General features: G+C 39.6%; 4 protein-coding genes across 8 annotated transcripts; 3 read left to right on the top strand and 1 right to left on the bottom strand.

Annotated features, from left to right (window-relative positions):
• Positions 1–6321: 6321 nt before the first annotated feature.
• Positions 6322–197047, top strand: gfra4b (GDNF family receptor alpha 4b). The gene is made up of 8 exons (XM_064344172.1): positions 6322–7079; positions 170838–171116; positions 173186–173266; positions 181426–181771; positions 183355–183464; positions 184888–185022; positions 194692–194852; positions 195588–197047. The coding sequence occupies exons 1-8, from the start codon at positions 7037–7039 to the stop codon at positions 195720–195722; spliced, it is 1290 nt and encodes a 429-aa protein (XP_064200242.1). The 5' UTR covers positions 6322–7036; the 3' UTR covers positions 195723–197047.
• A 13627-nt stretch (positions 197048–210674) lies between these two features.
• LOC135259617 (attractin-like) lies at positions 210675–403824 on the bottom strand. 3 transcript variants are annotated; one of them, XM_064344174.1, is made up of 29 exons: positions 403119–403822; positions 370662–370745; positions 370029–370142; positions 344987–345115; positions 337470–337675; positions 335986–336154; positions 327274–327364; positions 326116–326359; positions 321440–321623; positions 319147–319301; positions 315499–315583; positions 312761–312981; positions 311200–311321; positions 305283–305421; positions 304424–304605; positions 303694–303913; positions 302844–303029; positions 298644–298865; positions 297744–297881; positions 297073–297166; positions 296343–296395; positions 293456–293550; positions 292662–292740; positions 292098–292252; positions 276291–276352; positions 251182–251260; positions 231532–231639; positions 222390–222504; positions 210675–215641 (listed from the first exon to the last, which is right to left on the bottom strand). In XM_064344174.1, exons 1-29 carry the CDS (start codon positions 403394–403396, stop codon positions 215517–215519), a joined length of 4134 nt encoding a protein of 1377 aa, XP_064200244.1. In that variant the 5' UTR covers positions 403397–403822; the 3' UTR covers positions 210675–215516. The 3 variants fall into 3 exon arrangements, 2 of the variants coding, with proteins under 2 accessions (XP_064200244.1, XP_064200243.1); XM_064344173.1 differs by having other exon boundaries at positions 292098–292255; positions 403119–403821; XR_010331342.1 differs by lacking the exons at positions 210675–215641; positions 222390–222504; positions 231532–231639; positions 251182–251260 and having other exon boundaries at positions 292098–292301; positions 403119–403824.
• On the top strand, positions 402226–417239 carry LOC135259619 (fibrous sheath-interacting protein 2-like). 3 transcript variants are annotated; one of them, XM_064344177.1, is made up of 9 exons: positions 402226–402305; positions 412565–412726; positions 412876–412965; positions 413125–413264; positions 413970–414018; positions 414888–415007; positions 415618–415872; positions 416006–416222; positions 416981–417239. In XM_064344177.1, exons 2-9 carry the CDS (start codon positions 412607–412609, stop codon positions 416983–416985), a joined length of 996 nt encoding a protein of 331 aa, XP_064200247.1. In that variant the 5' UTR covers positions 402226–402305; positions 412565–412606; the 3' UTR covers positions 416986–417239. The 3 variants fall into 3 exon arrangements, with proteins under 3 accessions (XP_064200247.1, XP_064200245.1, XP_064200246.1); XM_064344175.1 differs by lacking the exon at positions 402226–402305 and adding an exon at positions 411227–411526; XM_064344176.1 differs by lacking the exons at positions 402226–402305; positions 414888–415007 and adding an exon at positions 411227–411526.
• Positions 417240–487408: 70169 nt separating this feature from the next.
• Positions 487409–488342, top strand: LOC135258635 (proline-rich protein HaeIII subfamily 1-like). The gene is made up of 2 exons (XM_064342077.1): positions 487409–488107; positions 488253–488342. Exons 1-2 carry the CDS (start codon positions 487409–487411, stop codon positions 488340–488342), a joined length of 789 nt encoding a protein of 262 aa, XP_064198147.1.
• The last annotated feature ends 45573 nt before the right edge of the window (positions 488343–533915 follow it).

Consider the following 533915-nt stretch of genomic DNA (forward strand, 5'->3'; position numbering starts at 1 on the left):
ATCTCAGTGACATAGTATACATGTTCTTGTAACATTTTTTACCATAAATGCAACTTGAAATGCAGACTTTGGCTTCTTTTCCTAATCCTGTGCATTGTGTTATGTGGATCTCCAGAATCAAATCATGTTGTTAACAAACCGAGACATGCGCACTTGGCAACTAGTGTGCAAAAATATTTTGAAGGCCAGAATAAATAACAATGAAAAAATTAATATATTTGTCTGTCTAGAAAGAAAAAAAGAATTTGACCCTGGAAAAATAATATGTAATTTTGAAAAAATGTATAATGCACACAATTTACATCAATATATTTGTGAAAGTGTTTTTATTGTGCTGTCAAAATAAATGGAACCGGATGGGGAAACAGTTTGAGTGCAAATCATAGATATCAGCAGAGGGCAGCATTATATCCAGTGCTGAGGTTGAGAGCCAAAAGCTAGCCCCTTGGTGGGCACACACGCTGGGGTTGTGTTACTCATTGGCCCAAGGTTTAAAAGTGTGCTTCTTTTCACAGTAAGCAGCTGAGACCAGAGTCTGCGCGCCGAGAGAGAGCGAGACTGAGAGAGGCAAACAAAATGAAAGAAACCTGCTTATATTGTGTTTTGGTTTGTTTTGTCTTTGTTATTTTAGTTCATTATTTGTTCCTGGATCCCATAAGGGTGATTGGAGAACATTTTCATTTATTTATATTTTATATAAAATTTATTTTTAACAAGAATTTTTATATCTCCCTGTGTCCAGCAATTTTATCCCTCTTGAAGGAGTCATGCTGCATGTGACAGACTGCAGTTGCAGTAGTGGCATTCAGTCACTTTGTGTGGTCATTTTTTCATTGTGATTTAGTTTGAAAAAATCAATTCTGCTATATTTGCTCTCTGAACTGGAGATGATTCAATGATACAAAGATGTTACGACAACAACTGGAAAACTGAACCATCAACACCCAAGTCCACTTGCAGAGCACAACCTATTTTTTGTGCACCTAAACTCAGACCTAATAGGAATTCTATAGCCTAAAATAATTTATAGCCCCAATCCCTGTTTGTCAAGAATTTCATTTTTCAAAGGTTTTCTTGTATAACAAGCCTTGGGATTAGGCCCATGTTGTGTGATGCTTCCAAAATTAATGTTCAGTAACAGAATCACTGAAGGTTCAGAAAGGCCCAGCATTTTGCTTTCAAAGCCTGGTTCCAGAATGACATCAGTGCATTATAACAGTGTCTCTCTACCATCTGAAAAAACTTTTCATAGATTTCAGACAATGTTGCAAGTGGCATGGTGGGGGGAGGGGGCGGCAAAAGGAGGAGGGGTTTTGTGAATGTATTCAAAAGTAGTCGGGAGAGGTAAAGAGGAAGCAGTGGACATAAATGACAATCTAAATTATTCACCCATAGTTGCTGTAGAACCCAAGTTACCCAAGTACACACTCAGTCCTTTATTCTGTTTACTTGTTAACTTTAGAGGAATCCTTGTGCTTACTGTATTAGGATCCTTATTTTTGCCTGTCACAGTTCAGGCCAGATTTCTGCAAAGCAGTCTTGCAGCAAAGAGTACTCGCATTGTGCTTTTTTCATTCTTTTCTATTTACTTGGTAGGTGTCCTTGTCTTCGGCAACCTACACTTTACATTTTACACGTACATTTATTTAGTAAGCCAGTTGCTTAATGGAATTAATCTTTGTTCAAGGGTATTGCAGCAATACCCCAACCTGAATCTGCATCCCATTTAGTGACAGTCATCATAGATAAATATACAGGCATATGATGGTCTGTACTTCTAATGCCATCTTTGTAGACATTTACTGTAAGTGTCAGGCTATTACTTTGCAATAAATTAATAATTCCAGAGAAAAGCTACAGGGGACACAGAGAGCTTGTTTGCATGATTAAAACCGATATGAATAGGGAATCCAATCAAACCCAATAAAATGTTTCCATTTTATAGAGTGCCCAAGGCTGTCCTACTACAAAAGTCCCATCTACTAAATATCTGTGTGTTAAAAGGCATATACAGATAGGCGACAAATTAAAGGAAAAACCTGAATAAATGAGTGGAGAACCATAACAAATTCAGATGCTTCCATACAAGTGTACTGCATGATACAATTACGCAATTAACATCCTATCATGCTCTGAGGCATGTCTCATCTATTAAGGAGTTCTTGACTGCTTGGCTGAATCTTATGAAACTTGTTTTTTTCTAGAGGGTGTCACCTACTTGGCCACTTGGATGTACTATAATAGCCAGTTGAATTTTTATTAATTGTTATTAAACAATCAGAACGCCTGAAATGTTTGATCTATTGACTTTAAAACAATCATGTCACTCGTCACAAAGAACATATTTGCCTAAACGTACCATAAGCTGAACATATTGGATTTTCTGCAATTTTCAATTTTCTGAAACCACTTAATTGTACTCCTATAAAAATTTATTAATTTGCATGAAATTTGGTATTTTGTCTCATCTTACATACCTTTATACAATTTTCTGGGGGTTATGTTGAAATATGGCCGAATCCATTAAATTTGCAGTGGGTGTGGCTTATCACAAAAATGGTAACAACTCCACAACTGTTTCACACAAAGGTACAAAACTTGGTATGGGGAGTTACAATAGATCATTGAAATAAACAGTTTGATGCACACTGGTGACTTTCTTGTGTTTTCATTAAAAGGCTATTTTAATTGAAATACTTCCTGTTCAAAGACATTGCTTAGTTTCTATGGTTATCAGACGCTGCTAGTTACAAATAGCAAGAAACAATTAAAATGCACACAAAAAATTTGGGATGGTCCCTCACAGGTTTGGAGAATTTAAAAAGGCTGATGGAATTTTTGGGCACATAATGTGTAATAGAAAAAAACTCAAGAGACATCAGTAGATGGTGCAGCAGTTGAGTGGATTATGCACTTCTCTTCACAATGATTATATTGTGAAGTAGTCCACAAACAATTGCACAATTGTTTGAACCAGTATGAATCAGTTCAAATCCCCATCTAAGTACAGCGAACATGTCTGTTTAAGTCAATACATCAGTGGAATTTAATACAGTGGAATTACTGGAAATGGCAATAATACAGATATCATCAACTGAGGCAGGGGTCCATGGAAATGAGTCTCAGCTGAACCACCAGGGCATCCCTGTGCTGACTCTTGGGTAGATGACTCCCAGATTGGGTAGCTTTGACTCACAGGCCTGTCAAGTTCAAAATAATCTGAATTTAAGCCCCAAAGGGTGTTTTAAAAGTTCTAATGAAAGGGGACAACAGTCTCTCATGAAATAAAATGCCAAGAATATTGAATGTTTGCAGTGGGTTTTGCCAGATGTCAGATTTTTTTGAGCCATGAAGTTTAAAAGGCTCGTCTCTTGGAGGCAGAACACAGCAGTTATTTCTAGTTTCAATGTGACTGGGGGTGGGGTGGAGGGCATTTCAAAGTTTGCTGCAAAATTTACGTTTAGAAGCAAGTGCAAAAGTTAGGCTACTTTTAGAAACAGAATCCTCTGTAAAGTAAACTGTGGAGGTACAGTTCAAATCCAAACTGTCACTAACCCTACACTCCTCGTGAAGCCAAGGTGAAATTGATTACAGTAACAACAATGGAACACGTGCTCATTTTTTAAATGAAAATGAATGGGGAATGGACTTTTATCATTAGCTAACTTTAGGATAATTTGCAATTATCAGTGCTTACTGATAAATCTACCAGGGCAATACATCTCAGTCATTAAAAAAAAAATAAAAATAAAAAAAACACAGACAAGATCTCCAGTAGCACCTTTTATTGAAGCACTTGTTAGGGATATTCCATGTGACCTGGACCACATCTAGGCTGTTCCAAGGTCAACTGTGGTTAGGAACCTCAGACAGAAACACTACTGGCCAAAACATCTTCAGTCAGCAGCGTATCCCCTGCCTCCTCATCTAAAAACAACTCTTTTGATTGGTACGACTGGCAGAAAGGAAAACAGGCAATTTGCAGGGCACGTTTCTGCAGTGGAACTGGCCAACAGCTGTGACTGGGCATTACACGTTTGGGGAAAGAAATAGGCACAGCAATTTTTTAAGATGCAAAGGTTGTGGTAGAAAGTATCTGAAGGGAAATGACAGGCACATTGAAACAGATGTTCTCTGGTGCATGACTGTTAGAAAATGGGCAGTAATCATCATTTATAGCTGTCATTTGCAGAGTGATGGGGCCTTTAGGAATTCCAGATGCCATGAGTGCAATGGCCTGAAGCACATATTGGTAGCTTTTTAAAAATTGAACCTAGGACTATTGCTCTTGCCAAATAGCTTTCACAATTTGCAAAATATTCAAAATACAAAATAAAATGCTTCTAATTTCACAAACTACTGTATGTAGTGCTAAACAAAAACTGTTGTTGATAATTGATAACTGTTGTATTGACATATGTGGCGTATATGTACCTGAACTGATTTCCTGCCAGGAGGGATGGGACCCTGTTCCTTCTTTATGACAAGTGGCATTTCCTCTTATTCTTTTATCCTGGTTTGAAACAGGGTTTAACAATGATATGAGCATATTATACACTCAACAGTTGTACGTAATTTCTCTCAAAAGTGCTGAAATGTACATTTTCTGTATTACGGGAATTAAAAAGGGCACTAGGGTGTATTGCATTGTAATTCACTACCCTCCCTTACATCTTCTAATGTGCAAAAACTCTGGCGCACAGCACAAATGCCAATTTTGCATTACAGACCTGGTGCTGGGCAACATTTTCACATATAAAATGCTAATATCAATGCTCACATCCGACCAACAGCCTTCTTGTTGGTTTCTTAACATGAAACAGCCATACAACCCCTCAAAAAAAGCTTTTAAATTGCTCCAATTTCTCCAGGTTTATCATTCTAAATATCATGAATGTGATATCACTTTTCGTTGTTGTTCCGGCAAAAGGCAACCATTTATGTCCTTCTGATCAGGGATGGAATCTTATTTTATTTGCATATTACAACTTTTTCATCGATATGAAATGCCTCTTCACTTTATGGGCTTTTTCACTAGAGGGCTCACACAAACATGTGTTTTCCTCTGAACTAGCCTACATGTTGCCAGCTGCCACTCTTTTTCACTCTGCAGTCAACCAGCTGAACTGCACAGTCATTGCAACACAGTCAGTCCCTGTGACTGAAATCTACACTCCCCAGACACTACACCCAATTTTGCACTGTGTAGCTGCTGGCATAGGACAACAATAGCTCTGGCACTGAAACAAAATTCAGTATTACACCATGGGATGCATCTACATACATGGTGGAAAATCTGAAGCAACCATTTAGAGAGCAGCCTCAGGTCACCTGCTTGCCAAAAGTTGAAGGACTTCCATACACACTCATTTGGTCGGGCGCCCTTCACCCAGGAAGTGTATGTATTCACACATAAATTAACCAAATACAATTTGATTTTGGAACCAATTTTTAATGAATGTTTTGAGGCACTGACAGACTACCAGGCGCATTGTAAGAGTAAACTGCCAGAAAACTGCCCAGGGGGCGACATAGCTCAGGAGGTAAGACCAATTGTCTGGCAGTCGGAGGGTTGCCGGTTCAAACCCCGCCCTTGGCATGTCGAAGTGTCCTTGAGCAAGACACCTAACCCCTAACTGCTCTGGCGAATGAGAGGCATCAATTGTAAAGCGCTTTGGATAAAAGAGCTATATAAATGCAGTCCATTTACCAAACAATTTTTATTTTATAATTATTTCGCATTTAGGGGGAGAACCGCCACTGCTAAGACCTTTAAAAATAATAAAATATTAGACTATTTAAATGTGATTGTAACTAGGAACGGATCATAGTATGTACAAGAAAAGTTCCTGTGAATAAGGTATTGGAACTGGCTAAAACAAGCACGTGCAGTCCCGCAAGGAAGTGTTCAGCTCTTTAAGACATGAGTATGTTTGTACAGGCCCCGCCATCCCCTGTGGCCTGCACAATAACACATGGTGCATTTTGTATCCTTGGTGTATCAAGCGGTGTTATAAACTCAAATCCGACTAAATAGAAAAACAGCCGTAAATTAGTTTTTCCGGATGTAAGATTTCATACGGAAGGTTTAAACACATTTTTGAATGCAGACAACTCATGCCTAATAATGTCAAGACTATCGGTGTGACATGACATAAGAGAGCTTAATGTCTTATTTGAGCTGCGAGCGTGGCACCCCAGTAAAATCGAATAACACCAAGATATATGCATTACGGCGTTAAAATGCCCATGGAGTCTGTGTGCAACTGTACTGCTGCTGTCATGCGCTGCTGTCAGGCAGTGAGAGGTGGGAATGAATGGCACTGCAATACAAACCACGTCTTTGAAACATTTCACTGAGCTTTTTTGTTCTCTACTCCTCCGCCTGCATCATCTCTGGCGCTGCTTTGCCTCCGACCCTCTAGTGTCGGCAGTTGATTCTCTCTGCGGAGCTGGCAGGAGCGCGCGAAGCCAATAGCACAGAGTACGTTCCCCGCAGTTTCCCTACAGCTGTCTCGCTCGGACACAGCGGAACAGGAAGGGTGAAACGGATCGTTCGCACCGAGGATACTATATCCAACATCCTTATCCAAGCTGTGGAGGGCATTTAAACTTTGGTCACAAACATTAGCAGGACAGCATTGGTGGACAGCAGCCTTAGATTCAATGTCATACATTAAGTTTAATTTTCATTTTACTTTATTTTAATGGCCTCTTCATTTTGTGTTTTCTCCAGCTAACTAACTTTGATCGAATGCCCACGAGTGTTTGTGGACTAATTGTTAGAATAATCTATTCTAGTTTAAGTGGATTAGCCTATATTAAGGCTGCACAGTTAAAAAGGATTGCCTTTGTAATGTTCTTCAGTAGTTCATTTTTGCATCTCGTATATGGGAGTTTGGACTACACAACCACCAGAAGATCAATCTGAGCCCTTTATCGTCGTACGTTTGTAGATTTTGGCAACTATAAGGACAGAAACAATTGTCTCTCTGTACTTGGGATTCTTTTATTTGCTTAAAAGACGGGCATCGGAATGGAACTAGTGGGAATTAACCTGTTCCAACTGGCCTTTATAGGTGAGTACAGTTGTATTTTAATACTTCGTAAATGATTAAGGACACTGGTTTATCACTCAACATCAGACGAGATCATGACGTTTTTCGTTGAGCAGCTTGTTTTGTATCGATCGAAAATATTTATTTCTATTGAAAACGCATTGATGACGACTTGTTATAGCCTACCTGCAGCTTTCCAGCAATGCCGTCTATTTTACAAAACGACTTTCGGGTTTTGAGTGTTCTCGTTTATCCGTTTTAAATGACTGCATTTGGTTCAAAATACAACTGTTTTAGTCATCTTTAATGCAGTCACTTTACTGCAAATGGTCATTTTTGGCAGATTGTTACTTTCATGGCTTCAATGGCACACCTGTCCCCTCACCAAATCTGTCAGATTATAAACTTTAGCTGCAATGCACATGGTTGCAGGGAACGGTTGACCAAAAATACAAACCCTAAAATAACTATAATTTCACTTTTACTGCATGTCGTCAGTAACGTTGGTTACTGATAGGCTATCTTTGAAATACTGCATATCTGCATGCAAACCTAAAAAGTCCTAATCTCTCTGTCATGTTTCGTGAAATTAACTTGTAATCTTATGCTGTGCTGTATCAACTATATAGCCTACACCATAAGCAATCTTTAATTAAATGTGTACCCAGAGTGAATCTATAAGAAATGGATGATGTGTGTGTGTGTGTATGTGCTTGTGACCTGAACCTTTTATATTAGACGTTGTCTTTGTGGGCTTGATTTAGTGATGAGATTTCAGGTCAATTTTATTTCCTCTGCAACGCAGTTTTAGCGCGCGTCTTAATGAATCCGGCACCTCATACTTATAACTGGCTAAAACCGGTTTAGTGCTTATAGTGTTCTAATAGCATTCGTTTTTAATTCAGCGGACATTAGGGCTGAATTACAATTGATCTGGCAGTTTTATTAGTGCGCTATTAGCATTATATCGTCGCTATATGCAAGTGCTTAATAGTCGTTCATACAATCAATGTAAAGTTTTTTCTTAGTTATTTTTTTTCTCCGCATTTTAATGTGTTCTGTTTTATCGGAAGGATTCGAAACATAATTTAAGCATGGATAGTTTATATGTAATTGTCGCTCTTCACATGGTGAATAAATAATTGATGTCTGTCTAGGGCCGTTGTTTGAAATGACTTTACGCGGTTACAACGAGCTGTTCATAAAAATCTCAACGTAAACTCGAAGGATGGAACTGACAATGGGAAGACAGATCATGTAACTCAGTTTTGAAGTTTTAGGATTAGCGGCAGGCTAATATAGTCACTTTTTCTTCCCTAAGGGCGACGGAGGGAAAAGCAGTCAGTTCAAACCCATAAACCGCCACAGACAACTTTTTATCGCTTTAACACTTTGTGCCATTTTGTCCATTAAGATTAGCCAGCAACAATTCTTTACGTAAACTGCAATTACATTTTCGGATAAATGCGTGTCTAGAGTAATTTTCCTAGACACCCAAGAATAACAAATTAGGTTTGTGAATGATTGGCGGGCGGTTATTAATGACTTATCATTACTCCCATGAGGGGCATGTACAACTAGAACTGAGAATTTTAACAACTGAAAATGCTCAGTGTCAACATCACTTGCAGCTTCTCCTCTTAACATTAGGAATAACAAGGGTCAGCTGCACAAAACACCTTAATATGCTTGCACATCATCAGTTGCAAAACACTCAACATGGCATCAGACCATTCATGCTCCCTATAGAGGGAGCTTTGACGCCCAACTCGGCAGCAACAATAAGCCTCTTGTAGTGCACAAATCAAAATTTAAACCTAGGATGTGTCCCATTACTTTTCTCTGCTCACCTCCTTTCCTTCACTCCCCCCCACCACCCAGAAGTATTTGGAGTAAAGGAGGGGAGGTGGGGAGTCTGAAGCTGCTTTTCCAATACAGTTCTCTGTGTCCTCCAATATTGAAACACTGAAGTGAGGGCGGACACAAAGATCAGTTTCTGGGGCACGGAGGAGATGAAGTGGTGGTGGAGGAAAGGAAGTTCCATTTTTCAAATATGGGGAGGCACTTCTAGTTACAACTCAAAGTTCAAATCTTTAACTTGTTTGAGGCTGACCTTTCATAGGGTGTCCAATCACATTATAGCTTTGTATGACGCGGGCAAGTGTAAACATGGAAGAACAACTTAAAGCCAATGGGCCTCATTCACCAATATCTTCCTAAGTTTTTTCTTAAATTTGTTCTTAAGAAAGGTCCTAAGAAAAAGTCTATGTCAAATTCACGACGTATTCTTAAACCGCAGAATTGTTCGCACGTGTTCTTAAAATGATGAATCCCATTGTCCTCATAAATGGAAAGTGCGTGCCGGTTGACTGCAGGGCCGTGTGCACACACAGAAATCGAAAAGAAAAGTTGAGAGCGAAGTCAATAATGCCCAAGCAAAAAGCACGGGACTCCAAACGTAAAAAAAAACTTCGGTAGTTCTGAAGTGGATGTATTGCCGCAGGAAGTGAACAGCAAACGACCTGTCATTTAGTAGCGTCAGTAGCGGATATAAAATAACACAAAAAGATGCATTATTGCATGTCATTTTGGTGTCACCCCCCTCTGATGGCGTCACCTGGTGCGGTCCGCACCCCCCTAGTGACGCCTCTGAATAAGTGTTCTCTTCTTCAACATGTCCATGTTTAAAAAGTGTTAAGTGCTTAGTTTGTATTCGAAATGTAAACATTTGCTTTAGCACTATAGACCAAACATTGCATAATTGAAACCCCCCAAAAGGTCACAACAATGGTTTGATTTTTATCATTTATTTACAGATGAACACCTTAATGCTTTATAAAATAATAATTAAAAATTATTATAAATGATAAAAATATTATTGTAATTTAAATCCTATAATATTATACAACTGTAGAATTGAAGAAAACGCAATACCCAATTATTTTGCACAAACTTACAGCACTCAAATGTGCGTAAGTGTGCTCTTGAGTGTGCGTAGATTCTGTCTTACCTAAGAATAAATCCCAAATAAGAAAACATTGGTGAATGTCAGAATCTTTGTGAAAACTGCGTAAGTGGGTTTTAAGAAGAAAAGTCTTCTTAAGAACGGTTGGTGAATGAGGCCAAATGTTTTTTTGTGTGCTCTAGTATCAGAAACATCTTGTCGTAGGCATCATACTATTATCACTGCTTGTGTATAGCCTTCAAAACCCCCATCTTCCTGGATGGATGATGTCAAGTATCAACAGCTGGCAGCACTTGATTCTTCTCGTCTCACCGACTTACTTGGCTTTGAATGCAGTGTTTGACTCTTAAACATGTGAAAGTGGCTTTAGTTGGATTTTTCTGAAAACTGAAATATTTCCTTAGGAAAAATGATTTACCTTAACCTTCAGAAATAAATGTATGTTTTCACCCTTAAAAATATTTTTAATAACTAAGGAACACCTTGAAATGAGTTATGCCTTACACAAATATTCTTAGCAGCAAAAAAAGAAGAGAAAAACTTAAAGGTATAGTGGAGAGCGAAGCAAAACCTAGCACGGGGTAAAATTCAACACAGACTTTTTAGGTAGATGCATCGAGCTTGAATGATGTATTTCAGGTTAACCACGCAGAATTACCATCTCTTTGTCCCCAACAAACAGCAGGAGCGTTCAGTAAATATTGGCTTTATGCAAGTGTTTTTTGGCTTCAGCATTGTGTGTGTATTTTCCAAGAAATTACGAAATATTGTTGACCACGTTTCGTTAGGTGCAGCATATTTTTCTGCTAACAGAGTGAATGCGTAAGTGAATGTGATGCTAAGAATATTTTCTGTTACGCTGACCTATAAAACGCTATTCCAAAAGCAGAATTAGACATGTTATACATCGTTAGAAAGCTTATACTCTTATACTCTCGCCTACTGTCAATCAAGCCCGACTGTACTAAAAGGGGTGACGACGCCGTAAACAACAGGTGTGGTATTACGCACAGCTATTTTGGAAGATACCCAGGCATCACAAATGCACGTATATTTCCCAAACGGATTGTCCAAGACAATATATGACCATGCAGTCTCAAAAGGGACATCTCTACACGTAAAACCAACAGTAAGGATGTATATTTATTCAATATTTAGTCCCAGATATTGACTGTAGAACGACATGGTATCATTTAAAAAAACTTTTTCTCGTTTATTTCGTTATTCAGTGAGCAGCGTTTTCACTGCTGTATAGGCATATCTTAGGGCTATTGTCGGGTTTATCTTGTTGCTATGAGGGAATACGATTTTTTAGTGGTGTTTTTAGTGAATATTTTTATGAATGCCAATATTGTCCATTATGTCAAGGGTGGGGGGTGTTTTGTAGATGAGACTGCAGGGAGGGGGTGCGTGTTAAACGACCACAGCGACAATGGTGGGGCTGCGAAACTCAGTTTTCGGCATAGTTGTCGTGTATCGTCTACTAATGAAACTAAAAGAACGCATATCTAAGGCATATCTATGATATGTTGGTGATCTCTGTCTTTAAGCACTTTCACCAAATTTGTGCACCTTTACCTGTATTTATTATTCTAAAATGTGTTTTGGACATATTTGGACGTGGTGCTCTTTCATGGGGGATGCATGGGTGTGGGGAGGGGCGGGTGTAGCTACAGAGCCTGTTGTTTGGGATCAGATTTCATTTGTGTTTGTGTTTGTTTCTATTGCTAGATTGCCGCTGCAATGGCCCAGATACAGCGAAGCAAAAAGACAACCAGACAGGGCTCATTCAAGAACTTCAGTTACTGTAACCGTGGAATTGCTTTTCCTCTGTGGTGTCAGCTGGGGTTCGCTAAGGGGATGAAATGTGATGTAGAGCTGGCTTGTTCTCTGTTGGAACTGTTAGTAACATTACCTATAGCTAAGCAGCTAGGGTTGCCAGACATCCGGTCACCAGAATGTCTGGTTTTCAAATTATTTGTATGTCCAGTTTGTGGTCCCGACTGGACAATGTAGCCAAATGTTCGGTCTGAGTAATTGATGGATTTGTTTGTCTGTGACTTAGTCAGGTACCCGAAGGGGTGAGTAGGCGAGGTTCTAAGATAGAGGAGTAACCTTATGTGTAAACACAGCCTAAAAAGTCCTGCATGGTATGTCTTTAAGAGACCTGTAAAAGCAACTTTAAGACTTAGGATGGATGGCTGAGTTTATGTTCACTGAGCAACGTGAGAAAAAAAAAAATAAATAAATAAATAAATTGTGACCGAGAAAATCTTATGGACAGTCTAACAGTCTTCCGCTACTGGCTCCCACCAATCTGTGATTGTACATGTATTTACATTGTACTGCCTCAAAATGTATTTTTCATTTTCACAACATTGTCATTTAGGAGACTGAAACAGTAATGAAATGAATGATAATTGAATTTACCATTGCCCATCAGCTTCTATGCATAATTCAGTATTCATTGTTCTGTTGATTGATGAACAATGACTTGCTCATGTTTTGGATTTGAAATAATTTCCCTAATCTGCATGTCATCATTACAGTTCATGAATTGGGTCTAAGAAGTATTAACCGGATACCTGTTTTTTTTATTACATTTTTTGCGGTGGGTAGCACTGTCGCCTCATAGTAAGAAGGTCGTCGGTTTGACTCTGAGCTTAGGCCTTTCTGTGTGGAGTTTGCGTGTTCTCGTGTCCACGTGAGTTTCCTCTGGGTACTCAGGTTTCCTCCCACAGTCCAAAGACATGCAGATAGGCTCATTGGAGACTCTAAATTTCCCATAGGTGTGAGTGCATGGTGTGTGTGCCCTGCGATACTGCGGCCATTGAGGTGATAATTGCATAGCACTTCAGTTCATTCTGGAAACTGCCTCCTAGTGGTCAGTGGTTTTGGACAATGAGTCATTTCTATGGGAAGTTGGTTTATCAGAACATAATCTTCCAAATAGCACATCACTGGCCTTGAGTGGAACATGCTTACTCCACATCTCACAGTGGGAAATCTCATATATTTCTTAGGAATATGAGGTGGTTGTCTGAGATTACTGCTCTTGATTCCTTTTTGTTTCTGGAGAGTGCTGTGAGAGACTGAGAGACTGTGATACCACAAGCCTGGAAAAGCCATATATTTCCCAGCAAGGACCCTAGTAGTATCAAGCCACAGCACCTGTGTCAAGAGTTCAACAGTACAAAGGAAACCCCTTTGAACTCAGCAGTCATCAACTAGTGTCCATGGTCTCACAGGAAATAAGGCAGGGGTTGTTATGATGAGGCAGCACTTGGGATTATACAGTAATGTCGAATTGGAAAACGTGCACATCAGGGGGTAGACTTAGAGTGGAGAGGAGAGGTTTCTAACACAAGGGCTTGAAAGCTCTGCCACAGTACAGATTCCTCAGTTGGCATGTCTGCATTTAAAATGTTAACGTTACCTGTAGCACGTGTCCAGTTAGCCAGAATAATGCAAGACAGAGCTAACCAGATACAGTACAATATAATACATAATATAGGTTTTAAATAATCTGTGACTCTTCAGCTGTTGTTGCATGAATTACAGGTGTCTCATGTGCATTGCGTGTAGGAAGTTTAGCCTATTTAGCCTTAGAGTCAGTTGGTTGTAAGCTCACTTTGTATAACTGCCTTACATTTATATTTCCAAAAATTTAAATACTGCACCAATTCCTAGATCTCATGAGGTCTGCAGGTTATTCTAGTCCACTGCGAATAGGGCTTAAGACATTAATCAGATAAACATGCTTTTTATCAGCATATTTAACATTGGCTATTGGTTTTGTGAATCTACCTTTATAACCAGTTGCTTGTTATGGATATGTCTAGCAGATCTGCCAACATGATCTCAGTTACTGTTACTACAACTTAATGATCATAGACTTATTTTAAAATAATGTTGAGGACTTGCCATCACTATCTAAGTGTACCAAATTTAAATTCATGTCAGGCAGCGTTATGCCTTCTAACTAAGACATAAACTTTAAATGACCACATTCTCTTCAGATGGTAAGATGAAACAACCCAGGGTCAAGTTACTTGAAATAGTATAGAAAACATTAGGTAGCATTGGTTTGGAATTGATTTTGTTTCATTTGTGTGAGCTAAGCCAATATTATTTCTTGTTCTTTAATTTTGATATCAATACTTTTAATAGCAGGCCACGTTTGACAGAATGACTTGTAGACAAGGCTTTGTAGCCATGTGAGAGTGACTTTGCATTTTTGTACATTGAAAGTGTGTTTTTGTTCAGATTCAATTTCTGATTCCATCAGAATAGGAAGTGCAGTAGACACTCAGAATGGCGATCCACAAAACAAAACTGATGTACTCGTTCTCTTTTTTCTGACCAAAATAAAACAGCTATGTTTGTTGCCTATGTAGGCAGACCATTGATTCAGCTACTGATGATGTCGAACCAGAGGCCAGTCGAACCAGAGCCATCTTCACGGAAGTGCTGCCATGGCCTTTGTTTTTATACCCTGCAATTTTCCATATGTATTCAGTAATTGTGTTTAACAGTTATTATACTGTTACCAAATAAACATTATATAACCCAATCACAAATTACAGCAACAATGTTATATCTAGTACAATATATTCATGGATTCAATTTACCATGTCTACAGTGCTACATCTATAATTTTTTACAGTGGGATTTGGGTAGGAACTAAAAACCTGTAGCTTCACAAATAATTGCCTTAATCACCAAACTACATTCTGCAAGCCTTGCAAATTCTAACCATCTGGGAGGCTGAAAGCCTCAATTGTTATGCCTAAACTGGCTGTGGTTAGCATCGCAGGTGGCACTGGCAGTGGTCATGTCGCTGGCTAACATCCTCAATGCTGGTTTGTGGAGTGTTGGTTTACCAGTCATCCAAGCATAAAAATTAATTTTGGGGCTTTGATGTAATTTAACCGCAAGGCTGTTCCAAAGCACATTTCCACCATTCTGTATTGACTGGAGCAAGTGTGGCTACAAAGAGCAGACAATCTGCTCTGGCTTGTTGCTTCATCTGAGAAATGCAAAAGCATCAGCTTTAGTTGTGTGTTCTGCTTTGCCTGTCTTTTCACATTCCTTTTTTGTTGCTCCAACTAGCAGACTTACCCTCATTACACTATGTACAGTGGCGCTGAAATTATTCTTTGTTGAAAATTTTGCAGAGGAAAGCTTTTTTCATGCTGCATTAGCAACCATTTGAAGTGGTGGATGCATGTGTCAAGTAACCTAAGTTGTAAACTCTTAAGTTGGGGAAAAAATGGGAATTTTATTATGTGGGAGAGATTTTATTTATCAACTGCGTTCCAATAAAATCTGTCACTGGAACTTAATGTCACATCAAACCATACTTAATTCATATTTGGAATATAAATCTTGCCTTGTATGCAATGCCGCTGGATCATACCAACTTCTGAATTAGATTTTAGCCTGTCCTGAAACTGCAAAGTCTGTGTAAGCACAGTATGATTGCGAAGGACACAACCTCCCGTTATTATCATTCATTTCTGCTTCAAAGACAGTTACACACCAAATAAGCTTGTTGATGCTTACAGCATCCTTTAATAACTACAAATCACAAAAAGGGAACCTTCACCCAACATCCCCACAGTACATTTAATTTCAGATATAGTTTGATATTTCCATTACTGGTACTTGGAAGTAATTGCTATTGAGTTATTCAAAGCGAAGGACAAAGCTCAATGTCATAGGACTGGATGTATGCTTACATGTTAGTATAACCCTTTGAGCTTATTACTGTTTCGTAAATAATTTTTTAAATAATATGAATCTTACACAAATAAAATGAGATTTTTAAAAATTTTATATTGAATAATTGGTTGACAAATATATTTTTGCACTCACAAACAAATCATTCCTGAAAAGACAAATGTGATACATTTTAATTTCTTGACACACATTATTTTTTTAGGAATTCACAGTATGGGCGTTCATTTGACAATGACTTGATGTGCATTTATGTATCACCTGACAAGTGTGGAAACACTTGCATTCATTTGTGAATTTTTGAGACATTTCTCACAGCATGACGTGAAATTTATCCGAAAATAGTTGGTTTTTTATTACTCCGGCCAATCAGATTTGAAGACACCCTTTTCCTAACCTCCAGATAATTGTAACCAATCGCATGAAACCTACATATTAGTTTTTTCTTGTCAAGATACTTAGTATGGTACCAGCATTTCCTCTTGTAGGTTTTCAGGTTGTGGCTTTCCTCTTCCACTTTGTATAACCACACTTAATAATGGATACAATTGAATTGCATGTTGTACAGTATTTTACATTTTGTGTTGAGTGGTTACAGTGGTAAATCTTTGACATTATATAACCCAAGTTATTGGTTATTGGTGCATTCTTGCAAAAACCATGCAGTTAGCCATTAAATGAGAGTGCTATATTGCGTAGTCTCAGTCTTGTATTGAATGTGAACCATGTCAATGCTGACTGTGGCCTGTAGCTCCATAGTGCAATGCACAATGGGAAAGTTCCATCTGTTTCATCGCTTTTCATCAGTCAGATCTGCGCTTCATCGCTATTTAATGATGTCTGCTGGTCAATTGCGTGGCTGCGAACAAGAGCTCTGAATCGGGCTAGAAATGAGGGCTGAGCCCGACGTCTATTCAGGTGGGGAGGGTAGTACTGACCTAGGAAGACTGTGGAAGTCATTGACACGTGACGCAAATGATTCTTCAATTAATTTCTCAGGATGGACATTACATTGTACAAATTATTTGAAAACTGGACATTCCGTTTGAAAGTCAGACATTTGATAACCCTACCTAACCCAAACCAGTCCAGCAAGCTCTAGCCAAATTTTTAGCTTGAAACGAAAACAGCCCAATTGCTGGAATAATAAGCCAACAACAGCACAATAGAAAATAATGCAGTGTTTCCTGCAGGAAAGCTGCTAGTGAAGGTGCTTGTGATCATGGAATGGGGGAACAACGCAACACTTTCACATTTTTTTAAACAAGTTTTTCCTTCTGTTAATCGTGCTGTTAAGTTTGTTGCTTGCACCTCTGTGACTAACAGCACAGAAGCTACATTGTCAGTATGTGTTTTCATTGTATTGTAATGGCAGCTGGCCTTAGCTTACAGTTGAAAAACCACTTCTGTATTGAATAATTACTTTAAAAATGTGTTTACTCAGTTTCCCTTTGTCTTATGTTACATTTGGTCTAAAGATCAGAAACCATTTTGTGTTTGACAAATATGCAGTAATCAGTACAGTTGCTATGAATTCTGGGCCCCCTGAAAGAATATTGGTGTGGGCCCCCGCCCCCGACTTTTCATCGCCAAAGATCAATTTTACACAACTTTTTTTCTTAGACTATGTATTATCATTTTTTCTTTATTTTTCTGTTCCTCTATGTTCTTGACAGTGACTGATGCAATACATATGGAACAACTGATGAAGAACTACCCTACCTAGTTTTGGCATTACCATACAAAAAATCAAAATTGGCTTATCAATGCCATAGCTCTAGGCAAACAGCTTCACTTTATTATTGTATGAGGAGGGCAAGCTGTAAGATTAGCCCCTGCTTAACGTTAACAAGACAAGAGTTTTAGTAACCACTCATGTAATAATGGAAAAATGTGTCCTGCTGCTTTGACAGCGTATTGTTTGGTGAATTATAACCTTACTGATCATTTCTGTGGATGATATTTAGTGGATAATTTAGTAATGTCAGCCTTGTCAGGCGATTATTTTACACCGCTGACCGCACGTAACGTTAAACGGTAGTGTCATTCGGTTAACGTAGTAACGTTAGTAGTTGGCTAAGCCCCGGGCAGCCACAGGGCGCCTGTACAGCTAGCCTAATACTCTCACCTTTCTTCGAAAAAAAAATCTGTTATATTCTGGGCCCTAATCTGCTCCTGGCCTCTCTTTCCTTCTTCACTCTTTTTTGGCGTCCCGATTTATGTTTCTGTTTCGGCATTGCGCTTCTCTATTAATAACCTGCTGGCTGCTGCTGCAGTTTGGGAGCAATAACATTACGTGCAAATTCTCAAAAAAGGAGCAAACCATGGACCAATCCATTGTTTTTTTAAAGAAGGGGGTTATTGCTCGGAAAATAGAAACTTCTTTCATCAATATTGCATGATTTTGTGGCTTTGTTTTAACTCTGATGCATTAGTATAAGTATAATAATTTAGTCATAGAAAGGGGGGCCTACATAATAGGCTACTGGGGTTTTTGTGGGCCCCCCCAAGGGCTGTGGGCCCCTAGAATTGTCATCACCTTTCACCCCTAAACAAAGGCCCTGGCAGTAATTGAGGAAATCAGGAAGGGGCCAAATACTTTTCCATGATACTGTATGTCATCATCTTCATCACTTACATTTTTTCAAATTCGCTGTTGATGGGGGGTATTCCTATTCTCTCAATAACAAAATCTTGGCTGTGAAATTGTTTTGTTGACTAACAGTTGTAGTGCTTCACAAGAATGCTATTTTACAACAGTTCCCTCCAGATTTTTGGAAAGTGGTAGGGGGACCCCTAACCCTCTAGGGGGGTCTGGGCACATACCCTACCTCTCCCCGGGAGAGAAAGTTTTGTAGATCCACGAGGAATTGTGTGGTTTTGTAAACAATCCAATCATAAACCCTTGCAGTTTTACCATCTTGTAAGACACTTGAGTGTACACTCGAGCCATCAAAGAAATTAAGTAAAAGCTGCCACATGTGTTGTATTTGTTTATTTGAGGTGTTTGGAATCACACTCCAATGTTGCAGTAAAAATATGGCACCACATGCTGCATCAGATTTAGAGATAACATTTAATTTAAATCTTAATGGGGAATGAAATTTAACATACCAAGGAAAAAATTTCTACACCAAAAATGACTTCCTTATTCAACTTCAAATAGCAAGAACGTTTAATCAACAATGGATATGAGGTTAAAATATGACTGTCTGCTTTAGCTTGATGCTATATTCATGCTTATCAGGTGAACCGAGTTACAGCCCAGAATTACATAGTCCCCCCATTCATTGTTTTATTTCAAATGCAATGTGCTTGAATACAGAGACAAAACAACAATAATTATGTGACTATCCCAGTACTTTTTCTTTTAACTGTTTATAGTGATTCATATATTTTTTTGATTTTATATTTGTCCTTGACTCATTCTTGATTATTATAGCTAGACACTATGTGGGAACTACAAAATGTCCACAAAACCATATTGTGCATCAATAGAACAGGATATTGATTGAAAAAAATCCAGGCTATATAGTTTGTTGAAAGCTGTTGCAACCCCATCAGGGTTCACTAACCTGTCCTCTGCACTGCTGACCCAGCAGGGTGAAGGGAGGTGGCCGCTAGGCGCCATCTCACCCAGACAGGCCGTCTCCTTGACTGTGCCCGACTGTGACAAACGAAAATAGGCTAGATGCATATGCACTATCAACCACAGGTCACAGCCCACAAATGGAAAGCCATCGTTAAGGGATGTCTTGAAACAGAGTCTGTCCAGTGAGAAAGTAAATGCCTGCCAACAAGACAAGGCAGCAGCGATCTGAGGAGACACTGAGGTCAAATTTTCTGTCAGACTCAGCTGCAGCCATCCCATCATAACCCAACCACCAGTTTTCCTAACAGTGCTTTTGGGCTATCTTTTGTGTGTGGTGTGTGTGTGTGTATGTGTGCACGCATGCATGTGCGTGTGTGTTTTTATCTTTCAGCGTGTGCCTTTTAATACAGTGTATTCCAGTGATGTTCAAAATTCATTGTGGGCCATCTTTGTAGCTTTATTGCTTACAGAATTAGAAACTAGTTAAAATACAAAATACCAATGCAACATATTATATTAACACACAATATAATTACCACAATCTATTACATTTTCCTTTAGATGAATTCTACCTCTGGCCTTACATTTTTATTCAGTACACAAATACATATTTTTCCTTAACTGCTGATGGATGAACTGGCTAAACATTGTTTGTAATGAAAAAAGTAACTCTTACATTTAATTGTGAGTCAAAATTAAGGGTCTGAATCTAGGTGGCAGTTTTATTATATAGTGGATCAAGAGCTTTTGCAGTTCAGAAACATATTGAACCTTTAGTTTTGCAATAACAAAATACCCCAAAGTGTATTTTTGTGTAGCTGGAAACATTGCAAACTCAAATTTGTATATGACACATGGAATATGACTGGCATTTTCAGTTCTTGAAGGAAAAAAATAATTTCCTCCGTTCTTATGTGGCATTGGGCACTGTGGGCATTGGATTGTCACAATAACCTGGCTAATAGTGATCAATTGTAACTCATTAACTTGCGATAAAGCCTCCAAACCCTAAATCAATATTTTTCATGTAGAAACAACCTGTCACTCATCAATAGATAAGTGAAAAACCAGTAATAGATGTATGGCACTTCTGATTTCATAAAAAGATACACAAGACAATCTTTGTGCCCTGATGGTGTACTGCTTGTATACAAATTTAATTTAAAGGCAATGTTTAACTTATTTTTATGGTAGGGTCACTCCAGGAAAAAATCATCAAATTTGTGGGGAAATTAAATTTAGGGGATTTTCACTGCTGTTAATCTCAGAAAGGGTCATTTTGACCCTGAGAACAGCAGGAAGGTTGAAGCAATTATGTCTACTATGATTGGTGGTACATCTGAAGTGTGGAAAATAGCAAGAATGGGAGGAGTCACGTGTCAGTCATCTTGTCCTCACATCGGTAGGAAGGGTAGCTGGCAGGAGATGGTTGAGTTCGAGTTTGGGAATTAGGGATAAGATATAAATAATTTTTTAAAAATGTATGTGTTGAAAGCATAATGAAACCCTCAAAGGCTGGATGTTAAATGCAGTTCATTTACCTCATTTATTTAATGCTCACTTTGTAGCCCACGTCAGTGGAATTTGGACAAGCTATTTTCCAAAAGCTGACAAATTCATTATTGTTGTCAAAAGGATTTTCAAGCACTGGAAGCAGAAGCTGCCTTATATGGTGCTTCTAGGGAGTGCAATAGAAAATGGTTCAGACTTTACACTAAAATCATGTAAAGTGAGATATGGCAGTTGGTTTTCTACTGTACTGTACCATTCCCAGTACTTCAATTTCTACTCCACATCTGTGGACCTGGAAATGGACATCACACTCTCACATGCCGGTGTGACACCCTTTAGAGGGAGATGCGGAATTTCCGGGAATGGACCGTCGGATGCCGCAGAGAGAGAGAGAGCGCACCCACGCCAACATGGAATAAAATAAATGAACATCTCCCCCCTTCCCCGTCACAGGTTCCAGGCGAAAACAATAAACTAAAATAATAAAGTAAAATAAAGACAAAAGAAAGCGAGTGGCGACTTTTAAGTTCACCGCTTATAGCTGGCCCGCTTTTCAGCTGGCCTGCTTTTCAGCTGACCAGCTCCTCCTGCTTTTCAGTGGCGGTTTACTTGAATTTTCTGTTCTGACAAACACGCAAACAAAAACTAAATAAAGAAATACGCTCTCAGAGTGAGCTCTTGATCTCGGCCTCAAACTGCAGAGAGCTGATCACTTAATGCAACCCAGGTGCGTGTGCTGTCTCCACCAACCGGCGCAGCTGAGACCAATCCGCTTCTCCGGCGGTCCGAATGCTACACTCACCAAACACAGCTGTGCTGGCACAGCCCCTGAAGTTGTTGCATGACACGGGTTAGAGGCACTGCTTAAGTTATTCGCAGAACATGGCAAAAGTGCCTGAAATAATATGCTGGCGTGAGAGCAGAGTGATCAGAATTCATGAAACATACAAGACTGAACAACAGAAAAATGAATTCCAACATTGGCTCCACAGATACAAAGCATGGTCAAATGAATAAATACATAAATACATAATAAATTAATAAAAATGAATTTATAAATTCAGGTACAGATTAATAAATAAGAAATTGCTGAGAAACTGACTACATTCCCTCCAAAAGTAAAAGCTGTGCTTTCAATCAAATTAGTGGCACACAAACAAAGCACTGCATTGATACCTGGGGAGGTCTGGGAGAGAGGCTAAATTTTTTTTCCAAATACTGCACAGAAGCCAAAGTATTTTTTTCCCCATTCCAACCAACTCAATTAATGCAGAAAGATGCAGCTCTTCATATGGAAATTTTACTCCCCATAGAATGACAGAGGAGACAACTGACAACTGATTGAGATAAAATTTAATCACAAATTTAAAAAAAATGGCTTTTAATTTTGTTGGAATTCATCAAGTCTGCTGCATATATACGATTCTATGTGCTGAAAGCAGCACGTGGCAGTGTGGAGACATTGCTGTCAGTCATCATCTATGCTAAATTAATGCCAGTTGACATTGCCAGGGGCAATTTGATAATTGACTTAGAAGAAGGCTCTATGAACTTCTTGCTGAGATATGACTGAATTTCAGGTGACAAAACTGAGAAAACTAGGTAAACTTCTGTCCCTATATCTGTCACATATCATAACCAAATTTCCTTTGCCCTATAATCAGTAAAATATTTGACTGCAGCACATTTTTTCAGAAATTCTAGTATAACAGCTAATCAGTGAAATCAAAACAATGACATCTGCAGGGGTGATTGTAGGACAAAAAGTCAGTACACATGCAGTCTTCTGAGAATTGCCCCAAACAAAAAACTTTCCTGTGTTAGTATGATAATAGTATGATTTGTCAGTGTTTTCTTTCTGTTCCAGTGACCTGTGTCATGTCCGGGTCTAAAGGTATCACAGAGTAATAATGACTAACATTGAGACCCAGGCACATTTAATCTCCTTTACAATCTCTGAGGTGTCCAGCTACTTCTTTGTTTAGTTTGTAGACTGCCATTTTAAGATGCTGCTGACTCTATTCAATTTTATGCCTGCGTTAGTGGTTTTACCACTGTTTTCCATGACTAACTATTACATCAACTTTTCTAGAATCTTATTGCAGCCTGTAGTGTGATTATGGACACTTAAAAATTGATAATGAATAAGATTATGAAAATTATAGAAATAATTTTTTTTCATTTTCTCTCATCCATCCATCCATTATCTATACCCGCTTATTCCTGGTCAGGGTCGCGGGAAGTGCCGGAGCCTATCCCAGCATGTATTGGACGAGAAGCAGGCATACACCTTGGACAGTTTTCCAGTCCATCACAGGGCACACACAATTTAATCTCACACGCACACATGCACGCATGCACACGCAAGCACGCACACACTCATATCTAGGGACAATTTAGACTCTCCAATTCACCCAACCTGCATATTTTGGACTGTGGGAGGAAACTGGAGTACCCGGCGGAAACCCACATGGACACGGGGAGAACATGCAAACTCCACACAGAAAGGCTTTGGCCTTGGGAAAGTTAAGACTTAACTAAAAACAGTGCACTAAATATTTAATATAACTACAGCAAAGAGACTTCTTGCGAAGATACATCTGAGGTATTTTACAGCTACAAAAACTTAGTGAATTATTAGGAAACTTCGTCAGGAGAGGATTTTTACAGTGAGTTTTAAGTATTTTGTTATACCTACTCCAAAAATGCAACAAGAAGAAATATAATAGAGTAAGTACATTAATGGCTTTTTGCCTGCATATACACATTTCACACAGTTCAATAAGGCTTGTAAAATGACAGTCTTAGTAGACTTTGGTGATATATAGGCAGGTAAAAGGTACTTGGGGTGTTTAATGTGGAATAGTCACTGACACATGGAAAATGAATCAGAGAAATGCATTTACTCTAGCTGCAGTGCTCCCTGAGCAGGTCTATTACTGATGACAAAAAGGGGAAAAAAAGGAGTTTTTACAATTATTGACTCTCAATTTCAAAATCCCTACATAAGGCTATATTGTTATAGTTTTCTTGGGGATAATCACAGTACCATTGTGTAATTGTAACATGATACTGATATGAACAACCTTGAATTGTAGCATGTATTATTAGGAGCTGCAATGCTTGTTGCATTATGAATGCATTCTGATATCTGCCTCTTGCTATTACTTTTTACGGTTTCAAGTTCACTGTCTCTGACTGTGTCTGTACAGTACTATCTGCATGCCCATACCCAATGAACAAACGGCAGAATCTAGACATTTAGAAGGGTGTAAATCTAGGTTGACAGATGTTTTGACATAAAAGGACTAGGTTAACTTCAATATAGCTCAGGTTTTACCGATATATAGCATGGCTAGTCAGCTAGATAGCTTGCAATTTTCAGCGAAGTTTTCATCTGAATGCCTACTTTTCACCACCAAAATGTTAACTGGGTAATGAGTATAGCTCTCTGCCTCTCTTTGTATCATGATTTGGTGTGTAAAGTAGCAAATGATGCCGAAGTACGTAAGACATGCACATACCGTAATTGGCAGCATTTTAGTGTTGTCACGATACCAAAATTTTGACTTTGATACTGATACCAGGTTTAGTATCACGATACTCGATACTGAAACGATACTTGAAACTTAAACGATACTGATTTGATACTTGATACCTAACGATACTGAAATTACCTTAATAATTACCATATCCATGCACAGAAGGGTGAGCACGGGTGCTCCGCAAGGCTGTGTAGTTTCACCAGTCCTCTACACATCGTACACCAACGCCTGCCGAGCCCTGAACCCCTTGCACACATTTTACAAGTACGCAGATGACACCGCAATAGTGGATTTCCTACACTCCAATCAGGCTTCTCTTGGTGCTTTTGAGGAAGAGACAACAGCTTTTGCACAGCAGTGCGGGGACAATTTCCTGGAATTAAACTCAAAGAAAACAAAAGAGATGGAAATTGATTTTAGAAGGAACAAAAACCGCACTGTCTGCTACAAAAATCAACGGTGAAACAGCGGAAATGATCACAACATACAAATACTTCGGAATTGAAATTGAAATTGACAATAAACTTAACTGCAGGGACTGTGCCACTTCAAAAATCAGGAAATTGCAGCAGAGAATGTACTTTTTACGCAAACTTAACCATTTTAATGTAAACTGGCAGATTTTACAAATGTTTTACACATAGGTACTTCAGAGTGTTCTGTCTTTTGGTCTTATCTGTGTGCTTGGTAACATGCACAAACAGGACCAAGACATGGCTGCAATGACAAATCAGGACAGCGGGAAAAATCATAGGCATTGACCAAGAAACAGCCACCAGCCTGTACACCAAACTCATCCTCCAAAAACTAAAAAAAATTCAACAGGATAGTACCCATCCCCTTCACTCCAAATTCAGTCGAATCAGCAACCTGACCCAGGGAAAGAGACTTCTACAAAAAAAAAAGCAAGGAGATACAAGAATTATTTTATTCCTCAAGCCATCAGCCTGTATAAATGGAGCATCGCGTAGTTCTGGCAGGCCACGAGAGTCAAGCGCTCCGGCTGAATCAGCTGATGGCTCAGCTGAGTGATGTTCGCTTATCACAGTACATTCACTAACAGGGCGGTCTACTTAAACAGCCTCCCTCTACTCATTCGGCTGCTCCTCCTGCATGCAAGCGCTGCACGTTGCTTCGTAAATCGGCGCTTCTTCCTGCAATCCAGCTACGGCATGCTGCCAGTCTAAACCATGTCTGCTTGCTACATGTTAGCTGCTAGTCTAGCTCACAGCCTAGGCACTATGAGGAAGTCTTGCTATTTATTAGCATTGCTTCTTACCTCTAAGCTCTATAGCTGCAGCAGGCAGGCGATCCATTTGGGGCCAGCCACGCAAAGCGTTGTTTAAGTGGCATATTCCAGATATTGAGGATACCGGTGCACTGTCTTCACTGCTAACTGGCCAGGGAGCTTCATTCAAGGAGCGCTGCTTTGCGGCCGCCGCCGCCCCTCCATGGAGGACGCCATGTTCAATCCTGGAAGCTGCTGCTATGTCCATATCTGCTAGCTGCAGATTCTTGCCAGGTAATGTCATCAACTTATTTAAATTCTGCTGAGATCTGAGTCTAGCGGTAAACGCATAATATACACAGTGTTGCCAACTATTTCTATGGATAGTAGCTATGCCCTCCTCTAAAAGTCGCTAAATTGACAACACCGAATATACACATTCGATTGCGGGGACATCTCACAGAGGGGCTGGTTTCACGAATATCGCAAGTCTTTCGCTAAAAGCGGAAACGTTTCAACACTTGCGGGCACAAGTTAATGGCATGCTTATTGTCGAGTTTCTCACCACCAGAGTCAACGCTAGATGCTGTCACTGCTAAAGAATCCCTGGCGTGAATGCTTTCGGCTACCTTCCGGAACGCAGTAGAATTGGGTCGTACGCTACATCCCCTACTTGATCAGAGCTTGGTCTTCCAATCAATCGTTTTTACGCGAATTTGGAATATGTGCACGTAAATCTAAGCGGAAATGTCTGAATTAGGAAACGAAATGAATAAGTTCTCACGCTTGGCTGAGATGGAAAAGTAGGCGTATCGATAAAGAATCTTTGTTCATTGTGAACGGCTAATGGATTAAGGGCAGTCGCTACCACGCAGCTACTAGATAGCCCCCATGTCTCACACGGGCTACAGTTTGTGTATTTGTAGGCTAATGGCCTACTTCCTGGTGTAACAGTTATTCCGGAAGGATTGGGCTGCGAGATGGCAGTTAAACTCTGGTTTTTATAAATTTGGCAGATTGAACATGGGCGGCAGGGCACGTTGCAAAGAACAGAGATGCAGAGTCATCTAAATTGTTCAAAGCTGCATTCTACCCTTCGCTGAATCGCTACACTACAAGGAGTGTTAGACTGTTACCGGCAAGTAGGCTACAGCCAATGTTGTAAAATGCAAACCAGCTTCGGCTTTCAACTACAGAAACAGAAAGTTTTCTCCACTGATTCACGATTTGCGCTTAAAAAGCCGGTTCCCTATCTTCGCGACAGAAAAATGAAAACATTAAAATCATATTGGTGTTAAATCTGCGAGGATACAATTTGGTTGGCTATCTAATTTAGCTGTCAGATCACGATCCTGAATGTTTAGGGATTGCTAATGTCCATTTTAATGAGACAAATTAGGCTTAACGTTGTCTCGTCCAACTGGTTTTCTCAATATCGTGCTGTTGCAAGACGCGAATGCGTACGTTCCGCATTCATAAGTGTATCGTCGTATTCCATGACACTTAAACGGGCGTTTAGGCTTCACAGCGGAGAAGGGATTTGATGTAGCCTTCTCCACGCCATTGCTCTGACCTCTTCACCGTGCATGTGATCAGGCTTGTGACCACATATGTGACTGAGCACATATGTCAAGGAAAAAATTATACCTCCTGCTACGGACATGCTCCACATAGACTAAGTTTTGGCCTCGCTGTCTCTACAATTGCATGCTCACGCGAATGGCATTGCGCGTCATCCATTGCTCCTGCTCCCGGTTATGGCTGGCTCCAGGCAGCTTTGTAGCATGTGCTTTTGCAACTTTGTCATAGTTTCTTTAATCGTATATTGCATTTCGTCTAGCTATATTTTGTATACACAGCTTTTAATAACTGCATTTCCTTATGCTTCGTGGTTCTTTGTGATCTCACCATGGCAAATATGCTTACATTAGCTATATTTTGCATACACCTCAAGCTTTCAATCTGAGAAAATGAAGGAACTCGTGTCATTATTGCATACTAGCACTGTTTTCCATCCTCTCCTTCATGACCCGGTACCTGTGGTGGCGCCCCCATGCGAGCCCTAAGGAGCCTTCATTGGGAAATGCCATGACGATATCTGGTTGCCGTCCGCCTCCGTCTCATTGGCAATGTGGTCCCCATTCTGGAGTTCTACACCACCACTCCTGCTCCAGTGCGGTAACGACAGCAGTGATGGTTCCCGGCATCCTCAGTGAAGCTACGGGGCTTTGGACATGTGCTTCTTTGATTCGTTGGCATTGACATCATTTCCGTTCAAAAGCTATGAGCTTTGCAGTATAGGAGCACGGCTGCTACTGTCTACTGGCAAGTACCGGTGTCGCAGCCGCCAACGTTTCCTCTGTAATCAGTTTACTGCTGCTGGGTGCTACTGCTGCTGCTGCGTTACTGCTGCCACTACTGCTGATGTTACTGCTACTGCTGTTACTGCTGCTGATGCTACTGCTCCTACTGCTTCTGCTGTTTATTGCTGCTGCTGCTGCTACTACCGAACGAGGATTCATTACACTAATATGAGTAGTATATTTCCCTCTAATTGGTGTAAATCTCTGTGCTGGGGGGAAATACCAACAAGCTGTTGGTACACATAGCGTAATAATATTTGGTGATTAGTTGAATGGCCTTGGGCCTACGAGGTAGCTAAGCCACTGACTGACATGCTTGTCACAATCAACAACCTGAGCCGGCCATGGGTTTCCCCCTTGAGCCTGGTTCCTTCCGAGGTTTCTTCCTATCTACCCCAGGGAGTTTTTCCTTGCCACTGTCGCCTTAGGCTTGCTCCTGTGGGGGTTCAGGCCAGGGTTGTCCGCAAAGCACATTGTGACAACTGCCGTAAAATACACTATACAAATAAATTTGATTGATAGAAGCCAAGGCCATACACGTAGGCATAGCCTTCAACATTACAAATAGTATTTTCCCCTGGTTTAATTTTACTCTTGCTTCAGGGGAAAGGCCAAAAAAAAAAAAAAAGCTTGGTACACATAGCCACTGACCCACAATGTTAGAACGGCCTCGAGCTGACCGGATGAAGGGCCCTTCCGGTAGCCGAATGGCGTTTCACATAGTCATCATTTTAGCCGGAGACTAAGTACTAACAACATGTCGGCGTATGGTTGTTTTGGGGGGTTTTTGCTGCTGCCCCCTCCTGTTCTTGTCCATGCATGCTTGTATGGATGGCAATGAGTGAGGATTAATTTACACTGATGCAGGTAGTAGTATATTTCCCCTGGTTTAGTTTAAATCTCGGCGCTCGAGGGGAAATACCGACAAGCTGTCGGTACACATAGCCTAATAATTACATCTCACATAGTATGTTCCCCTGGTTTATTAATTAATAATTAATCTAACTATTGGCCTCAGGGGAACGTCCAACATGCTGTTGGTACACATAACCACAGATCCACGTAAAAAATAGACGGCCTGAAGCCGAAGGGCTTGACTGGACGAAGGGCTTCCTCCAGGTGGTCGTACACATAGTCATCACATCATCGTCGAACATGTGCTTCGCTGCTCATACTACTGCTGCTAAGGCTCCTATGCTGCTGTGTTACTGCCACCACGCTCCTGCTGCTGCTACTACCGTCTCCTCTGGTAGGCCTATGCAACGAGTGAGGATTAATTTACACTGACGTAGTCGATAGTATATTTCCCCCGGTTAGTTCAAATCTCGGCGCTCGAGGGGAAATACCGACAAGCTGTCGGTACACATAGCCTAATATCATACCACACATAGTATGTTCCTCTGGTTTATTAATTAATAATACATCTTAAAGTATTGGCCTCAGGGGAACGTCCAACATGCTGTTGGTACACATAACCACTGATCCACGTAAAAAATAGACGGCCTCAAGCCGAAAGGCTCGGCTGGACAAAAGGTTTCCTCCAGGTGGTCGTACACATAGTCATCACATCAGCCGGAGACACTTATTAATAGCACGTTGGCATATGGTTGTTTTGGGGTTTGGCTGCTGGCCTCCCGGCCTTATCCACGCGGGCTGCGTGGTTGGCGGGAGAGCTCCAGAACAGAGCCATACCGCCAGACATAACTGTATTGCCTTTATTGTCAATAAAGTTCTACTTTGATGACAGTGGTCCTGACAGAAATGGAGCATCGCGTAGTTCTGGCAGGCCACGAGAGTCAAGCGCTCCGGCTGAATCAGCTGATGGCTCAGCTGAGTGATGTTCACCTATCACAGTACATTCACTAACAGGGCGGTCTACTTAAACAGCCTCCCTCTACTCATTCGGCTGCTCCTCCTGCATGCAAGCGCTGCACGTTGCTTCGTAAATCCCCTCCACCACCCCAGCTCCATCCCCATGCGTCAAGAATTTGCATTCTCCATTGCTATGTGTTAAGAATTTGTATTGCTCCATCCCCATGTGTTAAGAACTTGCTTTGCTGCTGGATCTGTTCTGTGTGTACCCCTCTAGGGGGGTTTGGCTGCTGGCCTCCCGGCCTTATCCACACGGGCTGCGTGGTTGGCGGGAGAGCTCCAGAACAGAGCCATACCGCCAAACATAACTGTATTGCCTTTATTGTCAATAAAGTTCTACTTTGATGACAGTGGTCCTGACAGAACATGCAGGTTTAATCAACAGGTCTTTTAGCTGGTCACTCGCACTTTTGCACTTTTATATCAACTTGATTTTACCGATTTGGATTGACTGTTTTTATTTGACTTTATTGTTTTATTCTGCCTCAATGTGAGCAAATGTGTTTTTTTATTATTATTATTATTATTATGTTGTGGTCTTACTGTATATTCTATTGTTTTTACTGTGAATTTTATGGTGTTTTTATGTCTGGAGCACTGGACCAAACAAATTTCCCCGTGTGGGATAATAAAGTTGATATGAATCTGAATATGTAATAGATCAGAAACGTAATGTCGACAAGGGTTGACCTCATTTTTGAATTCATGGTTTATTAACAACCATTAAGTTGAAGCCTGTTCAACATATTAATAATCATAGGCCTATAATGTTAGAACACTAAACAATAGAAAAATATATTAAATATATTTTTAAAATGAAACAATTGTAAACTACAGAATCTTTAAACAGGTCTTTCACTTTAAAACAGCATATTTTAATAACAATGCAGCATCTTCCTATAATAAAATATTTCCAAATTAGAACACCTATAGTGTTAGAACAACACCATATTAAATAACAGAAATAAAATCCTACATAACAGAAATATGTAAGTATTTATCGCTAGTCGCTACTGAAGTGAACTGAGTCGTAGCTTGCGCTGTATCAACGAGGTTGAATGCACAAGCGCACGTCATCTGACTTGGCTACCTTAGTTGATACTGCCATCTAGCGAAGATTCAGACAAATGCCACTTTTCATCCTCTCAATCAGTAATGCGGGAGACACATTTCCTAAAAGTACCGAACGTCGGAAAATTCTAATACTGAACCGTTTTTTTTTTTTATGTACCGAAAAAGTACCGAAGTTTCAGTATACCGCGCAGCACTATTACAGACATGGACCTTGAGACGCAAATTCTGCAAGTTACCATTTTCATAACCTGAAACTGTCAAACCATGTTAATAGGAGTGGGAAGAATCCTTGGGTAAAGATGCAAGGAGTCTTTTTCATTTTGTTTTCATGGATCATAATTTACAATTCATATCCTTTGCCGTGTTTTTCTGGTCACATGACTTAGACACAATCATGTTCAAAATTTACTCTTGATCATTGTCTCTTATATGTTGTCTTACTGTATATGGACAAGTAATGCATTTATTTGCTTAATTGGAGCCATTTAGACTCTAGCAGTTTGGCATTTTAGTAGACAAATAAGGGTTAAATGCTGCACCATTGCAATGTATGTGACCACTAACTTTGGAGACATTTGCTACTATGTTTTTGTAACCCTGATCTGGAGTCGTGGAATAGCATAAGGAGTATGTTTGGTTTTCAGCTGTCTTACAAAGGCAAAATCAATATCATTCATTTAACACTCCCAAGCTTAAAATTGTATGAAATATAGTTTTCTTTGTACTTCAGTGCCTTCAGTCCAATCAGCGCATGGATTGGACTGCTTTCTGGCCATTTGCCCTGGTGAATAGAGAGGGGTGTTGGGGTGGAAACTGCAGTACATTTTAGCAAGAGCTGAGCAGATGGAAAGAGAGACAAGTTGATAGACGACACAGTGCACATATCATAAGCCAAGTCTCACTTTGCCATTTCATATGTTTGCCAACTAAAGAAAAAAAAGCCATTGGAAATCAGTTTTGTGGCAGCAGTGGAAATGACATAAAGACCATACAGAATTAATTACAGGGACTTGGGGGGCAGAAATAAGATGAATCCAGCAATTTCAACAAATGTTTGGGAAGAGTTCCTAAAGAACTATTAAGGGCATTGTTGAGCAGGGGATCATGTGTTAACAACCTATCATCTTTGAATCTTTTGTTAAGGTAAGATGGCATTGAGGAGATGATCACTTGCATAGTACTAAAATTATATGCCATTTTTGTCCCCAGCATCTGAATTTAGATGATGCCAGAGTTCTGTATTTTGCCTATAGTGATTTTGAAAAGACTCAACATGCCCTGATTTTAGTTGGATAGGTTTGCATTAAGGATTTTAAATGGTCTTGTCAAGGCTTTTCTCTGAACATAGTCTATTACAGAACACATTTTATACAATACATTTTTGAATGTATGACAAAAGCGCCATGATTGTTACAATAATTGATAGACATATAAGTGAAGTAAGAATCAAATTATTTAACTGTATAAAAACATAAGGCAACTGTACATAGTACAAAAACCAGTTGGGTGTAGCCAATAGGGCAGTTGACTCTCCCAGAAATTAATCTCCTCATGTTCCTGGGGAGTTTTATTCTGTTCCAATGTGATCCCATCCAGAGGCGTCACTATGGGGGTGCGGGGGGTGCAGACCGCACCGGGTGACACCATCAGACGGGGATGACACCGAAATGACTGCCAATATTTTTTTTGTGCAGTGTTTTGTGTAGCGACGAGTTGAATTTATCCGAAGCAGTTTACTGCCAGTTGATTTAATTAGCGGTATTAATGTGATAAGAAGCGCTTTGTTGTTTGAATGCATAACACGCAATTCCTTGAGCCTACACCTGCCAGCGCACCCCCAACCCCGCCCCCCCCGTCAACAAACTTTCAACAGCACCCCCCCCCCGTCGCCCGTCGCCCACATCGGGTGACACCAACGGTCGACCGCACTGGGTGTCACCAACCCTAGTGATGCCACTGATCCCGTCCCTACCTGTAACCAGCTTTACCTGTCTGAATAAAGTGTAGAAATATGTAATGAGTACAGACCTTCCGCTCTCCTTTTGTGTCCGGTCAGACCTAATTTAGACTGATGTCATTCACTGCCACCTCTGTCCAGCTTGGCAGTGAGTGGAGGCATTCAAAGTGTTGTTACCTCTTACAGCAGATCACAGCTTACCTCTACATATTACATGCAGCACACATTACATTTCAATAAAAGGCCTTGTGTATAATGTTAGCTTTCACTGCTGTAATGTCTTCAACTGTGCCTCCAATACTAGCCTCCACCCATTTCTTATTCATTGTCTCCAAGCCATTACTGTTTCAAAGACACTTTTAACTGTCATGATCAGTTTACACCAACCAAAAGCAACCATTTAGTCGCTCCTCTGTAGCTTTTGGCTTTGGAACAGCAGTCATCATTAAGTGGTACATTTAAGCAGTCCTTGATGCTTAAGATCTTAAGGTTGGACACTGGGGAAAAAAATGTTATTGTTCATATTGCAATGTGTGTTTAAAAAGTTACTTTTCTTACTTTCCTTGACTAAATGATATGTCTTATATTTTAAAAAGAAAAAAGTATACAGAGTACCCTCTGATAACTGAATGGGGAGTCAATGAGCTTTTAGTAACTCTGTTGCTTTTGAATCCTGAAAACAGACTTCTGTCTAATGTCTTGAAAATAAAGAATATCATTCCCATCTGCAGTTATTCCTGCATGAGAGGTTAGGGAACTAAAACATCTTAACCAGTGAATTTATTAAGACTACACTGTTTTCTACATTTTCCCAGGCTACTGCATGTTTAATTTTAAATCGTGCTGATCTTTCTCATTTATTTCTGTGCATGATGCTCAGTGCCTTAATGAAACTGAAATTGTGCACCAGTGGCCTTTTGCAAATCAGGAACTCACTATTTTATAGTCATAGGAGGGTGGATTGCATCTGTGTTGAATGTCTTTGGCTTAATTCTGGATAATTCAAAATGACACCCTGCTGACTGCATTATAAGTTGATACTCTGGCCTTTGCCGCGTAAGCACAGTTTCTCATTTTACTGGCTCTGAAAAAGACCTTCTACAATACAGGCTTAGAGAGCCATTTACCATCGCATGCATGAGAAAGATTGTTTTGGGGATGATTTGAATCTTCTGAAGATTCTTGAGTGTCAGTTGTGTGGGTATGGAAAATATACTGAAACGAGTGGCAATTACTTTGCTATATACTGGAGTCCCACACAATGCTGTAGAATTACTATCAGGCCTCATATTACCTTCCTACAAAAGCTGCAATGCAAAATAAAATGTATTTAATTACATTACAGTGCATGCTGGTGTCCCACAAGGCTAAACCACTGGCCCAGTCTTGTACACATTTATAATAATGTGGGAAAAAATAGTGGAAAATTATTGTTTAATATGACAATAGATATGCTTATTTATTTCTGCATGACTTTATTTTTTATTTTTATTTTTATGGTGAGACTCACCAATTGCATGCTGCTTCACATTTTCCTACATGGTGAACTGAGATAGATTTGTATTTGGATCTCTACACATTACTTGGCAAATCCCGAGAAGACAACAATAATAATAATAATAATAATAATAATAATAATAATAACTTTTATGAGCTCTCCATCACCCCCATTTGTTTTATTAGACCAACAATATAGGGTTTGCCTTTAGTCTGCTTGTTCTTAAACAGTGGCAGTACTTTATGAATAGATTATTTTTAAAAAGCTTAATACAGTGAGCTCCATAATGTTTGGAACAAAGGCATATTTTTTGCTCTGCACTCCATAATTTTAGATTTGTATTCAAACAATTCATATGTGGTTAGTGCAAATTACATGTAGATATACAGTTTATTGGCAAGGATTTTGACAGGAAAAGTATTTACAAATGTTTAAAACTGCAGTCAATTAGTTAACAGCTAAGAAAAAGCCACAACAGGGCTAAGTAAATCAAAAAATATGGAGTCAAGTAAAATGAAGTAAAATGTGTGGATTCAGTCAGAATTATACTTTATACATTATATTCAGTCTGCGTAATTTTAGCTTGCTTGATATTTGCTTGCTTGTGCTTTTGACGTGGAATCTTCTTTAAAGAACCAGTTATGAAATTATTAGGGAGTGAGGAGTGCACATTATAGAGTACCTTTGAAGCCTTATTAAAGTTTTTGGGCTCTGCAGTTACTTTAAGTGATTCTGTTTACCGCCCTCGCTTGGGTGACAGTGTTGCCAGGAGGGAGATCAGGCACTGCGATCTGGGAATGTTAATGATTTTCACTGTACTGTCTTCCTGATGCTTACACAAGGTATCAGAATTGGAATCAGCAGATACAGTTGAGTAAACATGCAGAGTCTGTATCCACCCAGAAAATCTGTGTGTTTGCATCGCTGCTATGTGTCATGAGCGATAATCACCTGGGTGAATGGCGTGCAATAAGCGCTTCGGATGTGTACTGAAAGGTACGAGTAAGCAATTTAAATTTCTGTTCATTGCTGAAGGAAGTGAGAGGAGAGTGGTGTAGGCTGCTGAAAACAGGTGAAACAAAAATAACACATAGAATTATACATTTGCACATTTAAAAGATTTTGCTGAGTACCTTTGGCAGGTGTAGAGAAATGCTTTCGATAACTCAATGCTTTTGAGTTGTATGATCTGATAAATAAGGTAAATTGTTATTAGCAAACACAACAACTGCTCTACAGCAAAGAGCTAAGAAAAACCTTGGTAATTGCTTTGGGAAATGTAAGCTGTGATAATAGGTGATAACCTGGTCACATGCTGCAGTATTATACAGAATGCAATAATCATTTAGGTGTTTAGTGACAGTCGTGCAGTAATAATTTTTCTGAAGGGTCATAAGCAGTGTTAATTTTGGTGTTTGGTGAGGGGCCTTGTGTGATAATCAACCTATTGATTTAATTCTCGGAAGACACGTTGAGGGGATGAGCCCTCATCTACAATGGTGCTGAGATTACAAAAAAACAAAACAAATAAAACTACAATAATAAAAATAAATTTTTAATTTTTTAAAAAGTAAGCTGTGATAAAAGTGATTAGCGGTGATAATCACTTCACTTACACAGATGCTGCTGGATATAGATTTTCCACTGACTTCCCTGCCAGGTTGCCTGAATCAGAGCTCATCAGGATTCTGAAGGACCCAGACACTCTCCGGAATTATGCTGTGACTGACACCTGTCTCCACAATCTGCTCAAAAGGCTGTTTTGCATGATTGAAGGTGCTGCCACAATCATAGCAGGCACTGACTACAGAACCTGCTTTCATTTTTATGGATTAATGAAGTCACTGAGAGCAGTGCTCTCTTTGAGAAGAGCCACAGGCTTCACTCCATCCCACTCTCTATTAGAGACTCAGACAAATCTCTCTTGAATAACATTAACTGCTGATCCCACAGTCATCAGTATAATTAATTTCCTGATAACGACTAACAGTATTAGATGCGTTGTCAAGCTAGAACTGGAAATCGTGCCAGCTTTTCTGTTGGTGAGTATTTTGACAACATTCTCTAGGAAAATATTACATTGGATGTACGCAAAGTGCATTTCAAACCTGGTTTATTCATTCTTGGCACATTCAACCAGTTTCATGGGATTTTTGTGTTTGTCACAGAACCCCCCCCAAATAAATAAATAAATATAATAAATAAATATAAATAAATAAATAAATACAAAATAAATAAATAAATAAATAAATAAATAAATAAAAATCCTGGATTTATAAGTTAAATATCCAAAGATTCTGTCATTTTATTTGGTATATCGCCTACTTTTTGGACAGTCCGGGTGGCGAAGGTAGAGTATCGATAAGGTCAAAAATAATTTAATAAAATGATGAAGTATACACTTAGACAGTTGATGACCACGAATGCTACAGCACACTGCTGATCCGTAGAATGGCGGTATGACAGGTACATATTGAGGGCTGAGTCTCATCCGCCCTCCTGTGGGCCCATGCATAAAAGAGACAGTCCTGTGCAGCTTCTCCAGTTCAGCTGCAGACACCACGCGCCGCGACGCACAACACATCTTAAAGCAATGAGCCAGCCTAATTTCATCTGTGCCCAGCTGTACAGTGGGCAAACATAATGATGATAGTGTGCAGCTCAGTGCCAAATCTTTGGGACCATCATTGCACATCTCATAGGAATCAGTTGTACTGCTTTTAAGCTTTTTGACAAATTCACAGATTTCTAAACGGTTAACGGCTTGACTGCTTCTTGAAGATTAGAGAGCTCTTGAATGAAGTGCTTGGAAATTAGAATTAAGCACATGCTCACAGGTGTACAAAAATACTGGCAATGGAATTACACAAGCACTGCCTTTTCTAGTATCTCTGTCTCCTCTGAGCACAAATGGGACCTTATGAAAAACTAAGAAAATAAAGCACATGTGAAATCAAGAGGCAGTTTCAGTGCATTTTGGTAGTATTTTAACCATACTGAAACCCTGAAGCTGAAAAATATTAGAAAAGGATAGCAATAAATAAGACTTGTGCGAGTCCCTCATTGTATTAAAAATACTTTGTTTATACATTGATTTACAGCCCATATTTTTGTTATATTTGACCAGCATGATGCTAGTTCATTCTATCTTTCTCTTCAGGGGGCGAAATAGCTCAGGAGGTAAGAGCAGTTGTCTGGCAGTCGGAGGGTTGCCGGTTCGATCCCCCGCCCTGGTCATGTCGAAGTGTCCCTGAGCAAGACACCTAACCCCTAATTGCTCCCTACGAGCTGATTGGTACCTTGCATGGCAGCCTTTCACCGTTGGTGTGTGAGTGTGTGTGAATGGGTGAATGAGAGGCATCTATTGTAAAGTGCTTTGGATAAAAGCGCTATATAAATGCAGTCCATTTACCATCTTCAATTTAAATGAACAACTAGGTGAAATAAACTAAATTATAGTCAGATGGGCTTTAATTTTGTAAATGAGCTACATTTGAAATCATGAATTTTACAGGTTCCCACACACTATTCCCCAAACTTTTTCACGCACAGCACACCAATTTCTCAGAAGCCTAAAACCAAATAAAATTTCAAATTAATTTGTAATTCGGAATTTGTAAAGGTTAGCATCATACTTACTCAACTTCAAATTGCTTGGTGCACTCATCCAAATAACAAATCATTGAAAAATAAATAAATGGTTTTTCTCAAAGATAACAGATGAAACATATAAAGGAATAATCATAAATGCACAAAAGTTTTGAACAAAGATGACATCAATCAAAACGTCTGTGCATTCGTGTTTATTGCGCTGTGCTTTAATAATGGAAATATGTTAAAATAAAAAAATACATAATTGCTATCTTTGAATGCAACCCATTTCTTTATTTTTAGCCCTTACATTGTACTCATTTACTTTGCATGACAGAAATATCTCTGATTCAGTGATCTATTTTTTTGTCACAATCTTAGAAACTCCAGAGCTATCCTTTCTTTGGCATTGTGGCACACCCCCCTTAGCATTTGTGCCTGTTTTTGAGTTTGATTAAATAATCTTTGTTCGCAAGCAAGCAAGGACTGGTAGTGAGGTGATGTTTAATTTTGCTTGGAACTGTGGTGGGGTTTCTTCCCCCAAGGCATAGATTAGGTTAAATCCCCAGTGCATGTAATCCTGGAAGACAAATAGCTGACAGTGTATTGCTCATTAGCCTAGTTTTCCTGCTGCCCTTCAGTACATTTTCAGTGTTGCCATAGGCTGGTCATGGCAACAAGTCTGGTCTTTCGTTTGAGTAATTAGTCCACTTTGGCTTTGGCGGTTGGTCAGTTTTTTCAGAATGTTACTGTCTTTGCTAAATTAGCTCTCATATTGGTGTGACATTGTGTTCTTAAATAAGCAGATAGTTGATAATTTGGGATTTTGTGAATGTAAATCAGTAATTTTACATTTTTTAAATAAATTTTAAAGTTTTCTTTTTTACACAAAACACAGCTGACTTTTCTTGATGGTAACCATTGTGGCACTGGGGTTGGGAAATTTAACACATTTGCTTTAGTATTTTCATTAATCATCAGTTGAAGGAACTCTCATATAGTCCTTAAACAGGTATAAAATTTCTGGATTACCTTTTTGTTTAATATTAAACGTAACATCTGATGGTGAAAAAATGTTTATTTTGAATAATGATAATACAATGTAAATTTAAATTTGTAATTAGGAATGTATATCACTCATTGAGAATTCTGTTGGAAATAAGAAGCATTTCATTGTGAAAATATTTAGTTTCGGAGCACACTAGATATTCCATCTTTTTTGTGAGTGTAATTTTTAAATTTATTTGACTTTGCACATGCATATCTCAGAATAGTCCCATATATGTATGCAACATAAGTTAATAGGGGAAATGGTTTCTAGCAGTATATTTCTAATATGTAAAGTATCTTGCATTCTGGACTACTTCAAGGAGAAGTGTCTCAATGCAATGTGCCACTTGGGAGGCCCTTGAAGGCAGTTCTGACTCTTCGGCTCCATTCAGTTGACAAGGGTCTGGCTGTGGCAGATAATGTAACAATATCAGCTTTGTTTTGGCTGTCTTTCCTGAGTTTTACAAGCACCAGTTGGTGCAAGACAAACATCATTGCACTATTTATTTGTTTAACAGACCTTAATAGACTCCTTTATCCCAGCTGCCAAGCTTACATTTTTCACATTACCCACTTATACAGCAAGATATTTCCTGGAACAGTGCCAGTATATGTGCATGAATGCACAAGATGACTTACTTGCATTTATATAGCTTTTTCTTTGACTGAACTGATATTCTGTGGTAACAGTAATTTGGTGTTTTTAATTAGTTTTTTTTTTTAAACCTATAATAAAAATGAAGGAGAAATAATCTTTTAAAAGATTAGGTGCTTCTTGAAAGGGCACAACAGTGCTGTCCCACCAAAAATTTTAATCTGCATCTTTGTCTTAAACTCACTTCCCTTAAACACCATATGCACCACTGCTGCCTCAGAGCTCATTGCATTACATTTCATTGCATTCATTTTATTATATGTGACCACACAAAAGCAAACAGTATGCATTGAAAGTAGTTTTCATAGTAATAAATAATACTGTGCATTTGCTTGAGTTCAGCTACATAGCATTGTGGTCTCTCCAGTCTGGCAATTTGTAAGGAAGGTCGTAATTCAGTGCTTTGGTTGAATTGGTGCTGCCCTGCAATAGTCATAACATATTTCCATCATTTAATGTGGGCCTGCAGTGCACTATTAATGATTGCCAAGCTTATTAATGCACCAAGCATAGTCCCTTGAGTCACTCTACAGGGCAGTGGATGCCATAAGGAGAAACATTCTTCATACGTATCTCTTCACACTGTCATTAATTTAACATTAAGGCAAGAACACTGGTCTGACACCCAGGCCAATTAACTCCTTGGTGCAAAAGCATGATCCATTTTTCCCACAGTGCACAGGAACTGGCGCCGTGGGCTATGCATGGCAAATTGTGGTCACTCACTCACGGACGATCTGAGAGGGACGTTTAGTAGGACACATGCGCAGGTGGTGCTTCATTTAGTAGGGGTAGGCGAAACGGGACGCATGCGCAGGTTGTGCTTCGTTTAGTAGGAGTAGGCGAAACGCGAACATGTTAGAGTTACCTAAAGTAACGTTAGGCGATAAAGCTGTGCTTAAAAATGTAGTGCCGTTCAAAGTGGTGATTTCGGGAGATGCAGACAGATAAAGGCGTCGCGCTAACCTAATTAGCGCGTACGGATCACCTACTTTAGTTAACCTAGTTTGCATGTACGGATGCTATCCTGCATCCAGGAGTAGGAGCTAAGGGCACACAGCTACAACCACCGATACAGATGTATGGACACACGGAGGACAACAAATAATGTTACAGAGGTGAGGACGTGCTATAGCTAGCTAGCTATATAGTACGGAGGGCAAAATGGAGCTTTAGAATGTCGCCAGCAGTGTATGCGCGTGAGCTCGAGAACACATTTCTCATAGAAAAGGTAGTTTGTAGCCTTTTTTTTTAGTTCATTACAATGGTGGTAGAAGTGACAAGAAATAAGTGGTACTGTGCTGTTAGCCTTTATTTATCGCCGTACAAGGTTAATGTGAAGTACCTATCACAGTCTGACAGCACTAACCCATAAAAATGTACTGTGAATGGTACTTGCTCAATCGAATGGTAAATGTGAAAAACATTCGATTGTAGTCAGCGGCACCAAAATTTTCTGTCACACCCTCAATGAACGGCAAAAATCCCAGTAGAAGATTGAATTAAATCTTTCAAAGTGATATACTGTATTTTCTAAAACGTTATTGATTCCGCTTGGCCACAGTGAGTGAAACTAGGCGATCTGAGCGTATAGTTTCTATGTAAATTACGTCAAAATGATTTAGCCTTGTTGTTTGCTACCTAAACGTCACAGCACAGTCATTGCCGTTATCATGATTGTAGCATGAAGTGTCTATTTTCAAAATCCATTTAAACCATTCACAAATTAGCTGGGATTTTGAAGTTATAAGGCGGGATGTATCCAGTCTCCAGTGAAAATATTGACCTGCCGATCGGTCAGAATTCTGAGAGAACCAACTGCCATATATGAGCACATAAAATCAACCATTAAATATAAAATAAAATCAACCAAAAAAATATAGTTTGCCAAGTTGCGCCGTGGATCTGGACGGTTTTGTGCTTGTTGGAAAAAAAAATCTAATCAAGGACAGAATGATACCAAATGTGAACCATTCCTTATTAAGCAAGACTGTTTAATAATATGTTATAAATATTAGTCAACAATGAACAGAAATCTCCATATAAACCACTATTGTAATCACAGGGCGACAATTTTAAAACAATGTTGACACTGCCTCAGTATTCTGGTATGCTTTGGTGGTGACTACATGGATATTCTGTGTCCACAGTTACTGTAGCATTCTTCAGTAGAAAGTAGTGTTCGATGAAACCATGCACAGCTAGGTCTTTGGATGTTTGTGAGTACCCGTGTCATTATATTTGGGAAGAGATGTTGCTGTTGAGTTTTTTTTTTCAAATGTAATTGTTTGGCTGTTTGAGCTCCGCAAAAACTTTGTCACTGTGAGGTCCGCTGTAGCAGGGTAAGCTGCAGCAGATATCTTTAAAATGGTAAATCTCAGAAAAACTATCTGGATGATAGATAGTACTCAGTGAAAGTGGTAATACAGCATTATTTCATTAAAGAAGATGCCAAATGCACTTCAAGCCAGCAAAATTAAAGAAGATTGGATAGGTTCTCAACAGCCAGGACGGTCAAACTAGAGTAAAAAACTCTAGCTAGCCCAAAATAAGGAACACTGGAGCACAGGTTGCTCAGGGCAACAGACACTAGGGTGTTTTAAGTCAATGGACCTCATTCACAACACTTTTCTTCAATTCTTTTGTTCTTAAAAATGTTCCTTCGAAAAACTAATATGGGATTCATGACACGTGCAGAACTCTGTTTTTATGAATATTCTAGGTGTGTGAGATGGTGAGTGCTGACTGTTTGTTCATTTTAGGTGCAACCCTGTTCCTGTGATTAGCATGAGGACAAATCTATGAATAAATGCAGATAAGAAAAAATGATGAATGTCAAAATGCTCTTGGGAACATTCTTACACACAATTTACAATCAAATATGACCGGACACATGTTTCGTGAATGAGACCCACTGTTTTAATGAACAGGGCTGTACTGACATTTTGACTAATTACAACGGGTTCCTCAGAGTCAAAAAAAAGTTTTTCACACTTGTGTTTTTTTTTTTTTTTACCCCGAGGAAGACGGTGTAGACGTTCATTAAAACAGTATCTACTGCCCTGAGCAACGTGTGCTCTAGTGTTCCTTATTTTAGGCCAGGCCCCGTAAAAGTGTCCGGTTATGGAGTTTTTCTACCATAAGATTGTTTCATTTTTGGATAAACTACCCCTTTAATCCCTTAAATTGCATTGCCCAGAGTCAACCTTGGGATTACTTTTCATCGGTGGAGTCAACTGAAGTTTGCCAAGGGGATGAAAAGCAAGCAGAGTTGACTTGTTTTCTGTTGGACGTGTAACATTAGCTAATTAGTTGCCTGAGGTTGGGTAGCTTTTGTATCAAATTCTGTTCTTCTATCTAGATGTCTCCCCCTCTATGGGAATTGCTGGTACTGTTTATAATTGAAATTTAGCTAGCTTGGTAATTCACCTGCATTTACTTCAAACAGGGGAAATGAATTTGATACAGCATGCATGCTATCTAGCTAATGTTACAGCATGCTTGCTGTCTAGTTGATGTTACGTGCAGTGAAGTTACTAACAACTTTGAAAAGTCTATGGATAACTTCATGAAAAATCATTCACTTTACAAGTATATTAGCTAGCTATGACAGACCTATGGGCTGCTAATGATGGGGCTGAATTTAAGAACTCCAATTTGGCATGTGAAATTGTGGGACGTGTTTGACATGTTGATGGGGGTGGGGTATTTGACAAAAAAACTTCAATCAATGAATTTGTAAACTAGATAGCTAAGTTATTTTATACAGTCTTCCAGAACTGCTGCTGCCAGAGGTGGCAAGGGGAGAGCAAGGAGAGGATGGTGGAGAGGAATACAGTTAAAGAAGAATACACAAGAATACAGTTAAATACAATATATATTATTTTACATCACTAAAGACCCATAGTATCATTTGATTACCAAATGTCCTTTCTGAGTCTTCAAATGGCCGTTTTTGGAAACCCGAACATAGCTTATTCCATCATTAGACACAGTAAATCTCCAAGATATGAAAAACAATATTTAATGCAGTTTGCATATGTGATGACCCAGAAAGCTAGATAGCTAGCAAGCTCAGACGTGACTGTCCAGAAAGACAATGTTTAGAATTGTATGTTTGGCCACAGAAAAATTGAAGCTGCCTGAGAAATTATTTCTGTCAACCTAGAGCCACCAGGGGGACAATGGCACCCAGACATGTATTCATGTTTTACATGGTATATTGGTCGAAAAAGTATTACATCTTGCAGTTTGTATTCGTGTACCCTGTGATTGGTTGCAATCAGCAACGAACAGATGTTGTAATTGGGTGAAATGCATTGGTTATGTCTGAAATAGGTATTGGCTAATTGGAACAACAGTGATACTGCAAGCAGGAAAAAAGAAGGAGAAGCCGTAAGAATATGAAGATATAGAAAAAGAAGTTAAACTTGAATTATGTGTGTTTACATGAGGTCAGAGGGACAATAAGTTTATAAGGAGTGTGAATTTGAGGACATTGTAGTTACTTCTGTTGGGAAGCCTAAAAAGTGCCAAGCTCTCTGTATTGTTTATGCATGGCTGGTTGGTGGATGGCATGTCTGCTTTACAAATTTTCCTTTAGTTTACTTGCTAAAAGCTGTGATAAGACAGGTAAGATGAATCACAATGTGAATTTCACAAGCTGTATCTTTGAAACCAGTCATTGAGGGAAGTGGAGATCATATTGGTTCAGTTATGTTGAAATGAAGTTGGAATGAAATACAGATAAGCATAGATAACAGACTTATAAGGTAATATAATTATTTTCACTTGTGTCTCCATACTGCATATTCACAACAACTTGGAGCTTTGCGTCTTCTAGGTTTACATTTCTGCTAGGTTTACCATGAGGTAAATGTTGATTTTCTGTTCACATACCCTAACCTGTGTGAACTGGAGTTCTGTATTGATGTGATTATCTGTGAGTGATGGAAATTATTTTATGACATAACAGATTCACTCTGTATTGTTCTTGTTCTCAATTTTCAATCTTACTTCTCAATATAAATTTTCTTTGCATATATAATATCATTATGGTTTAATATTATATGACAATTGCTATTGCTATTGTACAGCTTATATCCGTGGATGCTAGTCCCAATAATTCCATTCAAATTCAATTTCATATTCTCTTTCAATTAAATCAAATATCTATCCCAAACTCATCAATTCAACAAACATATTTTTATTTCAATACTGCTCCCACACAAATTCCTTCAATTCAGTTATATCCTTGAATCAACTAAATTTCCCTTAATTAAATTCACACCAGAGTTGGGATCAATTCCATTTCAATTCAGTAATTTCAGGATATTAGCTGAAATTCAGTTAGGTAACTGAATACCATCATAGAACATACATTTATATAGCTCTAGAGCATAACCTTTCAGAATCTATTTATTTCCAGTGCTATGGTAGAGAGTTTGCATTACATGATACTGTATAGTTAAGTCCCGCAATACCTTTCAATATCCAAAGTGAAAAATGCTTGTTGAAATGAAAAAGGTATAAGGAATTCAGTTCAGTTGAAAATCGTAAAAGTCATTTCCAATGCAGTCACAATTTTAAATACAATTCTATTAATATTTACGACTCCATGTCAAAGATGGCCAATTTATGAATTTGAATTACAAGAATTGCTTAGTATTTGAATTGGAATCAATCAATTCCAAACTTAATTGACATATATTTATTTCATATAATATCCCCTATCACATGGTTGCCTCTCTACTAGGACTTGGTTTCTGGTGGCAATATCTTCTCAGACTCCTTAAATCTGGGAAAATACAGAACCACTGTGTTACATATTTTTTTAAAATAAATCCACACCCCCAAAAGACCAACTTCCATAATGGTTTTAATAGAAACTAACTAAATCATCACAGTTAAAGATTAATATTCCAGAATGGACACAGATGTCATGTTCTATTTTACTAGGGCAAAAAACATGCATGGGATGTTTTGCTCTTTCTTCCTAAGTGAATGATTTGTGTGGCCTTGTCCACCTCAGGAAGCTGCCTGAAAGTCAAAGGTGATGCAGCCGCACCTTTGCAAGGTGACAAAAGAGCTACAGCTGACAATGCAGCAGTTCCAACAATGAACTGTTATTAAGTGATCGTTTGAAGTTGCTATCGACCTGAGTCTTAAGAGGAAGTAGGAATTATTGGAAGGTGTGGGTTGAAGGCTATCCCTGTCCATTAGTCAGAATGACACTGAGGCATGTCAATGTTGACCCTGTTATTTGCCAGAGGGGAAAATGTCATTATTGTTGTTGACATGACCGTGACACTGAAATTGACAGTTTCCCTTCCTTCCCGCCTCGTAAGCGACCCTCGCTGTCCAGCTCGTCAGCACATGACAGCTGATCCGTGGGAGCGTGTTTTGCATCAAGCTGTGATTGATGTTGCCGTTGATGATGAGCGGAGGATGCGCATGATCTTGTTAGAAAAAATTGACTCCAAGAACTTTCTCATTAGAGACAGGAACAGGTAGGAAATGCACAGTTACAGACCAAATACGACAGTGGGTTTAAATATCACCACCAACATACAGCTTACATATTTCGTACTATTGCATGCTTTTGACAGCTCCTCCAATGGAATGTCATCACAAAAAAATAATTTGAAATTATAAAATCCATAATTCAAGAAATGTCAGTCACTGACAGATGTTTTAATATTTTAATGTACAGGTCTATATTATAGAGAATAGCTTACTGTAAAATTACCTGCATTTTAAAATATAGGTTATTCTACCATTGGTGAAATTTCATATTTGAAAGTAGCACATAATTCTATATTTTTGTAATTCCTGTTAAATATTTTGACTTATATGAAAAATACATTTCTTTGTTGTTTAATACAGTTTACATATAGGCCTACCATTGATGCAGGTGTGCACAGCTTTTTCCCTGAGTAAACCAACGGCAGCACTGCTTGCTAAAACAAGCTGCAAATTTTCATCTTCTGCCTTTTTCACAAGGCCTTTACACCTTTACATATATAACCTTTAACTGAGGTTATATATGCTTCTGTTTAGAAAAGGACAGAACATCTAGTCTGTGACATTTGAGAAAACCATTAAAAATTAAGAGATGGAAATGCTAAGATTAAAGAGGATGTGTAAATATTGGTACAGAGCAGATGCACCAGTAATAAACCACAAAGCAAAGAATCTCAGGATGTGTGAGAGAGAAAAAGAAAGAGGGTGGGGCAGTGCCTGCCATAGTGCTTGACTGTAGAGAAAAACATGATTCATTTCATATAGCAGCTGAAGATTTCTGTTGCTTATTTTTTTATAGCAAGAAACTGTCTTTTACAACTTTGAAAAAAAACATTTTTCTTCAAAATAATCTCTTCGGAGCAATACCAAACAGCAGGCAAGAAAACGCAACAGCAGATGATGGTCGAAACCATAAGGAGGAGACTGAGGATTTTTTAAATACAAACCCATCCCTTATTCCCACATTCCCAGTCTCTGCCAAGGACACGACAGAACTGAATTAGAGACAGCCTTTTAATTATGTACCTGTGCAAATTGGCAGTCTCCAGGAGCGTGTGTGTACACTGAAGCTGTAATTAGGTGGCCGCTTTGGCAGATGATCAGGACAAGCAAACACTCATTTTTCTTCCCTTCTCACTGGTAATAAGCCATAAATTATCCACAGCAAGATGAAACCCTTGAATGAGATTGCTATAGTCTAGTTATTTATGCCACACCTTAAAATGTTAACAGATATCAAGGTATCTCATGGAGTGTTTCAGCCCTACAATATACAGTTGTATGGGAAGTTTAAACAACTAGGTAATGTGTTTCCATCTGTGAGTTGTGGTGACTTTCACATTGCTATTATGCATGCCACCTCAGTACAGATGGTTCAGTTGAGTGCACCACCACGTCCACTGAGACCCTGCCATCCCTGAGAAGGTGCCGATCATGGGCTACAGTTTTAATCAGTCATTAGCTGATTAAAACTGTAGCCCATTGGAACAAAACAATTATCATGTTAGCCATCTCTGTTTTTATCATGTGGATCTGTTTTTATCATGTGGAATTGGGACTGCCAGCCTTGTACCTCCTGTGGATGCAGGCCTGTTTCAAGGCATAGATGAACTAGGCGGTCGCCTAAAGCTCCAGCAGCGGGAGGGGCGTCAAAGAGGAGGGAGATACCAATGATCGCACTACACTACACAGTTTTGCTCAAATTGCCGTCACCCATGGTGCCTGGCTGACCTGTGATGCTCACAGTTTGAGCACTAGCCTGGGAGAGATGGAATGTTGGTGTCGGGGATGGGCATGTGCAGATAGGTCATGCGAATTTCAGCACTGACAGACTACGTTAATTGATGATGATGCGACACAGAGTTCAATGAAACTAGAATATTCTTGATTTAAGGTTATAGCAGCTATCATCTGGGCTTGGAGGGGGCATGTATTGACCACCTCAAGCACTAATGTATTTATTTCCTATTTATTCAAGGGAACTAAACTGTGTTACCTATTTAAATATAAGTGGCATAAAAATACACAAACTAAATGAAAAAAATCTACTTTGTACATACAAATTTCATTATATTAATATGACCTCGTTACAATCTTAATTTAAAACATGCTCTGAATTCCTTAATCGTGGCTATTAGCTAATTGCAACTGTCCTGATATCTCTTCATAGTTTCCAGCCTTTCTCAATGGCAGTTTTGCTTCTAGTCCTTACAGGGCTAAGATACATTTTATTAACAAAAGAACAGTTTGTATTATTGCAAGATATGTATTATGCGTGATTTTAATATCATCCTTTCTGTAAAAGTGGTGCTGTGTTGTGGAAAGGTGCTTCTACAACATGATAGCAAAACAGGTAGTAAAACAGGTTGATTTTTTTTTTTAAACGTGTCAATCAATTGTCCAACCCATTTAATTAAAGTGGATGAGAAGAAACAATGGGCTGAGTGTGGTAAATATTTTGTCAGGTGTTTTCAAAAGGCACAGGTGAAGAGGCTGTGTTAGAAAATAAACTGGTGAGTAGATGGGATCATTGACGTATTTTCTGGAAGCTAAAATACCATAGAGCTGAAAGCATGCCTGCATTATGGCTCAGAGTGGATTCACTTGCAGCAAATTGGATAAAAAGAAAATTTGTCTACGTTGTCACAGTTCAGCCCAAATAACATGACTCACCTAATTTATCCAACCAACTATTAAACATGTTTATAAATATAATACAAATACACACACACACACACATAATGATTGCAATTTTGATGACAGGCAATGAGTCTAAAGAATACTGAGGCATTACGCTGCAAGCATTACTCTTTATATGTTAAATATTAATTTCAGTATTTATTCATTTTCTCCTTCTTTTACTGAAGTATTTACTTCTTCTCTATTTTTATTTAATTGTTTATTTTGTGTAGTATTATTATTTTTATTATTAATAATGGATTGCACTGATCATATATTAATCTGTTTAATATTCAATTTTATTGTGGTATTTGCCTTTAGCTTGTTACAAATAATATAATTATAGTAATTGTAATATTTAAGTGAATTCATTAATGAATAGCTGCTTTGTTTAAGATATTAATGGCGGCAGTGGAGGGTATATGCTTGGTAGTTACAACAGTATTGTAACTGAAGCATGATGGCAATTCTTCATGTTCACATGTAGTTCTTTTTTTTTGAGGGGGTGGGGGTGGAGGGGGGTTGTATGGGGGGCACCAGTGGGTGTCTGGCCTAGGGCACCAAAATGCTAAAATGCTAGGGCACCAAAATGGTCGGAAACAACGCTGTGTGGACATGTCCTGTTTGCAAACGAACTGACAAGAATTCTCTGTCTACAGTAACTAACGTGTCTTATTTCTGTTTAATCGTTGTAATTATACAGCCAAGCTAAGAAAGATTACAGATTAAAGTAAATGCTTTTTGAATTTGGAAAAATATATTCATTAATAGTTAGTGGTTGAAGCTTATGTTGAATTTTATAGAATACAAAATATAGAATATTTCCTATTGCGTCCAAGATACTGGCTCTGGCATTGGGACAGCCCGTTGAAAATGTCCAAAAATGCAACATAGATATGGAAAACATAGTATATTCACCTCGATCAATCTTGGTCTTTCTCATGTAATTCATGCATTTTGTGCGCTGTTCTGACCTGGAAGACTTTCGCATATTTTGCACATGCTTATCTATTTGTTTGCACCGGAAAATGTAAATTTGTTTAGATTCAGAACATACCCACAAGTGGACAAAAATCCTGGTGCTGGAATTCTAATTCTAATACGGGTAAGATTATATTTATGAAATACTATGAAATTAAAGCACTTCAAGATAAAATCAAGATGTGGAAGTTGGAGCCATCGCCATAAAAGCTCATTGTAGCCCCTGCTATGTTAAAAATACTCAATGAGTGTATTGATTTACAGCCCATATTTTGTTTCTATTTGACCGCTATGATAAGAGGGCATTCTTCTGGCTCTCTCTGTGGAATGTGTGTATGCTGAAACAAGGAGGGAATTTAAATCATTTAAATAATGAAGCTAAAAGCAACCTTTGAAATGATGTTTAGCTTCCTCCACTACATTTTTAATGCACAAATGGCTGAAATAGGCTTCAAATTAATGTCAGATAAGCTTTAATCTAGAACTGGGCGGCTGCCTTGCAGAACCACTTTGCAGGTCCGCTCTGTAGAATAACAGCAGTCTATGACCCTGTTCAACATAACCAAAGCAAGTCCATATAAATGTACCATTTAGACTGTCACACGCCAAGCGTGACACCTCGGGGAGGGAGATGCGGTAGTGCCGGGGGAACACCGTTGTCTGTAGATATGGAGAGAGAGAGCGCACACACAGACACAAAATAAAATAAACAGACACCTCCACTCCTCCCCCTCACGGGTTCCGGGAAAAAACAATTAACTAAAACAACAAACTAAAATAACAAAGGCAAAAGAAAGTAAAACGGCGCGACCACTTTCCTGTGCGCCGCCTGTAGCTGACCCACCTTCCTGGCCAGGTCCAGCTCCTTCAGCATCCCAGCTGAGGATTCCTTTCTTTTTTGTGCTCAAATTAAAACAAAACGAAAATCATAACTGCGCTCTCTGCGTTAGCTCCCAGTCTCAGCCCCGAACTGTAGAGAGCAGCACACCTTTAAGCACCTGGGCTGATTAGCCAATGCAGCCTAGGTGCGTGTGCTCTCTCCACCAGCCAGAGCAACCGAGACCAATCCGCCTCTCCGGCGGACCGAATGATACATAGATATACAGGTATATACTTAGATACACATGTGAGATTCCATGTGATAAAAAAAAACCAGGAGACAGTAACTGGCAAATGGCATGAAAAAAACTGAGTGCATTCAAGGATAGCAACTCAATAACAGCAATTCAGTGATCGGACGCAGAGACTGGTAAGTGATTATAAGTGAAATGTTAAAATAAAGAAAACTGTAGAACTACCCAAAAGGGTAGCCTACTTTAAACATTGGCCTTTCTTGTTCGCATCAACAGTGCATTGGTTGCATTTTGATCATGGTGGCAACTGCAGTCTGCGGCAATAGCCATCTAATTGAGCAAGGACAGATACATCATTAAAAAGTATACCTACCTCTAAAGTTGGAATGTACTAATTCTTCAAATGAAATGCTTCAACTCCTCTGCCAGACCAGTCACCATCACTATTATGCACCTGCAGTGAACACAAATCAGAGAATAGTATAAAAGTTGGTGGCCATTATTTGTCCTCTGGGTTTTCCTTGTGGGGAGAAGCTCTCAAACCATGCCGTGGTCCCTAGCAGACTTAAATTTGAGGCTACCTATGGAGTTACTGAGATTTAGGTAAAAAACAAAATCCACACAATAGCTGAATCAGTGATTTTAGCAGGATACACAGCCTTTTTGACTACAATATAAGATCTGCTAGTGAGAAAATATCTCGCAATGTTTATCCTCTCAAACAGTGAAAAAGTTATTTTTGGGAGAAAAAAAAGAAGTGGTAAAAGGTCAATTTGTGAATGGTTTAAGTCTACATTGTATGGGGTGACTATGGTATGTATGAAGCATCAGTGACAGTATAATAAATCAAATGCACTGCAATATCGAATCATATCAGTAAACATTTCCATCAGTTCCTATGCACAGATTAAATTGGTGGAGTTCAGTAACGGATAGTTATGGATAGTAACCCTGAATATACACAGATCAGCCACAACATTAAAACCACCTGCCTAATATTGTGTAGGTCCCCCTCCTGCCACCAAAACAGTTCTGACCCATCGAGGCATAGACTCCACCTCTGAAGGTGTCCTCTGGTATATTTGGATTTCTGTATATATTTGTATCTACTGTATATTTGTATCTGATATTTTGTATCTGCTGTAAATTTGTGCCTGATTGTGTTACTTTGTTGTCTTTGATGCTGCAACAGTGAAAATTCCCCCCGGGGATCAATAAAGTACACTACTACTACTACTACTACTTATTACATTATTGGTTTTTATTACATAAAAAATTTGAAATGGATTACATTATTGGGAGTTATTACACTATTGGTAGTTTATTACATTATTATTTGCTACAGGGCTATAAAAAGCTAAGATATTGTTAGAGGGTGAATTATTTCCACATGATTTTAAAAACTCTCGATGGGTCAGAGCTGTTTTGGTGGCACGAGGGGGACCTACACAATATTAGGCAGGTGGTTTTAATGTTGTGGCTGATCGGTGTATTTGTGTGATACATTGACAGAAACAGAGCCAGTATATGCAGAATAATACACATTCAATAGTCATGTGTGTTGGTTGGTCTACTAAAACACACATTCAGTAGTCATGTGTGTTGGTTGGTCTACTAAAACATGCTGTAGAATCTTTGTCTCGAATTTTCTTGTAAGTCTTGTGGCTGAATTTAATTATGCAAATGTTGCGTAGTGAACTAGCAATTATCTAAGCAGTGCGACTGTCACCTCAGCATGGGAGATGCTTCGGCACTAAATGTTTAATTGGCTTAGTGTAAGCAAATGCTTGCCCATTACTTTACAAAAAAATCAAATCTGCATCTGTTCCATGTAAATAATTAATGTTTACTGCAATTAAACCTCTTAGACCCTGTTTTGTGTCCAAGTATTTATTTAATTTCCTTTGCTTTAAATTGTGCTGCTATTATGATCATTTGGTCATAATATAAAGGTAAATAGGAACATAAATGCCATTTATTAGTCTTTCTCAGGAGCATGTACATCTACATGAGCTCAGAATGAACCTCTCAAAAAGAGCAAGTAGAAATTTACATAACTTGTTCATGACAACATTTTAAATTTAAAAAAAAACAATGAAAACCAGGTCCCACCATCTAATAACAGACATTACTTGTTATCTGTTTTAATATCTCAACAAAAACAAAAATGTTTTTAATTTTAAAAAGGCAAGATAATCATATACGCAAAGCATGCGGTATATGCATATTTAAAAAGCAGATGTAAAAAGCATATGTAAATCTTTCCTATGATTTTTTTAGTACTTCACATTATTCCCTAACCATTGCATACTATATTGAAATAAGCTTGTAACATAAATACATAGTTCATGCACTGTAAGTTTTAAGAATCACACACACACATCAAACTGTTCTCTCTGCAAATGACAAATCATTTATAAGAAATTATTATTATCGCATTATCTGTGCATTCAGGGCCATGGTTGTTACTGCCTGTTAGCAATTACTGCATTGTATTTTTTATGAGTCTTTTCCCAGACAGCATTACATATATGACAACTAAGCACTTTTGCTAGATTTAATTTATTTACTGGTACATTTAGACGAAGGATGGGAATTCTTAATTCCCTGAATTAGAGACGGCACACTGAATCAGAGATGCTATTAAAAATACAGAATTTAGTCCTTGAGTCCCTTACCAAGATTCCACTCGCAATTGAATTCCGCCTCCCCACCCCCATGCATGGAAAGAGCTAATGAAGTGATGGAGCCAGGGATCACACTAATCTAGTGTAACAAGGCCATGTTCCATTTTATGGTGAAGGAAGAGGCACAATGAATGATCTCATACTGTGGAGAAAAAAATAAGAGGAAATGCTTTTTTTATTTTTTATGAAAAAAAGAACAGTCTATAAGGTATAATCATTTCAACAACTGATTCTGAGTGGCTGCAGATGTCATCCAAAACCTAAAAGGAGTGTCTACAGGAGGCAGTGTGAAAAACAAACTATTAATCGTTTTATGATTTTTTGCACTTTACAATGACTTGCATATGACAGACCAAGTTTATTATATTTTTATCCCCCCAATCCATAAGCCGGTCCAATCACCACAACGTCCTTCTATAAACAAACATGCTCCTGCAAAGTGTATTCTGCCAGATACCTACTCAGCCCACCAGCAGAGCTGCACTGCTGTCATTGTATTGGAGGCACACTCTCCATGCATAACTGACAAAGGTAGACTGCAGGCACCAAGAGAAATCATTCTTGATGGGATGAGACAAGAAAATCCTGCAGAATGATATCCTGAACTATCCTACAGCCAATTATGCATCACCTTGTGGATCTGCCTGTCACAGTCAGCACTGACACAGGATTTTATAACAGTTTGTTGGACAACACCAAAATAAAAATCAGCACTTTAGTAGAACGAGCCATCTGCTAGCCCCTGTATACTATACCTGTTACACTCAGGTTGACAGTATTGATATCATGTTGATGTCACAGACATTATTTGTACATTGTAAATTTATGAATATTATATGTAATATGTAATGTAGATAATCTTTGACATGTAATTGCAACACGTTTGGATAATGGATTTCAGAGCAAGAGGCAGCACGCTTGAAAACAGTCAGACATTTTAGCTTCAATGTGGAGAGAAGCCTCCATACTGAAGGAATGGCATGCATGATTGTGGAGTTCCAGGTAATTTCTGCATAGACATGTGCCAGCTGGCCCAACTTTGGCTTTATGCCATTTATCAGTAGGTCAACATTAGGATTGCTTGTCAGTATTTCAGAAGTTCAATGAGAATGCTCCAATGTTTGTCACAAGCAATGGTGCAGCACAAATAGTCAAAATTTGCCCCTAATATGATTTGCTCTCTGGCTGCTTAATTGATAACCACAGGGGTGGTTTTATTTGGTATATTCAACTGCACTAATGCTGGGTGTTGACATTAGGTCAGTTGCTCCTGCCATACATTTTATAGAGGCAATCTGCATCTTTCTCTGTTGGGTAAAATAGACAGTGGCATTGTGCAAATGATGTATCCTTCTTGCAACAATCACATCGGCCATGTCAGTGCTTTTGTGCCTGATCCAGAGTTAACACTTGCTTTCCCTAAGCAGGAAAAAATTACAATGCTGGAAATACTTAAAATTTAAATTCTCTGCACATCTTTCTCCCAAAATAGATTTGCATTAATTCTCACAAATTCTATGGATCTTACTTTATCTAATTTCATGTTGGCTAAATGTAGGTGCATTTGTTTGGTACATATGGATAGCCATGACATAGCATAAAATGCAGAGTGTCCACTGGACATCTTGTCCACTGGATCAACAGCTTTCTTAGACCCTGTTTACACTTGGTTTTAAAATGTGTTTTGGTGATCCAAACACAAGTGGACAGCCGGGACACATCGCCGTTCACATCTGCGTCTCCAAGGTGTCCAGCTGACCACTTGTGTTCAGATTTCGTTACTGCCTACGTCACCTATGCTAGAAGGTCAAAAGCCCTGCGCACAGTTCTTACATCAGTCTGTCGCCAGACACGGGCTAGCTAAGAAAACAAAAATGTTTCAAGAACTAATATTATGGTGGCCCAGAGGTGCAATCCTCCTTCTTAAAAGAAATCCTCCTTCTTAAAAGAAATCCCCCTTCTCTTTCTAAAAATAAATCCTTCTTCTCTTTCTAAAAATAAATCTTCCTTCTCTTTCTGAAAATAAATACTAGTTTTCTTTCTAAAAAGAAATCCTCCTTCTCTTTCTTAAAATAAATCCTCCTTCTCTTTCTTAAAATAAATCCTCCTTCTCTTTCTTAAAATGAATCCTCCTTCTTAAATAAAAGAAAGCTAAGCTATCGTTAGCCTATGCGCAAAGCATACTGGGAGCACATGACGTCTGCTCGAGTGTCTGACAGTGCTGTTTGAGGCTAGCGAGGAGCGAGTGGATATGGATAGATTTTCTACATAGACAAACCTTTCTTTGCGCTAGATAGGTCGCTAGATAGCTGTTTTAATGTGTGTTAATGACGCTTGGTTATGTTAGCTGTCATGGCGAGAAGACCAAAGCTTCTAGCATGTAACTAGGTTATCGGGAAATTGGTCAGACTCAGCTAAAATACACACCTAGCTAGCTGGCTAGTTATGAACAAAATAAATCCATAGCCTGCTTTACTTAGCTTTGGTCTTATAATCAAATTTACGGAGTTAATTATGACGGTAATTATAATTATACTCCCGCATTTGCAGACCGTATACCACGAAGCAGGATTACAGAGTTAGCCGGATGAATTCACCAAGTAAAGCCCACCAGTCCATGTGATACACCTGCTGGCCATGACATATCCTAAAGTGAAATTCACACACATTAAAAATAGTAAAATCCTGATTTTACTATTTGAGAAGGTGGCACACGGGGGCCCCTAATTGTGGTTAATTTAGATGCTTTGACAGAAATATAAAGTCAACGCTTTTTTTGACGGACATGATAAATTAATTGTGACGAATAAGATTGTGAGTTGTAACGGATAGCTGTACAAAAATAATGTAAATCCGTGAAAATAGTGCAGTAGCTATGATTCACCCACTAGATGGCGGTGTGGGGCTGGCAGCACCATGACTCTAACTGCACTGCAATGGGAATAGAACTAGCTACAATAAGAGTAGGCTCCATCAGTTTCGCCTCGGCCGCATCACCACCCCCGTCGTACATTATTTTCCAATAACGGGACAGCCCATCGTGGTTTATTCCTTACATATGTTCGTAAATCCGTGTGTAAATTCATGTGTAATCGGAAACGAACGAACAAATTCCGCCGGATTTATCAAACACGCGTAGACACAGCTTTTTTTCGTATTCACGTATGTATGTTGGTAAATCCCATTCAATTATAAAATGAAAAGTTTGTTCACAGAACTTGTGAGTAGCATAAATTGACGCCCCTAAAATGCCATATAATGAGCTTGCAATTCCATTGCAGGCAAATTATCATTTTATTTCTGTCATGGGTAATGCGGTTACAATAAGAAATGTTATTTCATGTGGTTCTTCATTTAAAATATGACAGGGTTTTAGAAGACGAGAAAAACTGAATATGAAATTGACTTTTTCTTTAATGTATTGTAGCATATTCATCTTGTTTCTGGGTTGCTACTTGGCGGGTTTCCGGGGGGGAGGGAGTTCCGGTTTTGTGAGCGGACGGCTAATGCGGGTTGTCGGTGAAAATATAGGGGCAATAAATCTTTTCTTTAAGCCTGAAGTGGTCCAGACCTCTGATTTCGGATCGAAACACTTCAGTATTTTTATCGAATCTGTCTGTAGCTACGTTACTGTAATAGATGATAGGGATTGCTAGTCTAATGAACTAGGGTGCTGGTTCAGGGGTGTTGAATCGCTGCAGGCTTGTCCGGTAAGAACAACAGCAAGAATGTCCAGAAATTACTCTTTAATGATGAAAAGGTGTTTGTGTGTGGTTCTACAAAAATATAAATGGAAACCATAATAAGATTATTACCGCTAGGTACATAATTATATATACAATAAAAGTCAGCATATAGAAATAGTAGCCCATTTACAGCTCTCCAGGTAAACAAACTCCATTATAATAGCGGGCTTACTTAACGACATAATCGCGGTAAGAACACATCATATCAAAGCGAATAATAAACTTACTATTAACTAGATATGAACATGAGGTAGTTAAATCTACTAGAAGTTTAATAAGGAATCTGCATAATTCACCCAGCTAGCAGCTTTCAATTACGGTGTAACTACGGTATATAACAGAATACCAGTAAACGTTGGTACAACACGCAATAACAGAAAATGCGTTGAACACAATGCAATGTATTGGGATGGCAGGTATGCCATCCCGCCAAGTTACGCCTTGGCGGGGGCATGCCCCCATACCTATACAGCACCGAGAGTTTGGCACTTTTCAGGGTTCCCCACAGAAATAACCACAACAGCCACAGACACTCAGCCCTTAAAAACATTAAATTCTGTACATTCTGACCCCATTTCAACAGACAGAATTCATAAACAACTTCACATGTCCACACAATAAAGCCCCAAACTAAGGGGATTTTGCGTTTTCTCCTTCTTCTTCTTCTTCTTCTTCTCTTTCTTCTTCTTCTTCTCATTCTTATTTTTCCTGCCGCCTATCCCACTAACAACATGTCTCCCCATTGGACATTTCACTGACACCGGCCAAATCTGCCCTACAAAACCCAATCAAAAACGCGCATACACACGCAAAATACCAATACATTTTTATTCTGAAACATTTCCCGTTCAAACAGCTAGTCTGCCCGTGGCCTAGTGGGTAAGGTTACAGTCTTGGGAACATGGGGTCGTAGGTTCAAGCCCAGCTTGGAACATGTTTCTTTAACCTGCTTCAACCCTCACTAATAATTGTCTACTACCCTACTTATCAATTATTGCTTTTGCACCATATTTACCCGCCGTTCACCGTTCAGTTATTAACCGGCTACAATATTGCTAAGCCACATGGATTCAACGGGAGCTCTTCTGTGCTTACTGGCCTGTGTTCTTTAAAACCACCGGCAGGTTTGCTAATGATATTTCACGCATTGCATAGCTATGGCATTAGCTAACGAAGTTACGGCAAATGTATTCCTTTCATTAAAATGTTACACCAGTTCACCACTGTGCCATTTCTATTAACTATATTTCTTCACTTGGCTACCGTACAAAACTTTCATATCAGCAAACGCCACGTTTCTATTTCTACATTCCTGTTACCTCGCTCTGTTCTCTATCTAGCCACTTCCGCTACAAACAATTACTACTTATTTACATTCTGCAACTCCGCAGTTTGTACAGCTAATCCATCCGTGGCCTAGTGGGTAAGGTTACAGGCTTGGGAACACTGGGTCGTATGGTCAAGCCCAGCTTGGAACACGTTTCTTTAACTTGCTTCGACCCTCACTAATAATTGTCTACTACTTCTTAATTATTGCTTTTGCACCGTATCTACCCGCCGTTCACCGTTCAGTTATTAACCGGCTACAATATTGCTAAGATATATGCATTATGACTTACCGTCTGTACGTTCAGTTATTGACCGGCTACAATATTGCTAAGCCATATGGATTCAACGGAAGCTCTTCTGTGCTTACTGGCTTGTGTTCTTCTTTAAAACCACCGGCAGGTTCGCTAATGATATTTCACGCATTGCATAGCTATGGCATTAGCTAACGAAGTCACAGACTGGTAAACCTCACTCACTCACGGCCACCCATATGCATTTCATGACGCAAATGTATTCCTTTTATTTAAAAGTTACACCGGTTCACCACTGTGCCATTTCTACTAACTATATTTCTTTACTTGGCTACCGTACAAAACCTTAATATCAGCAAACGCCACGTTTCTACATTCATGTTACCTTGCCCTGTTCTCTATCTAGCCACATAGGCTACACACAATTACTACGTATGTACGTTCTGCAACTCCGCATTAAAACATTACATTTAAAATTATGATTCACTCATAAGTATAACTACTAGCACTGAACATGAGAAAAACACATTCGTGCAATAGATTGCATTACAGGAAATAATGTGTGCAATGTTATGTGACCCTCCACTTCAACAACCAACGTTCAATACCGACTGTTATATATACAATTTGATAAGGAATATATGCTCGCTCATGGTCACTCCATTTACTTCGCACTATACTCCGTGATCATGTCAACCTTCACCTACATGCCATTCTGCTAAAAACATATTGTTTCAACTACGGAATTTCGTAATTTCATTTGAATTTCTCTCACACTGTTGTTATTCTCTCATATGCAAAGCCTGCTGGGACATATGCGTCTGCTCCTATTCTCCACTATCATGTTTTCCGGTTCTAGTTTAGCAAAACGGCGAAGAGGATTCCTACCTGCAATCTGCTATCAGCCTTCTAGCCTATCAAAATGCCTTACAAACCTTACAAACACTAAAAGTGCATCTCCACGAAATAACAGACAATGGAGCAGGACAGAAGGATAAACCTTACAAACACTAATAGTGCATCTCCACGAAATAACACACAACGGAGCAGGACAGAAGGCTACCCAAGTTGCGACCTAGGGAGTTAGAATTCTACGGGCGTGTTGATTACTTTGTCAGTCAAGGCTCGTTGGATGGACGTCAAATCCGTGAGTACATACCATATTCCATCTGCGTTCCTGATGCGTTTACGCTTACGCCACTGCATCCTTTCTCACAGCCACTGTTTTACATATATAGCAAACCGAAACTGTTGAACGGTACACGCTCATCAGACTGTACAGATGCACACAAGGATAGCCATAATCCACAACCGTTTCTTGCAGGGTCGCATTTCTCACTCTCGTAATAAAACGCTTTGCAAAAAGAACTGATATCTCATAAAAAACACGTTTTCAACGTACAAAAATGCCAAGTTACTAAAAAGTATTGATATCAAAATGACGCCAAGTTACGATACTACAAACAATATAGGCTATCTTGCCTCACCGAAATGACATAAGATGTATCTCAAAGCAATGCTACCCAATATTTCCTCAGTTCTTTCAAGTCACTTTTTAATGAAAGGAATACATTTGCCGTAACTTCGTTAGCTAATGCCATAGCTATGCAATGCGTGAAATATCATTAGCAAACCTGCCGGTGGTTTTAAAGAACACAGGCCAGTAAGCACAGAAGAGCTCCCGTTGAATCCATGTGGCTTAGCAATATTGTAGCCGGTTAATAACTGAACGGTGAACGGCGGGTAAATATGGTGCAAAAGCAATAATTGATAAGTAGGGTAGTAGACAATTATTAGTGAGGGTTGAAGCAGGTTAAAGAAACGTGTTCCAAGCTGGGCTTGAACCTACGACCCCATGTTCCCAAGACTGTAACCTTACCCACTAGGCCACGGGCAGACTAGCTGTTTGAACGGGAAATGTTTCAGAATAAAAATGTATTGGTATTTTGCGTGTGTATGCGCGTTTTTGATTGGGTTTTGTAGGGCAGATTTGGCCGGTGTCAGTGAAATGTCCAATGGGGAGACATGTTGTTAGTGGGATAGGCGGCAGGAAAAATAAGAATGAGAAGAAGAAGAAGAAAGAGAAGAAGAAGAAGAAGAAGAAGGAGAAAACGCAAAATCCCCTTAGTTTGGGGCTTTATTGTGTGGACATGTGAAGTTGTTTATGAATTCTGTCTGTTGAAATGGGGTCAGAATGTACAGAATTTAATGTTTTTAAGGGCTGAGTGTCTGTGGCTGTTGTGGTTATTTCTGTGGGGAACCCTGAAAAGTGCCAAACTCTCGGTGCTGTATAGGTATGGGGGCATGCCCCCGCCAAGGCGTAACTTGGCGGGATGGCATACCTGCCATCCCAATGGGGGCCCCTGTATGCCACCTTCTCAGATAGTAAAATCAGGATTTTACTATTTTTAATGTATGTGAATGACACTACGATAGGTGTCATGGCCAGCAGGTGTATCATGAACACGGACTGGTGGGCTTTACTTGGTGAATTCATCCGGCTAACTCAGTAATCCTGCTTTGTGGTATGCGGTCTGCAATGCGGGAGTATAATTATAATTATCGTTATAATTAACTCCGTAAATTCCATTATAAGACCAAAGCTAAGTAAAGCAGGCTATGGATTTATTTTGTTCATAACTAGCCAGCTAGCTAGGTGTGTATTTTAGCTGAGTCTGACCAATTTCCCGATAACCTAGTTACATGCTAGAAGCTTTGGTCTTCTCGCCATGACAGCTAACACAACCAAGCGTCATTCACACACATTGAAACAGCTATCTAGCGACCTAGCTAGCTCAAAGAAAGGTTTGTTTATGTAGAAAATCTATCCATATCCACTCGCTCCTCGCTAGCCTCAAACAGCACTGTCAGACACTCGAGCAGACGTCATGTGCTCCCAGTATGCTTGCGCATAGACTAACGATAGCTTAGTTTTCTTTTATTTAAGAAGGAGGATTCATTTTAAGAAAGAGAAGGAGGATTTATTTTAAGAAAGAGAAGGAGGGTTTATTTTAAGAAAGAGAATGAGGATTTATTTTTAGAAAGAGAAGGAAGATTTATTTTAAGAAAGAGGGGGATTTATTTTTAGAAAGAGAAGGAGGATTTATTTTAAGAAAGAGAAGGAGGATTTATTTTAAGAAAGAGAAGGAGGATTTCTTTTTAGAAAGAGAAGGAGGATTTCTTTTAAGAAGGAGGATTGCACCTCTGGGCCACCGTATAATATACATGTACGGGCTATTCCAACTGTTGAGATTGGTAGGACAAAGTCATTTGCGACTTGCAAAAGAGCGCAGGACAAGACGAAGACTATCACCAAAACAACCACCACGTCCTGCGTTGATGACATATTTTCCTGTTATGTCCTTGTCGCGGTCACATCAGGACGCATTAGCGTTTACACTACAAAAGATATGTGGTCAAATGCGTCCCAGACCACCTCGGCAAGTGGGTTGAGTGATCGGATCACAATGCATTTTGGTGGTCGTTTACACTTGTATTTAGCGCTGTCTTGTGATCCGATCGCCCAAGACGCATTTTAAAACCAAGTGTAAACAGGGTCGAAGTAACAGACTTTAGCCTGTCAGGGTTATGGGCACTTTTTCCCTACCAGTTATCACAAATACAGGTGCTCTACAAGCATGTGTCCTCAGTCCCTTTCTATACTCACTGTATACAAATGACTGCCAAACCCCATCTCCCACCAACATATACTTCAAGTACTGTGATATAATTGCCACGTTAGCTCTCCTTAATAACCCTGACTCATCATCTACCAAAACACAGTTATGTACTTCTTCAAATTGTGCATGTACTATTTCCTACAACTCAATGTCACAACTCACCATCAGTCTCCTGTCGACAACCAGAGCCACCACCTTTCCCTGCACCCTGGTATCCCTTAATGAGGAGGCCATTGAACAGCTGGGGCACTTCAGATACCTGAGTATCACACTGGACAACAAATGCTGCCAACAGAGATTTTAACAACTGTGCTCCCTCAATGTCCAATCCCATCTCCTCTTCTTCACAGCATCGTTGAACCTGTTCTGCTATATGGACTTGTATGTTTCTTATCACTGCTCACTACCCAAAATAAAAGCCTTCTCTTGAAAATCCCCCATAGAGTCACAAAGACGATAGGTCTTCCCGCCTCCACACATACAAGCACAGCAGTGACCCGTCCCACCCTCTGTTTGACTGTTTGGAACCATTACCATCTGGTCTTAGATACCGTGCACTGCTTTGTAAACATGCCAAGCTGAAAAAAGCTTTGTCCCCTACAGGATGCCATCACCACCCTGAATTGCAACCTAGGTTCATAACTGTACTAAGCTCATAACTGGTCTGTTGTTACTGTATGTCTGTTTATAATACATTGTTGTTAATGTGTGTATAAAATGTATAGATGTGCCTGTGTTCCTATCTGTGTTTCGGACAAGGCTGTGAAAATGAATCTCCTCTTGAGGGCAATAAAACTATAATCTCATTTGATCTACTCTTATCTAATCTAATATAATCTAATGCATTTTACGTCCCCCTACTTTGCAACTCATGGCTTGATTCATGAAAGCTGTGATGTGCAAGCTGAGATCTGCAAGATGCGATAGATTTCTCCTGCTCTTTTTGGAGTGTTTCGCAAAGAAATCACAATTACCAGCCACAAACACATGTTGCAAAGCATGTGAGCAATCAGTACTAGTTGCACTTTTATTTGTGATCTGCAGGCAAAGTATTTTTGTAAAATGCGTTTTGACAAGACATTGTGAAATATGTGTGAAAATACTCACAAATCCCTTTTGTGAAATGAGGCCCTGGTCCAATTTAACTTCATTCTAGGTGCTCTAGGCTAATCAAAGCTATGTGTAATCTCATATAACTGAATTAATGAAAATGATTATGAACCAAATCATACTAATCACAGTTGCTCTAGTATTCCTGTATTGACTGAGACCAAACTATCACGTTTGCAATGTTTTTAAAATTCAGAGATTTGACTAAACATCACTTTGCCTGTGGAAGAGTTTCACTCCAAAGTCAGTGTAGCAGACCTATATTCAGGGCCCTAGTCATTGTGGCTTCCATTGCTCATACACACAACAATTTTTCTGCACATGACTATACCTGCAAACTTTGTTCAAAATGAGTTCTTCATTAATAGTCCCTTTTGTAAAACTGTGAAACAGGGTGACTTGTCTTCCTGGTTCATATTACTCAAGTTTTATAGAAAAGCACTTTTACTTTACTTCTGCTGTGTGAATGATCAGGCTCAGGATTCTGTGAGACAGGAAATGATTCTGAATATGGGGGGTATCTTATCACTGTAATGGAATTAGGCAGAGATACGCAGACAATGCCGCTTTATCTTTCTTTTCTCACAATTTTCTTGTTTTTGTGGCCACAGTATTTATCGGAGATGCAGCCTTGCATGACCTCTATTCAATCATGGCCACCCTTTTCTCAAAAACACCAAGCAGCTGATTACGGACGGCAGGAGATTGCATTGAATATGAACGGGCCCATTTACCGGGGTCTGAAATGATCTTCCCAAGCTGGTGAATTCATGAACCTTGTCAGTTTGAAAATGAGCATTTACAGCACAGCAGCAGCAGCAAGGTGTGGTAAAGTGGCTGGCATTAACCTTAAGAGGGAAAGAGCAGATCCCCATAGGGCAATGCACAATTGGAGGGTTTCAGCCAGCCAGGATGACAGGGTTTCATCTTGCATCAGCAACCCACGCCTTACCTCGCGTACGTCCGCAAGTCCGTCTGTTAATTTGTGCTTGAACTGTCTTCAAGTCATTACAGAAAATATTTCCTCCTCCACAAAAAGCTAGACATTTAAATGCTGAAGGGGGGAGAGAGATAACAAGTATATGCATTTTGCCACAGCATATAATATCTGAACAAAAACAAGTTTTCCTCCTACAAGAATTCCAGTTTACTCACACATACAAAGTCCTATAAGCGATAAATTCAAGCTTGCAAAACCTAGGCCTGCCATTAAAAGTATTGATATCAAAATTAGGCCAAGTCACAAGAAACAATGTTGGCTATCTTAGCTCACACAAATTAAACAAGGTGTATTCTAGAGCAATGCTTCCCAATGTTTCCTAAATTATTTCAAATAACTTGTGTGGCCCTGTGTGTACAAGCATTTGATTTGATTTGATTTATTTCTTTTCATATATCTTTTATATATCTTTTCATATCTTTACTGGAGTCTAACGTATCTTTTCTGGAGTCTAAGAATTCATCAGTGGTTTCATACATTCATTTAAATGTGTTCTTCTATGAGACAATTTGACACTTTGATGTGACAAAAAGTTTGAAAGACCAGAATGTCATCAAATGGCTAGGTGAAAAAACACAGGGCCAAGTTACTTAAAATAATTTAGGGAACATTGGGTAGTATTGCTCTGGAATACAGCTTGTTTAATTTGTGTGAGCTAAGATTGCCAATATTGTTTATTGTAACTTTTGAAATTTTGATATCAATACTTTTAATGGCAGGCATAAATTTTGCAAGCTTTAATTAATGACAGTGCTTTGTATGTGTGAGTAACTTGACATTTTTGTATGTTGAAAACATTTTTTCATATATCATTTCTTTTTGCACTGTGTTTGTAAGTGATAATAGTAATGCATTTAAATGTAGGCTATGAGAGACATACATACACATAAATGCATGTAAGCCTCATACATTGTAGCTGAAAGAAACACATAGGCATGGATTCAGTCATTTTTCCTTGACCATGAATGACAAGTAAATAAAAGTGTCTGGCATATTTTTAAATGGAAGTGTTTTAAATGGAGTATTATGTAGTGTACACGATACACCTACTAAATATTTGTAGGCTATGCATAGCGGATCTGTAGGACTTGGTAACAATAATTTAGAAATGTGGCGTTGTAGGGTAGCTACATTAACCTAGTTAAATAGTAGGTAACGTGTAGAAACGGCACAATGGAGAATTTGACCTTTGTCACTTGAATTAATTCGATATAGCTGCTGTGAAGAATGTAATTATCTTTTTCCGGTTTCCATACGACAAGTAACATTACCAACTGGACCTAATGCAGATTTTGGTGCTTAATTTCGGAGCCACATGTACTAATGTTATGCACTCGGTCTGTCAACCTGAAAAGTGCCAAACTCTCGGTGCTGTATAGGTATGGGGCAAGTCGCATAATTTTTATTGCTCTCCGTGCTGGTGTGATATTTTCGGCACTGAACCATGTCAGTACTGTGTGTGTGTCTGTGTGTGTGTATGTATGAGTGTGCACGTGTCCATGCATTCAGTTGTAATTTGTTCTCAATTGCTTTATTTAGGGAACAAGTACAATTGACCTCCACACATACAACTCGTTTGATTTCATCTTTGGAAAATTGGGTCATTTATTGTGTACTGTTCAGCTGCTTTGACTGACTGTTGACTGTAGCAGCAAATGAGATGTTGGTGTGAATGCAGACTGTGTTGACAGTATTAGTAATAACAATTCAGACTGGCTCTGGACCTGCAGCTAAGGGCAGAAAATGTAAACCTACAACAATTTAATGAGCTATAAGTGAACAGACTGTGGACCAGTAGCATATGAAATAACAACTAAAGTCTGCAGCATGAAATGTAAAAATATTTCCATTTAAATACTCAAATAAATACAAATCTTAAAAAATAGAGTAAAGAAGTACCAGTAATATGTCAGTTTACACTTCTGTAATTACAGATGTTAAGACTTGTTTTATTTTTTGCAGGTTTAATATTAATTAGCCTATATAACTCCAGTGTTGTTGTCTACGGTAGAGGATCCGAACTAGGACAGCAAGTAATAATAAGAAGTGTATGTTTACTCATCTCAAGTGGTAAGGGCTTTTCTGTTTAGTTCCCTACCACAGGTGTTATTCACTAAAAATATAATTCACATAATCCTGTTTTGTAAATCTGCCATTAGCATTTACGGTGATTTTTTAATCATAATTTTTTTCATGTGGTAACAAAATTTACTTACTGGGGAAACCCCCTTGTTGGTTTGCATTATTTCAACTCAAGTCAGTTGATAGTCTGTGGTGCTTTATGTTAAGTTGGTATTGCATGGAGTCTCAGTCTCTAGATTTCAGCTCTGAAACACACCACCCCTGACTTTTAGTCAGTTTCAAAAGTTCTCTTGGAGCTTGTGGTAAGCTGAAAGTAGTTGGATCTGCAGTATCCAAAGGTGAGAGTTTTAATGGCACGTTGTTATTATTATACAGTTCCTGAAAACTGGATTCAAATTGTTGTTCCAGAAGTGAGTTGATTTTTTTCTTAATATTCTTGCAAGTTTTTAACTCATTTATAACCATTAAATTGTAATGAACACTATTAGATTATTGTGACCTGTTCAGCAGATGAGGAAAGGGTGGCCATGTATCCTGCGCTCATTAATATCCATATCAGTAAAACATGGCATATGTAAACAATTTCTCATTCCTAGGTTTCAGCAGATCATTTTGTGTAGTAGTATTTGTCTACCAGGTAACACAAAAGAAAGCAACATAAGCATTTCAGTTGCCTGGACCACTCTGGCACAGCTTTCTTGTAACTGCTGCAGCACTTGCAAGATTAACTGGAAGCCTCACACAATGGACACAGCTGAAGTGAGGAAGGCTTACTATGCTAGTACACACATGAGAAACAGACATAGTAGATGTCACAGACTATCTACTGAATATGAAGAAAGAGGGAGAGATCAGTCTCATGTTTTAATTACTTAAATGAATTAGGAAATATATATTGAGTGTAGAAAAATATTCAAGGCAATGTTTTTACTCCTCAACCCTTCTAGTGGAAGTTGTGTCCACGTCTTTCAGAGTCATGCTCAGAATTGAGAGGTGCATTGTGGATAATGGCCATGCAATTGCCTAGAATCCTCTATTGGAATGTTCTTGTACAAGTTGCTTCCACAGACAGCAGGATTAGCTTTGACCCTGTGGGGCATGCATGTCTGACATGGCTGACAAGATTTGTTTTATTGACCTATCCGGTACCATAATGCTGAGTCTACAATCTCTTCTGCCACTGAAACCTTTGTTAATACAGTCAGTTGCAGTTTTGTGTGCTCTGGGCTATTTTGAATGGATGTACTTAAGCTGAGTATGCATATAACAGTAGCAGTAATTATAACATGAGCAGAGTGAGTATGCATGAGTATGAATGTGTATGAGTATGCATTATCCATTTCATTACCAGTGTTGCCAGTTATCCATTTGTCACCAGTGGTCCACTTTTAAAGCAGTTATGTCAGTAATGTTATCTATTAATAAACTACGTACCATAAAAATGCAGTGTACCTATTCAGACATAGTAAGCACTGTGCCCAAAGAAACCTGAATGTACCAGGGTACAGTCAAGCAAAATTGAACAGAAAAACTGAAAACAACTGTGAAATCTAGTGTACCACATGTTGAAAACAACCTGGAACCAGCAAGCAGGGTAAGCCATGGTCCTTTGATGCTTTACTGATTTTAAATCCAATTTAGCGTTTGTTTTTTTTTTTGTCATTTTATTGGCCCTTTAAAAAACCATTTTCTCATTTCCAGTGAGACCAGTTGTATTCCCATGCCATGAGACAGGATGCATGGCATGTTCTTATTTCTATTTTATTTTTTGTCTTGATGAGCCATGAACTATCAATCCATCTAGCCTGTCTGGTAATTTCAGCAAATGTATTAGCCATTTAATGCTTACAGTTTTGTGGAGAAATGCCAGATGGCACTCTAAAGTCATATAGAGAAAAGGGCTGTAACCATGTAGACAGCATTTGATGCAGCTCTCTTATACATTTCTGCGCCCAGAGACAAGGAAAACACACACCTACTGGTGGGAGCCAAGACCGATGATACACAACATTGCTTCACAAAATGTCCAGTGTTAATTCAGCTCTAACAGTGTTAGTGTAACTCTTTACAGATGACATTTGTTCTCGCTCTGGAATGTGGGACCAAATGTTATCTATTGAGCATTGATTTGACACTGCACATTTTACTGTGTACAGCCACCAGTGCTGCAGTACTGGAAATGAGCAGTGTTCATTATGTCAGTCAGCTCTGTAAATGAGAGCCTCATCTCTACACACCACTGTCATGGTGTGGTCCACCCCCCTGTTACTCTTTTCAGCACACATTTTTTATTATTTTTTTAAACCAAATTTGATGATCACTGTACCTACCAAATCGAATCAAAATAAATTCTCAATTTCATTCTCAGTGAGTATTAAGAACAAATGTTGATTGAAGCCAGGCTTCAGTCTCTATGGAAGTATTTACTTCGATACAAAGGGGACGTTTTGACTGCAGTCTAATCTCTGCCTCAAAACTCACAATTGATTTTATCTGTCACATTCCAGGTCAAGTTTCTCCTCTGCAATGAGAAACACACTATATAGTTTTAAACAAGTGAGACCTCAGACGTCAGTAGCAATTATCTATCCCAGTCAGTTTTTCAGTAGCATTCCACCACCAAGAGACTGAACAGAGTCAAAATAGTGATGGGGACAGAGAAGGAGACAGAGGGAAACAAAATTTGGAAAGGAAGAAATAAGTAGGAGAAAATGAGTTACAAGAGAAAGGGGATAGAGAGAACAAAGAGAAATCAGAACGTACATACTTGTCTTCCTTTTTGAATACACTCCTTTCAATATTAATTGCATTTCATGCCAATAAAACATTCTGGATTGAATTAAACTTAAAGTAGAGAGAGGAAAAATACGAAACTGAGAAGGATAAAAATGTAGTGAGTGGGGACAGGAGCATGAGACAAGTGCTTGTGAAGGGTTTTCAGTGCCTCCGGCCGCCCTCTGTGTCATGTCGCCCTCTGTGTCTAATTACAGATACTCTAAAGCCCATCTGCTTCTGAGCTGCCACTTCATCACTCATTAGAGGTCAATCAGTTTTTTTTGGCATTGCCCTTTTTCCCTGCCATTGTTAGATGCTTCATGTAATCACCAAATGTCAGCATTAACTAAAGCTATAAACAATGCACGAGATGTGGTGCTATATGTACCTGTATTTACAGAGGCATATTAAACTACCTGTTTTTTTTTTTGTATGGAGCTTTGATTGTAGAAGGGACTGTTGATCACTGAAATGGAAATTATAGATCAGCCTGAAACAGCACTGAAGTTGTTCTAGCTGTACTGTAAGCATACTTTGGGCTCCTCTTTATCACCCATACAGTAGTCAGTCTGTTAAGAAGGATGCACAGAGATGTGGTTGTGTCTACTATCTGTTTTTCAGCAGTGGGTGAACACAAGGTATTGGGCCTGTTACTTTGACCATGAACAAGCTGGGCTCTTTCATACATAACCCCTCTGTGACCTACTGCTGAAAACTTGTTTGTGTATATTTGAACTTTCAAATGTGTCTTTTCCATATTCCTTTTAAAGACAAAAATTCAGTTTCATGCCTTTTGGCTGAGATGTCATTGTTAATGAGAAAAGGTTTTCAAATTGCCTTCCTGGTTATTGAATTGGTAAAGAATGACCTATGGCTGAATGAATAAATTAAAAAGGATGGAGATAACTAAAAGAAAGCGCAAATCACCAAAAATAAAAACAAGGCCAGTGAGATGGAGCCAGGGATGTCCCACTCGCAAAGCGATGATGGAGGTGATCGCCGGCCTTAATTGAGGTTGCCACGGAGCTCGAGTGACAGCTAGAATGGATGAGCCATCCCCGAAGAGAAAGGATTACAGACACTGCCGCTGCACATTTTATTTTCTTTAATATTACTTACTCTCATGAACATTAATGTGGGCTGCATTCTTCTCTCAATCAACTGTGTAAGTGGGGGAAGGACACTGTAAAATATCAGGTTTGTCCTGGGGGTGGGGATGGGGGGGGGGGGGGGGGTGCTCTCTGAGAGCAGAATAAAGCATCTTATCAGCAAGCACAGCGGGATGGTATTAGGGGCTGTGGAACTGCAGAACATGAGGGGATGCAGAAACAATTTCAGGTAATCGCATGTGCCACCACAGTTTACGATGGCCTCTGGCTTAATCGTCTTAATGTTATTAATTGTTTGTGGTTGTGTTTGAAAGGTTATCTCCAAATTTCCCCGTTTTTAGAATCTAAGCATTACAATTGGTGTTATGCAGTATTTTATGATCTGCTTTGGATTTAAGTATGACTTGATAAAACGTAGATTTGGATGGTTACATTTTTTAGGCTCAATTGCAAATATTAGCAGGAGACCACAATTTTCAGTCTGAGACAGTCCCCATTTTGGTCATATATGATCTTATTTAATGAGAACATTGTTTTGTAGCATTTGTAGAGTTTTCTTACTTTAGCTACTGTTAGTAATACATCTTCAAACATTAATATGAACTAACTAACTTGACTATGCATTAGCACAGTATTGAAATCATTACCTCTGTAACTGAAAGTTACTGCCTGCATGATATAGCTGCAATGCTTGGACATATGAATACTTCAGTAATACGTCTAAACAGGATATAGGCACCTGAAATGGCTGTGAAATGCATTGCAAACCATGTAATGCTGTTTGACGCAATGGAAGGCTGCAAAGGACTGACAAAGCTGTGACTGTCTTGGGAGCGGGGTCTAGAGGAAGGGCAGGGCAGTCATGGATCCCAGAAAAGTGGCTGAGGAAAACAAACAGCCACTGTGGCACCAGACACTAGTTGACCAGAGACCATCTGTCACAGTTGGTCAATTGACATCTGCTTCAGCAAGGTAAGGCTGACACCCCATTTCTCTTCCTACTTTAGTTATTAATACACTGGTTAATTACTTCAGACAAAATTACGAGAAGAGAACAACAAATAGATAAGTGCCTGACAACCAGCTTCCTCGTTAGTGGCATAATGATGTCCCATTTGTTTTCTTTAATGAAGGCAGGTATCTAAGCTGTTTCTTTATGCATTTTGCAGTCTCACTGGGATGACAACACAGGGATCCGGGAACGACATTATTTGCACAAAGCACTATTGTTTCAGTGAATGTGTGACTAACTCCTGGATCAAATTAAAACTGCGAAAAAGTTTTAAATGTCTGAAGGAGTGGTGCTGTTCAGACATATGAAAACAACTGGGGAGGGGGATTTACTGGTGCATTAGTTTTACACATTCAGCAAGACAAGATCTAAGGCACAGTGTTAAGGGAAGACAGCTTTTCCCAAATAAAATACACATACATACATGATGATTTACATTTGCAACAAGGGAGGCAATATCTTTTTATCTCTTCAGTGTTTATCTGTTAGCACCGGCTATGCTCTACAATGAAAACATCAGCACTTTGCTTGCCCTGCTTTGAAAGAGTGAGCACCTTTGTTCATTTGCTATATCAGTTTATCATGCATCCTTTTACTTTTACACTACTCTTTACACTGTGTGAAGAATGTGTAAAGCATATTTCAGCTTTCACTTTTCAGTTAATGTACTCTCAGCTGGAAGAATGTAACCTCAACCTGTCTGAAAAGTCATAGACAGCCTGTGAAATATAAAATCCAAAGTATAAAGAAGATGTGTATTCACATACAGCATTTAAAAACATACATAATTTATTATGAATGCTGACAGCCTTATGCCCTTGAAAATGCCCAATCCTGCCTAATGTCAGAATTTAAGCTTGGTCAGGTTTAGTCAGTATTTAGATATGAGAATGTACTATGAACAATATCACTTATTTGCACTTTCATACAAGCAATTATACATATAGAGAACATTTACCCGGGGGTAATATTGACAATATGGGCTATTGGATCCCACAGACTTTCACAGTGAGTAATTAAATATGGGTGAATAAGGTGCCAGCTTCTTTCACAAGGCATTTGTGAGAAAGATACATCTTCAACGATGGCAAACAGGATAATTAACTAATGAAGATTTTAGAGTGACCTCTTTGGCACTCGGTTGTTGATCCCCTTGTAAATCCATGGACATTTAATTGCTCTTGCTGCATCCCAGTCTTTTTGAGCCCGGGACACTTTTTTCTCACTGCAGTGTTCCACATTAGGATGCGTGGCACATGAACATTCTCTTGTCCTACCGCTGGGAATGGCTCACTTCCACTGCCGGGTGGCCAAGCTTCTTCAGAAATAGGCAAGTCAGTGTCCGTGCATCAGCCCCTTCCTGAAGCTCATTGATGGTTTGATCCAGTGGGGAAGAGGAGTGGAGATTTGTTGAATGTGATTGTCAGTAAGAGAAACAGGGCCCATGCTGGGGGTCTGGCATCAATAGGTTTGGCGTGAAATTCAGTGTGCCACCCACCAGGTGGCCACTTTTCTCCCGGCTGCCGAAATCCATGGGTGGGAATTCTCATGATTGATGTCTTTGACCTTGCTGTGACTTGAGGCATCTTAAGACAGGCAAAAGTACCATGTTGGAAAAGACAACACATAAATGATTTGTTTGGCTAAGTCATTGCCAAATAGATGTTATGCTTTTAAAAACGGGATTTCATCATCAAATAGAATCCAGTTCCCCTTACCTGTGGAAAGCTCAGAAGCTTGGAGATTAACTGGGTGCAGGCAAAATAATTGTCTGACTTGAAGGATATACTTATATAGATTTTTTTTTTTGTTTGTCTGTATCCAATATGTAAAAATGACAGCGTGACAGAGGAAATTTATTTGCTCTTTGATCAAGCAGAGACACATGCCCTGATTCTGAGGAACTCTTGCATAGTGTACCAGCACACTGGACTAGCAGGGCAATGACGGATTCTTACTCATTATTAGAGGGGCGAACATACAGCACAACATGCCTGGAGACATGATAAAAAGCAGGTTGGCTCTCAAGGATAGAACAAAAAAGCTTATGTGTTCATCCTGACAATCCTCATTCTGAATGCATAACGTATTCTTCAGTTTCACTGGTGGCACCTAGGTACCACAAAATGTTCAGGTATGTGTGTGTGTGTGTGTATCAGTTGTAAGATAGATGCGTGTGTCTTTTTACAATGTAATCTAAACTGTATTCAGTTGTTGCATGGATTACAGCACTGTGTTCACACCTGCTTCATCTGACTCTGTGGGAACTGTTGTTTCCCAATGGCAGGAATTGAGATCATGGGCTATATTTTAACGATCTAAGCGCACGGTCTAAAGCGCATGGCGCAAGTGCATTTAGGGCGTGTCCAGTTTAACGGCGGGTAATCTGAGCGCAAAGTAAGGCGCATGGTTCAAAGGGGTTGTACGTAGTCTCTTAATTAATCATAGGTGTGTTTTGGGCGTAACATGAATTAAACCAATCAGAGTGTCATCTCCCATTCCCTTTAAAAGCCAGGTGCGCTTGCACCTTGGCAGATTGCTATTATAATGGCGGATTTGCCAAGTAGTAGGAAAGAAATATTTTAAAAATATTATGACTAACCATTATGAGATGCATTTTTTTTTAATATTGCGTGTTTTGCACCTGCCTATGTAGGCGCATATTACTATCTTAATAATGCTTAAAATAACAGTAAAATACTGCGCCATTGACTTAAGACCAGGTTTGTGTTGGTCAATCGCGCAATCGCTTTCCACTGCCTCAAGATATCAATGCGCCAACAATGCGCCTGACCACACCTCATTTTAAGACGAACATGCCCATGGGCGCTCAGATGGGCGCAAGTACATTTGCTATTTAAACAATGTGGGCGCTGGACGGGAAAATGACAACTGCGTCGGTATGAAACTAGCAAAGACACTTGTGTTGTGCTTGGCGCCGCTTTGCGCCAGGTGTAAGATAGAGCCCCATGCTTTGAATGTAATTTGTGAAAGGAAAAGGACGTGATATGAGTAATGATGACAGAAAATAGTGTACGTCTGCTCAGTACAGGATCGTTTTGACAGGCCCCTTGCCAGACTGCAGAATGGAATTATGGCACCCAGGCAGTTTGTTTGCTAGTCAATGTGCACAACCTGTTCTCAGTTATGTAACCTTGTCACGCTTTGAATTAGCATCCGTCTCTTATCGAAGGCTTTCTAAATCTGGAATCATCTGCATATATATGGTGTTTGTTGTTTTAATCTTGCCTACAAAAATTAGTCACATCAAAATCAGGATCCTCACACATCTGATAATTTTTATTGGGCCTTGTACTGCAGGTATGTATTATATTCACTGGCTATTTTCACAACACATTAATAGAGGCTCATGGAAATGGCCTGATGAGTAATTTTGTTGCAGATTAGCCTCTTGATGACTGTAACTGGCAGTTGTAATCATGGTCATTAAATAACTGTAACGCCTGCTGCATTTGTCCTAGAGACTTTAACTAATCTTAGTCAATCCAGCTCCTCACAAATTGACCTAAAAAATCCAAAAAGTTCACCTTTATTGATTTTCTACCATTTGTCATTTCTGGAAAAACACTCACCCTGAGCCAATCGGCACCGATTGATCTGTTGTATAAAAGTATCTAATTCAATAAAATCGCAGTTGAGATTTTGAGTTGGTGAGTGTGTTGTGTGAGCTAGCTCGAAGTTCTGTAAATTCATCTCTGTTCTAATATGAACTGACTAGGCCCTGGAAGAAGCAGGGACTTGTGACATACCAGGCATCATAAGAGACTTTGATCAGTAGACTGGGACTCCTATTCACAACAAGAAAAGCCTCTCTTCACTTCATTATTCAGCATGGAAGATTGAAAGTAGGCCTGAGGTCAGGATGTGTGTTTCAGTGCGAATTCAACAGTAACAGTATACCAGCCGGCCTTTGCTGGGAAGAAGGGCCAGATTTATCTAATTGTCAGTGCACAACCAAAAAAACCACACCCAGTCAGGTGGCCTGTCATAAGGTGGCCTAAGGCATATTACAGGCACTTTAAAAAAAAGTGTTAAACATGAAAAACAAGTAAAACATAAAATGGAGAATGTAGTTAAAGAAATACAAAGTGCAATATTTTTAAAAAGTCATAGTGAATTCGGCTTTCTTCTCCCTTCCCTTGCTCCTGCTACGTTAATTGAGCATTTACATATCTACTGTCTCTCTCCTCTTACTCCTCAATTCCACAGGGAATGCACAGTTTTGGATGTTTGTGTGAGCACAGACTGCACACAAATAGGTTGCACTTCACACAGTTGTCTTTATCCTTATTCCGACTGCATGTGCCAGCACGGCACTGTTTTTTCTTCCCAGGAGTGATGGGTGTGGCAGGTGATGCTGCAACCGTGGCTGCTTTGGAGGTTGCTGCTTAAGGCTTCGACTTCATGTGATTTTCACGCAGCTTGCATGCCAGGTCCATGATGAAGTCATTCATCAGTAATTCCAGTGCTTCTTCTGGTCCCATTCGCTTGCATGATTTTGCTATCCTGTAGTCTATTCAGAGTTTATCCGAAGTCACGGTTTCAGTGAAAAGTAAGTTGGAGGTGTCGTCTCCACTCATCAAACGATTGCAGTGTATTAATTTCTTGTGGTTATATGTGGGAAATTAGTTTCAAAAGTGCTTGACCCAGCAAATGGTTTTTTTTTTTTTTTTTGTTTTTTTTTGTACGTCGCTTTGGATAAAAGCATCTGCCAAATAAATGTAATGTAATGTAATTCGTATCAACGTCATTTTGTTGCTGAATAGTGTGCCAGAGGAGAAAGCAACCCTTTCACACGTGTGTATATATATATATATATATATATATATATATATATATATATATATATACATTACATGGCCGAAAATATGTGGACACCAGAACATCACATCCATATGTGCTTGTTGAACATCTCATCCCAAAACCATGGACATTAAGATTTCCACAATATTTTGGAACATGACTGCAGGAATTTGCGTCCATTCAGCGACGTTCAAATTGATCCCGAAGGTGTTTGGTGGGATTGTATATCATTGTATGCAGTAGAATTAAGATTTCCCTTCACTGGAACTAAGGGGCCTAGCCCAAACCACGAAAAACAGCTCCAGACCATTATCCTCCACCAAACTTTACAGTTGCCACTATGCATTCGGGCAAGTAGCGTTTTCCTAGCATTTGCCAAACTCAAATTCATCTGTCAGACTTCCGGATAGTGAAGCGTGATTCATCACTCCAGAGAACGCGTTTCCACTGCTCCGGAATCCAATGGCCATTTTTGTGAGGCTGCTCGGCCATAGAAACCCATTTCATGAAGCTCCCCATACACGCTTCAGCACTCTGCAGTCTGTGAGCTTCTGTGGCCTACTGCTTCATGTCTGAGCTGTTGTTGCTCCTAGACATTTCCACCTTACAGAAACAGCATTTACAGTTTTCTGGGGGAGCTCTAGCAGGACAGAAATTGAACAAACTTGACTTGTGGGAAAGGTGGCATCCTATGGCAGTGCCACGTTGAAAGTCACTGAGCTCTTCAGTACAACCCATTCTACTGCCAATGTTTGTTTATGCAGATTGCATGGCTGTATGTTTGATTTTATGCTCCTGTTAGCAATGGGTGTGGCTGAAGTAGCCAAACCCACTAATTAGAAGAGGTGTCCGCATACTTTTGACCATGTGTATATACTGTATATACAGTGAGCATAATGTTTGTGACAAAGCAATTTTTCTCAATTTGGCTCAGTGCAATTTTAGATTTGTAATCAAACAATTTGCATGTTGCTGAACTGTTGATCCCTCGTTTTATTAAAGGACATTTTAGTACTAAAATACTAGAACACTAGAATGTAATGTTATGAATGAATCCTGCATTCATTATCAACTTTAAATGTGTACAGGTAAAGGAAACCCCTTATTAAACTGCAAGGGAAAATGTAGAAACATGGTAATGAATGTAGGATACAGAGGTTATCAGCCCCTCTTTGTAGTCAACAAGATAAAAAGAACTATCCACTCAATACTGGAAACCTACAAATCAGAGCCCTGTATCTAACTTGTCTTTATTATCAACCCCCTCAGCGAACCCCCTCTCCAGTTATTAAAAAAATAAATGTTCTTGAACTCCCTGAGCTAATGACATAAATTTAAAATACATAACAGGAAGCACACTGATCTGATTCTTATCAAACAGCAACAGAGAACGGCAGTCTAATGAAAGCCAACAGACTTGGACGGGTGGCGGTAAAACGCAAAGCCCCAGTGTTCCTTTAATAAGCCCAAATTTACATTTATCTTCAGCGAGGTCGACCGAAACTACGTTTGGATATGGATCATTTGTGGTAAATATTACCATCAGTCATTGCTATACAGCACAAGTGCGGCCACACATTTTCCCCCTTTGTTTCCCTGGGAATAAGAATCCAATTCCGACGGTATCCCTCCCTTCACAGCCGATACAGAGCGTGTTTTCTGCTTGCTGAAAAATGAGTGCATGAATGTAGAATGTGTTTTACTCTATGTGTGGGATGGGACAAGCTGACAATGAAATGTGCTCCGGATCCCATAGGAATCACTTTGCCCTTCCATTGCCTTTGTGATTGTAATGGATGAGTGTGAAGTAACAGGTGGTGGAGCGGTGAAGAGCTGAGACAGAGGCAAGGAGCAGTGCCTGTCTTGTGCTTAATGAAAGGAAATCCCTCAGAGCAGCAGACCATAATATCTCTGCGACATTGAGAGATATTTGCCTCCCATATGAATAATGTTACTACTGCCTGCTCCAGAACCTAGCCTCTGGTATCATTTATCATGTACGAACATGCAGCATCCATACTACCAGTGCATCTTTGCTCAGAATGTATATACGTATACAGTGCCTCCAAAATTATTTACACCCATCATAAAGATGAGCAAAGCAGGCAGTATAAAATAAACACTATAGGAAATGAGCTATAGTGTATGCTAAAATATTGGAAGAATTCCTCAAAATGATATAATGTCTATGCAGGTAGAAATCTAAATGGTTCCATCAAATCTAAAGGATTTGCAACAAAGTACAACTTTATTTCAGATGAGGTTAATTTCTCCAATTATGTTTGCTCCCCTAAAATGGGAGGACTATGTATAAAACAGGCTGTAATTCCAACACGGATCACCCAATACCATACCCAATATGGATGTTAACACCCTCAAATTAAAGCGGACAGTTTGCAGTTTAACCACACTTTATTGTTTTATTTCACCTTCAGTGTGCTGCAGTACAGAGCCAAAACTTTGTGTCACTGCCCAAATACTGCATTCAAGTGTTTACAGTGATCTCCATTACATTTGGGGATTTGGTGTTGGAATAAACTCACATGTGCGTAAAGTGCACATTCTCAGCTTTTATTTAAGGTTAATTATGATTAAAATGAATGTTATGTAAATGAAAGTAGTCATTTAGTAATTTGCTGCATATTCTTTGCATACAATGACTGCTTGAAGTCTGTGACCCATAGACATCCCATAGCCAGGCTTGTACTGCAGCCATCATCAGTTCCTGTTTATTTTGAGGCCAGTTGAGATGTTTTATCTTCAGCATATGAAATGCATGATCAGTTGAATTTGTCAGGTGCCTGACTTGGCCAGTCAAGAGTTTTCCAGTTTTTTGCTTTTAAAAACTCCTTTATTGCTGTAGCAGTATGTTTGTGATCATTGTCTTGCGGTAGGGTGATGCGGCATCCAATGAGTTTGGAGGCATTTGCTTGAACTTGAGTGGATAAGATGATTCTGTACCCTTCAGAATTAATTCTGCTGCTGCAATCAGCAGTTACATCATCACTGAGGACAAGTGAGCCAGCACCTGTGGCAGCCATACATGCCCTCACCATGTTTCACAAATGAAGGGGGGTGCTTTAGGTCTTGGTCAGTTCCTATTGGTCATCACATTTTAAGTTAATCTTGGCCTCATTTGTCCATAAGTCCTTTTTTCAGAACCAATTGCTTTTAGGTACTTCTTATTACACTGTAACCTGGCCATCCTGTTTTTGTAGTTAACTAGTGGTTTGTAGGTTGCAGTATAGCCTCTGACATTCTGTTTGTAAAGTCTTCTGCAAACAGTAGTCACTGACACATCCATGCCTGCCTCCCAAGGGGTTTTTCATTATGATGAAAGTATACTGATGCAGAGGTCTTCCTTGGCCTACCAGGCCTTTTGTGATTACTGAGCACACCAGTGCTATTTTCTTAATGATGTTCTAAACAGTTGATTATGGTCAAGGTTTGGCCTGTGATCAGTCTTTCTTTTTTCTCAGGCTCATAATGGCTACATGCACTTTTTCTGGCCCTGTTGATAAATGCTAATAACAGACTCAATAGCTCAGAATCAAGACCTGACTAATCACCTGACTAATCCGAAACACCAGTGAAGCTACTTGTCCCAAATGTTATGGTGCCCTGAAATGTATAAAAGGTGACACCAAAATAACCTTTAATGAAAGCAGAAGTACAGAGGCAAATCAATGGTCTTTGTCCTGAGCATTGTGGAGCTCACTGTATATAGATGGATATGTAGACAGATTGAGAGGAAGAGAGAGACAGCTTTTTGGCAATGGATTTTGCAGCAATTATGATTCTCCTGCTCAGAAATGCCCTCACAAAGTAACCATACTGTACCTGAGTCTCAGCTATTTGTGACACAGGAAGGAAATAGGAAATGGCACTGGACAAGGGTTTAGTTATTACAGCATAGCATAGCATACATTGTTATAACAAGCATGAAACCGTGCAGACCCATGGCGCACCTGTACAAAGTGTCATGAGTAAAACTTGGCTAACTATATAGCTAGATAGCTATGGCATGTCCTCACCTCTCTAACGATATTTATTGTGCTCCGTGTGTCCATACATCTGTATCGGTGGCACGCGCTAAGTAGGTTAACTAAAGTAGGCGAAACGCTAACATGTTAGGGTTAGCTAAAGTAACATTAGGCGTTAGCTGTGCTTAAAAATCTTGTGCTGTTCGAAGTGGTGATTTTGGGAGATGCACCTGCATGCATCCCACAAGTCGTCCGTGAGTGAGTGAGTGAGTTCTTCCGCGCCGTGGGAAAAAGTACAGCTGCACCAGCAAGTGTGTCAAGGTAAAACAATGTTAGAAATGGTTTAAAAGATGAAGCAGGGTCAGCACCAGACCAAATGTAGCACTCCATGTATTTGGGTGTGCTGTAATATTAGAACTGTGCCATCGATCTAAATGACCCAAGGATATTGGGGTCAGTTAATCCAGTATGGAGGAAAGGCACCTGGACATTTAATTACTAAGCGTCACTGTGCCCCACTCGATAATCCAGTGTTTTCTTCTCTGTGCACGAGAGGCTCAGTATCTGTGGTAGAGCACAGACCCAGCCATCCATCGCTTCCTCTGACAACACCATCCCAGGCTGGTTGTAAACAAGGCCTGCATCACCTGCATGTCACATCACCGTAAATAGAGAGGAAAATGTGGAATCAAAGCACAATGTGCAATTGAAATGTCTGTGTGTACATGTGTTTGTGTGTGTGCGTGTGCATGTTTGTGTGTGTGAGTGTGTGTGCGTGCATGTGTGAGTGCGTGTGTGTGTGTGTATTCAGTAGAACATCCTAAAACAAAGGAAACGACTGAATGGAAATGCAGTCTGTAGGACAATACACAGTTTTGCCTTCCTACAGTGGTGGTTGTTGAGCTGAAAATAGATGGGGCGGAAAACTTCCCTTTAAACTGATCACTGGTCTCGACCTGTTTTGAAACACCGTGCAACTAGAGCCACACCACTATAACTAAGCTGTAATGCATTGTGGTCTACTTCCTGAATGTTTCTCTGCTGATTTGTTTGAAAAGGAAGTGTATATAAACTTCATATTCTAAATACAAGTAAATTTTCATTTGTAATGTTCATTTTATCTAGCTAATGGCAATGTGGCATCCAAACATCCTAGCCAGTCATTTCTCAACTGCTGGTGACTTTACCTTGAGAAATATGCTGATCCTCCTGCTGACCTGCAAATGGCTAGTTCATATTAACATGTACTGACTAGCTAGTTAGGCAGATTAATATAAATTTTATTTAGTGAATAATAACATTAACAGTTTGGGTCAAAAGTGAAAATGAAATGATTTGGAAAACATAAACATAGTGTTCTATGCCAGTTTGAGTCGGTTTATTCATTTATGTTCCTCATTAGAAAGCGGCATCAAATTGAAGGTCACTTTAATTTGAAGCCCCATCTACAGTAAAGCAGAGATGTTTGGTTCCTGTGAACATGTCTGAACCTTAGACAAGCCAAAGAGACCATGCATATGTTTCCTACATGCAATAATGAATACTGTTCATGGCCAGGTCAGGCCTTTGCAAGTAAAATAAGGAAAAAATTGCCTTTTATGTTGTTGTCAAGTGGTGTGTTTCTCAGATCTCAGTCCACATCCCTCCTCTGCTTGGAATTCTGAGCATGTGGATCTGGGGATGGGCTGTGAGAACACAGGCCAGGGGGGAACAGATGTTGAGAGATTCTGGCGGGGGACTTGTGGGCTGTCCTTTCATGTCACAGTACTGCATCTTACATGTTTTCTTTTGTTCTGACTGTTGTTTTACGTGCGCTGCTTTTCCCTGCGATGCAGTTAATCATTGGCTCTCTCTGCCTGAGCCACCAGAGGGAAGTTGTGCATGTGAATTGGAGTCATAAATGAGCTAGAGAGTTCTATTGCCGTGTCCTGTTTCTCGTTTTTCCACAGTGTGTTCCTGCAGAAGCAATTATGCGATGGCTTTCTTTGTCCCTTTTCAGTTAGGGTGTCAAGAGATGCAGAAACAGATAAAGTGAAAGTTTGCAGATAAAGCATGGCTCGGGTAAAACAGTCAATAATCCATGCTGATCACAGCTCTTGATTGGTAATACAGTGTAGCATTGTGAGTCAGTGGTCAGTGCAACAGTATTGTGACAATGCACAGGGAAAAAGGGGATTATCAGTCCTTCTGATCATTGGACTAGCTACACTTTCTCTGCCTTCTGGCAATTTCCTGACCAAATAAGGGGGTCATAAAACTACATACCTACTCTACAACCTTTCCATGAACCCACCGATTGTTTGATTTGTCCAAGTCAACCACTGACTCCTGGTGGATTGGAAACAAACCCACAGTCACAATTACACCTCATCCCGCTGTGCAATGATTGGGTCAGGAACATTTCCCTTGAGGGCTCCTTCTGACCTCATTCTCACCTGAACAATGAAGAGGGCCTGACTTAATATATACCAATGAGCTTGTCTAATCACAGGACAGACACTTACTCAATTACTCCAGCAAATTAACATGTACCCAGTGCTTCTTGGACCCCATAGGGAATACCAGTACCCTATTTTGGGACATTCAACAAGGGTCATAAATTGAAAGGTGACTTTCATGCAATGTTCTAAATTTTGGTGAAACCCTTACAAATAATACATTCTGAACATTGGCTCTATGAGGTGCAAACCTCAACAAAAATATGCATCTACAACATTGGCTCTGAGAGTGGAACTCTCACAAATAACAAATGCATCCACAACTTTGGCCTTGAGAGGTGAGAAATTCACCAATAACAGATTCACCTTCAACTTTGGCTCCAGAACCGCATCTGCAAGGCTCTACATAGATAAATGAGCCTTGACACAGTACAGCCCATTGCCTCGGCAGCACGCTGCATGAGGTCCTTCTTGCATTTCCTAAGAATGACACTTCTCTGAGCATGGAAACAAACCCACCACACTGTACTTTGTGTGCCAGACTCTAGGAACAACTATGAAACAAAACATTGGAACCTCAGGGTACTTCCCCCTCCTGCACCTTGGAGAACCTAACAGCCAATTAAAAATCCCAGCCATCGTAGCATGAGACTAGCAATTTGTATATACAGTGAGCAGCATAATTTATTGGACAGTGACACATTTTGTTATTTTGGTTCTGTACTCTAGCACTTTGAGTTTGAAAGGATACAATGACAATGAGGTTGACGTGCAGACTGCCAGCTTTAATTTGAGGGTATTTTCATCCATATTGGATGAACTGTTTAGAAATGGCAGCTCCTTTTGTACATGGTCCCCCCATTTTAAGGTACCACATATTTATTGAATTGGCTTCACAGATGTGTTTTGTTAGGCAGGTGTATTCATTTGGGTCATTAGTGAATGCAGAAGAAAGCTGTTGAAGGCAAAAAGTCCTTGAAACAAGCAGGAACTGAAGATGGCTGCAGTACAGGCCTGGCAGAGCATCACCAGGGAAGATACCCAGCGTCAGGTGATGTCTATGCGTCGCAGACTTCGAGCAGTCATTGCATGCAAAGGATATGCGACCAAATATTAAAAATTATTACTTTATTCTACATTATGTTAAACTGTCCAATATTTTTTTATGCCTGAAAATGGGGGGGGGACTATGTACAAAAGGTTATATAATTTCTGAATGCTTCATCCGATATGGATGAAAATACCCTCAAATTAAAGCTGGCAGTCTGCACGTCAACCTCATTGTCATTGTATCCTTTCAAACTCAAAGTGCTAGAGTACAGAACCAAAATAACACAAAATGTGTCACTGTCCAATGAATTATGCTGCTCACTGTATGCTGTGCAGATGTTTATGTAGTTGCTTACCAACTATTTTTATTTGCAGTCATTCTTATTATTCTGTTTTTTGTTTAGTTCTCTGAGATTGATTTCTAGAGCCCACCATAATACCTTTTTATTTTATTTTATTTTATGTAAACCAAGCTTCACACATGGATTGAGGCCTAATCCTTTAACCCTCCTTTTTGTTGTTAACCCTCATTCACTTTTTAACCTTTATTTACCCAGGGTAGGTTCGCTGAGCACGGATGCTCTTTTGCAGCAACGCCCTGCTTCACACTCATACACATTCACACCTTGCCATATTGAACTTCACCTTGTTACTCTTATCCTATTTAAAGCATACATTTACTAAGTATAGCAAAGAGTTCCCTCCCTTAGAATCATCATTGATTGTTGTATCCCCATAATGCCCTAAATAAATATTCTGTTTAATAAATAGGGTGAATTTTAAATGAAATCCCTTGAAGTAAGGCGCACTGTGGTGCGGTGGGAGCACTGTCGCCTCACAGCAAGAAGGAAAAAATGTTTCACGGTAATTTGCCCCAACCCCTATAAAGGTGTTCAAGTGACATCTTGTGCCCTGTAAAATGGTGGAATGCAGTAAAGAATAGTTTAATGAACATAATCATCCGGGCAGCACGGAGATGCAGTGGGTAGCACTGTCGTCTCATAGCAAGAAGGTCCTGAGTTCGAATCTTGGCTTGGGGCCTTTCTGTGTGGAGTTTGCATGTCCTCCCCGTGTCCCATGTCCGGTTTCCTCCCACAGTCCAAAGACATGCAGATAGGCCGATTGGAGACCCTAAATTGCCCATCGTATGAGTGTGTGAGTGAATGGTGTGTGTACCCAGTGATAGATTGGCGGCCTGTCCAGGGTATATTCCTGCCTCACGCCCAATGCACGCTGGGATAGGCTCCAGCACCCCTCGCAACCCTGCTCAGGATAATCGGGTATAGATAATGGATGGATGGATGGATGGATGGATCCCTTGAAGTAATCTAACCCTCTCTACAGTCCATAGCAGTGATCAGAGCAGGAGTGTGGAACAGTAGCCAAAGGAGTAGTCCGATGAGTAGTATAGAGTGATCAGTGTGTAACAGTTGTACAGAGCTGTTCATTACTTAATTTGTTTCTAAGAATGGCATGGAAGTGGAGGTTGTGAAGGAGCAGCACTCAGAACCAAGGTGAGGGTTGCTCAAAGTCCAGAGTGCAGAATCTGTGTACTCCCCAAAATCTTCCTTTCCCTTCATTACAGATCTTAGCACCACAGTTTGTCCATTGCTTGGTGTAGCAGGGGAGTATGGTGAGCCTGTAACAAAAAGTTTGCAAGCTTGACTCTCTGTAGCCCCACTGTGTACACAAAATGAGCATCAGCAAGGTGTCTGACCTGAACATTTTGGATGTACAAATGAATACTATATAGAAGTGCAAGCTACAGCAACCCAGCTGAGGGCACCTGCCATGCAAATGGCATGTCTGACAGGAAGGCAGTGCTGCCTAAGGCCTGTCATCATTCCTTCACCCCACATACTATTTGTTCTTTTCCGTCTTTTACCTCTTCCTCGACACGCCTGCCACCTACACGGTTCTTGCATGACAGCTTAAACACTGCTCTCGGATCACGCTTCAGGACTATAGGAAGGAATGTTTTGAACATCAGCCTTGCATTTGTCCTGTTTCCATTCATGGGTGCAGGATGTATCAGTGTTTCCAGAGGCCACAGAATGCCAGGGAGCAAACCCACTTCCTGTTAATGACTTGATGTGTGTGATGAATAACTGAGACTGCAGTTGCCAGGAATTATTATACAAAGGCACAATAATATACAAGAAATATGAACCCCAGTAGTTTGTGGTCAGTTTGCAGAGGCCAGTGCAGGTTAGTCAATATCCATTAATATATTGTGTTAAATCAACTCTGACATAGAAAATGTTATCCCTCTTGTATCACACATACATTTCCATATTTCCTGATGATGTAGGCTGAATCAGCTCCTTAAAAGAGCAGGATAGCACTATAGCAGAATAGGGTAGTTGTCAGCACTCAGGACAAAATGTATATACTGATTTTCCAGCTGTGGTGGCAATTGCTGATTGGATTAATCCAGATGTGAGGCAGTGTAATGTTGCAAGGAGCTTGACTATTGCTAGGGTGGAATGTGAATGTTGTGTAGGAGGTTCTAGGTCAGGTTTTATTTCCCCCAGAAAAGTAATTGTTTCTATGGCTGGGTGTTTGTCCGAAGTTACAGGTGTCACGGATTCCATTATTTTTGCATTTTGTTTTTGGCAGTGTGGTGAATTTCACTGTTTTTAGTATTTCACCACTTTCTGTGATTTTTCCAAACATTCTTCCTGTAGCTATGGCAAGTTTGTCAATGACAACAGGCAATCAGAGACTCAAATTTCACAATGAATTTAAGTAACCCTGTGTTTTATTGTTCCAGTAAAACGATTTGAGCATGCTCTGTATGCTCTGTTTCTCACAATGTTCTGTTAAAAGCAAAAGCTTGGACAAAGTGTCATGGACAAAGTTGATTTAATGCACCTGCCTATCAATACATTTATTGGTATTATTTACTAGCGGCAACTGCCCACTGATTTTTCACTGCCCGTTTGGTCATTTGGGGACTGTTCAGTTGGAAGAGAGGTATGGTTGGAGGTGTGTCAGTGAAGATCAAGCAGATTTTGGTGTCAGAGTAGTCTGCAATTTGTGCTTGCCAGGACCCCGTTTATGGCACAAGTTGCAGTACAGCATACTGCAAGTTGCTAATTTTGGTGCTTTCCCAAGCAATGTGCACAGGATCATAACCTATTCAAAAGTCAATCAACAGTTTTTGTGGATCATATGCTGTCCAATTATGCTTTGATAAAAATCCCCTAGCATGAAAACTGCACACGTTGCAATTATTGTTCACTGTCTTTTTTCTTTGTTACAATGTTAATTCCTGTATTTATTTCTGTTTTTCATTGTTTATGGCTGTTCTGATACTGCAATGTGGTCCTGGTGGTACTGTATTCTGTTCTTTTTCTTATACCTGACTATAATGAGAAAAATGGCAATACATGCAAATTGAACTTGAACAATCTTTTCCTTTCAATTATGTGACTATAGTAAAAGTGATAGCTACATGCAAGCTATGTGCATTAACTGCATCAGCCCTACTCTGCACCTCCTGCAAAAGAACACCCCATCTCCCTTTGCAGTGGTAGACCACCGAAATCGGCAGTACATCTGTGTGCAACATATACCACTTTAAAGGGAACAAAAAGAGGACATTGGCTATGACTAAATCCAGCTGAAACACATCCACTGATATATGTTCAGCTTAATCCAGCCCATTTTCCACCTGCACTGCATGCTTTGCGCTGTGTATTCCTTGCCTCTGACCAGGCCCAGTGCACAATGTTCCATGTGCCATTAAATCTGGGATATGGAGCCTGAGAGCACACATCACCAGTGTACTTGAATCTTTGCTTTGTTTGCCTGTGAGATTGTTAACTGAGATAATTTTTAAATTATTGTAACGTTTTTATAGCATTTTTTAAAGCAGCCAAAATACTCAATTCTGGAAAATGGAGTCTCCCATGTAAAATGTAAATTCCAAAATAAGTTGTATACTATAATTCTTGTTTTTTTTTTTTTTTAATTGGTTTTACTGTCCTGTTTGTTTATTCTGCACTTGAGCTTTAGTTTTTGTAATCCAATTCAATTTAGAAATGATCTAGTCATCATCATCTGTCCATCCATTATTTATACCCGCTTACCTTGGGCAGGGTCGTGGGGGGTGCTAGAGCGTATCCTAGTGTGCACTGGGTGAGAGGCAGGAATACGCCCTGGACAGGCTGCCAATTGCAGGGCACGCACACCGTTCACTCTCACACTCATACCTATGGGCAATTTAGAGTCTCCAATTAGCCTACCTTTGGAATGTGGGAAGAAACCAAAGCACCTGGAGAAAACCCACGTGGCCACGAGGAGAACATGCAAACTCCACACAGAAAGGCCCAGGCTCGGTTCAAACCCAGGGGCAACCTGTGAGGCAACTGTGCTACCAACTGCACCACTGTGTATTATTAGGGGTCCAAGCAGCGAAGCTGGTGGAACCCTATTGTATCTGTTAGGATTATTATTAGGGGTCCAAGCAGCGAAGCTGGTGGAACCCTATTGTATCTGTTAGGATTATTATTATTATTATTATTATTATTCTTATTTTTCTCCGCTAAAAGTGTCTGAGGCTCAGCAACCATAAGTCCTGGAGCAACCAAATTTGGCAGGTAGGTTCCTATGGCCCCCCACTACTCAGGCACTAAAAATCAGGTACGTCGGCCAGATGGTGGCGCTATAACAAAGGGTTATGCGTAAAAGGCCATAACTCCCACACCATAAGTTAGATCAACACAAAACTTCATCGACCTATGCATCTCAACGTGATCTACAACTTTGCCATTGGCCTCACCTTTGTCCGCCATATTGTTTGCCCGCCATTTAGACTTTTTAGTTGGGGCGTGGCAGTTTTCTCCGCTAAAATGTCTGAGGCTCAGCAACCATAAGTCCTAGAGCAACCAAATTTGGCAGGTGGGTTCCTATGGCCCCCCACTACCCAGACCTATGTTGGCCAGATGGTGGCGCTATAACAAAGGGCCATACTTTAAAAGGTCATAACTCCCACACCGTAAGTCTGATCAACACAAAACTTCATCGACCGATGCATCTGAATGTGCTCTACAACTTTGCTTTTGGGACCACCTATGTCCGCCATATGGTTTGCCCGCCATTTGGCCGTTTCTATTAGGTGGGGTGCGGAAGAGCTGTGGCTCCAAATCTAAACGGTTACGACATCGAGTAAACTTCTTTACGGCAAGCGACAACCATGGCGACGCAAGTAATCCCACACCGTAGGTCTAGTTTTTAGCAGTGAGGAGACGGTCTTACAGTGCCACCTAGCGTGCATGCTAGGATAGGCTACCCAAAGTTTCTTAGTAAAAGCTTTCTGAGAGGATGAATAATTACTTTTCTTTGGCATGGATCCATTTGAAGACAGTATCGGGTGAGTTCGTTAAGTCTTTAAATCTGTCATTATGGTGAGAAAAAGCTAAACCATTTTATTGGTAGTTTTTGAGTTTCTGTGCAAACGCGCGAAAACACGCTGGTATAATAAAACAATGACGGTAAGACATATATAGTCCGCTTCGTTCCGTTGCTACCATAACATAACAGACTATCTTGTGTCTACAGCTGCAGTTTCTCGCTGCAATTTCTAACATTGAATATTCACAAAAGACGCAATTTATGCTGTACTCTGCCAATGTCTACATAAATAATACGCTACGGTAAAGCTTTGAGAGGATGAATAATTACTTTTCTTTGGCATGGATCCATTTGAAGACAGTATCGGGTGAGTTCGTTTACTCTTTAAATCTGTCATTATGCTGAGAAATAGCTAAACCATTTCATTGATAGGTTCTGAGTTTCTGTGCAAACGCGCGAAAACACGCTGGTATAATGAAATAATAACGGTAGCCTAATACATATATAGTCCGCTTCGTTCCGTTGCTATCATAACATAATGACCTACAGCTGCAGTTTCTCGCTGCATTTACTAATATTGAATATAAACAAAAGACGCAATTTATGCTGTAAATCGTATCCTCAATTTAATCTCTAAATCGACTGTAAATTTAGGGTTGTAACTAGGTAGTTGTTTCGTAGGTGATTTAACTCGTCTTAACTATTGCCATAGGGTCTAGTTTTTATCAGTGAGGGGACGGTCTGACCGTCGGGAAGCATTGGAAGACAGTACCGGGTGAGTTCGTTTAGTCTTTGAATCTGTCATTATGCTGAGAAACAGCTAAACCATTTTATTGATAGGTTCTGAGTTTCTGTGCAAACGCGCGAAAACACGCTGGTATTATGAAACAATGACGGTAGCCTAATACATATATAGTCCGCTTCGTTCCGTTGCTACCATAACATAACGACCTACAGCTGCAGTTTCTCGCTGCAATTACTAATATTGAATATAAACAAAAGACGCATTTTACGCTGTAGCCTGCCAATGTCTAAATAAATAATACGGTCCATTTGAAGACAACATCGGGTGAGTTCGTTTAGTCTTTAAATCCGTCATTGTGCTGAGAAATCGTATTCTCAATTTAATCTCTAAATTGACTGTAAGCTTAGGGTTGTAACTAGGTAGTTGTTCCGTAGGTGACTTAGTCTTAACTCGTCTTAACTATTGCTTGAATGTTCTCATAGACTGCGTTGTTGCTGTTCTTGTTTGTGTTAGCGTTAATCAGTTTAACCTACTGGGTCCAAGTTGAACTATGCGGTTGTTTCCTGCACTTGGAACGCTATTTCTCTCTAGGGTTTTCGGCACACTTATTCCTGGTTATGGTTATACATTTTGTTGTACGTCGCTCTGGATAAGAGCGTCTGCCAAATGCCTGTAATGTAATGTCATGTAATGCAATATTCCGTAGCAACAAGATAAACCTGACATTAGCCCTAAAATATGCCAATACAGCAGTAAAAACGCTGCTCACTGAATAACGAAATAAACGAGACAAAGTTTAAAAAAAACAATACCACGTCATTCTACAGTCAATATCTGGGACTAAACATTGAATATATATAGAATCTTACCATTGGTTTTACGCGTAGAGATGTCCCTTTTGCGACTGAGTGGTCATATATTGTCTTGCACAATCCGTTTGTGAAAAATATGCGCATATGTGACGACTGGGTCGACTATCTTCAAAAACAGCTGTGCGTAATACCACACCTGTTGCTTAGGGCCAGTGCGATTTGGCTATTTGACAATTCATTTATTCAGTAGGTGAGAGTATAAGCTTTCTAACGATGTATAACATGTCTGATTTTGCTTTTGGGATAGCGTTTTATAGGTCAGCATAACCGAATTTTTTCTTATCTGCCAATGTCTAAATAAACAAAACGGTAGGCTACTTTGCGCCCAATACGCAGATCGCGAGTTGATATTTGTCTTCTTTTTTTTCGTTTTTTCTCAATGTAGTATTTATTATTTGAAATGTGTATTTATGTGTTATTATTCTATCTGTCTCTGTGGCGCTCTGAAATGTCCATTCTCTGCTAAGCTGAGCAATGGATTGGAATATGTGTCTGACGTAGTGTTGCACGGTATACCAAAACTTCAGCACTTTCTCGGTACTTAAAAAAAAAAAAACAAAAAAAAAAAAAACGGTTTCGTATTTGAATTTTCCGACGTTCGGTAGTTCTGCGTCAAATGTAAAAGCCAGGGAAATGTGTCTCCCGCATTACTGATTTAGAGGATGAAAAGTGTAGTTTGTCAGAATCTTCGCTAGATGGCAGTAGCAACTAAGGTTGCCAAGTGAGGTGACCTGCGCTTGTGCATTCTCTTCCCTGATACAGCGCAAGCTTTGATTCAGTTCACTTCAGTAGCAATAGGTGTTCCAATTTGGAAATATTTCATTATAGATAGATGCTGTATTGTTATTACAATATGCTGTTTTTAAATCTATTTAAAGGTGAAAGACCTGTTTTAAAGATTATTTCGTTTACAACTGTTCAATTTCAGAAATATATTTAACATATTTCTCCATTGTTCAGTGTCGTAACACTACACTCTAGGCCTATGCATATTAATATGTTGAAGACTCTTCAACTTAAAGGTTGTTAATGAACCAGGTTATTAATAAACCATGAATTCGAAAATGAGGTCAACCCTTGTGGACATTACGTTTCTGATCTATTAAGGTAATTTCAGTATCGTTAGGTACCGAGTATCGCTTTAGCATCGTTTAAATTTCAAGTATCATTTCAGTATTGAGCATCGTAATACTAAACCTGGTATCAGTATCAAAGTAACAATTTCGGTATCGTGACAACACTAGTATGACGCTTTTTATAGTTGCGGCGCAGAAACACTGCAGCTACGCACACACGCCGGACCATCGAAGTGTTACGACATGCCATCTAAGTGTTACGACATAGTAAAGGCCTTGATGGGAAGCGGCCAGGACACATCCATGGCAACGTAACTAAGTCATCCGACAGCGTCTCTTAGCACAAAATTGGCCATAAGTCATCAATATTTCATACGATCATCACGATATTCAGTAGATATGTTGGGTGAAGGCATATGATCATGAGGACAAAGCCATTTTAAAATCGCTCCATAGGGGGCGCGATGCTGCCAATGCTTGGACCCCTTCCAACGCCGCTTGCGGCTTTAATTATTATTGTTTTTTTTTCTCATATAATTATTATTATCTGCCTCTTAGATCAACATTCACCTGACCTTACTTTGTGAATACAGAGAGAGGAGAGAGAAAGAGACAGAGAGGGAGCAAGATAAATGGGAAATACAGGGGCTGCCTTTGTCCCACGAGGCACATATTCAATGGATTATCCACTTTGTATCAACTGTCTCTTAAGGCAAGCAATTGTGCAGACAGGATACCTTTTCAGTTATACCTTTACTGCATATTGGATTGTTTCACTTTGCTGATCCCAGTGGCACTGGTGGGGAGGCCAATTAAGAAATCCAAGCAGCCAGACATACGGACACACACTCATGTATAGACATACATGGATGCATTCACATGGAATTGCACAGAGACAACAGTGAGTGTCACAGAGAAGCATACATTCTCTCTTTCTCTCACAGACACACACACACACACATACACACACAATACACAAACTAATAAAGCGTGTATATCATAACCAGGTTACAATATAACCAACCCAGGTGCTTTTGTTACGAGCAAGCCAACACACTTGGATAATTTAAACAACATACTCCCTGCTAACAAGTTTACTTTTTAAATTGAGAATAGAGATGGTTTGGGTGAAATACCTTGATCAAGGGCAAGTAAAATGGAATATTCAGAGAAATAGTATTTGGTTGCGTGGGAACATCGCCTCACAAATATAATCACCTCTGATCCTTATCGCATAGCATACTGCTGCATTTCAGCATATGTAAGTCCACAGAATCACCAAGTCTGTGTTTCATATTACTGCATAATCCTTTTTCAGTAGATATCATCGGAAAATCAGAACTGGTCAAGCTTTTTACAGGAAAAGCCAGCTGATTTAGCAAAGCCTGAAAGGGGGAGACAGTGGAACGTCCTTTTCTTCATTGGCGCCTAATCGATACGCTCACATTTTGGTATCACTACAATCCTCATGGATTTTCCTCAGATCACTGCTTGACATCTGAACAGTAACTTTTGCTGCACTGCATTTGAAGAAGCGAGTAAAAGTACAGGCACATAATTGAAAGGCTGCAAGGTTTTCCCTCTCCCATCCACAGTGATGGAGAGATGTTTTTAATGCATCATTGTTACGTCCCCAGCCTCTGCTTGCCTGGGTAGTGCAGGTGGAGGTAATACCTAATTGCTTAATTGCTTGATTGCCTCCACCTGCCTGTGGCCCAATATAAGCCCTGCAGTATGAGGCTGGAGAGATTCTTCTTTGGGGTTTCTTTTGTGTGGTTTGTGTTTGGTAGGTTTTTGTGAAGACTCTTTTATTTTGTGAACTTTGTGAGTTTTTGTTTGTTTTAGTTTGTGTTTTAGATTAATAAATGTCTGAGTTTGTGTTTTTAGATCAGTTTCTGTCTTGTTTTTGGTACTTTGAAAACTGTTGTTGCGGCCCTGCGAGCCGGCCGTAACAATCATCAGGCTTCTGTTGCGGTGCTGTTTTTGCTGGAGGGTGTTTCTGCTCTGTCCCCAACCCACACTGTCCCTTACCCCCCCTACCCCCCCCCCCCACCCCTCACCCCCCCACCCGCCGGCACCCAGCCAATGCATACAAAATATGCCTTGAATAGGCAGTAATATGCAACTGCTACAATATTCAGTGACCTGACCAGAAGGAGAAAAGTGATCCAAAGATTCATTATAACAAGCTTCTGTTTGATTGTCACGTAGACATAAGTAGAATTTGAAACGGTTGGTGGGTCTTATGTGGCTGACGCATAAGGGACGTTGTTGTTGGCAGTTCTCTCTCTTCAAAAATGTCATTGGCTGCAGGAGACCTCCTGGAGGCGGCTGTAAAACGCACCACTGCCCCTTCCCAGAAAGCCGTGCACATAGAGGCCGGTATGCCTCTAGCCTCAGTGGAGGAGGCACATCATCAAAGAGGATGGTATATTTGCGAGTACCCTTCCCTTGCGCATCTGTTTGATAGGTCGTTCTAAGCATAATGCTGGCTCTGTTCGCCATACCGTCACTTAGCCAGAACAGCAGCCGCACAACACTACCAGGACATCGTTATAACATGAACCAGCACACTCCTGCCATCTCAATATTCCTCTGTAAACCAGACATACAAAATCTGTCACTGAAAGTACTGGCCCAGATATGTGACAAAAACACACGCAAATCCAAAGACAATTGCAGTATCACTGGTACCAGCAACACATTTCTTACCACAACAAGAGCAAAATCTCCTTCATAGCAGGGGCACCAGCATGTTATGAAATAGACATGACACGGATTACTTTTTTAATGCTGATTAACATTGCTCATTGACGGGGTTGATCAACAGGGGTTCTACTGTGAAAGTCACAGGCACGTAGTTGGAAACGAAACCAGCTGTACTGAACCATCTGCGCTTTATCCTAGGTTTCAGCTGTCTCGTGAAATTCCTCCCTCTTTCTTTTTGACTGTTCACTGGCCTCTGAGCCTTAAATGGTCACACCATCAATGTCCCTGTAATTTCTGCGCAAACTGAGCAAAGTCAAATGTGTCATGGAAATAAACTTCAGGGTTGTAAGAAACTCGAGCATTAAGCTAGATTAGTGCATATGACCAGACTCAGAATTGCCATAAACTACCGTAGTTTTTCATACTTTTTTGATAATCGGCTAATCGGTTTTACTGAATTGTTGTATTCCTGAAACTGTATTTAACTTATACAATACCATAATATTGCACACATCACTTGACTGTAGCAGTTAATACATTTCTTCCTATATACAGAATGTAAGGAAACCTTTGAAAAGCAAATTGTTTCCAAACTTGTTACTGATCAGGTTTCTGGTGGCATCATGCCAAGTGCTGTATTTATCACCTGTGCATACACTAATTTCCATGCCAACTTCATGATTATCCACTTGATGTAGAAAAGTGCAAACAATTGTGCAAACTTCAGGCTAATACGTATGAATGAGTGGATGAAGTATCACATTGTAAGAGAGACATGTTTTATTCATTGGTGTAGTGAAAGAATATAATGCATACTTGACATTCGATGCACCTACACAAATGAATTAAGTGAATGTGATATGTTTGGCAAATATGACGATGCGATGAACCTCTCAAATGAATAACACAATAAACATCAAATGAGCAATCAACTCATCACTTAGCAGCTATAATCAACATATTATAAAATAATTACTGTATGTCAGTGTATGCAATTAAATGAGTTTGTGTGGCAGACACTGCTTGAATGAATATTGTTCATGCATGTGCAGGATTATGGTTTTCAGCGTATGCTGAAATTTAAAATAACATTTATACCAAGTTTGATAAATTAAGCCCCAGGAATTTCTTTTTTGAGGCAAGCCTTCCTAATGATAAGTTCTTCAAATACAATTTATGAAAAGCACTTTACAAATACAATTTATATACTGGGACCTTATTGTTTTAGTTCCGTTTTTTTTTTTTTTAATTTATTTTATATTTATGTTTTTTAGTGGTCCAAGCAGCTGGATGGATCCCTATTGTTTTTGTAGTGCTAGTGAACTTGGCAGGTATGCTATGCTGCCCCACCACTGAGGTTATCACAATGACACCATGTGGCCAGATGGTGGTGTGGTAATGCAGCCATTTACGTTTTGGTCCATTTAGGAGTAGTTTACAATCTAAAAAATTTCCCCCAATTCCGTGGCTCATGCCAAACAAAATTCATATTTCAGAATTAATTTGTGTCTATTTTGCAAAACCTACTTCCGCGAACCAGTCTGAGGCCAAAGCTGAGTGTCACCAAATTAGGCTAGAAAGAATCACTGGAGTCTGAACCTCAATAATTATTTTTAAAGAAACAATATAGTTCCAAAACAATATAGCCAGCGTCAATAAATTGTTTTGGGCGTGGACAACCTTGTACAAAAACAGCTGTAACTCATTAATGCTAGGTCTGATCTTCATGAAATTTGGTTTCAAGCACAGCGTGGGGTTATAAGTACAGCAAGGGATTTTGAGAAAGTACGCTAATTTTGGTGCCTCTATGCCAATATGTGGATCTATTAAAAATGTAAATTTAAATGCCTCTAATTCTTCAACCGTTTGACCAAACAGGCAGAGATTTAATTTGTTACATCCCTGTAAAAGTTTCCTTTTCCTCTTACGATGTCTGGCCAGGCTGATCTTGTGTTGAAAAGAGGTTAACTCCCACTTTTCACATATAAAAAAAAAAACAGTTACATTTGTCACAATGGCCACCAGCCATGAGAAAAATATGGCCCTAAGGGACACCAGGGTACACTGCTTACATTTTGCTTCATAATTCTTTTGTTGTTCCACATATCAACCTCATGCTTTGTACACTTGTGGTCAATGAGGTTATGATCCAGGAAATGTATAGTTTTAACTGCTTTACATTTGTGACTCTCAGTATTTAATTTCAAACTAAAGGATAACATTATTACTAATTTTTTTTTTTTACCATTTTTTTGTATTTGTGGCACTTAATTTATACATAAAGTATGAAAATAAACTGTACCATCTAGTATTTTAGATATTACAAATGTGTATTGCTTAATTTAAGCCATGTTTCAAGTCTATGTGATGCTCACATTTGGAGTTATGAAGCCTTAAATAGAACACCCCCTACATGTGCGAGGATTGGCCAATTTTTAGCAACTGTGCGAAGAGGTTAACAAACTGGACACCTAGGACCTGGAAGTATAGCAGACGATTGAGCGATACTTGATTGTCAACTAATTAAGCTTGCAAAATAGTTGTTTATTGTTATTAGTTCTGGAAGGAAAAAGGTGCCAATGTAAGTACAGAAAAAGAAGGGGTGGATAGGGTGTACAGACTCAACAAAAAAAATGACCAGCCTTGAGCAAAATTTTTTTTGAAACTGTTGCAAGCTACATGCAGACAATTAATTTTCAATTAAAATGTCATCCAAAAAAGATTTTTTAACGTGGCCATACAAACCGACTGCAATGAATTCCGCAATGCAGTAATATTCTCACCAGAAAAGAGTCAGACTTTAAATCAAGCTTCCATAAGCAAAACAATAGTAAAGCTGCGAAACATCTGAAAGGTTTTAGGCAAGTAGATTACCTTCAGGCATTGATGACTACATTAGTTTAATTGAAAGTAAGTAAACTATCTGCATTTGAAAATCTGTCACTGTGCCTTCTCATTTAGTCTCATTTATTCTTCTCAACTTAGGTCTACCTAATTAATTGAAGTGTGCATATTTGTTTATATTTTTATTATTATGCTTATTATTATGGAAATCATAAAATGTAAAGCTATGAAACTTTGCAGGCATGCTCCTTTAACCCAAAAGAAATAAAAAATAAAAAATATGGCCACCATTAGCCAATCAGTTATCAGTGGGAATGTGACTTAGCAATGGCTGATCACCATGAAACTATGTTGACCTCTAAGTTAGGGAATCCCATTTTGGGACAGAGAGAGAAAATGTTTGTTCCATTCATCCAATGTGTGTCTTTGCAGCTTAAAAATGAATAATTGCCACATGCAGCTTGGAACCGGTCAATTACAACATGCAGTTATTATTATTATTATTATTATTATTATTATTATTATTATTATTATTACTTTGGTGAATGGGCATTTGGTAAGAAACCTAGGCCAAGTTCTAAATTTGCTTCCTGTGTGTTGGATCACACAAAAGAACACATTTTTTTTAGGGGGAGAACATATTAAAGGGGAGAATAGTGTTCACTACAGGAGATTTTTATAGGCAGTTTCCTCAAATGTTTTTGCGAGTGAACTTAACATATATTCTACATAAGACAATATTTAATCATTATTGGCTATGAAATCACAACATACAAATCTGTGGTATAGACAATACATCACCAAACCACTTCAATGGAAATTCAATGGGCTGTGACATCTCAGATTACAAGCACCAGTGCGGCAACAAGCATCAAGGATGTGATACACTGCGATGTGTCCGTTAGCATTTTGCTTTATTTATGGACATTTTATTGTGCCATCTGCTATGAATTAATGCCAACATTCTCAATGAGCTTATCCCCAGGTGCCTCTGGATGATAATAATAATAATAATAATAATAATAATAATAATAATTTATTTATTTTATATAGCGCTTTTCATGAACTCAAAGACGCTTTACAATAAGTGGTACATACATACATACATACATACATACAATTCAGAGACAAAAAAAGGGGGGAAGACAAACATCAAGGGAAAGCTAGGGAAAAGAGGTAACTGATACAATTACAGTCTGAAAATAAGTGTTTATTGACTTTTCGACTGTAAATTGCGCAATTGTACTGTTTCACGAAAAGTGTGATTGTCCTGTTTTCACTAAATTTAATACATGCAGAAATGTTCTGAAAGTTTGTGTGCGTCCATTTACATGCATTGTTCAGGTGAATAATTTTTTAAATAATAATTCTTAGTTTTGGCAGTACTTTTCAATAATCATATCTGTCAAAAGCCCCATTGTCCCACACAACAGCTCAAGGAATGGGCTTGGCAGGGATTTGGAAACCCTGTCTGGGCCACAGGGAAAATGGATTTAATGTGTAATCATTAAGCCTTTAATTCTTATGTAACCACAGCACCAATTTCCTAGGCTATTCCCTTGGTCCTGTGTTTAAGGTCTATTAGTGGTTAATAGCAGTATGATTTTTACACACCAATTAAGCAGTAATTCTTTATTAACAGTACAGTTGATGGCACATTTCACACGTGTATTAATAAATCACTGGGTACATGGTAATCCTGCTGGCTTAATCTGTTGCTGCTGCTGCAGGCTGTGTTCAACTTTATCACTTTATCATTTATATTTTCCTTACAATATACACAATATTGATATCTTTATATTTAATGTCCAGTACTGCCACTTTCACAGTTTAACCACATGACTCAGTTGAAAGAAGTTTTTTGCATTTTTTTTTTTATAAATGCATTTTACAAACACATTTGTAAAATCTACCTCCCCCCTGTGTAATATAGAACTGTTTATCAAAAACAGGGATGGGGCTGAGCACTGGACCATGCCATAAAGTGAATTGAAATCAACAGCTTACTGTGCAAAAATAAATGAACAACAACAAGAAATAAAAAAGTAACAGAAAAAATATTATTCAGGCCTAAGTGAGCCCTCTGCAGTCCTGTGAGTAGAAGCTACAATGAGCCACTAATTGATCTGTAAATCTTAGTGTTCACTTTTGTGGGTTTTTAGTAAATATTTAACAGGCAAGCTGCCTTTAATCTCAGAGAAAAGAAAAATAAGTTAACATGTTGAGCGAAACAGAAGATTTTTCATAATATATTTATTTATTAAATATTTATTTATCTAAAACAAATAAATTCAGATCTGTTCTCTATAGATACAGTAATATAAATTAATTAACAAATCACCAATTTTAGAAAGGAAAAATACCCTTTAATTTGACCGTTAGCATATTTCATTCACCTGCATGCTGCAGATTACTGTCATGTCACATCCAGCATTTAATGAAGTGTTCAATCACGCTTCCTTAATTAAAATCTCAGTTCACTCCAGTTTAGAAATGGCTCCTCAGGACCAGAATTGGAGAACATTGCTATGTCAGCTTTTCATAGATAATTGCATACTCAGTTTTATTTTATAGTATAAAATGCTATTCCTGTTGTAATCCCTCTTTTCTATGTCCTATTATATCCAAACTTTGGATAGGTGCATAGTGTTGCAGCGGTTTTGAGTCAAGGAAATCACTGAGTCACAAGGTGATGGTATATCAGAGCATCACTGAAAGGTTTATAGCTTGTGCTACAGTTTCTTTTTGTGCTTACTGTGGTTTCTGTCACCCTAGTGATGCTACAGCTCTCAATGGCCACATAATGTCATACACAACAATGTGACTTTCACATTCCAAGGGATAGTTTATTGCTCTCTGAACTTGACAGAGTAATGCATTTATGAAATGTGATTGGAAGAGCTTCTCATGTTGGTTTTCACTTCTGACATGTTCTGTGCTGCACTTTATCAATAACTTAATAAGTTACAGTTGACCTTCAACGGCTAGTACTTCTTATTGTCCGAGGTATCTATCACTGTCCTACTCTCATAAATGACTGTGCTATGAAGTCACACAAATATAATTTATAAATAAGCTATAATCAGTGCAAATATTGAGATGGCAGATAAGCCATCCTGCCACGTTATGGCTTGGTGTGGCAGCATGCACCGTACCTATGCAACACCTATTTGGCACTTTTCACGGTTAGCTAAAGAAATAACCAGTGACCACAGGCTCTTAAGAACATTTGCTTCTGTAGCTTACCTTCTGACTGAATGTAAACAGACAGAATCCACAACAACTTCACACATCCACACAATGAAGCCAAACTTGGGTTATGTTTTATAGTTTTTTCTTTCTTTCTCAGTTTTCCTGCCAGTTACATCATCACAAATTCCCCAGTCCCACAATCAATAATTCTCCCAGTTGGTCATTTAGCTGCATCTGCCAATACCAATCTGATTAAAGCAGCCAATTGCACAACACTGTAAACACAGGCAAAAAAACATTGTAAACACTTTCTGGTCACCGTCTTGGTTCTTTGTGGAATGGAAGCTATAGCTTCTTTGCTAAATAATAAAAATTGGCCAAAAAATAAAAAGTTGAATAATATTTGTGGGATACTTATACATATATTTAGCCAGCTACGTACAAACATTTGTTTCATTAATACAGCTGGCTGGCTTATTAAAACCAACTGCATGGCTAGCTAGCTTGCTAACTTCACCTCAGTTCAATTTCATTTAAAATTAAAAATTTAATTAAAATTACAGAAGTGTAGCCAGCCAGCCGGCACTGCCAAATGGCATCAATGATTGACTGGATGGTTAACTGTTTTAACTAGAAGCAACCCAGCTATTCTTTGGATGATTCATTACAACAGTGCACTAGCTAGCCGCCTTCTGTGCTCTTAACTTCTAAACTACATTTTAAGTGAATTGTTTGCATTTGTCGAAAGCCTCAAAAGAAAGGAAATGAAATTGATCAGCCCTAATGCTAACATCAGCCTGCTCTCCATCAAGGTGTATCAGCACAGATCTTTGACAACTGCTACAGCCCTGTATATGTCTACAATACCTCAAACAACATTTACTCAGCACTGAGCAGGTTGCTTAAGATTCAAACTTTCTGTCAAACAGCCTAATTCATACTCTTCAGTGTAGTGACAAACATAAATGTTTTTACGATGAAGAATTAAGATGGTGTCGATAGTGTTAAAGATAACATTCCCAAGATGGTCATGATGGCATTTGAAATGGCCTTATACTGTAAAGGGACCTGATAAATGTTTATTTATAATGTGTTTAGAAAAGAGACTCGATTCTCATTTATGCCCAATGATTTGCAAGCAATGACGAGTGCCATATATTACATTATTATGACATGAATTCCCCACAATGAGAATCCAAGTGATTTGTGGGTGATTCTATCACTGTGGTATGCGCAGTAGTCATCCATAATCATGTATAAATAGGCCCATATATGTACATACTGTATGTGTATTTACTTCTTAACACTTTTATCCAGAGTGATACACAGTATATGAATGCACACATTTTTCAGAATATGTAGTCCCCAGTTGATCTCACCAGCTTTGTGTTGTTAGCAGAATACTCTAACAGGTGAGCCATAGGACTACTATTACGATGGTTATGATGTACTGATGAAGTAACTATATGATGTAGAGCTGAAAATCTCCTTAAGACATCATAATAATATACACTCTACATTCTAGAATATACACTCTAATGCAGGGTCTATCAATGACTCTAGTATAAAAATAATAATTATAGTATTTTATTAATGATGTGCTTTACATACACCCAAAGCACTGGATGCAGACAATTGTTCAAACATAGTAGTCATTTTTAAGTGTAACAACTGAATTTTACATTATTTCCACTATAAATGATTGGCATTGTGTGACACTTTGACCACATTCTCTTTGGATGGTTAATATGAGATAACTGGGACATGGCACACAGGATAAAAGCTAAAGAATGATACATCATAGTGCATTAAATTTCAATCACAAAATAAGTTTTCTCGGAATGCATATTGGAAAATGAATAGTTTTTATTTATTTGGAAAAACTTGTCAAGTCAAGTGACATAAGGAGTCCCTCATTCATAGGATATATACGATATTCTGGGTACTGGAAAGCTGTTGAGTAGATACGAATGTTTTGTGAAAGTAGGTTGTGTAATAATAACAATTACAGCAGCAGCAACAACAAAAACAACATTAGTAATAACAATAGTAATAAGAACAACAACTACAACTGGCAAGAAAAAAACCTCATACCTGCTCACTGTCTTGTCGAATTATATCACCTGTGAGGTGTAAATAGTCACTGGCTTGCATGACAGTGTACACATTTCTACTGCAGTGCTCTGTAATTTAATGCTCTGGCCTCTGTGACAGTGCTGTTATAATAATGTTGCTTGTGATTTATTGCTTTATGTGTGCCCTCAGTGAATTAAAGCATGGTCCTTTGTTCCAAGCTGGCATTTGACAACAAAGATGGCTATATTTTCTCTCATACCAACTTGCTTACCGACTGCCCAGTGAGCCGTGGGCGTGGTAATTTTTATTTTAATTTTTTTTATTTTTATCCTACAAAGACACACATATTAAACACGACCAGAAGACAGCACTTCTGCTTCACTACCTGGGAATGGAATGTGAAACAATTCAAGACCAGCAAATTGAACAACCAAATAATGTAAAAGTTTGATGTTAAGTTAGCTTTATTTCTGGCAACTGCTGTCCAAATAGCCTCGCAAATCAAAGCACCATCTAAATGCACCACCAAGCTATCTCTGTCATGCAGGCCACACACAGAGGCCCCAGATACCGCTGTATCGCTTTATGACAAGTGTACTATTTTATATCTGCTACTGATGAGCTGTGGGGTAGAGATGTGCCATTGCAGCTTTTATGTGGTTTACTCTAAAACTGGTTGCTTACCTTCTTCAGTCCTAACATGCTTCACACAGGCTGCTGACTGAGCAACAAAAACTTTGGGAGCCGCAATGTAAAATGAATGTAAAAGACACACACGCACACAAACATATATATATATATATATATATATATATATATATATATATACACACACACACACACACACACACACACACTCTACATGGCCGAAAGTAAGAGGATACTCCAATATTATGGGTATTAAATTAATATAGTTGGTCCTTGAAGCAGCACCCTTGCTGCTATAGCCACCTCCACTTTTCTGGGAAGGCTTTATACTATTTGTTGAAGTATTGTTGCTGGGATTTGCTTCCATTTAGAAGAAAGCCAGAATAGCATCAGTGAGGTTGTGGAATGATTGGGTGATTAGGCCTGGCTCACAGTCGGCTTTCCAACTGATCCCAAAGGTGTTGGATGGGGTTGAGGTCAGGGGTCTGTGCAGGCCAGTCAAGTTCTTCCACACCGTTCTTAAAAAAACATTTCTATATGGATCTTATTGTGTGCCCAGAGGGATTGTCATGCTGATACAGGAAGGGGCCCTCTCTAAACTGTTGGGGAAGCACAGAATCATCTAGAATGTGATTGTAAGGGGCCTAGCCCAAACCAAGAAAACAAGCTTCCATCCTACTGTGTAAAAAAAAAAAAACCAAGGTGTGTCCAGATACTTTTGGTCATATAGTGTAAATATGTATATATTTCATTTCTATTTTTTTCATTTTATAATCTCTGTCTTCCAAGGCAGCAGCAGGTTGTCTGTCTGAGAGAAAGGATCCGGCAGTGGCTCCACATGCAGCCAAACCCCCCCCCCCCCACCCCACCCCACCCCATGAAATCACATGTGCTGTGCTATCTCTGTCTCCAGGGCAGCACGCTCAAGGCAAAGGAGATGCCCCTGCCTCCTCACAAAGGCATACACGCTCACTGAGCGTACGCGTATGTACAGGATCTGCTGCGTGACGGCTTAATGAAAGGGCAATCACTCCACTGCAGAGCTGCATTGTTCGGTGTGTCTCAAGAGATATGCAGCTGGTCGGCAGAAAGTTAAATGCGCTCTGAGTGAAAAGATTACCAATGACCAGACCAAACAAACTCACTGGGCGCACAAAACAGCTCCCCCAGGCACAGTGTGCCTGATAAATTGTGAGATTATAAACCTGGGGGTTCTGGCGTGATGCCCATACGCCAGGGATCAGCAACTCTCGGTCCTCGAGGGCTGAGAACTGCTGGTTTTCCACCCTCCCTTTGCCTGGAGTTAGGTGTGAAGACAGTCTGGCCAATCAGTAGCACTAATTACCCGGGAGAAAAGAAAACCAGGGCTGAATTTGGATTCGAGGGCCAGAGTTGATGATCCCTGTGGCATACGCTGTCTTTAAATGAGACCGTTTCAAAGGACAGGGATTGGTGGTGGACTTGTGAATAGCTGGAAAGCTAATGCACGGCAATACTAGGTTAATTTGCCTAACAGTATCATCTTGGGCAATTGCTTTACTAATTGTTTTACTGCATTTTATAAAGTAGATCCATCCTAAATATATCCACAGCTGCTCCTCCACCCCCCACCCCTCCTTCCCCAAATAAATAAAATAAAATAAATAATTTGTTAAAGTGCCTTTGGCTTGGACAAAACATTCATATGAGTGGCACATTTTTTTCACATTTTTTTCTAAATGGCTCCCAGAAAACTGCAGCAATAGCTTAATTTTATCACGAGGTAGCAACAGACACTAATGAGTGGTCCACTAAAGTATTTGCAATCCCTTAAAAAACCTGGCTTGAATTCAATAAACAAAACAGCTACGTAACATGGTTCTGAATCAAACATTTGGTTGGCAAATGCTTGCAGTGTAGTGTGCACTTGTTTTAAGAGCTGCACAAAGAAATAATGGGGCCAGTTGATACTGAGGAATGTAGTTAAATTATTTATAAGCCACCAAATCATTAATATAGGAGCTACAGTTTGATTTGAAATGTAGCACAACTGTATGTGGGTTGTATATAACATGATTTTAAATGTGATTCAACTCTAAATGTGGGCTGTATACAAAAATAACAAATGTACTTGTGAAAAACAGGATGCTGTCTTTTATTACAGTAAAATATGTAGCATGTCTCATGTTGTTGTAAAGCACTGCTGCCCAGAGTTCCATTTAGTAAGTTTGACAAGCCAAAAAAATACATTTTATGATTATTTATTAACAAAATTTGTCTTTCATGGGAGAGCAAAACCACTTCTTATTTAAACTCCACTTAGTGGCCAAGAGGGCTTTGTAGAATTTCATATACTGTTTCAAGCTAACTGCCCAATTTCTTTAAATTATTTGTCTGCTTGTTCTTTCCTTTCCTTCATTGAATCAGAATATATTTTGACTTGAACTGCATATATAAATATGTGCTTGTTGAACAGCCCATTCCAAACCATGGGCTTCAATATAGAGTTATACAACGGCTTAGCTGAATACTCAATTCTGATTGGTCCAAGGGTGGGCATTAATTCTCAGTAAAGGGACACCTCGGCCTTTTACAGTTCTAAAATCAATGCGCTACAAAATCCAGCATTCTAAAGCAGTTAAAACAGCTACATTATTCTTTCGATTTTGAATTGTTGTTACATCCCCTCTCGTATTCAATGTCCAATTTCACAATTGATTACAACCTTCAATCACAATTCTATTTACTATTGATTGCTTCATTTAGGGTTGCCAACCATCCTGCAAAATACAGAATCGTCCCTTATTTGGACAGTAAATTAGGCATTCCATATTTAACTCATGGCTTATTGACACATTTTCTTCCGTATCTGTGTGAACAATTGCATTTATAGTAACTGCTGTTTTGAATATAATTAAATAGTTAGTTAGCTTGCCTGGATAAAAAGCATGCCGTGAGACCATTTTAATCTACTACCCAGAATTTTAATATTGGCTAGGTGACAAGTGACAGCGAACCATTATAAAGCTAACTGGCATCCCTAAATGAAGCCAGTAACTAGAACCATGATTCAACGTTGCCATCTATTGCGAAATTGGGCTTTGGAAAGGGCAGGGGACGTAACATCAATTACAATGCTTTTCCTTTTCCATCCCCTTTTGTAATTAATAGTTGTAAGCATTTTAATTATTGATTAGTCTTATATGTATATGTGGAATTGGCTGCGATGCAAGGGGCAACAGCTAAAATCTCGCCTAGGGCACCAAATTGGTCAGGGCCGGCTCTGCGCTTCAGCACTCAGTGGTCCCATCTGTGAGGTTCTGTGGCCTACCGCTTTGCAGCTGAACTGTTGTTGCTCCTATACGTTTCCGCTTCACAAAAACAGCACTTAATGTTGACCGCGGCAGCCCTCGCTGGGCAGAAATTTGACAAACTTTTAGAAGGATGACATCCTGTGACAGCTTTTATTTAAGGTATTTTCGTTCATTTTGGTTTCACCACGTAGACATTAAAGCACATTTTATACATAGTCCCCACATATCAGGGCATCATAATATTTTGGACATATTAATATTATGTAAATGAGCGTAGGCATGTTCTGTACTTTGTCACTTAAAAATGACTGCTTGACGTCTATGACCCGTAGACATCTCCAGGTGCTGTAGTATCTTCTCTGGTGATTTTATGCCAGGCCTGTACTGCAGCCATCTTAAGATCCTTCGTGTTCTAGTTTTCACTTAAACATAAGAAACACATATTCATTTGGATTCAGACTGGGTGACTGACTTGGAATTTTCCAGAATTTTACAGTTGCTGCCATCTGCAGTTACATCACCAATGAAGACAAGTGAGCCAGCATCTGTGGCATCCATATATGCCCAAACCATAACACCTCCTACCATCATGTTTCACAGGAGAGGGCATTGCTTTGGATCATGCTTTGTCATTTCATTTTGGCCTCCAGAGTTTGCTCTTGCCATCACTCTGATACATGGGATTCTTGGTCTCATCTGTCCACAAGACTCTCCAAAGTTCTCCAGGTTCTTTTAGGCAAATACATAATGAGAGACAATGGCTTCCTAACTTATCAAATTAAAAACTGGAGAATCAATAGGCTCCTAAATAGGTTGTTGAACACTTGTGTTTAAGTTTTTTTTTACTGTAGGTTTGACTGATTGTCTTTGAATTTTTCATTGTCTACCTAATAGTTAGTTTTAGTGGCCATGTGTTCACACTTTCATTAATTAGAAGCCTATTGATTCACATAATAAAGATAAAACTTTTTACCTGTGCTTATGTAATTGTTTGTAATATTGCACAATGTGAATATGGGACTTTTCTTCTATATGGCGTGCATACACATTTCTGACATAATGTGGCTTAAAAGGGAAAATTAACTTCTAAACATGAAAAGCACCTAATTAAAATTAACAGCTTGTTAAAATTCTGGGATTGCAGTTGTGGTTGGAACCAAAACCCGAATACGCAGTGGGTTCCCAAAACGGAGGTTAAGAACAACTGGTGTAGTGAGAGCTGTTCTGAACACCGGGGCCCAAATTATCCACTCATGCACGGCAGTACAAAGGCACGGGGGAGATTCCAGCGCAGCTCACCACTCGTCCGATTCTGGACACATTCAAGGGTACATCAAGGGCTCCTCCATCTGTGAAAAGCTAATTTGCTGACAAAAAAATGAGTGTGCTGGTGGCGGGGCATCTCTCCGCCGTCTTTTCAAATTCATTTTTCGGGCGAGCTGAGGAAAATGAAAGGCTAGGCTGGCATCCCTGAATTATCCATCATTCTGTCACTCGTTTTAATTAAACTCTCGGCAGTTGCCTGTGTGGGGTTTGACCTGATTGCCATTTTTTTATGGTACCTTGAATGCTGAAATGAGGTGTTTTGAAGCAGTGCTTGTTCATTGATGTAATTACTAGATTAGAGGCATGTTGCTTTGAGCTAGCGTGGTGTGTTTGAGGATAAGCATAAGACCTGCGCATTTTCAAAAGGGCAGTTGCTTGTGTTTCATGGGGGCTATATGTACTATATGTACCTCCAATCAAAATGGAATTTTTGCAGTGCTTCCATCCAACTGCTTAAAAATCACATAGCATCACTTTCTCAACATGGAACATAAAGAAACAAAAGTGCATATAATGGCAACAATTAGCCATACTAGGTTTGTCATTTACATAAAGTCTATGTATAATTGATATCAGTGCGGAATTTGTCTTTTGAAATTTCTCTTGTTTTGCTAACAGACCTTAAATTATTTTAATGAAAAGAAATTATATAATATAATATCAACCAAATCTCTTCTTAGTCTCCTTTTTGTGAGACTGAATGTGCTTTAGTCTTGTAACATTTACATTGCATGCCTGGTTGCCTTTCTTTATACTTATATGTTCCAAGAAACGCTTTATGGTGTGGTGCTTATCACACGCTTTCCTGCATTGCAGATGCATTTAAAAAAAGTATATATATATATATAATTGTAATGCAGAAGTGCAGAAGGAAATTAATTATTGATGTTGATGAGATCTTACACATGCAGCATAAACATGTATCATAAATATACAGACTGCATTGCTGGTGTGTATTCGTTGTTGAGTTTTAGTGGCGTTTAAAAATATCAAATGGCACATCTCTTTCTGTCACTTTCGGTTCCTGTTGTCAAAGTCTTGATTATCAGCCCAATCATACAGGCAAGTAGTAGCCTTCCATCTCAATGAGCTGGCTTTTGAGCACATATGCTGCCAACAAGATTTTTATGAGCTCAAAGCTGAATCAAACCCTTTTTACTGACTCCTGTTATTCCCTTAATGTAAAACTCAGATCCATACAAAAACCTTTTGAAGCAAATGCAAGCTCCAGAAACATTTTGTTAATACGAACCCCCTGAAGGTCCTCCTTTGTTGGGATGGGCTTCCAAATCTACTTTAATTTGGAAGCCTTTCCAATCCTCCAGGGGCCAGTTCAACAGTATTTGTAAGCATGCAAAGGGGGCTGTCTTCCCGTAGGCTATGTGGCCCAACTGAAAAGTAAAACAGAAAAAAGAATGAAAGAATGAGGAAAGAAAGATGACAATGCACAGCTGTCTTCTTCCTCATAATGTATCCTATAAACACAGCAGCCTGTGTCCCTCTTCAAATGCTACAGCAAACGATGAAGATGACCAAATAGCCCCTCTCAATTTGATTGAGATAACCATTGGTCCCACTGTCGAGTGTAAACAACTAAACGTTCATTTTGAAAATAACTGATATTAACAGAGGGGCTTCTTAATTGACTGCCAACATTATAACATCAACCCCTGGTGTACTAGTCTATAGTCTATAAACAGTAACAGCCCTGTTATTACACTGATTGCCTAAGAAATGACAGGGATCAATATGACCCACAGAAAGGTTTTGGAACCGTAAGCAGGAAGGGACATTGTGTAAGAACCAATGTGTAGAGTGTGTAGTTTTTATTTTAATTTTTCTTATGATTTTCTTTTTTTAATTAGGATTTTTTGTTCCAACCAGTTACTGTTAATAGAGCACATGCATGCATCTTCAGCCGTAATAATTCATGTTATTTAAAAAAGGGGAGATGTTGGGGCAAATGTTTTAGTCTGATAATTCTGCTGTATGTAGGGGAAGTGTAAAAGGGCAGAATCACATTTTTGTACCATTGAATTGTCTAGAAGTTGCCTTTTTTTTGTCTGGTGGTGAAAAAAATATTCTAGCTACAAGGGAAAGTGAATAAATTATGACTCTGGTTGGAGGCAAATGACAAGCAGTTCTATCTCTGTAGTTTTTTTTTCCTGGTTGACTGCAGGTTTTTGTGGTAAGACTGGTGCACATGAGGTTTGGGTTGAGGTCAAAACTTTCTTGCCATATTAAGGACTGATTCACTAAAGCATTGATAGAATAGAATAGAATAACTTTATTGTTTTCTTGGGGAGCTTCAGGTGAAGTAGCCGGCATACAAGAAATGAGCAAATTAATAAATAATAATAAAATAACAAATTATATGGTCTAATGATTTCAATGGTCTAGTCAATTTAGCTCATGACTTGTCCTTAAACCTGATGACATACTAGTGTAATTGTGGTGATGGATTTTTTAGACCAGATTTCTAGTGGCGCCGTGCTCCATTCTATCATTGGCAGTGATTCATTCATAGATTCACACATACGCTTTACTGTCTCTCTGCTGTTTTAATATGGTCTAAGAGGGGCCCAATGTAATTGTTCCCCTTGCAAACACTCTGGCTGAATCCCTCTTGCTGTGACAGCTTTACTAGCAAGCTAGCAAAAAAACAAAAAAAAAAAAACGCAAAGAATCCAGGGGTTTTTCATTGTATTTTTGAATCGATGTGTGAAGGAGACTTGAGACTCAAGAGGCATTATGATGCCTAGCCTTATTTCAGAACAATTCAAAACAAACGTTTGGAATGCATGTACAGTATACAGCATTTGCAGAGATGAGAGTTCCAAAGAGATTGATAAAACTTCATTTGTCACTGTGCAAGCGAATGAGACTACTGACCTTTCATGCAAATCATAGATGGTGGTTGTATTGCGCTTTTAGCCAGATAACACTATGACAGAATGATTTTTAGAATACGTTGAAGTAAAAGACAAAAGGGCAGCCAGTCTTACTAGTGTCCTGAATCAAGTTTAAAGCCACTTAACTTGGGTGATAAACTTAATGCTCAAGCATATGATGGTGCTGCAGTTATGAGTGGGACTATCGGTGGTGTACAGACTGATGAAAGACATATACCCCAGTGCGTACTTTATACATTGTTATGCACATCAGGTCAGAGGAACTCTGCAGCAGCTTTGCTGTTTTAGAATCACAGAACTAAAGGTTTTTTTTTTTTTTTACAGACTTTTCAGCATTTGCCCCTTTTTTCAAATTATCCTAACAAGCAGCTGCCCTTGCAGAAGCATCTCAGAGGCACATCCCAAGACTCACTGGTACACAGTGGAATTTTAATAGCAGAAATGTCAGTGCTGTGTGGGAGAACCTGGAATCCCTCTGGAATTGTCTGCAAAATATTCATATTCAACCTGGATGGGATGACAAGGTGATTGGAGATGCCTATGGCCTATCAATGTGCCTACACCACAAAATATTTTTGAAATATTTTGAGTTTTTTTCTGTGGTCATGCCGGAAGTGGACATTCTTTTATTGATGCAGCAGGGAGTAGAGGGGCAATCGCCAAGATTTAAAGCACACATGCAAACCATTAGGAAAGAAACAGATTCCCTTGCAGCTTCAAGTGCGACTTCAAATAAGCACAGTGAGACTCCGCAGAAACTCAAGCGGAGACATCAGACAGACGTAGCTGCAATTATAAAGGTGGCATGTGATACGATAATTGAGCAGGTGGACAGTCGATTTTCTAAAACTGATGATTTAATTTATGCAAAACTGGTTAACATCTTGTCCTTTATTGCATTTTCAAAAAGCCTTTCCACAGGCAGAGCTTGAATGTCCCTGTAAGCTTTAGCCCATGCTCAGCAAAGAAAACCTGACAAACAAGCTCTCCATTCTTTTTTGACAAACCAAGTTTCATGAAGCGAAAATGGCTCTGTCAATACTGAAGTCAATCCATGAAATAATTTGCAGGAGGTATTGTTCCTAACAGTCAGACTTCTCAAAATAATAATTAATACTCCAATGATGACCGCAGAGCCAAAAAATGACACTTTTCCATGCTCAAGAGGATTAAAACATTTCTACATAATACAACATCTCGAGAGGTTAAATGCACTGACCATGCTCTCAAACATATTTACATAGATTGTATATAGAATTGCTGCTACAAATGGAAAACTGCATATGAGAGAGAGACAAACAGGTTATAGAATCAAACACAGGCAGACCATTTTTCTCCTCCTGCCCCACTCATCTGTGTTTAAAAATGCCACTGGTTGTCCCCCTATAATCTTACTGCTCCGTAATGTCATCTTGTTCAGCTTAGTTTGTCTGATGTTATTTAGAGCCAAATCAAGCAGTTATTCTGAAGGTAAGTGCCGAATCAATGAAGCAGGTGCTACATGCTTCCATTACTGACTTTGCATTACATTACATTACAGGCATTTGGCAGATGCTCTTATCCAGAGCGACGTACAACAAAGTATATAACCAAAACCAGGAACAAGTGTGTTGAAAACCCTAGAGGGAAGTACAGTTCCAAGTGCAGGGAACGACTGCGAACTTTAACTTGGACCCTGTAGGTTAATCTGATTAACACAACAAAAACAAAGCAGTCTATGCAAATAAAACAAGCAATAGTTGAGTAGGTACAGGTGCAATAACTAAGTCAACTAAGATTAACAGCTTACCTAGCTACAACCCTAAGATTACAAAGTCAATTAGAGACTACAGGGAGGTAGGGAGGGATGGGGAGAGGTGCAGCCTGAAGAGGTGAGTCTTCGATCGTCGTTTGAAGGTGGTCAGGGTCTCAGCTGTTCTGACTTCCACGGGAAGATAATTCCACCATCGTGGAGCCAAAACAGACAGGAGACGTGACCGGGAAGCACAAGTGCGACGAGGGGGAGGTGCCAGGCGTCCTGAGGTAGCGGAACGGAGGGGTCTGGCTGGCATGTAGTGTTTGAAGATTTTGTGGAGCTATGCTGGGGCTGATCTCTTGACTGCCTGGTATGCTAGTACCAATGTTTTGATTTTGATGCGAGCCATAACGGGCAGTAGTGAGCAGGGGGGTGACCTGGGAGTGTTTGGGGAGGTTGAAGACCAGACGAGCTGCAGCATTCTGAATGAGTTGCAGGGGTCTGATAGCAGATGCCGGTAGGCCAGTCAGAAGCGAGTTGCAGTAGTCCAGGCGGGATAGTACCATTGCTTGAACCAGGAGCTGGGTTGAGTAGGTGGTGAGAAAGGGGCGAATTCTCTGGATGTTGTACAGGAAGAATCTGCACGCCCGGCTTACCGCTGCGATGTTCTTGGAGAGGGACAGCCTGTTGTCTATCACCACTCCGAGATTCTTGGCACAGAGTGGTGACATCACTAAGGTGTCCCCTAGGGAAATGGAAAAATCAAGGAGGGGAGAGGTTAGAGCAGGAATGAAGATTAGCGCCGTCTTACCCGGGTTGAGCTTCAGGTGGTGATTGTCCATCTAGCCCTGGATGTCCCTCAGGCAGGCAGAGATGCGGGCAGGGACTTGTGTGTCTGATGGGGAGGAGGAGAGAAAGAGTTGTGTGTCGTCAGCATAGCAGTGATAGGACAAGCCATAGGCAGAGATTACAGGGCCAAGGGATCTGGTGTATAAGGAGAAGAGAAGGGGACCGAGGACTGAGCCCTGGGGAACTCCCATGGCAAGGGGGTGGGGCGGCGATACTTTACCAGCCCAGGCAACCTGGAAGGAGCGATCAGAGAGATAGGACTCAATCCAGTCAAGGGCTGTGCCGCAGATCCCTGTTGCTGCCAGGGAGGACAGGAGGATGGAGTGCTCCACAGTGTCGAAAGCACCTGAGAGATCTAACAGAATCAGGACAGAGGACAGGGAGGCTGCTCGTGTGGCAAGAAGTGACTCACTGACAGAGAGGAGTGCAGTCTCTGTCGAGTGACAAGGCCTGACGCTGGACTGGTGGGGGTCGAGCAGGTTATTCTGAGAGAAGAAAGCAGAGAATTGGTTAGATGCAGCTTGTTCAAGCGTTTTGGATAGAAAAGGAAGGAGAGATACTGGTTGGTAGTTCTGGATGACGAAGGGGTCTAGCGTGGCCTTCTTCAGCAGCGGGGTGTTATGGGCCCTCTTGAAGGATGAGGGGAAACATCCGGAAGACAGGGAGGAGTTCACAAGGGCGGTGACAAATGGGAGGATATTTGATGTGATTGTCTGGAGGAGAGATGAGGGGATAGGGTCGAGAGCACAGGTGGTAGGGCGGTGGGAGAGCAGGAGCTGGGAAACGTCAGAGTCTGTGAGGGGAGAGAATGTGGAGAAACAGGGGAAGGGCGCGGAGGGCGCAGGGGGGGCGGAGGGCGCCGGGGGGGCGCAGGGGGCAAAGGAGCTGCGGATGTCTGCAATCTTCTCGAAAAAGAATACTGCGAAGTCATCTGCAGTGAAGGAGGACTGAGGTGGGGGAGGAGGCATGCTAAGGAGAGAGGAGAAAATAGAGAACAGTTGATGAGGGTTAGAAATGGAGTTATGCATTTTGGTTTGATAGAAATTTGCCTTAGCGGCAGTGACAGCAGAAGAAAACGTTGTCAGGAGAGACTGATAGGCTGAAAGGTCGGATGGGTCCCTGGATTTCCCCCACTTCCTCTCAGCAGCACGGAGGCTGGCCCTGGAGGTGCGTAGGGTGTCAGACATCCATGGACTGGGATGGGATGAGCGTGCTGGCCTAGGGACAAGAGGACAGAGACAGTTGAGTGCTGAAGAGAGAGATAAAATTAGGGTGGAGGATGCAGAGTCAGTGGGGAGCTTGGAGAATGATTGAAGGGCGGGGGAAGCAGTGATTCTGGGAGTGAGAGAAGATGGTGAGTGTGAGGGGAGGTTATGATGGACAGTGCGAGTGGGGGTGGGAGGAGGAGAGGGAGGACGGGGAGCAAGAGGGTGGGAGAAGGAGATGAAGTGGTGATCAGATGTATGCAGGGGGGTAACCGTGAGATTGGAGCTGGAGCAGTTCCTCAGGAAGATCTGATCTAGGAGGTTGCCTGACTTGTGGGTTGGGGGAGAGTGTTGCAGGGAGAGGTCGAAGGAGTGGAGTAGTGGTAGGAAGGCAGCAGACTGGGAGGCCTCTAGGTGGATGTTTAAATCTCCCAGGAGGATCAGCGGGGTGCCGTCCTCAGGGAAGGAGCTGAACAGGGTGTCTAGCTCCTCCAGGAAACTTCCTAGGGGCCCCGGAGGACGATAAATAACAACAATATAGAGATTAGTAGGGTAGGTGATAGAGACAGGGTGATATTCAAAACTGGATATAGACAGGGAGGGAGAGAACAAAGAATTTCCAGGTGGGGGAGATCAACAAACCAGTACCACTACCACAGCCAGATGGCCGGGGGGTGTGGGAGAAGGAGTAGGAGGACGAAGGACGAAAGGGCAGCAGGAGTAGCAGAGTTGTCTGGTGTGATCCAGATCTCTGTGAGGGCGAGGAACTGAAGGGATAGGAGGGAGGTATAGGCAGAAATGAAGTCAGCCTTGCCCGTAGCAGACCGGCAGTTCCATAGCCCCCCTGTGACCGTGAAGTTGTCATCGGGGGTCCGCGGGGGGTAGCAGAGGTTGGAGAGGTTCCGTTGTCGAGGGGGGCCACGTCGCTGGAAGCGCCTTCTTGGGAGGAGAGAGCAGACTGGAATGGTGAGCTGGCACATGGAACTGAAAGGGAGTGTTGCTTCGAGTGCGCGTGATTAAAAATTGAAAACCTGAATCAAACAACGCGCTGATTTCTCTACATCAGTCAGATAGCCTACTAATAATCACAAACAATAAGGTCAAGTTGCCAAAAAAAGCGCCAGATAGTTACCTAACACAATGAAGAGTTAACACAAGGGAACCACAAGGAAAAGTTTAAATAACGCGGTACATAATTAGCAAAATAAATCAGATACTTCACCAACTCGCGAGACTTCATCATCCTTTCCTGATTGAAAGTAAGTAAAATCCGCTGTAATCCGACTGCAATATTCCTTAGACTGTAGGCCAGGGTCATTCTGCTCATTCTGCATTTGTTGCTAGACCTTAGATGAGCTTTATTCCTCTCCAAGCATCTCTTATCTGCCTCTCTTAGAACAGATTTTCAACCTGCTTTGTCTTCTCCTCTAATTTGTTTATTCAGTCTGACCTGGATCAGTTTAGACTTAACTTTATCTCCTGATTGGAATGCTCTATTTTCTGGTCTAATGTTTCATTAATCTCCTTTGTAATTGAGGGCTTGTTGTTTGAGAATGCATTCATTGACTTTGATGGAACAATCATTTTCTGAAAGAAATGTATGGAGCCTGTCACTGCCTCCAGTGTGGAATTCAGTCACAATCCCTCACAAAAGGTGCATTCAAAACACTCTTTTAGAGTGTCACAAACATCATCATCATCCCATTGTTTTGTAGTTTTGCAAGCAACTCCCTGCCTCTGTAGTTTTGTTTGGTACAATTTATTTTTAATAGGTAGGATTTTGGATTGATCCGAATCACGTAAACACATGACATTTTCCAAATAGTTTGTAAGTGTAGTAATTGATGGTACAAAAATCCAAGGCCAAGGCACATGGAGACAAGTGAAAAAAATGTCAGGAAGAAATTGAAAAATCAACTTGCGTCAATGTTAACATGCCAATAAAAAACCATGCGAATGTCAAGGATGGAATGGTCTCAGACATGAAAATCAAGTGCTCATAATTTCAGTATTGTAAGTGTTGCTTGATGCAATGGAGCAAATGTAAAAAAAAAAAAAAACATTTAAACTGAAATGGAGATCTTAAAGGAGAACCAACGAAAAATGCTCTTCAACTCACGGGTCAGGGAGGGGTGGGGATCATCCTATCAAGCATTGTCCATAGTGTTAATTCAACTCTATCAAACTTCATACAGCATGATTTGAAGAAGGCCCAAATGTAATCTATTATAGTTAAAAGTACTCTACCAGGGTTGATTTTACACTAAACATTTTGCTGTGTGCAAAACATTGGCAAGAATATAGTTGTTTAATGCATACCAGCTCTTATGAACTTCTGTTTTGCACCATTTGAACAAGATAATGTTACAGCATGGATCTGGTATCAGTCCTGTGGAAAGATGAAAGCATGTTGCATGAAAGAATTACTATTTGGTGCTGTGTGTATACAAACCAATTACAGTTTCTATACCTATATTTTTTCTCTGGATTTCAGGTGCTGCTCATTTTGCTGTATTACTGGCATCGTATATGGTACTGTCAAGAAGAAAATTACATTTTATGCATCTTGCCACAATAGCTTTCTTAATTCAACTGGGTAAGACCTTCTGTCAGATAAATAGCTACATAAATAATATTGCAAGCTTTGCTACGGATATGTAATAAGATGTTCAGAGAGGTTACTAGCCAGGCTATTAACATAGCCATATACATAGGGAGGCATGTTTTCTTCACTTACATTGGATAAATCCAGAGACAGACTGTCTTGCTCCAGGAAAAGAAAACACTGAATCATGAACCTGTGGTTTTTTAGGATGACATCCTAGGTGTTGCATTTGGATGGCCAAAAGTAAGTCCTTTGCTGAATATAGGATTCTGGATCTGTGTACAGACAGGCAGGACATAATCTCAGTATCTGTAGAAATGTTATATGCAAGAAATGGGCCCTACTTATTAGAGAAGAGAATACATACTCACAGTTATTCATCTATGAGATCACTAATCTGTTGTTTGCATTAGTATTCAGAAACTTATTTAGGAATACAAAATGAAGAGAAGTTTGTTTTCTTCATTCTCATCAATACCCATGAATGAGAGTCCACAGTTCCTGCATATAATACGATAATTAATTCATGCCATTCATTTTCAGCCTGTGCGAGTGAATGCAGATATGAGTCATTGCTTACTCAGGCTCAGACAACTGAAGGTTTAGGCCTGTACATTGAAAGGCAGAACAAAGGTATTTGAATGTTCACACTTAGGAGCCTAAATATATTCAATTATGAAATGTACACACAATCCCACACAGAGAGCTCCATAATGTTTTGGACACATGGTGTCACAGTTGTTTCTGATTAGTCAGGTGTGTTCGCTTGCTTCCTTAGTGCAGGTATAAGAGAGCTTTCAGGATCTAGTATTCATTCTAGCCTGTTGATTGCCTTTGGAGTCTGTTATTAGTGTTTGTCAATATGAGGACCAGAGTTCTGCCAATGAAAGTCAAGGAAGGCATTATGAGACTGAGAAGTAAGAAAAACAGTCAGAGACATAGGGAAATACTTAGGCTAACCAGAGTGAACTGTTTGGAACATCATTTAGAAGAAAGAAAGTACTGGTGAGCTCAGAAACCACAAAGAGCCTGGTGAGCCAAGGAAGGCATCTACAGTTGATGACAGAAGAATTCTCGCAATAATGAAGAAAACCCCTAAATAGCTGTCCAAGATTTGAGAAACACTAGGCGGCAGGTATCGATGTGTTAGTGACCACTGTCCACAGAAGACTGCATGAACAGAAATGCAGAGGCTGCACTGCAAGATGCAAACCACTAGCTTGCCTCAAAAACAGGATGGCCAGGTTACAGTTTGGAAAAAGTACCTAAAAGAGCCGGCAGAGTTTGGAGAGTTCTGGAAAAGGGTCTTGTGGACAGTTGAGATGAAGATTAATTTGTTTCAGAGTGATAGCCAAAGTATGGAGGCCAAAAGGAATATTTATAAAATTTCTATAATATGTACATGGTGAAACCAAAATGTACAAATATAAAAGCTGAGAAGGGGCACCTTAACCACATGTGAATTGTTTCATTATAAATCTGAAATTGTGGAGTACAGAGCTAGATCAAGAAAAATATGTCTAAAATTATGGAACTCACTGTATATTGACTGCTTAAGATTTAATCCAGGGTATAAACCTATTTTACTGAAAGGTGTGTTTTAGGGGTGATCAGGTGGCCATGTACTACACAATCATGTTGGCTACTGTATTATTATCTATTTTGTATACTTATGCATTAAGTTAAATTAATTATAAAAAGTATCATAAAAAAAAAACTTGTTACAGTACAGTTGACATGTTATTCAAACCATACCATACTATTACTCAACATAATTTCTACGATGATGTGTAATGTCATAAAAAATAAAAAAATTATCCATTAAAACTCAGATAGTTAGAATTGTTAACTTTGGGGTTTTAAAAGTGAGTCTTCTTATGAGTGTATTTTGTATCTCATAAAATTGTATCAAGATAAATTACTAATAAGTGACTGACATTACAAGATATTCACATCTGAACCAACTGGAGAGTTCCAAATGAAAGTGAACTATTACATGTCAACAACATTCAAGTAATTTTGGGCCTTAGCATAAAACCCAAAAACACTATCCAAAATAAGTTGTCTCTGTGAGATATTTCATGCGGCTCCAGACTCCCTCACAAGCTTGACATTTCCCCCTCCCGCCCCTGCATTTGTTTCAGTGGTACAGCTCTATTGCCATAGCTGGTCTTTGAAAATCTTCCACAAGTACTCTGAGAATGTTCCCATCCCACTCACCGATTCCAAACAATGGGCACAAGGTGGCCTCAAGCAAAGATCATATTGTGAAACTCTCATACCTGGCCTGTACTTGGATTTTTTTTCACTCCATCCCTTAAAAAGTATGCATTTCCCATTTAAGGCCCTCTCTGATCTCCAGAGGATTGGGGAGCTGCCATACAGCTGAATAATTCAGCGGCCCAGATGAAATCACAAAAGAACACTGTATAAAGCAGGGCATATTTACTTCAGCTTTTACACTTGTACCCTTGTTCCACAGCCTGGAACTTGCTACGTGCCACAGGTCACAGTTATAGATGCTTGTGTTTCAGCTTCACTTGTTTTGGACAAAGCCACTCCTTCCATGGATGCCAGTGAATGCCTTCCAGAGCAAAGTTGTACTTTCAGAAAAAAGAATCTTCTTTTTTCCCTTGGTGTTCAGTGTCACTGCTTGAGCTGTGTGGTTGCTAATCAAAGGGCTTTTCAGCATAATTGTCAGAGGGGAACATACTTTTTTTGGCTTAATCTTCTAATTTCTTCTCCTCTTTGTTACAATTACATGCTGTGAATTACAACTGTGAAGAGCATGGTGTTCCTGGTGAAATGCATGTTTTTACTTGTGGGCAGGACTCAAGTTTTCAAGCTTTTGTAGGGTTAAATGATCTCATTATTTATTTTTTCAGCAGGCACCACTTATCTAGGGCAAATGAAAAGACACATGTATTACTTTGCATGTCTTGCTTAAAGTCAGGTAAGGTAAAGTCAGGTTCACAGTAAGGCTGGGAGCCAGAAGGTTGTACGTTTGAATATATGCAGTGGGGTTTTGCTGTTGCTCCCTTGAACGAGGTACTAACCTCAGCTAAGAACCACAACCCTTTTTTCAATACCTATGCAAGTGGATAAAATATTCACTATACAGTATATACACCCTAGATGCATGATGAACTGAAACAATCCAGACCATATTATATAAAGGGTCTGTCTAGCATGGATCATGCTGTGTACACCTCTGAACCTTGGTGAACAAGCTCTTGTCTTTAAAATAATATACTATATGATTCATGGTTTAGGCTAGGCTCCTGAGTTCCAGTGAAGGCAAATCTGAATGCTACAGCATATAATGACATTATAGATGATTCGGTCCTTCCCCAACAGTTTAGGGAAGTCTCTTTAATGTTTCAGCATGGCAGTGCCCCTGTGCATGCAACAAGGTCAATAAAGAAATGGTCTTGTCAAGAACGATGTGGAAGAACTTGACTGGCCTGCACAGAGCCCTGACCTCAACAACTTTGTGATCAAGTAGAAATCCAACTGCGAGATAGGCCTAATTGCACAATCACTGCCTGACCCCACTAATGCTCATCTGGCTGAATGGAAGCAAATCCCTGCAGTAATGCTCCAACATCTAATATAAAGCCTTCTCAGAAGAGTGGAGGTTGTTATAGCAGCAAAGGGTGGACCCATATTAATTCCCATAATTTTGTATGAGATGTTGGATGTCAGGTGTCCACATACTTTTGGCCATTTAGTGTATGTAAGAAGGATACCAGACTATCCCCTGCCAATTCCCCAGTCAGCCTAAAACAGCTGTGACCAGCTGCATTTTTTATTCTGAGTCTGACTAACCTAGAAGGATCATGCCTAAGTGTTCGGCAGTCATCTGGGAAGGTATTTTAAGAGCCACAATGTCATGAGAGATGAGCTTAATGAGGTTAGAGATGAATGATTCACATCTGCCTCAGTTCTATACTGAAAAACCAACATAGGTACTAGTTGCTTGGACATGTGTTTTTCCCCAGAGGAAAACAGGAAATTTTGTTAAAAAACAATTTGAGTCAATCAAATTTTCAACAAAAGTGCAGCAGTGGAAAAACAGTAGTGGAAATTGTAACTGACTGTGCTTTTATAGAAATGTGAATACAACATGCTATGAGGGTTGAGCAGGGAAGGGTGGTTTAGTACATGCAAATCTACACTATCTGAACAAACATGGAAATATATCCAGAGATACAACCTAAAACTATGACCAAACAGGCACATTTATGAATTTATGGAAGTGCTGCAGTCAGTAAATGGTAAGTAGGCTCTCTACAATCGTGCAGACTCCTAGGGCTACTGCTGCATTTTTATATTCCAATCAAGCCACAGGCACCCAAAAGTGACTTCTGTTCCTTCTGGCCAGCTTGCTAGATGTTTCAGAGAACACATGTTCTTGTCTGTGCCCTCTGGAATTAATGGTGGTGGGATGAGTTCACAGTTGTGATTTGCCTTTCCAAATTAAGATAAAAATATTTGATTTATAAATTTGTCAAAAAAAAGAGAGAATATGTAAATGAAATAAGTAAATTCAAGTTAGTGAAATACAGTTAATGATATGAATTTAGACCATGCAGATGGTCATTTTGGTTGACAGGGAGTAATGAGATTATTAAATGATCCAGTTTTCTCATTTGAATCTGCAGAACAGCTCTGCTTATTTGCCTGTCTCTATATCCATTTGTACAGTTGGATATTGAACTGAACTGATATTACTGAAGAAATCCAGGTTAAATACCTTGATCAGTAATACAATGGCAGTGTCTGGGAATCAAACTTGGAGCCAAGGTCAGTTAGCAACGCATTATATTGGCTCAGCTTGAAATATTTCACCAAGGCGCTCATGTCATAAAGTTAAAAATATCTTTGTTAGGTGGCATAGACTATGTACGAATCCGTCTGCATAGCCAGGGGGTTTAATTCCTCACCACTGTGATCCCACCTGTATCTGTAACCCTGTCTGAATAAAGTAAAAATCACATAAGGACCGTACAGGGCTGTCTCCTCACCTTTAAAAAAAAAATGTCTTAATTATCACAGCATACTTTCCTGTTTCGGCATAAGGTTTTGTCAGGGTGTGAGCGGAGGATGGCCTTGGTAATGGTGTATGGTGTTCTGTCTGAATGAAGGTTGGGCCCTATGTGTCCAAGCCTCCACAACATGAATAATTGACTCTGACCAGAAGTGGTGAAAGTGACAATACAATGACAGCTAGCTTTGTTTTAGCCGGGGGTGGCAACAGACCATGTTTACTGGGGCATATGCCCCAGTAAAATAATCATGAAAAATTGTATATAAAAATGTTCAGAGTAGTGTCGCAAATTTGGGAGAGATTACACTTTGTAGCATATATTTAAGGATGACATCTGTCCTGTAAAATACAGAAACCCCTTGGGTGTGGATTTGTTGATCTCAAAAATAAACAACCGTTATATCTATTTGACCTAGAAAATATCTTATTTTCTTATATTTCTTATGTTTTATATATCTTATGGATTAGAAATGAGTTTTATGGTGATTATTTGTTATGATCCTCAAATCATAGCAGTCTTGGGGATTATGTGTTTTTTGTCATCTGTGTTGTAGGGGGACATTGACTTATTGTACTGTGATTATTAGCTAGCTAGTATAGCTAAACTTTGTGCAGTTTTAGCTGTTGCAGTAATTTAGCTGCTGTGAACTCCCTGCCCAGTGATTGAGTCAGGAAATATGTGAATTACAGTAATAGCATAACCTCAGCAATGTAATCATAGCCTGCCACTCCTAGCCTACTATACTTTCAGCCATCCTGCCAATCATGCCTCTTTTCTGTGCTTTTTGGTCTGATGTGTTGTGTTATGTTGGCCTAATCAAGTTATAGCTTATAGGCTAGTTGGGGTGTTGTTTGTTTCGGTGACTGTCAGTGTACGTCTATTTATCTTGCCCTACTTTTCCATAGCCTAACTTGTACGAACCATCTGTCTATTGAAAAATATCTTGGCCTAATTGGTCCCATAGCCCCCAGCCCCCCCTTTCCTCTGTTCCATATTTTAATTTGAGGAAATTGGAAACCCTGCATAGATTAGCTAGTCCCAAATAGTGACCACTACAATTGTCAAGCAGCCAGTTAGACAAACAAGGGGGAAAAAAAGCTCATCAACTGTCAACCACGGGTGCTTGTCAGCGGGAGGCTGGGAGTGAATGTAAGCCAGTTTTTTGGATGCAGAAACGTGCTTTTCAGGGAGGTGAATTCTGGGGGCCCATGCCCAAGTAGAGCCTGAAATCATCTAATGCCCCTGGTTTTAGCCACCTTGGGTAGGATACATGTAAGTAAATGCTGGTTCCAGACAGGAGAAAAAAATAAGGAACATCTCTGGGTTGTAAAAAGGCTGTGACAAACCAGCAACAGAAGAATATTCAGCAAATAATCCAACACAATGTCGCTATGGGATATGGGGGGGCAAAATACTTTTTAGGTTGTATTTTAAACTCTATGATACCAAATAAACTCAATACAGTTATTGCGAAAAAATCACCTCATACCAACTTTTAGGCCAACCTGTGATGTAAAGAGAAAACATTGCCACTTCAATTCCTGCTCAGTTCCATCAGGAGTGACTCTTTCTTAATGACTGCAGGAAACAGATGGCTCTACTAACCTTGTTTTTAATCATGCGATTGATCTGCCACCTCGCATGTTAATACTTGGAGATATGCGCAAGTGGCCGCATTGATCGGCCTCATCTTGATTTCCTCTCTATGGGGCCAGAACAATTAATGTATAAAATGAAATCCATACATTGCTAAAGCATCCAAATTGGTTTGTCAAAATCAAAGGACGTGTCCCTGATGCGGTTTGTTTTTGTGGTTGAAAAAGAGGCATGGCTTGAGGGGAGACTTGTATTCTTCAAAGAGCTCTGTTCTGGATTCATGCACAATGCAATTTTAGAGACCAGAGGCCTCATTTATAATAATGTTATTGGATGTAAACTTAAACATAGCCTTATAATCATTTCTCAATCTGCGCCTATGCTTTATTCATAATATTGAGACAGATGCAGCTTTCAAATGTGCAGTATCTTCACATAACCAGATGATAATTAACTTACATCTAGTATAAACTTTACACAGAGATAGGATCATATCCACATCAAAGCGAGATTTTATAAATAGCTACTTTGTCATGGTTTTCTGCATAAACCATTATTTAAGATATATATTTGTCATAAGACAGTTTTATAAATGAGGCATATGAAGTTGTACTTCTAATTGCGTTCAAAGAGCTTTAATGGCTAAAACAAATCTTGGCTAAAAGTTGCACATAAGAAAATAAAGTGTGCTTTAAGTAACTATCACTGTTTCTTAGATTTTGAGGCACTTTGGCATTTATGGCACTTTGAGAGGTGCCATAAATGAGAAACAGTGAATTGTTTATTTGAGGGCTTAGAAATGTAGTTTAGAAATAAACATATAGGGCCAGATTTACTAAACGTTTTCAACTAGTTTAATGTGCAGATATGAGGCATTCTGCCCCAGAAACATGCAACTTATGTATGCATGCCATCTACGTGAGTCATTGCGAGGTGCGCTTCTCTCCATAATGAATATGCATTTAAAGGAGGATCATGCAAATAGCGAGTGGAGATATTATGTGTGGCTGATTATGTATTCCGTGGAATTTACTAAAGGTCACGCAATTAATGAGGGTCGATTATTGCGTGAAATTTCTCCGCCTACAAAGAGCAGGTGTAAATTATGGTGCAAGCAAGAAGGAGGCACAGATATAGGCCTTGAAGATGCATTGGGAGAATCTTTGCAACAAAAATCACACATGGTAAAATGGGATATATGTCCAAAGTGCCACAATATGTACTCTGCTAGAGTTGAATTAACACTGGACCTATTACTGTGCACTATTTCAACTCCCTGAGCAAGAAATCGTCAAATGGTTTGTTTGTTTGTTTGTTTATTTAGATCCCCATTAGCTACTGTATTGTAACAGGTAGCCTATAGATTAAGCAGCCATGCAATAATTAAGGCTGGGTGTTTATCATGAAAAACATATTGGCTAAAGTCATGGAGCAGTAACTGGCAAAGTCGTTAAAAACCATGGAAAACCAAAAAAGAGGCAGAAATCACACGAGTGTTTAAAATATAAATAACATATTTCAAGCACAGCAGTGGAAAATGACTGAAATAACATGTAACAACAATAAAAAAGTGCTTGTAGTTTCAAAAAAAAAAAAAAAAAAACAGTGGGAAGTTGCCGAGAGTAAATAATGCATTGTAAATGCATTGATAGGCTGGTGCATTTAATGGCATATGTAAAGAGCATGCATTTTTGCCTTTAACAGAACATAGCTTTAAACAGGGCATGTTCAAATTGCATTATTAAAATGAAATATTGGGTTACTGTATTTTTTTGTTTTGTAAAGTTAGATTTGGTACATGTTGTTGCCTACATTGCAAGTTTTAAGTCTTTCATGTGACTGTTGCCACTGACAGGTTTCCCATAGCTACAGGAGAAAAAGTGAGCAGCATCAAGACTGTTGACAGGGGCAGTCAAACATTTTTTTATAACAACTGCCTGCAGGCTGTGTTATAGTTACCAGCCAAACCTGCTGAAAAATCACATAAAGCACTAAAATGGGAGCGAGGAACTACCAAAAAAAAAAGAGAGAAGAAAATAAGACAAGTTGGTGGTGGAGCTTGTGTTTGTCCCAGAACAGAACAAAACAAAAAGTAAACCCGCTGCTGAAAAGCAGGACCTGGTCCACTAAAAAGCGGGCCAGCTATGTGAACTGAAAAGTTGCCATGCAGTTTTGCCATCTTTTGTCTTTCTTATTTTTGTTTGTTGTTTTAGTGAATTGTTTTTTCCCGGAATCCGTGAGGGGGAAGCGTGAAGGTGTTGGTTTGTTTCATTTCATGTTGGTGTGTGTGCGCTTTCTCTCTCCATGTGGCAAACAATGGTGAATTTCCGAAATCTCCCTCACAGGGGTGTCATACCGGCATGACACCGCGACACCTGCAACTTCTGTGACAAACATTCAGGCATAGAAATAATAATAACTAAAGAAATAATTACACTTCCAGGAGAAATAAAAGATGACCAAGCACCACCCTCACATTGTTCCCGTTCCATCCCGGCATTATTTCCAGTAGGTAGTCCCATTTGCTAGTTGCATAACTAGATGTAGCGATAGTAAATAATTAGTAAATTAGTAAACGTGAAATTCATACTGACTGCTTATGCACAAACATACCTTGATCGGGCCGCATTTTGCGCTGCAAATTTTCTGTAAGTACATCTGGCCCAAAGGGGCGATATAGCTCAGGAGGTAAGACCGATTGTCTGGCAGTCGGAGGGTTGCGGTTCAACCTGCCTGGGCAGTCGAGTGTCCTGAGCAAGACCACCCTAACCCCTAACTGCTCTGGCGAATGAGAGGCATCAATTGTAAAGCGCTATATAAATGCAGTCCATTTACCAGTCCATTTACCAAAGACTTCTCAGAAAGCAGAAAAAAATAAATAATAATAATAATAATTCCTTTAGTCAACATAAAAAGCTGTGAGTATTAATTATACTACTGTATTTACAAAGTAAAGTTAACTAGCTAGTTCAGACAGGCTAAGCAAATCAAAGTACACATGGTCTCCTGGGCCAATTTACTAGCTAGCAGCAGACTAATTTGTGAGTAGGTTATGCAGCTAGTGAGGGACACTGCTTGGTTAGTAACTAGCTAGCAATTGGTCCACAGTTATTGTTCTGATAATTTGCGAATTTGATTTTAAATTGAGTTGTAAAACATAACTGGACAGGTTGGGCAAACCGGGCTGTGGTAATTCACATCAAAACAGCTTGCTTTTTTCCGCATCTCCAGTTATATAATGCAGTTATAATGACTTTTATTTACCTTTTTTCTGGACCTTGAGGTTGGAAGAACACTTTGTGACTTACAGTAGGAGATTTTGAAAATGTTTCTGTTTCATTGTACTAGACATGATGATTTGAGATAATTTCTTTTTTTAATAATATAAACTAAACATCCATATTTATTTTAGGCTGGTTATTAATCTGTAAAATTGATTTTTTTATGAGAAAGCATTCATTTTAGCAAAATGTATAGTACCTGGAAAAGAAGGCAGTGTGTGCTTTATGTAGAAAACTCTTGAAGTATACCTATTATCTATTATCATTAATGCTGTGTTGTTTTGTAGGAATGAATAAGAGGAATTTTGTTTTCTTGTCTGTGACCGACTTCAGAAGTATGGATTTGTACAGTATGATTATGATCCTATAAGCCAGTGTGGGCTGGGCATAATGTTAGACACTAAAATAAACCTAAATCCAAATCAAAAGATCCAATATAGGAGTAGGGAGTAAATTTCCATCTTATAATTTTATTATTATTATTATTATTATTATTATTATTATTATTATTTAAGAGTGCAAGTTCTAATAGATGTTTTTTGCTTTTAGGAGCTTTATGCATACAGCACAGACCACAACCTATTAAAGGCATTGGTTACCTTATACCCCTCTACAGTATTACACACTTTATTAGTGCACACAACACCCCTCTATAATACAGTACGCTCCTCCCGAGGGCAACAAATCTCCATAAAGCACATCTCCATATTGCATGCCATTTACTACCACCGCACTGTAATCTACACAGGTGCTATTCCACCATCCAAAAAGATAAATCCATATACAGCATACTGTTGAATACTGCACCGTAGGGCATATCAGCAGCACTTTCAGCACAACTTGGGCCTGCGCCTAATATTAGTTATGGGCAAAACTGGTTCCTGCAGCAAATTTATAGCACATGATATGAACATGCTCTTTTGTGGCAAAACCTTTGCAACAGCTGCTGTGTGTTGCTCTGGAGACTGAAGTGTGTTAACTGGGTCATCCACTCATTTGCTTAAAGTATCCCACTGCCTACAGCTGGGAGTTGACTACAATAATTACAGATATTTTCTATTTCAAACTGGCAATTGTGTTTTCATCTGTCTCCAGGAGGGCAGTACTTTTTAATGATGGTTTACAAAGGACTCCCACAGGCAACTATTTCCATACAGGGTCTCTACACAACTGATGTTTTCCTGGGCTGTATTTAGCTAGCGTATAGGCAGGTGCACCAATGAGAAGATAATACAGGAGGAAAACGCTTAGCTGGATAGATACGACATACTGTAGTATTCGCCTTGGCCAGGCTGTTTACATGGTGTGTTAGATAAACGGAGGGGGTTTCATTTACACACAACTGATTGTGTAAAGACACACCTTGACATTATGACGGCACAAGTAATGTCCAACTCAGTAATCCCCTATCTTGGTAATTCCAAGGTTTTGAAGTGTCATGCACAATATAAAAGCTTTTTGAATCCATTGGATTGTATTAGTTCATGCAACAGTAATCTCAAATGAATCCATGTTTAATTTTGAATAGCTTGTCTCCAAAAGTTGCAAAGTACTTGTCGCTCTTCTGTTGCCAACATAGAAAGTGGGGCATGGCCTGGTCTCCATTAAAATACAGTGTGTTTCCATCCCCAGAGTAGAGTATGAATTAAGATGAGCTGTATGTTAAATATTAAGCAAGGATTTGCCTATAAGCACACAGCACATTGGCGCATAGAAAAGTGTCTTCCTGCTGGTATTTTCCAGAAAAGTAGCCTGAAATATGTATCCTTGTGTGTGTGTGTGAGAGAGAAAGAAAGAGAGAGAGAGAGAGAGAGAGCTGTATAAAATGCAGCTGCAAGAATCCTGATACAAACCAATATGAGAGCACACACCACCCTTGTATTTGAATCTTCGCATTGGTTGGCTGTGAGAATCAGAACTTATTATTATTAATATTATTATTTTAATGGCTTTTAAAGCATTGACTAGCATACCACCACGTGACATATCTGACCTTCAATTAGCTTCTGAAGACGGGTGCTTTTAGGGGGGAAATCTTGAGAGCAAATATAAAATTGTTAAAACGTTGTGAAAATGCTTCTTCAGAAAAACAAAAATACCTTTTCAGAATCTTATCTCAGGGAAATAGGGTGAACAGGTGGCCAATGTGGCAGGCATATGAACATGCATGTGTGTGTTTGTCAATGCACATGTGTGTTCATGTGTATGTGAATGTGTCTGCACATACAGGGCATGTGTGCATGCATGGCCATGTCTGTGAGTCGTGTGTGTCATGTGCATGTACTGAGCATTCAGTGTTTCCACCGAATTGGCCTGCGGTTCAGTGTGAAAACGCCTTTGGATTGAAATACAAAAAGAGGAACATGCAGTGGTGTGAAATGGAGAGACGTAACTCCCTGGTCTGTTCTTAATTGTTCATGTGTTGGATTGTAATAAAGCAATAAAGAGTACAAGGGCTGGGGGTATCATTAGTCTTAGAAGATTGCTGTTTAGAGCAAAACTTAGGAAATAGCAGCCCACTCCAATAGATTCAGACTCAGCAAAACTACCTCAGCAGCCCCACCCCCACGCCCTCCACCCGCCCACACACAAACTCTGTTGGCCTCACTTTAAATGTGAGTCAGGTTGGCCCTCTACAGATCTCATGAAAACCATGCTCATAGCTGAGATGCATATGCATGCATTGGGCCTACAGTACAGTGGTGCAAACTCGTTCAGTTTGTTTAGTTGTCCACTGTCCCGCTTGGAGTGTGTATGTGTGTCAGTGTGTGTGCTTGTGTGTGAGACAGAGTGCATCCAAATCATTGCACAAGAAGCCCCGTGGGACCAATTAAGCTGGTGCGACTCTATCCATGGTCACTCAACTGTGACAGTGTGCTACGGAGGCCAAATGTATACCACTGTGTGGTTGCAAAGATCGGCTTGAGGGAATTTACTCAAGCTAGGATTATTTTTTTCTTCTGATCAACACTTTTATATCTTCCCATGATAACTGTATTGTTCTTAAATCCGCATTTCATTATTCACAAAAGAACCTTCAAGCTGTCGTTTTTTATACATGGCATAAATCCTAACTATGAAGTCCTAAGATCATATCAGCTAAATAATTTTAAAAATTAAGCAAAAAATGCATTTTTAATCCTGTAACTAGGCTATTTTGTTCTGTTCTAGTTTTGCCCTCAGTCAAACAGTCAAGCATTCAAGATAATAACACTTTAACATTTGTAAAACGTTTGTTTTAAATAGTCCAGCGCTTGATTTAACAACTGAGGCTTTAGGAAATATTTTTAACCGATCATTTGGTAAATTATGCATAGTAGGAAAAGGAAAAGGCCCAACTCAGTAGTTTAAAATGATTGCATACACTTAAAGTGATTGTAAAGAGGCTGAAAATAGACATTGAAAAATTTAAATAACCATAAATGCTCACAGAGGGATGTATCCACCACACAGACAAATATCTATTTAAAGTAATGTCAGTAACTATAATAACATACATTTCAAATCAGGCATAAAATCCGTTCGGCACTACTGTATTAACTTGTGGTTAACATAACATTGTGCTACGTAGTTTCATTGTTGCTTGCTAAGATTATTCACATTTGATTTGATGATTAAAATTTGATGATGTCAATGTCTCAGCTTTTCTTTCTTCCTTAGCCTTAAGAGATATACAGAGATATACATATTGTATGGCTTCAAATAGTATGATACATAAGTTGATTGCTAAATATAACAAAATAATAATCAGTTGTTTAATATGTATTAATATAGCTAGAGAAATTAGAAGATGTAGCATTCTTACAATCTCCCGGCCACTGCTGTTCTTTATGAATACTAGTAATAATGGGCTAATTTGGATATTTTCTTATATATACAGAAAAGTAACAAACAAAGCAAGTTTGTAACAAACTTTATTTCTGTGCAGTTTTACAAGAGATAATCATGTCAGTAAAGTACATGAACTTCATTTTACGAGTCTGGAACTTTACTGGAGCTGTTCCCTATCTGCTAACTCATACAAATGAACCTGTGAGGAGAGCAGAATATTTTCTATTCAACAACAATTCTCTATGGCAATGGAGTGCTTTGCTCAGCCTCAAAGAGGCTGTTTTAGCATGAGAGAATACATTTATTTGACTGAAACTATGGGAGGAGACATGCAATGAAACATTTAGTGTGGCTATTATGTCAGGTTCTTCATGATGTCACGAAAGATCTGGAAACAATAGCTCAGTGCCCGGTAATAAATGGAACTGCACCCATTCAATCTGCACATAGGAACCATACATGGACATGTTTAGACTGATATACAGTAAATCGATATAGCAAAGCAAGTGAATTATCATATTGCCGCTAATGCTCAATACATACCATAGTAACCCCATACAATGTAGTCTGACACCATTTACGGATTTACCTTTACAGTAAAGCAGTGGTGCCATGGATCACCGAGAGTATTGAGGTTTTCATTACAATCAATAAATTCCCCTGCTGATTTCACTAATTAGTTCCCTTCTCTCTGGTTAAAGGTGTATTAGTTAGTGAAATCAGCAGGTGAAGTGATTGGTTGGAATGAAATCCTGCATACTCCCAGCCCTCCATGGCACATGATTAGGCACCAGTGACTTAAGTGACCAGGGATAGTTCTAGGAATTTCTAAAAGCATTATTTCAGTTTCATGGTATGTTTTTCCTTACTATTGGCTCCAACAGTTTGAATGAATTATATTTTCTATGCAGATGTTTTGAAGATCAGCCAACTTTACAACGGCTGATAATCAAGTCATTTGGGAGCACATGGTCTACAGGAAGAAAATATACTTCTTGTAACTCCAGAGCATGATGTAAGGCAATATTTCCAAAGGCTGTATTATAGGAACAGATATAAATGTATACCCTATATTCCCAATTTTATACATAAATATCAGTTTTTCTATTGGGCCAGTTCTTGAGTGCAGTGGTCAGAGTTTCTATGTGCCATAAGAAAAACGTCTGACTGATTAAATTCCTTGAAGAATAATCAGGTAATATGCAGTACCAACGTTCAACCTCTGGAGGCATAACATTCAAGAACCCTGAATGCCCCATACCAGCAGCCATTGTAAAACCAGCTGATTGGCAGAAACCTCAGTACAATATGTATATGTTTTGGTACATTATGTGTTATGTACACTTCATCCCGGTTTCATTATTGATAATCATTTAATAACTAGCCTAATGTTATGTGACATACAGACGGGTGACAGATTAAAGGAAAACCTGAATAAATTAGTGGAGAAACATAGCGAATGCATATTCTTCCATACAGGTGTACTGCATGATATAATTAAGCAATTAAATGGACTGCATTTGTGCATTTTCCAGCAACACCTGCACAAAGTGCTTTACAATGACTACCTCTCATTCACCCATTCACACACACACTAACAGCAATCAAGGCAGCCATACAAGGCGCAAACCAGCACTTTGGGAACAATGGAAGGTTAGGTGTTTTTCTCAAGGAAACTCAACATACTCAGATGCCTAGGGGTCGAACCAGATGACCACTCTGCCTCCTGATCTAATGTTTCCCCCTATGAAACCCCCCATGCTCTGTGGTATGTCTAAAACTACTGAGCAGGCCCAGTTGACCTCGATTTTGGATCAAGATGGCAAGAGGAAAAGATTCAAGTGACTTTGAAAGAGGGTTCATTATTGGGGCAGGGATGGCAGGAGCTTCAGTCACAAAGGCTGCTCAACTGTCTAGTGTTTCAATAGGAACAGTGACTAAAGTCACATTTGAATTTAGATCTATGGGAAAGACATCAGTAAATAGGGTCAGAAATTGTGGTCAAAAGTCCACATTTGATGATCGTGATGGTAAATGGTAAATGGTAAATGGACTGCATTTATATAGCGATTTCATCCAAAGCGCTTTACAATTGATGCCTCTCATTCGCCAGAGCAGTTAGGGGTTAGGGGTTAGGTGTCTTGCTCAAGGACACTTCGACATGCCCAGGGCTTGAACCGGCAACCCTCCGACTGCCAGACAATCGGTCTTACCTCCTGAGCTATGTCGCCCCTTTATGTCACCAGATCTCAACCCAATTGAAAAAAAATGTCCAATTTTGGACCAAGCTATTAGAAAGTGCTCTCCACCACCATCATCAAAACACCAAATGAAGGAATATCTTTTGGAAGAATGGTGTTCCATCCCTCCAGTAAAGTTCCAGAGACTTGTAGAATCTATGCCAAGGCGCACTGAAGCTGTTCTGGTGCCTCGTGGTGACCCAACATCTTACTAAGACACTTTATTTAGATTTTTCCTTTAATTTGTCACCCATCTATATATATAGTATTAATTTATAAACAGATGCATAATCAGATATTAGTTTATATTTGCAGCTCAAAAGCCGCTAAAACCATGAACAGCAAACGTACTGCTTCCTACTGTGCACGGACGTCACGCCGATCATTATTAAAGAGACAGTAACCAAATTTACATAGATATTGAAAAGAGTAATGCCATTTTTCCAGCTGGTTATAGATGTTTATCTGACAATGTGACTAGTCTCACGTTACCATTGGAAATTTATTTCCTTAAGATCAGTATGCACACAAAAAACCTTGCGCATATTATCGGCCCTTTTTGACTTACTGTTACAATTGTTCCAGACCTCTGTTACAATCATACCTGACTAGGATTGCATATACTTTGGTCTTTATGTTACTGAAATGGCTAATAACTTGACATGTCAAAGACAAAGACTGTTTGAAGTCAATTTTAAAAGTTCTACACTAAATATTCATAAATATGAAGAGTAAATATGTACTAAATATTAATAAAGAGTAAATTAGCAAAATGCAAAACTATTACATTTATGGCATATATATAGTCTGGTATTTCTAATTTGCATGCTTCTCTTGTTTTGGGTTTTCTCATTTATAATACAATACAATTTTGCTTATACAGTCCTTTAAGATGTATTTACTGAGAAATAGTAACTTTTTGGTTTTTAAGTAAATTGGTTTTTTACTGAAGTCCTGGTAAGTGCTGGGAATAGGGGTTAAGGTAGTGTCTTCCTGCTTTAGCCAGAAAGGTAACCTCAGATGTGTGTGTGTGTGTGTGTGTGTGTGTGTGTATTCAGTATCTTAATTTGTTACTGTACTGAAACACTGTCCATCCCTTCTTATTGTAAAACTGTCTGAATTTAAAACACATTAACATGATATTAATGTGTGGATCAACAAGCTGATGAGTAATGAGGTGTAATTTGGGTCGTAACTTTCAATTCTTTTTTACACTATTACTCTTTTGACAAATACTGCTGTCCTATGACCCAAACTTATGCAGAGGAAAAAACAGAGTGTGTGCCATGTTCATATCAAGGACTACATTTCCACACATCTGTGAAGAATGAGCAAATGCTGGAAGGCTGGGACACTTTAATTTGTTCTGAAATGTACTTCTGTTAATTTAACAGCAAAAGTTAAAATAGAATATTTTCTAGTAATATCATTGCTTAAACGTAACCCACATAACTTTGATTTTCTGCCATGCTGGCCTCATCAGTTCTTCATCTGTCTTTATGAAAAGACTTTCAGTTTTATACTCTCAGATATGAACCCAATATGTTTGAAAAATGTAAACTGATTTATCAAAATTATTTCAATTTTGGAATTTCTAGTTGTGCCACCCATGTCACCAAAGTTTTGTACTTCTCCAAATTGACAAGCCATTGACTATCCTTCAACCTACAGGATGCACAGTACTACAGGATAACTAACACTGTTCAAGGGAGATGGTCAATGAATGCCACAGACCAACACTTTTACTGATGTTATCAGTGATTATAAAATGCATCTTGCAGTGGTACGTAGAAAACTGAAACAACAAATACATTTTTTTTTAATTCCCCCATTTTTTGCTACATATAGGCTACCACATTTAAGGAATGAAACTCATAACATATTAGATACACAGAATTTCATAGTAGAGTGCCAGTCACATTAAAGTTTAAAATACCACTTTTTTAAACTTTAATGTGACTTTAATGTGATGTACTCAATTATTATTATTATTATTTGTTTGCATTGATATGTGTTGGTGTCATTGAAAGTGTTTATTGTACACTTTGATGGCAAGTTTAATCAAAAGCATCCTGTATCTTATTTATTAATAGATAATGTAACTGTAAGTTTAATAATGTCAATGGGCCTCATTCACGAAATGTGTACAATCACATTTGATCGTAAACTGTGAGTAAGAACATTTCAGGAACATTTTGGCATTCATAATTTTTTTTTTTTATTGTCTGTATTTGTTCATGGCTGTTTCCTTATGCTAATCAAATAAACAGGATTGCGCATAAAATTTACGGTCAGCATTCATCATCTCATAAATCTGGGATATGCATAAAAACAAATGTCTGCACATGTGTCATGCATCCCATATTGGTTTTTCATGGGAACATTTTCAAGAACAAAAGTAAAAATAATTTAAGAAAAGTTTTGTGAATGAGGGCCAGTGTGTTTAAAACACTGGTGGATTTTGCCAGAAAATTCAAATTTTTATCACACACAGCCAGTTACAGTCTTGCTTGTGAGCCCATGGCTTCTCACAGAGAGGAGCAAAGCAGAAGTAAACCGAGGAACACAGGCCAATTTAAGCCGATCCTTCCTCTGACAAGACAAATTATATGATGTACCACTACTTCAGCCTCCCAGTCATGCCCAGATAATGACATAGACCAGATTTGACCATGTGATGTCTAAGCTATAGAGCCCTGCCAGCACTCATGGTGAGCACCTTTACCAAATGAGTAAACATTGATTTTTCAAAACAACCTTTCCCTTGGGATGTTTCTCGGGATATAGGAGATTGAAATGCCCATGTGTTCAAATGTTTACTTTTTGAGAGCATTAGAGTTGTTTCCAATCATCTCAGATCCTGTCATTTCTCATAAATTTGTGGTTCCATGAATTTAAATAATGACACAGTAGTTGTACTGTCTCATTTGAATATGCCATTGCATCAGCACTGCCTCTACATTCTTCTTCGTAGAACTATGCTACGAGTGTTAGTGATGATTGTTTTCTTTTTTAGAAATTGCCTTATCATATCATCAGAAATGTTGTATCAGGAAATATAAATAGAGCAGTGTGGGGCTACTTGCATTTATTTGTGTATAACACTTAATGTACACAACCTGCAGAATGTTGGTAATTTACGGCTAGCTGGTGGTTCAGAATTTTTGAGGTTTGTAGTTACCGTCTGCATGGTTACTGGACTTTAACAACTTCATGATTCAAAACATCTTTAAAACTTTGGAGGGTGGGTAAGGAGGATATGAGTGAAACAATCCTTGAGAAATAGAATCTGGTTGTTAACTGTTCAGGGAGTAAACTTGTAAACAGGTAACAAGATGGCGGCAGGGCTTCAGCCAAGGAGATCCTCAGGAAGTTTTCACCGTGCCGACAGCACACTGTTCATCAAAAGGTGTTTGTGTCTGACAAAAACTACATTCAATCTCCAGGGACTTTCTGCCAATCCTGTGACTGAAAAAGCATTTTAAATGAAAGGCTAGAATTTAAAAAAAAGGGGGGGGGGTGTGCACAGAGGGGGCAGATTAATATTACATTTCTATTAGCTGACATACAAAAAACATTGTCAAAATATTACTTAATATTTTCTAATAAACCAAGAGGTCAGCAGACATTCAAAGGAAAAAAATCTGAAAATTACCATTATCATCCTCTTTCTTTCAGAAGATTAGAATTAAAATTACTCAAACAACGTACATGCAATATCCCCCCTTCCACAGGTTTTCATAAATATACTGAAAATAACAGCATTTTTAAAAGACACATTAAATAAATACAGGTAGTTTGTTCCATTTTCTTCTCAAAACCTCCCTGCCAGACAATAGGAAGCAGGTGCTGGTACCAAGGTGTGAATGGGTTGCTCTCTCCACCGGCATGCTATTCAGCAACTGAATGACCAATGCTTTGAAACAAATGTCTTGCTCAAGCAAAACAAATTTCGCACATATAATCACACAAAATCAATCCATTGCAGTCGTGTAATGACGATGAGTCACTTTGATGATTAACTTCAGCTTGGGGAGCAATAATTGTGGGCATTGTAGTTATATAAATGACAGGTTTATGAGAAACAAGCAAAGCTGTGCGTTCCCTCTGGAATTGGTGTCTGCAAGAAGAGAGACAGTACATATATAAAAGTGTACTCCAGTTAGCAGGAGCAGGGAGTGCGAGCAGCTGAATTCGTTTTGACTGAAGAAATTCATGTTTTTACATTTTTATACTGTGCTTTATATTTCTTTAATTATTTTTTACATTTTGTGTTTCGCCTGGTTTTGCACCTTTTAGCGTGCTCAGTGTGCCTGTAATAGGCTATGCCTTGACACATTATCCCTTAGGCCATATAACAAAACCGCAATAATTTCGAAATGAAAATGTTGAAATTGATAGTTGTTTCCTTTATTTCAAGAAAATAGCTTTGTAACATATGGTCTTTATGAAATTAAGTTGCTGTGGGTACTAAACCGTCAGCCTTGGCAGTAGAAGTTAGTAAACGAATGTTACCTTTCTAGTGTTAATTTCATCAATTTCTTACTCAGATACTATAGCAACATGTTAGTTATCAGTGTTCTCTTCCAATTTTGTCAAGCTTTACTCACGTCATCAGTGTAACCAGTTATTGCCTATGCTAAAGTGGTTAGCGACCATTAAAAATAATTTTCACAAAGTAAATAAATGACACTTTGGGAAGAGTAAGAATGTGCTGAACATGATTAGCTAATTTATCTAAGCTGGTCAGTTTACCACAGATTTATCTTTGCTTTTATCAATGTTAAAAAAGCTTAGAGGAGTCGGAGGCAGTTTTCATTGTCTTCTTAAAAAAGGAAGAAAAAATTTGATCAAGCAAATTAATATCCAGTTTTTATCCAATTTAGCCAGTGATTTAACACATTGGACAGGTGAGAGGGGAGGGGCACTGAGGAGGGCAATCAGATTTCAGCTGGGGCCAGTGCCCATGTGGTCCCATTCCTCGCTATACCCCTGTAGAAAGGGATATCAGAAATATTTGGTATTGAAAGATTCTGAAGTGTGGGTTTGTAAAAGTAGCTTTATGTAAGCTGAATATTACCCCTGAGTGGTTCAGAATGGGGGCAGTTGCACCCAGGCGAACGGAAAATATTTTTTGGCGGACATGTTGTGAGTGGATGTACTTAATCATTTCTGCAACTGGAGGCATCTCATGCAATCTTAACTCAGTTAAGTACATTTGTCACCAGATTTATTGTATGTAAGGCTTGCTTAACAAGGCAAGTCTGACAAAAATATAGTTAGCAATGTTTCCGCTAAAGGAAAGTTCAGTGGCGTTGATGGGAAGGACAACCAACGAGTCTGATTCCTTTCAAACTAGCTGCAGTAACAACGGCAGACCTGACCTGGGTTGATTACTGCAAGCCAATCATTGTAATGATTGTAGTTCTCTACCCCTTGTTCTATTACTTGCAAGCCCTCTGCACCCCTGGCAGTGCACACAGAAGGCTTCACATTTGTTTCAGAGAAACCAGGTTGCTGTCAGTCACCACACACCCTCCATCACGTATATTTCCAAAATGCAACACTTGAATATAAAATAGTTTTGTTTGTATAAGGTGACCTGGAAACCCAAAGAAGGGTTTCCTTTCATTAAACTGCGTTTATGTTTTAATATCTTCGTCTCTCATTAATTCTGAGTGTGGCTTGGAAAAAAGTCACTATATATAGTGATGCTCACCAAAGTTATGTCCCATTTGCCTTTTGAGTTATTTCCTTTTGTAATTCATATTTTCTCAGATGTTCTCTTCAGTAACTTCATTACAAGGGTAAGCAAGCCTTAATTCTTGGCCTTAAGCCTTTCGGAGAATCAAACTGAATTGTCATTGATTTCCACTACAGCCATAACAGTGATTACAGTACATCATACCGACAGCTCTATATGTTTTAACGGTAACCTATCAAAATTCCTTCAATATGCTACAATATTACTTCAATCTTTCTATTTTGTAGCATGAAACATAACCAGCGGTGTATCTTGGAACAAGATGAAAATATTTGAAACTGACGGAATGTCAATGAAACTAAAAGTAGCCTTGTGGCTCTGTGCCTGAAAGATCTATTGTGTGAACTTGAGCATGATGCCCAGGGACTTGAAACAGCAGCTAACTTGCCGTGCACATGCAAGGCTCATGCATATATGCTTCCTGGAAGCAATGAAATGGCAATTTCAGACTAATGAAAGAATGATCTCCTTTAGTCCTAATGTGTGTATTGTTTTGGAAATGTTTACTTCATATGTTTTCTGAATGTTAATGAATGTAACTCTTCTTATCAAGATAGAAAATAGTTGTTATAACGGTTGTCATACCTTTTCAGCCTGATAACTCTTCCCACCTAATCTGTGAGGTGGAATAACAATTCCTCTTCATTACCCAATGATTTAAAATAAGTCTCATCACTTTTCTCATTATTTCCTTTACAAGCATTTTCATAGACATTAGACATGGAGTACCATAGAGGAAAATGTATTTTCCCCAGATTTTTTCTTGCTGTTGTTTTGTGTTCTCTCTGTTGGGGAAGAGACACTATAGAGTACACTAAAGTAGAAAAAAGTGCCTGGCCTAGGGAGTAGTGTGCAGGGGTAAAATATCTGTTTGTTTAGAGATTACAGGGGAATTGAGGGATTTAAGCCACTCTCTTGAGTGTAATAGAAAAGCATGGCAAGCTTTCTAGGGAGAGATGAGAGAGAATTAAAAGAGCTTAGAGGCGATGGAGCACAGACTCACACAATACCACAGATTCGCAGACCCACACAGTACCACAGAGTCACAGACCCACACAATACCACAGAGTCACAGACCCACACCATACTACAGAGTCACAGACCCACACAATACCAAAGAGTCACAGACCCACACAATACCACAGAGTCACAGACCCACACCATACTACAGAGTCACAAACCCACACCATACCACAGAGTCACAGACCCACACAATACCAGAGTCACAAACCCACACAATACCACAGAGTCACAGACCCACACCATACCAGTCACAAACCCACACCATACCAGAGAGTCACAGACCCACACAATACCACAGAGTCACAGACCCACACCATACCACAGAGTCACAGACCCACACCATACTACAGAGTCACAGACCCACACCATACTACAGAGTAACAGACCCAGACCTTACCACAGAGTCACAGACCACACCATACTACAGAGTCACGACCCACACATACTACAGAGTACAGACCAGACCTACACAGAGTCACAGACCAACCATACTAGAGTTCACAGACCCACAACACCACAGAGTCACGGGACCCACACCATACACAGAGTCACAGACCTACACCATCACAGAGTCACAGACCCACACCATACCACAGAGTCACAGACCCACACCATACTACAGAGTCACAGACCCACACCATACTACAGAGTAACAGACCCAGACCTTACCACAGAGTCACAGACTCACACCATACTACAGAGTTACTGACCCACAACACCACAGAGTCACAGGCCCATACCATACCAGAGTCACAGACCCATACCATACTAGAGTCACAGACCCACACAATACCACAGAGTCACAGACCTACACCATACCACAGAGTCACAGTCCCACACATACACAGTCACAACCCACGTCATACCACAGTCACAGTCCCACACCATACCAGAGTCACAGATCCACACCATACCACAGAGTCACAGATCCACACAATACCAGAGTCACAGACCCATACCATACCACAGAGTTACAAACCCACACCATACCACAGAGTCACAGGCCCACACCATACCACAGAGTCACAGGCCCACACCATACCACAGAGTCACAGACCCACACCATACTACAGAGTCACAGACCCACACCATACCACAGAGTCACAGATCCACACCATACTACAGAGTCACAGGCCCACACCATACTACAGAGTCAACTCTGTGGCCTTCAGTGTTTTTATTTATTTTGTTTTACACTGTATGGCTACTGCCTTGACCTCCACATTCACTCTTCCTCAGACATTGTACAGTTTGGATGGGCATGGGCTGGATTGCTTTTTAGCATTATAAAAGAGACAGACTGTGGTAATGTCATTTTGCCCAGTATCAGCAGCACATTTTCATAATAGTCCTAATAAATAGGGAAATTTACCTAAATTGCTGGACTTGCAACTATCAAAGACAAAGGATTGGTATAGACAATGGACATTGGATGTTACTTTTGCAACAGTCTGCAAGAAAATATGTGAACCCAATTAATTTAGACACTGTGGGATGTCCTCTAAAAAATAAATTGTATAACTTATATCACAAGTCTGAATTTGTGAGTTTTTATCTCCAGCACATTCTATGAGTGGAAGCTCATTAAATAGTAAGTATAAGGCTTTACACCTAAAATCTGGGTATAGGTATGGTCTGTGAGGCTTTGGAAGTTCCTGGTGTACCGCAAATAAAAAGGACATTTATTGAAGTAGAAAATTCCAGTTTCCCAGCATACTTTTGGGGGGGGGGGGCATCTGTTAGAGATGAATTGTGATGACTACATTGCCAGTAGTAGATACAGTTGTCACTGCTCCCTTCTATTTTTTCCTTTGGCTAAATTTACAAAACAATTTTACTGGAATGCAGAAAGTCGCCGTTCCAGGTAGGCCTATTTTTCAGTCTTTTTGTCTCACGCGTCCCTCAACTGATTTAAAAAGCATTGTTATTTTTATCATGATTTTGCACGTTCTTGTAAACAAAAATTTTAATAAAACCATGTAAAATATAATGGTGCAGATGTTGACCTTTTCTGCCTGTAAGTATTTTCTGCATGACTTAACACATATCTACTTAACGCTGCCACTGTAAGGTGGACTGAAGATTGTATAAATCTTTTTCTCTGAGACCAGTAAATGTCATAGAATAATCAATTCTATTTTAGTTCTCATGTGAGAATTTTTGACAATGGATAATCAGGGCACTACTATGTAGAATTTGAATTGCTTTTGAGTATTGCTGAAAAAGTATTTGAAGATTAACCTTAGGGACCTAAGTCAAACTAGTTGCCCTCACAAGGCCATTTTATGAATTACATGGTACAGCTCAGCCTATCAAACACTTTCACTGAGTCTATATTCTCATTTAGCTGACTCTTTTGAAAGTCCACTTCCAATAATTGTAATGTAGGACAAATATATGTATGTTATCTGCCCCTGGGTTTAACCAATGTGTCATCTGTGCCATGGTATCCCTTCAAATGAATTATGGCTGCTCTCAAATGAGTTATGAACAAGTGAACCCAAGAGATGGGATCCCTAAATAGAGGGCATTTATTTAGGACAAGGGGATGAAATCACCAAAACAACCTCATAATTCAACAAGGTCCTGAAACAAAGCCCTACTATTCATGTACCATTGTCCTTGGTAGAAAAAGTCTTGCCAACTAAGATAAATCACTTACACACATTCTCAACACTTAAAATGAATTTGGAGAATGTGCACAAGTGGTAGTATAATGACTTTGCATCTTCATTGAAATCCACCAGTCTTTTGTAGCATGTACAATGCTAGTGGGAACCAAAAAACACAATTTAAATTGCATAAAGAAAAAAACATCAACAAGTTCCAGCCTTTCCTCAGACTGAGAATGACAATGCTCCATGTTCTGACAGGAGCCCACCTAAGCTTGCAATCCCTGAGTTTATCCAAAAACACAACACTGGAATTCATATGCACATTGGCCTGTATCTGTGATGTGCCTAGAGTGTATGCTCTTGATTGTTATGTGCACCCTTAACCAAAATGCTATGTGCTCTGCCACTCATTACAGCTTTGCAAGCATTGGCAGCCAGTGCTTGCACCTGTAAACTGTGATAACCCTTTTGCTAAGGTGAAATAAGCTGCAAACTGAAAATGAATAATATTGAAAAAGTATGTTTGATTAATATGAATGAATCCAGTTATAGCCATGTGATGTGCTCTGTGTCTGCATGGATGCTACCCATTTGTTGTTGTAATTTCTAAGTGAGACTTACTCAGCTAAACAAAGGTTAAACAACTTCTGATTTTAACTATTGATAGGCAAACTGTGAGATAATCTGTAGTGGACTTTTGCGGCTGGATCCCCAGCTTGGACCAGTCCATACAAGTGGCAGGGCCACCTGGATTTAGAAAATGGGTGGTGAACAATACAAGCATCAGGGCAAGCATGAGATAACATAAACCAGAACCCTTTCCAGCCCAGTGATTCCATGTGGCATCATCATTTTCAGTGGCTATTTTCTACACTTCCTGTTTTAAGAAATCACTAGCTATATTACTTGTATTAAAAGACACTATTGAGATTGAAACTACAGGAAGTGGTGGGGGGTTTGTTGCAATAATTTCTGGAAGTCTCCAAGATATCATTGTAAGGTGGTAGCTAACTTTCTTATCTTAAAGATTTGTCTCAAAGATTTTAAATATGTATTTCAGTCAGGACAACTCACGTGTTTAGATTACATATTTCAATGAATATACAAGTACATTTTTTTGGTTTGGTGATGAATGGATCTGCTGTAGGTACTAAAGTGCACGCATCAGCATTCACCACCCTATCTAACAGGGAAAACGATACATCTCCCCTACTAAACAGAAGGAATACCAGAACCCCACCCCCCCTGTACCTAAAAGCAGATTCAAACAACAGGTGGTGCTGGGGTGGTGGACGGTGAGCGTAATTCTGTGCTGTCACAAGCGAGCATGCAAAAGCAGAACAGGCAATCAGCAGCACTGGAGATATTAACTGTTTGATTTATAAAGATGCTCCATTGGTGATGTGTGCATGTGATTGGATGGGTATGTGAAAATGTGTTCTGTAATTGGTTGATTGTGGAAATGCATGAGAATGTGATTGCTTAGGCCGAAGAGTTACCTCACCGAACTTGCTATGCACATTCCATGCGCGTCACTCATACAAATTTTGTGTTTAAATTAATTAAAGGTATTATTACTGAAATAACTTATTTTAACTATATTTTACATGCATGCAGGGTGTTAAAAAAAACAAAACAGTGATACCATATGGCGCCACTGGGAATCAGAGGTCTTACTCCTCTCATATCCTGTCCCATTACTTGCTGCAAAGAATGCTTTACTGCAGTATGACTGGTTTTACATACTTGACTTTGGGACCACAATTTAATTAATCTAAGTATAGTTCCACATTATCGCTTGCTTGCTTACTTATTTAGGCCTCATCATGCTAAGTGGCACAAAATGCCTCTTCAAAGTCCCTCAATCTCCTCTTGTCTTGGGCTATTTTCAAGCTTTCTGACTGAGCCTTAGTCTGCCACATATCATTACATTACATTTATTTAGCAGATGCTTTTATCCAAAGCTACGTACAAAAGTGCATATGATGGTCATTGCACAACTACAAAACACAGGTTCAATAAGGTACAATACTCATTTCATACAGCTATTTATAGCCAAGAACACAGTTCAGTTCACACAGTGAACATTATTCTGACCTAACTTATGCCAAGCCAAACTAGTATCATTAATATCATTAATATCATTAATAATATTAATAATTAATATCATTACATATCATGTTAACACTCATTCTACAATATATTTCATATCACTAATAGTGTACAAATATGTCTTGCAGAAAAGATTATCTAAAGCAGGGCAGCCCAACCCGGTTCTTGGAAATCTCCCATCCTTTATGTTTTCATGTCAACCCATTGAACTATTTAGCAGCTCAACAAGATCTCTAGCTGTTGAATGAGGTGTGATTCGTTAGGGTTGGAGTGAACACTTATAGGAAGGTTGATCTCCAGGAACATGGTTGGGCAGTTCTGATGTAAAGCAATTTTCTTGATACAATTTAAATTTTTTTACAAGATGCGCATAAATAACTACTCACGGATGAGATACAAGAAATGTGGCCCTTTGCATGACCCACGACTGGAATTGCTTTCTGGATTTCCACACTCAATAGAAAGAAGGATATGCACAGAAAGTACTAAAAATGGACTGTGCATACTCAAACTACACATGAAAGCAGATCGAGCATATAAATAGGTTACAGTTGTCTGTGATAAAAGCCTAAAACAAAAACAAAAAAAAAAAATTATATTGTTTAAATAGTTTAAGCACATAATTTATTGTTACAAAGATATAATGATTGTTGTTATCACTTTATAAGCCTAAATACAGAAATTCACTGCTCCAGAAAAAAAATTGATCTTTCAGGCCCAATGATTCCACACAGTATCATTTTTTCTTTCTGAGGTGTATAAAATAATTTGGACTGGAAAGGAATGAACCAGTATCACCCAATTATGCTACAGAAAACAACCTCACTTTTGGGCTTGAATTTGTGTGTAGTTATTGGCAGTGTGTCGTTAATTTAATGGCCAGATGTGCAAAACAATTTTTCAATTAAAATTTAGCTTAATGTTTTCTGAATCTAAGAAGAGCAAATAAAGTGATATGTCACAAGAACCTGAGGTATATCATGAACAGCGGCATGGCTCTCTTATTTCTCCAAACTTACATAGTGCACGTTTCATTCTGTGTTTCACTTACAATTACAGTTGCCTGCCTTCATTTGAATTGCAATGTCAATTAAACAGGATGCCTGAGGACTGTTTTTTATTAAAATGTGTATATTTTTTGTGCTTTTGCTAGTGTAGCTATGTGTATTTCCTAAGACTAATTGCAGATGATCTCTTTTCTGGCTGCTATGAAGTGTTGGGGACGTCTCTACTCAAATATGCAGTGCTGAATATTTCAGAATTTAGCTGAAATGACAGCAGAATCAAGTAGGTGAACATTGCAGATGATCAAAAGTACATTAAACTGCAAGCCCTAATCATGCATTGCTTTGCATTATTTATAGGCTTACCAGGCAGCCAAATCCAATGCGGAAATTTGAGAACAGATTTCCTTTGGCCATGTTCCAATCACAAAAGCAAGGTGCACCTCAGAATGGCTCCAATTAGCGATGGGATGACAATGACAAACAGGTGTTTCAATTTTGGGGAGCATAGGAAAATGGGGAGAACAGAATACAGTGATATAAATTTTCTTGATCAGTAGCCAAGTTTATGTGCGGGAGACTGCGATCTCATTTTCAATTCTTTGGAACTGTGATCTTGATTCTTACATTGACTAATATCCCTCTAAAGGCATACTGCAGAGCAGGAAAGAGTGTGATGGTTAAGAACAGAGAATGCAGTGCTAAAGACATTACTTATTCATCAGACATATTTTTCCACTGACTCCACATAGCATATAATTTTACATAAACAGTGTTCACTTGAAACTGACTTTTCAAATATACCAAAGCACTTTGCAATAACAAACTCACTGAAAATGTACCTCAACCATAATTTTATCTTGCAATGCCCAGTTGTGGTATTCTTAACAGGTTATTGGAAAAAATTACATGAATTGAAATGGAAAAGGATTTACTTTCATGAGATAAAAATCTGTGCACAGGACTTGACCTGGCGCTCTGAAGTCCTCTGATGACTAAGGGAATGGACATTACGGCTGTTGTTTCGGCTAGCCCCACTCCTTCTAATATTTATTTTTATTATTTTTTTATTTAACCTTTATTTACCCAGGGTAGGTTTGTTGAGCACGGATGCTCTTTTGCAGCAACGCCCTGCTTCACACTCGTGCACATTTACACCTGGGAGCTGCCCAGTACAACCACAATCCTCTATTGTTGGCCACTGAGCAGCTCCACTGGAGTGAGAGAACATTTTTTTAGGCCAATTAAATCAGGGGATGATTAGGTGGCAAGTTTTTGTGAGAGCCAGATCTGGGATTTTAGCCAGGACACTGGGGAACCCCCTACTCTTTGCGAATAGTGTCACGGGATCTTTAATGACCACAGTGAGTCAGAACGGCATATCTTACAGCACAGTGTCCCTGTCTTGGGGGGGATTGGGGTTTATTTGACCAGAGGGAAGATTGCCCCCTGCTGGCCCACCAACATCACTTCCAGCAGCAACTCAGTATTCCCTGGTGGACTCCCATCCAAGTACTAACCAAGCCCACACTTGCTTAGCTTCAGTCAGTCGGCAGGAGCAGAGTGCGTGGTGGTATGGCTGCTGGCATATCTGTCTGATGAGTCTTGACAGTTGAGGAAACTATATACTATATTAAATGCATGTACAAATACTGTATAAATGATAATATGCGGAGATATTAAGAAAGTACCCTGTCATCAATCTTATCCACAAATGTTATTCGTACGATATGTTTTTTTTTTTTTATTATATTTTGTTTTGTCATATTTTGTTGTTGATATGTATTCAGTCATCTGGTTCCCTTTGTCATATTGGATAAAAAATCCTAAAAAATAAATAAATAAAAAAGGCTAGAGCTTATTGAAATAACCAAATTCTTTCTCAGTATGAATTAAAGTGAATGCCAACCATGCCCCATAAAAACACTGATATTCCAGGGAGATGTTTCCAGATAATTTTGAAAGAACTGTTGAATGATATCTTCAAAAGGTCATGCAAATTGTGTGCATGTGTGTGCCGGAGTGCATGCATGTGTGTGCTTGCAAACACTGGAGGATGTATTTCTCCAGACACAAAGCATGTATAAATTATTTCCTAGTGTGAATATAATGGATAAGTGTTTTCAGCTCTATTTCTTGCTGTTTTGTCAAACTTTGCTAGTGGATCGTTAAAGCATAATCCAGTGCAGTGTCCTATAATACTGTGAAATAGCTGATATTATATCCTAAAAAAAAAAAAACATCAAAGTATGTAGATGAAGAATGTGTAGTTTTTCTGGTATTAGAAATGTATGGGAGTGTGCAAACTGAGGTAGCTTTACCATATTGCTGCCAAATTACTCATTCTAATATTAAATCAGATACTGTACATTACTGATAAAACAATCAGTAATCAGTAGTATCAATCAATCAGTTTTATCAATAATATAATGTAATATTCTCAATTAAGTCAATACACAGGACCTCAGAAGTCATTTGATCATTTGAGATTAAATAAATATATACATACATATTCTTTTAAACATAACCATGCAGTGTTCAGCCAGTTGAGTTGGTTAAGACATGGCAGAAAACAGCAGTAATTCCATTTATGCTGAAACTGATTCACTTCTGGACTGTGGTTTGGCCCATGTAGACTGTGGAAGTCTTAAAGGCAGGCTCAATCTTTTGTTCAAATGGGGAGAGAAATGTGTTGTGAGCTGTGAAAGGAGAATGTTGCTGGTTGATTAGCCAGTCAGGCTGGTTGAAATGTGTGTGAGCATAGACTGGTAAATTGGTACCTCTTGATCTTTACACCAAAGTAAACTGCCACTTTCTTACATCAGTTGAACACATTCTAGTTTGCCTTTCATTCTTGTATCATTGTGTAGTATCCATCCATCCATTATCTACACCGGCTTATTCTGAGAAGGGTCATGGGGGCTGCTGGAACCTATCCCAGCATGCATTGGGCGAGAGGCAGTAATACACCCTGGACAGGCCGCCAATCTATCACAGAGCACACACACCATTCACTCACCATTCACTCACACACTCATACAGTTGAGGCCAAAAGTTTACATACAAATAGGCTAAAGACATTCAAACTCAATTTTTCACAACTCCACACATTTCATGTTAACATTTCCTGTGTTAAGTCAATTAGGGTATCTACTTCCATAAGAGGTCATTTCAAAATAATAGATTTTTATTTCAGCTTTTATGTACTATATCAGATTTTTTGTGGGTCAGAAGTTTACATACACTTTGTTAGTATTTAGTGGCATTGCTTTTTAATTGCTTAACTTGAATCAAATGCTTGGGGTAGGCTTCCACAAGCTTCTCACAATATTTTGCCAGAATTTTTGCCCATTCCTCCAGACAGAACTGGTGTAACTCAGTAAGGCTTTTAGGCCTCCTTGCTCGGACATGCTTTTTCAATTTAGTCCACAAATTTTCTATGGGATTCAGGTCAAGGCTTTGTGATGGCCACTCCAATACATTCACTTTGTTTTCTTTAAGCCATTTTGTTACAACTTTGGGGGTATGCTTAGGATCATTGTCCTGCTGGAAGACCCAGTTGTGACCAAGGTTTAACTTTCTAACTGGTGTCTTGAGGTGCTGCGTCAGTTTTTCTAGATAATCTTCCTTCCTCATGATGCCACTTATTTTCTGAAGTGCACCAGTCCCTTTTCCAGCAAAACACCACCACAACATGATGCACCCCCATGCTTCACAGTTGGCATGGTGTTTTTCGGATTAAAAGCCTCACACTTTTTCCTCCATACATAGCGTTGATCATTATGGCCAAACAGTTCAATTTTTTGTTTAATCTGTCCAGAGATAACTCCTCCAAAAGGTTTAGGCCTCCAACTCCTTCATCAGTTCCTTTGTTGTTGTCTCAGGGGTCAGTTGAACCTTTCAGACCGAAGTTCGTTCAGCCCTGGGACTTACTTTGTGCCTCCTTCCTGAACGATGTAGTGTCTGTGTGGTCCCAAGATTTTATATTTGCATACAATTGTTTGTACAGATGCTTGTGGTAAATTCAGTTGTTTGAAAATTGCTCCTACGGAGGAATTGGACTTGTGGAGGTCCACAATATTTTTTCTGAAGTCTTGGCTGAGTTGCTTGGATTTTCCCATGGTATCAAGGACAAAAAGGCAGTGGCTCTAAAGGTAGGCCCTTAAATACAGCCACAGGTGCCAATTAACTCCCAATTAACTCCTAATTATGACAATTGGCCAATCAGAAGCTTTAAAAAAAGTCATTACATCAATTTCTGGGATTTTCGAGACTGTTTAAAGAGACAGTCAACTTGGTGTATGTAAACCTTTGACCCACTGGAATTCTGATGTAGTGAATTAAAGCTGAAAAAAATCTGTCTCTAATCGATTTTTTTAAATTACCTCTGCTGTGAACAAAGTAGATGCCCTAATCGACTTGTCAAAAGAAATGTATAGTAACATGAAATGTGTGGAGTTGTGAAAAACTTTAGCCTAGGTTTATGTAAACTTTTGGCCTTAACTGTACCAATGGGCAATTTAGAGTCTCCAATAGGGGTGTGCAGAGACGTCATTATCTGTATCTGTATCTGTTCAACCAACAAAATGATCTGTATCTGTATTTGGATAGAAGACAGGAAGTGGGCATGGTTTATACAGGAAGTCACATTAAATCAGGCAGATGCTGTATTCTCTAACCTAATATTCATTGGCAATGGAATGGCATATAATTATGAAATATATTTCCACATCCTCATACTGTATTTTTCATCTCTCTCTCTCTCTTTTTAAAACTAAAGTTTTATCAACTGTCTGACGCATAGAACTTATTTATTAAACGTTTTGCAGCGCAGTGGCTCAAAGTTTATTGGTGTATGTAACTGCTGCTCCCCCCAATCTATCTCTCTCTCTCTCTCTCTCTCTGCCTGAGGCTATGAGAACTCGACATTGAGCTGACTTTTTTTTCTTTTTTCTTTCCCGAATCCGAATAATAACGAGCAACTTTGGGTAGAAGAAATGTTTCCATCGCATTATTTGTGCTTTCCCGAATACAGTATTCGGATTCGGATACATCCCTAGTCTCCAATTAGTCTACCTGCATGTTTTTGGACTGTGGGAGGAAACTGGAGTACCCAGAGGAAACCCATGCAGACACTGGAAGAACATGCAAACTCCACACTGAAATGCCCCAACCCAAGATTCAAACCCACAACCTTCTTGCTGCGAGGCTACCCACTGCACCACCGTGCCACCCTCATTGTGTATTAATTATATTTATTAAGGTTGCTGATATTACATATATTACATTGGAAGGCAGCATGGTGACCTCAGCTGTTTGCGAAAGCCAAGGGACAAGGTGGTCAGGCCTACTTGAAGAACTTACTGGACAGTGTGTTGAGGCACCAGTTGTGATTGGCAACATGGTACCCACTGCTGGCAAGTAAGTTGTCTGTGCAGGGCAGACAGGTGACCCTTGACAAGCCTTTAGGCAGAGCAGAGAGACCCTCTAGGAGACACACAAAGGTGGGTAGCAAAAGGCCAGCTGGGAGTCATGCAAAGGTGTGTAATGAATGGTCCTCATTCGGCTCCAGAGGATAGTGTAAAGAGCTACTCTGCTCTGCGACAGACAGATGCTAGGCAGGGTGGTGACTGAAGGCCAAAAGTTGCCGACAGACAGGTGAATGTTGGCAGGCCACCTGGATGGGTCAGCCACCCACTGTAGACAAGGAGCAGAGAATGGGCTTGTCTGAAGAATACTCTGGCTTTAAAACACTGGCAGGCGGAAGTACATGGCCTGGGTGTCTCAGACTGTCATGATCAGCAGGATCTGGTTCCCACACCAGTCAGGGCCCCATTGTGCTTCCCATACCACTCACACTAAAAAAACAGACTCAAGATGTATTCTGGGCCTGGTACCTGTGACCCCTACTTGGTTCTAGTTTATGCCTCTCATTCTCATCTGTGATGGGATGCTGAAGAATGCATGACCAAACCCCCACTAGGCTCAAAGTAGCCTGCTATAGACTCACAGCAGTTTTGCTCCATTAGGCCAGCAGCCAAATGATCCAAAGTTATAGAGTCTTGGAGTCACTAGTGGCCAGTCTTGGGCCAGGATGTCTGTCTGGTTTTTCCATTTTCTGCCACCCCTTTTCCGGCTTTGCTTTAGCAAAGTGGTTCTAAAGGGGCAACAATGCAGACACTTAAGGGTGTACTATGCCTGGATTTTTCCACAAACCATGTCAGGTAAAGCCACCTTGCAGGGTGATTACTATACAGAAAACACCCAGACTAAATGAAAGCAATGTCTTTAACACTCCTTTGGCAAATAATAATAATAATAATAATAATCATCATCATCATCATCATCATCTCACAGAGGCAAGGGAGATACAGTTTTTGGACATCAACAGTGGGGATACTCAAATCTGGCCCTCAAGTTCAATAGTACTGTTAGTTTTCTCTTCTGTCTGTCTATAGTCCATAGTGCAGTAATGCCACTGATTGGCCAGAAATGACATTCACCCTGAGAGCCAGATTTGAGTATCCCTGATATAGAGTGTATAGGGGAGATGCAGAGGCAGCGTTCCACAAGATCTCCCTTTTTTGTAAAAGCTGTGCCTTTATAAGAGGCCTATCAAAGGCAATGGGTGGCACCTGTACTGATTGCTCATCAGCCTCATGTGAGCATACCTGTCTGTGAAGCTGCTGCTGTCCAAGTTCTTGTAGGCCCCCCAGCTGAGGAGGAAGGACAGGCACAGCTGACAGCAGCCATATCCACATGGCAACACACTGTGTAACCTAGTGAGGTCTGCACTTGCTGGAACTAGCAAAAAATGTGAGAGACAAATTATATTTTCCTTACTTGGCGATAGCGCATTGCAGATAGGTTGACTCAAATTTTCTCAGATTGTGCATGCTTTTCTTGCATTGCACCTTGCTTATTTCAGGTCATTTCTTCCAGTAGGAACACTATCATTTGTAATATTTTGTTAAAATAATATAGTAACAATTTTGTATGTATTGTACATGTTTGTGTGCTTGCACAGCCCCAAAAATCTAATTGAAAAAGTTTCTAAGCTGTCAATGGACTGTGACAGCTCCACTCTGTTTCATTTGCATTACCTCCCTGTATTGAGTATGCTAATGGTAAGCACTGAACACGTGGAGCACCCACAGGGTCGTTAATGGACTACAGTGGTGGGCTCTCTCGCTGCCTTGTTCCTTAATAGGGTTACTTGCATGCAAACTGTCGAGGCCTTAACTGACTTGCTGGCACACAGCCAAGGAATGGCGAAGCGGTCGTGAACATAATGATGGCTTTCATTTTTGACAACATTTTAATCGCTTGAATAAAACTCTGCATAAACAATGACTGTTACATAGGTGCTGAATTAAGTGATGATGGAACCCAAGCAGAACACATGTACTGTAGGCACGCACAGACACACAGAGATTCATACACACAGATGTGTTTATGCACACGCAATTGTATGTATCACACAGAGACAAGTAGGCGTACATACAGAAATACGCATGCAGGCATGCGTGCACATTCATGCACCGTAGCTGTGCACAAAGCAATGTAAGAATGCATATATGCATAAGCACGCATCCACAGACAAGCACCCAACATAAAGGCTCAAAGGGAAAGTATAAAGCTAGTGTGAGGATGTTGCAGTAATAGGCATGTAAAATAAAAATGGTGGAGTTATGGGGAAAGAGGCAAAAATGTAAACCCAACATAAAGAGACAAGCAATCCATGTAAGGTCACACTATGCATGACAAAACCTGCACAATAAGTGCTCTACACTGGTAGAAAATGCATATAGCAATAGTTACTTTCACACAAACACAACAAATACATTTTCATGGAAGTTTGCCTTTGAGTGATGGTCCCTTTATTTGTTATTCAGGTCAATCCACTCCTTTCATGCTTCCTCTTGGTCTCCAGTGGTTACCCTACCTGCTGCTCGCTTTTCCAGATCTTCAAAGGCAGGGTTGCAGCTCAGACACTCATCACTGCCTGAAGATGACCGTAATGCTCGGAATACGTCATTGCAAATCTCAACAAGCACGAGTACCTTTATCCAGTGTGGTTTGTTCATATTCCTTTCTTCCTCCTGATGCAGAATAGCCACTTTAAATCATTCAGGTGAGCCCGTGAAGAAATGACCTTCAGAGAGCTAAGCAGAAGTAGAGGTCACATAGGTCAGACCCAGAACAACTGTGCATATGTGTGCTTGTGTTCCAGTTGTGTGTTGTGGGCAGGTCTGCCGCAAGACACGACTGCATTCAGCTGCATGCTTCTAGGCATCTTGTTGATTGACATTACAAGATGATTCGAACCCCAAAAAACAAAATGAAAAGTGTTTGCAGAGACTGAATATGTCATTTTCCATGGTGTAGCTCCATATTTTAAGTGCATCCTCTCTGCGGGAAGAAGAAAACAGGCATGATGTTAATGAAATCTGTCAGGAATGAATATGACTCAGAATATAATGCTTGTCAACTCAGCCAGCAGTGATGTGTAGTGGGAAAAGCCCCACACTTATAGCTGTAAGCTTGCAAGCCTGAAGACATTGTGTACCACACTTAAAAAAGGTTGTTCTGAAAGGGTTCATTGTCTTGTCTTCAAATGGGAACCCATTATACTTCCTTATGGAACCCTCTATGTTAGGCGTGAAAGCTCCTCGATTGAAACTTTTTTGACCAGCAAAGAACCCTTAAACTAGATAGGGTTCTTCTATGGAGACACAGAGGAGCCTTTTGGGACCCTTTCTTCTGAAACTCCACTGCTGCTGTACCCTTTAACCCAATTTTAAAGGGATGGTTTTCACAAAGGATAAGAGCATATGTTCAAATTTAGAGCTCTACTTTAACAATCTTACTCTTAAGCTCATGGTCAAAAGCTCATGGTCAAAAGCACAATGCACAAGTGCATTTAGGGAATGGCCAGATCCACTTTTGCTAGTTTAATGGCAAATATTTAGACCGCAAAGTAAGGTGTGCGGTTCAAAATTTCTGAACTTAGAGGCTTAATAGGTGTATCTTGGGTGTAACGTGATAAACCAATCAGTGTCATCTTCCATTCCCTTTAAAGCCACCGGCATTTGCATGTTGGCTGTGGCAATCTTCAGCCACCGCAGGTTCTTTAATCAGCACAAACTGACAGTGAACACCGAAGTTGCAGGAATAATTCACTTTTATTGTGCATACACGCAAACACCAATCAAACCACCGTGTTTAAATACACAAAGATGCCCAGTTCAGCTGTTTTTACTGTGCTACTGCTCTCCACACAGTGTGTTTGTCTTCTCTCACAACAGGCCCAGCCGCTACTGCATATATAGGGAGAGAGTAATTAGTGACACTGAACACCTGTGCTAATTGCCTCATTCCTGGCCGAGCAACTAGTGACCAGGAACACCTGTGCTAATTAACTCCCTCCCAGCCCTGTTCCCACCTGCCTCTCCCTCAGCTGAGCCACACCCACATCCACCTACATAGATTTACCTCAGAGAAATAAAACCTGCTTGTGCTCCAGTCCATTAAAATTCTCAGAGTTAATTGCATAATGTGGTGCAAATTTGTTTTTGTTTCTGATTTTTTTAAAAAGGTTTGTTTTTCTTAATTAGACTTTTAGTTCTCTTTAAAACCATTTTGTTTAGTTATTGGGTAACAGGTGAAATCAGCAGGGTTTTAATTATAATTGTCAATTCATTGTAATTGTCACTGTAATTTATAAACTGTGAAGAATAAAGAATAGGGTTAAAATTGTTTTAAAATGGTGAAATTAGAATGTATTCTTTGTTTAAAAAAAAAAAAAAATCGTATCGAGATGTGTCATGCACAAAAAATGTGTCATGCACAGTGAATCCCTGTATTTGGAAAAGTGTTAAGGTGACTTACAATGTCCAAATAAATGCAATATTCACTGGACAAAATTTTGGATGCATTTCACTCAAATAAACCATTCTGTCTGCTTACCAGCCAATAGATGAAGCAGCTCTTCTGTGAGCTGAAACCTTCTCACCTGTGTTGCTGGTGTACAGTATCTTATTTCATTAGTTGGCACTGACACATGCAGTTCACCATCATGCTTTCTGAAGTCATTTATTTTATGACTTTTGACACTGTCATGCAACGCACATTCCACAAAGAATATTCAGACCTTCTAAGGGCTGTATTGTAATATTCCACCTCACTTAAGCTTCTAAATTTTCAGTACTTCAGACATTCTCTCTGTTAGACTACAGTGCATATTTTTGTGAGTTTTGATTAAATGACAATTCACACACACTATACGTGCCATCAGCCGTTTCTTTAATGGATAGCCATTGCCTAACAGCCACCCCTCCGTTACAATTGTCTAATTCGGATACATACTATCACCATAAATTATGACTTGTACTTTTTATTGGGTATTTTTATATACACAATACACATATTTCACATTGAAATTGATATTTTTATTTAAGGTTGTGTATAAGACAGGATGGTTTGCACACGTGGTGCATGCATCTATGCAAGTGCACATTTCTGTCTTAATATCGTGCCCTTAAAATAGCAATGAAACTGCGATGCAATTTAAGACCAGGTTTTGGTTGGTCATAATGCAAACACTTTCAGCTGCAAAAAAATTGCAATACGCCAGCAATTACCATGACCACAACTCACATTAATTTACAGATTCACAAATCTGTAAATGAATTCACAAATCTGGAAATGGTTTCACAAATCTGGAAATGGTTTCACAAATCTGTAGAATGGATTCACAAATCAGTAAATGGTTTTACAATTATATAAATAAATTTGAGACTACATACAGTTACAGTAAACTTGTACAACTAGAGCAAAGACAAGTCAGCATACCTACTTACAACTGCTTGACTTTTGCACCAAATGTTTTAGTGAACCTTAAGAAAAAGATTAGCAAACTTTTCTAACCAATCAGACAAATGGATTCGGGTGATGCTGTACTGCCATTACTTTATTTTTAAGAAGTGAAGTCATCTATACCCAAATTCTAAAATAAAAAACTCAAAAAGGCCAGGAGCTCACGTGGGGAGAACCACCATGTTCTGTCATAATTCTACATTCTATCAGAGTTTGAACAACATCATGCAACGGGCGATATAGAACAATATTAATTTATGCTGCATTCTTTGGAATCTAGGAAAGGGTATTCCATATAAATCACCTTTATTTAGGTATCTGGCTTGCTAGCATTTATGATTGAATTAGTGAGAGGAATTGACCTTAGCTGCAGTAACAGATTGCCTTCTCAGCTTGTTGGCTTGCAATGTGCTTTACATTAAGTATAGGCTACTGTATAATTCAATGAAAAGCTTGTGGAATCTCTGTTGAAAGTTCTGTTGAAAGGGAATGATTAATAAAATGATTATTTATTTATTTATTTATTTATTTATTACATTATCTGAACTCACTGGCTTAATGGATGTACAGTAACTAGCTGGCTATCCTGCCAAATTTGAGCAAACATTAACCAAATCCGCTATTAATAACTTATGAAGCAAGGAGCATGATGTGGTCCAGGATATCAATGGAAAAAAACAACAGGAAAAAGTCACTCAAAACTGCTCTTCTGATTGGCTATACACTTGCCATACATCTGTCATCCTTCCCCCAAGGCTCTGATTGGAAGTTGAAGACACAAGTGTACAAATAAACAGATGATATACAGGATAGCATTTGAGATGTTGCAATGGCATATTTGAAAGACTGTCACTTGTATTTTCTCTAGTTGTACAAGTTTGCAACTGTTCTTGCGTGTATTTGCACATTCATTTACAGATTTGTAAATCCAATCTACAGATATGTGAAACCATTTATATATTTGTGAATCTGTTCTACAGATTTGTGAAACCATTTACAGATTTATTATAAGAATTTGTGTTGAAAGACTTTACGAGCAGCCATGTTGACCATATGGTTTTTTTTGCTTTGGCATAGTACAAATAAAAAATGATGGTTCAAGATTTGAAAGCCTCATTCATTGACCAAAGAGATAGCCATTACAGCAGCCTTCCCAACCGAGCGAGTCTTGTCGCTACACTATACAAACCTGAAGTATTTGCGTTCTGTGATTGGTTGAAGTAATGTGGACGTTAGCAAAATAATGTCATAAAATCTGATTGGCCTAGACTTTTTTTTTTTTTTTTTTTTTGCAAATGGTGCTGTGACGATTGTTTCACAAAAAAATGCAAGGAGCGAGGTTCACATTTAAAAACATGCATTATTTGTGGATCAGTTGCATTTATCTGTGGATTCACTGCTTTTATTTGTGGATCAGCTGCATTTATTTGTTCATCAGCTACATTTACGTGTCCATCAGCTACATTTATTTGTGGATCAGTTACATTTATTTATTTATTTCTGATGCAATAAAACCCCCATATAATCTTCATAGTCAGTCAGACCCTCCAAGTTATTGGCCTTCACTAAACAAATTCTGTGTATCATTTTTGATTGCAGCTAGGTGCATTGATAGCAGTAGCTAGCAAAAAAAAATATTTCAGTGTGAGAATAGTTGTTTGTAACCCCAGAAGAAAATGCTCCAGGGGTGTAATATCTTACCTGGAGATGTCAATAAATTGCTCTTTTTGATGAGTAATCACCATACCACCCTCGCTTCAAAACACTATATTTTCTTGTTATAATGATATAAGAAATCTTCTCATTATAACAAGATACTTTGATATACATTGTAATGAGAATTTCAATGTCTTGTTACAATGGGTAAAGTTTCTCATTATAATAAGAAGACTTTCTTGTTATGAAGAGATATTAAGAGGAAAAACATTTCTTCACTGTGGCAGCAGTGCCCTACCAAAATTAACAGAGTATGTGTTATAGATATATGTTACAGTTATATATTTTTTTAAATCAGATCAAAATGATGAAAAACAGGGAGAGAATTTGCAGGGAAATCGGAGACCCACAGAGACAGCACAGCTCCTAACATCAATTCACAATCCACTCTTTCTGGCTATTAGGTTTCTGTGCCTGGATAACTGATCACCTAATTTGTCACTAATTTATGCAGCCAGATAATTGAGAACTTAACTGAATCCTGAAAATTGATTACCAGCACGAATAATTAGCTACACCCACTGGTACATGTACATTGGCTTTCTGTTATGTCTATTACAGCCACTTATTTGCATTGATGATGTATTTTATGAGTCACTGGTGGAGGGGGGATATCAGAATGCTAGAGTGCCCATGTCAGAACATGTGGGTAAACCAGCAGACTTTTCTGAGCTTGTGTGAAGTAAACATGGCTAGATCTGGTATGGTAAAATGGCCTCCATTTTATCATAATTCCCTCAGGACCTGCAGCAGTGCCAGTCCATCTATTGTTTGAATAGATGGCTCTCGCTAGTAATTTTCCATGGGGTGCTGAGTTTTTGTCATAAATTTTAAAAATACCCAACTTTGGTTAAGTCCATGTCTTTGGGAGATATTGCAAAACCCCAACACTGAAATAAGCATGCCGCGTTACGGACAGAACAGTTTAAAAACCTGTGCTTTTGGCGACTTTGTACATTTGCTGAGTATAAACAATATTAGCATGTTTCACTTCAAGAAATGTTGTACTTTTTACTCAAATACATTTCTGTCATTATTTGTTACATTTCATACGGTTGGTCGTCAGCCAAATTTTCTTTGGATTGGCTGGTATAATTTGGTAAAAACATGCACGCTCATTTCCCCCCCTCGTATAAAAATGATTTGGTGGCTGATAAAGGGTGATACCACCACCTACAGGGCATTGTATTATTAGCCGAGAAGTAGCGTTGGTAGGACTTACTGTAATTGAGATTGTGTGCCATTTTGTACACTAACTGTATATGGTGTACACTGACTTGACTTGCCATGGAATGTATGCTGCGCTGTCAGTTTAGCAGCTAAAAGTCACTGATAAGTTCAAAGTTAGTAGCCAGAGACTTCGAAATGGCAGAAGTGGATGTGGCTAATGAGAGCAACGAAATAACCCACCATTTCCAGTGCCAGTGCACTGATGACCATTCATGGCCTTATTTAAATGTTTACCTTTGTTGGCATACAAAACAACTCAATATGGCGTGTCTACTTCATTTGCCACAACCCAAGGAAATGGGTGCCATCAAATTTCAGGAAGCACATCAACGTAAGCTAAATATCATAAAAAACGTTTTCAACGTACAAAAATGCCAAGTTACTCAGACATACAAAGCACAGTCTATAACTTATTCATTCAAACTGGCTAAATCTGGGCCTGCCTTTAAAAGTATTGATATCGAAATGACGCCAAGTTACTGTACTACAAACAATATCTCACCGAAATTAAAGAAGCTGTATTCCAAAGTAATGCTACCCAATGTTTTTTAAATTGTTGCAAGTCACTTGGCCCTGTGTGTATAAGCATACAGTACATGTAAAGGCCAAACATATGTGTGGATGGGTTTCTAAGAGTCAAGATTGAGTGAATACGCCTCAATATGTCCAATTTGTATCAGTATGTATGTATCTAGCTGCCCAGCCTTTCTGTTGCATGAATGAATGTATGTTTCTTGGTAGAAATGTGAAAACTTGAGTACATTAAAACCCAGATACTTGGGGACTTTTGAGTACTTTTACCACCACCGCCATTAGGACATAGACTATAACATATGCTGATACTGAACAACCTTAATAAATTAATATTTGCATGAATATTTAAGCAGTACAAGAGAATAAAGTAAAACAATGATTTTGCTTGCTTTTAAGCACTAGTTTAAATTAAATCTGGCAAGATAACTTCCAAAACAAATGTCAAATGTACTTCATAAATATTAATGAGGAAGCAAAGTGCAAAATGGGGGTTCTGCCATTTAAAATTATTTTTTTCACAAATGTATTGTCATGTTTGCTTTGTCATCAGAACACTTTCTTGATTGTCTAGGCATTATTAATCAGTTATTTCAAAAACTATGACTTGTTTAGCTTGTGTGCCAAAAGCAGCTTGATTGTGCTGCAAGAAATCTAACTGATTCCCATTCAAACCTGAATACTGTCTTTTCTGCCTGCTGTAGTTCATGTGGATGGAGCATCCAGCAACTTGCCTTTTTCATTGTCATCCAGATTGTGGGAGGGGACAGGACTATCAGCCACGGAGGGATATTCTACTGTGTCCAGTCTCCACTGGACACAGTAGAATACATTTTATGTATAATATAATCTCATGAATAGAAAAATGGTGCCTTTGGCGGGTTTTTTTAAACAGTAATTTAATGGGATCATTTAACATGCATACCTAATTACATGTGAAACACCATTTGATTTTTTTTTCTCATAAAAAAATCAATGGACAGTTGAAGTGAGTTATGCTTACTAATTGCACACTAAGTCAATGGCCCTAGAAAGGCTGATTTAGAAATACATTCCTGTCAGACTATGCTTTTTCCCAGGTTGTTCATTTAGCAGTAAAATATATGGAAAGTACAGCTAAAAAATATGCATAGACAACTATATATACAGTGATATCCATATTGTTTGGGACAAAACAATATTTTTTCTCGATTTGGCTTTGTACTCCATAATATTACATTTGTAATCAATCAATTCATATATGCTTCTCAGATTTTATTGAAGGATATTTTGGCTTCAGCATATAGAAAAAACAGCACTTTTTATACTTGAACAAAATGAATTAAAGACTTATAGATTGTGCTTTGTGTGTGTGTCACTTGGCATTTTTTTACGTTGAAAACATGTTTTTCATCAGATACTATAATCATTGCATGTAAAAAAATATGGTTCCTTCAGTAGGAATAACCTGCTTTTTAAATTGAATTATTTGCAGTGTGCTTTACTTAATTTCCCTTTCAAACAGGGGTCAGCCCCCTCCGAATCACAGAGCATTAGCTTCATGGAGGATCCTGTCAAGTTCATCTATTTATATCAATGCAAGCACAGGCACCAATTAGCGTCATCCCTTAATCAGCAATTAAGTGGACACAGCTCCACTCCCGGCAAGGGTATTCGCCCTTGAGATGGATGAGGACAGAGTAAAAGAGTCCATGCATCAGATTGCAGGAGTGCATTGACTTGTATTGACTAATCAGGCCATACAGTGATCGCCATGTGACTCCCGTGGCCTGTGTCACTGAAACCTTAGTGGCTATCACACTGAACCTGATCCCTCTTGCTGCTGTCCAGAGGAATGGATGGACAGTCATAATGTGAAACAGCATTGCTTAATTTTTTTTACTGGGGAGAGGTCCCCATCTGGGACTCGAACCTGGAACCTGTGAGAAGTATTCACAAAAGGATCTGATACTAGCAAATGGTGTTTGGAGGGGACTTTGGGCCCTCACACTGCAGTAGATAGACTTTTTAACTGTGAGAAATTAATTTTCATGTGAGAAAAGAAAAATCTATAGAATGTATTTGGATGCATTTACTGAGTGATGCATTTGAAATTCTTTCAAAGACTTCTTAAGGTCACTGGTGTGTTGCAAATTCAATACCATATGGCCAAATTTAGTTAAATTGTTGAACTTGGGATTTTAGACATTTATAGATGTCTTCCCTAGAACATATCCGATTAATTGTAAGTACAAATAAGATGCTACTTCCAAATGATTCATTATTATTTTTAATTGGAATAGGCAGTCCTTCACATGACAGTGTCTTTTAATGTCTTTTTAGTGCCTTTTTTAAAATGATAGTTTCCCTTTTAAAGAAGCAGAGGGCAAACTGCAATAGACTTTCTAATTGATATAAACATATGTATATTAGTTACAACTGATGACTGTGTTATGCCAGGAAGGCATGGACTGCTGCTATGGTAATGACCCAGCTATGAGGTGGGAAAGATTTTGATTTGATTTTTATCCCTGATTTTCTCTTCTCTCCCTATTTTTAAAGTCCAGTCATATTAGTGTAAGATGTGAGATTAAACTTCTGAACCCATTTAAATACTGTGTGCACTGAGAAGGCTTCCATAAGTTGAGGATGAGAGAGGGTGACACAAAGTGTGTGAAGAGAGAGAACGAAGGTGTGTAGAAGAGGCAGCAGTGTTCTGGTATTTTTGTTGGATATAAGATAGATAGCTCTCCAGGGAGTTTTAAAAGCGATAGCTAAGCAGTGCTGTATTGTAAGTTAGAGTAATAACCCAGCCATAGTTTATCCTAGGAATGAACAAGTTAAAGGCTTAATTCTAGTGTCGGCTGGCTGTTTCCAGGTATCTGCTCACGGTACAGAAACACTGTAAAGATGGAGCTCTTTAACCACGGCCTTACATTAGTAAGCCTGTCACATCTCCCCAGTTTCCTCGGTCAATTCAATAAAGTTCAGGCAAGCATGCTTGTGCCTCTTTTACCACCTACAGCCACTTCCTAGCACATTGATGTCCACTAGCTGCATAGCATATTGCTTCAAAGAGTTCCATTCATGTGCAGCTGGCGCAGGTAGACTGCAGGAGCCCGACAGGACACTAGAATAACCCTACCAATTCCCACCCTAGTTTACTGTACAACCAATTAAGCACTGTCCATGGGGCTTCTGGCCAGGCAAGACCACAAGATGTCAATACAATGAAGTCTAGTGTATTGTCAAGACATGCCATTTAACAGCCACGGGTGAGCATAACTTGTGTCAGCACAAAAGCTGCCAGACAGACATACGATCCATGAGTTTAAGAGCAATGCTGTATTACTTAAATACTGTACATGAGCCACAGTGAGTGTAGGGCCTTAGTTTGGGGTGCATGGGGAAACTGCAAAACAGAACAGTTGGGATAATTTTGCCACACATTAATTTAATTTGACTGCAGAAAAGAGACTACAGAAAGGTGTAGATTCACTTATCTGCCAGTGCCTGGGGTGCGCAGCCTTTGTCTGAAAAGACATCCCACAAGCTTGGCGCAATCACTTCTGAAAAAGTGATAATAAGACAAGAGAACTTGGAAAAATAGCATCTTTCAAGATTACTGGTGCCACAAATTATTAGCAGCATGTAGGTAAACAAGACGGGGGTTGTGTTTTTCATTTCATACCCTGTTGCATTTCAAATGCAATTGAGTGCTCCAGGAGAGCATTCGCTATTTAACTGTTTCGTTTAACTTTCCATGAGCCCATCGGCTTACCATGGCCTAAGGCTTTGGTGGGGGATGACTCAGGGGACTGTTTAGGGCAGATTATCTGCCCATACTGCACCTTCAAATGTACTACTCATATGAGCACTCCGGACAAGGCTGGTGTTGGCACAAACGACAGAGAAAGGCAATACATTTCAGCCAAGGACCTTTTCAGATCACAGTAGCTGTACAGTGGAGAGTAATAGTTCAGGCACTGGGGATATATTGCATCTGAGGGCTGGGGGTTTGGTATACTGCAGTGGGTCACAGTTAGGTCACTGGGACTGTTTGGGGACACCCGACTGTATATTCTAAACTATGTAAGGGGAAGAGTCATATTCAATACTTGAATTTTTTTTTGTGCTGTCAAACATAAACTTCAGTGTAAAAAAACAGACACACATATTTTTATTTATTTATTTTACCCCTATGTTCTCCTTGAATGGAGTGATAAATTGCATTTGTGGTCCTGTTTGATCGGCTAGTAAATATACCTGCCTTTTATTGTGAAGTGTAATCTGTTGGGGTCACACATTTATAGCATGCTAAATCCAGTTCACACAGAATGTGCTCGTTTTTGCTGTGCTCGCCACTTAATCAATCAATTAAACCAACCACTTTATTCTACAGTTAATTCAGTACGCCTGGTTTCTTGGGTCTGAATGGGCTAATTTTAGATGAAATTTTAAAAAAACAGCAAACATCATTTTCCATGATTCTGTTAAGGGACACTTGTTATAAACAAAATGTTCTCCCTTTAGTACATATAGTCCTTTAAGTAAATATCCAGTATAAACGTATAAAATGAAAGAAGTGAACTATGTAAGACACCATGGATAAGGGTGTCAGTTAAGGAAATAAGTGATGTAATCTAGCTTGTGCACTGACATTAGCCATTCCTCAAGGCAGGAAGTTGGCAGCATCCTGCATTGTGGCCTATGGAGTATGAGAAGGAAACTGCTTCGATCAAGAGGATAAAGAGCTTGCACGTGGAATGAATCGGAACGACAGGATGGGGGCTAATCCTTGTAATCGCACTTGGCTTCCATTCTTTGAACTGCCAGCGTGGCGGCTCGGCTTTGGCAGCAGCGCAATCGCCACGATCTCCGCACACTGATCTCATTTCTCCGCTGAGTATGGGGAGAATCACAGCAGCGGATTAAACGACCCATTTATGAGATCAGAGAATTGTGCAGCAGACTGCTTTAGTAGTTAGGGAGGAATTCCTGCCCTGTGGACATCTCATACCCCTCTAATCATATTGCTCCCCCCTTACAGTTTATCAGAATCAAAAAGGATGAAACCGGGGGTGTTTAATTCAATTCCTGGTTGTCAGCATGCATGCTAGTTGTATTCTGACTATTGTTCCGTCCAGTTACATTGCCTTAATTGGTCCAAATAGTTAATTATGTGTGTACATATGCACTGATTGATTTCCCAAAGTGCACTGCAGCACTTGAGAACTGGGTATACATTCAGTCTTTAGCTGTGATGCATCCAGGGTGTGACATTAACACCCCCCACCCGCCAAATGCATGTAGAATTTGGCAGTGCCGTGTAACTCGTCCACTCGTTACTAGCCACTTTGGCGGGTAACCTTTTTGGTAGCGTGTTCTATGAAAAAAGAAGAATTTTGTAGTTTACAAAATGTATCTGAAATAGTTAAATCAATTTGTGGTGATACTACATGATACTACAACTGCCACGAGTAATGGGTGCGCTGTGTGTGCTCATCATATTGGCCATCCACTTTGCCCTTTCACTCTTGTTTCCTCAGTGGGAGAAGGAAAACTCGGCCAAACAGCCAAACACAGCCCCGCATACAAGCATGTGTATACATATACTCATTTTGGCTTCAAAGTGTTCATTTAGGACACTCTACACCACTGGAGGGCGATTAAGATTCTCTAGTTCTGATCAGAAAACACAGATGTGACAATGATTACAGCACCAAACACAGAAAACAACAATTTTCGTAACAATGAAAAATTCAGCACTAGTACTAGTTCAGAAAAAGTAAGCGTCAGGTTATTGACGTGACCACAAATAAAGGCTCAGCAGACTTCAATGCAACGTATTAAATGAATAGAATGTATCTAATACACAGATATACCAGGGAATCAAAGAGGATTACTGAATTAGCTGGATAACTGCACCGAGTAAAACCTGGGACAGCTGTTTTTACTACTTTAAAATTGTGGATATATGTACTCTTTGTTCTCTGCACAGAAACTTGGAGAATATGCATGGCAAAGATTTTAAACGATCTTGAAGAGCATGCTTTGTAAAAGACAGCTTTTTAGATATTTCAGATTTTTCTACTCACACACACACGCACGCACACACACAGTTTACTCAATGCCCAAACAAATGCATGTAGGTAAATTGTCCAATTACCTAAATTTATAACTTTCTTTATGGGGAGGATTTTGGCTGGTGAAAATTCTGAGTAGTTAGTGACTTTTGAAAACCACTAGCCACAGTAGCTGGCGTGCCAACAAGTTAATGTTAAGCCCTGCATGAACAATATCATTCAAAAAAGGCAAATCATCTAAATGAGCAAAAGATGGATCAAAAATCATCATATCCACCAACAGTCTAGGAACTGTGCAAAACCAACAGAGATTCCTGGAAAGCCCCAGGCTCATTATCAGCACTACTGACATGATGCTTGGAAGGATTGTGTCAACCTCAAGTTCAGAGCCATTGGAATAAGATTGTTATAACAAGTTGTTACAATAGTTGGATAGCAACCGCAAAGCATAATTGGCCTACACAATGATACTTCTGCAGCTTTGTAGGAGTCTGGTGTGAGTGAGTGTGAGTCTCTGCGGTTCACTTCAAAGGCACATTTTAACTGATACTCTGACACTCTATATGGCAGGCCACCCTTTATCAGGTCATTTCAGTTTGTGTACAACTGACCCTGGAAATCTTTAGAATTTAACTTTGCAGGCATAGCCTACAACAGCCTATATTGCTCTTGTGGATTTCTCACAACTTTGTTAGAGGAAAAAGTTCTGAGATGTGTCCAAGTTGTCATCAGCATATAACAGCAGTTCATCAATGAATGTGCAGTGCTGAAATGTTTAGATCTTAACTGAAAAACCCACTGTAGATTTTTACAAATATCAAAATAGGATTAAGCACTGAAAAATGATATCCCGACTTTGGTTCACCATAGAGGATAAACACACCTGGTTTGTTTTGGCTTGCCTTGGTTCTAGGCCAACTTAACGTAACTGGTTGACTGTCACCATGCTGTCAGCCTAGGTCAGTGTTGAGGAAACTCCTCTGGTCCTCCTTCAGGTAATAGAGTCAGGGAAAGGCATCACTACCATGGAATAAGGTTGTTCTCTCACTGTACCGCATCACAGTCCGTGGCTATGGCCTGCCAGGAAACTACTTTCTCCTGAAATTGTTCTGAAAAGTCCAGCTAATGGGTCCTTTTATTAATCCACATCAGCACTGTCAGTTTGATTGGTATTTCCAGCAAAACTCTTTCTCTGGATTAAGTTTTCAAACATTCATCAACTCCCCCCATAGTGTACAATTTTAAGGGACAGTGGAGCATAGATTTTTTTTAAATACCCATTAGGTACATATTTGATGCATTTTCATAGAAAGCAAAGTAACCTGTAAAATTTTCAGCAATGCTCTAATACAGTATATTTCACAGCATTGCATTTTTCATCACTTTGATTAATTGGAAAACAGTTCCTTTATCCTTAACAAAATGAGCTTGCTGACATTCTATACTTGATTTAAGTGTGATTTCCCTCTGCCCTGTTCCCCCTGCCCTTGTAACCGAAAGGTTGTTGGTTCGATTCCCAGGTAGGGCACTGCCGTTGTACCCCTGAGCAAGGTACTTAACCGAAATTGCTTCAGTATATATCCAACTGTATAAATGGATACAATGTAAAATACTATGTAAAAGTTGTGTAAGTCGCTCTGGATAAGAGCGTCTGCTAAATGCCTGTAATGTAATGTAATGTACAGTGTAAAATGAGATTTTAATGATAAATTCTTGAACAACAATTGAAAAAAATCTCTGGGTAGGATGAGGAAAGGATAAGAGGTAGAGCAGTCAAAACCTTTTACTATTTTCTTCTTCGAGGAGGTACAACAAAAAAGGCAGACTGGAAAGTATACAACACAGAAGCATGAAACATAATTAATACATTTAAAAAATCTATTAAAACATCCCAGAAACCCCTATATACTTATATGTAAGTATACTTACCTATTGTTATGTCATAAAAAATGTGGAAGTGAATTTTATGTCATCCAGTGTAAGATTTCTGTTGAGTCTAATAAAATGTTCCACTCGAATAGTCATTTCCTTTCTCACTTCTGAAATATATTACATGATTTGTCATGAACTTAAAGTATCTCCGACATGACACAGAAACCCCTTCTCTCCTATTTTTCCCTTTTACAAAATGGGCAAAAGAATATATATATATATATATGTATATATATATTGGGATGGCAGGTATACCATCCCGCCAAGTTATGCCTTGGCAGGGGCATGCCCCATACCTATACAGCACCGAGAGTTTGGCACTTTTCAGGGTTCCCCACAGAAATAACCACAACAGCCACAGACACTCAGCCCTTAAAAACATTAAATTCTGTACATTCTCACTCCATTTCAACAGACAGAATTCATAAACAACTTCACATGTCCACACAATAAAGCCCCAAACTACGGGGATTTTGCGTTTTCTCCTTCTTCCTCTTCTTCTTCTTCTTCTTCTCATTCTTATTTTTCCTGCCGCCTATCCCACAAATAAAATGTCTCCCCATTGGACATTTTACCGACACCAGCCAAATCTTCACCTACATGACCCAATCAAAAACCTGCATACACACACACAATACCCATACCTTTTTACTCTGAAACATTTCCTGTTTAAACAGCTAGTCTGCCTTTGGCCTAGTGGGCAAGGTTACAGTTTTGGGAACATGGGGTCATAGGTTCAAGCCCAGCTAGGAACATGTTTCTTTAACCTGCTTTTACCCTCACTAATAATTGTCTACTACTTCTCAATTCTTGCTTTTGCACCATATCTACCCGCCGTTCACCGAACGTATACATTGCATTATGACGTACCGTCTGCATGTTCAGTTATTAACCGGCTACAATATTGCAAAGCCATATGGATTCAACGGGAGCTCTTCTGTGCTTAAGGGCCTGTGTTCTTCTTCAAAACCACGGACAGGTTTGCTAATGATATTTCACGCATTACATAGCTATGTCATGGTGCTGCACTAACAAAGTCACAGAATGGTAAACCTCCGGTTGAAGGATGAATCCCGCCTCGCCCTCAGGCGGATAATTTCCTCTTTTACTCTAATGTTTTCTTACGCTTATATATGCTTTACCAAAACTCACTCACGGCCACCCATATGCATTTCATGACGGCAAATGTATTCATTTTATTAAAAAGTTACACCAGTTCACCACTGTGCCATTTCTACTAACTATATTTCTTCACTGCCTGGAGTCACAGATTTATGCACAGGTCATATTTGGAATACTAATTTGAATTTATGTAGATGTGGTATGGTGGTGTTTCCTCCCACAGTACAAAGACATGCAGGTTAGGCTAATTGGATAGTTTAAACTGCCTCTAGGTATGAGTATGTGAGTGAGTGGTGTGTTTGCCCTGCAATGGATTAGTGACTGCCCAGGGTGTTTTCCTGCCTCTCTTTTAAAGATTGCCTAGCAAACTGCACTGATAATCATTTCTGTTTTGGACAAAAAAAATGCTTACTGTGATGTTACCACTGAAAGTTACAGCAATTGAAGCAAATTGTTGTGCTTTGTGATTGCCTGAAGTGCCACTTTAATTCCACAAAATTCTCTTTGAAGTCATCCAATAAATATATAAATATATCACAAAATTGGATGACCTCCACAATGAAGAATTTTTAAATATGGGAGAAAATACAAGTGGTTGATAAACCACCCTGCCCCTATCTGATGAACTTGACTCTATGATGGAGACAGTTACCTAACCTGTCTGACTAAATACATTTCTCCAGTCTGAATTAGTCAAGCCGTGGACAGCCCAAAGCATGTGTCTCCAGCACAAAACAAATCACCTACAGTGCAGCTAAGCATGTGTGTTTCCAACACTATTTACAAATGGTCAGTTTGAGCACAGTTATAGTTTTACACCAATTTTTACACTGTAGGTAGGAAACTGCCATTGTGCCCTTGAGAAAGGTACTTAAGCCTGAATTGCTTCAGTATATACCCAGTTGTATAGATACTATGGAAAAATGCAAAAGCTGTGTAATTCGCTTCGGGTAAGAACGTCTGCTAAATATCTGCAGCATGATAACTGAACCCTCGCATACTCAGAATGACGCAATCCCCAGTTGCACGTATGGTTTTGATCTGAGGCCATGGGGCTCGTCCCTGCACCACAACGTGTTGCCTTGTTGGAATGAGGTACCAAGCAGTTCAAATTAAGTCTTCACCCTCCAGGATTGTGGTGAATGTCATAGATGAGAAGGGGTCCTACTAGAACTGGGAATTAGCAGAGAAAATATGGAATCCCCACCCCAAAAAAAAAAGAAATTATTTTCTTTGTACAGTCTGATGATCACCATTTCAATGAGCTTATTTCAATTACAAATTTCAGGATAAGTTCAGTGCACCCAGGCTATACTATTGTGGTGGATCTTGAAGTCTGCTATCTCACTCTCTTTCTGGTTTACTCCGCAGGTATCCTGCAGGTGGCTCTGTCAACGGGGAAGGACTGCCTGCACGCAGGAGACATGTGCTCCAGCGACGACACCTGCAGCCCGCGCCTGCGCACGCTGCGGCAGTGTGTGGCAGGCGACGGCAGCATGAAGCTGGGGCCTGGTGCTCGCAGTCAGTGCGCCAACGCCGTGACGGCGCTCCTTTCCAGCCCACTGCATGGCTGCCAGTGTAAGAGGGGAATGAAGAGGGAGAAGAACTGCCTCAGCATCTACTGGAGTCTGCACCAGTCCATGCTGCATGGTAAGACAGCTGACAGCCAATCATCATGCGGGACTCCCCACTAGGGGCAGGGCTAGTCAGGAAGTAAATATCAAGCTGTAAACCAGTGGTGAATGATAAACTGCCACGAGAGAATTTTCATATCATACAGAGCCATATCATGGTCAGTGAGACAGTACAGCTGATTGGTTATCCACTCAGTTGTTACTTTGCATTGGAAACACAATTAGTGAAGATGTAGGGAACATGGCTGGGGGGTGGGGCTCTTCAAATGAATGGTAAATCCATGGCCAAATCAAATAAATAGTGTTAGAATAAGAACAAATACTCCAAGGGCTTCTGATCCGTACGGCCCATTTCAAGCAATAGCCTCAGCTGGCTCTCTGTTTGCTGTACTGGAAACAGACTATTGGAGGTGAATACCAATGTTAAGAGAAATGGGGTCACTACATAAAACAAAAAAAGGTGTTTCAAAGTTATTTTTGTTAAAAGCTGTCCTGAGGGACCATCCCAAGTGGTGAATCTCCCACATTTCACTCACTCGTAACAACTCCGTTTGATCTTATGCATTCTGTTAGTACCAGCTGCATCACTGGCTCTGTCCTTGTCTAACTGTGGCAGCCGAGCTGGTGGACTGTGGTGGCTGAGAGCACACATTTCAGAGAACTTGGGATTTAAGAAAGATATATACAATACAATAGATATGTACAGTAAATTAACAAATAAATGTTGTCCCACGTAATGAAAACACTACTTTTGAGTGGTTTCCTACAGAAAGTAATGTGAAGACAATTTTGCACATGGAGACATTTCAAGATTTGATGCTTTGAAAATTGGTATGTTTTAGTGGAGGCTTGTCTGCATATTTTTATGCTCTTAAGGAATCTTTGAAGTGAACAATTAACTGTATCCCCTCCATGTAATGATTGGTTCATTTGATTGTTCTCACTCTATTTGGCAGGAATTGCTTGGATCTCTTTGACCCTAATTGGGGCTCCCCTTGCTGCCATGATGAATCACTGAAAAAATATTTACTGAACAAATGATGGCTGTAGGTCCTTAAAGTTGTTCACGAGTGACAGCACTGAGTGAATTAGTGAATTAATCTGTGAACATATATTCGCAGTGAACTGAATCAAAGGATCCAAGTCCTTGCAAGGAACTGAAAAGCCCAACACGAGTGGGCAAGAGGGATTTTTCATTTGGCTAGCCTGTTTGCTGACATCACATTCAGGACCTGCCTCCAGACCCACCAATCAGAGCCTTCCCCCATGCCACACCAAAGCAAAAAAGTAGACATGCGAGCGTGCTTGTGCATGTGTGTTTTGGAATTCTTCAATCCTGTAACAGAAATCTATATTGGTAACTAGGGTGGTAACCTACCAACCTACCCACAAGTCACTACCCCAAAATCTCAACAACCTTCCATTCCACAAATACTCACCTTGCTGCAACACTGACCTCAGCAGCTGAGGTCAAAGTACCAGCAAATGCGATGTGTGTCCAGGGCACATCGATCCAGAAACCTAATCTAGCTGCAACTCGACATGTCCTGACGTTAGTTAATTTAGGAGTTTCTCCATTTCCTGGCTGAATAAAAACTATATTTTCTCTTTGGCTCCCAGGTGCTTTTTTCAGACAAAAGCGGTTTCCAGTGACACCCGCAACAGTAGGGTTCTTGGTCCAAGCTTTCAAGAGTCAATTGTGCTGTATTTATGAGTTGAATCAAAATCTGTGGTGTACTTCTCATGTCAAAAGTGTTGGGGGAGGGGGGAACTCTGGTTTTGTTATTATGGAGGGCCTGGGATCCACAGCCTGTTACCGAAACATAGAAGGGATAAAGGATGCTGAATGTAAGAATATTCTACCCCGCCTTATATAAGCTACATCTACGATTGACTATATGCTGATTAATTAAGCAGTGTCAATTTTAAAAGTGAATATTCTGGTGGATGGGCTTAATATTAGGGAACACTTCATGGCCTCAAATGGGTTTGATTTGGACATTATACCCCACAGCATACTATACCTTTACTCCTAAAAGGTTCACCATACAATATTCTCACTACCTTGTGCCCATGTCTTCCCAGGTTACAACTTGGTGGAAAGCTACCCATACGAAGCTGTGGAGAAGACCTATGACTATGTGCGCCTGGCCTCTATTGCTGCTGGTGAGTTAGTGGCTGATTTAACAGTGAGCCAGCCCCCTTAACTTCTAAATGTACTTTCAAATCTTTTCAATGAAAAGTGGTGTTTTATGATCAACTCTGACATCCATAATTTGTGCTTCCATGAAAGATTAATTTCTTGAGTCAAATGTTACTTTCCGTCAAATTACTTAGAGGCCAATTAATCAATTACAGAGAGACTAGCCTGTTCACTCAGCTGTATTCAACTTTATGTAAATTTACATATCTAATAGGTTAGTGGCTTTTTCAGTTTCAGGTACATGGATTCTGGGACTTTTAGTTCTTTAAACAGTAACTGTATGCATGACTCAGTTAAAGACATACTTACATGACATTTAATTCATAATTATTATAGTTGATTTATCAATCAATTTGCAAGGCTAAAATGTAACAGCAAAATTGGTTACACATTATCTTAGAAGTCTACATATTAAGTGATAATTAAGCCCTCATGAATGAGTCAATAACTATTTATTTAAACTCCAATAAATGTGCACTAATCCTTTATTAGGGCTCTGTTCAGGTACTATTTAATTCATACATTATATTAGCCCCATGTAAAGGATGTTTCAATAACAGTAATATTAGCCAAGATTTTGCCTTTTAACAGTTTAGGAACCCCATTAAGAAATTCACAAGTGGTTAAAGTGCACATTCTCAGCTTTTATTTAAGGGCATTTTTATACCTCTCGGTTTCACCATGTAGAAATTACAGCACTTTATATAAATATTCAGCCCATTTTAGGGTGTGATAATGTTTGGGACAAATAGCGTCACAGGTGTTTCTGATTAGTCAAATGTGTTCAGTTGCTTCCTTAGTGCAGGTATAAGAGAGCTTTCAATATCTAGTTTTGATTCTAGCTTTGGAGTCTGTTCTTGGCAACATGAGGACCAGATTTGTTTCAATGAAAACATTAGCTATTGCTCGCTAACCTCATCCGAATAAGCACTCAAGTCAGTGTAGCACACAAAATGATTGAAGCTGTGATTTTTTACAAAATGTATACTTAACCTTGTCTGTAAATGACCATTTGAAAAGTTAATGCAGGCTTGAATAATTTTTACAAGACATAAGGGCATAAATTCAGAAAAACTAGTGGCGGTTTTGAAAAAAAAAAAAAAATGCCTTTTTTTCTCAATGTTGCGTCATATTAGCCCAATGTGCAGTAGTAGTGAGTCTTAGCGGTCGTGATATAGTGAGTTGGTTTTTTTTCAGTAGTTTTATATTGTATTTCACCATGTATCATCATGGTAAATTATTGTGTTTGTGCAGTTAGCACAAACTCCAGCCTGTCAGGACATCGAGCACACTAGCTTTCGTGCCTGGGTGCGTTTTGTGCAGGTGAAGAGACGGGACTTCACTGCTGCATTTGTTACAAAATACTCCTGCCGGTATTAGACAACCAATACTAGTTTTGTTATAGCCTGATACATGATAGAAAACTTTACAATGTTGTGATGTGAACACAGCGTTAATATCGTTAGCTAACGCCCATAGATACTTGTTCATTCTACAGTCAATATCTGTGACTAAATATTGAGTAAACATACAACCTTACCATTGGTTTTACGCGTAGACATGTCGCTTTTGAGACTGAGTGGTCATATATTGTCTTGGACAATCCGTTTGTGAAATATACGCGCATTTGTGACGCCTGGGTGCTTTCCAAAATAGCTGTGCGTCATACCACACATGTTGATTACGGCGTTGTCGCCATTTTTAGTACAGTCGGGCTTGATTGACAATTCATTTATTCAGTAGGTGAGAGTATAAGCTTTCTAACGATGTATAACATGTCTATTTTTGCTTTTAGCCTTTTATAGGTCAGCGTAACCAAATCTTTTCTCATCATCGCATTCACATATGAACATTCTGGGGTAGCATTAAAAGACGCTGCACCTAACGAAACGTTGTCAACGATTTTTTGTAATTTCTTGGAAAATACTATTATTATTGAGGACGTCTGGGCATAGCTAAGCCATTTGTTTGCTGATAGCCTAGCTGACATCGTTTTCTGGAGCGAAACAGAAGCTGTTAGGACTGTGTCATTGATTTACTGTCTCTGTCTCTATCTACTGAACACAGATAAAATGTTATATTGCTATGTAAGTATTACTGCTCCAAACATTTCGGTTGTATACGTTATTTTTGAAATTAAGTGTCTTTAAATAGGTTAGTGGTATTATATAATGTGGATATATCTATAAGCTAACGCTGGTCACTCACCAAGACACCTGCCCAGTTCTCCACTGGTTCTCCTCACACCAACTCAATTTCTCTCCTCTGACCATTATTCCTTGTAACCCTGGTCTGTGCCTGGTCTCTTGGACGCCTAGCAGGCTCATAATGGTAAGGATGTGGTCCGTCATATGCGTTTGCATAAACATTTACTACCTTTTGTGTCAAAACTAGCGTTGAGATCCATTCTTCTTATTGTTCAACTTGACCGCTCTCCCTTCTGTTACGTCACTTCCGGGTTGGTGTTTTTTAGATGCCGGAGTAAAATTGTCTCACAACAAAACGACTCCAGAAGTCACTAGTGTGTATATATAAGTATGTTTTTATGAACATCTAGTTCCTGCATCATTTTCCTACACATTGATTCACTGGGGCCTCCAACCTGCAATATGCTCTTTAATACCGCTAATTAAATCAACTGGCAGTACACTGCATCAGAGAAACTAGCTGTTTCAACCCGTGGCTGCCCACCCAATCAGAAGTTAGGAACGGTACTGATATTTTCTGTGCTATTTTTCCATTGGCTGAACAAAAAAAATTTAAATTAAATTTTTTTTCTTAACTTTTGACTGGGTGGGCAAGACGTCCGTTTGGGTGGGCTGAGCCCACCCCTGCCCATAGCTGCCGCCAGCCGTGGTGCAAATATCAGAAATCAGTTCCTGCACGGGGTATGAAAATTTGAGTGCTCTTCTCTTGTTAGCATTGTGTGTGATGCTAATCGGTGCTGCAGGGGACCTTTCGTTCTGAAAAAACCAATCAGAAAATTATAAACATTGTGTTTTACATTCACTGTTGTTCTACAAGTGGCAAACTGCAAGTGTGTCCCACCCGTGGACTGAAATGAAAAACAATCAGACACCTGTGTTTTACTTCAGTAGGTTACTCATAATACCATGAGTTCTGTTCATTTTCTGTTTGTTTCTATGGTTTTGGCTGTATTTTAAATGAAGCCGGAATGGTCTGGTCAACAGTGGTAGCTTACTAATTTGAAAAAAAAAACGTAGTTGTTGCTTATTGTCATTATAGCTTCACACTGCTGCCCTGTACAGCTGCCAATATACTGTATAGTCAACCCCTTGTAATCAGCGGCTTTGACGTTGGGTGTAAATTTGCTTGTAATTTCACTACTAAATTTAATAAGATAACTCTTATCGTCATAAATACTTCTTCAAAAAGTAGTATTACCATTTACTGTGTAGTTACTGAATCATTAATATAGGGAAAAGATCTGCTTAATTTGGAGGAACAGAAGTACAAATGATTTAGAAAATAAATATGAAAGCTTTATATGCAGAATCAGGGATGTGTGTAGATAATCTAGAATTCTCTGTTTTACAGGACAAAGCTTAACATAAATGATTGAACAGAAGCCTATAAACTGATGAACAAGCTACAATCAGTTGCTTAGTCACTCAGAAGCAACATTGATTGTTGGTGCATGTGTCCATCTCAGGGAATTTATTGTTAAGCTTTGCCCAGTCAAATTATAAACCGATCACAGTCCATGAATTGTTACCTAATTAGCTTGTGTGTATTGGGACCGGGCAATGCTAAAAAATATTAAGAATGTTTATAATATGGGACTTATATTTTCCCTTAATTATTTTCAGTAGGAGTGTTTCCCTATACTAAATCCTCTTTAATGTGATGGGGTGTTTTTAGAATAAAAAAGGGGGTCAGAGGTCAAGCAAACATTGCAGACTGCTTTGGGCGTCCAGCTGTCAAAACAAAGGCATGATGGATGCTTGCTTTCGGCTCTTTGCAATTGGCTTTGAACATTCTCCCGTAATCCTCAATAATGTGCACATAAAGGCAAAAGCATTCACCCCCATCCTAGTTTTAAAGGGATTCTGATTTTTTTAAAATGCTTTGGGTGATTCCAAGACATGAATATGATAAGTTTTGACTTCTGTCTCAATGCAATTACATCTGTGTCAGTGCATTCAAGAATAATGGGTTACCACATCTACAGATTTCACATTCTGGGACTTTTTGTCAGTCTTCTCTTTGTGTGAACCAGCAAGCATTACATTACATTGCATTTAGCAGATGCTGTAATCCAGAGTGACTCACGCAATGTTAAATGTTTTATATATTCTACATAGGACCTTATAATAAATACCAACCTGCAACCTTTGGTATTCAAGTGCAGGTCCCTTACAATTATACGACTCTGCCACACCTATAAAATGCTATTTGCTTTTTAGACTTTATGTGCTGTGTGGATGTGACTCACTCTGGCAAATGAGAAGCATGCCAAACAGTTCGAATTTGAATGACTGCCAACAGAGCTGAAATTGCATATCCAATTGGATTTAAGATTTTAAAGGAAAAATAAATGTGTACTTTAATTATGAATAAAACAGGAAGAGGAATTTTAGATCATGACAGATTGCTGCAAGATAAACAGCTGTGAGAGTGCATAATTTTATTCTAATACAATTCTTCACTAATGCTGCTGGATTTCCAAAATCATATTTTTCATATATGGTAAATATGGAAAATGACCCACTATGTTATGAAAATATAGTGATTAAAATAATAAACAAGGGCTGTTGGGTGTCTCCATTGGTTAAGGCACTACACTGTTGTGCATGGATGAGCCTTGCAATCATGGATTGAATCCAAATCATGCCAGTGCTGGCTGTGGCCGGTAGCTCCACATGGTGACAGTGTTACAGTGATTACATCTTTTTGTAGGACAACTCTGGTGTTACTTCCGCCATGGGTTCCCTCTGCAAATTTCCAATTCATTTTTCCCATAGGCATTTCCTTTTCTGTCGAAAATAAGATCTGTGGTTAAGGTGTCACGGATTGGCGAGGGAATGGACCCAAATGCAGAGTAAAAAAACCCGAAGAACTCCAAAACGGAAATTCAGATTTTAATTATAAAAACTCAAAAACAGAAAACAGAAAATCCAAAAAAAATCACAAGCTAAACGAGCAGGGCAGAAACAGGTGGACAAAAACAGGCACGGGGAAACACAGGCAAACTCTCAGGCAAAACGCACATGGAAACACAAGCGAAAACACAAGGAACCAGCACCCGCACAATGAGCACAATGCACAATCAGACCTAACAAAATGACAGACAAGACAAGCACGCAGGGAGACACCGCAAGACTAATCGACACACAAAGGGACAGGCAGACAGGGAAGGTAAGGGGAGAACCCAGAAACAGGCACAAGGACTGACAGACGGGCAGACAGGACAAAACAAGCCGACTGACTTACAGACAGGCAGGCAGACAGATGGGTAAACGGATTGGCCGACAGGCCCCTGCGGGACGGCGGGCCGAGCAGGCGGCCTCTCCTGGATGGCGGACCGAGCAGGAGGCCTCTCCGGGGCTCAGCAGGAGGCTTCTCCGGGGCTCGGGGCAGAGCAGGAGGCTTCTCTGTATGCTCCTGGGTACAAGTCTCCAAGCAGAGGGCCGACGCCATGAGGGCCTCGAGGTCCGAGGATTGGTCCAGCCTGAAGGAGATTAGCCCACCCTGAAGGGCGTCCCTCAGGCCATGCCGGAAAAACATGCACAGGTCCTCCTGGCACCATCCACTTAGTGAGAGCACAAAACTTGGTTGCGTATTCCGTCGAAGTACGCGACCCCTGGAGTATGCCCACCAGCCTTTGCCCTGCCTCCAGCTCGGATGAGGGGACCCGTTCCACGGCAGGGCCGAACCCAGAGGCCCCCCCAGCGACCACCGGCTTGCTCCAGACCGGTGGCATGCTAAACAAAAAAAAAAAAAAAAAAAAAAACCCGAGGAGAGAGAAAAGGAAAAGGGAAGAGAAAAAAAAAACCTCTGCTGGGTCCAGTACTGGCTGGTTCCTTCTGTCACGGATTGGCGAGGGAATGGACCCAAATGCAGAGTAAAAAAAACCCCGAAGAACTCCAAAACGGAAATTCACAGATTTGAATTATAAAAACTCAAAAACAGAAAACAGAAAATCCCAAAAAAATCACAAGAAGCTAAACGGGCAGGGCAGAAACAGGTGGACAAAAACAGGCACGGGGAAACACGGGCAAACTCTCAGGCAAAACACACATGGAAACACAAGCGAAAACAGGAACCAGCACCCGAGTCAGGGAAGAAGAAGACTTAAATAGACAAAACCCTAACGAGACACAGGAGGGCACAATGCACAATCAGACCACAGAGGGAAGGGATAACTAGACACAACTGAAAAACAATAATAGAATAATTGGAACCAATAAAACAATTAAACAGGTAAAAGGAACAAAACTACCGCCATCTGGCGGCCCAAAAAAGGAAAAAGAGAAACAGAAAGACAGAACCATGACATAAGGTATGTCGAAAAGTGTTTTATGTTTTGTTCTACGAGATAAATTACACCCATTAATATCTCAACTGTAAATTTAGAAGCCGTTATGTGCTTTAAAAAAGTAAGTTGCTAACAAGTTGCTATATTGAAACCACAACAGTTGTCACGTGCAGGCGGGCCAGTATGGAAACTTTAGTGGCAGTTGCCAGAAAGCGACCATTGTTGTAGTTTCAATATAGCAACTAACTTTTTAAAAGCTTCAAAATCCATGGTGGTGATATTAATGGGTGTAATTTATCTAATAGAACAAAACATGGAGCTCTCTTAGATTTACATTTACCACAGACCTTACATTCAACAAAAAACGAAATCCCAATGGGAAAAATGCATTGGAAATCTGATGAAACCATGGCTAAAAAAAGCGAACTTACTCCCGGATTTTGGTACTACAAGCTGTAACAATCTATAGGCATCGTCCAAGGATATGGGAGAGTACAGTCAGTTATAGGTTTGCATTTCATCACTCTTTAGCGACCCATCCTGGTTAATTAGGCACCCATGGGCTACATGTCTACTTGGGTGACATAGCTCAGGAGGTAAGACCGATTGTCTGGCAGTCGGAGGGTTGCCGGTTCAAACCCCGCCCTGGGCATGTCAAAGTGTCCTTGAGCAAGACACCTAACCCCTAACTGCTCTGGCGAATGAGAGGCATCAATTGTAAAGCGCTTTGGATAAAAGCGCTATATAAATGCAGTCCATTTACATGTCAAGCCCCATATAAAAGGTCTTCCTCTGACTCCAATCTATGTGAGCTTGGCTGTAATCTGTGTTGTGAAAATAAGAAACTGGCCACATGTTTCAGAGGAGAACCACTGATGTCTACACTCTCCCAAATCGGCAGTGGTGTGGTTGCAAATAACAGGGCATTCCAAATTAGAGTGGGATTGGACAAGATTGGCCCGACACTGGGCACAAAATTTTAAAAAGTGTAATAAACAATAATGTTTTTTTGCCAAAATTGTTGACATTTAGTCTCATTTTTATGTCCTGGAATCCCAATGGTTCTGTACAGCAATGCAGGTCAAGGCCTCCATTGCGTTATTGATCAGGTACCCTGCTGGGAGTAAAGAAGCTCTCAGAGTTACCAAAATAATGTTGCGAGAACATGCAAGCTGCAAAAAAATGAAATCTATGCTGGCAAGGGAGTGGGGTGTGGGCCTCCCACAGAGTCGGAGAGCTGAACCAGGAAATTATCAGCAAAATCTGAAATAATGAAAGTATGTGTGTGTGTGTGTGTGTGTACAGGGATATGTGTGTGTGTGTGTGTGTGTGTACAGAGAGGGGTCTCGGTGGCTAGTATTTTTTAGAGAACACTGAGCTGTGAAGCCTCTGAGGTAAAATGCTCACTATTATAATTTTAGCAGACTTCATGTTAGGTTATATTAATTAGCTTAACTTGTTGTGGCTCCAGGTCAGGCTTATATTTTGGAGGAGAAATTATGCATCTCATTAGCTTCACTGACCACCTTTGACATAATTGTGGTTTGGCGAGTTTAGCTTAGTGACAATTTTTGAAGCTACTTTTCCACATCTCCCGCCTTTTCTTTTATCACTTTGCTCCAGGGTCCGAGGTTGGCATGACGACGGTTAACCGCTGCCTGGATGCGGCGAAGGCCTGCAATGTGGACGAGACGTGCCAGAAGCTGAGGACGGAATACGTGTCAGCCTGCATCAAGCCGTCCGGCAAGTCTGCGCCATGCAACGTGCCCAAGTGCAACAAGGCGCTGCGCAAGTTCTTCGACCGGGTGCCGGCGGAGTATACCCACGAGCTGCTCTTCTGCCCCTGCACGGACACCGCCTGCGCCGAGCGCCGCCGCCAGACCATCGTCCCCAGCTGCTCGTACGAGACCAAGGAAAAGCCCAACTGTCTTACCCAGCTGCGTACCTGCAAGGCTGACTACGTGTGCAGGTCTCCCTCCACTCCTCCCATTTTACTTTAGCTACTACAAAAATGTGACATTTTATCCGTTTTAAAACAATGTATCTCTATATTACACACTCAAGGTCTACCAATTATCCTTAACTGTATAATTTTGAACTTTAACAGATTAATATATTTTGTGCTGATATTTTGCGCTCGTTTGGGGCTTTTTCTCTGTGTGTTGAAATGGTTTTTGGATATCACGTGTTAACACTAACGTTTTGGAATTGTAATCATACTGATCCGTGCCAAGTGCATTTATATGTAATACCTGACCAGATTTTGCTTTCCCTGTGATTATGGGCATTGAATATTGGATATAACGCAGAGCCTTGTGATTTTTCCCTGTTGCAGCCACAGTCCTGGGAAGCTGGGCTTTTCTGGACAAGTTTAATTTATGTACTGCCTGGGGGACTTCCTACTTTCCTTTCCCCTATTGACCAGTAATTCATCACAGCTGGGATTTTTACAGAGCTTTGAAAGGAGTTAGAGGGCACAGCTACTTGAGTGGCAGTAAGGCTGGCAGTTAAGGGGTAGTGCTGTTATCATCCCTACACCTCTGCTGTGCCCCAGCATAGTACACTATATGGCTACACTCAGCTGTTGTAGTGCAATATATCTTAAGTTATGGCACTCGGTATTGGCTCATGACAATACAGCTGGCTTGTGGCAAGTGTCTTTGCTGACAGAGCTGCGTGAGACCTCAAAGTCTACTCCATGTTTTTTGCTGTTAAAAGTTATTATCACATTACTGCAACTTTGCAGGAACTCTTTCAATGTTTCAAATTCGGCCATGTTTTAAGCCCTAGATGACTAAAGTTATGAGAGGATTGAATGGCCACAAGGTCGTTGTGCGGGCTGAGATCTATTCTACAGCGATCATTGCATTCTTATCTGTCTGTCCTTGCGGCTGCTGTCATTGAGACAGTGAAAAGCAAAATCCTTCCCTAGATGGCCCCTGTCATGAAAGGGCTAATAGCGAGGTGGCTGGCATTCACATGAGGTTTTTTTTCTCTCTTTGTATGCAGGAGAATAACTTTCTATGCAGTGGAGACATTCACCATTTTGATTAATAGCATTTTTGGTTGCGTTCAATGAAATAGGCACATACAGTATGTCTCACACGTTTGCCAGAAAGAGAGAAGATATATATTTTGAGTCCCTTCCCTTCCTTCATCAGTTACCAAATGATATTCAGCTGCTGGACACACTAGAGGTCTCTAAGAAATGGAGTTGCTTTCATTGACATACCCCACAGTGTTTTTAACTGCCTCTACTTCAAAGTGTCACTGAAATGACTGGCCCATTCCTCAGAGCTATTGATCTGAGGGGAAAATGTAGATTTGGTGTCTGGGCAATTGGAGACAAATCTATTTGGGTGAGTGGGGTGAGTGGGGGTTAAAGGGCAGGTAGGCGGGTGCAGCCAAGTGAAAGCACCCCTGAGAGGCTCCAACCTGAGGGCCCGGCCTGGGGTCCCAGATGGTGAGATGAATGCTGGTGGCGGCATGGTGTCTGGCAGTTGCTGATTGGGCCTGTGCTAAGTGATTGATGATGCGTTATTGCTCCTGCAGGTCCCGCTGGGCTCAGTTCCAGTATGACTGCCAGCCATCAGAGCAGTCAGACAGCGGCTGCATGCAGGGGAACTACAGGGCCTGCCTTCTGGCGTACACTGGCATGATTGGTGAGTGAGTGAGAGAGAGAGAGAGAGAGAGAGAGAGGGGGGTATGGGTATGGAGGGACAGGAACAGGTATGGGTATGGAGGGACAGCAAAATGAATGATGAGATAATAATTAGTTGATAGAGCAGTGAGACAGTAGACTGGATTAGATTTAATATGACAAATTCAAATGAGCACTATACATATACATTGCAGAATATAGACATGTAACTGCAATCAGTACAGCCCTTCTCTTTAACAGAAAAAGTACACATTAAATCAAATATTTTACAAAATGCCTTGAAGTGAAATAATCATAAGTCAAAGAGAATTGAATGTGCAGAGATAGAAGAGAGAGGCAGAAAGGGATAAACTTAAAATAGAAATAAAAATATTTTTATATTTTTTATACATTTTCTGACAGACAGCAGCACCACCTGTTCTTGTCTTAGCCTGAGGGAAAATTGGAAAATCGTATTGACGTAAATACAGTACTTCAGAATATAATTATAATGTGTTAAATGATCAATATTATTATTTACCAGTGTTTTGTCATTCAGATTATTATTGTTGCTAATGTTAATGAATTTTCTAGATCATATTTATTCATTATCATGGGTTCTGTATTAATTATTTCTTAAATCATGTGATTTAGTAATGGTACCATTTATATGCCAGTGATGCAAATATGAGGGAAAGCAACTCAAAACAGAGAAATAAAAACAGATAAGAGAGATTGGGAAAGAGACGTGCCAGAGGACCATTAGAGATCATACTGTAATGAGGGAGCGAGGGTTAATCTGTAAATGTATTGCTGCATGCTTTGACAATATTTGCAAACGTACTTTATGTCAATAAACACTTTTAAATTTGAGAAAAGGGCATGAAACAGAAAAAAGTTTGAGAGAAAAGTGAGCTGAGAGGTGAAAGTGTGAGAGGAAAAGAGGTGGGGGTTTTTCATAGACCACTGGAATTTGCCCTGCAGGAGTCTCATTAATGGCTATTGTTTTTAGAGATCTGTGTTCTGAGCTGTGCGTAATATCCCACTGATGTGAAGCAGCCAGCTGAAAAGCCAATGACAGGGCGCTGTCTGAAACATCCCTGCATGTGCCTAGTGCCAGTTTAGAGAGTAGAGAGTGCCTTAATCCCCCCCCCCCCCCCCCCCCCAAGCCCCCCCCCCCCCCCCCAGTCCTTAATTCTGGCCTGAGCATTCTAGCTTTGCTTAGTGTTTTAATGTATGGCTTAATGTATAACTGCTGAAAAAGGAACCCTGAGGGCTAATTGTGGAGTGGTGCTGGATTAAGTAGGTGTGTGTGTGTGTGTGTGTGTGTGTATTGGGATACCCTCCATATTTTAAAGAGGGGATGTTGGGATGCAAAGGAGTGGGGTGTATCCATGTGGGGACATGTAAAATACAGGAGATCTCTCAGTGCTTTATCTCTGCAGGCAGCACCATTACCCCCAACTATGTGGACAATGCCACCTCCAGTGTGTCACCACGGTGCACCTGCTCTGCCAGCGGGAACCAGAGAGAGCAGTGTGCAGAGTTCCTGAGCTACTTCACCAATAATCTGTGTCTGAGTGAGTGCCCGCAACTAATCAATCAATCAATCAATCAATCAACACACCAATCAAATCATCTCTCATTAAATCAATCAAACGGTAAATCAATCAATCTCTCAAATCACCTATAACCTGTGTTTGAGTGCCCACAACGAATCAATCAATCGACACACCAATCAAATCATCTCTCATTAAATCAATCAAAAACACAATATCTCATATCTATAACAACAACATAGGGGGTCTGCCGACAACTAATCAACCAATCAACCAGTTAATCAAAATATCATACTGCATCTCTATCAGTGGTACTCAAGTTGCCCTTAAGCCCTCAAGTCCTTGGTTGGAGAATTCTAAGTGCCATGTCTTATGGCCTAAGAGCAATTTCAAATTTCAAAACAAATTTGCCACAATGAGGTACAAATCAGTTGTCCAAATAACCCCTTGATCAAGGGAAAACAACAAACATTTAACAAGCCACATCACAAACCAAAATCAACCTCCCTAATAACAGGTACCAGTTCTGCAGAATATTGACATGACAATCTTTAAAATTTAAACAATAGAAAAATCCATTATTATTATGCAGGCATATCCTGGCATGACAAGGCAGTCATCATAGATTAAAGAAAGAAAGACACTGCCATATTCATAGTGTCACTGTGTGTTTTCATAGTGTTTAGCATGTGAAGTTGGCTGCTTGAACTTTGGAGAGTTAAATGGTAATTGGACATATATTCTTCTGTGCCACAAGATAATGGTTTTAATTCAGTGCTGCTTTGTGGTTTTGAGGAACATGGGTCTATTCATTATAAAACGTAGCAATTAGCTACATAAAAGACCAATGTCAATGTGTTATTGTGCAGGGCGCATGCTTAACTGACAAGGAATGAACCAAAGCAGTGTTTTTGCTAATGTGCTCACTTTCAGAGTTTGACAGGCACAGTGTCCTGCTGAAAAGAGAAGAGTCTTTGAGCTCCATCGCAGTAATGGTCAAACATAACACTATTGTCATGTGAAAACCTTGTCATATTTTTCTCAGTTCAAGCAGAAGCGTGTCATAAATATGTGCATATAAAAACACAAGGCACACAATGCAAAAAAATTGCACTTTTTTTAAAGGATATTTAGAATGGAGTTTTCTTGATCATCAAAGTGCTTCAGTTTTGCTCCAACAGGCCAAACAAGGTGAAATATGCTAATTTTCTTGATCCAGGTCACTCTTTCCAAATTATAAAAAAACGAGGGAGTGATAATGATGCTGATAGAGGCTGCTTCTGCTCATCTTTTCTGAAACTGCTTCTAAAATGCCATACCAAATTGCTCTCATCCCCTTCTATGCAGAGCAGCTGCCAGCTCAGGTCTTTTCCCTGATTCACGTCAGGAAACCAATTAAGTCCCAAACAGCTGATAAACCAACCCAGGAGACAGAAGCCACAATTGTACAAGGCCCAAGGAGTCTCTCCTTTATTCTTCGTTTTAAGATGAGAATGTTGATAGGACACCAGAAAACTACACAAAAATATCTGCTCAGACAACAGGGTACTTACCCAAGCTTTTGGGAATTCATTCTTTTTCACCCAATTCATTTTCTTCAGTTTGTCTTTCCATTTTGCTGCGCATGTCTCTGGCTCATTAGCTGATACAGGGATGTGAGTGGTCTTCAAGGACTTGGTAATTGTAGGTAATTTCATTTCCTGCAGCTTAAAGAGGCATGATGAGAAAAGCAAGAGTAAAGGCAGGGTATTGCAGAAACAAAGGGAATGTCTGCAAGAAGGAGACTTGCTTTTCAGAAATAAATGCTTGCTAAAGGGCAATTTTAACACCATAAATTAAAGCTCAACAGCAGGAGTGAGATGGGGGAGTGAATAAACCCCATACTTGCCTAGGCCCGGAGTTTGACGTGATTATGTGATCGAGTGCCACTTGTTTTCAAACCAGTGCTTGAAGAGGGCTGGAATGGACCAGCATGCCAGAACTACGTTTTGCTCATATGAGTAGCGGCACTTTCTTTTTTTTTTTGTATTTCGCTACTTCTTTCTACTGTTCTGTTACTTCTCATTAGCTGTATGTACGCCCTCCCCCCGTTTCACAATCACAGTATCTCCTTCACCAACCACCAAACCAACCCTCCCTCCACAATTGCAGTCTTCCCATCACATGGTTATCAGGATTTTGTTCCATTCTCAACTGGTCACTCTACTTCCTCCACTTATTTTTTCCACTTCAAATACTGCATCAAGCCTGTTAGTGTCCTGTGCTGTAATAAAATGTACTTGCACTTCCATATATGGGCTGTTCATTCACAAGCATTTTTTGAGAGCACATCATCAGATGCTACCAGACAAGAAAATGCTGTCAGCACCCTAGCTTCCAGCCCCTTCACCGACACCAGAAATTGAAAAACAGTATAGTCAAGAATGGACCGGAGTGCTCTGGATTGCTTCTGGTCAAAAGTGTCAAGGATTGATGGATTCTCCTGAGACACACCCACTTTGTATATTAGGCCCAGAAGCATTTTATGGAGGTAATAAAATACTTCTGGTGAAGGCAATAGTAACCGTGTTAAAGTATATAAAAATGTAATTTTTAGGGCTTCTCTTTTACTGCAATGTCCTCTGTCGATTCTGGAGAGTGTAGACTAGTGCTCGTGTCCTCTAAAGCACATGCATCCAGTCTCTCCTTCTTTCTGCTTTACAACTCAAAGTGAACTGTGCAGTCATTAAACTCATGGTCAGTACCACATATTATATACTTTGTGTACAAAGGACAAATTGCTTTAGCTGGACATGCCATCTAGGAGTATAATCTTTGAATTACTGATAGGAATTTTTTCATGTTCATACAGCAGGATTGGACAGTCAATAGTCTCAATGCCTGGGACTACAATTATTATGTCCTGAACTACTAAACCGCAATGCTTCAAGGCCCAGGGACTAGTGACTTTTTTATGTTGCTTTGTATGAATGCTGTTTTCATGCCAACAGACTTCTTCTCATGTCTTAATATTCACTCAGGAAGCTATGGTTCTTCCCAGTTAAATCCAGAATTCCCATTTTCAGGCAAAGAATATCACTATACTATACTTTACAACAAAGCAAGTCATACTATAACATGGACCACCGCTCTCTTCTGGCTATTGCATCAGAATGTAAATACTAATATTGCTGGTCTGAACAACCATTAACTAAATTGAAATTTGAGTTGCTTCAATTGGATGTTGAATATTGAGCATTCTAACTTAATCCAAATCACAATCCATAAGGAAATAATGGCCTTGTGATACAGTGTGGCTATAGTGGAAGCTAAATAGCTTTTCCCAACTATTTTCTGTGTTCCTGTGTTTTTTCAGAGAGGTAATAAAACCTTCCATGAGAGAAGAGAGCATAATAAACCAAATGTGTGTGCATAGATACAAGCCTTAGCATGTCTTAATTGCCTAAAGAATTTATTTAAAAGTCTGTGAAATTGTATAGACCATATACATAATAACCTGTTTTGGAGCATACTGTCCCTTCTTTGTGTCATATTCTAAAAACTAGCATCTGACAATGCCTAATTATAATCCATCCAAAGACAAATGAAACCTAACATAAACTAACAACATAGAAAACTTAATTACTGATTTGTAAAAAAACAAAAAAACAAAAAAAACAAAAAGAAAACGTAATAAATTATGCATAAACAATATAATGTCAGTGCCTCAGTAGCAAATTGTAGCTAAATCATAACTTAGGCCCAATGATGTCAGTATGACTGAAGACGAGCAATCCAGCACACCTTCTTTCCTTCCTTCTAAGCAACAATCTCACAAGATTGCCTCCCCTCTCTGACAACCAAACCATCTCTAAAACCACATAACCTTTACCAAATTATACATCATGCACAGAATAGAAATATAATAGAAATTAAAGTGACCATTGGCAGTTGCCCTTCTTATGATATGGATGAGAGAAGCCCCCTGTGGGCTGGGTGTTAAAGTGCCATGCTTAACAGACCTTTCCAAATATTTACATGGAGTTGTTGGCGCTCTTTAGAGAACTTTCTCTGGCAGAAACCCATGCTCAAGGCCCAGTGCCCTAATCTCACCCCAGCTCATTAGACCGCTCCCCAGGCATCTTTTGGCTGGGCAAAGCCTGTACTTCCCTGCCAATGTCCTCACAATACCACTCTGTGGGGGAGTTAATAGAGCAGGATGGACATGTTTCCCAATTACTGCTCAGGGTCTGATGGTTCTTGTCATCCTTCTTGCATAAGTAGCAAAGGAGAGAATCTGACACCCCAACGGGGGTGCCGGGGGGGCTGAAGCACAGAGTTACGTACATTGGTGGGCCACTGTCATGAGGATTGAGGCTATTGCAGGTCCAAATGGGAAGGCAGTCTGGAAATAGGGATTGCTGTGGTCTCAGCCACCATTGGGCATTTGTAAAGGGGGGTGTGGGGGGGGGGGGGGGGGTGAAGCACAGGGCTACGTACATCGGTGGGCCACTGTCAGGAGGCTTCAGACTATTGCAGGTCCAAATGGGAAGGCAGTCTAGAAATAGGGATTGCTGTGGTCTCAGCCACCATTGGGCATTTGTAAAGGGGCTGAGAACTGCACACTACCATGGGCGGTTTTACCATAGGCCATAGGTAGGCAATTGTTTGGGGCCTCGTCCGCCGAAGGGGCCTCGTGAATTTGTTTCCTTTTTTTTTTTTTTTTGTTGTCACTCCAACCGAATGATAATCTGTAATAGATAAAAATACATCTGTCTACATGTAAATGTGGGCCTATCCAATTAAATATCTATATTTGCCAATATTTATTATCACCCACATTTCACATTTAATGGACTATTCCACCTTGACCTTCCTGCATAAAGCACCTAATCAATGGCGTAGAAATTTGAGTTGCCATCAGAGACAGAGAGTCACAATCTTTGTTACCATAAAGCATTTTCAAAGTGGATTTGAGAAGAGAAAGAGGAAGAAGGAAGATGCCCAGTTTAAGGAAAGTTTGCCTAAACTGACAAAATTCTTTAATAAAACAGCCAGAGACTCCACGACGGAGGAGCAACAAGTAGAATGAGAGCACCTATTATCGACCACCCTAACCATAGTGTATTTACTTCGTATTTATGAGAGCAAACTGGACATTGTTACCTATTTAAATGTAAGTTCTGTAAAAAATGCACATAATAAATTGTCTAAATGTAAAAAACCAACTTCATATATATTTAGTTAGATTTTGATATAGTAATACAGCCATATTTACTATATCAACTTTAAGACAAGCAACAGGCTCGGAATTATCTCATCGCGACCCATTAAATCCAATACATGTCCTCTTAGCAACCAAAATCTAGTGCTGGACCACCTCTGAGTTATTTGCCGGCACATAAAAAAAATTGCGAAAGTACTTTAAAAAAATAACTACTGGAGGATAACGAGGACATTTTTCCTACATAACTAGGTACAGGTTGTTACCGATATTTCACCTATTTTTTCACATATAGCTGCAAATCAGTTTACGTTTGTCGAACGAAGTTGGTTGATAATAGGTGCTCTCAATCTAGCTGGTGTAACGTTAGTTGAAGAAGCTGAGCTAGCTAACGTTAGCAGCCTTACTGCTGCCTCAGCCTGTTGTGCACCCACCGCACCTACTACAATTTCTAGCGTTACTGCCTCTGCTGGTTGCGGTGAACCAGCTACAGTGTGGGAGAAAAATGTCAGGGGCGACACCGATAGACAGCAGCAGCCCACCACAAACCAGACACCCATTCAGACCAGGACTTTTACCCCTAGAGAATAGTGGATGTTCAAATGCCTTATCAAAAAGCATGTTCTATACTTTTGTCTTGAAAGAATTAAAGATTATGTACTTACAATCTTTTTCTTGCCGTATTGTCTTCTTCTAACTGACTGAAGGTCATTTGATGTTCTTCAGTTAGAATTCTCATTTGGGTCTGTCCTTTAGTTCTGTGGCTTTGTTAACTGAAAAGAGCTGCCTCCAAATAGTTTTTGTTCACTAGCTATGATTGCGTTAAGCAAAATGGAGAAGAGTCTCACATTGGTCTTTGCCTGGGGCCTCCAAATCACTAAAACTGCCCCTGCATGCTACTCCACACTGTGAATCATCAGCCTATTTGAGACCGACCCACATTTCTACATGTAACCATTTACAGCAAAATCACCAATCATGCGAAGCAAAATGGAAACTGTGCATGATTAAACACACCTGCCAACGAATACATTTTACAGACATCCTATTCAGATATCTGTATCAGAATCAGGGGTTAAATTGGGGGTGGAGCGCATGGGCGGCGTCCACCCAACTAAATAAATAATTTTGACCGGCAGTTTTACAAATAACTATGACAATCCAGTCCATTTTTTGTATGCTCCAGTCCATGTGTTCCCTCTAGCCAGTTACTCGCTCAACCAATCAAAAAAAAGAAAAAAAAAACTCAGGAGGAAGTCGTTTATATAGACAGGCACAGAAAGAAAAATATCGTTGATTGTCTTGATTGTTTGGAAGTGGACGCGGTAGGTAATTTCATTAACTTGTAATTTCATCTATGCAACATTTTAAAGAGAGATTAATAAACAGCCCCCACGAATGCCGGCTATTATTAACAGCAACTTTGATTGCTTGAGCAGAATCAGCAGGTTGCTGGTCAGCAGCTAAGCTAGGATTGAATATTTCCCACATACATAACGCGACTGGTGAGCTGAAAATTGGTGGTGCGCAAAACTTTCCTTTAAACTAATCATTGATCTCAACCTGTTTTCAGTAGTAATTTTTCCTTTATTATCAAGCGTGCCAATGATCGGACTAATCAAATGGCAAATGGCAAGTAGCCTAACACCGTGTTAGGGGGATTAAATCATAAATTCAATTTATCCGTTAAAAATCCGTTTTAATCACCAAGTAGTCTACACTTAACAGACAAGATACACCAGTCTGTTATCTACCGTGTTAACTTTCAGAATAACCAGCAAAAACCAAACCTGCACTGCAATTTTGTTTACAGTCTACGCATTGCAGATATTTGCCATGAATTCGTGGAGAAAGAAGTGCATGTATACACAAATAATGTTGATTAAAAATGTGCACAATTTCGTACTGCAAATGAAAATAAATGTAGGCTATAAGGCCTAGGCTACTCGCTAAAACTTCCTGTTTGGGGAGAGCTGGCTATATATGATAGTATTGCTAGTAGCCTATTTTACGGATTGATTGCATTGATACTCAAGGAAAATCAGGGGAAGATTCCGCCACTGCTTAGTGATTAAAACAGATTTTTCTAAATCACATGTATCATTTAATCTCCCTAACACAATGCAAAGAAGCTGTGTGTCCCTTTCCAATTGCTCAGTCAGATCGTTTGCATGCTTGTTAATCACTGAAAATTAATTAAAACAGTTTGAGATCAATGATTAGTTCAAAGGAACGTTTTGCACATCACATCAAAATCATCAATTTCCAGCTCACCAGTCACTGGTTTTATTTTGTTTCAATTCGACAGTTTAAGAAAGATGGATAAAGGAGGAAGAAAGGGAGGACAAAAGAGGAGGATGACTTATTATTTTCGTGGGTAAAAAAATTCTCAGCATTAATGATACTCAATAAACTTGAAATATTTCATGTAAAAGCTTGCATCAATAGTATACATTCTTTTTAAAACATTATTTTCCTTAATTACAATTATGTGCACAATACATTAAAGATACTACTTTTTTGAGCTGAGACATTCAATGGTTTGTACCTTTTTTCACACACCTCCCACCGGATCTCAGGGTCCACCCACCTCCCAAATCCCAATTTAACCCCTGATCAGAATCAACTGTGAATCAACAGAATCAACAAAGTCAACACAACAGCAGCAATATCTATTTCAACACCGAGGGGCAGACATACACATGGACATATTAATTTGCACAAACAAAAATAGACCAAGAAACAATGACGCCTCTTAACTAATTACAAATCGTCACTGGGTTGACAAATGACAGAGGTATGGATTATTTATCAAGGTGTTCTATGAAAGGTAACTAGGTATTTTCAAATTTCAATAGTTTTTATAAAGTGATGTAGTTGTACATTAGGTTGTGTGTTAGGAAGTAGTTTGAGTGCATTTTGAAAGAAGTCTTTAATTATCTTCCCTGATTCATCAAAGTGACTTTCACTATCACACGTTGCAGACCTGCACATCCAGAACATTTTCTCTTTGCATTTCATTACCCTTCATCATATTCTCCAGTTGGGTTTGTTTGGCATTTTCACTCACTGTTATCTTTTCATGAGGCCCTTGATTTGCCTGTGGCTAAACTCCAGACTCGTTTGCATGTCCTTTAATTCTTTGTGTCGCACATCAAGTAATGAGTTAAGAATGAATGGAGGACAGGACACTCACCTCTGTTTCATTTGTTGCCTCGAGATCTTCCCATCGATAGAGGAATTGTGGTAGTGTTTCTTTTAGCCTTGCGGTGTGGTGTCGTCGTGCTGGTTGGCTGTGTTTCAAACCATGGACATGATGCACATCCTGCTGATCTGGTTGTCAATGTGTTCCTGCAGAAGTTCTACGTGTCTCATTTTGTTTTCTTTGTCCAGTATGGTGTGATATATGGAGAATGTGGGAAAAATCACAGACATTCATTTCTTATTTATTTTTATTCTTATTATTTAAAAATGAGTCGGATTTCGAGGACATGCCATTGTTTTGAAATTCCTTCTTTTAAATTTAAATGTATTTTTAACATATTTGCATTATTTATTTATTTTAATGTATGCACCTTAGGCTACAATCATATGGAGGGTGCATTGTAAATAAATTTATTATAATATATAGTGAAATATATTTCTTGGTTTTGGATCGGTTTTCTTTTATATTTTTACTTTTTTCCATATGGGGGCCGAAAAAAACAATTTATGGACATAGTTTATGGCACACACATGTGCAAATGGACACACATGCACACACACACACACAGAGGAAACATTATGACCAAATGTCTGAAAACCAAAGGACAGCCTCCAGGTATTTTCACATGTTCAAGGTTCCCTTATCGTCTTTCCTACTTTAAACAAAGCTCTTCCCTCTAGTGTGTGATTACTTTCCCTTATTATCACCATGGTGATAATATTTTGAATTTCACTTGACCTGTTTAAGCAAGGCTGTGTGCCTCCAGAGAGTGGTGTCTGGTTTATTTTAGTCATGAGATCACTGAACCTGTTAGAGATGGGGGGAAAAAATGACAATGAAGAACCACCCTTACTTGTCTGTGAGTTTGAGTGAGAGCGATAGTGAGACAGGGAGAAAAGAAAGTTGCAAAGAAGCACGGGAGAAGAGTGGGGAATAGATGGCGGAAAGAAAGTGGAAGCGGAGTGAGGCGGAGAGGTGAAATGAAAAGAGGCAAGAGAAATACAATGACACCTAGACAGAAGCAGAGACCCATTTTGAAATCCTTCAAAATATGAAACCAGGTGTTGCATAGGCCTACGTAGGCAGGGATGAAGGCCCACTTGTCCAGCTCCAGTTACTGTACACAGACACACAGAGTCCAAGTTAGACAGGCACATAAGCACAGTTACACATTTACTCAGGCACAGGGGTCTTGCCCTAGTCTTTCAGTCATATTTTGCATCAAGGTCAAGTATTTTCACAAATAAAGAAGAATGTAATGCCACTCTCTGTTCACAAACAGGAAATGCCATTGTGGCATTCGGGAATGGGACAGACATTAATGCAACACCAAACCATCCAGTGCAGCCAAGCCAAGCGACGGACAGCGAAGATATGACCATGATTCCTCCGGTCGCGGCTGAGACCGAGCGCAACATCCTGAGCCCTCTCATGCCTACACAGGTGTGCTGTTCCCCAAAACCAACCTTTCCCCAGTAGTTCTAAAACTCAGTCTTGGGGACTCTGCGTATGCTGGCTTTCATTCCATCCATAATTGCAATCCAAAATTTTTTACAAGCTGTTCATTTTTCTTAATTTGATGCTTTTCATGTTTTGAGAGATTAATTCCCCTCTTAAGCCACATTATGTCAGAAATGACTATGCATGCCATTAAGTTACATATTCACATGCCTATCGTGCTATATTGTAAATGATAACACAAAAAGAAGTATACAAAAGATAACTGGTCAAATTAAAGACTGAGGTGAATAAATAGGCTCCTAATTGGTGAAAGTGTGGGTACCTGGCCTCTAAAACTAACCATGTGGTAGATAATGAAGAATTCAAATACAATGAAAATAATAACAAGCCAAACCTGTGTTGTGTTTAAGGAATTAATTATTAAAGAACTTAAACTTATGTGTTCAACAACCTTAATTGACAAAGATACTTGCTGTAACAATAACCAGCATCCACATGCATATCACAAAGCCAGGTTCTGTGTTGAGGATCTGAATTTTAATATTGTGTATGTGTGTGTGTGTGTGTGTGTGTGTGAATGTGTGTGTGCTTATTTTTGCCTTTTATGCAAGACATACATAGTTGCAAAAACATATGTTGTATTTATGGGAGACCAGCAGCTATATGGTTGTACTGTAAAATCTCTCTCTCGCTCCCTCTCTCTCTCTATCATATCAGGCCTCAGAGAAAGACAGACTCTGGGTGGAATCCACCCTCTCGTCCACCGGTCTCTCCAGCCACGCCATCACCCCCTTCCACCTGACCGCCTGGACCAGCCTCCTGCTAGTGCCTGTGGTCTGTCTCCACCACTAGTGGGGGCACAGCCACTCTGGACCTCCCTATGAACTGTGTATGGGGGGATGGGCGGGAGGGGTGGATTGGGGCATTTGTATGTGAACTAGGGGAGGGGCGGTGGCAACAGAGCCTGACCTCCCACCTCCCCCTGCACATATGGTACAGTTATTTCTTTACATTATCTTTAATCTCAGCAGTCTGACCACACCTTTAAGGGGTCTGAGGGAAAGACACAGAAGAGAGAGAGATACATTTAGAGAAAGTCAAAAGAGACAGAGATAGGTCTATTTATAAACTTATATGTGCATATTCAAAGACTTTCTCAGTCAGCCCCCACAGAAACAAAACTGCCGTCTTCAAATATCATCAGTTATACATATGTACAGATTTATTTAGTGGAACGCAGGGAGAAGGGGTGGGGGGGTCAGGAGGGCTGGAGGGGATTTCAGGGAGGGGACGAGGGCTCACAATTAAAAGTCTCCTCTTCAGCACAGCAAAAGTGTGTTTTTGACGTCTTGTTGTCTGCTGGATGAACGACAAGAAGGGAAGACTATTTTTTTGTAATGATACCCAGATATCAGCTCACGTGGATCGAGGTGGTGATTCATGTCATTTTCAATCATTATTAAAAAAAGAAATAAAAATAATAATTAAAAAAGCGTACACACCAAAATGTATTTTAGAAAAACAGCACAACTAAATTGAATTCAGTGCTTGGATACTTCGTATTCTTTGTTTTGTACAGTGCCTAATACATTTATCATGTTTGGATGATTATCTTGAGGAAACAGGGACCCATAAGAGAGGAACTGGTCTAGTGAATACTGGGATTGCACAGAAGCTGAGAAGAGCTGGATTACACTTCTTTAGTTGTGTGTGCACACCAGTCAGGCCATTTGTTCAATACCGTAAAATTGCATAAAATAATCGCAAGTCATTCCCACTGCAAGCAAAAGATCCAGAAGTGGACATGTTTTTTTGACCACCTGGAATTTATCCAGATAAGGACAGTACTTTATCCAGATTGGTCAGTTCTTCACAACCAATAACTGACCTCTTGGATTCACAATGCCAGGGCCGCATCAATTACATTGTTCTCTCCGAAGGACTCTTCGAATTCAGAGATCTGTTGCCCAGTCTGTTTGATAATCATTGTGAAGTTTTGTCTTGTACAAAGCAACAGTGCTGTGATGGAACTCTCTGGGTAGGGGTGGGAGTGGTGTTTTTGACTGTGCTGGTTTCAGGACCTTCACTGAAGTTTGCCACAGGATCAGGATTTGGGCAGTTGATTTTGCACAGCAGGATACATGTTATTTGCTGCAAATAAAAGCTACCAGATAATACCTAATAAAGCCTATGGTTTCTCAATGTTTCCAATGTATGCTGGGAAGAGTGCATTTGGCAAGCCGCTCTTGAGGATGTCAATCCTGGTAGAACTTATGTTTCTCACTGCTTTGAGCAATTGTGCAGTCAATACACTTGACAATGGATCATTAAGGTTGTTTGCTCTGGCACATGTAGATGTCAATGTGAATTCAGTTCTCCTTCAGGACAAACCAAGTATTATTCATTTCAAAAAGTAACAGCCAAAGCAGAAGGTGGATTATTTCTACCCTTGCAACTGAAGTATGGCCAAGATGACAACTGGTATTCTTATTCATAGCTTTGTTTGTGACTTGAATAACATCTGGTCTTCTAGAGCTGGAAAACATCTGTCACCTGGAGACAACACATGTGCAGAAACAACATATCAAATTAAAAATCTAGCAGCAGAGTGGTAAAATGGTCGGCGTGGTGCAAAAGGGTCAACTTCTGTCCCTGACATTGCAGAAGTGTTCTGAATTGGTGACTCCTAATGAATAGTCATGAAGGAGTGTGGCAATCCAGACAATACCTGAATCTCCTTGTAAGTACAACAAATCAATACATAATCTTGTTTGTACATTGAACATTTGTATTGAAATTGTTTCATCATTATTAATATCCTATTCCCTGAAGGTGGCTCATAGTGAGCACAATAGATAATGATGATACTAATCTTAAAAACAAACGTTGTTTATAGAGTGCTTTTCCTGCAGTTCACTCAAAGCACACACTTTCAATTAATGCAGAAAATCATACATTGTGAAACATTTAAATTTTATTAAATTGTTTTTGCACAAGTTAAAATAAGTACATTATGAAAGCATTAAAATAAGGACATTAAATTCCAGGTTCAGCAGAATATGTGTACTGTAACATATGCACTCAATGCACAGTGAACTGAAGTCTATTACATTTAACAGAAGTAGTACGGTGACACTCCCTCCCTGTTTCGGGTCATTACACAACTGGGACATGTCCCACGTCTGCACAGCCAAGCGGCACAAATCTTCTAGACTGAATTTCAGCATGGAGATTCTCCATGAAAACATAACCATGCAAAAATGAGTACTATCTTCTCTCTTCAAACCTAAAATAGTACTTAAACACTTCACAGTTTAAGAAAGAAAGCCTGCATTGGGTGTCCACAGTTTGACACGGCATGCCACCAGTGGCAGAGCTGGTTAGCAATGCGTACAGATGTCAGAGAAAATATGCCCTGCCGCGCCACAGTTTAGTGAGCATACCATGCCTTACCCATCTTTCTTCTGAGACCTCAAATGCCCTGTTTACAAAATTTTGACTACATGGAGACGTCTTCACCAGGTGGTGTGCATGAGCATGAGTGCATAACAATATTTTAATAGTCTAATATGGATGTTGTTTGGAAGCACTTCTGAAGAATTAATCTATACAGAAAATCATAATTCATTCTCCGGCCAAATGCATCTTCTTCTTCCTCCCATGAATACAACACAAATTAATTAAGCAAACAATTTCATCTTGTTATTTTTTTTAATATTAAAAAAAAACAATAGAAAAACATTATTTTATGGCACAAATTACCCAAAACACAATGTATAGTTTCTCTGTTGGAAAGCAGGCCTACTTTGCAGTATTATTATTTAATAAATATAAATATTGCAAAAATACATTCTTTACTTGATGCCACAACTCACTTACAGAAGACTTAGTCAAATGGTAAGGACCTGAAATACCCATTAAACAAAATATGTGGTTACAATGTGTACATGGTACAGTACATGGCCAAAAGTATGTGGTCACCTGATATCCAACAGGATCATAACAAAATTATGGGCATTATTATGGAGTGGGTCCACACTTTTGCTGCTATAACAACCTCCACTCTTCTGGTATGGCTTCATACTAGATGTCAGTGCATTGCTGCTGGGATTTGCTTCCATTCAGCCAGAAGAGCATTAGAGAGGTCGGGCACTGACTGGGAAATTAGTCCTTGCTCACATTTGGCTTTCCAATTGATCCCAAATGTGTTGTATGGGGTTGAGGTCAGGGCTCTGTGCAGGCCAGTCAAGTTCTTCCACATTGTTCTTGACAAAACCATTTCTATATGGACCTCGCTGTGTGCCTGGGAGCATTGTCATACTGAAACAGGAAAGGTCCTTCCCCAAATTGTTGGGGAAGAGCAGAATGTGATTGCATGTCTAGAATGTGATTGTATGCTGTAACATTACGATATGCCTTCACTGGAACTAAGGGGCCTAGCGAAAATCATGAAAAACAGCCCCAAACCAAGGGGTGTCCAGATACTTTTGGTCATATAGTGTATCTTTTACCATGGAGTGTCATTTACATTATATGAGACCCAATGTCAGAAATAATTTATCTTTTGGAGAAAGGAAAGTCCACAGATGAAATATTTCATGATTTTGATAGATGAAACGATGAAAGGCCACCATTACAGACACGCAAAAAAAGAATCCACAGATTTTGCTTTCATCTTCTAGTACTGAACACCAAAGGTTAGGATAAAGAACTTCTGAAATTCTGTATTTCAGAAGCTGTGGAAGTTAAAGTACATTTTTCAAAAACTGGTATTTTTAAAATGTTTGATCATTTTTATCAAATGTTTTAAAATGTTGAAATGGTTTATCGTAATTAATAAATATTAATTAGGAAACGCTTTGCTGCGGAGCTTGTTTCAAATTGAAGCCTATTATTATCCTAATTCTCCTGCACCCACATTTCTCTGGTTCCAACAGGGTTGAATATTGGGGACTGTATTTTATTTCTAATGTTAACCTGCATATGCACAATAAACAGATTGTTAAGTCAAATGTCATGGCAAATGTTTTTATGTACATCCTCCATTAAATTTACAAGTTGGCTTTTTGGAGACTAGCACGGTGTGGGCAGTATATTTTGGCATTCTTTTACGGCAAGCTTGACTGATGCTTCACTCACCTAGCAAAAAACCGACAAGCAAATTATGCCATTGATTGATTAATGCACCATGTGCTGAATAAATGTCAAATATGATGCCTAATCTTCTGAAATGGCAGTTAAGCAAATTTAATTTAGGTGAGTTAACAGAGTAATTCTGCATTTCCTTCGGAAACACTTTAGATCGATTAAGTTTTTTCATGCAAACAGGTGTAGGCCTAGTCTCTGTGTAGTTAACTTGTCTTGTAGTGGAAGTTCAAACAATTTGAGCAACATTGCACATTAAATTACGCCATATGCTAAGCTGTGGGCTATTCTTTTGTATTTTAAGAAGCACTATAATTATGTTGACGTAATAGACAGGTTGCTGTGCCTCAAGCTTTGAAAAAATTAAAAGCGCTATACAGTATGTGAACAATAGATGGCTTTGTAAACAACAGAACATTTTATGAACTATGTCATCTAATGAGACACAATGGCAATAATCACCACGATGAGATCAATTTTATGAACAAGCAAAGGTGAAGAGTTTGAAGCTGTCCAAAATTAACAATGTTTTCCCAAAAAGTTTGGATACTGCTCAAGAGGCACGATAACTGGCTAGACATTAATCTAGCCAGTTCTAGTGCAGCACAGGCTAGCCTAGCTTAAGAACATGAAGAGCAGAGGTACATCCATCCATCCATTCATTCTCTAACCGCTTCGTCCAAGTCAGGGTCACGGTGGCAAAGGGGCAAGCAGAACAGCCCAGACGTCCCTCTCCCCAGTGACTTCCGCTAGCTCATCCCAGTGGATCCTCAGGCGATCCCAGACCAGCCTTTGGATATAATCCCTCCAGTGTCTCCTAGGTCTGCCCCTGGGTCTCCTCCCCGGTGGCCGAGCCCAGAACACCTGCAGAGGAAGGCGCCCAGGAGGCATCCTTATCAAATGCCCAAACCACCTCAACGGACTCCTGTCATTAATCTAAATATATTTCTATTGGTGCCAAATCTTGCTGGCTGGGGTTTAGGGGGTGGTTTTTGACCAAAACAAAGGGCCCCATATAGACTTTTTGTTTAGGGCCCCCAAAAACTTTGGGCCGGCCCTGCTCTTTTAAATGGTGAGTCAAAAATATTCATTCATTACACTTAGCTAGAGTCAAAAATAGGAGTCCACGTGTAATAAATTGGCAGTTTCCATGTTTGTCTTAAAAAATTTGAACAATTTTGCTCAGAGCACCTGATTATGTTCCCTGGCCCTGTCTATCATGGTTTTCAAAGGTTTCACAAAACTCACTGAGTAATGAATGACACCAATTTTAACTTGGACAGCTCACCCTCTTATTGTGTCTCCTTGAAATGGCATAATCCTTTACACAAACATAACACTAGAACTTATCGCACTTGTCACATGAATCTAAAGCACAGAATAACAGACTGTAAACACCACATTGCTCTTGTTTAAAACAGCTGTCATAACTAAAATTCCACTTGTTAATTACTTCTTGTTCAAACTTTATCCCACAAAAAATGTTTTCAGTGCAACATAATTTGATTACTGTCACAGAAATAAGATACTGTGAATATTTCTCATCTCTTGCACCTCCAATTGATGTTGTTTGCCATTTCCAACACTCAAGCTAAACCCCTTAATGCTAAGTTAACGCCTTTCTGAGTACTGTACCGAGTCAGTAAGCAGAAAATTCAACAAAAACCAAGATTTTTTGTGACGTCTGTACATATGCCTGATGTTTGCAGAACATAGAAGCCAGCTACTTAAGTTAGAGATTGTAGATATAGTCAAAGCATAGCTGTAGCAGTTGCTTAGAATCAGTGGCAGCATTCTGATAAACGTTTGTACAGTAACAAAATATACTAATTTTATACAATGTGTGCTCCTATATACTTTTTTTGTTTAAATACAGAGGCTTGTTGATGTGAAAATTCTGATTATTCATATTCATATTATTCATTCATATCAACCTGCCATTATGCACATGGAAATTTCCAATAATGAAATATTCATTCTAAACAGAGTCATATGTGGACTGCACATAATTAAAACATTAACATATAAATGATCTATTCCCTTCTCTTTTCACTTGTGAGCAACTATTATGCATACTGTAGAGCCTTGTAGTACAGCTATGCTTTAGATAAGGAAACGTTTCGCTTGATAATCAGGCCCTCTCATCTTACTTTGTGTCTCTAACAATTACAGACAAACAGAGACAAAGCTACAGAAAGTGTCCCTGCAAATATAAAAGACACCACAAAAGTAAAGAGCACAGCACGCATCCATTGAGGATTGTGGCAGTATTGTGTGATTTCTATCATAAATAAGATTATTATCTCCTTCATCCAGGATTCATTCTGATTCCCCTGGCCTGAACAGAGACATTATATCTGTATTTGGGGGTTCAGTAGAAATAAGTCACCCACAAGGCACATGCAACCGATGTTATTTGTTTTCAGCGCGGATGCTCATGTGTATATATGGTCTTGTGAAGAGACAAAGGCTCCAATTACCCATGGCAACTGGTTGTCAGGATGCAGGAAGAATGCACATTTCTATGGAGAATATATGCACAGAATAAATTCTGAAATGCAGGGATTGGAAGGGACTAACTGTGAAGCTGCAACATACCAGTAAAAAAACCTAAAAATATGACTGATCTATAAAGCATTAAAAAAGAAATACTAAGTGCGCCCGTAAGTATTTTTGACAAATAAATCACAAGGCAAACAAGGCATTTACCACCTGGTGAGTTACTAATGAGTGTAGTTTTAAATGCAAACGCTGCATTGAGACTGAATCTTACTTTCACTAAATGCTGATTTAGAAAAAAAGATTTCTGTTCAGAGAGAAAGTAGAAATTGTGTGCAGGTTAAAGTCACAAGTGAATGGAACTGCGTGTTGCTGATTATCCCATTTTAAAGAAGATTCTGTGGCAAAAAGAAAATTGGCATTTTTAAAGAGCTGTAATGAAAGGATTGCTTGAAAAAATCCATCTATCACAATGCTTGTTCTTACTAAATTCAGCATAGGGCCAACATTTTTCTAATTTGCTGGGTTTTAAAATTACTCATACCCTATTGAGATATTCATAGAAATACACATTACGATGATTCTGTTCTCATTTTCCTTTTGTTTAAGTTTCATGCAAAATGTAAATTGAACAAAATGTTTGTGGTGTGTTGATGGGGTGCTCACCATGTAGGAAAATGTTTGGTTAAGGTACATGGACATAGAGGCTTTAAAGTGGCCAGAGGCAGCTTTAGTTAAGACACACAAAGAACTTTTAAACAAAGAACAAAAATATATCCAAATAATGTAATGTCCCAAAGAAAGGATTTAAGGAGGAATTAAATAATCTGGCGCAGTTCTTAAGCAGCCCTTAAGAAGGAACCAAACAACAGCTTTGTTAATTACCGAATATAGTCAGCTGTACAGGCCTTTAGGTGGATCTGGAGGACAGGCAACCTTGGGTTATTGTAGGAAGCTCTGACAGCATCTGAAAAGTAACTGCCTTTCTTCTCTATTCCTACCCATCCCCTTGTTGCAAATGTAAATCTAGAAGACACTTGAAATGATTTATATTCAGGAAAACCTCAATAATTGGCAAATAACCCAAGGGGAAGTGATTATTAGATTTACCAAGAACACAACGAAGTCGATTGCTGAAGGCTTTCTTAGAATGACTTGGTACCAGACACCTTATTATGTATCATCTCCCATGATGCATTTCATTAGGACATTTTGCATTGCATTACATCTGTGAGAGCTTCCATAAAACCACGTTATGCACCCAACCCTCTTTCCTGAGAAAATATAATAGTCTTTTCCAAACTCCAGGATCACTGTGCCAAGCTAAGCTCCACCACTCTCAGGACAGCGGCGCCATTCACCAAATAAAAAGGCTGTCCCCTGGTAAGTTCAGTCTGCTTCGTTCTGAAACACTGGGCCAAAATAAAGACATTACCACAGACAAACTATTGTTCCAGCAAGATTTATATCAAAAGGCTGTACAGTGTGTCACAACATCAATATCAACCAAGGCCAGCACAGTGGTTAGCCTAGCCTACTGTTTTTATTTATTTTATTTTTTTTAAAGGAAAGCTGATAGTCCACACTCCTAAGGTATCTTCCTCCAGTTTAATCAGACAGTTCTACAGCCGACAGGGTTACAGATAGAGATGGGATCACAGTACAGAAAGTGTCATGGCTGGATTCACATGTGGATTGCGAGTCAGCTGCCCAACGTACTGTCCCACAGTTTGGCTAGCCAGTGTGTTATGTAATAATTTTATATAACACATATACCAAACTAAGGGGTATATTAATTTAAGATAAACTTTAAGCCCAATGGGCAATAAAATATTCTGCCACCAAATTATGATACTGTAAAATATTTAGTAATCTGTTTGTTATTGATTATGCATTTGAATAGCTTCAGTATTTTGTAAGGTGTATTTGTTACTGTGGCTTGTTTCGTTGAAAGGAATTGGGTAATCTGGGGCCATGCCTACATGTTGTACCTGAGTTGTGTCAGCAAAGGTGTGCTTCCACAGTGGGGACTGAGTCTGGGAATCTGCACAGTGAGAGAGTGAGCCTGAGAAGCAAATGAAGTGCAAGAAACCTGGCTGAAAAACTGTTGTTGTTTTAGTTTATTTTGTTTACTCAGAACCCATGAGAAAATTTTTCATTTGTTTGTTTGTTTGTTGATTGAAGACACTCTCTCGCTCCAATAATGAAGCGTTGATGAAAACTGGAAATACCGTGTCTCCTACAGCTATTCTGACCCTCCCACTTACATTTTCAGTCATAGATCTATATTTGACTGAATGTCAAATGTGACTTGATTTTGGAAACTTTTGCTAAATAAAAGCACTGATATTTTCACTGCACAACAATATGAATACAGTCCAACTGTAGCATTCATGAAAGGGGGGTGGGGGGGGCTGTGTGTAGACAACTGGTACATCACTGTCAGATTCCCCTGGTGTGTCTGTCTCTGTTAGTCCGGTAGTGCTCTGGCTTCAAGTTGATTGGCATTTTCAGTAGAGAAGTGAGACACCCTATCAATAGCATCATCACAAAGGGGGTGAAAACTGTGCTCCTTCCCTGAATCCATCGAGTTTAAGGATGGGGGGTGGCATCAAGAGGCGTCACGGGCAAGCAGGAACCAGGCTGCCACTAAAGAGCTGAGGGCTATGAGTAAGATGGGGGCATTCAAGTCCACTGAAGTAGACAGCTTGCATAAAGAGGTGTGAGAGAGAGAGAGAAAGTGCAAGAAAGAAAGAGCGAGGAACACAAATTGTCATCTTGAAGGGCCATGGTGCTAGTTAGTGGATGCAAAGATGAGGTGTCTGAGAGCATGAAGCACTGCATCACTTGCACTCGGTGTCACCTTCGACAGTTTTGCTTGCCTGAAATAGATAGAGCTGAGAGCTCAGAACTCAGTATACCTTTTAGACCTTTGCTTCTAAGAGAACAGAAACCTGAGCTCAATTATATTCTACACCATGCCTTTATTAATTCACCTTGCAGATGGCCTTGTGTAGGTTGCCCTTCATTTATCATAAGGAACACTGTCGTTCACATACAGTTAACATTCCATAATGTAAGGTTGCTTCTGTACTTCCTATTGCCAGTCCTTACTCTATTGGACACGGAACCCAAGTCCCTCTCCGCGGTTGCAGTATATGAGGTCTCCATATTGTTACTTCAAAGCCACAACTATTGTGGATAAGTTCTAACGATTAATTGTTCCTCTTTCATTCTCTTGATCAGATAATGTAATTGATCAATCTACCAGTTCAGCAAGTGCAGTTCCAAGGTCACACAGACAGCTAATCAATATTTAAGACAATTAGAGACCTGTCAGCACAGTCTAATGACAAGTACTTACTGAAGCCACTTGAATGGAAACATTCGATACTCATTCACCAATCATACAATGTTTTGTATGAAAATAATACTTTAAACAGATCATGCTGTGAAGTACTTCACTGATTAAATTAACAAAAAATGTAAACGGTGAAATAGGATAAATAATTTAAGTAAAACACAAAATTCAAGCTCTGCAAACATCTCTCCTCCCACCAATCCAAGGCCATTATCTGAACATGAATTCTGTAATGTTAGATATTTACAAAAGATTACAAAAGGGTGCAAATGCCATGCTACGGCTGAGTACTGATTTCAGTGGTGATTCATTCCTGTTTTCAGAAATAAAGGCTCACAGCAGTGCAGTTCCACTGTGTTTAACAGCGGTAGGGTCTAAAAAGGTGCATGGCAACACTGGAGAATACATGAAAGAATCTGGTGTTCTGCTTGAGAAATCCATTTACCCCAAGACCAAAATTCTTGATATCAATGCAGAGCATTTAATAGTCATGAAAATACCCAGGATAGTGCAGGAACACTGTACCATAGCATCAGGTTGCAATGTAAAACAAAGCATCCACAAACAGTACAGACGACCTCTTCTCAGTACTCAGCCTTTTCTGTAACCAACTGGCAATATTAAATTTATTATTTCCTATTTTCTATGATGTATATTCCAGATTTATTAGAATGGCAAGTATGGCATCTCGCCAAGTCATGGCTTAGTGGGGGGGGGGGGGGGGGCATGCAGCCTATATATACAGCACTGCAGGTTTGGCACTATTCAGGGTTTCCTACAGAAATAACCAAAATAACCACAGACTCTCAGGCCTGAAGAACAGTAACTTCTGTACCTTCTGACCTCACGTGAACAGGCATAAACAACTTCACAGACCACAAGCTCTTGGTGCTGTATAGGTATAGGGCATGGCATACATGCCATCCCAATTAAAGTAAAAAATTCTGAACTACAGCTAGCTAGCCAGTGACATCAACTATACTTAAAAGTTAACTATAGTAAGCCAGCTATGGCCGCTACCTGTTTCCACACGCGACCATAACGTTGAGGTTAGCTATCTAGCTAGCCTACTCACTTCAGGCGATAATAATGTAGGAAAAAAACAGTATTCATAACAATGTATCATTTTCTTTGTCATCACCGATCATGAACTTCACAGAACTAAGCTATTGTAAGTTACCAAAACCACAACTAAAAGTTAGATATAGTCTACAGTTTAACTAGTTTCTTATAACAAATTCACTGATCACAAAATCAGTTTTTTTTATTCTCAGTCAAGTGCCATAGCTAGCGTGCATTTTACACAATCCCAACAATCTAATATTAATTCACCAAACAAAACAATTCAGTAACCAACCAATCTAGCTATGATTAGTAGCCTAATGCTGCTAATTTGTCAGAAAAAACTAAACTAAAAGAAAACCATATGATTATTTTCATATCAAAAATGGCTTGCCGCTAAGATTCTTGCTTCAATCTGCATCAGGGCCTGTTTATCATACAGCTTAAGCTGGGGTCACACTACACGATTCTTAGCCAGATGATTTAGCCATCAGCGTAGATTTTTTACGATTTGGAATAAAATCGCTCATAGGAAGCTTGATTGGGTCGTTTGGTCAGAATGGATAATCTTGTAATGTAAGTGGGTTAATGACGTGCCTCCTGACGTGCCAGCTGAGATGTCGGGGTGGCCCCGATAATTTTAAAAACGTTTGATTTCACCGGAATAATTTGGCTGGAATCTTGGTGTAAGGTAGTGTAAGATGGACAATGACATTTTTTAAAACAATGACTGGCAATGACCAATCAGATCTCAGCTCACAAAGAAAGCAAACACCTTTTTAAAAATAGTTTTACCATAGCATATACAAGACGTGTTGTACCAGAGCATGTATGTGGTTCGTAGCTACTTATTTCTTAAATAATAAATATTCTGCTGTCAAAAAAAATCTTTTATGTTATGACAGCCCCTGACAGCATAGAGGTTACCATTTTTGAAGTTTTGTTAGTATGATTTTTTAGGTTATGAAAAGAAAAAAAATTAAGTAGGCTAGTGTCAGCTAACAGGGTTGCTATGGGAAACGGGCTAAAAATAACTATTAGCCTGAACTCAAGCATTAAACACTAAGTGCACAAGGTGAAAGACAACGTGCATGTCTTAACAACAATTCTGTCCAAGGCCAGCAAATCCAATTCACTTTGCAAAGCACCCCAATAGTTTATCACCTCAGTACAGCCCAGTGTCTTTTTCATGGGCAGCCATTGATGCACTCTCTAAAAACTAGTGATCAAGCAGTTCTTAAGCCCTTTGCTGCTAAGTATGTTGAACTACATCATTCAGTTTCTTTGAGCACAGAAGAAATTTGTAACTTTATGTGAGAACTTTTCAATATACCTCAGCAGCAGGTTGTTCCAAAATTCCTCATACAAATATGTGCCAAGTACCCACAAATATCAGATGTGCACATCTGATAATCTTCAATGTTACACATGAAAGATTATGTAAGGACTGAGGTCAGGCCACCTAATGTCATTGTCAGAGTTGGGCTACATTTCCTCTCTCCATGTTAATCCCAAAGCACACAACATGTCTATAGAAGAAAACTGGACAGAACTTGCTGGACACAAATGTTTTTTCCTGCCAATCTGAGTACTTAGTTGAACGTGACTGTTTTGGTCAAACACGAAGATTGTTCCATGTCCAACTAAGACTTTGGAAACAGAAAGACGAGAAAATGTTACACAAAATACGAAGCAGCAAGATGTGAAATTTCCTGCAGCACACAGGAGCAATTTTTTTTTTTTAGGAAACACAAGTACTAGTTGTCCTCCATTATTTTCCACAAAGGACATGACATTTATTCTGGACACTATATTTCTGTCTTTTCAGTCCCTAGAACAAAATAGTGGATGCGTGCCAATAACACAAAGACTACATCGGAGGGGCGGCCAAAAAATTCTAAGGATATGTACATGGCCTTTTATGAAAAGATGTAACATTTGGAGTAGAATTGAAACCTTACAGGTTGAGGTTAAAAAAAAAAATACACAACCACATGGGACGGAAATAATTGGCATGCCCCCAAAAATGTATGCATTAGGAAGAAAATCAGCATAGAATATTGCATATACTGTAAATATAGAATGTGTATAATAATTTGGCTAAATTGTTTTAAAAGTGCAGAGTAATGTTTAATATTTTTATGAATAGCTGTTGCAAATGGAGTTCTGACATTATGTAATCTGTATTAATTTGTATAAATATATCTTTTACATGTATTGGATTTGCAAAGCAAGTTCTCACACATATCACAATATTGTAATGTCAAGTGGGTGGCACAGTTGTGCAATGGGTAGCACTGTCACTTCACAGCAATTCGTGGGGTCGAATCTCGGCTTGGGGCCTTTCTGTGTGGAGTTTGCATGTTCTCCCCATGTCTGTGTGGGTTTCCTCCAGGTACTCCGGTTTCCTCCCACAGTCCAAAGACATGCAGGTAGGCCAATTGGAGACCCTAAATTGCCCATAGGTATGAGTGTGTGAGGGTATGAGTGTGTAAGTGAATGGTGTGTGTGTGGCCTGCGATAGATTGGCGGCCTGTCCAGGGTGTATTCCTGCCTCTCACCCAATGCATGCTGAGATAGGCTCCAGCACCCCCCGCAACCCTGCTCAGGATTATTGATGTAATAATGACAAATCCATGTGAAACTTTTTAACATAAAACATTCAAATATTTGAATATCTGTGCCATTATTTACATTTTACCATACCTACACCTGACAAATAACACCCCATTAAAAATACTACCATAATCAATTTAAAAAATGTATGTTTGCATGTACTGTAAGTATGTGCAAGCCATTAAAGTATTGAAGGCCAAGTTACAACAATCTTAGATCACACAAAACAAGCTCTATTCCAGAGCAATGCTACCCAATGTTTCCTAAATTATTTAATGTAACCTTGGCCCTGTGTTTTTCCATCTTACCATTTGAAGAGAGAGTGGTCATTCTAATATCAATACTTTTAATGGCAGACCTATATTTAGCAAGTTTTAATTAATGACATAGACAATGTATGTGTGTCACTTGGCATCTTTGTATGTTCAAAATGTGTTTTTCTTAAAATATCAGTATACAATATCCTGGTATTTTTGACTAACTTAAATGCAAGTTACCAGTTGAAAAACGGAAATGGCTCAATCCGTATGAAGGTATTAACATTTTATTATTGACAGAAATGCTATAACATTCTTTATATACAGGTGCAGTTACATGGTATCTGTTAAAATCTTAAGATTCTGCAAGTTTTTCCAAATTTGGTACTTATTTTTAAAATAGTTCTTTTAACATACAAAAATGTTCTTTGCTCATACTTTAGACCCTTTTCTGTCAGATTCCTCAGTGACTTTTTTTGATAAGTCTCTCTCGAAATTAAATACTTTACATTACTTTATTCACAAAAACACAAGGCAAAGAACCATAAATTGTACATATTAACAAACTACTTATTCTGCATTTACTTTGGTTCATAACAGGGAGGAGAGATGGGAGTTCTAGAAGGGTCAATTCCATATTTGAGGCTTGGAGTCCCAGGTAGGATTCTGGATAATGCTTTTTTGCTTTTTGAGGATAGCCACTTCTCCCACAGCATCCTATATTTTCCTTTTGACTAAAGACACCCAGTTTCACCAGAAAAATAAATGTGCGTGTATAAAGCAGTCCAATCGCTTTGTGTATCATATAAGGTGCAGAAATACTTTCATGAAAGCATTTGAGTCAATTAAAAATAAGCTTTTCTAAAAAAAAAAAAGTATTTAGTGTACTGGCCATCTCTGTCCTTGCCTACATCTCCTTATGAAGTGTTATGATTTGTGTGCAGTGCAATTATTCCACTTTTAATACGGATCCATTTCGCAATTGAGCTAGGCTCAGTATTAAACAGGAGGCACTTCATACCAATATTTGCTAATTATGCATACTACAGAACACACTGCAATGCAGAAGTTCAGGTTTTCTAGGCCCTCTTCATTAACTGTGGGGATTCTGAGGCAATTTATGAGTCAATTACTGGTAAAAAATGAATTCATGTTTACTTATTTCTGGACATTCATTTATTTATTGATGGCTATTGACCCAAAGGGCATTTCAAAAATACATTCAGTCAAGAGATAATCTTTCTTCAAGGGAACCCACCAATCGCAGCAGTACCATAAAGAACGTTAACTAATCTATCAATAGCTGATGATGTGATGTGCAGAAATTTACTGTGTTAGTCTCTTCACTCAGAAATCAATACAAATTATTTCGAATAATCAGTACAGGGCCAGTATCAGTCTGACCTGGGGCTGATGAGAGAGTAAATAGCAGATATAGGCTTGACCGATCAAAGACACTTGGCTATAGCACTCAGATTTAAATTAGTGAAACTGATGCTTCAGGGAACATTTCTTGAAGGACCCCTTAGCTAAATGCTGATTGGTTCTGACCAGCAAACTGATGGGACATGACAGCTCTGGCCACTAAGGGGTTTCATGAAGGTCACTCATCACTGGCCACAATTGTTCATTGAACCCAACAGTGAGGTGTGTGTGTGTGTGTGTGTGCGCGCATGTGTGTGTAAGCCAATCAGGTGTTCGGTTTGGATTCTGCTGCTGCAGATCAACCTCTGCACTGTAGCTCATTCTTGAGGAACCAAGACCAGGTCAAAACCTAGTATATGGCTGGACCTCTCCGGCCGACCAATGGTGTAACTTCATCACTCACTCAGTCACTCAGTCACAGACATGTTTTGTGCGTTTGTATGGCTGGCCCCGCTGTTGCGGTCCAGCCAAAAAGGATAAGAAATAAAAAGAGAAGAAAAGAGAGAGCAGACTAACATGTAAGAAGGCAGGCCTAGGGTGGGTTTGCTCCGCTGCTTACACAACTATCAGCGAGACTGCCAGTGCCAGCAGACCACACAATTTTCTGTATTCAGAAAGTCTAGCAGCCTCATTGAAAATAACTACAAATAAAATAATAAAATCAATTATTAGTTCCTTTGTGCTTCAAGCTCTCAGACATCTGTTCCCTGCCTGAAAACTGCCTTTGACATTTCCAGAGAAAATCTTTAGGAGGTGACATACAATGGTTTACCTTTATTCTCGGCTGTTGCTTATTTCAGCAGACATGACAAGGCATAAAACTCTCCTTAAAGAATGGGTTGCGATTTAAGATATTTGAGCCCACCAGATAAAAAAGTGCTTTTGCGCAAACAGATAGAAAGGATAAGTGAATGCAGTTGCCCTGCAGAGCCAAACATGCACAGCCAAGCTTGTTGGGGACCTGCGGTAAAAAAAATATTTATCTTCAGGTCCCTGCTGTTAGGGAGGTACGGTGCTTCCAAAAAAGAACATCCAAACAACTCTGGCTTCACAGCACATAACGAAAACCTTCTTTATATGACAAAAAATATTTTACTAAAAGACTCTACCTTATTGTCCTAACCATTTGATTCCCAATCTTCTGGAATTCTGCATTGCAGGAAACATGTAAACAAACTGCATTAGGGCATTGTCAAGATTGCTTATATTTAGTAGACAAAAGCAGGGGGTGGGGAAATTTCCTCACTGTTCAAATGCTGAAACATAAAACTTGGGTCAGAAGTTGTGGAAAAGTACATTTCCACCTTTGTTCTGGCTTACTAACACTACTGATTTCCTGCAGGAATGTTGGAGTCCTGAAAAGTCTTGAAAAACAGGTTGGAATCTGTCAATCAATCATGCAGAGGCTCCAATCCAATGATGCCTCTTTGTACAGAATTAGCCCTACTGGGTCCAAGTTAGCTTCCCCAGCAAAAATATATTCTTGTCTCAAGTCTTCGCTCGCAAGACTATGGCTGGCATTTTGTGATTTTGAAGAGACATAAAACTTGCAAAAGGGCCAAAATAAAATCTATTATTTGTTTCCCTGGAACTCTTTTTGATGAATGTGAGGGGTCATGATCATGAATGGAGAGATTGCAGCTGGTGAATTAGCTACATTTGCTCATCTTTGATTCGCCTTATCTGAAATTTACCAGTTAATGCCTATGACACAAACCTTTGTTGACTCTCTCAGTACTGAAGTATACACATAACTTTTCATAATCCAAATACAAACTGGACACCAAGCTTTAGTGGCCTATTACAGAAACTATGAATTAAGGGGTCTATCACACATATTTGGACGTTCAATGACAACATAGTTGACAGCTTGATCATGAAAATCAATGGTTAGAATCACCACAGGTACTGTCCTATCAAATCCTTTTCATTGATTAACTTAGCGTTGCCCACAGGCTGAGTGGATAAAGGCACACAAAAGTGGGACAGGGACGACTAGTCTTACATCCAAACTGTTTGGATTAGTATTTTGTTAAAATGTTAGCTGAACATTACACTAATAGTTGAATGTGTTTGTCTGGCATTTTTGCATCAACATTTATCTGTTTTTGTGTTAACATCCCAGGATAAAGTCACAGAAGTGCCGGCTAAGAATAGGATGGACCCAAGTTTGACCTATGACCTTTTAACCAAAGCATGTATGCACTTACCTTGGCTAATAAATTACAGCACAATAAAGGACAAAGAACCCACTGCTTAAGGGAAACTGAAAACCTACAGTTGCCTAAATTTGAGTGTAATACAGCTGCATTCCAGTCACAATTTTCCAATAGAAGCTGAAAGTGTTCTTCCCCATACACTCCCACAAAGCTATGTGTGGCCTTCCTTGTCTTTCTTCTTGGCTCTGAATAGTCTGTTGGCCATACTCCCATATTTGTACTATCCAATCATGCATTGAATGTGTCTTTGAGGAAACCACATCCCTGGGTGAAATGGTTTTTGGCGGCTTACCTTGTATCTCAAAAAGAAAAATATTTTTGTCTACATTGAGCGCAATGTACATAAGCAGCAATTTGTAAGAAAATGTTCCCTGTTCACGCTTTATTGAATTTAACTAATGCAATGTATTTATAGGAGAGATCAGTTGGGTGGCAACAATGTCAAATTAAAATGAAGGCAGATACATTAATGAATGCGTTATCTTTTTGTACGCTTCATCAATTTCTTTTAAAATATGACAGTAATTATAATTTTTATTTCACTTGTCTAAATTTTTGTTCAGTGTAGTGAACCTTGGCAGAAAGTTTGTTGTTCCACATAATAAAAAAGTTTTTCCACACAAGTTCCTTTATCTCCTGCTTGTAGCCTGTTGAATGAGTTGTGTTGTAGCAAGGTTAATGTGGAAAAGAGTTGCATGTGGAACCATCCATTCTGAGACAACCCACACACCCAAGTGTGAAGAGGAAACTCATACTATAAATACTTGCAAGTAAACTGTGAATATCATTGGGATAGATTAGACTACAAATTCTCTAATTCTACTAACTTTCTTTAGCAGCTGCATCTTTTGATCTATTCTTCCTGTTCATTCAGCTTGTGTTACATTGGAAGAGTTTGCACCAAATACATTCAGACCACCATCGGGGAGGAACTTGACAGGAAATACTACACTTGATATATTATCCTGTGGTCAAGGAAATGTCAAACTTTTCACACTTTACAGTACTGTTTCTGCAATCGTTCACACGAAGGTGATCATGAATACTATAGCGTGTGAGTTGGCTATGAATATGGGGTCTCCAAAGCCATAGAATCACAATGATACCACTTTGAATAGCAATAATACAACTTTGCAGAACAGTTCCAATTATCTTAACAATGATACAAAGTACTGCTATCATGATCAACTTCTGTATCACCTGTCTATCAGGTGTCAGGTGCAATCTCGACAACATTCAAAAGCAGTGATGAGTTTGGTTCAGATAATTCTTCACTATGGATACATGTTGATTCAATTATTTTGAAACAAAATAGCCTTCCAGCTCCTGAATATCCATAGTGTGGCCATTACCAGAACTCTTGTACTTGAACTGAGATTCAACAATGGTATGTTAATCTGGTTAGGGGATTTTTTATATCTCCCTTGCACCGGGGTCTGCTAAAAACAGGCTGCAGATTGTAGCACCAGGACTGCAGCACTCATAATCACAAGCATAAAGCTCACTCAAGCTTAATTGCAAGGGTGTGCTTCATTGATGCAAATGGCCTCCATCTCTCCGATCAATCGATAGGGTCTGACTAAGGTATCTGTTTCATAGGCCATGCCCACAGTTGTGCCCTTGTTTTAATAGGGGAGGGTTACAGGATGAAGTGGGTGGGTTCCCATATACAGGGAACACATTCCATCACAAATAATAAGCAAGTTTGCCATTTCTCATAAATGCTAAAAAGAACAACCAGTGCACAATACAGGCAAATGTCAGGACAGGAAGGTGTGCCAAGAGTGAGGAAGAGATGATGTTCCATTAACACTGAGTTCCCACTAAACATGGTCAGGCCATTTGCGTTATCCTCCTTTCTGCCTGATATCATTTGGTTCCTTGGATCTCAGTTGTCCATTGCAGTGAGTTCACTGTTTAAGCCCACCCCCAGAATATCCCAGCCATAGGTTCCCCCTAAAGAACAGACTCCTTGTCTCTTTCCCCAGCCCTTGGTCTGTGACATGGGTGGGGCCAAGGGGGTCAGGTTCAGGTCGGTGGGTGGGATTGGAGGCTGGGCGCATCAAATGCAGGTGGCTGGCTGCGCTGAAGGAGGCTGCTTGCGATTCCTGATGGCTCCAGACTTCTCCTTGTAGGCCAGACACATCTGCTGGGAGACATCAACCAATGCACTTGCCACGGCTAGTCCTGCAGGAGAGTGAACACACAAAATGGGTCAAGCCGACCAGTCTATAGGAGTGGGGAAGTGAGTAGTGTCAAACAATGAAAGACTATCCAAGACAACCAGGACTATCCCAGTTATCCAGGATAATTAATCTGCTCCTCCAAACAGTGAATCAGTTGTGACTGCAAATCAATATATGAAGCATGCAGACATGGAGAAGCAGTTTATATGTTGTTTGACGGAATATTAGAATGGGCAAGGTGTGTGACTATAGCCGCGTTTCCACCAAAGGTACCCAAAACTTTTAGTCCCATGAACTACTTTTCAAGGAACTAAAAGGTTCCTTCAGCCCATTGTTGTCTGCGTTTCCACCGCGGTCTAAAGACCCACGAAGATTAGGCAAATTAGTCCGCTGATGTATGAAAAAGTGACGTTGTCATCGGTCCATCTGTCGTATGATTTCTTCTGTAACTCCATACTACCACGAAAGTACATTATTTTCCAGTACCGGGACAGCCCGTGTTTATTCCACTTATACAACGGGTTACCAACAATGACTATATATGGTTACTTTAGTATTTATTGATTTTTATTGATAGTTTTTTATTGATAGTATTTATTGACTTAATCACCTGAAATTGAAATATTCTTCCGTCGGCCGTTTGAGCATATTATTTTACCATTGTCAAGCAAAACTCTGGTTGGTAGTTCGACTTGGACCGTTGTTATGCAACAAACAGGATATAACAGGCCAATATACAGATTGTAACTGTTTTATATATCCTCTCAAACACATTCATTATGTTTTTATGCAAACATTCACTTTCATGTCTTGACATCCAAGGTGACACAATGCATTCACATTCCACAAATAACTGGTAACAACATTTATAGCAGAAAACATGCACACGTCGTAAACAATTTACTACTGAATTGATTAATTCGACTCTCATCGTCATTTCCATATATTCGCAAAATGACAACAATAAATAGAATGAGAACTCGGCCTTTCGTGAAAATGTAAATTAATATTGCAGTGGTACAGGCACCGTTTGCTTTCATCTTTTAAAATTACTGCTAGTGGAGCAGCTAAATACTTGAAGTGTGCCCTCCAGATGTGAACCATGCACCATAAATTAGAGTCCATGTCTAGTCTTCCTGGTCTTTTTGTGGATTTGAAGAATTGCAGAGTAAAATTATGGCAGTTTGAAAAAGCAAAAGGGACGATTACTATATATAGAATTAACCTTTTATTTTACCCTGACAAAAAGTGTGGAAGGTGATTTTTTCCTGTTTGCTTTTACTATATCCCCGATGTAAATTACCCAGAACTACCGCATACCTCACATAACTGTGTCAAGCATTTTGAGTCACTTATAATGGGCTAACAAAGAAAATCCGGATGAAAATATTCAGCAACCGAATTATGCCATTTGAATGTTTTGGTACATAATATGCTGTCCCAGCACGAATGCTTAATATTTTATAAAACAAATTTAATGCTAAAACAAGAAAAGAAGAGCACACGTTATAATCCTCAATCTTAATTTCTCATCTGTAGATGTTGGCAGGCTATAACCAAAAGTAGGCTACTGTGCCGCATAACATAAAAGTTTGAATTCAAGTTGAAAATAATAAATCGGATTTCCGGCTGCAGATTTTTAAAAATGGCGGTTGAAATAAAATGCTGCGAGTACTCGACCAATCAGAAATGTTCGCGCTTGCGCCCCACCCCAAAAGTTCCGGTACTTTTAGAAAGTACTACCCCCCGAGCAGGGATTTTTTGGGGGTAAAATAAAGTCCCCGGAACTTAATTTAGACCCTGGTCCCTGCGTTGAAAACACACAGAGTTCCTCAAAAGGTTCCTAGTTCCTGGGGAAAGTTCATGTGGTGGAAATGCAGCTTATGGTTTGATTGTTGGTGCCAGACACGGAGGCACCAGCATCTCAGAGACAGCTACCCTCCTAGGCTTTTCATGCATTACAGTCTCTAGAGTTTACAGAAAATGGTCCCATCTTGCCTTTTGTCAATAGTACAGGCTGCTGGTGGTGGTGTAATGTTTTCTTGGTACACACTTAATACCAACTGAGCATCATTTGAATGCCAAAGGATGCCTAAGCATTGTTTCTGTCCATGGGTAACCCTCAAAGTCCAAAGTCTACCCTTTTTAAAATGGATAGTTCCAGCAGAATAATATGGCATGTCACAAAGCATGCATCATCTCAAGCATGACAGTGACTTCAGTTCACTCTGATGGCTCGCACAGTCTCCAGATCTCAATCCAATAGAGCACCTTTGGGATGAGACAGAACTGGAGGTTTGCAGAAGGTATTTGTGGTTGAAAAATCTTCAGGAACTGCGTGATATGAGTTGGTATAAATTATTTTTTGAGCATGATATTTTCAGTTAATTTACAACATAAAATGCTCTACCACTGGCGTATGTATGTTGTGTCATAATATCAGCAATAATCTGGGAACTAGGACGATTCCAGTAAGTTTGTTTTAAACTACTATCAGCAAATATTTATATGACCCCAATATTATCATACATCTCTCATTTTGTTTGGTTACTTTGACTTTCTGATATAATTTTCTTAAACATAAAAACATATAACTAGGCTTTCCTCCATAAAGTTTTACTGTTAACCAAGCTATTTTAATTCTGAACTATGACATAAACCTATCAATGTATATTTTCAAACTTTATTTTGCCTTACCTTTGAAGCTATTTTTTCTCTTTCACTTCAGAAAGATATAGTTATCTACTGTGTTGCTATGCACAGAATAGTACACTCAAACATAAGTATACTACTGCTTATGATGTTATAATATCTTATTAAGGATTGATAATAATTATTTAACAGAAAAAAGGCTTGCAGGGTAATGGACTCTTCGAGTTAAGCAATGATAAAAATGATTCAATTAAATTTGCCAGAAAGAACTACAAAGCCCCATAGCATAGTGTGCTCCTGGGAACATTAACAACAGTTAATGCTACTGCAGACCTGCCAACCTTGGGAAAATATTTTGAGTACCACAATAGTCAGTGTAATGCTTAGTTCACATGCTTTCGCACCACTTCGCTTTGCACACGACAATCTGCAAGAGACACACACACACACAAGCCTTTCTTCATAATTATAGTTTTGAATGTAGAAGTGATCAGGCAAAATTGTATAATCTGACCTGATTCTAAAATATCACTTGCACTGCACTGGGCTATATTATGATATACTTGCAAGTCAAAAGTTTGGGTACACCTGCTTAAAACCATTTTTTTTTCATGATTAATATTTCATTATATGACATGTGCTTATACAAACTGATAATCCTAAGTGAATTGCATTTAATGATTTAATAATAATGGAAATAATTAATTTTGTATATTGTAACATATGTTTTCATTTTCAAGTATTTACAGAAACTTATGTTGTAATGTAAAAAAAAAAAAAACTTATGTTGCAATGTAAAACACTGTCATTTATGAATAAAAAATAAAAAAAATAAAAGTTTTTGTTCATGATTTCCATTTTTATTTAATAATTAAACAATTGAATCAGCTTATATAGGCACACATCATATAGAGCTAATGAAAAAAAATATTAAATAGAAAAATGATCTAGGAATGTAGGCCTTTGTAACTAGAGGTTTAGCTAAATTATTACATGAAGCTTCTTGGTGGCTGATGTCAAAATCATAAATGCACAATGTGCATGGTGCGGACGTTTTGAGGGGCGGAGGTACAGCCATTGCTCCTGATATTTTGCTCCAACAGATTGTGCACGATTCAAATTTAGAACAGGGGGTCTCCGTGGCGTTTGAGTTACTGCAGCTAAATAATTCCATCAGTTATTCACACCGTAGCCGTCTCGTAACGAGGCTGAATCGTATGCGAGCTACTACTAACTATATACACAAGTCTATCTCGTTAGGATATACCCCTTGAAATGCATCATCACGTAAAGTTACCGAACATGTTTTAACGTTTTATATGTTAACATTACGGTCACATTTCTGTGCTTGATTATTACTCTCCCACTCATTTTACCTCAGCAATGCAGCGTTACGCCTCGGTGGATAATCAAGTACCGCTGTGTATCAGTGGATGTTATGTGGGTCGGGGAGGGGTTACAGAACCACAAGCACAAGGTCGCATCTGGTCCAATCCGAGGGATGTAGTTTAAATGCCGAATAAATGTACGGTATTGTTTTGTATTGATTGATTGTTTTCCGTAATTAAATTAGAATAATAATAATAATATATATATATATATATTTTTTTTTTTTTTTTTTTTTTTTTGCGTAGTTTCAGTTGGCATTTCGTACATGCGTATTTTGACCAAGAATTGCGTGTTTGGTACACAAAATGCGTGCAGGTTGGCAGGTCTGCAACTGCTTGTGTTTGTATATGGTATTAGTGACATAAAGAAGCCATATCTAGAACATACTGGTTTTCAATTAGTCTGGTAGACATCCAGTATTTTCACAGAGCACATCACACTTCGGTGTATATAAACAGTGTATGTTTATCTTAATGGTCAGAATGGAATGCACCCTTAGCATTAACACCCCCTCCACTCCAAACACATTTCACTTCAGAACCCCCTACAATACTGTACTTGCTCCAACAGACATAGGCTAGTTTGCTTGAAGTGGCTCAGTTTGTGCAGGCACGCACCAGAAGTGCAAACTTCGGTGAGTTCAAGTATTGGTTACATCAACTCTGACTGGAAGTCTGGATAGGCAGGACACATCTGTCCCACCAGAGTTAGGGTGGGTTAAATGACGACACAATCGGTGACTCCAAATGACTGACTTTTAAAATAAACTTTAGTTTAAAATTAGAATGCACTGTACTTTGAATCACATTTTCGATTGCATGAAGACACAATAAAGGCAAGTCATTGACTTCATATCCATGACACAAGATGCAATGCTATCAACCCTGCCAACGCCTCAACATGTACGCAACTTTTCCACCATGCCTCAGACACCTGCAATGCAACAAACAACCCAAACCACCAGACTCATCAAGCTCAATTTATCACAGGCATAGGACCTATCAGCTCTGCCTTAGTTTTGGGACTGGTACCTTCAAACTCAGACTGCTTTTGCATTCACTTTCCACAGGTGATTAAGAGCTTTGATGCTCTTTCTTCAGATAATGTCAGGTACACTAAATAAGGCAGGTGATGTGTGAAGCCATAAACAATGACGACGGGATATTGGCTAGCTCGTATAACAGCATGGGTTCTTAAACTCAAGACTTGTTTCGGTACATCATGCTCTTTTGGAACCCTGCTTGTGTTGGTAGGTGAGGTGTTATCAGCAGATGCTAAATATTACAGGCTTAATCGCAGATGGTTTCAGTACAAACTACTCAACCATATCATGCCTACAACAAAAAAGGAAATTAAACTAAAAACCATGACTAGATTAGATTGACATTAGAATGCAATTGGATCTTGACTTTCAATCCAATCAGCCTTATTTTTCTATTGCGGCGTAGTTAATTTCCATTTAATGCGCAATCCACAGTGTCTGTTTTCACACAATTGAAATGAAACAGCCTTTGGACATATATTAATAAACCAGCTTGGCTATAAAACATTAAGGCACAAAAGAACAAAATTTCAATGTGCTTTACATCAAAGAACACGCAGGAGAAATGCCTGTTTTTCTGCAGACACACTTTTGAAAGACACAATCTTGTGCGGTTGTGAAGGACCACACTGTAAAAGAATACGTGAAAGCTCTCTTTTTGTACACTGCATGAACCAAAATGCTCCAGCTTTCACCAGCTCCTTCAGACTGCAGTATGGCAGGCAGGATAGTCCGCAGACCACAAATTCTTCCTTAACATTTTCCTTCCGATGGCGGTCTGGCAGTCAGGGTGGCGCAATGCGGTGTGCCGTGTCAAACAGTCGGCAGATTACAAGGTCATTGCCCTGCCGGTGGCAGCTACCAGATAACGACAAGTCTGGTGGAACGAGGGGAAGAGCGCGTGATAAGCAGAGCTGCACAAGACGAACGCAGTGGGAAGCACGCGGAAAAGAGAGAAAGCCCCTGCTTCCATCAGTGGGGAAGCTGCTGCGGACTGCTGAGGGGGGGACTACAGAGAGAGGCAGAATGTAACAGGAGCGAAAGACAGATCAATTGGAGATGGAACAATAGAGATAGAAATAGAAGGAGAGTGATAAATAAAACAGAACAGAGGGATGGCCTGAGGAGAAAACAAGAGTGGAAATAAACACACCGAGAAACTGAAAACAGACAGACAGACAGACTGACATACACACACACACACACACACAGAAAAACCCAGCATGCACAGATATAAATGTAATTTATAAGTACCAAAATGAATAGATATTAATTACTGCTCCTTTTTTGGTATAGTCATTTATTTGTATGTACCTCTGAAAATTGTTAAACATTTACATTACATTAAGGAATTTCAAATCCAGGGCGAAATTACATACATAAGGCACTGAGTTAGTTAAATATGTCTTCCTTTAATTCCTTAATTAGTTGATAATGTATTGTGCTTTTCTTATGCATGTGAATGCCTGAAGGCGTACTGAATTATAATAAGTGAAAATTGACATCACAAATGGACATATGTCTATTAGAACTGTGTAGTAGACAATCATAATAATTACAGTTATTAAACCAGAGAGGAGAATCAGAAGAAGAAAAGTAAATAATGAGGGAGCCGTGGTAGAGGGAAATGCAACACAAAGCAAAAGATCCAATCAGCCGGACTCACCAGACTGTCCAGGCGGCGGGATGCCTCCCGATCCCCGGGGCAGTCGGACGAAGATGGACAGCACGGCTGCCTTGTGCCCAAAGCAAGGCTCCAACGCAATTGGCTTGGGCACAGCCTGAGAGAATGTAGCAGAGGTCAAAGGTCAGCAAGTATCTGTGAGTGTACACAGGAGATCAGCAAGTGTACACAGACTGTAAAGTCAGCTGTGGATGTGCTTTTCTTCTGAGACTCAGAGGAGAGAACCACTCAAGTTACTTAGCATTTCAGTGATGCTGGCCTGAATCTGTATCGCTCTGACAATCTGAAAAATAGATGGGCTGACTGCTATAAACCTGTGACTTGAACTGCATAGGAAGCACTAATAAGCCAGTAAGAGCTAATTATCCAAACTGAAAATGGGTCACTTTCACATCACTTACTGACAAACAGCATTATCAAAGATTGAACCTGTAATACTATAAATGTTTTACAGTATCTGGAGAATTTAGCATTTAGTGACTGTGTTGGGGTGACACTCAGAGCAGACATATTTAAATTTTCCGTAGCTGATTCCGTTGCCTGTTGTGTTGAGAACTCGAACTATAGGGAAGACAAGAAAACTCTGCAAGTAATTCCCGCACCTGATGATCACTGGGAAAAACCAATTGGAGCAAAATTTGGTTTTCGAACGAGGTTGTCACACCAAAACTAAACCATACCTGTTTGCTCTTCAAAATCCTAAGACCCAAGGATCTATGACAACACATTACAAAAATATATTGAATTTTGCAAACAATACAGTTTGCCTAGAGGATTCTTGGGGACCCTCTTATAACCCACATAAAATTCACAATCATGCTGAACACATCAATGTCTCCTTTGTTAGAAATCTCCACTCTCAGGAGAATCATCATGGGAGTAGCACAGAGCCTCTTATTCACCACGTTTCTTCCAAACTCACCTGGACACTTTGTAGAATTTGCAGACGTAGACAAAAAACTTCCCTCTTGGTAATTAAACCTGAATCGGGGCCAACTAAATTACCACTTGATCTGCCTTCTGCCTCTGACACCGGCAACAGGCAGAATCCAAATGTCTCTGCCACTTAATTCCTAAAGTGTCGGATGTAATCTGAAAGTCATTTACCAAATGGGGCTACAGAACTCTTAATGCGAAGCAGCAGCACACGCGGCACACTTCCCTAAGTTGTTCTCCCTCACCTGGTCCTGGTGGGACGTTACCACTGCTTAACATTGACTAGAATGTGCCCATCATTCTGTCTCCCCTGCAATATGGCCATTTTCCACACAAGTTAGAGCAGTCCCGATTGAAGTGACACGAGTGCATATCTGATCAAAGCAGAGGGGAGTCTAATTTCAGAACAAGGGAGGAAGGAAGAATGAGCAATGACTGGTCTGAAAGACAATCCTTTGTGTTCTCCATGGTCAACTGTATCTGTGGCTGCTACAGAGAATATATTTGTGGTTGCTGCAGTGCAAACTGTAAAACCAGGAATTCATTGTTCCTCAACAGATGCAGCTATGCAAATTGTATCTTTTTGTTACAGAGATATATGACAGCAATTCTATCTATTGTACATCACGGAGTGCACATTATATCTATTAGGTCAGTACAGCGCACGTTCTGAGGTACAGTGGTTTTTGCTGTTCACAATGTACCGTAGTTTCTGGAGAAAAAACTGCATCACTACTGTTCCAATAAAGTTAACTGTATCACTGCAGTTGCTGCACAGTGCACTGTAAAGGTACACTACATGAATAATCCATATTTGTTGGAAACATACACTAACTAGCAAGGATGAAGGACAGTGAGTATCAAGGGCATTCTGGTTCCTGTCCGTGTGTAATATGAACAAGTGGGTTATGCATTCTCAGGGCTTGAATTACGCATTCTGAATATTGAGATTTCAAGCTCCAGCCCTGTTAATGATGATATTCACATGATGAAGGTTCAGACAGCAAGTAACAATACCAATGAATTGGGATACAACTGACAGCAATCCCCTGCTCAGATTGCTTAGTATCATCGACATTGGCAGTGAATAAGAAAATACATAATTGAAAGATATCTTATATATCCATCCTAACTGTAACTAATGCTGTTGAGGGTGTGACAGTAATATTTGGTGCCACCGACCATATAAATATAAGTAGTGTATACCACAAAGAGTATAGTACAGTATACATACATCTTTTTGCTTTCTATAGCGCTTTTACAGAGAACTGTCACAGACATTTTACAGAGTAGCAAAAAGTCTTTGTGACAGTTCTCTGTAAAAGCGCTATAGAAATAAAATTGAATTGAACTGAATATATGAATATATAAACATCCACATACAATCTGATAATTTACCAGTACCAGCCGTATTTTTGTTTTATGGTCCAAATAATGAGTTTTACAGCTGTATGCTCTTTTCTATTTTGACTTTTGATCGTCAATGTGCTTTCTGGCCTTGATGCCCTCGAGTCTAATTAAACTTTGGTCTTACTGCCTTGTGATTTGGCCTTGGTGCCCCAAATTCTGGCCTTTGTGGCCTTGCTCTAAAAATAACTAAATTTGAAGTCTGCATTCTGCATCGAAACTGTACCAAAAAATGAAATATCTTACATATTTGGACACAACCATGATGAAGAAAGCACATTCAATGTGGTTTCAGTGTTACAAACACTGGGTGCTTTAGTCATGACAACCAACTATTATTACTTCACTAAAAATAAATTATAATAATAATAATAAAATTATTTCAATTATTGAGCAATTTGTTCCAAAATATTGCCACAACCATTTTATATGCTAGCAGATGCCCCAATCCAAAATTCCTCAATATTTACAATACCCTTGAACACATAAATCATATATGTAAATAACAACAGGCATGTTAAACTGTTTATACATCAGTATTTATTAAGAGTCTGACTTGGCTGCTCTGCTACCAGGGTCCTGCCTGAAGTATAACACAACACAACACAACACAACACTGCAAGACAGTTTACACAGTCTAACTGAGCAGCACAATGCTGATATTCCACCGATGCCATGACCCAATTTGCTCTGAGTTAACTTTACATTCCAGTGCAGCATGACAATCAGTTTCCACCTCTGGCCCTTGTTATTCATGTTAGCTGCATTTCCGAGCAACACTGTGGTTGTGTTCCACCTCTGGCATTTTGGAACTGTTTAAAAACCAAAGGCTACATCTTAATGTATTATGAAATGCAGACAGCAGATAAGGGAGGCCATTAAGATTTCTCTGTCCATTTTTAAATCCTTTCAGTTCTGATTGTTCCTAAATTCATCACAACACCAACAGACACAACTGTGGGAAACAATACGGACAAAACTATTTGACAGGACTGATTTATAACTTCAGCATTTAATATGAATTTAATTCCGAAGGACAAAATATCAATGATGACAGCACAATGTTCTTCCAACAAGAGAAAGAACATCTCTACTTAAATGCAATTATTTACGCCCTGCTTTAAGCAAGCAGGCCTATACTTAATTTAGTTTGTTGTGATATATCATGGAAAACTAAATTGCAGTGTTGTTGAGTTTACTCTAAAACCCTGTCTGGGAGCATGAGGCATAACATTCAAAGTAATAGTTTGTCCCAAAATGAAATGTAAACACTCGCCTTCTTACCCTGAGAATATTATTTTCACTTCAAAATATCAGCAGGTTGCAGAATACAAAATGTTATGCGCTGGGCCTCAATCCAATGAATGCAAGTCATTGGAGAGAGAGAAACACATCTCAGATTCTATTTCAATTTGTCCATGAAATATGAAAAATGCATTGACTAAAATTAATAACAAGGATTTGTTATATTGGTGCATGTTGATTGATAATGTTAAACTTTTGTGTTGGCCAAAGTTACACAAGTACTGTGACCACTGCTTGGAAACCTGAATTTATTTTAAATGGCATTATCATGAGCAGAATCTTGTGAGCATGAAATACAGGCAACATTTTTATTTTATTAAAAAAAGAGGTCTCATTTTTGTTTATTTTTTTGGGGAGGGGGGGGGTAACACATTAAGGCTGAATCAGGTGTGAGAGTAAGTGGATTATTTATAATGATGGTCCTTTAATTAGGGTGTCGACAGGGCAGTGGACTGGGCTGAAGGCGGCATCTCTGACATTGCCCATGTCCGCTGCAGTCAGTCGAGGTCGCACAGAGTCAATTAGAGGGCCTCTACTCAGGGAGTGTACCTCGTCTCTCTGCTCCAGGCAGGGTACTCTGCAGACAATGCGGTGGAAGCCTCTATTGCCTGTGGAATCCGGAGCAGAGATTAACTGCACATGGGCTTTAACACCAGTTCTCTATTTGTTAGCCCCTGTTACTCTCGATGATGCCATTTCTAAGCCAGGTGGGGAGGTGGGGGGGGGGGGCAGTGTTGTTGGAGCTTGGAGCTCAGGAGAGCAGGACAAAGATGACGCCTGTTATCCTGCTGGAAGAAAAGCAGGAATTCCAGAGTTTTGGTGTTGAGTCTGACCCACTCTCTCCTGTGAAATACAGAGGCCCTGCAGTTTGCAAACTCCTGAGAGCTATTTATCTCTGTGCAGAAACGCCTACTTCATCCGTTCGACAAATGGAGGCTAAACAAAAATTCCATGAATCTGAATTTTTCACACTGTTACAAAAAGCCTGCTGCATGCTAAGGGGCCGATTGTTTTGCTTGAAGCACTGTGTTTCTTTCAGATATAGACTACTGACGTTTTTGGAGGAGACGGCTTTGCATCTGCTGCCACCACATGTGTTACAATTATCAAGACTTGCCAGACGTTGGATATTTCCTGCAATTAACTCTCATTAATTACACTGCACAATCTTGACAAGAGCACCTCAGTCAAGCTTTAACAAATGTCAGAAGACTGATAAAAAGTGTGAGTCTGAGGTGTTATTCCCTTTTTTCTCTCTTGTGAGGTTCAAAGCGCATACGATGTCTGGAGCTGAAAGGTGTTGTTGGCCGTTGGCACAATAAACAGCCCTCAATCTCACTTTTTTACCACCTCTCCCCAAAATCACCAACTTCCCTCTAGTCGACTAGCCGAAAGGGTGGTTCTAACAATCCATCTTTTTCCTGTTAATGTCATAACTACTAACAGGATAGTTAATAGATTGCCCCCCAAAAGGCAAGAAACACATTTAAAAAAAGAATTATTGGTGGCTAACGAGGGGCTGAACATTTCCAACCCTAGTTTGGAATGCCCATTTAGCCATTTGCAGCCACGTTGCTGCTTGATCCCTGCTGCTGGTTCGGGACAGCATAGACATGCACAGTTTTGCAACAAACAACGTGGTGTTAGCTTCTTATCACACCACAGCCCACAGCCAGGCTTGCAGAGTTGAGTAGAAGGAAGACCTTTCCTGCAGCTTTGGCATGCAGTACTCGGGCACCCAATCAACTAGGGCGGTCACGAAAGAGTGATGGAACACATACACCTGACTGACTGAACCTTCCTGTGCCCTGCGTGATGCAATTGCCAATTGTGCTTTGCCCTACGAAGGTACCAGTCACAGTCAGCAATGGCACAGTCCAAATCCCATCACAGTGGGAAATCAAGAGTCTGGGATTCATCCACGCACCACAGTGTGGTACCTTAACCTAATGAGCCACCCAGAAATGACAAGAAACACAACTATTTCCTTCCAGAGTGCAGCATATACTGTTATAAAAAATAAAAAAAATAAAAAAATCTGTCAAAGTCAATTTAATATATTCTATGCATAGAATGTTCAAAATATTATATTGTACACCTCTAAACTATAGGCATAAAATTACATGTTTAGGGCAAGTGTCGAGGAATATATTGGGTGATACCATTTATGTTATGATGCATATTAAAATGCATTTAGATTTTATGTTGTACTAAAAATACAGGAAAAATACAGGAAATGTTGTACTGTACTGTGAATACGGGGAAACAGCAGCACTATAAACATAGGACATGCAGAGATCCCTTGTGTTATAACCCGTTCCACTTCAGGTACATTTTGAACATTTTGGCTACTCTGTGTTTGATGTCAGCCATGATCTACCAGAAGAGTGGTAGAAAAACAGTGCAACAAGCGATGGAGTGACAGATTCTCCAGATAAAACATAATGAAAATGCATGCGTGCATGTGTGGGTATGATAGCGTACGTATGTGTTGTTGGGCAGGCGAAAAGACTCAGAGCATATCCTGATATAATCTTGCTGCTCACACTATACCAAGCAGCAATGGTGTTGCGTGGGGTCGGTGCGGGGGTGGTAGTCGTGGTAGAGTAGAATGGGAAATCTAAATTGGATCTCTGGTCCTGGATAGTTCTGGAATCATGAGGTGAAGGCTGGAATTAGATGGAAACATTCTGAAGAAGCGAGGGGGGTGAGGGGTAGGTGGAGGGGTGCTAGTAATCAGCGATTCAGCATCAGAAGGCCAATTCATTTACTTCATTTCAACACACAATACAGAAAGAACAGAGATAAGATAAAGAGTTCAGCTGGAACAAAAAAGCATACCATGTGAGTTTGCGTGCATTTCTGTATGACGCCAGGAGAACGAGGATGAGAGAGATGAAGGGAAGAGAACAGGATGAGGAGAGAGATTATGGTTTATGAATGAAGTGAGAAGCCCAGAGAAAAAGAAAGGGGGAAGTAAAAATGATGAGAGATGGAGAGAAGATGGAGGGAGTGAGAGGGAGAAAAGATAAATGGAGAGCCAAAGGGAAGAAGAAAGACGGAGTGTGAAAGATCAAGAATGGAGGAAGGGGAGGAAGTGAATGAATATGTACAAGGCTCCACAGTGGTACTGTTAACCTCTATGTTTAGCCGAAGCAGGATTATCATTTCCTTTGCTTAGAATCATTTTAGAATTAGAATTTTCCTCATATTATGCTAATTATTGTTTTTAATTAGCCTATTCACATATCATTATCATAGTCAAATATTTATATATATCCTTTATTTCCAAACAATTCCAAACAAAGTGTCTACGTCGACAGACGTATAGAATTCTGATTGGTTGTGAACTCTATTGTTCTGAATAAACCTGACCAAACCTCACTACAATATGTATAATTCACAAAGCACCTGTAGTGGGTGGAAAGTGCATACAAATGCACTACCAGGGATATGAAAGTCATTCTACAGAGATAATGTTAGTTCAGTAGAAGTCATTCATTCAAAATGGGCAAATTCTATGAATTAAAATTTTGGGTTTTTTTCATCCCTGATCCCAAGCACTGCAATGTCTTACCAACACACCACCAAATGTCCCACTTCGTAGAGCTCTAGTTAATTGTAAATTTTAAAGTGATATTTTCACTTTGGTATAACATAAATACATTTATTTAGCCCACCCCTAATAATTGCATCTACATGGGTATTAGATCCCATTCCCTCCCATTCATTTTTGAGGCCTTGCCAACATTAATAGCACTAATGTATACCTCTCAAAAATGAATTGGAGTGAATTGGAGATAATACGTATTTTAGATGCAATTATAAGGGGTGGCCTAATGAAATTTTATGATGTTATACCAAAGTGGGCTTGTACTTTCTGAATGTGTTTTTTACATTGATATGTTTGTTCATATTGATCATTTCTGTTTACTTCTATTTACAGTTTTTATTTTATCATTTTTATAAATATTTTTCCCTCAATTTGTAATTATATTTTCAAACAGCTATTGCTTGAAAGTTCTAGAGAAAGAAGCCACCTTGCACAATCGAAAGGCTGGGTTAACTTCATGTGTGTGTCTGAGTGTGTGTGGTAGCCAGGGGTGGGGTGGCATTTCAAATTTTGCCAAGGACACCAAATAGCCTAGGACCACCACTGCCTAATTACGTATTAAATTACTAGTTAATTATTATTTAACATTTGTTCATAGGAGAAAAATCAATTAAACACATTTCCTTTTCCAAAGCATTTTCAAAACATTCTTTTTGATTTGAAGCCTCAAAATCTTACTTCAAAATAAATGGATGCTATGGCACTGTAGAGTGTTTGATGCTATTTCACTTTCCACTGTGTACAGGATGCCATATTCCAGGGCGCTCTCGCTAAGGCTACACATGGCCATCCTTCACTTGCACCACCAGTCCCTGATGGACCAAACGTGGCAGAATTATAGACAGCTTTACCATTCTTAATCCTCCGCCTGCTGGTGCTCAGATGCACTGCCTCATTGTGGCTGTTGGTATGTGGAGGCTCTGTGTTGAGGGCGGAGATGACCAGCCTATAATAGGCTACTGAACCCTACTGAGTACATCAGCTTTTGTTCAAGTAAGGTTGAGCAATGTAAATAATATAATAAAATTCATACAGTAATATATGAGTATATGAATAATAACAGTAATACTACAATACATAGTGACAGTAATCTCTTCTGTGTGAGAGTTTTCCAGGTACCAACACTTTCAAAAAATTCAGTAGAATACATTTATGGTTACTTTTAAATCTGAAGAGAAAACAGCCAGAGGGTTTAAGTACAAAAAAACAACAAAAGTCACACTTCTCTCCCTCTGTTTGACGTTACGGGTTCAAGCACCCCGCCCCCTCTACCCACAAGGCTCTGCACTTTACAACATTGTCTCTTCCTTTTTTGGCATCACACACAGTCAGTCTCTCTCAGATTTGAAAGGGTTTTGTGGCTGCAGACCAGTTTCTAGACTGTGGTACTACCAGACACATTGTACAATAAAAATGAGAAACACTGCAGTCATTTGTTCTCGTTGAAGTGAAAGCATTTTCAATGAAAAAAAAGAAAAGAAAAGAAACCTTTGGGCATATCCGAAGACAAATGTTTATAAATTCAGAGTCAGAAAATACATCATTAAAAGATGTTGCATTAAAAAATAAATTGTATTCCACCTTTAGTAAGGTAAAAATATGGGTGTAAACTAAATGCACTATGCATTTCCTCTAGCATCCAATCGGATACTGGCTACTAGATTACACCAAAAAATAAATAAATAAAAATAATATGAAAGCAGAATCAATATTTTAGCTGGAAATTGTGGAAGTGCATCTTATTATTTAGTCTACCTGGCCTTAAAATGGGTTTAGTGAGCATGTCACCTAAATTTTTAGACGGCACAAATGTGTCCGTCCCTCAAGCTCAAAAACCACCTTCCAAGGGTGTAAGCAGCTCACCTTGACACTTCCTCCAATCAGGTCAGGTGGCTCCTCGTCTGTCTCCAAGGCAACATTGACAGTGGCGAATGGGCGACTTGCCATCTGCTGCATTTCACGCAAGAGTTGCTGGGAGGAAGAGGAGGGGAGAGAAAGAGACGGTAGACAGTAGAACAACAGGAAGCAAGGTAATGAGGATGGCTAGCAGTGAAAGAGGCTGGCCCTGCTACAATCGAACAGCAGGCAACTACTCAAAGAATTCACGTCCTCAACAGATTAACACCAAGCTTATTACATGTGCTTATGTGTGTGTATCTGGAGCATGGAAGGACAAAACAGGCTCAGACCCCCTGTAGTATGGCAGCTCTCCAATTCCAAACTTTTTTTCTCCACACACAATTCCCCCCCCCCCCCCCCCCCCACCCCACTCTCAGTTTCATCTCATATGTGACTCTGGTGATGTCTGCTTCCTTTAGCCCCTCCCCACAAAGCCCTGCCCCTTGGCTTAAGCCAACCCGCTGTCACAGACAGCCAAGCAGTGATCTCTACATCACATTTTTTATTCATTCACCAGCCACTGCAGCGGACAGCTGTAATCCCAACGTCTCAGACAGCATCAGCCTAGCAATCCTATGCCAAGCGTTCCCCAGTGACCGACAGTTTACCAGCTTGTCCCGCACATCCCCGACACACACTCGCTCTGTTGGGCTGTCACGGTTCCGGTGCCCCATATATATTGCAATGTCGCATCTCAAATCCAAGCTCAGAGAGGAGATGGAGGGTAACAGAACACAGCCAAGTAGGAGCCACAAAACTATAACGGGGGGCGGGGGTGAAATGGAGCTCTCCTTCCTAACAATATGTTTGGCCTCTGCACTGCCCTGTGAATATCCCAGCTGTATATTCCTGACACAGACATACACTCAAGCATGCATACACACACACTCATACGTTAAAAAAAAACACACCCAGACACACACGCACATACTGTACATGCATGTGCATACATACATGCACCCTGATGCTAACCTATACAAATATTCACTTCCACGCAGCCAAAATATCCCTTTTCACACAGAAACACAGACCCAACCCCCCCCCCCCCACACACACATATACAGGAACACACAGAAGGTGTTCTGAGGTTTTTTGTTTCTGTACTTCTCATTATAATCGATACAACAACTAAAAAACGCAAGAGGAGACTAGCCAGGGTATTGAAAAGATCTATGAAAAGATGAGTTTATTCTTTTCAAAAGTTTCAGTACAGTGTAGCTGTTGATGAGGTGTTCTGGAATCCCAGTGCTGTCATGTTCCACTTACACCAACAAAGTGTGAGCTGCCTGACTTTCTCATATTCCTTCAGAATTTTCAGAAGCTGATAGACCAGGGCTGCCCAACCCTGTTCCTGGAGATCTACTGTCATGGATCTACTTTCACTGCAACCCCAACAAAGCGCACCTCAGTCAAGAGTTAGAACTATTATTGAGCTTCTAATTAGTATAATCAGGGGTTCCAAATTATGGTTGAAATGAAAATCTTTTAGATCTTCAGGATCAGAGCTGTGCAGCCCCATGATAGACTATTCCACAGTATATACAGATCCTTATATTTGGTTCATTTTTGATCACTACATGTGCCATTTTGTGCCTGTAAAGACTAAAAACTACAATATTTGGTACAATGAACTTGAATGGAATGTCAAACAAAAGAAAACAAATCAATGAATGACTGAATGCTGCATGGAATACTTATGAGTAAGGCAGAGTTAATATAATTTTCCAGTTTGCAATTTATACATAAATACAAAACAAAACAAAAATAGATTTAAATTCTGAATAAAAAACCATTATCTATGGTCTTGTTGTACTGAGACCAACAACAAGGAAAGTAATCTGTTAGCAAAACTCAAATACATCCGGCCCTGGTTTTCTTTTCTCCCGGTTATTAACTGAACAATTAGTGCTACTGATGGGCCAGACTGTATTCACACCAGACTCCCAGGTAAAGGGAGGGTGGAAAACCAGCAGTTCTTGGACCTTGAGGGCCATGATTTGAGTAACAGGGCAACGGAGCTTTACATAGTGGACAGATGCATATTTGAGTGCATACATTCCACTAGAACAACTTTTAAAAATGTTTTATAAGTAATCGACAAGGGTTTAGCAGCACAGCTGATGTTAATCACAGAAAAAGACAAAAGCCACATTGAAGTCATCCATTGGTTTGAGAGTACAAAAATGGGAATACATTTAAAGTACAGTAAGATTGAACAACTAAGAAATGAAAAGCAAACATTAGCTCAGTACACATTCTGCACAGTCAAAACAATAACCAGTATGTGAAAACATTCAGAGAAGTTACAGAGAAACTGTCAACATTATAACCCCGATACACGTCAAAAGGAGCCATGTTTCTTTCAACCAGCACACAATTCCTTGAAACTGTTAGGGTTTTGACCCAGAACAAGTCTGCATACTTGACTTCAGAAAATTTCCCTTGGACTTGATTCCAGAATTTGGCAAGAACTGCTCTTCCAAACTCATCAATAATAAATTATTGTTTGTACTGGAAAACAGAACTCCTAGTCCTGGGAAAGTTCTGTGACAGAGGTGATAACATCTTTCCAAAACATTGTGCAGAAACCATCCATGTGGAAAGATCTGTCTCTATATATGGACATATGCAGACACACAAGGCCCTACATATGGACCAAATGCATCATCATGCAATGACAGGGGATACTATTTAAATGTCCACCATGATTAAATTCTATAGCAGTTATTAAATATAAAATTTTCATTTAATTTTCAGTTGCCTTTTTCATGTAGGCCTTATATGTGTGTAGGTGACTTCCAATACAAAAAAGAAAACAAAATAAAATGAACAAAATCACAAAAATATGCTCCTGCCACATGTGGTTCTAATAATAATACTGACTGCAGCACATAACAGTGTGAGGACATTGCTGTCAATCATCATCATATATATATATATATATATATATATATATATATATACACACAGTATGTGTGTGTGTATTTGGCTCCACAATTTTAGATTTGTAAACGTGGGGTTAAAGTGCACATTCTCAGCTTTTATTTAAGGGTATTTTATACAATTCACCATGTAGAAACTAGCACTTTTTATACATACCACTATCAATAATTCTCCCCATTGGACATCTAGCTATAGTTAGTAGTTAGGTAGTGACAACATCTCATCTTGAAATTAGCCAGTTACAGGACACACGATACACAGACAAAAGGACATTGAAAACTTTGTGGTCGCCATCTTGGTTTTGCTGAATGCCTGCAATGTAATGTAATAGATAGCTTGTTAAATTTGTGTGAGCTAAGATAGGCAATAATATTTGTTGGAACTTGGCGTCATTTTGATATAAATACATTCAATGGCAGGCCTAGATTTTGCTAGTTTTAATTAATGAATCATTAATAATGACTTATAGACAGTGCTGTCCATGTGTGTAACTTAGCAGTTTTTACGTTGAAAACGTGTTTTTGTTGATATATATAATATATATATATAATTTTTAAAAAACATTCTTTCATGTTCTATATATTGTACCATAATTGGATAAAGGTCTATGTATAGGAATTAACGTCATATGTCATAGGAGGTGTCGTTTATGTAGTTCCACCTTCTTACTGAGAAGTTTCATATGCCATGCAGAACTGTCCACTACTAAAGTCAACACAGAATATATAATTTCCATCACTTAAAGGACTGATTTAGTGCAGAACAAGCATCTGTTTCCTGTGGGGAAAGGACAAAAAAAAACAAAAGACAAAGCAGAGCATTTTGGTATCTTGACAAATCGGCACTGTCAGGGGAGAATGGTGACAAAGGTGAAAAGGGGCAAGGTAGCAAACGATGAAAATGCCGTTTCAGGTTGTTTTCAGGGTTGAACCCTGAAAAGTGCCAAACTCTCAGTGCTGCTTAAGTATGGGGCATGCCCCACTAAGGTGTAACTTAGCTGGATGGCATACCGGCCATCCCAATAGGCATTAAGAAAGGGTTCTGGGGTAGAAGGGAGAGGGAGACCCTAACTCCAATAATAAAGACATTAGTGATCCTTCAAGGGCCCTGATACACCGTTGTAATTAGGCTCATTCATCTTAGTCAAACAGATTAAAGTCATCTAGATCACCGTTACTCATGAACACACACATGCACTCACATACGAACACACACACACACATCCTTACAGAGAAACACACTTATAAACACTGATGGAAAAACACAAACCTACAAGCCTACCTAAACATATTCCACAACACAAGACCAGTATAAAAACTCCCAACAGACACCCACATACACCGAAGCCCACACACCACACTTATCCTACCATTACATTACATTACAGGCATTTAGCAGACACTCTTATCCAGAGCGACTTACACAACTTTTTTTACATAGCATTTTACATAGTATCCATTTATACAGCTGGATATATAACTGAAGCAATTTCGGTTAAGTACCTTGCTCAAGGGTACAACGGCAGTGTCCTACCCGGGAATCGAACCTGCGACCTTTCGGTTACAAGTCCAGTTTCTTACCCACTGTGCTACACTCTGTCTCACATCCCCACCAGCTTCTCTCTCTCACTGACAAACACACACACACGATGGGACAGGTTTGAGCTGGTCCCCACCTGAGATAAAGTCATAAAGTCACAGGTGTGAGAAGGAGAGATTGATTTCCCCAGATCAACGTCAGCTGTTGCCACTTGAACGAACTAGCGCGGAGTAAAGAGGCCCACATTATCTCCAAAATTTAGCTGCAGAGTCGAAGGGGGGGTGCTCCAAGCCTGGCGTTCTGTCAGTGGGTTTACCGGTGTGTGCACAGAGAGCAAAAACAGCCAGGTGCACCCATTACACTCCAGTGAAAGCCTAAGGGTGACGTATGGCTTACATCAGCAACTTCACTCCAACCTAACTCCATTAGGGCTCTTTACATTATATTAATTGTGCTGACAGCTTTATTTAACATGCAGCCACTCATGTTTGTTGTGGAAGTAGTTCCCAGATTGTCAGCAGATGTGGTTAGTTACCCTGGGCTTCTTCATTTTGGGGATGATGTACTTATTCAATGAAACTTACAAGCCAGTTGTCTTGACTTCTAATAAATAAACCCTGAAGGAATGGGCAGTGTCTATTATTATACCAGTCTTGTCATCACACTTCCATGATATTGCAGCTTTTAATAAACTGAACTGACAGAATTGTTAGTTGTTGATCTTAGCTGTCAGTGTTATTTTCCCCAACATTTTGTAGTATTTGATTTATTATTCTAAAACAGATTGCAAATATTTTCTCAAAGTGTGTACATACTACAATGGAAATGCCTCAGCTTAAATTTGAGGGCATTTACTGTTAATCATAGTGCTGGATAAGTAATGATATGGGCAGCCATCTCATGGGAGTCATTGAGTCTGAATATTGCTTTGCAATGTCGTACAACTGACAGGTAATATGAAGCCATGTTACAAGACCAGTTGCATGCTATGGAGCAAACGCTCTTCCCTCATGACTCATTCCAAGAAGATCCAATACACACTGTTAAACAAATTAATGTGCTTTCAACACCAGTATGAAGTCAAACGCCTTTCACGGCCTCCATAATCACCATATCTAAACATCATTAAACTGTTATAGGAAGTTCTGCAGCACAAAGTATATTTCCAACTCCTTCATCATTAAATAACTCTGGTAGGGTGGGCGTGGTTGGGCGTTGGCTGTAGAGAGAGTGACAGGAGCGGCTCTCGGATCCATCATCACAACTGTACGGTGGAGGTAATTAGCGCCGATAATTGTTAATTGTTTGATTGCGCTGATTGCCTATAATTGTTTTCAACAGTGAGCCTGGGGTTTTTAAAAGGCTGAGACCGGGAGTCTTGAGGAGGCTGACGACGGAAAGAAAAGAAGTATGTTTATAACAAGAGAAACTAACAGAGAAACCCGTGTCTGTTTAAATTGTCATAAAAGCCGGTCGGCTGAAATAAACGAGCACAGAGTGCTGAAATAAACTGTCTGTCTCCCGTGAGTGTGTGTTGGAAGGTAGGAGGGGTGGCACTCATCTTGCCACAATAACTATTCCGAAAAGAGTCTGTTTTCATGAAGAATGGTTCAATATCCCACTACACACAATTCAGAATTTGAATGATAGCCTTCCAAGGAGGACAGAAACTGATTTAAGACGAATAGTGGCCCTACTCATTAGTAATTACTTGATATTCATATATTGTTAAGTCTTTCCATTATATTTTTCTAACCATTTTATATACAGTCCCCTCCATAATGTTTAGGAGAAAGATATTTCTTTTTTGATTTGGCTCTCTACACCACTTTTAGATTTTAAATCAAATGATTTACATGTGGTTAACATGCAGATTTCCAGCTTTTATCAAATGGCATTTATATACATTTTGAAGAAATTGCATCAATTTTTTAAATAAATAAACCCCCATATGAAAGGCATGATCAATTGGGTTCAGATCAGGTGACTGATTTTTCAATTCTTTGGGTTTGAAAAACTCTTTTGTTGCTTCATCATTATGTCTGGGATCATTGTCTTGCCGCACGGTGAAGCGCCACCCAAAAAGGTTGGAGATATTTGGTTGAACAGATAAGATGTTTCTACACACTTCAGAATTCATTCTGCTGCTATCAGCAGTTACATCATCAATGAAGACAAATGAGTCAGTACCTGTGGCAGCTGTCACAGATGCCCAAACCAAAACACCTCCTACCATGTTTCACAGGTGAGGGGGGTTCTTTGGATCTTGGGCAGCTCCTTTTGGCCTCCACACTGCCATCACAGATACTAGTGACTCTTGGACTCATCTGTCCACACAAGACCTTTTGTTGGTACTTAGCTAATAAGTGGTTTACGTTGTTCAGTCTTCTGCAGACAGCAGTCATCAACACATCCATGTCTGCCTCTTGAAGAACGTTTCTTATCAGTCAAACAGGTGTTCAGAGGTTTTTGATCATGGTGAGAATTCTTCGGTCATCAACTGTAGAGGTCCTCCTATGCCCTTTGTGGTTACTGAGCACATCAGAGTTTTATTTAGTTCGGTGATTGACTTGGGCAGTCAACAACATTCTGCTTTTGGTTGCTTTTGCAGTGTAGTTAGCAGTGAGCTTACCAGCTCACCAATACATTTTTGCTTCAAGTAGTTGATTTTGACACATCCAATGTTTTGTTTGTAACCAGTTCATTCTGCATTTCCACCCCATGATGGACAGTATATAACAGTATTTGCATATATACAGACCTATATAGAAGCATCCCCACATCAGTGAGTGCATGTGCAACATCATTAACGTGCTAAATGTAAAATAATTTCAAAATAATGTCAACTTCAAACCACAATACAAATCATAGATTCATTCAGATAATGTCTATATAAAACTAGAAAGCATGCTATAATAATCCTAAAGCAATTACAAAAAAAAGAATTAATAATAAAGTTCTACAACAGCAACACTTCATCAATATTACCACATATATAATATTTCCATTGTGGTTTTATTTTAATAATTAAGTAAAGGATAATCCCTGATGAGGTGGTCAGCTATTGGGGAATAATGACCACCGTGGAGGCAAAGAACAGGGGTTGCCTCTGTGAAGGTCATTATTCCCCGATAGCTGACTGCCTTAGAGGGGATTATCCAGCGTATTACACGGCTAATTAACTTATACAACAGTTACCAACAATGATTATATATTAGTTACTATTACCATTATTGAATTTTATCAACTTAATCAGCTGAAATTTTAATATTCTTCTGTGACCCTTTGACCATATTGTTTTAGCTTCGTCAAGCAAAACTCTCATTGATAGTTCTATTCGGATCATTGTCAAGCAAAAAACACTGGTGGTTATTTCTACAATTCCATGAAAACAATGATTCTATCAGGAAAAAATTGGTTCCTTCTTGTTATGCAATTAGCACTAATTTTGGTTATTTTTGTCATTAGCACATTACTCAATCTTGCTTTTTAAAATTTTTTGGTCATGCAGTGTAGCGTATTTCTTGTCCCACTCAACTGCTTTAAAATGCAAACGTTAGCTTTATGCTAGGTCCGCTGTTACTTTACCTAGTTAATATTAAAATTAATTTGGGGTTTAGGTCAAAATGGTCACATGGCATGCTTGTGTGTTCGGGAGTATTGGCGAACGTGGTACTGAGATGAGGCAAGTTAACACTAGGTCACAGACTCTCCTTAATACATATTTGTATAAAAATTAATAACATACTCTCTACTGACGTTGATGGCATAACATTGACTGGAACAGCTGTACAAAGAACCGCTGTATCGATAGCCAAATGATGACTCTCCTTTTTGTTTGATCTGCGTCTGTATTTTTGGCTCACTGTCACTCTTCTGACACTGTCAGAGTCATTGATATGCATTGCCTCCCCGGCATCTGATTCAGCTTCATACCTCTTGTAACAATGCACAACACTAGATTAGTTTTCTGACTGAATATACTGTATATTTAGCATAAGTCATACAGTAATAATGATGAGATTTACTAGGCAACGCAAGTACATGATGGCAGATCTGTCGGTTTAAGTTAAAGTGACAACGATCAAATTGACAGCTGTGGCACTTCTTCCTGAGGAGTGATAGTTCTAGGTTAAAGGGTTCATTACCCATAGCAGTGGTCAATATACAGAAATGTCTGATCGCTGAATGCTCAAAGTGAGCAATCAGAATTGAGCATTCTACAAAGATGTGCAATAAGCAACCTTATTACACGTATTTGGATAATGTGACATTCCACATTTGGCCACTATTCAGTCCAATTCATTACCATTGTCCCATGTGTTCATGCATGCACCACAACACCTAATGATCTGCTGTCTTTCTTCATACTACTTTCTGGGCTGGGCGGACTTCAGTGTAATGCTCTGGAATACCTTGTTACAGAAATGGCGACAATACCTATGTTGGGGATTTTGAACCACAGCTCTGTGTTTATGAACAATCTAAATGTCAGGAGGGTTGCTGGGCAAGGGTGCATGCTACTTCATGCTGTAGGTGGGGCATTACTTCAAGATCATTGACTGTAGTAGTAGTGAAACTTGCATGAAGGTGTTTAGGAAGACTGTGACTGTAGGAGGAGCAATAGGTAAGCAAGGGTGTTGATGTTGAAGGGGTATTCAACTGTGTCTACAAGTCATAGCTGCCTTTTTCCTGCTATTATACAGCATCACTTGGGAAACTTTGCTGAAGGAAAGGGCAGGAGGGTAATGAAGCTGCCAAGACTGCTCACCCACGCTCCACTACACACACACACACATGCACACATGAACATACACACACGCACACACACACACGCATGCGTACACGCGCACATGCACATGCATGCACACACACACATGTACATACACACATGCACATGCACACATGCACACACACCAAACACAAATATACAGTGACAGAAATGCATTAGTAGTTCTGTGTATACTGCAAATACACAGACCTACTGAATGCACACAAGTACAGAGGAAAACAGAAAAATGCGCACACACACACACACACAAACAGACATGCACACACACGCACACACACACACACACAAAATATGTGTGTGCCAGCTGACATACATTATTTTGCAGAACATTAAGTACGTATAATGTAACTATGCAAAATTAACAAAGAACCCTGAAACAAACCATGTTTATTGGTTGCTCCATTGAAAAAGACGGGAGTGATGGCCTAGTTTTCTCTCAAAAACACAAAAAGGCTTTCACAAATAGGAGTTATGAATCCTATGGTCAAAAGAAATTACATAACTGTCCAAAATAGCAATCTGTCCCAAGGATTTTCCTGTAGAAGGGACACTGTCCCAGGATTGGTGAACCCAGGAAAACCACTAAAAACAGATTACCACAAATCAAACTTGCACATACACAGCTCCATTACAACGTCAGAGGTGCAGCCTATTGCACTGTAAAAGTGTGGTCATCAATAAGGGTACTCACTAAATGTCCAAAGAATGACATGCTTCAGGAACAAGGTGCCTTTAAGTGTGACAAAGCCCCATGGCTGTCTAAGGAGGGCCTGAAGCTGACCTGAGAGTTGGAGGAAAAGGCTTTTTAAAGGTGCTTGTACTTAAAGCCCAAATATTGCAACAAGAGTCGATGGTCATCGTAGAGCTCTGAGGCTTGGATCAGCTTCAGTTCTGGTTCTGACTGACATTAGCTGATGCTGTGCAAATCCCTACAGCTTGATCCCTATGGCATGCCTGGGGTTTGTTCAGACCAGACTGAACAGCTAGGTTGGAATATGATGAGAGGTGATCACATGCTGATCTGAGCTCAGTTTGTACGAAGGCAACATAGACCCTTTCCCTTCTGATTTCTTCCTCTCCCATCTATCTAATCCCACTGCATTTCTATAGCTTTTCTTTCTCCTTCTCTTTGTGCCACCTCTGCTGTACATGTACATGCACTGCTTTGCATTCTCAAGTTACCTGGCCCCAGAGATGGAAGTCTGGGAGATGCTGAGTCATCACATATGCATTTATGGCAGCACAAAAAGCCTCATTAGGCAAACCATGTTTTCAGAATAGCCTGAAAACTACAGAAGTGGCACACAAAATACAACACCATTTTTATCACAGCTGGATATAATACAACAGAAAAAAAGAAAATGACCAAGATGCATATCAACACATAACACAGAGTAGAAGACATGTGTTTTGACCATCACAGGTCTTCTGCTCCTGGAATTTACAATGAGGAGGGTGGGTCAGTCTGCTTAAAGAATACTGAAACACACTGCCTCTACTCGGTTGCATGTGCTTATAAGCATCTGGGTATTTGTTTTCCTGTTGTGCTCATCGAATGCATCACTGTCGGCTGTAGGCACTTTAAGACTGCCCTTTTACGATTAGACACCGACCTGCTTTCTAATATATAGAAAAAAAAGAATAAAATAAAACACTTGGCAAATGAAACTGAAAGCAAGTCATTGAAAAGGAAATGTATATACAAAAAGCAGAGAGAAAATGAGAGCAGCCTACAATATTATTCAAATTCATTAAAAGTGAACTTTGGAAAGTTACAATTCCAAACAGGGATGTGAAAAAGAGAAAGGGCTCCCCCACCCACGCAAGCGCAAGCACAAATACACACACACACACACAAACCCAATCTCCAGGGCCCTCCAGAGCTCAGTAGTGCCATGGGAAAGTTTTCCCTATTATACCCCTTCATATATTCTACATGCTCTTATATATTACTTACATATATTTATTTCACAAATCAACACGAATAAACTTGTCTGTTCCATATGTTCATATATGCACATTTCTAATGGCAACATTACATTACAGGCATTTAGCAGACGCTCTTATCCAGAGCGACGTACAACAAGTGCGAAATAACAAAATATAATAGAAATAAGAAATAGAACAGGATAAGGATAATAGGATAAAAAAAAAAGATTCAACATCAAATTAGCACAGCACCAATTAAATTTACTGACACACCCCTTTGTGCAGCCCAACCCATACTGACATGAAAACCTTTATCGTAGACCACAACATTACCAAACTGGCTGGAGGCAGAAAATTCAATTTGTTCTTGACTAAATTAGCAATTCCACTAGCACCCAGGCATTTGCATTGCAATTGTCATCGAAATTGGGCCCTTACGTTCAAATTTGTACATTAACTCCCTCCTTGGACTACAACAAAAAGTAAAATCAAATGATTTAGTAATACATTAAAAGCTACTTTTTAAAATAGCCAATGACTGAACAGGTCTCAATGAAATAAAAGTGCTCCCAGCTTCAGCCATGTTACTTTTGTGTGAATGACTTCACTGACAGCCTAGAAACCTTATAGGTTTTATTTGGTGCAGTTCTACGGTCTCCATTTCCATGACAAGCCAAGGGAGAGAGAACATCTGCGTTGTGTCTGGGCACGTGCCAGTCTGGGCCAAACTGGCCCCCGACAGCAGCTCTGTGATCAGTCTTCAGTTTGCCGTTCTTCCTTTTGAGTGACAGGGTTTATTGCACCAGTGTGCTGAGCAGCTGAGATCCAGACTGTAACAGATGATGTTGAAATGGCGTAATATTCCATCTTGGCGTGACGCCATACAGAAATTGAGTGGTACCAGACAGATTGCCCTCTTGTAAAGCACCACTTAGAGGACCACTTCTTGTCTGAAACACATGAATCATGGCAGGGGTGGGACCATAGATTCACTGTTTACCCACTCTGGAGACTGCTGGACTTTCATGAAACTATCTGGATAACAAGTGTGAGAGTGGTATAGTTTAAGTTAATTCATTTAGCAAGTTTAGTGGTAAAACAGCTTATGGTGTTCAGTCCCACCACCATCAGATCAAGAGGCCAGTGACTTTAAGGATTTCCATTGCTGTATCTATGGAATTTCCAACAGGTGAATAAATAGCATTTTAAGCAATTGTATTTTTGGATAAACACAAAAAATGTTTTTTCCAGATTACTCCAGGAAAGACTCCAGTCTTTGTTGTTGATTCATCCTTCCATGTGGATAAAATACTGATTGAACCAGTGACAACTGCTGCCAGCAGTGCTTTTGTAAAGCAAGATGGTTGAGAACACGTAGGTGTGCCTGTAAGCACCTGACAAACATCATATAATATTAAACTAATGCCTAATGGGGTTCAGGCTTGTGTTTCTGCCTTTGCCGTGCTCCCTAACTGGATTGAAGAGTCTGAAGTCCCACCACTTCTGAAGTCTGAAGAAAGTTTGTGAAGAAAGATCAGTAACAGAGGTCCTGAACCCAATAGCAGGTATATTGTCAAGAAAGGTGAGGCACCTCTTTGTATCTCACAAGTGCGGTGGACTGTGATTCTCATTGGCAGGTAAGAGGCAGAAATGAGATAATTATTTCAATTTTCTTCATTTGACAGACATATTGGGGGAGTGGGCATAATTTGGCGTTATCAAGCAAACTTCTTCAAAATACCAACTCCTTGTTACCACAAATTTTAGTAACTTCAAATATTAAATACACCATGCATAACACAGGTGCCAAGCAAGGATAGTTAGCACAACGTGAAGAAAAATAGAAAACTCAAATGTTGTTACTCTCACAGTAGTGCCATTTTATTTAAACTGCCACCAGAAAGGGAATGCTCTGCCAATCTAAAAGAAATAGCAGGCCTGGGAGCACCAGGTGGTACTGAGGTAGTCTCTCTCCAAATCACAGGAACCACATCTGACAGATCCAAGTCAAGTGGGGCACACCATCAGTCAGAATTCCCTCCAAAACTTCCCAGTGACTGTTGCAACAGCAAAAGGTAGATATGAAATCGCCTTTGAAGCTCACTCTTTGAGGATCTTGCAGGTAGAAGATTACATAGTGCGGTCATTTATCAAACATCACAAATCCAGCTGCACCTTTAAGCCTCAGTTAAATATATATATATATATATTTAACTGAGGCTTAAATATATATATATATATATATATATATATATTGTATCTGTGGACACAAAAGGCTGTAGACTAGGTTATGGTGTGAATTAACTGGAAGGTGGTGTTGTCTTTCATGCTAACATGTACAACTGGTCACAGTGCTGCCCAAGGATAGGTAGCAACGTACACCCCGGCATTAAGAACTCTTTTGGTTAATCGGGCCACAGCAGCTTGGCTGCAAAGCAGCTAGGCTACTCAGGTGATGGACTGTAGAATGAGGAGCAACACTGGCTGGCAGCATGTTTACCAGAGGACACATATGTTATGAATGCACTGTAGTCCCTGGAAACAAGAGAAGATCTTACAGCAATGGCACAGGCTGACAACATACAAATAGGCACTGATCTAAAAGAAAAGTAAAATAGTTCATATAAAGCTGTCAAAAAAAGAAAAAGGTTACAGTAAATATCTGGCTGCTTAAACCTCAATAGACAACAGGCCATCATCGTATTCAAGGTTCATGTCATAGGAAGTGGAGGATGTCATAGGGCCAAGTGGTTTGACTGAAAGCAGGGGTTACCGAACTTTCTGACTCCAACGGTGTGTTCTGTTCTGAACCACATCGCAACCATGTGTAATATCAAGGATTGTATAAATAAACATCCTTGAATTATCTGTTCACATCTGAAACACAGAGCAACTCTAATTAAAAGACCATCGAAAATGTCTAGGAACGCTTACAAATCTACCTGAACTTATAAAAGATAAAAGGCCTGGATGCAGCATTACATGATGCACAACAATTATCATATCTAGGCAATATGTTCAACCTCTCCAAAGCACATGATTTAGAATACAAAAAGATTCATTATGCAGAATATTTTCTGCTGCCTCGGAATCTTGAATATGAATATTTCTGCAAATATAAGATGATTACCATACAGTATGTCTGACTGCACTGATTTGTGGTACCGTTCGTATAACTAAGCAGGCACTCTCCATGGTGATATACACTTGAATCACACTGCCTTTCATACATGTGCTTAGTGATATTTTTATTCTGCATGAAAAATAGAGCAGAAGTGTGCTGGTATTGTTTTCTTATTTTTGGATGTCTTTTGTAAACCATTGGCAGAAATGCATGGGTGGGCATATGCCTTAATGAAGCAACCTATTTTTATTCCGTACCACATTCATTATTGAATAACAAGTCGGTCACCTTGGGTAAGAGGAAAATAACAGCCATTTGATTGGTGCTATAAGGTTAGTGCTCATTTTAAAAGCATTAGCCTTTTTTTTTCTGGTGGCTTAAATGCATAGGAGCACCAAATTTATATGAACATGCATGCAGTTCCAATCCACATTCATAACACTGGGAGCCACACCAGATTTTAGGACAAACAGGCCAACCTGAGGAAGCAAGAACCCACTTTTAATAAAATCTTTAATGGAAGAAATTGCTAAGCAACTGGATTGCGATTATCATCCCTGTCTAAATGACTGAAGGGGTTTTCAAGATGCATACAGGACACTGTGCTAAAGCTGGGTGCCTGAGGAGAATGACATATTTTGCTGTGCTGTCTTTGCTCGTAGCAGCCTTCAATAGCCTGTAATACACACCCTTAACCTTAACTTTACACGTCATTATCCCATTCATGTGGTTGCCAAAATATGGCACATTCTTGAGCATTTAGGGGATGTTCTATTTAAGACTTTATAACTCCAGATATGCGTGTCACTGAGACTTGTAAAATGGCTTAAATGAAGCAAGATACTTGTACCAGTTACAATACAAAATTCATTTATATTCATAATTCAGGGAGAAATAAAGTGCCACAAATGCAATTATCTTGGTGAAAATTCAAAAATGAAGTTGTTCTCCTTTAGTTTGAAATGAAATACTGAGATATCACATATATAAATCAGCTAAAACTATACATGACCTGGATCATAAACTGCTTTACCATAAGTATGCAAAATAGGCGGCGATAGAGGGCGATAGGCGAAACTACTGAAGATCTATGAAAAAGCAGGGTAAACAGGGTACCCTGGTGTCCCTTACTGTCTCCAAATCTATCCAAAATGTTGAAATTGTGTATTGCTGTAGATCATAATATAATCATATATTTCACTACAAATAAACTACTCACTTTTGCATTGTTTTCAAGTAGAATTGTTATCCTTACATCAGTACAGGGGCCTATGGGTTTGAAAACTGACCCAGAACCTTTCCAAAAATGAATCAAATGTTTTTTTGTTGATTATAAACATATATACCTGTATATGTTTACAGGTTTGCATCAAATTTCTCAAGATAACTATTAATAAAATGCATTCTACCAGTACTTGTATACTGCTGAAGCAATAAGAAAGTACTGTAAATTACAGGTATATACTGCAGATTACACTAAAAGCCTTGATTATAATACACTTGGCCATCCATTAGTTATGAAATAATTGACTGTAAATCCAGAATTAACTACATGCTATGCCAAAGTGCTGCTCTAATTTCTTTCTGCAAATCCTGTAAATCATGCTGTCTTGCATTTCTCCCAAGTTAATCACGTCATCCGTCAGCTATGGTTGAGGTCCCCTTGGTGTTGATTGATGTCAGCCTATCAAAAGAAAAGTTCCTCCTCTCCTTTTTTTCACTCTACCTCTTCTCTGTCTAGATTTATTTTAAATCAAAAGCTTAACCAACGTTAAAAAGCCCCATTCAAGGCTTTGTTTTTTCAGATTTGGAGAAACAGAGTATGAAAATAGGATGAATGGTCATAATTGCACTTCATATGATTTGCTACTTACAGCTCAAGAGCCCTTTACTTACAGATTGAGTTTAACCACTTTCAGGCAGATGGGGCTCCAATGACAGACACTGATTCTTAGTGGCTTAAACTCAAAAGGTTCACAAATTGATGTACCAAATTGATGAAAAGCTGGCGCCCCATACTCCACTGAACCTTAGGGTTTCTACTAATTTCAATTCAGGTCTTAATAGCTTTATCACTTATTGGATGAAAATATTTGACATCCACATCCCATCCCCCCCGTCCCCCAAATGTACTACCCAGTAGTGGAGCTAAGGGTGGGGGGGGGGGGGGGGGAGGGGGCAGAGGGGGTGACCAGGCCTACACATTTGGGGGTCCCATGGGTGCTCACTCTTACAGCATATTTTATGGAAAACAATTGCTGCTGTAAAATATTGATCACAAAAACTTGATCAATATGAATACAAAACATCCATACATCCATCCATTATCTATACCTGCTTATCTAGGGCATGGTCAGGCGGGAATTCACTCGCACGCTCATACATATGGGAAATTTAGAGTCTCTATTTAGCCTACCTGCATGTCTTTGGACTGTGGGAGGAAACCCACTTGGACACGGGGAGAACATGCACAGAACTCCACAGAGAATGGCCCAGGCTGGATTCAAACCCAGGACCTTCTTGTTATGAGGTCACAGTGCACCACCGTGCTGCCCACAATACAAAACATACTGCTATAATACATATATAATATAACATGCAGCAATAATACTATTCAAATATTTAGATCACTAAATATAAGATACCTTAACTCTATGGCAGCACTTGGGAATTAACTAATTTCTGATTGCTGTTCTTCACACATTTATGTCTCAGTGAAACATGACTAAATGAGTCCTCTCCCCTGGTTTCCCCTCTCCCAGGGGGTGGCATTGCTACTATTTACAATTACCTTATTCATGCAAATCAAAAACCAGAGGATAAATTTGACTCCTTTGAAGTATTAGTCATGAACCTTTCTCAGTTTGCAGAAAGGTAGGAACTACCTTTTTTCTCAGCTTATTGCCCTGGTGACTGTCTATAGACTTCCTGGCCCATACTCCGTCTTTATTCCTGACTTTTTTCCCACTTAGCTATACGCTATGAGCAGTGATGATAGGTGATTTTAACCTGCACTTTGAAAATGCATATGATCCGCTTACATCTGCATTCAACAATATTTTAGAATCAGTTGGTTTTACTCAAAACGTTGTCGGTCCCACACATTATTGTGGTCGTACTTTAGACCTTGTCTTAAGTTTTGGTGTTAATATTAATGATGTAATTCATAAACATGATCCCATTCTGTCTGATCAATTTCTTATAACACTACAATTGGACCGTCCCATAACAACTAAGATGTACACAGGTCACACTATCACTACCACCACTGCTATTGATGCACTACCAGAATACTTTGATTTAGACATTTCAGCTTCCTCCTTGACTATTGATAGTCTGACAGAGGGACTGGCAACTACACGACGTAAAACCTTGATGCATTTACTCCATTAAAAAGTTATTGAAAAGAGACTTGCCCCTTGGTATACTGACCACACTCAGGGTCTGAAACAAAAGCCTTGTCCACTGGAGTGAAAGTGGCACTCTACTAATCTTCAGGTATTCCACCTGGCCTGAAAAGAGTCTTGGTGCCCATAAGCAAGCTCTCTCCATTGCAAGGTCTACTTGCAAAGTTTATACAAGAAAATCAGAATAATCCCCCAGCTTCTATTCAAAACAGTTGCTGATCTAACTAATAATCATGCAGGAACTAAACCTCAAATTCCTGCTTTTGTAGCAGTAATGATTTCTTGACTTTCCTTTGCATTAAAATAACAGGAATTAGAGAAATATCAGATATTTGTCACCACAATAGTCACAATAGAAAGCTTTATTGATATCATAGAACTGTCTCCTAGACACACAGAACAACTTCCATCTTTTACTCCTATACTTCTGAGCGAACTAGTCAAATTAGTTTATTCTTCAAAATTCTTCCACCTGTGTTTTTGACCTTATACTCACAGAGTTACTGAAGGAGCTATTGCCTGTCCTTGAAAATGAATTCTTCATACAATCAATTCTTCATTGTTATCTGGCTATGTTCTCATTTCCTTTAACATGGCAGAAATCAAGCCACTGTTCAAGAAACTAAATTTGGATACTACAGACGTGGCTAATTTTAGACCTATTTCAAACCTTCCATTTCTACCCTTGAGAACAGCACCTTGAGAGCTGAACAGCTCTCTTTTTCTTATAGGATACCAATGTGTATGAAAGGTTTCAGTCTGGTTTCAGGAAGCATAATACTACTGAGTCAGCCCTTGCCTGAGTATTGAAAGATCTGCAGCTGTATTTTTGTCCTTGATACCACAAACCACGATATTTGCCACTGTTGACCAGGCAAATCATTTGATGTCACTGGTAAAGCTCTCATGTGGTTTCTCTGACAGATCTTGGTATGTTAGGGTAAAGAAAAGTCCTTTGAGTATTCCAGGGTAACCCAAGGAGTACCCCAAGGATCTGTGTTGGGTCCTTTGCTCTTTTCTCTGTACATGCTCCCCCTTGGGGACATCATGCAGATTGCTATGCAGATGGCACACAACTTTATATTTGTTTTAAACCAGGCAAATCGATCAGCTAGCCAAATCAGAGGTCTGTCATAAAGATGTAAAGGATTGGACAGCCCAAAATTTAGCCCCTATTCTGAAACAGTCTTACGAGATGAGTATTAACTGATACTAAAGTGAAAGAAAGAGGAAAGTATGAAGAAATAAAAAACTGTACATGATACAAAGCACTACCCCTCATCTGCAGAGTATCACCAGGGAAAATATACAGCTTCTGGTGATGTCTGTGGGTCGCAGTCAGGCAGTCATTGAATGTAAATAATTTGCAACCAAGTACTAAATATGACAACTTTATTTCAGATTATGTTAATTTGTCCAGTTACTTTTGCTTCCCTGAAATGGGGGGACTATGTCTAAAAAGGGCTCCAATTCTTACATGGATAACCAAATATGGATGTAAATAGCTGACATTCTGCAATTTAATCTGATATGTATTGTTTAATTCAAACAGGATTTACTGGAGTACAGAGCCAATACAACAAAGATTATGACATTGTTCAAATATTTCTACATTCAGCTGAATTCTTAAATGTGACTTTATACCTATTGCCAGTCTTTAGCTTAATGCAGTACTCACTCACCATTCTGTACCCTTGTTCTGACAGGTCACACTAATGTAACCTGCCTTGAAGACTCGCTAAGTCACATAAATAAATTATAAAAACAAAAATAAAAAATATATAAAGTACCAATGAACTGAACTGCACTGTAGTTAAATTAATTCCAGTGCGGACGAACCGCATTGTGGATTAATGGGGGCTGGGGGGTTCAGGGCTCACCTCTCGGCGTCGGGATGCCCAGCAGCTCTGCTTGATCTTCCATACCACGGCGGCCACCAGCAGCAGAGACAGGAAGCAGCTAGGAATAGAGAGGGGACACACCTGTAAATGACCTCCCAGCAAGTACAATACCAGACATAGTTAACAGGGGAGTGGTTCCCTGATTAATTCCCTTTTTTAACTTTTCTAACCTCAAAAACAACAGTATGTACACTACAGTTAATGCCGTGTACGTAAAAAGGTGCAGTGCTTAATCTGATGGTGTGAATGGATTTCCTTATGCAAGTTTCTCTCATCTGTCACCTTGTGACATATCTCAATCTGTTCCATGACCCATAGTTTGTCCTAGGCTACCAATTTATTTCTTCAATACAATATACTGTGTGCATTGTTTTATTTATCCTTTATTTAACCAAGAAAAAGGAAAGGTGATACTTGTAGAGCAAAGATGATACTTGTAGAAATTCCAGTTTAATTAATGTTCACATATGTACTTTTTCACGTGCAAGCTGAAGATCTAAATGAAGGTCTAAAATGATCTGTATTTCAAAGCATTTTCCTTCAGAATGACCATTTCTTTAAATACAGACACACACATTTCCTCAAAAAATTTAAAAAATATATTTTTCAACGGACTGCACGTGCCAACATGTTGTCAGATTCAATTGGTTAGTTTGCCAGTTGTTAAGCGAGATTGGTCACATTTATTCTTTTTTTGAACACTGGCAGATTTTTAAGCCAGCTATTCAGGAGAAGCTATTTCATTTATTTCATTTCCGTTATTTCGATACCCCCAAACAGCAAATTTGTTGTAATATTAAGAAGGCAAGGCCAACTGTATCAAAGGCCTTGGAAAGGTTAACAAATAGAACAACACACTTTCTTATTCTCAAGGGCTTAGATAATGCTATTGACTACTACAGCAGCTGTAGTAATTGTACTGTGATCTGAAATCCAACTGCACTTCACTAAATATATTGTTATCATGCATGAAACCTGACCCACAATAGTAATGTCAGCTAGCTAGCAAGCTTTCGGATGTATACTGTGCTGTAGTGGGACATTGACAAACTGCTTCCATGTAAATGGTGACGGTATCTAAATACTATTCGTGATTGGTGTATATTTCAATTTTTATGTTTTTCCTGGTTATTAAGATAACACACCTTAGTACAGACTGTGTGTCTAATGGAAGTGTGTCTTTATGGCATTCACATTTCATGACACTATTCATAATATACTCCTATAATTAGCAATAACCGTTTCTGAGCAACTACGTTGTTCATGCCACTACGGAAATTATGGAAGTTTACAATTTCATTTACTGTTACCACTCTCTATACTGGACTTTGGTAGTTGCTTATGCTCAGCAAACCTTGCATTAGAAGAAAACACATTGTATTTATTCATCAAGATGAACTTTTGCCAACTTTAATCAGTTAAAAACTTTTTCTTGCTATTGCATGAGAATTGCATGAGAACATTTTCTCCAACCACAAAATATGAAATATTCTGATAATATCTGCAATAAGTACACTGTGACATTTCCCATTTATTTTTCATTAAATCAGAACTTTCCAAACTAAAGCAAATCTTTTGTTAAAAGGATTTATTTTAGCAAACCAAGGAGAAATACCAAAGCCATGGCTTTGATTTTTATTTGGCTGTACACTGTACTTGTATATTTTAAGTTAAACATAAACATTAAAAATGACCACACTAAAACATGTCAACACCCCTCCTCCCCCCAAATGACCCCACCAACATAAATTCTGGAGGGGGAAACGCTAGGATGGGAATTATTGAGCTCAGAAGGAACAACAACTTTTAACAACCCACAGGCAGTTTTCCTATCATTGTTAGATGAAAGGGACATGGGTGAGGGGCAATTAGATCTGCAGAAAGCCTCAGGAGACTAGGGACCAAAAGGTCAGAAGCAGCCGGTTTACTACGATCGATATTTCTCAAAACTATGAGATGATCAGCAGATTAAACAGGGCTGAAACTGAAGCACCTAATTCCAGGAGAAGGCAGAGGGAATTTAAGCCCTGTAGTGGCTGATGAAACTTCATTAGGATAATTAAAAATGACCAGGATATTTAAAATTATTGTTAGAAAGAGATCCAACCACATTTTTACAGAGAGAGTTCACTAAAAACTACTAACACTTTTCCAAAATGTAGTAGGATTATTCAATTAATCAGTGAGGGTCTATAAAAAAATAGAGGGTCTATTTAATAATGCAACAAAGTACATTCATTCTGAAGGAAACTAAAACAGGACCAGTTAGTTCAAGAATCTGTTTTAATTTGGCCCATGCAATGTCTGATAAAAAAGATCTGAAAGTTTAGAGGTAAACCAAAGATTATGTCCTCCTTTTATCTTATCCTTTTTCAGAGGAACATTTTATTAGTGATTGATAGAAACAGCATTTTGAAATAATCCAAAACAGCATCAGGAATAAAATGGATTAAAGTCTCATGCATGTAAAATATGTTTAAATGCCCATCAGATAAAATTAATCAGATAAATTTTTTAAAATAAACTGAGGCTGTTTTGGCCATTATGGCATCCCTGTAAAAAATATGGCACAGTGGTCACTAACATTATTGGGGGACAGTGAGACTGCACAGCATTTGGGAGCTGCAGGCTGTACAGAAAGGACATTGATGTGACAAAAATTTACTAGGATGGATACAGTCAAAGCAGGCAGTAATTAAACATGGTAGCTTTGAGAGCTTCAGACATATGAGGGTAGAGGAAATCACACAAACCATTCACGAAACAGAGGAGGACCAGCAGAAGTACAAATCCGTGCGCTGTACCAAGTTGCAGAATCATGATTTAGCAGATGTGTAAAGAGCTTGAAAACGCACAGCTGAGCAACATGCAACTAACCACTGAAAAGGCACCCCAGTCAGATGAACAGGAACAGAGGGTAAAACATACTTGCCGCCAACTATGCACCAAGCCACATTAATGTATGTAATTTAGTAGCACACAGGCACACCACAGCTCCTACCAGCAAAACTAATGCAAGGAGAACACTTGAGAAAGTAGGCTGCTTACTCACTGAGTAGAATTACTGGTGATATAACGATTTGCTTGCTAAATAAAGTAGCAGCAAGGGCAGCAGGATAGACATGTACTTAGTCTAATGGCAGATCATGCAGTCAAAAGAAGAATAGAGGAGCCCCTAGGTCCAGAGAGGACATGAAGATGATGGGGTAGCTAATCCAAATGCAGCAACACAGACAGCGGGGAAGCACAGATCGACCAAGGACAAGGGTAGCAGCAGTGCAGTAGAGTGCAGAAGCTGACTGGCCGAACTTCAGCAGGCAGGCAGCAGGTTAGCAGGTTAGCATCCAAGGCAGCTGACTGGCCGAATGCTGCAGCAGGTAGACCAGGCAGTGGCAGCAGATTTGGTGTGTCTTCACCTTTCCAGAAAAAGAGGTGTATGCCATGACTTCAAGCTCAGCGTTAACTGTAACGGCATTTGACTAACGTTTGATCCTTTGAAAGTGCAATGAGCACGACGGGTATGCACACTGTTAGAAACCAATCGCAACCAGCAGTTCTTGAAGAACTCCTGATCTTCAGCAAACTGCATTAAGACAAACTGTCAAGTAACATTGTTTGCAAGCCCTGGTTTGCCAAGGGGAACCATCCACAATCCACATTCTAATTTCGACCGGGTTCAATTTATATGGTCTGATTGAGCTTTTAGTTAACAAATGACCTTGGTTTGCCATCTTTGAGAAATAAAAGTCATTTTTGAAGAGTGTTTACTAGTAAGGCACAAGTACAGTGTTTCACAAACTTTGTTAAATTAGTCGCCAAACAGTTTCAGTGCCAACACGATTGAATTAAGGCTAATCCAGCTCTCACAAACAGAAATGTTCACAGTTGAAGCTGAACAAATACATGAGCATGAGATGTCAACACTTGATGTCACAGTACCTAAAACAACATATTTATTTTTTCACGATAAGTTATTTTTGATACCTCTCACATTACAGCTACTGTCATGTGTCAGACTGGCTCTGTGAAGACTGAAGAATTAAAATCAGCCTAAATTAAACCAGAATTCACAGTGGGTGCCAAGATATTTTACACAACACATTATGATGCTATTATTTGTTTACCCACAGTGGGTAAAATACTGAAAACGAATAATTCACATTCACAAACCTGTAGTCATTTTTATTATAGAAAATCACACAAACTCATATATTCTCTCTCTCTCTCTCATTTTCTCTCTATTTAGGTATTCACTGCAGCAAGAAAAGAAAAGTGGGCTGCATTGTTAATTTCTTGCTGGGATAGGCTAAGATGGCTGTGTACCTCAGCAGGAAGAAAAAAGTAGAAATGGGGGTAACGGTTAACATCATTGAGATGTATAAATCTTTTGTCAGATCAAGGTATTGACTTTGAGCACTATAGAAGGATGTGGGACCGAGGGGGTTTTCAGGATAGGTGCCATGGGGAGGCAGTGTGTCGTATGGAGGGAGGAGATTTCATATTTAACAAAATACTAAGATAATAGCGATATGAATCATCATAGGTTTCTTTCAGTAAAGGTTTGCATTCTATTGCTTTGCTTGACATTTTCTCCTTTTAATTTTCCTTTTATAGGCTGTATGTATTGTACAAAGGTTTGTTAAAACTCTCTCTCTCGCCCTCTCTTTCTCTGTCTCTCACACACACACATACACACACACACATACTGTAGACCCCATCACAGAGCCCCCCCATATAATGTCGGGTGTGGAAACTGTCTGCTGCATGCTGATAGATAATGAATAATACTGAAAAAATAGCACTGGGTGACATATCCAGATACAGCAGTGTGGTAATCGCATTTTCACTGTGGAATAAATGTAATTTTACAGCTATGTAACAGTAAACCTATCCCTACCTCTATGCTGAGAGTCCTTTACTGCAGCTTGGGAGATGATGAATAGATATCTGTTCTTCTGTCTGTAACTAAGGGTAACCAGCCACCAACCCAGGAGCCCTGAGACAAGTACCCAAACAGAAACCCTCACATTCAACAAGACAAAGCCCAATGTGTAATATTAATACCCTAGATCTGGTACACTCCTGGCTACTGTCAGTGGTCACTGTCACTGCACTTTCCCAGAATTCATTCTACAAATGTGTATCAGATTGTTCTAGACAGCTTCAAATTTTCACCAAACTCTAAATGGATTCAAGCTTTACATGAGATAACATCAAGCTCTTAAGATAATGCTTGAAAAGCCTGTGCTGGACTAAAGAAATCAGTAAATAACTGACTAATGAATTGTCATTCATGAAGTCCCTCTAATGCACAGTCAGGTCCATCAATTTGCACATCTGATAATAGCTCATACTTTTACGGCAAATATTGGCACTGGCTTTGTTTAAACCTTATTTATTTTACTTACTCCAGTCAAGTGAATAACATTAGAACATTCAGCACAATCTGTTTGCATACTGCATAAGAAAGCTGACAGAAAAGATTCAGTATGCCAGTACAGACACTGCAATCACAGCCCATGGCACTATATAGAGAATTCTAGCTCCTTTTCATCTACCCTGTTCAACCTGTGACACGACCCCATAAAATCCCATCCAATTAGCTTCCTCTGATACATCATTTTTTCATTCGGGGTGCAAGCTTCAGTTACAGATGGGCTGAATAACCTGTTCCCTGAAATTAATTAAAAGAGATGTTTCCATAGCTGAGATCAATTCATTTATTTATTAATTTTGGTTTCCAATAGTGACATATTCTCCTTTTTGATGCATTTGATGTAAAATCTATTATGGTGGACATGTTGTGGACTGAATTTGAATTGAATAAATCATCATTTATATTCCATCATTTGAAATAATATATAGTTTTGAAATGTAATTTAATTACCTTGAATTTGGATTTTATACTTTTAATTTTCATATAAGGTTTAAAAACTGAATGATGTGATTTTAAAACAGAATTTCAAAATATTGAACTTGTATGGATCCCCATTCAGTTTTTTTTTTTTTAGTTTTCAGTTTCACTTCAGTCAAAAGCCCAATTTGAAACATGTAAGCTCTATTCAACACTTAAGCTCTCAAAAAGCCAAAATTTTTAATTTGACACTCCAAAAGCTCTCAGCTCCGAAAAAGTTGTCAGTTTGTGAACATCTGGGCACTTAGGAAGAGTGGTTGTTAGCAGATCTCATCAATCTACTGCAGCGCATCTCTCGCTTCTCATTGGCCATTCCTGAGGGCTAGAGGTTTTTCTGCTCAGAGCAGCAACAATCTGTCAACTCTGCAAACACTGTCAGCTGTTGCGATTACACAGTTAAACTTAAATTCAACTATTCAACCTAAACTAATTACTGCCATACTCACATTAGCTAATGTAAAACAGTAATCAGGTAATTTTAACCACTAGTCAGACTACTGTCTGTCTACTGCGTTAGACAAACGTCATTATCGTAGCTAGCTATCTGCAGTACCAGCAAGGTAGCTAAACAGCTAGCTGACTATCTACACAACAGACATACACAGCTTAATTTTTTTTACACTAAACCTATCCAAATAATTCTGGGGCCTACTTGTGTTATAAGCTATTAAACATCTGGACTATTAATTTAAATTGCATAACATAACATCAAGCCCAATTGCTATGTCTCATAAGTCCATTTTCTGGTGATGCTTCCACTCTCTTTGTTGGGGCAACAATTCTTGATTCTTACAGCACTTTCATTTAAACATACATTCCCCTCCTGTAACCAGAAATAAAACTAAGCTAAATAATATAAAATAAATAGGCATGGATCAGTAGAGAAATTAAAACTATTGGAAAAGACAAAATTATAATAATCTTGATCCAAATTACTTTCTTTTAACAATATGTCAATGTTTCACTTTAATGATCTCTAAGCAACAAATAAAAATATTTATCAATTTACCTATTGACAGGTTTACTGAATAATAGTCTTTTGGAATGCCATACACACAGATGACAAATCAAAGAAAAAACCCACATAAAGTGAAAGTGTCTTAGTAAAGTGTTGGGCCACCATGAGCCACCAAAACTGCTTCAATGCACCTTGGCGTAGATTTTACAAGTCTGTGGAACTCCACATTACATTACATTACAGGCATTAAGCAGACGCTCTTATCCAGAGCGACTTACACAACTTTTTACATAGCATTGCATCCATTTATATAGCTGGATATATACTGAAGCAGTTCAGGTTAAGTACCTTGCTCAAGGGTACAATGGCAGTGTCCTAGCAGGGAATCTAACCTATAACCTTTCGGTTACAAGCTTCTCAGTTCCTTCCCCACTGTGCTAACTGTCGCCCCTATACTGGAGGGAAGGAACACCATTCTTCTAAAAGAAATTTCCTATGATTTCATGATGCTCATGGAGAGTACTGTCTAAAATGTCGGTCAAAAATCTCCCATAGGTGTTATATAGGGTTGAGATCAAGTGACCGCAAAGGCCAAAGCACATGATTCACATCATTTTCCTACTCACAAAACCATCCAGAGACCCTTCGTGCCTAGTGGATGGGGGAATTGTAATCCTGAAAGAGACCACTCCCATCAGGATAGAAATGTTTCATCATAGGATAGAGGTGATCACTCAGAATAACTTCGTATTGATTTGCAGTGGCCCTTCCCTCTGAGGGGACAAGTTGACCCAAACTATACCAGGAAAATGCCCCCCACAGCATAACAAAACCAGTGTTGTACACGAATGCGCTAAAAGAGCGGCGTTCATTGAACGTGCTCATATTTCTGGTGAACGGTGAACTGAACGTATCCTTTTGCAACTAATGAACGTGAGCATCGTTAACTCTCACGAGAGTTAACCACGCTCTCGCAAGAGTTAACGACACTCACGCACTGCTTACCATAGACATATATATATATATATTTGTTCATAAAAGCCTTTCAAATATTCATATGAACTGGCTTCAGCAGTAGCCTACTTGTAGTTGCGTTGCTAAAATTAGAGCCGGTTTCATTAGCCATGCTGGCATGCCGGTTGCCGGAAATCCTCGTCGGGTGCCGTAAGCAGCATAGACATATAACATTTCTCATATAACATTTCTCAAAACGTAGTTTGTCCACATTTCACTTCACAGCAGTGGTGATAAAACTAAGAAGAAGTAAGTGCTAGCGTGTTGTCAGCCTTTACTGATCCCCGTATGAGGTTTATATGATATAGTTAGCATAAGCCAATAGCACTAACCCATAAAATTTGCTTTTTAATGGTATTTGGTCAGTCGAACGATAAAAATGAAAGCATTCGATTATGGTCAACGGCACCAAAAGTTTCTGTTGCACCTTCAATAAACGGCAAAAGTCCCACTATAGGATTGATCATAGCACATCTTTCAGCTAGCGACTGTAATGAAGCCATTTTATGTTTTTGAACTTCTGCATAATTTGGTTCATGCAGGCTAAATAAAATTTCCATTGCATCTACAGTATACCTTTACTGCACCTCTTTTTTTCACTTTCTGCATAATATGACATATTGATTAAGTGGTAAAACGTAAACTCACATTGTTTTTTCTTGGCTTTTAAAAGTAATCTTGATTCAATAGGAGTATACAGTAATTCATTTAGTTGGGGAAGTGGGCAGTGGCAATGATTGGGGGCTTGGGGTGAGTGGGTAGGAGGAGGTTCTACTGAAAAAGAATAGAATAGAATTAAAAAAACGGAAGAAATGAATGTGAACTAGTTTATTTTGGGACTGTGAACTTAGTTCAAAATTCAAAATTGTGAACTATGAACGAGAACTAGTTCATTTTAATCTGTGTGAACTGAACTTTGAGCTTAATTTTGTGAAGTGTGAACTTGCACAACACTGAACATAACCACCGGACCCCCTCATTGTAGGAGTCAAGCATTCAGGCCTGTACCGTTCTCTTGGTGTATACCACACATGCACTTATGTGCATTCGTCTTTGTAATGAGGGGGTTATGCACAGGAACCCTACTATTATATCCCTCTCTATCTAGTTGTCGATGGACTGTTCTTGCAAACGGTGTCTGATCACGTCCTGCATTGCCATTCTCAGTCACCTGAGGAACACTTGCTCTTCTGTTTTTTCCTTACATATCACACAATGCACAAGCATGGTCATCGAATATGCACTTTCGACCAAATTTCCGACCCTATTTACTGATGTCTTTCGCATAGATCTAAATGCAGGCTTCACTTTAGTCACTGTTCCTATTGAAACACTAGCCAGTTAAGCAGTCTTTGAGACTGAATCCCCTGCCATCCGTACCCCAATAATAATAATTTCAATGTCACTTAGATCTTCGCCTCCTGTCATGTTATTCCAAAATCTAGGTCAACTGGACCTGCTCAGAATTTTTATACATGCCACAGACCATGATAATCTGTTAATTGCAAAACTGTATCATGTACTACACCTGTATGGAAACATCTTAATTTGTTAGTGTATGTTACTCCACTCATTTATTCAGGTTTTCCCTTTAAGTCATCACCCGTCTATATCTTCCAGGATCTCTGCTTAGAAAATATAGCTTTAGCAGTAAGTTGTTGGCCCATGGAATTCTGGAACACTATTGGGGTTAGCAATCAGAACAAAGACCAACTGCCTTTTAATGGAACTGGTCAACTAAGTTACAGTGTTCATTTAAAATAACCTGGAAGTACTTTCCTCTTCCAATGTTTCTATTAAGAAGGAGGTTTACTACAACTTTCTATCATGGGACCAGAATGAGAAAGCTCAGGGCCTGCAATCTCAATTTTGATCAGAAACAACGTTTGCTTAAGCTTGAAATGAATTTCAAGTGCCTTTAAATCTGATTAAGTTGTTCAGTAACCCATGAAATCTGATTCAACAAACAAATAAAAGGGATAAGCCAGGCGATATGAATGAATTCATCAACCCCCAAAGGTATGAGTGTCACTGAGGCTTATTTTCTCTACCATTTATAGGGTTCTGACAAGCTGACTGGAACAGCAACACGCAGGAGAATTATAGAAGATCCTGCCATAACCCTTCCTCCCCAGACAGAAGAACATCTGCCACATCTCACCATTTGGGGAACATTCATTAAACATTAAAATGCAAGATGTAAACAGGGGGAAGGGGGGAAGGAGTGAAGGGTAGGGGGCAGGTGGATGGTTCAGCTAAACCTCATAACTATATCTGGCTGTTCTTTTTGGATCTGGCCTCATAACAGGTGATTTCAGGTTCAAATCCCAGGAGAGGCAGGAGAGGCGCAGTCTTGAGAAACATATTTATTCCAAATTACTTCCATCTATATGCGGCAGTAATTACAAAAGTCAAGAGAATCTCATAAAGCAGCTAACTTGGTCTTATTGAACTTTATTTTGCTCCATGCACATATTAGTATGTGTATGTTGGTATGTTACTTGTGTTGCAAGTACATGTTTTTGTTCTCGAGTCCTGGCAGAATATATTGACCTTAAAACGTTACAACAACAGTGGTGTTAATACTTTAATATTGTTGATGACACATTTGGAAGTGAGACACCAGTCAAATTTTGATTGCCTCCAAAACTTTAGAGCCAAGGCTCATGACATGATAAAACTGCTAATTAAATGTGCTCTGTCTGCTTTTTCCTTAAGTCTGGGCACCATGTTACAATCAAAGCTCCTGGCAAAGCCAGAAAAATCATATTTTCAGGTGTGATTTTCAATATTTATTCATATATTCATATGAGGGTGCTCTTTTAAGATCAATTTATTCTTCCGCTTCATTGATCTCACTCACCATGCGGCATTTAAATAAGACATCGACGGTGATGAATGGCTGCAATAAATAGGCTCTGATATCAGAGCTGTCCCTTCCCAGCAGGCCGAGGGAGTTACAGCTCCGCCCGTTTGGCTAACAGGGAGAGCTTGTTGGCCATGGCTCTGCCAACTGAATATTAACATTTTTTTGCACAATGTAACAGTGTTCTGTTGTCCTTTAAACAGTATACTGGTGGGATGAAAGTGGAGATGCTTTGTTTGCACTTCGTGGACTGGCTCTAATCAATTGGATTTCAATATGGTTGCAGAGCCAACAACATTTTCTGTGGTCAGACAAGAAAACCGAGATCGGAGGGAACTGAATGGGGCCCCTGAATTCCAAATACAGCAACACTGTGTTGCTGGCTGAAGCTACACCACACAGCCTATACCCCACTCTACGTATAGCTAAATGCTTTTTAGTTCTTCCCTTCCTTTCTCAAAATCCCCCATCTTCAACTAACTCCCCTATACATTTTCAATACATTTCCCCTTAGTCTGTTTTATGACTGCCCGCCTAACATTGATTCCCCTATATTTTTCTTTTGTAACTTATCCAATGGACACTTCGTAAATCCCCTACATTTTAGGAAGTCCTCTATTGGAAACCTGCTGGCCTTGCATGCAAAAAGGGTGTCTGTTTGGTTCTGCAATGATTTGGTCTCAATGAGCGCTACTGGCATGGTATGCACTGAGAATGTCTCACTAAAGACCATCCCTGAGGATCCTTTTCAAACACATAGCAGAATTTTCTGAGAGCTGCACAATTAATTTCAGGCTCCAGTTTTATTGACACATCAACCAATCAAGGTAAACCATAAGAGAAACGTAAGAGAACAGCCCTAAGTAACCAAGAAAGAGTCTCAATAAAGAGACTCACTTTCAATTTTAAAGTCGAACCAACCACAGCAAAAAAAGTTTCCTATTGTTCCTGTTACTTCCATGTTGTCATAGAAAACATAATGTGTGATAGAAAGAACAAAAGCACATAATCATAGTCATCAAAGGAGCACTAATCTCAATTGATTAACATCAATTATGTGGCCTCTCAAGTGATTTTGAGGTGCTTGAACGAGCAGTCAGATTCACTAACCCCAATGTAGGACCTGAAACTGAATCCTCCTTAGAGAAAAAAATCTAATAATGACTAAAAGAAAACAGAAACGGCAACCTTGGATGAAAACAATTCAAAGCCTTCATGATGACATTTTATCAAAAAGCCTCTATATATGGTACTGTACAATTACTCTTACGCTCACATACATGCCAATATACACACACATACCCCACAGCTACAGATGACTGGTTATCACAAATTGTGTAAACTGCCTTTGATTTTATCACATATTTATTTGATGAGTTTCTCTCCCAATTTCATTTCACAACATTTTATTGGTGCTATAAAAGCCATAATTACAAATAGTGCTGGGCTGAGAAGTAATTATGAAAGTGCGGCAATATAAAAATCATCCAAGCTGCAAAATAATGGCAACAGAGCAGCAATACATATACAAAATTGATGGGGAAAACCAGCTTGCTGATCCACTGAAATAAAAATCAAGCATCCTTGATCTTAAAAATGCTGTTAATCAGATATTACCGCTCAAGAGTGAATCTACCACCCATCAAATTTCACCCATCTTTCTAAAATGTTAATTGCTGAAACAGAAGGGCTTTTATTTAGCAATTAGCCTCAGCGTGGCCCCTGAAAGGTTATTTGATGTCTGTGGGTTTAAGCACAAATGGTTGATATTTAAGTGTGGCTAGATAATAAAATCTTGTTAGGTTCCTTGATGATTTGGACACAGCTGACAGCAGCATAATGTTAGCAAAAGAAATAGCTGCTCTTTGTTTAAAGACTTTCCTTGAAAGGTCTGTTTATACAGAGAGAGCAGTGTGTCCTGAATTATACCCCTGAGTGAACGGTACATTTTTGATGGGGAACAGCATGGCCTTATTTAGGGGACATCACTGGTTTTAATGTTTACCAATGACCTCAGTGAGGCTCTGAATGTGCAGTTATTCTTAGTTCTCAAAGAAAAATCTAATAGTTTCCTTTACTGCTGTTCAAAGGAATGTCAAATCGGCTCCCGATAAAATGTGTGCGTGATGGTAAAAAGTAAAAAAAAAAATGTTAAACTCTGGAACCCTACACAGTGTGTCAAGCATATTAATGATAACCTATATATCTGCTATCAAGGTAATTCAGTTCTGGCAGGAATATCCCACAAACAGAAACATTTTGGTCAGTATAATTTTACATGAAAATTATGAAAATGAACACTGTGGTTCCACCAAATATGATCTAATGGATTTTGTTCAAGTTACTCAAAAAAATAAAATGTTTTTCTAATTTTTCCTCAAATTCTGAAAGGCCAGTGGTAATTGTATGCTCAACAAGAGCACGTGTGTCCTCAGAAATGAATGCAGCCAGGCACAACGTCTTTTCACTTTGCAAATAATCAGTAGTTGAGCCGCACAGGTGGTACTCCAGAGGTATGTATAACTACTCCAGCCGACACAAGCAGGTAGTTGCAAGTAAGTGTGCAAATTAGAGAAGTTGCTATGGAACAATGAATGAAGAAATACCTTGCTGATTAAAACCCTCCCTCCACTCCCAGCCCACAGTCAGGATGTGATCCAGGCTGTGGATCTCTTGAATCAACTTTATTAATTGGTGAAGCACTGCTTAAATCATTCCAAAAGAGACAGCTGGATTCAGGGTTAATGAAGCGACCTCCAGGCCCCTCTGGTGATTAGAAATCAAACAGATACAGAGCTGTACAATTAATGATGGGGCAGTGGTGGGTTTCAAGCTTAACAAAGTGAGATGAAACTGTGGGGCTCCAGAGATTCAAAGAAAATGGGAGATTTCAGCTGAAGGAGTGACGTGTATGGGTTACAATGGTGAGCACAATCTACGGGTTACAATGGTGGCCACATCCCAGACAGGCCTTGATTCCACCACAACACTAAACCAGCAGGTTAAAGACCTGTGTTGTATCTCTTTAAAGTGTTGGTTGCTTAAAGCCGGTCTTTATAAAAAATGTCTGCGGACAACAAAGAGCCCTATGCAAAAGAAATGCTTTTCAGCATGTCTAATTATACAGCACAAATACAGAAAAACAGCAATTATCAACACCTTCATATATTGTACCATCATGGAAAGGAGATTTTGCAATAAATACAACCTGCTTTATAATACTGGCATACAATTAGGTATGAAAATATATAAAAAATAAATACATGCAGAGCAAGTTACAGTAACAAAACATGAGATTTTGGAGAAATTCTGCTTATTACTGTGAACATTCAATATTTCTCACAGTAGATAATATCACATTACATTTTTACTTTTCATTATATTTTTATTTTATATAAATACATAATTATTCATTATCATTGTTTATTCAACCAAAAATAAGCCAACATGTTAAGCCATGGGTTAAAAATAAGTGGGTCCTTGATACTTCCACATCAGTTAAGAAGCTAATTAGAACCAGGTGCTGTTAATCAAATGCACATGATTAGCTGATCAGCAGGAAGCACTACATGTTTATTAAAGCAAAAACTTGGTCTGAAGCATTCTGGGTTATGTTAACACAGCATGCCAGGGGCAATATATATATATATATATATGTGTGTGTGTGTGTGTGTGTGTGTGTGTGTGTGATCTCAGAGAAGCAACTGTTACAGCTCATCATTCCAGCAGGGGTTATAAAGTCATTTCCAAACAACATGAAGTCCATCATTCCACATTAAGACAGACAAATGGAGAACATTCAAGACGGTTGGTAATCTACCCAGGAGTGGATATCCCAGAAAATTCTCTCCAAGATCAGATTGTATGAAACTGGAAAAAATGCTAAAGTTACATATAGGGACCTGTCCTCTGTCAACACGGTAATTGTTTTAGTTCATGACTCCACCATTAGGAAAAGGCTAAACAAATATGGCCAGGAAAAAGCCCTTGGCCATACTTGTTTAGTCTTTTCCAGGAGTAGCCAGGAAAAAAAAACCTTCTCTCCAAAAAGAACATAAAAGCACAACTTAGGTCCAAAAATTGCACCTGAATGAACCAGTAAAGTTTTACTGTTTAGTGGACTCCAAACCTTTTTCCTGCTGTTGTATACATCCTGGGGTACGAATTGAAAAAGACATCTAATTTTGTCCAGAAGTACATATAATCGCTACAGAATAAAGAAAATACAAAATGATTTTTGGATTTCTTTGTTTTTCAGAATAAATATTTCCTGGATGTTTATGCAATTAGACTCCCATAGCATCAGGGGATTGATTGCTTGGTCATTTTGGAACAAATTTCCTCTTTATTTCTAGCTTTGAACCATGTCTGTACTTATATACTCTTGTAGAAAATGGGCTTTATTTAAGACATGGGAATTCTTATAATGAGGTTAATGGTCTGCCTATTTATTTCCATAGCTTAGCACAATTTTTATATGTGCTGCAGAGTAATAGAAAGAATTCAGAATCTTGTTTTGACAAATAATAATAAATTCTGGTGGAGTAGTAACATTCATCCTTGTTTATGCATCCAGTATGTTGTGTGTATTAATATTGAGCCTGTTTTAGAAGTGAGATTATTTTGCATGTATTATACATGCCGGATATGAATCATTATAAATATATAAAATACAGTCACACACAAATACTTTTTTCATTTTGTCACATATGCAATATACTCTAAGATAATGATCTTTAATGCATTCAGGACATTTCAGGACAACACAGAGAAACCAGCCAAACAGCTGACTTCTAAGATCCGGCCTACTTTCTCCCTCCAAAATGAAAAGCCAGGATTGGGAAAACACAGAGAGAGAACTTGAGATGCCAGCTGTATGTACTAGAAGGACAACAGCAATATTACTTTGCAACAATCTTCGTTCTCAAGGCTAGGACAAGTGTTTATTTTCATGTTTATGTTTTTTGCTCTTAGAGTCCAGTCTTGTTAGAGCCTGTTTTACAGCAGGCTAATTGCTGTCCGAAACGCTCATTTAGGTTTGTTGGAACATTAAAATTTTTCAACAAGTATTAGAAAATGGAACCCCAGGAACTAGGTTCAGTTTCACTTACCGAGTAAATGTATTTTACAAGAACAATTTCTAAATGATGGGCGGATCCAAGCACATTCCTTGTTCCTTGTTGTCTTTGCAAACCACCCTAGCTGCCTGTTAATCTGTGATTATCACCGACTGTTCACTGACTGTGCTTTTCTGAATTAAATCATGGAGCTCAAGCACATTTATGCTGAAATATGGGACCATCTGTGATGAAAGGGGAAGCCATCTGGTGTGTAACACTTTCAATTTTTTTTTTCATATGCAAACAACGTACATATCACAGAGGTGCTACTGCTGAGAATTAAGCCCCAATACTTTCCTTAAGAATCACTGTTAACCAAACAACTGAGGAGTTAGAAAGGTGTTACATGCAGACCTGTCTGTACTCGGTGTTAATGTGAAGAGATTATGTGCCAAATTAAAATCCCGACACTCAAGTGGAAGTGTACACCCTGCTGATTACAGCATTAATCGGACTAATATGTGGCTCTTTTACTTCAGATGTTTTGTCATCAAACCTTTCTCTAGAAATATGCACCGTCTCTTGATTTAATATCAGGATACAATTCTTGCTAACAATGAAGTAGAGAAAAGTTTCACCAATCACATAATACATTCAACATTAAATTATGTACAGTATATAATAAAGCATATTACAAGAATGGCAAATGTAGAACCAGAGTTCTATAAAATGGAGGACTGAGGCTTTTTTAACATTGATTTAACCAGGACATACCATTGAGATACAGAATCTATATACAAGGGAGACCTTGCCAAGAGGGAGCTCAATATATAAATGCAAAAATTCTACAATATTTTTTTTAAAGAATAATAATTGTCATTTGCACCATAAAATCTAATTTCAGGAAAAACATTGCATTAACACTAGAACTGCAGCGACGTAGCACAACTCTTATTGACTCTGTGACACTGAAATGGTTACAGCAGCGTACAGTAATTGTTCGATGTACTAATCAGCATGACCTACCACACTTTGTCTCTTTCATATTTGCCTCAAACAATTATTTACAGAGTCATCCCATATTGTCATCAAATGGACTGTCTAATAGTTCTGATGGACTTAACAGTGCCAATCAAAACTATCCAGCGTAAACAGGCACTGACTGGCTCAAATGGTTAGGTCAAACTGGAGACAATCTTTCTTTTTTCTTTTACTGTTTTCCAAATTGTTAAGGATGTCAGCTTTTTAAAGACACATTTAAGAAAATCCACAAATAGTTTTAATGAACCACAAATAGTTTTAATGAATGATGGCAGTTATTCGAAATTTGATTCCCTCAAAGGCCTAACGTAAGTCATTATATTTTTAAAGCATACATCTTCACAGAGGAAAAAACATTCAGAAGTGAAGCCTAATAAAATATCTTAAGAATCTGTCACCTGTTCACACTCCATGTGTTGCCTTGAATAAAACTAACCCAGGAGCGCCTACATCTTTTTTTCTGGCATCTGTTCAAAGCATGCTGCAAACTGTTAATTCGCTTATTTTTGGATAAACATAGTTTCTTGGTACTGCAATACAACTGAGCCATCCTATATGTATACTGAAACAACAGAACCTAAAGGGAATGTTTTTCCCCCCCCGTTGTCTTCAGAAAATGTCTAAAAGAATAGACCTGGCTCACAGGCAGTTTCTGTTGGTGACCACCAGAAACCTAAACAGCGCAGACAGCAGTGGGAGTTGAGCATGAAACATGATACTGTATGTTTTTAAACAATTTTTGCAGAACATATTTGGTTGTGAGTATGACACACATTTCTGGCCAGCCTGGGCATTGGGATTGACTCCTAGAAATTATGATTCTATGAAATTTCATGCATGAAATGCTTGCAAAAGATTCTGGTGAAGTGTAATCAGGAGAAAATATAATGTGGAAGCACGGCTATCAGTGCAGAGAAGTGCAATCGCCTCAAAGCATATCGATGTGCCAGCCGAAAAAAATCACTCCTGTCAACACAGGGAAGTGAGCAGAGCATAAATCATCATTCAGTAAATAAAATTACATGGATTTAATCGATACAACTTCATTGTTTCATCATATTTGGCTGTATTTAACTGTGTCATTGACTCCAATTTGATTAGTCAATTCCACTAATTATTCAAAGCCAAAATGCTTAAAATGATTTCACATTATGCAATGACCACACTTACTAGTTCTGCAGTATCTCTCAATAGGAGGGACAGATAATAATTCCATAATGAATTACAACCTGAAACATAGGGGCACATGATTATGTGACCCAAACCCAAAATTCTCCAATTCAACCCTGTAAATATCCACACTTGAGTACCCACTGCTGAAACTATTTCAACCGAAAATGTCCAACGACAAATCCCCCAAAGCTATTAAATGAGGAACCTTATTTAAAAGCTTATGACTGACTTTTCAACAATGACACTAACCGGACTCAACATGACAGAGGAGCACCTCTGTATAACCTGAAAATGAGCTGACGTCATTTGCTACTGTAAACAAACATGTTTATGAATGAAACAATGTGACAATACCTCTTACGCGGTTACATTTTAGAAACAAAAATGAGAGCCATGTGTGGGAAATGCTTTGGATATAAAGCAAGTTTAACTTTCATTTTAACAAAGGTGAACAGACAGAAGACAGGTGAAGACAGGTTGAAAAAATCCAATAAACTCATTTTTGTATTATTACGGTTGTTCCATTCTTCCTTTGTTTATTCGTTCACCTTTGAGTGCCTTTCATAGTGTTCACCCTCTGTTGCTTCCATGGAATATAGTTTTTTTTTTTAAAGCTCACTTCTTGCTCATTTTTATTATTCAATGAAAAAAGTGAAATGCCACTCGGATGAATCGGGGCAAAAGTCTTCAAAGACTTCCCTCAAAGTAATCCACTACAGACTATACTGGAGTCTGCCAGTTAATGCACTTGGATGACCGAACTGTATGAACAGCACACAGAGAAAAACATGAATGCTGATGCCCACAGGAGCTGAGGTAACACTGAGTTTATTGTTCCTTAAAAATAATTCTGCCTCAGTCCCATGTGAATGTGCATTTGCATATTTCTAACAAAAGCTAAGCACATATGCAGCTTTAGATAGTGAGATTTTAAACATTTGTCTGCTAATTGATAAGATGAAAATTTCATCCATGATTTCATAATGAGGAAAACTGGTTTAACAGAGCCTTGTAATGTGCAGTTCTTTGTATAATTAGCAAAATCCTTAATCTGGATTATAATTCTCGAGAACCCAGCTTCCTTCACCTTCTCTAATATTATTTAAAACAATGTGTTGCGGCTTTTAATTCCATTTTATCCATTTTCTAAACAAATTATTCCTGTCAGGGTCGTGGGGGTACAATGCGAGAGAGACAGGAATACACCCTGGACAAGTCGCCAATCCCTCGCAGGGCACACACCATTCGCTCCTCACCATTCATAACTATGGGCAATTTTTAGTTTCCACTTAGCCTATTGCATGTCTTTGGACTGTGAGAGGAAACGGAAGAGGTATCCTGAAGAAACCCATGTGGAGGCAAGGAGAGAATGCAAACTCCACAAAGAAATGACCTCCGTTGGGATTCAAACTTTGTACCCTCGTGCTGTGAGTCAACGGTGCTATTCAATGCACCAATATAATTTTTTTATCATAAAGATTTCTATCATAAGTTTTGTCTCCTTCATTGACCAGTTGTGACCAGTTGGTGTTGAACATGGCTGGATCAGGGGGGAAGTGAATGCTCAAAATCCGCCACCCATACTACAACCATTGACCTATCAATGTTTCAATTATTTTGACCCACCCCTATAAAGAATACTACACTTTTTCAAAGTTAATATTTCTCACCTTATGTCCCACTCTTTCTCTGCTCAGGAGCCATCTTAAAAACACTTGGTTCAAAATAACAAATATCCATCCATCCATCCATCCATCCATTATCTATACCATTATCCTTGGCAGGGTTGCGGGGGGAGTACTGAAGTCTATCCCAGTCAGCACTGGGCGAGAGGCAAAATAACAAATACAATAATTTCATTTCATTTGCTTTAGTATTTGGAGGATTTCATGACTTTATGATAATTGATAGCTAAACCAAAGCAAACTACCACAGATGCTATTGCAGTTGCTCATAGCCTGGATTCAGAGGCTCCCTCAGATGTCGCCCTCAGTATCGGATCTACCTTGCACATTTTAAATTTACAAATTCAGTGATCTGCTAGTTGGATTGCTTGAGTTAAACTATGCAATATGCTACTATACAGCAAGAAAGGTAATTTATCTGCATGGGTTTAGCTTAAATGTGGTTGGAAATTACAAGTTTGCTATGCAGTTTGCAGTTGTCTGTCAGCGCATTCTGCCAATGATCATGCAGAACATTAATGGTAACACTTTCAAATGGGCGTAGTCATGTTGGATTAGTTGTAACAGTCCCTATATTTAATAATCTATTGACTTTACATATTTTTTTCTTATTTTGGTACGGTGACCTGTGATCTGAGTAGTGCTTAAATTGAGCCTGGTCTTTTTATAAAAGAGAACTGCCATTTCTGAATTGCACATACACATAATTACACATTATCTGTCTGACCTCTCATTTATCATTTAGTGCAGCTGGCTTCACTCAGGGCTTGACAAATGTAAAGGTTTGGCCATGGTGAGCTAATTTGACAAAATGTCAGCCAGTTAACAATGAAGTAACATAAAGTCCAGATTCAAGATTTTGTTTGTATTGTATTGTTGTGCTGGCATCCAATTAAGCACAGTAACTGCGTATCTGCGTAACAGTATCATTAGCTTGTTAGATACTGCAAGGGGCAATACACAAGCTGGATAGCTTTCAGGGTTAGTTAATTCATGAGATCAACACATGACTGAAACTTTACTCGTACCACTGCAGTTGAAGCGTGCATAAAGAGAGTAATGTCTGATCCAATCCTGAGTTTATATGTAAATATCATCAACAGTGACTGCAGCAAGATAGCTGCCTCTGATCCAATCACGTGTGCGCAATACTGAAGAGTGCAAGAATATCTGGCAAAGACAGGCACACACGAATAACATAGGAGGCATCCTGCAACTTACTTTGAGAAAAAAGTGACTAATGTATTTACATACAAATTATTATGCAACCATTTCTGTTCCTCAGCAATCTTGTCACAAATGTACATTTTATTTTCATATTTTTGGTTGAGAAATAATTTCTTTAAATATTTTGCACTTGATGAAAGATGTTTTGTCATTCATTAAAATGTGGGCCTATATAATTACTCTCATTTAGTAAGGTATTCCTAAAAGCATTCTGTATAAATACTGTAGCCTAAATCATAATATGGATGATTGTAGGTCTGTTTTTGCGCCATATTACAGCAAGATACATCCATGCAGGCCTTTGCCATTGAGGCGCCAGGTTTGTAGAACAGAAGTAAACAAAAGCGACAGAAAATTCCTCTCATTGTTTTTAGGTGTTACTGCTAAATAGTATACATGGTAAATGGACTGCATTTATATAGCGCTTTTATCCAAAGTGCTTTACAATTGATGCCTCTCATTCACCAGAGCAATTAGGGGTTAGGTGTCTTGCTCAGGGACACTTCGACACGCCCAGGGCAGGGGAGCGAACCAGCGACCTTCCGACTGCCAGACAACCGCTCTTACCTCCTGAGCTATGTCACCCCATACACTTCATACTGAAATTTTTAATTTCAGGTCCAGATCAATATAGCCATTGCTTACTTGGTAGACAGGTTGTACAATAGACTAGGACCTACCATAAGAAAAAGACTACTTTGAAATTTCAAAATTTCAAAGTAGTCTTGAAATTTTTTACAGGAATATTGTATGCCAACCATTGTTCATCTCTCCAAAATATTTTATTGACCCCCCAACCAAAGTGGGCTAGAACCAGGGCTGGTTTAACACTTGCCATTTTCTCAAATTAGACAAACATGCACACAGAAAAATGATGCACCTATCAAACTGATTATAAAACGTATACACCACCCCTTCTATTTAAAATTAAATTTAATTTAAAGATTAGTTGAGTTAATCTGTTCTGACTGAGGTGTTTATGTGAAGGTGCTTTATTCCGAATGAGTGTTTATTCCAGCTAATGACTGACTGCAAAGCGATTCAAAGAGACTCCTGTTCTAGTAAAGCAAGAGACACAAGCTGCCTATTTTGGCAGCGTTATTTTATTCATACTTTAAACATTATATATTATTCACAAGCACACTGGCATGTGTGCAATTCCCAAACAACTGTGTTCCTTAATCTTCTTCCCCAGGGCAGATGGGCATATGAAAAATATTCCATTTAAATTATCACCCTGTTCAGATTTGAACAGTTTTTTTTGGGGAAACAAGCCAGACGTTGAGGGAAGGGCTAGGTCTTTTTTGGATATGGATGGCAGTAAGATGCAAGATGCATTGTTTCTCCTGAATATTTTTTCCATTGAGTTCAACAGGAAAATTATAGATTTTGTGTTAATATAAGCAGTTAAAACAGACCGGCCAAATTTGGCCGCAAACACTAAAATAAGGGGGGAGCAACAAACACTGGAGGAAGGTTAAATGTATATTCTCCAACATGTGTACCTGCACCTTCAGGTACAATTTCTTTGCTTGTAGCTCTATGTGTCGAGTTACACAGAACAACCTCCTCTTGCGCACATGTTGGAGATCACACAAACAAAAGGAGGGAGACAGAGAGACAGGAGGGAGGGAAAAAGAGAGGGTGAAGGAAGGAGAGTGGAGAAAGGTAGTGGAAAGAGCAATGGAAAGAGGGTGAGAGATTAAGAACAACACGAGGAGAGAGCATAATTTGATGGTAACATGCCTTTCCTTTTCCTTTACATTTAAAGTTTTCCCTCATTGCTGTGTACACTGTAACAGCAACCCAATGAGCCAATGAATCAAGGGCAAGTATGGGATGAAACTGATAAGCATTTCTGCTGCCAGATGCCAGTATATGCTAACAGAATACATGGAACTGCAACCGTAAGCCCTAAGCGGGTGTTACATTTCAGACCACGGAGAGGAGGCAAATAATGTTTTAATATGGGCACCTTAGAAAAAACTGGCACTGTCTCTTCAATGGACTAAAACACCAGGGCCATCTTTTCAAGATAAAAATGAGTCATGGCAGCGCTACAAAAGTTGATCGAAGAGGCCCAATCACAATGCTGAAAACAAAATTATGACTGTAACAATCCAGTCGAATAATATAGTATGTGAGGAAGCCTGCAATTCTGCAGAGATGATGAACAAGTGGCAGTCACTATAGTACCAACAGTCCACATGTCAGTTACGGAGCAATCCTGCCCCCCCCACAACATCTTGTAGTGTACAGCAAATAGGCAGACTGGGCGTGTTCCCGCTATCAGACTGCAAGAGAGCAGAGGGTCCGGCCCGTCCCCAATTGCCATTCTTATTTCATTTTTTCTCTGATCTGACCTATCATACTATCATGTTGATGGCTCCTGGGAGGGACCTCGCCGAGCTTAATAAAAGCAGCTAATAAAACAGCTCCTTAATTCGGTGGTACCTTCTGGGTGCAGATTTAGGATTTATCTGCGGTCAATCTTAGGTTAACACTGCTGATGTCACAGACTCCTGGCACGGAGGAGGAACGGAGGATTTGTTACCGGAAAGCATCCCTCGGCCAGAAGAAGAGGGCAGAGTGCAGGGAAGGGTTGGACATAATTAGAATCGCGTTACGGTTAAACTCAAGGGGTGACTGTTGCAGCTCCGATCAAAGCCCTTATCTGATTCACTAACACTGTTAAGTATCTGATCTTGCCATCTTCCCAGGAGGGTGGGGAGGGGGGAAGGAGATCTTCCTTGCTGACAGGATGTGATCTGTGAGATGTGTTCTTAGGCCTGTATGCCCAGGCTTTCAATGTATTGTCTTCTTTTTACCTCGCTCCATTGGCCTGACCTTGGATTAGCGCTTATGCAAAGTGCTTTATCCTCAGGATTGGAGGAAGCAGAATGAAGTGAACTGACGGTATGCGGCCTGTACAGTCCCCCAGGGGTCAGAGGTTACTGATTAAACAGAGATAAAGCAGAGGGCGGGTGGAGACTGGGATGCTGTCTGCGATCCCTGATTCACTGCTTTCCTCCTGCCCTTCCAGGCTCCAGGATCAATAACACATTACTGCAGTTCCGGCTGGAGATCAGGGCTTGCTCACATCCATAACCCCTTCACCCCTGGTTCTTACACACACACATACACACATGCACACACACACAAACACAGACACACACAAAGGACACTGCAAAACACCTGTCAAAAACCTGACAATTACAAACTGAAATGCAATAAAATATGAAAAAAAACATAATATAATGGCAAATCAAATATTATAAGTCTCTTGAAACAAAAATATATTGAAATCAATTAAAGACCACACACTGCACACATAAGACTCTTGCTGTGAAGGATGGGAGGTTTACTAGCTGGGAGGTCTTAGCTGTCTGTTTGAAAAAAAAAACATGCAATTGGACTCATGCATCCTCACTGGTGTAACAAACAGAATGTCAATCTGTATTCACTTTTTTCGAGATGGAGAAGTTCACGAGGCAACATCTCAATGTAATTCCTTAGAAGAATTTGGGGGAATATAATAAGCTGTCATAATAAATGTAATACGCTTCTGAGTGGGTTTCTGATTTCTTCATGTACACTTTGAGCCTTCATTCTGACAGAAAGTCTGCTTAAGTCTTTGTGTTCTCTTTCTGTGGAAGTTCATACGGTGTCTCAGGCTCAACTTATTTGGTGTTATTCTTTTTAGATGTAGAGAGGATGGAAAGGGTGAATGTTTGGAATTTGTTTCTTTTTTTGTGATATGTGTACCAAGACTCATTGGCTTCTTAGTGTCTAATGAAAACACAGAAACCTTACATCAACTTGTACTCAAGCCTGGCCTCTGAGCAGTGAAAGGCAGAAATCATAATCCATTATAGTATTCAACTGAACTGAGCACCAAAGTTCTCTATAAATCTGACCTGCTTACAAATGCTAAGTGTAGTCCAATTGCAACTTAATCAAATGTAATAAATTTCTTCCTATTTGAATCAAAGTCTTGTGATTTTGTTCAAGGACCAATCCTTAGATTTTTTCAAATGAAATAATTATGGAATACACAAGCTTTCAGTAATAAGGTTGCATTTTCTATCTCTACTAACCTCTATTGCTTCATTGCTGTCTACAATTATTTTAGCAGATGAGGTTTTCTTACCTGAAAAAAGTGACAAAAAACTGCACAAGGTCCATGAAGTTACTGTGCTGGGAGAAGGCGATCTGGAATTGGGACAGGGTAGAGAGGGAGAGTAAAAGAAGATCATTTACGATTAGTGAACCATGCAGTACTCATCTTATTAGTGGAGGCTTTCAGTACAGAAAAGTATTCTAATATAAACCTGAGATAGGAACACACCCAGTAGGTCAGGTCGTATGACAAATTACATTTATTGCATGTTCTTCATGCACACATACACACACACACACAGGCCTCTGAGTAGGTGGAAAGTTCAAAGGTGATATGTGGTGTTTAAGATTAATGGAGATGTCTGCCATCAAGTGCAATTCCCACTGAGCATACCAGTGAAAGTCATTTATTCTTGATTGACAGCAAGATTTGCAACCTTCTTAGTTTGACAGCACATCAATATATAGGCTATTACCATAAAGTGCATGGGGGTTCATTACAATCATGGCACAAAAAAGGTGAATCTGTGCACATTAGACACTATAGTTGTTTGGAATTCCCCTGCACTCCCCAACAGACAAAGCCTGCCGCTTTTCTTTAGCCAACAGAACTCTCATTCTACAGGGCTGAGTACCTGAAGAGCTCCTAAGCTCTGGTTCTGTGGGGCCACAATCTCTGCAGGGCTACTAAACCCTGTTTCCTGAGGGTCAGGTGCCTTCAAGCCTACTCAGCTCTGGCTCTGGAGAGTCAAGAGCTTCCAGGGCAACTCAAGGCAGGTTCCAGAGGGTTGAGTGCCCACAGGGATACTCAACCCTCATTCTGGAGCAGTGACAGCATCCATTATGTGAACTACACCAATTTAGCTTCCATTCCCAAGTGCTGAGCATCTGTATGTTGTTAGAAAAAATTATTGGACAGCAAACGCAGACTGGGCTGGGCAACTCTGCAGGGTTGGGAAACACAATTTTATTAACAGATTATACTGTATGGGGTGCATCTCACACTGTCATCCTGGCTGAGAATAACCAAGTAGTTAGCAGAAAAGCGACAAAACCCAGTGACATGGTTCACTTAAGGCTAATAAGCCCCTGTAGAGCACCACAGCATCACTGTACAGAGGCGCGTCCGTCTGGCAGTGAAGACACAGCTCTTAAAGGTACGGAAACTGTCCGAAGCAGACCTTTTGCTGGATTGCACGACAGAAAAAAGACTCTGACCTTGCTGGGTAAACAAAGGGGTCCGGAAAGAGACCAAATGCTTAATTACTCTGCAGGGAGGGGGGAAAATCCATTAACGGCCGTCTAATTGCCCCGCCGCGGGATCGATCGTCCTGCGCCTCAATCGGCGGCAGGGACTTGGCTGAGGAGAAGTTCCCCATGGGGCATAAACCACAGAGGCAGGAGGACAGCTGAATGCAAAGAGAAGCAGATCATCGACAAAACTGTTGGAAAATACAAAGCGGGTAAAGTACATTAGCGGGGTTGTGACCATTTTGGGGGCACCACTAGCAAAATGTCCAGCAGTGAAAAAGAGAAATTTTAACTTTGCCTTCTGCTCAGGCTCGTCATTATTAAATGCACTGTTTATCGGAACGAAATGGAACCGCTCTGTTTAACTGATCCATTCCAACCTAACCGAACTGAGCTGAAACAAGTCGATAGGTGCAGAGCTGCACCAAGCAAACTGAAATGCGTAGTTAACCATGGCACAAACACATGCATCCACCACCTTTAAAGGGGGAAAAATGTATTGGTCATCATACAGTCACACTAATGAAACCTATACAGGTCATATAATCTAAAGGAAACGAAAGATTCACCCAGAAACATAAAACAAATATTTGTTTTACTATCTATTGATGATAATACAAACACTGAAAGAACTATATGTGTAAGACCTTGCTTGGTAAAGTGCTCCTAATGACATGTTGATGATGTTGGTGGGAAGAACTCCATTTTTGTTTAATATGAAAAATATAGTTACCTCAGCATTCATACTACCTGTCAATATATTTCAGTTTCAAAAACAAACATCTATATGTATTGGAAGTTCTCCTCTGTCAGTACAATGTTTCAATCTCCAACTTAGCCTTTTTGTATCCAACACATTGAGCTCAGGTGCTTTTATCGTTCATATTCTCTCTCACACAAAAGCAGTGTTAACTTAAGCAGTGTTCATCAAACCTCCCAAGTATGGGAACATGCTGTTTACAAATGCCTTTTCCCCCACAGTCTTTTTCCCTTTTCTTTCTGGGAAATGGGGTGCCAGGAGGGGGTGAGAGGTTATGTATGCATTGGGAAAAAAGTTCTATGTTATGATATGGTCTATGCCCTTCTTTTTTCGATTCCATTAAAATAGTTTAAGAAGTCACCTTGCCCCATCTGTTTCATTTGCATTGTCAAAGCATGCCCTTTTTCAACAGAAAATAGATTGTTTATAGTGGTGGACATAAATCCCAGGGGGTCAATTCTACCAGTATGTCAATATGACATTGTCACACCAAAGTTTCTGCAGTTGCTTTCAAAAAAGCTATTGTGAGGCCACTGTCCATTTCTTCTAAAGCAATTACAAACCTTTACAAAATCTTACCAACCCCAGCAGCTGAAATTTACTGAACCTGCTTCATTCAGTACTCCTACTCACACAGAACTCTGTGCAGCACTGAGAGGAAAAAAAAGGAATCAGTCGTAACATCAGGCCTTCGGTGCATGGTTGCGGTCAGGGAACCGTTCTTGAAACCGGAGAGTTCTGTGTTTGAACCCAGGGCAGTACCCCTGCACTTTTGAGTGAGGTACTCCGACAGTATTGCTTGGCACCAGCTAAACAAACACCACCTGAAGAAATCTGCGATTTGGGATGCAAGTTGACCTAAAGGCAAACATCTGCTAGTCTAACAAATAAAAAAATATCTATCAATAGATAACCTAGTCAGATGCGTTCAATTCTCATCAGAAGAGATAACCAGATAGCTTTTCCACATCATTAATGGTCCCTGTGCATGCTTGCAGTTGCATTGCACGGTGCATAAGCGCATGTACTGTACCAGCTGCAACGGGGACAAAGGGAACCGTAAAATGTAATTTCATGGAGTGCACTTTACAAAAGAAATGTCACAGAGTGAATTAAATAGAATTCAAGTTACAGCAGACATAACTGGAACAGCAACCAGGCCTGAAGTGAGATTGCCCTCTGCTGTACAGCCCATGACACTGCAGCCCAACTCTCTTGCTGTAGGCTGGGCAGCCTACTGTCTCCAGGGAGAGGCCTGTGGCTAGATTACATTACAGTGCCTGGTAAACTGTCCCCACATGCCATGCACTCACACACTGTATACAAGGAGAGAAAGCCACAATGCAACACTGCCCATACTAAGCATCCTATCACAGAGAGACATTGCAAATGAATGAATTGAGATCAAGAGGTACTGTTAACAAAAGGACTGTCAGAGCATTCCACAGAAAAAATAAATAAATCAATGGATGGTATTAAAAACATGTAGGACTAGCCAAAAAAATTGCTCGAGAACAGGTATAATATAGGCTAGATTTAAAGTCGTATAAATCTTACATAGCATTATTTATTTGGCAGACAACTGATTCACACCAAATGGTTGTCATGGCAATACTGTATATACATAGAGATAAGGGCATAAGGTCAGAAAAGCATGGTAACAGAATATTAAGTAAAAGATCAGTAATAAAACAACAGCCTGCTAAAGTCAAAAACATCAAAGGTTGTTTGTTTCTCTGTTGATGTAAACATTGACGTGTACCTTCTGTCTTCACTCAACGTGATTCCTACTTGTCCAACGTGACTTACAAGTGCGATTATAAATGTGTTAGACCACAGTAAATCCTGTGTGACATTCCACTGCAGGGATTTTCCTGGTTCAAAATTGGTGGCGACTTTGCATGACAGCTGTATGTCCAGCTTTACTGCCACTGTCAACTCGATGTGTTCTCTCCCAATATTTAGCTACATTTAGAATGTAAAGTTCTGTGAAGTCTTCAAAAGACCACCATAATACATTGAGACGTAGGCTATAAAAAATTAAACATGTGGCATGGATATGTAGAACGAGCCAAACAGATGGCATGAGCACAGGTATAATATACTGTAGATAGATTAACGTTCCCACCAGATTCTGACACTTTAATATTCTAAAACTTTAATATTTAAAAGGGGGTGGGGGGAATTGAGCCTATACTGAAGGATTAACATATTGTAAGGGGTCATTCTACAGGAATAGTGGTATTTGGAATTGCAACATATCTTGAAATGCATTTTCATGTTTTTCACTCAAAACTTCATTAACATTTTAACTTAACAAATCTACAAAAATGTCACCTTAATGTATTTAAATTATTTTTATACATTCACTCAAAGAATGCTTGCACCATCCTTTGTTGCTAGTGTTACTTTCACCTTGTAACAGCATAAACGCTTTTCCAGAATTTTATTTCTAAGTTCAATCTGCACATATAGTTATATATAGTTATATAACAGTCTATGTTAATAATAATACAGTAGAATGCACTTAATTGACAGATCCCAAACCATTTCCCATTCATTCCGTTATAAAGAGATCACATATTTGCATAAAGCATTACCATATTTGGGATATTTTTCGATATGTCTTATTCTTTCATGCAATTAAGAGGATTCTACTTAAGTTAATTTATTAGGTCTAAGATTTATTGTACACTTGAAAACAGTCAAAACTGTAAAACTATGAAATTAAGTATAATTAATGATCAAATTTTACCAATAAACACACAAACCATTTCTAATTGTTTTCCTTTTTTTGCGTGCAATTTCTCCTATAGTTGGCTTAGGTAGTTTGAAAAAACACATTTCAATGCAGGAAAAACCCTGCATTGTAACTCCTATGTGACTTTGAACAGTGACTTGTCCTAACATGGCTAATCACTTGTACTCTAAAGCAGCCCAGTGAATCCTATGTGACTTTACACTGTTATTTGATTCTACTGTATGAGGCTCATCATTGAAACTGTTACACTGCAGTGTGGCCAAAGGTACCCACATTCATGCCAATAAAGACACTAGAAGGTAGAAAAAAATCCTTTCTCTACCTTCCTTTCCACATGTTAATTCTAGTGCAAAGGATTATGTAGCACCGGGGTGTTATGGCCCGCCCATTGCACTTTTCATTAATTGCTACTTGGGATGTTGGTGATTTTGAAATCTCGGCTATTTCTCCAGAGTGCGTGACCACAGATTCATTCAGACTCCCTTAGCAAGCCGGTATCTGCCAGAACCTCCTCCTATCCCACCACCCACTGTCTTGTTCAGCAACAGAATTTCTTAATTCCTTACAGGTGTAGCACTGTGCTTTAAGCCAACAGGGCTCAGTACTGCCACCTGCCTACAGCTGTTGCACATATATTAAATGGCTTGACTGAATGCTCAATTCTGATTGGTCCACGGGTTTCAAAGGGTTAAAACTTCAATGAACAAATGGCTATGAAATAGTACAGGCAAAAGCTTAATCATGGTTCTAAATTCATGCGCATCAATGGTCTGACAATAACACTCTCTTTGACAGATTTTCTCATAATTTTATTTCTGATTTAGCAGATGGGTTCTGACATTAAGATAAAACAAACACAGACAATTACAATTGTTTGCCATAAATTGCTAGCAAGCCAACAGTTACAGAAGCCCAACACAGCCTACTTACAACAGTTAGTGTTGAGGGATTTTCCCAGCCACTGGCAACTCAAGCATAATTGGGTTGTTGCCCATGAATAACTGCAAAGAGCAGAGGCGTTCTGTATATAACTCATGAGACGCATTTTGTTCTGTAACTTTGGGAACGATTGCATTTATAGTTAGCAACTGTTTTGAATGTAATTCAGTAGCCTATTTGGCTAGCTAGCTATCTGGTATAACAAGCATGCCGTGAGATTGATTTTGAACTAACCCAACTGAATTTTAATTTTAGCTAGGAAACGTGAGTGACGGTGAACCTAGCATAAAGCTTGTTTGCAATCTAACCTGGTTGAGAGGGACTAGAAAGATGCTATGTTTACACTGCCTGACCAAACCATTTTAAAACGTAAAACAGAGAGAGGTAAATTTGATTGAGTTATGGTGTCATGCAATTTTCTTAAGTAATGTAATGACAAAAAGAACCAAACTTTTGCAATTGCAAAACAAGAAGGAATTTTTTTTAGTGATAGAATCATATCATTAAAAACAAAAGGTTTTTGCTTTTCGTCCAAATAGAACTATTAACCAAGTTTTGCTTAGCGACTAAAACAATATGCTCTTAGGGCCTCAGAAGAATATTTCAATTAAGAATATTTCAGCTTCACCATGGCCGCATCACCACCCCTGTCATACAGTATTTTCCAATGAGCAGACAGCCCATCGTAGTTTATTTTTTACACCATGTCTGGTCACAATGTTTCAAATTCCGCTCATATCACCCCTAATGCTTTTTCACATTTTTATATTTTTAACTATTCTCATGACCGTCCCTTTTCAACTGACCACACCCCCATTCCAACAGAGACCCTGTCCTGACCACACATTTTGGGAGGGGTCTGCTTCCCTTCATCCACAACAACTCCACAGACCCTATCCAATATGTTCAGGCACGACAGAACCTTTGCAGCTCTGACTGCCAATACCATCTACTTCTAGTCAAGACACAAAAGGGCAAAGAAATAAATGCTCTGCCCCCCAATTTTTGATACTCTTCTAATTCTGCCATTACCAGTCAAGTTTGGTCCAGGCCAGACGGATGGCCCCACTCTACTGTTCGAGTGCACTGTGATATATATTTCACAGCCTGTACTCTGGCAGTCTGGGTGTTTAATCTCAATCTCCACCACAACCGTGTCTCAGCCCCTTTTACTGGGGCATAAAAAGATCAGCATCAAATGTGCAGGCGGCAATTGTGCCACCCTGTGTGAGAACTACTATGCACCGCCAGCCCGGATTGCAGAGTTGCAGAGTAACCGGCTATAGGCAAAACGTGAGTCGGCACAGGGCGCAAGCTGGGAGCAGACTCACAAACAACAAACATGCATTCCCTACTTAATTTATCTGTTTTTCAGCAAGTGCATGAAGTATGATAAAATCTCTGTCTCAGTATGGTATTACCTAATATTTAGACATGCTTGTACCACTCAGTTTGGGTGGTTGGAAGGGTGTTTGTGCCGTGCTTAAAATGTCACACTGAAGTACGCAACATTATCTAGTATATTAAGCCCATAAGTGTGTTCCTCACAAGGGACTGCATTTTCAGTGGGCACATTAACATCTGTTCAGTTTGCTAGTAATTACATACACATACCTGTGCCCGTATACAGCATTGTTTAGATGCACATCCACAAAGTTAATCATCATTGGTGTAATAATCCATCTGGAACCATAAAGTAGCACAATACTCATATTTACCAAACAGATGCGAGAAAGTCACATGGAAACAGAACAAATACACTCACTGGCCACTTTATTAAGTACAAGTACACCTACTTGTTAATGCAAATAGTCTGTTCCTCCGCACAGCGAATGAATGAATCAGTGAACGAATGAACTCAATATAGCATGCAGACATGAATAAGAGCTTACATTTTTTAGTTTGACCAATCATTAGAATGAGTAAGATGGATGATCTAAGTGATTTTGACAGTGGTTTGATTCTTGGTGCCAGACATGACTCTTCCAGCATCTCAGAAACAGCTGCCCACACTACAGTCTCTAGAGTTTACTGAGAATCGTGTGCTAAACAAGAAATATCTAGTGGGCAACAGTTCTGTGGCCAAAAACTATTTTATTGAGAGAGATCAGACGAGAAAACTAAGAGAGGCCACAAATACTCAAATAACAGCTGTTTACAACAGTGGTGTGCAGAAGGGCTTCTCTGAATGCACAAAATGTCCAACCTTGAAGTGGATATGCTACAGCAGCAGAAGACCACGCTGGGTTTCTACTCCTGTCAGTTAAGAACAGAAAGATGAAGATACAGTGAGCGTGTGATCAACAAAACTGGACGACTGAAAATGTATCTGTGCTAACGAATCTCGATTTCTGCAGCAACATGCAGATGGTAGAATAAACAGCATGGTCCATGGATCCATCTTGCCTTGTGTTAATGGTACAGGAGGCTGCTGCTGGTGGTGTAATGGTGTAATTATTGCTGACCATGTGCATTCCTTTAGGACTAGAGTCTACCTTTATAGAAGTGGATACTTCCAGCAGGATAATGTGCTATGTCACAAAGCACACATCATCTCAAGCTGGTTCCATGAACACAACAATGATGATTTCAGTTTACTCCGATCTCTTCTGTCTTATGATCTCAATCCAACAGAGCACCTTCGGGATGTGGTGGAATGGGAGGTTTGCAACATGAATGTGTGGTTGAAAAATCTGCTGGAACCATATGATACTATGAAGTCAGCATGGACCAAAATCCCTAAGGAATGTTTATAGCACCTTGCTGAATCCATGCTGCGAATAATTCAGGCTGTTCTAGAGGCAAAAGAGGGTCCTAGCCGGTACTAGATAGGTGTACCTAATAAAGTGACCAGTGAGCGTATAGGATAAAAGCCAAAGGGAAAGAAGAACTGAAACAGAAAAACATCCCCATCTCAGTTACTGTACACATACTTTAAGATGAACGACCATAGAGAAATGTAATTTTCTTATACCACAGTTAAAGAAGTGGTTGAATGTAACACTTGCCAGTTGTCTTTAGGCAAAAACAAAACAAACGTGAATAATTTTTTTATTATTCAGTCATTTAAATGTATTTTAAAACGTATTTTTCTAAGCCTAAATTTCCCACTATAAAAGTTCACCCGAACTGTCTGGGCGTGGTAATGAGAACTGTCAGTTAGCTATGATTGACAGACCATGCCCCGTTACCATAGTTACCTCCATGATACGCGCTCATCTTGGGAGACTGAATTTTCACAAGCTAGCTAACTTAGTATATCAAGTATCGATAGCTAAGGACGTTGACTTATATCCAATAATAATTTTTGCTAGCTAACTATAACGTCCTTATGAAAGCAAACTAGCTAACGTTATCAATAACATTACATTATGAAAGCAAACTACATAGCTAGCTAACATTAGCTAGCTAGCTATAAATGAATATAACCAACCAGAGATAGTCCAATAGTCCTTAAAAGGCACTCTAATAAGTGAACCTAACGTTCAAACGATGTTGCTAACGTTAGTCAAATATTTGCATTGTCTTGCCTGTAAGCCAGCGGCACAAACTATGGGTCACGAGTTATCCATGGGTCCCAAAATATGATTTAGAATGAGCTATCACAGCAATCTGACTGACAGTGGGGAGGGCAAAACGGAGCTTTAGAATGTCGCCAGCAGTGTATGCGCGTGAGCTCGACAATACATTTCTCACAGAAAAGGTAGTTTGTCTGCTTTTTTTAGTTCATTACAGTGGTGATAGAAGTGACAATAATTAAGTGTTGCTGTGCTGTTAGCCTTTACTGATCACCGTACAAGGTTAATGTGAAGTAGCTAGCACATTAGGACAGCACTAACCCATAAAAATGTACTTTGAATGATACTTGCTCAATCGAACAGTAAATCTGAAAAACATTTGATTATAGTAAGCGGCACCAAAATTTTCTTTCACACCTTCAATAAATGGCAAAAGTCCCAGGAGAAGATTAAATTAAACGTTTTAAAGTTATATATTTTCTGAAACGTTATCGACTCCGCTTGGCCACAGTGAGTGAAACTAGGCGATCTGAGCGTATAGTTTCTATGTAAATTACGTCAGAAGGATTCAGCCTTGTTGTTTGCTACCTAAACTTCACAGCACACTTGTATGCATAGTATGGAAGTCAGATTTCCTTACGGGGCATGGAAAGGGGAGTGGTTACTGTACTTGTGACGCACTAAGTTGATAACATTCTCAAGCGGTTGAAAATAGGACAATAAATTTAAAACGCATATTTCTCCAAAAATAAAGAATGGACATATTTAATACTTTACTCATCGTGTTTCTTCAATGCCTCTTAAGCAAATAGAACATAAAACCAAGAAAGTGTGAAAACCACCATGTTACTCCTTTAAGCATCATGCCAAAGACACAATATTAGTACAACCAGCGGTTAATTATTATTAAATCAGATAATGCACACTCAGGAGAGACTAATTCTTCTCATCAGAACATTTAGATTTGAGAGAATTAATTAGCTGTCCTGCTACACCTACATTCTAAAATGTTCCATTGTGACCTCCTGAACAGACTGCAGGGATTTCAGCTTAAAATAAATTGACTACCCAAAAATAGCAGAACATTTGGCTTTGGCAGAGTAATGGAAAGCTTGCTTTTTCAGGTCACTGTTGGGTTCAATCCCTCTCTGTCTTATTTAAAATTTCCCCTTTCAAAATGCTACGTAACTATAATTCAATTATTTACAGCTTTATCTAAATAAACCCTGAAGCTCCAAATAATGCAAGCTGAACCCATCCAACACATTCATGGAAAACCACCCCCCTAACCCTACAATTACCCATGACAGACCTCATCCAGCCCTCAATAACATGTGGCAGGCCCACCCCTCAAGAACACATGAAAAAACAACACAACTGAGGAAAGCCCCTTTCACACATGCATCTTCCGCCAATTATCCGCGTCAACGTCACGTGACGTGTGAATAGGAACAGGATATTTTCCATTTAAGATGATCCTCCAATTTTCTGGATCAGGAGCTTTTAAGATTTAGAGAAATCTTCCACCATGGCTCTAGTGTGAACAAAAGCAGCAACATTCCCATGTTTAAAGTACGCAAAAGGTTACGATGTTCTTACGCAAGATGCTTTTACTTGGAACGAGCAAACCTATGACAAAAGACTCAGAGGGTGACACATTCCACTCTGCGACTTGATCACGACAAGCATTTGTATGTAGTGGCAGCCCATGTGAAAAAATAGCATACTAAGCATAATTGATATGAACTTGAATTCTATTTAAAGTATTCTAAAGTATAACATAGTACACTTCAGGTATACTTCAGCACACCATTTTCACATGGGAGATATGACTGCCAAACCAACAAATACCTCAAAAGTAGTAAACCAATAAAGAAAGCCTTTCTGTAAAAATGTCTGGAAATTAGACCAACTCTGAGACTAAGGAAATTTAATCTATCTGCACCAAGGGAGGAATTATCAGGCAGCTATGTGCTACCGCTAGGGATGCAGTAGTCTAAGAGAAGACAAAAGGCATTGTATGCAAACCTAATCTATCCGAAAAGGTCATGTTATGCGTGAATAGACTTCACACAATTTTTCTGTATAGGAGACCTGTGTGTGAACCAAGCGGCCAAAACCAAGATTCGTTTTTTGAGGCTCACTTCCTGGTCTTGTTGAGAGACGTTGCTCACTCGCGACACTGCGGTTGGCTAGTAAATGGTAACAATACAGTAAAAATACAAATTCAATTTTTCCCCACAAGAGAATGTAGTCGCAATAGGTGCTTTTTTTCATGTAATATCTCCCCATGTGCCGATTTGTAAAGTTATTGTGCTATTTGGACAATATTCTAATATTTTGCAGACGAATCAGGGACTGTTTGCTTCACTGCATCTCACGCTTAGTGGACAACCTGGACTCGGCCGGCCTTCATGCCCATATAAGGGTCCCCTCTTTAACCTACAGTGCAGTCTCTGGCTCCAATTTATAAAACATGGCAGCGCCCGAAAACTTCGGAAATTAACTGGAAATTTTAAAATGATATACTGATTTTGTCATTGCAATGCAAAACCAAGAAATGGGTGTATTTTCCTGAAGGAGAAAAACTTTACAGAGCATGGTTAAAACAGCTTTGGAACCAGACTGTAGTCTGTGCATTTTTCATGGGAGGAATTTCATTATCTTGAACCAGGATTCAGGTAAAGCATGCAATTTTATTGCATGCTTCTGCTATCCTACTGAGCTATAACTTACAGCATGAAGGTGCACAGTGTTGGCACTTTAAAATCAGATGCAACTGATTTTCCTTGCAGATCAAATAAAATGTGCAAAACATAATTGCCTGTGCCATCTGCTGACTCACCAGAGACCATCTTTGCTTTATGCGCATCAGCAGCATGTGGTACCTTCTTCTGCAGAAGTTGTCATCACCCTTGTCATTTATCACATGCCTATTTAAAAATGTACTTAATTTAGGTTTGTCAACTTTTGCTAAACAAATGGACTCCAGCGGTGCATACTGTACCAAGAGGGTACTGCTGCTCAATTTATTTATTTTTTTCGAACATTTCATGTCATATCTCTCTCAAGTGTATAACATCAACAAATTGTCTACATGAAGGTTATGGTTAATCACTAATTGTATAATTACTCAGGTGATTGTTTACAATGACCCCAAGGGGATTTAGATGGCAATGCAAGTCCCCCTACTTACAGGACAAGAAGCAAACAGGACTGGTACAGTCAGACTCAAATCATTAGAGAAACTATAGGTCTGATGTTCAATTATTATGGGTTTTCTCAACAGTGAAGCCAAAGCAGTTTCGTTTCCTATGAAAGGGGGGCAGAGAAAGAGAGAGAGAACGATGCAGATACAAAGGAATTCACAAAACTTGCAATCTCTAACCAGACTGCAAAAGCATACTCAGCACTTTTAGATTTCCTGGAGCTGCTCAAATTACTGGCTTAAATTAAACACACTGCTACTCTTAAAACCCTCACTGCCACTCCTCTCCCAGAAGCATCCCTCATCAGGCCAGCTCTACCTGAGGCCGCCTGGAGGCAGAAAAGAGGGTAGTCTGCTGTTCCTCAAAGCATGTTGCAGCCAGGCTGCTGTTAAAATGCATCAGTGATTTATGGGATGTATGAGAATCTCTTATCACACAGCCCACTTTTTCCTCTGGTGCACCTTCTGCCTCTGGTGTGTAAATGCTATATACTGTAATATCGGTTTTCTGCCACTAACTGCATTTCCCAAGAGCAAACCTCGCTGTTTGATGCATCCGTCCCAGATGTACAGTATTTGCCCGTTGTTAAAGCTCAGGTCATTCCTCTTAATTGTTTTTTGTTACTTGACGTGAGAAACATACCTACCTGTCACTGCAAAGACTAATAATATCATACAGGACTCTCACATAGGCTGAAACATGATTTTCATGCTGTATGTAGTCAGTTTGTCATCACTGTCTAAACAATAAATGATACAACATGCACATTCAGTCTGAGCTTGAAATTAATGTAAGGTTTGGATGAAGAACAATGCATGTAAAAGAAACTACCTACAGAAGAAATTTAAATGGAATGATCAACAACATGCCAATGGCTTTAACTAAAGACGACTGTTTATACATTTTCAGCATACCATGCTATTCTTAAAACGAAGAAAATATAATGTTAATAAGTTATTAACACAATATTAACTGAATAATATTGTATATAATTGTATATAATTATAAAATAATAGCAGAATAGTATAAGTGAAGTCTACTTTTTGCACATTTCAGCAAGTTCAACTACATGTTTTACTGTACCTGGGTTTTATCTCATAGTTCCCAAAGTGCCTTTTAAGACTATCGCTAAATAAAAAGTGCATAAGCTACCGTACCTTGACATTGCTTGGTCGCTAGGCTTTGGAAATGTCTGTCTGTGGCCAGCGCTGGACGTGCAAAACAGGAGGGGAGTTTGTACTCCACAGATCTCCGCAGAGAGCCAGAATGCCCAGTTTGTAGTTCAGAGTGCTTCCCTGAGAGGGACGGAGCGGCTGACTAACTAACATACCAGAGTCTGTACGAGGACAGAGGCCCATTCAGCACACCCAGGACCCTGGGTCTAAGGACTGGGCCCAGCCACATTCCAACCCCGCCAACGCCCACCCCTCCTGGAACCCCGAGAGTCAGTGCGAAGCCTGTGTGTGCCTGTGTTCGCAGAGTGAAAGTTTGTTTATGCTAATGCAAGAATGCAGTGTCGACCTTGGGGTCAAGTATCAACAAGCACCTGGTTATAAAAAGAAGACGTTTACATTTCTAAAAAATATTATTAATATTACAAAAATAAAAACACAAATATTACAAGAGTGTGGCAGTGTACATAGCCAAGCCAACTACCATACCATGCTGTAATATAAAAATCCAAAGACATTTCTTATTTTCAGAGCACTGCCAGGCCTATCAGACATCATGTTTCATTACATACTGGATTACACTGGATCAGTAATTTCATTTTAAAAAATTAATAACAAATAAAGAAATACATTACCCAACTACACACCCTGTAAGACTGATTCAATGCACATGCATCACATAGTCAAGCACAAAAGGAAAACATCTGGTCAGCGGCATCAGAGTGGGATCCCTTCATTTTTTTCATCAATTAAATTCAACACAAATCAATTCAGCAGTCATGGCCTGGTCCTCAGAGCTAATGGTTATCAATGAGTACTGTAAGAATCTTTGGCTGGCAGATGCAGTGGAATCGGAGAAGTACAAATGCTATTCACGAAATCCAGAAATGTATTCCCCACAGAAAAACTGACGGCTTTGCACACATACTGATATGAGCAGAGGAGTGATGGGGACCTACAGAAATATTTGGTCTCTTGCAATGTTCTATTCACCCAGAGGGGGCAATTAAGATGCTGAGATCAATGTAGAGCTGTGAGGGTAATGCACAGCAGGGTTCAACAATAAGACTTGCCCAGGGCAAGTAAGACCAGACCTACTGGCCCGAGCGAGAAAATGGCGATGAGATGTAATTCACAATTCAGTTTGTTTAAATCTCTGTTTGCCATTATGTCGCTAGTACAGAAGTAGAGTTATTAGTGAGAAGAAAAAAAATATTAAGGTGGGGGTTATGCTGGCCACTGAGACCACTGAGAAAGTGCTGCCTTGTGGACAAGTAAACATGTCTAGGCAAGTATAAATTTAGTTTTGGAAAGTACATTTCTTACTGACTAGGCCAGTGTGGAAAAACCTTAACATTAACGTGCAGGTTTTCACGAAACAAAAACAACCCTTTAACAGTATACCAAGGAAAATTTTCAGCATCTTGCAGAAGCAGATATTATGCTGGTCATAAATCTTTCCGCAACGCCACCTGAATTCAAGCTTCCCCCCATGTCTGTTCTTTCTCTTACATAAGAGGCCTACACCAATAGAAGGTCATGCAGCACTGCAGGGCCGAAGTAACAGTCCAGACCTCTCCTTCACACACACTTTCTGCAGCGAGGTACAACCGGCCTGAATAGGAGGACCAAGATGAAGCGGGATTAATGACCCGGTTGAACTGTCGCCGTGCTGCCAGCAGCACAGCTCGAAGCCGGGAGGCCTGCGGCTTCCTCTCACGCATCAGTATTGGACGAGATAAATGCATTCAAACCCAGTCCTCAACAGAGGCCCGCTACTTTAGGGTAGAATCCACTGGAAAGAGTAACAGAATATGTCACTTGCACATGAAGACCATAGTGAAAACCATAGTTCCACAGTTAATGATGAATTATTTTCTCTACAATTGGTTTGCTTGTACAAAAGGTGGATACTATATTAAATGTAATCCATTATTATTATTATTATTACGCAGATCTTTCAAAGATTATTTTATGATTTTTTAAGAAAACTTATTTTACCTTATGCACACCATTGAGTTGCCCAGACATTCCAAGGATAAACCAAGATCATATAACAGGCTGATGAGTAAAAGCTTTACCGGTGCAACAAAACACCTGACAAAACCTGACAGAACACCTCACAGACCCGTCCCAGTGGTATTTCAAGGCAGGGTGATCAGACCAACCCAGTGACCTGTTCAAAAGTGGGAGACAAATCCCGGAGAAGGGAGTGAGTGTGCTCTCACCTGTATTTTTATGGGCCAGGTGAAGTTGCTGACGTACACATAAAAGGTGATGTTGGGATTGTTGCGGAAGTCAAACTTCTCATTGGAGAAGCTGCCCTTAAACTCCTTGATGTTGCCCCTCGACACAATCGGGATCTCCTCTCCCACCTGAGTGCCTGCTGAGGGAGGGAATGAAGGAGGGAGAGAAAAAGAGAACAGCAAACACTGCATGTGAACATGACAGGAAGAAACAGAGAAAGCAAGAGACATGAGAGGAGTGAACAGAAAAAGAGGGAAATAAAGAACAGGAGAAGAACAAGCATAAATGGCAACTCTCCCTGTTCCCAGGCCATAATATAATATATTTATATTAATCACATATACATTTCATAGCCTTGGGCAACTATGACAAGATCCCTCCCTCATCCCCAAAATGTATTTATGAACATACATGCACAACCAAGTCTCACAAACACAGGCACACATTCAAAGACTCACAAATTTGCACACACACATACATGACCACAACCTCTCACACACACATGTGGTTTCTGTACATATACAAACAAGCACACAGCTGCCTACCGGGAAAGTTGGTTGCCCAAGTGATGTTCAAGTTGAAGTTCTTTGATGCGTTGATGAACATGTCTAGGTCCCGGTTTTGCTGAGAGAGAAGAACAAATTTCAATGTGAATGCAAGGAGGTACAGGGTTAGCTAACTTCAGTTTCACACTCATAATAAACAAAATCACACTGAGGCATGTAAGCCATAAAAATAATACAAATAAAGGGCAGCTTTATAAGTGCATGGGATATATATCAGTTTTGTCAGGAAGGTTTTCCATTTCATTTTCTGTGAAATAAAGCAATTCCTACATTGTATGTTGAGGTTAATTGTAACATGAGTATTGTGGCAGACAGTTCTCGACTGACAATGACAAATCAGCAGTACTGTCGCAAGCTCTCAGGTTATGGGTAATCGACCAATCAACTGTGACAGTCAAGATTGACTGGGAGAGTCTAGAGGCTCAGGGAGGAAGTGGTGCTACCACTGCAAATTAGCTCACAGCAGAGGTGGGAGCAAGTCATAGGTCTCACGAAAGCTGAGTCTCACATCTCTTTGAAGTCTCAAGTCAAGTGTCAGATAAAAATGTCTCCTGTAAGTCAAGGTTAACGGTACCAAAACGGTTTCAAAAAAACGGTTAACAGTTTTTTGACATTTCTGTCCATTTTTTACAGGTGTGTTGATGGAAGGTGCTTGGGAATGGACAGAGCAGTATGTTTCTTTTAAGATTTAATTAAACAATAAAAAACTAGCTCCAGCAAATGAATAAATGACCTGGACTTTACCTGCCGCCCAGCACACCTTGACCTCTTACCTCTTCCGGAGAGGCTACAAAGTTGATAGCAGTGTAGTATCGGTCATCTTCTTGAGAGAGACTGAATGTAAACTGGTAGTCAATCAGTAGTGTATCTGCATAATAAGAACAGAGCAATCAGCAACTTCAATGATTTCACCAAAACAGGTTTTAACAATTTAGCAACATCGCAATCTTTGCGGAGTCACGAAACTGATTTTTGGCTGGACCGCAACAGCAGGGCCAGCCCTACAAATGCGAATGTCTGTGACTGAGTGACTGAGTGATGAAGTTATGCCATTGGTCGGCTGAGTTACATTACATTACATTACAGGCATTTGGCAGACGCTCTTATCCAGAGCGACGTACAACAAAGTGTATAACCATAACCAGGAACAAGTATGACGAAACCCATAGAGAGAAGTACCAGTCCAAGTGCAGGGAACAACCGCATAGTTCAACTTGGACCCTGAAGGTTAAACTGATTAACACTAAACAACGAGAACGGCAACAACGCAGTCTATGGAAAAAAAATACAAGCAGTAGTTAAGACAGTTAATGCACCTAAGTCACCTACGAAACAGCTGCCTAGTTACAACCCTAAGCTTACAGTCATTTACAGGGGGGTAGGGAGGGATGGGGAGAGGTGCAGCCTGAAGAGGTGAGTCTTCAGTCGTCGTTTGAAATGGGTCAGTGTCTCAGCTGTTCTGACCTCCACAGGGAGGTCATACCACCATCGTGGGGCCAGAACAGACCTTGACCTCTTACGTGTTCTTACGTGTTCTGGAAGTGCAGGTGCGAAGAGGGGGAGGTGCTACGCGTCCTGAGGTAGCAGAACGGAGGGATCTGGCTGGCATGTAGGATTTGAGTTATGAAGTTACACCATTAGTCGGCCGAGTTATGAAGTTACACCATTGGTCGGCCGGATGAAGTGTGTTAGGTCCAGCCATATACTAGGTTTTGACCTGGTCTTGTTTACAGCTACTTCTGCCAGCACATGTATAGAGAGCTCTCCCAAAGTATGGGAACAGTAACGTGAAATTTGAGACAATCAGTACAGACTACCAGATTTTATTTCATGGCATTTACATGTGTATGTCTTACCATTTTTACAGAAACACCTGAGGAACAGTTAACACCTGTCGGTCATCCGTTAACTTACTTTTGCACAGCTGAAAAAGGCAGGACTCTACAGTTCTTTCTGTAAAAGTGTAAAACATATATGCATGTAAATACCAAGAAATAAAAGCTGATTGTCTGTACTTTCGTAACACATTCATCTTTTGTTCTCAAATCAAAATTCCTTAAGTATATAGCAAAAAGAGCAAACATTTCACTCTACTGTTCCCATAGTTTCAGAGGGCACCGTAAGTCTCCCTCTTATCTTTGCTTTCACTTTCTTTATGGTTTCATCTTTGAGGGTACATTTTTTTTTTCAACATCTCCAACTCGTCAATATACAAGCAGCTCATAATATGCCCATTACAGGACCTTCTGTGCAGTCCCATGCAGAGTGAGACGAACACAGTCAGATGTCAAGTTAATAACTGCTTCTGTGTCAGGGTAACGTATGTAAAGTCAAGTGTTGCTGACCAGTTTAAAAATGTTGATGGCAGGCGGAGGGAGCTGAGTACGTTAGCGGAGTTGAGCGATCAGAAATCCTGTTCTTCACTCATGAGGCTGTACGCCTGGCCCACTCCACCGTTCCGCATCCTCTTCCCACTCCACTCAAAGGTCGGTCATTGCTCAAAGCAAAATGGCTGTCACTCAAAATTTGCTCCTTTTTTCTTACATGATGGATTTTGTTGGCATTCACCCAGTAGCAAGTGTCAGAGTCCCAACCGTGGGTGTAACCTCCGATTTTTGGGTGTACCCATCAGAGTGCTAATAGTGGAATTGTAGGCTTGCTGCCATGTCTTAATAAAGCTTTTAAAAAAACCCATTCCTTTCTCTGTTAATTTGTTTATCTATTTGAAATGTGAGCATTTATATCAACAGCATAACACAGTTCTCAACCCATTCTTTTTCTAGCTGTTAAGAAACAGTGAGCGGGCTATTGAGTTAACAGCTGCCTGACACTAAGTATAATAAATAAATGAGCTAATAGAGATTATGATTAAAAATGTATTACATTTCAGAAAAATTAAGCAGTGATCAAAATAACTGACAAAATCACTTCGCAAATTGAAAGTAACCAGAGGAGGGCTATTGCTTGTGCACACTGCCATCTTTTTTTTATGAAGATATTTTACCAGATGACAAGATAATTTACCCAAGATAAGGTTTATCCAACAGATTTCTCTGCCTATCAATGAATTTGGCTATTTAATTAATTATTGATATATTTGATAACAATTAAATTAAATTGACTAAATTTAATTCACGTTGGATAAGTGAGGGATTTTAACTGTTGATATACTTGTGTTAGCGATTCTGAGTGCTAAATGTCAAACGAGGGTGTTAGCTGGTTAAAACCGCTGGATTCAGAAAATTAAGCATATTTCACTTAATCCTCACTTCCCCTACACCGCGGTATGGCTTAGTGGCTAAAGAAAGGCTGCAGGTTCACACAGAGAAAGGCCATTGACCTGAACAGTTTCAGGAAATATGCAGCTGGACAGCAATACTGTCTGGAAAAAATAAGCTCTTTGTGTGCTTATATAATAACATTTTTAAAAACAGAATTATTAACAATGTAATAAAAGTATGAACCTCATGGCTGGTCATTAGGTGTGTTTTTTTTTTTTTTGTCCAGTCCCATAGCTTTTTCCCTTGGCTGAAATAATCACTGCTATATAAAGGACACCCCATGCTGTTTTAACCATTGATAAATTTGTCACGCCTCTGTGACACTATATCTCATACTGTTTTGCATGCAGGGTTTTCACTGGCTGCTCTTCATACTCACAGTAGCAGGTTCCTTTGAGGGGGTTGCCTTGGTAACGATTTTCTACCTCACACCTGAGAGCAGACATCCAGAGACAGAAAAAGAGAAAGAATGAGAGCGAGAGAGAGGGAACTTAATCTGTCAGACATCAGACAAATGACAGACTAAAAGAAACAATTTATTAAAGTGGTCTAAAACCTAAAAGCACTCAAATAATTCTGGATAATACTGGCCTTTGGGAGGGAGAAGAGACACCTATACCTCTATAACAGCAAGAACTCACATCTGTATGCGTGTGCGCAAACCTACAAATGTACACATTCACACAGACACATACACTCTCACGCTACACACAAACACAAATGCATACACCCACATACATTCAAGCACATAAACCCACACACACACACACATGCACACACACACATACACATACACATGCACACATATGCACACACATGCACTCACACACACACACACACACCCGCCCATCCACAAACACACACAAACACACACACAGAAGAGAGTGAGGATGCAAGGACATGCATACATTACATTTGTGAAATTTCTAAATACAGATGTTGCATTCAATGTATAAATGCCAAAGCAAGCCCTGCACAGACTAAGACGGTAAAAGCTTTCCAGGTGGATGGACCCAGGCCCCAGGCAGGTCAGTAGGGAGGAGAGACAAAGCACAGGATGAAAAGGAAAAGTAAGTATGCAGGGAGGGAGCACTGGAACACAGACTCACAAGTGGCAACGATCCCCTTTGATGCCTTTGGTGGTGCAGTAACACTTCCCGTTGCTGGGGTTACACATGCTGGCATGACCGTTACACTTGCAGGCTAGAACGACAGTGACCACCATTGGTTATTTCACCCATTCATAACCTCAAGGCATTCCATTTATGTACTGGCTCATTTACCTACGGACATTTCATCAGTTAATAAGGTAATTCTTTAAAGATGCAGAGATGCAATGAAACTGCAGGATATAGCAGGGTTGCACCTGCATTACAGGATATCACATAATTGTACCGGCACTGCAGAATTTGTGCAATGTAAACACCGGTATTTCATGGTTGCATGGGTATTGCAAGGCTACTGCAAAGTCACCATAGGATTGCGAAGTTGCATTGGTAAAATAAAGGTATTGAATCATTGCATTGGTACCATTAGAGGTTATGCAGAGTAGCATTGGTATTGCAGGGAAGCTACAGAGTAAAAGTGGCATCGTGGAGGTTACTGCAGCTCAAATATTTCTGTTTTGATGGATTTGTACTATCCCCCCTTGCCTGCAGTGAATGTGAACTCTTGCCACATGCCTCATTGCACCCTGTTAGTGGAGTCAGAAAAACAGATAAAAGTTGAGTGAGAAGCAGACAACCTCCCCCCCGACAACCTTGCTGCTGGCATGACTCACGTTGGCAGGTGCCACCGTTAGTGGGGTCTCCATAGTAACCAGAGATGCAACTCTCGCAGTGCCTCCCAGCAGTCAAGTCCTCACAATTCTCACACACACTCTCGTTAGTGCATCTGCTATGGCCGTTACACTGACATGCTGCAAAGAGAGACATGCACACACAGACACTGCCACATTATGAGTCGTCTGTGGCCCTTACACCGACAGCGTAGAGACACATAGAGACACACAAGCGTGTATGTGCATACACACATGCATGTCCTTGTTACTCAAAAAGACAGTCAATGTGAGCAACTTTTGCAATTATTGATTCAACAGTTTCTATGTTAAATTAATCAATAATAATGTTCAAATGTTCAAATATTCACATTTATTTATTTATTTGTCCTTTATTTCACTATGAAAACCCCATTAAGATTGATATCTCTTTTTAAGGGGGATGTGAGATATACACACAGTTATAATAACTATATCACAATGGCAAAGCACATAAACAGGAGATAAGACAGGCTGTAGCAATATACAATGCGCAAAGAAGATTCACAGCAGGGGCACTCCTTAGTTATAGTATAAAGAAAATATTTTAAATTGGAGAATGGTATTAATAAGGATAGATCAAGTTAATTCTGAAGCTCATTATAGCTTTTGGGTGCATAGAATTAAAAGCTGATTTCCCAAGTACCCGTGCAAGGTTGAGAAAACTTAAAAAGCAACAAACTTTTAGCAGATAGCAACTTGCATTTTAGTACACAGCTCAAGTAAGAAGGGAGCTTCTCATTCTGTTGAAGATTTGGAGATCTTGCATTTGCATTTTAATTGGATATATAGGGGGTGGGGGTGTTTAATTGTGCAAAGAGCACTATCTGACCCCGGGATCTGAAGTGCAGCTCCATTACTCACCAGGACAATGGATGAAGGACCAGTTGTATTGGGCCTCATGAGTGCACAAGGTGAGGTTGAGGGTGGGCTCCTGCAGGGAGGAGAGGCCCGAGGCCTGGACTGGCCCACGATAGGAGCCCTCCATACACTGGCCTCGCCCCGTGTTGCTGGGTTCGGTGCACCACCCGCAGCCTGGCTGGTCCAGACACTGGCTGCACGTCCGGTAGCCGGAGCAGTTCCCCGCTAAACCACAGGAGGGCAGCACAGGGAGAAGTCAGTACTGGTCACACACTGGGTAGAACAAAGCCTAAAGAAAACCTTTCCTCTTATATAACAAGACTAGGTCAAAGCCTAGTATATGGCTGGACCAGCCGACCAATGGTGTAACTTCATAACTCGGCCGACCAATGGTGTAACTTCATCACTCAGTCACAGACATTCGCATTTATAGGGCTGGCCCCGCTGTTGCGGTCCAGTCAAAAATATAAAACTCAGTGAAAGTATTTCGATGTATGATACATTTTTCCATTTAACCATTTTCACCAACCAATTCCAGGTTTTAAATGCAAATAATAAAAGCAATAATACTGAAAACCGCATGCTAGATTATTCATGACAGTCAAACTATAAACGTTATAACACATTTAATACAACAAATTTTACAACATTATAGAGACCATTATTATTTACGTTTTAGTGGGTTTTTTAGATTTGTCCAGATAGTGTGTGTGATGACGAATATTTTCGATATTTACATAAATTGTTAACTTACAGGCTTTACAATGGCTGGCCTGTGGATTATAGGATTTGTGGTCTAAAGCAAGAATATACAATTAAAGTAACTCCAAATCAGCTTTACAAAGCAACTTTAAGCTTCTAGAGGTTTTGCATATGACTATGTGTTTTACAGCAATTATTAACAATTATAAAGATAAATATAGCTGCAAAGCAGAAATTCCAGGGTCCAAGCAGCAAGTGCAACATGGTGCAGGAATCAGTCATGTCCACGCTCGTTGAACGACATGTTCCAGAAATGTTGTGATCAGACGTGGTTCATGAGAGGAAGATCTTTAAGCATTATTTTTTCAAATGGAAAAACATCCAAAAATGCTGAATATTCCATTTTTTTTAAAGCGCCCATGTTTTTCAAGCAATCAACACCATTCAAGTTTGACTTGCTACAATTCAACCATGACCATGCATTTTAATGGATTTATAGTTTAAAGCCCAGCAAGCCACAAAACTGAACAGTCCAAAACACCAATGAAAGTGAAATATTAATACCCTGCTGGCAGTCATGCTGTTCATGCTATTGACACAATTCAAGTTTTGCCCTGTTCAGAAAAATGAGACCTTTTATTCAGAACATTTTCAAGGCTGAAGATCGAGCCTGATTAATCAGACCAAGAATCAGTGCTGTGGCTTAGCATTTAATTCTGACTTTCATATATACTGAACATATCCTGAAATGTGTTTGGCTGTCATTTTGGCATCATTGACAATTTCCTTCGCAATTTAGTTAGACAGTTGAACAAAGTGTTCTTGTTCAAAATGTTATCTTGATCAGACTTACGCTTCACGAGAAGAAGATTTTTATGTATTATTTTTTCAGATAGAACAATGGCCAACAATGCTAAATATTCTATTTTTTATAGTGGTCCTGTTTTTCAAGCTATCGACACATTACATTACATTACAGGAATTTAGCCAATGATCTTACACAACTTTTTACATAGCATTTACATTGCAACCATTTATAACCTCATACAACCACTGGATGCATAGCATTGCTGTACTAGTTGTGTTGGAATTACCTTAAGTATGATTTCTTGCTTTAGACTGCAAACCCCTAAACCAGCCACTGTTAAGCAGATAATCAGAAGCTTCAATAAATACCTCAAATATCCTTCATCACACAAAAACTTGGCCACTCAAAAACATACAGAAAAACTGAAATTATATCGAAAACCCCTTCCTTTGAGCTGTAGCAATTTTTTTTTTTTTAATTTACAGCACCAAGAGTTCGGCACTTTTCAGGGTTCCCCACAGAAATAACCACAACAGCCACAGACACTCAGCCCTTAAAAACATTAAATTCTGTACATTCTGACCCCATTTCAACAGACAGATTTCATAAACAACTTCATATGTCCACACAATAAAGCCCCAAACTAAGGGGATTTTGCGTTTTCTCCTTCTTCTTCTTCTCTTTCTTCTTCTTCTTCTTCTTCTTCTCATTCTTATTTTTCCTGCCGCCTATCCCACTAACATGTCTCCCCATTGGACATTTTACCGACACCAGCCAAATCCTCACCCTCACGACCCAATCAAAAACTCGCATACACACGCAAAATACCCATACCTTTTTATTCTGAAACATTTCCAGTTTGAACAGCTAATCTGCATGTGGCCTAGTGGGTAAGGTTACAGTCTTGGGAACATGGGGTTGTAGGCTCAAGCCCAGCTAAGGACCTGTTTCTTTAACCTGCTTTTACCCTCGCTAATAATTGTCTACTACTTCTCAATTATTGCTTTTGCACCATATCTACCAGCCGTTCACCGAACGTATACACTGCATTATGACGTACCGTCTGTACGTTCAGTTATTAACCGGCTACAATATTACTAAGCCATATGGATTCAACGGGAGCTCTTCTGTGCTTACTGGCCTGTGTTCTTCTTTAAAACCACCGGCAGGTTTGCTAATGATATTTCACGCATTGCATAGCTATGGCATGGTGCTGCACTAACGAAGTCACAGACTGGTAAACCTCCGGTTTAAGGCTTGAATCCCACCTCGCCCTCAGGCAGATCATTTCCTCTTTTACACTAACGTTTTCTTACGCTTATATTTGCTTTACCAAAACTCACTCACGGCCACTCATATGCATTTCATGACGGCAAATGTATTCCTTTTATTAAAAAGTTACACCAGTTCACCACTGTGCCATTTCTACTAACTATATTTCTTCACTTGGCTACCGTACAAAACCTTATCAGCAAACGCCACGTTTCTACATTCATGTTACCTCACCCTGTTCTCTATCTAGCCACATACAAACAATTACTACGTATGTACGTTCTGCAGCTCCGCATTAAAACATTACATATAAAATCATGATTCACTCATAAATATAACTACTAGCACTGAACATGAGAAAAACACATTAGTGCAATAGATTAAACACGTTATTTAACCCTCCACTTCAACAACTAACGTTTAATACAGATTGTTATATATACCGTTTGATAAGGAAACTAAGCTCGCTCATGGTCACTTCATTTACTTCGCACTATAGTCTGTGATCATGTCAACCTTCACCTACATGCCCATTCTGCTAAAAACATATTGTTTCAACTATGCAATTAACTCATTTCGCCTAATTTATCTCACACTGTTGTTATTTTCTCATATGTAAAGCCTGCTGGGACATATGCGTCTGCTCCTATTCTCCACTATCAACTTTTCCGGTTCTAGCTTAACAAAACAGCAAAGAGGATTCCTACCTGCAGATAAGCCTATAAAAATGCCTTATAAACCTTACAAACACTAAAAGTGCATCTTCACGAAATAACAGACAACGGAGCAGGACAGAAGGGTACACAAGTTGCGACCTAGGCAGCTCTAATTCTACGGGCTTGCTGATTCTTTTGTCAATCAAGGCTCGTTGGATGCCCGTCAAATCCGTGAGTAGCCTACATACACTGGCCATATTTCACCTTTTCTGATGCGTTTACAATTACGCCACCGCACCATTTGTCACAGCCACTGTTTTACATATATAGCAAACCGAAACTGCTAAACGTACACGCTCATCAGACTGTACAAATTCACACAAGGATAGCCATAATCCACAATCGTTTCTTACAGGGTCACTTCGCATTTCTCAATCTCGTAATAAAACGCTTTGCAAAAATAAATGATATCTCATAAAAAACACGTTTTCAACATACAAAAATGCCAAGTTACTCACACATACAAGACATACACCGTCAATAACTCATTCATTCAGACTGCCAAAATCCAGGCCTGCCATTAAAAGTATTGATATCAAAATGACGCCAAGTTACGGTACTACAAACAATATAGGCTATCTTGCCTCACCGAAATTTAACATGTATTCCAAAGCAATGCTACCCAATATTTCCTCAATTCTTTCAATCTACAGGGTCCTACCAGAAGGGTTACGACATTAAGAGCAGGGAAGGGTGGAGTCTTACGCGGGCAGCTGTTGATGGTGTACCACTCCATGCACTGCCCGAAGGGGAAGGAGGCCACGTACGAGTTGGAGTCCACGCACTGCTTCATGTTGCTGCACCACATGCACTCGGAGCTGCTGCTGGTGCACTCGCTGCAAGTGGCACGCAGGGCGCAGGGGGTGCGGCACTGCTTCGCGCTGTGATTGGCTGGAAGGCAAAAATAGAGAGGAGAGAATGTAGCCATGGGGGAGGAGCTTCCAGGGAGTGGCAGTGAGGCGTGTGAGCTTAGTCTGCGCACAGAGGGTCATGGGTTCTAAACCTGGGTGGCAAACTGCTGATACAAACTGCCCATTGACCATTGTACCGCCCCCAGCAATACCCAAGTGGACCAACAAGCTTGCACTCCGCTACCATAGTTACCATCTCAAATGTCATCATTTGCTGTTGCTAATGTACCCAGGGGTGGGACACATGAAATGTTTCAATTGAAAACATTCAGCTCAAACCATGGATAGTATGTACAAATGTGAGCTATGTAGGTCAATATAGAAAGGAATTATTAAGAAATTATCCTTAAAAAGCATCACCATTATACTCAGCACCACAATCATCATAAGGACCTTACCGTAATAACAAATCTAAATTAAAAAAAAACAAAAAAACAGGATCTATCACTTATAAAGAATCTGGGAAACTTTTTCTGAAACAAAAAAAAGCTACACTTTACCCTGGTTACAGCTCTTAAGTTGTTCAAATATAGTCAGTTTAACTGACAGTTTAACAGTTTAACTGTTCAAAGCTTAGTGGCTGAAACCCATTACTGGCTGTAACACTGCGGCGACGGTGGAGGGAACGGTTTGGCGGGGCCTACCTGGGCGCTCGCACAGGCTGCCGTTGACGGAGTGCACGCAGGTGGCGGCCTTCAGGCCGCTGGGGGCGGGTTCGGCAAGGTAGCCGCAGAAGCCGGCGTCGCTGGGCTCGCCGGGCAGCCACTGCAGGGAGGTGTTGGTGAATGGAGACATGTCCTCCCAGCACCAGTACGAGATGTTAATCTTCCTCAGGCCCACCCAGGGCGTCACCGGGGCCTTGTACTGCAATGTGGAGGAGACAGGAAGTTACAAAGCCGTACGAAGCCGGGTCACTGCTACTGTCCTGTACAAAGAGGAGTTATGCTCACATACTGAGTCACTGCCATTCCTAGCCAAGAGAGAACACTCGCCTGAACAAATCAGACAGGGTGAGAGGGAATTTACAAATTCCCATAAATCTATTCATAAGGCTTTCCAAGTTCTGCTAATTGTCTTGTTTAAAGCATGCATACGGCTTCTTGAATGATCCAGTTGAATTGGCCCCTACACAACAGCCAAACCTCAGGGTGCGTCCCAATACTCTTCACTCCCCACCTCCTTTCCTCCACTCCCTCACTACCACTCATCTCCTACCTGCATTTATGTGATGGAAAGGAGTGGAGAAGATAAGTTTCATCCTCCTTAACCGTCCTCTTTTTAAAAAATTTATTTTGGGACATTATACTGTATGTACAGTATACATGTGTAAAGATGGTATAAATACTGTTGTGTATAACATTTGCAAAGTCTTACCAACACAGTCATGATCTGCAGCTCCTTTAGGACAAAGTCCACCTTCTTCTGCGTGGTGAGAGAGGCCAGCACAGCGTTATGGCTACGGCAGGCTAGCTTGGCGTTGTCGTAAGAGTCCTTTGCAGTGATGAACTTCAGGCATGAGTTGCCCACCAGGTGCCAGCCCTCTCCACAGATGTTCTCTGTCAGGAGACATGAGGGCTGCGTGACCAGAAGCAAGCAAATCCACATTTTATCCTCTCTGTTGGGAGGCTAATTGACAGTGCCAGGCTGGGTGAGTGAAAGTAATGGGAAAGCATTGGTAGGACGAGCAAAGGTGAGCGAAAAGTACTGGGCAAAGGGAGTGAAAGTGATTGGACAGTACTGGGCAAGGCGATTGAACGTGATTGGACAGTACTGGGCAGGGCAGTTAAAAGTGATTGGACAGTATTGGGAAAAGTGATTGAAAGAGATTGGACAGTACTGGGCAGAGTATTTGGAAGTTATTGGACAGAACTGTGCAGAGAGATTGAAAGTGATTGTACAGTACTGAGCAAGGAGAGTGAAAGTGATTGGATGGTACTGGGCACAATGTGTGAAAGTGATCGAACAGTAATGGGCAAAGTGATTTAAAGTGATTGGACAGTACTGGGCAAAGGAAATGAAAGTGATAGGACAGTATTGAGCAGAGCGGTTGAAAATGGTTGGACAGTACAGGACAGAGTGAATGAAAATGATTGTACAGTACTGAGCAAAGGGAATGAAAGTGATTGGACAGTACTGGGTAGAGCGGTTGAATGAGATTGAATAGTACTGGACTAAGTGAATGAAAGTGATTGGACAGTACTGGACAAAGTGAATGAACATGATTGAACAGTACCGGGCAGGGCGATGCACTCTTGGTTGCGTGGCTCCCACTGGCAGTTCTGATCCATTACACAGCTCTTGCAGCTGGTCTTCTTGTTGCACACGTAGGCAGGGTTGTCTTTGGGGCATGTCTCATACTCTGCAATCGGCCCCTGGAACAACACCACAACAGGCTACAATCAGTCAAAAAACAAATCACACATTTCACACCTCCTGGAAAAACTGCTTACCTCTGAACTCCATTACCAGACCCAGCTGCTAGCATGAACGGTCTATGCCGTCGTTCATGGCCACACCCACGGATGGACCACACAATTCATTTTTTTTTTTTTTGAAAAACATTTTAATCGTGCAGTATTCTGAGAGCGCAAATATCAAGATTGCCTACAAATCTTCCCCCTGCCCCATCCACGGTCTACAATAGCTTAACCCCCCACGGTCCTTGCCCCCGATTACTTCTTATTTAGGGCAACCAAAATCCAAGGGCCAGCTCTGGTCATTCCGGCCAAAGGTTCATCCAAAACATCACATGAATTTATTAACATAGGTAAAGAACTTACAGATCAGGCATGTGAAACTTGATCGACTGAATGCTTAATATGTCCTAGAAGACACTTTCCCTGGTTAAATTTCAATTTAATACTTCAGTACTACTGAATAACACCAGGGAAAAGATGGTTGTGTTATGTCATGCAACTACACAAACTGAAAATCCAACACCAGTACCAGAATCTAAAAACTGTATCTGTCCCATAAGATTTTCTTCCTCCACAGATACATTATTAGAAGTAAATAAATGTTTGAGTTAATGGAACGAGCAAATTCATGTCAAGAAAATGTGTTCAGAAATTGCAGGCATGTTTTATTAACATAATCACTTTTAGAAATGAATTGAATTTCCAGTACACAAAGTACAATGTGATGCTACATCTGAATTATGCTGCTTGACTGGCAGTGTATTCTAGATGAATGCGCAAAAATGCCACCGCAGCCAACCTAAAAATCTTAAACATAAATTAACCGTCTCACACACATCATTTTATGATTTGGCAGCATTTACATGGCAGTGTTATGCTTTGTTAAAAAGGTAGCCATAGCCCCAATTCTTTCACATTTTTGATGCATCCAAACTAGCCTTTCCAGTTGGCATTTGTTTTCTGTCACTCACTTTACCCATTTTTGAGAAGCTTTGAGAGTGAGAAAGTCAGCTTATGCAGCTTCACTTCGGTTCATTTTCAGACCATCATACAATTCAAAGCTGGTGGCAGTTTTCCAGACCAGACCTTCTTATAGTTGCCATTTCAAAGATCAGACATTTGCTCCATGTAGCCTACTTTTGTCTACCTAAGCATGTTACATGAGGCTGTAAAATAAGATTTGCCCCTCAGTTGGATAAAGATTTTTTTTTTTAATCCCTTATTTATTTATATATTTATTATACACAGAGGCAAATATATATATATATTTTGTGGCATCAACAGATGCATTCTATGAATATTTAATTTTTTGACTAAGAAAATCGTTCTTAGAAATAGTGCTTTATACTTACATGCAGAATACTTTTATAAATAGGGAAGATTCCATCTAGCGGATTTTCATCAGTACATTCAGGTTATTTCAATATAAATATGCCAGGCTGAACTGTAACACAAGGGACAGATGAATACCCCAAATACCCATAAAAGTGCAGGTTTTATAAGACACATTGTATGATCTGATTACAAACACTTGATTATTGGTCTGGCATGGTTACATTGTCATAAAGCTATCCAAAAGCATCAATGATTGAGGTTACGACTTCTAAACAAGAAGAGTACAAAATAATTATCTTAGACCATTTGCTTCAGTGGGTTTAATCACTAGTAAGCCAATGTTTTATAACATCATACGAAGGGTTCAATATGTTTATTTACATATCTCATCTATGGTATTTTATGTTACGTTAATCTCCACCTCAATAAGGCTCAAAGTGCTCCCTCCTTCCCTCATTCAGCCCTCAGTTATCTAGCAGAGTTACCTATGACTAAGCACAGAAAAGCAGGATGGAATAGTCTGAATGTGTACAGCTGACTGCATCATCATCTTTCATCATCCTCACACACAATAATGCGCGCCAATCCCCCGATTTAACGAACCAAAAACTAAGACGCTCGGAATTTACTTATCCCGTATCCTCGGTTATGTGTCCCATTTGCAGCTAATGACTCGTTCACAGCGGGGAAATCAATGGCCCGCGGGACCACAGAGAAGAGTCAAGAGTGGGGCCTGGTCTTAAAATAAGATAACCAAATTGGTTTGGTTCAGGCGCGAGGGCAACTGCTGTGAAAGAATACTTCTAAACGGCCAATGAGCCAAGGGGAGCGGTTGGCTTGATAATGAAAGAGAGCACGCTATGTGCACATGGTGAGGCCGCAGGCCGGGAAGAGATTACACACACAGACTTCCATGTTCACAGTGCACTTCTATGATGGCACCTCATAAATATCGCTAAGCCACAGTACACAATGCCTTGATTTAAAATGACTGAAATCCCCAGCACCGGTCTTGATGAGCCACAGGGTCAACTGGATTTGGTTGTTACTCAGCACTTTGTCAATGAAAGCAGTTTAAAAAGTGACAGTTATCTCTCCTCATCAGGTTTCCTGGGTCTGAACTGGCTGATTTTAAGGTTACTTCAAGGTAAAAAACCAAAACAAGGGACACTAGCTCTCAAGGACCAGGGATGACTGCATTTCAATCCGTTTAGCAAATCAATTCATGTTTTTATTTACTGAGGAGTTAAAGGAAGAAAGCACTGAGCCAACTGGGCATAACATTATTTATATAAAAAATATAAAATTATTTTCTGACCCCCGCTTATCCTGATCAGGGTCGCGGAGGGTGCTGGAGCCTATCCCAGCATGCATTGGACGAGGGGCAAGGATACACCCTGGACATGCTGCCAATCTATCGCAGGGCACACACACCATTCACTCACAAACTCATACATATGGGCAATTTAGAGTCTCCAATTAGCCTACCTGCATGTCTTTGGACTGGGGACCATGACACAGGAGATGCACTCACCTAAAGCCCCAACGGACACTACCTTCCTGTATGTACATCTCCTCACCTGCGCTTCAAAAAGCATGTAAATAATTTTATTTTTCAAACGTATATAAAAGAAGATGTATCATGTTAATCGAATAGGTAGCGGAAGGAGGCTGTGGGCCCTGTGTGATCCCCCCAACCTGGCAACCTAAATATCAGCAAAGACAACTAAAAAAGGACTGCTTCTCCAGCCCAGGAATTGAGCTTCCAGCTGACAGGAAGCCAACATCCACACATTCAAATTTCAAATCAAAGGTTCTAGGTGGCTCATATTATTGAGACACTGTTGCCAGGTATGAATGGGCCCAATATTCTGGTATGGAAACCTGACCGTGCCAGTGCCAGTGCCACCTGTGTCCTGCAGCCTCGCAAGGCGGTGCATTAATGCCTGTAGTGTCTTCCAGTGAAGGAGGGATTCAGTCAGTGGATGAATGTGGCTCGTCATGCACCAGCGACCTCCTCTGGTCGACCAGGTGACTGCAGCCTGCCTGCACAAGATGTCATGATGTGCATTCCTCCTATGTGATGACTATGACAGCCAGGGGACCAAAAAAAAAAAAAAGTCTGAAAGCAACAGAGAGGAGAACACATACTTATCTCCACTCAGATTGTATATGGAGACATGTTTCCCAATTTGCATCCATAGAAGCCACTGCACTATGGAAACTGTTGGCCCTCATAATATAGCATTTACTAAGTTTACTTGTTGCACAGAACCAGTGCAGTTTTAATGCCTAATGAGTATTTAACACCATATTCTAAAGTCCTACTAACTTTGGGGTCAACGTTTTGTAGGCAGGTTCCACTCTGATAAATGATTCAACAGTCATTCATCCAGAGACCATGCACCGGTGCGGTACACTGAAAGGGAGGTAATGTTCTTGAAAAATATCCACTGAAAATAAAGACGGTGCTACAGACTGCAATGGAATTCCCAGGCATGAAGGACGCAGGCTGAGGACACTCGCGAGGAGAGGCCAAGGACTGCGGGGAACACATCTATCAGGGTGACCATGCGTTACCTCCGCAATAGAAATGGGAAGAAAATGCTCAGGAGATACACCTCAGCACCGCTTACACGAACAGGAGGATGGATGAAGGCTAACACTTGCTGTGCTTAAAGGGAGAGACTCATTTTTGCCATTATGCCATTAAATACTTGCTCTCTAATTTTGATCGGCTGATTAAATCAACCCCCCCACAAAACAATTTAGTTTGGTTCCCCCGTCTGTGTATCTGCTTGTCCAGATCACTTGGAGTAATTGTACAGTCTGACAGGGTCTAAAAAGAAAGGAATGTTATAACTCACATAACTTCAGGTAATGGATATTTTAATGAGCATAAATGTGTGGTGGAAACCTACAGCATGGAAGGGATAAACTTGATAAGCAGTATGGACTGAAACCCCAAAATATGAACAAAATCTAAGCCTATTTTATGAAAACGTATTTTATGTTTCTACTGTATACAGAAAATCCCATAGACTCTCTCTCTGCCAGACACTGGTATTTGTACTTGCTGCAGATAAGCCTCATTTTCCAGAATTACTGACTGAAAATAGGACCAATAGGATTTATATAAGGATATAAGGATCAATATGACAGAAAATGAAAATTGTGTTTTGTAATTCATCAGCCATTGACATTAAACTGGTCTATCTGTAGGTTGTCAGCCAGAAGTTGCGCTGATAACCTGTATTCTGTCTTCAAGTTTTTCAGGACTTCTCAATAGACAAGCAGAATAACACCAGAAAATTTAGCCTACTGCGCCCTGTGTAATTGAACTATATCCTACTGTATTTAATGTTTCATTTCAGAAAGTTCAAATCAATGCAACTGTAACTAATGAATTATAATAGTCTGTTCACCAAATTATGTTTACAATGTGGCACCATATTACAAGGAATCAAAATGGCTTTAGCCTGTTTTAGCTCCTGTCTGTTTTTGTGCACTGCAGTTTTCCCTGGGACTACTGTATGTGCATATCACAAATATAAATAGTGCAGGAGCCTACCATATCTAATCATAATAATGACTCCTCCATGGCAATGATGCAGCTCTCATAATTTTCCATCTCTGGCACAGCTGATATAACGAAGGAAAGAGACAAGCTTGATGGTGAAGTGAATGGGATTTTTCTGAGTGACTGTGGTGCAGTGCAAGCATAAAATTAACAACAAAAAAAAGTTAAACTTATCCGCCGCTAGCTAGAAAGCCACTAATATCACTTACTGTCAGGCAATCTATATGCCTTTAGCCTTGTCTCCAATAAAGCTAGAGAAACAAACATTCCTCTTGCGATCAAAGAATCCACTCCTGCTCTTTTTATGCATTCTAACTCTATCACTTGGATTATCATCTGCATACTATACAACACCCCATCAACTTCTATATCAAAATTGATTTTTGGTTCCATTGTTCAAAATGAAGACCATATAACATAGCAATTAAGCTGCTCTTCAACATTACCATGAAAACATTGATGAACAACACCCATTACCACTGTGATAAACAATGAAACAATTCTGCTACTAGGACTGGCTTTTAGTTTTGTTTTTACAGATCCTGGTTATTAAAAGAGACTGGCTCTTGCTGGAAACTCAGTGCCCACTGGAAGTTTTACGATAAGATGATTATACTGTAAATCCAGTTCAACAACAGTTCCTGATGTGCATTCCAAAGACTATATAGTTCAAGACACTAATTAAGTTCACCACGATAGATAAAGGAAATAAACAGTCAATGTATCTCAGCATGCCAGTTTTCCATGGCCGACAGCCAACCCTAAGCAGATGGCATATTCATGCTCCATCGTCCAATCCAGGCCAAGCCCCACCTTACCGTGACAGCAGTGCAGTTGCTGCTTGTGGAGATGCACTGTTCAGCGCACCACTGGCAGCCATTGGTGTTGGCTGTGCAGCTATAGCAGTCATTGTACTGGTCACACCTCTCATTGTCCCCATCTGAGAAGACAAAACACACAGCTCAGTCCTGGTACATTTAGTGAGCGGTGTGGGGTTAGGGAAATGAATTAATGAGTGAAATTGTGAATCCAAGACTGGGGTACTGTAGTATTACCCTTTCAACAAGATTCTTATCAGAAACTGAACGTGAGCCTAGTAAGTTATCCTGGATACAACCATCCACTAAGATTGTTAAATTACTGTAACAAGTAACAGCAATAACAACAATCTGTGGTGTATTCTTCATGGTAGTACCCAACCACCCAATAAAGAACAGAGAGTACTGAGTGCACATGATGCCTGCAAAATAGATACCCAAAAACAAATGCTTGTGATCAACACGTCTGTGATAGGGGCACAAACAAGATCAATACAAAGCATGTCTCAATCACTCCGCCGGACTGCGGGGAAAACAGCAGCTTTTAGAAACTTTGCATGAGCCAATAGCCAAGGGGACACCACAATCTAACAATCAGTTTCCTGTTGAAGTGATCTCCATTAACAGGCATGCTCCTTGATGATTGTGGGTTCAGTGGGTGTCACTATAGATCAATCCAATTCCCAGTATTTGTAGTTCAGACAGATGGGGCCACACCCCTGCTGTGACAAGTGTCCCTGGGGAGAAGGCGGCATGATTTTTGGAATGGAAAGACTCTGTCTTCTTGTCATTCTTGATAAACAGCAAGTTGGTGTGTTAATGAAAAAGGAGATATTTACTGCACCTCTCCCTAGATGGGATATCAGATGGTAAACATAATCAGGGCAATCACAAAAGTTTAGTTGTGCCTGCGAGGGATACAGAAAGAACAAAAGCATCTTTGTGAACACAGCAAAAAGCACGAGATGAGTTTGTGCTGGACTTAAAGCCAGAAGCTTGCATTTTTGAAATGGTGGGGTGCAGTAGATCACATCAGATGGGCAATCGTAAAGCCTAGTAAAAAAAAATGTCTCAATCTCTCCATTATAAATGTCATGTGTCAATTACAATGGAACACAATGAAACAGTCTGTTTCCTGTTGATCAATGCATCAGTTCTCCATGAAGTAAAGGACAGTTGATCACTGCAGATGTATTTTAGAAAAAGAGAGGTGGTTGTGATACATGGGGGGGGGGGGGGTTTGGTTCTGTAATGGACATTAACATTTTACATTCCAAGCATTTACCAGACAATCCAAAGACACATATACAGCATACATTCTTTACATGTAATCCATGCGTGCACCTGGATATTTACTGAAACCCTTCCGGTTTAGAACAAGGAACAAGGATACAGTACCCCACTTGGATTCTGAACCTACATCCTCAGAGTCCAGTCCCTACATATAATATCTTACCTCTAACAATAAGCCAATAGTATAATAAGATAACAGGTCACTGTTAAACCCCATGGCTATATTCGGGGAATTGAAGGATTGAAGATGTGCATTATGGTTACCCACATGTTTTGGGAGGGCAGGAGACCAGGGCCTTCTGTTCTTCAGAGGTACTGGATCCCGCCCAGGGTAAGCAGGCCTCCAGACTGCTGTTCCATTGGCACTGGATCCCTGGTGAGGCTGAATGGCATGACAACGCACTGGGGAACGCCGAGCAGCTGGCCAGGATGAACTTCAGAACATCGCTCAGGACCAGACTATTAAAACCTCCAAACACGTACATTATACTGGAGAATGGAAAGAGCAGCAGGGGGAAAAGGTTGGAAACAAAAAGAGAAATGGGACAGGAAGGCATGTGGACAGTGGGTTAATTTGAGAAAGAGATTGAGAAACACAAAAAGGGCAAAAAAACAAATAAGGAAAGAGGTCAGGACACATGAAAAAAGAGGCCAAATAAAACAAAATATTTAAAGATAGAAAGGGGTCAGTTAGGTTAGTCACAGAATACAGTGTAGCGTGAAACCCAACACATACAGAATCCCAGGGCTGATGACATTTCAGAACATTTCAGTTACAAAAGGATTGTTCATCAACTATCTGCAGATGTGGCAGTTTTCTAGAAGCCTCAGCTATGGCCTTTAAAACCAAATGGATTTAAGATTCCCAGGAGGACTTAAAAGAACTGTTCCAGTCTAGAGCTGCATTTTGGTTTTAAAAAACCTCTCCAGGACATCCTGCAGTAGGACAAGGGCTCAGCCTCTTACCACAACTCTTATAGTGAGGGCAGTGAAACGTGCTAAATTTCAGTTTTTTTTTCTTTTTCTGCCTTGCTGACTAAGTGATTCTTTGATGTCTGGTGCTATTACTGAGAGACATGGGTTTGCTTCAGGGAGCCGTGTGTAAGGTGAGTTAGTGAGAGAAAATGAAATGAGTTTGTGAGGAGAGGAAGTGAAGAGAATTTAGGACCAGAAGTGAGTAGAGTCTGGAACAGTAAATGAGGACACTGGGAAAGGAACTGAAGAGAGGAGCTGAACATTAGGGACTAAACAGACCACAATGGTAGTCACTCTCAGGGTACACCGAGGGTGAGGAACATGGATACACACACATACAGTATGTATCCAACATGGCCATTAGAATACAGAAGGGCTATATCACAAGTAACAAAACGCACTGCAAGATCTACAGTACATATATACACAACACATTCATAGTCAGTGACTATGCAGCCTACTCTGCATACAGCTTAAAGAGAACTATAATACACAAAACTCATCACTTACTGCATGATGTATGGCATTCTTGAAGCTTTCAAAGATCAACCAAAATATTTCACAAGGGTACTTATTTATGAGTAAAAATATGCATGTGCATACACATGTATGTACAGTTAAATGCAAAAGCACTGGGACAGTGACACAATTTTTCCAGCTTTGGTTCTGTACTCCAGCACATTGGATTTGAAATAAAATAATGAATATGCGGTTAAGAGCAGCCTGTCAGCTTTAATCTGAGGGTATTCACATCCATATCAAGTGATCCATGTACGAATTACAGCCCTTTATATACATTTTTCCCATTTTAGGAGAGCAAAGTAATTGCACAAATTAACAGAATCTTAAAGTCATCGTATTTAGTAGCTGGTTGCAAATCTTTTGTAATCAATGACTGCCGGAAGTATGCAAACTATAGACATCACCAGACGCTGGGTATCTTCCCTGGTGATGCTCTGCCAGTCCTGTACTGCAGCCATCTTCAGCCTGTTTGTTTCTGGGGTATTTTAACTTCTGTCCTGTCTTCAGCAAGTGAAATACATGTTCAGTTGGATTCAAGATGGGTGATTGACTTGGCCAGTCAAGAACATTCCATTTTTTGACCCTGAAAAACTCCTTGGCTGCTTTAGCAGTTATTTCATCTCATTGTTCTCTACTGTTTTAAATGGACTCTTTAGCAAACTTTAACCCGGCTGTTATGTTCTTGAGGCTTACCAGTGAACCCTCTGATGTAGTCTTCTCTTCATGGTAGTCTTTAAAATATTTATGCCTCCATCTTGAAGAGTCTTCTTGATCTGTTGACAGTTGAAAATAGGTTTTTCTTCACAACTTCACAACTAAACGTATTCTTAGGTCATCCCAGTGATCTTCATGGTTTGCCAGGTCGTTTGCTATTGCTGAGCTCAGAGTTCTTGCATCCTAACAATGAGTCAAACTGTTGATTTTGACACACCCAATGTTTTGGCTATGTCTCTGATCAATTTTGATTTTTCAGTCTCATGGTTGCCTACTTTACTGGCACTGATACTTCCTTAGCCCTCATGTTGAGAGACCACTGCATCAGACTCCAAATGCTAATTCCACACCTAGAATCAACTCTAGATCTTTTTGTTAGCTTTCTTGTGCATGAACTACGACATACAGGTGACCAAGAAACAACTGAGCAGCCAATTGCCCAGTTAGTTTTGCTCCCCTAAAATGGGGGGACTATGTATAACAAGGACTCTAATTCCTACACAAATCACCCAATATGGATGTAAATACCCTCAGGTTAAAGCTGACAGTCTGCACTGTAACCTCATATTGCTTTATTACAAATCCACTGAGCTGGAGTACAGAGCCAAAACAACACATATTCTGTCACTGTTCAAATAATTCCCCTTAACTGTATGTGTATGATGAAATATCTACAAATGAATGAATGAATGAATGAATGCATGAATGAATGCATGAAAATATAGAGTTACTGGAAGTTCTGGTTGTCAGAGAGTGAACTGTCACAACCGTCATTCCCATGGCAAGTAACTCTACCTGTTGCTGTAGACAGCCGAGTGCCCGAAACGGTTGACATCATGGTGGAGGTCCGGTCTGGGCAATACCGACCAATCATCACATGCTGGGTGACACAGAGAAACACACTAAATACAAGTAGGGTACATTTTAAAGTGAGTGTCAAGCTATTCAGCTTAAGAAACATAGCAGCTGGCAAAGCGTAATTTCCCCCCACATTCTCGGTCTCTCATCTTATACTAAATTCGAATTCGAATGTGCTTTATTGCCATGAAAATAAAGACATAGTATTGCTAAAGAAGAGGAAACTCATTTCAACAAATGAACATAAACACTGCAATAAGGTATCACTAATGGGTAAGACCCATTAATAAACAACCAAACAAACAAACATACACCATCTCTTTCTCTGCACCTCCCTCCCTCTCTCTGTAAACACACCACAGTGCGAAAATAAATATATGCCCTCTTTTTTATGTTTTCTACATTGGTGGTGAAAAAAATAAAGGACATAAGGGAATGGAGGTAATGGATCAAAAGAACATGCAGCATAAATCCCCACAGGGCCAGCTTATTCGAATGTACAAGGAAAACGACCCTCTTAAAATTACACTTCTCAAATTACACATTTATTTTCCTTCTATGGTGTTTTGTGAGGTTGTGAATCATATTTGGGGGACCTCTGATCTTTCCTCCATACAGAATCTTTCAAAGTCCTTTAAATCTTTCAGTCTGTGCTTTTTGAACTGTCCTCTTCAATGAAAAGCACACATTTTCAATTAGGTTCAAGTTGGAAGACTGAGATGGCTATTGCAAAGCAGCAAAGCTGGGGTAAGTTAATGATGATTAAGTATGGGCTTCCAGAGGGAATCAAGTTTCTAGTCAAAATGTCTTAATACTTACTGGAGTTCATGATTATATTGACCTTAAGCAGAGCCCCTGGATCAGCACAAAATCAATTCAATTTCCATAAATTTAAACATCCCCCATAGAAATATGACGTTCTTTCCAAATATGTGACCTTCTTCTGACCCCAAACATGCCAGCAACATGTTTTTGTCCCCAAGAAAGAACCCACATTTTGTTCTGTTCATCTCAACAATGGCTCTCCAATTTTTCTTTGGCTCCCAAGAAGCATCCTCTACCAGGCAGGTTTACCTGATGGTGGAAAGTGTTTATTTATTTATTTATTTATTTATTTATTTATTTATCTATCTGTAACCACATCCTGACTTGTGAAGGTTGACAACCTTTTGTCTTGTTTCTTCTGAGAGTTATTTGCCTTGGTGGATGAAATGCAGATCTCGCATCTACACCCCAGTGAAACAGGAAGCCATGAGACATCAAAACAATTTGCTAAGTTTAAACTGAACTTAAAAGTAGAATGTTAAAGCAATTTATTTTTGTTTGATTTTCTTTCCAAGAATTAGAGATGGTGTGAATAATTGTGATAAATCTATCTGGGAGAATAAAATTACTTATTTAAAATTTTCTCTCCGAGCAATGTATTACTGTATATAATTTTATACATAACTGTTACATACGATTTTCTAATTCTGAGCATACAATATAGCTCAATATCTGTATTGTTTATTTTACATATAACCATCTTTGTTCATATTTGTCAAAGGTGTGAATAGTTTTGGAGGGCACTATAGATACGTATGCAGTCTGCTCTTGGTGAAAAGGTGCATTTCAGGCACCGTGGAGTAGATAATGCACCGCGGACTTGTTCCTGCGGTTTGGATCAGCTAGAATGTCACAAAATCTATACCAATTTCTGAAGGAAGGAAAAGCTGGGGGACAGAAAACAAAGAAAGGCAATGGTTCTCACACCTCTGTGCAGTCGCCAGAAGGAACTGAGAGGCCGAGACTGACCTAAGTGGCACTCTGCTGTCTCACTCTGCATCAGTCCCAAATCTCAATAATCATTAACTGGGATTCAATGGGGTGAAGACATATAACTGCTTTTATTTATTTACTTATTTGTAATTTTTTTTTTTTTTTTTTTTTGAAGGGGGGGGGGGGAGTTGACAGGATATTGCAGGGCTGATTGGGTCTTGCTGCCCATCTCCTGAGCCTTGCCATGAAACAAGCTACCATATTTCTTCATTTATTTATTTCAATTAATTCCAGTACATTTATTTTCCTGAATAAGGCTGATGCTAAAATATATCTGCTTACATTTTAAATAAAACCCAGACATGTTGTTGAATTAAAGGGATACTTTAGGTGTGACCCAGTCATCTGTTTCTTTTCTTATTTTTTTTACTTCAGCTTCATGAGGCTTTGACTTTTTCCTGGAAATGCACTGTTCCAGTTGTATAACCACTGCTAATGTTTTTAAAAAGCTTATGAAATTATGCATGTGGGTGGATGGTTTTCAGGGGTACTTTTATCCGATTGTTTACCCAGTGTTAATGAGAAAGCAATCATTCTTCTGAAGTTCCTTCAAGTGACTAATTCCTCACTTAAACTTTCACCCTATTTGAACTCCACTGTACCTGAACCATTCTCAAGCTTAGTTCAGGAAGGATGATTGCATTTTACTTGTGTTCTTCTCAGTGTCTCGGTTATGACAATCATCCCCTCTCATAACCTACACAATCTCCAAAAGCAGCCCCTGATTCAAGCTCAGATACCCCAGCTTGAGATGGGGGCTAATACATTTTTTAAAGACAAAAAAGTGCAATGCTCTCAAATTTTCGCTTTGGGATTGTAGTATGTGGTGCATTGTCTAAAGGTATCATCAAGACAGATAGATTTCCCCAAATACTGCGTAGATTTTACAGATGATTCTGCTTCACAGTTCACAGGAAATGAAATTGGTGCATTTTGCACTCGTTTTTGGTCAAAATCACTGTTGAGATGCAGATCTTCAGAGCCTCAGTTTGGTAGGTACATACTTCCCTCTGCTGGACAACATGGGCCATGACATGATGGGCTTGCCTACTACACGTGCTACAGTACCAGTCCTCTCTAATCAATCCCACTGTGACCCACAAACTAAGCACAGAGCTAAAACTGACTAAGGGGCGCCAATTAACCCTCCTGGCTAGAAGATGGGTTCTGAATGATTAGAGGACAGTTTTGGGGTTGTGCTCAACAGCAGGGTGCAGGGAGGCTCTGGTAAGGCAGACACATTTCCTAGATAGAGCTAGCAGAGCTGCTCTGCGGGGTGGGGCTGGCGTCACAGACAACAATGCGCAAACTCTTACAGACAGTTTTATACATATGACTGACCTGTGTGCCCAAATCTATTACCAACTCTAGCCCTTACCCTAATGCTAATGCAAACCCTAACACCAATATTAACTGTAACCATGAATGGGCTTGATATTCCTTTACAAGATTTGGATCAGACGTAGACAAACTCTGCATACTCAGGCTCTAATCTGCATCCAGATATGTACATGCTGACCGTGGTGGGTCTGGTTTTAGTACTTTAAAGGAAAGAATTAAAGGGAGAGGAGCTCCTGCCAGTAGGCATGGCTACAGTTGCCTGGGCTGATAAAAAATGGTATTTTTTTCCCAGCAGTTTTTTATTTTCTATTTTTGTATTTCCAAATTTACAATGCACTGGCCATTTGTATCTTTGGGCCCATGCCCTGGCTGCAACTTCCCAGTCAGTTGATGTGGGCGGAATACCAATTCATTCTCTGAACTCACCGAGGTCATAGGCCACAAAGTCGGAAGAGAAGCACCTCGCGCCGTTGCTCATGGAGGTGTCGTTGTGCGTGTTCCCCCCAAACACCAGCATGGTGCCGTTCACGATCACAGCCGTGTGCAGGTAACGGAAAAAGCCACTGTCCTTAAGGATGGTCCTGCAATGTACAGCAATAGCAATCACAGAAAAGGGGCAGGGGAACAGAGGGCAGTGTAGAATAGGCAGGCAGGGAGTACTGTGGAGCTGTCACATTTAAATAGACACAACTTGTTTAGTTACAGATGCTGAATGCTAAATTTGCCAACTCGGTGCTGCAAAAACATAAATCACATTTTAAACAACATGAGTGACAAGTGACTAATGAAACTCACTGGTCTGAATTTCCCCAGGTTGACACTGGTGATTGGGGATAAAATATGGCCCAGAAAGAGATGAGAAAACATTAATTTTAAATGTGCATGATGCCTGGATTTACCTAGTATTTACGGAAATGCTGAAATTGAAAAAATGCACTCCTGTCAGGTAATATTTGAGCTCCTGTCAACAATTACATTGAAGGCTGTGATTTGTAGCTGCTGGTGCAGATTTTGTCAAAGGCCTATAATAGAACCAGTATCCTTGTTTTGTGGCTTGAAATCACCTGCATTAACAGGGTAGGAAAAAAACATCAGTCTAACAGCACCAGCACAGTATATTTTCTGCTTCAAGTTCGATCATACTGTACCACAGCTATCTTGGACTGTGCCACAATAGACAATATGCTTATAGTGTGCCACAACACACACTGACAGAATCACAGTATCCTTTGAATGCACAACAATGAACTCACATTGTATTACAAGGTACCCCTACAACACTAAAGAACAGCCATGACCATACCAAAGTATGGCTGACAGTTGGTTTGGTTGGTATTTGGGTAGGAACACTGAAAATCAGGTTGTTGCTATAAGTAATATTACTGCACCACTAGGGGGCAGTTTTTCCTCTGGGCCAAGAAGAAAAGCAATATCAGCCTGCACAGAACACACCAGTGTAGCTGTCTTTTTATTGGGATGTAAAGCTGAGGTCCTGGCTCACTGTGGTCAAGATCACTTGGCACTTTGCACCAAAAAGAGCAGGGTGAAACCTGTGTCACTGACAAATTCCATCTATGATATCCATGTTCTAATGGTTTAATCAACCCCTCATATAACTATTTGATCCCTACCTGAACAAAATGGCTATCATGAATCATCCAGGCATATTCTGCGCTTTAGCAGGGTTCCAGATGCATTTCCCGCCTTTTCCCATGTTACAGTTACTGTAGACAGGACTGAGATTCTCAGGTGGAAGGTACTACTGCATAAATTTAATCAATTAACACCACCATAATTATCTTCACCACTGTCACTCTACCTGCTTTTGATATTGTTATCACTACTGCCATAGCACTCTGTCAGTGAAGTGTGATTTGTCCTTCACCAAAGCTAGGGCTCTCCAGCTCATATCATACCCCCTAATCTCTGCCAGCTCCTGACACTGCGCACTCGCCTCTGGACACGCTCGGAAAGACAATCATCGGCCTCGCAGTCTGCTCAGCGTGATAAAATCTGTTCCAAGTGGAAAAAAATCTCTCTCTTTTAACAGACAGAAAGGAGGACAGGAAAGGCATTGCTCCATCTGCAAGGCAGAGAAAGCAGGGGGAATCAGAAACCATTGATCAGGTAAGCTTTGGCCCAAATGGTGCTTTTTGATATTTGAATATTTTAAGATATTTGAACTTGCCGGGCATCCCTGAAGGATTCGATAAACTTGCGCAAATCAGCACAATCCATTTTGGGGGGGGGGGGGGGAGATGGGTGGAGGACAGATGCTGCTTGCTGGCTCCACCTGTCTCTCAGACCTGCTACGATTGACCTAATGTACCATTCCACAGCTCCACTCGGTTCATCTGAGATGAAAGTATAAATTTGCCAAATTTGTTGTATCATTTGAAAAAGAATCCTATTTATGCAAGAGCTACCACAGGGCAAAGGCCTCCTGCCTGTTTGCAGGTGCAATGTGCTCCATACAGCTCAGCTGGTATGTTTATTATGTTCAATCGATGAGGTTCCCTCATCAGAAAAATCTTCTGTAACATAAATAACTAACTTCCAAGAACTATTGCCTCAACCTACAATTTGTGACAGAGAGCCAAAAAAATTCTATCACTAAATAGTTCAGCTGGAGTTTTGGTTGGGTCATGTGACAGTATTCTGAGTCCCTAACCAATCAAAAACAAATATCACCCCCACCCCTCTGAGCCAAAGCACTCACCACATGCTGGTGTCCACGTCATACTTGTAGAGGTCGTCTGCCAGCCCGTACTTGTTGGCGCTGAAAGCCTTATACCCACCATGGATGTAAATGGCACGGGTTTCGGGGTCATAGGTGCTGCTGTGCCCATACCCACCCTGCACCAGGGCGCCCCCTGTCTGCAGGATGCGCCAAGCGTTGGTGGCTGAGGGGAGAGGGGGAAGAGAGTCTCGGTGAACACTAATTAATCTTCATTATTCTTCCATTGTCCCCTGCCAATCACAGCAAAATCTGTCTTAAAAATTAGGCAGCACTGCTGCAGTCATATTCGGCAAGATACTGGAGGTCATGTGCTTCACTAAATAACCATAAAAACACCAATGGCCAAAGTGTATCAGGATTCCGTTCATCCTGCAAAAATGCAGTACTCTTGCTGAGCAAGCCACACCTTATTTTTTAGTATTGTTGTTCTAAGAGTATTGTTTTTATTTAGTTTTTCTTAATAATTTAACTTTTTGAATAAAAAGTTCCAATGCAAAGTTCACTGTAGATTTATTCCACTAGGGGGTGGTCTAATACAACAGACAAACAGATTCTTCATAACGGTAATTCCCATAAAATAAAGAAGTACACACAAAACTACCCACTAAAATGTGGATTAATTAAGAATGACCTGCCTCTACCAATGGCTTTTAAACATTTTTTAAAGAAACAGATATTTTATTATGCTTTACCTTTTCTCAGTTGCACTATTTTTACATATTAAGTTACATACAGGGATTTGCCTTTTAATTTGATAACCTGGCTCCATTTTCCCTTGTGGGGAATTGCTATGAGTTGCATTACACTATGATACTTAGACTCTAAGTTGTAAGAACAGGCAAAGACCTACTGCCTGCCTGCCTGAAATTGCATACATGACTGTATTTGTAGTTTTGTGATACAGGTCAACTGCTGAGCTGAATCATACTCAGAGAGCCAAAGCAAGGTAGTTAGGCCCAAACACCAGCTACAGGTGATTTACTTCATCATTTTGTCTGTCTTTTCTTCTCCAAAAAAGAAAAAAAGTTATATTACTGACTATGACTAGATGTTTGGCTTTGTCCTAACAGAGTAGGGGAGTTACACAAGCAGGAATCCTTAGCTCTATCATTAACTAGGCTGGGGTTCCTCAATGTTACTGTTAATTAGGCAAGGGTTTCTCAGTGTTAGCATTAATTAGGCCAGGGTTTCTCAGCATTAGTGTTAATTAGGCCAGGTTTTTTGCCGTTAGTGTTTTTTGGCCTGAGTATTCAACAAAAAATGGAGATGTTGTGGAAAAAACTCTGACATTGTGCGAAAGACATTGGGCTAGAGCGATCATGGGATCTTGTTTAATAAAATGGGCAGATGCATTATTTTTAACAATGGGAGAGTGCAATGATGGACGTTAGGTTAGTGAGGGATTTGGGTTCTGGTTCGGTTATCTTAGAAAGGCAATGGTCAAGTGTGTTATAGGATGTTAATAAGTGTAGATAAATGCCATGTAACTGAGGGAAGCAGCTGTATATGAGGCAAAACAAATTTCTAATGATTCAGACAAAGAATTATTGTATTGTACACTAGACAGCCAAAAATATGTGGACACCCGATGTCCAAAATCTCATACAAAATTATAGGCATTAACATGAAGTTGGTCCACCCTTTGCTGCTCTAAGAACCTCCACTCTTATGGGAAGGCTTTACATGTTGGAACACAGCTGCACATATTTCATTCCATTCAGCCAGAAGAGCATTAGTGAGATCAGGCACTGATTTGGCGATGAGGCCTGGCTCACAGTTGGCTTTCCAATTGATCCCAAAGGTGTTGGATGGGGTTGAGGTCAGGGCTCTGTGCAGGTTACTCAAGACAAGATTTCTATATGGACCTCACTGTGTGCCCAGGGGCACTGTCATGCTAAGGAAAGGACCTTATCGAAAATGTTGGGGAAAAACAGAATTGTCTATAATGTGATTGTATGCAGTAGCATTAAGATTATCCTTCACTAGAACAAAGGGGCCTAGCCCAAACCATGAAAAACAGCCCCAGACCAAGGGGTATCCAGATACCAGATAAAGTCATTGGCAGGTGAAAAAAGTCATAAAAATTAGCAACGTTGCACTTTACATTGCATTACAGACATTTAGCAGACAATCTTATCCAGAGTGACTTACATAGCATCTCTATTTACACAGCTGGACATATCCTGAAGTAACTAAGGTTGAGCACCCTGGTCAAATGCACAACAGCACTGTCATACCTAGGAAGTGAAACTACAACCTTTGCATGTCCAGTTCCCTAACCATTATACAACTCTGTAAACCTACACAGTGGCACATCTGAATAAATTTGTCGATATTTTGTTAAAAATCTGATGTTTCACTGAAACTCACGTCAATATATTTTTTAAATTCACTGTAACTGGATGACAGCATAGTTGTAGAGGCAACCTGGCACTGAAGTAAGACTGAAGCCATATGACATCGACTTATCTGTACGGGCATACTTTTTTCAGATAAGCAAGGTGACACTCAAAATCAAGTTGAAGCCAGACCATAATGCACACGACTAAACTGTACAGCTTGACACCAACTTGTAGATTGTGTTTCAATCTTTTATTCTGACTCAGCTGTCATCAGCATTGAAACAAAGGTTTAAAATGTATTGGTCTGGGCTTTAGAGTCCTTCTCTGCAAAGGCAGACCCATGCCAAACGTGTTTAAAGCCCAGAGATTAATTTTGCCGCATTCTGCTTCTCACAGAAGCCAGATTTGTGAATTGCAAGGTTTCGAATTTGCCGGAGGCATGCTTCCATTGTGCTATATCCAAACTTGCATTTCTGTTTCCTGGATTTAATAATAATAATAATAATAATAATAATAGCTTTATTTGCATAGCACTTTTCAATACAGGAAACAAAGTGCTTCACAATAGTCGATACAAAACACAGAAACAAATAAAAATAATAAAATAACATTAAATAAATGAAAAAATAAATAAATAAATAAATAAATAAATAAAAAATCACCCAATAAATGCTTTATCATAAAAATATGTCTTAAGAAGTGACATAAAATGGGGAACTGACTCTGCAAGCCTGATATTTTTTGGCAGAATGTTCCAAAGTCTAGGGGCTCTGACAGCAAAGGCCCTGTCACCTTTGGTTTTCAGCCTTGACTTTGGAATGGCTAGCAACGCCTTACCCGAGGATCTCAGTCTGCGTCCTGGCTCATAGAGGGATAAAAGATCAGAAATGCAAAAATCATTTATGCAAGTGCTTCCAAATCACCTAAGAATTTGTTATCCAGGTATTCCACAGTGAATTTTCCAATGTGAGTGTTTCCATCTCCGTATAAATAAAAAATAAAAAGGAAATGTTTTGTGCCTTGGGGTCAATATTGCCAGTGCTAATTTAAATATTGTCAGATTCAAACAGTTCAGGCTAAAATAGCATATCCATGTGGGTCTGTAATCAACATTTTCATTTCATACAAACCAAGAAAAAGGTGGTTAATTTAATGAAACAGATTTGAATGTCTAGCCAAAATGTTTTGACCATTTGCAGATAAGGTGCAATAACTCAATGTAAAAAATATTCAATATAAAAAAGACTAAAGTACTCCCAATAACAAAACTGCCCCAATGCTATATTTAGACATGCTGCTAATAAGACTACTGGAACATAATTAACTTATTAACAGATGGTGCAGGCGCAACCAAATTAAGTATGAAACTTGTGGTGTAACGTCTGCCCTTCATCTGCCTTCTCTCAAAATTCAGGCTGGTGGCTGTCCAATCAATCGCATCCAGAGGGTGTGTGGCATGTCAACGCTCACTGGCTTTCATGTCATTTTGGCGCCAACTTCTTTTGACCCAGTCAACTCATACAGCAGTCCCTGCTACCCAGCTGCTATGCTCTGAACTTGAGACCCTCTCACACTTCCTTCAGGGGCAATGACGCAACCTCAAGACCAGATAAAACTGCTTTAACAGGCCCCTAAGGTTCTCTGAGACTGAGAAAACACCCACAGGAAAGAAAAAAGAGCCCGGTTGGACAGGCTGAAAACGTATAAATTAACCTTGTGCCCAATCTGCTTTGCAAGGGTGAACGGCTTACTTGATGTACGCTTGATGAAGTCGATAGAACACTTTCCCTGGGGTGGCCATTCAAATGCTTAATGACTTCTCCATGAAAAATGCTCACTTTATTTTAAGTTCTAATTAGATATTCATTTTACAGAATCGTTGTACGGTAAAGTCACTAAGAGCAATCCTGAGTGCTTTTTAATAGCATGTTTGGAGGAAATGGATGTGTATATCCATCAGCCTACCAATAATTCACACTTAATTTTACCAACTGAGCAGTTTTATTGTACGTGCACTATTGGTGTGGCCTTGGCATTCAATCTATTCAGTAAATATCCAGCAGTATAGATTATTTGTTAAATGAAAGCACTGCAAATATTCAGGGATAAGGGCATCACCTAAAGAAATGATGATTGTTTAAATCACAATAACTGTTCTCCATCTTCTCCTAGATAGCAGCAGGGTGCCCATTCATCACTGGGATCAATATGATACTGAATCTACTCAGATTGACAAATTCCTCTATAATGTAGATGTTCTGAGAGGATGACGCAAGCTCATCCGGGTGCCATAAGGATTTGTGCAAAACACACCGATATTGTACTCCTGCACCTGGCCGATGTAGCCGTAGAATGGGCAGTGCCCGAAGATGACGAGCATGACGGGGCCGTCCTGCGCCCGCTGGACCACGTGGGCGGAATGCCCCACCACGGCATACTGCTCCTTGGCGTTTGGGCTGACCAGCTCCCAGGACTGGTTGTGCACGTGGAACACCCACAGCTGGCTCGAGACGTTGCCAGTGGAGTCTGTTTTTCCTCCGTACATGTAGATTTTGTCCTGGACAAAACGAAGAGAGAGGAAGAGAGAGAAGAGTGTGAGTGAAAGAAGGACAGCCAGGGAGGACAGACACACAAACAGACAGAAAGGAATGGGAAGGACCAACAGAGAGAAAATACAGGAAAGTACCAACAGAGAGAAAAGACAGAATAGAGGGACATCGAGTGACCAAGGGACACTTTCAAAGATGGAGACAGACACAAACAAATATAACAGATAGAGAGAGCCAGCCAGAGAAAAATAACAGAGGCAAATTTGTCAGTGTCAGTGAAAGAGCAGCCTTTTTTCACCCTGAGCACACTGTACTGTAGCACACCGCTTTTATGTCTGAATAGAAAACACAAAAAATACTTTTATGGACTATAACGATCAGGAATTAAACCCAGCATGGAAAATATTTGGTCAAATTCACAAAGGAGCTGCTAAATGAATTAAAGATAGATTCCTCCTTAAATGAATGTTGATTATGCATATGATGCACATGAGTGTACATTCTGCTAAACAAAATTGGATTTTGAATGGATTTTTACTACCCACATGGGTTACAGTTAAGCTGCTATGATTAGATTATCATGTGTATGCGGATCGAGGGTTGTGTGGACTCCCTGTTCTGGTTACCTAGCCTTCTGTCCAAAATTATTCCTATTTGCCCACGCATATTGGCCTGCATCCCAATTCACCCACAACATACTGCTGTAAGGTGATCTCTATGGAAGTTAAATATCTACCCCACCCACTGCTACCAAACATAAGGACTTCTCACTGACACCAAAACACCTGTTGCTCATTTTGCCCCACCCTTCTCCTGACCCCACCCTCCCATCCTTATTCTGCCCCAGCCAGTTCAATGGACCCCTCCCTCCCGTTCTTATTCTGCTCCACCCTTCCCTCCCACCCCTGCTCATCATCCCTACCTCATGCAGGGCCAGTGAGTGCCCATAGCAGCCTGTGACAGTGTTTGCTGAGGGACTGAGGGGCAGCCAGCTCTGGGAGCTCAGGTTGTATCTGAAAGGACACGGGTAGAAAAGTAATGAGAACAAACAAGACGACAAAAAACAATTAAAAGTTCATTTAAACGTGATATAGAACAGGGCAGCCCAACCCAGTTCCTAGAGTTCTACTGTACCTTCCCATATGTTTTCATTTCAACCCTAATTTGGCACACCTGTTTCCACTTATTGGCAGGTCAATGAGATCTCAAGCTGTTGACTGAGGTGTGCTTTCTTTTTTTTTTCGGAGTGAAGCCTACAGGACGTTATATCTCTAGGAACAGTTGGGCAGCCCTGATATAGAACATACTACATGTACACCTTCTAATCAGTTAAAATTTTGAAGAAAATTATTTAAAATAGAAAAAATAATATCAGACAGCTAGCCTAGCTTAGCCTTTAGTGCAGCAGCTGCAGAACACCACCTAAGGAACAGGAACGAGCACCAAGGAGAAAGGGAATGAGAATGTATGACATCTGGACAAACAAAAAAGTCAGCCAGGGAGAGAATTTCTTGAAGAACTAAAATAAAAAACAAAGACATTGAGCCACTTGCATTAAAATGAAATTCAAAAAAATATGAGATTGTAACAAAAGGACAACAGCAGCAGAAATACCCCTTGTATCTCCCACCAGAGATTCACAGTTAGAGTGGCAAGATGAAACAAAAAATCCAGAGACCTGGTTTAAAGACCACAGCCAAATTAAGCGAAAAGGTCTCCAAACTGACCTTTTACACAGTGCACATCAGCACGGCACAATGCACTCTGCAACCATTATAAACATTATAAATCAGATCACTGGCCAGCGCACAGCCCCCTCCAGCTGGACCACCTCACTGCCTCCTCCAGCTGACCCAGCACACTGCCTCCTCCAGCTGAACCAGCACATTGCCTCCTCTAGTCAGAACAGCTCACGCCCACCATTGCACACCCAGAGCAGCCCCAGTCTATGAAGGCCGCATCCCAAAGCAGCAGCACAGCAATGGCAAAGCCCTGAGAGGGCAACAGGATACACTGGAGGTGGGCGAAATCAAACAACTGCTGCAGTACATCTGCACTAAGCTCAAACGAACAGAATAAGCCAAAGAAAAGTAAACAACAATGGACCTCTTAATATCACAGAGTACAATGTTTTTATTCATCAAGATATTAGCTAACTATAAAGAAATGTCTGCACTCATTTAAGTACATTACAAATACAGTACAAATATGTTTTTAGTGGTTTAGTGGTACATTTTAAACAAGAATCTTGTTAATTTAGTTTACTTAATGTGGCCGTTCAATTATTATGTGGAACATCCAAGGTTTGGTCTCAGAAGAGCTCACAGAAACTAATACTGACATCTGACAGGAAACATGGCAAAAGGCAGACACTGTCACTCACTGTCCCACAGACTACAGAAAGATCATCATACACTCCCAAAATATCAGCACTGGGCAGAAATTCAGGTACACAATTTAAAATATTTTAAAATGAAAATTTACCCTAAAAATAGTATTTATGGATTAAAACAAAGAACGACCTGGTTCTTTTGGAGATTTTTTTTAAATGAGATACAGTGCCCTCCAAAAGTATGGGAACAGTAGAGTGAAATTTGTCATTTTTGCTTTATAACCCTAAAACAACGGTCAGTGACATCACCAGCAGTCTTCAGAGAGCAGAGGTGAAAATATCACACGCCACTGTACGTAGAAGATCTTGAGAACAGAATTATAGAGGCTACATTGAAAGATGAATTTGTAAAAAAAATAAAAAATAGAAACAAGCCAAAAGTTCTGGAAGTTCTATGGACAGATGAGACCAAAATAAATCTTTACCAAAGTGATGGAAAGCCGAAAGTGTGGAGAAAGGAAGGAACAGCCCATGACTCAAAACACCCCCCATCATCTGCAAAATATGGAGGACGTAGTGTTATGGCTTTGGCAAATGTGAGTGCTTCTGGAACAGGCTCACTCCTCTTTATTGATGATGTAATGCAGAATGGCAGCAGGATGAATTTGAGTACAAAAAAATTTTGTCTGGCTGTGTATAAAGAAATTCTCCCAACCCCATCGGGTGGTGCTTCATCCTGCAGCAAGAAAATGACCCCAAACACACTGCCTACATAACTATAGCTTTCATCAATGGGAAAAAGTGGAAAGTTTTGGACTAGCCAAGTCAGCACACTTAAACCCAATGGAGCATGCATTTCACTTGCTGAAGAAATTGAAACAAAGATCAAACAAAAACATCTGCAGTGAAGACTTAGAAAGGTATTTCCAAAGAACATGCCACATGAATTGGTGATTTCAATGGTCACGGACATGATGTAGTTATTAGACGTTATTTCTTTGATTCATTTTTAAGTTCAGCCGTTAAGTTGAAAATTGGGGGACTCAACACAAAAACAACTTGTAAAATGGTAAGATTATATATATATATATATATATATATATATATATATATATATATATATATAATATAAAAGCTAATTGTCTGAACTTTTGTCTCATTTTCATTTTCTGATCTCAAATCCAAATGCCAGGGCAGCACGGTGATGCAGTGGGTAGCACTGTTGCCTCACAGCAAGAAGGTTGTGGGTATGAATCTCGGCTTGGGGCCTCTGTGTGGAGTTTGCATGTTCTCCCCGTTTCCTCCAGGTACTCTGGTTTCCTCCCACAGTCCAAAAACAGGCCAATTGGAGACTCTAAATTGCCCATAGGTATGAATGGGTCAGTGGTGTACGTGTGCCCTGCAATAGATTGGCAGCCTGTCCAGGGTGTATTCCTGCCTCTTGCACAATGCACGGTGGAATAGGCTCCAGTACCCCCTGCGACCCTGCTCAGGATAAACGGGTATAGAAAATGGATGGATAGATGGAAATCCAAATACCTTTAGTACATAGCAAAAATAACAAATTTTACCATACTTTTGGAGGGCACTGTACATTTCTTCTTCAGAGCGCCTGTAGTACACATGAGTGTTGTTTCCTGAACTACAAAAAGAGGCGAGCCATTTCCAGGGAAATGTGCCTTTTCTGCATGGCCTTTTTTTATCTACCTACTCCCACAGAAGCAACCATGATTGTGTGGTTTGCATAAGCAGAAAGGACCTCTCTGTCAATGTCTGGGACTGTATGTTGCAATGGGAGGGTATGAGGGGACTCATTAGGAAGTTACACATTTTGCCATCTCTTGGTAATGGTAACCTACAATAGATTATATAATTATAGATTTAATGTAAGAGAGCATGTGAGACAGGGCAGCATCTTAAGCCAAACTGTATTAAATAAATTGTTTATTATTTGTTAAAGAATAGGCAAACATATGAAAATCTGAAGCAACTGGTCTTCATCTATGCGACAAAGAGATTAAGGGCCATATTTACCGACACAAATTGCACTCTGGGCAGCAAAAATCAGCATTGCTGCATGTTTTCAATTTAGTGGGATATTTACTAAGACTGGTTATGTAAATGAGCACAGCTGCAGTGAGTTAAATGCACTTCCAGTATTTAAGACGCATGTTGTTCCAGCGAGAAGAAAAACCACATGGGAGAAAATCACAGCTGAAGAAGTTGCCATAAATGTAACAGTCTTTGGATTTTGCTCATTTATTCAGAAATTATTTAGACTAGCACTATGAAATTTTACTTCAAACAGCTTTGACATGTCAGTAGTCATTAGCCGTTTCAATGACACAATTTGTAACAGTAAATGAAAATGTCCTATAATGTGCATAGGCAGGTTTTTTCTGCACATATTGTACTTGAGAAGTTAGTAGGCTATGCTTTCCGGAGTGTATTCTAGCGGGAAATCTATGCTAGGCGACCAAAAACATGATGTCCCTGTCTGTATACACACTATGTAGCAGCTGTTACAGTTATGCCGCCTCTGAGTTGCTATAACAGATGACATGCTTTTTTGCTGTTATATGTTTACAGAATGCCATCTAAAGAAAAAACAAGAGGGTTGGTATTCAGGGAGGTCATGCAGATGGCTCCAGATTTTGAGATTAAGGACACTAGATGGTGTTGAAAACCATCTGCATGTAGTGTCCTTTTGGGGAACAGACCTTACACATTTTAAATGGTGTTTGTTATTTATTAAAGAAATTCATTTTACTCATCAACATGTTTGACCTTTTAAGTTAGTGCAGTGCATAATGTTAAATGTGTTCAGCTAATTTTCTTCCTGTGTTGACATCCTCATGTTCTGGATGCTCCAAGTGATTCATGGAGAAGAAACATATATCAGAGGCATTCATAATAAGCACACACCAGATTGGTCTGTATGGTCGGCTATTTTCTTTGTAAAAGCTTACCTGAGTGTTACAAAACAAAGAAAAGTAGCTTTCCTCATCGATTTGGACATTACCATAACTTACTAGGTGGTATGAATGTAACATCGGACTGCACATACCTTGGTTTTAATTCAATTACGTTATGAACGTAATTGAAAAGGCTAAAGACTACTGACATGTCAAAGCCGTTTGGGTAAATATAACAAGCTAAATATTTTCTGAATAAATTAGCAAAATCTGAAAACTGTCAGAGAAGCTGAGAAACGGTGACTCTGGGGATGGTTGGCTACTGGGTATGGAACTAAAAAACGCGAAATATTAAAATTATGTTCTTAAGCTTTTAGTAATGAAACATGTTAACATTTAAATATAACAGCGCCCATTGCATCTATGGATCCTGACACCTGTCCAATACCAGACTTAACCAGAGATGGAGCAGTACAACAGGTTGCTTTCCTGCTGTGCGAAAGATGCAGCTTAAATACAGGCAGCACATTTATATTAACTGGCTGCGGCTGTGCTCATTTACATAACCAGTCTTAGTAAATACCCCACTAAATTGCAAACATGTGGCGCCATGTAATTTTGTGACCCTGATGGTAATTTGCAGCATGCTTAGTAAATATGGCTCTAAGTGTCTGTTGTAGACAGACTGAGCCGAATTCTGGCATAAACACTTCATGAAGTCGAGGGCCACAATTATCCCTGGGCCACACAATTCAAGGTTTAAAATTGGTTCATGAATTACATTTTTATTGTATGGTATTGCTATTTACATGTCAGCGGTGATAGGTTCTGGTTTCTAGCTGTAATCTAACCAATAATTGTCCTTTATGGAAGTGAGGTGTGGGGTCCACTCGTCAATCAAGAATTTGGTAATTATGTAAATGTATCACAAAAGTACATAGAAACACAACAAGCAATACAGGCAGGGGAGAATTAGACCAATGCCCATTACCAAACAAAACAAAAAGAGGAGCAATCAAATGTTAAACAAACATAAAACATAGGGACCCCCCACTTACATAAATATACAGTATAGTATTGCAATACCAAGAGATGAGCAAACAAAACGGTGCCCTCAATCAGCTGGTCCTGAGTCTTAGCTCTTTATATATGCAAATACCGAACTAGCTCGAAATTAGGATAAAAATACAAACCTATTTAGAATCAACCAAATTGCCGCCCAGCTGAAACAAAATGACACCACTTATTGGTTTCTTTATCAGTTTCATTCGCTGTAGTAGAAGTAGGCAATGTTTTTCAATTATGTTTATAATTTGTATTGCATATAGTTTTATGATAATTCTTGTAACCTATGCTTTGGCAGTACAAGTGCCTGTATTTACGGTATCAAGCCAAGAAAGTATGATAGAAACAAATGCAGAGACAGAGGGAGAGAAAAATGAATACTCAACATTACAGAGAGCAGAGACATCAGCAGTCTTAGTCAAAAGACTGCATCTTAATTGGGTAGTGGAGGTGCTGGTTCTGAGCTTTTCTGCCCATATGCTGCCTGGAGAATGTTCTCCACCTTGGCTGAGCACGCTCAGCTGCTACTGAATTTATACAGCTCAGGTGTTTGTTGGCGGTGCTGTCCGACAGTGACTCACAAACTCCCTGGAGGAAAGGTTCACTGGGAGCACAGAGAGTTCATCAGAACTCCTGTAAGTGTGATGTAGATAACTTGGAGCCCACAGTTATCGGAGTAAAATATAACCGTATGTGCACAAGCGCAAAGCCATGAACAATTCTAACACAGGTGTGTGCACACAGAGACAGACAGACAGACAGACACACACACACACACAGACACACACACAAGCACACAGACACACATGCGTGCACACATGCACGCACACACATACAAAACACTTGCACACACACAGGGTTATGACAGTAAATTCTAACACCCACACACACAAAAACACACACAAGCATATGCAAAACACACACACACACACATTAAAGTAGAACTTCTAAGATTCACTTCAGAAAGGGGAGTAGTTTAGAACTCAACTCATTTGTAACTTTGAAAGTGAAGTCAGAATGCACCGATTTTCATTTCAATCTTTTACTGGAATGGTTACAGACATTGTCCCAAACTTATTTTATTTCATACAAGCTCTGATTTTGCACCTATCACAGTTTCACTTGAATTTTTTTCCCATATATTCTCATTACATTACATTACAGGAATTTGGCAGACGCTCTTATCCAGAGCGACGTACAACAAAGTGTATAACCATAACCAGGAACAAGTATGACGAAACCCCTAGAGAGAAGTACCGGTCCAAGTACAGGGAACAACCGCATAGTTCAACCTGGACCCTGGTGGTAATTTGATGTTGGTCTCAACATCAAATTACAGCCTACATAGCCCTATACTGTCTTATAGGGATGTGCAGAGAAGTAATTATCTGTATCTGTATCTGTTCAACCAAGAAAATGATCTGTATCTGTATCTGTATTCGGATAGAAGACCGGAGGTTGGTGTGGTTTATACCGGAAGTCACGTTAAATCAGGCAAATGTTGTATTTTCTAACCTAATATTCATTGGCAATGCAATGGCATATAATTAATTATGAAATATATTTCCACATCCTTATACTGTACTTTTCATCTCTCTCTCTCTTTTTTTATTTTTAACTAAACTAAGTTTTATGAACTGTCTGAACCCCAGTACCCCCCCCCCCCCCCTTTAACTGGGGTACTTTGAATAATCAGAAACAGAAAAAATAGTTTTATAAATCAAAATATTCTGTTTTGCATTGGAAATATAAACTATTTACAGTAAAGACATATAGAAACATATCCTTCAGTTGAAGGGAATAATCTTAAATTTCAATGATGCTGCGTTCGCGTTTCTTGATGTGTTAACGTTACTACAGTTCGCTAGGGAAATGTGAATTACTACTTTACAACAGTAATTACATAACAGTAAACCTACACAAACTTTTTTTGCCTGTTTTATTTTTATTTATTTATTTATTTATTTTTCCCCTATACTGAACTAAGTTTGGACAGACTGCAAACCATCTGATGTCCTCATATTTATCCTTTGTGGCAACTGTTACCATGAATGGATTTCGTGTTCATTATAGCCAAGACCTATGACTGATACATACAGCATGTTACATCATAAACGGATGAATATTGACTGAAATACAAGGTAAAACATTGTTTTTTTCAATATTTCAACAGGTTTTTAATGGAGGAAAATAACACATACAGCTAAAAACTGCAGGTTCCAAGCTTGATTTTGATGTATAGGTTGCGGGGGTTTGAAAGAAATCCAGCTGCCACACCAGGCTTTTGTCTCGCTAGCTCCCGCACCTCTGTGTAACTGGTGATGATGCCCCCCCCCCCCCCCCTCTCTCTCTCTCTAACGTTAGATAGAGGCTATGGGAACTCGACATGGAACTGACTTTTTTTTTTTCCCGAATCCAAATAATAACGAGATATTATATCTGTTTCCATCGCATAATTTGTGCTTTCCCGAATACAGTATTCGGATTTGGATACATCCCTACTGTCTTAGCACACCCAGGAAAAGAATGAAGAATCAACAATATATAATTTATGAAACAGCCAGAACAAAATTGAATAGTTTGCCAAGAAGACAGTGGGTCACCGAAGAGCTACTACACCTCCTCCTCATAATTTATAGATTCAGATAATTTGACCTTGTGGAGCTCGCATCCAGTTTAATGTGATGCTCCAATGCAGGAGAGTGGGTGTAAGTAATTAATGGAACAAATGCTTATCTATCTTATCTATTTGATGGCCCTTGCCAAATAAAAACTATCCATCTGGTAATCTCAAAAACAAACATGAAAAAAGTAGGTTGAAATATCAAAACGAATAAATGTGCGCCAATGTCCAGTGAAACCGAAAGCTACTGACTGACATACGCGCTATGGAGAAGGACACACTGTGGCTGTGAATTAAAAGAAAGCTAAGGATGAAGCAATGCATTAAATCATACTTTATTACGCATGTGCAGGGACCATTGTTTCTGTTTAACCTGCTTTGTTAGATGCACTAACAAAGAATAATTATGCAGTTCATAATAACAAGCTTCAAATTTTGTAATTGCATATACTATTAAAAACAAATTGTGATTATTCATTCCATAATTGCTCAGTTCATTTGGTTATACCTCTGAGGTTCTGTTGCATAAAATATTTGAATTTTGAATCGTGAAACAATTAAAAAACACACTGTACTTCCCTTATTCACAACCAACAATATCATACTGAAATACAGACTGCATGGTTTGTATGCTTCATATCACTGAAATTAAAATAACGGGTATTGGGCCTCAAGCGTCAGCTGTCATGTTAAACTCACGCTTTGACCATCTCGTAGTTGGAGGAGTTGAACACGTAGCCTCCGATCACCCACATGATATCCTGGTGCACCACAGCCTTGTGTGAGGTCCGGGCCAGACCACGGACCGCATGCTCCTCCCTGGTCCAGTAGGAGCGATTTGCCGGTACTGGGATTGAGCAGTCAGGACCTACAAGACACATACTACTCCATCAACACTCACAGATATGTATTGTACCCGTTCTGCAATACACACACATACGCACCACTACTGCAACAAGCGCACACTACACGTCTGCTATACAAATGCAAACGAAAAGACAAAACTTCAACAACATATAAATATATACAAACACTGCATTGAATTGCATCATATTCCAAGACTGAATACCTACCTGCCGTGAGCCTCACAACAAGCACGACAAGCCTCATTATACCAAACTAACAGAAATTGGATAAAATTTAAGCGTCATATCTAGCTAACAGTGCATTACAGCAGCAAGTGTGGGAGGTAGGTTCTGACAATTCAGTGACAGAAGTACACTAGTCGCCCGTCTCAAACACCCACTCAGGCATTCATTAGATAATGGGCAAGTCTGCGAGCCGCAGGCACCTCCACTCTCAGTGTCGCCATGACTAATATTTGTGGAATTGCTACAGCATAGAGTCACTATGGCTGGCCTGAGTGCAATATTAAAGACTACATTAACAATAGTGAGCCACATGTTGTGGTCTGAAGGGCATGCAGTACAATACATGTTGTATACAATCCTGTGACACACATTCTACTCCTGTGTGTAGGTTGCAGTAGCGGGGTACATATGTACCCTGTATAGTGTGTGTAATGAAGCAGACTTCACGGTTCACAATGGGTGATCCAGAAAATTGGTACAGATGTGTGAACAGAGTGGAAAAGATGCTTTAATGAAACTGAATGGGGTTACTGAATGGGGGTATATGTCAGTTTGGGGGAGGGGGCGGGGGGCAGGTCCTCAAACCAGGTCCCAGTCAGTCTCCTCTACTCAGGCCAGCCAGGACTCAGGTCTCCTCAGGCTGACCAGGACTAATTCTGTATGTGTCCATGGAAACAGGGCCTACGCCATTGGAATTTAGATTGAGACATTTTATTTCTCCTGCAAATCTGGTCATAATAGTAGACAATGGCAACTAAAATGCATGTTTACAGTAAAACGGCAGTGGCCTTCTGCCATTTTCAATAGTGGTGCTCCATGTCTGCTGGATACACTCTAAAACAACTGACATAATTACATTTTAAACTATAATATCACTATTATGAAAGGCTTGCAATTATACATTATAACTGCATAGAGAAAACTGCATATACAATAAATGGAACACAAACTATGTCCACAGTGAAGAGAGAGGCCGTGTCAGGACAACGGTTAATGTTGGGACAAAGGACAGTGTCAGGACAGGGGATGACGTTGGGAGAGACGTTGGGATAACAGTTGTGGCTGAGTGTCTGCATGGCAGCTGGTGCCCACCTTGCCAGCCCTGGTGACACAGGCAGTCCCTGGTGGCAGTGGGTCTGCAGACCCCACGCTCGGGAAACCCGCAGGCAGACGCGCAGTAGGGGACGTCGCAGGCCTCCCCTTTCCAGCGCCCCACGCACGCGCAGTACACCGCCCCACTGCCGCTCTGCGTACGGCACTCCCCGTGACCGGAGCAGCTGTTCGGGCAGCTGTTCATCCTACAGGAAAGAGAGAAGAAACGGCGCACATTTTCAATGCAGAGAAGTGTACATGTATGTGTACGTATGCGTGTGTAACATGACACTGGCATTTCTGACATTTGTCAAATTATACAGCTATCATTTCAGACTCAGTAGGCAACAGTGTGGATCAGACTAAAAACTATTTTATTTAACAGAAATTTACCACGAGTAAGCCATAGCCCACTATTTCCATAGGTTAAATTAAGTCATTAAGACAGAAGAAGAAATGAAAGCAGATGCATGTCAGGAGAAAAAAAGAGAAAAGTCCAGATAATGGGGTAATGTTATCAGGTGAAACCACTGTTCCCTTGAGCCTGGAAGAAGGCATCAGTCTCTGAGTGACAGTGTGTTTCCCCCCGCTAATCCCGCAGCAATAGTGTGCTAGGCTGTACAGGGACAAAGCCACCATTGTTTTACTGTGGACGAGACTGTCCCTCAGAGCCTTGAGCATGGGCAGCTTCCCCATGATGCCCCATCATGCCCACCTCCCTCTACATTCTGGATTCCCTGACCACTGGTCCATACAGCTCCCCTGCCCACACCTCCACCCTTCAGTCCTACCCACTGCTCCACACTGTTACCCTCACAACATCTCTACAAACGCAGGCCACTTCTCTTTCGGAACAGTGTCTCAGCTAAAACCTTTCTGCCCTGTTTGTATAAGACCAAACCGTGAGCTTGCATTGTTGCATTGTGCAACAAAGGGGTGAGGAGGACAGAGTAACCTGTCTGATGAACATGACCAATTCTGAATGAGACACCGCAAGGTAAGTAGACACGTAAGTTCACACTGTACAAATGATAGAGGTACGATCCAAACAGGTTTAAATTTTCTGAAAAAAATGATTACACAAATCATTATTATATATTATTTTTGGGCAGCATGGTGGTGCAGAAGGATGTTCCAGGTTCGAGTCTGGAATGAATGGTTTAAACAGAGATAGTCTCTCTCTCGCTTTCTCTCTCTCTCAGTCCTTTCTCACTCTCTCTCCCTCCCTCCCTCCTTCCACTGCTCAGAGCCCTCAAAGATAGGTGGGAGGCTGGGGCCTTTATTTAGACTGTCGCAGCTACACAGCGTTCCTGTTCACCTTAGGAGTTCCCTTCCCACTCGAACTACAGTACTTGATACCAAAAAGTATCTATACCAACTGCAAACCATCACAATATTCCAACAGAGCCCCTACAATTACCATTGTATTCATAAAAGACTTACAAATCAATAGTATTCCAACAACATAACAATAATTCCCACTGTTATTGCACCAGCTCTCTGAAAAGTATCACAGTACACTGGTACTTCATTATTTATAACACACTGGCACACCATGGACTATGGCAAATGTCTAACAGTACATGGACATCCACCACAAGGAATCTGTACAGCTACAGATTCCTTCATCAGTATCATCAGGAGTCAGTCAAATGTTGAATGACTCCCCTGGGACAAACAGAATAGCTGGATACTGGTAGATGCCATAATTCCAGTTTTAACCAGTGAAAAAACAGGTTGTTTCAATGAAATGAAATAAATAAAACTATTCTCTGTTCACCCTAACAGGATCCAGGGAAAAACCAATAAACTAAAATAATAAGGTAAAAACAAACGCAAAACACAACAAAAGATTTTCAGCCTTTCACCTTGTCACCTTCTGTGTAAAGAAGAACACTTTCAAACCTTGGGCTGGTTAGCTAACAGAACCCCGATGAGTGTGTCCATTTAACCAGTAGGCCTGGCCTCAGATTTCTCCGGTTTCCTCTCCCAGACCAAACCCTGCCACTGATCTGACTATACTTAACCTAAACATCAGATTGCACAGGATGTACATAATAGCAGACATGGCTAAAAATAAGCTGTGATATTAGTTGCCTGAAGTTCAGAGGTTTTCTCAAAATTTTTACGTGCACAGCAGTATTCAAAAAAGCTGCAACTGTCATGGTTCTGTGTTTCCGTCTGTCTTTCCGTGTTGGGCCGCCAGATGGCGGCACTTCTGTTTTGTGTCCTGCTCCCCCTGTTTAATTGTATCATTGCTTTCAATTATTCTATTATTGTTTTTGGGTTGTCTCATTTTCCCTTCCCTCTCTGTGGCCTGATTGTTCATTGTGCCCTCCTGTGTCTCGTCAGTGTCGTGTCTATTTAAGTTCCCTTTTTTCTTGACTCAGGTGCTGGATCCTTGTTTGTTTCTTGTGTGCGTGTTGGATGGTGTTTCGGTTTGTGCTCCTTCTTGTGACTCAGTGTTTTGCCGTGAGTGTTTTCCTCCCTGCCCATGTTTTGTTTTTTTGAATTTCTGCGTTTTCTGTTTTTGCGCATTAAGATCTTTTTCCCCCTTTTGACTTGCCCTGCATGGCTTTGTTTTTGTTCTCTTTTGTTGTTTTTCTAATTAAAAGCAACATTCTTGGTTTGCGTTCACTCTGTGGATTTTGGTTGTTTTTTGACTCCGCGTTTGGGTCCATTCCCTCGCCCTCCCTGACAGAAGGATCCAGCCAGCACTGGACCCAGCGGAGTTTTCTATTTTTTCCCCCTCTTCCCGTTCCCGGAGGGTTGTTCTTTTGTAGTCATGCCACCGGTTTTGATTAAGCCGGTGATGGCTGGGGGGACCTCCGGGCCAGGTCCTGCCGTTGGACAGGCCCCCCTGTCCAGTAGACAGTGGGCGGACAGACTCTTTGATACATGCCAGGGGTCGCGCCCACTTTTGGACTACGCGAGGGAGTTCAGCGCTGTGGCCGCACAGGCGGACCTGCCCCAGTCCACAGTTTGCCAACTGTTTAGGAACAACATGAGGGACCCCCTCCACGGTGGGCTAATTTACTCAGGCCTGGAGGGGTGCTGTGACTTTGAAGCCCTATTAGGAACGGCATTCCACTGGGAGAAGTATCTCCGGGGGGCCGCGGATATGCCCCCTCTGGCCGAGAAGTACTCCCAGCCCAGTGCGCTGGAGCCTGCCGTTCCGCAGGAGCTGCCACCGCCGCCTGCTCTGCCCGTTGTCCGGCAGGGGCCACCGCCGCCTGCTCTGCCCGTTGTCCGGCAGGGGCTGCCTGCTAGGCCCGTTGTTCCGCAGGAGCCACCGCCACCTGCTACGCCCAATGTTTGTGCTTCGTCCCCGCCTCGAGCCCCGGAGAGGCCTCCAGAGCCCCGGAGGGGCCGCCTGCTCCGTCTGTTGTCCCGCAGGGGACGCTGCGGCCTGCCCTGGCCGCTGTCCCGCAGGCGAAGCCACCTGCCTTGCCAAGTGTCCCTGCCATGCCCAGTGTCCATGCCTTTCCCAGTGTCTGTACTTCGCCCAAGGTTCATGCTTCGCCCAGTGTTCTTGCGCCCCCAGTGCTCTCGCTCCCCCTAGTGTCCGTGCTCTGCCTAGTATTCTCGCGCCGCCTAGTGTTCCCAAGCCGTCGCTGCCCCCACCCAGTTCCCAGAGACCTCGCCCCATCCTTGTTCCCAACCGTGTGTCTGTCTGTTCACCTGCCCCCTTGTCTATTTGTCTGCCCGTTTGCCTGTCTACCTGTTTGCCCGCGTGTTTGTCGGCCAGCATGTTGGCCTGTTTATCTGCCCCCCCAGGCCGTCGGCCTGTCTGCCAGTTTGTCAGTCCGTGTGTCAGTCTTTGAGTTCACCCCTCGCCTTATCTGTCTGTCTCTTAGTGTGTCTGTCGGTCTTGCCGTGTGCCTCCCTGCCTGCTTGTCCCTTTGTCTGTCCTTGTAGGTCTCCCGGTGTTGTTCCTGTGTCTATGTCAGTCCGTTTCTTTGTCAGTCTCAGTCCACCCCAGTGTAGTGTCCATGTCCAGTTCCATGTAGTGTTGTGAGTCCGCTCCGTGTCTGTCTTTTGCCCAGTCCTGTGTTCTGTTTCGTGTGGTGTCTTGGTGTTGTTCGGTATGTGTCAGTTTGGTCCAGTCCGTTCCTGTCGAGTCCAGTCCCTTCCAGTCTAGCCCAGTCCGGTGTTCAGTCTCGTCTCGTTCCAGTCCAGTCCCGAGTCCTGTCTCCAGTGTGCTCCAGTCCCGAGTCCTGTCTCCAGTGTGCTCCAGTCCCGAGTCCTGTCTCCAGTGTGCTCCAGTCCCGAGTCCTGTCCTGTCTCCAGCTCCCACCCTCTGTTTCACTCCCTCCCCAGGTCGGCCTTCTGGGACGTCAGGAGCCGTCCCTTGGGGGGGGGGGGGGGGGGGATCCATTCCCTCACCCCCCTCCCTCCCTGACAACTGGATAACTCTGATGACTGGCCCTGCTTGAATTATTAAATAAAACTCTGTGAAAACTACTATTATCCGCCACATACTCACGAGTGAAGTTCCCCCTTATAGATGCAAATGTTATAATATGCACTTGTTTGCTGACAATAACACTTAGAGCCGTTCACTTTACGAAGCAGCTCTTGAAGTTCAGATATTGCACATTACTTTGCTGCAGAGTAAGGCACACCAAATCTTTAATTAAGAAATGAATTTTACAACAAAAAAAAGGCCTATTTAACATTGATGTAGATACCCTGTGCCCAGAATAGCCCAGGAGTCACATTCGTTTTAATTGGTATTTTTAAGGATTTTAACAAACTAAGCCAATTTGCATTTTGCAATTAGCCACAAGCTAAATGGTTTCTTTTTCTCCTGAGCAGATGATGCAACTTTGACCTTATTTTTAATGAGCAGGTAAGACCTCAGCTGGGAAGTAGGCAGACAGTACGGCTGGCATATGATGAACACAGGTTAATGGGCTCACTTTTCTGAGATGCGTTGGATCACTGCGGAAGAGGTGTCCCCCTTTGACCTCAAGCCCTGTACTTATCACACATAAGATGAATGCACCCAGTGCTGAAGATACTAATAAAGCAAATAATGAAAATATATGCTGTTCAAAAGCACTCTTCAGGAAAGAAATAAACCAACTGTAAATTCAGATAACACATTCTAAAAAATGGAATGTTCTCTGAGAAACATATTTCTGAGAAACAAATATTACATATTTCACAATATTTCATGCCAAAATAGCCATTTATGTTATGCGTGGCTGAACGAACAAACACATTTTAACCAATGTGAGTATTATCCCCTGTTAAAGCAGTGTTATAACACTGAGTAAAAAAAGCCAATCCAAAATATGCTGCAGGTGCACAGAACAGACAATGAATTGAAAAACTGGAATGACAACAGCACATGGTAAAAATAGTTTTTACAGTTTAAGATATTTATTTCAGATTACAAAAACAAAAAATCAAGGTGTGTAGGCATTTTACTTTCATTTCTTCATCATTGCTAACAAGCACATACATAGACCTTGTATTGCGCTTATCTGGTTAATAATTGTCCTCCAGCAGACCCAAATTAACTCCTCCTCTATTTAAGTAATTATGACTAATGCGCTGTAACAGTGACGATGGTTACAAGTAAGCATAACCAGCAAATGCACTCCAGGTGACTCCATTTGCCCTTCCTCCAAACAGAACTAGCTCTTCTGTCATGCATTGGATAAGTGAACATGCTCCAGTTGCAAGTCCAGCTGTGTGTGTGTGTGTTCGCGTGTGTGTGTCTGTGTGAGATACCATAGTAAAGTGAAAAGAAAAAATGCTTATATCATATGTGCTATGAATTGCAGCTGCTCACCTGAAAACAATGAATTCCCATCTGTGCCTTCTTATTAGTCTTGTACAGTACTAAGAGACACATTCAATGTCAATTTACAATGCTTCTTTAATAATTCAATGCCACTTCTTCCCCTTGCAGTATTATCTCCAAGACCAAATGGATCCATACTAAACCAGGATTCCAGCAAATGAATGCATAACATCAGTAAAAACAGGCTTTGGTGGTACCTGAGTTTAGAAATGGGGTATCCAATCTGATCCAAAACCAGTGTGGATGCTAGTTTTAGATATACTTAGTGATATACTTTTGTGTAAACCAGTGGGGACTATTTTAGTTTCACATAATTTTGAACAATTATAATACAGACATGCACATACAAAACACACACACACACACACACACGCACACGTACACACACACACACACACACACACACACGTACACATGATTAGGGCCTCCATAAAACCTTTTAAATTTAGCCCAGGCATTAATGACACTCCTTGAAGCAGTACTTTACTGTCTATTTAAACAGTAACTTTCAGATTTGGTTTCACCTCCGTCCCACTTGTGCCCCCTGGTTCTATTTACAGAAGTTTGACTGAAAAAGCTTCTGTAGCCTACCTTACTAATCCCTTCCAAGATATCCAATTCTCCTGTCAGATTACTGCTGAGACTCCTCAGCCTACAAGGAGGAAAACAAACTCAACAAAGAGAGCTTTCCTCCCTCAAACAGCAGACACCTTCCACACAGCTCCCACAAAGCTTGACCTTTAGAAACACCAGTGTGAGTGGGCGGTCTAACAGCCTTCAATGTGAAGCATAACACAGCCAAATATCACATTATTCCAATAGCTCACCATGACAGTACATCATTTCGATCAGGGTGTTTATTAAAATATTCAGTCGTACTCAAACAGCATCACAATATCCCTGCAAGACAGCATGCAGTTAAAACCCTGCTAAAAATAGTTTCCATTTCATTCAAACTGTTTATTTTCCTGTCTGTAAGTGCGAATGAACATGGCTCTCCCTGCAGGGAGGCAGTATTTACAAAGGAGAAACTGAGCTCCTGGAAAGCTTTGGCAAAAGAGGGGCCTGTGACTATTAGCATCTAACAATCATAAATACATGTCTCTATTGTACAACTGTCCCATGGGTTCGGCTAATGTCACTTTCAACGAATTTCTTCTCTGCCAGTACATTGCCACAGTTCCTTTTCCAACTGTTTCATGTTATACCATGTATAAATCACTGTTTCTATGCAACTCACTCTGCGACTATTCCTGTGCCGGCAAAATTTTATTACTGTCAACAGAATCTTGATTCTTTCACTAGTTACCTGACTGAATGGGGAGAAAACTGGGAGTATTATGGACTAGGCCCCACCACTGACGTGTAGCAGTAGATTCCGAAGCACTATATTAAATGTACTATTTTTTTAATTGGTTGACTGATTGAGTTATTGGTTAAAAGTATGGGTAATATGGCCTCAGGCCTTGGTTTGTGCATGCAGGAGTTATTGAATTGGGATATTAAATGGAGCATGACTGCTGATTGATTCAATCAGATCTATAAACAGAATTAGCCATTAGCCTTCTGCCCCAGCCAGCCATATGCTTATATGACATGTTGAAGTGTGGGGTAAAATTGCATTGAATGTGTTAGTGACTGGGGCATCAGAGGGACTGTTATACGACTGGGGTTATTAAGGACTGAGGCGCCTGCTGTGTACCTGTATGATATGTTGAAGCCAGTGAGGTTGTAGGCTGCGTCGCTGAAGAAGTGCAGTAGGGCGTAGCCGGATGTGGACGCCACCTCTGGGGCCGTCTCGTTAGCATCATGCTCTGGCACAATCAGACCACTGCAACACAGAATATGGAAAAACAGTTACATTGTTTCATTCACCATTCTCTCAGAAGCCCAGAGACTTCATCAAAACAGAACCAAGAGGCGTGTATAAGCTCACAAAAAATCCATTTAACTATTTAACCATTTAACTAAAAATGCTGTTATTTCCACTTAATAATACCCTTTAATAAAAGCTGAGAATCTGCAGTTTATCCACACATGCATTGTTAGATTGCAAATATAACACTGTGGAGTACAGAGCAAAATTAATAATTTTGTCCCAGATGTGTTGCCGCTCACTGTAAGTTCACGCTAAATGTGTTGTTTCAAATCCCACCCAATATCTGTACAAATGACACAGCCCAGCTGAGGGACATTTTAATTACATTATGTATTTAATTAGCACTAGGCCTGTTTATTTAAAGCCATTGGACTTTCCCAGGAGAAAGGTACAAACAACACAGGAAACAAAAATGTACTTCTAGTATTTGGCATCAGCTATATCGACCGTGGCGGTAAGCCCATAGATACTCGACTCACCTATGGCCTTTAGTAGATGGATGCATTTTTCTGCTCATTTGTAGCTTTTGAAAAAGTTCTTTTTCAACTTTTCAAGGATATCTGAATATTTCTCATGATTTTTCCACAACTTTATAAGAGAAAAATATTTTTTAGCATTTTCAAAGAGGGTACAGACCCTGCAGACATATTTCCTTTGATTTAGCGATGTATTATTTATGCAGAAAGAACTGTTGCTTGATTTAACAAATATTAAATCTTGGAAACAGAATATTTCTTATCAACGTAATACAAAATAAACAGAATATATTAGGACATCACTGGGGCAGAGTAGGTTATGATCTGGCAAAGGCCATCTCTCGTATAGCCAGGTCATGCCTTGTGTGACAGCACACCATACTGCTACACCCCCAGGAGAACAACCCTTGGCAGACCCCAGCTTCTCTTGTCCGACCACCCCAAGACATTTCACCAAGCATCTCCACTAGAAAGGCCATTTACACACTACACACTCTCAGAGCTTGTTCAGATAAAGATTTCAAGATCTTTACTGGTTGGGGAAGATTAGAAAATGTGGAAATGTACAAAATTTTATGACGATAGCAATGCTGCGAAGCAGGAGCCGGTAGTGAAGTGATTTTACAACTGTCCTTAAATTCTACTAGACAACTACCGAGTGTGAAGAAACATACTGTATATCAGAAAAGACAACATAATATAAAATGGACTGTATGTCATCTCATGGTGCCACTCTATGGAAACATGGTGCTGCTCGGCCGATCAGTTTTCTTGCACCTGCAAGTGGATTATGTGGACTGTTTGTTAAAGTATGGAAGGACTAAACGTTTTGCAATTTCAAGATACCATGCAAAACGTACAACCTAAGCTGTCATTTGATTGAGCAACTTTGTGATTGGGACCCCGGTGGACGCTAATGCTAACATCAGCAAAACAACTTGCTCATACAACTGTCAGAATCAGAATCAGCCTAGGACGAGGGCAAAGCAGTTGTTCTGGTAAGGCTGAATAAATGGAGACACCAAACTCCTCTGTTGAGTATGATTCTCTCAAACATTCGTGCTCTGGCCAGCAAACAAGATCAGCTGGCCCTCATCCTTTATTCCAACAGGGACTTTGCTGATTGTCCTGTGTTATGCTTCACCGAGACCTGGCTAGATGTCAGGGTACTGGACTTACTGCTATAGTAGCAGAGCTTACTGGACAGAGGACTCATTGAAACAACTAGGAGGTGCTATCTGCTTCTACATTCTGAACCAATGGAGTACTGACTCTTTTATCAAAGTCTTGCTTGCCTGAAGCTGAGACTCTCACAATCAGATGCAGATGCTTTTATCTACTGAGGGAATTCACCTCCGCTATTTTAGGACACCTCTGCTATTCTACATACCTCCTCACCACTTGCTTTGGCTGCAGCTCAAAAGCTAGCCACCCACATTGCAGAACTGGAGGGTTCATATCTAGACTCAGTGGTTTTGATAATGAGGGATTGCAACTGTGTTAAGCTGGCTTTCAAGTGTGTTAAGCTGGGAAAGATACTGCCAAGGTACAAACAACAAGTGCAGGTCCATAGTAGTGTAGGCGAAACACGGGACCAGTGCCACAGCACCATCCTGCAGGCATACCATGGATTATCAAGAGCCCCCCGTGGCCAGTCAGATCACAGTTTGATCTTTCTCATCCCCAAGTATTAGCAGCGATTAAAAGCTGTCAAAATCACCCCCAGGTCCGTAAGACAGTGGTCATCTCAGGCAGCAGAGCTGTGAAGTGCCTGTTAGTTCTTTACAGACTGGAACAACTCTAAAGAAGCCTGTTGTGATCTGAATGAGTACACAGATACAATCACTTATAGAAATTTTGTGAAAATATTTGAATTCCATCAAAATCTGTTATTGTATTTAGCAACAAAAAGCCATGGTTGTGCAAAAATGTTAAAGCCTAAAAAACAAGCTAAAAACAAGATTTATTGTAAGACAGAGATAATGAGTTGTATACAATATCCCGATATGAGTTAAGAAAGGCAGAGAAGAAAACAAAATTTGAATACAGAGAGAGACTGGAAACAAACTTAATGGCAAGGACAATTAAAGAGCAGCATAGCAGGGTTTAGACCAGAATTCTAACCTCAAAGCAAAACAAGCAGCTTACGATGAGAAACCAACCCTCCCTCATAAAATGAATTAATTCTATTGCAGGTTTGACACATCATCTGCTAGACTTCAGAATGCCCCTAAAGCCATGGACCCACCTTTGATTATCGAGAAACATAAGGTGAGGTCCCTAACTATGCAAACACAACTGCAGAAAGGCTGCAGGGGCAGACCAAATGTCATCAGCTGTTCTCACCAGCTATCGGCATATAATGGCTCCGTAAATTCAAATGAGGGCACAGTATATCAACTGGAGGAGCAGGATGAGTGATCTTAGATCTGATATTTGCAATCATATCAACGGAAAAGGATAAAAACATTTGAAACAAGAATCAGCAGAGGATGAAGCAGAAACAACAGTAGATGCAGAGTTTACAAGACAATCAATTGTACTGAATAAAAATCTAGCATTAATCTGATCTGTGGCAACAATGATTGAAACAAGAATGACCAACAAGGAGGACTCATATACATACAGCATACATAGTGTCCCCTTGAAATGGGATTAAAACTGATAATTTAGATTTTCTTATTTAACAAAAAAGTGGCTTACATAAAATTTGCATTAGATTGTTGCTAGCTTTTCGTGTGTCCAGAACAGTCATAAATATACGATTTGCACATAAAAAAGGGTTGTACATAATACCTCCATCACAGGGGGCAAAACTGATGGCTTAGACATCCTTGTAGTGCTATTTTTAAGAGTAGTAGTTCACTAGTGAGTGTGACTCATACACATTTAATGGCATATAAAACATTGCTGGTTTTTATGTTTGGGAATTGCTGGCAAAATGGGGAAAGACCAACAACAATCAACATGATGTAAATTTGATGTAAGCCTTGTCTGGCAGAGAGCAGAGTGTTACCCCCTTTCAATGGAAATGCAAGACACAGCCTTTCCAGATGAGGTCATAAATGATGGAGGTTCCTGAAAACATCCAAAACTTGTGAAAACAAGCAAAGTCAGTCAGAATACACCAGGAACAAGTCCCTGGATACCCAAAAGACATCTGTCTCTGCAGTACGTGGGCTTGGAGCCACCTTACTGATCACAGAATTCACATAATTCTGTGTGAACACCAATTCACACAGTTTCCAGGACGCCAGGGGCAAGCAGTTATAGCACTCTCTGGGGGCCTGAGCCACCCCGCAGCCTGTAGTGTTCTTACTGCTGTAACCATATGACTGATTTTTATTCAGCCGCACATTCGGCTGCAGTGCTGTTTTCCAGCCAGTCGTCTGGCATCGTTTGGGGGGCTGACAGCTATCGGGCAATGCCGCGCCCGTTTCAGTCACAGCTTCCGAGCATGCAGTTTGTGTTGACAGCTCTCACAGTTTGCCATTAATGATCCCACAGATTGTGATGGGGTGCATGTTTTCCTGTTCTGGTCAATGCCATGCAATTAAATTCACTGGATTGTCAAGAATAAAACCAAGGATTGTGATTGGGCGAATGGTAAGACACATAGGCTAACTTTTGAATGCCTAGACTGTAAATTGAAAATAGTTGGCCCATTTTCTTCTTTAATTAAAACAGAACAGCAGATACATGTGGCAGCAATGTATTTCATTCCATGGAGTAAATTGTGGAAAGTCGGAGAGCAATTAATTAGAAATGCATCCATGTGTTGAGAAAAGGAGAGTATGCCATGACAGCTGAACACAACATCCTAAACACAAGTGATTGTCTGTCTTATCAGACGGGGCAGTATTTTCAGGTTTAGCGTAGCATAACAATTTGGAGTTTCTAAATAACAGCCCAAGAAGAACCGCTCTTCCCTTCCACTTCTTTACTTAGTTTTCATAAAACAGGTGTACCCAAAGAGAATGAAGGTCAATGGCAGTATTTGCCTAACCGTATCCACAGAATCCAATGTTAGCATTTCAGAAAATGCTACTCTTATGCATCTAAATGGAAAACCCATATTCCTTGATAACTGTTTGTAGAAGTAGTTGTAATGTGAAAGCAGCAAATATTACTGTAAAATATTACAGCAAATATTACTGTAAAATATTAACTGCTAGAAAGATATGAATTGTAAAATATTTAGGCTTTATTAAATATAGGAAAATACAGAACAGTCAAACACATACAAAATAATTTTTATAGTTGCATATTAATATTTCTGTTATATTTAATAAATATGAAACAAGAACCAACGTCTAAGTTTTAATATTCAATATTAAAACAAAACCGTAAACCACAGTAAAATATTTAAACCTTCTGAGAAGATGAGAATATTTTTTATAGAATATATAAACTAGTGGACATACTGCATACTTTTGCCCATTTTATTTGTGTTTTCGTTCTCCTTTTTTTTTTTTTTGTTTTTTTTTAGTCAAAGGGCTTTTTTCTGTTCTTTTAACTATACTCACAGTTCAAAGAATGAGCAAGAAAAAAGGAACATTTAACACTGCTTCAAGAGCCAATGGCGTCAAGCCTCCCATTTGATATCACCACGACGAACACGACGTTCCCATTTATCATAAAGCTGCTTCCAATCCTTTTATTTCTGTTCCAGTTATTAGGATGTGTGAAAGCAAGGTTCCCAAAATCCTGAAGGGAGTCATCAGATATCAGGCGGGTTCTCAGTGCCACGACCATAAAAAGCCACTTTCCTTCAGAGACGGCGGTGTGCCAAGGGCGGGGCCGCACTGTCTGAGATGCATCATCAATAACGCTGAACGCCATCACACATGAATCTCTCAACCTTAAGCCCTTCGCTCCTAACTAAAGAGAGTCTTTCCCCTCCACATCCACCTCCTCTCCGCCACCCCTCCTCTCATGGTGTCGGGGAAAGGTAGAGGTGGAGAGCTGTCAGAGGCTGAAGGCCTGTCTCACCTCGGTCTCGCCCGTAAATATAAATCAATGAAGAGATACAAAGCTATTCAAAAGCTGTCCAAAGAGGAGTGTCACTAATCAGGACCTCTCTGCACTCCAGGAAGCCCTCTGGGGGCCTTATCTAAACTTGAACAGACAGTAGAGACTTGGGTTGAGGGGTGGGGGGGTGGGTGGCGAGGGTGCCAGGCAGGCATCCAGGGATCAGACAAGCACGGCCTGTCAACGGCCAGAATGATGCATACAGCTCTGCCCTATCTCACATAATTCGGAAACGAATTGCAGTCAACCGAGCCCCCTCCCTTCTTGCACCAATGAAACCATAATACGTCAAATACTATAACAGACACAGGGGAAATTAAGATACAAATAACTTTACACGTAGGCTTTTTCGTGCAGGGCTGTGAATTGGTGGAAGGGAATCTTCATGTACATTCTAAAGAAAAAACATTGACACAATGGGCACTCTTAACAGCTGTGGCATTCAGTGGTCAAAATAAATTACTGCAGAAAGTCGTGACATGAGTCAGTTGATCAAATATTGAGTCAGCCTCAAGCTCTGACCAAGGAGGACACAATTTTATTCACTTCCAAAAACTTGCCTTCTGATCAGAGTATCCGCATGTACGCTGAGGATAAAATGCAACAACCTCTTTAAGTCTATGGTAAAATGTGATCAGACAGCATAGCTGGTTGAGCTGCAACATCAAATTCATTTTACTTGTAAATGAGGCTTGCTAAATTGAGTCTGTAATAGGATGAGAGAGCTCAGCTAACAACACCCCTTATGACATTTTAAACAGGTGATATATGACAGTGTCAACTCCAATGCGAAAGGTGCCCTCATTGGTGACACTTCCACCAAGCTCACTGTCACCCTGCATCACAGAAGGACTGTGGGAGCTAATGGCTAAACTGGTATACTGGTGGGTGTCACCACTACAGATGTCTTGTGTTCCAAGAGCATAAACACACAAACTACAGCGTCAAGTGGTGAAAAGGGCTAGTGATAGACACCTGGTTATCCTGTTTAACCCCCAGAAAGCATACATTATTGCATGAGGTTAAGGAAATTAAGTATTCATTTTTGTATTTGAACAACCAACTTACACACTTCCATGACACTTTATGACAGCTCAAAATTATTTACTGACTCACTGATTGATTGAACAAACAAACAGGGATAAGACTGTTTTGAAGTTAGAAAATAGCTGATCATTTGAAGTGGTTTCTATTTTTATTCTTGTATGAGCTGAACCACCACGATCTCGAATTTTCATCTCAACCAGTAAAAAATACAAGCAATAAATCTACATTTGAAATACAACCTGTCAGTCCATCTCTGTAGGAATAACTGCTTGAGAGGTGAGGTCCTGGTCAGTCATTAATATTAATATCACTCCGCTGACGGACAGAGCAGTGATTCATTATAATGACTATGAGAGTATGTCAGCTGAAAAGACAATCTTTCAAAAAATACCCCATTTTACCGACACTCCAGCCTTCTTTGTCAGGGTGAATTTGGGGTTGCAGTGAATGGGATTTGGCTGAGAAGAAAGGGGGCTCTTGAGGCCAGTAAAACAAAGCGCCATTCTGCCACCAAAAGTCTGTCCTCGTCCGGGAGGGCAGGGAGAAGATGGCCACCACAGCGCTGTGGGTCATTGTTCTGTGTGCCAAGGCATGATGGATGCATAATGAAGGCATGCATCTGGGCACTGTGCCACACAGAAAGAGAGATAGAGCAAGGCGAGAAAGATAGAATGAGGGGGTGCAGGGAGAGAGGGAGAAAGATACGAACAGACACAAACACACACCCACGTGTGTCAATAGATGCATATGCCCACACATAAACAAACAGAGATGCACAAGCATGCATACACACATAGCCACAGACACACACACACCACACACACACACACACACACACATACACACACTCACACACGTGACAAATACTTGCAAATGCCCACACATAAATAGACACACAAATGCATGTGCACACACACACACACACTCACTCACTCACTCAGCTTAGCTAGCCTAGTTCAGGGAGAAACTTGTAGGGACAGAAACATAAACTCTGTAGACGAAGCCTTTGTAAAGTCAGATCTTGATGTTTCTTGGTCTCTCTGAGTGTGTGTGCAGTGCCTTTCAAACAACCTGCATACTGGATAATAGTCTTCATTTAAGGTGATCCATTTCACTTTTTGCACACAAAATATATATCTTATGCATGTAACAGTGCCTTGCAGAAATATTCAAACCTATGCACAATTTTCCAATTTTTTTTTGCTGAATCACAAATGATACATTCCATTTTTAATTTTTTAAATATATACTCACCGGCCACTTTATTAGGTACACCTTGCTAGTACCTTCAGAACTGCCTTAATTCTTCGTGGCATAGATTCAAGGTGCTGGAAACATTCCTCAGAGATTTTGGTCCATATTGACATGATAGCATCAAGCAGTTGCTGCAGATTTGTCGGCTGCACATCCATGATGCGAATCTCCCATTCCACCACATCTCAAAGGTGTTCTATTGGATTGAGGTCTGGTGACTGTGGAGGCCATTTGAGTACAGTGAACTCATTGTCATGTTCAAGAAACCAGTTTGAGATGATTTGAGCTTTGTGACATGGTGCTCATCTCTTCAGACTATACCTAGACTAACCACCACCACGCTGTATATTTCCCTCTTTAAAAAAAAAAAAACTAAAAAAAAAAAAAACAAACCCCACCCCCTTTTCATGACACTTGTTACATGTTGCCCCATCCCAGCACTTTTTGGTAATTTGTATTTGTCCTAATACTGTAGCTTATTCTTCTGCCTAGTTGGCTTTGCAGAGGTTAGGTCAGAGTAGTGTTCAGTTTGAACTGTGTTCTTGGCTAGAAATAGCTGTACAAAATAAGTATTGTACCTTACTGAACCTGTGTTTAGCAGTTGTCTATGACCATGAAATGCACTTTTTGTACGTCGCTTTGGATAAAAGCGTCTGCCAAATAAATGTAATATAATGTAATGGTGCGTTATCCTGCTGGAAGTAGCCATTAGAAGATTAGTACACTGTGGTCATAAAGGGATGGACATGGTCAGCAACAATACTCAGGTAGGCTGTGGCGTATAAACAATGCTCAATTGGTATTAAGGGGCCCAAAGTGTGCCAAGAAAATATCCCCCAACCCAATAACACCACCACCACCAGCCTGAACCGTTGATACAAGGCAGGATGGATCCATGCTTTCATGTTCTTTACGCCAAATTCTGAATCTGAATGTCACAGAAATCGAGACTCATCCGACCAGGCAATGTTTTCCCAATCATCTATTGTCCAATTTTTTGTGAGCCTGTGCGAATTGTAGCCTCAGTTTCCTGTTTTTAGCTGACAGGAGTGGCACCCGGTGTGGTCTTCTACTGCTGTAGCCCATCTGCTTCACGGTTCGACGTGTTGTGCGTTCAGAGATGCTCTTTCGCATACCTCAGTTGTAACGAGCGGTCATTTGAGTTACTGTTGCCTTTCTATCAGCTTGAGCCAGTCTGGCCATTCTCCTCTGACCTCTGCCATCAACAAGGCATTTTCACCCAGAGAACTGCCACTCACTGGATATTTTCTCTTATTCGGACCATTCTCTGTAAACTCTAGAGATGGTTGTGCGTGAAAATCCCAGCAGATCAGCCGTTTCTGAAATACTCAAACCAGCCTGTATGGCACCAACAACCATGCCACGTTCAAAGCAGAGGCTGTAAAAAATATGGACAAAGCTACTGTGACGTCACCCATTGCCTCTTCATGGGTCTGTAAAACACGTTTTGAAGCTCAATGGCGGGCGCGGCCATGTTCTCGATTTGGAGCCAAAACCATAGAGTTAAGCGGATTTGTGATTTTTACAATATGATTGACAGTCCGATGCGGAAAAGCCCATCAACCTGAACGAACGATTGCAGAACGAACTTGAGGCTAGCTGACTGTCTGCCCTTATGTTTTAAAATATATGATCAAATGTTTACGGAGTTTAATTTCCATCCGTGACTGTACTGTGTCATGTAATCACGTTATATGTATGACATTAATAATACAATTATGTTCAGTTATCTTCAATGTATGTTTCTCGGCAAAACGAATATGCTTAGCTAGCATATCAGCTTGCCAGTGAGCTAGGTAAGCTATCCGTGGTTAGCTCAGGCATTAGCAATATGAACTACAGGGGAAGAACATCGACTGCACTGATGATGGTCAATCAATCAGAGATGTGTAGACTACTGGTGATTTGACTAGGCTAATTTTCATATAACTGTCTGGTAGACCTGCTGTTAACCAAGCAAGTTATCGTCGTAGGTTTTCGCCACAGTCAGTTAATGAGCCATTAACTGCTACTACTCCATCGCCGTTTGTGGTGTTTACTTGCTGGGTGACGCTAGCTGACCGATCGTTCGCAAGTCACTTTTTACCGACTAAAAATTAACACTGTCAGCGGTGATTAACAAATCAACCAAGTATTTTAATAACTGATCTACAGGCGTGTAAATACGACAACGCACTTTGAAGAGCAAGTTTTCCACCTGTTGCATAAAGACAAAAATAATGTACATAGAATTTCTAATTATTATTATTTTCTTGCTAGCTTCTAGCTTTGTCACATTCGTGCAGCATAGCCCAGGTAGACATTTACGGGATGTACACGACTGACAAGCCGTCAAACACGTTTGACAGATGGAATATTTGCCGGTTAGGGTTAGCTAGCTAGTCAAATGGCTTGGTAGCCGAAGTTGCGAACTGTTTTAGCATAGGCTACTGGACTACCACATATAGCTAATAAGCGTTAGCTGATTAAGCTTTCTGCCAACTAATTATTTGGTTAAGTGGGCTAAAGGAAATAGTAAAAATGACTCGGCTACCGCAAAACTTCAGAGGAGGATTATTTTATGGTCGTCTAGTGCAGCTGTAAATAGCACACGCTATAATGAAACCACTAGAAAATGGGATGCCTGCATTTTCTGACTTCGCACAAGTGGACCGTGGTCGGAGCCGCAATGTCAAGGCCAAGAGGCGCCACCTCCCACCCCAGTGACCACAGATTGTAGCCCCTACTGTAGCTCAGTCCTCTGCAGTAATCTGGAAGTGACGCAAGCTGTACCTCATTGGTCCAGAACAAATATTGGCACTGTGCCCAAATTACGCAATAAATCATGAAATCGACCCATGGACAGTCATAAGACGAATAAAATACACCTATTATGACTATTTGTTCTTTTGAGAAAAAATTATTTACTTTGTATTTTGATCGCATTTGTACCGTAGACTTACATGAAAACACCTATACTGGAGCCATCTGTAGTGGCGCTAGTGAGCAACCAGGAACTACAACACCAGGAAATGAGCTTCAAAAACGAAGTCTGGTTTTGGCCGCTTGGTTCAAAGTCACTTAATTCACCTTTTTTCCCCATTCTGATGCTTGGTTTGAACTTCAGCAGATCATCTTGACCATGTCTATATGCCTAAATGCATATCTCCATTAACGAGCAGTTGAACAGGTGTACCTAATAAAGTGGCCAGTGAGTGTATGTTATTATACCTTTTTCTCCATGAGTCACATTTTTCACTGTAGGGATGGCATTAAGGCAGACACGTGCAGTGCTAGGTTTCTGCCAGTTACTTGTGAACAAAAAGCTCCATTTTAGCCTACTCTGACCAGAAAACCTTTTCCCACATTTACGCCACATTTATCACTCTTGTTGCTTTCTTGCAAACTCCCAGCAGGCTGTAAGATGCTTTTTTTGTTTTGTTTTTGTTGTATTGGCTTCTTTCGTGCCACTCCGCCGTACAGGTCAGGACTGAACTCTACAGCTCTTTTAAAGTAATTGTGTGTCTCATAGTGGCTCCCCACACCACTTTGCTTCTTGTTCGGTAGCTGAGCTTGGATGGATGGCTTTTCTAGGCAGATTAAGGTGCTTTTTTTGCCAAAGCACAGTGGTTACACTCATGCAAACAATGTATATTTATTTCTATTTCTATTTAAGTATCTGTATACTTTTTCATTTGTTTTTGTTTGCAAATGTGTAGAGCCCATCAATATTTATAACAAATTGTATTTCCTAAATTAAAGTGTCATAAGTGACAGCTTGAAAGCAAAATAAATTGTGCAAGTATCAGGGAGACACACGGGACCTGGATTACTAAGGCTTTTAGCATGTGCAAAATCGTTCAGTGAATGCAAAACCAATAACATGACCAATGATTGGTCACGGTATTTATTTTGCACCAATCAATGGTTGCGTTATTTGTTTTTGAGAGTGCTAAAATGTTTTGCACATGATAAAGGTCTTAGTAAACCAGGCCCAGGGTTTTTTCAATCAATGTTAGTTTATCTTGGAGTAAAATAGTTATCTTGGAGTCTGAACATGGGGAGGTCTGCATGTCCTGCTGGTCTGTCTGCCCCAAAGTCACAGGCACAAAGGTTCTTCTACCCTTGTTAGGGGTACCACTCAATAATGTCCCCTAATTCTGACTAAAATCAGATTAATCTAATTCCATTTACATTTATCAACAAAAAATGAATATGGTGGATTTAACAGGGTCTCATAGTATTTGTGTGATCTCCACAATGTGCAGTACAAAGATATATTCAAATTATTCCAAGAGACAAAAGCATGTGAAAAGAGATGCTTAAAAAAAATAATTTCATAACATTAAAAACATCCGTATGGACACATTGGACTGAATTTTGCAGATTATCTTAGCTATCTTGATTAAAACATACTGTGAATTTGTAATTAATCAAATACATATGCACAATTGACAGTTTTTCCTCTTTCTCTTCTTAAATTTTTGGCACCACTGAAAAGCTTATTTTATTCAAATATAGATATAGATAGACAGATATAATTAGAAACATAGGCTACATGCTGGTATTTATACGTGGGCTACCAAACATTGGGCTAAGAAAATAAACTTGTTGGCACAGAAGTCATATCATTTATTATTTTCCCACCCATGAATGTCATGTTTTCCTCTTGGATGAGGTATGCTGATCCAGGTTAAACTAATTTTGTCACCGGACTGTAACAGTGACAAGACTTCACAGTTCTGCCCACGTGTTGCACTGGCAGTAGTCTTACATGGACAGAAATGTTTGCAGAAATGTTTACACTTCCACACTATTAGCTTGTTTAATACACTTTCTGACAATAGACTGAATGTAGGAGTTTTTCCCCCTTGATTTTGACGTCTGACAATATGTGCACTCTGATGAATTTTCTTAGTCACTTGTTCAGAGGAAGTTCACCTAACTAATATCAACCAGTTCCAACAATGGTGTGATACAAATTTTCGTAGACTTTAATCTGGAAAAGACAAAGGAAATGGTCATGAACTAGAAGAACATTGGTCCCCGACACCCCTAGCCATTAGCGCGAAAACAACAGAAAGAGCTGGGGAGTTTAAATACCTGGGTACCGTTACAGAAAACAAACTGACCTTAAGAGCCAATTGTCAGAGTGCATGCCAAATGTCATTTAAGACTGTTCTTCCTCCACATACTAAGGAAACTGAATATTAGTCAGTCAAGCATTTTACACCTGCTTCATTGAATCAGCACTGACCTTCAGCCTAACAGCTTGGTTTATCTCTCTAAATAACATCAGACAAAAAAAGCTGGAGAGGGTGACATTACTGAGTGATAAGATCAAGAGAGACAATAGAGAACCAACAACTTCATGAGCAGCAGACAAAAAGGAGAATGCATAATGGTCCTTCTCCTGATCTTATCATCCGTTTGAGATCTTGCCATCAGGAAGAAGGCTGAGGTCCCTATCCTTCAAAACAGGGAGAGCGCTGTAACAATGTAACTATATACAGGAACGTTTGTGGCCTCCGGCTTCCTTACCACGAGACTGACCCTCCGCTGAGTTCACCATTAACTTTTCTGGTTGACCAAGGCATAATTAAGTGCCTTTCTCCTTTGTCTTGTGACCCTGCAATAATCTATTAGGCACTAGCTTGGGGTAGGAACACCCCCCTTTAGGAGGAAATGGGGAGCCAGATTTAACATGTTTAAACATTAAAGCAGTAATCAATGGTTTATCTATCAGTGTTTGACTGACAGCTCCAATACCATGACCAATCAAATGTTTGTGTATAATCTCGCTTGATCACCAAGACATGCCTGAGTAGGCCTGCCACCATCTGCAAAATAAACCAAGCTGATTTATTTCCCTTCAACAGCTGGAACAAGTACAGACTTTTCCTCCAATATCCTTGGACCATGACCTTGGACCAGCTGACGCGCTGGCGCATCTCCTACCAGCTTTGCGCCAACATCTGTGATACAGCACAGTTTAGTATTGAATTAAATTTTTGGATTTTGCATTGTCCAAAATGTTTTTTAGTGTTTTTTTAGTCTTTTACGATTTTGTGCAACTAGTCGCATGTGAAAAAGTTGCATAGAACTGAAATTGCATGTTACACAGCGTGATTGAAAAAAAAGAATAATAAAAGTAGTCGCATGCAATATAAACATTTCACATTGTTTTCTTAAAAATGTGTTTTTATTTAGTATCGTTTTATTACAGTTTAGTTACTTTGTATAAACTTCCCAGTTGCATTCATTTATGGCTGTGTTGGAAAACTGGAAAAGGGCTATTTGTGCAATGATGCTTGAAAATTTACTACAAAATGATGATGACATACAGTTCAAAAGAGTGGTTGAGTTAATAATTGGTTACTCTAAACCAGGGCTGCCCAGACTTTTTTGGCTATTTACTTTTTTCAATATCCAGCAGAACGTGGAAGGGTTGTGGGGTGATAGTGTAACCAAAAAAATATTTAAAAATCATTGGAGTCGGACAGTGGCTGCTAACTACTAACTACAAACCAATTAAGTTGAAGACATCACATATACTTGATTGTATGCAACATGTCTATAATTTTATTAAGCAAATCCAACAATTATAGTTATTTAGTAGATCCAACTATTTATTTTTTGGGTCTATATCTATTGTTGAGCAGAGCTACTAGCTTAACTGGCCTGCGTTTTCCAGTACCATAAGTGTAGTTTCTATTTCTAAAATCAAGTAGCTACAATTGTAGGCTAGCTGCATTGACATAAAATTGTTAGACCAGCATAATTTCTGGATTAAAAAAAAAATACTAGTTTAGATTTAAAACACCATTGTCCATCGGATATTGCACCACTAGAAGTGGTGTGGGTGGGCCAGCAGGGGACATTCTACCCTCTGGTAAAATAAACCCCAATGCCCCAGTGAAGTGACAGGGACACTGTACTGTGGGACATGCCGTCTTTCGGATGAGATGTTAAACTGAGGTCCTGACTCACTGTGGTCATTAAAGATCCCAAGACACTTGTCGCAAAGAGTAGGGGGTTCCCTGGTGTCTTGGCTAAATTTCCAATCTGGCTCTCTCCAACTTGCCACCTAATCATCCCCTGATTTAATTGGCTAAAAAAAAAAGTTCTCTCATTCTCCACCTTCACTAATGTGTGGTGAGTGTTCTGGCGTAAAATGGCTGCCGTGCATAATCCAGATGGGTGCTACACATTGGTCGTGGGTGAGGGGAGTTCCCACTCATCACTGTAAAGCACTTTGAGTGTTCGGAAAAGTGCTATGTAAATGCAATGATTCATTCATTCATTCATTCATATTGCAAGCAAAACCTAAAATGGACCAGATCATGTCACCACCACAATGGCCCTGCGCCAATTGCATTGGCAAAGTTTGTTACTATCACGTATAAATACCTGTATTGTATCATTACACCAATATCTGGACAAAATCCCAGCTTTTAGATTCATACCATTATCCATTATCAATATTCAAAGCGAAATTCCCTGCCTAAAATGGACCAAATTTATCGCGTCACCACAACTGCTCTCCCCCATATAAAATGCAAGTTATCGTGTTGCTATGACATAATATTGGACATTTACATGGCCATGCCACAAATGAATGGACATGCTTAATGTAACAAAGTTCTCAACAGCAGCAGGTTGGCCACATTTCACGTCAATCAAGTGCAACTGTATCAGGTAGAAGCCGTAGGGACATGGCGATCTACCAGCATGGCCTCTGCGATCGACTGGCCGATCGCGATCGACTTATTGAGCACCCCTGCTCTACACAGACCAGCAGTAAATTTCACACCTTATTTTTTGCTGCTTCTGTTTATTTTGTTTTTCAACAATTTGAATTTAGCTGTCTGTCGTCACTGGGTAGGGTTCTCTCCCTGACGCCTTGACGTAATACGTTTTCTGCATTTTGACAGGCTGCTGTATGAAACTAGTCACACAAAATTGAGACGTTTGCAACTCGTTGCAGCTGAGATGCAAACAAGTTTCAAGTGAGTTGCAGGGGGGTTTACACGGTGCAACTCACATGCAACAAAAGTTTCAAGGAACAACAGTTGCACAAAAAATTGTTGTTACACTGGCCTTACACCTTAAAGGGTTAACAGAATTCTTAATTCTTATTTGTAATACTAGTAAAATGTAATTCAGAAATCTCAAAATGTAATTTATATACATTATATAATGTAATATAATTCTTGTATGTATGTATTTATGTATGTGTATTGTTTATTTAATTTCTTGTCCCCTGGGGGAAAGGGGATATTCTATTCTATTCTATTCTATTCTAAATGAATCATGGCTTGTGTAAATAATAAAAAAATGATGTTCTCCTGTTATAAGTTACATGTTCTATTGTTCTATACAAAATTGTTATAAGATATTTGAATCCAGTGATCCACCTCCTGACTACAATATCAAAATGGCACAATTAAATAATTGACAAAACGATGATCAATTATTAGTTTTTAAAAGGTATCTAAATCAGTATATGTCACTCAGCACTATTGTACCTTTAACTATATAAAACTATTCCCCATCCTTAATCCTTACCATGAGTTAACCCCATTTTGTCATTATTAGACAGTATAACATTGGAATATGTTGTCCTTGTTGACATTCTCCTGTAAATGATAGAAGTGTACATGTTACAAGTTTTGCAATGATTGTTTTCTAAAGAAATTCAAAATAAAAGTACAACTAAATACTTTGCTTGAGACCTGTCTTGATTTTCAAGGACACTGCTCAAGCGAGCAATAGAAAGGGAGGGATTCAAAGACACTGCTTTTCTCACAGAAACTGTTCACAATGAAATGGTCCCCAACTTTTGTGCAATGAGTGACAGCTACGTTGCTCTGAGCAAGGGGACGTGGGATGAAATTAATTTGAATACACATAGGCCATTTGATCCCTTTTTCAAGGATCTCACAGCTCTTTATAGTGAGAGGAGCATGTGCGTGCAACACATCTCTGGCAAAGTCTCTCTCTCTTCATTTTCTAACTGCACACAGATTCAAATGCCAGTCAAATTTTTTTGAATTATTGTCATGAGGCTAAAACTTTTACTTTCTTCAATTACTTTTTTATTTCAGCCAGGCATGGGGGAAATAAAATGCTTCGCTTAGCCTAAAGACATTACAAAAGTTTTATAGTATGATGTACTATCTATAGTATTGTAATATGGAACAGATTTCATAAGCATTTCGTTCCAGATTCTTTAGACATACCAATGCGTAATCATATTATTGTATTGATTGCAGTTTGATGGCTTGGATTGTCTTGATGCAAGCTTAGGGCAGGCGATGGTGGTTAAAATAAGCAAACCCAAACAAAAGTTTTGAACAACACTCAAACAAAAACAGGTCTTTAAAATTTAATCTAACGAAAAAGGAGCATAACCAAATAAAGAAAAACAATATGCTATGGTTGAGAATTGTGACTCGTTGGCCTCTTCAGCTTTGCCATTGCATCTGTTTCTGCTAACTGGACTCAACCACCACTGGTCACATGCTCCTACAGTTTATGTTCTTCCACGCTATTGGTGGCCATGGGACAATACTGTATTACCCTTACATATTAATTAAAGTAAACCTGGCTGTAGCATAGTATATGATGCACAGAATGCGAGAGCAAAGCAGTCTCTGTCACACACACACACACACACACACACACACATGTTCGTATTGCTATACTTGTGAGGAGTTCCCATTGCCTTACATTCATTCCGTAACCTGTAACCCTAACCCTAACCCTAACCCCAACCACTGCATGGCTAGCTTTAACCCTAACCTTAACCTAATTGTAACCCTAACACTAACCCTAAGTCCTAACCCTAAAACAGCCTCTTGAACTTGTGGGGACCAGCAAAAGGTCCCCACCTTGCACCTTTTTCCTCTTGTGGGGACATTTGGTTCTCACAAAGATAGTAATACATGCCCACACACAGACACACACCTATTAAAATGATTGCCACACATTTTATCAGTGCTTTGTGCACCCTCCCTTCACATGTATAAATCTATGCAGTTAAAATCTAACAACTTTCAACTGGAACCAGCTGTTATTTGCAGACAAGACCATGTTTTTTAATGTGCTGTTTATTCCACACCTTAAAGCAATACCTGTGCCATGTTAATGACTAATTCATTAAATATTGATGGAAATCAAGTGAACAGTTAGCAAGGACAGATAAGTATAATAATGTTATGCTTTTAATTGTGAAGCATTATGTTTTGCTCATCATTCAAAAAAATAAGTAAAAAATCTGCCTCAAAAATTAATTGACCTTGATGAGAATGATCATGCTCCGTTGCATTATTTTAAAAGGTTTTGCTCAGTTTTGAAGTTGCAAAAGAGCTGATTCAATAATATCAATTGGAAATTTGCCCTTGATTTTACAAGGGATTAATTTCAATTTGGCACACATATAATAATATAGAGCGTGATTCAAAAATGACTAAGAAATACCTCACCGCGCTTCAGGTGAGAGCAGTTGAATGACTAGCAAATGGACCACTTCAATATTTCTTAGAACAGCTTAACTCTATTCAATAGACTTTGATCATTTCAAATTAATTATTTTCATTAAAGTAACATGGTTATTGAAGTTGTCAAAATATTTGTCTTCATACAATGAAACAGCCTACTTCAAAATACACATTCAATGTCGTACTTGGCTGAAAGAAATTCCAGTTTGTCTGTAATGACGAATAATAGCAGATCTGCTCCCTTGCACGCCAAACATGCAATTTGTAAGGCATCTACCTCTTGCGACTGTGACAGCTGCCACGGTCACTGAAAAGTTTAAAAACTGCATGGCTTTTAAACACACTACATTGTATTCCGCCATGTTTCAGGTCATTTTAAAAAGGCAGTGCTTATTGCGAGTGGTGATTTGCAATCACCTTTTTGAAATGGACATGCCTGGTATGGAGTCCATTTGCGTAGAGATTTGTCGTTTTGGCGCTGAAATTATTGTAGATAACAAAATTTAAATATCCATTACCCAGACAGTAGCGCACAGCACTACTGCTATTTCCCTGTACTTTCCATTCAGCTCGGGCACTTTGTGAATCATACATTAATTTTTTTCCCCTGCTATTTCAGATGGATGAGCATGCGCAAAAACATCACAATCCTTTTGTGGATTAGCCCTCAGAGTGTTCTTTGGAACCAGTATCAGCTCATGACATGAAAAAAAAAGAGTGGTATTAGAACACAAACTGCTTGAAAAGATAAGAAACAGCATGCCCACATCAAAGAGGCCCCCTTTAACCTTGAACAGACAAGTCTGCTTCAAATGTGGAAATGTGTCTGCCTTAGCAGCGATGGTGGCCAACCATTGCATGAATTAGCCTTTAATCAAATTAAATGTGGCATGCAGAAAATGCACTGGAACACAACACTTTATAGAATGCGAGATAATTTTGAAATACAGCTGTACATATTAGCTGGATTCTACATACTTAACACAGCTGAAGCAATTAGCTTTTTAATTTTTATTAAAATCACAGACAAACAAGCTCCCATCCAAAAAGGTCATCACTTTGTTGAACGGCAGAGTATAGTCCCAGGGGACACCGAGGCTGGTGAAGCCCCTGTTTCCAGCTGACTTTTTTTTAAACTCCTCGCATAATGGGAACGATCTGTCAAATGGGAAACAACTTAATGTAGGATTTAAATACCAGATAACATAATTCATAACTTGGTTATGAACAACAGTGGTTTAGGGTTTCATTTGGCGCTACCGCCCCAAGAGATCTTTCAGGCAGAGGCAAATTTGCATATAGTATTAGTTGTTTTTCCACAGGAACTACTTGCTGTTCTCACATCCACCACCAAATGTGGCAAATGTGAGCACTCAATTCCATATCTGACTGTTAACACTTTGACCACTGGGCTCACAAATAAACAACAACTGCTGCTTGAGTTCAAAGACCTCTGCTCTTATTTTAAGGGAAAGGAGATGAAAATAAATTTTAGTGACAAGCTATAAATAGGGACAACCTTACCCATAAAATATTTGTGTGTAGTTGAGAAAAATTTATGTTTATAGACAGTTATTCATAGAAAGTTATGGTCAGACTGTGAAACTTAATAGTCAGATAGTTTTGAGCAGTCCAATGTCATCCATGCTAGTTTCACTTAGGATATAGGGGAGAGACGGTATGAATGAAACACATCATAAATGTAACACGGTCAATAATTTTTCGTACACTGCTGCTACAGTAGCCATTTCACGATTATACACACGCAATTCAGTCCTCTACCAAATAATTAATGGAAAAGAAACTTGGTCACCTACATTTATAATAAGCACACACCAGATTAGCTTGTATAGTAAGCTATTTGATTGTGCTTGTTTTTAATGCATAAATAGGCTGTGGCCAAATTAACTTTTTAACTTTTCATTTATTTCATGTAAGATTTCATGTACATAAGCCTAATCTTGTTCAAAATGAAATGGTCTTGGTCAATGAGAATAATTCCTTTTGCAATGCTATGACAATAAAATGTCATAGTGCTAGGCTAAATATATATTCTGAGTAAATGAGCAAAATCAAAAACTGTTATATTACACCAACTCTCCTGTCTGCAATACATATAGCCTACAGTAAAACATTTTTTAATTATTAATTTATTCAAGATAAATTACCCATTGTCGTGTCTCTCCTGTCAGCATCTAGGTTCCTCTTTATCAAATAGGGGAAATAACAATTATTGAAATAAACAATTATTTTTTTATTTATTGATGCGTGGAAAATTGTTTTTTTAGGCATCTTTGGGAGATACCGGCATAGATGTGTGCAGACAAGAGACGCCAGCAACAAGCGAGTGTGGAGAACGTGAAATCTGACACCGTGATATTTTTGTGTCTTTTTGTTCACTTTTATGTAAGGGGCACAATTGACCCCATCTATGCGTACAAGCGACCCCTAGGAGCAGTTGTTCCTTTGAACGTGTCCTGTTTGAATTCAAAATGTGCCTTGTGGTTAGAGATTTAATTACATCATCACTAAAAGTTAACAAACAGTATCAAGTTGTTCATTTGAAAATGCTGTCTTGAGCAAGTGGTCTCTTAGGGTACAACCGACCCCGGGCTCCCCTCAGGCAGCAAATTCTTTAACACTAGAAAGGCCAGAGGTGACGCCATTGGGCGTTTAGACTTTAAAATTTAAATTACTTCAACACTGGAAATACAATAATTATCCTCCTCCTAAAGGAGGGTAAATCTTCCTAAATATTTGGGCTTAATTTTTTTTTTTTTTTTTTTTTTACATTCTAGAAACCCCTTCAAAATTGCAACAACCTGGGAAAGAGGAAGATAATGTAAAAAATAAAAAAAGAGGAAGTCAGCATACAGCAAAAGCTTTCAAAGAATGAGTATGCTGCACATTTGGATTACATACAACTACCACCAGAACTGACCAACGTAGTGTCCAGCCAATTCTGTCATGCAGCCCGCACTGTGCAACCTCAACATTGACCTTTCCAAACTGAAAATATCAAGAAAATGTGACAATAGAACTGATTTTAAACTGACAGTGGGCTCCACATGGCCCTACTGGATTGTTTGCTTAGTAGAGGTCAACCCTGCCAATAAAAGCATCATTCAGCTGAATGCAAGTGGGGAACCAACAATGAAAAGAAGCAACTCAAAGAATACAGATATATCCACATACAACGCCCAATACAGAACCTCCACTGGAAGTACCAAGAAGGACTAAATAACGGAAAATATGTGGCACATTATCCAACATCCACAAACAGCACCTACCATAAATTTTAGAATCCAAAATGTTCATTTTAAATAATGATTCAAGCAGACCATATGAACACATTTTAAATGTATTAACCAATGGGTTAACTGAAGATAACTGCAAAGATAATTTTAGGTAATATGGTTAAAACATATTTTTTCATAAACACAGAAGGGTAAGGCTTTTTGAGTTTCAAAAAATGAAGCCTGATGGACATTTTGGACCCAGGAGAAAAACTGAAAGTGCCTAGCAGAGATTTAAAGATTATTTTTTTACCAATTGATTAGAAAACCATAGAAACACTTATATTACCTTAAAAAACATTTATGCCTGGCTAGCCTTATAGCAGCTAAAAGGCTGCTTTCACAGACTTGGGAGCCATTGTGCTTGTCTCTTTGGGTAAACACTTTCCTTAATATTATCTAAATGTGACTATCAATAACTTGGATTGATGAAGTAATAGGAAATTATATGTTTGGTACTCAACAGCTACTTATGTCAATACTATTGTGACTTCATGTAATTTATTTTAACTATATTGTCAATCGTTCCCTAAAGCCAGAGGGTGATTTGTTGGGGGCTGGATGGGCATTGCTATACTTGAGGGAGAGAGGGAGGAAAGGAGTGGCATTGTAATTGCTTTTTGTGATATGATATATCTGAATAAAAACACATCGATCACAAAAAAGAAAACCAGAGAATAACACAAATGCACTGGAAAATGTTCAGGCGTGATGAATTTGTCGGGAACAGCAGAAAGTTAGGGAAGATGATTATGTATATCGAGAGAAATATGATAAGCAGAAACTTTGGATTTCATGCACGCAGTTTTGTTAAATAAAAGGTTTCCGCAAGCTCCGTTAGGGAAGACTAATTCTACAAGACCAGAGTTCGGACATGCTCCAAAATATCGATGGCAACAATGGTAAAATAGTGTGAGAATTTCAGGTCTGTGAAGTGTGGCTGCGGAGGCCTTGCGTCTGTGGAATACCACAGCACACTGCAGTGAAGCTCCCTGTCAGTGCAGGCTGGTCAGCCATCTTCCTACAAGCCAAAGTCACCGGCATTAGGCTGCACTGTGCAGCAGGGGACTCTATCCAGCACATCAGCTCTTTCTAAACACTTTACTTAGAAACAGGGAGGGAAGTCACATTGGGGGAATAAAAATGTAGAATGTTTGTTAAGCAGACTTCACATTAGCTTCAAATATGTTTCATTTTATCATTTGTGCATATGTATTTATTAGGCATGAGGCGTAGCTTACCATACGCTTTGCATCCCAAAGTGTGGTCTGCGATACAATATTCTCACGATACGATAATGTGAAACATACATTTATGTTGAACGAAGGAAATAAGAGTGCCTTAAGTTTTTCCATTAATTTAACTTTGAAAATTAAATATAAATGCCTGCCATATATCAAAGACTTTTAATGAAGCAAAAATAAAAAAAAGTATCTTTTACAGTGAAAATGCAAACATTTTAGTAGTTATACATAAACTATACACCATTTTGTAAATAACTGAATTAACAAGTATATTTAATATCCATTAGGGGCAGTATATTCACAAAAAGAACATAGAAAATGTAGTTCAATAAATTCAAGGGGGGAAATCTGGAAAAGAACTGTGATGTATTTGCAACCTTGATTACAAAAAAATAAAAATATGTAGGATTACAAAGCACCTGCAATGAGTGTAAAGCACACGCAATTACACTACCAGGGAAGTATCAATGCAGTGTACTGTCTGGATAATAGATATTTAAATTATGTTACATTCATTTCAGCACCAAAAAGACAAATCTTTGCAAATTGGGCTCAAAACAGGGCATGTCTGATTCACAAAGATGATCATAAATTACCACTCGCAATAAGTATGGATTTTAATAAGACCTGTAGCCTGACAGTAATTTGGTGTAGTATTTCTAAGCCATGAAATGTGTAAACAAAGACAGCGGCCACAGTTTCAAGAGGAAGTCATCACTAACATGTTTGATATGCAAGAGAACAGATCTACTGTAAATTATTCAACATTACAGGCATACTCAAACTGCCTGAAGATAAAGATGACATTGAACTTGCCCCACTGTAATTTGCTTCTGATATAACTTTAAGTAGGCTATTTAACAGTATGGAGACAAATTCTGACAGCTCACAAAACCAATCTCATCTGCAGCTGGTTCCATTCAATTATTATTCATCCTATAATCATTATTTGTACACCAAATTAAAATGAATCCGTTTTAATACAATAGACATGCTTCCAGTTGCTGAATCAGCATTTGCTTAACTTAAAAAAGCAGATGTCAGCAAAACCAGCCTTTAATTTTATGTGTGCATTCGTGGGTGAATTGCGCTCTGTATTTTTTCTTATTGGATCCACACCTCAGTGTGTAATATGCATAGCATTTTAAAGGCATACTATGCATGATTTTTTATCCTTGCTGTTGCCCTCAGTTTACAATCAAAGAAGTCCCCTCCTCCATCTTGAACCTCGTCCACTCACCTCAAGTATTTGACTTTGGCAATATAGCTACCTAATGTAGCCAGCTGGATAGCTAGAGGTAACATTACATAAAGGTCCAACAGAAAGTGCACCAACTCGTGTCGCTTTTCATCTTCTTTGTGAACTTCAGCTGTTGCCATCGAGGAAAAGCAATTCCAAGGTTGACACTGATTTTTGAAAGAGCACTGTAGGCTTGTTGTTTTGATTTGCTGTACTTATGTGTCTTCAGCTCCGACATTGCAATAGCTAGCTCACTCTGATTAAACTTAATCGCCCCTCACAGGGTCTGTAGCCACACCTTCCCCTTCCCTCCCCAGAAAAGAGCATCACACCCAGAAACATCCCAAACACATTTTAGAAATACAGGCAGAGGAGCATGGATTCTGCAAATGTACGCAAAGACAGCGATGGCCAGCACACCATAGATATGATACCATAGAATATGTTAATTTCATAATATTTACAAATATTTCATAGTATACCTTTAAATGAGCTTAAAATCAAGTCAACGTTGTTTTTACAAGACAATTTTCATTTTAATTTTGCAATAAATGATACAAGGGAACATTTCGTATCAGCACTGTTCTGTATCATAAAATTCAATATAACAATATGTTGGCTCATTCCTATGATTTATTGAAGCAATTTTGATTAAGAATCTGGATGCCTCATCTATGATTCAAGCCCGTAATGTTATGTTCGCAAGTCCTGTTCCATAATCACAAGCAGAACAGGGCCTGGTGTTTAACAGAGAAATCTGACAGACTGAGCGTACCTGAAGGCAGCCAAAAGGGGTGCGTAGATTGAATCTCCATCATACACATACAGGTGGTCCCAGCTGCATTCTGTGGCAAAGTGGTTGAACCGTAGCCGCAGGATAGTGTTGGGCCTGGAAGGGCGGGGTGGGGGGTACAGAGAACCATTTTATTTGGTCTGACCACAATGGGAGAGAACCATATTTATGAGAATGTACAGCTTTGTATCTTGTTGGTCATACCTACATTGAAATACTTAAATTGTCACTGTGTTGTTGGAAATTACAAGACGAATATATCCATTACATTAGAGAATTTTAAGTGACTTTGTTGGAATGCAGTCAAGAAGGCAGACAGCATAATACCAATAGCACAATAAATATACAGAACAATAACATATAGTAAACAAAATTGTTTAGGCAACATGTGAATTTACCTGACATCTAAAAATTACAAGCCTGCAACTGAGAATCCATAATTTCATTGTTTTTCTTTTTTAAATAAACAAATGCATGGTACCGGTGGTCTATAAAGTACACTACCATGACAACACATATGCTGCTTGTACCCTTTAGATAACAGCAGTGAAAATGTTCAAGAACTGCATGAAGAAAGTACACACATAATAATAATGTTATCAGCATCATACTCACTGTCCCTCTATAAGCCAGGTGCACTTGGTCTTATACTTATAGTTCCCTGGGCCATCAGTCAGATAACCAGAGGAACCTGTCAGCCTAGAGATAGGAATACAGACAGGGAGAGGGGGCAAGAGAGAGAGAGAGAGAGAGCGAGAGCGAGAGTAAGAGAAAGAGTGAGAGACCTTTACAGTATCCACCACAAAATTGCCAGGGGTAAAATGCAATTGCATAAATGCATTACAAACTGTATAAAATGTAGACTTAACAAGGGAACCTTAAAACATGATTCCACAAACTAAATAAACACTGCTTTTATTGTTGCAATCTTAATAATCTCATAATAGCCTAGTTACTATAATAAGAACAATCACCATCAATTCCAACACTGAATCCCACTTCCCCGAGAACTTTCCCAGGCAAAGTGCTTCCCTGTGGTTCTGTCGATCACTAACGGTAAAGGGTGCTTTTGAGCTCCTTCAGAGATTTTGCATTCAATGCCTGACGGGATACCAAAGGCTGCATTTTGTTCTGACCCATTCCCTCCAGCTCAACAATTTGGTTCATCAGTTAATTAACTGGGTGCACATGCACCAGAGAGTATTTCCCAAAATGCATTGCAGTAAAAACAAAGGGGCAGAAGTGCAGTCTCAAGGTATAATTTCAAAAACAGAAAAAGAAAATGTCATAAAAACAGCAAAGTGAAGATTGGCCCTCAGGCTTTAATGAAGGCGTGGGTGGCATGGACTATTAATCTTATTTTTCTTTACTTCTAGGGCAATGACTTCTTGGGGTCATCAAACATGAAACATGACATTAAATGAAAGCATTTAAAAGATTGCGATTACATCACACAACCATAAAGAACAAAACAAATAACTGATAGCAGATCAGTTTAGAATAAGATGAAAAACATCAGCATTTGAGGTGCCTGAGAATATCACCCGCATGAAATACAGTGCCCTCCAAAATGATTGCCTTGATAAAGATTAACAACATTAGCATCCTATTCAACATTAGCATCCTCCTACCAATGCAAAACCCACCATTGTCATGTGCTGCCCAAAAGCTCTTTCTTGAAATACAGGAACAGAATTAAGAAGAACTGGCTGGAGTATGTGAACTTTCAGCCACCAAATATTCAAGATTTACAATGGACCAACCATATTAGCTGTACCAAGAATGTATTGCCTTGTTGCAAGCTTAGTTAGCTACATCAAACTAAAGACTTATTTAAGTCCTTGTTTAAGTTTCAAGCCATTATTTTCATTTTCAAGCCATTCGTTTTCCAGAACATGTAAAATACATGTTAATAACAGTTTTACAAACATTAAATTATAACATTTTATAAAACTTTGTCAGAAAATAGCCATTGGTCCCATATGACCTTGAAAAATGCTCCATCCTGGATTACCTGTAGCAGTTAGATTGATGCAGTTAGAGGGTAGTTGCGGCACACAGTCTGTCAAAAGACTTTTATTAAGCAGTAATGCACCGATTAGGAATAATGAGCCTGTACCACCTCCCTATGAATCCATCCCTCCGGAGAAATGATTTCCACAAGGATTATGCTTCTTTGACCAGCCCCTGTCTGAACAGGCTTGCTAGAAATACTGATTGAGCAGAGACTTCAATCCTTTCACATTGCAGGTATCAGTCAGCTGCTGTTCGAAAGACACCTCTAAAGCCCTGCGGATCTCCAGAACCAGCAGTGGGGACTGCGGCACACAACGCCCAGGCTTTCATATCCTGACAGGTGTCTTCTGGAGCACTGCAGTGACTTCAGGATTTAGAAGACTGGCTTTAACTCCAGGGCAATGACAAATCCTAAAATAGCCCCTGCCTGAAAATGACTAAATAGGGTCTAAAGGCCAATATGGTATATCAAGTAAAATAGGATATATTAAAAGCAGGTGGCTTTAGAGTCCCAATAAAGTTTTTAAACCCCTAGGTAGTTTCTGTAAAAACTTGAGCTGTTTCACAGGCAGCACGGTGGTGGTATTCTGTTAGAAAAACCTGCAGTAGACTTTGAATTCTGAAAGCCCAGGTGAAAATTCTTAGCTCATCCTCTGTATGATTACATTAAATTACATTACATTACATTACAGGCATTCGGCAGATGATCTCATCCAGGGCAACTTACACAACTTTTTAACAAAACCAGCATTAGATTTATATTGATGGGTTGATATGATTCATTGTATAGATGTACTGGATTGATTGAACTGGTGAATCAGATGAATTGATTGGATGCACTTGGGTTGCATTGGATTCATTCATTAATTCATTCATGCAATCAACAGTGAAAGCTTCCTCTCATATAGATCAACTACAATGGCAACTTGCTGTGTTGCTTAAGGAAGGACAGAAATATGGAAGTCCTTGCATATAATGCATCTGAATCTGTCCAGTCAAAGGGCTCCAAAGGTAACCATTTCACAAATGTAAATGCACAGTTAACCCACACTGTCATTATGAAATCACCATTCATTTTTTGTCTAATTGAATTTAGTTGTGTTTTCAGAAGGAAGCTTATAATTATTTGAAAAGGCACTGAAACCACAGCAAAAATGTTGAACAGAACCTGCACTGATAAACCAGCCTAATATGGGCAACTGATTAGATGTGTGCTTGGCAATCCTACCTTCCCAGCTTGAGAGGGGTTTTTGTTCTAACACTACCTCCTACAGAACCTTTTCAGATGGCACTGTTCATTGGCTATGATGACTACATCATTCTTAGTCTGTAGTCTGCAGACACTGACCACTCGCATTGACTTTAATACATTTATAAATGTGAGAGGGAACTTTCTGCATAGGGTAAGTTAGGCCAAAACATCCTGAAAAGACGCGAGGCTTTCATTGCCTGCTTTATTAAAACCTATGATTACTGTTGTACCACAGTCACACACCTTCACAAGGGAATAATTGATTGTTTCTTAGGCTGCAACAAGATTTTTTCCCTACCACTCTGTATGTAAGAACTCAATACTGACCCTGACCCAATCAAGCTCCAATTGTTTTTGAGGGAGCTGCATAAAAATTCAGGTCAATACTTAATTGCCAAATTTGCCCATGTTCACACTAAGGCAGGTTTAATAGACTACAAATGAGGCAAACCCAATAATACATAATTAAATCCCATCACATAAGTAAATGATTTACATATCAATGAAAGCAGAAAGCATTTATGATGAGTGAATGGGCAAGGCATAGGGGCGACATAGCTCAGGAGGTAAGAGCGGTTGTCTGGCAGTCGGAGGGTTGCCGGTTCGAGCCCCACCCTGGGCGTGTCAAAGTGTCCCTGAGCAAGACACCTAACCCCTAAATGCTCCGGTGAATGAGAGGTATCAATTGTAAAGCGCTTTGGACAAAAGCGCTATATAAATTACATTACATTACAGACATTTAGCAGACGCTCTTATCCAGAGCGACGTACAACAAGTGCATTAGTTCAAGGTGCAGAGGTGCAAAAGAAACACACTAGAGTGAAGTAAAGATCGTAGTGCCAGAAGTGACCACATAGATCAGGACTCCAACCCTGTAGAGTAACCTGTTCAGCAAACAAACAAATAATCCTGCCAAGTACAAACTAGCACTGAAATCACATTTGCCTAATCAGACAAAAACAATCCTGCCAAATAAAAACTAATGTGATCGTATTAGCCTAACTAGGTACATTGAGCTAAACTATAGGCTAGGGAGGGGTGGGGAGAGGTGCAGCCTAAAGAGATGAGTCTTTAGTCTGCATTTGAAGGTAGTCAGATTCTCTGCTGTTCTGACTGCCACGGGGAGGTCATTCCACCAGCGAGGGGCCAGGACAGACAGCAGACGGGAGCGGGAAGTACAGACATGAAGAGGGGGAGGTGCCAAGCGTCCAGAGGTGGCAGAACAGAGAGGTCTGACTGGTGTGTAGGGTCTGATGATCCTCTGGATGTATCCTGGTGCTGACCCCTTAGCTGCCTGGTATGCAAGCACCAAGGTCTTAAATTTGATGCGAGCCATAACAGGCAGCCAGTGGAGGTCAGTGAGCAGGGGAGTGACATGGGAATGTCTGGGGTGGTTGTAGACCAGATGCGCTGCAGCATTCTGGATGAGCTGCAGGGGTCTGATGGCGGATGCTGGCAGACCAGCCAGCAGCGAGTTGCAGTAGTCCAGGCGGGACAGGACCATCGCTTGAACCAGGAGCTGGGTGGTGAGGAAGGGGCGGATTCTCCGGATGTTATGTATGGTATGGTAAATGCAGTCCATTTACCATACAAGAGGACTGCCCTTTGAGCCCACCTGCCTATGCTGAACTAGGATCAGCATTCTCAATACAAATGTTTGTTAATGAACAAAAAAATCAGGGAATCAAGAGTTCAATCTTGTGAACATTTTTTTAAGAAGAGCAAAAGTGTGAGTGAAATTTAACAGAAAAAATAAAGCAATAGGGAACAAGAACAACTCCCTAGCCATCGCGTTACATGGGTTCAAGCTCCAGACTATTTCCATAAAACAGACCATTCCACATATATCGTTATAGGCTCAAATACAAGTTAGTTGTTTGTAATCAAAAACTTTTTTAAACATCTATTTCCACTTCCATAATTTACAATGTTATTGTGTCCATAAACAAAAAGAGTGTAATTTCTGAATTTAGCCAGCATTTACATAGAATTGTATTCATTTTGCCCTTCGCTGCTTATTTGAAGCTAAGTTTCGCTTTCCTCTCCAATGTACCAATAAGTGAAATACCTGACAGCTCAATTTGAAAATCTTAACAGTGAGCCAAGGAGCCTTAATTAGTCTTAAAGATTTAAAAGACTAATTTTTATTGTGGTTAAACTACTTACAGTGTCTTCATATCTAGGGTGCACATTAGTGATAAGCTCTGCTCAATTAAAATGATGAATGAACATATATATAGCACAGCTCAATAGAATGTTCATTCATCATTTTAATCAAGTAAAGCTTATGACTAATTGATTCTACTCAATCATCAACCAATCATCGTACAGGACAGGAATTAACCATAATATTTACATAATAGATAGTCCCCAAAAAAGTTACAGTCATATTTTCCCATAGTATCAACACAAATGCCATGAACAATTCAATAATGTAATGTAGCCAGCCACTTTTCATTTGTGAGAAATTTTCCCTTTCCTTTAGCTAAAAAAAACACCAGCGACACAAGGGCTACATTACCAGGGTAGAGAAAGAAAGATGATTATGCAGAAGGGTGTGCTTTTATTATTACTGTCTGAAAATGAATGGGGCATAGATATATGAAAATGTTTGGGTTAAATTCCATTTCAATTCAGTAAATTCAGAAAATGAACTGAAATTCAATTGCAAATGGTAAATTGTAAATGCCAAAAATATACGTATATTTACAACAAATATGTAATTTACAACAAATGAACTGAGTGAAATACAGTATTAAGTATTTTCAGCCTTCAGTAACAGAATTATGGTAGTCTTATGGTAGTGTTCTGATCTAAAAGTGTGATTGTGTATTTCATTTCATTTGTTCATAATGGTGATGTTTCCAAAATATATAGGCCTAAATCATGGTTTAAAAAGTCATGGCTAGATTCTTATAAGGTGATTTCATTTTCTTTTAAATTTTTTGAGGGCAAGTTTTATGGACATTCTAATTCCTGTCATAAATTCAAGCAATGACAGCTCAGAAGTGACAATAACTCATGATTATGTCAATGGTGGCCTAATCAATGTGATCCAAAGTTGTAGAATGTTGGGCACTAGTCCCAAAGATAAGATGCCTATAAATATGGCACATACTGTAAGCCTTCCACTTGGTAATGCTAAATGCTAATAATCAATATAACACGTTATGACCAATATCAATGAGAGCCCAGGTTTAAAATACTAAAAAACAACCAGAGCACTGAAAATTTATCCATTAAGAAAAATCATGAAGAAAGATTCTACACCCATATTTCTTCCCCTACTTAAAAATTAAATTATGATGTAATTGAGTAAGTAGATGAATTGATTGGTTTGTGATTTTTTTTCTTGCCTTCATGGACTGGTATTAAATCCAGTCCATGTCAATGGCCAACTGCTGCCAGTATTGGTGGCACCTAGTTACCATAGCATCATCTGGGGAATAAGGGATGAATGGGCCTTATCAGATACTACAATTCCCTCCTGTTCATTTGGATGCACACAGTACGTCTCCAAGCTAAGTTGGCAAAATTTGGAGTGAAAAGGAAATGCTGGCTGACATTACGTGTTTCAGAGGAGTGTTTGTTGGGGAGTTGTAGCACTGAGCTCAGCTTTCAAAAACAGTTTTATGATTACCACTATAAACAATTAATACTCAAAAGAACAAAAGAAGTCTGGGAGCATGCTTTCCTCTTCTTATACTACATGAAAATGAGAATTAACTTCCTGCTGTTTCTCTAATCAGCACATGTCCAAACTTTTCCCTCTTAATTAAGCAGGAACAGATGCATCACAATGGGTATTGACAGTTGCCTCCCTCAAATCCCCAGGGTCTGTCAAAACTTGTCATTTGCAGAGAGTGCAAGCATGTGTACCACACATCATGCTGAGAACAATTATGTCAACAATATCTTAGATGATAAAAACCTGTCAATCACTCAGGGCAAAATTATAGCTATAACTATATAACTATAGCGATAACATGCTATCATTATGATCACATTCAAAGGTGATTTTCCAAATAGCAATAAAATGCATATAACCAATTACAGATCTTAATGACAAAGATGTAGTCTTTTGCTAGGCACTACTGACTTACACATGTTTAAAATGAGGGGTTGCTACTGTAGTAGAGCATAGACTAGTGTCTGCATGTTTTATTGACTTTTATTTTGACTGTACATCAGTGCTGTGGCTGTTGCCCCACCTTTGCATGCATAAGGCCACACTGCAATTATACCTGCTTTCCTTCGCACTTTGACCATCAATAAATTAATCATATTACAATATGCAAGGTTCCTAAAGTGACAATCCTTAATTATTTCAAATTAAAAGATGCCATACTGTATTTGATACATTTTCAAAATGACATTTTTGTAGTAATGCTGATTCTATGTGTTTGCGTTCTGTAATTACACCTTTAGGCCTATATTATATTTTCCAGTTGTGGTTTAGGGTGCGACCATCCCGCACCTGAAACGTACTCAAATGTGATCACGCATGCATAGGAACTTCAAAATCAGAATCCAAAAAGTGTCCTCAAAATTCGGTTTCATATGTAGCTCAAAGTTATCGTATCAGACAGCATTGTTGGTTGTATCAAGGCAGACGCTCTTCCCTGAAATACACTACTGCTGGATCATCTTCTAAGAAAAATAAGCACGCGATGAGCTCCTAGTAATAGCTTTGTTTCAAATTGTTTTTGTAGTGTGAAAACAAACTTTTGTGACCACCAGTCACCACAGATGTTGTCAAATCCACCAAAAATGAAAAATTTATTTTGTGCATTTTGTTCATTAATATGAATAAAGATTCAAGTAACTGATTAGTTGTTGCCTAGATGCATTGTTATAAAGTCTCTCTCTCTCTCTCTCTCTCTCGCTCTCTCTTTCTCTCCCTCCCTCCCTCCCTCCTTTATGGCATCACTACAAACTAAAGTAAACCTTCTGGATCACTGAAAACTATTTTTTCAAGACAATGCAAAGTGACTATTCTACTTTTACAATTCCACAGCATCTAGAATTAAATATGTCTGCTAGAATGAATATTTTCTATTTGGTCCAACCACCAAATAGAAAGTACCTAAATGTCACACACTGCAGAAACCCAGCAACATTATAGCCTACATAAAATGCCCTCAGTCATTGCATTACAAAGATGATGAGCTAAAGAAACGTGGTCAAGAGGCTTCATTTCAATAGTAGTCTAGAATACAGACCAAACAAACAGCAGTCCACATCATGAATATTCACATTTGGTTATTTTGTCCTAGCCTTGTAGGTAGGTCTGTAATGAATCCTGTAATGAACAACATTCATTTGTACACCCACAAGATGTTCTCAGGGCCAGAACCATACTACAGAATTAACCAGCTTACACAGCTAGCCTCAGATAGATGACAGCCCATAACTGTCATCCATCCATGACGGTTAAGGGAATTAAACCAGTATTGTAATTGAAGAAAATGTTCTAGAAAAATGCTATAATTCAACATACACACGTTGTGGACAACAGGGGAGTTAAGTTTTATAAAGAGCATTTCCCCAAATTTATCAGCTGTACAGACAGTGTGGTTAAAGCAGGCCATGCCCACTGTCACGCACATATACTTCACCACAGACCTGAAGGTCACAAAGGTAAATGTTGAATGGCACCAGATTGCCAGCATCCAGCACTCCTTCTTGGGCGGGTGGCTTGGCTAGCTTTATTTTACTAAAAAATTAAAAATCTCTCAAAATCTTCTATCTTCACACTGATATTAATTTACCCTCTTGTTTATTTCTAAAATTATTTTTGGGAAACCCCCATAACCTCAAGGTAACTGCCACTCTTGGATCCACCAATCCAAAGGAATCCGCTGCACAAATAAATAAATGAGAGAAGTTCAAAAGGAACCCAGTATAAGAAAATTCCTGTGAGGAGCCCATATTTTGTATTCTGAGAAACCAAAAAGCTCACGTGGCCAACTGATTTCTGACAACAGGAACTGTGGAAAGGTTTGTCTGTGTACGACACCGCCTCAAAGAGGCGTCCTCATTAAGGCAACACAAGCACATTCAGGCAAAACTAATTCACTTTCATACAATAAGCAAATAAAAAGAATACACATGAGATATTTATGAATTCAACATTATTAGAAGCAACCCTCTACCTGATGGTTGTTTCAAATCCACAAATTAAATGATTACTACCTCCAGCAACGTCATTAACCTTCACATAAAACCCAAAACACTAAACACAGGAAATGTTTTGGAGAATGCAAGATGTGCTACTATTTTAGCCAAGAAGAAGGATTATCTCAGGGTCATCAAAACCAGTGCCCAGTTACCTAAGATTACTTTACGGATCAAACCTCAAGTACAAAGGGACATTACCTGCTTTTGTGCAATGCTGGTTCTTTCTGAAGTAACTGAAATAGACAATGCAAATTCATGCAAAATGAATTAATGAACTTGGGTGGGTGCCCCATGGTCAGGTACTAAACCTGGCTGTACCAGCCCAATGCCAATTGTGGCTAGCAGTCCCACAGGGTACATACATGGCGGTGTTGGAACTCAGAACAGTCATTTGCAGCACAGCCCTTGTGTGTTTTTGTCATTTGAGAATGTACACCCATATTAAAACCCCGGAACCTATTTAACCACTGCTTTAAACCCCAGAGCTCATTCAGCCATTGTACCATTGAAATGTTGTCTGCTCCCCTTCACCCTGTTTTATAAAATCACATTATTTACAGGGCTGTACTTAAGGCAGTTTTTCAGTCTACGAGTCAGACAGCACCTGATTATCCTACATTTCTTCAGCCGTGTGAGGTGTGATGGCACAGCATTTATTTGATTTCTTATATACCCATTCTAAGCCGAATTCCCTTTGATTTTCTCATGCCTTATGCTTTGCAGACAATGGTTTTAGGTAGATATACATTATTACTTTATATCATCTGCTACAATTTCAGCTACCATAACCATTTCCCTTTCATTTCACCATTATTGTGAATATCGCCCTTCAGACTTTTCTGAAGTTCTTAAAACTTTTTCTTTGAAAAGCCTTGATTAGCTGTTATGATATTTCAACCACTGGATTCACTTGCTACTGCGTAGGCTATGTCACAGCATGGGTTTGTGGCTGTTTCATAGCGCCCCTGAAACATTCTGCAGCAACCAGTTTCAGTATCAAAAAGCAACATGCATGCACTCTGCTAAATTCATTTGTTTCAAAAGCAGAGGCCTTTGTTTATCATGCTATCATGATTATTTTGTTCATTAATCATATATTAACTCAAATTACTGCCAAAACATCTGAAAAACTGTGATGATTTTTTTGCCCATGTCACCAACCTCTAGTTTGAGGTCACAATTGAAAAATTTACTTGGGTTAACAGACGTAACTGCTAGCTCCTGCTCAAGGCATTGCATCACTACTTTTCAGGGCAGGGTACCCCAATCAACCCCTCTGCTTAGCAGAAAACCATGTGGCAAGTCATGTAATCAAAGCATCAACACAAGAGAGAAGTTTTCTGCATTATGACAAATATTTTCTTTATAGCTAACATCCATAACATTCCTCATATTAGAATAAGTAAAGGGTGCTAATATTCTTGGGAAAGAATCAAAGATTTAAAAACCTTGTTCTTTTCTTTTGATTATAGATTTATTTGCAGGACAGACATTCTCCTCCGGAGTGACTTTCTAGGCCATTATGCATCAAACAAAACAGTGAGTCACAATGCCAGTGGGGCACTGAGTAGAGCAACACATCTGTAATTAAATGTCAAGCTGAAAAACAGTATCCAGACAGAAGCATCTAACAAAACCTGCCTTTCATTCCTCATACCATGTCATAAATCCCACCGATCTGTCCAGCTCACCTAGAGTACTCAAGGTTATAACTACCTCTTACAAAAGCTATACATTTTTGGCTGTGTCCATTTCTGCCAAGCATGGGACTTCAGTACTGTACCAGGTTTCAGTGCATTGGACAGTTGGGGGTTGGCAGCACTCTGAAAAGAGAGTGGATTGATGCAGGTGTGAAACCGGTGTGACAAAGGGATGCTAAAGATGAAGAGTTGCCAGAGGAGTTTTATTGCAGTGGGACTTCATTCGAGGAAGAGGAGAATCCTTGAGGCAGATGATCTGTAGCCTGACATTGACCAGAGGCCTCCTGGTGGTTGGTGTGACAGTTCTGACAAACCTCTCATTTACAGTTATATCACACCCTTGCTTACCAGCACTCTGCCACATGTAGACAGGTGATTTTCTTTTGCCTTTCGGAAAGGAAGGTAATTTTGTGCAGACTTCAATGTAGCCCGCAAGCTCAAGACTGAAGTAACATATTGTCAGATATCTGGTTTTTAGATTATCACCTTTGAGAAACAGACTATATAATTTGTGTGATCATAGGAATGTATTTGTTTTCTCTCTGTCCCCTCTCCCCACTCTCCACTCCTCAAACATGATCAAACAGGGTCATTAGTGTGGCAATTAAGCCGCGTTTCCACCGCAGGAACTTTACCCCGGAACTAGGAACCTTTTGAGGAACTCGGTGCGTTTCGACCGCAGGAACTAGGGTCTAAATATAGTTCCGGGGGCTTTATTTTACCCCCAAAAAAATCGTTTTAAAAAATGCTAAGCATTCGTGCTGGGACAGCATATTACGTACCAAAACATTCAAACGGATTAATTCGGTTGCTGAATATTTTCTTCCGGATTTTCTTTGTTAGCCCGTTGTAATTGACTCAAAACGTTTGATACAGTTATGTGAGGTGTGCGGTAGTTCTGCGTAATTTACATTGGTGATACAGTAAAAGCAAACTGGAAATCACCTTCCGCACTTTTTGTCAGGGTAAAATAAAAGGTAATTCTAGTAATCGTCCCTTTAGCTTTTCCAGACTGCCGTAATTTTACTCTGCCATTCTTCAATTCCACAAAAAGACCAGGAAGACTATGGACTAATTTATGGTGCATGGTTCACATCTGGAGGGCACACTTCGCTGCTCGGCTAGCAGTAACTTCGAAGGAAAGCAAACGGTGGCTGTACCACTGCTATTTTAAATTTTCACGCAAGTCCGAGTTTTCTTTCTATTCTTGTCATTTTGCTATTAGCCTATATGGAATTGACGATGAGAAAGTAATCAAATAGCAAATTGTTTACAACGTGTGGATGTTTTCTGCTGTTGTTGCCAGTTATATTGGAATGTGAATGCATTCTGTCGCCTCGGATGTCAAGACATGAAAGTGAATGTTCGCATAAAAACATAATGAATGTGTTTGTGAGGATATATAAAACAGTTACAATCTGACTATTGGCCTGTTATATCCTATTTGTTGCATAACAATGGTCCAAGTTCAACTACCAACGACAGTTTTGCTTGACAACGGAAAAATATGCCCAAACGGCTGCAGAAGAATATTTCAATTCCAGGTGATTAAATCGATAAAAATCAATAAATACAAAAGTAACCATATATAGTCATTGTTGGTAACCTGTTGTATATAAGTGGAATAAACCCCTCCGGGCTGTCCCAGTTATTAGAAAATAATGTAGGCTACTTCGGTGGTAGTATGGGGTTACAGAAGAAATCATAGGATAGATGGACCGACGACAACGTCGCTTTTTCATACGTCAGTGGGCTAATTTGCCTAATCTTCGCGGGACTTTAGACCGCGGTGGAAACGCAGACAACCATGGGCTGAAGGAACCTTTTAGTTCCTTGAAAAGTAGTTCCTGGGACCTGGGTACTTTTGGTGGAAACGCGGCTTTAGTCACATGGAGGGGTCTGTCTTTCTCCCCCTCCTCGCAATAAGAAACCTACATGTCCTAGAGAGGTTTCTCTCCTTCGAAAGTTCTATTGCTTTTTAAGACAGCACACCATATTGGGGATCAGAAACATGGCTACAGATGCAAAAAGATAATGTTCCTTTTAGTTACATTTGAATCTGTGACATTTAATTGAAAGCCTTGATTTAAAATCATAATGTCTACATAGATAATAGTTGTTGAGTTCTACATTTTGCAGAGTGGTTCCAGTTTCAAGTGGAAACCAATGCAGTGCAATTTGGTTTTGTTACATGGAGATTATTTTGCCTTAAGGTGGAGATTACAGTCATTTGTCTATAAAATACTGCTCTGGTTGTAAAAAGCATACGTAAACATTTTTAAGAGTGAAGCAATAGCTGAGCTGGGTTACTTCCTAACATGTTTGGTCTCATAATTTGGAGTCTCATTATTGAAAACCATCTTGGAACAACTTTAAAAAGCAGACTTTTCTTCACTTCAGTTGTAGGAGTTAGAGAATATTGGGTGCTTAACTTCAGCCACAACATCCGTTGTGGAGGACATTCAGGGTTTGATATCTGCTGATCAATCTGAGCAATCTGAATCTTGCATCTGGGCCTGCTGGTGGGTTGTTTGGTACATGCAGGATCTGACGTTTTTTTTTAATTTTTTTTAATTTTTTAATTTTTTTAGCTTACAGCTCATCTGGCATTTTTACATTTCCTGGGGAGTATCCTGGTGAGAAACAAGGGGTGGTTTGGTATTCTCTTTCATGAACTTCTTTTGTGGCTGTAACTTATCTATGTCTGTAACATTTTTAATCGTTTTTTTTTTTTTTAGGGTAGTCAACCTTTGTCTTTAGATTATGTTGCAAACTTGTTGTAACTTAATGAATCTCATCGTTTTCATTAGGTCGTGAGCTGTACACTTTGATAAAAGTTGAACCAACAAGTTGTTCTGCCTATAAACAAATTTGGCAAATTGTATTAATTTTTTTATAATAATTAACAAATAATATCAATTGTTGGATAAGTGAGGGGTTTTAAATGTTGTTGCACTTCTGTTCGGTATTCAGTGCGCTGGATGTCACACGAGGGTGTTAGCAGTCAAAATGGCTGGATTCAGAAAATGAAACATATCTCACTTACTGTAATCCTCAGTCCCTGACAATATGCACAAAGCATATGCAAAAGTAGGCTGTGACTCACCCTCTCAATCAGTGTGCAATGAATGGTCCATCCTGCTTAGCCTTCTATTAGGAATAACAACTCATGAACAAACAACTCAGTGAATAGCACGGTTGATAGCCGACATTGTTAAAACTGGTAGAATGGAACAAGAATGACATATGGCGCGGTGGGGGGGAAGGCAAAGCTGCACTGATAATAGAGGGGGCCAATTGCTCCAGTCTTGTAAAGGCTGGTTTAGGATTTAAAGTTAAAAAAAAAAAAAAAACTCCCAGACTAGGGATTGAATGCCTTAATTATTACTGCTGACAAAGATACTTCAATGTCTTTTGCACCATGCTATTTTTTTTCAGCCAACATCCCTGTCTGAGCAACACACGATGCAACAATGTAGGGTTTACAGATTCTACAAACCTAGCCAAATTATGGGAAAAACAACTGAGACATAATGCCTTGCTTGGGGGTGTAATGGCAGGATTTTCCCCATCATTTCCCTCAAATACAGAGCTCAGCACACTCATCCTAACACTTAATGATGCACAGTACCCTCACTAGTAAACAAATCAATATGTTCCTGAAATAATGTATCTAAAGTACTCTTTTTTAAAAAAGCCTGAGGGAATGTGTTTAGCCAAATATACAACATGCCACATCAAAAGTGCTTATAAGACTGATCCATAAAGCCTTGAGGTAGGGTTTGAAAGTGGCTCAGCTAGTAAAGTTGTGTATTCCAGGTGCATACTGAGACCCTTGGTTATAAAATCATTATTTGAGAATTTGGGCCAAGGATTAAGACCAAGACTCAGAATCCCAAAGCTTGCCTAAAATAAATTATTCTTGCTTCCCATGAAAACGCTGCGAAACAGGGAAATCATTTTATCATTCAATTGAAATCATAATATGTGACTTCTAACCATTTGCATAACACACCACGCTCTGTGTCACTCCTGACATTCGGACTCATCAGCAACAATTATTATTAAACCCTATTAAGGAATGATTCACAAAAGCACTGAGGCAAGGAACTGTGCAAGCAGGGCCAAAAAGTACAATAATGTTTTTAATTGCATAACATGATGTTTCTGTCATCAGATCAGCCTTTTTGAGCCACCAAGTGTTATTCTCTGCTGCATTAGTCTACATTTGAGGCTGTTTCCCATCTCAACTGTCTGTGTTTTTTTAACTCAAAAATTGGTCTTGGTGCCAGAAAATCTCCAAATCCACAAAGGAAGTAAAGGCTAGTCTTGCTCGCATCATATTTTTAAGTCAAGCAATAACATTAACTTGAAATTTGCTCTGTCAAGATTTTTATTATAAATTGGTACACAAATAATAATAATGGATCTCTTCAATATTTCTTGTAACAACTACATGTCTCAATTCATGGACCATTTTCAAATTAATGTTTCATTTCAATCTTTTTAATAATAAAATATATATTTTATTTCATTAAGCAGTTCTCCTCTCTTGAATATTTAACATGTTAATTATGTTTTCCTTTTGCAAGTATGGTTACTGAAAAATTTGCACATTGTATAGCTGAGAGGTTCATGGAGATCTACCGTCATGTTGGTTTTCATTTCAACTCTAATTGGCACACCTGACTCTACTGAACAGCTGAACAAGATTCATACCTGTTGAATGCTTTATTAGGGTTGGCGTGAAACCTACAGAATGGTAGATCTCCAGGAAAAGGGTTAGGAACCACTGGCATAGCTTATTCTGCATCATTCTTCTGTCAGATTTCAGATTGCCTTAAAAAATCCATGCTTTTGCAAACGGTAATTTGTGATTATCGTTATGAATCAGACATGGCCTTTCCAGCATTTCGCCACATTTGCATAAACATTTGGCACTTTTTTTGGTGACATATTTAACACCATTTAAATATTTATGACCCAGAGTTGCTATTTCCGTTGTACTGCAGTTACATGAGCTTTCCATCCACTGCAGGTGCTTTATGAAACATACATCTTTTTTACTGGTACTTCAACAAGCACTGCGATCCTTTTTGTGGATTCCCCCTGAGTATAAATGTTTATATGACCCCTGCACTCAACATCTTTACTGTGTCTAATCAGCTCTGAAGCACTGCATGGCACACACTGAGATCCTATGAACAAGGGGCTGATAAGTGACAAAAGAAGAACATATTGTGCTGACAGTTTCTAATTTTCTAGCTTTTAATACATTTACTTTGTTTAAAGTAGGGGTGCACCAATCATGAATTTTATGGCCGATTCTGGTTGTAGATTTTTCAAAGCCAAATCAGCCGATTCTGATCTTGATAGCCGATTTTTAAAGTGTTTATTTATTTATTTTTTACTTTTAAAGCAACAGCCGTTTTGGCAACTTCACACCATGATCTTTTCCAGAACTTCAATTTTAGTGCAATGATTCTAGTAAGACCCTCAAAAGGTGCAAGAACAGTCAACGTGTTTTACTGACTATATTTATTTGAACCGGAATACACAGAGGAAAAGCTATATTAAATTTGTGTGCAAACAGAATAGTGTAGTTTACGGTCAATTCTGCAAGTTTAAACGGAATTATTTTTAATTTCGACAAATAAATTTCAAAATTCACGTTCATTTTCACTTCCTAATAACAGGTTTAGATACACTGGACTTCCTTGAAAGTACACTGTACATGTAGCCTATTCTGATATGCCCCATAGATGATGTGGTGAAGCTATTTACATAAAGAAAATACATCTAAAAAGACAATAAAGCAGTTATGTAAAATACTACCAGAACCAATAGGATTGATGAAAAATATTACGAAAATAAGACCTAGGTTGAAAAAACAGACCTTTAATGTCCGCTTCACACATTTTGGGGAAGATATAGTAGCAGCATTTCAATGCAGCTTGTGCATTTCTTACATCATAAAACCGGAATACAGATCGTCCAAAATAAAAATAAACTTGCCGGTCACCGATCGCGTGTTATGGAGTGAAAACCGGCTGGCTCCGATCCACAGCTGATTGATTGGTGCACTTCTCGTTTAAAGGCATCAACATGGTAGACAAATTGACCTTCAGTACCTTTATCTGTGGAGGTAAAGAGACTTCTGTGTTGGTAAGGAGTCTGTCACAAAAATCCGCTTAAAGTGACAACTTAGACACTTAGCATCAAGTGTTTCTTGCAGACACACTTAAAGGGGAGGAATAAAGAAAACAAAAACAGTGAAGAGGCATCTATGGTGGTCGAGAGGCTTCTGTGTTTGCGGAGAATATCTTGGTAAAATTCAAGTGACAACTCAGTAGATGCACTTAGGGCCAAATTGACTAAATAGCTGCAATGGGTCACAATAGCTATTAACATATACAGTCCCCTACAAATGTATTGGAACAGCAAGGTCAATTCCTTTGTTTTTGCTATACACTGAAGACAATTGAGTTTGAGGTTAAAAGATGTACATGAGATGACAGATCTGAATTTCAGCTTTTATTTCCTGGTATTTTTATCTAGATTTGTTAAACAACTTAGAACATATCACCTTTTGTATCAGACAACCCAATTTTTAGGTGAGCAAAAGTATTGGAACATGTGACTGACAGGTGTTTCTTGTTTCCCAGATGTGCCCTGTTAGATTGATTGGTTAAACAATAAATAGTTCTGAATGTCTACTCTTGGTTTTAGCCTTGGGTTTTGCCTGTGAAAACTGCATTTGTGTTATAAAAGATAAACTAACATGAAGACCAGAGAGCTGTCTTTGGGAGAAAAGAAAGCTTAGAAAAGAGGGGAAATCAATCAGAGACATTGCACAAGCATTGGGGATAGCTTGTACGACAACCTGGAATGTCCTGAAAAAGAAAGAAACCGCTGGCGTACTGAGCAACAGATATCGAACAGGTCGACCAAGGAAAACAACAGCATTTGATGACAGAAACATTGTGAAAGCTGTGAAAAACCTCAAAATATCAGTCAGTGACATCATAAACAATCTCCACAGGACAGGGGTGAAGGTATCTCAATCAACTGTTCGAAGAAGACTTAGAGAGCAGCAATATAGAGGCTATACCACAAGATGCAAACCACTCATCAGTAGTACGAATCGGAAGACGAGATTACAATTTGCAAAGAAGTACAGAGATGAGCCACAAAAGATCTGGAAAGTTTTATGGACTGATGAGACCACGATTAACCTCTACCAAAGTGATGGAAAGGCCAAAGTGTGGAGAAAGAAGGGATCTGCTCATGATCCAAAACATATAAGCTCATCTGTGAAGCACGGTGGAGGAAGTGTCATGGCTTGGGCTTGCATGGCTGCTTCTGGAGTGGGCTCACTAATCTTTATTGATGATGTAACTCATGATGGTAGCAGCAGGATGAATTCAGAAGTCTACAAAACATTCTGTCTGCCAACTTACGGAGAAATGCGTCCAATCTAATTGGGAGGAACTTCATCATGCAGCAAGACAACGACCCAAAACACACTGCCAACACAACAAAGGATTTCATTAGGGAGAAAAAGTGGAAGGTTTTAGACTGGCCAAGTCAATCACCAGACCTTAACTCAATTGAGCATGCATTTCACCTCCTGAAGAGGAGATTGAAGGGAAAAACCCCCCAAAACAAACAACAACTGAAAGAGGCTGCAGTAAAAGCCTGGAAAAGCATCACAAAAGAAAAATGCAACAGTTTGTTGATGTCAATGGGCCGCAGGCTTGATGCAGTTATTGCAAGCAAGAGATATGCTCCCAAATATTAAGTGTTATTTGCTTTCATTTACTTAAATATTCTCTGTTCCAATACTTTTGCTCACCTAAAAATTGAGTGGTCTGATACCAAAGGTGCTATGTTCTAAGTAGTTTAACACATCTAGGTTTAAATACCAGGAAATAAAAGCTGAAATTCTGGACTCTTGTCTCATGTTCATCTTCTTATCTCAACCCCAAATGTATTCAGTGTATTGCAAAAACAAAGGAATTGGTCTTGCTGTTCCAATACTTTTGGAGGGGACTGTAAATAGGGTTGCTGTTTTGTAAATTAGGCCAATTTAGAGTTCTGTATAATTTACTAAAGCATACTTTACTTGCAACTCCCCATATGGATCCATTTTCATATGGATTTTAAGAACTCTTGGAAAGAGTCAAATAAGACAAATGGTCAAAATGTATTAAAAATATCATTTAATAAAGTGGTAACAATTATGGAAAAACTGCGCTTAAAGAAAAGGTTTCTAACTCTTAAAACTTTCATCTGTGCCCTTTCTTCTGTTGTTGTTTCTCAGAGCCATTTTCTTCTGTAAAAATGTATTTGGTACAGTTGTCTTCTTGACCATGAGTGGTAATGACATGTGACTATCAGTAATTTTAAATAATGTATACAAGCAAAAAAAGGAACTGTTTTATTTGCAAGAATGTTATCATTTTATGTAGAAAAATACTGAATAAAGTATAAAAAATACATGCTCAAGCTGATTCTAAAATTTCCAACAGTAATATTAAATCGATTAGACTATACTGCTCAATTACTGGCTAATTATGTATGAACTAATACATATAGAAGGTGTAATTCTTGTTACTTGTTTAACACAAATACTATTTCTTCATTTTCATTTCATTCATTTCTTTCATTTTCTTGAGGTTTCAGATCACCATAAATTGAAATATTCATCAGAATTATATATTTTATATTTTGGTTTTTATATACATTTTGTTGATTAATGTTCATGTCCATGTCTATGGGATTTAAAGCTACTTATCAAAGCATTTGCAGCGTGTGTGTGTAGTCTATACTATAGGTTTGCTATGTGCTTCATAGCTTGCGTACAACTGGTTCTTGGCTCACACAATTTTTTCATGGCCCACTCAAATATTGATTTCTGCATACACCACTCGGTTACAGTCAACATTACTGTAAAATGTTGAACATTGGAAGTAGGCTATAAAGCTAGTCACTCAAGTGTGAATGTATCTCAATGCCAAGCGAGTGCGGATTTGATCAAAGAAAAACAATTATAAGTGAACTTCCATTTACAAATATTTAGCTTACAAATAATTTTATCCACGCCAAAATGTGGGATCATGTTGTCAATCTTAACGTCATTGTAACTAGCCCATTTGCTAGCCCCCCACTTCAAAACCTGTTCCAGCGCCACTGACTTTATCTACTTAAATTTATAAAATCATCAGCTATCTCCTTCAAGTTCCGCTCCTGAGTTTTATCAATCGTGACATAAGCCAGTCCATTCAGTCGCTCTTGCCCAATGCTTCAGGTAGTTTTTGATTAATTTAAATAAATAAAAATAATTCAATTAATTCATTTAAACAGTGCTCTGCTGTTGCAACTGTGACAGGCAATGTTATAAACAACAGCAGTAGCCTACACACCTCACCAAAGGTTACTGGATGGTGTTCCACAATAAGTCATTTCACAAGTTAGGAGACTGAGGTTTGTGTTGAGCCATCTCAGTTTTAAAACATGTCCTCAATGAAAGTAGGGAAGGGAAGGTTGTTGCTACTGTAGTGGTCAGACAGCCACTTTAACACAGTTGAGTTGCGGGTTTGGCAATTGTTTTTTTTTTTATTTATTTTTTTTTTTAAAAAAGCCATCCCACTCTGGCGACTTGGCTACCTTTCTATCCTGGTCCATTTTCTCTTTTCTCCTCTGAGATTCACTTTTTGTGTTTAAAATAACACTAGTACCAAAGAAATGGCCATAAATTACTAAACTGAATAGTTTAAACAATACACTTTCTGTATAATGGGCATATAGGCTAAGTTTGGCATGATCACAGAACATTGTAGGCTACATCTCTTTGTGAGAGCAAGCACATTTAATTTAAATAATTGTGATAAATAATTAGTTACAAGAACTCACTTTCATACGGTTCTATACTTAAACATTGCTTTTGAGATTGTTGCATTTTCTTTTACAGATTTGTAGTTACCCTCAATAGAACTACACTGAACAAAAATATAAACACTTAATTTCAAAGATTTTATGGAGATACAGATATGCATTTGTTAGTCACAGATTCCCCAAAAAAGAAGATATCATGAAATGAACAGAATACCGATCAGTATCTTATGTAACCACCATTTTCCTCATGCAACGCAACACATCTCCTTCGAATTGAATTGGTAAAATTGATTGATTGTAGCCTGTGGAATATTGTCCCACTTCTCTTCAATAGCTGTACAAAGTTGTTGGATATTGGTGGGAACTGGAACACGCTGTCGTATGCACTGGTCCAGAGCATCCCATACATGCTCAATGGGTGACATGTCTGGTGAGTAAGCAGGCCATGGAAGAACTGGGACTTCGAGGAATTGCGTACAGATCCTTGCAACATGGGGCCGTGTATTGTCATGCTGAAACATGAGGTGATGGTGGTGGATAAATGGCACAGCAATGGGCCTCAAGATCTCATCACAATATCTATGTGCATTCAAATTGGATAAAATGCACTTGAGTTCTCTGCCCATAGGATATACCTGCCCATACAAACACCCCACCACCTCCATGGGCCACTCTGTTCACAACGTTGACATGCGCAAACCGCTCACACACCCGACGCCATACACACTGCCTGCCATCTGCCCTGTTCAGCTGAAACCGTGATTCATCAGTGAAGAGGACTGTTCTCCAGCGTGCCAGAGGCCATCGAAGGTGAGCTCTTGCCCACTCACATTGATTGTGAAGCCGAACTGCAGACAAATCAAGACCCCGGTGAGGACGTTGAGCACGCAGATGAGCTTCCCTGAGGCGATTTCTGACAGTTTGTGCAGAAATTCTACGGCGTAAACCAACTGTTTCATCAGCTGTCCGTGTCCGTACGGCTAGCCTAAGACGATCCCGCAGGTGAAGAAGTCAGATGTGGCGGTCCTGAACTGGCATGGTTACACGTGGTCTGCGGTTGTGAGGCCTGTTGGACGAACATCCAAAATCTCTGAAATGACGCTAGAGGCAGCTTATGGCAGAGAAATGAACACCCATTACTCTGGCAACAGCTCTACAGGACATTCCTGCATTCAGCATGCCAATTGCATGATTTCTTAACTCTTGAGACATCTGTGACATGGTGTTGAACAACAAAAAACTCAACATTCCAGGGTGGCCTTTTATTGACCCCATCATAAGGAACACCTGTGTAGTGATCATGGCTTTTAATCAGCATCTTGATATGCCAAACCTGTGCTTGAGATGGATTATCATGACAAAGCAGAAATGTTAGCAAACTGTGATATAAACAAATTTCTGGGTAAAATTTGAGAGAAATAAGAGCTTTGTGCACAGAATAAATCTTTGAGGTATTATTTAAACACATTAAAAATGGCTGCAAAAATAAGTGTTGCATATATATTTTTGTTCAGTATACTTTGATAAAATTGAAGTGGAACTCATTCATTTCAAACTCCTGGTGCAGCATTGAAGCAAGACAACAGTACAATGTCCAAATTGGGGAAAATGTGAGAGGAGGTACAAAAATGAAAATAATAAAAACCTGGGATGTTAAACCACACAATTTCCCTTGATTTTTCTCAGATAGCCTACATTTCCTGGGGCAATTTAAGTCTAAATTTAAATTTGTTTCTGATTACAATCATTAATCTGCCATTTCACTGCCCCATGGTTCAAGCACATTCTGATTTGTGGTTCTCAAAACATTCTGATATGTGGATCATCAGCGAGTGTAAAAAAGGGCCCAGACTCACAGCCACTCATTGATGCAAATAAGGTCAAGCAATAAGACGGAACAGATTTGATTGTTACATTTTCACTTACATTTTTTTCCTCAATCAAATGCACTTGAAGGGTGATTTACCCTTTAAGGTGTAACATCACAAATAAGTGATTATAATGCTCTTAACTCACTATTTTAAAGCTGTTGTAACAGATTACTACTGGTCACTGAAAGCAGTGGGTTTCTAGAACACCCACTTAGAATTTTTTAAAACATTCCAAAAAACCTACTCTTGAAAGGGGACTGAAAATTCAAGGGAAAGCCCAAGCCTTGGCCTGGAAATTGTGATGCTTTTTTTAAAAGTATCCAGCTTTGCAATCATTACTGTTTAAATGCAATTTAAAAGAAGTAGAAGTAAATATAAACCTCTGTATAGATTGATCTATTTAAAGATTTAAAATATTTTTTTTGAAATGTTTGGGTTATTGCAGGTAAAAATTGAAAAAAAAAACTATACTTTATTATTCAATAAATGTGCATATATTAACTAAAATTTTTTCAACCTATTTTCTTTTTTTAAAAACACAAGTGGCCAACTACTTTTGGCCGGTACTGTACATATCACCAACACTGAACAGTCAATATAATTATCCAGATGAAATATTTAAAATTATTCTGGTTAACAAAGGCACTTCTGAAAAGTTCTGTTGGTTCTGGTCTGGTAGTAACATAAACATCGTCCCGTAGGTACAGAGTGTGACACCCTGAGTTGCATGTAGTGACAACAACAGCAGTTTCCGTAATATATTCCAGGGTTTGGACTTCACACTTCATAATGTCGATCCACACACTTATTATAGCAATGCACTTACAGTCCATTTTCCCTTAGACTGAAGCTTTCAGATGTGATTTTTATTACAGGCTGGACTCCAAAGAAATCAATACCTCAAGGGCTGAGCAGAGCTTGGCATTAATTTAAGATCACTGTGGTCTCTTCGGTAAAATGCTGTGCATCTTATCCTTAAACTGTGGCTTTGTGATCACTATTTTGTAGTCTTTTATGTTTTAAACTGCCCATCGACAATCATATATTTTTCAGACAATGGCAAAAAAATGTATTCTTGCAGAAGGAAATTGCTTCAGGGGTCCTCCGTATAAATACTCTATTAATTTTTAAAGCATTTTTTGTTGAGTCACATCTTGTTTCACAGTTTTTTTGAGTGTGGCTACAACATAAAGCAAACCTTCCACGCAGAAAGAATTGAAGTGCAGTGAAGCTATGATTGCAGCATAAAATCATGGCCCTGCAACCAAACCTCATCAAAAATGTCAATTTGCAACTGACCTTAGAAGACATACGCTCATGTAGAGCTTGTGCATTTACCTTAGGCTACGATCACACCAGACGCGTGTTTGTTTTTCAACTCGTTTTGTCGCTCACTCTCCAAAAGAGCAAAAGCAAGTGCTCTCTGCTAATCCGTTGTTTTATAAAATGAATTTAAAAAAACTTTCCAGTGAAATGCATTCGCTAATGCCATTAACAATGATACCCACGTCAACTGGAGTGTGGTTGCCTAGCAACAGCAGAAAATACACCTCCAGCACTTTTTACAGGATGGGCTTCATAAAATCAAGACAGGTATTGTGTCTAGCTCTTTGAAGCCTACTGAGCATATCTGATTCACAACCTTATGTATTAGTAACTTTAGGGAGGTGAGCTGTACATAGGCCTATACCATTAGACTGAAAGAGTTGGACTACAATAGGATAACATAACATAATGACGAGAACAGGCCGTTCAGCCCAACAATGCTTGCCATTTTCAAACCACTAAATTGTACCTAGTACTCGGTTTACCTACAGACTGAACAGTATCTAACACCGTATCAAATCCAGTCTTGAAAGCCCCCAGAGTTTCTGCCTCTAATAGGTTACATGACCTGGCAAGCAATTCCACACATTGACTACTCTCTGTGTGAAAAAATACTTAACATCTCTACAGAGTTTTGCTAATTTACATCCATGCAATAAATATAGCCTAGTAAATAGTATTCAGATTTTAGAATCATTGAAAAATACAGTGTTAAAAAGCAGGTAGGCTATATTATAACCTTTGTTATTCTACCAAATGGTCCTAATTTGCTGCATTTATGGGTGTACAGATACTTCTGGTCATATAGTGTATTATCATGTATCATGGGAATGGTTTCTAATGAGATGCTGTTTAAAAACAATGCTTATTAATGCATGCATTGGAGAAATGTTGCACTTACAGTTTGGAAGATACTGAAATAAAACTGCTGGTATTTTTATATATCGTGGTCTGATTATAATATGATGCCACTTTGAGAAATAATAAAATGTGCTGAAATCTAGGCTATAGGTCGTCTGATGACAAGCATAATAACTGACATGTCCTTACATCTTTTACGCTCGTCATCAGGCTAGAAGTTGAAAGTGTGCCAAAGATATAATAGCAGTCAGACTAGTGGGGTTCCTGTCAGGACAGCGTTTTCTGGTGCCCAGGCCGTGCCATTTCAGATGCATATCAAATAAAGCAATTTGAATCCCCAAACCACAGCCTCTACAGCAAATGTCAAGAGAAACTGAAGCGGTCAGTGCTCATCTGGCTGGCCTGGTACACCATGAACCAACCTAAATGAAGATGTTTCCTCCAGTTTAAAAAAAATCTCAGAGTATTTTCCTGAAAAATGGCACAATAACATGCAATTCAGATGACAAAAAGCCAATGCCACAGAACGGTGTTTCGGACATTTATTTTCCAGCATGGTTTGGGCATGGCACCAGCAAAGGTACAGTGACTAAACATTTTTTAAATCCATGTTCTCAGTCTCCTCGCCTACAACTGAGGAAAGAGGCAAGAGAAGAGAGTGCCCCGAAGGTCAGCAGCCCTGACTTTGCTCAGAACATAGCCTAGTTGCAGGACAGTTTCACACAGAAAAGTCAGGCTTGGGGCAGGCATGAACAACAGCAGCGACTTCCTCTACAAGGCCAGTTGCTACAACAGAGTGATATCAGGAGCCATGAAATTCCCTGGGAGAAGATTTGGAACTGAAACCTTTGCAATCCCAACACAGCTGGTTCAAAAAGTCTAAATGGCTGCATTATGTCACTGAGACAGATCATGTTTTTTCTTCACCTGATGCAAAGAACAAAAGAAGGGGTTAAGATGGGATGGCAGTAAAAGAGTTCATTTAGAGCTGGGGGTTTAACAACCAATGAAAAGCAACAACAAAATTTAGCCAACACGAGTTGCCTGATATGCACTCTGAATCAGTGAAAATGTTCACTTCTCTCAAGAACACATCCAAAAATGCTCTGTCTGGTCTGACTGAGAAAAAGCAGCAGACGGCGAGGACAGTTTTAAAATTGTTAAACAGAACTCAAAGTTTCTTGGATGTGGAGGGCTTCCATTAACACAGTGATTGTAATGGGTTGCTTTGGCAACTCATGCTGGAGAGGTCATATGCAAGAAGTGACTGCACTGAAAAGATAATTAGATGTCTGACACCATTCAAAACAAAATGCTGAAAATATTCACTATGCATTCAGAAAGAAATCATATCTGAAGCTGGAGAATGCTCATTCTATGGACTAACTGCTGATAGCATCACCAATGCATCACAGACAGTACGGTGAAATGAAAGAAAAAGTGTTCAAAGTCAATCTATATTCTACTGCGGTAACCATTCATTGGACATAGATCTACAAGAAGTCACAAGGGAAATAAACCTTGTTGCAGACGCATTCAGCTTTGTGCATGCCCTCTCAGCTGTGATTGGGGATTCATCAAAGTGAGTTCATGATAACTGTCAATTATAGTAAGATTTAATCTTACTAGCTAAACTAGCTCTTCTACGATCTCCTTGTTGTCTTTATTTCACCGGCTACTAGCTATCATCGACTTGAGAGATTGACAGCCTCACAAGCCCAGCACGCAGGCGAAGTTAGGCATGATGTTTGTTCTGTCCATCTCATGCGCGTGTCTACGCCTGGGACATCTTTTGTTAATAAGCAGAGATACCCAAAAAGCTTGCAACCTCAGGTAGGCTGCACAGTGGCATGAATAATGATGATTGCCGCCAGGATTGATGAGAAAATTGGCAATATTGTGTCGCTGCTCCTTGAATATCCTAGAAATACTGGTCAGTAAAAGGCCGTTCCTGTACTCCTCACTGGTGCAGCATGGGACAGAACCCCTTAGCCTAAACACGTGCCACATGTCAGCCCCTAACCTCAGGTTAACCTCACCCATTTTCCTCCAGTCATAGGAGTAACAGCCTGGCACGAAAGCAGGCAAGCACTGCCCTGACAGATACGAATCCTTCCTGCATTAATACGTGCAATAGTCAGTACCAACGAGAGCTGTAGCATGCTGCTGGATAGACTTTGCACTGCAATTCTGTGTTGCCTTATTGAGAGCCTGATAAGAAAGTTAATGTGAAGACTCATCAGTAAACAAAATGTGCGGAGATTTCATTCCCACTGATTTGGTGTCCTTTAGGACTGCTGATGGGATGTAATGTAGATCCGGAATGGGAACTGAATCTATTGTTTGCCATTTTCAGTGACGTGGCATGCAGCAGGACTGTCAGGAGCCAGGATCCATGTGGGAACAAATAGACTCTCTCTCTGTCACTCACTCACTCACTCACTCACTCACTCACTCACTCACTCACTCACTCACTCACTCACTCACTCACTCACTCACTCACTCACTCACTCACTCACTCACTCACTCACTCACTCACTCACTCACTCACTCACTCACTCACTCACTCGCTCACTCACTCATCCCTAGCTCACACACTCACTCACTCACTCACTCACTCACTCACTCACTCACTCACTCACTCACTCACTCACTCACTCACTCACTCACTCACTCACTCACTCACTCACTCACTCACTCTTTCTCTCTCTCTCTCTCTCTCTTCATGCTCACCCCATGCGCATGACCAATCCAGCACAAGATATCTGGTATGGCCAGTTTACTTTTTTTTCTGGCTTTGAAAACCAATACATTACGAAAAACATGAGGGGTTTCACTTGGACCAGCAAGCCTGATATGAAGGGCACAGCAGAACAAATAACCCTTAGATGAGTGTGTTCATCCAGCATCTGAGTGAAGTAGCTCAGAGACACAACCACAGTCTTATAAATACCACGGGGTCAGTTAAGGCACCACGCTGTGGTGCATGAATGAGCCTCCTGGTCTCTGATCAAATCAAATCTGATTCACACCGACTCATACAGCACATTATTTTAATTTTATTATAATTTCGTTTTAAAAAATTTATGAGGACGGAAAAGGGGTTGTGAACAAAACAAAAAACACAATTTGCAAGCTGTGTTTAACAGTTTAATCCCATACATTGATGGTAATATGGACATTTTATTTCATTGATTAGGGCCTAGGCTATGTAATTTCATAAAATGAGCCATTTAATTAAAATTTTCTGCACATAAAAGATGTACAATTTCAGAATAAAAGCACCAAATCATATATTAATATAATGTATGACTATATTCAGACTGGAATTAAAAGGAAAAAAGACAAATTACACTTTCGGTAGATAGTATCCCCTCTCATTATAGTTTTCTTAAAATTCCAATCTGACTTTGGGCATATATATAGAAATATATGAAATCATATATATTTTACGTGCAGAAAATGTATTACTGTAATGTCTGAGTATTTGCAAAGTCGAAATCATGTGGTGGCAAGCTTTAGTCAATTTTGTGAAATGGGGGCCCACTTTACCGTGGTCAAATTGAATGGATAAAATATTGTACAAGTAAAATAAAACTGTAATACTACTTCTTGAGACATATCTTGTAAATGGGCCTTTCTGTGTGGAGTTTGCATGTTCTCCCCATGTCCGTGTGTTTCCTCCGGGTCTTTGGACTGTATGGTTTCCTCCCACAGTCCAAAGACATGCAGGTAGGCCGATTGGAGACTCTAAATTGCCCATTGGTATGAATGTGTGAGAGAATGGTGAGTGAATGGTGTGTGTGCCCTGTGATAGATTGGTGGCCTGTCCAGGGTGTATTGCTGCCTCTCGTCCAATGCACGCTGGGATAGGCTCCAGCACCCAGCCGTGACCCTGTCCAGGATAAGCGAGTATAGATAATGGATGGTTGGATGGATATTTCATCGAAAATAAACAGCTCCCAGTGTGTACCATACCATAAAACTGGGATACAAATCATACCAATAGTTTAGTGTATTGCGTCCCTAGCCAGTGCTGACTGTAGCCGGTAGTTCCATTGGGTGACACACAATCAGCGTTGCCCAGGCAATGTGAGGGTTCAGCCGGACAGGGTTTGCATAAATGCTCCCTAGTAACCCTGTAGATCAATCGCCTTTAGATTGCAGTCCGAGCTACATATGAAAAGTCTTCCATTCCTCCAACTCAGCTCTGTGCAAGCTTTGCTGTAGTCTGCTGTGTGTAAAGAAGCAGCTGGCGACACCACGTGTTTCAGAGGAGAACAATGGATGTCTACACTTGGGGTTCCTATGTAAACGGCTGTAGTTGAAGATGACTGGCCATTACAAATTGCGGTGGGAATTGAATATACTCAGCCCCACACTGGGCGCTAAATTTATTACAAAAAACACAACAGGTAAATGGACTGCATTTATATAGCGCTTTTATCTATATATTTATATATCAAAAGTGCTTTACAATTGATGCCTCTCATTCACCCATTCACACACACACTCACATGCCAACGGTGAAAGGCTACCATGCAAGGTGCCAATCAGCTCGTTGAGAGCAATTAGGGGTTAGGTCTTGCTCAGGGACACTTTGACACGCCCAGGGATCGAACCAGCAACTCTCCGACTGCCAGACAACCACTTTTACCTCCTGAGCTATATCACCCCTGCAAGCATTTTTCTAATAATACAAGACAGACAGTGATCACAACAATAGACCCTCGGTCCAATGCACCACTGTCACTATGAGACATGAGTAAGCCCTTAGCCTGTTTGCTAGACTTATCTTTTTCTAGACTCACTACTTGAACTAGTGCAGGGGAAATGCAAATATATCAGCCAATCAGAAAAAATCATTTCTGTAGTTTTTGCAGTGTTTGTTTCCATCAAATGTATCTCTATATCTTCCTAAATATTCACATATTTACAACATAATCAATGTATTTAAAGGTACATAACACGACATAATGTTGAAGTGCTGCCTTTTTGCTTCACACTGTGATCTAGACAGGATCTCTCCTACCAAAGGTTATGGTAAGACTTTTGTGCTGACAATGTAAGTTATTAATTTGTTTTTTGCTGCTGTTGTTTATTTTAAAGCCTGTTTTTAAACCAAATTATCTCAATATTGTGATTGAAGCTATGATTAAATAGAAAAACAAGATTTGGTTTCAAGCCTACATCACAGATATAGGCCTAATGCCAACAAGATTTACAATGCATTTTATGAATTTATTGGCTTGTGACAATTTACACGTTGCACCTAAACCAACATTCAACCGGCTCCTTTAACCGAGTAAGAGAACAGAGTGGTCGGTTTCTTACACAAATAAAAGGAACTGCTCATGATGCTTGACATATTACTGTTCAAATTTATTATCAGATTTGAATGAGATTGAAAATCAAGTCTTTTTTAAGAATATATCATATTGCCTCACTTCTCTGCTAGCAATGTGTGCAGTGCACAAGATGCAACATTAATATAACAGACTTTTATTTCCCTCAATGAAACCACATTACACTCAATTTTAAAGTGCCAAATGCAGCTAAGCAAGTGTGGTCTTCAATCCCATTTGTGACAAATTCACATCTAGAGAATCCAGAAGGTGCTCTATTGAATTCGTGTTGGGTGAAATAGGTGGAATATTCTGTGCCAAAAAAAAATCAGTATGCAAATTTATGTGTAAATACAAGGTCACTGTTCTTTGCCAGAAAGGCTTTACTTCAAAGCCATACATCAGACCTTATCAATGTCTGGGTCTCTTCCTGGCACTTATGACTTTGCAACGAGTCACCCAGTTCTTCAAGGTGAGGCCTAGGCAGTTTGTTTAAATAAAGCTTAAGGGCAGTTTATAGCAAAAAGCTGTTGATTATTTTATAATGTTTTCAGAAGACATTTTGTTTAGTGTGATCTAATGAGTTTCAAAGAATCTGCAGACTGCTGATGTAGTCTCAGAAGTACAACATCAAAGATCCACACAACAAACCCATAAATCGTTGTTATGGAAACGGTCATTTAAAACAACTGTTAAGTGCATTATGTAATCTTTACTCAGTAACATTTGAAAAATTGTTATGAATTATCATTTCTTCTGTTGTCAGTTTTCTGAACTGAGCTTTAGATGTTCAACTCAGGCTCGAAGCATTGCCATTCTGGATGATTCATGACACTCTTACATGTAAGTAGTTTCTCCTTGCCACTCTCACCTCTGGCTTGCTTTGTGGGTCTTAAGCCAGGTACACTGTGAAATTCATTGTGACAAATCTTTTGTAAAATGTGCCGTATCCTTCAAATATTCATTTATGTCCTTTGTAGGGGACATGAGTATTGTGTCTTTATCTCAAGAACCATAATTTATACCATGCTAAAACCTACACTTCAAGGGACATTCATTTAAAATAAAATAAACTGCAACATGTTTTGTCATCCAAGACACTTTGAAATGTCAATCAAAAAATTATTTATATTAAAAACAATTTTCCTGCTGGGTATCAAGATACAAATAAAATGTTATTGATTACTAATAACAATCAAGTTGTTAGAACCGGATGCATTTTCTACAGAGAACTAATGATGAAAATGATGAATAAATGTATCTTTTTTCCCCAAATAATAACTAGCCTAATTATTGCACCTCTAATGTTTCATGTGAAATTCCACAGCCTCAAAGCAAATGTCTTAGTTCTAGTTTGTTTTCCCCATTTGCTTTTGACTAACTTGTGGATTTGTTTCACTAATATACGACGCCACAATTTTGAAACATCAAGATGTATTTGGTTAAAAAAATGTAGGCATGCCAGCATAATGTCAACTACAGTACATGAAAACAAGTCCACAAATTGACATTACTGACATACTATACCATAATTTTGAAAGTAGGCCGAATGGATCAAAATATGTGTTTAGTATAAAGAAATCTTGGCAAGTCCCTAAACTCGCGTCCAGAGGAAACAAAATAATATACTTGGTAATATCATGGCCATAATAACAACACATTCATATCGTACTAAAATATGTCTGACACAGACAGAAACTATTCAGCTAACATGTATCCATGTTTCAGCGTGTTTAAAACGCCATTGCATTGTAGCGGTCGTTGGATGCGTCCACACTAAAACATTTTATTGAGCTGTGGGTCGTCAGCAGGTGAGTGATCCTTTCAGGGGGTCTTCAGAAGAAAAAAAAATATTGGAAACACTACAGATATAGTCGCAAGGTTGCCAGCTTTTGTTTCGTAAATTCTGTTCGTAATCGGGAATATGACAAGCACGTGGTAGTAAGGTAAATTGTTAGCTAGAGCTCTTAGACAGAGTTCTCTGTTCGGATCCACATCATAAATATTGTGAGTTGAACAGATTTTGGAGAAAATCGAAGGTGTGGCTCCAATTTAACACAACTGAATCAAACCATTTTCTAACTAAATTGTTTTATCATCATAATTGCAAAAAGAACGCATAAATATTGCTGCAATCAAAACTAGCAAGCTATCGACCACAACATAAACTGACTATCCCATGTTAGCCATGAAACTTCACTTCTGTTCACAGGATTACAGGATTGCTATCCACCACATATACCTACGTTTTGCCAGCTATGCTGAGTTTCAGGACTACAAACTTCAAAAACTATGGTAGGCTACGTGGCAGAACAGAACTTAACGTTACGCACCTTTAGAATAACTAGCTATAGCCCACCAGGCATCTAATATAGGCTACATCTAGTTCGATATCCCTGCCATTGCTTGCTAGATAGCTGTCAAACTTTAATGATGTCGATTTGTCGATCGTGAATCTTGCTATTTTGACGAATGTAGGATGACATACAGTGCCAGCCATTAATAATGTTAATATTCATCGAAAATTTAAACTTTTTAACACACAAAATGAAAATTTGAGACACATATAGCAAACAGACTTTGTCATTCGGCTAAATATGTTGCGCATCATTAACGCATTTTACCTGAAACGTCCCCCGCAGTGCTGGCATTGGTCCCCAACCCAGCCGGGCTCGCACAAGCAGGTGCCGCTTGCCAGATTACACTGTCCGTTCAGACACGGTTTGTCGCATTCCTTCGCCTCCGATGAGGACGATAGTCCAAAAACCAAGATATAAGTTAAGAGAATAACGAACGTTGATCTTTGTTTCTTAGTCACCGCTCTGGGAGAACCGAACCGAGATACACCGCGGCTTCTCTTGCTTTGAAATGAGCTCGGACAGGCCCACCACACTCCGTCCATGATAGTGATGAATTGGCTGCTCGAATACTTATTTATTTAGCTATTCAACTGATTGTCGCTAATGGATGCTAATTAATACACACCTTCCCTCATCAGCGTATTTCGACTGCACCATACAAGACCTGCAGAATGACAGCTAAATTATTTAGCTGACTAACAGCACTTTTGATGTATCTGGTTATCTGCTGGAGTTACTATCCGGAAAACGTGGGATCGTAACACGTTCCTTTGGTCCTCCGGGATGCACAAGCAGCATCTGTCTTTTTATAGCAACAACTAGCCGTTGCGTTGCATTGCATCTTATGTCTTCGTTCTCCGTTTGCACACACAAGCTGTATGACTCCGGGAAATGACGTGCACGTCACAAGGGGGCGTGGAAAGCACGGAGTAGAAATCGACTAGCGGGGAATTCAGATGGCTGTCCAAGTTCTAAAGAGCGTATCTCTTGCAGTACTTCTGCATAGCCTGATGCGCCGTTTTGAAAGAGGAGGCAGATATGTCATCAAACCCTCAACAACTAGGATGATTAGCCAATGGAATGTCAGAACCTGTAGTATATGGTCAGACTCCCCCCGCATAGCCACCTGAGCTACGCCCTTCTTATTATAATTTTTTAGATATTCTAGATACAGTTTCCAACTTGCTGATCAGGCTTTACAGTGGCTAGTATAGGTTCATTGAAAGGTTTGTGGTCTAAAGCAAGGGAATACACTTAATGTAACTCCAAAACCGTTTGTAAGAATACCAAGGCAGAAACAAATTAAAGTCTAAATTTGTCTGGCTTGCATTGCTTTTGTTGTTGTTGTTGTTGTTTGTTTTTGTTTTTTTAATTTGTGGACTTTAAGAACATTTTCACGTTTTTTTTTTTCACTTGCTAGTATAATAGCAAATCCTCAGTGATATACTGTAAATCAAAGGGCAAAATCAGGAAATTCAAAATGGGGAAGGAAATACAATGGCCAGAACATGTGACACAAGAAAAGCAAAATCATCTGAAACATTCAGTCAAATCAAACTATAGTATATATTAGATACAGTGCATTGCAAAAGTATTCACCTCCCAAAGACTTTTGGATATGTTGTAGTGTTACAATCTTGAATTAATTTGATTTAATTGGGATTTTCTCCCTTTGATTAACAGCACATAGACAACCTTTTAACGGTACAAAATATTTATTTATATTGTGAAACAGAATGTTATTAAAATTAATGCACTGAAATGTGTTCATTGCATTAGTATTCAACTCTGTTTCTTTGTCTCACACTGGTTAGTTGTGGACAACCTTGGAAAGAATTGAGGAGCCTAGTCTACGCTATCTGTTCACATGTGGCCATGATGATGTCTGTTCTCACTGGCACACTGTGGCCATACAGGTGTGTAAAATAATAACACAGCAGCATGTGAATAGTCCTCAGCTCCAGTATATCTATCTACTGTGAAGCCCAGGGGGACTGCCAGGAGCCACTGACCCCCCTACTTTTGTGGGCTGGGCCATCAGTGGTTAGCAGTTGTTGTGGCAACGTGAGGCTTAGGTGGCTTCCCACCAGGGTGTTCTTCTCATAACCAAACTGATAAAGATCTTCTCTCAGTCTTCTTGATGCCAGCATCTGGACTACTTAACCTCTAATGAGGCAAACCCTGAGAGAACTGGGTGAATGAACCACCTGTGTTACTGCAGCCATGAGGCCAGGAAGGCAAAAGGGCATGTGCACTGAACCTTGCTGTTGGGGTTAAAATAGCACAAGCAGGCTTTGGGAGCAAGGCACATTCCTGCAGTCAGAGGCATGGTGAGGTTCTCAGAGTCCAGGAGCATGCCTAAAAATTGTGCTGTCTGCAATGGAAACAAGTTGCTCTTCAACCATGTTCAGATGGAGCTGTAGATGCTGTAGGTGCTCCACAACATGCTGTCAACACACACACATATTGGGATGTAAGGTAGCCCTGATATCTGACAGTAAGCGACTTTCAGGGATTCTTATCCTGCACGGCACCCTTTGAAAATAAGGAAGAAGTTTCCCGCCATAACGTCAACTGGAAGGTGAGGGTCACTCTGGGCAAGACTATGGAGAGGTTCTACTGCAAGCCGATTTCCCTGTGACCTCGATTTCCCCAGAATTAGATGTACAGGCTCTTCAGACTGTGGTCTGGGGTGCAGTGGCAGTGAGCCAGGTCCTGGAGCCTCAGGAGCACAAATAATCTAGGTCTAAATCAGGATCGCCCAACCCTGTTCCTGGAGATCTATGTCCTGTAGGTTTTCATTTCAACCCTATTTCGGTACACCCGATTCTATTCATTAGCAGCTAAATAATCCATATGGTTTCTTTTTGTAAAATCACATATGGTTATTATCTGTTCTATCTGAATCATGTAGGTTAAATATATGTATGTTACCCAACACACATATAAAATACATGTAAAATTCAAGTATGGTCAGCCGTAAAGGTCCAACATAGTTTTGAGACTTATGAAGTACAAAATGTAGGAACACAAGAAAACTACATTAAGACATTTACAGTATGTTCTCCCTACCAGTGTCAAGTAGGCTGCAAAATGTAGCAATACAAGAAAAATGTTCAAAATCAAGCAAAAAATTACCAGTCACTCAAACATTAAGACCAACAGACGAATTCATCAATAATTCTATGTATTTGTGTATTCATACATAATAAAAAACATGAATACATTAACATTTAATTACTTGTTCATCACCACTTAATATTAAGAGACATTCCACGTCATTTCACACAAAAAAGTGAATTTCAACACTCACCATTTCAGATGTTATCTGCAGTTAAAAACACAGAAGATGAGCATTCATGTAAAATTAGTTTGTAGGCAAATAATTTGATCTGTGAGAAATTAAGCTAATTGAGGCACCTAACTAACACTAATGTAACTACACACAGGACATATGTGGCATCTGGCTCCCTGACCATGGTACTGACCCTCCTCTGAGTCACATTCACAATTAACATCTCTGGTCAAACACAACATAATGAAGTGCATGTCCCCTTCCTCTTGTGACCCTGCAATAAACTCTGCTTGATCGATTAGGCACCAGTTTGGGGAGGAACCACCCCCTATTAGACGGAAATGGGGAGCCCAATTTAACATGCTTAAAACATTAAAGTAGTAATAAATGGTTTGTCTATCAGTGTTTGATTGACAGTTCCAATACCATGAGCCAATAAAATGTTTTGATGCCCAAAATAATCTACCAATCTGGTTCCAGGGAATGCACATGAGGTTCCGTCAGATCAGTGACATTTGAGCATAAAAGCTCAACAAAAACTTAACAACTTTGCTCTGACGATAAAGACACTAACTGAACAGATGCACTCCTTAAGGACCTTGATGGACTTTGTTGCATGCCCCAACCTGCACCAGGACAGAGACTGAGTTAGCCTGCCACCGTCCACGAAATGAACCAAGCTGGTTTATTTCCCTCCGACAGCTGTTTTGAGGAACAAGTATCTCCAGACTTGTCCTACATATCTCCCTTGTGGCCGGACCCAAGTGGAGACCTCTGCACACCCACAGTCGTCTTGACTAGAACCCTGTTGCAACCATCACCTGTAAGAAACGTTTCCCTGGAGTCCATGCACCTGCAGTGACCTTGGACCAGCTGACAATCTGACGCATCACCTAGCAAAATTAAGGACTTGCCATTAAGTATTGAAATGCATTTTATTTAACACTGACAACAAACAATAGGATAGCATAAAATATGTAATAGCCTACCTCATCAGGTCATTTTACTGCTGTTTGTTGTTGCGTTTTCTTTTGCTATGTGTGTTGGTCAAAAATAGAAATTCCCTGATCTTGTTGTTTTACCTTGTTAAAACATTTTATGAGACTGATTAAACTAACCACATGAAGCATGTCAACCCATAACACAAATGAACCTTCATTAAATGGTAGTACTGTTAACCTCAAATTTTAGCTGTGGCAGAATTATAATTTCTTTGTATTAAGAATAGCATAATATTATTCCTCATTTTATGAAAATTTTTGTTTTCAATTAGCCTGTTCATAAATTCATTATCATAGCCAACAAATATATACAATTTTATACAGATGTGCAGAATTCTGATTGGTTGTTCAACTTAATTTGTTCTGAATAAACCAGACCAAAACTCACTACAGCACAAATATTTGAAAATGTTAATTGCCATACTTGTAAGCAATAAATGCTATAGACTGTGTTTGTAATTGTATGTAATGCAGTAAAAAAAAACATGTTTTGATTAGAAGAAATGTAAAAGATTTACCTGAAAACATGGGAGAATTGCATAGGAAGTATTTCATATTGAAAACACTCATACAGGATAAAAATTCCTGTAGAAAACATGCAAGAATTGCATAGCACACATTCAAATTTCTTATTTACAACCCACATACTATATAATATCTCATAAAAAACATGTTTTCAACATACAAAAATGCCAAGTTACTCACACATACAAGACATACACCGTCTATAACTCAGATTCAGACTGCCAAAATCCAGGCCTGCCATTAAAAGTATTGATATCAAAATGACGCCAAGTTACAGTACTACGAACAATATAGGCTATCTTGCCTCACCGAAATTAAATAAGATGTATTCCAAAGCAATGCTACCCAATATTTCCTCAATTCTTTCAAGTCACTTGGTCCTGTCTGTAAGGTTTATAAGGCATTTTGATAGGCTTATCTGCAGGTAGGAATCCTCTTCGCTGTTTTGCTAAGCTAGAACCGGAAAACTTGATAGTGGAGAATAGGAGCAGACGCATATGTCCCAGCAGGCTTTGCATACGAGAAAATAACAACAGTGTGAGAGAAATTAGGAGAAATGATAAAATTGCGTAGTTGAAACAATATGTTTTTAGCAGTAGGTGAAGGTTGACATGATCACAGACTATAGTGTGAAGTAAATGAAGTGACCATGAGCGAGCTTAGTTTCCTTATCGAACAGTATACATAACAGTCGGTACAAAGCCTTTGTCATTAAAGTGGAGGGTTAAGTAACATGTGAAATCTATTGCACTGATGTGTTTTTCTCATGTTCAGTACTAGTAGTTATAATTATGAGTGAGTCATGATTTTAAATGTAATGTTTTAATGGGGAGTTGCAGAACGTATATACGTAGTAATTGTTTGTATGTGGCTAGATAGAGAACAAGGCGAGGTAACATGAATGTAGAAACGTGGCGTTTGCTGATAAGAAGGTTTTGTAGGGTAGCCAAGTGAAGAAATATAGTTAGTAGAAATGGCACAGTGGTGAACTGGTGTGAGTTTTTAATGAAAGGAATACATTTGCTGTCATGAAATGCATATGGGTGGGCGTGAGTGAGTTTTGGTAAAGCAAATATAAGCGTAAGAAAACGTTAGTGTAAAAGAGGAAATTATCTGCCTGAGGGCGAGGCGGGATTCAATCCTTCAACCGGAGGTTTACCAGTCTGTGACTTTGTTAGTGCAGCACCGTGACACAGCTATGCAATTCGTGAAATATCATTAGCAAACCTGTCCGTGGTTTTAAAGAAGAACACCGGCCAGTAAGCACAGAAGAGCTCCCGTTGAATCCATATGGCTTTGCAATATTGTAGCCGGTTAATAACTGAAGAAGAAGAAGAAGAAGAAGAAGAAGAAGGAGAAAACATAAAATCCCTTTAGTTTGGGGATTTATTGTGTGGACATGTGAAGTTGTTTATGAATTATGTCTGTTAAAATGGGGTGAGAATGTCATACCTGCCATCCCAATAAAATTTACCTTTAAAGTCCAGGAAACTGAAATCTGAATTCTTATGATGTGTTATTTCAATACTTTTCATCATTCAAATGGCTGAGGGATATTTAAAAATTATTCCTTCAAAAAAAAAAAAAAAAAAATGTGTAAAAGCCTGTGCCGGGTTCTTCGGATCTTGGCAGTTTCTTTTGTGCTCCCCACATTGTTCTTGCTATCGCCCTCATATGAGTGAATCTTGGTCTCATCTGTCGACAAAACTTTTTTCCAGAATTCTGCAGGCTCTTTTAGGTACTTCTGTGCAAACTATATCCTGGCCATCTTGTTTTTGAGGCTGCCTAGTGGTTAGTTGCTACTGCGGAATAACTCATCCACGCTGCCTTTGGAAGTGTTTCTGACCTATTGGACAGGTGTTTGGGGTTTTTCTTCATTATGGTCAGAATTCTTTGGTCATTCACTGTAAAGGTCTTCTTTGGCCTACCAGCCTCATAATGGCCTTCTGGCACAACTCTGGTCCTCATGTTAACAAATACCAATAACAGGCTGAAAACGTAATTAAAAGCCTTGAATCAAGATATTGAATACATCTGACTCAGAAAAACCTGTAAAGCTATTTTGCCCAAATGTTATGGTGCCATGAAATGGAGGAGATAAAAAGAGTTGAGATTTCAACATGTTGACACCAAAGTGCATAAAAATTGTGGAGTACAGAATCCAGCCAGATCAAAGAAAATGTCTTTGTCCCAATCATTATGGAGCTCAGTGTGTTTATATGTTGTGCTATGTCTCCCCCTAGTGATCAAATTGCATGATTGTGCACATTGACAGGGTTTTAACGTGTACTGAAACGTTACAGTTAGATTCTACTATTTCTATTTGCTATTTGTATTGGGATTTTGATTGTGCTTGTACGTTAATTAACACTTGTCAAGTAAGGTTGTCTTACGTGAAGAGTAGTTTGTAAATTACAATGTGAGCTGATGACCTTTTTGCGCAAATTTGATGCCGGATTTACAAAGGGAAGCAGCAACCAAACATGACGGGATTGACGTTGCAGATATCTGAAATCCATTAATTACTAGTCAAAATAACGATAATTCAAAATATCTGCAAATATATTTTGACTAGGCAAAATACATTTCGAGATGTGTACAATACGTCATAGACGTCGTCATTGGACTCGTCACACATACCGAATGATAATTAAAGATATTTGTAATTTCAGAAATGGGTTAGAATTATTCCTAGTCAAATTTGGTGTGCCTGATGTGACTCCGATGCAAGGATTCGCAATGGATATTGGTCTTTATGCTTACAGTTTGAACTAGCTATGTTCATTGTTCTGGATAACTGATACTTTATGAGAATGGTACTTTGTCTGACCTAAAGTTACAATGACCTTCGGTATACACGTATTGCACGTCGCTTTGGATTAAAGTGTTTGCCAAAATAATGTGTAAATGTAATGTGTTTCAAACTTTGTGTGATCAATTTTCGTTGAAGTAATTTTAGTGACTGTTCTCGGAAAAAAAGTCGTCTTGTTGCAAACAGTAAATCGTATGTATTTGCAGTTAACAGACCGTTTCGTGCACGGGCTGCAGCATTGAAAACCCTGCCAAAAACGCTTGAGTTTGGTGGCGGTCGCTGCGTTGGTCAGAAATAAATAAATAAATAAATAAATAAAGGACCTTCTTACAACAGGAATTTCACTGCTCAAAATGATAATCTAAGAAATGTATTCCGACTAGTCAGAATGATAGGATCGGTCTATGGCCTTTTAACATGTAATAGCCTGACGACATTACAGATACCTGTAGCCTAATTCATTATGGCTACTCACATTTTAATTATTACTGGTCAAAATGAATTTGTAGATATCTAAAATGTAATTATGCATAGTCAAGCAAAGCTATTAAATGTTAAAAGGGCTTGCCATAAAATGCAGGCCTACTTGCTGATATCTTGAATTATTATGTCTAAAATGTTTGTAGATACCTAAAATGTAATTATATGGATAGTCAAGTTATTGGCTATCCTATTGAACGTTCAAACTATTAAACGCTTGAGCTTGACATACAAACGAGCAGCTTGTAAGAGAATGTTGTCCTAGCACTCACTGCATCATAATGGATTCCGTTGCTAAGTTGCTAAGACTTTAGTGACGCAAACAATGTTGTAGTATATATGCAAGAGTTTCCAAAGTGCAACTTGATGCCATTTTTTTCTGACATAAGGCTATTTCAAGGATTAATACCGTGAGGTGACTATGTTCCCTCCTGTTAAGACGGTAGTGGGTGGTACTAGCGCCTCCATACAGATGGCAAGGAGTTGTGCTACCTGCAAAAAACTTCCAGTACCTTCTGGGATCCAGCTGACACTGTCTCGGGCGAAAATTGGGGAAACGGTAAATACTGAGAGGAGGACCGTCGAATGGAAGGGATAGTCTATTCCATGTGCATATTTGCATATATATACTGTGCTGTTATTTTAATCCGGGTAGGATAATACCTACGCACAAGACATGATAATTCGTATTTGGTTCTAGATGATTAATTGGGAAATAACTAGTAAGGTACAATATGATTTTAGGTATGTGATGAATATTGGCGATTTAAAATCTTAAGGTGATTTCTGACTTGGCCACAGAGGCCCGCTTGCTAAGTGTATTATTTGTACAATTTTTGTGAAAAACTACTTTATCCCATTTAAACACAAAATAAAGTACAAAGTGGCCTACGACGAAGACCTTGGTCGAATCGTAACTGCTTAGCTCACTGATTTCATTAAATAGTCAGTTTTGAGAATAACGAATGATTCATTTTATGTATGGCACCACAAACAAGCTGTCACCCTTTTAATATATTTTAGCGGCAATGAATGTAACAAGCACAAAATTTCTTTCTGGACTGGCGAAAAAGTGAGGTCCTGCCTTTACAGTTCACATTGAATACAATTACGTTTTTCTTAAAAACATGAATTGCCATATGGTGAGCACATTTCAACTGAAATTGTGCCAAGTACTGGTATTTTATTTATTTATTTATTTTTTTTTTTTGAAGCATAGTCCTGACATGAGCTGTATTTCCCCCCCAAAAGTATGTAAGGTCTTTGCGGGCCAGTGTGCGCATGGCCTGCTATTAAATTCCAGATATGGTGGTGCATAATTGGCTGTAGCATTACCCAGGGAGAAAGATGTCACCCTACAGGACTACTCCAGTGCAGTAAGAATGCAGCTCAGCTGGTGGATTGCATTGAAGGCCAGTGCCACTCACAGAATGTTTCAGAGGAGGGAATGTTTCTCAGTGTTTCCTGAAATGAGAGGGCATTGTCCTATGTGATTGGCTTATGAATATAATTTGAAATTCATATTTGGAAGATGTAGACTAAAAATCGATTCAAACAATAAAATAATGTTTGTTTTTTATATTTGTTTTTGTCGTAGCTGTACAAGCCAGTCACTGATTTTCTTCGAACTGGTCCGAGTATGCGTGTAATGATGCCCAGCTATAACTGCCTACATGATCCACATCTCCGTCATTATTACCAGAAGAAGGAGCTGAAGGACAAGTTGAGAAAAGGCAATTTCATTACAGAGGACAATGAGGTTAGAGGTTAAAATGAGAACCCCGCCCCCACCCCCCACCCCCCTACCCCCCTTAGATTTTGTAGTGTGGAAGTCCTCAATGCTGATCTGATGTAACACATGCTATGATTTGTGTAATACTGAAAAAGTCATTTAAAAATCATTTCTAGGTGATATGCTCTTTGAAAGACTATAACATGTACGAAGACTACCTGAGAAGCCTGAAAATGGTTGCAGACAGAAGTCGTGTTGAGGAACAGGTGAGGAGCAGTTTTGTATTGTCATAACCATTTGAAGAGCTCTCAACTCATGCCATTAGCGGAACTAAAATAACAGCATTTCGCACACTGCAGCAAATCCATATGTCGGATATAAACTGTAACCTGTATCCGGTTGTTGGTTGTTTTTTTTTGCTACAGATGGACAGAATGAGTGCGTTTCTTGAGGCTCAAGGAAAAGGATTTATTTCAAAGGATGTGAACGTTTCTGAAATTACAGACATATTCCTGGAGGAAAATGAAGATAATCTGCAAAAGCTGCTGCAAACAGAATTGGCCTGGTAAGGATGAACCTCTGTTGTTTAGTCAAGTCTTTGCAAATAAAACGGATATGTTAAATAGTTATAGAAGTTGCGGATGACCTGTTCGCTTTATAATGGCTGGTGTAGGGGCTTCTGCAAGTTGATAGCATAAAGCAAGAAAATACACTTCAAGGGACTGTAAAGCAGCTTCTTCAGTGATAGAGGCTGTACATATGAACAAATTAATTTATAGTGTTTATTCACACATACATACAGATATCTGTTTGTACATTGTGCTAGTACTTCTTTCATTGAGTGCAGCTGCCTCATTTCGCATGTGACTTTGGAAATAGATATTTTGCTGAAGAATCATGTAATGCATACACGTACAACCTCTGGAGGCATAATGATGCTGTACAAGCTGTTCTGGAGTGTTTTTTCTTTCTTTAAACAACAAACTCACTAAGTCCCTTTATCAGCCATTATATAGCTGGCAGGTCATAAGAAGCTTCTGTAAGTATCTAAAATATCTTTCACTGCACACAAAAACTAAGCACTAAAACTGAAATAATATAACAGAAACTCCAAGACATTGCAGGTGTAAGTGGTTATTAGTATATAGCATCTTTGAACATGTCCTGCCTAACAGGTTGTGCTTGTGCTTAATAACATGTATTAATGCATATATACAGTGTGTCTACGAAATGTGCTAAATAACCCCTAACCATTTCCTTCTTTAAAAAGGCAAGACAGACAGAAGAAACTAAGTGAGGAAGACTTTCTCACAGAACTGGTAAGAATTAAACTGTGTGTGTGTGTGTGTGTGTGTGTGTGTGTGTGTGTGTGCGTGCGTGCGTGTGTGTGTGTGTATGAGGGTGGGGGGTGGGGGGCTGGGCAGGGGGAGCATGATATCAACAGCGCAGAGGAAAGTATCTAACTGCATAAAAGATGAGCCAGTAAAACAATTTTGGGCACAATGCAAAGGTACTGGGAAATACGTATATGAATAGTCCTTCATAAGGAGCCATATAAACTTTTCATATGCTGTACATAGCAGTGTTAGAATTACTACAAACTCCCATGCTTATCCTAATAATCGCAAATAGGGATTACGTGTGTTATGACCCCAATTATCTTGCGAGTGGTATCACCATGACATACCAAATGACACACCATAAATATAATCTCCTTTGATTTAACTCAGTATTTTCTGCTTTATATCCCATCTTTGTGATATACAGCCCCAGCACAATTTTTACATTGAGATAGAATTTGATCTACTACTTCCAAGTCTTTCAATTTGAACACATTCTAATGGCGCTTGTATAAAACAGTCCTCTTATGTTTTCATTTCCCAGATGCAAAAATGACCTTTAGCTTTATTAAATGTCATCTTCCATGTTCCCTCCCACTTCTGAAATCTATTTCAATCTTCTGTAATTACCTCAGTAGTTCCAATCAGTGCTAATAGACCTTCAAGATTTGTGTAAATAATGTAATAATGTAATAATTCTTCTAATAAAATCTCCATGGAGATAATTTATGGAAAGGATTTCTAAGCCCAGTACTGTCCTTTATAAAGTAACTTGATAACATATACATAAGGATGAAAAGCAAAATATTGCCATGAATTCCTAAACTTGGTCTATTGAACTGTCCCAGAACCTGCTGAAGTGGAGGGCAGAGGATCGTGCATGGCTAATGATGAATGAGAAGTATTACAGGCACAAGCAGAGCAAGGACAGGCTTCTGAGAGAGGCCCAAGAACAGAGGCAAAGAAAGGTGTCCTAACATTGGCTACAATATAGGGGGCATTTTAAACATGGATTACACATTGTGGCAAGCAGTTGTGTGATAAGCTGACAATGATACTTGCGAAACATTGTTCTCAAAGTTTGTTTATGCATGCATAACTGGCTCTACTCATGCACTAGCTAGAACATAATTCCAATGCCTGATTAACAGCATTATCTATTCCCAGACAGTCCAAAGTTAAACACAATTTGAGGTCCTCCACCAAAATGCACTTTCGACCCAAGTTCCACAATTGTCATAGCAGCTTCTTCACAACAAACAGAGCATCCCTGGCTCACTAACAGGTTCACTGAACGCTGCCATGGATAATTTAAGCCTGGAAGTCTTTATATGGTACGTGGATGGAGCCATTTGCAAAGGACGTAATGACCTTCAAAGACTTGGCCTTGTTTCATGCTGTCCATCTCAACAAAACTGTTTCCAAATATAAAATTTACATCTTTACTTAATTTCTGAAAACATCCTTTAATTCCTTGGCCAGTTAAAAAGAATTAATAAATGGTTGTGCTGTCATGTTTTAATATTTAACATGCTGTGTAAATGGTAGTGATCAAATCTCAATGCGTGTTCCTTTCAGAAACAAGCCTTGTTCGAGCAGAAATGTGCCAACCTGTGCAGGAAGATGGAGGACAAAATTAAAATGTTGGAGGAGACTCAGGACATAAAGAAAGAGCGTGCCATCAATATCAATGCCATGCTGTGGGATGAACCATTGTGCAGACCACCAAAGAAGGAACAATTACAACTGCCCAAAATTCCATCTTCGGAGAAGCAAGTTCAGTGGTCAGCCCTTGCAAGAATATATGGGTCAAGAACAAACAAAAACTACAGAGTGAGTTAAACAAATCTCACTACTCTTGATTTGTGGATGGAATTTTACAGTCTTAGAGTTTAAAACCTCAAGTCTATCACATGGTACTGTGGTGTTGCTGCAGCAGATCAAATATGACTTGATTCCTTTTCAGAAACAAGCTGAGCAGAGCACCCAACAGAAAAGGAAGCAGAATAATGCAAAACTCCCTCAAGTTGTGACAGTGGATAAATCCCCCAAGACCCGGGCCCAGGAATCTACCCAGGGAAACAAGCAGAGTTTTCTGCCAAGGATTCCGTCTGTGGACCCACCTGCCCAGCAGTCTGTCCGGACAAGGAAATATTCACAGAGGCAAAGTAATGCTTTACAAGGTATGAGAGAGGACATACAGTATGAGCCATTACTAATATAATACATACTTTTTCATGTTATCCTTAAAGTTTGAAATATTCCTGTGCACTCCAGAATGGATGTTTGTGGTTCATGGAGCCATAAATTTGAATGGTAAATCAGGTTTTTCTGTGAAATTGCTTTGTCCATTTCCCCCACTTTTGAGCAGAGAAAAGTGTCAATGTGCCCATTTTCAACGAAAAATGCATACACATCCAGGCACTCACAGCTCTCCATTTCAATTTGCTGGTTGGGAAGCTAACCAGCAATGGTTTTGGAGCATTTTTTGTTTTTTTGCACCCAGGGGCAGACCACAATGAAAGCACACTTTCATCAGTGGCTTATTGAGACAAATAACAATGGAATTATTATTGAAGCCTATGGGTACAAGGTGAAGTAGGTCATCACCACTTATTTGATAAAATGGTAAGCAAGCTGGTAGGATGTTCTAAATTATTGTGTATACCCAGCAAATTTTGTAGAATGATGGATCTTTTGAAAACTCATACAACAGTATAATTATATATGCATCCTTCAATTACACCCATAGGAATGGTTTTATGTTTTCCAGTTGGTCAGCGTGGCAATGAAGTTCACATGCCGTTGATGTGAAATCCATAAAGCTGTTGAACTAATGCAGTTCAACAAGAGCAGTTTCCTTCGATCAGATATATCTTAATTTTTCACGACTCTGGAGTGTTTGTGGCATGCAATTTGTGAAAACCGATCTGTTTTTCAGACTGAACGGAAGAACTGGACCCCTGATGGAAAAATATAAGCAGTGCATCGTAGAGTAAGGAACAAAAGGGGTATACAATCTTGCTACAGGAATTGTGTCTATACTTTCTATTGTGAATGTCATCTTGCTTAATTTGTCAGATCAATACATAGTTTAATGGTTAATTATTGAATGTATGTTGTGCATTCTATAATGGTGTATGCTTTTGTTCAGTCAGAAATTGAGCTCATTTGTCAAATGTGTGCTGTGTTAAGGCAGAATGATTACTAATTATAAAAAATTTAATAATAATCATTGGTCAAGTATGTATTTTTATTCAGAGTAGCTTGCACACGTTTAATGTTGGGGCAGGGAAATTCAATCATAATTGATGTGCAAAGCTTCCTCAACATAAGTAAGTGCTAAAATCAGGTTTCAAATTCCTCTGAAAGGAATCAAACAATTGCATGAAGCACCCTTCAAAAAGTAGAGGGAATGCTTTGAAAAGAACTCATGACCATTATAGTAGAGAGGATGCACATTAAATTATGAAGTAGCTGGTTGAAGTGGCTGAACAAGGCAGCAAACTGGCCTGAAAGAGGTAGTACAGAAACTACACCCATGTTGTGACCCTAGAGGTATAGCAACAAGAACAAAAGAAACTCTGAATCAAAACTATTCTAAGGGCATAACTTTCCTATTCATATGTAAATTGGAAGACTACAACATTATTGATATCAGTATCATTAATGCAAATATAGGGTTTAATGGAGATGGCCAGATTACTTTACAGCATAATTATAAAACAAATGAAGCAACTTAACAGTACCCAAACAAAAATGGAGTGAGTTTCACCATGCACCAGTAATTAGGCTGTCTTAGAACCATAGAGGGCAAGATAGCTGGAGGTATTTGTTTGCCATTGATGATACACCAGGCTTGTATTATGTCTGGACAGAAAATAATAAAAATAAAGGTACTTGAAAATAAAGGTACAGAACTAACATGCAAGGAACTGAAAATTGAATGCACTGTAACTGTAAGAATATATACCCATCCAAACAAAATTATTCACACCCTTGATAAAGATGAACAAAGAAGGCTATATAAAATGAACAATGCAGATAATTACCTATATTGTACTGTATACAAAGCAAAAGTGGGAATATACTCTATGTTCTGTTATACTGATACAGCTGCTCAGAGAGAAAAAAAGATTTAACATGCAATATATTATGTAAAGATAGGATACACCCCTAATAATTAGTTTAGATAAAATCCAACAAATTTAAATATTCAGAATTAACAAGATATTTTTTTAAGTGCGCCTAAATTTGGGAGAACTGAACTGTGGCCATCCATGCCTTCCTGTTTCACTGGGGTATAAAAATTAGGTAACACACTACTGTGAAATCAATGTGTGATCCATCACCATGGGAAAAAGCAAAGAACTCACAGACCAGTCAGGAAATTGTTGCAAACAGATAAGTAAAAAAACAAAAGATGCAACTTTCCACTGTAGAAAGAGTGGTAACCGTGCTTGGTTGAGAACAGAAGTACATCTTGCCCCCAAGCACAGTGAGGCATATGGTTTGGGAGGCAAAGAAAATTCAATGGCCAAAGTTGGAAACCTGAGAAACTTGGTTGTAACTTGGGGGAACATTCTCAAAATTCATGATCAGACATCACCTCCATGCCCACAGCCATTTTGAAAGTGTTGGAAGAAAAAGCCTATTGAGCACAAGTAACAAAAAATATGTGTCTATATTAGAGCTTTGGTTGGAGTCAGGTTTTATGGTCAGATGCAAATTTTCACCATGCACACCAGGCTCTTAATGTAGATTAGATCATACCTACCGTCAAATATAGTGGTGGAAAAGTGGAGTGCCACTGTCTTTACACTGGAAGGACTTTTTGTATTTTGACTTTGAATGGGGGTTCATTATTGGGGCATGGATGGCAGGAGCTTCAATCACAAAGCCTGCCGAACTGGCTAATGTGTCAATATGAACAGTAACTAAGGTGACATCATGCATTTAGATCTAAGCGAGCACATCTGATGAAAGTGCTGCTCGTGCTTTTGTGCAATTTGTAAGGAAAAACAGAACTCTTCCTCAGGTGATTGAGAATGTCAATGCGGGACATGATCAGACTGTGTCAGCAATACAGTCCAGCAACAACTACCAGCACATTTGAGAGTTCAGTTGTGCAAAAACAATAGGCACTCTTCTACAGAGATGTGGAAAAAAGTGATATTGTCTGATGAGTCATCCTTCACCGTATTCTCAACAACTGGGCGAGTGCATGTGCGGCATACACCAAGAGAACAGTACAGGCCTGAATGTTTGACTCCTACAGTGAGAGGGTCTGGTGGCTCTGCTACGCTGGTTGGGGGGGTGGGGGTAATGAGTTCACTTGTCGCCTTAGAGGGTCACTGCAAATCAATACAATGTTATTCTGAGTGATCACCTTTATCCTATAATTAAGCATTTCTATCCTGATAGGTGTGTTTTCTTCCAGGATGTCACTGTCCCCATCCATAGGCCACGAGAGGTCACTCAATGTTTTGATGAGTATGAAAATGATGTGAAATATATGCTATGGCCTTTGCAGTCACCAGATCCCAACCCAATTGAACACCTATGGGGGATTTTGGACCACCACCATCATCAAAACACCAAATGAGGGAATATATTTTGGAAGAATGGTGTTCCATCCCTCCAGTAAAGTTCCAGAGACTTTTAGAATATATGCCAATGTTCATTGAAGCTGTTCTGGTGGCTCGTGGTGGCCCAACACCTTACTAAGATACTTTGTGTTGTTTTTTTCTTTAATTTCTTTAATTTGACATGATACAGCATGATAGCATGATACAGGCTGATATACAAGCACTGGGCAGCTGTCCATGGTCCTGATGGTATGGACTGCTAGTGGGGTGCAACGAAAAGCTATCTGTCTGTACTGTTACTGAGGCATAACTGTACGTCACTTCTGTTGACGTCCACCGCTACTACACATGTACTGAAACCCATAGTCTAATATAAATTCATTTCTGCATGTTCTGCAGTTACATAATACCATACACAGTAATTACATTAATGGAAAGGCAACAACCTTTTTAATATAAATAAATGTAATATTTAAGTTTAATTAATTTTTTATTTTTTTTCGTTTGATGGTTTTATACATTTTTGATATTTTCTCACTTAAAATATTTTGAGCGTAGGTCAGGGGTACCTGAGTCTGATCCATAGGGAGCCACAGGGTCTGTTTTATTACCAAATTAAGAACCCAATAAACCAGGTGAGGTGAGTTAAGTGTAGTCAGATGATATCATAGATTAATTTAAACATAACAGAGGTTCAATCCTTAAATTATGATTCCGTTTTTTTCTACCTGTCTTGTTTTCACAGTATTTTCCACAATTCCTATTGGTTCTGATAGTATTTTACAGTTGTTTTGCATGCGAGTAGCAGCGTTTATGAGGCATACCAACATGTCCAGTTTATCTAAACCTCTTATTTAGATGAGAAAATTAATGCGAAAGTTCAAATTTATTCGCCAATATTAAAAGTAAAAATAATTCCGTTTCTACTTGGAGAACTGACATATCGCACTTAGCCTACTTTTTTTATTTTTGTCACGCCACGGGTAGGGACTCAATCGCAGAACCAAGGCAGAATTCTGTTCCAAACAGTTTATTCAGGGTCAGTTCCAAAACAGCAGGCAGAGACAAAATCCAGGGACAGGCAGAGATCAAGCATGGGTAAAGACAAAGCAGGCCGGCAAACAATCCAAAAATCCGTAAGGCGAAATCGAGGTCAGAATAATCAGGCAGAAGTCATACACGAAAAAACTATCATACAAAACATGCTGGGAAAACACACAGGAGCAATCTGAGACGAACTGACAAACTAAAGTGAGGCATGCAGTCTTAAATAGGCAGAGGGTAATGAGGGAACAAGGAACAGGTGAGTGGGATAAGGGGTAACAGGTGGGGGGCGGAGTCCAGAGCACATGGAAGAAAACAAGCCAAACCACATGTGACAATACACACTGACAGATAGGGGGAGACAAAAACACAAAGTCCATGAGGGAGTACTGACAATTTTGGAATCAGTTTCAAATGGATGTTTTGTTTTCCATTTTAAAAAAATAGGCTTTTTTATCCCTTCGCACAGTGGCCTTTTTCAGTTTTTTTGCTTACGAGTTTTATTTAATGTGAAGTCAATACATAGCATTCATTTGATGCCATAGTAATCTATCCAGCTGCAGCAGTACGATTATTAATGTAAAACGGATGTCAAAAACAACATTCAGGATCCATAATCAGTAGTAATGCAATTAAAATAAAAACAGAACCACCAAAGAAAAAGGAAGTCATAACTAACCAGTAGAGGGCAGCAGTGTATTTGTAATTGAGCTGCAGATGACAAGCATCTTGTTTTTTTCTGCGAAAACAATGGACTGTTACTAGGCCTGCTTTTGACGAACTACAATGTAACGTGAGGGGTAAGGTATGCAGGTATTGCATTAGGCCACTGTAGTAAGACTTAGCTGGTTTCTTGATTCATACTCACACTTCGGCAGGGAAGCAATGAACACTGCACGTCTTTGCATAGATTCTAAAAAGTGCTACATGCGATATTATGTCGCACAAGAAAGCCTCAACTAGCATGGTTGCTTTCAATTTGAGTACTCTTCATTCAGCATGCAACTAACATCTGGAGTACATGGTAAATCTCTTTTATTGTCCTTTTAAATACCATAGAAATCTGTTTAAACCAAGTCATTGTTGTATATCTGGACAGATACAAATAATGCATTGTATATTGTGGTGACATTGGTTTGCTTAAGTGCAGAAATGAACCAGAAATTATGCATTTTTATGCGCAATTTCACTTAAATAAGCCGCAGAAGTAGTCCAAGCATCATTGACCATGCCGAGATTGTGACGATGTGAAGAGGCTCAGACACCGCCCTGCCTACTCATTAACGCTATAAAGAGATGAGAAATGACCGGACTTGTTGCAAGGTGCAGAGACACAGCTGTGCTAACAAGTTAAAATCTGCAGAAAACTGGGATAACATGCTACCCATTTTCCAGAAAGGTTGTTATATTTGAAGAAAAGGTGCTAATAATGGCTGTAAAGTGAAAGGAGGTATTTCATACAGCGGTGTATTTTTATCTGAGAGGTAGGCTTATGACAGTAAAAAAGGAATTAATGTATAATTTCAATGACACCTTCCTGGAAAAATAACTGTGGATGGGTTTAGCATATTTATCTTCCACACGTTTCCATTTCTCATGTAACTTTTTTTGACAAACCTTAAAGAGCATGTTAGAAAAAAGATGAAAATTTTGAGGCCAAACCTTGGCAGACACGAAATAGCTATCATCTTGTTTCTCTTTCCCTTTCTTCTTTAATATGATTCAAAGGCTGTGATCCATTTTTCCACTCCACAGTGTCTCATTTTAGAACACTAATACACCAAACCAGTAACCAGTTCCTTTGGGGAATTGAACCATCACCCGCATGACCAACTGCCATAGCTCCCAACAGGAAAATAGAAATACCTTGCCAAGCTTGAAACACATATCCTTAGTGAGGACAACAAAATGTGCTCTGTTGGGTGATGTCACCCACCGTACTGTTGTACATTCATATGTTTTTTCTGAGCTCAGTCACATCAATGTTGCAAAAGATATTTTAAAAAATGTTTCTTTGCTTTTATTTTACATTATGTGTAAACTCATTTATTTTATTTTATTTCTCAGTTTGGATTGCTGATCATGAGTCTTAATCCTGTTTCATGTCTGCAAGATCATTTCTGTTGAAGTGCTGTCAGCTTCTGCTCCTTTTCATTCTGCAGCCCACAAGTCATTCTGCCACACTGGTGGACTACTCTTCTTACACATGTTGTGCAAGAAGACTGCGGCTGACCAACCAAAGCATGTTAAAGATAAATCAAAACTACAGTGGTATGCCTATTATTCCATGGTCGGACCACCTAATCTGGTTTTATGAACAACAAGCACGAGTGCATCTATGATATTGCCAGTTGATTAGTTTTTTTCCGTCCACCCATTGGTCCTACCACTCTTATAAAAAAATATTTTAGAAAAGAATTATACAGTGTGCGTGCATACCAACACACATGCATGCACACATAGACACACAGTAGACAAACATGAGACACACAGTAAACCTTTCCACTCTGGCACGCAATTTGATTAATTAATTTGTATAAATAAACCCTCGGGATCCTGCGTAGGGCCCTGTTATGCTGCCACCTTGTGGTACTGGAGAGGCGCGACAAACTAGCCCGGTTGGGTGCATTCAATATGCAAAATGTTTACACAGCCTCAGCAAAAGAATAATGAGATGCTTGGGAAGGCCCCCCCCCCCCCAAAGCTCGGTGTGTGCTGGCCAGGGTCAGGACATGTTTTCCTGGGGTTCTGCCTGGGCTGCGGGTTTCTGGGTCCGTGTCTGTGGTGAAGGGGCAAACGCAATTAGGAATGGCTGGAGGCTCAGTGTGACCTCACCGACTCTTGGGCAGCATGCCTTTTATCTGCCACTGATGAGCTCACAATGGCTCATCGACGGTGCTGATCTGGGGCTGCCGCGGATTCTCAGCTATTAAATAATGAACAGGGCTGTGGCGCTCCTCCTGCTGCTTCGCCCTTGCCCTGCGTGGGCTGCCCGTGGTGCTGCTGGCGCCAGGGATTAGGGGACGTGATGGGAAAATGAACAAAGTGAGCAGCGCGGGGTGGAGTGTCCAGTCCCATCCTCGCATCACAACCTTCACACAAGGAAGGGGTTCGTAAAAAAAATTCACACTGCAGCTGTACAGCGATCCTGGCCAGCTGTGTGTCAGAAACCACTCTGCATCCTTTGTCTTTAATTTCTATCCAGAACAAACAGAAACATAAAATCCTATTTTACGGTGATTGCAGTGATCTGTCGTAGTTATCTAACTCAGAAGGGGATCAGAGGTTTCTTCCAATCACAGAGAACCAGTTAATTAACTCATTTTAAAAACGGATCAACATCTATGGGGAAACTACTAATACTTGTAATCTCCGTCCCTGCCCCCCCCGCTCCGTCCCCTCATACACACACACACACACACAATGTCATCACTATGAACAGTACTGTAGCAAAATAAACATGGAATTTCTTCTGGGTGAACAACCAGTGATAATAATTTTTTCATTAGAGAAAGAGAAAAACACAGCTAATGGATAATTCAAATTCTTACAACTGGAAAGGCAGCATTAAATATTAAATGTGGCTGACAACCGGTAAGACTTAGCTGACAAACCCACCATCCCACTGACAGTATTTAATACCCTGCTTTTCAAATAATAGCCACTTACCAGTTGGTATAATATTATGCAACCGGCTTATTACCATTACAGCTGCACTCTCAAAACAAATATAAGCAACACACAGTATGTTTTTTTTAACACACCTCCATTTTTGTGCATTTGTGGATAAAACATTTTGCCAAAATAATCTAATTATTAACCACAAACTGTAATTCGCTCTCTAAGGAGGTAAAAATAAGTAATTGAAATCCATCAATTGGCAACATGTTGACAATGTGTGACTCCAGATGTAAATTTCACTTTTTAAATTATTTTTTTAACCCATTTAGCCTTCCCGAGTAGGAAAGGATTCAAGGAAAGGAAGCAAAGGTGGAAAAAATCAGTTATTGGAATGAGCCCATGCTGTCTCCTATCCTGGAGAGTTTAATTATCTCTGAAGAGACACAAGAAGACAAAGGTATTTATGGGGGTGTTAGGGCCCAGTGTGGCCAAAAATACCATATGTATCATAATTTCCTTTTAAGTTTGAAATCGATGACATTCAATTGAAATCACATTAATAATGGCTGTTGAGGCCTAACAGTTTGGAATTTACATTTGTTGAGGCAGCAGAGGTCAGCGTGATACAACTGGCCTTGTCAAATGAATGCATGTAATATTTTACCCAAGGGTGTAGATTACACTACTGGCTGGAATTAGCAATTATTTCCTACAACAATCACCTCTGTTGTTGAAAGCAGGAGTAAATGTCCATGTTGTAGAGGTATTCAATAACCTCCTAACAATTATTATGTTTGATCTAATTAAAAACAGGGTAAAACCATGAATATTTTGATAAAAATGTCATGGTTTTAGTCGTGCTTTTAACAAAATTAGGTTACTTTAAGTAAATTTAAGTAAGTTGTTGACCGCTTTTAGATAAGTCCTTGTCATAAATTAGCCTTCCACATGTTCACTCGGCATCACTCAAATCACGCAAGCATCCTCAAGCCCTGCTGGGTAAGGTATTTATGATGGTCGAAGGAAAACATTTTAGTTTGTTTTAGAGCCTTCTAGAAGAAGGGTTTTCCAGTATTTTAATTTGGGGGTGGCTCCTTGGTTGTGTGTTGACAACATCAGAGTTTTTCTTGCTTGTTTCCTTTTGTTCCTGTTGCGATGAAATTGGAAGAGGGTAGTACTCTGGCAAGTTCTGGTTTATTTGTCTCTCGCATTACTGGTAATCTCATATTAACGTTGTGTTTAATGGCTTCTTTTTGGAAATGATACAGTGAGCTCCATAATGTTTGGGACAAAGACATATTTTTTTTCGTGATTTAGCTCTGTATTCCACAATTTTAGATTTGTAATAAAGAAATCCCTGTGTGGTTGAAGTGCAGATTCATTTCATGGAAGGGTATTTTTCATAATTGTTTTTGGCTGGACCGCAACAGTGGGGCCAGCCCTACAAATGCGAATGCCTGCGACTGACTGAGAGACTGAGTGAGTGATGAAGTTACACCATTGGTCGGCCGAGTTATGAAGTTACACCATTGGTCGGCCGGAGAGGTACAGCCATGAACTAGGTTTTGACCTGGTCTTGTTACATTTCAGGTTCACCATGGAGAAAGTTCCCCCATTTCAGGGCACCATAATGTTTGGGACAAAAGGCTTCACAGGTGTTTCTGATTTGTCAGCTGTGTTCAATTGATTCCTTAGTGCAGCAATAAGAGAGGTTTCATTGTCTAGTTTTGATTCTTGGCTTTTGATGTCTTTGGAGCCTGTTATTGATCAACATGAGGATCAGAGTTGAAATGAAATGAAATGAAAGTCAAGGAAGCCATTATGGATGAAGACTTCTACAGGTGATGATCAAAGAATTCTCACCATAATGAAGAAAAGCCCCAAAACACCTGTCTGACAGTTCAGAAACACTCTTCCAGAGGCAGGTGTGGATGTGTCAGGGACTACTGCCAACAGGATATTTCACAAACAGAACCACAGAGGCTATGCTGCAAGATGCGTACCACTTGTTAGCCACAAAAACTGGACGGCCAGGTTTGCTAAGAATGACTTTAAAAAGCCTGCACAGTTCTGGAAAAAGGCCTTGTGGACAGATGAGAACCAGATTCACTTGTATCAGAGTGATGGCAAGAGCAAAGTATGGAGGCCATAAAGAACTGCCCAAAACTCAATGCACCCCCCTATCTGTGACACATGGTGGCGGGGGTGTTGTGGTTTGGGTGTGTATGGTTGCTACAGCTACTGGTTCACTTGTCTTCATTAATTATGTACAGTAACAGCAGCAGAACGAATTCTGATATGTACAGAAGCACCTTATCTGCTCAAGATCAAGCAAATGCCTCCAAACTCATTGGATCGTACTTCATCCTACAGCAATACAATGATCCCAAACATAGTGCTAAAGCAACAAATGTGTTTTTCAAAACCAAAAACTGGAAAATTTAAAAAAAGTAATTCACAAAATCTGAATCCAATTGAACATGTGTTTCATAAGCTGAAGAGAAAACTTAAAGCTACTGGCCCCCAGAACAATCAGGAGCATAGATGGTTACAGTACAGGCCTGGCACAGCATCACCAGAGAAGATACTCCGCATGTGGTGATGTCTATGGGTCACAGACTTCAAGCAGCCATTTCTCACAAAGTAGTAAACATGCTACTTCAATTTATGTAGCATTCATATGTCCCAAGCATCATGGTGCAGTGAAATGGGGAGAAATTAAGAAAAACAATAACTGTGACAGTGTCTGTGCTTCAAGAATGGTGACATCAGGACTGATATGCATGTATAAATACTCTTTAAATAAGCCAGAGAATACTCCCCCGCATTGAAAACACAGGAGAAGGAGCAGTGCAGTAAAATTTTACACATGATGTAAAATGTCAAATTGACATTATCTCATCTCTCCACAAAACTGTGACAGTGTTTGGGTGTTGTGGGGGTGGAGGTCAAGAGATATACAGCATGCAGCACAGGAAATTGTGAAGGCAGTAGTAGTTATTGAAGTGCTTCATCATAACAAGCCCCTTGTGTCAGAAACTGAAAATAACACATACCTCAGTCCATGCTTTGTGGATTCCTGTTTTGCCCCTGGTCAGAATTTACTGACACATCTCTTTAGAATTATAGAAGAACTGTGCAATATCTCCTAGCAAAACCTACAGTCAGGTCCATAAATATTTGAACATTGACAAAGTTATTGCTATTTTAGCTGTCTACCACAGCATATTGGAGTTGAAATGCAGACCTTCAGCTTTCATTTGAAGGTATTTACATCCAAATTGGGTGAACGGTGTAGGAATTACAGCAATTTTTATACGTGGTCCCCCGCTTTTAAAGTGACCAAAGGTAATTGGACAATTGGCTGCTCAGCTGTTCCATGGCCAGGTGTGTGTTATTCCTTCATTATTTCATTTATAAGTAAGCAGATAAAAGGTATAGAATTGATTTCAAGTGTGGCATTTGCATTTGGAATCTGTTACTTTTAACTCTCAATATGAAGTCGGTGAAGCAAGCCATCATTAGGCTGAAAAAAACATAAAACCCATCAGAGAGATAGCAAAAACATTAGGTGTGGCCAAATCAATTTGGCACATTCTTAAAAAGAAAGATTGCATTGGTGAGCTTAGGAACACCAAAAGGCCCGGAAGACCACGGAAAACAACTGTGGTGGATGACAGAAGAATACTTTTCCTGGTGAAGAAAACCCCTTCACAACAGTTGGCCAGATCAAGAACACCCTCCAGGAGGTAGGCGTATCTGTGTCAAAGTCAACAATCAAGAGGAGACTTCAGCAGAGTAAATACAGAGGGTTTACCACAAGATGTAAACCATTGGTAAGCCTCAAAAACAGGAAGACCAGATTAGAGTTTGCCAAAAAAACATCGAAAAAAAAGCCTGTACAGTTCTGGAACAACATCCTATGGACAGATGAGACAAAGGTCAACTTGTACCAGAATGATGGGAAGAGAAGAGTATGGAGAAGGGAAGGAACTGCTCATTATACAAAGCATACCACCTCATCTGTAAAGCATGGTGGAGGTAGTGTTATGGCGTGGGCATATATGGCTGCCACTGGAACTGGTTCCCTTGTATTTATTGATGATGTGACTGCTGACAAAAGCAGCAGGATGAATTCTGAAGTGTATTGGGCTATATTATATGCTCAGATTCAGCCAAATGCTTCAAAACTCATTGGACGGCTCTTCACAGTGCAGATGGACAATGACCAGAAGCATACTTCGAAAGCAACCCAAGACTTTTTAAGGCAAAGAAGTGGAATTTTCTGCAATAGCCATGTCAATCACCTGACCTGAACCCAATTCAGCATGCATTCACTTGCTGAAGGCAAAACTGAAGGCAAAACGCCCCAAGAACAAGCAGGAACTGAAGACAGCTGCAGTAGAGGTCTGGCAGAGCATCACCAGGGAAGAAACAGTGTCTGGTGACGTCTATGGGTTCCAGACTTCAGGCAGTCATTGACTGCAAAGGATTTGCAACCAAGTATTAAAAATTACCATTTAATTTATGATTATGTTAGTTTGTCCAATTACTCTTGAACCCCTAAAATGGGGGGGGGGGGGGGCTATGTATAAAAATGGCTGTAATTCCTACATTGTTCATACAATATTTTTGACAAAACCCTTAAATTAAAGCTGAAAGTCTACACTTAAATCGCATCTTAATTGTTTCATTTCAAATCCATTGTGGTGGCGTGCAGAGCCAAAATTATGAAAATTGTGTCACTGTCCAAATATTTATGGACCTGACTGTATGTGTACGAGAGAAAGAGTGCAAATGGCAAACAGGTATTTGGAACTTACTGTGTCCAGATTCAAGATCAGCAGAGAGAATTAAGCCTCAATTTCCTTTGTCTGTATTTTCTGCTTTTCTGTTATCAGTTGTCTATTGCATGAAGAAATTTATCAAACCAGTAAAGGGACTTGACTGGGAAAGGTCCCAGCTATCTGCACCTTGGAAAGTTCCCCTACTTGACTTTTCTGGCTATAAAGAGCCCCCACCTGAAGAGTGGGCGAGGGAAAGTGAATGTTGCTTACAACATAGTAGAGTTAGTGGGATTGTGGTAACCAATGGTCTCTAGCAAGGAGCACTTCAACTGCTTTATGTTTTGTTGTGTGGGTGTAAAATATGCATGGGTAGCTGACAGTGTGCTCCAGCACATGGGCTTGGGATCTGCATGGAGGGGAGTGCAGTAGTTCATTAAGCATAAATTAAGCATGTAATAGGTGGTGAAACAACAGCATAAATAGTTCTGGTGAACCTCCATTTAACAATTTGCAATGAGCTGGGTTTTGCAGTTTCTCAGGGATACATTTACTAGTAAGGGGTGATGTGTGGTGCTGCAGTAGTTGTGTTGCAAGGGTGATCACAGGAATAACAAATCTCTTGTCAGACAAAAACTCATGGATAGAATTTCAACTCGTACCATAATTGGTTCAAAACTGTATCACAAATTGTGTCAAGAGAACTGAAAAATTATACAAGTTTTATGAGCTATGCCTATCTCAAATATATTATTCAGAACCCTGCAGAATTGCATTCAGGCAAATGCAGTGCTGAGCTTTCTTAAAGCCATTTAAACCCTTGCAATTAGATTCCTAAAAGTCATACTAAGCACACCAGACATCTAATGCAATCAAAGTTTTTCTCAGTAGGAATACACTGGTAAATATTAACTGCACAGATCAAGGCAACCAAGGATGCTGTCATTCCTTACTGCTCACAAACTTACACAACCAGGCAAGCTGTGCATGTTGCTATTACATATTTTGCTATTACTTATAATATTATAACAAACCATTCTGTTTAACTGAAATGTACAATTGCACGTATAATTTTCATATGAACTAACATGAAAATTATTTTGTATGCAGCAGGCTTTGATAGCAGATTTATATTGTGATGTGTACATTGTAGATGCAACATGGCTGGGCTGTACCCTGAGACAATGCCTTTACGACTTTACAACGCCGTTTCATGATTCATTTTCATGAATCATTCCCCTATATCAAGAAATATAAGCTTTCAAGAAATAAAATTATGTTTATTGTACTTTAAGGTGGAACATTTTAATAAGGCAGAAACAAAATGATTGTACTATAAGTTTGTATTATATTCTACTATAGTGTGGTACAGTATGCATTACTGCTCTTATCTGGCTGCAAAAATTATTGTGTTTCTCAGAGCTCAGGAGATCCTTGCTATCACTCCCAGCATGGACATTTAAACCTTTGTCAAGATACTTCAGTTTAATAACAGTATTGTACAGATAAGCCAAATTACTGAAATATATAATATGTAACATTTTTATTTATTTATTTTTGTAAAAACTGTCTGAAATGTCAGAGACAGAGCAATATGATGTTCAGATGGCCATATCATAGTGGAACACTGGTGGATTTCTATGTTCAGTGTTAAATGTTCAGTGTTAAATCAACTCTTTTGGAGTACATATGGTCTTGATTGGACTCAGCTCCATAATGTTTTGGACAAAGACATATTTTTACTTGATTTGGCTCTGTAATCCACAAGTTGAAATTTGTAATCAAACAATTCACAATGTATGGTTTAAGTGCACATTCTCAGCTTTCATTTTCAGTAATATTTTCATACAGTCTGAATTCACCATGTTGAAATTACAGTACTATACATAGTCCCCTCATTTCAGGGCCCCATCATGTTTGGGACATTTTACTGTTATGTAAATGAAAGTAGTCGTGTTTAGTATTGTGCACATGTATCCTTTGCATGCAATGACTTCCGGAGTCTGTGACCCATAGAGATCACCAGGTGCTGAGTATCTTCTCTGATGATGCTTTGTCAGGTCTGTACTGCAGCCATCATCAGCTCCTGCTTGTTTTGAGGGCTACTTGCCTTAAGTTTTTTCGTCAGCATATGGAACGCATGTTCAGTTGGATTTAGATTTGGTAAATGACTTGGCCAGTCAAGAATCGTTCCGTTTCTGGCTTTGAAAAACTCCTTTCTTGCTTTAGCAGTATGTTTGGCATCATTGTATTGCTGTAGGATGAAGTACCATCCAGTTTGGAGGCATTTGCTTGATCTTGAGCAGACAAGGTGCTTCTGTACATATCAGAATTCGTTCTGCTGCTGCTATCAGCAGTTACTGTATATAATTAATTAAGACAAGTGAACCAGTAGCTGTAGCAACCATACACACCCAAACCACAACACCCCCGCCACCATGTGTCACAGATAGGGGGGTGCATTGAGTTTTGGGAAGTTCTTTATGGCCTCCATACTTTGCTCTTGCCATCACTCTGATACAAGTGAATCTTGTTCTCATCCGTCCACAAGACCGTTTTCCAGAACTGTGCAGGCCTTTTAAAGTAATTCTAAGCAAACTGTAACCTGGCTGTCCAGTTTTTGTGGCTAACAAGTGGTACACATCTTGCAGCATAGCCTCTGTGGTTCTGTTTGTGAAATCTTCTGTGTGCAGTAGTCCCTGACACATCCACACCTGCCTCTGGAAGAGTGCTTCTGATCTGTCTGACAGGTGTTTGAGGGTTTTTCTTCATTATGGTGAGAATTCTTTGGTCATCAACTGTTGAGCCTTCCTGGACCTTTACGATTACTGAGCTCACCAGTGTTCTCTTTCTTCTTAATAATGTTCCAGACAGTTGATCTTGGTAAACGGTTTGGCCTATATATCTGACTGTTTTTTTTTTCTCAGCCTTAGAATCACTTCCTTGACTTTCACTGGCACAGCTTTGGTCCTCCTGTTGATATACGCCAATAACAGACTCCAAAGGAAATAAAAGGCATCAAGGCATTCAGAATCAAGACTAGATTCTGAAATCACTCTTATACCTGCACTTAAGGAAGCAACTGAACACACCTAACAAATCAGAAACATATGTGAAGCCATTTATCCAAATCATTATGGTTCCCTGAAATGTATAAAGAATGTATAAAGAAATCTGTAATTTCTACATGGTGAAACCAAATTGTATAAAAACACTAATAAAACTGGAAAATCTTCACTTTATCGACATGTGCATTGTTTCATAAAAAATTAAAACTGTAGGGTACTGAGGCAAATCAAGAAAAAGATATGCTTTTGTGCCAAACATTATGGAACTCACAGTATGTATTTTGATAGAGTTTAATTACCACTGGACATTATATTTTGTATGTGATCTGTTGTAAAAAAAAATGCCATAAGCAGTGTAGCAAGTCTAAATATTAAAGAGGCATTATTAAGAATACTCCATGATTGACACAATCCTTAATAACATAACCATTCAAAGCTGCAAAAGGACATCATTTTCATTCTTGCCCACAAAACATCGTAAAGCTGAAGTGTTTAGTAGCCAGTAGATGGCAGTAATGGTGCATAACATATTTCAGGGGAATTCTGTTGCTGAGGCTTCCCTGCATCTTGTGAATCATTTGTCTTGGAAGACTGATATTAGACATTACCATCACTTGTAAACAAAGACAAAGGCTCCCTCATTTCCTCCTCCCTCAGCAATACACTGATCCTGGATCAGTTCTTGACTGACCTGATCAGTCGCTAAATACCAAGAGGGAGCAGTTTAAGTCACACGCCCAGACTGCTTCATGCACTAAAGATGGAGCTGTTTTAGTCGTACTCAAGGCAGTTTCCTGAAGAAAAAAGGCAGCTGTTTAGCTCATACTCGCAGACAGTTTCATGCACTAAACAGGGAGCAGTTTAAGTACTTACTCCCAGACTGTTAAAGCAGCATTTTAAAATTAAAATTACATTTTCTTACCTCCCTTTTCTTTGCCCTCTTCTTAATAATATAGATCAAATGAAACAATAAACATGTGGGCCAGTATAATGTTCAGAATTATCCAGAACAATGTCTGGCTGGATATTGTAAACTATGCTGAATTTCTGTGTATTTCAGTGCTAAACATATACCCTCCTATGAAACATAAAAATACATTTAACAAAAACTCTGAATCTTCCTAGGTTCACAGAACTTTGAGGAAAAAGAAGAATGCTAACAACTGATGCTGTTAAAACTGAACTTTACCACAATTCCGTGTATAACCATCCTAACAATGTCCATAATTCCATAAATCATTTGTGATGGAATGATTCACTGCACCAGATCATGCTGATATACAATAAGAAAGCTCAATTTTTGGCAATTTTTGTTTGGTGTTTTTCAATGGGCCATCTAGTATGCAGTATGTACTGCTCATGTGTTTGTGGTTATTGGGCTATGATAAACTGAGATTTTTTACTTGACTGAACTGCTCAATATGGCACTGAACGTAAAAAGGGCAGATTAATGTCAGAGAGAGATGATCTCTGCAGCTTGCTGACTTCTCAATTTGTGTTGTGGCCAATAGCTCTTTGGTGACTCCTGGGCAGTGCACTTGATTTAAAAAGCCTGGTTCTGCTGGAATTGGACCACCACCCCCATGTCAGCTCATGGTGAGTGTTTTGTATGCAAATTAGTTCATGGGGGTGGGCTGAGATTAGTGACTTTCAACTAATGAATCAGTCAACCTGTTTTGTCAGATCTTTTGAAGATTGTGTTCATTTGCACACATTGTTGTGATTTGCATCGTACTTGCTGTAAGGAGCCATTATAATCTAAGAGGTTCACCTCGTATTGGTACTAGTTCTCCAGTAGTATCTGGTGGCCGGTTATCGTAATGGTTACTTCCGTGGGTGTGGGTGGCAAACTGATGATTCCACAGGTACGAATGAAAATTCCAAATGGGGTTAAATTATTTTTAAAAGCTTATGTCCTTGTAGGGTTGAATCAATAGTTACATTACTGGAACTCTTTGGGTTTAAGAATAAAGACTGGAAGCATATAGCCAGATCAGGATGGAAGGCAGTTTTCAAAATTTTGTTGGTGATAAACTGCAGAACTGTTCATTTGTTCATGATTATTTGCATCATGGAGACATGTTGGGTAAAGATGAGTTCAAAGTCTGTCTGCTTATAAACATTCATAAGACCTGCCATTACAGTTACTCTTTTTTGAATGACTGGAAAGAACATAAGGATGTCATAAATCATGAAACGTCACTGGAGCTACTGCGTGAAATCTGACCACTACAGAACACCTAGAGGCTATAACAATATGACCAAAACATAACAAACAAACAAACAAAAAAAAAACTAATTTCTTCTTCAGGACACACTCCGAGCCAAAAAAACATGTGAAGTCCTGATGCAGGCAGTCAAGCCTTCTGTTAAATGGATTGCCAGCACAAGCCTATACTTGAGGACAGCAGCAGACAGAATACAAATCCCACACAGTGTCTGTAATTTTCCTCTTGGAACGTGGTCTCCACCTCAATCATGACATTCCGCCCCCAAGCAGAGGCGACTGCTTCCTTTTACCTCTTCCACTCTCATTTCCTTAATTCATTCTTTTCTCTCATCTAAAAAAAAAAGATTAAACATTTATTTTAGCCTCACTACAGTCGGATGCTATGGAAACACAGCGCATATTATAATGAGTCAACATTTTAGAACTAATCTGATGTACACACATGTAAGACTTCCAATGTCACCAAAGGACAATCATGAGAAGTGAAAAAATAAATAAACAAAAGGAATGCTTTGCAGGTAAGATGAATATTGTCCTCCACTGGCAATTTTTGAAGTGTTGTGTTGGGGTTAAAATGTGCAGATTAATTATATACTAGAATTATATGTTAGATGTGCATGTGTTTCTTAGAACATTTTAGTAGATGACTACATATTTACAGTTTTTACCTCATTAGACTCACTTCCCACTATATTCCCTTTCTAAAAAGGGACAATGTACAGGTTAAAAAGAAAATCAAAACATGAAGAATTTAAGTTAGAATTTGAGTGTGAGTGAATGCCAAGTATGCCCTTCCATGACTTGTCCAGGGTGTATTCCTGCCTCTTGCCCAATAAATACTGGGATAGGCTCTAGCCTCCCCTGCGACCCTGACCAGGAAACTGTTTTTCAGATAATGGATGGATGGATGGATAAAAAAAGGTATTACTAACCCCTGTATTTGCTACACCTCATAAATCAAATGGAAGAAGGTTTCAGCTATTATGCTCCATGCAAGAGAATAGCAAACAGATCGAAAAAAGGCTCCAAAGATGCTATTGGAAAAGTACCGCGGGGCTGGCATTTGCAGAAATCCAGCCCAAATACGATGTGGCAGGTTGACCACGACTCTATGACACGAACAACACCTCCATAAAAAAGTGACAGAGGTGGAAAATCCAGGTTCAGAAAGTAAATGTCCCCCACATTTTGGTCCAACCAAATAGATATACTACTGTTATTAGCACAATTCTTCAGCCAGGAGGTAGAACTAATTATTGATCATTAGTGGCTGAGTTCATGGGTGGCAGAAACACATGGCAGAACTTTTATTTTCCGACCCCTGGACTTTCCACCTCTGGAAAGTGCAGTATCAAGGACACATTACAAGCATGGTAGGTCTTAAAAACAGCTGCACAGCTTCAGCTGACACCATTTAAGAAAAATCAGTGACTATAGCCCTATCAAAGAAAGGAATATATTAAATATAGTAAATAATGGCGCTATATAAAATTTACTACCACTGGCATAGCATATACCCCAGAAGCCCCATTCAAAGAGGGCCATGCACTAGTTGGGTCAAAAAAAGCTATTTTTTATTTGAATAAACAAGTGTGATTCTACTGTACTGTTGATAAATAAGCAGGGAGCTGTTATTGGTTACAAGGTCAATAGACCATGTCCCCAATACCCAATAGCCAATAACCTGCACCAGTGGTAACCTACCCTGTTCTTGGAGATCTACCATCCTGTGGGTTGTAATTCCATCCCTCATTTTGCACACCTGACTCAACTAATTAGCAGCTCAACAAGATGTATAGCTGTTGAGTGAGGTGTGCTTTGTTAGGGTTGAAATGAAACCCTACAGGATGGTAGATCTCCAGGAACACGGTTGGTTACCACTGTCCTACATCATGGTGAGACCGCCGAGCCTATTATCATGCTACAGACAGATCACGTCTGGTTTTACCCCAGGAGAACCAAGCCATCTGGGGCTGACCAATGTGAATGGGCGGGTATCACATTCAAAACATATACAGCAACAAAGGCTTTTTCTATTTTTAAGCTAACTATCTAAGCCTACACTTAAAATGAAGAGAAAGTATCTGAGTGGTGATCAAAAAAGACAGCTGAAACAAAATGAAGAGCTGATCACTGCTGGTTACTTTTTGGATTACTTTTATCATTAAATAAATGAAATAATAACTTAAAATGTGTTTTGTGTTAACTCAGTTTCTCGTTGTCAAATATTACATTTTGTCTAAAAATATGAAACCATTCTGTGTGACAAATATAGAATAATAGAAGAAATCAAGAAGGTGGCAAATCCTTTTTCACGACACTGTAGTGCTGATTACAAATACCATGTTGCTAATTCTATTCTAAAATACTGGCATAATGTACAATTGACATGCAATATACAGTGAGCTGCACATTTTAGGCATTTTTTAAGGAGTTATATTGACTGGACTCAAGTAGGCCTGTTTAAATATCATACTCAAATCACTGTCTAATACATCGTCAGAGTTTGCCCTTTCTTCAGGTCAGAGTCCCTTTCCGCTTCAGAGACTCTGGTGACAGAATTAATGGTGGCACAGAACGGCTTTCCGGAACAGTCTCCACTGGCAACTGACCACTTTATTATCTGCCTGCATTATTTGCCAGCTCCACTGCACCTTTAGGGAAGAAAAGGATCGGCAGCCCCTGTCGTCTGTCAGCGCACAACGTCTCATGCTTTTATGCAGTGTTCTTTCTCCCAGTGCCCGGCGGGACGATGGTAAATCTTGGGACACGTAAACATAGACCTCCTCTGAAACTGGATGGCATGGAAGAGACACACTCAATCACTCAATCAGAAACAAGCAGCCGTTTGAGAAAGTCACAGATCATGTGCTTTTTTGGACCGACAGAAAATAATGAAAGAGTGTTCTTAACAATGTGAGCCTGAAAATATTAGTGCTGACCCCCAAAAGGCCTGTGAATGAGGCTCAATCAGAGTTTATAGAGTACTGCACATTGTCTGAGAATTCTGGGGGTGTGGCAGGCTAAAATATAATTGCCAGTCTGCCTGCATATCAATAATGAGAACCATACTTTCAGTTTGGCCTTTTTGACATTTTCTTCAGATTTTTCTTCACTACCCAATTTGGGATGCCCAGTTTCTTGCTTGTCTCATCAAGGCAATAGAAAGGGGGCAGACCACAAAGTGCATCATCTGAAAAGTGTGCTAATGGCCATGGGTTTTTCACTTTGTTGTCCACCAGCTTAGCTGTGCAGGCCTCCTGCTTGAGGACTGCACATTATTAAGCTAGTGCAGGCAGGCCATAGGAACCTGGTGGCTAAGGGCAAGAGGTGTCACTACTGCACAAAAAGTAACAGAATAGCCTGGTGACTAAAACCCTCCGTGGGAGAACCCTTGCTCAATTATGCATAACTCCACAGGAGTCAACCAAAATTGCCACTGGCACAGTCACATTCTGATTCCAGAAACATCACTGCACTAAGAAGTGTTTTCATTGGAAACAGTACCTGAGATTCACTATTATTGATTTAATTAAAATGTCAGTGGTGGTGTTTCCAACTAAAACACATGCATTTGGTGATCCTTTAACGTTTCATTGCATGCATTTAGCAGATGCTCTTATCCAGAGTGACTTACACAACTTTTTACATAGCATTACATTGCATCCATTTATACAATTGGATATATACTGAAGAAAAGCAGGTTAAGTACCTTGCTCAAGGGTACAACAGCATTGTTCAACCTTGGAATCAAACCTGTGACCTTTAAGTTACATGACCAGCTTCTTATCCATTATGCTACACGGCCACCCAGTGTAACATGTGCAAATATTGATCCAGCATTCTCTGCCTCCAAGGTGTTTGATTATTTTATAAATGATTGTAAAATAATAAATGATTATTTTTATTTATTTGTTTTAAATTCTGATATCCTGCAACACATGTAGTGCAGAGAGCACACATTTTTCTTCCCATAACAATGCCAAGAGAGTGCACCCCATTTTTCATGCCACTCTTAAGTGAGTCATACATGCTAACCACTAAACTGAAGTCATGTTGCATGCACCAAACAACATGTCATAACATGGAGCTGTATGCCATCAGGTGGCTTGGTAACCACGGTTAGGGTCATTTCCACTTCAATTCAGTTAATTTATGAAATTAACTGAAATTCAATTCACAAATTGAAAAGGGCCCATAGAATATTATGAGCCTTTTTCAATTAATTCATTGAATTTTGATACATCAATTAAACCTTAAATTTAATGAAAAGTGAATGAATTGGCTGGCTGAAATGGAATTGAACTCAAGTCTGCTGCTAACACATTCAAAATTACCTCTTAGTTTAGACTTCTAAACTAACAGAGAAGAAATATACTATTTCACACCTCAGTGTGTGCAAGGAGTTTCATCCCACCAATTGCATGAACAAGCTCTAGCTATTCCAAGGTTATTATCAGAATCTGTTGAGGAGATTTTGTTCTGATTGGTTTATTCAGAGCACTCATGTTATATTGATGAGCTGGCAAAAGGGAATAGGCTAAGTGTGGGCATGTGTAGGTGCTGCTGTGGCTCTAGGGCCCTTTTCAAAAAGGAGAGACATTCCATTTGAAAATGATCCCAGTAGTAAGCATTCTGATGAGGAAAAGCATCCAATTTAATTTATAAAACTCAAGCTTTGCTCAGAGTAGACCGATCAATATGCAAACTCCATAAAGGGGATTTAACAGTTGCCTGGAATATATCTCTGCATATCTCCACTCTGAAACTTGATTCAGGAGGTTAGACAAAAAGCTTATCGTAATGTTGTCGTAACCTTTGGCCCAAACACTTAATAGTGCACCCTGATTAGCAACGCAATGAACATAGTGTTGATTGGAAATTTTATGGCTTTGTACATTTCATTGTTAGCTTCTTACTGCATAAGTGCCTTGCTAAAGGACTCAGCAGTACTGTGCCTGGTATTTAAACCTGATATCACTAAGGATTCAGTTCCTTAAACACTGCACATCTCCATAACATTGTCATGCCAATCATTCTACAGAGAATGAGAAAGCTGCTATTTCTAAGAGATGGTCAAATGCAAACTCAACAAAGGAGGGTGTTGTGGGTGCTGTCTTCCTTGACTTAGGTAAAGCATTCAACACATTCAGCTATAACGGCCTTCTTTCTAAACTGCCCAATTTCAATTTCTTAATAAATGCCATAAAATGGGTAGAATCTTTTTCATTTGACTGGACCCAATGTGTACGGATTTATGATGAATTATCCTCGCCACAGGGAACCATTCTGGGCCCTCTGCTGTTCAGCCACGGTATAAACAACCTCCCTCCACACTGTGAAGGAGTGAACATCCAAATGTACAGTGAGCACCATAATTAATTGGACAGTGACACATTTTTTGTTATTTAGGTTCTATACTCTAGCACTTTGAGTTTGAAAGGATACAATGACAATGAGGTTGAAGTGCAGACTGTCAGCTTTAATTTGAGGGTATTTTCATCCATATTGGATGAACCGTTTAGAAATGGCAGCTCCTTTTGTACATGGTCCCCCCATTTTAAGGTACCACATATTTATTGAATTGCCTTCACAGATGTGTTTTGTTAGGCAGGTGTATTCATTTGGGTCATTAGTGAATGCTGAAGAAAGCTGTTGATGTCTAATCTTGATTCTAGACTTCGCAATTGCCATTGGAGGTTGTTGTTGGGGTGTGACAACATGAGGAAGACAGCAGTGTTGATGCAAATTAAGCTGGCCGTCATAAGGCTCAGAAATGAAAATCAATCAATCAGAAATATTGCAAAAACCCTGGGCATGCCCAAGTCAACAATTTGGTTCATCAACAAGAAAAAAACAACTGGTGAACTGAATTATGTCAAAAGACCCGGTAGACCGAGGAAGACCACTGTAGTGGATGACCGAAGAATACTCTCTATGGTGAAGAAAACCCCCCTGACAACAGCACAACAGATCAAAAACACTCTCCTGGATGCAGGTGTAGATGTGTCAAAGTCTACCATACGTAGAAGACTACAGCAGCAGGACTACAGAGGGTACACTACAAGATGCAAACCACTGATAAGCCTGAAGAACAGAAAAGCGAGATTACAGTTTGCTAAAAAGCATCTAAAAGCCCCAAGAGTTCTGGAACAAAGTCTTGTGGACAGATGAGACGAAGATTAAAATGTACCAGAGTGATGGAAAGAGGAAAGTGTGGAGAAAAAAAGGAAATGCCCATGATCCAAAGCATACCACCTCATCCATGAAACATGGTGGAGGGGGTGTTATGGCTTGGGCCTGTATGGCTGCCAGTGGAACGGGCTCACTTGTCTTCATGGATGATGTGACTGTAAGTAGAACAATGAATTCTTAAGTCTACAGAAATATTTTATCTGCTCAGATAAAACCAAATGCCTCCGAACTCATTGGACGGCACTTCATCATGCAACAAGACAATGACCCGAAACATACTGCTAGAGTAATGAAGGGGTTTTTGATGGCCGAAAAGTGGAAAATCTTTGACTGGCCGAGTCAATCACCGGATCTGAATCCAATTGAACATGCATTTTACATGCTGAAGAGGAGACTGCAGGCAAAAAGTCCCCGAAACAAGCAGGAACTGAAGATGGCTGCAGTACAGGCCTGGTAGAGCATCACCAGGGAAGATACCCAATGTCTGGTGATGTCTATGCATCGCAGACTTCAAGCAGTCATTGCATGCAAAGGATATGCGACCAAATATTAAAAATTATTACTTTATTCTACATTATGCTAAACTGTCCAATATTTTTTGATGCCCGAAAATGGGGGGGACTATGCACAAAAGGTTCTATAATTTCTAAACAGTTCATCTGATATGCATGAAAATACCCTCAAATTAAAGCTGACAGTCTGCACTTCAACCTCATTGTCATTGTATCCTTTCAAACTCAAAGTGATAGAGTACAGAACCAAAACAACAAAAAATGTGACACTGTCCAATGAATTATGTATATGCACCTGGAAAAAATGCAAAACAAGTGGCAGACAAACTAACAAAAGTCATGTATAACATGGTGCAATGGCTCAATAAACAAAAATAACAAAGTCCCCACAGATATTTTTATATAAGGTGAAAAAATCTAATTTTTCAGAGAATTCAAATATCTCAGAATTATTTTTGATTCTACACTGACTTTGAAAGCACTGAAAAAGTAGAGGACTAACACAAGCAAATTCAGCTTGCTGAATTTCAGGCACATAAGGATCTACTTCATTATTCCAGATGCATTCAATGGCTATGCATTATAAATGCAATGGTCTTTTCACCTATGGCCTACTGCATCACACGTTGATCACAAGCTGAGAAAACTCCAGTAAAACCTCTTCAGTCATCAGTCACTTTATGAAGAAGCTATTAAGATACTGGACAAAGAACATTGTAATACTATCTCAAATAAGACAATTTCCCTCTGGAACTCTCTCCCCTTTGACATAAAAAGAAAACACAGGCAGACACACACAGACACACACCCACACACACACACACACACACACACACATAACTCAGCTCATATACTTTTTCTCCATTACACTGTTAGAGGATGCTCCTCTCCTGTTCATATCACACCTGAGAGGGAAGTTTTTACCATTGTAATGCCCTGTAGCTATATTTTAATGTATCATTATATCTGTTTTATAATGTATTTTGTATTCAATGTAATTGTCCTGTCTTTTGTATGGTTGCAGACTTGCCCATGGACTGCAAATGAAAATCTCATAGAAAGATTTTAATTGCTGAAATGTATGTAAAAATTGTACATTGTCCCAGACAAATAAACAGAATGAATGAATAAATAAATAAATCTACGCCTACTAACAGCAGCTATTATTCCAGTGAAAATAAGGGTGGAGTGGTAGATTATGATGGAGAAATACAATTTAATAGACAGATAGATGAGGGAGACAAACCTCAGGTTTTCTAGCATAACAACTGATTTAATCAGGATATTCGCAGACAAAGGCTTGCAGTCTTCCAAACTGGATTCTGGTTGCATGGATTGATCTGGCACTTCAATACATCTGTAGAATTCAGCAGCGTTTTTTTTTTTTTTTTTGCCAGTCTCATGGTTAGCTCCGGTATCCTAGCAACGTGCAAATTCAATGTGAGTAATGGAATGGTAGTGGGCACTTACTACTGGCAAGAACCTTTCGACTATTGACAGTTCTCATTTTGCCAATACTACAGTCCTGTGTGTCGCACAAAGTGCATAAATTAAAGACAGATGCTTACATCGATCAACCTGTGCTAGGCTCTGAAAGCTTTTCTCAGTGATAATTAGGGAATTATTTGGTTTTCACATCAAACTCCATCTCCTATACAGCATATTCATTTCTTGACCTTGATTTCAGGATAAATTATGACTGGAGTAGTCACTCATATTCATATTGAATAAGAGGCATGAAATTGGTTTTTCATGGCATTTTCACTGGGACATGGTCATGATTTTTAGAACAAAGTACAGACACAAAAACAAAATAAAAACCCAGAGAGGGAAATAAATTACTGTTATAATGGGAATGGTAGATGTGAGCTGGTCTCAAAATGTCCACTTAAGACAGTAACGAAAAATGAACCGAGTGCTCAGAATAAAATTAGAATCCCTCAGAATATCACACCTAGTATTAAGTTAAGGTCTCAGGCTTTTCTGCGAGATGGCCCTCATTCTCAATGTGAGTCATGTGGGTCTCACTGAGGAGGGAGGCTGTAATCTAATGTAAATTCCTCTGACTCCGAGACATCTGAGGAGAGGCACAGGAAGCTCCCGCATTGCCCCAGAGGGCATAAAGAGACACGTGTGCAGTAAATATCTTGGCTGCTCATCGCTACCAAGCAACCAAATTACTCCCATTTTTGATAGTTTTCTCAAGTAATAATAACAATAATAATAATAATAATAACAATAATAATAATAATAACCGTTGTTATTATTAATAATAATAATAATAATAATAATAATAATAATAATATAGAAGAAGAATAAGAATTAGAAGAGTGAAGAAGAATATGAAGAACAGGAAGTAATGAAGTGAATACAGTGTCTCGCAAAGGTATTCACATGCCTTTCAATTTATTTAACTGGATTACAAATCATACTTATACATATTTTTACAATCATTATTTTTATTATACTCATATGCTGAATTCAAAGCCAAAATTAGTCATTTGTGAGCACTGCAGAGAAGTATCTACTGTTTTTCATCCAGCATACTGTTTTTCGCTGATTGCCCATTCTTATTGGCAGATTTACTGCAGGTTGTTCCAATTGGTTGCATGATGCTTGTAGACCGCACATTTCAAATAGTGCCAATGAGACTGAGGTCAGGACTTTGATTGAGCCACTGTAGGACATTAACCTTTTTGACCGTGAACCACTGTAATATCGCTTTGGTCTTGAGCTTGGGATAATTGTTCAGCTGAAAGGTAAATTTCATGCCAAGCTTCAGAAGACTGAAGCAGGTTCTCCTGCAGCAAGTCCCAGTATTTTGATCCATTCATTCTTCCTTCAGTTGTAAGAAAATGCTCAGTCCCCTGCTGATTAAAAGTAGCATGATGTTGCCACCACCATACTTCAGTGCATGGATGATGTTTCTTGAAACATGGACAATGTTAGGTGACCAGAAAACCTTTTTCCACATCTTTGTCACTCTCACGCTTTCTGGAAAACAAATTTGCTTTGAGACGGTTATTTTTTAGTAACAGCTTATTTCTTGCCACTGTATCCCATACAGGCCTGTTTGATTCAGAGCTCTTGATATTATTGTCCGGTGCACCTTTACTCCACTTTTAGTTTCTTCAAAGTAATTGATGGCCTCTACACGGCTTCTCTCTCAAGTGTTCTTTTGGCTTGAACGCTGAGTGTTGAGAGATTGCCGTTTCTTCCACTTTCTGATTATTGATTCAACAGTGCTCACTAAGATATCCAAACACTTGGATATTATTTTGTACCCTTTTCTTAATCTATGCATTTTTATTACTTCATCTTTAACTTTCATATAATGCGCTTTAGTCTTTCATTTAAGTCTTTCACTTTTTAAGACCTTTCCTTCAAATTCATGACAAATGATCCTAAAAAGTGTGGGGTTTTCATTTGTGAAATGTGGCTGTTACACATGTAGAAGCCAATGGTGAGGCAATTGTATGTTATTTAGGGCAATTTTCTTCATCTGTGTAAACTTGGAGCTTCCAGAGCAACAAGGGTTGAATACTTATGCAAACAGCATAATTCTGTTTTTTATTTTTCTTGAAACTGTTCAAACATAAAACCAATGTCACCTTAAAACAACTAATTTTGAGTTCCATTAAAAAAAATATCTGACAGAACAAAATGTCAGTGTATGGTTTGTAATTCAGTAAAATGCAAGAATTGGACAAGGGTCTAAAGGCATTTGCGAGGTACTGCATATATTGCTTTTAACCAGGGCTTGATATTATCTTTTTGGCTCATCAGCCACTGTGGCTTAGTGGTTTTCTAAAGTCCTGAATCAATTAGCATTTTTACCACCACCACTACCACCAAGTCATTCATTCATTGATCAGAGGCAACTTCTGGCAGCACTGCAATGATGACAGAAAACAACATAAACGCTATTGGGCTGATGCAATTTTTATTTGTTTGGTTTTTTTGTTTTTTCTTTATGCCTAATTTTAATCTATATTATCAAGGATTACCTAAATATTCAATCATCATCTTAATCATAATTTTTAAAATATATTTTTGGACATATTGTAGAATTAAAATGTCTTCAATGTGAAGCAAATATGACTGAATTAAAACTGAGGAATCATTCAATTTTCAATTCAAATTCAAACATGGATATACATTAAAAGTTTTTAATTGTACAATGATTAGGCTATAAATAAATGCAATCATGACATGTCTAAATGTTGTTTAATTTCAATTTTTCTTTATATACTGTATTTTTCATCTCAATGGCATGTTAGTTACAGTTGAGGTCAAAGGTTAACATACACCTAGGCTAAAGATATTCAAACTCAGTTTTTAACAACTACGGACATTTCATGTTATCATACATTTCTTTGGGCAAGTCAATTAGGGCATCTACTTTACTCACATCAGAGTCATTTTTAAATAATCGATTAGAGATAGATTTATTTCAGCTTTAATTCACTATATCAGAATTCCATGGTCAAAAGTTTACATACACCAAGTTGACTGTCTCTTTAAACAGTCTGGAAGATTCCAGAAATTGATGTAATGACTTTTTAGAAGCTTCTGATTGACCAGTTGTCATAATGAGGAGTTAACTGGGAGTTAATAGGCACCTGTTCCTGTATTTAAGGGCCTAGCTTTAGAGCCACTGTGGACCTCCATAAGTTCGGTTTCCAAACAACCAAAGTTACCATGAGAATCTTTACAAACAATTGTATGCAAATATAAAAATCTTGGGACCGCACAGACACTACATCGTTCAGGAAGGAGGCACAAATTAACTTCCAGGGCTGAACGAACTTTGGTCCGAAAGGTTCAACTGAACTCCAAGACAACAACAAAGGAACTGGTGAAGAAGTTGGAGGCATCAGGTACCAAAGCATCTACATCCACCATTAAGAGAATCCTTCATTGCCATGGCCTGAAAGGCAAGGAAATAGCACTTACTCCAAGATCAGCATAAAAAAGTCAGAATGAAGTTTGCAGGTGATCACCAGGATAAGGCAATGCCACCAAATACTAACAAAGTGTATGTATACTTTTGACCCACTGAAAGTCTGATATAGTACATAAAAACTGAAATAAATCTGTCTTAGCTATTATTTTGAAATTACCTCTCATGGAAATAAAGTAGATACCCTAATTGACTTAACACAGGACATGTATGGTAACATGTGTGAAATGTGTGGAGCTATGCAAAACTGAGTTTTAATGTCTTTAGCCTAAGTGTATGTAAACTTTTGGCCTCAACTGTATATATGTTATCTAACCTTATGCAAGACATACATCATATCAATCGCCAATTATGGTGCAAAAATATGACGTGTGCTAATATAAATAATGAAAATTCATATTTGACTTTGTGGTAAGAAAATATTTGAATTTTGAAAAAAATAATAAATAATTTAATATTTATAAAACTATTTTTAATATAATGCATGTCAACATCAATATATAAGCAGAAGTATTGCTATTTTGTTTTTAGAAATGAATGGGGAAAATGTTTTTTGAGCAAAACTTATAGATATCAGTACGGTGTGATTTTACATCCAGTGCTGAGGTTGAGAACCAAAAGCTGGCCCTTTGGGTGAAACACGAAAGGGATGAGCACATGGTGTGCACCCAGTGTTCATGAGAGTTGTAGTATCAGCTTAATTATTTCAGATGCCTTTTTTAAACTACAATATTTTTTTTTCATATAAAAATGCTAGTAAGAGTGGTTCGTAAGAGTGATGCAGTTACACGCTACTGCCAAATTCTACTTGCATTTGGCGGGTGGCAGGTGTTATTGTCAAGCCTTGCTTGTAATACAGTTTCTGTAGGAGCAAAAAAACATCTGTAATGTCCACATTATATGTATCATTATAAAGCATTACCTAGAAAGCTGCCAAATTCAATATTTGAAACAGGCACATAATTGCCTGCCAAATGTGGCAAATTTTGAGCAATTTCTGATAAGACACAGAGGAAAAATACATTTCCCTGTATACAATATTTACTTTCATTACATTACATTACATTACAGGCATTTGGCAGACGCTCTTATCCAGAGCGACGTACAACAAAGTGTATATCCATAACCAGGAACAAGTATGACGAAACCCCTAGAGAGAAGTACCGGTCCAAGTACAGGGAACAACCGCATAGTTCAACTTGGACCCTGGTGGTTAAACTGATTAACACTAACAACAAGAACGGCAACAACGCAATCTATGGAAAAATAAAAATAAATAAAAATACAAGTAGTCGTTAAGACTGGCGCATCAACTAAGTCACCTACTTAATATGTTTATTCAAAGGTGTTACAATAAATTAGCCATTATTTTCAGAATCATCATCAAGAGTGCTGTTGGTCACAACATTAATTCAGGAATATAGTTCCCCGCTTGGTCAGGATTTATGTATTTCTTATCCAATATATCTGTAAGTACTGAGTTGGGACAACAAGGCCTCCACAGCATCTTTCTGCTATAAAGTGGCTGAAATTCAAGGAACATTTGCTGTTAACTTTGACTTACAATTAACTGCAAATATACATTTTATTTCCTACAAACATAATTTGGCAAGTTCAGCAAGCACTAAAAACTCTCGCCAGACTGTGTTAGAAGAAAAAGGGTAATGCATGCATCTACTTGTAAGTCAAAATTAAGGATAAACACATTGAATACAGGCCAAAGTCAACTTGCATATATTAAAATCCTATCTATTAATTGTAACTTTGGAAAGGTGCCAGTCCCAAGGGATCTTTGGATTCATCATACTAACTGTATAATTTATGGGATTATGTAAATTATGTTTTTGTTTTTCGACATAATCTGCTTTACCAAAATATACATTCTGTGATGCAAGGCTGGAGACGCTGAACAGACGCAGAAAGACAACTGATATAACTGCCATACCACCATGCACCCTGCTCCAGCCAATTGGCCAAAGCTAAGCAAGTGTAGGTTTGTCTGTCCTTGGATAGGATACCTCTCGGGAAAACTAAGCTGCTGCTGGAAGTGGTGTGGGTGGACCAGCAGGGGGCAATCTTTCCCCTGGTCAAATAAACCCCAGGGCAGTGATGGTGACACTGTGCTGTAGAAGATGGCATCTTTCAGATGAGATGTTAAGCCATGGTCCTGACTCGCTGTGGTCATTAAAGACCCCATGACACCCACTGCCAACAGTAAGGGGTTCCTCATTGTCCTGGCAAAATTTCCAACCTTGATCTTTCAACCAGCCACCTACCGAGCATCACCCAGGTGTGCGCTACACATAAGCTGAGTTCCCCCATAACTGTCCTATATAAATGCAGTGTTTCATTCATTCATATTTGGCTTACTGCCTTGTGCTATACATTGAAAATGACAAAAGTACTTCCAAAACAAGAAAAAAGTCCAAGCTTGCAACTAAAACTCCAAAAGAAAGGGCAAGTACAAAAAAAATCCACAAAAGGAAACAGTTGCTAACATGCATCAATATCCATCTTCCATTAAACAGATGGATTTTTCATTAGGCTCAATGATAAGGCAGTAGGAAGCAGCTGCAGTGATTACAACCAGCTACAGCTGCTGCCATACCTGTGTATAGGGCCTTCGCTGACCCATGGTGGACAGCGCTTGAACTCCATGACTGGAATCACAATACATAGAGCATTTTGTACAGCATCCAGTTAAAGCCTTTGAATACCTTCCTCCTTTCTATAAGATTTAGCACTTGAATAATCAGCACGCTACTGGAAAAGCTAATAATATAACTTTAACAGTACTTGTCTTGTGCTTATTGAAATTGTAAACATCATGTAGTTAAATATATTCAATTTTACACAGATCTATGGACATTATATATATATACATATATATATATATATATATATATATATATGCAATGAGCTCTATAATGTTTGAGACAGACACATTTTTTTTCTAATGCCAGGTAGACATGACATTATATATATATATATATATATATTTATTATTTTATTTTTTTTTACTGCTTGTTTTTAAGGTTTTAAATGGCTGGCGTGATTTTATCTAACAGAACTTTAGTAGCATCATACTCCAGTTAGAGCATTAAGGTCAGCCAACCAGATGCTCTTGGCTGTTTCGAGATTCAGGCATAAAAATAAAGGCGACCGAGCCTTTGCGGTAGCTGCCCCAAATCTCTGGAACAGCCTACCTTTTCATATAAGAACTGCTCAGACCCTAGAATCTTTTAAGTCGCTGCTGAAGACCCACCTCTTCTCGTTGGCATTCAATTCGAGTTGAGCTTGTCACCTTGTTTTTATCTTCTATATAATTATTTTATTACCATGTTAATTGTTTCCTTTTATTCTTATTTTTCATTACTTTTATATTCGTTTTTGGTATTTTAAGCCTGTTCAAGCACTTTGGTCAACTGTGGTTGTTGTAAATGTGCTATATAAATAAACTTTGACTTGACTTGACTTGACTTGACTTGGTAGTATGTAACAATAGGGCAATTTTGTCAGATAAAAATAATTTCCGTTCACTATTACAGAAGGGTTTTTCCTCTTCCATGACAGGCCAGCGGTGTGTCTTTAACACTATATTTGATTGGACTGGGTAATTATTCCTCATCATAATGCAATGCAAAACAAATATATTAATGGGCTGAAAATATGACGCCTTTTGAATCTGAATAGTGTTCATCCCAACCTGTAGCGTGACCAATCCACAAGCTCCGCAAGGTTTGTGTGACGCGAGATAGTGACGGGACTTGATCACTGCCTATAAAAGTCAGCCTGCTGCACAACATATTTGACCGTCACTTGTCGCATATATGTGTGAGGGATACGCGAGCGAAGCTCTTCAGTATCACAGGATATGTAAACAGCTCTTCGAACTGGACACGGAGTCGTCTCAGTACGGAGGAACATAAATGAAGGAGAGAGATAAATATCAACGTGCAACGTGCATTTTTTTATACATGTAAACTAATTGTTCATTGACAGACTGCGAAACTACAGACAATACAAACTTGGGCAAACAGTTTGCATTTGTTTCAAGCGTTAACACCCAAGGGAGAGTTTTTTCTAACACTTAAACGAGCAGTTGACTTGCACAATGAATAAATCTCTTTTTGATTTCGCCGGAGGGATTCAGCTCTTAGACGGAGTGGAAGTCAGCGTCGCCCTACCTGTTCTATTAGGTGGGATCTGTCTGATAGGGTTTGCTGGAAACGTACTGCTTCTAGGGGTTCTCTTTCACGAATTCAGGAACGGGAAAGCGTCCATCATTAATACTCTGACTGTCAACCTCAGCACCATCGATTTGTTGATTTTAACATTTTGCGTTCCTCTCCGCATTGTCACTTACTCTAGACAGTCGTGGACATTGGGAAGCTTAATTTGCAAGACGTCGGATTGGTTTCAGCACTGTTGCTTGGTCGCCAAAAGTTTCACGCTGGCTGCTATAGGACAGGCAAGATACAATTACATATTAAACCCACCAAAATTCATACAATTTAACCCAAAAAGAGTAGTTGGAATCCTATTCTCTGTGTGGACAGTATCGTTTGTCTTGCCGATCCCTCATATTGTGTTCAGCAACCTGCAATGGCACGAAGGCGTGGATCTGTGTATCTTTGAAGTCCCCTTTTACGCGTCAAACTTCATGAACGTGTTCAGCACGATCTATCCTTTGGCGGCTTATGTGATACCATTAATCTTTACGGCTACATGCTACACAAAAACTATCATGCGGAGCAAACAACGAAGGAACAAAGCGCACAACCCTCGACAACAGAGCAAGCGGATTACCCTGATGTTGATGTGCGTGAGTGGCGCCTACGCATTCCTGTGGCTACCTGAATGGAGCGCATGGGTATGGGCACGGCACAGCTACAGCGAGAGAGACAAACCCCCAAACGGTTTTATCATAATTGGCCAGGTGTTCGTTTATGTCAGTAGTGCCATCACTCCCATTATTTTTCTTTCTATGTCCGAGGATTTCAGAGAGGGGCTGGGGACTGCGTGGGTGTGCCTGACCTGCCAGCGCTCGAAGGCTTCCAGAGGCACCCACAGCCCGAAGACAGGGGAAAATGGAACGGAGATGGGGGGTAGCGTCATCAATTCCCTGCAGGACTTGAAAGCTGTCTCTCCCACAGCGGACCCAGAGGTATCGAAAGACGCGTCCTCACGGGTTCTTCCAGATGTCGAGCACTTTTGGCAAGAGCGTAGGAACACGACTGCAAGCGAGGAGCACGATCCAGTCCCCTGGGAACGCGGTGATAAACAATAGAACGAATTCCATTACATCTGTGGACTATGTACTGATTTACTCGCCTTTTCGTGCAGAAAATGCGTATCAAGACGCAACTGTTGTGTGACGGTGGACATCTGAAATAAGTTTAGAGCTTAAATCCATTACAAGTTAACGTCCCACACCCCCTTTCAAAAAATAAAAATAAATTGCCCTATCATAATGTTTAGTATTTAACAGTATAATGTTTTCTGTCAGTATTTTTAAAATATAATTTAAGGTTCAAGATGAATCTTTGTATTACTGGTAAGAGAGATGCCAATAATTCCTGTTCAGTGTCCCAAGTTTGACTCATTATTTGCTAGTTACAATTTACATGTTTTATTTATGTATAATGTGCATTGATTGTTATTTGGCCTGCTAGTATTATTATTAGCTCTTAGCAAAGATTGTATATTTCAGACGCTAGACGAACAGTCGCGTTGTATGTATTTTGGAGAAAATAAAATACATTTTGGAAATTTAATTCTGCAGGATTCATTACAGCCTCAGCAAAACTATACAATCTGTGTGTGTATGTGCGCGTGCGTTCGTGCTTGCATGCCTGTGTGTCTGTAATTATTTCCTGGCAGTCTTGTTTATCTCATTCATACTGGAGTAGCCAATAAGCTGAATTTCAACAGAATTTAAAGCGAGCTTATACGGCACACGATCTTGCTCTTACACACATACTGTATATCCACAACATTAGTTGGATACCTGGGACCGGATGTTATGGGTTCATGCGTGCGTGTCCGCCTGCTGTATGTCTCATTAGTGCCAGTGTATCTTCTGCTCGATGTGGATAGTATCCAATATGGATAATACCATTTTGTATTGTCTTAATTGATTCCAAGGTGACACATACAATTGCCTTTTACACTTATTTTTTTCTAAAAAGCAATAACATATATTACTAAAAAAAATCTTTTTATATATATATATATATATATATATATATATATATATATATATATATATACTGTCGATACACAGCCAAAGGCATGGGCATGTATCAATATATCATCATAGAGAAATAGAGAAATAGTTCATATATTGCTCAGTATACCAATCTATCTTGTATTGATGATAGTTAAATTAGTTCAGTCTTTCCAGATTGCACAATTTCATTGATTAGACATTTGCTTGGAAAAGACCAGTTTCAATGAAATTTTTTAATTTCTTTCTTCAATCCCTTTTATAGATCCCTATGTCACTGTAGCAAGTGCTGATATTTTTCCAATAAAATATTTTCTATTTACTACTGTGCAGTAGTAACTAATGTGGTGTCATTTATTATCCTTTGATAAGCAGAAAGCAATCGTCTATTTTGATATTATAAAACTCTTATACATTAATTTCCCCTCAACATGTTGGCCTACTGGTTACAGCAGAGATAGCGCTGGTGGCCAGGGTTAGGAATGCATAGATGGAATACCAGCCTTATATGTACAACAGTAGTACTATTTCTGGGAATTCATGCAAAAATCATTGATCATTAATAATAACTCACAACCAAACTGCATTACTAATTTGTTGAAGGAAACATACAACCACCAAAATACTTTGCAGAAATAATTTTACTTAAAAAAAGGAATTCACTCATCCAGTACAATGTTTTCTTCACAAAGGGATCTTTCATAAAGATTTCTCAGACTCTTGAGAAGCCATAACATGCAATGATTGGGCTTGTGAAAACAATGCATTAAGATCAATGCAGGCATAGCACTCAAGGAACACTCAGAAGTTATTTGGTTATCTTTCAGCTATTAACTATTTTACAGAAGCTTTCTCTCTCTTCTGGCTTTCTGGCAACATATAAATTAGAAACTGTATTTGCCTTTAATCTGTTATTGTGTCATATAAATAAATATATAACTATTCATTGAACAAATGACTAAACTAACTGACTGACTGACTGAATAACTAAGGCCTGAATGAAAGCAACTCCACTCTCAGGGAGCATAAAATTGAACTTGTTTTCAGTTTAAAACAAATCATTTTCTTTGCAGACATTGGTATCTAGAATGATCTGCATAGCTTACTTATACATAGTACCCCTTCCTATAGCTAGATATTAACGGACACACTTAATATACAGTATGTAGACATATTTCCTTAGGATAAAAGAGAAATGCCCTTTGTCCATGTTGATCCTACAGCTTTCTGGTTATCAGCCCAGCTTCTTGATCACCACTGCCATCTACTGTATCAATGCTTTTATGAACAAATTTGCAAATATAAGAACACAACAAATTCTCAGATTTGACCATGCTGGTCATTGCACATGAGTGGATTTTGGAACGTACTTTTATATATTATGTTAATTCATTTTGAGAATACCTATTCATTGTAACCACCAAGTGTAATATCAAGCTGGTTAAATATAACAAAATAATATAATGTTTTAGCTCACTTTTCAATGTGCTATTGATAATGCGACGCAAGCAATTCTTTTACATAAAATAAATGACACGTATAATGCTTGCAAAATTAAGTTTTAACCTAAAATGCAAATAGTTTCAAGAGACAATAAAATCTGAAATATAAATATAAAACTAATACTAAAATTAATAAGTACTAGTGGTGGGCATTACGATTCCTTTCTGGGACACAAATCATTTGATTCAGTTCCCTAAAAGGACTTGTTCACAGATTCATTCACCAGTTGCTTCACTGCTCTCGTTCAGATTCCCATGAATGAGAACGAAAGTCATGCAGTGACTGGTTCCCACTTCAGATTCTCATTCTTTGTGAGCGAGAAAGAGTCATATAGTGACTGAAAACTGTTGGTGGTTAAGGGAGAACCGATCTCGGTTGCTTTGAATTTTACTCAGGCAAGTGTTTGTCATTGCAATACAAAGACATTAGGGAGAGGGAGAGTGGTAGAGCTGCTGTGAGTGCAGAACTCATTGTGGACCCAGTTCCTTCCCGGAGCTGGTTCCTTCCTGGATTTGTTCTGCCATCACTTTCAGTTGAGGAACTGTTGCTCAAGTTGATCAATGCTGTCACTGGCTAATGGCTACTACAGAGCCCAATGGTGAAAACTCTTTAATGGGAGTACCTGCAGCTTCAATGGCAAGTTTGTAACTTACAGAGAGCTAACCAAAGGAAATAATCCTTACATGGAGGTGAGTCAGTTCCTTTCGTTCACTAAAAGAATTCATTCAAAAAGAACGACACGCCACTAATAAATACTTCAGTAAAACTGGGCATTACAAAAAATGAGGAAAAAATACATAAATTCTTGTTTTCTTGTTTCTCTTGAACCCTTAATCTATGTCAGCCATATTCTGTTTGATACTTGGCTGTCTGTCATTATAAAGCCCAATTAAGCACCGCCCTTTTGTGTCACACTGCATGACCACTGCCCACCTCTGTGCCATCCCTGCCGATATATTGTGCACCTGTTACTGAAGTGAACGGTTCACGACAGGGATGCCTAACCTTTTCAAACTCTTTGAAACCTTTTCAGCCCACCTCCTGCCTCCGCTCACCAAAGACTGGACTTCGTTAAGCTGGTTGTTTCAGCAGAAGCAGGAGCTGACATTTAGAAACAGCAGAGGAAATATGTTGAGAAATGTGTGCTTTTGAGGTCATGGCGAAAAACCACTTTCTGAGATGCCACATGGGTCAAAGTAAAAGTATCTCTAAATGAAGGCACAAAAAAGGGTGTGGCTGGATTCTGTCTCTGTCTGTCTGTGTCTCCCTGCAGCCCACTTAGAAATACAATTTCTCTGTCTGTGCTGACAGGTAGAATTTAATTGTTTTTCACACTTCTAAAACTAGTAAACATTTCTTTGAGTTTGGAATACATTAAAGCAACAGTCACAATATTTTCTTTAATTACTGTGCAAGGCTGAATGAACAGTAAATAAAGATTCACACTTGATTTGATCAACAGTAAAAAAAGGGGGTACAGAAAAGTTTTGGTATGCATCAAAAATACAGCCCATGAAGGAAATCATTGCTTCATTCTATTCGCAATCTGTACAAATAAAATTCAAGGAAATTATGGATTTCCTTGAAATCCTGAACCAGGGGGTGGTGAGAACACTTCCATTGGGGTGATGAAGATGCCAGTTCCTTTTAGCAATTCCTAGGTTTAAAAATAAAAAAAATAAAAATCAGCTGGGGGCAGAGCATTCCAATACCATGCTCCCTACCTTTGGAATGCTCTTCCCCCATCAATTCGACATGCAAGTTCTGTTAATATTTTTAAAAGTAAACTTAAAACACATTTTGTTTTCACTCTCTTATGACCCCCCTTGATTTGATATTTTGTTGTTTTACTGTTTTTGATTATGTTGTTATTTTGTTATTGTTGTTATACTGTTGCCCAACCACTATGTATTATCTTTTACAATCTTTTATGTTTTTAAATGTACAGTGTGTTGAGACATCCGTAAAATGCACTTTAAATAAATTATGACTTGACTTGATTGAAGATGCTTCCTCGGGGTTTGCTGGCATTTTTCTCCCTTGAATTCTTTCATTTTTTATCTCTGTATTTCTTTATCTGTGAGTGCAGGGTTTCAGGAATACCCCTACCATTTGCTGAGCTGGGAAAACAGGATTACTCTTTAAGGTGAGGAGAGTTGGTGGGGGTCTGTCACAGTATTGAAGGACCTCAGTGGTTGCCTTGGCAACCATGAGAAAACTGCTGGTGTTTACATTGTGCTCTGCTAATAGCTTTGCATCACATGCAGTCAAAGGAAATATTCACCCAAAAATGAAAAATGTATTTTTACTGCAAATGCCGCACAATGTGTGTCATGCTCTGCATTCTAAAATAGCACAGGCTATGTTCAATCAGGTATACATTGTGATGTGAGCTATTTGCAGGCACCTGCATGTCCATAATAACTTTTTATGTAGAATGTTCTTCTAGTGTTCCTTAAAGCTGAATGTAGTATTCTTAAGGTTAAGGAACAAATAACACCAAAGAATTTATGAACAAGGCTTTCGAGTACCCCTTTTTAAAAATGTAATCATTAAATTTTTAACCACAGAAACCCCATTGCGACCATGATATGATCTAACAAAACAAGGATGTCTGCTGTAAAATATCCTGGTCAGTCCATGAATAACAAGCACAGTAGCCACATGCAGACTTCCACTTTTCCAAGTTGACTTGGACAGCTTTGAGAAGCTTACTGAATCTCTCTCGAGAACTGCTTTATAAACTAAAGCTAGTGATGGGTCCTTCTAGAGGTGAGCTAACCCACTGACTGTTATAGAAGACAATAATGGGAGAAAAATTTATCCTCAGAAAGGAAGTAAAGGACAGAGTGATTCACCAAATCTTAAGGCATGAAAAAACAGAGGCAGCCATATGAATATAAATCTTGAAATAGGTACATATATAAAGATTATGAGGTTTTATAAATTTTAGTTAGCTGAAGAACACTCCCCCCACCCCTTCCAGAAATCCAGCTATCTCAAGTAACAGCACTGTAACAAAGACGCACACATGCATGCACACACAATTCTACTCTTGAAACCCTCGCCCCCAGTGACACTCTCATAAGCAAACACTGGTGAGCAAATGCTGCAGTCACAGAAAGATCAACATGACTGAATCAATAAGTGTGGATCCTCACACCCACCCAGGAGACCCAATAAGACACCCAGGAGGGCAAGTCTGACACCTGCAGAGGAGCAGCTTTCTAAAACTAACACCCATATGAATGCGTGCTCCATATGAACTAGTATATGCTGCCGTTCAAGTCTGTCCAAGTCTTCAGCCCCGTCACTGTCACGGCAGTACTAACTGAACATAACTGCCATTGGGAAGCAGTACTCGTCTGCCAACAAAATCTAAGCTGGAGACATGCACACCCTGGAAATCAGCAAGGTACACATTTCCCAGGCAACACAGTTTCTCCAGATGCCCTCTGAATCAAATCCAGGTTTATGCTGTCACCATGTCCACCAGCACAGCTCAGCCAACTCCCTTTCTCTTTCCTAAGTCTCAACTCATCACCTTCAGGTGCCATAGGATCCACACCAGGCAAGTGTCATTTTCAGTTTATTCATCACACATCAAATTCACCACACATAACCCAAGTACAAAAAAAACAAAAACAAGAACACTTCCCCCAGTAGCAGCTGCATACGAAGAGGCCCCAAACAGCACCACACAATGAAACCATCCTCCCTAGTAACTCTTCCCCAACTAACACAGCACCTTAATTAGGAGTAAAATACTAAACAGATATGCCTCCTTTCTGCAGTTCCCCCACCCTGCATTCCACACCGATTTATAGTTTTTCTCCATTGTATACACACAAGTAATGGAACTATGCACACATGAAAACCTGAAGCTCATGTATCAACAACAAGACTCCAGACTTCTAAACTCTAAGCACAATTCCATTGTTTTCACTCAAATAACAATTCTAAATCACGTTTGCAAAACTGTAAGCACAAATCCCATCATTTAACATACTTTGTTCACCTGGAAAACACTGGCCTTCAAAATGCCACACCATTTGGCATAATTACCAATTGGTCTCACTCACTTCTCATCTGTAAAAACTAAATTTTCAAAACACTTCAAACATGTGTCAGAGCATAAAAGAGGCCTAAGGTGACCTCTACTGTGTTGGGGAAAAAATGGAGCAGCATGGAGAACAGAGAGGAAGAGTGAGAGCAAGAGGAGGAGGAAGGGGAAGGGGAAGGGGAAGGTGAGCCAATATTTCTAATGAAATCCGTGCAACTTTGGTTGACCATGTACTCAATCATGGCCTAACAATGACCGATGCTGGCCAGCGGGTCCAGCCGAATTTGAGCCTCAGTTATCCGGGCATTTAGAGATAAGAATAGGTAAGTAGTCTTCTGTACTCTCTACAGTAATTACAGTAATGTAACGTTATAGTTTCTATGGATATCTACAGTGCTTAGAGAAATGTATAGTGCAATGTTGTTTTGTCTTACATTTATGAAATATGTGTAGCCTATACTGTATATATGTTTCACAGAATAGAAAGACGACCAGCAAGAGGTGGCAGAGGCCGGAAATTTACAGATGAGCAAGAGACCACCATAATCAACATGGTGTTGGCTAGTAAATATTTGCTTTGTTACCTTTTTGTATTTGTGCACTGATTTCATCATTACATCCCCAGAAAGACAGTCTAAACATTTTATTACTGTAGTGTTTTTCATTTTACTTATCAGTGCAATTACTGCATGAGTTTTGCCAAAATAGGTAACATTTGTATAGTCAGAATTCTAACAATGTCGCAGTATCAACTATAAGTTTACAGTATGACTCTGGGAAGCTGGGTTGTGAGTTTAGCCCAAGTGGAGCTAATTGGATAGACAAATGTGCATTGTATCCTCTTCTGATATAAATATTGCATTGACACAATCATTGTATGATATATTCACAGTATTGTATTACAATATGGCAACAGTCTTTATACTGTATGTACCATAAAATTGCAACCTATTTTGGGACAAAAAAACCCTAAACCTTAAAAAAGGAGAAAAAAGGAAAGTTTCTACACAGTTTTATACATTTGAATATGTAACATGGCCTCATGAAGCCAAAACATATATAAACAATATTTTGATGGTAGTGTTTTAAATTTATCACACCAGTGTTTAATTTAGGCTCTCTAAGAGATATTCATATGATAGCTGAGTGTGTTTTGTTTTGGTGGAAAGAATCAGTTTTGAGAAGAGAGAACATGGTTTTGAGTGCAGTGTTTCATTTTGCAAGAGATTTGTGGAGTTTTGCCAAAATGGTTAACTCTTTTCAGTTTTGTGTTTAGAGTTTTGAGAAATTGAGCTATAGTTTCTGGAAATGTGTTTAAACGATTGGGAAACACTGTAATGGAAATAACGCGATATCTCATAATTCCATTTAATGCAAATAACACAATTTCCCATAATTCCATTTGTCAGTATTTGATGGAAAACCCACTGCCCACAAAAATGTTTTGCTGAGAAACATGAGATTTGAAATAGGCTTGAAATTATTTAGCATGGATGGGTCAAGAGTGCTCCTTTTAAGAAGGGCTTACAAAGTAGATGGAAAAATGCCAGTTTGCAGGGAGTGGTTGATAATGTTTAATAATTCACCAGAAAAGCAAGTATAGACTTTTTTTGAAGAGACTTGTGGGGATTGGGTCAAGGGCACAGGTAGATGGTTTGAGACTGTTTATTACTTTGTTTAAAAGATTTTCATTAGTGAGGTTAAAGGAACCAAGAGGGCTCTTTGGAGGTGAGACAGGGTCAATTTCTGCAAGATCGCTAGTTTGTTTTGTGGATATATCCATCCTTATATTAGCTATCTTGTCTTGTAAAAAATTTTGCAAATTCATCGCACTTGGCTGTGGAAAGTAGTTCCGAATGTGCTGAACGAGGAGGATTTGTTATTCTATCGACTGTTGAGAATAAGATACGGGGCTTGTTTTTATTGCTGGTGATTAAATTAGAAAAATATGCTTGCCTAGCGATTTTGATGCATTGGTTGTATTTTACAATATTTTCCTTTAAGATATCAAAGTGAATTTGTAGTTTTGTTTTCCTCCACTTACGTTCTGCCCTTCGACACATTCTTTTAAGAGTAGCTGTTTCCTCATTTTTCTTTTTCATTTTTTTTCTTTTTTTTTTTTTTATTAAACTCACCACAAACAAAAAGTGATTTCATATGACATACTTTCCCAAAAATAACAACTATGGTATTCATAAATTGATCAATGCAAGAACCAGGCGTTCTATATATGCAACTTAAAAATATACTCTTAAATTTAGTAGAATGAATTTCAATTGTCAAACTCTCCATATCATTAACAATTGTACTATCAATTACCTTACACTGAAAATCTTTCTGTACATAAAATGCAACACCACCACCCCTTTTATTTATCCGGTTTACAGTAAAATTCGATTTGCAAACCGGACAACAATCGTTGGGTTGTTTTTTTTATCCTAGCGTGGCAGAATGTTACAGGCTGAAATTTGCTGTCTCTCTAGCTGAATGTTCTTACTGCTCAGGAATTGAACCACTTGTTGCTCTAAAGTGTGCAGCTCCTCAAGTGGTGTGTCTTCACCTTGTCGGTCACCGGCTGCAGCCCTGGCATAGCTGCTTTGGTATCTAGCCCAGGAATGATAAGGTCATCAGCACGGGAGTACTGCTCCAAGTCGTCAATCCTTTGTTCCAGCAGTTCGATCCTCTGGTCCCTTTGGTTGATTGTAACCCTCAGCTCATGGACCTCCTCCATTAGACCCATGAGGTTAACTTGCTGTTTTACCACTTTGCTGATCTCCTCAGACATAAAATTGAGGGATTTTTTAATCTCTTCTAATTCCTCTGCCAGCTTTTTGGTTGTAATCGCCATCTTTTTTCAAGGTCACAAAAAAGAAGAGAAAAAAAAAAAATTCTGGGTAAGCTTAATGAAACACTGCTCTGTTGCCAATCACCATGTGCTCCCAGGCCCTTAACAATATCCTTGATAAAAAAAAACCAAATTGACACAATTTCCAAAAAATGGAAGTAAAACATTGCTGTGCCATCAGCAATGATTTAATTTTGAATGGATGGCACCATACTTTGGCGATTTCTGAAGGATTGCAGAGAGACTCTGAACAGAGGAAAGGCAGTGGCAGGCATCTTGGATTGGACTGGTTTTCAACTGTGATCAACTTTGATCATGGCTTGATTGTTGGTGCCAGAAGCAGTGGTTCTAGCATCTCAGAAACAGCTCTCCTGGGAATGTCATGCACTACAGTGCCTAAAGTTTACAAAGAATGATATGATAAAAAAATTTAAAAAAACATCCAGTGAGTGGCAGTTCTGTTACTGTCACACTGTGTTACTGAGAGCTGTTAGAAGAGAATGGGCAGACTCATTAAAGCTATCAGGAAGTCGACAAATGCTCAAATGACAGCTGTTCACAACAGTGGTGTGCATCTCTGGGCATCTCTGAATGCGCAACACGTCAAACCTTGAAGTGGATGGGTTTCAGCAACTGAAGACCACACCGGGTTCCACTCCTGTCAGCAACAAGAAGATGAGGATTAAGATGGGTGTGAGATCACCAATCTGTTCAACTGTAGATTGTAAAAATGTTGCCTGGTCTGATGAACCTCGTTTTCTGCTGTGACATAGAGATGGTGTCACATTTCGGCATAATCAGCATGAATCCATGGATCAGTCTTGCCTTGTGTCAATAGTGCAGGCTGTAGATGGTGGTGTAATGGTGTAGGAAATGTTTCTTCACACATTAAGTATAATTAGGTATGTCACAAAGCATGCACCATCTCAAGCTGGTTCCGTGAACATGACACTGACATCAGTGACAGTGCACAGTTCCCAGATCTCAATCTAATAGAAGACCTTTGAGATGAGGGAGAACGGGATATAGTATGAATGTGAGACTGAAAAATCTGTAGGAACATGGCGCTATCAAGTCAGCATGGACCAGAATCCCCATGGAATGTTTCCAGAACCTTGTTAAATCCATCCCGCGAAGGATTCAAGCTGTTCTAGTGCCAAAAAACGGGTCCCACCAGTACTAGACAATCGTACCTACAGTAATATACAAATGGCCACTAATGTATTTTACTCTGCAAAACGTATGCCTTGTATGTTTGTTTCCCTCGTTTTCATTTTTGCATGCAATATTAACAGACCACATGCCAAAACATTTTTAGAAAATCACAAAAAAGTAAAGTGGGAAATTGCTGCATTACTTTACTTCTTTATTCCTAAAATGTTCTTTTTTCCAGACCCACAATCCTTTTCTTGTTATAGGGAATCTTTATCATCATCTTTCACCATGAGTCAGACTATTATAACTGCATCTGCGCTTAAACTGGCTTAGTTATATTTTATTCTGTTTTCTTCACCTTTAAACTACCATGTCTTGTTTTTAAATGGACCAGTCCTGCCTACTAACATTGTACTATAGTTTTATTTATCCATACCTCACCTATTGTAATATTTCCTGGGCTTCCACATATACTGTACCACCACTTTCCTTAAAAATAGATTGACTACAGAAAAGATTTTTAAGACTAGTCACTTTTTCAAACCATTCTGAACCCTCAGCCCCACTGTCTAACAAACTTAAGATCCTTTCCATATTTAACAATATTTATCAGACTTGCACTTTCATATACAAACAGACATACTGTACATTCCCTTCCCTTGCCCTGTAAAAACATTTTACAACCTCCATATCCCCATCTACTGCGCTACACGATCAGTTTTCTATCAGGTATACAGGATCATGTTCATGGAATAATTACATTAAAATTGCAAATGTTGTGAACTCTCTCAGCCAACAGGGGGGGGGTTGGGTGACGGAAGTCCAGAAGAACCAGATCAGTGAGTCTGAGGTAGAGGTTAACAAAAAGTACTTTAATCGTTGTAATGAGTGGGGGTAGGGGTAGGGGGAGCCAAAAAAACAACTAAAGCGTCTTCCCGGTTGGGGTATTGGTGCTCCACTCCAGGCATTCAAACGTCCTTCTGGAGAGAAACGAGACACACACAGGTTAGGGGGGAGAATAGGGCCTGGCCAGTCAGATCCGGGTCCGGCTCCTTGCTCCAGGTGCCGGCAGGTGATCCTCCAGTCCCCAAGGAGGTATAGGGGAGAAGGCCTCCCTCCCAAGTGAGGTAGCACTCCAATCCTTCCCCAGCTCAAGCTCTGAGCTGTTCCTGTCGTTGCCCCCTGTCACACGGTCCACTGGAATCACTGTTATTCTTTACACTTTGCTCTTTCCAGTTCGTCACAATTATTCCACCACTTTAAGAGAGTTGGCCCACGGCCGCTTACGGTCTCAGGTCCAGGTGTAGAGAGTCGCCCGGCGTAGCTCCGTAGGAAGCCCCAGCAACTCTGCCATTCCTGTGTTTGTGCTGGTCTAAAAAGCCTGCGTGCTCGTCAGTGCAAGCAGCTTCAGGTGGGCGGCGGCAGCCAATCCATCAAGCAGCTTCAGGTGTGCTGCAGAGTGGAAAATTCCACCTACCTTCCCTCTGCTGCAGCCCTGTCCATGGTTCTGAAGGTTTCCAGACTGTGGTTTGGCAGGTAACGCCCACTCACGAATTTTCCTAGCGGCTGCCGGTGTCGATGGGCTCGGCCGTCCTGGTGGTCTCGTGGGGAGCACCGATAAGGGATCGGGGCGCCACAATGTATCCACATGTCTCAGTAATTCAGTACAGACTTAGGACCTGCCTGATGACCCAGGTGAATTGCGCACTCAGGCCACACACACACACACACACACACACACACGTATTCACACATTTTGTTTTTTAGTTTGTTTACAGGATTTTTGCTTATATGTTTCTTTTTTTTCTTCCCCTTTCATCTTGTATGCCTCATTGAAGGCACTTGATTTCAAAATGTTTATGTTTGTATGTTTTGTTTTCTTTCTTTTGTTGTTATTATTGTTTATTGCTTCCATTGATTAATTAGCAGTAGGTAAGACTACTATGAGCCCTTTGGGATTTTTTCTCACCTGCACAATCAGTATGTAGGTGCAGTTGGGTCTGTTTGCATGTTTTCCTTGAGTGAATAAATAAAGCAATAAAAAACAATAAAAATTTAAGACACCTGAGACCTAATTAGATTATTTGTAATTAATCACAATATCTCATATTTGTGCTTTGTCATCATTTTCCAGCACTAGTTTTAATACATCAAACCCTTACAATTGCAGTTTGCTTAGCTGGAGTTTAAACCTCAGTTTTAAACATCTAGACCACAGAACTGCATTTCAACTGGCTAATCCTTGTTCTACAGCTTTGGACAGCTGCTCCAGTTGTTATGCAGTTCTGTGGTCAAGAGGCTTAAACCTGAGATATAAACTTCAGCTATAAGTACACTGCAATTGTCCCTTATTGTAAAATGCATTAACCTGCTGTACAAGTTCATTGTAGATCTCATAACTTTAACTATCTTTCCCAATTTGCGTAACCAATCTTTTTTTAAACACTTTTCTCGCACTTGCTTGAGTCTCAGACTTTTTTTCTGCAAGATTATGCAAAATTAATGAAATCCATCAATATGCAATGTGCCACAAGGATACTGTTTAACTATCACCAGTCTTGAAGTTGTTTGTATGTCCCAGTTTCACTTCTAGCTCAATTTTACTGATTTGTTGTTCTGCTCATAATTAGTCTCTAATAGTATAATTAGTCACATGTCTATGCTGATTGCCAAATGATAGCTGAACTTCCAGGGGACAACTGGAGATTACTGTTGCAATCCAGGTTGAGAGCCCATTGTCACAAGCTCAACAGTTTCGCTGGGCCCTGATTTTAGGTCAATTATTTGTCACTTGCTACTGTGCATGACCAAGGGAATAGTACTAGATGGGCAGTATATTCCCATTATCTGGCTCCATCACAATGACTGGAAATTGGGCCAGCCACCATCAGGCAAAACAGCCCAGCAGGAAGCCCTCAATCTTTTGTTACAATGGGATCAAATCTTCAGCTGGGTTAACTGGTGGTGTGAAATACCAGTGTAGGAAAAGTAAGGAGGATGACTGGCTTGTGATTGAGTAAGCTAAAATATATCACTTGGTTTTTTTAAAAAGTTGTTTTGGCAGACTACCCTCATGTGTTCTTGAACCCAATTTGTTATAAGTTCTACGTGTGGCATCACAATTTTGGACCATTATTTGTTTGGAAAACAGCAGCCAAACTTGATAAAGAAGGCTAAAATTTGATTCCAAACAGTTTCAATGTTTGGGCTCAGAAACTTGCTGTTTTTGTTTTTCCAATGTATTTCGTACAACATTTAGTTTTCATTTCTGTCTTAGGTTTCATACTTTTATTGCACACTAGCTGGTACTCTGCAGCCTTTCACCTGGACCTGCCTCAAATATTTTAATTAATATTTTGGAAAAAAAAGTCAGCTGTCTATCCTGAAGGGAAACATGTATTTTCCCTTGTGTAGCATCAGCATCCTATAGCCTGCATTTGTCTAATACTTTATGCATTACATTACTTGTAGAATATTTAACATTTTGAGCCAGATTTTTCATCAAGTAAAAATGCAACTCTCTACCCTGTCAAGCTCAGCCAATTAGCACAGTATGGGACAGGTGGATATAAATATCCAAAGACTCCTTTCCTTCTCTCAGTCCCTTCAGTCAATCCCCCTCACCATCTCTTCCTTTGTGTCTTCCTATCAGGCAGATTCTTGGGGCTGAAAAATAGCTTGGTGCCAGTAATGATCTAGTAGGCTGTTGGGACCTGCCTTTGTAACCAGGCAAATTAATTACCTTTTCCAGGACCTGTGATGAAATACTTTGAATAACACTTAGGCAGAAGCTGGTTTCAATTAGAAACCTAAATTATCTAGCTGTGGAATGAGAGAGTTCTATGAAAAAAGACAAACCTGTGTTCCTTCGCCAGTTCCCTCTGCGTTATTTCACAGGTGAAGGGATCTATACTGCCAAGGAGAATAAGCAATATCCACCGAATCTAGACCAAATATGTGATCTTTTCTTATGAGTTGACATCTTTGTAAATAACAGTTGTAAATTTTATATCTGTTACAAATTGTGCTGTCCTTTCTATTTTACTAAGTGGGGACTAGTGCTCATAACAAACTCAATTGAAATATATTATAAATACTAAATTATTATAAATTGTTAATGAAAATTCATTAACTGGTGCCACATATAGGAGGAAACACTAAATATTTAATAGCCTCAGAAGGGCAGTCATAAGTCATATTTAATAGCATTACATTGAAATGAGCATACTAAAAGTGCAATGCTAACTTTACATAGTAATCTCACAAGTTTTTTTTTTGTTTGTTTGTTAAGTTTTATATTTTTGATGTGCAGAATTAGTCATATTATGGAAGAACCTGAACAAACGCTGCAATTCTTCATTTGACTTCAGTTTGGGTTTTATGCCTGACTTTGTGAATACTGGCTTATAAGGAGATGATGCACCTGGAAGTACAATGATTTTACTCCAGACTGCCCCCATGCATGTCCAGACAGTCTGTGACCTCAGTGTTTGTCAACACCGCTGTCATGGGAGTCATTACCCCTTGTCTCCTGGAATATTCTCTTGTTTCCTTGCTTCTTGTCTTTTCCTTTCTCTTTTGGTCTCTCCCCCTTCTCCTCCCCCTCTTATATTTTCTTTGCTTCTACTTCACTCTCCTTATGCCCTTCCCCCTCTCTCATTCTGCTCATCTCTCCCTCAGATGAATCTCTCTCCTCCTTTTCTCCCCTTCTTTCTCTTTCCACAGGTACAACTGTATTTTTTAAATAAAGAGAGATAAGACTTATTTGAGATGAGAAGGAGGTAAGAATGGGCAAGAATGATTGTGAAGCTGCTCTAATCTTCCTTGCGGCAGTTCAGAAAAAATGAATCTTAATCACAATAATATGGCTGCCTGCTACTGCTACAGCCTTTGACAGAATTATTGGTCTTGAGTGTCAGGCATGAGTGCATCAGTCTAAGGACAGTGATCCTGCCATAGAAAAGGCTCAGTTCAAGATGGCTGTGGCCTCTTTCCTGGTTCAGGTTTTTTTTCTATGGCCTACAGGTGCCTTGTGTTCAGCTGCATTCTTTTCGAATCTTGTTTTTTGTGTGATTCTCTGGGTCTACTCTATTCCTGGCATAGTTCCCAGCGCTGATCAATGAGAACCGTTTTCTCTTCCCAATCCCAAACCCCCCCCCCACCCACCTCTCTGCCCGCCCCCCGGCTGAGAGAGAGGCGGAGAGAATGGCTTTTAGATTTCTGGGACATCTTTCAGAGCCACTAACAGAGGTCAGCTCACTCAATGCATCCTCTGTTTGTACTGTGAGTCCTTTCCATTGGAAACAGCCCTGAAGCCACAGGAAGCCTGCAATAATACTCTGCCCTTGCAGATGCTATCGGTTATTTCTGGAAGGTTACTTTAAAACTTATGTTTAAATCAAGCTGTCTTCGCCAATATGCTTCCATTCCAAGAACTGATATGAGGATGTTTTCAAATGCATTTCTGTGGTTAAAACCCGACTACTGTGAATGGTTTTTAAACAATCATAACCAGTCAGCGTGACTGAAGCAAATTCCATCACAACAGCACAAAATTGAGGGCTGGATGGATCTCTTTCCCTCAGACAGGCTGCTACTGACAAAAACAAAGAATGCCATGTTAGGTCAAATTCAAATATCTTCTACTTTCTTATTGCAGTATTCAAGCTACACTTTTGAACATACATTTATTGCAATATTAGGACATTTATTTTAAGTAGGATACATGTTGATTATAACCTTTCTGACAAACAACTTATATAGCCTCAGTTTTTATTGCAAACATATGATTATGAGCAGTGTTGTGCAAGTTCACAAGAGCAAGCTCAAAGTTCAGTTCCCACAGATTAAAATGAACTAGTTCACGTTCATGGTTCGCAATTTTAATTTTGAACTAAGTTCACTGTCCCGAAAAATTAACCAGTTCACGTTAATTTCTTCCGTTTTTTAAATTCTATTCAATTCTTTTTCAGTAGAACCTCCTCCTAGGCAGGACAACAATGCAGGTTTAGCGCAAAGGTTTAGGCAGCAGATAACAATGCTGAATCCTTCTGATGTAATTTACATAGAAACCGTACACTCAGATCGCTGGGGAACACTCACAGAAAATATAGAACTTTTAAAGATTTAAATCGATCCTATAGTGGGACTTTTGCCGTTTATTGAAGGTGCAACAGAAATTTTCGGTGCCGTTGATCGTAATCGAATGCTTTCATTTTTATAGTTCGACTGACCAAGTACTGTTAAAAAGCTAATTTTATGGGTTAGTCCTATTGGCTTATGCTAGCTACATCATATAAACCTCATACGGGGATCAGTAAAGGCTAACAACGCACTAGCACTGACTTCTTGTTAGTTTTATCACCACTGCTGTGAGCTTCGTTAACTCGCGAGAGTTAACAACGCTCACGTTCATTAGTTGAAAAAGGATATATTCAGTTCACCGTTCACCAGAAATATGAGCACGTTCAATGAACGCCGCTCTTTTACCACGTTCATGCACAACACTGATTATGAGTCATTTAGTCAAAATCATAAAATTAAATTTGACAGAAATGTTATGTGTAAATCAATTGAAGGACACATTTTATATTATAAATATCAAACTGAACAATCTGTAACTAATATCACAGATATTCTTTCCCAAAGGCTCAACTAAAATATATATGGCCATCTCAAAGTAGGCACTGGAGCACATATGTCATGGTTCTGTGTTTCCGTCTCTGTCTTTCCGTGTTGGGCCGCCAGATGGCGGCACTTCTGTTTTGTGTCCTGCTCCCCCTGTTTAATTGTATTATTGCTTTCAATTATTCTATTATTGTTTTTGGGTTGTCTCGTTTTCCCTTCCCTCTCTGTGGCCTGATTGTTCATGGTGCCCTCCTGTGTCTCGTCAGTGTCTGGTCTATTTAAGTTCCCTTCTTCCTTGACTCAGGTGCTGGATCCTTGTTTGTTTTTATGTGCCTCTGATCATGTTTCTGCCCCGTGTGTTCCTGTCCATGTTCTGTTTTCCACGTGCTTTTGGATTTTTGGATTTTCTTTGTTTCCTGTGTTTTTGAAGTTTTTCTTTGTGTTTTTTGAGAGTTGCTCTGCGAGACTTTTTGTTCCCTGCTTTAGTTCCTGCTTTGTAAAGTAGTCTTTGTTTCTATTCACCGTTCAGAGTTTTGTGTTTTTCCCCCTCACTTTGCTTTTGGGTCCATCCCCTCGCCCACCGTGACAACATATTTAAATAAACATGCTTCATTTTGTCTGTTTCATTGCCTACTTTGAATAGTCTCTCTAGAGAGCCCGGATATACAGTACATTTTTGTTACATTCACTGTCCCATACTGAGAGAACCTCTCTTTTTATAAGCTTCGACTGTTGCACGTGATATAGTCTCTATTTCATACCTGGCCTAATATCAACTTTCTATCAACCAGAAAACAACAACTTTCACACATTAAGGACAACACACATCCCTTATTTACTCGTTAACTCAACGTTAATATACAGTATCTGAATGCATTTTGACTTTTAGATTTTTTAACGTTTTTTTTCTACATGCTTCAGACAGGTGCTAGAAGGCATCCAAAAATGACTATTTCCACCATAAAAAGCAAGATAGTGTGATTAGAATTCATTTTGGGAGGCAAGTGCATTGCCAAAAAATGATTAAACAAACTTAACATCCAACAGTGGCAAAAATGATGTCACAATGACACAACTGCAATTGTAACACGTGCAAGACAATATTTATAGTTTACATTATACGTACATTTAAATATACATTTCAACACACATGAAAACGGTCACAATTTTAGAAAAATTTAAACATAGTCCATAATTTACAACATCATTATACTGCAAATCAGCTTGTGCTTTTCTAATACTTTATGCATCAAATAAGGAAAAATGGTAATAGACTTTGAACATGTTTTTGTTCCATGATGAACCAATTAATTTCTTTTCACAAGATTAGTTAACCTAATCCCTGGTGCTAATTGACTTTTACTCTGCAAAACAAACTTTCCAGGCTCCTGAAGAGTGATTGAAATGTTATGCACTCACACTCACCTGTGCGTTGGCCATTAGTTTCAAGTATCATGAGCAACAAGAAAGGCGTGTTGAAACGTTTGGCTTTAAACCAAAGCATTGGGCTACAGAATGAAAACCCAACCTCATAAAAGCTCAGAGGAAAAAAATATCCAATATAGAAGTTGCTGCTACTAGGAATGATGAGTGGGCGGTTATTTGCTCAGGTCTGTTGGCCAAGTATTTATGTACATAGATGCACAATCCCTTTATTAGTCTCTAAGCAGCAAGTTGAACATTTTTGGATGATCACAAGAGCCTCAAGTCATACTCTAAAGATGATGAAAAATAAGCTGTGACCGACACAATTTTTTACAGTTCTGTTCAATTGCTAACACACGTTTTTGAAAACAGCGCTCATTTTCTCAAAACACTTAACACAATTCACAAAACAACACACCCAAAGTGCAATACACCTCATATATATCCTGCAAAATGAAGCACTGCATTCAAAACTACATAAACAGTTATCAAAATCAAACTTTTGCACCAAATGGAACACACTTCATTCATATTACCAGATGTTTTGTCCAACCAACTAAACACTGTTGTGCTCAATCAAAAGCACTTTCATCTTTGGTGGGGTTTGTCATAATAAAATAGTTCTGTATGTAGATATTTCTGCAGAGAGATTGTTCAAGTCTACAGAGATATGTGCAGAAACACAAATATACTGTTGAAACAAAACCTTTTTATTTTTCAACAAATCAGTGCAATATATGCACAGCACATACAGTATACATTACAGTTGTGTGAACAAAAAATATGCTCTCTATCGAATACAGTAAACAGAAAAGAAAACTTTGAGGACAAAATATACAGAAAAAAATGTACAAAAAAAAAAAAAACAGAGGAAAGAAAAATACTGCTGCATCTCGCTGCCTAGCTGGGTCTGGCCACAGCACCGCATCAACATCACAGGCAATATCTTCCCTGGCTAGACATCGAGGGAAGAAGCGCCTTGACTGTCGTATCCAGCCCTGGATAGCACTCACATCAATATCATCACATGCCTCTTCCATTGCCTGCAGAAGAGGCATGCGCACATAGGGCTGACAGTCATACACCTTCCACCGCCATGCTGAAAATAACTCTTCAATTGGATTGAGAAATGGAGAGTAGGGTGGACGGTATTGAACAAGAAATTGTGGGTGGTCAACAAACCAGTTTTGGGCCAGGGCTGCATGATGGAAGCCTACATTGTCCCATACTACAACATATCTGTGCTGCTCTGTGTCATCCATATGGTCCGCCGGTATCAAAATGTTGTGCAGTCTGTCCAAAAATGTGACCATGTGGGCTGTGTTGTATGGACCAAGGTTATGTAATATATTGTATACTGTAAGTACTGCAAGTAATACAGTATTGAATGCCTGTATATTCAGCACTTGCATAAAACACAGTATACAGTAATACAGTAAGCCCAAAGAACAAAGAAAACTCTAAATGAAAAGAACATTGCAGTACACTCAAAAATGTTATGCAACTGCAAAATCAAAGTCAATGGGAGATTCATTCTGCCTCAGCATCACGTCTTTGTGCTGGGTCCGGCCAGAGGACTTTGTCCACATCACATGCAACGTTGTCCCTTGCCGGGCAATGGGGGATAAAACCCTCCGGTGTGCCGGATCCAGCCTTGACATCACTCCACACCTATGTCACCACAGGCCAATTCCATTGCCTGTAAGAGATTTTCCCTGGTATATGGGGTTTGGTCATAGACCTTCCACCACCATGCAGGGAAAAACTCTTCCATTGGGTTGAGGAAAGGGTTGCATGGTGGAAGGCAAACATTTATGAATCGCTGGTTGATGTTGTACCACTCACATATCCAGACACCACGGTGAAAGCTGACATTGTCCCAAACCACGACATAGACAGGACATCACAGTTGCCCAAATTTCATCTGAAATTACTGTTCTTGGTCTTGCTCTTCCTCATACTCTTCTTCCTTGTCCACCACCTCTTACACATACTCTTCCTCCTCTGCCTCTCAGATTGTTCCATCCATTGTTGGTATCAACATTCAACGCATCTGTCCCACCTGTGCACTCTGAACTGGCTTATTTTCTGTACAATTGGTTTGATCACATCATTAGAAACAAGTGTGAACAATTTTGAGTTGTAGTGTGCAAACGATGACAACTGTGTTGTCCCGTGTTTACCATTTTGCAACACAAGTGCATCACAGTGCAAAATGTGTTTTAGTGAGTGACAATATGTTTAAAGGTTTGCCAAAAGAGTGATTGATTCGACAAATGGGTTTAGGCCACTGAGCATTTGGTTCAGAGAATGGGGTATAGTGTTTTAGCAATTCAGAAAAACTGTATTGCTGCTTCCTGTGCCTCATTGAACATTCTAACCCTTCCACCATAATGTCTTTGTCTCTCTGTCCTTTAGAAATACCAAAAATATAGTGATTGGTCAGTGTAGCCTAAATAAGGTTTTTTTCTACATTAAATTGTGCAGGATTCTTGTACAGTTATAGACTGTATGACATGGCAGCCATCCATGAAGTAAATAGGTGTCACACAACAACAGATATATACAGTATGATTTGTGGAGTTGAATTATGAATTATGTACAGTGAATGAAAATTTGGTTACATGCCTGTGCTCAAGTCTAAATGTCCAGATGACAGAGGCAACAATAAATTGGCTCAAGTTGGGCTGGACTCTCTGTCCAGCCTCTCTCATTGTCAACCCATGATTAGTAACATGGTCAACTAACGTTGCCCGGATTTCATCAGAAAAGTTGTCTTCTTCCTTGTCCTCTTCTTTGTCCTCGTCCTTCCCCTCCCCTTCCAGCTCTACCCCTACCTCTCACTCTTCCTCCTCCTCTCACTCTCACCCTCCCTCTACCTCTTGCTGCTATGTTGGCTTCCATTGTTGTTGTAAAAAGGTACTCACCTGTGGTTTTTTTATAGTGCTAACATCCTGATTGATGAGTCGACAATTAAGCAATGAGGTGTTTGGCCAGGTGGCACGTGTATTGGCCAATTGGTCCATGGGTGTGGCATTTTGAATGGCAGTGTTTTGAAATGGCAAACAAGTAACTTTATGTCAGATTCCTTTGTTTTATGTAGAGAACCGTGTTTAGTGTGTTGCAAAAAGTGCCATGTTGAATTGCAAATTGGGTGCAAGGCAGAAAATGTGTTTAGAGGTTTGGAGACTTGAGCTGAGTTTTTGCTCCCCGAGTGTCAGTTTCAATAATTGTGCTTTATGTGTCATTTAAGTGTGCTAGCAATTTAAAAAAACTGTAAGTAACCCCCACCCCCACCCCAACTCAAGGAGCAGTACATCTGAAGTGTACTTTCTGTTTCTTCTGTGCACTCTCACCTATGGGCCAGTGAGTATTTTATAGTCTACAGGCCACACTATAGGAGAAAGCTAGTGCTGATTGGAAGAAAGTTGTTCCCAACTGACAATCTTATTCCAAGTAAGGCCAATTGGGTCAACTGCAGTGTACCTTTAGTAGGAGATTAAAATTTACTTTTGTTTTACCACCTATAGGATACGACAATTTCATATTTGGCATAACCTGAGGCTCGTCAGGGCTCATATTTATAAAGGGCCTCAGATTATTTCCTCAGGGTCACATGTTTCCTGTCCACATGCATAACTTATCTATTATAAGAAGGATCACCAGTTCTTCCAAAGCGATTTCCTCACCTATATTTCAGTCTTCCCTGAGTATTTGGTCAGTAGAACCTTCTTTGACTATGCGACAATAATCACATTAGACCTCGCCAGCCAATTACACTGATAAGTCAATTGTCAGTTACTGTTTTTTCTGAATGCTTAAACACTAACAGTGATTCTTGAAGCACTATCTCTGAAACCATTACAGTTTTACTCGATCGCTTACACACTATAACTGGGCCTATTAACTAAACATCCCAAACCATGACGCCATCTACCAAAATACAGACCCATTTCCTAAAACTATAAACACTATTCCCCTGTTTTCACACATGATTCAGATTTGTTGAACTTTTTGTGAAAAACTGTACACACAAATCCCTTCATATATCACTGGCTGCACCATGTGCTCATTTAGAAAGCACTGGCATTCAATATCATTAACTCAAGTCATCACAGCTTGAACCCAACTAACACACAATTCCTCAGGTGGAAACACTAAGAGTCAAAATTGTTCACACACTAATCAGAACCTCAGGATGGACAGATAAAAGGGCCATGGGTCAGTTCACTTGTTTTGGAACAATGGATCCACAAAGACCTGAAGGTAGAGGAAGAGGACACAGGACAAGATGAGGAAGAGGAAGACGAAGACGAAGGGCAAGGGCAAGGAGACAAATAGTTTCTGATGAGATGTGTGCAACTCTAGTTGACTATGTCCGTCTTCATGGGATGTCAATGAGGGAAGCTGGGCAAAGAGTGCAGCCAAATCTGAGCCGCTTCACAGTAGCCTCTATTATCCGGACCTTCACAGTGGAAAATAGGTAGGTAATTTACATACTGCTCTCTACTGTAACTTTGGAGTGCTGTACTCTGCGCTGTTACAGCACATACATGTGTACTGTAGCTGTTTGCTCTATTGTACTGTATGCTGTCTGAAATGTATATTACGGCTCGCAAGGTCGCAACAACAGAGTCCAAATCACCAAAAACCAGACATAAACTGATCTAAAAACACAAACTCAGACATTTATTTATCTAAAACACAACTAAAACAAACAAAAACTCTCAAAGTTCACAAAATAAAAGAGTCTTCACAAAAACCTACCAAACGCAAACCACACAAAAGAAACCCCAAAGAAGAATCTCCCCAGCCTCATACTGCAGGGCTTATATTGGGCCACAGGCAGGTGGAGGCAATCAAGCAATTAAGCAATTAGGTATTACCTCCACCTGCACTACCCAGGCAAGCAGAGGCTGGGGACGTAACACTGTACCATATCACATACAGTTAATTTGGAGTTACTGTATGCTCCTATTTTGTAAAATGGATGGTTTACTGTAATCCCATCAGTACTTCTATTTTTGCAGAACTGAGAGACGACCACCCAATGGAGGCAGAAGACGGCTATTTTCAGAAGAGCAACAGATGGCAATCATCAATATGGTCATAGCCAACAATGTCATTCGCTTGCATGAGATACAAAGGAGAGTTATTGAGGATCAGGGAATATTCCAAGGCATTGATGCAGTCAGCATCTCAACAATTGACCGCATTCTTCGACGGAACAGGTTGAGAATTAAACCAGCCTATCGTGTTCCTTTCGAAAGGAACTCCGATTGAGTCAAAGACCAGTGCTTGGAATATGTGCAAGTATGGTTTTTAATACTGTATCAAGTATTTGAGTACAGTTATGTATTACAGCAGTATGTACTGTAGAACAGGCTATATGATGGCCTACTTTTGTGTACTATATGCAATGTGTTTCAGAGTAGTCATTACTGTACTGAGTTTCATCTCTTTTGTAGACAATCTTTGATATTGATGCCAGAGACACTCCTCATGAACTCATCTTTATTGATGAAGCAGGATTTACAGTAATCTTACCAGAAGGAGGAGAAGGGGGAGGAACATAATTGGCCACCGGGCCATTGTGAATGTCCCTGGCCAGTGAGGAGGGAATGTGACCATGTGTGCTGCCATCAGCCACTGAGGGTCCTCCCCATGCACCTTGTCCATACAACACCATGCATCTGCGTCTTCCTCGATAGTCTGAGATCATTACCACTACCAGAGAGCGCACAACTAGGCCCATGCTTGTATCATTTGGGACATTCGTTTCACGTTGCTCTAGTCATGACTGTCTGAACACCAGATTCAGCAACATCTTTCTACCTGCATATTCTCCCTTCCTAAACCCCATAGAGGAGTTTTTTCGGCATGGCAGTGGAAGGTCTATGACCGAGACCCCTACATCCGTGTTCACCTCAATCCAGGCCATGGAGGAGGCTTGTTTAGATATTACAGTAGAGGCTTGCCAGGCGTGGATAAGGCATGCAAGGGGGTTTTTCCCCTGCAGCCTGGCTAGGGCTAATATTGCCTGTGATGTTGATGAGAATCTCTGCCCTGATCCAGACCAGAGACGGGATGCTGAGGCAGAACAAATGTGATTTCTTTCTTTATGCACAAACTGTTTTTTTTTTCATTGGTTTATATTGGAAAATACATGGCAATTATTTTACTGTATTCGTATTCACTTACGAGCTCAATTACATTTTAGATACAACTGGCACTTTACAGCATAAAAAAATGAGTACTCAAAACCCCGGTTGCAGGCCTGATTTGAAAATATCCAAAAAGCGCCAGCTTCACTCCTGCGAGCCAAAGACAAAGAATGCACTGACTCACCGTTCAGTATGGCAGCGCATTCGCGAATGTTCCATGCGTGGGTGAAGAGGAAGACGATCCTTGGAGTTCGTTCCAACGCGAGTTTCCAGTGTAGCCCGAGGAAGTCTGAGCGTTGCCGGTAGCTCAAACCGCTATCTGGTTTATCTGTTCACCGTGCGTTGTCTTCTTTTCCGGGCTTAGCTGATGTTTGCTGAGTTAGCTAACGTGGCTAATTATCCGTACTAAGATACACTATCAAGATAGTATAACAAGCTAGCTAACTAAGCTAACAATGAAACCGACAAATGAATAATAGTAACTTCTCGCCGAAGTTTACGTTACATTAACCAGTCTCACTCTTATAACTTACACCTTAGATTAATATGCCATTAACCTGTTACGTTTTTTTAAACTTTTCTTTGTTACAACTCACGAACGGTCCTCTCTTCTCTCCCCATCGCATGTCCCATCCTCTCTCCCATCACTCCTGTACCATCACCCCTGACCCTTACTGTGAATTGGCAATTCGTTCACAACAGGTATGTCAAAATAAAGGATTTATAATAAGTATTTCAAAATAAGACATATTTCAAATAACATTAACAGTTTAAAGTAATAATCTCGAAGATTTTCATTAAAATAAATGTCTGTTAAGTCACTATCTATCGCTGAATTAGGTAACACAATGGTGATTGAGCCTATTATTATATTAATTTATATTATTATTATAATAATAATTCATGATTAAAGAACTGGGTGTCTGTGGCGACATTCCCGGGAAAAAATCACAAGCGGCGCATAGTTAGTGACGCGTTTTCCATCACCCATCAGTGGTTAGTCTGCCAGAGAGGGTAGGCGGAGCTAACGCAACAGGCTTGCTCTTCAACTCACTTGTGTGCGAGCAGCGTACTGTTTTTTACGGTGTCTGCTAGCTTTACAATAACAGAGAAAGGGAGGGGGGGTTATGGAACCCTAATAGGTTTTGGGTAACATGAGAGGTCATATTATTTGTTGATGTAGATTTCGTATTACATTTGATGACAATGTAACGTTACTAAATTGCATAGCTATTTGCACAGCTAACGCTAGCTACCGGACCATGTCAAGAAAGACAACATTAGTTTAGACAACGTTGCGCAGAGTATCCATCTCATATCAGGTAACGTTGCGTTAGCTAGATAGCTAATATAATTAACACAATCTAATGTTAGCTAACAATTAGAAAAAACGGTAGCTAGCGCTACCGACCGGTACCGACCTCGCAGACCGTCTCTCAAATGCAATGCTACCTTGTTGCAACGTTGTAATGTAGCTAACTAAAGGCCAGTTCAGATCAGTGATTCGCAACGAGACTGGATGCAACTTGCAAAATTCCAAGACATCTGATTGTAAAGGTTCTAAAACCACTTGGCGATTTGACAAGGTGGGTCTTTTGAGACCCTAGGCAACGGCTTCAGACGCTCTACAACTAACCAGTTCACACCACTGCAATTTTCTCTGCAACATTCTAAAACCTTTTCGTCTCGTTGCGAATCATTGATCTGAATTGGCCTTAACGTTACCGTTATTTACATTGCCAAGAAGTTCATCAATATACTGATCGGAATAAAGCCGGGTTATAGATGGAGCAGAGCCGAGTCTGATTTCTGTGTAAAGATGTCAAGCCGGAGAAAACTAAATAAAAGAATACGGCAGTATGGATTAGCGTTGCTATTATTTTATTACGCTTCCTCATATGTTCCTTCAGCCTTGATGCCCTTTTTTGAAGAAATATCCTTTGTTTTTGTTGTATTCTTCTTATTCTAATTGCTAATTTAACACCCAGCTCAGCTTTATTCTCGAACAGTTTAGCTAGCAAAACCAGAAAGAACAGTTGTTTCAAATATATCACACAACAATCATTCACAAAAAGCCTGTTTATTGTGCACGAGATATATAATTGCACGAGCCACAGCGAATCCCGTGAATTCTTCTCCGCAGTGTAAAGATGTTCACACCGAGCAAAAGGTGGACAAAGAACGTTTGTGGAAATTGATCATCACTAATTCTACCCCAGGTCTGCTAGACTGCTGCAGCATTTAATCATTTTAAGACAGCTTAAGTTAGCCTAATGTTAGACAATGAATGGGTATGTACATAACGTTACTTGTGCAACAACCATTTTTTATTCAGTAAATAATAACCGTAGTTGGCGTGGCCCAGGTGCCAACTGACTGACTCACACAGGCGACACTGGTTGGATCCGGTTGGATCTATGGGAAGTGAGGCCCAAAAACACACCTGCAATTACCGCTTCTCGCCATTGGTACAGCCAAAGAGAACGAAACGGAAATCTTCGAGATTGTAACTTGCAAACATTGCAAATTTAACATTGTATATCTGAACCAAATAAATAACTTCTTATTACAGTTTTTTACGATTGCTATGACCTTTTTATCCATTCTATAGTCACATTTTCAAAACTCTTAACACAGTTACCACAACATCTGTCTGTGTGGGCTATACCATTAACCCATTTCTTGTTCCTTTGACACAAAATGCATTCAGTGAACACATTTTAAAAATGCTTGAACTTCTTTTACACACAAGCTCAACCAAGACAAAAACTATGGATTTTTACTGCAAATTTTACAAATGCTTGCACACTGAATGTCAGAACAGATAACCTCATGTTCTAAACCAAAGGTATAGGCTAAAGTTGAAGTGAACAGTAATTCACATTGTATATAAAGACAAATATATGTCCTGTATATTTTTCATTGCTATTGAGAAACAGCTGATTGAAGTTATGCAAATAGACTAATCACAGCTGATTCCTGTCTAAGTTGGAGACACACACAGGTCTTGAGGTTCTTTCAATTGCATGACCATATAAAAAGGGGAGAATGATCTTAGAATGATCTTGCTCAGTGTGGACACACAACAATAGAGCAGCAGAAAGAGAGAGAAAGAAAAATGCCTGGATGAGGGAGAGGAAGGGCAAGACGAGGACGGGGGAGAGGAATGGTTGGAGATGGAGAAGAATGGTTGGAGACGGACGAGGGAGAGGAATAGCTGGATGAGGACAAGGTAGACGGAGAGGAGTGAGAATGCGTGGTGACCGTCACAGAAGGGAAAGAGCTAGGGTCACAGATGAAATTAGAGCCACCATCATAGACCATGTCATTAACCATGGGCTATCACTGAGAGAGGCTGGTGAAAGAGTTCAGCCAAATCTCAGACGGGACACAGTGGCATCCATTGTCTGGATTTTCCGACAAACCAACAGGTAGGATATTGTACAAGGGCTTCTTCTATTACTGTATACAGTAAAATAATGACGACAACCTTGTCTTTGGCAATATTGCAAGCATCAGCCTGACAACAATTACTCGGACTCTGGCTAAACACAGAGTTCGAATGAAGCAATTGTACAAAGTTCCATTTGAAAGGAACAGTGAGCGCATCAAGGAACTCAATCAATATGTCCAGGTAAGGTTATCCAATACAGCAATTACTGTACTATAGTGAGTTTTACATTACAGTAACCTAAACTTGGGGTACAGAGTAGCACATGCAGTAGGTATACAGTAAAGCATTTACACACACTGTGTTTGATTTCTTTCAGAGAGTCATGGAGTTGGAGGCTAATCAGCGCCGACATGAGATGGTTTATGTTGACGAGGCTGGGTTCAATCTCGCAAAAAGGCGTCGGCGGGGACAGAACATCATTGGGGAAAAGGGCCACAGTTGACGTGCCGGGCCAGAGAGGGGCAAACATCACCATGTGTGCAGCAATATCCAGCAATGGAGTGGTCCTGCACAGATGTGAAATTGGCCCCTACAACACAGAGCGCCTTCTCTTATTTTTAGAGGACCTGCACAGAAGACTGATGCCGGAGGCAGAAAGAGGACAGGTGGGAGACAACTTTGCCACATTTGTAATTATATGGGACAACGTGGCATTCCACCGTTCCCATGTAATCACAGACTGGTTTGCCACCCATCACAGGATGGTGTCCCTTTTCCTTGCTTCCTACTCCCCTTTCCTTAACCCCATCGAAGAGTTCTTTTCAGCCTGGAGATGGAAAGTCTATGATCATCGCCCACACGACCAAATGACCCTCATCAAAGCAATGGATGCTGGATGCAGAGACATCACAGCAGAACACTGCCAGGGGTGGATATGCCATGCCAAAAGATACTTTCCAAGGTGCCTAGCCAGAGAAAATATCAGGAGTGATGTGGACGAGAACATGTGGCCAAATGCAGAAGACCGTGTAGATTAGAAAAGGACTGTGTATTTTTCTTTTTTTTCTGCGCCTTTTTCTGTTTGTATATTTTACACTACTTTCACAATTGTAACCAGCAGCTATATTGCTGATTTTTGTTGATCTCTTGCAACAATTTACTATTGCAAATAAAGCCTTTACTGCAGCAATTCTGACACTTATTCCTTTTTTCATATGTATATATACATTCACACACATGTAAAGTAATGCAGTTTTTGTAATACCATCTGTTAGTATTTTGTATGTCATTGTGCTGTGATTGAGTAAATGTGCCTGTGGGAAGAGAACATGTGCTAGTGTTTTGACAGAATTATTTGATTTGGAGACATGTTTGCAGTGTTTTGAGATAGTTAGTATATTTAGTGTGTGTTAGTGTATTCTTGCATTTTGAAAATTAGTGTTGGTGTTTAGTTTACAGTGAGTGATTTTGAGCATAAAATTAACTGTTTTGCCAATTGTGTGTTGTAGGTTAGTTGGTGTGTTAAGAGTGTTTAAAATGTGACTACAGAATGGATAAAAAGGTCAGCAATCGTACAAAACTGTAAACCAAGTGTAAAGCACGTTCTCTGCTTTACACTCAGTTCGTAATTTTATAGCACACTTTTTGCAAAACTGTAAACACAAACCACTGCTTTACACTCGGTTTGCAATTTAACACACTTCTAGCAAAACTGTAAACATTAGTCTCTACATTGCTACACTATTTTGCCAATTGCCTTTCCATATTGACACATGTGAAAACACTTTTAGATAATGAGTTCACTTACAAATCAGAGCTTGAACACTATAAATAGGCCACAGGTAAACATTTGGTTTGGACAACAATGGAGGCCAACATTGGACAGAGAGTAAAGCTGGCAGTATACTCAGTAAGAAGAAAGACCTTCAGGATTGAGAACCACCGGCGAACATGTCCACGAGCACTATTGTCGGTATACTCAGTGAGAACACCGCACCGTTTAAAGTCACTACACGCTGCTAGGGCAAATATTTACGAGGCAGCTATTAACCGGGGCTAGAATCTCGCCCAGACCTTCATCTCGCAGCTATGCCATGGATGTATAAAGAAAAGGGCTACGCGAGATCACAACACAAAACAAAAAGTTTAAAGTGTTTAAAGTGGCTTTAGTTTATCTAGCTATGCAAAAGAAAACATGGCGAAGGAGATGGTACGTTCGCCCTCTAAATCAGAGTAGGATGGAGAATAGAGAGTTTTGTCTGTACATTCGGCAAATGCGGAGTTTAGATGAGGGAGTCCACTTCCTCTTATTTCCAAATGTGTGCTAGGCTTTTGATGACTTGCTGAAACCATTCATCAAACATGCTGGAACTCTCAGAATTCCCATCGCTACAGAAGAGAGATTGGCGTTGATCTCCGTACATTAGCATGTGAAGTCTGCCCTCTGAACTCTCAACCGTGACGTAACCAACCATGTGATATTTGAACCAATAGCTGAGAGGGGGAGGTCGGAGAACAAGAAAGAAGTTTTCCAAAAGTTCTCCCTGGAGGCCGTTGCACACTGCACCATATGAACACACAACACCGCATCTTTTTGTTCTTCAGTTGTTCTCATTGCTTCGTTTTGCTCAAAAAGTTCTACTTCTTACGACGTATACTGCCTACGTACAGTTTTTCTCAAATGTTTACACACTAAAACTGGAACTATGCACACGATGGTGAAAACTTGAAGCTCATGTGTCAACAACAAAGACTATTTCTGCAAAACTCTAAGCACAATTCCTTTGTTTTCACTCGAATAGCAATTCTAAATCATATTTTTGCACAACTCTACACACAAAATCTCTTCATTTAGCACAATTTTCATAATCAAGCCTTGTTTGTTCACATGGAAAATACTGGCCTTCAAATGCCAAACTCTAAGTGCCAATTGGTCTCACTCACGCCACACCTGCTCAAACTCAATTGGCTAAACTTCTCAGTTATCTGTCGGAGTATAAAAGAGACCTCAGGTGACCTCTATTGTGTTGGAAAACAATGGAGCAACACGCAGCACACAGAGGTAGAGGAGGAGGTGTACGTGTACGAGGTGGACGAAGAAGAGGGAGACAAGCTAATATTTCAAATGAATACGTGCAACTTTGGTTGACCACGTATTCGTTTTTTTTTTTTTTTTTTTACAGCAGGCCTACAAACTACGATTTTTATTTTTGGAGCCTGCTGAACAAAGATTTATTTTACAGTAACAAATAAAGATTTGCTTTGTTACCTTTTTGAATGTGTTCATTGATTTCATATATGATAACAAATAATTACATTCATTGACCAGTCTAAGCATGTTTTAGTTTTGAGAAGACACAAATGTTATCTATTTTGGCAAAACTGATAAGGAAAATGAAAAAACACTTCTAAAAATGTTCAGTATGACTCATGATGGAACCTGGGTTGTGAGTGCAGCCCAACTGGACGTCATTGGCAGGACAATACAGTAAATGTGTAAACAAATGTGTAAACAGTAAACATATATACAGTATTTTGATGGTTGTGTTTTTACAGTTTTTCTCCATTGTATACACACAAAAAATGGAACTATGCACACAATTCTGAAAACTTGAAGCTCATGCATCAACAACAAGTCTCCAGACTTCTAAACTCTAAGCACAATTCCATAGTTTTCACTCAAATAACAATTCTAAATCACATGTTTGCAAAACTGTAAGCACAAATCTCATCATTTAGCACACTTTGTTCACCTGGAAAACACTGGCCAAAACACTTCAAACGTGTCAGAGCATAAAAGAGGCCTAAGGTGACCTCTACTGTGTAGGGGGAAAAAATGGAGCAGCATGGAGAACAGAGAGGAAGAGTGAGAGCAAGAGGAGGAGGAGGAGGAAGAAGAGGAAGGGGAAGGGGAAGAGGAAGGGGAAGGGGAAGGTGAGCCAATATTTCTAATGAAATCCACACAACTTTGGTTGACCATGTACTCAATCATGGCCTAACAATGACCAAAGCTAGGCAGTGAGTCCTGCTGAATTTGAGCCGCTTCACGGTAGCATCAGTTATCCAGGCATTTAGAGATAAGAATAGGTAAGTAGCCACTTCAGTAGTCTTCTATACTCTCTACAGTAATTACAGTAATGTAACGTTATGGTTTCTATGGATATCTACGGTGCTTAGAGGAATGTATACTGTAATGTTGTTTGTCAACCACCCCATCCTCCTGTCCTCCCTGGCAGCTATGGGGATCTGTGGCACAGCACTAGACTGGATTGAGTCCTACCTCTCCGGTCGCTCCTTCCAAGTCGCCTGGGCTGGTGCAGTATCAGCACCTCGCCCCCTTGCCACAGGAGTTCCCCAGGGCTCTGTCCTTGGTCCCCTCCTATTCTCCCTGTACACCCAATCTCTTGGTCCTGTAATCTCTGCCCATGGGTTGTCCTATCATTGTTATGCCGATGACACCCAACTCTTTCTCTCCTTCCCGCCCTCTGACACTCGGGTCTCTGCTCGCATCTCTGCTTGCCTGAGGGACATCCAGAGCTGGATGGATAACCACCATCTTAAGCTGAACCCAGGTAAGACGGAGATGATCTTCATCCCTGCTCCATCCTCTAACCTTCTCGACTTTTCTATTTCCCTGGGGGACACTGTGGTGTCATCATCACCCACCGCAAAAAACCTTGGAGTGGTGATGGACAACAGACTGTCCCTCTCCCAGAACATCACGGCGGTGAGTCGAACGTGCAGGTTCTTCCTGTACAACATCCGGAGAATCCGCCCCTTCCTCACCACCTACGCAACCCAGCTCCTGGTTCAAGCGATGGTCCTGTCCCGCCTGGACTACTGCAACTCACTGCTGGCTGGTCTGCCAGCATCCGCCATCAGACTCCTGCAGCTCATCCAGAATGCTGCAGCGCGTCTGGTCTACAACCTCCCCAGACATTCCCATGTCACCCCCCTGCTCACTGACCTCCACTGGCTGCCTGTTATGGCTCGCATCAAATTTAAGACCTTGGTGCTTGCATACCAGGCAGCTAAGGGGTCAGCACCAGGGTACATTCAGAGGATCATCAGACCCTACACACCAGCCAGACCTCTCCGTTCTGCCACCTCTGGACGCTTGGCACCTCCCCCTCTTCGCGTCTGCACTTCCCGCTCCCGTCTGCTGTCTGTCCTGGCCCCTCGCTGGTGGAATGACCTCCCCGTGACGGTCAGAACAGCAGAGAATCTCACCACTTTCAAACGCAGACTGAAGACTCATCTCTTCAGGCTGCACCTCTCCCCAGCCCTCCCTAGCCTATAGTTCAGCTCACTGTACCTAGTTAGGATAATGATTATGTTAGTGTATCTGGCAGGATTGTTTTTGTTTGATTAGGTGTGATTCCAGTGCTAGTTTGTACTTGGTAGGAGTCTTGCTTGCTGAACAAGCTTACTCTACAGGGTTGGAGTCCTGATCGATGTGGTCACTTCTGGCACTACGATCCTTACTTCACTCTAGTGTTTCTTTTGCACCTCTACATCATGAACCTATGCACTTGTTGTACGTCGCTCTGGATAAGAGCGTCTGCTAAATGCCTATAATGTAATGTAATGTAATGTCTTACATTTATGATTACATTTACACTCGAATAGCAATTCTAAATCATATTTTTGCACAACTCTACACACAAAATCTCATCATTTAGCACAATTTTCATAATCAAGCCTTGTTTGTTCACATGGAAAACACTGGCCTTCAAATGCCAAACTCTAAGTGCCAATTGGTCTCACTCACGCCACACCTGCTCAAACTCAATTGCCTAAACTTTTCAATTATCTGCCAGAGCATAAAAGAGACCTCCGGTGACCTCTGTTGTGTTGGAAAACAATGGAGCAACACGCAGCACAGAAAGGTAGAGGAGAAGGTGTAAGTGTACAAGGGGGATGAGGTGGACGAGGTGCACGAGGTGGACGAAGAAGAGGGAGACGAGCTAATATTTCAAATGAAATATGTGCAACCTTGGTTGATCAGGTATTTTTTTTTTTTGTTTTTTTACAGCAGGCCTACAAACTATGATTTTTATTTTTGCAGTCTGCTGAACAAAGTTTTATTTTACAGCAACAAATAAAGATTTGCTTTGTTACCTCTTTGAATTTGTTCATTGATTTCATATATGATAACCAATCATTACATCCATTGTCCAGACTGACACAGTCTAAGCATGTTCTAGTTTTGAGAAGACTCAAATGTTATCTATTTTGGCAAAACTCATAATTGCACTGAAAAGGAAAATGAAAAAACACTTCTAACAATGTTCAGTATGACTCATGATGGAACCTGGGTTGTGAGTGCAGCCCAACTGGACCTCATTGGCAGGACAATACAGTAAATGTGCATTGTATCATACACAATAACAACAACACTCAAAGTGATAACAGTTCACACACTTTGCTGTACTGTACTGAATTAGAATTAGGTTTACCTAGCAAATACACTATTTGTATGATGATATATTTACTGTATTGTATCATGGCAACAGTCTTTATATTTACTGTAAAATTGCAGCCTATTTTGGGACCCCTCAAAAACTTCAAAAAGGAGAAAAAATAAGCAATTTTATAAACTTGAATATGTAACATGACCTCATGAGGCCAAAACATATATATAGTATTTTGATGGTTGTGTTTTTAAATTTATCACACCAGTGTGAGATCAATGTTCAATAAGACCTATTCATATGAGGCCTGTGTGAATCATTTTGATGGAAAAAGTCAGTTTTGAGAAGATAGAACATAGGTTATAGAAGATAGGTTTTGAATGCATGAATGCATTTTGCAAGAGATTTGTGTAGTTTTTGCAAAAGGTTAACTGTTGCTGTGCTTTGTGTGTAGAGTTTTGAGAAATTGAGCTATAGTTTCAGAAAATGTGTTTAAACAATTGAGAAAAACTGTAAGGGGGTGAGAACTAGAGGAGGATGAGGAGGTGCAGAAGTAAGAGGAGGACGAGGAGGTGAAGAAGTTAGAGGAGGAGGAGAAGGAAGAGGTGAAGTAGGATGGGGGAGAAGGAGTGGACCGGGAAGAGGAAGGGGAGTCAGGAACACAATAACTGATGAAATCAGAGCGACTGTGGTTGACCATGTAAGACTACAGCACTTACAGTTACTTACTGGTTCTCATTTCAAAATATCCGGATGATACCTGCAACAGTATAGCGGCTCAGATTTGGTTGAACCCGTTGCCCAGCCTCCCTCATGCTCATCCCATGGTTGACAACTGGTACAATAATATGTACTGTACTTTCATAATGAGAAGGATCTATCACTAAAACCATTCAGATGTACAGAACTGCAAGAAAACCAGCGTTTGGTGGAAGAGGTCGACTGTTCACCCCAGAGCAGAAGACCCACATTGTAAATATGGCCATTGCAAATAACTGCATCAGACTCAGAGAACTGCAGGATCACATACTGGCAGATAACACCATATTCCAAAACGTCAACAGAGCGAGGCTCTCTGCAGTGTCTCGTCTACTGAAACGCAATAGAATTAGGATGATGCAGCTGTACAGAGTCCCTTTCAAAAGAAACTCAGACCGTGCAAAACAACTGAGATATGAATATGTGCAGGTAAGCTATACTATCCTATCATTGGTACTGGATCTGGAATGGTGCTACATCATATTGACTGATCCCTGTCTTTTTGTACTGTGCTACATTGTTTTGTCTTGTTTCTTTCAGAGAGTCATTAAGCTAGAAGCAGATGCAGTGCATCATCAAGCTAATATATGTGGACGAGTCAGGTTTCAACCTTGCAAAAACAAGGGGCCGTGGCAAAAATATCATCGGACACCGTGCCATCATCAACATCCCGGGACAACGTGGTGGCAACATACCAATGTTTGCGGCTATTACAGTTTTTTCCGATTGCTTACACACTGAAAGTGAATGCTTGAACAAAAGCATCAAAACATTAACTTTTGTAACCATGCCTCAAAGTATCTCCGGGGGGCCGCGGATATGCCCCCCTCTGGCCGGGAAGTACTCCAAGCCCAGCGCACCGGAGCCCGCCGTCCCGCAGAGGCCCCCTGAGCCGTCCAGAGCCCCAGAGAGGCCGCCTGCTCTGCCCGTTGTCCCGCAGGGCCCACCTCCGCCTGCTCCGCCCCAAGTCCCGGAGGGGCCTCCGTCGCCTGCTCCGCTCCGAGCCCCGGAGGGCCCTCCAGAGCCGCCTCGAGCCTCGGAGAGCCCTCCAGAGCCGCCTCGAGCCCCGGAGAGCCCTCCAGAGCCGCCTCGAGCCCCGGAGAGACCTCCAGAGCCGCCTCGAGCCCCGGAGGGGCCTCCAGAGCCGCCTCGAGCCCCGGAGAGGCCATCTGCTCCGTCTGTTGTCCGGCAGGGGCCGCCGGCTCCGTCTGTTGTCCGGCAGGGGCCGCCGGCTCCGTCTGTTGTCCGGCAGGGTCCGCCGGCTCTGCCCGTTGTCCCGCAGGGGCCGCCGGCTCTGTCCGTTGTCCTGCGGGGGCCGCCTGCTCTGCCCGCTGTCCCACGGGGGCCGCCTGCTCTGCCCATTGTTCCGCAGGGGACGCCTCGGCCTGCCTTGGCCGCTGTTCCGCAGGCGAAGCCACCTGCCTTGCCCAGTGTCCATGCCATGCCCAGTGTCCATGCCTTGCCCAGTGTCCATGCCTTGCCCAATGTCTGTACTTCGCCTAATGCTCATGCTTCGCCTAGTGTTCCCTCGCCCCCTGGTGTTCCCTCGCCCCCTAGTGTTCCCTCGCTCCCCCCAGTGTTCTCGCTCCCCCCAGTGTCCATTCTCCCCCTGGTGTTGTCACTCCCCCCAGTGTCCGTCCTCCCCCTGGTGTCCATCCTCCCCCCGGTGTCCGTCCTCCCCCTGGTGTTGGCGCTCCTCCTGGTGTCGTCACTCCCCCTAGTGTTGTCGCGCCCCCTAGTGTCCGTGCTCCGCCTAGTGTTCTCGCCCTCGCCCCATCCTTGTTCCCAACCGTGTGTCTGTCTGTTCACCTGCCCCCTTGTCTATTTGTCTGCCCGCTTGCCTGTCTACCTGTTTGCCCGCGTGTTTGTCGGCCAGCATGTTGGCCTGTTTATCTGCCCCCCAGGCCGTCGGCCCGTCGGCTAATCTGTTCTCCCGCCTGTCTGCCTGTCTGTCGGTGTGTCAGTCTGCATGTTTTTTGTCCTGTTTGCCAGTTTGTCAGTCCGTGTGTCAGTCTTGGAGTTCACCCCTCTCCTTCCCTGTCTGTCTGTCTCTTAGTGTGTCTGTCGGTCTTGCCGTGTGCCTCCCCGCCTGCTTGTCCCTTTGTCTGTCCTTGTAGGTCTCCCGGTGTTGTTCCTGTGTCTGTGTCAGTCCGTTTCTTTGTCAGTCTCCGTCCACCCCAGTGTCGTCGGAGTCCAGTGTAGTGTTCCAGTCCAGTTCCATGTAGTGTTGTGAGTCCGCTCCGTGTCTGTCTTTTGCCCAGTCCTGTGTTGTGTTTGTATCTGTTTCGTGTAGGGTCTTGGTGTTGTTTCGTATGTGTCAGTTTGGTCCAGTCCGTTCCTGTCTTGTTGAGTCCAGTCCCTTCTCGTCTAAGTCCAGTCCGGTGTTCAATCTCGTGTCTCGTTTCAGCCCAGTGTACTGTCTCGTCTCGTTTCAGCCCAGTGTACTGTCTCGTCTCGTCTCGTCTCGTTCCAGTTCGGTGTTTCTGTCGCATCTGGTGTTTCTGTCGCATCTCAGTCCAGTCCGGTGTTTGTCGCATCCCTGTCCAGTCCGGTGTGTCTGCCTCGTCCCAGTCCAGTCCGGTGTGTCTGCCTCGTCCCAGTCCAGTCCGATGTGTCTGCCTCGTCCCTGTCCAGTCCGGTGTGTCTGCCATGTCTCAGTCCTGAGTCCTGTTCCCCGTCTGAGTCCAGTCCCGAGTCCTGTCTCCAGTATGCTCCAGTCCCGAGTCCTGTCTCCAATGTGCTCCAGTCCCGAGTCCTGTCTCCAGTGTGCTCCAGTCCCGAGTCCTGTCTCCAGTGTGCTCCAGTCCCGAGTCCTGTCTCCAGCTCCTACCCTCTGTTTCACTCCCTCCCCAGGTCGGCCTTCTGGGATGCCAGGAGCCATCCCTGGGGGGAGGGGGGGGTACTGTCATGGTTCTGTGTTTTCCCTCTGTCTTTCCTTATTGGGCCGCCAGATGGCGGCACTTCTGTTTTGTGTCCTGCTCCCCCTGTTTAATTGTATTATTGTTTCCAATTGTTCAATTATTGTTTTTTGGTTGTCTCGTTTTCCCTTCCCTCTCTGTGGCTTGATTGTTCATTGTGCCCTCCTGTGTCTCGTCAGTGTCGTGTCTATTTAAGTTCCCTTCTCCCTGACTCAGGTGCTGGATCCTTGTTGGTTGTTTGTTAGTGCGTGCCTCTGATCGTGTTTCTGCCCCGTGTGTTTCCTCCTAAGAGTAGCTTCCAGTGTTTTTGCCCACGTTCTGTTTTGCGTGTTTTTTGGATTCTTGGATTTTCTGTTTTCTGTGTTTTGTAGATTTACTTTGTGTTTTTTGAAGAGTTGCCCTGCGTGGCTGTGTTTTTGTTCTCCTTTGTCTTTCGTTCTTATTAAAAGTAATATTCTCAGTTTGGATTTTCCCCTTTGGTTTTTAAATATTTTTCTCTGCGTTTGGGTCCATTCCCTCACCCACCCTGACAGGAGGCTTACCTCTCAGATTTAGCTCCAATGCTGGATATTGATGGAGCAGGGGCACGCTGATCACCACGCTTGACTGGGGTCGACACAGATGGACCTCGATCATAACGTTCATAACTGAAACAAAAGGTTGTTCCGAAAGTTGTTATTGCTTATCCATCAATAAAAAAACTACCACAGTTACAGTGTGCCTTGAGACCTAACTCTATAGCCTACATTGAACTGATTGTAAATCACGGCTACATGCAAAGGCTAAATGATGTGAACGCAGCCATAGAACATTTGTTCTGTGGTGAAAGCTCAAAGCGGTCTGACTAAATACACACAAACAAAGCATTTCTGATTTCTACCTCCAACTGTTACCTCAACGCTACGCCACACATAAAATGCAGGCTGCTTGAGTCATGTTTGTCTGTGCTAAATTAGACAACCAGATAGCCAACTAGTCTGATAGGGTCTAACTTTAGCTTCTATATTTTCTGAGGTAGGCTAATTTGATCCTAGCTAGGTCGCTAACAGAGAAAATGAATTAGCCCCGAAACGGTACCGTTCCTTGTTTTCAAACGTAATGACGAACAATCTGCAATTCCACCTGGGGACTACCCCAAAACAATGGTCCACAATTTAGCTAGAGTAGATTTATAAACGTTGTAAACGTTATTTATTTTTAAACATTAGCGGTACCTACCAGTCCAAGAGAAAGAGAGCCACGTCTATATCTCCCCTCAGACCCTTCTCTTCTTTCAATGTTCTCCACCTTGGAAAGGCAACGCCGATGGTAACTTGGGTTTTTCCTCGCTGACGGTCGCTTTCCTTTTTTGAGTGTTTGCCTTCATCTGACCGTCAAATTAGTTTCTTTTCTTTGTTTGTTCGGCCATAGTAATCGTTTATACTCGCAGTCACAACGCCAGCAGAGACCGGAAAAAACTGTACGCCGCTCACACACAAGTGAGTTGAAGAGCGAGCCTGTTGCGTTAGTTCCGCCTACCCTCTCTGGCGGACCAACCACTGATGGATGATGAAAAACGCGTCACTAACTGTGCGCCGCTTGTGATTTTTTCCCAGGAATGTCACCACAGACACAACGTTTTTTAATCATGAATTATGATAATAATAGTATAAATTAATATAAAAATAGGCTCAATCACCATTGTGTTACCTAATGCAGCAATAGATAGTGACTTAAGACATTTATTTTCATGAAAATCTTTGAGATTATTACTTTAAATCTGCGAGGATACAATTTGGTTGGCTATCTAATTTAGCTGTCAGATCACGATGCTGAATGTTTAGGGATTGCTAATGTCCATTTTAATGAGACAAATTAGGCTTAAGGTTGTCTCGTCCAACTGGTTCTCTCAATATCGTGCTGTTGCAAGACGTGAATGCGTACGTTCCGCATTCATAAGTGTATCGTTGTATTCCATGACACTTAAACGGGCGTTTAGGCTTTATCACAGCGAGAAGGGATTTGATGTAGCCTTCTCCACGTCACTGCTCTGACCTCTTCACCGCGCATGTGATCAGGCATGTGACCACACGACTGAGCACATATGTTGAGGAAAAATTATACCTTCTGCTACGGACATGCTCCGCATAGCCTAGGTATTGGCCTCGCTGTCTCTACAATTGCATGCTCACGTGAATGGCGTTGCGCGTCATCCATTGCATCTGCTCCCGGTTATGGCTGGTTCCAGGCAGCTCTGTAGCATGTACTTTCGCAACTTTGTCAGTTTCTTTAATCGTACATTGCATTTCGTCTAAATAGAGTGCAATACGATGGATTAAAAAAAAAAAAAAAGGACTGGTTCCAATTCCTCTCCTAATATACTCATTCGGTGAGCATATTAGTAATGCAATGTGGCGCTTTAAAGCAGCCCACTGTGCCCAACTGTTAAATAATATTTAAATAGTGACGTATTGAAATAATTCTTCGAACCTTATTGCTTTGATGCCCGCCCTCACCCAGAGTGGCCCTTATGTCAGCGAATTAAGCGAAACTCAAAAACGTGATCGCCAATTGTCTCGGCTTTCGGGACCGGGCTATGCATCTTTTCCAGCGTATCCATTTGGCAGGAGTTGCTTCCGATAGCGCAACGCAAGATTAGCCTTGTCGTGATGCCTGATGGGCAGAAGCAGTAATATGTTCATCCAATCTCTGCAGAATGCATTTCCCCCCAATTTTTAAAAGATGCATAGACTCTTCAGCCTCATATAACTCCGTTCACAAACTGGTCTCTCTTTTAAGGCAAGAGTTTCAACCCCGAAGTACCCACTGTTGGAAATTGCATTTCCTTATGCTTCGTGGTTCTTTGTGATCTCACCATGGCAAATATGCTTAAATTAGCTATATTTTGTATACACCTCAAGCTTTTAATCTGAGAAAATGAAGGAACTCGTGTCATTATTGCATACTAGCACTGTTTTCCATCATCTCCTCCATGACCCGGTACCTGTGGTGGCGCCCCCATGTGAGCCCTGAGGAGCCTTCATTGGGAAATGCCATGACGAAATTTGGTTGCCGTCCGCCTCCGTCTCATTGGCAATGTGGTCCCCATTCCGGAGTTCTACACCACCACTCCTGCTCCAGTGCGGCAACGACAGCAGTGATGGTTCCCGGCATCCTCAGTGAAGCTACGGGGCTTTGGACATGTGCTTCTTTCATCCGTTGGCATTGACATAATTTCCGTTCAAAAGCTATGAGCTTTACAGTATAGGAGCACGGCAGCTACTGTCTACTGGCAAGTACCGGTGTCGCAGCCGCCAATGTTTCCTCTATAATCAGTTTCCTGCTGCTGCTAGTGCTGCTGCTACTGCTACTGCTGCTGCTGCTGCTGCTGTTACTGTTTCCGTTGCTGCTGCTGTTACTGTACACATAGCCTAATATTACATCTCACATAGTATGTTCCCCTGGTTTATTAATTAATAATTCATCTAACTATTGGCCTCAGGGGAACGTCCAACATGCTGTTGGTACACATAACCACTGATCCACGTAAAAAATAGACGGCCTCGAGCGGAAGGGCTTGACTGGACGAAGGGCTTCCTCCAGGTGGTCGTACACAGTCATCACATCAGCCGGAGACACTTATTAATAGCATGTTGGCGTATGGTTGTTTTGGGGTTTGGCTGCTGGCCTCTCGGCCTTATCCACGCAGGCTGCGTGGTTGGCGGGAGAGCTCCAGAACAGAGCCATACCGCCAAACATAACTGGCAGGCCACGAGAGTCAAGCGCTCCGGCTGAATCAGCTGATGGCTCAGCAGAGTGATGTTCGCCTATCACAGTACATTCACTTAACAGGGCGATCTACTTAAACAGCCTCCCTCTACTCATTCGGCTGCTCCTCCTGCATGCAAGCTGCTGCACGTTGCTTTGTAAATCCCCTCCACCACCCCAGATCCATCCCTGTGTGTCAAGAATTTGCATTTCTCCATTCCTATGTGTTAAGAATTTGTATTGCTCCATCCCTATGTGTTAAGAATTGCATTGCTGCTGGATCTGTTCTGTGTGTACCCCTCTAAGGGGGTTTGGCTGCTGGCCTCCCGGCTTCATCCACGTGGGCTGCGTGGTTGGCGGGAGAGCTCCAGAACAGAGCCATACCGCCAAACATAACTGTATTGCCTTATTGTCAATAAAGATCTACTTTGATGACAGTGGTCCTGACAGAAATGCCATTTTGAAAAACGATTGTCAGATTTTGATTGCATTGAGTTTCATTTTGACATAGAAGTGAGATGTTTATCTCCAAGTGTTGTGTCTTATTTGGCTTGTGTGTAGAGTTTTGACACAATGAGCATAATTCCACAAGTGTGTAAGCAATCACAAAAAAACTGGTACATTATCATCTGGGACAATGTTAGTTATCACTGGGCTGCTTTGGTCCACAGGTCACCCACTTTTCAAAGGCACTCAATCTCCCCCCATACTCTCCGTTCTTGAATCCTATTGAAGAATTCTTCTCTGCATGGCGTTGGAAGGTGTATGATCGCCAACCCCACCAACGCATACCCCTTCTACAGGCAATGGAGGAGGCTTGTGGAGACATCAATCAGGGGTCATGCCAAGCCTGGATATGGCACTCCAGGCAATACTTTCCACACTGCCTAGCTCAAGACAACATCACATGTGATGTGGATGGAGTCATATGGCCAGACCCACAAAGGCGAGATTTAGCCTAACTTTTTTCTGTTCTTTTTTTCTAACACAAATGTTTTTGTTTTCTTCTACAGCTTTGTTTGAGGAGCGTTTTTTCCCCTTATTTGTATTGATAGTGTGTTATGTTCGGAATACACATCCATACTTTACACATTTGGATACCTGTGTGTATGTGTGTTTACTACACAGAAAAAGCAAAAACCGCAAGTGTTTTTCATTTATACTATCAGTGCATAGTTGGTGATTCATGTGCTTATTCAAATGATGTGTACTATATTGACGCAAAAACACAATTTTTTTAAAGAGTTTGAAGAGTTTTGCAAGAATTGTTTGCTTTTGCAAGAGATGTATAATGTTTTGCTGGTTTGGTGTAAGGTTTTGTGGTTAATGTGCAGAGTTTTGCAAAAATAGCCAATAGTTTCAAAGATAGTGCCTAAGCAATCAGAAAAAACGAACAATAATTGACAGGAACGTTCCCACACTGATGTGTGGCAGTAGCATTTATTTATAGTCTTGTATTATGTTTTAATCTTTGGGAAGTAGCCCACACACATAAAATGTGCAGCTATATCACCTGCACAATAAATTAAACAATGAAACGGTTGGCAACATGGGCAGGAGGCTAATGAAAAATAGATTATAACAGATGAACTGAAATAAAATGAAAATATAAGGTTTAACTTTGTGATTGAATGGAATCATGATCAATTTTAACAGTATCCCCACTGCTTGATGAGGCATACATGGTATACATGTGTCCAAATGAGGAGATGCATTTTTCAGCATAGATGGAGTCAAATAAGCTCATTGCTGAAAAAAGTGATTTATTTTGGAGTGCACTGGGGTTGTAATATGCAATCAGTTTCTTTGCAACTTCTCTGAATGCTTTGACATATTGCCTATTCATTGTTTTGACTGTGTTGTACATCTGCTGAGCCAGTGTTTGGTATTAATGTTTTGTTGTTCAGTAATGTTGTACATTATATGCATCCCAAATTCTGTACCCTCAAAACAGATCATTTCAACAAGCATTTTGTCATATTCTATTATTAACACGAGCTGCGCTCCTAAACTCTTGTGGCACAGCATCAGGCTGTTCACCGCAAGTAATTCTGCATAAGCTGTTCTGCAGATTGGACTGCCCTGCCATTGATTACTTTCTTATAGAGAAATGCCCGTTATTTGGGATCATCCCGTTTTTCTAGTGCACTCAAAATATATTAGTCAAATCATGGATGACATCAAGCTACCACTCAGGGCTCTCTTGTGCTCTGCTGACAGATGATTCCCCTTGTTGTTCATCTCTGTGCAACAAAACCATAGTTGTTGTTTTTAATTGTAAATGTTGATCTATTGTTTGTTTGTGCACCCATGTGTATAAATTGCAAACTGTGTAAAATATATTTGTGTAGACTTGGGAGTAATAGTTGATTAAAGCCTTTCAGGTTCTAGGCACTGTAGCAGTAAAAAAAAAGGCCAACATGATGCTGGGATATATCGTCAAATGTATAGAATATAAATCCAAGGAAGTTATACGCGTCTCTTTCAATTCCTTTGTCAGACCACACTTAGAGTATTGTGTGCAGTTCTGGAGACCGTGCAACAAAAAATAAGAGCAATCAAATTTTGGTCCTGGTATGAAAACTCCTGTTGATCACAATTTCATAAAAGCTATGAGGAAAACCTTAAGAGGCTCAATCTCTACAAGCTTAGTAAAAGGAAACTGATGGTTGATTTGATTGTCAATCCCTTTTATGGACTTAAAAGTCTCAAAGTGAACTACAATATATTCTTCAGGTTGAGTTCTTAGCAGCATGAATAGAAATTAGCAAAAGTTAAATTCTGTGCAGCTGATAGGAAGTATTTTTTTTACACTGAGAGTAGTCACTGTGTGGAATAGCTTGCCAGGTGAAGTAGTTGAGAAAAAACTTGGGGGGTTTTCAAGACTAGGCTAGTTTGTAGGTAAACCAAGGACTAGGCGCACTTTAGTGGTCTGAAAATGGCGAGCACTGTTGGGCTGAATTTCCTGTTCTCGTCATTATGTTATGTTATCTTATTGAATGTGTGCGCACAGGTGAACTCAGTCTCTAAAGGACTTCAATGTTTGACATTTACCTTCCTTCCTCTCCATGTGTTAATAAAATGAATTGATTTTATTGGGGACACAATTAAACACTAATTGTAAAATTATAGATGATTCTGCTAATCAAGTGCCTGTGGAGACCCTATGAGGATATTGATTGTAATGCACATTTAAATCCATATGGACTACATGCTTTCAAAAAAATGTTGACCTTAATTCTGCACTAAAAGATTAAAAAGATAAAGCTCCTAGCTCATTCCTAACTTTATGAATATGACTCCAGTTTTACATTAAACTAAGCACTATTGGAACAGAAAAAGAAGTCATGCTCACACCAGCTTTTACATTAGCCACACCTTCTTCCACTTATCTATAAATCTATACTTCTCAGGCACATTAATATATATTTTGGGGGCTTCTGGTTGGCTTATTTTGTTAAGGCATCACAAAATGGTACAAGGATGAGTGCCATGGTGTCATGGTCTCAAATCCAGACTGTGCCAGTGCCAGCTGTGCTTGGTTGCTCCATAGTGTCATACGCAATTGCCGATTGCTTCATCCAGGGTACAGGGAGGTTCCTTTGGTTAGTGTTCTGCATGTCATCACTAACTAACAACCCCCGCTGGTGGATGTGGCAGCAGTGGATTTCACATTAGAAAGGCCTTCCTCTGACTCTATGCACGTTTAGCTGTAGCCCATAGTGCAAAATGAAGCAGATGGGTGACACCACTTTTTTGGGAGGCAATATAAACACACTCCCGTATTGGGAATGGGGTTTATGCATAAACGCACCCGCGGTTGCAGAAAATGGTATATTCCAAATTGGGTTGGGAATTGGACATATTCAGCCCCATTTTGGGTGCCAATTTAAAAAAAAGAAAATGTAATAATAAAATTATACAACAGAACAAAAATGTATTTACATTCATTAAAAAAAAAAATAATAAAAAACTAAAACTGTATGATGCCCTTGTTCATTTCACCAAATATTTTCCCAAAGGATAGTATGTTTTTTCCTTTTTCTTTTTTAAAAGCAAGAAATCTGGATTTTTTGGTCCAAGCAACAAGAATGATAAATCAATCTTAATTTTTTATGAACGGCTGTTAATTTCGTTTCATGAACTGTTTCCCTGATATATCCATTTACACATTAATTACTACAAGCAATACTTACCATGGTTAAATATTCAATACAATCAGAGAAGCAATAATTTATTGTGGTACTGCATGGAATCATAATTAAGTCAGACATTTGAGAAATAATGAGGAAATGTTAACACTGATATATAAATGTCTCATTTATAAAGTATTTTTTTAATTCACAATTCAAAAACGTCCTGAATAAGTACTGGCTAGTGTACTCAACTCCACACGTACCCCATAAAGTTTCCCTAAACTTAAGCATCTAACTAATAAACATCATTACAGAGCTTAATTTGCTTTATTAAGTACTATAAGTATTAACCAAATTTAATACAGTTCTACAATTTTGGTAATGTAGGTGTACTGCAAGCAACTCAACAGCCTGTACTTCCTTGATCCATTGTTTTATCAGATGAATTCAACTGTGAGTCAAGATCAACAAAGTCAGCAATCATAACAAAAACAAATATAATCATCATCTTCACCCTTCGCCATCATTGTGATCACTTATCTTTATCAACAATCTTCATGTCCAAAGTCTGTCACCTGGTGTCCTCCTCTCTCATTTGAACTCCAGTAACAGTTACTGACATTGGTCTGCAACCTAAAGAATGCCTGAATGATTTACAGGTTGGGGCAGTAATGTGTCATTCTTCACCAAGGTACCTCACCTGAATTGAGTCGGTGCATATTCAGGAGAGTGATTAATGCATACTGGACTTCTGTCTATATCCAGTTGCTCTACATTAGGGTGATTCTGCTCTTGCACCAGTTACTGCCAATTACTGAGTAATTAAGAAGCTATCCAACCTGTTGTCCTCCGTTGTGAGACAGGTGGTTCTGGTCTGCAAGCAAATTTCACATTTACCATGAATGTGAAATCAAATATATATTTAGACTGACCTGGTTTCTCCCTGAAGTGGTCTGGAGGTTCACAGACTAGTTTAATCAAGTGAATATTCTCCCCTGAAACACATATTGGTTAGTTCAAATAAGACTTGATAGGTTCCACCCATTAAATGGATCACAAGGCCTCTAATGCCCCTGCTAAGAGCTGCATTATACTGGGATTGCATTTTAATTATTTAAAAGCTATCTTTGTTTTATTTTGTGGTGACAATGTTCAGGTGAGACACTAAAACTTACCAGCCCATATGCACTCTAATACTGTTAAATTTTGACTGAATTGAATCATAATTAATTATATTTACATCACTTTATTATACGTCCATTTTGTTTGATTTGTTTTTTATAGTTTTTTTGTCACTATTCGTTCAAGCTACCACACATTTATGTACAGTTGTGACCTGTCAGCATCTGATTTAAGATACATAAGAAAATGCATTTGAAAAATGTACCCATCCTTCATTCATTAGTTTCACTTAAGAATCAACTTCTTGGTCACCATTTTGTTTAGCTGCTCAAAGCAATGTGTTGTGGGGCTTTCATTCACATATAGCCTCACTTTTGCATAGATGGATGAATCATTGTATTCTACATCAAAGGGTATGAACAAGGATGGATCATGTTCAAATTTGAATGTTCCTTGACATGGCATCCAGGTACCCCTTCTGGGTCAGAAAGAAATGAGGGGACAAACAAAGAAGGAAGGATGGATGGATTTTTGTCAAATATAGCCTGGATCTGTGAACTGCACCAAAACTAGTCAGATTACCAGCTGCTCTGAGTAACTGATTTCAACAAATTAGAATGTTTTGCAGGGGAAAGCAGAACCATTCTGTTTGGTTCTGATTGCTAAATGATCACTGGCTATTCCTCTCAGCACCTCTCTAACAGAGTTGTACACCCAGTTCAACATTGCAATCTCAACAGCATTTTGGACTAGCTCTGTAGTTAAATGGAGACTCCAAAACTATTTTTCTACTTCATCCCTCCACTGGTTTCAGAAGTGAATTGTCCCCCCCCCCCCCCCCCAAAGTCTCTTCAAAGTTGAAAACATTAATCTGTCTACAGGCTGCTTCGGTCTGTTGTTCTCTTCAAGCCTTGTTTTTTATGATCTGAAGCCATGTCCTTTCATGACTACAGATTCCTCTGACATCCTGTATACAGTACATCTGTCAGAACTGAAAATATGTCATCACTAGATCAAAGTAAAGGAAAAAGAGGTCTACATGTGACATCACAGAATTAGCATCTAGTTTTACACCTTGTGGCCACAACCCTCATTTTGATCCCCAAAAACATATGATTGTCACATTTTTGCCTCTAATTAACATGGGATGCCTTGTAACTAGCAGCAGCTCATTATTTTTTTAATAAGATGTACAAAGGAGGAGTTGATATCATTATCTGACATCTGCCTCTGTTATTTGTAACCATTATGCACTTTAAACATTTCTTACTCAACATTAAGTTTGGCTGTCTCTGATGCAAACAAAAAACAAACTGCAAACAGGAAATCCCCAAGGAATGCAAAAACAGTGTTTGATCTAGACCCCATCACTGTGCCACTGGCCCCCTAAAATATCATAAATTACCCACCAGAAATTGATGCATGGGCCCAATTTACTCCTTCCCAGATTGACTGGGGGAAGAAAGAAAAGCCCCTCCTTCCACTGCAGGAGCCTTTTCTGGAACTGAGGAACTTTTTACAAAACTGAGGAAATAAAGCCCCTTTTCCAGAAGAAACAAGGCCAATATTGGCTCCCAGGGCATGGTTCCTATCCCCCTATTTAGTCTCTGCTTGTGAGGAACGAGTAGTAATGAACATCGCTGATTGGTCAAACTTAATATTCACAAAAATTGCCAAGCAGACTTCCAGCAGCATTTTTAAATACCAGCAACAAAAAAAAAAAAAACAAAAAAAAAAACTTTTAGCAAGAGCTACAGCAGTTATGAAATGTAAAGAAAAATCTGAAAGAAAGCCAGACAAAATCATGAACCAACAATAAGCTGCTGGCTATGATCAGTTTCTGGGTGGAGGACAACGTTCAGGGGGAATTTGAGATGGCGAGCTATAACTTAGCTTATAGTTTATTAACCCTGTACAGTAATTTGTCCTCAGAATTTGACCCATCCTAGCTACTTAGGAGCAGTGGGCAGCCACAGTACAGCGCCCAGGGACCCACCCATTCTGAGGCCATTGCCTTGGTCAAGGGCAATGACAGGGGTATACCTACACAAGCATACAGTACATGTCTTTCGATGTGGGAGAAAAACAGAGTACCAAGATGAAATCCACATGAACACGGGAGAAAATGCAGACTCTACACAGAGCAGATCTGGACAGGAATGACAAAAAAATAGTCAAGGGCTAATTTTGACCCCTCAAATTGAACCATGGATCTGTGGGTGTGGGGGAGTGTTAACAACCATACACAACTACAGTGAATTCAAAATGGGGTTTCTTTAAGTTAACCACCGAAGTGAAAACCACTATGTCTCAGTAAGAGACTTGAGGGGGTAACGAAAAGAAATGACTAAACTCCTAAGGGAGAATATCCCAACACAAAGTAAATGTCTCAGTAGGACCACCATTGCACTTGTGGTCTAGGTCAGATTATAAAAAAAAAGGAAAAGGGGTAAGGAAACTGAGTAGGGAATGGGTATTGACAATGATAATGCAGACTAACAAGTAACTCTGGTCCCAATCTGCCTATCATATGCTAACTAAAGCCTAGCTAGTCTTCAATGGCTTGCCAGGTACAGGGCAGCTTTAAACGCTGTGCTTCGAGACACTGTATCTGCAGGCTGAGACCAAGAGACCAAATAGTGTACCCTCAATGTAGATTTAAAATTCCACCCAGAGTCACATTCAAAAATAATAAAGTGCTCCGATTGATGGATTTGCAGTCCAGCTGGGAACTCTAACTAACAGGAGTCATTTATACGGTGGACAAAAGGGTACAATGAGAGTTGAGGTTGAATTGATCAAAACTGAGTCAAACACACAAAATCCACTGGACAGATAATCTAGTAGGGCTAAGGCAAGAATAAAGTCAAATAGAGCGAGTCAATGGTCAAACACAAAATCCAATCAGCAAACAAACCAGAAGGGCTAGATGAGAATCGAAAGTCAAACAAAATAAAGTCAAACATGTAAAGTCATCAAAGTAATCACAATCCACAAGAAAAGGGCATGAATTCAAAAAGCTACTCTCCACTGGTGATTGGAAAACATTGGCTTTTTCAAACCACGTAACCGGACCCAAGAAATGGCCAATTTGAAGACAAACCGGAAGAAAATGAGTCACGTACGCAGCAGAGAAAAATGTAAACACACCGGTACGACAGAGGTTGTAACACTCTAAAAAAAAAGTGGAGCATTGGACACAACGAAGTAGATGCAACTCTCTCTTTCTCTGCTGCTATATAAGAGCGAAAATCACAGAAATATGATTGGTAGTACAGAGTGGACAACTTCTATGGAAAGCCATTGAGGACAAAATTCCATGAGAATGATCATCTTTACATGCCTTTTTTTATCCAACAGGGCATATCTGCGCATTCCAAAATATTTAAAAGTGTAACACCCAATAATGCTGCAGTAGTTTTTAATATATTTACTTTTTTTTTTAAATTACGTCTACATATGTATGTAACTACATATGTCTCATAGTGTCCAAAGAACATGTATGATATTCATATAGTGAGGCCGCCAAAAACATAATATAATACGCACAGAAAATAATATTCTGATTTGCAAATTTACATTCTCACCACATGATGATAAGAGCTACGTCACTGTTTCGTCTTCAGCTTGTCAGAGTTTATTCAGTATAGTCCACCCACGTGATTTTAGTTAACTCAAAAATGTTGGGAAGTGAGACAAATTCAAGGATCTTAAGGACTACACATCCACTTCAGAACCTTTTTTATTCTAAGCAGACCTTTTCACAATGCACATGGCGAGCTTTGTCTTCTTATCCTAAAAAAGACTACATTTTGAATAAGTCTGAATTTCATATTTGAACTATTTCAAATAGGCTAGCTGTATGCTAGGCTTTAGGCTACTTCATTTTACAGCAACAGAAAAGAATGTGTTCAGTTGCAAATAACCAAACCCATCAATCATGTTGTCCTCTCTGATTCGATTTTGAATACATGCATTGAACCTTTACAAGCTGCATCCATAGTTCATATTACATACATTTAATCACAGTTTAGCTTAGGTGTATGTAAACTTTTGGCCTCAAGACATTCAAACTCAGTTTTTCACAACTCCGCACATTTCATGTTACCATACATTTTATGTGTTAAGTCAATTAGGGTATCTATTTATTTTATTTCCATAAGAGGTCATTTGAAAATAATATCTAAGAGACAGATTTATTTCAGCTTTATGTACTATATCAGATTTTCTGTCGGTCAAAAGTTTACATACACTTTGTTAGTATTTGGTGGAATTGCCTTTTAATTGCTTAGCTTAAATCAAACACTTGGGGTAGCCTTCCACAAGCTTCTCACAATGCCAGAATTTTTGTCCATTCCTCCTGACAGAACTGGTGTAACTGAGACAGGTTTGTGGGCCTCCTTGCTCAGACAAGCTTTTTCAGTTCAGTTCACTAATTTTCTATGGGATTCAGGTCAGGGCTTTGTGATGGCCACTCCAATACTTTTACTTTGTTGTCTTTAAGCCATTTTCTTACAACTTTGGAGGTATCCTTAGGATAATTGTTCTGCTGGAAAACCCAGTTGCAACCAAGTTTTAACTTTCTAGCTGATGTCTTGAGGTGTTGCTTCAGTATTTATAGATAATCCTCCTTCCTCATGATGCCATCTATTTTCTGAAGTGTACCAGTCCCTTTTCCAGAAAAACACCACCACAACATGATGCTGCCACCCCCATGCTTCACAGCTGGAATGGTGTTCTTCGAATTAAAAATCTTGCCCTTTTCCTCCATACATAGCGCTGATCATAATGGCCAAACAGTTCAATTTCTTTTCATCTGACCAGAGAACACCAAAAGGCTAGGTCTTCATCCTGGGCCCAGGAGTTCAAAACATTTTATCTCAATCAGATCTGATCAGATTTTGAAATCCCATATTTTGTGATCCAGGATCAGACAACTCAGCCAGAGTTTGTCCCGGTATTTCAAAGCAATTCAGGATAGGATCACCCTGATCCAGATTCAGACTTTTCAAGACTACCAGATCCTGATTATCAGTGCTTTAAAGCACTGGAACATTACTGAGAAAGATTATGATTTTCTAACCTTCAAATTATATATAATATTTGGGGGGCTTTAAAGGAGTAATATGTAACGTTTTGAGTGTCAATTTTTATGGCCCTACAAATGTAAACAACCTTTTCTTTTTTTAACATCTAAAATTATCTTTTAGCTCTGACAGCTCTTGATACAAGGAATAGCAGTTTGAGCCATTTATTAAGAATAATATAATAAATCAAGTATATAACTACACTTGATTTAAATCATAATAAAAAGCCACATTTTAAATAAAAAACAATAAATCTAATAGGGCAACAACAACAACAAAAATTTCACAGACCCTCTTCATTGAAAGGCAGCTCTAGAGCAGCATCTTCAAGGCATGCTTTGATGGACAAGGGCCTATTATTTGTAGATAATTGTTTGATGATTCAAAATTTAATTTATGATTGATATAATATTTGTTGAGATAACTTTATGATGATAAACTTATTATTTGGTTGAATACACTGTTCTGAGAGGTAGGCTAGAGGCCACTGTAAATGTGACAGAAAATAGTCAATAAAAATTATGCAACCATTGAGCCTACAAACAATGTATTATTTTAATTTACAAATTCTACCATCTTTTTTATATTGAAATGTATTTTGAAATGAATTGTATACTACGTTTTGTTTTGGTAATCCACTCTAAATCCACCCTTCTACTGGGATCAAGGTAATCCTGATTTTTTGGATCAAAATGATCCCAATCCTATGTTAAAGTTTTGAACTACGTATTTTGAAGATTTGATCCAGATTAAAGCTAGGATTTGATTACCTGATCTGATCGGATTCCAAAGTGATCCCAATCCTGTCTTTTGAACTATCCATTTGCAGGATTTAATCCAATCCGATAATCAAAATCTGATCAGATCACTTTTGAACTCCTGGGCCCTGGTGATCACCTACAAACTTCATTCTGATTTTTTTATACCAGTCTTGGAGTAGGGGCTTCTTCCTTGCGCAGCAGCCTTTCAGGCCATGGCAATGTAGGATTATTTTAATGGTGGATGTAGATACTTTGGTACCTGATGCCTCCAACTCCTTCATCAGTTCCTTTGTTGTTGTCTTGGGGTCCAGTTGAACCTTTCGGAACCAAAGTTTGTTTAGCCCTAGGAGTTTTTTTGTGCCTCCTTCCTAAATGATGCAGTGTCTGTGTGGTCCCAAAATTTTTATATTTGCATACAATTGTTTGTACAGATGCTTGTGGTACCTTTAGTTGTTTGGGAATTGCTCCTAAGGAGGAACAGGACTTGTGGAGGTCCACAATGTTTTTTCTGTGGTATTGGCTGAGTTGCTTGGATTTTCCAATGGTATCAAGGGCAAAAAGGCAGTGGCTCTAAAGGTAGGCTCTTAAATACAGCCATAGGTGCCAATTGACTCCCAATTAACTCCTAATTATGACAATTGGCCAATCAGAAGCCTCTAAAAAGTCATTACATCAATTTCTGGAATCTTCCAGACTGTTTAAAGAGACATGTTAACTTGGTGTATGTAAACTTTTGAACCACTGGAATTCTGATATAGTGAATTAAAGCTAAAATAAATCTCTAATTGATTGTTTTAAAATGACCTCTATGTGAAAAAAGTAGATACCCTAATTGACTTACTAAAAGAAATGTATGTTAATATGAAATGTTAAATGTAATGGAGTTGTGAAAAAGTGCGTTTGCTTATATTTAACCTAGGTGTATGCAAATGTTGGCCTCAACCGTATTTCATGTGCCTTTCTCTCCGAAAATCAAAATCAACAAAAGTCTGGACTGAACATGGTGCAGTATGGTCAGGCTAAAATAAGAAGTACATAATTACGTTTTTTGTTGTGAAATGTGGCCGGATCTGTCAGCTATAGCTGTATATACTTGAGACCTGGGACCCAGTCCTGCTTGAATTCTGTTTCATATCCGGCATATTCAGTGTCAGGGGGACCCCTGAAGACCTCTAGCATGAACATCGTGATCCTGGAGTTCGATCATCTGCCACTGTTGCACTTTGCTGATGTTTGATACTTATCACCCTTCATTTATTTTCTGTTTCAAATTTTGTTCAATACCTGCGTGTCTAGGGCTGATTCTAATGCAAAATCAATGTGTGGGAAATGCATGTACAACTCCTGTTCTTCTTCTGTGCTCTTTACAAGGCCTTATGCTGAATGTTCTTCTAACATGTTACTGCACATTCAGGTACAAAATGCATCATACTTGGTAGCCAACTGTAATTTTCCATTGTTAATCAATATTGCAAAAAAAATAAAAATGCATTAAAAAAATCTCTCTATTCAAACTGATTTTTAAAATATTCTCTTACTAGAAGTGTAGCAACATCTATGCACCATTATTCAGCGAACTTGTACCTCCTTCTGTAGCCTAATGGACAAACCTAGCAGCACCTATGGCATGAAGTGCATCTTCAGAGCACGTTTCACTAATTATTTGCTGAACTGGGGAAACTTACTTGGGTTCCATTTAACCTACCCAAACACTAAAAAATTATTCCTGACAAGAATAAAATAAACAATGACTGCTGTGTAATACACAAGTCCTAGTTTATATCACATGGTTATGACAAAGAAATCTAAAATGAACATCATATTAGGAATTTGTATCTTCCTTGACAGGAGCGCAGCAATTTGTTGTACTGCCCATATGCTGCTTTTTTACCACTACAAGCACAACAAGCACCTGTTATAGCACATAAATATGTATATGCAAGGTGCACAATATATATCATTGTGTTGATTTTTTACACTTTAATATGACCAGTTGAAGATTTGTCGAAATAATTCAGGTTAATTTCCACACCTAAGAAGTTAAACAGCAGCGCCTATCCTGGTATTCAAATAGTAACCCCTCTGGTCACAAACCCATTTCCCTATCTACTTCACCATACTACCACCTAGTGTATAAGGGTGAAAAGACCCATAACAAATAAACAGAAAACATTTTATACTGCCATTCTGTTTATTTTATTAAATAATTTTTGCTTTTACATTTTACAGCAAAATTGAGTCTGAATAAACTTTAAGCCACAGGTATTCGCATTCAGAAATACTGATTAGAACATTAACATTCTGAATGGAGTTGTTCCAGTGACAGGGGATGCAGACTTTATTTAGTAGTGGGATTGGAGACAGTTCAAACATGGAATCACAGCAGCTAGTCTCCAGGCCCCTCCCTCACTCCTTGTTCATCGCTTTGACAGGTACTCATGTTGGACTTAGGGGAATTTGCTGAGTGTCAGCAGCAAGGAGATTGCTTTGGCACTGAGGTGAGGACCTCATTCTCAAGCTCCAGACGGTCCTCTGCTGCTTGTATCCTACCTGGTAATGGATTAAAGAAGGTAATTTGCAAGTAAATGGTTTTCTGATGCCACTTCTCTAAGTGTTCATGTTTATTGCATGCAATTTCCCACTATGCTCTACATTCAGTAGGGAAAGATTTCAAATATTTCCTATTTATGTCTTTGGATTGAAGATGTGTTCTACTCTAGAAGCATGATAACAACATCAAATCAATGAACAAATATTTGGAGCAATGTTTCAAGTTGCCCCTCATGTAAATGCACACCTGCTCCTGTTCAGCAATCAGTGGAGTATTCGACGGGCTAAAGAACTTTAGCCGATCATGACTTGTCAAAATGGTTCAAACCAGCTCTACTCTATCCAAAACGATTCACAGTATAATGTTGCACAACAATCATTCACTTAAGAAACCTGTCATTTGATTATTTAATGCTCTAACCATGTGAAAGCTGTAGTTGTAAAGCATAATCACGTTTAATATAAGGCCATGATATTACACTGAGCGCGGTGCCAGTAGTGTACTTGAAGTTTGTGTTGGTCAGCTCTCCCAGGTACAACAGCAATTGTTGAACCTTGATATCTCCGCTGTTTCAAAACTAATGCCATTTTCAAATGGACTACAATCACCATAGGTTTGCCAAATACTGATTTTGGTATAGCTACTGTAAGTTATGCCATTACTTTCGTGACTTTATGTCAAAAAAAAACTTTTTTAACATACAAAAATGCCAAAGTACTCATGCATGCAAAGCACTGTCGCTAGGTCATTCATTTAAACTTGCTAAAGTCAGGCCCACCGTTAAAAGTATTAATATATAAAGTATATTAATCTAAAAAGTGCAACTGAAAATGCATTTGGCTGTTTGGAAACAGCTAAACTATTTAAATTAGAGTAAAACCCGTGTAATAATGATTATGGCAACTTTCATGAACATCGTTTGCAATCAAATACATTTGTATTTTTAAGTGTAAATCTTACCACAAACAGATAAAACTATAAATATAGTTAAACTGCTGAATAATAAAAGAGTCAGCATAAACTTGTGGCTTCTTAAAACCTGCATATAGCCAATTTTACTTCTGATGATAAGCAACAAAGCACTGCTGTTCATTGCCATCACCACACTTGGAGCACCTCCACCTGGAACCCCACGTGGGGCACCTCCACCTGGAACCCCACTTGGGGCAGATGCTGCACCTTCCACGCTGCTCCCCAAAGGCAGGCCAATGTGCGATCTCGTCATAGGGCACATCAGGGCTGACCTGAGAGACCCTGTGATTCTGTCATTCTGCTCTCATTTCTTTAGGGAGGGGGGAGATTGAGAGTTGACCAACCTTGGCTGAGGCCTTGTTCACTGTTTTCAAGAAGTCTGTCATGGACAGTTGGAACATTTTGAAGGCAATTGTTTTTTCCTCAATGAGGTAACAGTTCGTCTTTTACATCAGACAGGCAGTAACAGTGCACAAATAAAGGACGTAACCAAACCGAGACCTCTGGCGTGACTTCATGGGTGTCTCGCAATGATGGACACGCATGTCTTAGCGGTCGATGCTCCCATGGCTTGATTGTATACCACAATCAAGCCATGGGAGCTATACATGTGGTTGAATACCACATGTATATCTCAAAAGTGAAACACGCTTGTTATCATACCACTTGACAGTGATCGCTCCCTCTGATGACTTATAGTCAAATACACCACACTCTTGCTTTGTCAGAGCCATGTCATCATCTACTGGTGCTCCACCTGTACGGTTTGCCACACTGTGTCCGCACACCAAATGCCCAGTTTGGCTTTCAGGATCTGGAGAAGACTGAAGCTTGTGACACAAAAAAACAACCATAGAACAGATTCTGGTTCTGCAGTTGTTTTTCAGAGAGTGGTTAACCCAGTGAGAGATCTGCCTTCTCCAATCCAATATTGAAAACTGTTCTGGCTTGGTACAGCAGCAGGTCATGGATTATTCCACTGGAGCTTCCACAGCTGAAAATCATAAATGTCCACTTGTGAGGTTTGTTGTTGATATACTGGTGGAGGTTTCCTGTTCCGGTGCCCTTTTGTGCTACCATGACCTCATCCACGCTCTGCTTATTGGTTGGTGGAATCAAGAGACATTAGTCATGCAGCATATCAAAAAGGGGCCAAATTTTGTAAAATCAATCAGAGCTGTTGTTGTTTTGCAGAGCATCATTGAAATGGATGTATCTGTGAAGTGACTGGAATCCTTTTAGATACATTAAATGCCACAGCTGGGAAGCATGAATCAGAGTGCCAGTAGTCTACCAGAGATGGAAAATCAAAAACACCCATGCACAGCAGTATGGCTAAGACATCCTCCATCTGTCTGGGGTTTTGGCGTTGATGGCGGACCCATTCTGGTGGACACTGTCCAGATTTGGCAGGTCTACAATATGAGCAACCATGTCATCTGTGAAAAGCCTCTGGAGAAATTTCAAAGGAGACAAGTTGGAGGGGAATGTGACAAGGGTGTTCCTGGTTTTGGTGTTGCCTTTTCTTTCACACTTCCGCTTTTCTCTACTCTGCTGTGGCTGACAAGGCTCCTTCCTCTACATGCTTCTAAGCCACAACATTTTCCAGTTCTGCTGGACTTGGCAGGTATTCAGGATCATCATAATCTGAATCACTGAGGACTGTAATATCAGATTCCAAGGGGTTTTCAGGTGGCAATGCCACAGACGATTCTGTCTGCTACCAGCAAAAGTCTTTACATCCATCTGATAAGAAAAATATTTTTTTAAAATACAAATGGAAACACTCAGTACAATTTGAATAGGCTGTGTTCTGCCATGGGCGTCACGGTAGTGCAATGGGTAGCACTGTCTAATTGGAGACTCTAAATTTCCCATAGTTATGAGTGTGTGAGCAATAGATTGGCGGCCTGTCCAGGGTCTATTCCTGCCTCTCACCCAATCCATGTTTGGATAGGCTCCAGCACCCCCCGTGACCCTGCTCAGGATAAGCGGGTATAGATAATGGATGGATGGATGGATGTGTTCTGCCACGGTGCAAACCTTCCTATCTATTAATACTACAGTACTGGTACAAATTATGAAAACGATGTGCTTAAAGAAGAAGTTTATGGCATTTCATGTGCATCTGACATTTCCAAATCTTTTTGGTCCAGTGTTGGCAGTGCTTGGCCCCCTGGAGTCTTTCCTTCTCATTAACAGCACATAGCAAGGGCTTTCTCACAAATACACATCCTTTTAGACCAGCAGATCATAGTTGCCATTTCACTGTAGTCAGGGAAACTGAGTTCTTTCTGTAGTTGTGGTGCAATTTTACAATGGTTTCTCTTGCTAGACAACACAAGATATTTGTCTTCGGCCTTTTGATCTTCCTGGTCTTCTCCAGTTAACATTACTGCCCATGAGCTGGAACCTTCTGAGTGTGTACTGAACACTGCACCTGGAAATCGTAAGTGTCTTTGCAGTTTATCACTTGGAATAACCTTCTTGCAACAATGTTTACCTGGCCTTGCACATCTAAGCTGAACTCCTTTTTTAATTTTTTTATTTTTACCATGTTTCTTGCAACTTTAGTGCCTATTTTACTTGCACTACAAGCTAAAGGTATTTTTTTTTTAAACTTAAGGTAAATAAGATTTCACTCAATCTAAATAAAAGTACTAAAGGCGGCCTGATGCTTTTGGTCAGTACTGTAGCTATACAAGTTAGCTTGCAAATAACTTACGGCTAAGCTTGCTAGCTACTTGGCTAACAGTTAATTTCTCTAGCTTAGCTAGCCTGTGGAAATTTCCAAAATGGTTTCAAATGCTTTGACGTGTGTAATATTTCTAAGGACAGACATCTCAAGTTAAGTGTTGTTAGACCATATAGTGTTGTAGACTATGCGACAATGAAAAGTATTGTATTGATATCAGCCTATTTACTTTAGGGGGGTACAGCATCTAGCTTGTTGGCTAAATAGGTTTAAGCCTGCTTTGTTCACACAGACTAACATTAACTAACATAATGGCAGGCAATGTACTCAAATGTCAAATAACCAAACAGCCCATTCAAGATAGTTAACCAAACAGCTAACTAAACAATTATTTTATTAATTATTTGTTGCTGATTTCTCCAGTTTTGTGATGGCATTTTGGAATAAAGGCTGCATTGAAAACGAATCATTAAGGATGCACCAGTCTTGGCCTGTCTCGTGTGCTGTGATTTAAACGAGTTTGCATGGTTAAAAAGAATTCTGGTATAGAATAACAAAAAAAAGTTACCAAATAGCTAAGACCATTTCAAGATTTAAAAAAAATAGCTGTAATGTGTGGTCTAATGTTATACCAGCAATATGTGCGTGTCAATCAAAATTGCATTTAAAGTAGGCTGTGATGAAGGCACTTTCAAGAGGCTATTCACATTCAATCAATCTACAATATCAGTTTATTCTGTCAATAATGTAACAGTGAAATTCTGGGGAGGCTATACAATAGGTGACCTTTTTCACTGTGGGTATTTCCATCATAGTTGCCTGTTATTTTTAGGCCTATTAGCCACAGAAGGCTTGATAACAGGAAACCTGAGACAGTTATCAGGACCTTCAGTGAAATTCTAGGCTACAATTAATACAAAATGAGCTTGTGATGTCTGGCAGAGAAGCAAGGAATAACATTTACAGAATTTAATTAATCATATTAACACTATGATATTAATACATCGCCACATTCTGTGGATCACTAAAGCAAGCCATACAGCACCAAAATCAAAGAGGATTAAATATGTCATCCCACCAACTGCCACTCGACAATGAAAATAAAACTGCCATGTCAACAAATATGTCAATCAGCATTAGGTTTAACCATAGGGTTTAACACGACTTCATTTAAAACAGATTTTCAAACTGAAGATATACCAGAAGGTTAAGGAAGTTAAAGTTAGTTTATCGTCAATTTGTTGTCGTTCTAAACAAACAGGCCAAATTAGCTGGTGAAGTCTGGCATAGGCAAAGAAGCAACTGAGAAAGGAATGACAAAACATCAAGTTTTATTAATGCAACACATCCACATTCAGTGGATAAGCCAATAGCGCTGGCCACAATCTTTGCACGGTGCTACTGCCTCTCATCAAAGTTGCCAACCAACATTGATAATAAAACTTTATTAGAGAATAGGAAAGTTAACAAAAACATGTCAATTGAAGCTGGGCTTAACACTTTTTACAAGAACTGTTCAAATTGGAATGCAACTGATGACACTGAGAGGGTTACGTTAAGGTTAGCCAAATATTCTGTTGTAAAGTATGCATGTCAGGCGTATTTTCTTTAAAATGTACATTGAGCTTCCCCTTGTATTATCAACAGGTGTGCTGTCTATTTGTCACTAGCTAAAAATTACAGCAGTGGCAATTACATTGTGCAAAAGGGACAAAATGACTACGTTCAAGTGACATGTCACATTGGCCAACCAGAGAGAAAAAATAATGGGCTGTTATAAACAAAAATAAAAAGTGCCATTTTGTGAAGGCAGTTTCCTTTCTAGTTTTTATACAGTTCATATGATCAGAACAGATATTCGACAACTGCTACAGCCCTGTATACAGTTGAGGTCGAAAGTTTCCATACACCTGCAAAGCAAATTTACTTCATGACAGTTTTGAGGTTCCAATTATTTCTACAAGTCTTATTTTTCTGTGATGGAATGATTGGAGCTTAAACTTGTTTGTCACAAAAAAACATTCATGAAATTTGGTTTTGTAATATATTTATTGTGAGTTTTCTGAAACAAAAATATACAAACAGGTTCAGAACTAAACATACAGCGCTTCTAATATTTGGTCGCATGACCTTTAGCCATCTTAACCTCAAGTAGACGCTTTTGGTAGCCATCCACAAGTTTCTGGCAAGCTTGTGGTTGAATCTTGGACCACTCCTCTTGACAAAATTGGTACAGTTCGACTAAATTTGTTGGCTTCCTGATACGGACTTGTCTCTTCAGCAGTGTCCACATGTTCTCGATGGGGTTGAGGTCGGGACTCTGTGAAGGCCATTCTAAAACCTTAATTCTAGCCTGGTTTAGCCATTCCTTCACCACTTTTGAGGTGTGTTTGGGGTCATTGTCTTGTTGGCCCAGCTGCGTCCAAGACCCAACTTTCTAGCAGATGGTTTCAGGTTGTCCTCAAGGATTTTGAGGTAATCCTCCTTTTTCATGATTCCGTCTATTTTTTGTAATGCACCAGTTCCACTGGCAGCAAAACATCCCCAGAGCATAATACTACCACCCCTGTGCTTGACGGTAGGGATGGTGTTCTTGGGGTTGAAGGCCTCACCTTGTTCCCTCCAAACATATCTCTGGTCATTGTGGCCAAATAACTCAATTTTTGTCTCATCTGACCACAGGACCTTCCCCCAGAAGGTTGTATTTTTGTCCATGTGGTCATTTGTAAACTTGAGTCGAGCCTTAAGGTGCCGGTTCTGGAGCAAGGGCTTCCTTCTTGCACAGCATCCACTCAGACCATGGCGATGTAAAACACGTTTGACTGTGGACTTTGACATCTGTATTCCATCAGCATGCAATTCATTGCAGATCTGCTTCTTGGTGATTCTTGGTTGCATCTTGACCAGCCTGACCAATTTTCTCTCAGCAGCAGGGGAGAGCTTGCGTTTTCTTCCTGTTCGTGGCAGTGACACAACCACACCATGCACTTTAAACTTAGAAATAATGGTTTGCACAGTAGATCTTGGTACCTGTAACAGCTTTGCAATGGCTCCGAGTGACTTTCCTGACTTGTTCAAGTCAATGATATGCTTTTTCAGATCCATGCTGAGCTCTTTTGACCTTCCCATTGCAGTGCAGGCTGGTTGTGACTAACGAGCGCTTTTTAAATTGCCTCAGAGAAGTCATCAGCTGTAGTCAATCATGATCACTCACAAGGAGTTAAGGGGCCATGCCACAAAGGAAATTTGATTGTCACAACTTTCTACATCATCAAAATAGATAATTTAAGTTGCTGTATGTTTATTTCTGAACCTGTTTGTATATTTTTGTTTTCAGAGAACTCACAATAAATATATTACAAAACCAAATTTCATGAATGTTTTTTTGTGACAAACAAGTATAAGATCCAATCATTCCATCAAAGAAAAATAAGACTTGTAGAAATAATTGGAACCTCAAAACTGCCATGAAATAAATTTGCTTTGCAGGTGTATGGAAACTTTCGACCTCAACTGTATGTCTACTGTACTTCAAACAACATGTACTCTTATCACTAGGCAGATTGCTGATTGGGAAGGTTTGAATCTTAAATAATCGACCCAGTGGTGACTACATGTTGGTTAAAGGTCAATAGACATAGTAGTTGTCAAAGATCTACGCTGATACACTTTGATGCCGAGCAGGCTAATGTTAGCGTTAGGGTTGATCAATTTAATTTCCTGTCTTTTGAAGCCTTCAGCAGATGCAAACATTTCACTTAAGACATTGTTTTTTTGTAATAACATTAACACCCATAATCAACATCATTTAAGCAAATATTTTGTGGTTTTTACAAATCTTTAGTATTCAGGAATTCTGTTATCTCTGGCATCTCTTGTAATTAAGATCACTCTTTCTTGTGGCAATTTATTAGTAGTATAAAATTATACTACATTGGTATCAACTACTTTTTTCACTGGACAAACTAAAGAACATTTTTTTTTCTCTTCAGGAAATCAGTACAGAGTGACCAAACCCATCCATCACAGCATTCTATTTCTCCAGAGATGCCTGGATGACCACTGTGACAAAGAATGACCCGCCCAGAAATAATATACTGTAGGTCCAAGAGCTATGGGTTAATAGAAGCATTGTCATACATAACGATGGCTCTTTTGCCCTGCAAGGGACTGAGCTGCTGAAAAACAGAGATCAAATACAAAGGCTGAGGTGACACCTATGAATTATTTCAGCACACTCCAGCCAAATCTGTCTTAGGTGGTAAGTGATTTAGCAGTTCTGGGGCCAAATTTTCAAGGGAACATGGGGTCAGGGAGATTTGTAATGATCCCACTTAACGCAGACATTTACATTACATTTATTTATTTAGCAGACACTTTTATCCAAGGCGAAGTACAAAAGTGCATATCAAGGTCATTGGAACAACTACAATACACAGGTTCGATAAGGTACAATACTCATTTCGTACAGTTATTCATAGCCAAGAACACAGTCCAGTGCATGCAGTGAACATTATTCTGACCTATCCTTTGCCAAGTAAAACTAGGAGGAAGTAAAGCTACAACATTAGGACGATAATACAAATTGCAATAAGTGCTGGAATGGAGGTACATGTAACACAGAGATCAGAGTAGTTCCATTGTTTAAAACAAGATGGTTTGCATTATCTGCTCAAGATCGTTTACAATTAAACAGTCAAATATACTGTCGCTATGGTCTGAATTTGTAATATCCCTCTGAGTTTTACATTTGTGAAAGCAGAAATTGGACTGGTAACAGCATTATAAACAGGTTAATAAGAAAGACATAATTTTCTTAGCAGACGGCTATATTCTGAGCAATCAATACTCTGCACTATGAGACAATTAGATACAATGCTCCACAGGTTCCTTTTTGCATTTGGAGTCCAAAGAGCTTTTCTGTGAAGTACTAGTTGTCACGGATACCTAAAGACATTGGTGCCCACTGATGTTTATGGTCCAGATTTAAAACCATCTATCTACAATGACCACGAGTCAATGCCAGCTTATTTGATTCCCATTAGATTTATACAAAATGCCCGTGTAAAGAGACAGCTAGCTCACACCGTAAAGATCTATAAGCATTGAAATCCTTCTCCACAGCAATCTCAAATGCACTAACAGGTTCAATTTGGTGACTGGTCTGTGCTTATGGTGTGTGCTCACAAAAAATTAGGTTCACGGTTTTCTTTATTCTTCATTCACACACAACTGCACAAAAGTTTGGCAGAATATGGAATAGGTAAATGCAGTTATGAACATTTTTTCACAAGTGAAAATGTAGTAAGAGTTATGCTGTGCTGCAGATGCTTTGAACTGTGGCTGTTATTATTTATAATTAATTCTTCATAAATGGTGAAATAAGACCTATAGTGAGCTTTCACTAGCCATTTTGACAGGTACCTTTAATAACAGCTGTTGTGTAAAATGCAGTAAACTATGCACTTTTACCATCTTAATTGATCTTTTATTTCTAATTTTTTAATGTATTCTCGTTTCATGTACCTTAAATGCCTCTATCTATGCATTTATTACTATCTTAATTTATATTTTTAATTTCGATCTGCAACAATGTGAAGCACTTTGGGCTGCATTTCATGTATGAAAAGTGCTATACAGATAAAGTGTATTATTATTCTTATTATTATTATTATTATAAACTGTCAACAGGCAGATGTATCAGAGCCCACATGCTCAGCATACCAAGCATGTAAAATAACTGCATATCCTGTGTTTTGCATATTATGCTGCAAGTCCCAATTTAATCCTAATGATTTAGTATGCAAAGAACAGCCTTATTCTTGTTATTTGTATACCCAATGTTATATGGTAGTATTGAGCAAATGCAATTCATTATCAGAAGTCAGCTGTGTGTCACATATTTAGATGTACTGAATATGTAGAATATGTGTGCATTTTATGTTTGTTTCTAACGTTTCCTAAGGGATTTTTTAGCCTCGGTTTTATTTGGGCACAATTTGGGGATGTGGCTGGTGAATACCTTTTTCTTGGGATGGATCAGAACATTGCACTCATGTAGCAGAGTAGCAGAGGTCACTGCCTTGGATGTCTCCAGTCCTGTCAGTGCTGTCACTGTGGAGATCCCTAGCATAATTTGCTATCTGATCAGCAGCTGCGGGCTGGGTAGGTATTAGGTTGTTGTGATGAAGTTCGATAAAGGTTTTCTGGTCCAGTCGGGCATGACTCCAGGGAATTTCTCTGAAAATGTGCCGAGATGTCACACACTCAGGCCGATTCAGTAATGGAGAAAAATGAGAGGAAGACACGATTCAGATCACTTTTTGCCCCCTTTGAATACTTGCAAAAGCACGAATCTGCCCGTGTTTGTTTTATATTCCTTTTTTATGTACAGTCTATGTTAATTTTCTCATATGATTTTTAACAGATGAGAAAATTAAGCATGGAGAGATTTTACTTGTATGGCAATAGAACTAGTGTATAAATGTGTGTAATTAGTCAGACTTTCTAGGATTATTTGTAATAATTACAAATTGATGTCTCACGAGGCCTAAAACAAGTGGAGCTCTTGAGTTCAAAAGTGACTGACCTGAACTGATGTCAGTGTTTTCTCTGAGGAGAACAGACTCTTGATTGGTTCGCTTGCAGCAGTTATCGGCACATGGATACACGTCCCATTACAGTTAATGAATCCTCCCTTTCCCAGTGCTGGGGATTTGTCTTTCAGATCTTATTAAATTGTGATGCATAAGCCTCCACATACTGCATATAATGACATTTACAATAGTGAGTCCTAAATCCTAAGGATTAAAATCTAATTTTATTCATATTGGACAAGTAACAATTTAATTTGTCACTATTTGTTTCACATATACACTGGCCTAAACCCACAAAAGGCAAGTCATAAAGCAAGAGTGTTAAGGAAACACTCCCTGGATGGCTTTTGTCTACAGTCAGGAAGTCATCGAAGGATATTGCAGGCATGACTGACATACAAGACAGGAAGCTGCAGAGGGATGGCAGGTCCCTGGAGGAGGCGCTCTCAGGAGGGAGGCTGGGTCACACCCTGGAGAGGACATGCTGATCACACCAATCTATACCTGCCATGTGCGCTCCCCACATTCTTATCTTCCTCAGCGCAACGTGAGAAAACCAGGTGTACAGCAGCAACAGTCCAAGATATTTTCGATAATGGAAAACAAACTGGTTTTATTTTTAAACTGGAGACGCCGAGTCAACACTGGCTCACCACAGCCTTTTGAGCCTTTATCCAAAAGGCTGCTTTTTCATGGGCATAGCATGAAGTCCGGGACAAATCAGTGGAAATTCCATATCATATAAATGCTAATGTCATCTGTACAGCAGCTGCTCTATGATGATGGCAGACTGTCCCCAGTCTGTTTCGGCACCAGTCAGATTCCTGTCGAGATTTTACCAGCAGTCAAACCAAAAACAATGCCTCACTCTTCACCCAAATTTATTTCGTACAATGCATGTGCAAAAATAAATAAATAAATACATCTTCTAAAGCAGTGTTGAAGAGAACTGGTTGGGCACTGTTTGTTTGGTGGGTGTTTTCTTTGTCACTGTTGGCATTTGGATGGCGCCGCATTTGCATAGTGTGTGCTGCGAGACTGATTGGCACCTGCTGCAGCAGGGGAGCCGGCGGGCGAGAGCCCGTCTCGAGGGAGTCAGCTCTCTTCTTCGCATCACTCAGGGAGGAGAGAAAACAAAGGCCACATGGACACGTAGGAGACAACAGCGCGGGGGTAACTGCGTCACAATGTTATTTCAAGCTGAAAACAGCATATTGTCCCTGGAGACGTCTCCTGGCACATTGAAATACTGTTGCGGTGATAAGTGTAAAGGTGTTGATTGTAATGCAGCACGTTGTAATAGTATATTCACAAATACGTTTCATGTATTTTTTGCAGTAATAGGAGCAGGTTCTTTCTAAATAATACTTTCTGAATTATAAAAATCGCATCATAGATTTCTAAAATAGTTTTTCTTGGGTTCACACACTTATCTTGGAGAATACAGCCAAATACATTTGAGAGTTTGCCACAGTTACTAGCTACCATTATAAATAAAGCTTGTAAACTGACTTCATACAGCTATTGACATATTTTTTAGCTTTAATGTCAATGTTTAAAATTAAATGCGTTAAATGTCAATATCAGTAAAATGTCTATATATGTAACTGATAAGTGACACTAACAGTAATGCTTCAATTTAGAGCAAATGTCATATATTCTTTTACCCTCTCTAATTTGCTTCAGACTCTGTTTCAGGCCAAAAGGAATCAGCAAGGAGTTACACCTTTTTTTTGCTTCAGGTCTGAAATTGTGGCACATCACCTAGAGGCGGGTCTGCAGGCACACTGTGTCTGGCTGATATCATAGATGAATCTAGAGAGAGAGAAATAAATATCTTGACCTCTAGACATTGACAAAAAAAGACCATGAAAATTGCAATGACAATGGCGTGAAGGAATATCCTCGGTATGTCCATAGCATGTCTTTTTGACAGCTAGGTCTGCCTTTTCAGTGTGTGCCTCAGTAATACAGTTCATAGCAGAAATCACAAAAGCCCTAGAATGCAACCATTATGAAATGTATTTTCCAGTAAACAAGCTATGAAGATGATTTTGTACTCTGAAAATATAACAGACACAGGTATAAGAATAAAGTACTTCAACTGGTGAAAAAAAAATAATAATAATTTTTGAAGCATTAAAAAACCCACTCTCGGTGAGAGCTAGTTAGGAGTCTGGAGGCTACTTACATGTATTTGGATAAAATAATTCCCCCTCATTGGAAGCATAAATACACAGACTAAATTAAGAAAACAAACAGTAGGAAAGAAGGTAAACCTCCATGTCAGGGCTGTACAGAGACAGCCTTTTGAGGGGCAGGTGCTCAAAGTGAGAAAAGGGCACACCCAACTAGAAAAATTTTATGACACACCCCGTTATGGTACAGAATATATTTTACCAAATTGACTGAATGAAAATGAATGACAGCAACAATAACAATACAGATATTATTTTTTTATCAAATCAATGGAGAACTTGGGGCAAAATGGGCAGATACTCGACCACCCGGAGCCTCCCCCTCTGTATCTGCCTCCTCCATGTATAAAAAAGATCACACTGAAACTTTTCAAGCACGTTTTTTTTCATACTGAATATTGTGTTTTGTGCTTTTTTTTTAAAAGCTATTCTCATTTGCTTCTCACCCTCTCATGAGGGAAATAGACTGTCATATACATATACAAAAATAACGCTTTGGGAATCATATTAAGGCTTTTCTTTGTTAGAAAAGCATAGGCTGGTTTAGAACACAAATAACATCTGCACAGTAAAATAGTATTCAGAGGTTATTGGACTCATATGTACTCTGTAAGAGTTGAATCAACACTGGACATTATAGAGTGTGCTAATAATGAGGGATGGGTGTCTTGTTGATGTTTGGTACAAATGGCATGACAAATGGCGAGTGTAAAGCTGTAATTTGTTGATGTCAAAATGACTGCTCGTGCATAGACTTTCATGTAAGTTAACCTACTCGGAAGTTGTTTCTGCATCCAGTTATTAAATCAGCACTTTTTTTCTTTGACCTACTGAAGGATATTCGCTCTTAGCACGTCCACAGAGGCCCTCAACATTTGTGTGGTGTGGATAAACCTCAAAAAAGTATGTATTAATATGCTAAAGAGGTATTCAGATTATACATCCAAAAGAACAGAAAAGCATAGAATTACATGCTGGGAAATGTTTTCACTTATAATCAGGAGTGGGCAAATTACAACACATTTAACCTGTCAGAACCGTATGTATCATGCATGAGTCCTGTCTGTAACGCTACAGGCTGAGCTGTAATAATCCAGTGCTGGGGTGGTGCAATATTTACCCAGTACATGGATTGTTTTCTTTAACCAGAGTATGTTACGTTGAACCCATGATACTGTAGTGTATGATGCAAGAGTTGGGCATTTGTACTTAACAAAACGAAACATAATGATAGAACAGCCTGCTTACCTCATCAAGGCTTGTAATTTACTGACAGACAAGAAAGTATCTAGCACTGCACTGCATTAAGCCTGGACTTAAATACCTTAAGTGTCTCTGAACTATAGGTCCTGGCAAGATGTTCAATATGTTGACAACTTTCATATATTTGTTTTCATCTCATGCACCTCTTTTCACACCACAGTCCACCAGTTAAGGTTGTCATTGGCGGTCGTTGAGTTGGAGAAGGACACCTCATGTGCAGCTTATGCTGGCAGACTTGTGTGACCCAGATAACCAAAGGAGGTTGCTGCTCTGGTGCGGACATCCAGCCAACTAGAATCCCTACCTCCCACGGTAAGGCTATGGCCAATTATGTGCCACCCTGATGCTGGTGGTGACAGTCAGCACTGGCACGATTTGGATTCCGTTCCATATCATGGGGCCCAATCTTGTTTATGGGTGTGCATTAATGTTGATGCTAAAACTGCTCCCACAAATAATAGTTATTTTATTTCCATTGTGTTTCATTCACGGCATTACATGTGGCTGTGTAGACTGATGGGAGACTTGCATGTTTTGTCACATGAGGGGCAGATATAGAGAAGGGAGCCAGAGCGAGAGAGCCCACTTTGGTACAATAAATGGTGGTTACTACAATCTACTCACTTCATGTGTTTGTTTGTGTGTGTGTGTCAAGACAAGAAATCTATATGGAGAGGGGAATCAGTCTGCCCTCTCTGTTCCTGAGAAATGTCTCCAGTTCGATGCTTCTAGCTTTGTTTGACTGCTACCATGGTAATCTGCTGATCCTTTCCTTTTCACCACCTGGTCCTGTCGGACAGATGCCCTTGAGGCCTGCTAGATAAACAGAAGCTGTTCCCAGCTGTGAAGTCCAGCTGTCATTTGTCATCAGAACTTATTAACTGGTGGCCTTGAATGTCCAGGGCTTTCTCCAGCCGTTTTTCAAAGATCCAAATCTGGATGTTACCCTGGGTCTTCTTTCTTCTTGTTATGAGTATTTTGGTTCAGATTTTTATTTTGTAACAGACAATACCTATGGTCAAGAAAGTGTTCCATATGGTAGTTTAATTACACATATACTTTAATAATTATAATTTCCTCTTGAAATGTGCTGTTGACAATTTATGTTGTGTTTATTGCCCAGTAGAGGCTATTTTGAGTTAATTCAGTCAGAGAATGTTGATCAAAATGTAAAGACATGTCAAATGTCACAATCAACAAGTTTAATAATTCAGCTGCCATTTGATGCATTAATAATTTATTACAACAGCCAAACATGGTATTTGCCTTACACCTATTAATCATACAACCATATTTTGCATCACATGAAGTCATCCAATGGTTTTCTTTCCACATGGCTGAGCTGCTCGAACTACTGAGCAGCTGCTGTAGCTTGTAACACCCAAACATCATTGTCTGAAGAAACATGGTTACGGTTAGTTTGAAGAAAAGATTATGAAAGAACTTCAACACATGTGTTTAACAACCTTAACTGAGAATGGTCGTCTGTAACAAGAAACCAGCATACACAGGGTTTCTCAGGACTGAGTTTGAGAAGCACTGGTCTACATGGCTGAACCAGAACACAATTTTTTTTGTGTGTCTCTTGACCAGCAGCCAGTGCCTCACCACCCGGTTCCACAACAACTTCTGATATTTGACCTACAATATGACCTACCAAAGTGAATGTAAAAAACAGGAAACAGCATGTTATGAAAATAGAAATTTGTATGCTAACCAAAAGTTCAGTCAGCTTTGCTCATTAACAGCATAGTCCCTGAGTGGATTTTGGTTGTGGCTCGTGGATAATCACTTTTTTGTGTCGAGTTTTTCGTTGTTCCCTGAAGCCTCACTCCAGCATGGAGCCGCCTGATTTCTGCTCACCTGTCATCTACCAGTATTTGTTTCAGAGGCCACTGAGGCTCTCGGGAGTTTTTCAAAGTAGAATTACATCCCTCTGAGCTAGTTGTGTTAATGAGATTTGTCTGTTGAAAGGTCAAAGATCCCAGTGCATTTTCCCTCCAGCTTCTTGGGATTAACTGCCATCCAAGGGGGCGTATGGAAGAAAGGAGAAAAAGATTAAGTGCTGTGAGTTAATTCAAGCCTTTGACCAACACAATCAAATGTTCAATTTTTTCTCATTTTAAAACTGACATGCAGTATGACATTTTCCCTGAAGAGCCCCAGAAAGACTATAGCTAATTGAGCAGTTCGTCGTGAATGGGAGTTTCCAGAGTGACACACTTTTGGTAGCCACAGTACCTTCATTAAAGATTTCAAAAGTGAGGTACATACTGGGAAAATAATGAGGGGACTATGTACAAAAAGGGCTGGAGTTTCTGCACGGATCACCTGAGATGGATATATATACCCACAAATTAAGCAGACAGTCTGCACTTAAACCACATGTTCAATGTTTTATTTTAAATCCAGTGTGCTGGAGTACAGAGCTAAAACAGCAAAACTGTGTTTGCATTTAACTGTATATACAGTGGGCTATTTATTAGGTACAATAGCTCATTAATGTAAATAGCCTGCTCCTTCAAAATGTGGCTGCAACTCAATATATAATATGTGGCTGCAACTCAATATATAGTACATGATAAGTGTTTAGTTGTTGCTCAACCAAACATTACAATGGGCAGAATCCATTCATTTTTAATATACATATTCCTTACCTATCTGTGAAACTAAAACTGAAGGTAGAGCACCAGATACCAAATAGTTATTTAGAAATAAATGATCAATGATCATGCACAAATGGCCACCTTTTACCGAGGCGTCGTATGTCTGGGAAAACTAGGGCTAAGAATCTTTTTTTTTTTTTTTGTAAGATTACGAGAGCAACTAAAATGTGTTACTCATAGCTTAAAAACAAGTCATCTATGCAAAATAATGGTTAGAAATGCATACTAGTGATACATCTTCAACAGAAGAAAATCACATGTGGGCATATTTTTTCAGCCTTATTCTTCATCATTTCATGGAAATATGTACACAGCTAATTTGTGGGAATGGATATTACCCTATACTCCTTCATTTTAAAATGATTAATTGAGCTCTATATTGTTATAATGTCTACTTGAATGTGATATGTCTTTGGCAAGCAGAGATCGCTGTTCTGGTTCAGTGTTACAATAGAGAAACCACACTGTTACAGAGTACTGCCCTGTTTTTTTTTTTTTTTTAAACACACAACTTCTTAAAGTGACAATCTCAAAGATTTCAGTTTCGTTCTCTATGGCGGTGCCAATGGCGAGAAGCGGTAATTGCAGGTGTGTTTTTGGACCTCACTTCCCATAGATCCAACCGGATCCAACCAGTGTCGCCTGTGTGACGTCAGTCAGTTGGCACGCCAACTATAACACTTACTATTTACCGAATAAAAAACGGTTGTTATAAAAGTAACGTTATGTACATACTCATTCCTTGTCTAACATTAGGCTAACTCAAGATGTCTTTACACTGCCGAGCCGGGTTAAAATGCCGTAGCAAACCAGGGGTAGAATTAGTGATGATCAATTTCTGCAAACGTTCTTTATTCACCTTTTGCCAGGTTGAACATCTTTACACTGCAGAGAAGAATTTGCGGGATTCGCTGTGGCTCGTGCAATTATGTATCTTGTGCACAATAAGCAGTCTTTTTCGTGAATGATTGTTGTGTGGTATTTTTGAAACAACTGCCTTGCAAAATGTTACCCCTGGTGTTTCTGGTTTTGCTAGCTAAACTGTTCGAGAATAAAGCTGAGCTGGGTGTTAAATTAGCAATCAGAACAAGAAGAATAAAACAAAAACAAAGGAGATTTCATCAAAAAGGGCATAAAGGCTGAAGGAACATATGAGGAAGCGTTAATAAAATAATAACAATGCTAATCCATACTGCCGTATTCTTTTATTTAGTTTTCTCCTGCATGACGTCTTCAGAAATCAGACCCGGCTCTGCTCCACATACCCCGGCTTTATTCCGATCATTATAATATATTGATGAACTCGATGGCAATGTAAATAACAGTAACGTTAAGACCAGTTCAGATCAATGATTTGCAACGAGGCGAAACGGCTAGTAGCAGAGCTGTTGCCTGCCCTGAGGTTTTAAAAGACCGTCCTTGTCAAATCGCCAAGTGCAGTTTTAGAACGTTTACAATCAGACGCCTTGGAATTTTGCAAGTTGCACCCAGTCTCGTTGCAAATCATTGATCTGAACTGGCCTTAAGTTAGCTACACTGCAACGTTGCAACAAGGTAGCATTGCATTCAAGAGATGGTTTGCGAGGTCGGTACCGGTCGGTAGCGTTAGCTAGCGTTTTTTTCTAATTGTTAGCCGACATTAGATTGTGTTAATTACATTAGCTAGCTAGCTAACGCAACATTACCTGATATGAGAGATGGATACTGTGCGCAACGTTGTCTAAACTAATGTTGTCTTTCTTGACATGGTCCAGTAGCTAGCCTTAGCTGTGCAAATAGCTATGTAATTTAGTAAAGTTACATCGTCATTAAATGTAATACGAAATCTACATCAACAAATAATATGATCTCTCATGTTACACAAAAACTTTTTAGGGTTCCATAACTCCCTCACCCCCCCTTTCTCTGTTATTGTAACGCATGCAGACACCGGAAAAAACAATACGCCGCTCACACACAAGTGAGTTGAAGAGCGAGCCTGTTGCGTTAGTTCCGCCTACCCTCTCTGGCGGACCAACCACTGATGGGTGATGTCACTAACTGTGCGCCACTTGTGATTTTTTCCCAGGAATGTCACCACAGACACCAAGTTTTTTAATCATGAATTATGATAATAATAATAGTATAAATTAAGATAAAAATAGGCTCAATCACCATTGTGTTACCCAATGCAGCGAAAGATAGTGACTTAAAAGACATTTATTTTAATGAAAATCTTTGAGATTATTACTTTAAATATATAATAATTTTATATTGGCTTATAGTTGTGAAATGTCACCCCCTCCCTTGCCTGTGTCAAAAGAGCGTTTTCTATTCAGAATTAAGAATAAATAGATTTTATCCATGAAGGAATTCCATCATGATGATGACCTGGTGCACATCAACATTACATCACTATGCTTTATTTGTGGATGTGTCAAGAGTGAGCGTGCACAATTATGCCCACACAGGACTTTTCATTCTAAAAGATTTTGGTTGACGTAACTTTCATACATGATTTGGGGCCAAATGACACTCATTTTGTGATCTTTGCATTCTGTATAGTTACTATTTGAAGAAAAACACAATTTTTAATTTACAAAAATTTGAAGTTACTCACACATACAAAGCATCGTCTACAAGCCATTAATGCAAAGCACATCAAGGCAACATCACGGTCCTGCAGTTTCTTCCTATACAGCATCAGGAGGATTTGACCATACCTGACCACGTACTCCACCCAGATACTAGTCCAGGCTATAGTGACCTCCCATCTTGATTACAGCCTCTACAGATGATTCAGAATGCTGCTGCATGACTTGTCTTCAACCTTCCTAAGTTCTCTCACATCACTCCCCTGCTGAGGTCACTCCATTAGCTACCGGTCACCACCAGGATCAGGTTCACAGTCCTGACCCTCACCTACAGTGCAGCCAACAGGACAGCCCCTGCCTACCTACAGGACATGATTCAATCCCAATACCAGCTTGACCATTCCACTCTGCTCCAGCAGGGCGACTTGCACTCCCTACCATCCGGGTGACTGGTTCTTGCTCATCCCTACCACGGAGCTCTGCCACCCTAGCTCCCCAGTGGTGGAACAAACTCCCTGTTCCTCAACGAACCACTCAATCATTGCCCACCTTTTACCGTAGTCTGAAGACACGTCTGTACATTACATTACATTACAGGCATTTAGCAGACGCTCTTATCCAGAGCAACTTACACAACTTTTACTTAGCACTTTACATTGTATCCATTTATACAGCTGGATATATACTGAAGCAATGCAGGTTAAGTACCTTGCTCAAGGGTACAACGGCAGTGTCCTTACCCGGGATTCGAACCTGAGACCTTTCGGTTACAAGCGCAGTTCCTTACCCACTGCGCCACACTCCGTCCCACACTCTGTACCTGGACTAACGATCACTACTCTGCAGGGCACTCCCAATATAGGATCACTCTTATCCTTCTATGTGCCTGTAGCAATTTCATTTGACACATGTACATTCATATAGAACTTATACTGCACTTGTATTGTTATCTTGATGTTGTAGCTTGTTGTCTTGCCTCCTAGTTTGACTTAACAATACTCTCTGACCTAGCCTATGCTTACTGTGTGAAATGGACTTAATGTGTTCATGGCTATGATTAACTGTTAAATAATGAATATTGTACCTTATCGGACCTGTGTTTTTCAGTTGTTCCAATGACCTTCGGTATGCACTTACAGCACTTATGTTGCTTTTGATGAAAGCGTCTGCCAAATGTAATGTAATGTACATCAAAATGAATCGGACTTTGGAGTTTTCGAGTCATCCAAGTTATTTTCACATACTTGACCATTAATAATACTCTCACTTTCCAAATAAACAATTTACTTTTTATTCCCCCTCATACACTTACAGCTCCTGGCAAAACGTAGGTGCTCATAACAATGCAGCATAACAGTTTGGAGAGACTGTATTTCTTTTCTCCTGCCTGGGCACTACTAGACCAAGCTTCCTTTTGAAAGGAATGTGTGCCCTTTAACCAGCGAGGTTAACAGCTCCAGTCAGCGCAACGACGTCATTCCCACACACAGCCCTTCAGCAAAACAGCTCTCAGCACCCAAGACCCCTCATCGGCCCAGGTTTCAACACTGACAGTCAATTGCAGCAAGTGTAATGTCGAAAAAATTTCTTCTTACTGTGAAGAATCACTGGCTTGTTTACATTTTTGTGACAAAGCAGTGTCATGGCATGGGCATGTATGACTGCTGCTGGAACAGACTCACTTGTCTTTGTTGATGATGTAAAGGAGGAAGGCAGTAGCAGGAGGATGAATTCCAAAGTGTGCAGATTCTGTCTGGCTACATACAAAGAAATTCCTCCAACCTCATCAGCCGGCACTTCATCCTGCAGCAAGACAATGACCCCAAACACACTGCCTATGCAACCAAAACATTCATCAATGGGAAAACATGGAAAGTTTTTGGCCTGGCTAAAACAGTCTTTCACCTGAATTAAATCTAATCAAGTGTGCATTTCTCTTGCTGAAGAGGAGACTGAAGACAGAAACTCCCAGAATAACTGAAAGTGGCTGCATTTTCTGAAGGCCTGAATTTTCAAAGAAGATACCAAACACTGGGTGATGTCAGTAGGTCATTGACTTGATGCAGTTATTGGATTTAAGGGCTACACAACCAAATAATAGACTTAATTTCTTTGATTCCCTTAAGTTCACCTGTTCGTTTTGTACTGCTGAAAATGAGGGGACTCACAGAAAAAAAAACCTTTTTCTGTAAAATGGTAAAACATATACACATGGAAATACCATTCAATCAAAGCTGATTGCCTGCCCTATTATCTCATATTCATATTTTGATGTCAAATGCAAATAGGTGAATTGTACTCTGGCCTGTCAATTTTCGCTGCTGATGGGAGGTTTGCATCAGTCAGTGTAGCCTCTGTAGTTTTGCTCACAAAGCCCTCTGGAGACTCCTGGTGATGTCACTGACTGCTGTTTTAGGATTTTTCTTCCCAGCTCTTAGGATTCCTCTGTCATCAACTGCAGTTGTATTCCTTCGCCAACCTGTACAGTGTTTATTTCTGAGCATATATATGAAATACCCACGCAATACATCACTTATTGTGTTCCTGTTTTGAGGGTTCTAAGGTGAGAAATCAAAAATGTGCACATATATGTATAACTGAAAACAACTTTTATTTCTTTCAGCCTGTTGGTGAGATGGTGAGAATAAGCAATGCACTGCCAGCCCCTCATTTCTGTATTCATTTCAGTGCTCAAAATGTCCGTATCAATTGCCCTGGTGGAACCCGATTTAGCCAATTAAAACTGCAGCCCCTATCAGCAGTGAATTTCAGACCTCCCTGTCAAACCTATTAATCAGACTCACTCAAAGCATTAGCCAGTCATTACCTCTGCTTTCAATCATAATGACAGAGAGAGAACAGTCCAGCGAAGATGATCACTGCTCTTCATCGTCCTGGCTGGAGAGCCATCACGTGGGTTGGATACAGAACGTGCGACCAGCGAGGCGGCCCCAACTGTGAAATTGCTACAGGTCGGTCTGGCCATTTGAAATTCTGCTCCCAATCCCCCGTTTGTCGCACCCAGAATTTCCATCACACACGGCCCATTAATTAAAAAGGAAGCAGGAAAGAGAAATACCAAAACAGCCCAAATGATGAGTGACAGACAATATTATTTGCATTTCTAAGACCCGCAAAAGAAGACAAAGGAAGATTTAATGGGAAGGTTAGTGGCTTAGATGTGATTTAGATGTGGAATAAATGAGGCCTGTTTTTACATGTACACTGCAATATTAGTCCACAAAAATGTTTCACTATTCACTCAGTTGTAACTGATAAGCAGTCAGATACTGTAGTTTGATGCGCAGGTTTTAGGTTTTATGTGGTAACTGAACTACTAGCTAAACCTGGTCTTCTGTCAAGCTATTTATCCCTTTTTTTTTTTTTTTTTTTTAAACTGTGTTCCCTAATCTTTTTTTGTTTCCTAATATTGACAAACAGGGTCAGGGGAATGAATACTTAATGTCAATATCCTTGTTTTGTTTAAAAAATATATCATCCTTTCTTTTTTAAACAGTTGCAGAAAGCTATGTTTACCCTTTTTACAAATGAGGATAAATGTCTGTTGGTTTGTTCACAGGTATCTGGTCTGAATGGTTGGTTGGTTAGTTCACAGGTGCCATTGCTACAGGAATGTCACAGCACCAAGGGCTGTCCCTACATAAAGTAGCTGTTCTCCGTTCATCTCAGCGTTGCCATACATCATCTCCGGGGGGAGGGAATGCAAAGAATGCATATTAAAGCTTTCATAAACCTATGGGTCAATTTACAGTTAATAAAGTGCCCTTATTGTCTTTTTGGTTGTTGTTTTTTTATATCTCTGATGCACATCTTTGAAGAATTATCTTTTTTATACTTAACTCATGATTTGCATCTGAAATATCATTAAAAGAACATGCAAACATCAACTGGCCATCTTTCAGACAACAGAAAATGATCAAAAATGATCCAGAAAGCTAAAGATATTTAACAAGTTCTCTGTCTGATAATGGTAATAATGGTAATACATTCTGGAAAATGGTTAAATCTCTGAAACATAACTCCTCTCCCTCTCTGCCCCAACAAATCATGTAACATTCTGGCCCTATTATGGGGGAACAATTGCTATTTTGTTTCAGAGGGCCACTTATGTGACAAATTCACAAATCCAATTGATTCCATGCAGGCAGGGTGTTGACCTTATGAGTAATCAGCTAGATTCATGCAGCAACTTGTCTGATAGTTGGGATCCCCAGTTCTCTTTTAAAGAGTAATTGCTCTCACTGTTTCAGCCTGGCCCCGCCAACTACACAATTCTGAAAAATGTGTCCTGAGGTGGGTGGAGTAGGCGAGTCCATCTCATTTGCATAAAGTATTCTATATGGAAATAATTTGTACAGTAGGCTCATGAAACCCAAATAAAATTGTCAAACAAGGCACTGCAGATCAAATATGAATCAAGATTCAGCCATTACATGGAGTATTCCCCGCCTTAAACATATTAGTGGACCATTTAGGTGGAATATGAGACAGTTTATGAACATGTTTCTCCGGTTTGAAAAGCATTGGGCAGAAATCAGTCTAGCCAATCAGGTGCCGGCAGTGTTCCATAATATTAAAAAGTAAACAGACAGATTTGTGGGTGGCATCAATTTTCTGACAGGATATCTTGATTGACATCTACATGATGACCTCAAAGGTATTCATATCACAATTGGGGCAAGGCCATAGTGGAATGCAGAAAGCATTTTACAAATGTTTGAGGGCAGCACCAAGATGTTTTTGACCATTTCTTTTTTAATAAACTGATATTTCAGAGATGGTACGCATTAAAATGTGTCATTATATAGTAGGCAGACAAACATGTTTTCAGCTTTAAAACAAAGTGATATAGGGTGTAATTACCCTTTAAAGAGTTACAGACAAGGAGGTAATCAATGCTCAGCTGGCTTCAGATGAAAAAAAAAAAACATTGTACTGCACTGTTCATTGATTTCCCCCAAAGCCTTTGAAAGGTTAGACCATTCCTTGGTGCTGCCTAGCTTTTCATCTTTTGCCCTCGATCAAACTGCCTTTGATTGGTTCCAAAATTACCTCATGGGCAGATCTCATTGTGTATAGTTGCTGACAATATCCAGTCACAGTTTCTTGGAATTACTAAATGAGTTCTGCAGAGTTCAATATTAGGTCTGGTACTTATCCCCGTGTATATTAATATGGGTTCTTCAATAAAGAACTATAAATTACACATTTGTGCTGATGATAAACTGTTGTGTAAACTGCATGCAGATGAAGTGATGAAAAAAAACTTACTAACTTACCTATGAATTAAATGTTTGATTGCTGCATGTATTACAGGGCTCCCTTGAATAAGAGGGAGCATGCTCCCTATGGAACTTGCCTGCTAAATAACAGTGAAATACTATCAGGGTTAAAAGCCATGATATCCAAAGTAGATTATGTGAAGACTTGGTGAACAGATGGTTGGCATCCTGATTTTGATATCCTGATACTGAAATTGCAGTTGTGCTTTTTTTTTTTTTACTATTATAGCCAAGCTTGTGCAAATGTCTGATCATCATTCCCAAGGCTGAGCACAGCACAAAATAGGTCTGCAAACATGAACTGTAGGTGGTGATGAGTTTTTAAGAGGTGAGGCATGCAAATGAGGTTGTAAGTGGAGATGCTTGCAGATTCATTGGCCCCCTATTGGTCGATAGCAGAGACTTCAAGAGGCTTTCCTCATTTGCATACATTTCTGCCTACCACCTCATTTGTATTCATCATCACATTTTAAGTAAACTGCATGTTCAATATTGAGCTATTCTGAGTAAAATCTGATCATTCAAAATGATTACTTGTTGGTATCAGGGAGGACTAATGTTATTAAATGGATATATAGCTTTGGGAAGAAGAGGTTTTTCTTTGAGACAAAGTGATGTTCAGTTGTTTTCTGCCTGCAATGTCATACAATCAACCAGCAATGTAAAGTGTTAAAGACAAAATGTTAATGTGGTACGTTAGTGCTGAAATCCATTAAATGAAAAATAAGCTTGCCATATTTTCATTGTGTACAGCAGCACAATTTAAATCTGGATAGCTTTCTATCATGAAAACTGCATGAATAAACCATTTGAATCTTGCTTGTGAAGGTAACTGAAAGCAAAATGCATATACAGCAGTGATCCAGGTGGGGAAGAAAGCATTTGCCCGCAGTGGCACAGCATGCGCTATTACCCAATCAGCCCTGAAAAACACCCAGCAGGCTTCCACCACATCTACTCTATTGGTGTAAGAAACGCAATTATAACAGTCGACACCACATCATCAATGCTGACAAATTATTCATACCCAAGTTAATAAATAATATGAAAATCTAACCCAGGGAATGTGTTTTGTTGAATTTCCAAATATTTAACAATCAGCTTTGTTAAAGCTGGTTGTGCTTCACTGTGCATAGTTGGACACTCCCACGCTTATACACTCTGGTCTGTGCAACTCTCAATATATGGCAACTGTAGAAGAAACCGACCTGAGCATAAGATAACTAAAAATTAGGCTCCATTATTTAACATTGCAAGTCATATTTTATTAACATTTAAATCTGTAATGTTGACACTAATATGTACATTGCATAGATATGTTTAGTAGCAAAATCACTTCAAGAATACCAAGTTTATCTTCAGGAATTAGCCTTTTTCACATTTTATCAGCTAATAGCTTCAAAAGTGAAAGATGAATGAAAAGACTAGCATTGGGTTAGAGGTCTGCAGACCCAGTAGGCACAGCCACTGAGAACCACTGCTCTTTCCCCCAAAAATATTGCCACTTCAGTGCAATGTGTCTTGATTTTTGATATGACAATAGTGTGATGATAAAGTTAGCATCTCAGTAGTTAACACAGTAGCATAACAAAGGGCTGATCAACTAAAAGAACAGACATGAAGGGTTGATAAGAAACATTTATTCGACAAAAATAGACTTTAAAAACAGGCTGATATAAAAATGAACACAAAGCAGTAGATAGCCAGATCAATAGATCTTAGATAGATCAATGTTAGAAAAAGGGAGATTGACATACTGATATATCAAAAGATGATATTGTGATATGCTGACAAAATCAACTGCACACATTTTTATTCTCTTTTACAGTAAATGACAGTTTCAAATACAATCACATATCCTGAGACATTTTTACATCTGAAATAGTCGTTTACTGATGGTTTTGTGAAATAATTATTTTTCATTAGGCTACCTCAGAAAATTGAGCAGAATTTTTTATATCTACAGATTTATTCGAATGGCTGTGTTCAGTCATTTAGTCTCATGGTGGGAGATAATACAGAGCTATGACAGCCTTCCTTTTTAAATACTTTTAAATCATCACTTCCAAACACTTCCAAAGACCTTTTCCCCAATTTTTACCTTATTCTTTGGGCTCTATTTTCTGGAATCAATGGCACAGCCTTTAGTACAGTCCACACGGGTACACAGAATTGTGTTTCAAGATTGGCATTCCCAATAGCCTATCATGAATCGCACAGCACTGTCTACTGTAAATAACGGTCCCCTCTCCGTCGCTGTGCGATTGCTCAGCAGCAAATTACGCCATAGACCGGGTCAAGTTACCAAACGGGCTCATGCATGTCAAAATCCATGACAAAAAATTACACTTGGCCAGTGCAACAGCTTGTCACATGCCAGCTGGAAAATAGACCCCCTTATCTTAGCCTTTCTATTTTATTCTCGTTTATTTTAACATTTTATCATTTTCTGTATTTTAGTCTTAAGTCTTATTCAGATGGAAAGTTTTACGGTAGGAGGTGTGGTAATGTAATTACTACTGGATATCTCGGTTATTATTGTCCCATCAGAATCTGCCATGTCAGCAACTTTTACAGACTGAGGGTTTCTGTGCTAGAAAAGACTGCAGCATCTTTCACCTGCTGTTAAATGACCTGTAGAAACTCCAATGCAAACTGATATTGGTAAGAGGGATGGGTATTGTTAAGATTTAGAAAATGCAAATG

This window comes from Anguilla rostrata, chromosome 7, assembly GCF_018555375.3.
Source record: "Anguilla rostrata isolate EN2019 chromosome 7, ASM1855537v3, whole genome shotgun sequence".
NCBI classification, from domain to species: domain Eukaryota; kingdom Metazoa; phylum Chordata; class Actinopteri; order Anguilliformes; family Anguillidae; genus Anguilla; species Anguilla rostrata.

Coding starts and splice junctions, on each gene's coding strand:
- LOC135259619 (XM_064344175.1), top strand. CDS start 411,389: ATGTTCCCTCCTGTTAAGACGGTAGTGGGTGGTACTAGCGCCTCCATA. Junction 412,966..413,124: donor GAAGTCGTGTTGAGGAACAG/GTGAGGAGCAGT, acceptor TTTTTGCTACAG/ATGGACAGAATGAGTGCGTT. Junction 414,019..414,887: donor AAGACTTTCTCACAGAACTG/GTAAGAATTAAA, acceptor GAACTGTCCCAG/AACCTGCTGAAGTGGAGGGC.
- gfra4b (XM_064344172.1), top strand. CDS start 7,037: ATGGAACTAGTGGGAATTAACCTGTTCCAACTGGCCTTTATAG. Junction 181,772..183,354: donor AAGGCTGACTACGTGTGCAG/GTCTCCCTCCAC, acceptor TTGCTCCTGCAG/GTCCCGCTGGGCTCAGTTCC. Junction 183,465..184,887: donor GGCGTACACTGGCATGATTG/GTGAGTGAGTGA, acceptor TTATCTCTGCAG/GCAGCACCATTACCCCCAAC.
- LOC135258635 (XM_064342077.1), top strand. CDS start 487,409: ATGCCTCAAAGTATCTCCGGGGGGCCGCGGATATGCCCCCCTCTGGCC. Junction 488,108..488,252: donor GTGTCCATGCCTTGCCCAAT/GTCTGTACTTCG, acceptor CACTCCCCCCAG/TGTCCGTCCTCCCCCTGGTG.
- LOC135259617 (XM_064344173.1), bottom strand. CDS start 403,396: ATGGACGGAGTGTGGTGGGCCTGTCCGAGCTCATTTCAAAGCAAGAGA. Junction 370,143..370,661: donor ACCTGGCTTATAGAGGGACA/GTGAGTATGATG, acceptor CCGCCCTTCCAG/GCCCAACACTATCCTGCGGC. Junction 292,741..293,455: donor TTGTAGCCTCTCCGGAAGAG/GTAAGAGGTCAA, acceptor CTTCTCTCTCAG/CAAAACCGGGACCTAGACAT.